Source organism: Felis catus, chromosome E1 (genome assembly GCF_018350175.1).
Source record: "Felis catus isolate Fca126 chromosome E1, F.catus_Fca126_mat1.0, whole genome shotgun sequence".
In the NCBI taxonomy this organism is placed as follows: domain Eukaryota; kingdom Metazoa; phylum Chordata; class Mammalia; order Carnivora; family Felidae; genus Felis; species Felis catus.
In genome coordinates this window covers 24,946,826-25,523,541 of record NC_058381.1, presented here as the reverse complement: position 1 = coordinate 25,523,541, position 576,716 = coordinate 24,946,826, and the positions used below count along the sequence as shown (strand labels likewise).

Below are 576,716 nucleotides of genomic sequence, written 5' to 3'. Positions count from 1 at the left end.
CTTGTTGGCTGTTTCCTTTTTGTCTTCAGTAGAGGCACTGGAGGGACCCCAGAGGAGAAAGAGGTCTTCCTTCTGGTTTCAGTATGTTTTCTGCTTTCTTCTGTGGCACATGGCAGCCCAGTGCACAGGACACAGTGGTCCTCACCCCTAGTGAATTTCAACATTCCTCTCCCTACCCTCTTTGGGTGGCTTCCCATGGAGAGCTCCCAAACAACTTTTGCCTCACTTAATCCATTCTTAAAACTGCAACCCAAATCATCCTTTTAAAACTCAAATTTAACATGGTGGTATGGGGCGCCTGGGTGGCTCAGTCAGTTAAGTGTTCCACTTTGTCTTAGGTTATGATCTCACAGTTCATGGGTTCAAACCCCGCATCAGGCTCTGTGCTGACAACTCAGACCCTGGAGCCTGCTTCAGATTCTATGTCTCCCTCCATCTCTCTCTCTGCCCCTCCTCCACTAGTGCTCTCTCTCTTTCAAAAATAAATAAATGTTAAAAGAAAAAGTTAAAAAAGAAAAAGATGGATGGTGGTGATGGTTGCACAACATTGTAAATGTACTTAACACTACCATTGAATGGCACACTTAAAATGGTTAAGACGGGGGGCACCTGGGTGGCTCAGTCAGTTAAGTGGTTGACTCTTGATTTGGTCTCAGGTCATCATCTCACAGGTTCATAGGATCAAGCCCCCCATTGGGCTCTGCACTGACAGCGCAGAGTCTGCTTGGGATTCTCTTCCTCAAGATAAATAAACATATGTTAAAAACAATAATGATAAAATAAAATGGTTAAGATGGCAAAACTGTATATGTATTTGCCATAATTGAAAACACACACACAAATCGAGTTGTTTCCCACTTCTACTCTGCAACAGTTTATTCCTATTCTTAAGACACAACTCTTAACCACAGTCTAAAAACATGAAATATTTTCTCATTTTATCTGTGCCTCTTATTCCTGTATCAATCTCTGTTCCGGCTACACTGTCCTTTGTCAGAGCTCCTTATATTCACCAGCCTTCCTCCCATCACAGAGTTGTTCGTAAATGCAGTTCCTATGCCTAGAACACACATTCTTCCACTTTTAACATCAAGTAATTGTTCAGACTTAAATATCTCTTGCTTCTCCAGCTAGTAAAATACCATTTTATTTTATTTAAATGTTTTATTTATTTTTGAGAGAGTGCACGTGTGCAAGTGGAGGAGAGAGTGAAGGGGGGGAAGGGGACAGAGGACCTCAAGTGGGCTCTGCGCTGACAGCAGTGAGCCTCATGATGAACCGTGAGATCACAACCTGAGCCAAAGTCAGATGCTCAACCAACTGAGCCACCTAGGCGCCCCTAAAATACCCTTATTTTAAGTTCTTATTAACATGCATACAAATATTTAGAGATGTAATTTTTCAGTCCTTTTTGTGATCTGATGAATGCCTCTCCCCTTCTCTAAACTGTAAGATTCCATGAGGACAAAGGCCAACCACATGCTTGACACATACTGTAATCAGTATCTGTTCAATGAATAAATGATTTGCAAGATTCACATGCAATTCCATGAGGCAGCCACAAGAAGGCACCTTTGTCACATCTGTACTCAAGTAACTATAATCCTAATGAGTGCCTAAAAACGATACCAATTTCTGCTAAGCAAACTTCCCTCTTTCCTAAAACGCTAGAAGAAAAATGGCCACATACCATAAGAATGGTGCTAAATACGATAATTTAATTTACTATGAGCCAATAAGCATTATCATGCAACACGTTAAACTATGAATTTTTTTAATTAAAAAAATTTTAGCAGGAGTGGGGAGAGACGGAAAGAGTACACGCATGCACATATGTGCAGGGGAGGGACGGAGGGAGAGAGAGAATCTTAAGCGGGGTCCACGCTCAGCTCGGAACAAGACACAGGACTCAATCTCATAACCATTAGATCATGATCTGAGCTGAAACTAACAGTGGGACACTTAGCCAACTGAGCCACTCAGGTGTACCCCATCAACAGTATTTAAAATACTCCTGTCTATGCCACTGACTCCCAAATTGCTATCTCCAGCCTGGACCTCATCTACTGCCAATTTTCATAACCAGAAGTCAACTGGACATCAGTGGTTTTATGTCTGATAAGCACCTCAAACTAACTTGTTAAAAACAGAACTCCTGACCTCCTTTTACAACTGATGTTTCAGTATTTGCTATGTGATTAATAGCTGTTCAGTTAAAAAAAAAATCATTAATAAGGATATCTGCATTCATTGTTCCTTCTGCCTAATAAATTCTCTTGCCCCAGAAGACACCCATAGGTCTCAATGCCTCATCTCAATTCAAATGTCATTTTTTTCAGATCTCCTCTGAGTATTCCATTTAAAATTACACCCCTACTTTATTTTTCATGATAGCACCTTTCACTACATAACACAATACATAGTCTACTTATTATTTCTTTATTGTCTGTTTTCTCCTACTAGAAGGTAAGTTTCATGAGTCCAGGAATTTTTTATTGTTTTGTTCACTGTGGAATCCCTAGAACCTAGAAGAGTACCTGGCACATAATAGACATTTAATAGATATTTGGTAAATAAATCAACAAAGATTCATTTATGAGTCATGAAGAAGTGGGAACTCTGTGTGGTTTTAAAATATGTGCACAAATTCATTATACTTCATAAGAAGCACAGCTTAATTCTGCTCAGAAGAAAAATTGACTAGATTTTCTAGTCTAGTCTAAGAGGAAGTGATGATGTGTCGTTTTTGACACTAGACCATAAAAACACATTATGGTTGTTGCACCTTGCTCTCTTGCATCACTTGATCAGGGGAAGCCAGCTGCATCAAAGAGCCCTACAGAGAAGCGCACAGGACAAGGAACTGAGGCCTACTTCCAACAGCCAAGTATGTAAGGCATCCTAGAAGTGAATACCCCAACCCCATTCTGGCTTTCAGATGATACCCATAGGTGATATCTTGATTACAACTACATGCGAGACCCTGAGCCAGAATCACTCCCAGGTTCTGAGCCACAGGAACCATATGAAATAATAAATGTTTTAAACTAAGTTTGAGAATATTCTGTCAGATAGCAAGAGATAACTAATTCAGTTACTCACTCTGGGGAGATATTGAGTAAGATCTAACAACATTAAAAATGTACTTATCTATGAACTGAGTTTTCCAACTGGTATGCCTTGAATGGATTGAGTATGACCATGTGTTAGCAGGATGGGACCTGAGTGGCTAGAGCCTTTCGGCCAGTTACCTCCAGCCTGAAGTAGCCTCCTTCACTTACTGAAGAAATATTATCATACTGTATGTGTATGTCATAGTATTTAAAAAATTTTTTCAAATGTTTACTTATTGAGAGAGACAGATATTGAGAGAGACAGAGCATGAGCAGGGGAGGAAGAGAGAGGGAGGCACAGAATCCAAAGCAGCATAGGGCTCAAACTCACAAACTGGGAGATTATGACCTGAGCTGAAGTCGAACGCTTAACTGACTGAGTCACTCAGGTGCCCCTGATGTGGTGTTTTAAAAGTAGGGGGCGCCTGAGTGAGTCAGTTAAGTGTCTGACTTTGGCTCAGGTCATGAACTCACAGTTTCATGAGTTCGAGCCCTGCATCAGGCTCTGTGCTGACAGCTCAGAGCCTGAACCCTGTTTTAGATTCTGTGTCTCCCTCTCTCTCTGTTGTTCCCCCACTCGCGCGCGCTCTCTCTCTCTCTCTCTCTCTCTCTCTCTCTGTCTCAAAAATAAATACAGATTAAAAGTTGGTAAGTAATGTACTATGACCCAGCAATTCCACTTCTAATTTATATGCCTTAAAGAAATCTCATAGGTATATATATTCATAGCAGCATTTTTCATAGTAGCAAATGCACAGATATAACCTAACTGTCCAATCAGGGTGTGGAAGAAGAAAACACAGTTTCATAGTGAGACTGAACGTCTAACAGTCAACAATTAAATTAAAACTACATTTATAAAGATGAATAAATCTCAAAAACAACACACAGTGAAAATAGCAAGTTAAAAAAGGTGTTTTGACTATGATAGAAAGCTAATCCAAAGATCAACATTTAATTATTTATTTGTTTGTTTAACTTATTTATTTTAAATAAAGGCAGACTGCCACATGCAGACCTTATTTGGATGTGTCTGGAGTCTTGGAAGCTTGACACTACCCTACGTTCTCCTATCAGTGGACCTCGAGAGCTTGTTTGGAGACTCTAGCTGGGGAGCACAGCTACTAATATACCCTTAACCGAAGAAGGGTCCTCCTCTATCAGGGAAGGTCATCCTCATCAACCAAGTATGCAGCTTCAGGAGGGATGCACATGGAGCAGTGAGGGAGGAAGGGGACACCCACCTAGCCAGCCAGATCAGTCAAATCAACCCTGGCAATCAATGGGTTGACAGATGTCACAGCCAGATCGCCCTCACATCCCAAAGATCAACAATTTGAAAAATATTACCATGGACTCTCAAAACTATAAGAGATCCTCAAAGTCTTATATTCTCTAACTTCCTATCCACTGTAGAAATCTATGCTAACCACAATGGGTAGCCATTTAGCCATGTGAACACTTCATGGAACACTTCATGGTTCGTGGGTTTGAGCCCCACATTGGGCTCTCTACTGTCAGCACAGAGCCTGCTTTGGATTCTCTGTTCCCCTCTATTTGCCCCTCCTTTGCTTGTGCTCTCTCTTAAAGAAAAAAAAAATCTCTCCAAATACACCAATCAAAACTTTTTGTATTGACTATACATTCTGTAAGAAGCTCATTGAATGCTATTATTCAGTCTCCATCTCCCCACCCTCACTATCCCAATAAAGAACAAAGATGCAATATAGAAATTTGACCTGGTAGCAGTTAATAAGAAAAACATCTAAAGACTGGAGCTATTTGAATAAAACAAATGTGATATGATTACTAAAAGCTAATGACAAGATTCCAGGACTCTTATTAGTAGAAGTACAACACTCAGGTAGCAGGAACTAGATATTTCCATTATACTTCAAATTGGTCACACCACATCTTGTAGAGTGTCCTCAATTCTGGAACATTTACTGAAGGAAACATCTAGAGGAATATGATAAGAATAATGAAGAGACTGAAATTAGCCTAGAGGAAAGACTAGAGAAACACGCTAGGCAATTTTGAATAATAGGTAAAATGATGGTCATTAGGCAAAAGGCAAAATAAATATACTGCTTTGTTTTTGTTTCAGTACACATAACTAGAGCCAACATCTGAAAGATTCATGGAGGCAGATTTTAACTGACAATTATGCAAGTGTTTATACTATGAAATATTAGGATTTACTGAAGATATTCAAGCATGGGCTGAATTATTTCTTTTCTGAATTGCTCTAGAGATATCTCTGAACAGAAGAATATGTGAAACAGAAAAACCAGTTAGTTTTCTTGGTCTTTCTGCTCCTTCTTTTCCACTACACAATCACTAATGGGTTTCAAGGCTTAAAATGCTTGGCACATATACTTCATATATACATAATAACTTGGCATCTACTCTTTAAAAAATGTTTATTTATTTTTGTGAAGAGAATGTGAGCAGGGGAGGGGCAGAGAGGGAGGGAGAGAATCCCAAGCAGGCTCCGAGCTGCCAGCCCAAAGCCAGATGCAGGGCTTGATCTCATGACTGTGAAATCACGACCTGACCTGAAATAAAGAGTTGACACTCAACCGACTGAACCACCCAGGCACCCCAGAATCTAAACTGAAGGTTCACTTTACTTTTTGAACCTGAAGTGAGACCCTGCCCTCAGTCCAGTGAATTGCCCCATAAAAAACCCTCTATCCTTTAGTAATATTAATTCTCTACCAATTATCACCTTCCTCCCTCTTTTTCCTTGCTAAGAATTGAAGGATCTCTTACATCACATGCTTATACTATGACATGAATAACCTGGGTAACTAAGATAGCATTCTAGTTCTGCAAAAATCTACAAAATATGTAAAGTGCCTATATACTGCTACAAGCCCCTAAATAGTACCCTTGTCTCTAATTTTATTACCCTATAATTTTAGCCATTATAGCAGCCAAAACGACCCTTTAAAAACAAACTCGATAGTACCATCAACAATAGCCAAATTATGGAAAGAGCCCAAACGTCCATCAGCTGATGAATGGGTTAAGAAGATGTGGTGTGTGTGTGTGTGTGTGTGTGTGTGTGTGTGTGTGTGTGTGTATATATATATATATATATATATATATAATGGAATATTACTCAGTGACCAAATGAAATCTTGCCATTTGCAACAACGTGGATGGAACTAGAATGTATTATCCTAAGCAAAATACGTCAGTCAGAGAGATAAATATCCTAAGATTTCACTCATATATGTGGAATTTAAGAAATAAAACAGATGAACATATGGGAAGAGAAGGAAAAATAAGATAAAAACAGAGAGGGAGGCAAACCGTAAGAGACTCTTAAATACACACAAACTGAGGACTGCTGGAGGGGGTATCTGGTGAGGGGATGAACTAAATGGATGATGGGCATTAAGGAGGACACTTGTTGGGATGAGCACTGCATGTTATTTTTAAGTGATGAATCACTAAACTGTACTCCTGAAACCACTATTACACTATACGTTAACTACTTGGATTTAAATAAACTTAAATGAATAAAATAATAAAAAAATAAAATAAAAAACTGAATCAGTCCCTGTCCTACTTCGATAAGCGATAACAACAGCTAACATTTATAGAGTGCTTATGATGTGCCAGACACTATTTTAAGCACTTTAAATATATTGTCATCCAATCCTCACAAAAGAATGAGGCAGGTACCATCATTAACCCCATTTACAGCTGAAAAAACTGTACCCCATTAAGTAATTTACATATAATAAGTGATTTGCCCAAGTTTGTATAGTAAGTAAACAGCATTGGATTGGAGCCTTGGAATCTTGGCTCCAAAGTTTCTCTCTTAACTACTGTGTTATACTTCTACTCCTCAATTCCTTCCCAAAAGTATTTATTTATTTGTTTATTTTTATGTTTATTTATTTTTGAGCGAGAGAGAGTGCGAGCTGGGGAGGGGCAGAGAGAGATGCAGACACAGAATCCAAAGCAGGCTCCAGGCTCTGAGCTGTCAGCACAGAGCCCAATGTGGGGCTCGAACTTACAAACTGCTTAGATCATGACCTGAGCTGAAGTGAGATGCTTAACCAACTGAGCCACTCAGTCGCCCCAAAAGTTTATTTATTTATTTTGAGAGACAGCATGAGTGAGACAGGAGCAAAGAGAAAGAATCCCAGGCAGACTCCACGCTGTCGGTGCAGAGCCCAATGCCTCAGGGCTCAATCCCATGAACCACAAGATCATGACTTGAGCTGAAACCAAGAGTCAGTCAGATGCTTAACCAACTGAGACACCCAGGTACCCTTTTCTCAAAAGTATTTAAAATGAAGTTCCTTATCATGGTCTAGCCATAAAGCCTTGTGGGGTTTAGTTCCTGCCTACCACCCATAATGTCTTCACCAAACTTACCTTACTTAGCCTGCACAGCCCTTCTTAATTGGGTAAGTATCCTCATCTCCACTTTCATTTTACATCTCTACCTCCTCTCTCTCACACTGGTTTCATTCATGTTCCTTAAAGACATCAAGCCCTTTCTTTCCTGCATTAGGATTCTGTGCTTGCAAATGACAATTTCCAACTCAGGTTAAGTTAGGCCCAAAAGGCAATTCAGAAGAAAACCCAAGTAGTTCACACAACAGACAAGAAGCTGGAGAACCAAGCATGGATACAGGTCAGTTTCAAGCCTTAGGCAGGAAAACCCTACCATATCAATGGGCACTGCCGAGAGAAGTCAATATTCCTAAGATGAATTCATTCCAACCAGTTTCTTTGTTTTTAATTTTTGTCCTTACTAGAGTCACAATTCAAAATCCTAGAATAGAGAATCTGACTGATTTAACTGAGCTGACCTATGTTTTACAAAAGGACCCTGAATAGGAACGTCTAAATTAAGACTACACGTATTAGGGGAGACATAATTCCCAAAATTTCAGTATGTTAATTTAGGAGGAAAAGAGAATACATGCTGGACAACTCACCCATCCACTGCCCCAAATCAAATACCTACTGCCTAATGGCTTTGTGGGAATGTTTTGACTATTATTTTCCTCGCCCCCTTCTCCTCCTTCAGGTCTTAACTCAAGTAATAAATACTTTTTTAAAGAATGTTCCTTGATCATCTTCTTTAATGTAGCCTTCCACTGTTACCCACTAATCCTCCTACCAATTACAGGTATATCAGCTTGTTTAATTCCTTTATGACACTTTTTAGAACAATTTTCCCATTTGTTCATTTATTGTCTATTTCCTCCACTAGATTATAGGTTCCATGAATGCTAAGCCTATCTGCATTTGATCACCAAAGATGAATTAAGAGATAGTAATATGAAAGGTAGAATGATCTTTTGAAAATGCAAATCAGATGGTGTTACTCTTTACCTTAGTATCATTCAATGTTTCCCAGTACACTCAGACTAGAATGCAAATATCTGCCATGATATGGCCCATGTCTGCCTCATTAACTCCAGTCTCTTGATAATTCCTAGAACATGTCAAGTTCTTTCCCAATTCAGGATCCAGGCCTGAAATATTCTTTAACAGACTCTTCACAAGAATAGCTCCTTCTCAGCCATCAAATCTCAGCTAAAATAACACCTCCTAAAAGGAGCATTTCTATTACACTATATAAAAGTTTTTCCATTCTAAATTATTTTTTATTACAGAACCCCATTTCTTTTCCTCACAGTATTTCCTAATCCATACTTATTTCATTTACAAGCTTATTTCTTTATTGCCTATCTCCTCAACTACATAGTCTTGTTCCGTGAAAACAAACAGAATATATCTACCAGTAAAATCTCTCCAAAGCCTAATTCAGTGCCTGGTACTAAGTCAGTACTCAAGTTTCTGTTAGAGGAAAGAAGGAAAAAAATCAGTGTTTCCTAAAAGAAATTTGCTGTACAAGAAAATTTAACTGGCACATCCCAGGTAAGATATTTCTGTAGCTATAATCCTCTAGCCTTTCTTCCAAAACCAGGTAGACTAGAAAAGAAGTATTTTTATTTTGTAATGAACAATTATTTTGCTAGCTAAAAAGAAAAAGAACCTTAAAGTCTCTTAAGAGAAATATGAAAGGCTGAAGGAAGCACATTTAAAAACAGTTTTAAGGGTAACACCAAGCCCAGACATACATATACTTCCCTAAGTATAGGTAGGAATCAGCAAAACATTAAACGTGACTCCTAATTAAGAAGCAATTGGCACTGAAATCCGTATTTTAACCTTCCCCTGGATTGAGTGTTAAAGCATTTACTATTAAAACAGCATATTTCTACCCCCATTATCTGTTAAATGAAGGTTTAGTTCTTAGTTTCCTCTTTTATGTTACCACCGTACACTGTAGAAAATGTAATAGGATTTCACTAAGTAAGTCCTACTTACCAAGCGCTCTTGCTACTGCCAGAAAAGGAATCTGGTCAATAACTGTACTCCTTCTAACAGGTCCATTGTGAGTGAGCCGAGGTCGTTTCCAAACTACACGATTCACCCCAGACTTGTTCATCACACTGAAAAAAGAGTTCATAAAAATACTCTAAATGAATAAAATATAACAAAGTAGGTCAATGTGTCAAATAACTAATACAATCAATTATCATGAAATAATGACTTATCTATTTCAGACACAAAGATGCATAAGCCAAGATTCCTGTTTAAAGAGCAAAGACAAAATAGGGTAGATTAACATGGGGAATTTGGAGATTACTAAGGTAGGTTAGACAGAACAGAGTGGAAGTAATGAGAAGAAAAATGAGTAGATAACTTGTCAGAGAAAAAAGCAAGGTAATGTGATAACTAACAAAACTGAGGAGAGGAAGAGGCTATAAATAAACAATGATAAAAAAATTAAAAGGGGAAGGTTATGTAGTTTTTGAGACTTGTACTGAAAACGGTACAAATTCAGTTTTAATATTCTTAATTTGAGGCATAGGATATACCTAAATAGAAACAACTATGTATTACAGAAATATTTCTGTAATTAGAAGTATGAGAGTAGACTTTGCAAGCAGATCAGCTGTAGAGATATAGATGTGGGAGTTACAGAACAAGGAAACTCTTAAAAAGGAATGTGGCATAGGAGCAACAGAAATCTGTAATTAGTATATGGAGAAGTTAGTACATATTAGGGTACCTAAAACATGAAAATATAGTCAATCTTTGAGCAAAAAAAGTAATAACACAATAGAGATGGTCTCTCTGCAGTTACCTGGCATGACTGAAATGGTAAACTGACTCTTAATTTAATAACCTGCCTGGATTAAGAAAAAATGTACACAAGAAAAATGTTCCTCTGGAAGGCTAGAAAAGTTGGGGAGAAAAACACAAAGAGAATTTTCAAGAAACTATATTAGCCTAATTGATATTAAGTCTACCTGACAGATACATGCAGAAGACAGAGGGTAATTCCCAAGACTCTGAGACAGATGACACTAAGATAATATAATTAAGTCTTCTCACTTAGAACTCCCATGCATCCAGAAACCCTTTGATTATAATCTGAAATTTCATTTCATCAACAGCAGGCCAACTGACAATAACATGAGGTTTTCTTGTCAGTTATTTTTCTCATGATTAATGAGTACTAAGACATCTTGATGAATACATGAGTCCCTTATCAGTTGATTATGTTGACCTTGAGTAGCATGACTCTATCCTCCTAAACTTGATGAACACCAAAATAAAACTGGCTTTAAGATTTAGAAAGCTGTGGGGTGCCCGGGTGGCTCAGTCGGTTAAGCATCCAGCTTCGGCTCAGGTCTTGACCTCACGGTTTGTGGGTTCGAGCCCTGCATCGGGCTCTGTGCTAACAGCTCAGAGCCTGGAGCCTGCTTCTGATTCTGTGTCTCCCTCTCTCTCTGCCCCTCCCCTGCTCATGTTCTGTCTCTGTCTCTCAAAAAAAAAAAAAGATTTAGAAAGCTGAAGACAGGACAACTAATGGCAACCACCCTCAAAGGAATGTCACTATAAAATGCCATATACCTCAGCAGCTGCCAGCTAGTTAAGCCCCAACTATGGCTTTTCTATCTCTACTCTAACTTCAAAAGAATGAAGATACTAGAGAAAAAAGAGATAACAAATGGAATAAAAGTCCTAAGAGAAGAAAAATAAAGGCATAAGCCATATAAATGAGAAAAGGCCACTCTTCCTCTGAGCCAAGAAAAACATGCATATGGCAGAACAGCCTCAACCTTTCTGAAGTAGAAAACAAACTTATCTGATAAGGGCATGCCAGGGGACTTGAGCAGCTGTCTCACGAAACTTTCTGTAACGATGGAAATGTTCACTCTGCTGCTCTCCATGGCTACTGAGCACTGTAACTGTGGCTAGTGTTAAATGAGGAACTGAATTTTTAATTTTATTTGATTTTAATTCTATTTAAATTTAAACAGCTATATGTGGCTAGTGGAAACTATATTGGATAGCACAAAGGAGGAATGAAGCAAGTACAGAATGGTCACAAAACGTTGTCAATGATAACACAGAAGAGAAAATTAAGAGAGTTGTTTATTTACTATCCCTTTGAGAACCCATTTAGTTTAATTCACAGTCCTCAAAGCAACATTATTCTAGGTGATAGTCTCAAGAGTGAGACTATCAAAGGTGGCCATTTTGTTATTCTATGCTTTCTTCAATGCTGATCCTCAAAAAACAAACAGGAGAGTAAAGATTAAATCTACCATTCACAAGAAGAAACACCATCATTCTGTCTTCATACCACCTAAGTCCTATTCTTTCCTAAACCTGCTCCCTAAAATGTAAGTTTTAATACATACTTAGGTAATTACAGTAGCTACCCAAATTGTTTCCATTATAAATCTAAGTAGGAGCTCTCTTGACACTTAATGGTCAAAGATATTATGGTCTCTGTGTTTCTCAGGAACAAAAAACAAAACAAAAAACAAAAGCAGACTGCTTTTATTGTACTCCCTGCTGTTGTCCTGTATGATTAAAAGGCATACACAAAAGGAACAGCCTGATATGCAGAGAGCTGACTGAGCAGCAACAGAAGGCTGGAAAAACATAGCACTGGCCAGTTGCCTAGGGTGAGACAGAGGGAAAGGAGGAAATAACTTCTAATAAAACAGCTCAATTTGTGCAAAAAGACACCTGCTCCCAAATGGCAAAGAGCATCTGTCCAACTATCCAGATGGTATTTTAAGTGATAAGACAAAAAACAAACTCTAAAAAAAGTTATTAAAAAAAAAAATCAAAGAAAATCTAATTTAACAATTCATATAAAAAATAAAGAATCATCAAGAAAATATTTTTAAAAGATTAATGAAAAGGGATCAGGCCTACCAATATTAAAAATTGCAACAAAGCCTCAATTAATAAAAAAGCATGCTATTGGTACACATATAATATTAAAAAAGCTCAGAAAAAGACCCAAGGATATAGAGGAATTCAGTTTATAATTGCAAAGCCCACTTTGCATGACTACCAGTAGTGGTCTCAGATACAGACTGACTTTCAAACTCATAGGATCACATAAATGACAGCATGAAACCAGGCTCATTTAACTTTGTAGGATACAGAACAGGAAGCACAGTATGCCAGCATGGCAGCTTCAGTCATGTTGTCTCCAGAAATGATCCTTAACAGAAATCCAAGAGCCATTTTCTAGCCCCCATAAATGAGCTTCATATGCCACAGGAATCAGTGTCTTTTAATAGCCCGTCCCTGCACAAGTCAAACTGCATGATACAGGGCTGCTAATAAGGTCTGTGCTTTCCAACAGAAATTTATAGTACACTCAAAATCTTCTCTAAACAGATACAGTTCCAATTCAAGGATCAGTATACCATAAGCAATGTTACCTTATAACAGAGCTAACACTCTGTTATTTATCTTAACCAGAGAAACAGTGCTAGAAGAGAGTAAACTCAAGGTCATCTTCCCATTAAAGAGGAATTTTATGCCTGGTAAAGACTTCTAATCAGTAAGAAAAAGATATATAATTGTTCCAGTAGCTACCAATGGCCATAAAGAAAAAAAATTACTTGTACCCTACTACACATCTCAGATTTTAAAATTCCAGGGAGACTGAAGGTCTCTCCATACAAGTACTAGAAAAGTGATTCCCAGATCTTTTCAGGGGGTCTGCCAGGTCAAAATTATTTTCGTAAGACCATGTGTATACAGTGGAATTTTTGAAAGGCTACATGTCTTGATATGATATATGATAAAACGTGTCAATATTTGGATATGTGTAACTCAATAAACCAGTATTTTACAAATGACCAATGCCTATGTTACAAAATCACACATGGGCACTAAATACTATACCATTCCAACTATATGATCTTCTAGAAAAAGCAAAACCATGGAGACAACAAAGAAACCAGTGGTTGCCAGTAACAAAGGAGGTAGGGAGGATAAATTGGCAAAGCGCACAGAATCTTTAGACAGTGAAACTATTCTTATGATACTGTAATGGTAGATACATGTTACTGTATGTCTGTCAAAACTCTAGAACATCCCTAAGGTAAACTACAGACTTGGGGTAATAATGATACGTCAATGTAGGGTTATCAATTGTAACAAATACACCACTCTGGTGTAGGAGTGAAGTTTGTGTGTACAGGAGGAGGCAGGGAGTATACAGGCATTCTCAGTACCTTCCACTCCATTTTGCCATGAACCTAAAACTGTTCTAAAACATAAAGTCTATTAATAAAAAAAAAAAAAAATCCTATGTGGATTTAAAAAAAAAGCCATTTAAGCAATAGCTCTCAATTGATATACCTATGGATCTTAATGTGAGTGTATAAAAAGGTCATTAATATATACTATTATTAACCCTTAAGAAACTACCTCTTTTTGACTTCTGGAATAACATCAAAGATGAGTATCTCCAATACATGGAAAAGTTTTTAAAATATTCCTCCTTGGGGCACCTGGGTGGGCTCAGTCAATTATAGTCACAATCTTGCAGTCTGTGGGTTTGAGCCTCGCATTGGGCTCTGTACTGACAGCTCAGAGCCTGGAGCCTGCTTCCATTTCACTCTCTCTCTCTCTCTCTGCCCCTCCCCCGCTCACATGCTGCTCTCTCTCAAAAATAAACATTAAAAAAATAAATACATAAATGAATGAATGAAACAAAATACTCCTCCTTTTTCCAATTATGTATCTATGAAAGACCACATTTTACTTCTGATACTGCAACTAAAACATCTTACAACAGATTGAAGGCAGAAGCAGATATGAGAATCTAGCTATCACTATTAAGCCAGACATTAAAGAGACTTTCAAAAGTGTAAAACAATGCCAATCCTCTCACTAAATACACGTGTTGAGAAATAGCTATTTTTCATAAAAATGTTCTTTATATTAACACAATGAGTTTAGTATTATTTTTTAATGAATTAAGAAATATTTGAAAATGTCTCCATTTTTAGTTTCTAATACGGTAAAATCATTATATATAATCCATATAAACAAAAAGCTCTTTGAGGTCCACAATTTTTAAGAGTATAAAGGGTTCCTGAGGCGCCTGGGTGGCTCAGTAAGTTAAATGTCAACTCTTGATTTTGGCTCACGTAATGATCTCATGGTTTCTGGGAAGCATGTTGTGCTCTGTGCTGACAGTGCAGAGCCTGTTTGGGATTCTTTCTCTCTGCCCCTCTTCCAATCACATGCACTCTCTCTCGATCCCTCTCAAAATAAATAAGTAACCATTTTAAATTAATTAATTAATGATTTAAAAATTTAAAAATACTCCTCTTTGGCCCAGCAATTCCATCTAGGAAATAATCCTACAAATATATTTGTATGCACAAAAAGATGCGTGCACAAGATTTTTCATTTTACAGTAGTGTTTGTAACATCAACAACAACAAAAAAATAGAAACAAATACTCTTCAACAGGAGACTAGTTAAATAAATGATGGTACATCCATACATGGTACAGCTTCATATTGGATTGTGCATGAATAGCCATCAAAGAATACACAGTAATACTGGTTTCTTGAGAGGAAGAGGAACTGTGTGGCCTGTGGGACAGTAGTAGTTGAGAGACCTTCTAAAGTACATCATTTTATGCTATCTAAATTTTAACCAAATGAATGCTCCCATTAAAAATTATACATATTTAGATATATGTAAATCATCATACAGAAAATTATTAACATTTGGTGTATTCCTATACTACTCCTATTTCTCTGCACAGTTGAGATCACACTACAAATATAACTTACATCCTGCTTATTTTGTGACTAGTAAGCATTATCCTATATTACTAAAAATTCTTCATACATATGAGAGTTCATTATACTACTCTCTCTACCTTTACCTATGTTTGAAAATTTTCTTAACACCATGATTTTTAAAAACTTACTATAAACATTATTTTTAATAGCTATATCATATTCAATGTTATAAATATGTTTGATAATTTACTTAACAATGCTTCAATTGTTGGGCCTTCAAGTTATTTCCAGGCTTCAACAGCCATTAAACATCACTGCAATCAATAACTCTCTTTAGATATTCTGGTCCACATTTCAGATTTCTTTAGAATACATTCCCAAAATTACAGAATCTATAAACATTTTTAAGTTAGTGATGTGTATTATATTCTATACAGCTCATACCAATTTATAATCCTACCAACAGGATTCCCATTTCACACTATAAAATATTGAGAAGTATCTGGTTGTTGTTTTTTTTTTTTTAACTTTGGTAACCCAATAGCAAGAAATAGTTTCACTTCAGCAATTTTTTCAAATATTTACTCGCTTTTGCATTTTCGTTGCTGTTGTTCAAAAGTCCTCTCCTTCATTCACCCATCTGGGTGTGGCAGTGTTTTAGTGTTTTTCTTACTGATTTTTGAACCCCTTATAGTTTAAGGATATTAATTCTTTTCCCAGTTTATTAATAACTCTGGAAAAAAACTATTTTGATCTAATAGAAGGAAGAAAAAGGAGGCAAGAAATAATATCATGGTAAGACTTTAGTTAGAACAATTATTTAGAAAATACTGGATTCTATTTAACTTGCCTCATACCCTGAATTTTTAAAAATTAGTATTGGAATAATTTTTAAATGTTCTCATGTTATTCATTCCTCTGGTTTTTAGAATAATCTTGCATTTTAGTGTGCATCATAAAATATGCTAAAGCCACTTTCAGTTCATAGTTTACAAACTACACATTGAAACAATAACTTGAAACAGGCAAAATAAAATAATCAGAAGAAAGGTTTGCAGCAGCACATCTGACTTAAAAATCAAAGAGCTAGGGGCGCCTGGGTGGCTCAGTCGGTTAAGCGTCCGGCTTCGGCTCAGGTCATGATCTCACAGTCCGTGAGTTCAAGCCCCGCGTCAGGCTCTGTGCTGATAGCACAGAGCCTGGAGCCTGCTTCAGATTCTGTGTCTCCCTCTCTCTCTGCCCCTCCCCTGCTCATGCTCTGCCTCTCCCTGTCTCAAAAATAAATAAAAACATTAAAAAAAATTTTTTTTAATAAAAAAATAAAACAGAGCTGAAGGTTAACTGTAACAAAATTCTATTCTCAAAGCCAGATTCAAACTGTTCTACTCCAGAATCCTAAGGGCTGTTCTGTTCTGAAAGTCATGCTGATCAGTATTTATGTAAAAGGTGATCAGTAAATCCTTGTATGTGTTACTTGACTCCCATTAAAATAGTATTTCCCTCTGGAGCCATTATTAGAAAAAAAAAAAAAGTCAATTCAAAACAATGAGGTAAGTATGAACACAGATGGGTACTTTATTAGGCAAACTAAAAACATGTAATACTGAGAAAGTAACTTCAAAAGTGAGTAAAGGTCAATCTGGTTAGTAAAGCAGAAAAGGACTAAATAGAACCAAGAGAGGAAAGACAAAACAGCACAAGGATTACCTCCCACCAAGTCCTTCGATTCGTTCTCTTTCCTTGGGAAGTTCTGGCTTATGGTCCTGTGTCACCTCCACAGCTCTGACAAAATCATCCTTCGGGTCATCCTGAATTCCAAGAACCACCCCTGAGTCACCCACGTGAGCTACATACATCTTCATGCCCCGTATGATGACCACACTGGCAGTTGTCCCTGATGTGCTGGGAAGACCTGTCATAGTCTTTGGCCATTCTGCTGTAATAAGAAATAAAATATTTTACTCTTCCAGATATAAACATTAGTATTGTATCAGAATAAAAATGGCAACATGTGCTGAATCAGACTTGATTTAGAAAAAAAAAAAGACTTGAATTAGCATAGAATAAAATTTAAGAATATTTTTAAAGCTATTCAAAAAGAACTTGTGTTAATTCCTTCATCAATATATTAATGAATTTTATAAATAAGATAATTATATTACAACCATCAAACCAACATTAGGAAAAAAATATTACAGGATAGGGGCAGCTGGGTGGCTCAGTTGATTGAGTGTCTGACTCTGGCTCGTCACGATCTCCCTATTCGTGAGTTCAAGCACCATACTGGGCTTGCTGCTGTCAGCCTGTCAACACAGGGCCCACTTTGGATCCTCTGTCTCCCCTCTCCCAACCCCACCCCGCTTGCACTCTCTCAAAAATAAATAAATATTTTTTAAAAAATATATTATAGGAATAAGTAACTAGTTCCAAATGTCTTAGTCCTAACTACATTTAGCAGCAAGGATGTCCTCAGAGTTTTGATACCTCTATAGCCAGTAGCTTAGCATCTATTTATTAATTTCTCTTTGAAAAGATTTCCATAAAAAAGCTACTTGAGTTGTTTTTGAAGTAGCTGTTTTGAATATTCGTAATCTAACAAATAACATTTTTATTGAGCACTTATTGTATACCAGGTTCTGTGCTAAGAGCTTTACATGAATAATCTAAAATAACCACTTGCAAAAACAAAAACAAAAAAAACAAAAAAATAACACTTGCATGGGGCGCCTGGGTGGCTCAGTATGCTAAGCATCCAACTTTGGCTCAGGTCATGATCTCATGGTTTGTGGGTTCGAGCCCCATGCTGACAGCTCAGAGCCTGGAGCCTGCCTCAGATTCTGTGTCTCCTTCTCTCTACCCCTCCCCTGCTCACACTGTCTCTCTCAAAAATAAACATTAAAAAAAATTTTTTTAATTAAAATAATACTTGCAGCAAACCTCCAAGACAGGTAAAATTATTCCCATTATTTTTATTTTGCAAATAGGGAAATTAATAGTTTGAAATAGTTCAGAAAGTTGCTCAAGACAACTCAAATATCAAGTGGCAGAGACCCAATATATTTAACTCCAAAATCTTAAATGTCTAGTTCATTGTTATTGAAAAACTCTAAATATTCTGGGGGCACCTGGGTGGCTCAGTCAATTAAGGGTCTGACTCTTGATTTCAGCTCAGGTCATGCATGATCTCAGGGTTCGTGAGCTTGAGGCTCAAAGCCTGCCTGGGATTCGCTCTCTGCCCCTCCCCCACTTGTGAGCGCGCTCTCACTCTCTAAAATAAACTTTTAAAAAACTTGAAATATTCTGTAATATTAAATAAACTACAATTTATGGTTCAAGATAACCAACTGAATCCAAACACTGACACATTCTCCTCACCAAAATCCCACTGAAAGGACAGAATATAAGTATTAGAAAAAGTCCATAGCAGTCATGAACACAGAGAAGGGGCATAAGCAAATCTGAGGAATCCCCAGAATTTTAAAGAAATGGAATTACATTAAAGGAAAAATCAGAATGCAAAACTTGTAATCCAATATAAGCAAAAACCACAGTCAGTAAAGAAAGCAATACATCAGTTTTCCCTGTTAAAAGAGTCCCAGAAAAGCTCAAACTCACAGACAGTGACAGCAGCTGTGTCAGGAATAGATAGCAGAAGTTTGGCAGATATAGTTAAAACTTCAGGAGCTAGGTCAGTGCCTAAACTTCTGCACAGTAAAAGGTGAAACATTTTAGTTCTTAAGCTGCCAGTAATTATAATACCTTTCTTTTAAGGGAAGTGATGCATCTGTTGATAGAGACAACAGGGGCTCAAAGGGGATGAGGGATAAGAAATAGGGCCTAAAAAACTGGATGGGGTGCTACACACCTTTCATAGCCACAAGGTTTCTCTAGTGTATTTAGGTTAACTAGAGTTCTTTTCTTTTTTTTTTTTTTTAAAAACATTTATTTACTTTTGAGAGACAGAGACAGAGCATGAGCAGGGGAGGAATGGAGAGAGAGGGAGACACCGAATCCAGGCTCCAGGCTCTGAGCTGTCAGCACAGAGCCCGATGCGGGGCTTGAACTCATGGACCGTGAGATCATGACCTGAGCTGAAATCAAGTCGGATGCTTACCCACTGAGCCACTCAGGCGCCCCTACCTAGAGTTCTTTTCTTTACAATATTACATACGCTAAAAAGATATTTCTTGAATCCTACAGTGCATCTCCTCATCTCATCCAGCAGATGGAATCCACCCCACAGAATGTCCTGTCACTCATAGCAGAGGGCTGCTTGCAACATATGAAATAATGGCCCTCACAACTGCTCAGGGAAACCAAAACAGCTACCAAAACTGATGAAGCTAGAAATTCACACAATGTAAAACCACTGCAACAGTACTAGACGCTCAATAAATGTTAGTTTTTGTTATGACCATTATTTAAGAAAAGCAAAGCCTGAGAGGCATCAAGAGGAGTATACAAACAAAAAAGGCCCCCCCCCAAAAAAAATCTGTGGAAAAATCCTAAGAATCTATAGATTATTGGCACTGACAAGGTTCAGTACGGTTATATATTGTTATATAAAATATCAATGCTATTTCTGTAAACCAGCAACAAAAAATTACAGTGTTACAAATGTTGGGGTGCCCGATGGCTCAGCTGGTTGAGCATCTATCTGACTCTTGATTTGGGCTCAGGTCATGATCCCAGGGTTGTGGGATTGAGCCCTATATCCAGCTTTGTGCCAAACATGGAGACTGCTTAGGATTCTGTCTCTCCATCTGCCCCTTTCCGCTGCTCAGGGGCACACGTTTTCTCTCTCTCTCTCTCTTACTGTCTTTTAAAAAAATTACAAAATGTAACTTTTAAAATACCACTCACAATTAACAGCAAAAGGTATATATCTGGGAACATGGCTAACAAATCTCTAACAAGACTTTTATGGAAAAGTTGTAAACCAGAGTATGGTTTACAAGAGAATGGTAAGCACAGAAACGGACCCATGCATATTTAAACATTTGATACACGAACAGTAAAGATAGCATCCAGTACATTAAATTGCAACAAGATTTAAAACAAAACAAAAAGCAAAAAACAGGTGTCTGGGTGGCCGACCACACAGAGCTTGCTTGAGATTCTCTCTCTCCTTCTCTCTCTGTCCCTCCCCTGCTCTCTCTCTCTTTAAATAACCCCAAAACTACCAAACATTTTGGGTCCCTGATGCCAAGCACAAAAAGTCAATTCCAGGTACATCAAATGACTTAATATGAAAGTAAAGCTTAAGCTGCTTAGAAAATACTTAGGAAGGTACATTCATGACCTCAAGATAGGGAAGGATTTCCTAAAGACAAAAGATGGGCTAGCCATATAAAGAAAATGCGAAATTGTACTACCATCAAAATTAAGAATTCTTGTCAGGAGATCCCATGAGTAGAGCGAAAAGATATCTCAAAAAATGGAGTTTGTAATATATATACATTCCACAGGAATAGTATCCAGAATATATAAAATGCTGCTACAAAACAAATCAATAAGACAGACTATGCAATAAAAAATGGACAAAAGGCTTGAACAGGCCTTTTGCATAAAAGGAAATCCAAACAGACAAAAACCATGCAAAGGTATTCAGCTTCTTTAATCAACAAGGAAATATAAAAAAAAAACCACAATGAGATTCCACTACACAATTATCAGATCACATAAATTAAAGTCTGACAAAAGTAACTGTGATTAGGAATGTGGAGCAACATGTTCTATCAACTACTGGTGGGAGTATAAACTGATATAACCACTTGGGAAAACATCTAGGCATTATCAAAAATAAATATACGTATACACTTTGACTACTCACTATCCCTAGACATATACCATAAATCAATGTGTGTGTGTGCATATATATATATATCCCTAGACATATACCATAAATCAATATATATATATATATATATGCACACACACACATATACATACACACAATACATATGAACGTTCAGAGATGCATCATTCATATGGGCTGAAAAGGAGGAACAACCCAAATGTCCTTCAATGTGACAAAAGACTACAATAGACTACACTACACGTAACATGTAAGAATCTCACAAGAAGCATGAGATAAAAGCAAACCGCATGATTTTCTTCAAAAGAAAACTATCATATTTTAAAATAGGTAGTAAAACTCTTGAGAAAAATAAGTAAATCAGGGCAGCTGGCTCAGTCAGTGGAGCATTCGACTCTTGATCTTGGGGTTGTGGGTCTGAGCCCAACGTTGGGTGAAGAGATTACTTAAAAATAAAATCTTTAAGGAGTATCTGGGTGGCTCAGTTGGTTAAGCATCTAACTCTTGATTTTGGCTCAGGTCATGATTTTGTGGTCATGGAATCAGGCCCCACGTCAGACTCAGTGTAGGGCACAGAGCCTGCTTGGGATTCTCTCTCTCTCTCTCTCTCTCTCTCTCTCTCTCTCTCTCTCTCTCCCCCCCCCCCCTCTGTTCTTTCTCCACTCGTGCTTGCTCTCTCAAAAAAACTTTCTCTTAAAAAGGAAAAAAGAAAGAAAAATAAGTAAATTGCTATAGAACTATCACCACAAAAGTCAGGACAGTGGTTACCCCTTGAGAAGATAAGAATATGAGATCAGAAAAGACATATGTGGCTTCTGTTGTACAGGCAATGTTCTCTTACTTAACTTTTAAAGCTCATTTTGTAACTACTCATTGAAGTGTACATTTACGTTTCGTGACATTTTTATATGTATGCTATATTTCACATTTTGTTTAAAGTTAAAAAACAAAAACAAAAACAAAAAAGCAGGAAGGAAGCATCAATTTTGCATGCATAGATCACAGCAGACAGCTCCCTAGCCCATCTACTTTCCCAGTTTGGTCACAGGTATTACTCCTAGAAGCTCAACCTACAGTATGTTGAATGTTTCTTTCAATTATTTTGTGGGTTAACTACAGCTCCCGCTTAAAATTTTCTTTTTCTTTTTTAACTTTCATTTATTTATTTTTGAGAGAGATGGAGAGAGATGAAAGAGAGAGAGAGAGAGAGAACAAGTGAGGGAGAGGCAGAGAGAGAGAGGGAGACAGAATCCAAAGCAGGCTCCAGGCTCTGAGCTGTCAGCACAGAGCCCAATACAGGTCTGGAACTCACGAACTGTGAGATCATGACCTGAGCCAAAGTCGGACACTCAACCAACTGATCCACCCAGTCGCCCCCATAAAACCTTTTCTTTTCAAATAAGCTAAAATAGATTTTTTTTTAAGTTCTTAGCTGTGAAAAACAATTATCACAGTAAGTATGAATGAGAGAACTCCCAGAAAGGTTCTTAAGCACATTCAGAAAGCAAAATTTACCTAAAATTTACCAGCTGTTTGCAAAAAGCACCTAAACAAGATGGAAAAGAAGAAAAAGAACTTTAAAGAAAAAGAATATTCAAAATTATAATATTAACATTATTTAAATCACATTTTTTGGTCAAAAACACTAATATGTACAAAGTGATATTCTGCAATGATCTAAAAATACTGAACATGCTCTCATCATTTGAAAGTCACCTTTTATCATATGCTACATTTTGCCTCAGATCTATTTCTAGACTCATCCTACTAATCTATTTATGGTTCTTTTCAATAATTAGGAATTTAAGTATTCCCCAATTCTTCTTCTATTTTTAACAATCTTAAGATTTCCATGGGGCGCCTGGGTGGCTCAGTTGGTTGAGTGTCTGACTTCGGCTCAGGTCATGATCCCACAGTCCATGAATTCGAGCCCTGCGTCGGGCTCTGCGGTGACAGCTCAGGGCCTGGAGCCTGCTTCGGATTCTGTGTCTCCCTCTCTCCCTCTGTCCCTACCCTGCTCATGCTCTGTCTCTCTCTGTCTCAAAAACAAATAAAAACATTAAAAAAAAAGAATTCCAAAAAACTTTAGAAGTTGGAAATTTAAAATAACAAACCCTGTTGAGGTCTGATTAAAACTGCAATAAATTTATATACTAAGGAATCAACATCTTTATAATTAGTGTTCCTTGTTTTCTACTTTACATTTTATTTTAATCTTTTAGTTTTTAAAAAATGACTTAACAGGGCACCTGGGTGGCTCAGTCGGTTAAGCGTCCAACTTCAGCTCAGGTCACAATTTCACAGTTTGTGAGTTCAAGCCCTGTGTTGGGCTCTGTGCTGACAGCTCAGAGCCTGGAGCCTGCTTGGGATTCTGTGTCTCCCTCTCTCTCTGCCCCTCCCCCGGCTCACACTCTGTCTCTGTCTCTCTCTCTCTCTCTGTCAAAAATAAACATTAAAAAGAATTTTTTTTGAATGACTTAAAAAAGGGGCGCCTGGGTGGCTCGGTCGATTAAGCGTCTGATTCTTGGTTTTGGCTCTGGTCATGATCTCATGGTTCATGAGTTTGAGCCCCACGACAGGCCCTGCACTAGAAGCACAGAGCCTGCTTGGAATCCTCTCTCTTCTCTCTCTCTCTCTAAATAAACTTTTTTTAAAAATGTATTCAAAAAATGATTTAAAAACAAATGACTTAAAACTAGGAGCATATTAAAAAGACAGTATCATAGGGCGCCTGGGTGGCTCAGTCAGTTAAGCATCCAACTTTGGCTCAGGTTGTCATCCCACAGTCTGTGAGTTGGAGCCCTGTGTCGGGTTCTATGCTAACAGCTCAGAGCCTGGAGCCTGCGATTCTGTGTCTCCCTGTCTCTCTGCTCCTCCCCCATCCATGCTGTCTGTCTCTCTCTCTCTCAAAAATAAACATTTTTAAAAATTCAAGAAAAAAAAGGAAGCAATTAGGTAAACACTAAAATCTATTTTTTAATATTTTTTTTATGTTTATTTATTGAGAGAGAGAGAGACAGAGCATGAGCATGGGAGGGGCACAGAGACAGAATCTAAAGCAGGGGGCTCAAACGTGGGGCTCAAACTCACGAACTGCGAGATCACAACCTGAGCTGAAGTTGGACACTCAACCAACTGAGCCACTCAGGCGTTCCAACACTAAAATCTTTTAAACACATTTTATTGACCCTTCTCTTGAGGCAAGAATATTAGTCAAAGAAGCCGCGACTAAAATGGGTTCCTTGATCTGTGTAGGGATTAGAGAACCATGAGGTTACAGAGATCAGATAGGAGTAGTTAGATAGGAGTAGTTAATGCAAAGCAAAGTTGGTAGGGTTACCTTACCTAACTGACAACAGGGCAGAGGGAAAAAATGCATCTCCAGAATGGTCACTCACAAGGCCTTATTTGATTCAAAGAATCAAAAACAAAACAAGAAACAAAACAAAAACCAAAAACTTTTCCTAGTTTAATTAAAGAAATCATTAACCTTCTTCAAAATGGTATATGGCCATTTACATGTACTTGTACACCAAGGAAAGAGAAATACCCACATTATTGAGTAACTAATGAATGACAGCTCTAAGATAATAATTCTGGAGCTACAGAACACAACCACAGTCCACTGGTCATGGGCTAAGGCTCATGGAGAGCAAGTACTAAATAGCACTTTGAATCCAGTCCACCTCAGGCTCAGTGGAACCCCAAACCTATGCCACAGCTAGTTTAGTCCCCAAATAATTGCAGCAACTAATAGCTTCTCCTCATAGCTCTTAATTGACGAGTCAGGAAGCCTATTATACTTGAAGAGACCAAGTGTTAAGATTTTAGAGCACCCTAACAATGATACTCTCCTCCAAAATAGTAAATGAAAAGCATTATCTCATCTCTCAAAGAATCACAAAGATTGGTTGGCACCATTAAAACATGAAAGCAGGGGTAGGGATCCAACATATTTAATTCTATAGTTTGACCACTGCAAAAGTTCTGACAGTTCTTGGAAAACGAGAGTGGATTACATTCAGTGGTGATCCTAAATGCAACTGCTGTTTCTGATTTATCCTCTTTAGTAAAACAAATAAATACAGCCTTGGCTATCTGGTATGCATTCAGCAGCAAGGCCCTGATGAAACTGCTACTTAAATTCCTGGAGATACCCAGGCTTCCGATCTTTCTGAGACCTGTTTCTTTGGATTTACTTTTTTTCTTTTTTGCATAAAATGAAGTAATTATGCATGAATAATTCAGAGAATTTCTTGTTCTTGAACGGATAGAGACTAAATAGCCAAGAGTATATCCCATCACTCCCAAGTACTATCACAGTATCTAATTCCTATAAACAAGGGCATTCTCCTACAGGCCCACAATCAACCATCAAAATCAGGAAATTAACACTGATACCATACTACCAACTAATCTACAGATCTCATTCAAATTTTCATCAATTATCCTAACAATATGCTTTATAATAAAAGGATAAAATTCAGGACCTCTTTATTATATTTACTCATCCTATCTCTTTAGCCTTTCAATCTGGAAAAATTCTTCTGTTTCCTTGATGCTTTTTAAGACTACTAGATCAATCATTTCAAGAATGTCTCTCCATTTGGGTTTGTTTCATGTTTCCTCATGTTTGTATTCAGATTATGCATTTTTGGCAGGAATAACACAAAAGTGTTAAATATCACCTTCTCATTGCTGGCAGTATGCAATCTCAATTTATGCATTAAAATAACACTACCTTTGGTCACTTAAGTTCGTGTCTACCAGGTTTCTCCACTCTAATCTTTTTCCTCTTGTAATCAATAAGTATTTTGTGGGAAGATAATCTGAGACCATGTAAAAAATCCTTGTAGTGGGTTGAATGAAATGTAGGTCCACCCTGAACCTGTGAATGTGACCTTATTTGGGAAAAAGATCTTTACAGGTGTAATTAGGTTAAAGATCTTAAGAGATCATCCTGGATTAGACTGGGCCCTAAATTTTGGATTTAGTACCCTTAAAGGGAACAAGTGCCCTTAAAAGAGAAGGGGAGAAGACACAAAGGGATATAAAGATGGTGGATGGGGCTCCTGGCTGGCTCAGTCAGTGGAACACACGACTCTTGATCTCAGGGCTGTGAGTTCCAGCCCCACTTTGTGTGTATACAGTGCTTTAAAACAGGGGTGCCTGGATGGCTCAGTTAAGCATCCGAATGGATTTCTGATTTCAGCTCAGGTCATGATCTCACGGTCCACAAGTTCAAGCCCCATATCAGACTTACACTGACAGCATGGACTCTGCTTCGGATGTTCTCTCTCCCTCAATCTGCCCCTCCCCACTGTGTGTCCGCCCTCTCTCCCTCTCCCCTCTCTTTCTCTCTCTCAAATAAATAAACCTTTAAAAAAAAAAAAAAGGATGCTTAAAAATAAAATCTTAAAAAAAAAAAAGACGGTGGCAACTAGGTGATAAATCTACAAGCCAAGAAATGCCAAGGATTGCTGGAAGCCACCAGAAGCTAGGAGAGAGCATGGAACAGATTCTCCCTCAGAGCTTCCAAAACAGAGGCTAACACCTTGATTTCAGATGTCAGACCTCCAGAACCATAAAAGAATAAATTTCTGTTATGTTAAGCTACTCAATTCATGCTAATTTATTATAACACCTTTAAGAAACTAATACAATTCTGTTCCTCAAATTTTCACCCACTAGTTTTAGCATTCACTTATGTCTCCTGATTGAATCATTATTATGATGGGTTACTAAACATGATTCTCTATCATTCCTGCTACATTTATTAGTGGCCTTTCTACTGTAAAGCCTTACACATTTGTAATAGCCAAAACTGAAGACAACCCAAATGTCCATCAGTAAGTGAATGGATAAACAAATTGTGGTGTATCTACACAATGGAATGCTACTCAGTAAAAAGGAATGAACTACTGATATATGCCAAAACATGTGGTAACAGAAATTATCTAATACTGATCGAAAGAAATGATTGACAAAAATAGAAAAAATCTAGTACTGGATAAACATGGCAAACTCTTTCGAACATGTGATGTGTGAGAAGGTGAAGGTCCTTGAAAGTAAAAACAGAAATACCAAACCAAAATAAAGATACAGGTTTAAAATTCTGATTTAAGAGAACTCTTCTTCAAATTTAATTCTATCACACTTTCCCTTATCTTTCCTTCTATCCCTCCCATTCTCTTTTAGTGTTGGTCTCATTTCTAAATTTAAGGTAAATGAAAACTATCTGCCAAACCTATTCTTCAGCAGTGCCTGGGTGGCTCAGTCAGTTGTGCATCAGATTCTTGATTTAGGCTCAGGTCATGATCTCACAGTTTATGAGTTCAAGCCCGGCCTCAGGCTCTGTTCTGACAGCTCAGATCTGGAGACTGCTTTGGATTCTGTGCCTCTGTCTCTCTCTCTCCCTCAAAAATTTCCCCCCCCCCTCAAAAATAAACATTAAAAAAATTTTTTTAAAGCACAAACTTTAAAACATTATTTCTTAGAAGGCGAGCATAACACAAGAATAACGCATACATGTGAATACACATAAATCAGGTACGTATTATAACTTGGGAACAAAGAGTAAAGAAAATAAGAAAATAATATGAAAAAAAATGACTTTAATTCCATTTCTAGGGTTTCTACCCAAAAGAAATGAAAACAGAATCAAACAACCTATGTTCACAGCAGCATAATCCATGCTAGCCAAAAGGTGGATACAACCCAAATGTCTATCAACAGATGAATGGATACACAAAATGTCATATATACATAGGATAGAATATTATTCACCATTAAAAAGGAAAAAATCCTGATACATGGCTATAATCTGGATGAACCTTAAAGACATTATGCTAAGTGAGATAAGACACAAAAAGACAAATATTACATGATTCCACTTATACGGGGTACCTAGAATAGGTAAATTCATAGTGACACTAAGTAAAACAGACGTTACCAGGGGCTAGGGATGAGGATAATAGGGAATTACTGTTTAATGATTACAGTTTCTGTATGGGAGGATGAACAAATTCTGAAAATGGACAATAGTGATGGTTGCACAATACTGTGAGTATACTGAACTGTATACATTAAATTGGCTAAAATGGTAAATCTTGTATGTATTTTACCACAATTTTTTAAATGGGAAAAATTTTTGTAATTAAAAAATAGAAGTAAAAAATCCAATTTAATCATTTCACCCACAGAAATTCAACTAAACCAGCAGCTACTTTAAGCAAGAAATCAGCTCTAAGAGATTAATTATGAAGTATGTAAGGCATCCCCAACCAAAAGACCTCAAAATTTACCTGAAAGACAGATAAAAACGTAATGGTCATCTCACAATTGTCTGTGTGATCTTTACCGGGATTTCACAAAGCCAAACTCTTTTCATAATAATTCTAAGAGCTTATTTGCCCTTTTCACTGTGTTGACATTTGAACTGATGGTTCAAAAGCAGTGGTTTGTAAAACTGCTGGTGCCTTAGCAGGAATCAAGGCAGTGACACCAAACTGAATTAGTAGTCTCTGTATTCTCCACAGCCACCCACTTACAGTTAAAAAACAAAAACCAAGTGGGGGGGTGGGGGTGGGGGGAGGGAACCAAACCAGTTTTACTTAATGTCCTTGATGTCGCAATAAAAAATTAATTTTATTAAGCCTCCACCCATGAACACATGTCTTTTTATATTCTGTAGAGAAAGAGAAGTACATACAACAGGCTTCTGTTGCATATTATGCCTGTCTAGAGGAAAAGTACCTTTGACTCTGTGAGTTATGAAATGATCTAGCCCATTTTTCACGGACCATCATTTTTACTTGCAAGACTGATAAACTATATTAACAACACTTGGGCATTTGACATACATTTTCTTCAAAATGAACAAAGTGAAGGGCGCCTGGGTGACCCAGTTGGTTAAACATCGGACTACTGATTTCTGCTCAGGTCACGATCTCACGGTTCGTGAGTTCAAGCCCCATATCAGGCTCTGCACTGACAGCATGGAGCCTGCTTGGGATTCTCTCTCTGCCCCTTCCCCATGCATGTGCCCAAGCACACTCTTTCTCAAATAAAATAAACTTTAAAAAATAATAAACAAGGGGCACCTGGGTGGCTCAGTCGGTTGAGCATCCAACTTCAGCTCAGGTCATGATCTCACAGTTGGTGAGTTGGAGCCCTGCATTGGGCTCTGTGTTGATAGCTCAGAGCCTAGAGCCTTCTTCAGATTCTGCGTCTCCCTCTCTTTCTCTCTGCCCTTCCCCGCTTGTGCTCTCTGTCTCACTTAAAAATAAATTTAAAAACATTAAAAAATAAATAAAAAGTAAACAATATGTACAAAGTGAGCTCTTGACTTCAAGAAAAACAACTGGCAGTATTTGTTGCCAGTGATAAACTTTTTTTTTTTTTTTTTGAGAAAGCAAGAGAGCACAAGTGGGGGAGGGGGAGAGAGAGAGAGAAAGAGAGAATTCCAAGCAGGCTCTGCTCTGTCAGCGCAGAGCCCAATTTGGGGCTCAAACTCATGAACCGTGAGATCATGATCTGAGACAAAATCAAGAGTTGCACGCTTAACTAACTGAGCCACCCAGGTGCCCTGCCAGTGATGAATTTCTAATTGCTGCTTAAAAACTCACATTTTGGAAAATGTGTATTCACTACAGTGAACTTGATAGCTTCCCAATCTTAAGACTTTTCTGATGAGATCAGGAATATTAACAAATGTGACATTTTCTTTTTTTTTTTAATTTTTTTTTTCAACGTTTATTTATTTTGGGGACAGAGAGAGACAGAGCATGAACGGGGGAGGGGCAGAGAGAGAAGGAGACACAGAATCGGAAACAGGCTCCAGGCTCTGAGCCATCAGCCCAGAGCCTGATGTGGGGCTCGGACTCACGGACCGCGAGATCATGACCTGGCTGAAGTCAGACGCTTAACCGACTGCGCCACCCAGGCGCCCCAATGTGACATTTTCATATTGCATAATAAAATGTCAATATTTCAAAAATAGGCATAATTCAGTGATTATTTCCCAAATGACTAATGTACCATGTCATAAATTACACATGGGTAATGATTCATGATTCATTCCAAGTGCAAGGCAGACCAATCAATCAGGTTTCAGATTCCATTTTTTTTTTTAATTTTTTTTTTTCAACGTTTATTTATTTTTGGGACAGAGAGAGACAGAGCATGAACGGGGGAGGGGCAGAGAGAGAGGGAGACACAGAATCGGAAACAGGCTCCAGGCTCCAAGCCATCAGCCCAGAGCCCGACGCGGGGCTAGAACTCACGGACCGCGAGATCGTGACCTGGCTGAAGTCGGACGCTTAACCGACTGCGCCACCCAGGCGCCCCTCAGATTCCATTTTTACCAACCTTAAGAAACTATCACTTTGGTGCAGGATACCCACAATTATCTGAAAACACCACTAAACTATTCCTCCCTTTTCCTATTATATATGTGAGGTTGCCTTTTCCTTACATACTTCAACCAGAAAACCCAACACAATAGACTGAATGCAGAAACAGATATGAGAATATTTATTTCAGTATTTCTTATTTCAGAAAAAAGCATTTTCACTTAAATTATATATTGGAGTGCCTGGATGGCTCAGTCAGTTAAGCCTCCCAGGTCATGATCTCATGGTTCATGAGTTCAAGCCCCACATCGGGCTCTGTGCCTCCAGCCTGCTTCAGATTCTGTCCCTCCTTCTCTCTTTGTCCCTCCCCCGCTCACACTCTATCTCTCAAAAATGAATAAACGTTAAAAAAAATTTTAATTATATATTAATAATGACTATTTATTGAATAATGAATATGATGAATTATGAATATGTTCATTTAAATGTATTAACATACATTTGATTTACTTTTAATAGGTTAATAAGTATTTTTAAATGTTCTCAGTTTTAATTTCTCACAGTGCAAATATAATGGATGTAGTCCACATAAACAAAAGCTCTTCAGGGTCCTCAATCATTTAAGAGTAAAAAGGGTTCTGAGAGCAGAAAGTTTGAGAACCACTACTATAACCTAAGGAGCACTACAAAAGTAGAAACAAAGGATGCTTAATTCCAAAAGAAACAGAAACCTTCACAGAAGAAAACATATTGACTTAGAAACTTACAGGAGTTTATTTTTCAGTTTTCTTTTTTGGGGGAGAATTCAAGAAAATGGAGTATTTCAATGTGCTCTGGGACTGTGAAAAGACTAATGTAATAGAAATGTGGGTAACAAATAAAATTGAATAAAGAGTCTAAAGTTGGACTGGGAAGGGCTTACCCTATAAATTATAAACGCAGTTCATTTATATAGAAAATGAGGGGCTATCCATGAATTTGGGACTGAAGAACAATTTTTTTCTAACAACCTTTATCTCCTGGGTGTGCCTGGGTGGCTCAGTCGGTTAAACATCTGACTTTTGATTTCCACTCAGTTCATGATCTCACAGTTCATGAGTTTGAGCTAATAGCACATAGCCTGTTTGAGATTCTCTCTCTCCCTCTCTCTGTCCCTCCTCTGCTTGTTTCTCTCTCTCTCTCAAAATAAATAAACTTAAAAAAAAATCTGCAACTCCTGTGTCAAGACTTTCATATACTCAGCATATTCCTTTTTTTTTAGGTTTATTTATTTTGAGAGACAGAGAGGGAATTAGTGGGGGAGGGGCAGAAAGAGACAGGAACCTAGGATCCAAAGCAAGCTCTGTGTTGACAGCAGAGAGCTGGATGCAGGGTCTGGAACTCAAAAACAGCAAGATCATGACCTGAGCCGAAGTTGGACACTTAACCTACTGAGCAACCCAGGCAACTTAACCTACTGAGCAACCCAGGCACCCCAATATTTTTTTTTTCAAGTTTTGAGTACAAGGCTTAGCTGTGGAACAAAGCAAACTTTAACATCCGTTTGGTGTATAAGGCTCTAAACTATGCCTCATAAGAGTGAAAGTCTGATTTAAAAAGTATGGTATGTCAAAAAACATACACATTCACATTTGACAGCATGGTCCCTGCCTTATTAAAAAAATGCTCAAGTAACAAGGTTTATACTTTATACTTTTAGTTCAAATATATGGCACACTCATGCTGCTCCAAGTGTACTGCAAAATAAATAGGCCTCTAAATACTTCTTTGTGTCTAATCTTCCTCTATCTTGATGTCCACTCCTAGTTGCCCTGTAGGCAATGAAATGACATATTTCTGGAATATACTGCAGCGCTTTCCAGCTCTGCTCTGCCTACACGAAAACAAAACAAATAATAGGGGCCTCTGGGATTGGATGGGAAACGCCTCTGACAGGAGGACTGGCTGTTCTATGAGTCAATCAAACAATTTTTGGCAGAAAGCCAGGCAAACAGAAAACAGACTTTGAAAGAAGCTAGTCTACAACTCTGACAATACCTTATAAAAACTGTTCTCTACTTGACCAATTTTTACACTCTTCTATCCCCCTGTCCCGCTGCCGAAAATAATGCAATATTATGCTACACAAACGAGAACTTTTTAAATGACAGAGATTATCCTCTCTCTAAAAAAAGGCTCATGCCATTCATTCGGAGTAATGGATAAGCACCTATAACTCTGTATAACACATGTTGGGTACAGAAACAATGGCTGCTTTAGAAAACATTTAAAGCTTAGAGGAAACTACTACTCTGCTGAATTTTTAAAAATAAAGCTATTTCCTTTTAGCATATCAGTAATTTCTCCTGTTACTTTGACTGGCAGTTACAACTTTTAAGTAGTAAAAGTGAGAAATGGTGAGAATTATCTGATGGCTTAGCTAAGGCAACTATTAAAAAAAAAAAAAGTATACTTTTAAAAAGCCCTAGTCGAATTTAACACACACGCCTAAGGCGGAGCCAGTTTGAGACATAGCAATGCATTCCCCGCTTTTTTTTTTCCCATAAGCAGTATAAGCATAAAGATCTTTAATACATTTTATGATAAGCAACCGAATTCCTCCCAAGACTTAACTCGTTGGATAATTACATTTAACCTTATTAAATTAGTCTGCAGTATACTTCAACTACCAACCACCCGGGGTCAATTTGGTGAACTGACACCACCGGTAGGAGGCAACCGACAGGGACAAGTCCTTCCAGAGCAAAATTATGACAGATTCTAGGGAAGCACTCTCATTTTTGCCGTCTCCCGCTTCTTTTGCGCGTGGCCCAGGTAACAACGTATCTTCAGTTCATCTTTTGGCCAAAATCTGGCGCCAGGTTTCAAACACATTTCCGCAGGCTGCCACCAAAGTGACGCTGGGAGAGGACCGCTTCCCTGGGTCCTTGGAAGGTGGAAATTAAGCGCGGGCCGACTGCGGGGAGACAGCGATCCGATCTTTCCCAAAGCCACTTCGCCCGACCCGCCACCCTCGAAAGCGCTACTGAACCTAGGAGAGACTTCACTTACAACCAAGGTGCACTTTGTAGCGATCTGGGTGCCGGGGGCCCACTCGGGGCTGGCGCTCTTATAAGAGCCCTCAACTGCACGAAGAAGAGACAAACAAGCCAGCGAACTTACCCAGTTTCTTCCACATGGCGAGGTGACAAGCTAGGAAGCCTTTGCGGATGGCAGCGCAAACCTTCGCCGGCTCGGACGAGGTGAATCCCTTCTGCTTCTTGATGAAACCCCACAAATGCTCCCGGGCAAACTGTGCCGCCTCCCGTCCGCCGTGCCCGTCGCACACGGCGAAAAATGCCACTGAGGAACGGCGGCGGCAGCAGCGACCGGGAGTTGGTGAGGCCGCGGAGTCCGGGGGAGGGTCGCGAGCTTCTCGGGCTGCCGCCGCCGGGCCTCTCCCCGAGACTTCGCTGCCAGCAAGAGTCGACGGTGACCGCTGCGGAGGCGACGGCTGAGAGAGCGACCGCCGCGTCGAGGGCTTTTCTTCAGCCGTCGGCTCGGGCTCCACCACGATTTGAGTAACGTCCTCCATGTACTTCCTCCCGCCCTGGTCGGAGAAGACGCTCACTCCTAGCGAGTACAGCCCCGCCATGGCCGGCTGGCCGGGATCCCGCCGGTCCCACGCAGCCCGCCGAATCTGGCGGCGGGAGACACACTCCGCGCCCGCCGGCCAACTATTGTTTACCTTCGACGACGCCGAGAGGGGGGAGGGGGCGGTCCCGGAGGGGGGGGCACGCGATGTCGGGACTTGTCCGCGAGAGCTGGGCCGGGGCTCTAGGGCTAGAGGAGCCGAGCAGCTGCGCCTGCGCAATGCGCTTCCCCGCCTGCCCGCGCCCACCACACAAATCAGACGTTCTCCTTGGCTGTCGTCATTCGGCTCTCTGGGCCTGACCAATCCGGAGTCGGGTTGGGGCAAACCCGCCCCCAACCCTCGCTCCTACCGGCAACGGCCGAGCTTCATCCTCCGTGCGCGGGCACTGGGCCCGCGCGCTGCCCTGCCGGGCTTTCCGCTTTGCCGTGGGTGTTGTCGCCTCCGGGTTTTCGTCGGATGCTGAGCACTTGTACAGCTTGGGCTGTCACCTTTATTGCTCAGTCGCCGGGATCGTAATGCAGCCTACTGCGCTTGGCGTTCCGCCGCTCGCCTGAGTGGGAAGCCGCGTAGGCTCGGGCCTCCCACGAGTGGACAATCTGGGGAGGGGAAACCTTTCATTCCTTGAAGTGAAATGGCGGGAAACCCCACTTAGGAAGGTGGTTGTGAAAAGGCTGGAAAAGTGTGGCACTCTTGAACTGGATTTGGGTGGGATGTATCCGACTGGCAGGGAATCCAGTTTGTGTTGTTAAGGAAACGGGAAATTTCCACCATCCGCTGCAGTTTTGTTTCACATAACTAGTATGTCGGAGACTTAAAAGGGTTATATTTTAACTAATTTTAAACATCTTTTCAGCTTTTGTTAAACCTAGTACTTTTCCCAACGAGCCCTGGGTACAGTATTGTACTCCTTTGGTGGTACCACTTAAAGTTATCACTTGGAAATAGCTTACGGAAATTGCCAAGCACTCAGTGCTCTAACAATTGGGTTAGCTTTCCACCCCCTTTGCCCAATAGGTTGTATTCTAAGCACTGAAACCTTTGCACGGATTTCCACAAATGAAACCTCAGAGTAGGCAGGTTATATGTTCTTAGCTGCAAACTTTCTTGAAGTGAATCAGTTTAAAGTTCCCTTTTTCCAGTTTTAGCCACTTCATCAATTCTCCCGTGTGCCCTTTGCTGTAGGGCTTTCCAGAGTCTCAAATGGAATTCTACTAGTACAGAAATAGGAGTAGGGAAAATGTTCATTCAAACAATTGGCACCAAAAAAAAAAAAAAAGTTGGCTCAAGAAGTACAAATAGGAGAAAAAAACCTCCTTGTACTACTACTAATAATAATAACCAAATCAGGGGGCGCCTGGGTGGCTCAGTTGGTTGTGTCTGACTTCAGCTCAGGTCATGATATCTTGGTTTATAAGTTCCAGCCCTGCATGGGGCTAACTGCTGTCAACACAGAGCCTGCTTTGGATCCTCTGCAACCCCACTTGCGTACTGTCTCAAAATAAGTAAACTTAAACAAACAAAAAAGCTCAAAATGTAGAAAATCTGAATTACATAAAATTACAATTAAAAGTGTAATCAGAGATGACCCTATACACCAAAATACACTAGACCAGATAGTTTCAGAGTGTGAAAATACTTGGAAAAAATACCAGCTTGTTTTGAAAGATAATCAAGGGGGCGCCTGGGTGGCGCAGTCGGTTAAGCGTCCGACTTCAGCCGGGTCACGATCTCGCGGTCCATGAGTTCGAGCCCCGCGTCAGGCTCTGGGCTGATGGCTCGGAGCCTGGAGCCTGTTTCCGATTCTGTGTCTCCCTCTCTCTCTGCCCCTCCCCCGTTCATGCTCTGTCTCTCTCTGTCCCAAAAATAAATAAAAACGTTAAAAAAAATTAAAAAAATAAAAAAGAAAGATAATCAAATCCTGTAACCAAATCAATCAGGAGGACTGGGTAGCTCAGTGGTTGAGTGTTCACTTTTGATTTCCACTCAGGTCATGATCCCAGGATCATGGGATCAAGCCCCATGTGGGGCTCCTTCCTGAGCATGGAGCCTGCTTATGAATCAATCTCTCTCTCTCTCTCTCTCTCTCTCTCTCTCTCTCTCCCCCCTCTCTTGCCCTCCTTTCCCTCCCTCTGCCCCTTTCCCCCACTCTAGCTCTCTCTCTAAAAATAAAAAACAAACAAGAAACCTAATAATCATAACACCAGAAGAAAATCTATAGAGTATTTTATAACTGTAAATACAAAAATCCTAAATGAAAAATTAGCAGTTCTAACCCAGTAGCCTGCATACCTTGAGACCTGCAAGAGAAAACAGTTTGTGTAGCTTTATATTATTCATCTTAAACAGTTTACCCACCTTCCCTCCCTCCCTAGAGATTACAAAAAAGATAATTCCCTTGAGCTTTATAATCCTTTTCACTCATTCACAACCGGTAGCCTCCAGGTCATACACCATTACACTGATTAGCATCTCCATGCTACCCACTACTTCCATTAATCTGATTCAGCGTCCACTTTTCACCAACCATTCTAACCATTTCAATCCACACTTTAGATTTCAACATCTGCTAACAGTCATTTCCCCTTTATTCTTCACCTCTTCTCTAAATGTTCCCATCAACTTCCTGTTCCAACTGAAAACTGGTTTATCACCTGGCAAAATTACCTCTCTTGCAACTTTCCAAGTAGAGGAGATTGTTTTAATTCTCACAGTTTTTTTTAATCTTCAAACCTGCTCTTCATGTTCCTCCAAATCATTTCTCTTTTTCCTTCAAAAACCCAAGCTTTTTTAAAGTACTGCCAACTGCTACTACACCAAGATGTCATCACCCTAGTAACTCCCTCTTCATTTGTTCCTGGCTCATTGTCTTCCTTTCTTCCACTATTTTTGTCACTTCTCAGCCACTTTTTCAAAATGTAATCCACATTTTCCATCCAACACCCTGTCTTCTCGGTTCCAAATTCTCCTCTTCATGAAGTGGTCTTGATACTGTTAAAAGCAAACCCTCCATTTGTGTTCCAGATCCTTTCTTCTCTCTCCTTCCCCAGAGCTTTGCTCCACCAATTATCTTTTCTTGCTCCTACCTCATAAGTTTTTCCTCTTCTACTGGGTCATTTCCATCTGTGCACAGACATGTTCTGGTTTCTATTTTAACTAAAAACAACAACAGGGGCACCTGGGTGGCTTAGTTGGTTAAGCCTCTGGCTTTGGCTCAGGTCATGATCTCATGGTTCATGAGTTTAAGCCCTGCATCCAACTCTCTACTGTCGGCTTGGACCCCACTTCAGGTCCTCTGCCTCTCTCTCTGCCCCTCCCCTGCTTTCACCTGCTCTCTCTCCCAAAAATAAACACTTAAAAAAGCAACAACAAAAAACTACCTACCTTGACCCCTTACACTACCCCATGTCTCTGCTCCCCTCACAGGAAGATTCTTTGAAAGATTTGTCTCTAATATTCTACATTTAATTCCTACTTCATAATTTCTCCTTAACCTATTCCAAACAAGCAACAATACCCATTGTTCTTAGACATTTTGTGACATAACCAGACCTCTTTATTTCCAAAGCTAAGAATGATTTTTCTGTTACTGACTCTGCTCCAAATGAAGAAGCAAATGAAACCACTGTTTCCTTCTTGAAACTTAGTAGCAAGTCAAACCAATGCTTCTTTCTTAAAACTTCTCTTGGTTGAAAAGAAACCACACTATGCTGGTTTTCTTCCTACCTGATTGACAAACCACCCTTTCTCATTTTCATTTGCTGATTGCTCCCCAGCCAGACCTTAAGTTGCTGGGGAGAGTCCAGGGCTTGGTCCTGGGCTCTCTTCTCTTCCTATACACTCCCCCTAGGTAACAGCATCCAGGACCATAGCTCTCCTTGCTCAGTCTTACCCACATCAGTAAGCATCACCATCCACCATGCTATTCAAGCCAAAAAAACAAAAACAAAAACAAAACAAAAAAACCAAACCTAGGAGTTTTTTTATTCTTTCTTTCATTCTCTTACCCCCACTCCATCTCCCTACCAATTTCCAATCCTTCTAATTCATCAGCAAATCCTTTTGACTAAATCTCCAAGATCAATACTGAATCCACCACTTCTCACTCCCTCCACCACTGCCATCCCAGTTTAAGTCACTATTACCTCTCACCTGGGTCACTACATCAGTCTCCTCGCAAAGTCTCATTTCTTTCACTCTTGACCCTGGCATTCCTTTTTCCACTGGCTACTATCGTGATCTTTCAAAACCGTAAATCAGGTCAAGTCATTCTGCGACTCACTACGCTCCATGACTTCCTCTCACATTTAAAATAATATGTATGGGGGTGGGAAGATAGACAAAATAAGTGAAGGATTAAGAGGTACAATATTCCAGTTGTAAAATGAATAAGACAGGGGGAGGTAATGTACAGCATAGGAAATATAATCAATAATATTGTAACAACTTTGTATGGTGACAGACGGTAGCTAGATTTTGTGGTGACCATTTCATAACGCATATAAATTTCTAACCAACTATATTGTACACCTGAAACTAATACGATATTGTATGTCAATTATTCTTTAATAAAAAATAATAAAGTAAAATAACATTATTTCATAATAGTTTTCCCCTTCCCCACTACACTCCAGCCTCACTGGCCTTCTTTCTGTTCCTTGAACCAGCCAATCTATTTAACAGTCCTAGGTCTTTCTGCATTTAGCTGTTCCCTCCCCATAGAATGTCTGCGGGGGAGACTAGGTGGCTCAGTCAGTCAAGCAACTAAGTCTTGATTTCGGCTCAGGTCATGATCTCAGTTTCATGAGTTCTAGCACCACATCAGGAAGACAGTGCAGAGTCTGCTTGGGATTCTCCCCCTCTCTCTGCCCCTACCCCCACTCACGCTGTCTCTCTCTCAAAATAAATAAATAAACTTGTAAATAAAGAATTATAAATAAAGAATGCTTGCCTCACCTCTAGTAGCTTAACAAGGCTGGATTCTTCATGCTATTCAGACCTCAGTCTAAATATTAAGGGACTTTCCTGGCTATCCAGTCTAAAGTAGCCACCCAGTATTTCTACCACATAACGTACGGTGTCTCTCTGCCCAGTCGGATGGCGGCCCCCAAATGTGAGGCGATGATTGGGTGGAAGATGGTGGCATGGATGGTGAAAGGGCTCACCCAAAGCACAACAAAAAAGAAGTTTGTTGAATACACTGCAAGGGATGGGTAGGCACGACTGCAAAGGAGAGACTGTCCGCAAGGAGGCAGTGGGTGGAGGTTGTATTTAAAGCAAGAAGGTGAGGAGACATGGGGACATATGAAATTTTCCCCTTTTTGGTAACTGCCTGGATATAAATAGCCCATTGGTGAGCTAGGGCTTATAGATATTTTGATGTGGGCTGCCTGATGGGCCTGTGTATTCAGCCAAGTGGTTGCTGGGGGCCCTTTTGCCTTGATCAAGTTGCCATTGCTCAAGCCTGTTTTCTTTTCTCTTTTTTTTTTCTTAACGTAATTTATTGTCAAGCTAACATACAGTGTATACCATGTGCTCTTGGTTTTGGGGTTAGATTTCCGTGATTCATTGCTTACATACAACACCCAGCACTTATCCCAACAAGTGCCCTCCTCAACGCCCATCACCCATTTTCCCCTTTCCCCCACCCCCTCCACCAACCCTCAGTTTGTTCTCTGTATTTAAGAGTCTCTTACAGTTTGCTTCCTTCCCTCTCTGTTTGTAACTATTTTTTCCCCTTCCCACCTGCCATGGTATTCTGTTAAGTTTCTCAAGTTCTATATATGACTGAAAACATAGGATATCTGTCTTTCTCTGACTGACTTATTTCACTAAGCATAATACCCTCCTGTTCCATCCACGTTGCTGCAAATGGCAGGATTTAATTCTTTTTCATTGCCAAGTAGTATTCCATTGTGTATATAAACCACATCTTCTTTATCCATTCATCAGTTAATGGACATTTGGGCTCTTTCCATAATTTTGCTCTTGTTGAAAGCAGTCAGGCCTGTTTTTTAAAAGCAGCCTCTAGCACTTGCTTGGGCAGCACATATACTAAAATTGGAACAATACAGAGAAGATTAGCATGGTCCCTGCGCAAGGATAACACCCAAATTCGTGAAGCATTCCATATTTAAAGAAAAAGTGACTTCTATGATAACTCTACTTAAATTCTCTGCAGAGGACTTCTTACTATCTGATCTTTTTAAAATATATTTATTTTGGGGCGCCTGGGTGGCTCAGTCAGTTGAGCTTCTGACTTCAACTCAGGTCATGATCTCGCGGTCTGTGAGTTTGAGCCCCGCATCGGGCTCTGTGCTGACAGCTCAGAGCCTGGAGCCTGTTTCAGATTCTGTGTCTTCCTTGCTCTCTGCCCCTCCCCCACTCATGCTCTGTCTCTCTCTCTCTCTCTCTCTCTCTGTCAAAAACAAACTTTTAAAAAATTAAATCAATAAATATATTTATTTTATTTTATTTTATTTTATGTTTATTCATTTTCGAGAGAGGGAGAGAGAGGGGGGAGGGAAGGGCAGAGAGTGAGGGAGACATAGAATCTGAAGCAGGCTCCAGACTCTGAGCTGTCAGCACAGAGACCTAATCAGGGCTTGAACTCACAAACCACGAGATCATGACTTGAGCCAAAGTCAGTCGCTTAACCATCAGAGTCAACAAGCACCCCTGTATTCTTTTTATTTTTTATTTATTTAATTTTTAACTATTCATTTATTTATTTATTTATTTTTGAGAGAGAGAGAGAGAGAGAGAGAGAGAGACAGATTGTGAGCAGAGTGCAAGCAGGGGAGGAACAGAGAGAGAGGGAGACACAGAATCTGAAGCGGGCTCTTGGAGCTTTCAGCATAGAGCCCCACGTGGGGCTCAAACTCACAAATAGAGAGTTCATGACCTGAGCCAAAGTCAGATGCTTAACTGACTGAGCCACCCAGGTGCTCCTATATTTGTTTTATCTGAGAGAGAGAGAGAGAGAGAGAGAGAGAGAGAGAGAGAGAGAGAGAAAATCTTAAGCAGGCTCCAAGGTCAGTACAAAGCCCAAGGCGGGACTCGATCCAATGATCTTGGGCTCATGACCTGAGCTGAAATCAAGATGCTCTACTGACTGAGCCAGTCAGGCACCCCTCTGATCTTTTTTACTTATTCGTTTATTGGCTATCTTATTCAATTAGAATATAGGCTCCATGGAAACAGGGAACTTGTCTTGTTCATCTCTATATTCCCTGAACCTAACACAAAAAGTTGTTCTGTGAATGCGTTCATTCATTCCAGAAGAAATGTGTAAAATTGTTATGAAGAAAACCATGAAATTTTTTTGTTATAAAGGAAAAAATAAATCTCTGAATAAATGGGAAAATAAATCACATTCCTGGATGAGAAACTTGTTTATTCCAAATGAATCTATAAATTTATCATCATTTTAATCAAAATCCCAATTGGATTTTTTTTTTTTTTAAGTAAGCTCTACACTCAATGTGGGGCTTGGAACTCAGGACCCTGGGGTCAAGAGTCACACGTGCTCTATCAACTGGCCCAACTGGGTTTTTTTTTTTTTTTTAATTTGACAAGTTGATTCTCAAATTTATCCAGAAGAGAAAAGGGATGTTATTGAAAAAGAAGAATATTAAGACAATTAGGTGCCCTGCAGATATCAAATATTTTATAAAATCAACAGTGGCAGATAAATGTCCATTTGGTCATTTGGAACCAGGAGTCCAGAAAGGAATCAATATACAATGCAAAGGAGTATATGATGGATGTGACATTTCAAACAATTGAGGGAAAGACTGATTATTCACTGATGTGAGGACATCTGGCTATCCCTTTGGTAGGATAACTCACTCTCTTGAGGGGTGAAAATGATGAAGTCCTCAACTTGGACCACCCTGAAAGTGAAATGGCAAGTGGATTAAAGAACTACATTAAGAAAAAAGTGTAAGAGTGCAAGAAGTAACAATGAGATTTTTTTTTTACCTATTGGATTGGCAAAAACCTTTTAAATTTAGTAATATGTAAGGCTGGGAAAGGTGTGGAGACAAGCACTCTCATTAACTATTAGTGGGAATGTAATTTAATATCAGTTCATATCAAACGAAATTTAAACTACACATATCTTTTGGCCTGGAAGTTCCATTGCTAGGAATTTACCATATGGGCATCTTTGCAAAAGGTACATATGTAAGGACTTTCACAGCATTGCTTATAATAGTAAGGGAATTTTTTTTTAAGTACTAGAAGAAAATATGGGATAGAATACACTAAAAAAACTCTTGATATTTCCTTTCTTATATTTCCAGTGATGTTATGCTTAAAATGTCCTTTTATCTTTTGAGATCAGTTCAATAGAACTTATACAACTTTTTTTAAAAAAAGATTTGTTATTTTTAAGTAATCTCTACACTCAACGCAGGGCTCAAATTCACAACCCCAAGATCAAGAGTCATGTGCTCAACAGACTGAGACAGCCAGGTGCCCCTAAAGTTTCATATTTTCTTCTAGCATTTTTTTTCTTCTAGAATATTTAATGGTTAAAATGGGTCTTGACACTAAAATTTCTCTGGAATTATTTTGGCGTGAAGTGAGTTTGAACTTCTTTCCAATAACTGTTCCCCAAAGCTTTTTGTGAAATGATCCATTTTTTTTTATCTATTGGTTAGTGATACTCCCATTATTAGATAGCAGGTTTTTACACACCCTGGGATCTATTTCAGGGTTAACTATTCCTATACACTGATTTATTGATTTGGGAGTCCTGTCTTGCTTGTTTTGAGTTCAAAGTCTTCAAATGTAGACTATAAGAATTAATCTTAGAACCAAAATAAGAATCTAATTAATTTCCTATTGTTTCTTCTCATAGCTAGAAAAAAATCAGTAATATCTACTCCTAAGTATTAGTCTATTGTTCATCTATCAGAGCCACCTTGTGTGTTTAGAACTGTGAGGTAATGTGCCTCAAGAGGTTAAATTCTATGACTCTACCTTTACTCTGCCCCTGTTGTTTTTGTAACTCAATATTTGACAAAATAATCAGTCTAATCTGGCTACTGCTGTCACACTTGTTGTGTGCAAATGTAAACTGGTAGGAGACACAAAATTAGAATCACTGCTGCCAGAGTCCCAAAGGTGTCAAACCTGTATCTGTTCTTAATTAGCCATGGAAATTCAATCTGTCATGTTTTCTGCAGATAACTATTTTCAGAGTCATTAATGTGGAAAGAATGCTCATACTATTTCTTTTTAGATACCTCTACTTATACACTTAGCCTTTTCTTCTAAAGAGACCTACTCTTGAATTTATTGCTTCTCCTTGATGTAAGTTCCATTCTTTTCATTTTCTGATAAGTTACACAAAAGTTATTTAAATAATTTAGAAAAATCTTTTTTTTCCTTGAAGTAACTACTGTGTGCTTTATTTTTACTCACTAGTACTATTTACTATATTTATGTTGGAGAAAATTTTAAGCCCCAAAGAATGTGTCCTCCAGAATTAGAGACAAAATCAGAGACCACCTTTAAGAGAGAAACCAATAAAATTTACACATTACATTTGGTTTCTGAAGTAGGGTAGGAACAGATTACTTAGGATACTTACTGCATCCCCTGTGCTGAGCTGTAAGGCATGATATTACTCCCCCACCCCATTTTCTTCCTCCATCCAGTCTGTGGGACTTGAGTGAACTTAGTAGGGACGTCAGAAGTAACTGTTAAAGGTGAACTTTTAGATCACCTATTTAAAGAGAGGAAGTTTGTACATTTAAGTGAATGTTGGCCAAGTAGCAAGAACACTTAATAACTTACAGTTGGCTTTTGATTTAAACTTTTTATTATTTTTTTCCCTAGGATATTCTCACATCAGAAAAATCCAGATTCCCCATCCTTCCCCCCACCCTAAGCATGTGCTTCAACAGAAAAATCCATTTCACTTTCTTGCTATTTAACTTGGCATGAGTTACATTGTATCTACCTCCTTAGTTGTTTGTAGGAAGATAGGGCATGGAAAAGGTCTAGGATGGTGCCTGCATACAATAAGCACTCAGTAAATGTTATCTCTTGTCATTTGTTATTAATGATTTATTGTTATTAAGCATCTTGATTAATTTTTCTCAGTACAGTGGTTTTATTTTTCACCTTACTCTCCTGTAATCTGGCCTCCATCTTCTTTACCTTCCTGAACCACTTCTTACCTCCTAATTACCAACTTCAATTCCAGTTCTCTTGTTTACAGACCTCTCTGCTTAATTTATAGTTTTCAACACACATATACAAGCATATCTTACACATTTATTTTAATTTGCATGAACATATATTAATTTGCCAATCTTTAGATGTACAGCCAAGACCTTTACTTTGTATATGAGTCCACTGTTTGGAGTTCAGCATCCTTTTTTTTTCAAAAACCACATCAATAGTGTATCATCTAAGTCTTTCAGTTTTCCTACTTACTGTAAAGTGGAACAAGACCTTAAAAACATATGCAAAGTGCTCTCAATGCAGAATCCTTCTGGGTTTTATAATTTACCCAAAACACCATCAATCTTTTATAGTTGTCACATGTATACCTAATTCACAGCAGGGTTTCGTTGTTGTTGTTGTTGTTGTTGTTGTTGTTGTTGTTGTTGTTATTGATTTGCCTTTATTAAATCTTCTTAAAGCATTGAATTTAATTTTCACGGAGAGAAATTGTTTTTCCTACATTCATACTTCATCATGTTGCACAACATTTAATTAAATATATAATTAAACAAGAACAACTGGAATAAACAAGTTTGTGAACCAGCATTGGCTCACCATGTGGGAGCAGTAGTGCATGGATGTTGCAGACTATGAGTCTGGAGTTCTCTCTTGTCCAGCAAGAGAGTGGACGCAGAATTGAATATGAGAGAGGCTGATGTCTGGGAGAAGACAAGAGCCCTGAACAGGGATTTCGTCTCTGTATTTATTTATTTTAATTTTTTTAACATTTATTTATTTTTGAGAGTCCGAGCGTGAGTGGGGGAGAGGCAGAGAGAGGGGAGACACAGAATCCAAAGCAGGCTCCAGGCTCTGAGCTGTCAGCACAGAGCCTGATGCGGGGCTTGAACCCATGAACTGTGAGATCATGACCTGAGCCAAAGTCAGACACTCAACCGACTGAACCACCCAGGTGCCCCTTGTATCCGAATTTATTGAGCTCTCAAGATCTTACACACATAGTGAACATGAAGAAAACAATCAGATAGTATCATTAACTTGTGTGTGTAAGAAGCAAAGGGTCTGGGGTGGAGGGGGGCAAGTGGAGTTTGAAGTTGTGATCAAAGTATATTGGTGCCAGACAGAAAGTAGTTTCCTGCAGGTAATATAACAAGTTACTCATTATCCTATTACAATATCTTGCTAACTAACCTTGCGTGCTTTCGCCCTATGGTGGTGGCTTTCTGCCCTAAGCTTTTTAAAAAAATTTTTTTAATGTTTTTATTTATTTTTGAGACATAGAGAGATGGAGCATGAGCAGGTGAGGGGCAGAGAGAGGGGAGACACAGAATCTGAAGCAGGCTCCAGGCTCTGAGCTGTCAGCACAGAGCCTGACGCAGGGCTCGAACTCACAGAGTGTGAGATCATGACCTGAGCTGAAGTCGGACACTCAACCGACTGAGCCACCCAGGCGCCCCTGCCCTAAGTTTTTTTAACCCATTTATGTAACTATAAGGAATTCTTGAACACATCTCCCCAAACTTGGATGTAATAGGGAATTGAAATCTAGCCCCAAAGAAACATCAAAGTATCTGTGATATTTCGTTTATTTTACTTAAATAGGTAAAAAAGATGTTATGAAAATATTAACAATCTTCACTCCTTGGTAGTGAGGACACAGGTGTTCATTTTAGTGTTCTCTACATTTTCTGCAAAAAAAAAAAAAAAAAAAAAAGTTCTCAAAGAGAAAAAGCAAATGATTCCATAGCCTGTATGAAGAAGAGAACTAAAGGAGAAACTAAAGATCTTAGATACTGGTGTGTTCAAGAGAATGTTATCCTGTGCCTAGTCTTCTCTGCGAGCTAAGCTTGGGGGAAGTCCATCAAAGTCTTCCACATGGTTTGATCCTCCAGTGTTTTGCCTCATTTTCTTGGGAAGGCAGCAACCTCTAAGCCTTACCTCTCTGCTCTGTCCACCATGGTAAGGCATCAGGAAAGTAGAAATGACTACTTTTAGGATTTGGGAAGATGTATCCAAGGTCCCTTTCACCACTCAAGTTAAGTAAAGCCTCACATATGTGAGACCCTGAATGGAATCAGCTCATCTGATATATTTAAAATACTATTCAATTTGCATAAAAAACACAGGAAACAACAAATGTTGGCAAGGATATGGAGAAAGGAGAACCCTCTTGCACTCTTGTTAGAAACACAAACTGGTATAGCCAACAGTATGGAGATTCTTCAAAAAGTTACAAACAGAACTACCCTACAATCTAGCAGTTGCACTACTAGGTATTTACCCAAAAATACAAAAATACTAATTCAAAGTGATACATGCAACCTGATGTTTACAGCATTATCTACAACAACCAAATTATGAAAACAGACCAAGTGTCCATCAGCTGATGAATGGATAAGGAAGATGTGGTACGTATATATACAATGGAATATTACTCAGCCATAAAAAGAATGAAATCTTGCCATTTGCAACCACACGGATGGAGCTAGAGAGTATTATGCTAAATGAAATCAGAGAAAGACAGATACTATATGACTTCGCTCATATGTGGAATATAAGAAACAAAACAAACGAGCAAAGGGGAAAAAGAGAGAGAGAGAGGCAAACCAAGAAACAGACTCTTAACTATAGAAAACAAACTGGTGCTTACCAGAGGGGGGTGGGTGGAGGATGAGTTAAATAGGTGATGGGGATTAAGGGGTGCAATTGTTGTGATGACCACTGGGTGTTGTAGAAGTGTTGAATCACTATATTGTACACCTGAAACTAATATTACACTGTATGTTTACTAACTAGAATTTAAATTAAAACTTAAAAAAAGAACATTCAAATAATTAAGATTAATTTTTCAGGGTGCCTGGCTAGCTCTGTCGATTGAGCGTACGATTCAGTTTCAGCTCACATCATGATCTTATGGTTCATTAGATCAAGCCCCACATTAGACTGTGCTGACAGCATGGAGCCTTCATGGGATTCTCTCTCTCCCTCTCTCTCTACCCCTCCCCAACTTGCACATGCTCTCTCTCTCTCTCTCTCAAAATAAATAAATAAACATTTTTTAAAAGATTAATTTTTCATTAACTTGGGAAAGTAGGGATATTAAATATGAACATAATTATAGAAAATAAGTTTACATTCCTCCCAGACCTGAGTTTGTGTACTCACTACATCTGGATGTCTCTGATTTTCTCCAAGACATTTTGCAAAATATTAGGTAAGGTTGTGTGATGGTACTCTATAGATTCTTGTTTCCTTTTCTTTCTTTCTTTCTTTCCTTTTTTTTTTTTTTTTTTTGCCATCTTAAGCATCCTCTGCTTGATTTTTGCATTTCCTTTAATAGATAAGTATCTTCTGATGCAATTGGAGAGGAATTTTTAAAACACTTTTTGGGAATCACCACCTGAAAACAGAAAGCCAGCAAACTGTCTAACACTTTCATAAACTCTTTATAGTGGCTTTGCTTTGAGGGGATAGTACACTCATACAGAGAGAAAGGGAGAGGGAGAGAGGCACCAGTTAGGCACCATCTCTTACTCAGATATCCTTTCCTTGTACCTTGTCTTGCTGGGGAGTCTTGAAGGTAGTTGTCCTGGGTGGTCTATACTTTGCCCAGGTTCTAAGTAGGGATTCTAAAGATTTAAATGATCCTGAGGGTATAGAGAAGTAACAGGACCGAAAACCATAATTACGATGAAACAAGGTGTTCTGCCTAGAGGACTGTAGTGATTTACTAGACATAAATTCTGTAGTGGGAATACTGGTGGATCTGTCATACTATCAGTAAGATATATAGAGACACGGGCATTCCCTAAGAATCCATTTGAAATTATAGACACAGTCATCCATCTGTGTGACTGGTAAGCAGTGAACTTAGAGATTATTTAAGAATCTCTAAGATTCTGTCAAGCATAGGATTGTGAGAAACATACTAGAGATACATGATACAGATACAACACAAAGCCTACTGTGGAAGAAGTTTATAGCAGAGTCAACAGAGTGCACACAGTCCCCTAGGGTCTCATTATCCCATAGAGAGGTAAGCTTGGGTCAAGCTTGGTAGGACATTCTACAAATAGTGCTCCAGGAAAACACACACACACACACACACACACACACACACACACACACACACACACCCTGCCCCAAGCCGCTCTTTGTATTTACAGGGAAATGGGAGGGAGTAGAGAACACTAATCAACCAGAGTTTTTTATTTGGAGGAATGGCCATGAATACAAAAGGGATATTCTGTGGGACAATTGTCTAAAGGAGTTCAAACACTAGTGCTGGTATCTACTAGTAGTATTATAGCCCTTTGTGCTGAGCCAGATCATTTCAGCTGACCCAGCTCTTTGTCAGGCTACTCAAGGGTAGAGGCGATTGCCTTTGCAATCCAGCACGTAAAGGGTTTGTCTCCCCTCACTTCAAAATCTGGGATTTAAAGTAAAGGCAATGCTTAGAAGGGAATGGGCCATTCATGCAGGCAGATACCACTGAAAATTGAATGAATAGTATAGTGGGGACTGGGTCAGGAAATAAAATGTGCCATTATGAGAATGATATCAGATCTATAAAAAGTATAATCTCTGAGATAAAATCCAGAGTATTCTAGAAATTTTTGGGTGCCATTATCTTCATTCTTTGGGAAGTAGGGTTTCCCAGGTCAGTCCTTGAGCTAAGCACAGATATTCTAAGTATGGTCCGAGGCATGTGTGTCATATGGAACTGGCCCAGAACACTTCTACTTATATCCTATTGGCCAGATTTTACTCACCTGACCACACTAACTTATAGAAGGCTGGGAAATGAATTCCTCTTTCTAAATGGACCATGTGCCCAGATTAAAAATTCTATGGCAGTCTAGGCCAAACCCCAATTCTTCTTCTTAAAAAAGAATTTGTTGTGAGTGGCTCAGTTGGTTAAGTGTCGATTCTTGATTTCGGCTCACATCATGATCTCCTGGTCATAAGATTGAGCCCCATGTTGGCCTCCAGCCCCACATCAGGCTCCAGCCCCACACTGGGCTCTGTGTTGACATTGAGGAGCCTGTTTAGCATTCTTTCTGTCCCTCTCTCTCTGCCCCTCTCCAGCTCGCACATGCATTCTCTCTCTCTCTAATATAAATAAAATGTGCTGAGTGTGGAGCTCACTTAAGATTCTCTCTCTCTCTCAAAAATTTTTTTTTGTTTAAAAAAAAAAGAATTTGTTATACAAATGTAGGGGTCTCTCATGGAACCAAAATTCAGGAAGCCTACCAGGACGAATTAGGACCTTGAATAGGGACTTGTCAGAAACCAAACCAAGGCAATTGTTCTCTTCATCTTTCTAGGGGCATAAAGGGCCTCAACTATGCCTTTCTCAGAAGACCAGCCCTTTAATTGCTCATCAGCACACTTTCACTCATCAAATATTGACTGAGCACTTACCATGGACCAGGACTGTTCCATGCACTGGGGACAGAGAAAGAAATAAAACAGACAGAAATATGTATTCCCAAAATGTCATCCATGCCCCTCCAGTCTATGTGTCCTTGTAACTGCAAGAATCTAATTTTTGGACTTCCTGTTTCTATTTCTCAATTCCAATTCTTCCGTAGGATTAAGTGGAGTTCTTAAAACTCCAAAGAAAATTGGTTTCAAGTTAGAATAGTTCAGTCTCCTGAAATAATATCAGCAGAGGGAACCACTGAGCCTCAAGTACATCGAAAGAGGGTTCGGGAGCCCAGCCAGACCTCTTTTCTGACTTACGTGTTCCAGGTGTCCCTTCAGCTGTGCAGAGAGAGTTATTTCTGAGGTTTCAGTTGAGCCCTGGGAGCTGGGAGTCATCAGGCCAGTGGTGAGATGGCTGGCCTCCATGCAAAACATGGAGAAAGAAAGAAAAATTAGTATCCACTGGGAAACTAAAGTAGAAAACCAAACATAAAGTGCAAATAAAACGTCAGTCTAAAGGGAACAAGCTGAGACAAAAAACAAGTATAAGGAAATGAGACAACAGGAAGCAACAAGATGAGTAAGTTTGGAAGGTATATTATTCAAGATTAAATCCAGAGGAAGAACAGACATTAGAACTGGTTGATCCAGTGATCCAGTGATGTCATGAGACACATCTCATTCTTTACTCAGAGTTATAGGATGGCTGCCTGTAGCAATCAACATTACATGCTTCCCACATGTAGTGGGAGAAAAAGAATGGCTTTCCATAGCTCTTTCTCAAGTACAGAACTTTCCTAGAAATCTTCAGGAAACCTCTCTTAGTGCTTATTAGAACTAGGTCACATTAGATTGCTTTTAGCCACTTTCACCGTAGGCACTTTTACCATAGGCACTTTTTCTCCTGAGAAGACATTTAGCAATATCTGGAGACATTTTTGATTGTCACAACTGGAAGAAAGGGCCACTACTGGCATCTAGTGTCAGGGATACAACTAAACATTCTCCAATGCACAGGACAGCCCCCACAAGCGTCTGACTCTTGATTTCAGCTCAGACCATGATCTCACAGTTCGTTAGTTTGAGCCCCATTTCAGACTCTACACTGACAGCTTGGAGCCTGCTTGGGATTCTCTCTTTCTCTCCTCTCTCTCTCTGCCCCTCCCCTGCTCTCTCTCTCTCAAAAATAAAAAAATAAACATTAAAAAAAAGAATATTGAGACTGGGAAATCCTGTTTTAGACCAAGTAGACCTACTCCTCTGAAGCACCAAGACTAGGTGAGGGAGGGGTACATACCAGAGAAAGTCTGATAACGAGTGGTCAGAGAGGTAGAAGATGGAAAAAATGGCCTGTTCAAAAGCCAAAGGAAAATTTTAAGGAAGATATGGGCAGTATTATCAAAGACTGTAGAGAGGTCAAGTATGTTTATGACTAAAAATCATCCATTGGATTCATCCATAAAGGTGTTACTTGTTACCTTTGCCCAAGAAGTTCCAGGAGGGTGGTAGGAGCCAAAGTTAGGCTGATATGGAATGAGTGAGAGATGGTAATCAAGAGACTTTAATTATGGTATAGGCAAATCATTCAAAAAGCTTGCGTGTGAATGAAAGGAAAGAGAGAAGTAGATGAAGGGGTCAGGAAATCATTTGTTTTTAAATTATGAAGAGACAGGATCATTTTTTAAAAGTTTTTATTTATTGGGGCACTTGGGTGGCTCAGCTGGTTAAGTGTCTAACTTTGGCTCAGATCATGATCTCATGGTTCATGAGTTCAAGCCCCACATCAGGCTCTCTGCTGTCAGCACAGAGCCCACTTCAGACCCTCTGTCCCCTCTCTCTCTGCCCTTCCCCCGCTCACTCTCTCCCTCTCCCAAAATAAATGAGCAAAAAAAAGTTGTTATTTATTTATTTTGGGAGAGAGAGAGAGAGAGAGAACACTGATGGCATAGAGCCTGCTTAGGATTCTCTGTATTCTTCTCTCTCTGCCCCTCCTGCGCTATCTCTCTCCCCCTCTCTCTCTCAAAAATAAATAAACTTTAAAAAAATAAAAGTAAAACTAATTAAAAAAATAATAAAGTAAAATGCTGATCAGAAAGATCCAAAGGAGTAAAATGTAATAGATCAATAAAAATGAGCCTGGTCTCTGAGAATGTCATCTACAGCAGTGCTTCTCAAACTTTATATATGCATGTGAGTCACCTGGAGATCTTGTAATCACCCCTGGGATTCTATTGAATGCATATTCTGATTCAGTGAATCTAGATTGGGGCTTACAATTCCACATCTCTTTTTTTTTCTAAGTTTATTTTACTTATATTTGAGAGAGAGAGAATGTGTGAGCAAGCTAGGGACAGAGAGGGACTGTGAGATCATGACCTGAACCAAAATCAAGAGTTGGACGCTTAACCAGCTGAGCCACCCAGACACTCCTTGAGTTTACATTTCCAACCAGCTCCCAGGTGATATTATCAGTGCTGCTGGTCCATGGACCCGACTTTGAATAGTAAGAATTTAGACCAGCAGTTCTCAGCCTTAAGTATGCACCAGAATCACCTTGGGTGCTTGTTAAAACAGGTTGTTGGGCCTCACTCCCAGAGTTTCTGATTCAGTACATCTGGGATTGGGCATGAGAATTTACATTTCTAACAAGCTCCAAGGTGCTGCTGATGCTGCTTGCCCAGGGATCATACTCTGAGAATCACTGATTTACTGTATGTGTAGAGAAAATCACCTTCAAAGAGAGATCACTTCACCACTGAGAAAATAAGGAAAAGGCAAACACTGACAGGGCTGCAGATAAGTTTGTAGATTTTGGGGGGAGGTAGGATGCTAAAGAATTTCCTGCCTATTGGCCTGTATCTTCTCTGTGAAGTAGGAGTGAAATCATCAGCTGAAAGCAAGAGAGAGAGGAGGACGGAATAAGGAACATAAGTATTAGGTGAAGCTTAATGCCCTCCAATTAACTCTCCTCATAACACCATACAAAAAGTCTATTTATTTTGTTACTTATTAAAGGAATGTTTGCAATTAATTCATCCAGACAAGTTGACCAGGAAGTTATGTGGGGCAGTGGAAGAATTAGCAAGATTTTCCTTTAGCTGGTTAACTGGAAACTCCTGCTTCGGAAATTTCCATGCTTGAATATTGTTGACCATGTACTTTGATGTAGAAATTTAGGAATTCAATTGGTTTCAAAAGGCAGAGTGACATAGAATTTACTAAGGGGTAGACTCTAGAATGAGAGGCTCTGATTTCTAATCCTGCCTCACCACATATTAGCGGTGTTGGGCAAGTGTGTTAACTTCTCTTGGCTTCAGTGTCTCACCTGTAAAACGGGGACATGAATGGGAATGGTACCTATCTCACAGAGTTTGGGGAGAATTAAATAAGATTATGCAGTAAGTACTTCTGCCCAGTGTGTGTCATAGGAAATGCTTCAAGTCAGTTTCTCTCTTTGAATCTGTTTCATGAAGATCTTGTGGGAGGATCGAATTAAATCAAATCTAGAGCTACACCCAACTTCATCTACAACTCTAGGTGACCATTCAGGAGAAGTTGTAGAAAATATATATATTGTTGTTACTGTAATAATAGCTAACATTTATTGAGCCATTTTTTGTGTGTGCTAAGTATTGTTTTAAGCCCTTTACACATATGAATTCAGGTGATCCTCACAATAGCTCTATGAGATGGGTTCTATTATTATCCCTATTTTGTAGGTGACACTTGAAGAAAATAAGTTGCTCAAAGTCACACAGAAAATAAGTGGTGGGGTTTGATCCCAAACAGTCTAAATCCAGGGCTATGTTCTCAACCATGTCATAATATAGTCTTTTGAGGGCTCTGTAATGTGAATTCAGTTCAGATTAAGTGTCAAATAAGTGGGTCAAGTGTGGTAGCTTTTTTCTTTTTTAATACTATAGAGCTTAAAAATTTTTTGTTTTAATGTTAATTTATTCTTGGGAGACAGAGCATGAGTAGGGGAGGGGCAGAGAGAGAGAGGGAGACACAGAATCTGAAGCGGGCTCCAGGCTCTGAACTGTTAGCACAGAGCCTGACGCAGGGCTCAGACCCACGATCTGTGCAAGATCATAATCTGGGCTGAAATCCGACACCCAAATGACTAAGCCACCCAGGCAACCCTGAAATGGCTAACTTCCATTTGGTATTAATGAATTTTGGGATTCCAGAATCTAGGATATGGTTTCAGGAACAACCTCTTTCAGTTTTGTTCAGATCCCAAGTGGTGATCCCTAGGGTGTAGTACCAATTAAACAGAGATTAGCTTTAAGCATATTACTTCACACAAACTCTCAATAGTCTCCTATTTAGGTTGCCAACTATTTATTCTTATTCAACTGGACTATTATACTTAAAAAAGTATAGTTTATGGGGAATTAAAATTATAATACTGGTCACTATTTGTCTATTTCATGCTGGGTTCCTTGTATGCTTAATACAATAGCTTTGCAAAGGTAAATACTAATACTATTTTTTTAATATTTATTTACTTTTAAGAGAGAGAGAGAGAGACAGAGTATGAGCAGGGGAGGGACAGAGAGAGAGGGAGACACAGAATCTGAAGCAGGCTCCAGGCTCTGAGCTGTCAGCACAGAGCCTGACATTGGGTTCAAACTCATGAACCTTGAGATTATGACCCACGCCAAAGTCGGATGCCTAACCGACTGAGCCACCCAGGTGCCCCTAATAGATAAGAAAAGAAGTTAAAAATTTGCTGGGAGTCAAGGAAGTTTTCCTATTTCCTACATTTTAGAATGAAATTAATTACTTCCAGAAACATGGTGTAGGGTTGTCTGGGTGGCTCAGTCGGTTAAGCCTCTGACTCTTGATTTCAGCTCAGTTCATGTTCTCACAGTTTTGAGTTTGAGCCCCACATCAGGCCCTGTGCTGGCAGCACAGAACCTGCTTGGGATTCTCTCTCTCCCTCTCTCTCTGCCCCCTCCCGCTCAGCACCCTCTCTACTACAGCATAGTAAAGAGAGGAGGAAACAAATCAATAAACAAACATACACTACAACACAATAAAATCGCAGGAGAAGTGACAACATCATTGAGATTAGATCTGTGGGAAAAGATTCAGAAGATGAAGTGAGGTAAGGAAATGTCACAATTGTAGATTGATTAGATGGAGATGATGGTAGGGAGTGAGAGGGGCAGGGAAATTCTGTTTAAAAGACATTTCTTCCACCTCATCTGGTAATGAAATGATTTCCCTATGTTCTTTTCAGAAGCTTGAGTCTCATAGACTTTTCAGTGAGTGACTCTTTTGGACATGTTTCATGGGATAGAGTACAATGAATTCTTCCCTCTACCTCCTCTTCAACAAACACACTTTCCTACCCAAAATTAAGTTCATCTGGTCAATACCCTTGCCTTTGGGCAGGATGGTCTCTGCTATTCCAGTTCCCTAGGATAGGCCATTCCCATCACACTATGGGATAGGCAACTCCCACCCCAGTCCTAGGACTGTTGAAATGGGACAAATAACTAATACACATTGAACACTCACTATATACAATAGCTTGGAAGTTATTCAATGATAGAGCCAAACTAGACTGGCTCCAATATGATTGCCTCAGCTCCCCAGCTTGGATATCATGATACAAATCCACTGAGACCTTATCTAGATATAGCCATCTTAGGAGATCTCCTGAAGCCAGACACCAGGATTTCATCTAGAGGCCAGTTGAACTCACCTATCATTCTCGGATTTTGCCCAAAATATAGGCAACTCATCATTTAACCTCTATATCTCCCATTCTTTTTTTCTTTTCTTTTCCATACTTCCAAACCAAAACCACTTTATTGTCTCTTTCCTGACTCATCATCCCACTGCTCCCTTGCCTAAATTACTTTTCCACTATGCCTTCTGGGCATTTATTTCCATTATAAACAAACTTTCCCACACTCTTCTCTCCTATATTCTTCCCTTCCTCCTTTCCTTCTTGTCTTATCCTGAAAATCCTATTCTGGTTGCTATCCTGTTGAAGTTAGGGGGCTTGTGGTCTCCCATAATCCACACAGTATAGGGGCTGAGGGAATTTTGAATTTTTCTCATTTCCATTATTGCCAAACCAGTATTCCTCTCAGATGGGTAAAAATCCCTCTACCACTTTCTCTCTTATCTTCCAGTTTATGGTTACTGTTCTACACTTATAAGAATAGCATGTAGCACTAGGCTTCTATCTACCTCTAAATCCCATATTGTGCCAGCACTCTGATAACTTTCTTTTGGAAGAACCATTAAACCCCTAAACCTCACACTTCCATGACTTTCTCAACTCAAGTGACATACATCCTTCACTCCAGGTCAACCAGACTCACACATGACCATGCTAGAAACTGCTCCACATTAGAAATCTTTGACTCTAATGTACCTACCATTCTCTGTCTTCCACCTTTTACCTGCTCTAACTTTCATTACTATTGTTCTTAGGTCATACAGAGAGACCTATAGTTTATTTTCATTTTCCATATTTATTGAGGTTTAACTGTTAAATACTTATAGCTTCTTGATCTTTCTTCTTTTCCCCACCCACCAGCCCCATTGTTGCCTCACTTCTTTCACTCTTTAGTCTAACCTCCATGGCTTGTCACCTCAGCTATTCTTTCAGAACTGTCACCTCCCTCACATCCCTTCCTTCTTCAATCAGCCTACACATTAAAACAGAATCTCTAAAATAAATTCTGTGCCCTTTTCTCTGCCCCATACTGAGAATGATGAGAAATGCCATGAAGGTAGATGCTGCTAACAAATTTCTGGATCTGCAGGCGCAGAGTAATGCTCAAGAATCTTATACTTTGTCCTTGGTCAGTCCCCTCCTATTCTTCTCTCCCACCATCCCAAGCTTCCCCCACTCACCTCCAGCCCCCTGAAGTCCAGAGCTACCCACTCTGCAGCTCACTCTTGACTAGTTTTGAAATCACTTTCATGTTATACCTTTGTTCAGATCTTCTTTTGGTCAATTTTAGTCATTTTTATTTTCCCCAAATCTTTCACTTAATCTAAATTTCTGACATAACACATATTTCTTTTAATTTACATATGCAGAAGGAAAGTGACAAAATCATAGAGAAGCAGATGAGATAAGAGAAGGGATAAAAAGTATGATATTGTCCCTCCTTTTGAAGCACCCATCCTCAGTTATCTGAATTGATAGTCTTTTTCTACTTAAGCTAGTATGGATTGGATTTCTGTCACGACCAGAAGTATCTTAACTAATGTTTATATATCTTGTGTATGCTCTGTTTATCTTTTTCTCCTATGTTTCATAAGAATCACAGACTCAGTGTCTTCCCTCATTATTCATATTTGAGAGAGGATAAGTCTAGATCAGCAAGCTAGAGCCCATGGGCCATAACTGGCCAGCCACCTGTTTTGTTTTTACAGCCCACAACCTGAGAAATGTTTTTATATTTTTAAATGATTACATTTTAGATGGTTATATAAGTATCTGTATAATAGTCTTGATTGTGTCTTTTGGCCCACAAAGCCTAAAATATTTACCTCTCTGGCCCTTTAAGAAAAACCTTGCCAACCCCTGATTTAGATAGACATGATAATTGACTAAAAATACCGTGTCTTTATTTTTCTTGGGTCCCTCACTATTTACCTGGCTGCTGTGGGAGTCCTTCATTATGTGGGTTTAAATCACCAGTTCAGTGTTTCAGCATCCTGCACAGGGTTGAGAGGAAGTCAGAGTCATGGGTCTTCTTATTCAAAACTTTGTCTTGGTAGAACTTTTCCCATTGTTTGTTCAAATTGCTGCCGTAGGTAACAGTTTTTGGTATCAATTTTCTGTTTGGCCTGGTTTCTGCTTTTGGGACAGGTGTATGACTTCCTTCCTGGCTGTTTTGTAAGTTGTGCTGAGGGTAGCTGCCTCACAGGGTCAGTTGTCCCTGAAAATAAAGAAACTTCTTCCAGTGTTGAGATGAACTACCTGCTCTAATGAGAGGTACAGTCAGGGAAAGATGTCTACACAGTTTTTTTGTTTTGTTTTGTTTTCATGGCCTCCTTTTCTAAATTCTGCAACGGCCTTCAGGTGCTATTTATCTGCAGCATCAAAAGAGTTTCCAAGTAATAATGGCCTCAATCCCTCCAAAAAACAGTTTTTTCTAGGAGATTTTATTTTTTAGATTAGTAGGTACTAGTGTGGCTCTGCCAGGATTTCCTCTGCTTAGTTTTCATGATACTACACTACTCTCTTGAGAATGATATGTATGGGTTTTTGCCTTACATTGAGTCCTAGGTGGCCATTATCTACCAAAAATTCTTCTATGATTGTGGAATATATCCACATCTCCCTTCCATCATTTCATCATTGGTGTTATTTTCTTTGATTATTTCAATCAGCTCCATAGAGATAGGGGAGTAGGTGTATATGTCTTTCACCCACTCTCAATTGTTGGAGGGTAACAACAAGCTCATTAAAGACAGAAAACTTCTGTCAGACTAGCACCTAGGACCTGAAAAAGGCATAGTTCATGTCCTAGCTGTAAAGTCATGAATGACATGGAAATGATATGAACTGATTCTTAGGGGAGGGACTGAGAAGTCTGCAAAAAAGGCATTATTGATTGGCTCCACTAATGCCAAGTGAAAGGTCCAGAGCTAAGCAGGAAAGATTAGCACTTCATTCCAAATAGCCCATGATACTTTTCCCTTCCCCAAAGGTAGCAATGATGGGTCAAGAACACATCCTGGGCGATAGGATGAAAACAGAACGAGAAGAATCTACTGGGATTTTTTTCAGCTAGGGCAGTTGTACAGAGAACTTGACAGCACTCAAGTGATCACCTTCTGTCAGGGTCTGCTGTCAGTAAGCAATCTTCTGTTGCACAGCAGGCTAGTGGGATGCTCTTGATGAAATATGTTCCAGTGATCTCTGGAAGTTCCATTTAAGAGAACCATACACCTTAAAGATAACTGGGATATTTCACATCAAAATAATTTTAAATCATGCTGTGACAAAGACTCGCATTCTGACCTTGAGTCTGATGGAAGCAGCACAAACTTTAAATAAAAGCTCTGTTGCAGAGATGTAGGATATGTGAGAAGAACCATGTTTCGGAATGAGCTTGCCGGGAAATCAACTTCCAGAATAGCAGAATGAGGACCTCAGTGAAACTTACTTTTCCACAAAAACAATGAAGATACTGGCAAAACAACTAAAGTGAACCATTTTAGAATTTTGGAAATTAACCAGAACCACAGAACAAACTGGAAGTCATCTATTGAAGAGAAACTACTGAACTTCGGTTAGAAAGTGGGATCTAGGGTATTTTAACTTGTGGATGGGATGCTATTTCCATCCACCCTCCATTCCCAGCTCACTTTGTGGTAAAAAAAAGTCAGCAGTCTCATGGCCAATGGAGAGGACTGACCTCTTGTGGAGCTCAGTTAAAAGCAACATCCTCAGAGCACAGACAGTGTCTTTGTCCAAACTTTGCAGCTCCCTGGAAAATCTTTCTTTAGGTTGTTCTGGCTGTTTGATTTAACTCAGAATTCTTTCAGCTCAGTAGAAAGAAAAAAAAAGAAAAGCCCTACTCCCAGGGCATCTTCAAAAATAATAGCCATCTACTGGCAACATTGCTGCTGCGTAAGTCTTTGCTTTTTTGGTTGCAGTTAGCAAGAGACAGGATAGGAATTTTAGAGTACATCCTGCAGAACTGGATAACCATAGGGAACTCTGAAAATCTACATCATATTCCAGGAGATCTGAAAGACTGTGTAGGGGCACCTGGCTGGCTCGGTCGGTACAGCGTGCGACTCTTAATCTCAGCGTTGTGAGTTTGAGCCCCACATTGGGTGTAGAGATTACTTAAAAATAAAATATTTAAAAACGAAAGAAAGAAAGAAAGAAAAAAGGAAAGAAAGAAAGAAAGAAAGAAAGAAAGAAAGAAAGAAAGAAAGAAAGAAAGAATAAATCTGAAACAGGAAGAAATAGAAAATTAGAAGAGACCCATAACCAGTAAGGAAATCGAATTAGTAATAAAAAATCTGCCAAAAAACAGGAGTCCAGGGCCAGATGGCTTTACAGGGGAATCCTACCAAACATTTAAGGAAGAGTTAACACCTATTCTCTTGAAACTGTTCCAAAAAATAGAAATGGAAGGAAAACTTCCAAACTCTTTCTATGAAGCCAGCATTACCCTGATTCCAAAACCAGACAGAGACCCCCACTAAAAAGGAGAATTATAGACCAATTTCCCTGATGAACATAGATGCAAAAATCCTCAACAAGATATTAGACAACCGGATCCAACAATACATTAAAAAAATTGTTCACCACGACCAAGTGGGATTTATACCTGGGATGCAGGACTGGTTCAGTATCCGTAAAACAATTAACGTGATTCATCACATCAATAAAAGAAAGGACAAGAACCATATGATTCTCTCAATAGATGCAGAGAAAGCATTTGACAAAACACAGCATCCTTTCTTGATAAAAATACTCAAGAAAGTAGGGATAGAAGGAGCATACCTCGAGATCATAAAAGCCATATACGAGCAACCCAATGCTTATATCATCCTCAATGGGGAAAAACTGAGAGCTTTCCCCCTAAGATCAGGAATGAGACAGGGATGTCCACTCTCACCACTGTTATTCAACATAGTATTGGAAGTCTTAGCCTCTGCAATCAGACAACACAAAGAAATAAAAGGCATCCAAATCAGCCAGGAGGAGGTCAAACTTTCACTCATCATAGGTGACAGGATACTCTATATGGAAAACCCAAAAGATTCCACCAAAAAAACTGCTAGAACTGATTCATGAATTCAGCAAAGTTGCAGGATACAAAATCAATGCACAGAAATCGGTTGCATTCCTATACACCAACAATGAAGCGACAGAAAGAGAAATCAAGGAATCGATCCCATTTCCAGTTGTATCAAAAACCATAAAATACCTAGGAATAAATCTAACCAAAGAGGTGAAAATCTATACACTGAAAACTATAGAAAGCTTATGAAAGAAATTGGAGAAGACACAAGGAAATGGAAAAAAATTTCATGCTCCTCAATAGGAAGAACAAATATTGTTAAAATGTCAATACTACCCAAAGCAATCTACATATTCAATGCAATCCCTATCAAAGTAACACCAGCATTATTCACAGAGCTAGAACAAATAATCCTAAAATTTGTATGGAACCAGGAAAGACCCCGAATAGCCAAAGCGATCTTGAAAAAGAAAACCAAAGCAGGAGGCATCACAATCCCAGACTTCAAGCTATATTACAAAGCTGTAACCATCAAGACAGTATGGTACTGGCACAAGAGCAGACACTCAGATCAGTGGAACAGAATAGAGAACCCAGAAATGGACCCACAAATGTATGGCCAACTAATCTTTAACAAAGCAGGAAAGAATATCCAATGGAATAAAGACAGTCTCTTCAGCAAGTGGTGCTGGGAAAACTAGATAGCGACATGCAGAAGAATGAACCTGGACCACTTTCTTACACCATACACAAAAAGAAACTGAAAATGGATGAAAGACCTCAATGTAAGACAGGAAGCCATCAAAATCCTCAAGGAGAAAGCAGGCAAAAACCTCCTTGATCTTGGCCGCAGCAACTTCTTACTCAACACATCTCCAGAGGCAAGGGAAACAAAAGCAAAAATGAACTCTTGGGACCTCATCAAAATAAAAAGCTTCTGCACAGCAAAGCAAACAATCAGCAAAGCTAAAAGGCAACTGATGGAATGGGAGAAGATATTTGCAAATGACATATCAGATAAAGGGTTAGTATCCAAAATCTATAAAGAACTTATCAAACTCAACACCCAAAAAACAAATAATCCAGTGAAGAAATGGGCAAAAGACATGAATAGACACTTCTCCAAAGAAGACATCCAGATGGCCAACCAACACATGAAAAAATGCTCCACATCACTCATCATCAGGGAAATATAAATCAAAACCACAATGAGATACCACCTCACACCTGTCAGAATGGCTAACATTAACAACTCAGGCAACGACAGATGTTGGCGAGGATGCGGAGAAAGAGAATCTCTTTTGCATTGTTGGTGGGAATGCAAGCTGGTACAGCCACTCTGGAAAACAGTCTGGAGGTTCCTCAAAAAACTAAAAATAGAACTACCCTGCAACCTAGCAATTACACTACTAGGCATTTATCCACGGGATACAGGTGTGCTGTTTCGAAGGGACACATGCACCCCCATGTTTATAGCAGCACTATCAACAATAGCCAAAGTATGGAAAGAGCCCAAATGTCCACTGATGGATGAAGGGATAAAGAAAATGTGGTGTGTGTGTGTTACCCTATTTATTTATTTTTTGATTGGTCTCTCTCTTTTTGTTCTTTGTTCATTTCTTTCTCTTTTTTTTTTTTGTAATTTAACTTTATTTTTTATTTTTTAAAATTTACAGGGGCGCCTGGGTGGCGCAGTCGGTTAAGCGTCCGACTTCAGCCAGGTCACGATCTCGCGGTCCGGGAGTTCGAGCCCCGCGTCAGGCTCTGGGCTGATGGCTCAGAGCCTGGAGCCTGTTTCCGATTCTGTGTCTCCCTCTCTCTCTCTGCCCCTCCCCCGTTCATGCTCTGTCTCTCTCTGTCCCAAACATAAATAAACGTTGAAAAAAAATTAAAAATAAATAAATAAATAAATAAATAAATAAATAAATAAATAAAATAAAATCTTCAAAAATAAATGAAATAAATAAAAAGTAATGAATGAATGAATGAATAAATTAAATAAATAAATAAGACTGTGCAAATGCACAAGGCTGTGCACATGCCCAGGGAGACACATGGGAATGGAGAAGATTCTAGTTACTAATTTCAGGCTGACTTTAAGGCTCTTTGCAAGCAAAAGTGAAAGCTGAGTCTGTCTTAGAGACTGCTTGAGGTTTGAAGTCTGTTCCTAATGGATTTTAATTTTTCTTCATATGTTTAGGGAATGAGTAACAGTATCTAGAACCCCATTCCCAAAGAGTACAAGAAGAGAATTACTCCTCTGGACAAATTAGAGGGAGAAATGGAGAAAGCAAAATAACAGTGCGATCATATAAGGGTACAAAAGTGACCTAGCATTGAGGCTGCACCACAACTCCTGAACCCGAGAATCACATATACAGGGTAAAAGTGAAGAGCTCAATGCCCTTTGCCTTCCTATAACCTATCATGAATGTCTACCTGATGACCAGCTGGGAATATCAAAAAAAGCAGGGAGATAAGGGGTTAAGGAAGGGTAGGAATGAACTAGGGATTCTTGGCTATAGGGTCTGACCCATGCACTCCCTTCTCTCCTTAGAAGTTTCATATTTGTCATATATCATCCCTGGAATGAAGGTAATAGCCATTGTTGTATGTTCCTGCACGTGTCTGGGGCTCACAGATCATATCAGAATAAGAATTAGGGAAGAATAGGAAGGGGGAGTTTTATGTCAGTGTAGCCTCAGTACAGTCTTGAGCTAGTCTCCTTTCTAGAGTGAAGGTGTATGCTCCTTTTGGATTGTCCAGGACCCCCACTGATCCTCTTCTCCATTCCATGAAAACCCTTCCTCTTCTGCCTTGTCCAGGTCTGAATTCTTTTCTCTCCTCCCTTATCTGTCTCTGTTCACTGCAGTATTATCCTATACTCAAAGCCATCAGTTTGTTCCCACATATCCCCAGCCACATGGTTCCCTGGAGGGACCAAGTGCCAAGATATCTGGGTTCCTGCACAGAGAACTCAAATACCAATGATGACTATTCAGTTCATCTGAAAGCAGAACCTGCGAGAAGGAATTGGGTAAAGGTAGTTTGTTTGGAAGATAATCACAGGAGGGACTGAGGAGAATGAAATAGAGAAGGAAAAGATCACATAAAGGTCATTAACTAGATTGTTTTTGTGGGCAACAGGGGCTCCAGTTAGCCAGGACCTCCTGAGAAACTACAGGATGCCTCTCAGAATGGTCCGTCTGAAGGATGGGAGCCTGGATCATCATCCCCTCTCATTCCCCTTCAGATGAGTTTGCCCTGGACTGCACTTGTCTATGGGTCTAGCAGACTCCTGTGGCACTGGGGACTGTCCTAGGGCAGAATATGGAAGATGCACACTATATGGCCATGGGCACTGTCAGCGCTAAACACACCTGACTCACACAGAACTATCCACTACAGCTGTGACTGAAAGCAGAGATGAGTTGAGGGGATATAAGGAGCAAGCCCAGAGGGTCTGCCATAGACCCCTCCCCTTATTTCTAAAACTTTCTCATCAGAAACTATTATTGATGACAACTTATAATGGGTGTTTATTTCTGTCACTTCCTCTAACTGACAACATTCAAATATGAAATTCCTGGCTGGGAGAGAGGGAGAAATGTACTATTCCACTAACCCTAGGAGATAGATCAACAGGAGGGAAGAAACACAAAAGGGCTTCTACATGACTCAAGAAAAGTGTAGTCACTGATAATTTGATGTTTCAAGTGCTTCTATAAGTTTCAGATAGTTTTTCTGTTTAAACCCAGATTGGATTTCAGTTTTTCTCTGACATTTCTCAAGATAAGATTTCAAGGATCTTGTCTAAAATGGTTCAATGTCTGAGGTCAAGGAATGCTTCTTACCTTTGTTTAAAAAAACTTCCAGAGCTTTTGGTTGCTACTCTTATGCGTGGAAACAGTCATGATTTATACTTTTTGCAAGTAATAAGGCATCTATTTAATTCTTAGATGATATATAGGATTTTTGGGTTAGTGGTTTTCCTGGTGAGCACAGGCATTCTATGCTGTTGGAGAGTGGATATACTAGTAACTAACTTCCTGGGGTGCCTGGGTGAATCAGTCAGTTTAGAGTCTGATCTTGCACATGCTCAGGCCATGATCTTGCACAGTTTGTGGGTTTGAGCCCCATGTTGGGCTCTGTACTGACAGCTCAGAGTCTGGAGCCTGCTTCAAATTCCGTGTTTCCCTCTGTCTCTTCCCCTCCCCTGCTCTCTCTCTCTCTCTCTCTCTCTCAAAAATAAACATTAAAAAAATTTTTTAATGACTAACTTCCCATAATTGCATAGCGCTTGACCTTTACTGCATATACCTTCCCAAAATATCTTGCTACCACAATACCTAAAAACTTGGACAGCATGATAACATAAATTGGAAAAACAAATATTTTCCTCTTAATAATTGTATTATGATTAATTTAGAGGGAAGCAGAAAAGACAAGAAAAATGGTGGTGGTCATCAAAGGCCATTTTGGCTAGATTACACGGAGAGTGAACCCAAGTAGAGGGGTTTGTTCACTCCCTATGCCTATTCTATTATCTTCAATGACTGTTGTTAACTGTTACAAAGGAAAACGATACTAGTTCTGTCCACCAGAGGGCATTTTCAAAATAGAATGGATAACATTATGTTACAAAATTTGCTCTTGCCTAATTGGAGAATGATCCAAAGTTCTAAAATTGACATCCAGTTTCAGAGAGGGTGTGTCTCTTCTGAAGAAACCAGGTCCCTGAGGACACTTGTTAGCAGAAAAGAAAGATACTACATATCATCAGGATGTAAGAGAGATTTCTGTTGCTAGTCTACAGTGAGTAATACTAAGGTATCATCTGGGTTCTAGATCTTAGTACATGATGGACTTAATGATCCTGATTGTTCATAGGATCACGGGCAGGTTCTATTTAGTTAGGAGTACCTGAACTCTCCCATCTTCTCTTGGATATTAGGTATAATTCTTTGATCCCAAACAAAGAATTTTCTTATTGCCTCACCAAAATCCTAATCCATCCAGTTGACAGCAAAGTACTAAGATTGAACTTTTTACTTATCTCTAGAAAATCAACAAGAAAACAGACAACCTCAATCAAATTTATACAGACCTGATGGGTGGTTTCTTTGTGGGATCCTCAATTACTGAAGTACTTATTGCTTTTATCTGCTTGGCATCTCTGCCATCACTTTCTTCTGCTAGCAGACTCACGTTCTAGGCAGAGAGAAGGCATATGACCAAACTAGGTTAATCATAACACCTCACCTGCAGGGATTAGGGCACCAGCAGTCATGAACATGTGCAGATTCTATCTCCCAGGAATTGCAATTTTGAATGGAGACACATAGAAACAGTCTAGAATGGAGATGCCCTATGTCAGCATAACAAGAAGTTTTCTGAGGTACCTGGACTGCTCTAGGGTCTATTCTTTCCAATCTAGGCAGAGTGATTAAGAAAGAAAGAAAGAAAGAAAGAAAGAAAGAAAGAAAGAAAGAAAGAAAGAAAAGGTATCCAAATTATAAAGGAAGAGGTAGAACTGTCTCTACTTGCAGATGGTATGATCTTATATGTAGAACACCCTAAAGAGTCCATCTGCCAAAAAAACCTGTTAGAGCTAATGCATGACATTAGTAATATTACAAGATACAAAATAAAAACACAAAAATCACTTCTGTATCTATACACTAGCTACAAACAATATAAAAAGGAAATTAAGAAAACAATTCCAAATAACTCATAGGAATGTTATGTGCAGCATAGCGACTATAATTAATAATACTGGTATTTACAAGTTGCTAAGAGAGTAGATTCTAGAAGTCCTGTCACAAGAAAAAAATTTTTTTGAAGTGTGTATGATGACAGATGGTATATTAGACTTACTGTGGGGATCATTTCACAATGTATACAATTATCAAAATGTTATCTTGTACACCTGAAACCAATACAATGTTATAGGTCAATTATGCCTCACTTTAAAAAAAAGATTTCTGGGGCACCTGGGTGGCTCAGTAGGTTAAGTGTCCAACTCGATTTCAGATCAGGTCATGATCTCATGGTTCATGAGATGGAGCCTGGCATCAGGCTCTACGTTGACAGCGTGGAGCCTGCTTGAGATTCTCCCTTCTCTCTTTCTGCCCCTCCTCCATGCTCTCTCTCTCTCTCTCTCCTTCAAAATAAATAAATTAACATTAAAAACTAATGTAAAAAGGTTGCTTGTATATATACACTCCTAATAAAGAGTAAGCTCCTTGAAAACAAACAGGCAAAAAAAGAAATTCTATTTGTAATAGGATCAAAAAGAATAAAATACTTGGGAATAAATTCAACTAGGAAAGTGTAAGACTTGTATACTTAAAACTATCAAATATTGCTGGATAAAATTAGAGACCTAAACAAATAGAAAGACATTTCATGTAATGGATCAGAAGACTTAATACTGATAAGATGTCAATACTACTTGAAGTGATCTAAAGATTCGATGTAATCCCTAGCAAAATCCCATATTCTTTTGCAGATGGAAAATGACAAGATTCTTTTATTTATTCCAAGATTTCTGATATGATCACATTTAAGAAATACTTCATTTAAAAATTAAGTTTATTTATTCATTTATTTTGAGAGAGAGGGAGAGCAGGGGAAGGACAGAGAGAGAGAAGGAGAGAGAGAGAATCCCAAGCAGGCTCTGCACTGTCAGCACAGAGCCAATTGCGGGATTTGAACTTACAAACCATTACGAATCAAGAGATCATGACCTGAGCGAAACCAAGAGTCGGATGCTTAACTGACTGAGCCACCCAGGCACCCCAAGAAATACTTTCTAAATCCCATAAGGAATCAGTAAAAAATAAATGTTACTAGAAGATTAATTTATGGAAAATAGTATGGCGATTCCTCAAAAAATTAAATACAGAATTACCCTATTATCCAGCCAGCCCAATTTGGGGTATATGACCACAAGAAATGAACACAGGGATTCAACTAGATATTTGTACACCCATGTTCACAGCAGCATTATTCACAAGCACCAAAAGCAACCCAAGTGTCCACTCACAGATAGACAGAAAAACAAGTATAAAAAGGGATGAAATTCTGATACATGCTACAACATGGATGAAACTTGAAAACATTACGCTAAGTGAAATAGGCCAAACACAAAAGGAAAAATATTGTATGAGTCCACTTATATGAGGTACCTAGCATAGTCAAGTTCATAGAAACAGAAAATAGAATAGAGGTTACCAGGGTCTGGGAGGTTGGGAGATGGGGAAGCTATTGCTTAATGAGTACAGAGTTTCTGTTTGGGGTGATGAAAAAAGTTTTGGAAAGAAATAGTAGTGACATTGCACAACACTGTGATTAGAATTAGTGCCACTGAATTGTACACTTTGAAATGGTCAAAACAGCAACACACACACAAACAAAACAAAACAAAACAAAACAAGACTATTTTTTCCAAGGCCCATGAGCTGCTTCAACATCGAATTTCTTCTCTTTCCCTTAGCATGTAGCAGTCACTTTCTGTTTAAATCCAAAGGAATTTAACTGATCCACCACCACCACTTTCCCATTCTTTGCTGATTAGGAATTCTGAGTAGTTGTTAGATAAGCCTTTATGCTTCTGTGTTTCAGACATCCATGATGCCCATGCAACAAAGTGAACGGAAAAATCCATGAGAACCATGTGTGGCTTCTTGAAAAAAAGTGGGAGAAAAATGAGTGACATTTTTGACCTTTAGGTTTATGAAATTTCAGTTAAAGAGAATCTGCATTTGGAATCCTCAGCTTATGAGTTAGGCTGAGAGAGATGGAGGAAGGGCCTCTGGCAGAAAGAAGAATGACTACCAGAAAAAACTTTTAGTAAGTTTATTTATTTATTTCGAGAGAGAGAGAGAGAAAGAGTGAGAGAGAGAGTGCAAGTGGGAGAGGGGTGGGACGGGGTGGAGAATCCTAAGCAGGCTCCACACCATCAATGCAGAGCCGGATTTGGGGCTCGGAGTCATAAACAGTGAGATCATGACCTGAGCCAAGATCAAGAATCAGACATTTAACCGACTAAGCCACCCAGGTGTCCCTGTGACTATAGGAAATTTTAAACAAAGAAGCAAACAGCAGTTTGTATACAGAATTGGCAGAGGATAGACTAGGGGTTATTAGGACATGAGGGAGGAGAAAGCCCTATCAGAAAAAAAGACTGTGCTCTTACAAGTGAAGGGCACATGAAAAATCTTTACTCAGATATAATGGTCTTGGAAAACAGGCAGTCCATCAATTGTTACTATTTCAGGGAGGATTGGGGACCCCAAAAGATATAACGAAGAATCAAGCAGTACCCTCAGAAGCCGCTGAATCTCTTCCTGGAAAAAAGTTTAGGAAATTGTGGAAAGTTACCCTCTGAGGGGCTCCTGGCTGGCTCAGTTGGTAGAGCAAGTGACTCGATCTCAGGGTTGTAAAGTTTAGCCCCATGCTGGGTATAGAGATTTTAAAAATAAAATCTTTAAAAATTAAAAAAAGGAAGAAAGAAAGCTGCCCTCTGAAAGCAGTAAATAAAGAGCAGGGCTGGTAAGTGAGGCACTAGAGTGTACAATGAAGGAGGTGTTCCCTCTCAGGCTCCCAGAAGTGCAGGCTGTGTATAAAGCAGACCTATTCTCTACAATTCAAGTGTATTTTCTGACCTTGAGTCTCCATCCTGCCTGAGGCAGAAAACAATCTTGCCAATTTAAGGCAAACAATCAAATTCAGTTATGCCTTAATTCTTGTAGTGTGTTGAGGGGCACCTGGGTGGCTCAGTCAGTTAAGCATCCAACTTTGGCTCAGGTCATGATCTCACAATTTGTGGGTTCAATACCCATGTTGGACTCCAAGCTGGCAGTGCAGAGCCTGCTTGAGATTTTCTTTCTCTCCTCTCTGCCTCTTGCCCACTCACACTTTCTTTTTCTCTCAAAGTAAGTACATAAACTTAAAAAAATTTTTTTAAATAAAATATAGTGTGTTTAGTTTTGTTTCTACTTGGTCCTTCTTCCCTTTGGACTTTAACCTCCCTGAGTGGGGGGGCGCCTGGGTGGCGCAGTCGGTTAAGCGTCCGACTTCAGCCAGGTCACGATCTCGCGGTCCGTGAGTTCGAGCCCCGCATCGGGCTCTGGGCTGACGGCTCGGAGCCTGGAGCCTGTTTCCGATTCTGTGTCTCCCTCTCTCTCTGCCCCTCCCCCGTTCATGCTCTGTCTCTCTCTGTCCCAAAAATAAATAAAAATGTTGAAAAAAAAAATTTAACCTCCCTGAGTGGGGATAGGAGGGTGGTCATGGAAGTAAGAAGTCACTTTCTCAGTCTCTACCTATCTGGTCTTCTCTGCTGGCTGTTTTTATTTACTTTCTTAGTATTTTTTGCTTTACAATACAGAAATGGCTTTTGAACTTACAATCAGAACTTACTGACTTTTGTTTCAGATATTACACAGTGATGTCCCCACCCTTTTACCCCTGTTTTCCAAAACAATGGGGGATTCAGAGCTAATTCTATGTTGTGGAAAAATCTCTTCTGGAAGAAGCAAAAAAAAAAAAAAAAAAAATTGTGTGTGTGCGTGTGTGCGTGTGTGTGTGTAAGCCCATCTTACACATAAAGACATATGATAAAGGAGCATGCTTAGGATGTATATGAAGCTGGGCTTAGAATGTATATGAAGCCAAGGGAACCCACAGACACTGAGACACATGAAATGGGAGCCAGAAAGCTCCACAAATGACAACACCACAAAAGGTCCTACATCAGACTGGGTTCAATCCTCAGCTGACAATGGAAAGCTCATTCCCTAGAGCCCCACCAAGGACATGCTGGGTTAAGAGGAAGTTTTCAGACCTTAGGCTCATTGACTTCATATCTCACTCTAGAAGCTCACCACAAGACAGGAGTTAGAAGGGTATAGTATTATGAAAATAATTGTAAGTGCCTGTATTTGTTTCCTAGGGCTACCATAGCAAATTACCACAAATTAGGTATCTTTAAATGTTTATTTGTTTATTTGTTTATTTCCTTTGAGAAAGAGTGAGCAAGAGAGCAGGGGATGGGGCAGAGAGAGTGGGAGAAAGAGAGAATTCCAAGCAGGCTCCGCACTGCCAGAACAAAGCCCCATGTGGGGCTCGAACTCACAAACTGTGAGATCATGACCTGAGCCAAAACAAACTTAGCTGGACGCTCAACCAACTTAGCCACCCAGTCTCCCCAAATATTTATCTATTTTTTTTCAACGTTTATTTATTTTTGGGACAGAGAGAGACAGAGCATGAACGGGTGAGGGGCAGAGAGAGGGAGACACAGAATCGGAAACAGGCTCCAGGCTCTGAGCCATCAGCCCAGAGCCCGACGTGGGGCTCGAACTCCCGGACTGCGAGATCATGACCTGGCTGAAGTTGGATGCTTAACCGACTGCGCCACCCAGGCACCCCTTATCTATTTATTTTTGAAAGAGAAAGAGAGCAAGCACGTGAGAGTGGGGGAGGAGCAGAGAATGCCAAGCAGACTATGCTGTAAGCACAGAAGCCTGAACCCATGAACACTGAGATCATGACCTGAGTCAAAATCAAGAGTCAATGACGCTTAACCAACTGAACCACCCAGATGCCCCCTAGGTGTCTTTAAACAACAGCCCCTTTTGTGAAGAAATTGACCATCACTTCATCTTTTCATCACTGGATCAAGGCTCAAATCCCTGGATGGGAGCATTTGTTTGATTTTGTGTTCTGGCTGCTAAGAAGGAGAAAGATGGAGGGAGGATTGGCCTCTCTGGTTTATGTAGTGGGAAGAGAACTGCTACTTCTTACCAGGAAATAGTTGGATGGTGGACAGGAAAAAACAAAGCCCATTAATCTGGGTCTTAGGAATAACTATTACAAGTTTCCTTTCTCTTTTTCTTTTAAAGAGAAAGAGGTAATTCAGATGCTATTGTTTGAGAAGGGGAAGTTTCTATGTGAGGTAAATTTTTCTTCTCAGGTCGTGGGAAGCTTAGCGTCACAACTTCTTACTGTGGACCTCCTCCCACTTGAAGTTCCATTACATAGATGGTATGTTCTGAATATCTGGAAGGAACTGATAAGACTCACGGCAAATCTAAAACAAGGAAGCCCTTTCTTATTTTCTCTACTTTCTAGCCCCAGCAATGCAAACTCTCCTAGATTGACACCTAGTCTGTGGATTTAGACTGCTATTAGATTATGGAAAACACTGTTGCTCAGGAAGTGAAGTTTTGTGGACTAGAGGATTATGCTGAAACATTTTCATGTGTCCTTCTAAAACTCAGGAAAAGTATAGAATTGGATTGCCACATTCTGGAAAGAGAAGAACCACAGTGGGTCTAGTGAAAGATGGATAGAGCTGTAGTAGTCAAAGAAAGAACCCTGATGATAAGCAGGTACCTGAATGAGACCTTTCCAGCTAAAATCCAGAATTGGGAAGGGGAAAATTGGGGGATTTTAATTTTTCTCTGGCAGTAAGAAACAGATTCATTTTGGGGAACATCAATTTCTCTTAAAACATAAGGAAAAGGGATCATTCTGTTAAAATCCAAATGTTATGATTTTAAAAAGAGCTAGCATAGTATTATTTGGGTGGTGTCATCTAATAAACTAGACGTGAGAAAAGGGGCACCTGGGTGGCTCAGTCAGTTGAGCCCCGACTTTGGCTCCAGTCATGATCTCAAGGTTCATGGGTTCAAGTCCTGCATTGGGCTCTGTGCTGACAGCTCAGAGCCTGGAGCCTGCTTCAGATTTTGTATCTCCCTCTCTCTCTGTCTCTCCTCTCTCTCTTTCCCTCTCCTTTTCTCTCTCTCTCTCCCTCTCTCTCCTTCAAATAAATAAAAAAAAATAGAAAATATAACTGAGCAGAAAATAACATGACTTCTCAGGTAGTATATAATGTAGCTGTTGGATAAAAAGTGAATGTTCTGCCTTGACCCATTTCGAAGGCTTCAGAGGCCAGTATCAAAGAGGCATTCATAAAGGCTTTGAGGAGCTAAACTAACTAGACTGCTTGTCCTACTTGCTCCAGACCAGTGTCTGAGAGCCCAGTCCAGGATGTGTGGGTAGGACTTGTCTGATATTACTTGATCTCCTTCCCTAGAACATGCAAAGTTTACACTGTTCCAGGAAAAACTGATACAAAATGGTCAGCACATGACAAATTCTGAAAAACTTGCCTAGTGGACTTCAAGTCTGACAAGACACTAGAAAACATCAAAAATACAAAACAGAACACACAGAAATATAAATTCCTCCAAAGCCAAAAATAACCATAAACAAAGACAAACTACAAAGGACAAACCAGGAGAAATATTTTGCACCACTTGATACGGGGTTCCTATTCTTAATACATATTATTAGAAGTATATATAGAATTATTATATATACATTATTATATTATAGTATATATAGAAGTATATATAGAATTATATATATTAGAATATATATATATATATTCTTAATATATATTATTAGAAGTAAATCATTCCCTAGAGGGAGAAAAAAGGAGAAAAAAATAAACAGGCATCTCATGAAAAATAATAATCAAATGGCTAATAATATGAAAAGGTTTTCAATATCGCCAAAAATTTAAAAATACAAATGAATACAGCAGTAAGAAAATGTTTTCATTTCACCTACCGGAGAGGCAGTGTAAAAGACCAATACTACCAAGTGAATTTTCAAGTTATGGAAATGAGCAATCATGTCCTGTGAGTGAAAATGCAAATTGGTACAGCTTTTTTTGCAGGGTGATATGGCAATGCTCGTCAACCTTTACAACATGTACTTCTTTTAAAGTATCAATTCCTTTACTAGGAATGTATCTTACAGACATATTCATATACATGGAAAAAGATACATGTAGAAGGTTGTCCACTGCAGTATTACAATAGGAACTTTAAAAAAACTTAAAAAAAAAACCCACCCAAGTTCAATGTAAATATCAAATAAAAAGGAAATTGTTAAATAAATTAGTAAACATCCATCTAATGGAAGACTCTGGAGCCATTAAAAATAATGAGATCAATATCTTTTTATCACATCAATGTTCAGCTCAATAAATTATTACAAAGCAATTACACCCACTAACAGTCCAGGTGCCCCTTCATGCACTTTCCTAGTCACAAGCATCTTCTCCAGAGATAACCATTTCCTTCATTCTATCACTACAGATTAGTTTTGCCTGGTTTGAACTTTATATAAGTGTAACCATACAGAATATTTTCTTTCATGTGGCTTCTTTGAGCATCATTATTTGTAAGATATAGTCACATTGAATCTTGCTATAATTTGTTAATTTCTGTTTTTACATGGTATTTTTATTGAATACACTAAAATTTATTTGTGCAGTCTGTAACTGGTTGTCTCTAGTTTTGATTTATTATGAATATTTTTTTATTGTTTCTTTTACATTTTTTTCTTTAGTTTATATATATCTACATTTCTGTTAGATATATACCTAGGAGTAAAGCTGTATACACTTAAGTCCTTTAAAAAAATGACAGCATTATTTATTTTTTTTAAAAACTAATATATAATATTTTTCTTCTTTATCTTTTCTATACTCTGTACATTTTATAATTTTAAAAAAAGCATGATCTCAAATATAAGGACAGAGATCTTGTCCAAAGAAATGGAAAAGATAATCAGGGTAATTAATAAGAGTAATAGCAGTTCAGTGCATAGACATCAAAGTTAACTTTGAGCTGCCTGACAGCCCAGACAGGATATACTCTGAGTAATTCAGGGTAAATAGGTGTTCTCAATATTGATAAGAATGCCAAGAACACGATTCATCATGTGTTGCCTAATGAGGCAATGGCCGTTTTTTTAGCATAATTGAAAACTGGATTTCAAAAAATAGGGGAGTGGGGTAGAAGGCAGGGTAAGAATAATGAAAGAGGTAGGAAATGTAGGTTTGGATTCCATTGTGAAGGCTTTAAAAGCCAAATTAGGAGAATGTAGACTTTATGATTTGGACAATGATGAATCATGAGAGGTCTTTAATCAGGGAAGTAAAACAATATATTTATACTTTAGAAATGTACCCTGCTATCAGTAACTATGTAACAGTAAGCCAACACCCCACATTTATAACTACTTGCCCCAAGAAATATAGCTTAATATAACCACTGGCACCAAAAATCAAGTGTCTACTCCATCCAACCAATGGAACAACAGAACAACAGTGAAGCAGAAATGAGCCTTTCCAGTCTCTAGTCAATTATTTTTCAAACTAAGTCTGACACCAGGAGGGAGAGGTGTTGAGCCCTGGAAGACAGAGCTTAGCTCGGTGGGGAACAAAGGCCAGAGCCATCTCCCTCTCCCATCCTCCATCCAAAATCCCAAAGGGAACCAGTTCTCCTCACTGAACTTGCTTGCACCGGGCAAACACACAATGCTGTGCTTCTGTGGATCCATCCCTCTGACGGGTCTGCCTCCCTCCCGGTGCTGCAGGGCCCCTCCCTTGCCACCGATGGCAAACCGAGCTAAGCCTACTCCTCCCGCCCCTGTGCACCTTGTAGACACCCCCCCCCCCCCCACCGCTTATATGCCAGATCCCATCACAGCAGCACCACAAGCCTGGCAGTGTGCAAGTAGCCCAGACAAGGGCCACACCACTCCACAGTGAGTCTTGCCCCTGGGAGAGAGGAAGATAAGGTACACACCAGTCTGACTGCGGCCCCAGCTGTGGGCTGGGAACAAACATCAGGTCTGACTGCAGCCCAGCCCACCAACACAAGTTATCCAGACAACACAGGGGAAGTGCCCTGCAGTTCCGCACCACCTTAGGGACTATCCAAAATGATGAAACGGAAGAATTCTCCTCAAAAGAAACTCCAGGAAGTAGTGGCAGCTAATGAATTGATCAAGAACGATTTAAGCAATATAATGGAACAAGAATTTAGAATAGTAGTCATAAAATTAATCACTGGGCTTGAAAAAAGTATAGAGGACAGCAGAGAATCTATTGCTACAGAGATCAAGGGACTAAGAAATAGTCATGAGGAGCTAAAAAATGCTATAAATGAGGTGCAAAATAAAATGGAGGTGACCACAGTTAGGATTGAAGAGGCAGAGGAGAGAACAGGTGAATTAGAAGATAAAATTATGGAAAAAGAAGCTGAGAAAAAGAGAGATTAAAAAATCCGGGAGTATGAGGGAAGAATTAGAGAACTAAGTGATGCAATGAAATGGAACAATATTCGTATAATAGGAATTCCAGAAGAGGAAGAGAGAGAGAAAGGGCCTGAAGGCATACTTGAACAAATCATAGCTGAGAACTTCCCTGATCTGGGGAAGGAAAAAGGCATTGAAATCCAAGAGGCACAGAGAACTCCCTTCAGGTGTAACTTGAATCGATCGTCTGCATGACATATCATAGTGAAACTGGCAAAATACAAGGATAAAGAGAAAATTCTGAAAGCAGCGAGGGATAAACATGCTCTAACATATAAAGGGAGACCCCTAAGGCTAGTGGCAGACCTATCTACTGAAACTTGGCAGGCCAGAAAGGAATGGCAGGAAATCTTCAATGTGATGAACAGAAAAAATATGCAGCCAAGAATCCTATATCCAGCAAGTCTGTCATTCAGAATAGAAGGAGAGATAAAGGTCTTCCCAAACAAATAAAAACTGAAGGAATTCATCACCACTAAACCAGCCCTACAAGAGATCCTAAGTGGGATTCTGAGAGTGAAATGTTGCAAGGACCACAAAGTACCAGAGACATCACTACAAGCATGAAATCTACAGACATCACAATGACTCTAAACACATATCCTTCCATAATAACACTGAATGTAAATGGACTAAATGCTCCAACCAAAAGACACAGGGTATCATAATGGATAAAACAATAAGACCCATCATTTGCTGTCTACAAGAGATTCATTTTAGACCTGAGGACACCTTCAGATTGAAAGTGAGGGGATGGAGAACTATCTATCATGCTACTGAAGTCAAAAGAAAGCTGGAGTAGCCATACTTATATCAGACAAACTAGACTTTAAATTAAAGGTTGTAACAAGAGATGAAGAAGGGCATTATATAATAATTACAGGGACTATCCATCAGGAAGAGCTAACAATTATAAATGTCTATGCACTGAATATGGGAGCCCCCAAATATATAAAACAATTAATCACAAACATAAGCACCCTCATTGATGAGAATGTGGTAATTGCGGGGGACTTTAATACTCCACTTACAACAATAGATAGATCATCTAGACACAGGATCAATAAAGAAACAAGAGCCCTGAATGATACATTGGATCAGATGGACTTCACAGATATATTTAGAACTCTGCATCTCAAAGCAACAGAATATACTTTCTTCTTGAGTGCACATGGAACATTCTCCAAGATGGATCACATACTGGGTCACAAAATAGCCCTTCATAAGTATAAAAGAATTGAGATCATACCATGCACACTTTCAGACCACAATGCTATGAAACTTGAAATCAACCACAGGAAAAAGTCTGGAAAACCTCCAAAAGCATGGAGGTTAAAGAACACCCTACTAAAGAATGAATGGGTCAACCAGACAATTAGAGAAGAAATTTTAAAATATATGGAAACAAAGGAAGATGAAAATACAACAATCCAAACACTTTGGGATGCAGCAAAGGCAGTCCTGAGAGGAAAATACATTGCAATCCAGGCCTATCTCAAGAAACAAGAAAAATCCCAAATACAAAACCTAACGGCACACCTAAAGGAAATAGAAGCAGAACAGCAAAGACACCCCAAACCCAGCAGAAGAAGAGAAATAATAAAGATCAGAGCAGAAATAAACAATATAGCAGCTAAAAAAACTGTAGAGCAGATCAATGAAACCAAGAGTTGGTTTTTTGAAAAAATAAACACAATTAATAAACCTCTATCCAGGCTTTTCAAAAAGAAAAGGGAGATGACCCAAACAGATAAAATCATGAATGAAAATGGAATTATTACAACCAATCCCTCAGAAATACAAGCAATTATCAGGGAATACTATGAAAAACTATATGCCCCAAACTGGACAACCTGGAAGAAATGGACAAATTCCTAAGCACCCACACACTTCCAAAACTCAAACAGGAAGACATAGAAAACTTGAACAGACCCATAACCAGCAAAGAAATTGAATCAGTTATCAAAAATCTCCCAACAAATAAGAGTCCAGGACCAGATGGCTTCCCTGGGGAATTCTACCAGACATTTAAAGCAGAGATAATACCTATCCTTCTCAAGCTGTTCCAAAAAATATAAAGGGAAGGAAAACTTCCAGACTCATTCTATGAAGCCACATTACTTTGATTCCTAAACCAGACAGAGACCCAGCAAAAAAAGAGAACTACAGGCCAATATCCCTGATGAATATGGATGCAAAAATTCTCAATAAGATACTAGCAAATCGAATTCAACAGCATATAAAAAAGAATTCTATACCATGATCAAGTGGGATTTGTTCCTGGGCTGCAGGGCTGGTTCAACATTTGCAAATCAATTAATGTGATGCATCACATTAATAAAGAAAAGATAAGAACCATATGATCCTGTCAATCGATGCAGAAAAAGCATTTGACAAAATTCAGCATGCTTTCTTAATAAAAACCCTCGAGAAAGTCGAGATAGAAGGAACATACTTAAACATCATAAAAGCCATTTATGAAAAGCCCACAGCTAATATCATCCTCAATGGGGAAAAACTGAGAGCTTTCCCCCTGAGATCAGGAACACGACAGGGATGCCCACTCTCACCGCTGTTGTTTCACATAGTGTTGGAAGTGCTAGCATCAGCAATCAGACAACAAAAGGACATCAAAGGCATCAAAATTGGCAAAGATGAAGTCAAGCTTTCACTTTTTGCAGAGGACATGATGTTATACATGAAAAACCCGATAGACTCTACCAAAAGTCTGCTAGAACTGATACATGAATTCAGCAAAGTCGCAGGATACAAAATCAATGTACAGAAATCTGTTGCATTCTTATACACTAACAATGAAGCAACAGAAAGACAAATAAAGAAACTGATCCCATTCACAATTGCACCGAGAAGCATAAAATACCTAGGAATAAACCTAACCAAAGATGTAAAAGATCTGTATGCTGAAAACTATAGAAAGCTTATGAAGGAAATTGAAGAAGATACAACGAAATGGCAAAACATGCCGTGCTCATGGATTGGAAGAATAAATATTGTTAAAATGTCAATACTACCCAAAGCTATCTACACATTCAATGCAATCCCAGTCAAAATTGCACCAGCATTCTTCTTGAAGCTAGAACAAGCAATCCTAAAATTTGTATGGAACCACAAAAGACCCCAAATAGCCAAAGTAATTTTGAAGAAGAAGACCAAAGCGGGAGGCATCACAATCCCAGACTTTAGCCTCTACTACAAAGCTGTCATCATCAAGACAGCATGGTATTGGCACAAAAACAGACACATAGACCAATGGAATAGAATAGAAACCCCAGAATTAGACCCACAAAAGTATGGCCAACTAATCTTTGACAAAGCAGGAAAGAATATCCAATGGAAAAAAGACAGTCTCTTTAACAAATGGTGCTGGGAGAACTGAACAGCAACATGCAGAAGGATGAAACTAGACCACTTTCTCACACCATTCACAAAAATAAACTCAAAATGGATAAAGGACCTGAATGTGAGACAGGAAATCATCAAAACCCTAGAGGAGAAAGCAGGAAAAGACCTCTCTGACCTCAGCCACAGCAATTTCTTACTTGACACATCTCCAAAGGCAAGGGAATTAAAAGCAAAAATGAACTATTAAGACCTCATACAGATAAAAAGCTTCTGCACTGCAAAGGAAACAATCAACAAAACTAAAAGGCAACCAACAGAATGGGAAAAGATATTTGCAAATGACATATCAGACAAAGGGCTGGTTTCCAAAATCTATAAAAAGCTCACCAAACTCCACACCCGAAAAACAAATAATCCAGTCAAGAAATGGGCAGAAATCATGAATAGACCCTTCTCTAAAGAAGACATCCAGATGGCCAACAGGCACATGAAAAGATGCTCAACGTCGCTCCTCACCAGGGAAATACAAATCAAAACCACACTCAGATACCACCTCATGCCAGTCAGAGTGGCTAAAATGAACAAATCAGGAGACTATAGATGCTGGCGAGGATGTGGAGAAATGGGAACCCTCTTGCACTGTTGGTGGGAATGCAAATTGATGCAGCCACTCTGGAAAACAGTGTGGAGGTTCCTCAGAAAATTAAAAATAGTCCTACCCTATGACCCAGCAATAGCACTGCTAGGAATTTACCCAAGGGATACAGGAGTGCTGATGTATAGGGGCACTTGTACCCCAATGTTTATAGCAGCACTCTCAACAATAGCCAAATTATGGAAAGAGCCTAAATGTCCATCAACTGATGAACGGATAAAGAAATTGTGGTTTATATACAAAATGGAATACTACATGGCAATGAGAAAGAATGAAATATGGCCTTTTGTAGCAACGTGGATGGAACTGGAGAGTGGTATGCTAAGTGAAATAAGTCATACAGAGACAGATACCATAAGTTTTCACTCTTATGTGGATCCTGAGAAACTTAACAGAAGACCATGGGGGAGGGGAAGGAAAATAAGCAAACAAACAAACAAACTGAGAACAAACTGAGGGTTGATGGGGGTGGGAGGGAAGTGAGGGTGGGTGATGGGTATTGAGGAGGGCACCTGTTGGGATGAGCACTGGGTGTTGTATGGAAACCAATTTGACAATAAATTTCATATTAAAAAAGGGGGGGGCACCTTTGGCTCAGTCGGTTAAGTATCCAACTTTAGATCAGGTCAGGATCTCACTGTTCTTGAGTTCGAGCCCCACATCGGCTCTGTGCTGACAGCTCAGAGCCTGGAGCCTTCTTTGGATTCTGTGTCTTCCTCTCTCTCTGCCTCTCCCCCACTCATACTCTGCCTCTCTCTCTCTTTCAAAAATAAATAAAACATTACAAAGAAAGAAAAAACCAAGTCTGAGAAACAGACCCTAGTTCTCTTCCTCAACAAAAAGGATCCTTTGGGACTACCTCTCCACATGCGCTTTTTCATTCTGAAGCAAGAGAATACTCCTTCATCTGGGAGCTATTCAACAGGGAAGATTAATTCCACTTCGGAGGTATTTCAAAAGGGCTTCACTTTTGGGGAGAGGCAAGATTTGAGATTTAGATACTGCTATTGGAAACCAAATTCATCAGGCCCAATAGAAAGTGGGGAGGATAAAAGTTGGGGCTTTAATTTATAAGACTAAGGGAATTTCATTTTTTGACTTTGATTTCTCTGCAAGACTGGCTGAGTGTGTGGGTCACAAGATCTGAATTCAGGCCAGCAATTGGAGTCTGTATTTTGGCCTCAGACCTAAGCTAAATTACAGCTTAGCATTGAAGTAGTATGATCTTGTCAATATTAATGGAATTGCACTTCAATTACCATTTGACCAATTTTTGGGGGGTGATATTCTTCATTAATCAGAATTGGGGTAGATATGGGGAAAGGAGCATCTAAAATCTCCAATAATACAGTTCATAAAGCTATATAGTGGTATGACATTTTTTGAAAAAAATCTGGCAATATTTATCAAATGCTTAAATGTATATACTCTTTCACTTAGCAATTTCATTTCTAGGAATTTATTTTAAAGATAGTGTATAGGTATGTAAAGATATAAGGGATGTTTATTAGTAATATTAAAAACTTGGGGCACCTGGATGGCTCAGTCAGTCAGGCGTCTGACTTTGACTCAGGTCATGATCTCACGGTTTGTGAGTTCGAGCCCTGCATCGGGCTCTGTGCTGACAGTTCAGAACCTAGAGCCTAGAGCTTCAGATTCTATGTCTCATTCTCTCTCTGTCCCTCCCCCACTTGTGCTCTGTCTTTCTCTGTCTCTCAAAAATAAGTGTAAAAAAATTTTTTTAATAATATTAAAAACTTGAGGGGGACATAGGTGGCTCAGTCAGTTGAGCGTCTGACTCGATATATCGGCTCAAGTCATTCCAGTGTCATGGGATCAAGCCCAAAGTCTGGCTCTGTGCTGAGCATGGAACCTGCTTTAGAGTCTCTCTTTCTTTCCCTCTGCCCCTCTACCTCCTTGAGCGGTCTCTCGCTCTCAAATTAAACAACAACAAAATAAAAATAAGCCTTAAAATAATTTAAATGTCCAGGGACAAGACAGGTTAAATATGGTTCCTCCATCTTATACAATCAATATTCTTCTGATAGCATTAAGAAGAAACAGACTCTGGGGCACCTGGGTGGCTCAACTGGTTAAGTGTCCGACTCTTGGTTTCAGCTCAGGTCATGATCTCAACAGTTTGTGGGTTTGAACCCCACATCGGGCTCCAAGCTGACAGCGCAGAGCTTCCTTGGGATTCTCTCTCTCTCTCCTTCTCTTTCTCCCTCTCTCTGCCCCTTTCCCCCTCTCTCAAAAAATAAGATAAATAAATAAATAAGTTTAAGAAAAAAAGGAAAAAGAAACAGACTCTGGGTGGTTTTGGGGGGGAAATTAGAATATACTAAAAATATCTTGTATTTCATGAAAAGGAAGGAAAAGTTTAAAAATTAATACTCAGGAGTTGCTGGAATCAGGGCAGTTTCAGAGAATGAGGCATCCTATTTACTTCATATAATTCTGTACTGCGTGTGTGTGTGTGTGTGTGTGTGTGTGTGTGTGTGTGAAACAAAGACACATTATGTTTATAATTTTTAAACTTTAGGAAAGAATTGTCATGTTTTGTTTTGTTTTATTTTGTTTTGTTTTCCAAAAGCTAGTATGAGTGACATATTTTTAAAGCAGCAGTTCAGATTCGTTTGGCCCAGTTTTTCCTATATGTATAAACCTTGAGTTAACTCTTTGAAATTTATCCTGGACATAGTATATTGTCTATTACTATTACTATTACTATTACTATTACTATTACTATTATCTATTACTATTACTATTACTATTATCTATTATCTATTACTGTATAGGATATTACCACAAAATTTGGTGGCTTAAAATAACAAACATTTCTTATTTACAGTTTCTGTGGGTCAAGAATCACAGAAGGGTCGGGGCACCTGGGTGGCTCAGTCGGTTGGGCAGCCGACTTTGGCTCAGGTCAAGATCTCGCGGTCCGTGAGTTCAAGCCCCGCGTCAGGCTCTGTGCTGACTGCTCAGAGCCTGGAGCCTGTTTCAGATTCTGTGTCTCCCTCTCTCTGACCCTCCCCCGTTCATGCTCTGTCTCTCTCTGTCTCAAAAATAAATAAACGTTAAAAAAAAAAAAAAAGAATCACAGAAGGGGCTTAGTTGGGTGTTTTTGACCTAGGGTGTGTCATCAGAGTGCAATTCAAGTATCATTTGGGGCTGCAGTCATTGCAGACTTATTGGGCTCCCAAGATGGTTCACTCACATGGCTGTTTAACAGGAAGCCTCAGTTTTCTTCTTTCTGTTGGCTGGGGGCCTCAGATCCTTACTACATGGACCCTGTATAGGGCTGCTTGAGTATCTTCACAGCATAGCAACTGTTCCTCACCCCACTCCCAGTAAGTGGTCCAAAGAGTGCTAGGCAAAAGCCATAATATCTTATTATACCCTATCCTCAGAATGGACATACTATCACCCCTGCAGTATACTACTGGTCACACAGACCATCCCTGTACACTGTGAGAGGAGACTCTACAAGGAAGTTGTTTATGGAAAATACCCTGTTTTCCTACTCTACTTCTGGTCATGAATTATGTGTTTTGTTGTGTTTTTTTCCCCACATACTGACCAATACTCCAACAAATCCATTGGGTGTCCTACAATTCAATTCAGTTCTGACACCATCTCTCTGGAGTTAGCAACAGATCCCATAAGTTAGGGGCTCAGTCCTACAAGACCATCTTCAAGACTTCAGATGTCAATCACAAGTCCCAAGTTGTCACTCATACTTCTGATGACTGAAACTATAAATTGGAGTTCTCATGACCCCATCCTCAGGTTTGATAATTTGCTAGAATAGGTCACAGAACAGGGAAATACCTATGCTTACCATTTTACTATGTAATAAAGGATACAGATGACAGTCATTCAAACATAGAAAGAAGTTTGAAAGGATCCCCATGCAGGAACTTCTGTCCCTCTGGAGTTTGGGTGTGCCATGCTCCCAGTATGTGGATGTGTTCACCAACTTGGAAGCTCCCTGAACCCTATAGTTCAGGAATTTTAATGGAAGCTTCATAATGTAGCTATGATTGATTATTAACTCCTCTTCTTGGGTAGGGTGTGGGGCTGAAAACCTTCTAATCATGACTCGTCTTTATGGTGACCAGCCCCCGTCCTGAAACCATCCAGGAGCAGACTAAATCAACTCATTAGAACAAAAAATGCTTCTACCACCCAGGAAATTCCAAGAGATTTAGGAGCTCTGTCAAGAATCAGTGTCAAAGATTAAATATTCAAACAAAAGATGCTTCTAGCACCCTTATCATTTAGAAAATTACAAAGGTTTTAAGAGCTCTGGCCAGGGGTTGGGGATAAAGACCAAAACATATGCTTCTTATTACATCACAATATCAGAGGAGTAAATACCAGGAAGCAGGGATCAGTGGAAGCCATCTTGGAGGCTGCCTACCAATATACCATTCTGATTGCTTCTGGGGAGGGGAAACTGATGGTTTGGGCCAGGGCAAGAAAGGAAGCTTTTCACTGTATATGCTTTTGTACTTAAAAATATTTTGAACCATGTTAAATATATTAAAATTTGTTAATGTTTATTTATTTATTTTTTAAAAAAATTTTTAACGTTTATTTATTTTTGAGACAGAGAGAGACAGAGCATGAATGGGGGAGGGTCAGAGAGAGGGAGACACAGAATCCAAAACAGGCTCCAGGCTCTGAGCTGTCAGCACAGAGCCCGACGCGGGGCTCGAACTCACAGACCGCGAGATCATGACCTGAGCCGAAGTCGGCTGCCCAACCGACTGAGCCACCCAGGTGCCCCTGTTTATTTATTTTTGAGAGAGAGACAGAGCATGAGTGGGAGAGAGGCAGAGAGAGAGAGAGGGAGACATAGAATTCAAAGTAGGCTCTAGGCTTTGAGCTGTCAGCATAGAGCCCAACGTAGGCTGAACTGTGAGATTGTGACCTGAGCTGAAGTCAGACACTTAACTAATTGAGCCATCCAGGCACCCCCCACCATATTGAATATATCAAGAACAACATTTCTCCTACCAGTTCCCTATGATTTAAAAGTAAAGTAAAAAAGATTCTCCTACCAGTTCCCCATGATTTATTTATGTGTTTGTTTATTTAAATCAGAACATATATTGTGTGACTAAATGCTGAAATCCTTAAGATGAACTGGATGCTGCAACAGCTGCCCCCTTGGGTTTAGGTGTTTTTTATGGGTTCAGGAATCCATGCCTGAATCTGCAGTATACAATTTTTAGGTGCCTCATTCGACCGGTCCCAGTGGTATTTGGTCTTTCAGCTTTGGCACTCCAGTTATACTTTCTCTTCTGCTTGGCAGGATAGCCACATTTACCACAGGTCAGCTTTTTTTTTTTTTTTTTAACATTTATTTATTTTTGAGAGAGAGTGTGAGTAGGGGAGGGGCAGAGAGAGGGGGACAAAAAATCTGAAGCCAGCTCTGTGCTGACAGCTGAGAGCTCAATGTGGGGCTTGAACCCATAAACCACAAGATCATGTTCTGAGCTGAAGTCAGACACTTAACCAAGTGAGTCACCTAGACGCCCACCACAGGTCAACTTCTGAAGGTGGTAGGCCTTGAAGCCCAGCGGTGGCACAACATGATGTACGTGACCCATAAGTGGGTCTTACTGTGATGTTTTCCAAATGATGACGCCCCCTTCGTCACCTTGTTTCTACAGCTGAGACCAAAGAGCCTCCATGATTTAGACTGGTGTTCTCAAATTTAACATGTGATAGAATCAGCAAAAGACTTGTTTTTGTTTTTTTGTTTTTTGTTTTAAGTTTATTTATTTTTTTTTGAGAGAGAGAGAGTGAGAGAGTGAGTGTGTGCATGTGTGCATGCAAGCAAGGGAGGGACAGAGAGAGAGGGAGAGAAAATCCCAAGCAGCCTCCACAGTATCAGTGCAGAGCCCAATATGGGGCTTGAAACCAAGAACCATGAGACCATGACCTGAGCTGAAATCAAGAGTCAGATGTTTAATGGACTGAACCACCCAGGCATGCCACCAAAAGACTTATTAAAACACAGATTGCTGGGTTCCAATGTCAGAATTTCTGATTCAATAGGTCAAGGGTAGGGATTGAAATTTTGTATTTCTAACAACTTTTAGAGTGATGCTGATACTGTTGCAGGATGGTCAAGAAAGAATTCTTGAGATGTTTTATGGTGCAACTTAGTAAGTTTATTTAAATATCAGGAGGGCAGGACTAGTGGGCAGAAAGAGCTACACTTTTGCTCTATGAAGCTGGTGGTTATATGCTTTGTGCTCAAGGGGGAGGGATTTGAGCAGGGAGTATTACATCATATATGTTTCTTTGAATTTCTATTCATAAAACTACTTTCACAAGATTTCTCTGGTGCTTATCATTCAGTTCGATATTAGCTATTGGTGAGATATATAGGCAGTCATGAGACCCTTTAAGAATGTAGCAATCAGCATGTATTTGATCCTTATCGAAACTATGCAGGCTATAGGTCAGCCTCCTGGGCTGAAGGTGAACGTTTTTCTGCTTCTAGTCCTTATCAATACTACTGGTCCAGGGAGCACATTTTGAGAAGCTCTGATTTAAACCCACTCTGTCCAATACAATAGCCACTAGCCACATGTGACTACTAAGCACTTCAAATGAGTCTAGTCCAAATCGAGGTGTGCTGTAAGTACACGCTGGATTTGAAAGACTTAGTACAAAAGAATGTAAAATATCTCCTTAGTAATTTTCTTCATTGATTCTATGTTGAAATGTTAATATTTTAGATATATTGGTTTAAAGAAAATATATTAAAAATTCCACGTTTCTTTTTACATGTTGGTTACCAGAAATTTTCAATTAACATATGTGGCTCATGTTACATTTCTGTTGGACAGTGCTGATTCAGACAGTTCTTTGTTCTCTCCTCCTCAATGCTCACCATTTCTGGTCCTGTAACACCAAGATTTTGCTAAGAGATTAAGTCTGGTAAACTTATTGTCTAAATTTTTAATAAATGATGACTTAGTAAATTTGCTCAGTTAAAGCCTGTTTCAACCTGTTGTCCACATGTAAAAGAGTAACTGATAGGAGGAAATTTTTTGACATCTTAACAGCCAGGTGGAGAAGATACCTTTGGTTAGTCAGACCTTCTCAACTCTTCTTGGCTCCCACTGAAGTCCAGCCACTTATGTGGTTTCAGCACAGGGAAGGACAGGACCCTCAGGCAAAAGAAGAATTCATTCCCTTTTTTCAGGCTTGACAGAAGTTTTTTCTCATAACATAAGCATGTTAAAAAAGAAAAACCAAATTAATGTTAAACTACAGAACAACTATTTTAAAGGATTTCAAGTTACCACTACATGAATGTCACATTATTTTTGTGAATGTCACATTCTTTCTTTATGTGGGTCAAAGGAATTTTTAAAAATATTTTTTATTTTAGGGGCACCTGGATGGCTCAGTCAGTTAAGTGACCTACTTTGGCTTAGGTCATGATCTCACAGTTCTTGAGTTCGAGCCCCACATCAGGCTCTCTGCTATTAGCAAAGAGCCTGCTTTGGATCCTCTGTTACCCTCCCCCCCCCCCCCGCCACTTCCCACTCACATTCATTTTCTCTCTCTCTTGGGGCCCCTGGGTGGCTCAGTTGGTTGAGCGACTGACTTCGGCTCAGGTCATGATCTTACAGTTTGTGAGTTTGAGCCCCACGTTGGGCTTTGTGCTGACAGTTCAGAGACAGCAGCCTGCTTCAGATTCTGTGCCTCCAGCTCTCTCTGCCCCTTTCCTGCTCACAGTTTGTCTCTCTCTGTCTCTGAATAACAAATAAACATTAAAAACATTTTAAAAAACATCTTCTCTCTCTCTCACTCTCAAAAATAAACACAAAAAACTTAAATTTATAAAACTTAAAGTTTAACTTTATTTATTTATTTATTTATTTATTTATTTATTTATTTATTTATTTATAGTAATCTCTACACCTTAGGTAGGGCTCAAACTCAAAACCCCAAGGTCAAGTATTGTGTCTTCTGACTGAGTGAGCCAGTGGCCCCTCAAAGGACTTTATTGAATCCATACACAAATAAACATTTTCTTTTTTTTTTTTAAATTTTTTTTTTAACGTTTATTTATTTTTGAGACAGAGAGAGACAGGGGAGGGGCAGAGAGAGAGGGAGACACAGAATCTGAAACAGGCTCCAGGCTCTGAGCTGTCAGCACAGAGCCGGACAGGGGGCTTGAACTCACGGACCGTGAGATCATGACCTGGGCTGAAGTCGGACCCATAACCGACCAAGCCACCCAGGCGCCCCACAAGTAAACATTTTCAAAACATTAAATTTAATCACTTGCTAGTTACTTTATCAAGTAGAAAAATTAGCTTTTTATTTCCATATATGAATAATAATTAACCAGCTAATTCAATCATCGTGAGTCTTTCCTTTTTTTTTTATTTTAGAGAAAGAGAGAGAGAGAGCATGTGAGCAGGAGAGAGGGGCAGAGGGAGAGATAATCCCAAGAGGGCTCCACACTCAGTGCGGAGCCCAACACAGGGCTCGATTCTACTATCCTGGGATCATGACCTGAGCCGATATCTAGAGTCAGACATTCAACTGACTGAGCCACCCAGGTGCCCCATAAGTCATTTTTTTTTTTTTAATATGGTACTCCAAACAGAATTACATAAAATATTTTATAATTAGTTTTTTCAAAGCTACACATTCATGTAATTTCAAGAGTCAAATAATTCTACAAGTTCTAATATATAAAATAGCGGTTCTTTCCATTTTCTCTTCTCAGATTGTTTTAGATTGGAAACAGTTTTTCCTTCAAGGTTATTCACAGAGTGTATACACTAAGTAACAGTTTCTCAATAACGATGTTTCCATTGAAAAGCTTAGTATGTTTGTTACTTATTTATCCTTTTTATGAAATATGTTCCCAAGAGGCAACCAATTTTCACCTTCTTAGGTAATTCTTTTGGAATTTACCTCCGGGTCTCTAAAATAACATGCATTGCTACTTCTTCTTCTTCTTCTTTTTTTTTTTTAAGCTTATTTATTTATTTTCAAGAGAGAAAGAGACAGTGTGGGGGGGGGGTAGGGGGAGAGAGAGAGAGGGAGCGAGAGAATCCCAAGTAGCCTCCACGCTGTCAGCACAGATCCTGATGTGGGGAACCAATGAGATTACGACCTGAGCTGAAACCAAGAGTCAGACGCTTAACCGACTGAGACACCTAGGTGCCCCTGCATTGCTGCTTCTTATTTTTCAAATTCAGGCATTATTTATTGTCTTCCTTTCACAGAAGATGAGGATTTAACTCTTTTGATGTTCTGTACCATGTCACATGTACTCTTCCCATTTCCTTATGCTTCTCATATATTGAAATAGAATTTCAAAAGAGCAACATACAGCATTTGCTTTATTATAACTATGTAAATGATGTTTTCACGCACTCATCATGATGAGCACTGAGTAATGTGTAGAATTGTTGAGTCACTATATTGTACTCCTGAAACTAATAGAACACTGCATGGTAAGTACACTAGAATTAAAATTTAAAACTTAATAAATAAAAAAATAAAACTAACTAAATAAATGCTATTCTTATTGAAGTTAGTATTATACTATGAGCACTTCTCCTTTCTTTCACATTTTATCTATTGTGATTATCTTGGTTTTTCATTTATTTTTTTTTTTAATGTTTATTTATTTTTGAAGGAGAGAGAGACAGAGTGTGAGTGGGGGAGGGGCAGAGAGAGAGGGAGACACAGAATCCAAAGCAGGCTCCAGGCTCTGAGCTGTCAGCACAGAGCCCGATGTGGGGCTCAAACTCATGAACCGCGAGATCATGACCTGAGCCGAAGTCGGACACTCAACTGACTGAGCCACCCAGGCGCCCCTTGGTTTTTCATTTATTAATGTAACCTCAAACTTCCTCTAGTTATAGAAATCTGCTTTTGATACATGCAAAAACATTGGTAATCTAGCAATAATATTTTATCAATTTAATCTACTTTTAGACATCTCTTCCAGAGCTTTCTGTATGGCTTCAGTCTATATTGGTTTCTCTGTAGACCTGTACCACTATTTTGCTGGTCTCTGCCTTTACCATCTTCCTAAGGGTTTTACTACTTTAGTTCTGTTTGATTGGACCTTCGATTTTGTGTCATATTTTCCCCCCTTCCTGGTTTACTCCTTGACTTTGGTGGAGTCCATTTCTTAGTTGTTTTTGAGAAAGGGTAAATGGTGAATACATTTTTTTTTGACATGTTCTATGCCTGAAAATATTTTTACTTTACTTCCACAACTGATAATTTGTCTGAGTACGGAATTTTAGGTTAGAAATAATTTTCTCTCAAAGAGGTTTCCTGAGAGTGTACACTAATAAATATTTTCATAGTAATGTTCCTGCTGATAGGTTTACTGTCATTTTTACTGTGTTTTAAAATCCTGCTGGAAGGATTTATTCTTTATCCTTGGTGCTCTGAAATTTCACAGTGATAAGCCTTGGTGGAAGCCTGTGTTCATCCATGTTTACTAGGCACTTGGTAGACCTTTTCTGTCTAGAAACTCATGTCCTGTGGTTCAGTAAAAAAAAAATAATAATAATAAAGTAAAATAAATCCTAAATTATTTCTGGATTATTTTTCTCCCCTCTATTTTTCTCTCTTCTCCCTTTTAAAAGCAAAAAACAAACAAAACTCCTACTCTTTGAAAATGTTATTCCTCTCAGTCTGATCCTACATTGTTTTCTCTTTTATAATTTTTTTTTTATTTTTTAGTTTTTCCTCAATTTTCAGGGAGATCTCTTCAAGTCAGAATCCCAAACTACAGCCAAGATTTTAATTTCTGTGATCATATTTTCAATTTCCAAGACTTTGTATTGTTCTTTAAAATTTAGAATTTAGGGGCGCCCAGGTGACTCAGTCAGTTTTGTCTCGACTCTTGATTTTGGCACAGGTCATGATCTCAGGATTTGTGAGATCAAGCCCTGCCTCAGGCTCTGTGCTGAGTGTGGAACCTGCTTGAGATTCTCTCTCTTTCTCCCTCTCTCTCTGCCCCTCCCCAACTCACTCTCTCTCTCTCAAAATAAATAAACATTAAAAAAATAAGGTCTCTTTAAAAAAATTTAAAGTCCATTTTAATTGCAACTTATTCTTGTTTTATAGATGAAATATCTCTGAAGCTATGAGAAATAGTTTTTTTATTTGTTTTCTTCTTTCATATGATATAGATTTCCTCCAAGTTGCTTTTTCTGTTTTTTTTTTCCTAGTTATTGTGTTTCATGTTAGATTTTTCATTTAATGTCTGATGATGTGTGGCTAAGTGCTCATATTTAATATTGCACTTCCTCTAGCCTCTTTATGTGGGTAGGAATTGTTCACTGTGGCCTTTACTATATGGCAACCTGACTTAGCTGTTTTATCAAGGAACCATTGATGTCACTTTCTTTAGCTGTTTTGGGCTGATCAGACTCTCTAGAGAAGCCTCTTCTCTTGAATGACAGATGTGGACCTGGATGTTAGCATTCTGGGAGCTGAGTCAGGAAGAAGGACAGGGGTAGGGAAGTATCTCAACAACTATATATATATATATATATATATATATATATATATATGCTTTTAGTTTATTTTTGAGAGTGAAAGAGTATGAGTGTAGGAAGGGAAGAGAGAGAGAAGGACAGAGGATCCAAAGTGGGCTCTGCACTGAGAGCAGTGAGCTTGATGCGGGGCTTGAACTCATGAACCGTGAAATCATGACCTGAACCGAAATCAAGAGTGGGACACTTAACTGACTGGGCTATCCAGGCACCTCAAGATTTGTTATAAGAATTTTTATTTAGTATACTTGTTTCTAGTGTGAAACACTTACCTTCAAATGAACCTGGTATCACCTAGTCCAGTGACCCTGTATTTTACCCTTTCTAAAGAACAAGCTTCCATTCTTCTGCCAGGATGGAAGAAGCAAAAGTTGTTTTGTCAGCAGATGTGTGGGTGGGCACCCGGGAGCCTAACGTTTCCTAATCAGATTTTCAATCTTTCTGTCTTTAGCCTCTCATTTTCCCCCAATTCAGAAGTGTCTGGTGCCACCAACTTCTGAGTCTTTTATGAGTTTCTCTGATATAAATCAGATTGATTCCCTGTTTTCTCCATTGTTGCCTTAAGATCTGCTAAGTCAGTTAATACCCATCCATCTCCATTCCAGTTGCCAAAATATGATTGCTATTATCATTTTTGTTTTCTTTATCCTTACTTGTTTATTTTTTAAATACCTTCATTGTTTCTATAATGGAGTTTTGCAAGAGGGAACTTTGGCAAAAAAAACAAAACAAAACAAAACAAAAAAGAAACAAAAAAACCCACAGTTGTTCAAAGTACCATTTTAGGGGCGCCTGGGTGGCTCAGTCGGTTAAGCGGCCGACTTCGGCTCAGGTCATGATCTTGCGGTCCGTGAGTTCGAGCCCCACGTTGGGCTCTGTGCTGACAGCTCAGAGCCTGGAGCCTGTTTCGGATTCTTGTCTCCCTCTCTCTGACCCTCCCCTGTTCATGCTCTGTCTCTCTCTGTCTCAAAAATAAATAAACGTTAAAAAAAATTTAAAAAAAGTACCATTTTAAGAAGTCAGAAATGTGTTAAATATTGTTTAGTAAAAAAATTAATTAAAAAAAAGCCAGATGTTGAATTGGCCAAGGTAGTGAACAAATCACACACTTCGACTTCCTATCTTTCCAACTTCCTGATGAAATGATTCAAGAATTGTAAAAAAAAATTTTTTTCTGGAAACTAAAGAGGAACCCATTTCCCACTTTAATCTTGATGTAATTTCTATGTATCTAAGTCTATTCAAAGGTTTGGAGCAGAGAAGCAACTATATAGACAATTTTCTAAAGTTTGGGACTATCTCATTTGGAGATAAAACAAAAGAAAACAAACAACAAACAAACAAACAAACAACCTTGTGCATTGAGAATTCCCCAAAGATTACCTCTTTTGGGGAAAAAAATATAAGCTGGTATTGTCTTTATTTTAGGTTCCTAAAAGGTAAGCCACATTTAGATATACTGCATACATTCAATTCAACAAATATTTATTGAGTACCTGCTATGTGCTGGGTACTGCTCTAGTCACTGGAAATATAACAATGAACAAAACAGACAAAAATCCCTGCCCTTGTGGAACTTCATTCCAGCAGGAGAAGATGCAATAAACAATACACATAATAATTATGAGAATATGTAGTATGTGAGAAGACTATAAGTGTTATGGGAAAAATAAAGCAGAGAAAGGAGAGGATCTGGAGTAGATGGGTTGGAGGGCTAGTTACAACATTATTTAGGGTGACCAATGAAGGTCTCATTTGAAAGGTATCATTTGAGTAAAGACTTAAAGAAGGCAAGCAAATCAATAGTGAAGTTATTTGTGGGAAGAGTGTTCCAGGCAGAGAAAACAGAGGGGCAAGATAACAACTGTGGTTGGAATAGAATGAAGAAGAAAGCATTAGGAGATCAGATCAGGGAGGTGAAGTAGGGTGGGAGGAACTTCAAGTTTTGTGGAGTCTTGTTGGCTATTACAAAGGTTTTGTTTTTACTTTGAGTGAAAGGGGAACCATTGCAGGGTTTTGAGTAGAGGAATAACAAGAGCGAATACAGTGAGATCATTTTAGGAACTATCTCAGCATCCAGGGGAGAGATGATGATGGCTTAGACCAGGCTGGTGGCAATAGATACGGTGTGAAGTAATCAGATTCTACATGCAATTTGAAGGAGGAACTAACCAGATTTCCTGGTGGGTAGGATATGCACTGTGAGAAAGAAGGGAATCAAAGGTGATTCCAAATGAATCCTGAGGACTTTCTTATTCCAAAGATAAGTAGAAACTCATAAGATTCCATGCATTCTCATATGTAGATGAAAAATAACAATGGAATTCTGCTAACTGTTTTAAGGGGAAAAGATCATGATCCTAGGCTGTTATACCTAGCTGTCTCTGAAGTGGCAAATTACTGTGGCAGTCAGAGAGATCAGCTGGCTGAGATCAAACTAATTTTAGGCAACCACAATGGAAAAAGAGAAAATGAGTAAAAAAAAAAAAAAATGTTCATCACAACAGTCAAATGACATCCATGAAACACCTTAAGACCACCACCTCCTTTGCTTTCTTGCCTGGGAGGGCCTTCTTTTGCAGATCTGTTCTGTGCCCATGTATCACCCCTAGGATAAAGCCTGCCAGCAGAATGCTGCAGCCTTGGTGTGGGAGGCCTAGCTCAGGGGAAATTGAACAGCTCAGTGACTGACACAAGTTCTGAGGGAGTGCAAACCATCTATCAACAGTTTTTTGTCCTTAATAAAAAAAATTAATCACAATAAAAAGCTCAAAAAAAGCATGATATATAAGAAATAGTGATAAGCAAAGAAACTGGAAAGCTTAGAGTTAAGTATAAATAGTTGTTGGTAAAGTGATTTTGAAGTTTAAGGTGATTCCTAGAAGAAATTCTTAAAATAGGAGAGACAAAATAAGAAAAATTAATAGCAATCTTGAACTGACTCACAATAAAAGTGAAAGTAGGGTAAAAGGAAGGGGAGAATAAAGTCTTGGTAAAAGTATCCTCTAACATATGCAATAGGAAAAAGTCTCTTCAACCAATGGTGTTGGGAAAACTGGACAGCTACATGCAAAAGAATTAAACTGGACCACTTTCTTACACCATACACAAAAATGAACTCAAAATGGGTGAAAGACCTAAATGTGAGACCTGAAACCATAAAAACCCTAGAAGAGGACATAGGCAGAAATGACTCTGATATTTGCCATAGCAACATTTTTCTAGATATGCCTCCTGAGGCAAGGGAAACAAAAGCAAAAATAAACTATTGGGACTTCATCAAAATAAATGCTTCTGCAAAGCAAAAGAAACAATGAACAGTGCTAAAAGACAACCTACTGAATGGGAGAAGATATTTGCAAATGACATATCTGCTAAAGGGTTAATATCCAAATATGTAAGGAATTTCTACAACTCAAAAAACCCCAAATAATCCAAATGGGCAGAAGACATGAAAAGACATTTCTCCAAAGAAGACACCTTGATGTCATTTGACTGTTGTGATGAGCATTTTTTTTAACTCATTTTCATCCAAAGAAGCCAACAGACACATGAAAAGATATTCAACATCACTGATCAATGGGGAAATGCAAATCAAGACCACAATGAGAGATCATCTCACACCTGTTGGAATTGCTAAAATAAAAAACACAAGAAACAGCAAGTGTTGGTGAGGATGTGGAGAAAAAGGAAAACTCGTGCACAGTTTGCGGGAATGTAAAATGGTGCAGTCACTGTGAAAAACAATATAGTGGATCCTCAAAAAATTAAAAATAGAATTGCTGTATGATCCAGTATTCTTCTAGTGGGTATTTACCCAAAGAATATGAAAACACCAATATGAAAAGATATGTGCATTCCTATGTTTATCGTAGCATTATTTACATTATATATATACATAATATATGTGTATATACACATATATACATATTATATACATATATATTGCCATTTGCAACAACATGGATGGATCTAGAGGGTATAATACTAAGTGAAATAAGTGAGTCAGAGAAAGACAAATACCATATGATTTTATTCATGTGTGAAATTTAAGAAACAAAACAAACAAAGGGGGCACCTGGGTGGCTCAGTTAGTTGAGTGTCCGACTCTTGATTTTGGTTCAGGTCATGATCTTACGGTTTGTGGGATCAGGCCATGCCTTGGGCCTGTGCTGACAGTGCAGCACAGATCCCTGCTTAGAATTCTCTCTTTCCCTCTCTCTCTAGCCCTCACCCACTCATGCGTGCACACATGCACTCTCTCTCTCTCTCAAAATAAATAAACATTTTTTAATTAAAAAAAAAGGAACAAAACAAAAAAGAGACAAACAACAAACCCAGCATCTTAAATATAGCGATCAAACTGGTGGTTACTAGAGGGCAGGTGAAAGGGGGAATGGGGGAAATAGGTGAAGGAGATTAAAAGCACACTTATGATGAGCCCTGAATAATGTATAGAATTGTTGAATCACTACATTATACACCTGAAACTAATATAACAGTGTATGTAAATTATACTGGAATTTTTAAAAAAATTAAAAATTACAAATAAATATTTTTTTAAGAGATGAGATTAGGACATAGAATGCACAGAGGGAATGCCACGTGAAGACACAGGAAGAAGGTAGCTATCTGCAAGCCAAGATGCAAAGCCTCGGAAAAAATCAACTCTGTCAACATCTTTTTTTGTTTTTTGGAGTTTAAGGAATGCAAGTTTATTTTAATATCCAGAAATAAATAATAATTATTAAAACACACTAAAATAAACAATTCATGTTGGTAGATCAGTAGATAGTGAAAATGTATTTGACTAAATTCAATAGCTCTGGGGATTTTTGCCATACAACTTCTCTATATAAGTAAGATATTAAAAATAGATACTAATAAAATATGATACAGACTTTTTTCCCCAAAAAACTAACCCCATAAAAATATAGGCCTTTGAAATTAAATTATGATGGTCATAGAGCACATTTTATATTGGACTTGAGGTGTTTTAGTGAAATGAAAAAAATTTTATGTTTCTCAAGTTTTTGAAATTCTGAAAAGGTAAAATTTGCAAAGAGTTATAAAATTAAATCAATAGTTAAAAAAAGATTTGAATTTAATTAGGAACTAGACAGGTATGTCTATTGTCAACATTATTATTCATTGCCTTAGAAGTTCTTGAGCATCCAATGTCTTGCATAAACACTAGAAAAACAAGAATAAAATGCTCTATTTTTGCTGATGGATTATATTTCCATAAAATGCAAGCAACCAAGAAAAAATTAAAGACGTTTAGAATCCATCAAAAAATTGGGTAATGTGGGGGCACCTGGGTGGCTCAGTCAGTTAAGCATCCGACTTCAGCTCAGGTCATGATATCATGGTTTGTGGGTTCAAGTCCCGCGTTGGGTTCTGTGCTGATAGCTTGGAGCCTAGAGTCTGCTTCGGATTCTGTGTCCCCATCTCTTTCTGCCCCTCCTCTGCTTGTGCTCTGTTTCTCTCTCTCTCAAAAGTAAACATTAAAAATTTAAAAAAAAATAAAATGTTAAAAAATTGGGTAATGTGAATGGAAGGAATAAACATAAACATAAATCAACCCATTTTTTTCTACTGCAGCAATACTTAGAAAAATATAGGTCAATCTGTAGTGGAAATTATTAGTTATAGCAAAAATACCCTGAAAGTACTTAGTAATAAATTTAGGTAAAAGTGATATAAGATTTACATGAGAAACTCTGTCAACATCCTCATCTCAGACTTCTAGCCTCCAAAATTGTGAGAAAAATAAGTTTCTGTTGTTAAACCAATACATAAAATAAAATAAAATAAAATAAAATAAAATAAAATAAAATAAAATAAAATAAAATAAAATAATTGTTTATAGGGGAGCAAAAATTAGATAATGTATCTTGATGGTTATAAAAAATGTTGTTTCCCATCATAATTCTTAACAATTTATGGGTAACCACATGTAAAAGAGAAAAAGGACGGAAACAAAAATTGCAAACTCAAATGTCCACAGGGGTCAGAGAGGTAACATAGAAGTAGGCAGTCTTACCTTTTTTTTTCCCTTGAAACATAGCTGTATTGTTTAGCTCAGGCCACCATAACAAATACCATAGACTGGTTGGCTTAAACAACAGAAATTTATTTTCCCACAGTTCCAGAGGCTAGAAGTCTGAAAACAAGGTGCTAGTATAATCTAGTTCCGGTGAGAGCTCTCTTCCTGGCTTACAGATGGCTGCCTTCTTGTTGTGTCCTCACATAGAACAGAGAGAGAACAAGCCCTCTGGTATCTTTTCTTATAAAAGAACTAATCCCGTCATGAGAGTCCCACTCTCATGACTGCCTCTGAACCTAATTATTGCCCAAAGGCCCCATCTCCAAATACTATCACTTGAGGGTTAGGACTTCAACATATATATGGGGGGCAGGGGACACAATTCAGTCCATGGCAATGGCCCTCTTCAGTCTTTAATAAAAATGATCATACCATGAGAACAGAGGCATGTTCTACCATAAGAAAACAAAAGTGCAAACAAAGATTATAAATACAAAGTGAGATTTACTTTCCACCTTGAAAAGAAGAACACAAAATGGTGAGAAATACGGTAGACCAGAGGGCACATACCTCCTATAGGGGACCAGCCACCATTTAGTTCCAGATGATTGTTGCCATGCTAGGAGCACCTTATTATAGATCTTCTGGTTTTTCAAGTGTGGCTAGACAGATACCTGAATTTCTATGTGAAATATCCAGAATTTTAAATATTAGATCAAAAAAATTTAAATACTCTATGAGGCCAAGACAAAAACAAAAAGAAAACCCAACCATATCTGTGGGCTGAATATAAACTATCAATTTGCAACCACTGATATAGGACTTCAAAATTACTAAAGATCAGGAAAGTAAAATACATAGAATGCACGAGCCAAAATAGCAATAATAAGAATAGATATGATTTAAGTACAATAAAAGTAAATGCAGTAAATTTTCCCATTTGTAGGCACTCGTGTTGAGAAAAGAAAAATCCCCAAAGACACACCTGAAATAATATGACTAAAACAGTTTGAAAATAAAGGGAGATGTTTTATATTAAAACATGTGCCAACAAAAGAAGGCTTTTGTGGGTAAAATGATAAGGAAATGTATTGGTTCATATAACTGGAAGGGTAAAGTTAAGGAGGGGTTTATGGTTATTTCTACTTTATTTGATCTGTGTGATTTGTACCCTGCAATATTATATTCATCCTAAACTAGGCTTCCTTTATGATAACAGGATGGTTGCCAGTTACAATCTGAATATAGGTTTTAATGTTTATGGGTAAGTGGAAGAGAGTTGCTCACTTAACTATTTGAAAAAAAAAGAAAAGGAAGCCTGTCCCTTTGGTAGATTTGGGACAGTTTAGTAATATGGCTGTTCCTAAACTAATAGAGTTTACCTGGGAATGCCATGTTCTCATTGGCTTAAGTCTTCTATTAGTTATCTATTGCCACATAACAAATTACCCTAAAACTTCATCACTTAAAGCCACAACAAACATTTATTGCCTCTCAAGGTTTCTTTGGGTCAGGAGGAACTTAGCTGAACAGCATTGGCTTGGGATTTCTCATGAAGATTCAGTCAAGATGTCAGGTGGAGTTGCAGTCTTCTGAAATCGCAGCTGAGTGTGGAGGGGCCCCCTTTCAAGATGGTTCACTCACATTGCTGATGCCTCAGCTCCTCTTTTCAGGTCCATTTCACAAGGCTATAGGAGTCATAACATGGTGACTGGCTTACCCCAGAATGAATAATTCAAGGGGAACACTGAGTGGAAGCTATGTCCTTGGAAGTCACATAGTATGCTTTCCACCATATTCTATTTGTCACAGCAGAGAAAGAGAATTTCTTTTTCCCAACAGTTTCAATCAATATTCTAGAATTGTTTCTCATTAGTCTAGCCTGGGTCCTTATCACTGACCAAACCTGAGTCTTGTGCTTGGAGCTGAGGGGTGGGATCAGTCCCATCTGAAACATATGGACTGAAAATGAGGGAAAGAGAGAGTTCCTCAAAGGGAAATCAGGATATTGTTACCAGAAAAGGAAGAAATAGATACAGGACAAGCAAAAATAAAAGATGTCCACGATGGTGGCCATGTATTAATTGAAATTGTTACAGGAAGTGTGCATTACTTCTTTGAAAAAAATTTAAAGACATAAAAAGTTTAAAGATATTAACAGTGATTAACATCTACATGGTGGGATTACAGCAAAATTTCTCCTACTTTTCTATTTATTCCAAATTTCTTTTCATGGGTATGTATAACTTTTATAATTAGAAAATAACAATAACTATTATTTTATAAAAGGTAAAATTCACTGGTCTAAAAATGGAAATAGGGTACAGTACTTAAACAACACAGATTTTTAAAAAATTGATTTAGCCAAAGGGACAGGAAAAAGAAAGGAAACAAGAATATACAATGATAGAAAATGTAAACCATGATTACTAGAGCAAAATTATATATACCACTTATTAATATGAATCTATATATCTTTTTAAAAGATAAAGTCCAACTATATGCTATATTGACCATAAAAATGACATGAAATTGTTGAGAATAAAGTAAAAATCACATCTTTACATTATTGTCTTTCTCTCTGGAAACAAAGCACGTCCTCCCTTTATTAAAAGAATCTTTAAAATGGAAAATATTTTGGGGTGCCTGGGTGGCTCAGTTGGTTAAGCATCCAACTTTGGCTCAGGATCATGATCTTGCAGTTTGTGAGTTCGAGCCCCGCATCTGGCTTTATGCTGACAGCTCAGAGCCTGGAGCCTGCTTCAGATTCTGTGTCTCCCTCTCTCTCTGCTTCTCCCCTGCTCTCCCTCTCTTTCTCTCAAAAATAAAAAAAGACATTAAAATAAATTAAAAAACTAAAATATTAAATCTTTACTTAAAAATTTTTTAATGTTTAAAAAATTTTAATGTTTTTTGTTTGTTTTGTTTATTTTTGAAAGAGGGAAAGAGAGACAGAGCACAAGATGGGGAGGGCAGAGAGAGAGGGAGACACAGAATGCAAAGTAGTTTCCAGGCTCCAAGCTGTCTTGCACAGAGTCTTATGGGGCTCGAACCAACAAACCACAAAATCATGACCTGAGCCAAAGTCAGACACTTAACCGACTGAGCCACCAGGTGCCCCTAAAATGCAAATGCATCATGGGAATTACCCCCAAAACCAAGAGCACACTGTACACACTGCATGTTAGCCAATCTGACAATAAATTATATTTATAAATAAATAAATAAATAAATAAATAAATAAATAAATAAATAAATAAAATGTAAAAATAATCTTTTCTACTTGATATAGTCTTGGTGAATAGTCAATTATATTGCCTCGTACTCCCCTGGCCAAAGGTGGACATGTAACCCAAGCTAACCAATCAAACTCTCTATTCCTGGAATTTGAATCTTGAGTCATGTGATCTGAGAACCAAAAAGGGTTGAAGCTGTTTTATCTGGCTAATGATCAGCATCTTCAAGATGTCTATGTCCTATTTAGATCTTTGCCATAATCCATGCCCATCACTGCTGTACTTTTCTCCTTCTGGATCTCAGAGGTTCTTAAGAGACAAATTCTTTCTCCTCCCTCATGGGCACTTTCTGTACGTTGGATTTTCTGCCCCTGTGACAGGCAGCCAGTGACCAGCTCTGGGAGGCTGTGTAAGGCTCTTGGGCACAGAAATTGTTCTGAGCAACTTTTGGGATGCTGAAAGCCCTTCATAAATGCTGGTTACCCCCAAATAATTAAAGAAAGTCATTCTACTATTCTCCTATCATGCTGGAGAGCCCTGTGATGTTCTTAGGCTCATCTGCCTGGGCCTGTCATCAGGCAGCCCTTCTCACTGTACATTCTTACTGCCTTTCTGGATTCTGCTCATGAAAGTAAACCTTCTGCACTCAGACCACCCTAAATCTTCTTTTCATAGCTACTCTAGGATCCATACAGAGATGTGGAAGTGAAGGGTAGTTGTGGTCAGGGTACAGCATGTAGGGCACTTCCTCCATTATCAGGTTCCTATTCTTTTTCTCTGGAATCTCTGGAATACACAGTCTTCCTTTCTTTTTATATACTCTCTTATCTTCAACTATCATAAACAATCATCATTTTACTTTGCGTTTTCCCTCTTCATTCTTTCTCTTTTCCTGGGACACTGGCTGGTGTAAGGGAGGGGGAAGCTCTACTGATCAAATCTACTGAGTTGTCCATGCATATAAGTTCTTTCTGTTTCCCTGCAGGGCCTAGACTTTTAAAATGCAAAGGCAAATAAAAGGCTCCTTGTTTTCCCTCTTCCATGTCCTCTCACTAAAAACAAATGGCATAGAACCATTCTGTCTGCTGTCTCAATGTGGAGGGAGGGGGAGGACTGTTGCTGTACATATTTTAAAACTGATAACCACATAAGCCGTGTGAACATCCTTATATATACGTCTATTTGAACATGTGAGGAAACATCTATAAATTAAGTTGGAATTTGAATATTTTTAACGTGAATTTTGGTGGAACACAAAAATATTCTAATACATTTCACAGTCATTAGGATGGCTACTATCCAAAAAATGAAAAAATGGAATTTTTTTTTAGTGTTAGTGAATATGTGCAGAAATGGAAACCCCTGTGAATCGCTGGTGGGAATATAAAATGGGGGTGGAAAACAGTTTGGCAGTTCCTCAAAAAACTAAAGGTAAAATGACCAAAATGTCCAGCAATTATACTCCTAGGTATATGTCTAACAATATTGAAAACAGGGACTCAAACAGATGTTTGTATACTTCTGTTCATAGCAGTGTCATTCACAATTGCCAAAAGTTGGAAAAAGTGGCCATGAACAAATGACTGGATAAACAAATGTATTATATACATACATTGGAATATTATTCAGCCTTAAAAAAGAATGAAAGTAGAAAAAACAAAAACAAAAACAGAAAACAAATAATAGGGGTGCCTAGCTGACTCGGTTGAACATGTGACTCTTGATCCTGGGATTGTGAGTTTGAACCCCAGGCTGGATGAGATTACTTAAAAACAAAATCCTTAAAAAAAAAAATGAATGAAATTCTGATACATGTTACAACATGGATGAACCTTGAAAACACGCTAAATGAAATAAACCAGGCGCAAAAGGACAAATGCATGATTCCACTTATATGAGGTACTTAGAATAGGCAAACTCATAGAGACAGAAAGCAGATTAGAGGTTACCGGGGATGGGAAGAGGGGGTAAATGGGGAATTGTTGTTTCATGGATACAGAGTTTTTGTTGGAGATGATGAAAAAGTTATGGAAACGGATAGTGGTGATGACTGCACAACACTGTGAATGCACTTAATGCATTGTACATTTAAAAACAGCTAAAATAGTAAATTTAATGTTATGTATATTTTACCACAATTTTTAAAAAAGGAACAAAACACTTTAAAGAGTATGTTTTTGAAAATTTGAGTGTAAAATAAATATTTTACAAAGCAGCAAATTGTGTGGCTCGCCCCCCCCCCCGCCCCACAAAGAGAGGTAGGAAGGCCATTTATCAATCTAATTACCAAATGTTCACTTTATGTCTGCTAGTGCACCAAGACATAAGGCTTTGTATCTGAAACACACACTATTTATGGTCCAGTCCTCAAGATGTTAATGAGCGCTTTGGGGAGATAAGGCATCCATGCATGATATAATTGACGTAAGACATCATTATAAGATGTTACAGGGTAGATTATAATGTGATCTCTTAGTTTTTTCTCTTCTCTGGAATACACAGTCTTTCTTTCTTTTTATATACTCTCTTGTCTTCAACTATCATAAACAATCATCAAGATTTTTTTTTTCCCACACTTGAAACCTTTCCCAAGTCTGCCTTTGTATCTTATAGATATATCATACTTTAAAAATCCAAAACTGGACCTAAGCTCTTCAGTATGTTGTTAAGCTCAGTAAATGTGTTCACCATACATTTTGTCATCTAAGTTAAAAATCTGTATCATTTGTATATTTTAACTAAAATGTTCAGTGGGGCATTAGAGGTGAATGGGATCACTCAGGTAGGATAATGGCATTTCTCTAGGATGGCTCAAGAGTTATTACTATATCACTTACCTCATTCCTATTTCTACCTCATTGAAAGAGCTAAAACTTTTCACTGTCACTATTGAAGAACTACAATTTTCACTCTTTTCCATGTGTTTTTTACATTCTGATAATTAGGAAATTTCCCCAAAATTCGTGGTGTAGTGTCATGGCAAAATGAACTTACTTATAATTGTTCAAATGAATCTATTCAAATGTTCTTTTCCTATGAATTTCATTGCAACTAAAAATACTTTGAGAACTAACCTACATTGGAACTGTTATAGCATTACTATATCCCAAACCAACTCAGTATCTCTTTAGTACTCCCACAATGTCCTGTGCAAACTATCACAGTATTTCTCACACTGTATTATTATTATTATGTGTCTATCTTTCCAAGAATGATCTGTAAGCCTTTATTCCATACGATGGACCAGCATCAGCAGCATAAGTTTTCTAGGGATATGGGTAATAGTACAGAGGAATGAGAATTGGGCCGAATCTCCTATCTGCATTATTTTCCCAAATGACAAGAACTTGTTCACAAACCCTTGCTCTGTTCTTCGGTGGCTGCAAGTTACATGACCTAGTTATTTTGCCTCTATGATGTGTGATGTCATAGGTGTGCCTTGACAATCTTATTTCTGAGGTCCATGTGATTTTTGGTCTGTGGCTAATGGGTGTTGAATATGTGGATTTAGACTTGGAGGGTTCTGAAAAAGATTCTTCAAATTTAGGACAAAAATTGTCTCTATGCTGATACTCTATGGTTGGACAATTCATCAGAAAGTTAAGATTGTCTAGCATGGGTTGTGAATTGTATCATTTCATGAGTGCATTTATATCCTTAGTAATATGTAGCCCAGCAAGGGAATAGGTTCAATATGCAGTCTAAGGTGATGCGTTCCTGAACTTTAGGGGACTGGAATGGGGTGTTCCAGTGATCTACTATAGCATAATAAACCACCCAACCTTAGTGGTATATTAACAATCACTTTATTATGCTCCTGTGGGTGAGGAACTCAGAGCAGAACAGAGATGCTTGTCTCAGCTCCATGGTGCTTAAGCCCTCATCTGGGAACACTGGCTTAGGGTGACTCAAATGTCTTGGGAGTTGGAATCATCTGGAAGCTTCTTCACTGAAATAACTGGTATCTGAGCTGGGATGACTCAAAAGTTGTACTCACCTGGAATTGTTGACTGGAGCACTTACGCATAGCATCTCCACGTGGCTTGGGTTTTTTGAGATCATGGTTGCCTCATGGTAGTTCCTCTTTTTAATATGGTGGTTCAGGAATCCAAAAATTAGTATTCCAGAGAACAAAGTGGACTCTGTATGGCTTTTTCTGACCTAGCATCACTTCTGCTGAACTTTCCTTGTTGAAGCAGACACAATCTAACCACATTCAAAAGAAAGGTACTTAGACCCCACAACTCGATTAAGGGAGTAATTGCAATTTAAAAATGGTCACGATGTAGATTGCCTCTTAGGATTCTTTTTGGACCAGGTTCATGCCTCATATAGCTTTGTATGCTAGAAAGACTTCTGCCAAATTTGAGGCTACCAAGGCTTAAAGAGGATTTGGTGCACTGTAGAGGTAACTTCATGATAAAAGGGACATCTGTCCATCAAATGTATAGGTTGTCATGACAATTTAGTAGGCCTCTTCTGTATTCTACCCTCCTATAGCTAAGTGCATGATTCTGGACCTTCTGGCTCTTCCATCATAGGTGATTTCTGTCTTCTTTCTGACACATAAATCTGATCCTTTTACTTCCCTGTTTACAATCCTTTAAGGATTTCCTATTATCTCTAAGATAAAGTCCCAGTCCATTAGCATTACATATAAACCTGTTTATGACCTGGCCCTGACCACTGAAAACTCAGATGCTATGCTATTGTACAATATATGGCAAGACATTATTTATATAATTATTGAGTTCAAATCCAAGTTCTGCTGGGACTCATTAATTTCCTAGGCACAAGGGAGAACCGTTCTTCCCTCAGTCGATGGTAGTGTACAAGAAAAATAGCCTAGTTTCCACTGGTTTCTTTGTTAAGCCAGTTCTTGAGGGCCCAAACCTGCAGATGGGTCTAGTTCTGGAGTCAATGCTCCCCTTTGATGCTTAGTCCTTTGTACAGATGCCAGCTATTGGTCCCGATTCCTCCAACCCTCATGTTGAATTGTTTCTTGGGGGTCCTGTCCTTTCAGGCAATCTGTCACCCTTGGTCAGGGCCTCCCAGTCCATCAAACACATTTTAATAACTTTCAATCTTAAAACAATGAAGAAGGGATCAAGAGGCCTGTTTGTCCATTGAGACCCCTCTGTCTATATACATTTTTGATGTCTAACTCTGCCCAGCAGCATCTAAGGTCCATATAGCAATCAATAAATGTGTCTGACACAGCTCAATCTTTTTATAGGACTTGAGCCCAGGTCTTGATTCAGTCAAAATTTCCTCGAACATCTGCATTCAATTTCAGGGCATTCATGGATTTCTTGAGGTAAGATTGCTGGATAAAATACAGATGCCTATTCGAATGTGAATTTCAGGTGAACAATGAATAATTTTTTAGTATAAGTATGTCCCATGCAACATTTGCATGGATAATATACGGATAATTATACATTTTTGTGGAAAAAGGTCCAAACAGCCTCAAAAGATCTAAGAACTCCTGATGCAGAATTTGTTGGAAGAAACTTACGTGCTACAGTGACTTGAAATGGGTGCGTAAAACTACTGTACACAACATACTTATATTAAAAGCCATTCATTGTTTATCTGAAATTAAAATGTAACTGGGCATTTATATATTTTTTCTACTTGCTCAGTCTGCAACCCTACCTTAAGGCCAACCAGAGATTTCCTAGATTCATGGATTATAGAACTGGTATAGACTGAGAAAAGAACTGTGTTTCTTTTTTGCCAAATTATTTAGACATTTAACATAAAAATACCAAGGTGAACTCCAAGAACCACTTCCAATTCCTTTAGCTCTAAATGTCAGGACATATTATCATTATTGTCTCCAAGTTTTGCATTGTTATAAAGTGACTATGAAACAGTGTCATCAATTACGGCCAGTAACTTCCTTGTTAAATTCCTAGAGCAGAAAGATATTGCATAAGTTGTTGAGATGGCCGACTTGGAAAATTAAGTTACATAAATAGCAGATGTTCAGGCTGAGTAAGGAAGGGAGCTGAAACAAGTTTTCTCAATTATTCAACAATCCCCTGAGGCTGGGACTAGAATTATGGGAGAAAATTGAAATCTTGATTTCTATCTCACCATTGACCCCTGACACAGCCAGCAATTAGCCCTTTTTCTCTCACCACTATTTGTAATTCCATAATCAGGCCAACCTTCCTACCAAATTCTTCTACAGCAGGAGTTTTCTTCTTCTTATTTTTTGTTTGTAAGTTTTCTTTGGAAAAAGAAAATATTGTAAAAAGTTCAAAAATGCAAGTTGTTAGTTATACAATGACCTATGCCGACTCTTAGTTCCTGGACCGAAGGTTCGTAAGTTGGCTTAAGGACCCGAATCTAAAGAAGGGTGTTGAGACCCATATGAATTCCCTGAATGCCTAATTTTCAGTGTGCAGATACTGTGCACTTTTGTGAAGGATCCAAACTTTTACCTGAGCCGCGATACAGTCCATGCCTAGGAACTCCCGTGGCACGACTGACGCGCCTGGGTAATCGGGAACGCTAGAGCGTTACTCGTCTTAGTGTAAAAAGTCCACCCCCACCCACCCAATTGCGGCCCCTTCGGAAAATACGTTCTCTGCGAAAAGAACCACCACTCTTTTCTTCCCAAGTTTTCCGCCTGCCGCATTCCTTCCCTCCGGCGCGTCAGCGTGCGCTGACGTCATGACGCCGCACACGCAGCCCCGCCCCTGCAGAGCTCGGTGCTGGGACGGAACCCGGGTTTCTCTCAAACCCGGAATGTGAGGCCTGGGCTTGGCTCTCCCTCTACCCGTGCGCCGCTGTTTTCCCGGGCCTGGGTGCGCCGCTGCTGCCCTACAGCTCGCCCCGAAGGAGCCAGGGTGGCCGTGCGCTTCTGCCGTGTGCCCGCGTGGCTGCCGCCGCCCGTCCGAATCCTCCGGGGCCGCAGAGGAGTTCGCTACGGAGGGAGGCGGGGGCCTTCGGGAGGAGGAGGCGGAGGAGGCGGAGGAGGAGGGAAGGAAGATGGCGGCCGTGGAACTAGAGTGGATCCCAGAGACTCTGTATAACACCGCCATCTCCGCTGTCGTGGACAACTACATCCGTTCCCGCCGAGACATCCGCTCCTTGCCCGAGAACATCCAATTCGATGTTTACTACAAGGTACGCACCGTAGGCCTGCTCTCCGCTCCCCTGCTGCAACCCGTAGGGCCGCACCCCCTTCCACGTCTGCGAGCCCCCGCAGTTAACCCCTCACCCCTCGTAGCAGGATCGCCTCCCCAGACATCTGGCGCGGTCTCGTGGTTGCCAGGATAGGAATACCCTGTCTCCATATCCTCTGTCTCTCAAGTTCTTGGGCCTTGATTGGTATCTCTTCCTGATGAATCTTTCCGCGTATTTTGGTGTTCCCTCCAACACTGTGCCCCCCACCCCCATAGGCCTTTTGCTTGGACTTCCTCTGTTGCTCCCCTGTCCCACTCAGTTCTTTACTTCTCACCTGTGTCTTCAGAATATTTTCTCCCTTTTTACCCATATTAAGTGTCAGCATCAGCTGAACTTTTTGCTCTGCTCTTATCCCTCCTTCCTACTTACTTTCTCCTCTTGCCAAGCATTTTTTTTTTCTGCTTCGTGTTCGTTTCGCCTTTCGTGTTCTTCGTTCCTAATTGAGAGGGAGATGAGGAATTAGTAGAAGTAGTTGTCTGCTTTATTGGCATTTTTTTTTTAAACTTTGGTTTTTGTTTATACTTGGGGTTGAATTGGAGATTTTGTTAATATGTGAGTGGTGGTAAACTATTTGAAAGGAAAGCGGGAAAATCTTTCCTGAAAGAAAAAATACTTAAATTCTAAAGTTACGTTCATGTATTTGAAAGTTGCAATCTTGCCGCATTCCTAAATAGCTCCCCCTCAGAAATCTGAACAAAAAGTCTCCCAAGTCACTCTCCAAGGAGTTTCAGGGGTAAATGTCTTAGACTTGGACAGTTTTTGCAGTGTTTAGAGAGGGAGGAGATACTTTACGGACTCGGAGCCTCCCTTTTCCTCTCCCCCTACATTTGAAAGTGAACAGTGGATTTATTATTCAGTCCTCACTGCCTTGAATCTGCGTAGATAACCCCTACTTGCCAGTAGCCACCCGTGCAAAATGTGACCAGAAGTGGAATATGACTTATTTTTTAGATCTTAAATACTTCCTCTTGATTACTAAGTTGGCAGAACAGTGTAAATTGATATTTAACAGATGTGTATATTCTTATGTATGTATGGGGTTTTATGGCAGTTGTTTTATTGGGAAGATTGCCCACCTTCTCCACCCCACAATGTTTTTTCAGAAAGCAACTGACTTGCTACATTCTACTCAAGCCAGCTGCTTTACACCAATTCTAATAATTAAAATGTTTTTTTCCCCCCCATAAATATTTGGAGAGGATTTGTTTTGGTTATTCATTTTATTATTTGGGCCCCTAAAGTAAAGAAAGCCTCCATTCATTCAAATCCCTTTGATACATTGATTTGCTTTTGTGTATATCTAAGGAAACTTTGTATATTTGAGATCCATTCCTCCCAAGGAAGGGTGAGTTTAGATTTGTCTTTCTCAACCTGGGAAACTACAGCTTTGTGTGTATGCTTACTCTGTCCATTTTATTAAATTTTATGTAATCTTTTACACTCCGTAGAGGAGAACATTGGAAATTCAAGCTAAGTACGTTTAGTAGTTGAATTCCCTCAAAATACTTGAACATCTTTTAGTAACTTGTGCTTCTACTTGAAGCCTTTCATTTGAAGATTATTATTAGTATAAACAGATGGTGCTTTTGCCACATTTTCTGTTTCAAATAGTTCACAAAGTTTTAATATTGTTTCTTTTTGGTACACTTTTACTTCTAAATAGTTGTATGTATCTTGGAGTATGGCATTGCGCTAAAGTGAAGGAAGGTATTTAATGTGTTCCTGGAACTGTGCTAAGTGCTTTTACACGTCTTGTTTAATCCTCACAGTTAAACTGTAGAGTAAGGTATAACCCTGTATTAAGGGTGAGAAAGTTAAGTAATTTAATCAAGGTCTAATATTTAGTATTTAGTTCCTACCTATCCTGTCTTCTTGCTCAAGAAGATTTTGCATTTTGAGGTAATCGATTATTTCATGAAAGACGTTTATAGAACTAATTCCCTGGACTTGAATCTTTGATAGAAATATAAGGAACTTTTCTTGCTTTAAAACACCATTTTGGTACATAAATATAAAATGCTTTGTAAGCATTTTAATGCATATAAATATAAGATACCCCTTGCCCAGTTTTTGAGCATTTTAAGAGATTGCTTATAGTTTCCAATTTTATCCAATTTAGAGCCAAGGAGAAATTCATAATCAGATTCCTTCAGCAGTCCCAACTTCCATCAATAGGCATAGTTATAGACAAAATCATAGTATTTGTGGAACCAAAAAAATACCCAGTTCCTCTTGATTGTTGTAGTCCAGTGTCACTGTTAATTTTTGTGAGTAGCTTCAGGCAAAGGCATAAAACTTTAGGAGATGTGGTAATGGAATGAATGGAAGGTGAAGTAGGCATGCTGACTTTTCCCTAAGGAAAGGAAGGGAGAAATATGTTGATATGTAGAAAGGGTAAAGTGTGAAGGGATTTTTTTTTTTTTTTTTTAATGTTTACTTACTTTTGAGAGAGAGAGACATAGTATGAGCAGGGGAGGGGCAGAGAGAGAGGGAGACACAGACTCTGAAGCAGGCTCCAGGCTCTGGGCTCTCAGCACAGAGCCCGATGCAGGGCTCAAACTCATGGACCGCGAGATCATGACCTGAGCCAAAGTTGGAAGCCCAACCGACTGAGCCACCCAAGCACCTCAGGATTTTTTTTTAAAGCATGGACGACATTAGAATATATTGGCTGAATTTATTGGCTGAAAATGGAATGAGAGTTTAATTGTATAAGTTAGGTGGGAAATGGATTATGGAGTGGAGACCTGGAACAAGAGAATTAATTAATGAGTCTTGCCTCTTCCTTCACCATGTGTAAATTAAGGTATGGGTCTTAAATTGTAGTTGGAGAAAGAGTACTTTTTTCTCTAAGATCAAATGGAACAAGTTAGGGACTTCAGGTGTCAGCATAGCTAAGTTTGCAAAGAATGGTTATCCTGAATAAGGAGGTAAGATCATCTGCTGAGAGTAAGGGATAGGAGTGGTGTGGTTTCTATATAGGGAAGCTAAACTGAAGTTGGAAGTGGCTGTTGATGTATATGGGAAGGGAAGTTTATTAACAATTTGTTTTAAAAAGTGACAGGTGGAGGAGCGCCTGGGTGGCTCAGTCGGTTAAGCTTCTGATTTCATCTCAGGTCATGATCTTGTAGTTGGTGAGTTTGAGCCCCACATGGGGCTCTGTGCTGACAGCTCTGAGCCTGAAGCCGCTTCAGATTCTGTATCTCCCTCTCTCTCTGCCCCTCTGCCTGCTCATGCCCTGTCTCCCTCTGTCTCAAAAATAAATAAACATTAGAAAATATATTTTTTTAAAGTGACAGGTGGAAAAAAAAATAAAAATTTTAAAAAGTCACAGGTGGTATAGATGGTTCAATAAAAATCCATATGTTGTAAAATAATGTCTTTGAATCTGTATAGCTTTTAACCAGGAGTGCTCAACCATTTAGGTATAGAAATGGAAAGATAAATAGAAGGAATTGTAAAGCTGTGTACCAAGTGAAAGCAAATATAGAGTGAAGGGCTGGGTTTTTAAAGAATGAAGTTTAGGATCTTTTTAACTGCTGACTGGTCTGTTTTGTGTCCTATTCCAATTACAAAATTGGCCATAGAGTTAAGTTTTGGCTAGGTGAGGTGTTTCAGTAATGTGTTCTGTTTATTTATTAATTTTTTTTAATTTAAAAAAAGTTTATTTTATTTTATTTTTGAGAGACAGAGACAGACAGCATGAGTGGGGGAGGAGCAGAGAGAGAGGGAGACACAGAATCCGAAGCAGGCTCCAGGCTCCGAGCTGTCAGCACAGAGCCCAATGCGGGGGCTCGAACTCACAAACTGTGAGATCATGACCTGAGCCACCCAGGTGCCCATAATTTTTTTTGTTGTTTTTTAATTTGAGAGAGAGCATGCAAGTGGGGCTGAAGGGGGAGGGGGAGAGACAGAGAGACAGAGAATCGTAAGCAGACTCCACAGAGCATGAAGTCCTGACACAGGGTTCAATCCCATGACCCTGGGATCATGACCTGAGCTGAAATTAAGAGTCTGATGCTCAACTGGTTGAGACACCCAGACGCCCCAGTGTGTTCTATTTATTATTTTTAGGTTTTTTTTTTTTTTAAGTTTATTTTTGAGAGAGAGAAAGAGAGCGTATAAGCAGGGGAGAGGCTGAGGAGGTGGGGACAGAGGATCCGAAGAAGGCTGGGCTGACAGCAGAGAGCCTGATGGAAGGCTTGAACTCACCAATGGCAAGATCACAACCTGAGCCAAAGTCAGATTCATAACTGAGCCACCCAGGTGGCCCAATTTATTATTTTTAGTTTTAACTTCAATGATTTTGGCTTTGTCTCATGCAGAAAACCATACAAATTAATGCCTTTACTTGGTATTAGAGTCAATGTTTTCTTTTTCTATGTATATTTCTGTTGTATAGCTATATAAAGCTCAACTAATATCCTTGGTACTCTTTTAAAATTGGCTGGTAACAAATTGAAAAAAAAATCTTGTAACATATTTGACAGCCAAAGAATTAATAATCTTTTCATATAATGAGCTCTTCAGATTAATAAATTGAGAGCTAAAAACTTTATGGGGGAAGGGCATAAAGAACATAAATAGCCCAACATACCATGTATCTCTGGATGGTAAGGTAATATGTTATAATGTCAGCTCATCTCAATTTAAGCTGTGAATTCATCTGATATATGAATCAGATGCTCAAAACTTTACCAGTGCAGGAAAGTGACTAAATATGAAGTTCATCTGGAGAAATTGCTTACATGAGAATAAAGGAGTCAAAGAAATTTCCAAGATGCACAATATTTAGGAGACATATGCATTATAATGTAGTCCAGTGCATTAGAAAGCTACATATTTTATTTATTTGAGAGAGAGAGTGTGTGTGTGTGCGCGCGTGCGTGTGCACACAAAAGCAGGGGAAGGGAGAGGGAGAGAATCTCAAGTAAGCTGCCACGCCTAGCACAGAGCCTGACGTGGGGCTCCATCCCTTGATCCTGAGATCATGACCTGAGCCGAAATCAAGAGTCAGATGCTTAACCAACTGAATCACTCAGGCGCCTTAGAAAGCTACATATTTTAAAATTGTGTAGCATTGGCACAAGAACAGCAGAGAGATAAATTGATTCATAGAACATAGTAGGCAGTCTAAATAGAAGTGAAAGCACATTTAAGAATTTGTTAAATGATACGGGGCGCCTGGGTGGCTCAGTTGGTTAAGTGGCCGACTTCAGCTCAGGTCATGATCTCATAGTTTGTGGGTTCAAGCCCTGCGTCGGGCTCTGTGCTGACAGCTCAGAGCCTGGAGCCTACTTCAGATGCTGTATGTCCCTCTCTCTCTGCCCCTTCCCACCTGCTGCTTGCACGCGTGTGCACACACACACACACACTCTCTCAAAATTAAAGTAAACATTAAAACAAAATTTTAAAAAGAATTTGTTAAATGATTAAGTAAAGAGACAATGCTATATTTTAATTTTTTAAAGTTTATTTTGGGAGAGAGAGAACGAGCAGAGAGGGACAGAGAGAGAAGAAGAGAGAGAATCCCAAGCAGGCTACATACTGTCAAAACAGAACCTGACTCAGAGCTTGAACTCACAAACCATGAGATCATGACCTGAGCCGAAGTCAAGAGTTGGACATTTAACTGATTGAACCACCCAGGCAGGCACCCCAGAGACAATGCTATATTTTAATGCTTTATTTACTTTTGAGAGAGAGAGCATGCCTGCGAGCGAGCAAGGAAGGGGCAGAGAGAGAGGGAGACACAGAATCTGGAGCAGACTCCAGGCTCTGAGCTGCACTTAACTAACTGAAACACCCAGGTGCCCTAACAGTGCTGTATTTTAATTGGGGAAAATATTTTTGAGACAGAGAGAGACAGGGCATGAACGGGGGAGGGTCAGAAAGAGAGGGAGACACAGAATCGGAAGCAGGCTCCAGGCTCTGAGCTGTCAGCACAGAGCCCAATGCGGGGCTCGAACTCACGGATCGTGAGATCATGACCTGAGCCGAAGTCGGACGCTCAACCGACTGAGCCACCCAGGTGCCTTAATTGGGGAAAATAAAATACCTTGGGCAGCTGGCTGTTTGGGGGAATATATTCGCACTATATATTAAAATGACTTCCAGGTGTATTAAAGATTTAAGTATGGCAAATGAAATCATATAAGTATCAGAATAAATTATTGGGCCATTATTCTGTTGTGGGAAATGACTGAAATTTCTTCTTTGAAGAAATTATTAAGGTGCTTTACAAATGTAAAGAATGTCAAACATTATAGGGGCACTGGCTGGCTCAGTCAGTTAAACATTCGATTCTTGATTTCAGCTCAGGTCATGATCTCAAGGTTTGTGGGATTGAGCCCCAAGTGATTCTCTCCCTCTCTTTCTGCCCCTCATCTCACTCGCATGTGCGCTGTCTCTCTCTCTCTCTGAAAATAAACATAAAAAAAATAAAAATAAATTTAAAAAGTCAAACATTATAAAAATACGTAACGTAAAAGACGAAGTCCTACGTTACTCATTTTGCCAACACTGTGATGCCATCTTGGCATGGAGAAGGCTTTTCTAAGTGTGAAACCAGAACCTAGAAGGAAAAAAATCAATACTTCTAAGTACATTAAAAAAGTAGGGGAAAAAAATGTAAGCATTTTTTTAAAGACTATGGAAATGACAGCATTTGACACATGGGTTATATTTTTTCTTCTTTTTTTTTTTTTAATGTTTATTTATTTATTTTTGAGAGAGCAAGAGATAGCTTAAGCAGTATGGTAGGGGCAGAGAGAGAGAGGGAGACAGGGAATCCCAAGCACTGTCATAACAGAGCCTGATGCAGGGCTCAAACCCACAAACTGTGAGATCATGACCTGAGCCGAAATCAAGAGTTTGGATGCTTAACTGACTGAGCCACGTAGGTGCCGTGCCCCCTCCTGTTTTTTCTTTTTAATGTTTATAAGGGGTGTATTTTCTTTTTTTTTTTTTTAATTTTTTTTCAACGTTTTTTATTTATTTTTGGGACAGAGAGAGACAGAGCATGAACAGGGGAGGGGCAGAGAGAGAGGGAGACACAGAGTCGGAAACAGGCTCCAGGCTCTGAGCCATCAGCCCAGAGCCTGATGCGGGACTCGAACTCACGGACCGCGAGATCGTGACCTGGCTCAAGTCGGACGCTTAACCGACTGCGCCACCCAGGCACCCCAAGGGGTGTATTTTCTAATTGAGAAAGATGTAATACTAATCAGTATGTGAAGAATAACCAGCTCATTTCCAGAACACCTGAACAGCCAGCTCATACAAGAGGAAGATATGAATGGCCAGTAAACATCAAAAGATGCTCAACTGAAATGCAGAGTCAAGCCAAAGCAATCACGAGGAACAAGAAAAAAAATCTGGAGGACTCCCACTACCAAGTATCAAGCTGTAGCAATTAAGATTAATGTGGCATTGGCACATGGATAGACAAATAGATTGATGGAATAAAACAGTCCAGAAACAGACTGATAAGTATACTGTCACATGATTTATGATAAAAGTAACACAGTGGTACAGTGGGGAAAGGAAAGTCAAATAAATGGTGCTGGTCAATTAGATATCCATATAGGAGGAAAAGTATCATGATTTTACCTTACCACCATATGCAGTGATCATTTTTGGATGGTTTGCTGACCTAAATTTGGAAAACAATTCTCACTATGTCAACAAAGATATATTTACAAAATGGCCCAAACATCAGGATAATTTCATAAATTGGATTATGTTAAGATTAAGACCATGTATTCATTAAAAGATACCATTAAGATCATGAAGAACCAAGCACAGAGTGGGAGAAGTGGGAAAAGATGCTTGAAGGACATATGCCTGATCAAAGACTCATCCTGCATCTAATATTAATACACCCCCTTTTTTTTAATGGGAAAAGAACTTGAATAGGCACCTAAAAAGACCAATATTCAATGCTATATTTTAATATTAGAATTAGAACTTGAATAGGCACCTAAAAAGACAAATATCCTGCCTCTAATATTAATATACCCCCCTTTTTTTTTAATGGGAAAAGAACTTGAATAGGCACCTAAAAAGACCAATATTCAAAGGACCAAGCAAGTGTTTGGAAAGCAATCATGATTGCATGAAAGGGGCTCAGCCTCATTTTGGGAAATTGCTGTGGTAGTGTACATTCTTCAGAATGACTAAATGAAGCAAAACAAAACAATGTTAGGACATGGAGCAGTCAGAACTCTCAAACATTGTTACTGGGAGTGTAAATTGATGAACTATCTTGGAAGACTAGCCTGTCTGCTAAAACTGAGCATATACATACTCTGGAACACAGCAATTCCACTTCAAGAAATGTACACTTAAGAACATTCACAGTGAACAAAGAAAAAAGAGAGTCTTAAATATAGAAAACAAACTGATGGTTACCAGAGGGGAGATGGGTGTGTGGGGGGGTAGTTAAAATAGGTAAAGGGAATCAAGAGTACACTCATTGTGATGAGCACTAAGTAACATATAGAATTGTTGAATCACCATATTGTACCTTGAAACTAATATAACACTGTATGTTAACTAAACTGGAATTTAAATTTTTAAAATTCACACACACCATCAGTAGAATTAGTAAGTAGTGGAATAGTCATGTAGTGGAATATTATGCTATGAAAATGAACGAATTGCAGCTGTTTGACACAATACGAATGAATCTTACAAGTGATACTGTAAGAAACCAGTGACAGGAATATACACCAGAGGCTCCCAGACTTTCTCCCTTCATGGTACTTGGTTCATGGCACTTGTGGGCCAAAAGAAATACCTAAACTGTTCCGTTTATTAAGTAGTAGATATGAACAACTTAGTAGTACTTACGTCCCAACAAGTTAAGAGCCATTAAAATAATGCACAAAAATTGAAAAAAAATTAGTACTTTTATTTCATTTTTAAATAACCACAATTAGTTAGTAATGGGATGTATACTTTCAGCACTGTACAACTTCTCAAATCTTGGAATCGGATTGGACACCCACCACCCTCATTTTCTGTTCCATGTTGATTTTTACACATTACTTATTATTATAGCAACCACTGAAAATGGCAGCTTATTAACAAAGATTAGACATCACTGAAAAGAATATAGCAATCTAGTAGTTGGCATGGTGTAATACAGATGTTGAATATCGTTTCTCTCAAATTTAAAATAACTTGCAGTCCCCAGGCACCCTTGGTGCAGTTTGGAAACTGTGGGTATATTGTGTATTTTTCCATTTATTTAATGTTCAAAAACGATCAAAATTAATCAAAAGTGTTGGAAGTCAGGAGAGGATCTTTTTTTTTTTCTTTTTTAGTCTTTGGAGGGTATTGATTACACAGGGTCACAAAGGGAGGTGCCTGGAATTCTGATAATACTCTGTGATCTAGATGTTGGTTTACATGTGTGTTCACTTTGTGAAAATTTATTGTTACATTTAAATATGAGTTGTACACTCTATGTTATGCTTCAGTAAAAAGGTTTTTAAAAAATAACATCCGTCTTTATCAGATTGTGAAACTTAAAGATTGAAATCATTCATATCCTTTAACCACAATACCATTTACAGATTTTAATCCTACAGGACTGCTTGTGAATGTGGGAAAGTTCCATTTAGGGATGTTCACTACAATGTTGTTTATGATGGCAAAAATTGGAAACAAACTAAATGCTAATCAAACAGGAACAGAATATAATACTGCAGTTATAAAGAATGAGGAGGCTGTATATACTGAGGTAGAGATGCCAGAGCACATCAAGTGGGGAGAATAAGAAGCTATTTATAAAGTAGTATGAATAACATAATCCTGTTTGTGTGTGTTTTTTAAAAAAATGCTTATTTATTTATTTTGAGAGAGCGAGCAAGTGTGGGGGAGGGGCAGAGAGAGAGGGAGAGAGAATCCCAAGCAGACTGTGCACTGTCAGCGAAGAACCTGACATGGGACTCGATCCCACCAACCATGAGCTCATGACCTGAGCTGAAACCAAGAGTCAAGACACTTAACTGAGCCACCCAGGGGTGTGTGCGTGCACACTTGCGTGTGTTTTAAAGTAGAAGAATATACGTGTATGTTTCTATGTGCGTTGAAATAAAGAATCTAGAGAAACACAAAGTTTTAATGGTATTTATTCAAGGGATAGGATTGCAGTTGCTTTTTACTTTGCACATCCTTTCTGTTTTATTTTAATACTTGGATTTTTATGACCATGTTATTTATTTTGATACATAAAATAAGTAAAATTGAATTTTTTTAAGTTTTATTTATTTTGAGAGGGAGAGAGTGTGTGTATGTGCACGAGCAGGAGTGGGGCAGAGAGAGAAGGAGAAACAGAGAATCCCAAGCAGCCTTCACACTGTCATTGTGGAGGCTGACATGAGGCTCGAACTCACAAACTGTGAGGTCATGACCTGAGCCTAAATGAAGAGTTGGATGCTTAACCAGCTGAGCCACCCAGTCTCAGTTGAGTTAAAAATTGAATTTTTAAGATAGGGTATCTGAATGTGAAATCGTCCTAATAGCCTAAAAACTCAAATATTTGTCAGTGTGAATGAGAACTAAGTCCATGTAGTTTAATACAAAAAAATAATTCAACTAATTAATTACATAGTTGATTCAGTAGCTAGCCAAATCAAGAAACATGAGTGAAAGCTCTCATTTTCAAAATTAAGAATAAGAAAGAAAATAATAAAACCACACAGATACACTGGAAAGAGGAAAGTAGCTTTTTAAATTGTAGAATGGCTTCTTTAGTTGTAGCAGAATGTGTATAATTCTATGCTAATCTGCCTGAAAACTTTACTGAAATTATGTTTCTAGGAAAATATAAATGACCAAAGAAGTTAATAGACTAAAAACCATTTTAAAAAGTTGAACAATTAAAAAAAAAAGTTGAACAATTATATTTCTCCCTTTGTACATCTGCCGTCTCCCTCAGCAAGCAAACAACTACCACTGACTTCAGGAACTTTCTTGAGTGTATTCAGAGAAGAATTGATGCTTCTCTGGTTAACAGGAACTTAACCTGTTTCAGACCAACCTAATTCTTTCCAATTAAAAAAAAAGGAAAAGAGGTCAACATAGGGTGCTTGGGTGGCTGAGTCAGTGAGTGTCCAAGTCTTGATTTCAGCTCTGGTCATGATCTCACAATCATGGGATCCAGCCCGAGTTGGGCCCTGTGCTGGACCTGGAGCCTGCTTGAGATTCTCTCTCTTCCTCTGCCTCTTCCCCTACCTCAAAAACAAAACAGGTCAACGTAACACTGATACCTAAACCTGAAGTAGCAACAAAAAGAAGATCTCTTGAGAACCTCACTTGTGATTCATGAGGCAGAATTTCTAAATAATAACAAATACAAATCAGTGTGTCTATTAATATAATTCATCATATTAATAAGACAGGGAACTATCATCATAATATAAAAACCTAAACGTCTCTCCCTTTAAACTTTTAATAGGAAATACAGATTGACATTATAAACATACTTAAAAGATAATATATATATATATATATAAACAGGAATACTTAGTGGTGAAACACTTAAAGCATTCCGATTAAAACCAGGACTATAATAAGATACCTTCTATTATCCGTATCGTTGCCATTGTTGTTTCTTTTGGCCACTGAAGCCAGACTGATTTTTTTTTCTTTTTCTTCTTCTTCTTCTTCTTCTTTCTTTTTTTGTTTTGTTTTTTTTTTTTAAGATTTTAAGTAATCTCTATACCCAATATGGGGCTCAAATTTACAACCCCAAGATCAAGAGTTGCATGCTCTACCAACTGAGCCATCCAGGCACTCCAGACTGATTTTTTTCTTTTTTCTTCCTTCCTTCCTTCCTTCCTTCCTTCCTTCCTTCCTTCCTTCCTTCCTTCCTTCCTTTCTTTCTTTCTTTCTTTCTTTTTAATGTTTGTTTATTTTTGAGAGAGAGAGAGACAGAGGGTGACCAGGGGAGGGGCAGAGAGAGAGAGGGAGACACAGAATCAAAAGCAGGCTCCAGGCTCCAGGCTCTAGGCTCTGAGCTGTCAGTACAGAGCCCGACATGGGGCTCAAACAGCCTTTGAACTATGAGATCATGACCTGAGCCAAAGTTGGCCACTTTACCAACTGAGCCACCCAAGTGCCCTGGACTGATTTTTTTCTTAAGTGAAATATAGTTGAGTATCATTCAGTTTTTTTGTTTTTATTTTTTTAAGTTTATTTTTGTTTATTCTGAGAGAGTGTGCACTCGAACAGGAGAGGGGCAGGATGGAGGGAGAGAGAGAGAATCCCAGGCAGGCTCCACACTGTCAGTACAGAGCCTGATGTGGGGCTTGGACCCACTGACTGTGAGATCATGACCTGAGCCAAAAGCAAAAGTTAGATGCTTAACCAACTGAGACACCCAGGCACCCCTAGATTTTTTTATTTTTATTTTTATTTTTTTAAGTGTTTAGACTTTTCATACTTCTTTCTGGAACTGTATACTGCATATTCAGGATTTCTGAGGTGCTGATTAGTGCAATTAGAATAAAGAAATTTAAGGGGTGCCTAGTAGCTCAGTTGAGTGTCTGACCCTTGATTTCAGCTCAGGTCATGATCCCGTGGTGGTGGGATTGAGCCCCACATTTGGCTCCCTGCTGACAGCATGGAACCTGCTTGGGATTCTCTCTCTCCCTCTCTCTGCCCCTCCCCTGCATGCTCTCTGTGTCTCTCTTAAATACAAATTTTAAAAAATGTGAAATGGAAAAAGGTTTTAATTTACATAATGGAGTATTAAAGTTTATGAAACATACTCAAGGCTCTTGCAAATCAGTAAGAAAAAGGACTGAAAAGAAATGTGCTATTATGTTGATAGTGATTTTCACTAGATGGTAAAATTGAATGTTTTTCCTTTTTATACATTATTTTCCATATTCTCTAATTTTTCTAAAAACATGTAATTCTTCTAAGTCAGAGGAAGCAAATTGTTTAAAGTTGGTTACCTACAATACAGAATGAGTTTCCATATAGAGACAGAATGTATTTCTTAGAACTATACTGCTGTCTTTCTACTGCCTCCTGGATAGACCTAATTTTCACCACAGATTGGTAATGAAGCTTTGAGAAGCTGAGAAACTTCTTACCAAATAATAGAGATCACAGACACATATTGACTTACATATGGCTGGTTATCGTTGTTAGGTATTACTACTAACCCAGATTTTTTGATCATTTATATCATGGTAGCCTCTTCCACATTTAACATACTCATGTAAATTACACAAGTTACCCCCTCAAGTGAGGGATAGAGTTAGAGAATCTGTATACTAGACCTGATTTCATCCTCATAATGATTGGGGAAAAAACTCTTAGTTTCTTGTTAAATGGGTGTGGATGTAATAGCATCTTCATATGTGGACAGCATATTTAAACTTTAGTAAAGGGTTGCCCTCTTATTTGAGTGTTAACTGTTTCTTGTGCTTTTTTTTTTTCAACGTTTTTTATTTATTTTTGGGACAGAGAGAGACAGAGCATGAACGGGGGAGGGGCAGAGAGAGAGGGAGACACAGAATCAGAAACAGGCTCCAGGCTCCGAGCCATCAGCCCAGAGCCCGACGCAGGGCTCGAACTCACGGACCGCGAGATCGTGACCTGGCTGAAGTCCGACGCTTAACCGACTGCGCCACCCAGGCGCCTCTCTTGTGCTTTTTAATAATATGAGTGTATTAACCTCTTGGACTTACTTGCCAATAAGCAAAGCATTTACCCTGCAAGATAAGAATAATCATGTTGGTCAGTTGAATTAAATTTAAAAAAGTATGACATGGAACCAATGAGGGTAGAGCAGCTAAGAAATTAAAATGTTAATAAGAAGCAAGACATTTAAGTGTTGTCTTCAAAAGAAAGCATTTACCTTTTAATTATGTGTGTATTATGTTAAAATACTTCTGTGACACTTTAATCCAAGAATTTATAATCTGAGACCCCAATGTAATCAGTTACAGGATTTACATATCATATACAATATAAGAGCAAAGGAAATATTATATTACAATGTGAATTTTTTCAGAGCTACATTTCAGATGAATTTTGAGATTAGAGAATTTTTCGAGTAAATATATCTTATGAGTGAAGATAGTACGTGTGTATTAAATAGAACAATTTGTTACTTCCATTTATTTTAGAGGTGAAGGATACATTTGTTTAGAGATAAAGGAGACATTTTTTAAAAACCTTTTATTAAAAAATTTAAACACAAAAGTAGATAGAAGACCTCTGTGTGTCTGTTGTCCAGCTTTAACAGTTACCAGTTTTTGGCCAGTCTTGGTAAATCTGTTCTACCACATCCCCCTTTCCTATAGTATTTGGAAGCAAATCTAGGCATCATATAATTTCATCTGCTAATGTTTTAGTAGCCACCTTACTCTTACAACCCCTAAAAAATTTAATAGTTTCTTACTGTTACTGAATATACAGTTATTCGATTTTCAGTTTTAAATGTGAAATTTGTATGTAATTTTACAGTTTGCTTATTTGGGTCAGGATCTAGATAAGTTCTACAGGTTGGCTGTTGGTTGATCTCTCTTAAGTCTTTTTTGATCTATAGGTGGCCTTTCCATCTGTTTTCTTATCTTTGCAGTTTATTTGTTGAAGAAAGAGAATCCTTTGTCTTACAGACAGTACATAGTTTTCCTGTGGCCTGGATTTCAGTGATCATGATATAAAACATTTTCATCATCCCTTCTAGATGTTTTAGTCTTTGTCTCTGTGGGGGCTTCTTGGGTTTCACTGATTTCAGATTTCAGCTTTTAATACCAAGTTTTGGGTTTGGGGTCTGTAAATCATTTAGGTAGTATGAATTGGGACTGCATAGTCCTATGTGTCTTAGGTTTGAAGTTTCAGTTTTTCACTGCAGACTTTGAAGGCTGTGGATATTCTTGACTTTTTCATTCCTGGTTTAGGCAGGTAGTTCAGCTCCAAGTCCCTTTGCTTACAAGGATCTGCTGTCTGGACTCCTTCCTATCTGGTGTTTTGTACTCTACCCACAACCACTCAGAGGTATAAACTATTCTGTTTTTCTTCCTTCCCAGCTGTTTTTGAGTTTTGACAGCTGTGAAGTTTTTGCTCTTGGTTTCAAACTCAGTTATTTATCCAAAAGTTCTTTTCTGATAACTTTATTCAGCAGTTCCTTTTGTTTGGAAAAGAGCTGGAAGGTTTTCATATGTGTCGCTGTCATCTGCCTGTTGCCAGAAGCTTTACTCCGGTTTGTCTTCAAAACTCAGCTGAAATTCTTCTTAGAGTAGTTACTTCATTTGTGATACTAAAACACTCTGTTTACCTCCATTGTATAATCTGTGAGCATTATCTTTCTGCTCTGACAGATTCTACGTTTTTTGAGATCAGAGAACAACTCTTACTTTGTATTCCTGTGATGATCATAGTCACTAATATATCCCTGATACCTAGCACAGTGTCTTACACAAATGTTCCTGATATTTATTAATGAGAAAATAAGTAGAATATTTCTAGCTATAGTTTTCTTGCCTTTGATGTGAAAAATGACAAAGATAAAACAGGTTCAGTAAGCCATGAGTTTCATGTACTGAATATGCCAGGGTACTTGGTAAAAGATCAGATGTTAATAGGAAACATCTATTTTTGTCTATCAACTTAAGCATCTATTATTTAGAATTTGTTCTTGACTTTCGCATTTAGGTACTGGCAGTTTATGTTCTTCATCGCTAGGGTACACTAGTGTATGAAGTTTGCATTGAAATTTGTTCTCAGAGTTTATTGTATGAGCACTATTGTATAGAGTACTATGAAGAAAGGACATAAGATTATGCCTAATCAGTGTTTCTCTTTAAGGTGCTCACATTGTGGTTGGGAGACAATAAGTAACTATGTATGAAGCTGGGGTTTTCCCCTAAGTGTTGAATTCTTTAGCTAAATTTGGGCAGTTTCAATAAATAATGATAGAATAACAATACTAAATATTTGATTCTCTAACTGTAAACTTCAGAATAGAGACTGTGTCTTGATTTTTTTTTGTTTGTTTCTTCTGAGGTTGAGTTCCATCCAAAGTAGATCGTTACCAATTTGGATTATGGATTCAGAAAGCATTGAATGTATATCTAGCTAATGCTATGCAATGTGCTAGGTATTGGGGGTATAGTGATAACAGTGGTTACCTCACAGAGTGTAGAGTGTAATGGAGTGACGTGTTGAACAAGTTTAGTGAATGTGTGCATGTATGTCTTGATGCTGATATGGAGGAAAATACGGTGTGTCATGAGAAAGTATAACAGGGAACAGAATTTAGATTGGGGAGTAAAGGGCAGGTCTCTATGAGAAGGTGACAAATTAGTGGAGACCATTAGGAAGAATTATAGATTAACCCGGCAAAGAATCACGGTACTAGTGCTTCATGTGGAGGCAGTAGCATATGTGTGCAAAACTCACGAGGTGAGATAGAGCTAAAAGAAAGCTAATGTGGCAGGAATATAGGAGACAGGGAGAAAGAATGGTAAAAAATGAGGTTTGAAAAATAGGCAGGAGTCAGATAACTTTTAGAGACTTGTAGCCCATATTAAAAATTTTGAATTATGTTCACACTGAGGCTGCCATTGAAAAGTTTTAAACAAGGAATGCCATGAAATAATTTACATTTTTAAAAGATCATTCTGGCTGCTGTGCGGAATTGATTAGAAGAGGACAAGAGTGGTAATGGAGAAGCCAGTTCTACCTAACCTTTTCAGTAATCCAAGTGAATGATTTGAAATATAAATCCTGTCTCACAGGTGTGCAGTTTATTGAATATTGTCCAGCTTTTGAAAAAACATACACATATGTAATGGTAGATAAACAATTTAAAAACAAAAGAGCGCTTATATTGCTCAAGCTTTTCTAAAATTTGTTCATTTTTACGTGTCATGGTAATTTTTATTTGATAACAACTGCTTTTCATTTCTGAAGATTTTTGCTCTTTACTGACTCTTTAAGAGGGGATAACAGTTTCAAACATGAGTGAGGTACATGAGTTTCATAGATTGTGTCTGTATGTTCTTAGACCATAGTTTGAATTCACTTTTTTTAATATTTTTTTCTAAACCTTTCCAAGTTTCTGTTGTTGGGAATTAGCCAAGATTATTTTGTATGCTAATCTGATGTCAAAACTAAGCTGTTCAGTCTTAGCCTGTGGTGATTTTGAGTTGGCTGGGAAAGCAACCAATTAAAAATCCCTCTGGTTAAGGAAGACTTTCATCCCCATCTTTATCTCTCAAAGAGTTTTCTGGGTTTGGGGATGGCTTGCATTGCCCTTGCAGTAGTTTTTCCTTCAGTATGTTATAAGATTTTTACTTTAGTCTGTTCTAAAACATCACCAGGAATTCCATCCCTTTGTATCTTCAAGGTGTTAATTCTTATATATGTGTGTTACTAATATTTTACTCAGTTTCGTTGTATTTACATTTTTTATTTATAATATTTTATATTCTTGGGCATTTTAGGGTTTTATGTAATCACTTATCTCTATGATTTTTGCCTGTGATATGTTTCAAAAGGCAGTGTTTACCAAGTAGCTTTTAATATTGCTGTCATTTAAGTCTGGAATTTATTTTTACTATATTTTATTAGGAGACATCTAACTTTGCTTTCCCATTTTTTTCTTTTTTTAAATGTTTATTTATTTTTGAGTGACAGCATGCACACGAGCCAGGGGAGGGGCAGACGGGGGACAAAGGGATCTCACTAATCGTGAGATCATGACCTGAGTCAAAGTCTGATTGATGCTTAACCTACTGAGCCACCCAGGTGCCCCCCCCCCTTTTTTTTTAAGTTTTGAGAACGAGAAAGAGAGTACATGCATGCACCCACAGGAAGGGTGGAGAGAGAGAATCTTGAGCAGGCTCCACATGGGGCCTATACCTGGAACTTGAGATCATGACCTGATCTAGAGTCAGATGCCCAACCGACTGAGCCATCCAGGCGCTCCTCCTTTCCCCATTTTTATGCACTCTTTGTTAGCTCCTTCTTCAGTGATCAAAAATTTTTTTTCTTCATCATGTTAATTTTTTACACATGCTGTGGTCTACTTTTGAAGTTTGCATTTTGTTCCATTGATTGGTTTGTCTTCATACCTTTCCAGTATTGTTTTAGTTGTATTATATTGTCTGGTTTTATATCTCTTGGGAGGTAATTTACCTACTTCTAAAAATAAACTATTTTCCCTTTAAAGAACCAAAAGTTGATAGAGTCTTTTAATAGCCTTGTTATTCATTGGGTACAGAATATAATATGAAACACTTAACAATGAACTGAAGTAAGTAAGATTTAAAAAAAATTTTTCTAAAAAATTTTTTTTAACATTTTTTAATTTTTTTTTTTAATTTTTGAGACAGAGACAGAGCATGAACGGGGGAGGGGCAGAGAGAGAGGGAGACACAGAATCTGAAGCAGGCTCCAGGCTCTGAGCTGTCAGCACAGAGCCCATTGTGGGGCTCGAACTCATGAACTGTAAAATCGTTACTTTAACCAACTGAGCCCCCAGGCACCCCCTAAATAAGTCAGATTTTTAAAAATCTAATCAGAGTTCTTACCAAGGAATCTGGAGCCTCAGTTTCCTCCAAGCTCTACTCTATAAGCTGTATGAATCTATGAAAGAATAAATCTTTAAGTCTTCTATAAAAACGTTAAAAATTACCCTTTTTATTTATTTATTTATTTATTTTTAATTTACATCCAAGTTAGCATACAGTGCAACAATGATTTCAGTAGTAGATTCCTTAATGCCCCTTACCCATTTAGCCCATCCGACTCCCCCCAACCAAGCTAAAAATTACTCTTTTTATATATACTCTTCCTTCCTGATAGATTATCTTTAAGTGGCAGTGTAGTGTACATTATTAAGAACATGGATGTAAAGACAGACTGCCAGGGGCCGGATTTGTGCTTTACCCCTTTTTAGTTGTATGATTTTGAGCAGGTTATTTAATTTTATATGCCTCAATTTCCTTATCTGTGAAAGTATAGAGTGAGTTACTTATGTAAAGCACTTAGAACAATGCCTGGCACATATTAGATCTTTTTAAGAATTAAATGCTATTTTTATTCTGGATCAGTATCCATAAATCCCATTCACAGAATGTCTAAGTTTGCATTTTTGGATAAACCTGGTAAGGATAATTGGAAACAATTAAGTCATTACCCTCTTCCCAGAATTTAAATGTGAACCCATTTTTAGCTAGAAAAATTGAACAGAGTAAAAGGGGGAGGGGCTTGTGTTAATAAGGGCATGTTTACATTGTAACTAAGGAAGCAACTTTTCAGAATTTTAATTTCAAATCCCATTTAGTAAGATGTACCAGTTTTCAGTCATTAAAGGCATACGATGAGTTGTAATGTATACAAAGCTTAATTGTCTTTGGTGAGTACAGGCAAAAAGGTTGTATAACTTGTTTTCATTTCTCCTATCTTAAAGAAATTCTAAGCCTTAAGTTTGCTAATGATAAGTTATTTTGGTAAGAAGTGAGGTTTTTTTTGTATTATACCATTTTGGGAGTGTGTGTATATATTTATTTTGATAAGTAGATTTACTTTTCTGCCCTAGATAAAAACTTATCACATTGTTAAGCTTCCAAATACAGATTAGGTCATACATTCTCAACTTTATTTTCTGAGTTATTCTCTGTTGGTTAATAGTCAAAGTAAATATGACAGTGATTAATAGTAGTGAATTTTACTGTTTACATTCCCAGAAGCTCTTACTATAGCAGAAAACATAATTATCTCTAAAATTAGCAAATCTTTCCTTACGAAAGTTTACTGTTAATGAGTATCCAACCGTTTTATGTGAAGATAACATTTTGTTTCCCCTTCCTGGGCATGTGGTAGCCCCTTATCTCTTCTCTTCGGTAATTGTTACGGATTTTTCACAGCAGTCCTTATTGATTTGCATTAATATACTTATGTAATTTGACCTGGCTTCCATTGTGACTAGTGATTTATGCCCAAGAACTAGTTGATTGAGTTTGTAGTATATTTTCCCAGCACAAAGTTAACTGGCCCATTTTGGCACATGAACTCTAGATCTTGTCTTTTTGAAACCCCTGTTCTGTAAACTGAGCTAAGAGTTAAGTGTAATATAAAGTGAATAAGATAAAATTCCAGCCTTCTAAGGCACTGTATTTATATAGCATATAAAAATTCAAAGCATTTGGTGAAGCTGGAGTGGGAGAAGGAGGGACAGTAGTATTTGTCTCTTTTTAACCATGTGCATATATTATTTGTGATAAACATTGAACACATTTGTTAAAATGTTACTTTTAAAAGAAGTTCTAAAAAGTCAGGCAAAATGAGTAAGGGATTGTGACATGATTAGAAATCCTGCCATCTTGGATTATTTTAATTTATTTATTTTTCATCCTGGATTACTTTATTTATTTAAGATTTTATTTTTAAGCAGTCTCTTTACCCAATGTGGGGCCTGAACTCACAACCCTGAGATCAAAAGTTGCACACTCTCCTGACTGAGCCAGCCAGGCACCCCCCACCCCCCATCCTGGATTACTTTAGACATGATCTGTTAATTTTAAAAGTTTCTTGAACATAACTTTTTATGTTTATTTAATAAGGGTATAGCACTTTGTAGAATTTAACATATATCAGATACTAATTTTTAAATTAAATTAATTTTAAATGTTAATTTTAACTTTATATACAACTATTAAAATGTCTTGTATGAATTGTAAAAATTTGTTAATTTACTATTGCTGTGTAATCATACTGACTTTGGGTAGTACCCATTAAATTCATTAAATATTAAGTCCATCAAATTATATCTAGAAGTATAATTAAAGTAAAATTAAAATTAAATTAAAAATTTTTAATTACCTTTTTTATTTTTCATTTCAGCTTTACCAACAGGGACGCTTATGTCAACTGGGCAGTGAATTTTGTGAATTGGAAGTTTTTGCTAAAGTATTGAGAGCTTTGGATAAAAGGTAAATACACTTTTTAAAAATTTTAGTGAACTATACATAACCTAAATTTTATCATTGTAACTTTTTAAGTGTACAATTCAGTGACATTAAGTACCTACCTACCCATTGTTGTGAAACCATCATTACCACCTTGCTTTTTGTGTTCAAGAAAAGGAGACTGAATTCATCTTCCCCATTTTGGCTGTTACATGTGGTGGAGCCACATACAAGTATAGACGACACAGCCTTTGATTATATACTTGCTGTTCTCTTTAGCATTCTTCCTGAAATTTGCTTTAAATGCTATTTCTTTTTCCTAACCCACACTTCTAGGAAAATAAGAATATAGTTTTACAAAATACTGCTAATTTCTAATATGAATATTGCCAAGTTGTTTTATTTGTTCAACAAATTAACTAAGTATATACTTGTTCAATGCCTAGTACGAATCAGGTACTGTTCAAGATGCTGTGAATAAGTTCTACAACATCTCTTCCTCATGGATTTTGTATTTGAGAGAGGAAAATAATAGGTAAATAATATAATTTCGATGTTAGAGGTAACTTTGAAATGTGGCCTGTGTACTGTAGAGAAACTTTTTGGTTAGTTGAATAATTAAAATTAATCTGTAAAATAAATAAATGAGAACTTCATTTTGGTAAAAGAAGGCTATAGCAAAACTTTTAAAAAAGCGTTCTTTAAGAAAAGGTTACCTTTCTGGAATTTAAATTTCTCTATACAATTCTAAACGTAACCATTGTAAAGATTTAGTGGAATACCTCTCTTTCATCTCTCAGGTTATCTTTCACCAAGTCAAAATCCCTTGGTAAGTGTTTAATGTATTTGTGAAACTAAAAGCATGTAGTTTGACTTTTTTCCCCTTTATCCAAAGCAGTGATTCTGGTATTTACAATTTTGTCATTTAAAAGTTTTTTATTAAGATATAATTCACATACCACCACATTCACCATTTTAAATTATATAATTAATTCAGTGTCTTTAGTATATTCACAAGGTTTTGCAACCATCACCACCATCTAATTCTAGAACATTTTCATCACCCCATAAAGAAACCCTGTACCCATTAACAATCACTTCCTATTTCCTCTTACCCCCAGCCTACCATTAATCAATTTTCTGTCTCTAGATTTACCTGTTCTAGAAAAGAGAATCATATGGTATATGGTCTTTTGTGACTGGCTTCTTTTACTTACAATGTTTGGAAGGTTTATTCATGGTGTTGCTTGTATTGGTACTTCTTTCCTTTTATGGCTGAGTTATTTTCCATTGTATGAATATACTGTGTTTTATTTATCTAGTCATCTGTTGGTGAACATTTTGGCTGTTTGGCTATTATGATAATACTGCTGTGAACGTTTATGGACAAGATTTTGTGTAGGCGTATGTTTTCAATTGTGTATATAACTAAGGGTGTATACATATGATAACTGTTTAATTTTTTTAGTAAACTCTAAACTGTTTTCCATAGTGGCTGTATCATTTTATGTTCCTACCATCAGTGTATGAGAGTTCCAATTTTTACATGTTTTTGTCATCACTTTTTTAGAATAATGATTACATCCTAGCAGGTGTGAAGTGGTATCTCATTGTGATTTGGGTTTGCGTGTCCCTAATGACTAATGATGTTGAGCATCTTTTCTTGTACTTATTGGTCATTTGTATACTTTCTTTGGAGAAATCTCTATTCAAATCCATTTCCCATTTTTAAATTGGGTTATTATTGAATTATAAGATCATTTGGTTTTTAAAAGTTCGTTTTAGGGGTGCCTGGGTGGCTCAGTTGGTTGATCATCTGACTCTTGATTTCGGCTCAGGGACTCTTGATTTTTGGCACAGGTCAGGATCCCAGGGTTGTGGGATTGAGCTCCACGTCAAGCTCCACACTGTGTGGAGCCTGCTTAGGATTCTGTCTCTCTCCCTCTGCCCCTCTCCCCTGCTCGTGTTCTCTCTCTCTCTCTCTCTCTCTCTCTCTCTCTCTCTCTCTCTCTTTCTCAAATAATTTTTAAAAAAGAAAAGTTAGTTTTATTCTTTTTTATTGACATTTGTTTACATATACAGGAACACACAGTGATCTACTGAATAAAAATATTAGGCTAAATTATGGATTATTATGGCCTCATAATTCATAAGGCAGAAAGTTTTTTGTATCTTATTCCATCTTGGAAAATAATGGTAGTGTTATTTTTTAAAAAGAAAGCTAGTGGACGCCAGGGTGCTCAGTCAGTTAAGTGTCCAACTCTTGATTTGGTCTTAGGTCATGATCACACAGTTCGTGAGTTCAAGCCCTTCATTCCCAGCGTGGATCCTGCTTGGGATTCTCTCTCTCCCTCTTTCTCTGCCCCTTGCCTGCTTGCTTGCACACACCTGTGCACACCCATGCACATGTGTTCTCTTTCTTTCTCCCTCAAAATAAATAAATAAACTTAAAAAAAAATAAAAATCAAGCTAGCACTTTCTAAAACTGTAAAATATGTTATCTTTATAAAATAATCTTTTCTTCTTTTTCAGACATTTGCTTCATCATTGTTTCCAGGCTTTGATGGATCATGGTGTGAAAGTTGCTTCAGTCTTGGCCTACTCATTCAGTAGGCGGTGCTCTTACATAGCAGAATCTGATGCTGCAGTAAAAGAAAAAGCCATTCAGGTTGGCTTTGTTTTAGGTAAGTAATAGTAAAATAGAGGAGTGTTTTATTGTAGGACATGACTCATTAAACCTACTAATGATAAAGGATTACACCAGAACATTCCCAAAGTCTACATAAGGAAGTTGAGAAAAACATCAGAAAAATTAGGTGTGATTTATTGAATGTTAACTTTGTACCAAACACTAAAGTAGGCATTTAAATGTTATATTTTCCAAATCCTCATAACATTCCAGTGGTGTGATGGTATTAATGGCACTTTACAAATGAAAGATTCAGAAAAGTTAAGAACTTGCTCAAGTCACATAGCTGGTAGTGTACTAAAAGTTTAGAATCCTGCATCTATAAATTCCTTACCACATGTTTTGCTAACATGTCCTGCTGCCTCCAGCCTCTTTCACCAGCTTACCATATGCTGTGGCATGAGACTTAATCCTTTTAAGGCCTCAGTTTTTCAGTCTCTAAAATGAGGGTAATCCTGTATTTCCTGATGGGATGTTACAAGAATACTGAAAACATATGGGGAAGGAGTCTGAGAAGGTTTTGTTTGTTACATACAGAGAAAAATACTGTTTAAATTTTGTGTAACATTAAAAAAAAATGTTTATGTCGGGGTGCCTGGTGGCTCAGTTAAGCAGCCAACTTTGGCTTAAGTCATGATCTCGCGTTCGTGAGTTCGAGCCCTGCATTGGTTCTGGCAATTTGGAGCCTGGAGCCTGCTTTGGATTCTGTGTCTCCTTCTCTGTCTCTCCCCCACTCGTGCTCTGTTTCTCTCTCTCAAAAATAAATAATAAGCAATAAACATTAAAAAGACATTTTTTTAAATGTTTGTTTTAAAGACACAGAGAGCGTGAATGGGGGAGGGACAGAAAGAGATGGAGATCGAGAATCCCAAGCAGGCTCTGTTCTGTCTGCACTGAGCCTGACATGAGGCTCGAACCCATGAACCATGAGATCATAACCTGAGCTGAAATCAAGAGTCAGACGGTTAAACGACTGAGCCACCCAAGCACCCCTGCATAACATTTTATATATTTTTTACAAATCTACATAGATAAGTATGTTTCAGGCAACTACTTATTAAAGTTGTTACTTACCCTTCTTTTTACTTTCTTTAAAAAATTTTTTTTGAAATAATTATAGATTCACAGACAATATCAAAACCAAGAATTGACATGACTTTAACAGTATTTAAAAAAATTTTTTTTAATGTCTATTTTTTTTTTTTCCAATGTTTATTTTATTTTTGGGACAGAGAGAGACAGAGCATGAACGGGGGAGGGGCAGAGAGAGAGGGAGACACAGAATCTGAAACAGGCTCCAGGCTCCGAGCCATCAGCCCAGAGCCTGATGCGGGGCTCGAACTCACGGACCGTGAGGTCGTGACCTGGCTGAAGTCGGACGCTTAACTGACTGCGCCACCCAGGCGCCCCATTTAATGTCTATTTTTGAGAGAGAGAGAGAGAAAGAGAGAGAGATATGTGGGGGGCAGGGGGGCAGAGAGAGGGAGACACAGAATCTGAAGCAAGCTCCAGGCTCTGAGCTGTGAGCACAGAGCCTGATGGGCTCGGACTCATGAACCGTAAGATCATGACCTGAGCCAAAAACGGACGCTTAACCAACTGAACCACCCAGGTGCCCCCAAGTTCAGTACTGTTAAGTAGACTACAGACCTTATTGCATTTTCAACAATTTTTACATGTACTCACGTGTGTGTATGTTTCTATGCAGTTGATTCCATGTAAAGATTCATATAACTGTCATTACCATCAAGATACAGGACTGTTCCATCAACACAGACTACCTTTCATTTTTAACTCCTTACATTAATGTGTGCACATGCCTGTTTTAGCTCTCTTACACATGCACATACACTTTCTTTGCTAACAAATTTTCATGATCATTTCCTTCAATCTTAGAATAATTCTTTGTAGTGGTCATAGACAGTTTGCTGGAAGAACTTCAGAACATTTTTCCTGAAAAGAAATTTATCCTCTGATAGTCCCATGGAATAAAACTGCAACCAAGAATTGTCCCCCAAAAATGTCTCTAGCAAAAGAGTATCTGTGATCTTGATGAATGTTAAGGTTGACATCCCTTTGGTCCTAGATGATTATGTAAAAATCTGTAGAACAACTTCAGTATCAACCAAAGTGAAAGGCAGAAAGTTTTTAGTGTTCATTGACGTCCTCTGTCAGCTCCACAAACATTTATACCAATGTCTGGTTGTTATAATGAGCCAGACTGAAGAAATATCTTGCAGGTAGAATCAAGTTCTAACAAACTCACAGTTAAGTTATTGGTCTTGATCCTAAAATTACCGCAATTTGGAGACAATGGAGACAATTTTCTTAATAATAGCTTTATTGAGATGTTCTTTGAGATTGGGTATAGAGAGACTGAAAATGTTAGGATTATTGAAATATATGGCTAATTAACTGGAAAATGTCAATTCTTAGAGTATAGAGTATTTTTAGAGGGTTAAAACTCTTGACTCCTTATTCAAGGTCTCAACTTTGATCTAATCCCCCTAGTTTGAAAGTTTTTGTTTTGTTTTTTTGTTTCACAGTAGCTTTGTTTTGGGCTAAACACAGGACTTTAATATTACGGGTGTTTTCATTTTAGATAATACTAATTTTAAGCGTGTCATTTTAGCTTTCAAGTGATTTATTAAATTATTTTAAAAATTACTTATTAAATTATTTAAAATTATTTAAAGTTACTGGTTTTCTTGTCCTTTAGGTGGCTTTCTTTCAGATGCAGGATGGTACAGTGATGCTGAGAAAGTTTTTCTGTCCTGCCTTCAGTTGTGTACTCTACATGATGAGATGCTTCATTGGTTTCGTGCAGTAGAATGTTGTGTGAGGTAAGTTGGAACAAATCCTACTGTAATGGTCCTTAGTGGCTTTTATAGTTTTAGCTTGTATAAGTATACTCCTAACAATTGGACAAACCTCAGAGGTTATATTTGTTTGTCATAGTTTCATTAGTCTGGCCTCTTATCTCTGATCACCAAAATATAGTTAACTTGCTATGGGCATCTTAGTTTAGATTTGAATATTATGAACCAGACTGTATATTTTATGTATGTGTGTGTGTATGTATGTATGTATGTATTTTTGGGAGAGAGAGAGAGCATGAGAGTGGGGAGGGGCAGAGAGAGAGAGAGGGAGACAAAGGATCTGAAGCAGGCTCTGTGCTGACAGCAGAGAGCTCAATGTGGGGCTCAAACTCATGAACCCTGAGATCATGAGCTGAACTGAAGTTGAATGCTTAACCAGCTGAGCCACCTAGGTGTCCCTATTTTATATATATATATTTTTGCTATGTCGTAGAGCTTGTGTGTTCATTCACTTAACAATTATTTATTGAATGCCTCAGTGTACCCAAAACTGTGCTAGGCACTGGATGCTGGGAAAATAAAAACATGTTTTTCTTGGGTGTTTATTTTTTTTACCCCTGTTTACATTTCTAGAATTGTGTAATAAGATTAGTATTTTATTTATAAATAACTATTTTCTTTAAAAATACATTTTTTAACATGTACTTAAAGGAAAGGCAGGCAAGGCTAGAAATAACTCTTCTTTTTTACTGTCTTCGTTTTTTCTATGTAACATTTAGTTATGGGTATTTTTATGTAAGTTTTCTCTCTGTCCCAAAATTTGATTTGACATTTTTTTTAATGTTTATTTATTTCTGAGAGAGAGAATGAGAGCCTGCGCATGTGCGAGCAGGGGAGGAGCACAGAGAGAGGGAGACAGGATCTGAAGTGGGCTGTGCTGATGCAGAGAACCCCATATGGGGCTCAAACTCATGAACCATGAGATCATGTGACCCAGAATCCAGAGTTGGAACTCAACTGAGCCACCTAGGCGCCCCATCTTGCTCAGTCTTAACATGAATATATTCATAAGCTCATGACTTCTAAACTTGTATATTTTCCTTCCAAACAGTGAATAGTTTAACCAGTTAAATAGTAATTGCTTTTGACAATAGCTGTTGATCAGGTAGATACAAATGTATTTTCTTATAAAAATAACATACTATGGGAGGGGCGTCTAGGTGGCTCAGTCAGTTGTGTCTGACTTCAGCTCAAGTCGTGATCTCGCAGTTCATGAATTTGAGCCCTGCATCAGGCTTGCAACTGTCAAGTGCAGAGCCCGCTTTGGATCTTCTGTCCCTCTCTCTCTGCCCCTCCCCTGCTTGCGCGCCCTCTTTCAAAAACAAAACATTAAAAAAGAATAACATGCTATGAGAAAGAAGGTATATGAGAAATCTGTACCTTCTCAGTTTTATTGTGAACCTAAAACTGCTCTTAAAAATAAAATATTTTTAAAAGATAATAAAATACTATACTTACATTGTAGAACCACATTTGGAGAACCTTGAGAACCTGCCTTTTCATTAGACTGAGTATATTAAGGCAAAATTGGATCCTCAGTTGGATCTAAAAGTTTCTTGGATCCTTCATCCTGTTCTATGTCAGCCCAGATGGACATACAGACCCTGAAGAGTCTCCATATGTTTAATTTGCCCTTTTGTTTCAGTAGACAACCAGCAGGAAGTGGAGAAAATATCAAGCTGTGCATTTCTGGCTTAAAATATTTAGTTTGATACCCCATCATATGCCAATTATTAAATAATTTCTAGAAATTTATTTTTAGTGAGAATATAGTGAATATTGTTGGAAATGCAATTTCTAGTATTGTATAAATGAAAGGTGAATACTGTTCTTTTCCTTCTGTAAGTTTACAGCCTGTGCTTGAGTTTAACCTTTTCCTCATTGAACCCTTTGGATCACTACCAACTCTGTATCTCTAATACGTATCCTTTTTTCTCAAGGTCATTTTTGGATTTTTTTGGACTGTTGTAATACCTTCTGTCCTGGTTGTCTTCCTTTCACTCTTGGCTTTATTATAATCCATCTTCCACACTGTAGCCAGAGGAGTCTTTCTAGAGTTGCACTGTCCAGTATATAGTCATTAACCATGTACAACTTTATAAAATTAATTAAAGTTAAAAACTGGGTCCTCAGTCACATTAGGCACATTTCAGATACTCAGTAGACACTTGTGGCTGGTGGCTGCCAGATTGAGCAGAGCAGATATAGAATATTTCAGGAAATTCTATTAGCGTTGTTCTAGAGCATAAACCAGATCTCACTGTTACAGCCAAAACTCCTTACCCTGACCTGGCAAGGCCCTATTAAATCTTTGTTATCTCTGCTTTCTCATCTCTCTCTCTTCTTAAAAAAATTTTTTTTAATGTTTTATTTATTTTTGAGAGAGAATGTGCGGGAGAGAGAGCATGAGCAGGGAAGGGGCAGAGAAAGATGGAGATATAGAATCCGAAGCAGGCTCCAGGCTCTGAGCTGTCAGCCCAGAGCCCGATGTGGGGTTCAAACCCATAGAATGTGAGATCATGACCTGAGCTGAAGTTGGACGCTCAACTGACTGAGCCACTCAAGTGCCCCCTCTCTCTTTTTTTAAGTTTGTTTATTTTGAGAGAGAGAGAGAGAGAGGGAGGGAAGGGCAAAGAGAAGGGGAAAGGGAGAATCCCAAGCAGCCTCCATGCTGTCAGCACAGAGTCCAACTAAGGGCTTGATCTCCCAAACTAAGATCATGACCTGAGCTGAGATCAATAGTTGGATGCTTAACCAACTGAGCCATCCAGACACCCCTGGTTTCTCATCTCTTTTTACATAATCCTTTATTCATAATACTTCAGACATGTTGGTCTTCTGTCTGTTCTTTGATTATGCCACATTTTTTTCCCTTAGGGCTTTTGCAAGTTGTTATTCCTTCTGTTTGAAACATGCTTCCTCACAGACCTTCACATGATTGCTTCTTCATCATTTAGGTATCAACTCAAATGTTAGCTTCTCAAGAGAATTCTTCCATATCTACCCTGAGAACCTTCTTTAGGAAGTTCCTGATCATGGGGCACCTGGCTGGCTTAGTCGGTAGAGCATGACTCTTGATCTTGGGGTTGTGAGTTGGAGCCCCACATTGGATGTAGAGATTTCTTATTTTGTTTTTAATGTTATTTTATTTATTTTGAGAGAGAGAGAGAGTGAGCAGGGGAAGGGCAGAGATGAAAGGAGAGAGAATTCCAAGCAGGCTCCTTGCTGTCATTTCAGAGCCCAATACAGGGCTTGAACTCACGAACTGCGAGATCATGACCTGAGCTGAAATCAGATGCCCAACCAGCTGAGCCACCCAGGCACCCAGATGTAGAGATTTCTTAAAAAAAAAAAAAAAAAATTTTAATTTGAGAGAGAGCAAGAGTGAGTGGGGGAGAGAAGTGGTGGGGTGGAGAAAGATTGAAAGAGAGTCTCAAGCAGGCTCCACGCTGAGTGTAGGCTCAATCCCGTGACCCTGGAATCATGATCTGAGATGAAATCAAGAGTTGGGTACGTAACTGACTGAGCCACCCAAGTGCCCCAAAAATAAAATCTTTAAAAAAAAAGGAAGTTCCTGATAATGTTACCCTATTTTTATAAGATTCGTAGCATTTATATTTTTTTAAGTGTATTTGTTATTTTTGAGACAGGCAGAGAGAGGGAGAGAGAGAATCCCAAGCAGATAGCCTCATGCGGGGCTCGAACTCACAGAACCATGAGGTCATGACCTGAGCTGAAATCAAGAATTGGATGCTTAACTGACTGAGCCACCCAGGCACCCCGCATTTATTTTTAAATGAATGTCTTACTTTTTTCTTTTTTTTTTTCTTTTTTTTTCTTTTTTTTTTTTTTTCAACGTTTTTTTATTTATTTTTTGGGACAGAGAGAGACAGAGCATGAACGGGGGAGGGGCAGAGAGAGAGGGAGACACAGAATCTGAAACAGGCTCCAGGCTCCGAGCCATCAGCCCAGAGCCCGACGCGGGGCTCGAACTCACGGACCGCGAGATCGTGACCTGGCTGAAGTCGGACGCTTAACCGACTGCGCCACCCAGGCGCCCCATGAATGTCTTACTTTTTGGTGTGTTTGTCTGCCTGTCCTATACTCCTTGCCCCTAGAGTGAATCTCCTTAGGGTCTTATTTACCACTGCATCCCTTTCACTTAGAAAAATGACTGGCACATAATAGGTGTTCAGTCAATAATGGACTGTAAGAGTCTCTCAAAACTTTATCATATCAACCAGCATATTTCTTTTTCCAGTAATCTTTTACTAGTTTTCAGTTCTGTTTTCCTGTGCGTAGTTTCCATTGTGACAGGGATCATTGCTAACTACTTGACCTTTAGAATAGCAATTTGGCAGTCAAATGACATTGTCTCTTTTTTCTGTATCAGTACAGTTACTTTAGCATTAAAAATTTTCTATATACCAGGATGCTGGGTGGCTTGGTCAGTTAACCGTCTGACATCAACTTGGGTCATGATCTTATGGTTCGTGGGTTTGAACCCTGCGTTGGGCTGTCTGCTGTCAGCACAGAGCCTGGAGCCTGCTTCAGATCCTCTGTTTCCCCTCCTTGTCTCTCCCCCACTCATGCTCTCTCTCTCAAAAATAAAACATTGAAAAAATTTTTTTACTTGAAATGTATACCAAAACATACATTTTTTTCTTTTATATTTCTGCTTAAAAATATAAATCCATTCAATTCTCCATTCTAGGAAAGCCTGAAAATGACTGCTTATTTCTGCTTTAAGTTTGAATTTGATGTTATAAAAAATTCAGAATCTTTGGTTAACCTTAGTATATTATTTTGCTGGAGGGTTTTAGTCTTGTCTAAAAGCAGATAACTGTATGGAGAATGTTGGAAGGATACACACTGGCATTGTATACTGTTTGCCACCTTATTGAGTTGTCTTGGTTCATTTGAAGTTATTCCATCTGTTTTCCCTGACTGTACAAAGAAATGATAGCGGTTAGAAGACTGTTACATGTTTCTCATTCTGAGTCATTGATCTGTTAATATTTTTCGTATAGTTAGAAAAAATAAATTTTAAATATCTGTTTTTTTATATTCTTGAAGAATCCTTCCCAGATTCTCCATATCTGGTTTCTTTCAAATGATTTTTATACCCTGTTCCCTCTCAGGGCTGAGCATTTTCAGAAGATTGTATTGGCATAATACATGCACATAAAGTTCTAGCCAGCATTATAATAGATACATAAATATATGTCAGGTCCTCACTGTTCTGTCTTGCATAGTCTATACAGATGTATGTAGTCTGTTGGTACCACAATCTGACCTAATGCATTTTGCTACTCTTACATATCATTAGATAGTGTACATGGTTTTACAGTTACTTTGTATAAAGAACTGTGTTTTTCCACGGTAGAAGATAAAGGTTATAAAAGAAATAGGTGACAATAACACTGTTTTCAGTCAACCTACCTTACTGGAAAGATAACCAAAAAATGAGCATTTATGAAGCAACATGAGATAAAGTTAGTAATCAAGTATTGCACAAATAAACTAGAACAAGAGAATGGAAAGTAATGGTAGGTAATAGTATTTCATGTTGATCTTGTTTTTTCATTGTTTTCCAATTTTTTTATAATGAGACTGCATTACTTTTGGATTTGAAACAAAGAGTTAAGGGTTAGATGTAGCACATTCTGAGTGCACAAAGTATGCAAAATATTTAAAGAACAAAAAGAATCAGAGTTGGATGAGATTAATCATGGGTAGTTTTCTGGGAAGAGACAACTCTTTGTGTGCTTTAGTCTGTCATGGTTTGGGCCAGATGGTTATTTTCCAGTGCTGCCCCGTACTTCTTACATCTAGTTTCCTTAACTCATTTGGGTGGTACTAAGTAGCGATCTGTGAGAGGACCATGCTAGAAATGTCAAAAATAGAGGAATGTTATTTCTGGTTTTGCAGGTTGCTTCATGTGCGAAATGGAAACTGCAAATATCACTTGGGTGAAGAGACGTTTAAGTTAGCTCAGACATATATGGATAAACTCTCAAAACATGGCCAGCAAGCAAACAAAGCTGCACTGTATGGAGAACTGTGTGCACTACTATTTGCAAAAAGTCACTATGATGAGGTGAGTGTTTTGAAGTGCATTTCATTGTGATCAGCAGGTAGCTATAAACAGGATAAAATCAAAACAAACAGATAAACAAAGAGAAACTAATAGTTACAGGCTGAGGGGATGGGAGAAATAGGTGAAGGATATTAAGAGGTACAAAATATCCAGTTACAAAATAAGTCATGGGCTTGAAAAGTACAGCATAGGGACTGTAGTCAGTAATATTGTAATAATGTATGGTGACAGATGGAACTACACTTATTGTGGTGAACATAGCATATTGTATAAAATTGTCAGATCACTGTGTTGTATCCTGAAGCCACTCTAACATTGCATGTCAACTGTACTTCGATTTAAAAAAAAGGACGGGGGTGCCTGGCTGGCTCAGTCGGTAAAGCATGTGACTCTTGATCTCAAGTTTGTAAGTTTGAGCCCCACACTGGGTATAGAGATTACTTAAAAAAAATAATGAAGTTTGTTTAAAAAATGAAAATAAATAATAAAATAAAATAAAAATTTTGAAAGGATAAATCATACAATCTTATATTTGTCTTAATCATATTTTTACATACTGGATTTATTTAAAGCAATACACATTTGTAATGGAATGTTTATTATTTGTTTTGATTTTATTTTTTGTAATGGAATATTTAAAATGAGACAAAAAAACATTCTGTGAGATGTATTTTAAACATACACATATATGATTTATGGCCTATTTTTGTTTTTAATTTGACCAAATATATTGCTATCTAAATTATTTTGATGGGCATGCTCTGTCAAATGAACCTTTAGTAGATGGTTTCTTATTGGATGTGTAGCTCTGGGTAAATTATCATAACTTGAAGGCATTCATTTTAATGGGAAGCTAGGTTTTATTTATTATACTTTATTGCATTGTTTTTCTCCTTCCTCTGCCTTATGAGAAAGATAACTTTGCTCCTGTCTTTATACCATTAAATTAATGCTTTAGTGCTAATGAATATGTAGTTGAGAAGTGATTTATGTCTTTTTAACTCCTTTACTTGGTTGCTTTACTTATGGAAGGATATCATCATTATTTTATGCTGCCACATAACTGTCATTTAACTTTCATATTTTATAATTATTCCTATCTTGATTTTTGCCCCATTAATATATTCCATATTCTCCATAAAGGAAAATTACAATTAGAGGTAAAGCTAGAAAATTCTAGAAGGATTATACAATGACGTGCAACCCTGCTGCTAGGATCATCCTGCTATTCATATCCATGTAAGAAGACATCAAACCCACCTGTAAAAATCTAAAACCTTTACCAACATGCCTTCAATTTCTTAGGGGTGTTACGTATGTTTTTCTGGTTACGTTTGATGATGAATCCTGTATCTGCTGAATTAGTTCTGTTGATGGATTGTTTTGCTGCCCCTTGTGTGCAATGATTGTTCCATAGCTTCTCAACCCAAATATAGAACTTAGACTCTTTCTTTTATTTTCACACACCAAGAACAAAGAACCCATTCACAGAAGGCCTTTGTGTGGATAGCTGACTTTATGAGATCTCCAATGACAGTAAAGGAGGAAGTGAGAGAGAGATCTCCAACAACAGTTTGAGTAGTAGAGATGCTTACCTTAAGGGGCACCTGGGTGGCTCATTTGGTTAATCATCCAACTCATGATCTTGGCTCAGGTCTTTTTTTTTTTTTTTTTTTTTTAAGTTTATTTATTTTGAGAGAGTGATGTGCACGCATGCTCCCACAAGTTGGGGAGGGGCAGAGAGAGAGAGAGAGAGAGACAGACATACAGACTCTCAAGCATGTCCAGGCCTAGCACAGAGCCCAATGCACAGGGAGGGCTCCATCTCACCAACCCTGAGATCATGACCTCAGCCAAAATCCGGAGTCTGATGCTTAACCAACTGAGCCACCCAGGCACCCCTCAGCTCAGGTCTTGATATCAGGGTCACGAATGCAAGCCTGGCATTGATTGGGTTGCGTGCTGGGCGTGAAGCTTACTTAAAAAGAAGAGGGGCGCCTGGGTCGCTCAATTGGTTTAGCGTCCGACATTGTCTCAGGTCATGATTTCACGGTTCATGAGTAGTTCAAGCCCCATGTCGGGCTCTGTGCTGATAGCTCAGAGCCTGGGGCTTGCTTCAGATTCTGTGTTTCCTTCTCTCTCTGCCTCTCTCCCTCTGCCTCTCTTTCTCGCTCCCTCTCTCCAAAAATGAATAAGCGTTTTTAAAAAATTAAATTAAAAAAGAGAGAAAGAAATGCCTACTTCTAAAGTTCTTCAGGTGCCCCCCCCCCATCTTTTTATATCTCTGCATAGGAACTCATCTTAGCCACTCTGATTCCTCTTTTCATTCCTGTTGTTCATACTGTCCTCTGGAACTCTGCACTCTTCTTTCTGTCACGTAGATTGATTCATATCTTGCCATTCTTTGCTTCATACCCAGTTCTACCAATGTATTGGTGGTTCAGACTCACCAGTGTATTCAGTGGAACAAAACTGCCTTTTATTTATCAGTTTCCACTTTCTTTACTAGGCAGTTACTGTTTAATTGACAGTTATTTTGTGTCTACATTTAGATTAAGAGTTTATACTGTTTTTTATTCGTGGTCTTTGCAACACTCAGCACATTCATGAGGAATGTTTAAGGCCGTAAATGTATCTTGAAGGATTTTGATAGTTTGTTTTTTTTTTTTTTAAGTGAACTCTATGCCCAGTGTGGGGCTTGAACTCACCACCCCAAAATCAAGAGTCACATGCTCTAACAACTGAGCCAGCTAGGCACCCTAGATAGCTTATTCTTTTAAAAATAGATAAGTTTGTCATTGATAGCTACAGAAAAGTATGCAAATATCGAGGATATAGCTTAATGAATTATCATCATATTTTGATATTAGCATGGCCTGAGCTATGCCGAGGTAATATAAGCCCCAAAATAGCAATGACAAGGAAAAATAAGGTTTTCTTGCTCATGCTACATTCTGTCTTGGGGTGCCTGTGGCTCTGCTTAACATTGTTTACACTTTGATCAAAACCATGTGGTGAGCATCCTCTATTTAGAACATTACCAGCCTTAGAGCAGAGGCAAAAACATCATGAGGAAGTATTACTTGCTCTAAGAGCTTTTTCCCAGAAATCACACATTTCACTTCTCATATTTTAATTAGTTTTTAAATTGGCCAAAGGAAATCACATGACCATGTCATCTTTAATGTGGAAGGGAAGTATATCCTTCCCCAAAGAGGAGCTGTAAATATTTAAAATTTTTTTTTTATTTATTTACTTTAAGAGACAGAGCGGACGAGGGACAGGGAGAGAGGGAGAGAGAGAATCCCAGGCGGACTCTGTGCTGTCAGCACGGAGCCTGATGCAGTGCTCGAACTCATGAACCATGAGATGATGACCTGAGCCAAAACCAAGAGTCAGACACTTAACTGACTGAGCCACCCAGGCACCCCAGGAGCAGTAAATATTTTAAAGCAGTATTACAGTCCACTACAGTTTGAAGGATTTTAACTTACTACTCTGAAACAACATCTGGTTATTATAAACCAGGTTTTCTTGGCCTAAATCATATACATTTCATTTTTATATAAAAATTGCTTCTGAATCTTTTAGGTGGAATGGAGAAGGAAGCTTGCAAAGGAACTATTTTCTTCCACTAAGCACTGGGAGAAGAAGGACATATTGTTTTATTTCCCAATAGATACCTAGGTATTAACACATTGCCTGGCACTAAACCTCTCTGCACCTCATTTTCCCATAGTAGTTTGCATCTCATAGGGCTGTTGTGTCAGTTAAATGTGTTAATACACATAAAGTGCTTAGAATAGTAGTTCTCACAAAGTAAGCACTCAACTAAACAGGTAGTTGAGATACAAAATAATAAGCATTGCCTTAGGAGAAGAAAGTATAGGAAGCCTAATCTAGGGCTTGAAAGACAAGTTAGGTGGGTTTAACTTAACTAACTTGGTTAACTTAACTTGGGTTTAAGAGTTCAGGAGAGAAGAATGTATACAAGGCAGAGGGAGCAGTATCTGCAAAGGCTTGTGGGCAAGAGAGAACATGCTCTTGATTTCTTCATTGTCAGTTTTTCAAAGAAAAATGTAACAAACTTACACTTTCAAGAAAACTTAGTCTCAGAAGATTTTAAGTATAAATACTTTGTGTGTGTTCTTATTCAGGTACTTGAAAGCTTAGGAGAGAGATACACAATCATTTCATTACATACTGTCAGTTTGATTAATCAGTTTTTACTCTTTGTAAATATTTTTTAGGCTTACAAATGGTGCATTGAGGCAATGAAAGAAATCACAGTGGGCTTACCAGTCAAAGTTGTGGTGGATGTTTTAAGACAAGCTTCTAAGGTGAGTATAATGTTAAAATTATTCATGAATTACAAGATTTAGCAAACTTTAAATCTGTTTTAGTTAACTTGTTATTTAACAAGTTAGGTATTATGTACTTCATGGACCAACAAGGTCTATTTGCTAAGTTTCTATGCTCACTTTTAGAAAACTGGTTTCTAAAACTATCCTATGTATAGAATTGAGCTAATTTTCCTATATCCAGAAAACCCATGAAAAAATTCATTTTGATAATACAACTCACTGAAGTACAGATTGAAACATTATTTTGGTGCTATCCTAACTTGAGTTTGCTTTTCTTTTTCTTTTATGTTTATTCATTTGAGAGAGAGAGAACGTGCGCGTGCGTGCGTGTGCATGAGAGGGGGAGGGGTGGGGTGTGTGTGTGGAAAGAATCTGAAACTGGCTCTGCGCTGTCAGTACTGAGCCGGACATGGGGCTAGAACCCAGAAACCATGAGATGTGACCTAAGCTGAAGTCAGATGCTTAACTGACTGAGCCACCTAGGCGCCCCAAGGTTGCTTTTGTTTTTGTTTTGTTTTTTTTGTTTTTTTTTTTTTTTTAATTTTTTTTTCAACGTTTATTTATTTTTGGGACAGAGAGAGACAGAGCATGAACGGGGGAGGGGCAGAGAGAGAGGGAGACACAGAATCAGAAACAGGCTCCAGGCTCTGAGCCATCAGCCCAGAGCCTGACGCGGGGCTCGAACTCACGGACCGCGAGATCGTGACCTGGCTGAAGTCGGACGCTTAACCGACTGCGCCACCCAGGCGCCCCTGCTTTTGTTTTTCTTAGCCTTTCCAGCAGCCTCAATTCCTTATGCCACAATTGTAGGGACTTCGGTCATTTTTCTCCTCAAGGCTAACCTAGTATTAAATCTTAGAGTGGTAGTATTACAGCCTCACAGTGTCATACTTTTCAAGTATATTCTTTCTACCCAGAGGTTTTTCAGTTTTGAGTATTCCATTTTGGTTGATTTTAATTATGGAAATTTCAGTTAGAATAAAGATCCTAAATTCGTAATTTAGAAGGGTCTAAGATTCTGCGAAACTTCTTAAGTCATTTTAGACAAGTAAGTGGCATAACTTTATTCAGATTATCAGAGCTAGAAGAGGGATATTACTATATTTTTAATTAATTTAAAACATTGAATATACACTTAATGTTAAGACAGTTTAATATATATGCAAGATTTAGGAGTGCCTAGGTGGCTCATTTGGTTAAGTATCCAACTCTTAGTTTTGGCTTAGGTCATGATCTCATGGCTCATGAGTTTGAGCCCGCACTGGGCTCTGCGCTGGCATCACGGAACCTACTTGGGATTCTCTGCTCCTCCCCTGCTCATCCTTTCTCTCTCTCTCTCTCTCCCTCTCTCTCTCTCTCTCTCAAAATAGTATATATAGGTGCAAGATTCCAAGATTTGTATTTCTTTTTTTTTATTTTTTAAAAAAAAATTTTTTTATTTCAACTTTTTATTTATTTTTGGGACAGAGAGAGACAGAACATGAACAGGGGAGGGGCAGAGAGAGAGGGAGACACAGAATCAGAAACAGGCTCCAGGCTCTGAGCCATCAGCCCAGAGCCCAACGCGGGGCTCGAACTCCCGGACCGCGAGATCATGACCTGGCTGAAGTCGGACGCTTAACCGACTGTGCCACCCAGGCGCCCCCAAGATTTGTATTTCTATATGCAGATAATATTTAGAGTTTGAAAACTATTGGCTATTTTCATGAATCAGAATATTTTAAGAATAAGAAAACTTGAAATTCTATGCATTTTAAAATTAACAGAGGAAAACTACAAGATACTTAAGCCACTCTAGAACTGAGATATATATATTTTTTTTAATTTTTTTTTTCAACGTTTTTTATTTATTTTTGGGACAGAGAGAGACAGAGCATGAACGGGGGAGGGGCAGAGAGAGAGGGAGACGCAGAATCGGAAACAGGCTCCAGGCTACGAGCCATCAGCCCAGAGCCTGACGCGGGGCTCGAACTCATGGACCGCGAGATCGTGACCTGGCTAAAGTCGGACACTTAACCGACTGCGCCACCCAGGCACCCCTAGAACTGAGATATAAATAAGCAGCTTAGAAAATACTATATTGAACCCTCCCCCCCACTTACTTATTATGTAATCTGGAAGGATGGGAGTATACCAGCTTTGTAAGATAACTTTGTTATAACAGGTTTGTATTGGGCATGACTGTCAAAATTTTTAATTTTTTAATTTCCCAGAATATGTACAGATCTGCTTATAATAGAATTTTCAAGTGCTTGGAAGGGAAGAAATTAATAAATAGAACCCTTTTATTTATGTTTGAAGATGCTTTTTTTCTTTTGACCTTTATAGTCTGAATATATAATACGTACTTATTTTAGCACACTAATTAACTGAGAGTTATTTAATAATCTTTTGCTTTATCCTTAGGCTTGTGTTGTAAAACGTGAATTTAAGAAGGCAGAACAGCTAATTAAACATGCAGTGTATTTGGCACGGTAGGTGATTATTAATAAAAATACCATTTCAAATTGTCTCTCCCTGCTTTATATCCTAATAGTTTTATATCTTTTTATAGGGATCATTTTGGATCCAAACACCCAAAATACTCTGATACACTGCTAGATTATGGGTTCTACTTACTCAATGTAGATAATATCTGTCAGTCTGTTGCAATTTATCAGGTATGTTAATGGTTGCACTTTTTTCTTTAAACTGGAATTGCCTTGCTGACCTATATTTGTTTGTGGTGTATAACCCGCTTTCTAAGAACAACTCTTTCTGAGCCCCTCCTCAAATATGGCACATTATTTTACTAAATAATATCTAGAAGGATTAAAAGTAAATGTTTTAAGAGTTAAAGAGAACTATCCAGGAAAAGAATTTTTAGCTTGTGGGCTCATATTTAAGAGTACTTTTCCATTTATCATTTTGCCCCCGAAATGACTTGTCTTCATTGTTGATTTGGTATGAGTCATTAGACCTGTCTTTGTAATAGCAACGAGAGTTGATAACAATTCCTTTAGGTCTTATATTAGTCATTCTCAGGTAAATGTGTTATGCCATCACTCTGGACAAGGCATTCTTGATTTTATAGTTCACTTTTGAAGAAGGACATAGACAAAAATACTGATATGATTCCTAGATATATGAATGATTTTTAGTATGAAACCATTGCCTTTTAAGTTAGATTCAGTCTTCAGAAAATCAGGCCTTATAAGTGATTTTTATGTTCTCTTGTGATTTAAATACAGCAGGACTTTTGCCTCAAAACTGATGAGATTGTACATAGAATATATATTTAAATTACTAGGGTGCTTAATATTACTGGGTAGCATTTTCTAAGGATTTATAGTAGTGTTTTCATTACTCTTTCAGGCAGCCCTTGACATTCGGCAGTCCGTGTTTGGTGGCAAAAATATCCATGTAGCAACAGCTCATGAAGACTTGGCTTATTCTTCTTATGTTCACCAGTATAGCTCTGGGAAATTTGACAATGCACTGTAAGTTCCACGTTCCTTTTCAGTGAGAGATTAAATGTTGTTGCTGTTATTTTGTTTTTCTTAATCCTTTATGGATTAAATTTGTCTTCCTGGAGTCTTAACAAGATGCCTAAAATGTTTTTGAAGTCATCCAAAATAGTACCAATTTATAAGCCATTCATTTAGATTTTATGTGGTTTAATGTTGGGACTTGTATATCTTCATGCAGAATATGGCTTATCTTTTGAATGCTTTAATAATTTTTCTTTGGGTATAATACAATAGCCTCTGTCTAAATGATAGACTTAGAAACATTTTGCTCAAAACATGCAGAAATACTGAATAAAATATAACAATCATCTTTTTAAATGTGTAACTGAGCTTCAAGGAGAGAGAGGAAATCCCCAAGGGCCAGTCATGGACTAAAATCCAATAGGGTAGACATGAACTATGGCATAACTGCCCTGGGGTGACGAGAAAGCTTAGAAGTTTCTGTACCCTTGGTTTGACAGCAATCCTGGATTCAAGAGGCGTTTAGCCCACATGAAGGTGTGAGTTAGAAGTGAAACACTCAGATGAAGCCAAGATCAAGGTTGCACCCTCAGGGAAAGAAAGGGCAGACTGGGAGGGAAAAAAAAATTCCCATTGACAAGAAAGAGGGCAAGGAAACTTGTTCATCTCAGGTTGGGCTCTCAGTTGAACAAAAAAGGAGCCTCATAGCAGAATTTATAACTGTCATACATTCAGGAACCCCCAAACTGAGGAAAACATTTAAAAAGTACTTTAGGACTGCTAGTTCTCCTGAGATGCCTTTTGAAAGAAAATGCAAAACTCTCGAAAATGATTAATTCTCAACTGAAACCATACAGATTTTCCATAGATCTAGCTCTACCTAAGATGAACTCACCATAAAAATATTTCAAAATAGGGGCACCTGGGTGGCTCAGTCAGTTAAGCATCTGACTCTTGATTTTGGCTCAGGTCATGATCTCACAGTTTGTGAGTTTGAGCTCTGCATCAGGCTTCGTGCTGACAGCATGGAGCCTGCTTGGGATTCTCTGTCACTCTCTCTCAAAATAAATAGACTTTAAAAATATGTACTTCAAAATCCACTAGGGAAGTATTTCTTCTATTAGTGGGAATCAGCAGATAAAATGAACAGGATTAGAACCCAAACAGTATCAGCTAATAAAACTTTTTGGTTGATACTATAAAGTAAGTATTCTTAAATGATTAAATATATAAAATGGGTTAGCAAACTATGGCCTATGGGGAAAATAGTTTTATTGGAATATAACAATACTCATTCACTCATGTATTGTCTGTGGCTTTCATGTTACATCAGGAGAGTTTGGGAAGTTGGAACAGAGTATATGGCCCCACACAACATAAAATATTTATTATCTGTTTCTTTACAGAATAAATTTGCTGACCTTGATGTAAAAGAAGGAATCAGTAATATTTTGGAGGGTAGATAAAGGTGAAAAAAAGGGCAGATTTTAAAATAAAACAACTGATAGATGCTACAACCTGGATGAACCTTGAAAACATTCTTCTAATTGAAAAACCAGTCACAAAGGACCACATATTGTATGATTCCATTTGTATGAGATGTCCAGAATAGGCAAATCTGTAAGAGACAGAAAGTAAATTGGTGGTTGCCTAGGGCTGATAGAGTTGGAAGAAAGTCAAGAGAGACTTTTTTTGTTTTTGTTTTTGTAATGTTTATTTTGAGAGAGAATGCACATGTGCCACATGTGAGTGGGGGAGGGACAGAGAGAGAGAGAGAGAGAGAGAGGGAGGGAGAGAATCCCAAGTAGCCTCCACGCTATCAGTGCACAGTCCTATGCAGGGCTCGATCTCACAAACCATTAGATCATGACCTGAGCTGAAATCAGGAGTCAGATGCTTGACCAACTGAACCACCCAGGCGCCCCCTGCCCCACCCACCCACCCCCCGCCACGCATCCCATGCCAGAGTTTCTTATTAGAGTCATGAAAATATTCTGAAGTTGCTTGTGGTGATGGATGCACAACTCTGAATATACTAAAAACCACTGAATTTGTACATTTTAATGGGTGAATTGTGTGGTATGAATCATATTTCAGTAAGAGCTATTTGAAAAAATAAAATGTAATAGCTAGTATTAGAACATAGTCATTGACATTAAAACTTAGTAGACAAGTTAAACAGCACATTGGACACAACAAAAGTGACCATTAGTGAATTGGAAGACAGATATGAGAAAATTAATAATTACCTGGCAGATGGGGATAGAAGACTTGGAGTTATTTGAGAGGAACTGGTAGATAAAATAGGCAGATAGCTTACCTTCTGTTTGGTGAGAGGGGCCATAAACAAACAACCAAACACATCAGATGAGAATACTTGCTATGTGAAGAAGAATAAAATAAACTAAGAGTAAAGAACTATAGTAAATTTTTTAGGGACTTTTGTATAGGCTTGTCTGGAAAGGCTTTTCATTGAAGAGTAAGCCATGGATGGATATTCAGGGGCAGAGTATTCTGTAGAGACGGTAAAGCAAGTGCAAGAATCTTAGGTGAGAGTATGCTTTTGCATGTTCAGAAAACTGCGATGCCTTTGTGTTTGGAGGGCAAGGAGAGGGCTGTTTCTGAGAATGTAGATGAGGTTGGAGAAGCAGCCCCAGTGAAAGATCATGTTGAGACTTGTAGGCTGCAATAACAGTTTCACAGTTTATTCTGTGAGAGATGGAAATCTGTTGGATGCCAAAAGTTCAGTCCACAACAGATTGGAAATTTAAAAAACAAAAACCAGCACCCTTTACCACAGATAGTTTTAGAAATTTCATCGGTATTACATTATAAATTGTGATTTTTTAAAAAATGCTTTAATTATTTGTAACTAAAAAATGCCAGAATATATCTGTCTGTATTGCAGATTTCATGCAGAAAGAGCTATTGGTATCATTACCCACATTCTACCTGAAGATCATCTTCTTTTGGCTTCTTCAAAGAGGGTGAAAGGTACCCTTTACAATTAGTCTCCAATATATGTTTGTATATATATATATAGATTTTTAGATTTCTTTTGCTGTCAGTTGTAATATATGTCTAGTCTCATATTTTTTTTAATGATATATGGTATATGTTAAGACTATTTGTTTCCTTGGGTAGTAGCATAGGATTAGACTATATCTACATATTACTAAGATAGCCAGGTCACTGATTTAATGTATCTGCCTGCAGCTCTACTTAAGAATCTCCAGTAGTTCATAGTAAAAAGGTTAACTTCTCCCATATAATATTTTTAATAAGCCAGAATATCTTTTGTCTTTTTTTCTTTCTTCCTCCCTCCCTTCCTCCTTTTCCTCTCTGTCATGCCTTCATTCATTCATTTCTTTTGAGAGGAGGATGAAAGAATAGCACATGATTATTGCACAGTAACATGGATAGCAGACTATAGATGAGTTTTTACATACCTTCAACTTTATAGTGCAGGATTTTGAAACGCAGCTTTATATCAGGTTACCCTTAATGTTGCAGGACTCTTACTAAATACCACTTTCTTCTCTTCTTTTTTTAAAAATTTGTTTTAATGTTGATTTATTTTAGAGAGAGAGAGACACAGTGTGAGCGGGGAAGGGGCATAGAGAGAGAGGGAGACAGAATCCAAAGCAGGCCCCAGGCTCTGAGCTGTCAGCACAGAGCCTGATGAGGGCTCGAACTCACAAGCCATGAGATCATGACCTGAGCAGAAGTTGGGCGGTTAACCGACTGAGTCCCCCCAGGTGCCCTGACTTTCTTCTGTTCTTATTTTCACTTTTCTTCTAATCACCACCAAAGCCCTTTCATTGAAAGCATTTATTTTGCCAGCATGATTGGGCCACTAGTGTAATGCCATGCATATTGGAGAAGTTTTTACCTTAATTCTGGAACTGGTCTCTTTTTTCTCTCTAGGTTTGCATTTTTAAGAAGCACAAGTAATACATATTTAACATAAAAATTAAAAGTTAGAGAAAAAAGAAAAATAATAAGTTAAAGGTTATATTTGGTTAAGGTTAAATTTCTGAATCTTCTGAATCTTTCCAGATTCAGCATTTTGGTGAATATTTTTTATACTGTTTTTCCCCAAATTATGAAATGAATGAACTTTTTTAGTTGTATTTTGCTTTTTTCACTTTATACATTGTGAACATGTTTTCATTGCAGTACATGCGGATATATATCCTTTTCTAATGTTTTTAACCTCACCTCTATTATTTGTCCTTTATATTGTTTTTAACCTTTTGTTCTTTAAAAATGCTATAATGGGGGTGCCTGGGTGGCTCAGTCAATTAAGCATCTGATTTTGGCTTGGTCATAATCTCACAGTTCATGAGTTCGAGCCCCACTTTAGGCTCTGTGCTGACAACTCAGAGCCTGGAGCCTGCTTCAGATTCTGTGTCTCCCTCTCTCTTTGCCCCTTCCCTGCTCATACACTGTTTCTCTCTCTCTCTCTCTTTCAAAAATAAACATTAAAAAAATTTTTTTAATGCTATAATGAACTAAACTTCTTTTACTTTTGTGCATATGGACAATTTTCCTAGAAATAAAATCACCTCGTAAAAGAATATGTATTTTTAAGACTTTAAGTGGAATTTGAAAGTCTTGTATGTGACTTTGAAATTGCACTGTCTTCTTGCCTGATTTAGTTGGTCAAATGAGTAGGAGGAAACCAGTTCTTTCTGTTGTATTTGGTTAAAGGTTATATTTTATAAAGTTTGGCTTCAAAATGTTCAACAGTACTTAGGTACTCCTTGACACAGTTTCATAACTTTAAAAATTTTGCCTTTTCCTCCTTGTCTTGGATTGCTTTACATAAGAAATTCACATTGGCAAAATATAACACTCTAATAAAGCAGAAATTAATTCTGCAAAATATTTGATGTGTACCATTGTTTTTAAATTCGAAGTTCATTATACTATCCAAAGTAGAATGACCCTCCCCAAAGTATATTTTTTCATTAAAGTGGAATATTTTCATCTTTACCAGTTCTAAACCATAACCACAAACATTTGTTGAATTTAATTTTAAATTATATGCTCTGATTAGCTTTGATGGTTTTATTTACACTAATTTTATTGCTTTCTTAATCAGCTCTTATTTTAGAGGAGATTGCAATTGACTGTCATAATAAAGAAACTGAACAGAGGCTGCTTCAAGAAGCTCATGATTTGCACCTGTCTTCACTCCAACTAGCTAAAAAAGCTTTTGGAGAATTTAATGTACAGACTGCAAAACACTATGGAAACCTTGGAAGACTTTACCAGTCAATGAGAAAATTTAAGGTAAAAGCCTGTTTTACTACATTTTTCTCTTCCTAAATAATTTTAGGTAATAAAGTCCAGTCTTAAATAACAAGTCTAAAATAATACATCATCAGTAATCTTAACTATTTAAGTGTACATTTATTGGGGTGCCTGGGTGGCTCAGTCAATTAAGCATCCTACTTTGGCTCAGGTCATGATCTCATGGCTCGTGAGTTCGAGCCCTGTGTCAGGCTCTGTGCTGACAGCTTGGAGCCTGGAGCCTGCTTCAGGGTGTGTCCCTCTCTCTCTGCCCCTCCCTCACTCACCCTCTGTCTCTGTCAAAAATGAATAAACTTTAAACAATTTTTAAAAATAACAGAGTGTACATTTATTTTACTCCTACCTTATTCCATGAAAAAATTGAGAAGATAGCTAGTGTAAAACAACAGAGTCAAAATATAAACAAAATTCAAAATCCAGACCCTGGAAAAATAAGAATACATCAAAAACCATAAAGGCTATTATGGTTATTATAGTTAGACTATAATTATATAGTCTATAGTTATAGACTATATAGCTAATAGCGGGGCATCAGGCTGGTATACAGGGAATGTCAGATACTAAGGTGTTATTAATTGTAATGATAAAAATTTACTGAATTCTCTTAGAATTTTGGGGTATAAATTCTTAATCAAGTGTATGCCTGTGTGAATGAACGTACTATAGTATGGGGTTTCTTAACAAGGTTCAATTAAATTTGGGATCATGTTAACAAATAATTTTCATTTTAAAAGGTTTTAATGTTAATTTCTTCTAATAATTTTTTATTACCAGGACAAGTTTTCTCATCATTTTTGGCATAGGACACTATTACTGTCATCAACTAAATGTGTAACTTCCCAAAGTAGTAATGCTGCGCATAGGCGACTTTTGGATTAACATAGTATGGTTTCTGATCTGATTATGTTATGCCATCCATGTTTTTGGCATTTAGAAGAATCTTGCTTGTTGGGTAAGAATTGTTAACATAAGAAAGAATATAATCTAATGCTAATACAGCTTCATTTTTTTTCAGGAAGCTGAAGAAATGCACATCAAAGCAATTCAGATTAAAGAGCAACTTCTTGGTCAAGAAGATTATGAAGTAGCCCTTTCCGTGGGACATCTAGCTTCTTTATACAATTATGACATGAATCAGTATGAAAATGCTGAGAAACTTTATTTGCGCTCTATAGCGATTGGTATGTTATTTTAAAATTTTGTTAGTCAACTGATTAGAAATCAACATATCAACATGTCCCATATGTTGTGTAGGGAAGTGTAATTACTAAGACTTCAATGAGTTTAGAGCTGCTAAGGATATCCAGAAACCACTCAAAACTCATCTGAAACATTTGCTAAAGATGATTTATTGATGTTGAAGCCAGTAGCAAGAAGTATGACAGTTTAGGCAGAGTGTCAAGGATAGGCAAAAGCAGTAATTCTAAACTATTTGTGTAGTTACTGCTCCCTCCGCCTCCCTTTTCCTGACTTTTAACATCATAGATCAGGTTTACCTGTTTTTGATAAAATAGAATCATACAATGTATATTTTTATATGTCTGGTTTCTTTTGGTGAACGTGAATTGTGAAATACATCTGTGTTGTTCCATATCACTGTTGTTTATTAATTTCTAGCGCTATATTTTATTGGATTAGTATATCATTATTTATCCATTCTGCTGTTAATGGATATTCAGAACATTTGGTTTCCATTTTCAGGCCTTTTACAAAATAAGATACTGTGGCCATCATCTAAGGTGCCTGTTAAAATTCTTCCCTGTTTTGGGGCACTTGGCTGGTTCAGTCAGTAGAGCATGAGTTTGAGCCCCATACTGGGGGTAGTGATTACTTAAAAAAAATTCTTCCCTATTTTTATATTGAATTGCCTATCATTCCTTATTGGTTTATAGAAGATCTTTATATATTATGGATGCAGCAAGCCCTTTGTTGGTTATATGTGTTGCAGGTAGATAACTTTCACTCTGTTGCTTGTTTCTAAATGGTGCCTTTCAAAGAACAGAAGTTCTTAATTCTAATGTAATCGAATATATTTATCTTGTCTGTGGGTACGCAATCTCATTAGTTTCTCATTTATCCTAGGAAATAAAACCAAGCCATCCTATTTAAAGAATTGAACTTGTGTTGTCTTTAAGAACCTCTTGTTGCTTCATTATTTGAGCTTTCTTTCTTTCTTTCTTTCTTTCTTTGTGTGTGTGTGTGTGTGTTACTTTCAGGGAAGAAACTGTTTGGTGAAGGCTACAGTGGACTAGAATATGACTACCGAGGTCTCATTAAACTTTACAACTCCATTGGGAATTATGAGAAAGTGTTTGAATATCACAACGTTCTGTCTAACTGGAACCGGTTGCGAGATCGTCAGTATTCGGTGACCGATGCTCTTGAAGACGTCAACACCAGCCCCCAGTCCACTGAAGAAGTGGTACAGTCCTTCTTGATTTCTCAGAATGTGGAGGGACCGAGCTGCTGAGGGAGTACCTCAGTTAACTAATTTACCTTTTCCCAGATTCCAGGGAATTCATACTGTGAAATCAAAACCATGTTGTTTTTTGGGGCTGGAATTTGCATTGAAACACTGGTCCAGTCCATTGACCCTATTTGGGTGATCCCTATCTTGCAGAGTGTCCGTAGGAATAAGCATATATTCAGTTATATTCAGCATGTACCGCATGTATAAGTAGTCTGGCCCATATTTTCAACCTAGTAGAACAAACAACAGGAAATCTTTTTGTTGTTTTTTTTTTCATTTAAAAAAATAATTCATTTTGCAGAAAGCCTGAAAAGAACCCCTAAATAAAACTATTTAAGAGTTTAAAAGAGTTGCATTCTTATTACGTAAGGATGATTTTAACAACTTTTTAACATATAATTCTTCCTTGTGGAGGTATTCAATACTGTATTGTAAAGAAATTTTATGGGGAAAATCTTTATGTGCAGTATGGAAAAGTTAACACAGTGCTGATAGAAGAGGGACATCCTGACTTAGGTTTGGCCACCTTACCCACGGAAGTGGATACAACCACTCCAGAGCTCTCTTACGGGAAGGACTGTCAGATTCATCTGAACTGGACCAGTGTTGATCTGTAAATCATAGAAAAGCTAACAGACCAGCACTTTTATTAACCCTTTGGTTGTGTTGGGGTTTTTTGGTACAACAATGCAAGATGCTCTGATAGCATTTGCTGACAGGACCAGGAGGACCTAAAATGGACCAGCCTAATCTAGAAAGGGGTTATTTGGACCAGAGGCTTTAGGTTATTATTTTAGCCCCTGCATATACTTTTATCAGTAGAATGTTTCATTTAGATATATGATGAAAAGTAATAATGCAAAACTTATATTCATGTAATTAGACACCAAACTTGAGAAATTTGGCAATTTCAGTGGCATATCTTTAGTCAGTGTGCACAGATGGCAGTGCCATAAGCAAGTCTATGAATATCTGCCGCAACCAACCCCCTCATTTTAAATGTTACCCTAATAATCAGTGCAATTAACAAGTATATTGGCTAAGAGTCATGAAATAATAGCTCATGTTTGGGAGGGACTTTTAGGTTACTATGTGGTTTGTGGGGATTCATGGAAAAATGAATGCCCAAAAGAAGCAATTCTTCTGAGATCCTTTGTTTTTATGGTAATAATAGTACAACTGGGTCGTTTTATTTGAACTTCAAGAGTCAAATACAAAGATCCCCTAATTATATATCTATTTCACTAACTTGTCTTCCTTTTATTGGGTTTTGATTTTTTAAATTTTAACCCAGTTGGGTTATTTAATGTTGAGGTAATTAATATTCAAATTTGGGAAGTTGTAACATGTAGCAATTCAAGAAACAAAAGGTCTTTTGCTGTTACCTCAGTTCTTATTATAGTGGCCTATTGGGTGCCTCTATAGTTAAGAATCAGGGTTTTCCCCCCTATTTTCAGGGGTTCATGACTTGGCTGTTAGAGATGTTGCTCTTGGCTAATGCTTGGAGTAGTCTGTGGGTGAGTGAATGTGTGTTGAATTTTGGTTTTCTTTTAACATGCACGTTGGGGTTGGAGGGGGGAAGAAATCTAAACTGTCTGCCACATTGAGTACAGAAAAATTAATTAGAGATTTCAGATCAATTTGATTTTAAACACTTTTGAACTTCGCAAATCTAATCTTGTTTAAAACTATTATTTGCAGTCTTGTTAGTTATGAGCCAGTGTTTTTAAGACCCCAGGAGGGGATTGACTGGGGGAGGTACGTAAAGAGATGAAATAAGCCTGGACCCTAGGATTATAACTATGATTTCAAAACCTGAGTTTATTCCTCAAATTGAATTAGTTTCTTTTTAATTTTAAAAGGAGTACATTGGCACACCTGCATCTCCCCTCCCAGCTCATTGCAGTCTAATGCCAAGAGGCACCTCTTTGTTAATTACCAAATAGTCTGTGACCAAGGACTAACATTTTTTAAGTTACTTAGCTCTATCCTCGTGGGCCTATATATTTAATACCTCCAAAGATATTTTCAGGATAGGCTTTGTATACTTTTGTTGGTTATTTAGAGTCCTGTGGTATGTTTGTGGTATAGGAATGTCATGGTAAATTGTTTTTCAATAAATATTTTGAAACTCACGTTTCCATACGAAGTTTTTTTTTTTTTTTTTTTTTTGTAATCTGTATTTTTTGGTTTTGTGCACATACAGCATTTCCTATGATAAAATCAAGCAAATGACTTAAGGCCTCATCCTCTCTTAATTCAGTTTGAGCTATAAAGCAACATGATATTTAGAAGCCTAAGATCACAGGGTGATAATGTTAAGTGGCAGCCAGTTTTTCTAAAAACCATTGGTAGTTTCCCTTTATTACCACTGCTTTAATGTAGTGTTCTGTAAATCTGTTTGATTTAATGCAAACACTGTAGGTTGAGAAAAGAGATTGCCAGTTTCTGTTAATGATCTAACAATATGTTATTAATTCTGGTTCTAATGAATAATACCCTTATGATTTTAAGTGTGGGATTTATCCTTTTCCTAGGGATGTTTAGGGTAAATTAGAGAGGTGAATGTCACCATGATTTATGGGGTTAAAAAGAATCTCAAAGAAAGAAAAGAATAAAATTTACCTCACAATAACCAATAGCTTGCACAAGCTTTTCACATAGGGTGGGGTTAGGTGTAAGGAAGCCTAAACCAACCTAAAGATATTTCTGAAAGTTCAGCAAAATAATAAAGGGCCTTTGGTCTCATTCTTCCTGACTTTCATTTCTTTCCTCTTACCCAGTCTTTTTCCTAAAGTTTGGTGCTATTCAAGTTGGGTGCATCAGGGGGCTCTACAAATACTCATGTGCTACAGATTGTCAGTCACTCCAGCATCCAGTGTAATAGAACTGATTGGGTTTTTTAGAACACCATACTTAAGGGTTCCCAAAGCTGACTTTGCCCAAAGCTTTAGGACCTCTATTGTCATCAAAGCTTTGTCTCTGCTTGGTTAAAAACAAACTCACCATTGCTCTGTAGTAACCCTTGTGCAGTATGCGCTCATTAGTGAAAATAAAGGATTTGACAAAGGCCTTTGTTCCCAGCCTGTTTGGGAAGAGTTCATGATGTTGTGAAAATTAAGTACATAGGCTGCAATCTTATACATAAATGGGAGTGCCATTTGGTAGCTCCTTACGTGCAAACAGAATGCTGAACAGTAAACACACCTGAAACACAATTGAAGCTTGTGGCCGTACTTTACGAATTGAAACAACGGTTTGCTTAGTAGCAGGTATTCTTAACTGCCACTTGGTCTTTATTTTTCTCCCCAGAATTTGTAGCCTTGCTGCTTGCAAACTCTTCCTTTCCTGGATGGCAAAGTTACTACTGGAAAAATACTTATTTATATAAGTATAGACTTTTTTAAGAGTTTTATTTTTGCTTTAAAAATTAATGTATATATTTCACCTCTTGGCTTTGGAGGACCTCAGTTCTTGCTAGGAAAAAGAAAATTTTTTAATCTGACACTTGGATTACTATCCAGCTTGAACACTAGTAGTTGTATTGTCCACAAATCTCAGGAATGTGTTAGGCAGAAAACTGGTTTTACCCTGTTGGTGATCTGAAGGAATGTGCTTTAGGATTTATTAAATAATACTATTCTTTAATTGCAATCCTAGGTATCTATAGCATGAGTGGCCTTAGTGAGTTTGTTGAAGTGCACATTTTTTTCAAAAGTAAAATTTAAGATTAAAAATATATGCTATATATAGATATCTAGAAAACCTGGTTTGTGGTGCACAAATTAAGTGTTGGATCACTAAATAACTGTTGCAGGTACCATTTGTGTAACATTACTCATTTCTGTATATTCCTTTTATGGAAAGATATGTTGCCATGGTAACTAAAACTTTTCAATTTAGTTCTACTTTTATGATGTGAATGAATGCTACATTTTATTAAATATTACCAAGTCAGTACTATTTTTATACTTTATTAAGCAACAGGGGATTTTAGGTTAGTAGACTCAAAAGCTCTTAATGAAACAAATTACTAACAATTCTTTACATGAAAATCCCCACGAATAGTGCCACAGTAATTTCTATAGAAATATCTAGGGTCATTGATAGATTTTTTTAAGACGATTCTTCATTGTGTCAGAATGACCTTTCATATCATCCTTAACACAAACTTGTAGTGCCCACCATTATGTGTAACCATTGAACCATACTAAGTATGTTTGTAACCAGCATTGTGATATATTCTGTACTTGTATTGCTAAAAATGAATTACTGACCTAATAAATATAGTGTTCCTGCATTCATAGTGTATCTGTTTCCAATGTAGTTGTGATCGCTTTTGGTCAGGACTTGGGATTATTATTGCAGCCTGTCTTTATTAGAGAACAGTGTGAGAGAAGCTGTTGGAACCACAACATAAGTGCTCTTGTTCAAGAAAAATAAGATGTGTGGCAGAGGAGACACGTGGTAACCGCATCTGGAGATGGTGCTCACTAAGGTACTTGGAAAAGACAAGGTAGTACTTAATGCAGGAGGTGTTTAGTCTTTACAAAAGTAACTACACCATTTTCCCTAGTCTTCTATCTCTGAAGCTGAAGGCGGGTGAGGAGACCTGGTGAAACTCTGCTGGCAATAGTGGAGAGAACCCTGGATTTGGGTTTCAGTTCCAGCTCTGCCTCTGAGCAGTAAGAATCTGAGATACGTCATTATGAGCCTCTTTGTGTTTCATTTCTTCATATGAATGGGGGGGGGGGGTGTCAAAATAGGTCTTTTAAAACATCTGCCATGAAACAACATGAATCTTAAGCACTCAGAACAGCAAGTACAGGAAATGACACCAAATTTTAAATTACTATTAAGAAAATTAACATTTAAAAAATTCCACCTTCACTTGCAATAGCACTGGTTTTATTTCGACTGCCACCTTCAGTGATACTTGTAAAATTTTTCCTTTTACGTTCCATGACTTTGAACATGCTGTTCTCTCTTTTGTATGGAATCTCATTTTCTGCCTAAACTTTAATTCATCTGTCAACCTCAAAGGACAAGGAAGCCTTCCCTGAAACTTCCCTGAGTTGCCTCTTCTTGATACTTAAGCAGCATTTTATTTAAAGCTTTGCTAAAGCCATTACCATATGATTGTGTAACTCAAGAATTAAAACTTCCCAGCGTATAAATATTGCTGATTTGTGCGTTTAACAAATTTAACATAGAGTTTACTCCTTGACAGATACTCTTCTTTTTTTAGAGAGAGAGATTTTTGTGTGTGTGTTTTGTTTTTTGGAGAGAGAGGGCTCAAGTGAGCAAGGGGCAGAGAGAGAGAGAGAGAGAGAGAGAATATTGTAAGCAGGAGTTTAAGCTCGACATGGAGCTCAGTCCCACAACACTGGGATCCTGAGCTGAAATCAAGGGTCACTCAAGTGACTGAGCCACGCAGGTGCCCCTGACATATTATTTTAAGTGTGTTAGCAAACCACACTCACTTACTTTATAGACATTTATTTTTGTAGTTTGAAAATTCAAGGCAAATTCATCAGTATATATATCCAAAATATATAAAGAACTTCTACAATCCAGTACCAAAAAACAATCCAATTGAAAAATGGACAGAAGACATGAACGGATATTTCTTCAAAAAAGACATACAGATGGCCAATAGACACCTGAAAAGATGCTCAACATTATCATCGGAGAAATGCAAATCAAAACTACAATGAGCTATCACATCACACCTGTCAATGTGTGCCTGGGTGGCTCAGTCAGTTGAGCAACTGACTCGATTTCAGCTCAGGTCATGATCCTGGGGTTGTGGGATTGAGTTCTGCATGGGGCTCTGTGCTGAGCATGGAGCTGCATAAGATTCTCTCTCCCTCTGCCCCTTTCCCCTGCTCACGCTCTCTATAACAAAACAAAACAAAACAAAACCCAGAAACAAGCATTGGCAAGGATGCAGAGTAAAAGGAACCCTCTTGGGGCACCTGGGTGGCTGTCTTGGTTAGGAATCCAACTCTTGGTTTCGGCTCAGGTCATGATCTCACCATTCAAGTTCAAGCCCAGCATCAGGTTCTCTGGAGAGCCTTACAACGTGGAGATTCTCTTGCTCCCTCTCTTTCTGACTCACCCACCCACACATGCATTGTCTCTCAAAAATAGATGAATAAACTTTAAAAAAGGAACCCTCTTAACATTGTCCATGGAAACACAAATTGGTGCAACTATTGTGGAAAACAGTATGGAGGTTCCTCAAAAAATTAAAAATAGAACTACCCTATAATCCAGGAATTGTACTACTGGGTATTTACCCAAAGAATACAAAAACAATCAAAGGGATATGTGCTCCCTGATATTTATTGCAGCATTATTTATAATAGCCAAACTATTGGAGCAGCCCAAGTGTTCATCAGTAGATGAATGGATAAAGAAGATGTGATATATAGATATATAGATATCATGAGATTGCATCACATATATATATACATACATACATATATATATGAATATTATTTTGCCATAAAAAGGAATTAAATCTTGCCGTTTGCAACAACATGCATGGAGCTGGAGAGGATAATGCTAAGCAAAATAAGTCAGAGAATGACAAATATCCTAGGATTTCACTCATGTGGAATTTAAGACAAACGAGCAAAGGGAAAAAAAAAAAAAAAAGACAACACAGTCTCTTACTATAGAGAACAAACTGGTGGTTACCAGAGGGGAGGCAGGTGGGGGACTGGGGGGAACAGCAGATCAGAATTAGAGTACACTTATGATAAAAACAAACCAAATAACATGCCAGTTAAACATTAATAGGAATGTGGTTAGATAATCATAGATTCAGTTAATGAACAATATGCAGAAGATCAAACGATTGCAATGATTAAAATACCAAACTGTATGTTTATGTAGAAATAACCAAGAAACATGAATATAGGAAAAGCCCATGGTGAATAACTAGTGATTATGTAAACAAAAAAAACCATACATATTTATGTAAAAATATATGTGAAAACATTTTTCTCAAAGTATATTCATTATAAAAATATATTGACAATGATCACCTTTGGAAAGAAGGAGTAGGGGTAGAATTCTAATAAGGGAGAAAAACTTTTCATTTTGTAACTATCTTTACATTTTAAATATTTTTACTAAGAAAAATTCTTGTAACTGTATAACCAAGAGATAAGTACATTTAAAATATTGGCACATTTCTCTCTTTTTTTTTCCTGTATATGTGTATTTCACATTTCATTCATGTTTCATATGCATTTTGGTATCCAGCTTTATTTCTTTCTATCAAACTGTTTCCCTACACTATTATATATGGAAAATGTTATTTTTAATGACAACATAGTATACCACCATGTGGATGGACCATAATCTATTTAATGCATCTTCTATTGTTGGAAGTGTTATCTATTGCTTTACAGCAAATTACCCCCAATTTAATGGCTTAAACAAAAAATATTTATGAATTAACAATTCCTATGGAACTGGAATTCAGGAATGGCTTAGCTGGGTGGTTCTGACTTAGGGTGTCTCATGAAATTGCATCAAGATGGCACCGGGACATCTGGGTGGCTCAGTTGGTTAAGCATCCGACTTTGCCTCAGGTCATGATCTCACAGTTCATGAGTTCGAGCCCCCTGTTGGGCTCTGTGCTGACAGCTCAGAGCCTGGAGCCTGCTTTGGATTCTGTCTCCCTCTCTCTCTGTCCCTCCCTCGTTCACGCTCTCTCAAAAATAAAAAGGTTTTCAAAAAAAGATGGTATGAGGGTTGCAGTCATCCTAAGACTGGTCTACAACTGAAGGATCTATTTCCAAGATCTCTCCCTCTCATGGCTATTGGCATGTCTTAGTTCATTGTCACATGAGCTCTCCATAGGGCTGTTTGAGTGTCTTCATGACATGGCAACTGACATCCCCCAGGACAAGTGATTCCAACAGAGAGAGCAAGACAAAAGCCACAATATCTTTCGTGATCTACCTGGAAGTCACACTGACCATTTTCACCATATTCTGTTCATTAGAAGTTGGTCACTAATGACAGCTCACACACAGGGAAGGGGAATTATTCCCATGCCTTGGAAGGAGCAGTATCAGAATTTGTGGATATTCTTTAAAACCACTGTACTAGAGTTTTTCCCTATTGTAATTACCTCTCTTAATGATTATGCTTGACACTAAAGCTTTGTGCACATCTCAGATTCATGTCTTATAAATTCCTCATAATGGAGTTGCTGAGTCCAATTTTGACACACGGTGCCAGGTTGTATTAATTTCCATTCAGGTTGTATTATATCAGAATTCTTATTTTTCCACACCCACAGCAACTCTGGGCTTTATAATTTTTTTCATTGCCAGTGTGATACAAAGAATCTCATTCTTTTCATTTGCATTTCTTGGATTAGTGCAATAAGATGATGTGTTTTAGGTTTGTGAACCACTGACTTTTCAGAGACTTAACTCAGAAGTCTCCTGCTGGCAAACAATGCCCCTGTATCAGTCTTTTTTTTTTTTTTAATGTTTTTTTAATGTTTATTTACTTTTTGAGAGAGAGAGAGAGCACGAATTGAGGAGGGGTAGAGAGAGAGAGGGAGACACAGAAGTCAAAGCAGGCTCCAGGCTCTGAGCTGTCATCACAGAGCCTAACGTGGGGCTTGAACTCACGAACCACGAGATCATGACCTGAGCTGAAGTCGGACGCTTAACCAACAGCCACCCAGGCGCCCCATCCCCCTGTATCAGTCTTATGTGCATCAAAAACATTTCCTTATTCCAGAACATTTTCCATGACTCTGATACTCCTGTTCCAGTTCTCTGGAAACTTGTCAGCTATCTGGAGTTCAAGACTTGAATTGGATTCTAGTCTGCCCCTTCATTCCACCTCCTTATAGAAAAACAATCCTAAGGGAAGGATCTGTTTTGGGGCAAGTTTCTAGGCTTACATCGAGGCTGAAGACTATCCTCTGTTTTAAATCAGGAGGATTATAGCTCTTTTAGAAATAGGAGAGAGGCAATGGATTAGCTAATCTTTTGAAACTTTTTATTAAAAAAAAATTTCAAATATATGCAAAAGTAGAGAACCTGGGATAAGGAATTGCCTTGTACCTCTCATCCAATTTGTAAATCCATGGCCAATCTTGTTACAACTATTCCTTCATCTGCTATGGACCCTGCCTTTGCTGCTGGATGGATTTATTTGTTTATCTATTTAAGTTTACCTATTTACTTTGAGAGAAAGAGAGAGAGGGGCAGAGACAGAGGGAGGGAGAGAGAGAGAGAGAGAGAGAGAGAGAGAGAGAGAGAGAGAGAGTCCCAAGTAGTCCCTACACCATCAGCACAGAGCCCAATGCAGGACTTGAACTCATGAACCATGAGATCATGATGTGAGCCGAAATCAAGAGTCAGATAGTTAACAGACTGAGCCACCCAGGTTCCCCTACCACTGGATTATTTTAAACCAAATCCCAGACGTCTACAAATAATACATTGTTTATCTCTAAAACATAAGTACTTTAAAAATACATAACTCCAGGGTCGCCTGGGTAGCTGAGTCCATTAAACATCTGACTTTGGCTCATCAGGTCATGATCTCGAGGTTCTTGAGTTCAAGCCCTGCATTGGGCTCTCTGCTGTCATCACAAAGCCTGCTTCAGATCCTCTGTCCCTGTCCCTCTCTGCCCCTCCCCCACCTCCCTCTCTTTCTCCTCTGCTTGCTTTCTCTTTCTCAAAAATAAACACTAAAAAAAATTTTTTTTTTAAATACATAACTCCAGCAGAGAGCTTCTCCTCTACAGTTCTGCCCACCGCTCCCTTGTTTTATTCAATAAACTTCTATCTTCTTTTTAAAAAGTACATAACTCCAAAAAGTTATTACCATACTCAAAAATATTTAGTTATGGGGGCGCCTGGGTGGCTCAGTCAGTTAAGTGTCCGACTTCAGCTCAGGTCATGATCTCGCGGTCCGTGAGTTCGAGCCCCGCGTCGGGCTCTGTGCTGACAGCTCAGAGCCTGGAGCCTGTTTCAGATTCTGTGTCTCCCTCTCTCTCTCACCCTCCCCCGTTCATGCTTTGTCTCTCTCTGTCTCAAAAATAAACGTTAAAAAAAATATTTAGTTATACCTTTACGTCTTCAAGTAGTCAGTTCATGTTTGATTTCCCTGTTTTATAGATGTTTCTGTGTCATGTCTATGTTTGTTCTAATCAGTATGTAAACATGGTCCTCATTGGCCATATCTTTTCAGTCTCTCCTAATCTTTAGATTCCCTCTCCCCCCACCCCGCAACTTTTATTTATTAAAGTAAATGGTTCATCCATTCAGTAGATTTTCCCCATAGTCTAGAAATGTGGATTCTGTCCCCACTCATAGTGTCATTTAATATGTTCCTCAGTCCCTTGTATTTCCCATGAACTGGAAATTTGATCAAATTCAGGTTACATTTTTCTTTTTGCAAAAATACTGCTTAACTGGAGTTCCATAATGTCTGGTTATTTTTCTTTATGATATTCAGATTGATCCATGAATTCAGATATTCTTTACTGTTTAACTTGACCAGTAGGTTTTTAATATCAATGATGATTTTTCATTTCTAAAAGTTGTATTTGGTTCTTTTTAGAATCTGTCTATACTCTTTTCCTATCATATGATGTTTTGCTTAATTTTTAAAAAATAATCTCTACACCCAATGTGGGGCTTGAACTCACAACCCCCAAGATCAAGAGTCACGCTCTACCAACTGAGCCAGTCAAGTACCCCTTATCATACACTGTTTTGTTATTGTAGTATATTTTTCTCCCTTTTCATTAAAACCCTACATGGACACACAGATCAATGGACCAGAACAGAATGTTCAGAAATAGACACAAATAAATCAGGAATTTAAAGTATCATAAGAGTGACATTTCAAACAATTCAGGAAAGATGGATTTTTTCCCCTATATGGTATATCCTATAAATACACTCCCACATGTGCAAGGACACTTTTAGCCATCTGGAAAAAAAAAAAAGTTGGATTCCTATTATACAACTTATACCAAAATAAATTTCAGATAGACTAAAGATTTAAATGTAAAAATTGAAACACTAGTGCTAGAAGGAAAGATACAATTTTAAATATTCTCTGAGTGGGGAAAATCTTTCAAAGTCCTAAAGAAGCCATTAAAGGAAGGACTGTGAATTTAACTACATAAAAATAAAAAATGTCTGTACAGGGTGCCTGGGTGGCTCAGTCAGTGAAGCATCCAACTTTTGATCTTGGCACAGGTCAAGATCTCACGATTCATGAGATGGAGATGTGACATGGAGCCCTGCATTGATTAGGCTCTATGCTGACAGCTTGCTTGGGATTCTGTCTCTCCCTCTCTCTTCCCCTCCCCCACTCACAGTTCTCTCCTTTTCTCTCTTTCAAAATAAATAAACTTTAAAAAATGCTTTAAAAAAAGAAAAAATGCATGCGCAAAAGAAAAATCGTAAAACACAGGAGCACTGGGTGTGCAGTCAGAAGACACAGAAAGTCAGTATTTCAGTTCAGCTGTGCCAGCCTCTAAGCTGTGCTTAGCTGTTTTCTTCTCTATAATGGGACAGAGTCTCTCCCACAAGCTTGTCATGAAGATCCAATGCGAATGCATACAAAGCCTTTTGCCATCTGTGCTGAGTTACATGCATTTGTGGTAGTGTTATAGGAAGAGGAGGCTGCCAGCTGACTCCTGTAGCCTGGAATAGGAGTGGGTCAGGCAGTGATCAATCAGTATATCTGTGGTCGGGAGCCTCTTCCATTTAAGACTTTAGGGAAAGTATCCACTATTCTCTAGGGAAGGGACTCTCCTTGAAGGCTGCCTGGTCTGGCTATCAGCGAGGCAGTTTCCCCACAGTAGACTACCCCTATGGGCACTATAGGCCCCTGCACCTCCAAATAACCTTCCCCAACCACCTGCTTCTGGTGTCTCCAAGTCCAGCTTAGAGAGTCATACTTTATGCAGAGATATGTTAACTAAGAAAATACAAATTATCCTAGAAGCAATACGTTAAGCATTTTGAGTTATTTGAGTGATACAAGCATTTTGGCCAAGAGCAAGGAGAGCACGTGTCATTGGTGTATGGGAGGTGGCCGGCATGACACATGTATGTATGGCCAGTAGGCATCAAGTCTGAATTCTAGTCCCAGTTCTGGTGTTTGACTTACTGTCCAAACTTGGAGAAGTCAACCTTTCTTCTTGGGCCTCTTTTTCCCCCCTCTGAACCAGGAAGTGTTTGGACTAAATGCTCTAGTTTGATTTGTTAGTTCATTCATTAATTCATTCTACAAATGTTTATTAAGTATGTACTCTGTGCTGGGTCCTGTTGTAATTGCTTGGGATATAGCAATGAACAAAACAGACAAAAAACTCTGCCCTTGTGGAACTTACATGTTAGTGGGAGGATACCATCAATAAATAAGAAAGATAATCATTAAATTATATAATATTTGAGAGGTATACGTGTCTTAGGAAAATAAAAATAGACTAAGAGATATTCAGAATATGTGTAGTTGTTGGAATTTAAAAGGCTCCACTGAGAAGGTAACATTTGAACAGAGATTTGAAGGCAATGAAGGAGTTAGCCAACTGGGTATCTTAGGAAAGAACATTCCAGATGGAGGAAACGGCCAGTGAAAAGGCCCTGAGGCAGGAGTATCTTGACAAGTATGAGAAAAGAATGAGTTCAGAGGGGTAACATAATGGACAGTGGGAATATATCATAGTAGGCCTTATAGGCCCTTGCAAAATCTTTGGATTTTAATCTGCGTGAGATGAAGAGCTGTTGGAGGGTTTTATTCCTTTGTTTTCATATTTTTGTAGAGCAGTTGTAAGTCCACAGCATATCTGAGCAGAAGATTCAGAGATTTCTCATATACCACTGTTCCCACACACGCATCGTCTCCCCCATTATCCACACCCCCACCAGAGTGATACATCTGTTATAGTGACACATCCTCACCCAGAGTGCCTAGTTTACACTAGGGTTCACTCTTGATATTGCCCATTTTATGGGTTTGGGCACATGTATAATGACATGTATCCACCATTCTAGTATCACACTCAGTATTTTCACTGGCCTAAAAATCCTCTGCGCTGTTTGGAGGGTTTGGAGTGAAGCAATGTTATGTGATGTTCGTTTTTGGAATTATGAGATCTCACTAAATTTGAGGAAAGAGTTAAGAGGGCTCAAAAACCAAGACTGTTGCCTATTTTGCCTTCAGGGATCCTGCTGGTCCCCAGGCTGATATAAAGTTCCCCCCACTTCCTCCTGGTGTCTGCCTCTGCACATACCTTGCTATAGAATCCCATTATTCCTCTAGGGGGTGGTGCTGCCTCACACACAGGACACCTCCCTGTTTTCATCCGTTCCCAGAACCACTGGCCCTTTTCCTGGGACGTTGTCAGTGAAATCACTCAGGAGTAGAGAAAACTGGAGCACCCCCCCCCCATCATCAGGGACACCCTCCAGCTTGCTCGCCTTCTCTGGCAAATCCTCCCTGCTTTGTTAGGACTGTCAGGGACCAATGGAGTGAGGCTGGCCTGCAGACCTGTGCCTCAGTACTCCTCATCTTGCCATTTCTGGGAGGCAATGAGTGTGAAGAACAAAGAGAGAGCTGGGGCCTTCTTTCATGCATTATGCTTCCCTGTCACTTAAGCTTTTTAAATGTTTATCGTTTATCATTTTATCATTTAAACATTCTGATGATATTCACTCATGAAGACAAATCAAGGGAAGGGAGAAGAAAGGGTCACACACATATGTTCTGGTCCTACCCCCTCCAAGGCAGCACTAGGCATTGTCTGCTGCTGCCTCAGGCAGAGTTCCGACTCTGCCGCGTTTTCAGAAAATGATTGCACCTGCTTCTCTTCCTGGAGTTGAACACCATCTACAAAAAATCTACCATCTTCACTTCCTCCTCCTCCCTCCCTATCTCTCACATCTGTCACCTAAAATTGTCAATTTTATTCTATCTAATGTTACAAATGTACTCATCCCCCTTTTATGCACACCTTCATTGACTTTGTATATCCCCAAGGTAGCAAATATGAAAAGCCAGAAGAGTCAAATGGGTGATACAACTGGGTGAAGAAGATCAGTGTGTGACGCAAGAGAGAGGGGGTGGAGACTGTGGTGAACTAGAAAGAATATCAGTGAAACCTGAGCAATTGTTTCTGAGCTCCAGCCTCGCGCGGTCATGTGGGAAGGCACATCCAAGTGGGGCAAGTTTTTAAAAACCAGAAATCTGTTGTTGTTGTTGTTGTTGTTGTTGTTGTTGTTGTTGTTGTTTTGAGAGAGAGGGAGAAAGCACAAACGTGGGAGGGGCAGAGAGAGAGGGAGATACAGAATCTGAAGCAGGCTCCCGGATGTGAGCTGTCTGCCCAGAGCCTGACGTGGGGCTCGAACCCATGAACCGTGAGATCATAATCTGAGCCAAAGTCGGACATTCAACTGACTGAGCCACCCAGGCGACCCTGTTGCTGTTTGCTGTTTGTTTATTTTTTAATTTTTTAATGTTTTTGTTTATTTTTGAGAGAGAATAAGAGAGAGCATGAGCAGGGAGCAGGCAGAGAGAGAGAGAGAGACACAGTATCCAAAGCAGGCTACAGGCTGAGCCATCAGCACAGAGCCTGATGCAGGGCTCGAACTCATGAACTGTGAAATCATGACCTGAACTGAAGTCGGATGCTTAACTGACTGAGCCACCAAGGTGCCCCTGTTTGTTGTTTTTAAGGTGAAATGTACCAAGTTAATATTGGCAACTAATTTTTTTTTTTTTAATTTTAAACAGTAAGTAGACCACCACAACCGGCAAACAACTAACACATCAGTGGTCTGAATTCAGCATGCAGCTGCTGACTTTTGACCACCGGTTTGAACCATCATCCCAGCTAAGGCTACTGATATGATTTCTTCTTTGGTCTCTGGCCCTCACCCTCTCTCACTTTCATGCACTGTGCTCACTGCCTCCGGAGCATCTCACCAATCGCCAGGTCACATCAGCTCATTCCACTGCTTGACACCTCCCTTACCTCTCTCCCCCCAGGTTATCCAGGAGACCAAGTCCAGACAACTGAGGCAGACTGCCAGACTTCTCCCTTTCTGCTGCAAGGCCCCCTCCACTCTCCACTGTGCTCTCCCCTGGCACACACCACTCCTTTGTCACCTGCCAAGGTTTCTCTGTGCACCTCTATTCAGCCTGTTGTAATGTCTATTCATGTGTGTCTCCTGCACTAGAGTATGATGGTGATCACTTCTTATTCATCTGTGTTATTCATCTGTGTTATTCATACCTGCCAATCAGAAGGTAGCTGGCAAACATTTTTTAAATAAATTAAAAAGACGAATGAATGATGATTGTTAGCCAGGTAAGGTAGAACTGTCTTAAGGTTGTTTATTTGCCGCCCCATTTATACGTAACTAAGACCTGAGCATCCTTCTGATAAAGACAGTTTTCTTCTTTCCCTTCATTGGTCCCAGCCCCCAGGGTGCAGAGGTGTTGAAGACAAGTGCTCTGGGACCCAGGGCAAACTGGCCCTCTGTTCTAGCCTGATGTTCTTATGGGCAGGTCTCTGGAGTCTCTGGGGCTTCCTTAATTCTCTTATTCTTGAGTTTTGTTTTGTGAGGAAGTTTCCTTAGAGAATCTGAAAAGGGAAGGTCAAACACAGTCCTGATAACATCACAAAGAGTAAGAGAATCTCAGGCTGTAACATTCGGGGGATATGGTAAGGACAGAAAGGAAGAACAACACAATCTTATCTTAACTTGCAACCTATGTCCCTCTTTTCTCAAAGAACCCTGTGGCAGAGGAAGATGGTATCACCCTAATTTACAGATGAAGGATCTCACCCAAGCACAGAGTAAGGAAATAGCCCACCCAAAGCCCAAGGCAAGTTAGGGGCACAGTCAGGACTATACCATGTGTCTTGACTCTGATTCTTCCCCGCACCCCTCTCAGGTTTCATGCCCCAGGTCCCAGGACTTTGCTGCTAGACTGTTTGCAAACACCACTGCCATCTTTTTTCGTAAAAACGGACTTATGAACATAGAGTCAAAGAAACACCACATGGGATACATTTAATATCACGAATAGACTCAGTGATTGACCTTACTTAGCCCATTCCTGGTGGGCCCGCCAAATAGTGTGTGTTTTGTCATATTACCACAATGTGAAGAACACAACCTCAGCTCTAATGTATCCCAAACAAATGTTTAATGTGAATTCACCAAGACTTTTTATCTAAAGAGGAACAAGCTTTAAAAATGCCAAAAGGAAGCAACAAGAATCAAAAGTGGAACATTCGGCAGATCAGTGGCCTGATCTCCTCAACAAGTCAGGGTGTAAAAAAGAGGACATTGTTAGGTTAAAAGAGATGGAAGGGGCATAACCAGGGCAATGCATGCTTGAGAAACCAGCGCAAAAAATATCTTTGACTACTTGGAAAATTTGAATATGAAGTATTTAATCCAACAATGAGATGAAATGAAAACGTTGACATGGAAGGTTGATCTAATTAACTGAAAAAAGCAAGTTCCAAGCAAAATCCTATACACAGCGAGGTCTCATTTGGCTAAAATACAGGTATTTATATGCGTAAAAAACATCTGGAAAGTGCTAGCAGTAGTGATAACAATGTGGTGTTTATATTTGCTTATTTTTGTTTATCGGTATTACCCAATTTTCTATGCTATGCTTATGTTTATAGGTAGGAATAAAATGTTATTTTAAGAATTACATTAAAAAAAAAAAAGAATTACATGAAAGCCAAAGTTCTTAACCTACCATGCAAGGCTTTTTCCTATTACCCCCCACCCCACCCCCCCAGACCCTTCCATCCTCCCCTCCTCCCCATCCTGCACTTCTCCAACCTGCTCTTCCATTCACCTCCAGGCTCCAGACTGTCCACTCATTGCCCCTCACCTCTGCACACACCTTTCCTCTCTCCTCCTACTCTTCCTTCCCCCCTCCTCTCCTTTTCCCTTTCTTTTTTTTTTTTTTATTTTTTTTTTAACGTTTTTATTTATTTTTGAGACAGAGACAGAGCATGAACGAGGTAGGGGCAGAGAGAGAGGGAGACACAGAATCGGAAGCAGGCTCCATGCTCTGAGCCATCAGCCCAGAGCCCAACGCGGGGCTCGAACTCACGGACCGTGAGATCGTGACCTGAGCCGAAGTCGGACGCTTAACCGACTGAGCCACCCAGGCGCCCCTCCTTTTCCCTTTCTTTAAAGCCTGTCCCAGAGTTACTTCCTCCAGTCAGCCTGTCCCACCCTTTGCCCTATGGCTTCAGATTGCTCATTTGTGCAAGGGGGACAATAATACCCTCCTCATGAGGATGTTGCAGGCGTTAAGTGAAATAAAGAGATACAGAGCACCTGGTACAGGGAAAGGCTGACCCATAAGCCCAGACCTCACTTTCCTGATCTGATTCGTGAGCTGCTTGGCCTACATCATCTTAATGATGTCTTGGCCTTCATCCCATTGTATGTTTTGCTTTCTCAATTTAAACTGCAGGCACCAGGGCCAAGGACCCTCACAGAGCCCAGACAGGGCTCTGGGTCTCTGGAATTGCCTAACTCGTGACCACCGCCCCCTCCCTATTCTCACCCCTGCTCTCCCACTCGGTGCAGCTATGACTGGTGGAAGAGGCCCCGAGAGCTGCTGGCCTGCATCAGCCCCAGGCAGCCTGACCCTCAGAGGAGCACCTGGTTCCAATTTAGGACCACACTTTGAGGTCCTAGGCCACCCTGTTTGCCTTTACTTTCTCCCCCAATAGCTAAGCAAGAGCAGCTAACTGGGGTCCCCGGAGCCAGATCCGGAAGAGGGAGGGGTAAGTGGCTCCCACATCTCTTTGCACCTCAGTGCACAGGAAGGGGCCTTCATAGGTTCCAACCTTGGCTGGGACCCCTCGCTGGAAAGTCTGTCCCTAACCCCACAGCCTCCGTCCAGTGCGCCAAGCGGTGCAATCACTGCAGAGACCAAAGCTGCTGGGAAGGCCATCCCCAGTCCATCTGACTCGACTTTCTCCCCGCCTTGGGAATGAACCACTCCCTTAGCCCGTAGCCACCTGAAACAGGGAGTAGGCACCCTGCCCCTGTTTGAAGCCCCCACTCTTGGCTGCTAGAAACTGTCTCTGCTTCTAGTCTTGTGGGAAAGCGCCTTCATTTAAACTGTTAACTGAAAAATGCAGGAACCAAAACTATATATCACAAGACCTCCGGAGGGAAATCATACAGAACACTGAAGGCAACACACCCAAATGTTACCTGTCATGGTCTCTGGGTAATGGGTGATTTTCCCCTCTTGGGTTTTATACTTATCTGTACATTTCAAACTTTCTATGATAAACATGCCTGCAGGGAGGGGGACAAAACAGAGAAAAGAAAAAAGTGCAGAAGAGGAAGGAGAATGGACAGAAAGAGAAATGGAGGGCTAAAAAGAAGATGGGAAGGGAAACGTGTCAGGCTGCTGGGAGCGGGTGGGGAGGGGGGTAGGGGGCATGTGGCACCGCGGGCAAGACCCCTCCTCCAGACATGGTTCCCACATGGAAGGGGCATTACCTTTCATGACCTGGATCTGGGATCTTGGCTTCCCCAGCAGGGAGGCCTCTCGGCCAGGGGCCTGCATCTTGGACAGCCTCTCCTTCATGCCGCTGATGTTGCCGTGCAGCCCCCAGGCACTGCAGAGCTTGGGCAGACTGTCTTCCTGGTTGGCCAGCAAGGAGCTCTCCAGGGTGTCCAGGGGACAGAACGCCACCTGCAATGGGCCCATAATGTTTAGAGAGTATGGAGAAGACAGGCCCCACACTCCAGAGCCCCAGCCCTGCCCTTGTTAGGAAATTACTGTGGTCTGGCTGCACCTCACACGTGCCTAGTCAGCAGGAACAAAGGGTCACAGATGTGGGAGAGAAACAGAGACACTGAGGCCAGGCTGCCAACTGTCTTTTATTGGGTGGTTCTTTACTTTGATATACGTCCTCCAACTCTTAGCGTTATAGTATCTTTTTCTGTTCAAGTTTGTATTCAGATTCTAGTTAGCTGGGGCTCCTGCGTGGGTCAGTTTAAGCATCCGACTTCGGCTCAGGTCATGATCTCACGGTTTGTGAGTTTGAGCCCTGCATTGGGCTCTCTGCTGTCAGCACAGAGCCCGCTTCATATCCTCTCTCCCACTCTCTCTCTGCTCCTCTCCCCCAAAATAAATAAACATTAAAAAAAATTAATAAACAAATAAATTCTGTTTAGTTAACATATAGTGTAGTATTAGTTTCAGGAGTAGAATTTAGTGATTTGTCACTTACATATAAGACCCAGTGCCCATCACAATAAATACCCTCCTTAATACCCATCACCCATCTAGCCTGTCCCCCACCCACCTCCCCTCCAACAAACAACCCTCAGTTTGTTCTCTGTAGTTAAGAGTCTTAGGTTTGCCTCTCTTTTTTTTTTCCTTTCCCACATGTTCATCTGTTTTTATTTATTTATTTTTTTGTTTATTTTTGAGAGATTGAGAGACAGAGCTTGAGTGGGTGAAGGGGCAGAGAGAGGGAGACACAGAATCCGAAGCAGGCTCCAGGCTCTGAGCTGTCAGCACAGAGCCCGACACCGGGCTTTGAATTCACGAATAGGGAGATCATTACCTGAGCCGAAGCCAGACATTTAACCAACTGAGCCACCCAGTCTTCCCTCATCTGTTTTGTTTCTTAAATTCCACGAGTGAGGGGCGCCTGGGTGGCTCAGTCAGTTGGGCGTCCAACTTCTGCTCAGGTCATGATCTCCCAGTTCCTGAGTTCGAGCCCCTAGTCGGGCTCTGTGCTGACCACTCAGGGTCTGGAGTCTGCTTCATATTCCGTGTCTCCCTTTCTCTCTGCTCCTCCCCCACTATGTTTTGTCTCTCTTCCCTTCAAAAATAAACATTATTATTTTTTAAGTTATTTATTTATTTTGAGAGAGAATGAGAGAGGGAGCATGAGCAGGGGAGGGACAGAGAGGGAGGGAGAGGGGGAGAAAGAATCCCAAGCAGGCCTTGCACTGTCAGCATAGAGCCCAATGCAGGGCTTGGTCTAACAAACCATGAGATCATGACCAGAGCCAAAATGAAGAGTCAGATACTTAACCAACTGAGCCACCCAGATGCCCCCCAAAATAAACAAACATTAAAAAAAAATTCCACGAGTGAAATCATATGGTAGTCTTTCTCGGACTTATTCCACGTAGCATAATACACTCTATCTCCATCCATATCATCACAAATGTAAGATTTCGTTCTTTTCTATGACTAATATTCCATTGTGTATATGTACCACATCTCCTTTATCCATTCATTAGTCACTGGACATTTGGGCTCTTTCCACAGTTGGCTCTTGTTGATAATGCTGCTATAAACTTCGGGGTGCATGCCCCCTTCGAATCTGTATTTTTGTATTCTTTGGTAAAACACCTAGTAGTGTAATTGCTGGAACGTATGGCAGTTCTATTTTTAACTTTTTGAGGAACCTCCATACTGTTTTCCAGAGTGGCTGCACCAATTTGCATTCCCACCAACAATGTAAGAGATCCCCTTTCTCCACATCCTCGCCAACACCTGTTGTTTCCTGTGTTGTTAATTTTAGCCATTCTGACAGGTGTGAGCTGATAACCTCATTGTAGTTTTGATTTGTATTTCCCTGATGATAAGTGGTGTTGAGCATTTTTTCATGTGTGTATTAGTCTAGAATTATAGTGTCTTACGCATTTCTTTGTAATGAAACAATGGTACTTATTTTAAAGTCCTTGACAAAATTAAAATTGAGAACCTGAAAATATCTTTTGAGATTTTCCTGGCCAGTGAAATCCAGGTATCACTAAAATGGCAACTCCTTGTATTCAGAGGAGGAATCACTGAAACGACTCACCCATTCATGTTCAGAGGAAGAAATAGAGACCCAAGGGGGGAAAGGATTTCGTTAAAGCTGCCCAGCAAGAGTGAGGTGCCACAGTTAGAGGAGGGCTTTCCTCTGAACCAGATGTTTGAACCTGGCTCTTCCCTCTACTTGCTATGTGGTCTGGGTCAAGCTCTCTGCATTTGGTATCTTCACTTACACACTGTGAACACTATTTCTAGTTACCATGTAGGGTTACTTTTTTTTTTTTCCTAAATTGTTTACTTTTGAGAGAGAGAAACAGAGTGTGAGCAGGGGAGGGGCAGAGAGAGTAGGAGACACAGAATCTGAAGCAGGCTCCAGGCTCTGAGCTGTCAGCACAGAGCGAGATTCAGGGCTCAAACCCATGAGACATGAGATAATGACCTGAGCTGAGGTCGGACGCTTAACTGACTGAGCCACCCAGGTGCCCCAGGGTTACTTTTGAAGTTCACGGGAGGGAACATAAAGTGCTGGAACATAGAAACTGTTACCCATGATTATTATTTTGAATTAGTGATTCTCAAAGTGTGCTCTGTGAGCCCCTGGGGGCCCCTGAAATATTTTGACCTCACTGACCCCCTGAAAAGTGGGGTCTACCCAAAGTGCAAGAGAGAAACCAATGGAGTCTAATGTAAGCCAGTGTGAAAAAGTCATTGATACAAATCTGAAAAGGCTACATACTGTGTGATTCCAACTATATGACATTCTGGAAAAAGTAAAAACATTGAGACAGTAAAAAGATCAATGATTGCCAGGAGTTTGGAGGGAAAGAATGAAAGGATGAAAACGTGGAGGACAGGGCATTTTAAGGCAGCAAAACTATTCTGTATGCTTTGTAATGGTGGATACATGTCATTATGCAGTTGTCAAAACCTATTGAATGTACAACACAAAGAATGGGCCCTAATGTAAGCTATGGACATTATTTAGTTAATAATGTGTCAATACTGGATCACCAATGGTAACAAATGTACCTCTCTAATGCAAGATGCTAATGATAAGGAAAACAAGAGGGGGTAGTATATGGGAAACATCTGAACTTTCTACCCAATTTTTTTGTAAACCTAAAAGTGCTAAAAAAAGAAAAAGAAGTATTTTATAACGTTCATTCATATGGTTTCAGATTCCACATTGCTACTAAGTAGCTGCCACTTGTTGAGTTTTGGTGTGGTAGCAAAGAAAAATATACAGGGGCATCTGGATGGCTCAGCAGGTTAAGCGTCCAACTCTTGCTATCAGCTCAGGTGGCGATCTCACTATCATGAGAGTCGAGCCCCGCATTGGGCTATTCACCCAACATGGAGTCTGCTCTCTCTCTCTCTCTCTCTCTCTGCCCCTCTCCCTTGCTCTCTCTCTCAAAGTAAATAAATTTTAAAAAATATCCATAACTATCTGAAAATGCTAATAAAATATTCCTCTCTTCTCTAACTATACAGTTGTGCAAGTCTGGGTTTTCATCATGTACTTAAGCCAAATCACATATAAGAGATTGTAGAAGCAGATATGAGAACACAGCTGAGCTGTCTTCTATTAAGCCAGACACTAAAGAGATTTGCAAAAATGTAAAACAATGCTATTCTTCTCACTAATTTTTTTGGTTTTGGAAAATACAGATATTTCTTATAAAAATTATTTATGTTAAAATGTAGTGGGCTCCTTGCTTTTATTTTTAATTGGATTAGTAAGTACTTATTTTGAATTTTTTCTTTAGTTTTAATTTTGGATGAGGCAAATATCGATTGATATAACCTACATAAATGCTTTTGGGGCTTCTCAATGGTTTTTTAAGAGAGTGAACATGACCTGAAACCAAAATGTTTGAGAGTCACTGTTTTTGACCAAAGCCAGGCCAGGCTGTTGCTAGTCCTTGGAGCCTTCCCCAAGCTGGCTGTGCCTTTCTGCCTGGCCTCAACCGTCCCCACCTATAGCTCCTCAGGAAGGTCCCTGCCCTTGTTAACATCAGGGTGTTGGTGTGGAGAGTATCAAGAACTTGAAGTTGAGCCTCTGCCCTCTTTAGCCCCACTTCGCCCCCTATAGGGATAAAAGTAGGGGCAGTGGGGTCTTCCCCAGCCAGTGAGTGTGGAAATGACTGGAAGGATGCTGGTGGTATCAGAGGGACCCTCAGCCCCAGGCCTCCCCCCACAATCCAAGAATATACCAGCCAACCCTCAGCCAGGCCTGGGGAGGAGCTTTCCTGAGCGCCTCACCAGGAACTTGGCTGTCTGGTTGCTCTTGGTGTACTTGTAGAGCCTGCGAAGCTGTTTTGCCTCCAGTTCTGAGAAGAGAGAGACAAATCGCCAGAGCATCCTGCAGGGGAGAAACCAAGGCTGAGGGAGGCAGAGCACAGCCCCTCTCCCTTCAGCATTTGTCTTGTGTCCAGGACCCACCCAGGGAGAAATGGACCACATGCTGCCTCCTTGGATTTCGCTGGGGACGTGGAGAGGTGGAAATTTGCTAGACCTTGAATACCCCAACCTGGTGATGGGCACCCACACCACACAGCAGTTGTTCAATCAGAGGTCATTCTCCAGAGTCAGGAGAGTCCTTTGTCCACTGTGTACGTAGCTGCCATGAATCAATGCTGCCCTGAGTAACTAGAGATCCCATTCTCTCCACCCCCTCTTCACCATGCTCACTCTAGGATCCTGACTTTTTCACATAAAGATGAAGGAATGAAGGACTCAGGGATCTTGACTGAGGTGGGACCTTGAATCGGGGGTGGGAAAGGTATGTGGCCCAGGAGTGGGAATAGTGGGAAGGGCAAGGAGGCTGCCCTACTTCCTCCAGTGCTTGATTTCCCAGGTTCGGCAGTAGTGTTGCAGAAAGGTGTTGATGTGGTCCCCTAGAGCCACCAGGCTCTGCTTCATGTACTTTAGCTTCTTCTTCTGGGGAAGGTCCCTGGGCAGGTGCAACTTTCGCAGGAACTTCTTCAGTGGTCTTAGATATTCTTTACACTGAGGAGGCAACAGGTCAAGTGAGGGGTCATAGGAGAAAAGAGGCAGATGGGCAGCCCCAAGTAACCAGAAGCCTTTATGAGCCAGGAAGTGTTAAGCGGGTTAAGTAAGGAGGCTCCAGTCAAGCTCCTGCCCCACTTCCTTCCCAAGAGCATGACAAGTGGGACACTAAGCTATGGTTCTGAGGCCTGCCAATTCTGATCCAGGTCTCCTGACCTGTAGGGAACAAGAGACAGGGTTCTGGGCTGGCCCCTTACAATTTTGAAGGTGTCCTGGTCCAGACCCTTGGCATGGCGTACAAGTGAGTCTCCAGAACGGGTGGTGTGGGAGCTCTTCTCTAAGTAGGGTGCATCTGTCACCTGGGAAGAGGCAGGAGGCAATGGTCAGCTGGGGAGCTTAGGCAGGTGCTCTTGAGGGGCAGTGCTAGGCAACCAGTGGTCCAAATTCCAGCCAAAGCCCTTCTCCATTTTCCCTGAGGACCCTTTCTTGGCCCAGTCCTGAAGCAGTAAGCCCTAGGAAAGAAACCCATCCCTGAACATCCCTGCTTAGGAAACCTAGAATGCCCTACCCATTTCTTTTAAAATGATTATAGCACAGAATAGTAGTTAATTGTACAAATCACTTGATAAACATGAACTCATTTTATTCTCCCACAAATTCTGTGAGGTTAGATATCATTATCCCTGGTTACAGATAAGAACACTTTGAGGCGCCAAGAGATGTAAGAAACTCCTTGGGGGAATGAACAAGGAGTCATTTATTCATTCATTCAAACAAACATTTACTGAGTGCCTAAGCCCCAGGACCACCTCTAACCTTTAGCATCATGCCATGATAACAGGCACTCAGAAAACCATGTGACAGTGATGATGATGAGGAGGAGATTTCTGACAGCAAAAGTGGGCCCCCCAAAAGCTGAAAATTAATGAAGACAAAGTGACTACGAAATAATACTTAAAGTCAAAGCACAGGATTAAACTGACATGGTGGGATTTGCACCTGACCTTTCAAAAGCCTCTCAGAAAAGGGAGCATTAATTCTTGCTTGTGCTCAGGGGGAACAAGGAAGATCCCGGCCCAGACCACTCTGAAGGGAGAGACCAGGGAAACGGAGGAAAGTAGATGGAGAGAGTATGTATCTTAGGCTCCTCCAGGCCCCAGAGAGAGGTGACTCTGGCCGATCAACTCTATAAACACACCCCTCACACCACACAACCACACACACAGACCATGACACAAGTGTACACACACACGTACACATACACACACACACACACATGCCCTTGTGTCTCCATAACCAACAATCATCTTGCCAGGAATACACGTCTTTGATAAACTTGTGTTTGAACGAATTATCCTTTTGTTCTTTTGGTCTCTTGCTAACTCGTGTACATCAACATTTTTCCTTCTTCTTTCCTTCCCTTAATTTCATGTTCTCTGCTTTCCAAGACTAGCCTCTCAAGGACCTTCTTTCTTCCTTCCCTCACATCCCTCACCCCACTTCACCTTCTTTAGGGGCTTGTCTCCTTCACCCCCTTGCCCATTTGAGGCCTCCATCTCAACAGGTGCACTGGGGGGGCTCCAGAGTGGCACTCCTTATATCCCCTCAGGCTTCTGACCTACTGCTTCTGTGACCTGAGTGTCTCAGCGGGTGGGCAGGTTGGCTCCAGAACTCAGAGTGAAACCATGGCAACTGCCAACACAGAGCCTAGCTCCCCTCCCCCTGCCAGGCCCTCATTCTTAGGGGTGGCCCATCCATCTTGTTCAACTGGGAACTGGAACAGGGAAGTGAGCAAGATGTGCCGGGTAGACCCAGGACTTTCTTAGAGCTCACAGCTGGCCAGGAGGGGCTGGCACCTCTTCTCCCAGGAGAACTGTCAGATGCTAGTGTTTGTGAACACTGGTAAGACTTGTGAAGTAATTTTCTTGCATGTGTACCATTCACGACTCCTCAGTCACACCGTGGGCTTCCTGAGATGAAGACCATGGTTTATAACATTTCTTTCTGGATTTGGGGCAAAGGACTAGAGGGTACACCAAGAGAATTGAATACAGTAAATCTCTACTGAGATCTTCTCTTCTACTCCTCTGTAGCCTCCAGGAAGTTAATAAGTCAATTGTGTTGGGTGTTGGTTGAAGAGTGGTGGTGTTTTGAGGGAGTGTGCAAAAAATACAAGCCACCAGGTATTATCTCAATTAATCCTCACAACAGTCTTCTCTGAGGTGGTACCATCAGTGATCCCATTTCATAGAAGAGGAGCCCAGACGCATAGAGGTCCCGTGACTTGCACAGGTCGGCGGCCACTAAGTGGGGAGAGGGGCTTTCTGTTGGATCCCAAACGCTCTAGCCTTTCCCACCGACACCGCCCTCCAAGGAGAATAAGCGCTGCCGGCGGGGTCCCTGCGTCTCCCGGGCCCGTTCAGCCAGTGAGTTCTCAGAGGCGCGAAATCCGACCTCTCCCCTCATGCGGCCCCAGAGCCCGCTCGCGACCTCCACCGGCGCGCACCGCGGGGTACGGCGCTGATGGGACCGTTGCAGCCTCCGTTTACACAACCCGCATCTTCTTCCCTGCGACGCTGAAGTCCGTCTCCAGGCCGTTGCCCTCATGTCCTCTGCGCCCGGGGCCCGTCTCCTCCAAGTCCATACTTTCCACTTCCTCTCCTGCCTTCGGCCGCGCGGGGTCGGGTCGGATCGCCGTGGCCAAACGAGCCGGGCTAGTATTCCCCACCCTCCAGACCCCGCAAGGGTCGTCCCAGGCCTCCCTCTCGCCATCTGGCGGCGGTACCTGCACCTGATAGGGACAATGTGGCTCCTGATAGTCCTAGGGGAATGTGGCTCTCCTCCAAACTGGAAGGTGTGGTCTCTAAGCACTAATCCAGGACTATTTTGTGGCTATTAAGGAAAATTAGGGGCGCCTGAGTGGCTCAGGTTAAGCTTCGGACTTCGGCTCAGGTCATGATCTCACAGGTCCTGAGTTGGAGACCCCGCCGGTCTCTGTGCTGGCAGCTCAGAGTCTGGAGCCTGCTTCGGATTCTATGGCTCCCTCTCTGTCTCTCTGCCCCTCCGCTGCGCGCTCTCTCGCTCTCTCTCTCTCTCTCAAATATAAAACATGAAAATGGACTTTAAAAAAAGAAGGAAAATTATATTTGCAAGAGTACGGGGAAAGGGGCTCTCTTCTGGGAATAATGCAAAATGTTAAATGTACATTCCCTTCGGCCCACAAATTCTACTTCCAGGAATTGGTCCCGAGAGAGTATGTATGAGGACGGTTGCAGTGGTGACAATTTGGAAACAACTGAAGTATCATCAGTAGGAAAGGGTAAATAAATTATGGGACACCAATACTTAAAAATACTACTCTATTAAATAGTAAACAAAATTAATTTTTAAAATGCCTTACCACCAAAATACTACTAATTATTAAAACATTTTATATTTATATAGTAATAATTAAAATTAAAAATGTTTTAATTTCAACTTTACATCTATATCTAACAAATGGGAAACAAGACCTAAAGCAGCATGTCTGGTATGATTCCATTTTTGAAAGTATGTAATTATACATGCATAGAAAATGTATCCTGAAGGATACACTTCAAAATGATTTTTCATTTTTTGGGCATATTGTCTGCATTTAAGCAATAATGAATATGCTTTACATTTACAGTAAAAAAAAGAGAGAGAGCTGAATCTGTTTTTTAAAAGGAATAAATAACATCATTAACAATGTGATATAATACTAAGTTTAAACACAGAACACAAAAGAGTATTACATTATAACTCCTACTTAGATAAGTTGACATGAATATGGACCGACACTGGAAGAAAACCATAAAAAGAAACAAGGAATTGAATATAGATATAGCTGTTATATATCTATCCTTCCCCCTGCCCCAAATAATATTTACAATCGAGAAGGGGGAAGTAAGTCAGAATCTCAAAGCTTATCTGTCTCTGCCTGCTCCCTCAACCCCCTCCACTTCTCTTCCCTCCAGAGCCTCCAAGTCCTAGACTTTGGATGCCTGCCCTAGTCCCATAAGCATTTTATTATCAACCTTAGGGAGTAGCCTGAAGAGACCATTGAGTCTGACAGCAGCCAGGAATAATGGCTCAACACTCAACATTAACTAAAACAAAATAAAAATCCATTGCCTTGGGGAGACAGTCTTCAAAATCCACCCAGTTAGCTGAAAATGACTAAAATGGCTGGTTAGCAAATCAACTCATTGACCTGAGTTATTCCTCCAATAGTTAGTTAATTTTGAAAACTCTATGTGCCATATACTTCAGGCAGGTGGGTCTGGAGTGGAGAAGGTGGGGGTGAGGATGTTAATTTGTTCACCCTCTACTCCATGCAGGCTGGCATGTTTCTTAATGGTATGGGCCAGTTGCATAAACATCATGTCTCACTCATACCCTCTAGTGACCAGATAGAGCTCATGAAATTTTTGTTGTATACCCTGAACTCAGTGAACAGGGAAAACGACTCTTGGCATCCACTGTCTATGCATCCTCTCATAGACTTGAAGATCTTTCTTCAAAAGAAGCCTCTTGATCTTGTTCTGAATTGTCCAGTTATCCAATTAGAATTGTATCAAGTCTCCAAAGAAAGGAAGACCACTCAAACTCCCATCATAGCTGAAGTGCTGGGTCTGGAAGAAATGGGACAGTTCCCAGCTGAGGGCCAAGGCGTCCCTAATCCAAGGCCCTGAAGGACTCTTATCACTACCTGAGGCAGAGTCTCTTAACATGGGGTTCACTGATAGACTTGAGGGAGTCAACAAACCCTTTGAAATTCTAACTAGCGAGTTATATGTGAGGACCTGTAGCTTTCATCAGGTAATCAGAGAGGTCTGTAGCCCTAAAGAAGTTAAGAACCAATGATCTAAGAGGTCTAACCTAAGGATGCAGACCTTCTCAGCAGTGGTTTTTCAGATGGGTCTTTAAATCTGAGCTCTTGGAAGCCCTCAATTGTAAGAAATGCCAGAACACAGCTAATCTGGAAAGAAACAGGATAAAGGAAGAAGGCAAGGGGGTTATAGGCCTAACTATAACCATATTCCAGACCTAAACCAAGAAACCAGTGACAAACGAGAAAGCCAGTAAAATCCTTGACTGTGTCCAGTAAAGCTGAAGTACTGCATCCCCTACCAACAGCCTATGCCCGTCCCTCACCAATGGGAATGAAGCTCCTCCTGCACCAATCCCAGGGTGAGAGCCTGTCACGGTAGGGCCTATAGGCATGACACCTTTCCCTCTCACCCTGGCAGGACATAGGCACATCTCTGCATGCTGGTCAGAAGCATCTCTTCATCTCTTCTCTGCTCAAAATAGTTCTCAAAAATATTTGGTACTTTTTCCTTTACTCCTATCTGATGTTTACTGTAGTTTTCCATTTATGGAGCCCTGGTTTAATTTCACTTTTTTTTTTTTTTTTGGTAGCAATGTTTTAATTTGGGCTTTATGTGCTCTAAAAATATCTTGTCAGGATATCAAAATAACACCACAGAATGGCAAACTCATAACTTCAAAGCATGTTTCTAAACAATTTAATGATATGCAAGCTTTCTGAGATGGTGTTAAATTGCTGAGCCTAATGATTTCCACTTGCCTCTCTCTGGAAGGTGTTCTTTCCTAAGATGGGAAGCAGGGAGACAGGCTGGAGAGAACTGTATAGTCAACAAATATTGGGGTTGGGAAGGATTTTGGAGAGAAAAAATGCCACCCCCAAATTTGCTACAAGTCATGCAAGTTCTCCCTGTAGGACTTACTCTCACCTCCTCTCCTTTAGAACACCACAGTTTTACCCCCTGCCCTCAGTCTAGATCTGGTGGTACTGGGGGGTTAATATCAGGTTTTCCAGACTGAGAAAAATTCCAATGAGAAAAGTCACCTCAGACTTTCAGAATCTCCCAGGAAGGCCTAGGAACCAATATTTTAATAGGTCCCGGGGAATTCTTATCATCAGGCAAATTTGGAAGAGGCTATGTGGTGAGGTGAATCCCAAATTGGCCCTTGTTTAGATGCAATTGGATAAATTATGTTTTCAGTGTTGTGCCAGAGCTGGCTCTAACAGGCTTATGAGAGCAGATTACTAAATTTTCAGGAATTTTGCCAACTGTTTGTTGAACAGACATTATTAAGTAATATTGAAAGCAGGGACTCGAATACATACTTGTACACCAGTGTTCATAGCACCATTATTCACAACAGCCAAAAGGTGGGTACAACCCAAATGTTCATCAACACATGAATGGATAAACAAAACGTGGTATATACATACAATAGAATTTTATTCAGCCAAAAAAAGGAATGAGATTTTTATCTGTGCTGCTGGATGGATGACTCTAGCAAGCATTATGCTAAATGAAATAAGCCAGATACAAAAGAACAAAGATTGTATGATTAAATATCTAGCACAGGAAAATTCATAGAGACAGAAGTAGAACAGAAGTTACCAGCATGGGAGGAAGGAAGAATAATTACAGAGTTTCTGTTTGGGATGATAAAAAAAGTCTGGAAATAGTGGTGGTAGTTATACAACACTGTGAGTATACTTAATGCCACTAAATTGTACACTTAATGAAGGTTAAAGTGGTAAATTTTATGTATAAGACAATAAAAAAGTTACTTCTGTAAATTTTATGCTATAAGTGGTAAATTTTATGTATAAGACAATAAAAAAGTTACTTCTGTAAAAATAAAATTAAATATAAACTTAAAATGAAAGAAATGACATGGAAAACAAAATACTTAACACCCTTCCTATTTATTTTTCAACATTTAATAGTTATCTTTGCCCTTGAGGTTATTTGTGTCTGTTGTATCTGTGTAGTAGAAATACTATATAATCGTATGCTGAGGAGCATTCCTTCCCAACTGCACATCCAGTGATGTTACATTGGTCACTGGATGTTGGCCATAGTGGAAATATTTACACACGAGAAATTAAAACCACTGCAAATCAGGGTCCTCTCCTCCCCACCAAACTGTTAAGCATTTGCCCGCACACCACTCTTTCCAAACCGTAACTTCCTCAATGGCAAAGAGGAAATAACAAAACTTATCACATAGAGTTTCTCTGAGGATTAAAGATACTTCAATGTGGGAATTGATGGAGGTTAACTAAACTTATTGTGAGGATCATTTCAATATATACATATATCAAATCATTATGTTGTACACCTTAAGCTAATACAATGTTATATGTCAATTAAGAATTAAAAATTGTTTTAAGATTTTTCAGGTGAAAGTGCCCATCCATGTGACTGCCACATAGGAAGTGTTTGTTTAGCATTCCCTTTCACTGGAGACCATGAGCTCCTCAAGAACAAAATCCTGCTCAAATTAGCTTTCTATCCTCCAGATCTCTATTACGGGAGCTCAATAAATGTTTGTTGAGTTGAATAAATGAATGAATGGATGGCTGTTCCCATTACAAATGGAGAAAATGTTATTATCTTATCAGCGAGAACCAGAATTACTTTTAGGAGAGGAAGTAACTTCACTAGCTGGGGGCAGAAGGTGAGATCTGAGGGTAAGGCAAAAAGAGATAGCCAAGCTGCTTTGAAAGAGAAAATGAGAAGTATTTGGCCTTTGGTTTTGTTTTTGATCTAGAAAAGGGTGTCAGAAGGGAGAGGAGGAGAGAAGGGACACTACAGAGATAGAAACTACCAAAATAGATGATGAGAGGCTGGGTCACCATGGGACAAGGTGAAGGCTGGGTAGGATGGGCCCTACACTTCCAATAAGGCATGCCTGGGGAAGGATGACCCAAAGGATGAATATGGGTTGTATTCGTTTGCTGTAAGGCATGGGATGCAACATTTCATTAGAACCTCTGTCTACTCTACTTGACAGCTTTGGAGTTGTGTTTATTTTAGAATGAGATGCAACAAAAAGAAACTGGGCTATCCTATTTTGGGCCCAGGCTGCCAGTGAGAGATAAGGGGCAGCAACAAGATATGGTACAGAGGAAAAAATGTGGCAGAGGCAAGAAATGTGATCAGAAGGGACCACCATGATGACATAAATCCTGGGAGTTTGGAGAAAACTTGAGAAACACTCTTCCATGGTTTATAGATTGGAGAGCTGAATCAACTCTCTCTAGATTTTAAAGAGCTGGGAGATCTTAGTTGCCGATGGATTATATTCAATTAATGTTGACATTTTTATAGCTATGTAATGTTCCATTGCTTCACCAGTGGGCATTAATACACTTTGGCTTATTCCTATTGCTCAGAGACTATATTCCTATAATTCCTATAGACTTTGAGAGGATTCTTTGTCTTTTTGGACTCCTGTTGGAATTAGGAATGTTCTGGGTAAATCCATAAAGCGTAAAGCCATTATAATGTCAAACGACCCTACTCCCTTACAAAATATTTTTTGATGTCCAGCACAATCTGAGCTATCTGAAGAACAGAGTAGGAAAATAGAATGGTAGTAACTTTACAGTGAAGAAGCCTGGTAGACACTAAATTAACCTAGTGAAGAAGGTTAACATTATCAGTGGTGTCATGTGGATTTCATGTACTACTAGATGTGATGTATGATGAGAAGAGGACTTTATTTCTGCAGTATTCTTTCAAAAACAAAACAAAACAAAAACAAACAAAAACATAACCCCAATCTAATCATGAGAAAAAAATCAGACAAACCCAGATTGGGAGACATTATACAGGATATCTGGCCAGAACTCAAGTTTGACAAGGTCATGAAAAATGAGACACTAAGAAACTGTCACAGACTAGAGAAGACTGGGGAGACATGACAGCGAAATGTAATGTGGTATTCTGAGTTGGATCCTGGAACAAAAAGTGAACTTTAATGGAAAAACTGGTGAAATCCAAAGCAAGCCTGGAATTTAGATAATAATATACCATGTCAATTTTTTTTAATGTTTATTATTTTTTTTTCCAACGTTTATTTTTATTTTTGGGACAGAGAGAGACAGAGCATGAACAGGGGAGGGGCAGAGAGAGAGGGAGACACAGACTCGGAAACAGGCTCCAGGCTCCAAGCCATCAGCCCAGAGCCTGACGCTGGGCTCGAACCCACGGACCGCGAGATCGTGACCTGGCTGAAGTCGGACGCTTAACCGACTGCGCCACCCAGGCGCCCCAAATGTTTATTATTTTTGAGAGACAGAGGGAGACAGAGGATCTGAAGTGAGCTCTATGATGACAGCAGACAGCCCGATGCAGGTCTCAAGCCCACAAACAGTGAGATCATGACCGCACCCAAAGTCAGATGCTTAACTGACTGAGCCACCAAGGTGCCCCCCCCCACCCCTGCCCCAATGTCAATTTCTTAGCTTTCACAAATGTAGCATGGTAATATGTTAACAATGGTGGAAGTTGATTAAGGGGTATACAGGAATTCTCGATACAATCTTTGCAACTTTTCTGTAAATCTGTGTTTCCAAATAAAAAACTTTTTAAAAAAATCTGAATTACATGGCCTTTGGTCTGACCCAGGGAACCCAAGTATCCTTACATTTTGAGATTTTCTGTTTAAGGGAATAAAATTATATGGTTTATTTGTGCCACCTGACAGAGTACATTTCAAGGAACCTTCATTTATTCCCATTGGCAGAGAAACAAAAACACCTTTTTTCTAGGTTCTGCTGGCCCACAAAAAAAAAAAAGATATATTTACATTCCAGGAACCTGGTTCCAGGAAAAACGTTAAGCTGTTTCAGTAGGATCAAACCTGGCTTCCTTTCCAGGCCTGCACTCTGGGATAATTATCCATGGATGCTTCATTTGTGCAACAGTAATATATTGAGTTCGAGTGCAACTCTGTGCAAAACTCTGTCCTGAGTACTTGCATAAGAAAGGAAAACAGAACAGTGGTGACTGAACTTATTGTCAACCTGGGAAGCTTTTTCTGGGCAGCCAACAAGCCTATGATGGCCATGAATAAATTTGTTCAATGACCAGCTTGTGCCTTCTAAACTGGGACTTCTACTAGTGATTATTCTGTTTGTTTGGGGATAGTTACACTGGCTAAAAAGACCAGCTTTCTATTTAAGTGTCCTTTTCAAACTGGAAACATGAGAAGATTGTTTCTCACAGCCACTATTTTTAGAGTATGTGCTCTGGGAGCACAATGATGGTGCTTCAGGGGAGCTAATCCCAGTCTCTCTTTTAAAAAATTTTTTTTAAATGTTTATTTATTTTTGAGAGAGAGAGACAAAGAGACAGAATGCAAGCAGGAAGGGACAGAGTGAGAGGGAGACACAGAATCAGAAGAAGGCTTCAGGCTCTGAGCTGCCAGCACAGAGCCCAATGCGGGGCTCAAACCCACGAGCTGTGAGATCATGACCTAAGCCAAAGTCAGTTGCTCATACAACTGAGCCACCCAGGCACCCCTCCCAGTCTCTTTTGTTACAAGGGGGCTGATGCGCATCCTTCTACAGTTTCTCCAGATAAACCAAGCCACACTTAAAGATGCCTTTCGTGTAGTAGGTAACACAAAGACCATTGAACAGCTGTGTTTCAGCATAGCCAAAAACCCTCTCAAAAAGGGGTCTTTCCCAGACTAGCTCTTTAAGGAAATGAGATGTGGAGGAACATAGGCTAAAGTGGGAAGTGATAGTGCCTTCTCATAGACACCTGGACAAAGGGAGAACTAAAGGGTCTTCTCTCAATCTCCAAAAGTTAATACCAAGATCAAGTTAGGACTCACCCCTGGAATAAAAAATATCAAAAGATTAATGCTCAGGAGCTATGCCATGTGCATCACATAAAAAAAATTTGGGGGGCCACCTAGGTGACTCAGTCAGTTAAGTGTCCGACTCTTGGTTTCAGCTCAGGTCATGATCTCACAGTTTTATGAGTTTGAGCCCCATGTCAGGCTCTGTGCTTGGGATTCTCTCCCTCCCTTGCTCTCTGCCCCTCCCCCACTCATGCTGTGTTTATCTCTCTCAAAATAAGTAAACTCAACAATTTTTTTTTCTATTTGGAAATAATTTCAAGCTACAAGAAAAGTTGTAAAAAAAAAAAAGAACAATGAAGAATACTCATATAGCCTTCACTCAGTCATTTGTTAACATTTTAATCAATTTGCTTTATTATTAGCATCCTTCTTTCCCATTCTGTTTCTGTCTCTATGTATATATGTATACACACACTATGCATATATGTACATACAATATATATATTCCAGAAATGCTTGTATTGTGTGCATAAAAAACTGTGTTTTTTTCCTTAAAAGTAAGTTTCACACATCACGGTCCCTTTAGCCTAAATAACCCCAGTGTACATTTACTAAGAACAGGTATTCAAGTCAAGCGATACTATATTTGAGAGTGCCTGGCTGGCTCAGTCAGTAAAGCACAAGACTCCTGATCTCAGGGCTGTGTTTGAGCCCTGTGTTGGGTGTAGAGATTACTTAAAAATAAAACCTTAAAAAAAAAGAAAAGACAGATACTGTATTTGAGGAAACACACCTGAGGAGCCTCATTTGCACCTGTACCTGATTTAGATCAGGAGATCCTACACTCCAGGCTTGAACCTGATATCATAACGGGGATTTTGGAAAAAGGGGTGAATGTATATTACATACAGGAGAAATGCAAGTTGTTGTGAGCAGACGGCAGGCTGTGATGCAGCAATATTGCTGGAGACTATTTCCCGTCCCCCTTGAACCTTGGCAGAACTTTGTGACCGCTTCAATGACTAGAATGCAGCAAAAGTGACACTGTGTTACTTCCAAGGCTAGGTCATAAAAGGTGATGCAGCTTATGCTGATTACTCCCTCCCCCGACTCCACACAGATACACACACACTGCTCACCTTTGGAAGCTAGCCACAGTGTTGTGAGGAAAGAGGAAGCATATTACACGTGTAGTTGTTCCAGCCTACAGCTCCAGCTAAGGTCTCGGCCAACAACAGGCATCAACTGTCAGACATGTGAGTGAGCAGGCCTTCAGAGGATTCTACTCCTTAGCTTTCAAGCTGTTGCCACTGGCTAAATGGACCAGAGTTTAGCTATCTCTGCTGAACCTTGCCCAATTTGAGGATTCATAAGCAAAATAAATATTGTCATTGTTCTATGCCACTAAGTTTTGGGGGTAATTTCTTGTGCAGCAATAATAATCAGAATCACGTGCAACAGCACAGGTACATTGACATGTACAAACAAATTACCATGCACTGCAATGTAATTCCACTTAGTGCTCCAGTACTTCAGAAGAATGAAAAAAATTGAGATCAATGAGGGATGGAATATTGAGGATGGAGAAAATCCTTATGTTAGTGTTTGCATAATGCAAGATTGGGTGCAGTTAATAAATGCACACAGTGACCTATAAACTAGAATTTAAGTCTGTCCACCTTTGTTTTTGTTCCAATTCCACAGAAACTAGACGACTTTGGTTAAATTAGCACTATTTTTTCGAACGGTTGTCCATGAATCTAGTACATGATCTGAGCTACTAATGAAGAGAGTTTGTCTGAAGGGGGGAAATTTGAACCCTTTTCCTATGAATTTTCTGGGGACTATCTTTGTATATATTGGCTACTTCCTCAGAGGTTTGCATGAGTTAATTAGGATGTCAGTATTATTTACTAATGCATGCAAAAAAATATATGGGCGTAAAGAACTTTCTTGAGTGATATCCAGGCTGAAGTTCATGCATGGATAGAAATCTACCTTCAACCATTAATTATCATACTTTAGCCTAATTCCATTCATTCTTTTAGAACAAATTTTAAGGGTGCCTATTGTCCCCAGAACCTCCTTTCAAGTATTGACAGGTCAAAGAAATCATAGCAAAACAAAAATCTGACAAAGAACAACTAAGCTTCTGTGTGCCTGGGTGGCTCAGTTGGTTAAGTGTCTGACTTTGGCTCAGGTCATGATCTCACTGTTCATGAGTTCAAGTCCCGTGTCGGGCTCTGTGCTGACAGCTCAGAGCCTGGGGTCTGCTTCAGATTCTGTGTTTCTCTCTCTCTCTCTCTCTCTCTCTCTCTCTCTCTCTCTGCCCCTCCCTCCCTCACACTCTGTCTCTCTCTCTCTCAAAAATAAACATTAAAAAACAAAAACAAACAAAAAACCACAACTAAGTTCTTAAAATCTACCTGAAAGCATTCTTCAAATGTTTATAATTCTTACTAAGTATTAGAAGTGAGAGTAACTACCTTGCTAGTTAATAACGTGTTTTGAATTTTCATTTATGTTAATAGCTAGCTGTTTTGTTCATATAAAGGGCATTTCTGATGAGGCAGAGCTTCTTACGTTTTGAGTTCCACTTTATACCTCTGTGCCTTTATTCACACTTTTCTTCTTTCCTGGCACACTCTCTCCCCTTCTTTGCTTTCCTACCTCACTGGTGTTACCTTCTCAGTCTTCTTGCTAGTTCCCCATCTCTGAACTCTTTAAAAAAAATTTTTTTAATGTTTATTTATTTTTGAGAGAGCAGAGACAGAATGAGAGTGGGTTGGGCAGAGAGAGAGGGAGGCACAGAATCCGAAGCAGGCTCCAGGCTCCGAGCCGTCAGCACAGAGCCTGACATGGGGCTCAAACTCACGATCTGTGAGATCATGACCTGAGCTGAAGTCGGACACTCAACCGACTGAGCCATTTAGGTGCCCCTCCCCATCTCTGAACTTTTAATGTTGGAAGTCCCAGTTACTGTGGGAGTAGATCGTGTCCTTGGCAATCTCATCCAGTCTCATGTCTCTAAGTACCATGAATCTCTAACGACTTCTCAATTTGTATCTCCAGCCTGAACTTTTTCTCACTTCATTTAACTTCATATTCAACATCTCTGCTTGGCTGTCTAACAGGCATTTCAAATGTAACAGATCTAAAGCTGAGCTCCTGAACTTGCCCCACAAACCTGCTCCTCCTATTGTCTTCCACATCTCAATGAATAGCAATTCTAGCCTCCTAGTTACTTAGACCGCCAACTTTAAAGTGGTTATTTTCTGACATATCCCAATTCAGTCTACCAATAAATCCTGTTGGCTCTTCCTTCAAATATTATCTTGGACCCAACCTCCCTTAACCCTTCCTGCTTGGATAACTGCATTAGCCTTCCAACTGTTCTCCCTGTCTTTGCCCTACCTTCCTTTCTCTCTTTCTTTCTCTCTCTCTCTCTCTCTCTCTCTCTCTCTCTCTCTCCCTTCCTTAGTAAACTGTGCGCCCAATGCCTAACATGGGGCTCAAACTCACAACTTGGAAATCAAGAGTCACATGCTCTGCCAACTGAGCCAGCCAGGAGCCCTCATCTTTACCCTTTCGTCTCTTCTCTCATTCTGGTTCATTTTCAACACATCAAAGAGATCCTTTTAAAGTGTTTGACAGATCTCTTTATGCAAAATTCTGCAGTGGCATCCCATTTTCTACGTAGTAAGAGCCAACCTCTTCAGGGAGGATATGCCTCCATCCACTTCCCCTACTGTTGCAGCCCCAGTTGCTGATCCTTATACCTGCCAGGAATAAGGTGCCTAGGATATCCACAAGTTTTACTCCACCATCTCCTTCAGATTTGGGCTTAAATGTCATCTTTTTGCTCGTCTCTGACCATTTTATTTTTTTAAATCACCTGTTTTCTTTGAAAAAAATTTTTTATTTATTTTTATTTTAGAGACAGAGCATGTGAGCTGGGGAAAGGGGTGGGGTGGGGGGAGAGAGAGAGAGAAAATCTTAAGCAGGTTCCACTCTCAGTGTGGTGCCTACGAGGGGCTTGATCCCATGACCTTGGGATCATGACCTAAGCCAAAAGGCTCAGCTGAATGAGATACCCAAGCACCCCTGACCATTCTTTTTATTTTATTTTCATTTTAGAGAGAGAGCGTGCAACCAGGGAAGAGGGGCAGAGGAAGAGAGAGAGAGTCTTAAGCAGGCTTGACACTCAGCAAGGAGCCCGACAGGACTGGACGCAGGGCTCAAGGTGGGCTTGATGTGGGGCTTGATGGTGAGATCATGACCTGGGCTGAAAACCCACTGAGCCACCCAGGAGTCTCCTGACTATTCTATTTTAAATTGCAACCCTCATCTCAGCACTTCCTGTTTCTCTGCAATTTTTCTCCACAGAACTTGTTACCAACTAACTTACCATTATTTTACTTACTTTGTTTATTGTCTATTCTTTTCCACTAAAATGTACATTTCATAAGACCAGGAATCTTTCTTTGTTCAAATCTGTATATTCAGTACCTAGGATGATGCTTGTCTAGTAAGGCACTTTGAGCTTGTTGAAGGAGTAAATGAACGGCTGATTTCTTACTTGGTTTTTTAAGACTCCCATCCCCCAAGGCTTTCCTCCCTCTGCCACTCCTTTATTTTGGACTCTCTCTCTTCTCAGTTCCCATAACACACTATATTTATCTTGATCATAGTACTTCTTAGAGGCTTTAAAAAAAAATCGTCTTGGTATTCCTTAAGGTTTAGCACAGTCCCTTGCACACAGAAAATGTTTAATAAATGTTAAAATCAACTATTTGCAATATCCATACCAAATGTTGGGGCAGTGAGATGTTAGATATGCATGAGTGAGAAATTTAACTTCCTCTGTTTTTATATAAATTTCCTTCCTTTTTCAAAGAAATCCAGATTTGATTCCACTCTTACCCCCAGAATGCCAGTAAGTGAATATAATTGCCAAAAAACATTCAGCCAAATGCTATTTTATAGCTTTCATATCTTTTTGGAAGAAACTGTTGGGATTTTTAAAAATGCGAATTGTTGGATCAGGACCACCAAACAAAGAATTTTACCTAAACCTAAAATCACAACTCACATACTGCATATTTAGCTTCATGTACTAAAACCTTTGAAGACTAATCATGATTTACCCCATCCCCATTCCTACAGTGAATCTCTCTCAAGGGTTTTTTAATTATACCACAATTACTAGCTATTAAATACTTACATGTAGGCAGGTGCATCTCTGTATCAGAATTTTTGGTTATCAGATTTTTTTAGGAGAGTTTTAGGTTTGAGGCAAAATTGAGCATTAAGTACAGAAATTTTCCATATAGCCTCTGTCCCCACACATACATGGCCTCCCCCATCAAAATAATAGTTATTGATCAAAAGTAAGCCTGGAGTCGAGAAAGGGAGGACAATTAGACAAACAGCAAATTGGTAGTTCAGCAAAAGGTGGAAAAGAGAATAGAAGTATTGTGTTAATAACCAGGTGAGAAGAAAACTCAGGCTGAACTAAAAATAAAAAGATTTGAGCTGGCAAAAGAATGTACATTTCAAGAGATAAAGAATTTAAGAACTGGAAAAAGCCTGATTGAGTTTAAATCTTTCATCTACTAGACAAAGAAATCAAAGTCTAAGGTATACAGCTGGAGTTGGTTTTTCTCAAATATCTAACAAAGCATATTAGTATGATAAGCTGGACTTTAGATGACTAGACAAAGTCTATTTAGAACCTGGAAAGTGAGGTAAGGTATATCTTATCTGTTCACAGCTGGAGTCCGTATTATTCTATGTTTTAACTGCTGATTAGAATTCAATTAATGTACTTATTCTTAAACTTGTAGTTTGTATTTTGCTGGAAAAAACTGGCCTAAGAGTAAAATGCAGTTGCCACATTAGAAGGAATAAGATCAGAGGAAGACTAAAAAGAAACTGCTTGAATTTTCAGGAACTGTACACAATACCCACTCCCCAACCTTTGTAAACTGTTGAAAGAGATGTAAATACACCTTCATTGCAGCTGGGGTGGAGGAGGGCAATTTGCAATATTATAAAGAGTAAACATTTACTCACAGGTTCAGTGGGTAGTGCAAATTGTTTGCCAAGCATGGATTGTGGTAAGACAGAAAAAGAGACCTTCTAAACTAGGTCTAAGTTAAAGGCCTTCACTTTGAATGTTTTACTTCTTTGCCATTCTTAGTTTTAGCTTATGTGTCTTGTGAAGCAGAAGCTCTTAGGGAATGTGCCCTGTTGAAATTTTGCCAATTTTAGGTGTCTTCTAAAGAATGATAAATAGAAAGGAGAAACATCTTTAAATGCAGACTAGAGAATGACATTTTTTTAGTCATTCCTAAAATATTTTGTTCAGGTTTAAAATGAAAATGAATTTCATGTTTAGAAAAACAGGGATTCAGGGGTGTCTGGGGCTCAGTGTCCGACTTTGGCTCTGGTCATGATCTCCTGGTTCATGGGTTCAAGCCCTGTGTCAGGCTCTGTACTGAGAGTTCAGAGCCTGGAGCTTGTTTCAGAATTTGTGTCTCCTTCTCTCTCTCTGTCCCTCCTCTGCTTGTGCTCTCTCTCCCTCTCTCAAAAATAAATAAACAAACTTAAAAAAAAAAAAAGCAGGGATTCAGTTCTGTGCTGGTAGGATTTGTGATAGGTAGAGGGTAATGACAAAAATCAGCTTAAATTGATATTAATGTTAGCAAGGTGAAAGGAAATTGGCTTTCTCTGATACTCTTGATTAGAATGTAAATTGATCCAAATCTTTAGGCTGGCAATTCAGCAACATCTAACATACTCTTAGACTCTGAAGTTCAATTTCTGGAAATCCCATCTACAGATGCAGTCATATATGTTAAGATGATATTTGTATTAGGATGTTTATTGCAATAGTGTTTGTAATATTGAAACGAAACAATCTAATGTTTGTCAACAGGTAATTGGTTAATTATACATTAAATACACAAAATTGGCATATTATATATGTTAAAAAGAATAAGGTAGTTCTATAAGGTGATATGAAAACCAATTTGAGCTATACTATTGAGTGAAAAATTTCAGATCAGTATGTGGACTATGAAGAAGGTGTGCAGTGGGTGTAGTTACAGAAAATTGGAATGAGGGAATGAATGAGACTGGGTGAATTAGAAAGTGTAATCTTTGGGGTACCTGGGTGGCTCGGTCGGTTAAGCATCTGACTTCAACTCAGGTCATGTTCTCACTGCTTGTGAGTTCGAGCCCTGTGTCGGGCTCTGTGCTGACAGTTCAGAGCCTGGAGCCTGTTTCGAATTCTGTGTCTCCCTCTCTCTCTGATCCTGCTGCGTTCATGCTCTGTCTCTCTCTGTCTCAAAAATAAATAAATGTTAAAAAAAATTTTTTTTAAAAGTGTGATCTTTTAATTCACATACACTTTTTTTAGTGGTGGAAAAACATTTTTTAACATAGAATATATATTATTTTCATTAAAAATAGCTTAAAGTGCTTAAAGTTATATATATATTTAAATGTTTACATACTTATTTTGAGAAGGGGGAGCCTGAGTGGGGAGAAGCAGAGAGAGAGGGAGGGAGAGACTCCCAAGTACTCAAGCAGGCTCTGTGCATCAGTGCAGAGCCATGCAGGGTGTGATCTCATGCGAGATAGTGACCTGAGCCGATATCAAGAGTCAGATGCTTAATGACTGAACCATTCAGGCACCCCTAAAGTTGTATTTTTAGGGGCACCCAGGTGTCTCAGTCAGTTGGGTGTCCGACTTCAGCTCAGGTCATGATCTTATGGCTCATGCACTGGAGCCCCGCATCGGGCTCTGTGCTGACAGCTCAGAGCCTGGAGCCTGCTTTGGATTCTGCATCTCCCTCTCTGCCCCTCCCTGGCTCGCACTCTCTCTGTCTAAAAAAAAAATTTTTTAAGTTATATTTTTATTTATTCTAAAACACAATATTTTAAAAATACAACACAAGTGACCACATCCTTATATTGTGTCATTATAAGGTGACAAGTATATAATACTGGGGAAAAAAATCAATTCTCTTTTTTTTATTTAATTTTTTATTTTTTAAACCTTACATCCAAATTAGTTAGCATATGGTGCAACAATGATTTCAGGAGTAGATTCCTTAGTGCCCCTTACCCATTTAGCCCATCCTCTCCCACAACCCCTCCAGTAACCCTCAGTTTGTTCTCCATATTTATGAGTCTTTTCTGTTTTGTCCCGCCCCCCTGTTTTTATATTATTTTTGTTTCCCTTCCCTTATGTTCATCTGTTTTGTCTCTTAAAGTCCTCATATGAGTGAAGTCATATGATTTTTGTCTTTCTCTAATTCACTTAGCATAATACCCTCCAGTTCCATCCATGTAGTTGTAAATGGCAAGATTTCATTCTTTTTGATTGCTTCTTCTTTTCCATTCATCCATCGATGGACATTTGGGCTCTTTCCATACTTTGGCTATTGTCGATAGTGCTGCTATAAACGGGGGTGCATGTGTCCCTTCGAAACAGCACACCTGTATCCCTTGAATCAATGTCTAGTAGTGCAATTGCTGGGTTGTAGGGTAGTTCTATTTTTGGTTTTTTGAGGAACCTCCATACTGTTTTCCAGAGTGGCTGCACCAGCTTGCATTCCCAAAAAAAAAATCAATTCTCTTATTGTATAGTCATGCTTCATACATTGTTGGCCTCATTTGGTGAAAATAAAGTTATACATGAATTGGGTGCTGTTGCACCCTTCTTTATTGTATTGACCTCCCTGTCTATGACCTAAGCTTCTTTGGCAAGTACTAAAATGACTGTCCTATTCCTGTGTGATTTCTCTGAGAGTATAAACTGAGGACCTCTGTCATTTGGGTTGCTCAACTGGAAGCAGAAATTACATGCCAATCTCCCATGCTTTAAATCTTCATATGGACAGCTCTTTTACAGGTATGTAATTATAGTGAAAACAATGGTTCCCCAAGTGCAACCTAATGCTTAGAGTCAGGTCTCTGGCCAACTCTTCAGTGGATTAAAGTGAAATATAATGAAAGTGAAGAAACTAAATGATTAATAGAATTCCTTTCAGCATGACAAGTAGACTTTAGATTTTCTCATAATCAAACTTAAGTACTGTGTCAGTTTTAACTTAGAGAGGGGTGTTTAACATTTGACTGCCTGATACTGTGTAATGCAAACCAAAAGGCAAGTTTTAATCCCAGCTTAACATTTAAAATTCCCATCAGACATAACTGCCTGCTTCACTGCTTTCAATAATATGCTTAATTTAACTCACACAAAGGAGAAATACTATTTCTTAGTTTGCTATCTCAACCCAAAATTTTGAGAAGTGTGTAATCCATGGTAAATTCTGTGACGGGGTGAAAATTTTTATGGCCCTATAGGAAGCCAGGCCTGAAACCAAGCAGGAGAATTTTAAAGTTCTTGTGTGTTAGTACTGCTCTAAATCTTTCATTATAAAGTTCATATTCTATTCTTTGCTGAGTATAATAATTTACTATTTAATGTGATAGATTAAGTCCAACTCTAGTCTCACCTTTCAAGTGTGGCAAGTACTACAAGGACCTAAAACAATTTGCTTCCAATTCCACTGTAAATCAAATGGGTAGACAATCACCCAGATCTGTCTTTTGTGCACCAAGGTTGGCTTTAGGTAGTGATTATTTGGGACAGTAATAATACTTAGGTATGTTGCAGTTGAATTCTTGAGGGTCTTTTCCCCTGTATACAGCTGAGCCCTTAAGATTCACTTCCCATTAATTACGATAATCTAAGTATAGGCTGAAGATGACAGAGTTGTTTTGTCTGGATACTTCTGTCTACACCAAATTAATGATATGGAAATTAAAGGCTTTGAAATACATTCCCAACCCCTTTATTCATGGCCTTTAACTAATCTGAGGTCTTAAAATTAACTGCCTCACAGTGAACTGGAAAGGGCAACACAGTGACTAATAAAGCCACGCTGCTCATCTGGTCTGCCAGGAAAGGTGAGTACAGAAACAAGAGTATTACCTTCTTTCTTTAGCAGGGCATATTATAATCTGTTGGCTTAAGGAATTAAAATCCTTTCGCTGGGTCTGAATTACCTAACTGGCACCTCCTGTGTAATCTAATCCAAATGGTTATTTTTAAAAAGTTCTTTCCTTATCCAAAAGCTTTATACTGTGACTTTGAGGGTGAAGACTAACAAAGACAAATTGAATAGACTTAAAAAAGTGCATTCCACTGTACATACAGTTAATTCTTTTTTTTTTTTTTAAATGTTTATTTATTTTTGAGAGAGAGAGAGAGAGAGCAAGCTAGGGAGCAGCAGAGAGGGAGGGAGACAGAAGATCCAAGGCAGACTGCTTGCTGACAGCAAAGAGCCCAATGCTGGGTTCTAACCCAGGAACCCAACTGTAAGATCATGAGCTGAACTGAAGTCGGGCTCTTAACTGAGCCACCCAGGTGCCCCTATACAGTTAACTCTTGAACAGTGAAAGAGTCAGGGGCACAAATCCTCCTGCAGTCAAAAACTCTTATATAACTCCTCCAAAACTTTACTAATAGCCTACTGTTGACTAACCAGAAGCCTTGCCAATACTTGCCAATAACGTAAAAAGTTCATTAACACATATATTGCATGCTATATATAACTTACAATAAAATAGACGAAAGAAAATGCTAAGAACTAAGGAACATACATTCACAGTACTGTACTGTATTTGTAGAAAAAGAAATCTACATACAAGAGGATCCATGCAGTTCAAATCTGTGTTGGTCAAGGGCCAACTATACCACATCTATTCACCTATCCATTGTTGGACACTTGGGTTGTTTCTACATTTTGGTTATTGTCAATAATGTTCTATAAATATGGGTGTATAAATATGTGTCCCTGAGTTCAATTCTTTGGGTATATACTTAAAAAGTGGAATTCTGGGAACTGTAAATCTGAGAAATTCTGACATGTTACAACAGCGACCAACCTTGAGGACATTATGCTAAGTTAAATAAGCCAGGCACAAAAGGGAGAAATACCATATGATTCCACTCATGAGGTACTTAAAAATAGTTGTATTTTACCACAATTAAAATTTTTTTTGGAAAGCAAGAAACTCCGTTGTAAATCTCGTAAACCTCACATCTCCCCTGGGCGGGCGGGGTGGGCAATGCTTGGACATAAGTAAGCCAAAGCCTTTTGCACAGCAGTTTCCAGTAGAGGCAGGCTCAGAGGTGGGCTTGCGAATGTGAAAGGATATCTAGAGTCAACAGGGGTGGGGAGGTACAGGTAACGTGAAAAGAAATATACTCTAAACGTTGTCACAAGGTTCATTTTCCTCAGGGATCTCCCCACCAGGATTAAGAATGCTTTCATCACAGGAAATCCTTGAGAGTCTCTTTTCTTCTCACAACCCCCTCCCAGCCAAAACGTTACGTTCCGTAACATTACGAGTTTTCTCCCCTGCCTGCCTCTTTCTCTCACTGCACCCCTGAGACCCCGAGTCCCTAAGATTCCAGCCAAGACAGGGCCTGGCCAGGGCCAGACAAACCGCCAGTTGCTCCAGCCCCGCCCGTCAGGCGCCAGAACCCGTGGGCGGGAGACACGGCCCCGAGCGCCCCGGAAGTCACCTCCCCCAACCCCCGCAGACGGGCGGAGGCTCTCCGGCATTGCGGCTTCGGATTGGAGGGAAACTGGGAGATGATGCGTTACGCGCGGGATCCGGCCCCTCCTCTGCGCTCCTGCGCGCGGAGCGCTTGGGGCGGGGCGAAGTGTGTGGCCCCTGGCGGCCATTACCCGGAACAATCCCCGGCCTCGGGTCAGGTGACCCTCGGCGGGGCCGGCGGGAGGGGGGTGGGGGGAGGGAAAAGGGCGTGAGGAGGAAAGGGAAGGGAGGAGAGAAAAGGGCGGAGTAGGAGGGAGGGGAAGGGGGCGGGGTGGGAGCGGGTCACGTGATTAGGCATGGAGGCGGTGGCGGCGGCCGGGAGGAGCTGCCGGGGCAGAAGCCGCACTTGTTAGTGTGGGGAGAGGAGGGGGCTGGGGGACGCCGACACCGTCACCCAGGGACGCCTAGTCGCAGGCGGGAGGGGGGGTGGGGGCGAGATTAGGCTCCGACCCCCGGCCGAGGGGATGAGGGGAGCATGGGCGCCAAGGAGTCACGGATCGGATTCCTCAGCTACGAGGAGGCTCTGAGGAGAGGTGAGGGGGGGAGGGGTCTGGACGAGGTGCGGGGGAGGCCAGCGACAGGCTGCCCCGAGGGTGGGTGACCGGGGAAGGGGAGGGGAGGTTGAGCGCTTGAGGGTGCCTGAGGAGGATGGGAAAGGAGGCCCTCTTTGGGGGAGCGACGGGGAGTATTAGGAGGGAGAAGGGTCGGGTGGGAGCAGTGTTTGGGAATTGGGACCGTATGGAAAGGGGGAGAAGCCTTCCCAGAGAGGGGGGTATCTGGCTCTGGCACGGAAATGCCCGTGCTCTTTGGTGGCGTTGTTATCTTGGATGTGTCCAGGGAAGTCTTCTCTCCCTCCTTTCTTGGGTGGCATCAGCCATTCCAGCTCCCCTCATCCTTTACTGCCATTTTCTCATATCACTCCTTCATAAAACCCGACAACATCCTAAGCTCATACCCAACAACCTTGGTTGGAAGGGAGAGGGGAGGCGGCTGCAAAGCCCTCTTCTCTTTTTGCTGTTGGAAGCCCCTTCCAGTTGTGGAGTCTCCGCCTTTTCCGAGGGCCTTTGCTAGTCTCTAGGGGGCTATCGTCATCCACTCCTGCCACCCCCTCACCTTTTGAGCGGCTGACTTTGATAAGAACGACCTGAAATTAAGTTGTATTTGAGGTGAGATGAGACTGGACAGCTGGTTTTGCACAAGACCTTGTCTTAGGTTACATCTTCTTAGACGTTGGCCAGAGCCTTTTATTGCACTTGATCCTCAGTTCTCACCCCCTCCCTTCCTATAAAATGGCATTCGGAAATTCAGCATTCTGATATTGTGTTATAGCTCCCTTTAGAGACCGGCCTTGCTGCCAGTCCTAGCCTGCTGCTTATTGGCTCAGATGCACAGTGTGTTGCTAATAGCCCCAACCCCCTACCACTTTCTCTGATACCGCTGTCGGTGATTACTAAAGCACACGGTAACTGGAAGTGTCTATTGCAGTTTATGGCCGGAATGTGACTTAATTTTTCATGAGTGGGATTTGAGTGTGTGTGTGTGTGTGTATGTATGTATGCGTGTATTTCTTTTCGACATTTAATGGGGTTTTTTTTTTGATAAGAAGTGAAACATTAAGCAGGTTGGATGCTTGGCATTATTGTTAACAGGTTTCTAAGTCAAGAAACCAGCCATGCTCCAGGTGATGGTTTCAGTAGCTAAGGCTATAAAATAAAAATTGGCTTAAAAGACAGACATTCAAAATGAGGATTTAGTAGTAAACTCTTGTTTGTATGTAAGAAACAAAGGTAAATTCAGTGGGATATCACCTGAAAATAAAGAATTTAGGTGTATGTGTTCATTGTGGACTGACCAGAATAACGAAAATATGCTTTTTATATCTTTTTTTTCTACAGAACAATGAATGATTGTTCTTATGGACAATTTTACTTGAACTTTTTTCTCAATATGAGAAATATTCCAAATTCTTGATGTGTTTCCAGCCCTAGTAGGCTGGTCATTTCCGGGATGCTGTTGAGCCTGACAGGTCTGGCCTCAATTAGGCAATGGCTTTACATGGCATGAAAGAGGACATCAATCAAATTGATTCACAGCTTCATGGTTTAGAAGTATTTCGTTTCTTAAGTTTGAGGGTGATGTAGCTGGCATTAAAGGAATTCTAAAATTTAACTTTTATTCAACTGTACCCCACTTACTCTCATATCAAACTAAGATTTTAGTACTTTTGTAAATATAAAGGAAATTAATAGTTGGTGTGTTTTAAACTGATTTGATTGAAGGTCTTCGTTCAATTTATTATGAAGTGTTTGCCTGTTGAATTTAAAATGTATATTTGAAGAGGTAACAAAATATTTGTTAAGACCTTTAACTCTTCTTTGAATAAATTTGTTTTATCAGTTTTGCTCCAGAAGAAAATTAAAGCAAAAGAGAGAACCAAACTGATAAGTAGTATTTCTAAATGTAAACCAGGAGCTTTTTTTTTTTTTTTTTAAAGTGGGCAATTCTTTTGAATATACTATTTACCGTAGTAAATGTTAGACTTTAAAATAGAAGTTCATTTACTGAGGTTATATAGAAAGAATTTATAAAACTTTTGGTAGAGCTAAAAAATGGTTTGGGAACTTTTGGGGGGGCACATGAACTAAATAGGTACCAAAACCTCTATCTGTTGGTCTTATTTACTTTTTAGGGTGAATAGGGGTGGGTGTTAGGGAGAGGATTGGACAAACACAATGTAGGTTATATGAATCACTGTACAAGTAAAAAAGCAAGTTTGATAAACTACTGAAATGCCTACCCCTCTTGGCTTTCTTAAAATTACTGACCAGTAAATAATGCCTAACCATATTTAGGTAGTATTAAAAAAAATAGTCAACTGTATATTGCTGGAAGCAAACATGGAATTGCAGGCAATTTATCTTGTAAAACAGAGCCTTGGAAATGGAGTGTTATGTTAATGACAGATAACACTACCTAAGCGAAGGGCAGTTTAGTGACTTCTCATTTACATTTCAGAAGCTCTAGAAATTAGGAAGATTGATTTTGCATGCTATTTTAGCTAGACTGTGTGCCAGTTATATAAACATTAATAGTTTTCTGAAAGCATACCTTTAAAGTTTTTTAAGGGAGATTTGTGGTAGCTTTTATTTTTGTTATCTGTCTTGAATATCTTGAATAGAATGCAAATAGGCTTTTCCTTGAAAGGCTTGACCCTGGTTTAGATTGCTGGTATTTTCTGAAGTACATCTACTGTACTTCACGAGTACTGAGAATTTTAGCAGCTATGTTCATCTCTTTATTTCACTTCCTATTGCATCTAAGTTTGTGGCTTGTGTATTCCTGAAAATATATTCTAAATGCTTGGAGCATAGTATTAAAAAATATTGAATGAAAGAGGAGTTGAAGTTTAGAGTATTTCAGAACTCCGAGAAAATTAAAAATCTTTAATTCTTTCTTCCTGCTCCTCTCTCCTTTTCATCATTCTGGAAACTGAGAATAATAAGGCTTTTTTTTCCCCCCTAGAATTGGCTGAATTAAAATTGTCCTTAACTTTTAAATGATGTTAATAAAATATAGTGGGTGAATTTCTTCTAATCCCTTTCCTTAAGAAGAACTGGGGTGGGTGGCTCAGTCAGTTGAGTGTCCGACTTTGGCTCAGGTCATGATCTCATGGTTTGTGAGTTCAATCCCTGTGTTCGTCTCTGTGCGGACAGCTCAGAGCCTGGAGCCTACTTCTGATTCTGTCTCTCTCTCTCTCTCTCTCTCTCTCTCTCTCTCTCTCTCTGCCCTCCCCTGCTTGCTCTCTCTCTCAAAAATAAATAAACATTAAAAAAATTTTTTAAAAAGAATTTTGGCACTTTACATTGGACTAAATAGTTGGGTGATGAAATACAGCAATTTTTACTGTGACTTAGGCACCAAAGAAGCAAAGATGACTAAAACCCTCTCTCTAGGAGCATATAGCCTGGTCAGTCCACTGAAGTGTATGTAACTCAAGGTGTATGCAGGACTATCCATATGAGGTAGGGATAAAATATTGAAACATCTTTTTAAAGTTGTATTTTGTGAATTTTTTTTTTAATTTTTATTTATTTTTGAGAGAGAGAGACAGAGCATGAGCAGGGCAGGGGCAGAGAGAGAGGGAGACACAGAATCTGAAGCAGGTTCCAGGCTATGAGCTGTCAGCACAGAGCCCGATGCGGGGCTGGAACTCACGAACCGTGAGATCATGACCGGAGCTGAACTTGGACACTTAATTGACTGAGCCACCCAGGTGCCCTTATTTTGTGTATGTTTGATAATGGACAATATTTGCAAAAAGTAGTATATATGTATATCATTTGTAAATAACATATAGTATGTTAAATTCTACAGTGCTATAGAACGAAGTGCTATAGGAATGTAGAGTGTGTGTTGGTGTATTGGCCTGAAAGTGCCCTAACACTATTCATTTCATTGTATGTGCTCAATAATTGTGTATTAAAGAGTTTTATTTCCTCGTCACTTAAAGGTTATTGTCTTTGCTAGTGAAATAATTAAGCATGTAATAGTTGAAGATTCCAGTACTTTTCATTTTGCTTAGTATCTACCAGCCCTAATATGCTCTAAAACATTGACTCACCAATCAAGATTTTATTCATCAAGTTTCGTAGTGTTAATGCTAAAATTTCGTTGATATTATACTGCCTATGATGTGATGTTAGGTGGTTTAGCATAATATATCATTGTATAAGTGAAAATTTAATTTCACAGTTGGCATCTTCTAGGATGCACTGTTTTCTCTTATTAAGGCACTTAATTTGCCTTCATCTGAATTTATTAGATCTATCAGTGAACTCTTGCATTACAGTGGAATTGCAAGTTTTGGTTAAGCCATTTGCAAGTATACCTAACCAGCTGTTATTATACATAAAGGAGAAAAATTCAGGCAGTTTTAAGTTAGTCTCTTTATATGTAGTCACCTAAATAATTACCTAGGTGCTGTTCTTCATAGTCTCCAGTTTGACACTCCGTATGGAGTGTCCATGACAAAGAGGAGATAAATACACTAATGAACCCTGGATTTGGGGAGGATGAGCAGAATGAGGTGACATCACTTGATGGATAATGGCCTTCCATTTACCAAACTGAACAGCTGTTGTTGTTTTTTTTCTTTTCTTTTTTTTTTTTTTTTTTTTTTTGTTAATTGTTTGTCTTGTGCCTGGTTAGTGAGACTTCACAGTGACAGCATTCAGGGTTGCCTTCCAGAAAGATGTGTAAGTAACCTAGGGTTAGTAATGTGGTGACCAACCAATCATGAGTTGTTTTTTCAGGAGAAAGGGAAGATTTTTGGTACTTGATAATATGTAGGTCACAGGAAAAGTTTGAGAAATGATTATTATTCTTGCTAGGACTATAGGAAATCCATCTTTGGATTTGGAGTACTAAAGATTAAGTCTGAGAGCTGGATTAGAAGGTTTGATGTTAAATAGCTGCAGAGGTGAAGGTATTTTATTTATGAATTAAAAGTTGGTGGTTTTGAGGTGCCTGGGTGGCTCAGTTGGTTAAGCATCTGACTCTTGATCTCAGCCTAGGTCTTGATCTCAGAGTTGTAAGTTCAAGTCCTGCATTGGGCTCCATACTGGGTGTGAATCCTACTTAAAAAAAAAAAAAATGTTGGTGATTTGAATCTGGAAAACATGGATAGACCTAGAGGGTATTATGCTAAATGAAACAAGTCAGACAGAGAAAAGCAAATACCATATGGTTTCACTTATATGTGGAATCTAAAAAACAAATGAACAAACCAACAGCAACAAAGAGAAACAGACTCATAAGTATAGAGAAACAAGTTAGTGGTTGCCAGAGGGGAGGCGGGTGAGGGAATGGGTAAACTAGGTGAAGGAGATTAAGAGATACAAACTCCAGTTATAATTAAGTCACAGGGATGGAAAGTTCAGCAGAGAGAATATAGTCAATAATATTGTAATAACTTTGGCGACAGATGCTAACTACACTAATCATGGTGAGCATTTTGTAATGTATATAATTGTCAGATCACCTAAAACTGATATAATGTTGTATGTCAATTATACTCCAATTAGAAAAAATGGGCGATGGTTTGATAATGGTACTCAGAAGACTAAGATGGGATTGAGAGTTCTTTTCCAGAAAGTATGGCTTCTCTGCTCAGGACTTGTTTATGCTTCTGCTTTTACCTTTTAGGCTTCTTGATGTATGTATTTAAATTGAGCCACTGCAGGGGCACCTGGCTGGTTTAGTCTAAGGAGCATGGGACTCTTGATCTCCGGATTGTGAGTTTGAGTCCCACATTAGGTTTAGATTACTTAAATGAATAACTTTAAACAAAAAATCTGCTTTTTAAAAAAATGAATATTTAAATTGAGCCACTCCACCTCTTTCTTTATGCTAATAAATTTTCTTGTTCCTTATCTAGTAATAAGGATCTTTTGAAAATAAAAGGTGGATCATTAATTACTAACTGACACAAAAGCCTGATGAAACTAGTATTTTAGTATTTACGTTAAAGTCAGAGACCTATCTATTAGAAGACCTATGTATTCAAAGATGAAGGCCTTCTTTAACACCCTTCCTTATTAAGGATTTAATGTTCATTGACATAAGTCTCTTTTTAGTTCAGGGAAATCTCAAGTTAATAACTATTTTGTAGACAAGGTTCAGAAAAATTGATATATCAAGACCTTGCTGTAATATGGTTCTTGGAATCCTTGATGTTGCACAGCATTAAAGGAAACTATGCTAAAATGAAGTTTCACAAAGAAATTCTCCAGCTCCTCTTTCATTTCCATAAAGAAGTTAGGTTGTCTCAGCATTGTAGCCCTCAGAGGAAAAGGCTTTTAAGGTTTGCTGTGATTCTTGCCTTTTTTAATGACTTGTGAAAGACTCTAAAGAGATTGCATTATGAAAAGGACCCTTCTATCAATGTAGTCCTCCCCTAGTCTTTCTTCCAGGATAATAATTAGTACCGCTATTGCAAGATATTTGGTAAAGTGAAGAATCTTGCAGACTTCCTCAGTTTTTCCTTTCTTTCACCATCTGGCCTATCTTCTTATCCCCAGTTTGAGTTGGCCATCTACTTCATTTAGTTTGGTATCCAGTCTAGTCTGTTAACTTCTATTCATCTTCACTGCTGCTACTCTAGTCCTAGCTGCCATCATCTCTTTCTAAGATACCATGCAGTGGTTTTCTAGTTTCATGGCAGCAGCCAGTGTAATCCTACGATTCAAATGAGATTCTGTTGATTCCTTTCCTCTCAGGCTGGAAAGGCTGCTTACAAATTTTCACAGGTCTGGCTCATTCTTCATACCTGAAGTCCAAGCTCTGATGGCCTCAGTAAGGCCTTCTCTTATCTTATATGAAGTGGTTTTCCATCAGTGTTGTACTATTCTGTAACGTTCATTTGTAGCCTTTATCATAATATATAATTAACATGTTTATTGTCAGACATGATGATGTATCTCTGGTACCAGGATAGGTGCAGTGCCAGGTGTATTTTAAGTGTTCAGTAAATATTGGATGGCGGTGAATATATAAATGATGGGTAGAAGATTTGGAGAACTTGAATAATGTTTGTAAGGTTGGAGGGTGAATGATCAGGTACTGATAAGGACTCAGTATACCAAACAATGTATTCATCTCAAGATTTCCTTAAATCAGCTTTGAAAAATGTGCTAAAGATTTTGAATGACAGATAAAAATGTAACAGCCTTAAATATAATATATAATTTTATCTGTTTAGTTCAGATATTTAAGTTGATACCTCATAATGTAAATTACTAAGTGGATATTAAGAGACTAGTATGTCATTAAGTATTACGTTTATGAACACTAGAGAATGTCTTTTTGTAAAAATGTAATATTTAATAATTTTGCTCATGAAATGATTTATTTTTAGACAGTGATCTTCATGTACTTTTCATCCATGATGACAAGCATCATCCTACTGCCAAATCTAAGAGTTGGAAACTTACTTGTTTAAAATGTACAGTGTTAATTTGGAAGCTGAGAATAAGATACACATCAATATATGGAGTGTTCTCATTGGTTTGAAATAGTCCAGGTGATTTAAAAGTAAATTTTAGGGGCGCCTGGCTGGCTCAGTTGGTAGAGCATGCAACTCTTGATCTCAGGCTTATGAGTTTGAGCCCCACATTGGGCATAGAATTCACTAAAAACAAAATAAATAAATAAATAAATAAATAAATAAATAAATAAATAAAATTTATGTATAGCTATTTATTTATTTATTTATTTATTTTTAAAGCAAATATATACTAGGTTTAATAACAGCAAAGGGGCTCCCTTTCTCTGTCGGACCCATGCCAAGCACGGCGCTTTACAGATTTTAACCTGTTTAATTCCTCACAACACTGTAGGTAGGGACTCTCATTTTTTTTTTTTTCAACGTTTATTTATTTTTGGGACAGAGAGAGATAGAGCATGAACGGGGGAGGGGCAGAGAGAGAGGGAGACACAGAATCGGAAACAGGCTCCAGGCTCTGAGCCATCAGCCCAGAGCCCGATGCAGGGCTCGAACTCACGGACTGTGAGATCGTGACCTGGCTGAAGTCGGGCGCTTAACCGACTGCGCCACCCAGGCGCCCCTGTATAGCTTTTTAAAATATATGTTTATTTATTTATGAGAGAGAGAGACACAGTATGAGCAGGGGAAGGGGCAGAGAGAAGGAGAGACACAGAATCCGAAGGAGGCTCCAGGCTCCGAGCTGTCAGCACAGAGCCTGATGCGGGGCTCGAACCCATAAACCGTGAGATCATGACCTGAGCAGAAGTCGGATGCTTAACCGTCTGAGTCACCCAGGCGCCCCCTGCCCCCTTTTTTTGGCTCCAAGTTTCTTTTTCTCTTAAGTTCCATAACTAATGCTCCTCCTCCCTCCTTCTTTTCTAGTCTTTTAGTTTTAATTTTTATCACAGTGATATATGTACAGAATTTAGAATCAAATGGTTCTACAGGGTTACTTATGAAAGCAGTAGTACTGTTACCCTGTCTCCCTTGGCAGTTTTCCTCTGCTTATTATCCAGTACTTTTAATATTTTAAATCTATTAATTGGTCTTTACTTTTTATCTCTAAGTAATATATTTATATTGATACTTTTTTTTTCATTTAAGGAATGTTTATTTGGCATCCCAGTATTAAAGATTAGGATTTAGCTCTTTATTTCACTGCTACCTGCCCTCCAGATACACACATGTACACCCCCTGTAGTCCCATTTCCTCATCTTGGTATATGTATATTTTAATTATGGTTAGATCATTGTTCAGTATTTACATGATTAGGTTTTTATAAATGCTTTTCACAGCTAAGCCATTTAATATAGTAGGATTACTTTTCCTGTATACTTTCCTTCTCAATATTTCCTTTAATAATTACCTTCTCTTTTATTTGCTTGGGATTCTATTCACTATAATTCAACCCCCAAAATCCCACCAATAGTTAAATCTAATCCATATATTAATGTTCACTCGGCTCATTATATTGGACAATTTTCTTGGAGCTTTTTGGCCTGTTCAGGTCTGTACCTATTGCCTTTGTGCTTGAAGCATAGCTGCCATGCTGGGATCTTCTTTATCATTTATCCTGAGATTTCCTTCAGTGTTCTGTGTTGGATCTCCTGTTGTATGCCTTGTTTCTTCTTTCTTGACTTACTCGTTATTTTGATGGAGCTTGTTCTCTGGTAGCTTCCTGAAGAAGGGTGCAATGGGTAGTGGAGCTTTAAGATCTTCATTCTTGACCTGGTGCTTTCTTGCTTTAAAATAATTCTTATGTCTCTATTCTTTTTTTTCCACTCTTCAGTTTCTAAGAGGCTGTCTCTGTTTTAACCAAGTATTTATACTGATACTGAAGTTCGTTTTTAGTAATCCTTAATCTCTGGTCATGTAGGTCTTAATTTAAGCCTTAGGGCAGATTCATTGCATGGTCAGTTAGAAACTGGGGTAAGAGGAAGACATTGCCCTAGATTGCAGTTTTCATGATCACATACCACTAGATTGTAAACCTCCATGAGGGTGGGGACATGTCTGTTTTGTTCACTGCTATTTCTAGCAATTGCATGTTATTTGTCCTGTGTTAGCTACTCAGTATGTGTTTGTTGAATGACTGAATTGTATATCAAAGCAATCTTTTCTCAAAACCAGATTAAACTTTTAGAGAAAACTTTGTTCAGGATAAATGTGTGTGTGCTCATGGGTGTATGCCCTGAGGTTTAAAACTTGTATTTTTATATCTGTGTACATATATTTAAATGCATCTTTTGCCTTTAAAAAATGTTACTTGTATTAATGTTTTATTATGTCATTTTTGGCTCTGCTTTAAAGTTGGTTTTGGAATCTATTGATGAGCAGCTGTGGTAGGAAGCTGTGGTGGGTTTAGAGCAGTTGTTTGATTAATAAATTTGGTTTAGAGATTCTTTAGTTTATGCAAGCATCCATAAGTGACATATTTCACTGTGTGGAGTTTTATAGATCAGAAGTTAATTCTTTGTCAGAGATGCTGAGGTAAGAATACCTCTTTACAGCTAATTATGGAAGGACAAGAAATTACTTATTCTTTATAGGCTTAGAGGCATAGTAAGGAGTAATTATCTAATGGTGGAAGCATTTTATATTGTCACATTACTGGTACATATAGATATAAATTGAAGTTGACGGAAGATTGCCAAACAAATTATATTTAAATAATGATAGGGGCGCCTGGGTGGCGCAGTCGGTTGAGCGTCCGACTTCAGCCAGGTTACGATCTCGCGGTCTGTGAGTTCGAGCCCCGCGTCAGGCTCTGGGCTGATGGCTCAGAGCCTGGAGCCTGTTTCGGATTCTGTGTCTCCCTCTCTCTCTGCCCCTCCCCCGTTCATGTTCTGTCTCTCTCTGTCCCAAAAATAAATATTTAAATAATGAAAGAAATAGGGTATCAACTGAACGAGCACTTGGCAGTAAATAACGTCATAGAAAAATGTTCTATTTTGAGTGGAGTTTTTTTTTTTTTGGAGCGTGTTTTTTAATATTATTTCAGTAGAGTCCCAAACTAAATGCAACTTATTTTTCCACAGATCGGCTTATATATTGCACGTATGTGGTTTACCAGCTATGATCCCAAGCCAGAAACCTGTTTATCAGTTGAGACTTTTTTTTTAATTTTCTCTGTTCAAATTTAATCCATCACAGTGTCCCTTTGATGATATCTTCTTACTATCTTATGTGTCATCTGCATCTTTTTTTTAAAAAACTTTTTAATGTTTATTTATTATTGAGAGAGGGAGGCAGAGCATGAGCATGGGAGGGGCATAGAGAGGGGGAGACACAAAATCTGAAGCAGGTTCCAGGCTCTGAGCTGTCAGCACAGAGCCCAACGCAGGGCTGGAACTCACAAACCACGAGATCATGACCTGAGCCAAAGTCGGATGCTTAACTGACTGAGCCACCCAGGTGCCCCCTTACTTCTGCATCTTTAAAGTTACTGCCTTAGAAAAGGCCTTCTGTCCTCTGGACTATTATTAGTCTCCTATCTCCTCAATCCATTCTTTATATTTCCACCAGAATAATCTTTCTGAAATACACAACTGGTCATTTTACTCAGATGCTCATCAGTGGGAAGTGCCCAACACCTATGGTTTGAAGACAGTCTTTAGTGTGGCAAGCCCTTGTAGTTTCTGTGATTTGGCTTCTGTGTGAATACTCTCTGCCTTTGAAATGCTGCTTCCTAGATCTTGGAATGCCTTCCTTTATTACTTACATACACTAAAGTGCACAAATTTTACTATATAGCTTAGTGAAATTCTAGCTATGTACCTAAGCAACTACCATGCAAAACCAGGATAGAGAGCAACATTTCTAACATTGCAGTAGGCTCTCTCTTGCCCTCTCCCAGTTGATACTGCCCCGCAGAGGTAACCACTATTCTAATTTCTATCCCTATACATTAGCTTTACCTATATTTGAGTCTTGTATAAATAAATCATACAATATTCACTTTGTGTGTGTGTGCATGGTGAACTAAATTTTTTAAATGAGATGCAAACCCATTTTTTAATTTTCATGTATAAATACACCCAGAGCACTGTGTTCTTTTTAGGTTTATTTTTTTGAGAGAGAGAGAGAGAGTGCATGAAAGAGGCAGAGAGAGGGGGAGAGAGAGAATCCTAAGCAGGCTCTGCACCATCAGCACAGAGCCTGACGCAGGGCTCAAACCCACGAACCACAAGCTCGTGACCCAAGCAGAAGTTGGACACCCAATCAGCTGAGCCACCCAGGTGCCCTATTTTTTTAATTAATTAAAAATTAAAAAAAAATGTTTTTTTAGTTTTTTTTTTTTTTTTTAATTTTTTTTTTCCAACGTTTATTTATTTTTGGGACAGAGAGAGACAGAGCACGAACGGGCGAGGGGCAGAGAGAGAGGGAGACACAGAATCGGAAACAGGCTCCAGGCTCCGAGCCATCAGCCCAGAGCCTGACGCGGGGCTCGAACTCCCGGACCGTGAGATCGTGACCTGGCTGAAGTCGGACGCTTAACCGACTGCGCCACCCAGGCGCCCCTGTTTTTTTAGTTTTGAGAGAGAGTGTGTGAGCAGGGGAGGGGGAGAGAGAGAGAGAGAGAGAGAGAGAGAGAGAGAGAACTCAAAGCAGGCTCCAGGCTCTGAGCTGTCAGCACTGATGTGGGGCTCAAACCCACAAACCAAGAGATCATGACCTGAGTCATGGATGTTTAACTTACTGAGCCACCCAGGTGCCCATAATTAATTAATTTTTACTTTAGAGAGCACATGAGCAGGGGTGAGGGGCAGGGGGACAGAGAGAGAGGTGGGGAATTTTAAGCAGGCTCCATGCTCAGCGCAGAGCCAAACGTGGGGCTTGCTCCCATGACCCTGGGAGCATGACCTCAGCCAAAATCAAGTCTGATGTGTAACCAGTTGAATCACCTAGGTGCCCCATGAACTTATTTTTGAGACCAAATTTTACCATTTGCAACTACATGGATGGAACTGGAGGGTGTTATGCTAAGTGAAATTAGTCAGAGAAAGACAAAAATCATATGACTTCAAGAGACAAAACAGATGAACATAAGGGAAGGGAAACAAAAATAATATAAAAACAGGGAAGGGGACAAAACAGAAGAGACTCATAAATACGGAGAACAGACTGAGGATTACTGGAGGGGTTGTGGGGGGGGGATGGACCAAATGGGTAAGGGGCACTAAGGAATCTACTCCTGAAATCATCGTTGCACTGTATGCTAACTGATTTGGATATAAATTAAAAAAAATAAAAATTAAACCACCAAATTTTAAACCTTTTCTTTATGAAGTACATTTCCGAAAAGATTACCAGTATCTTGAAATTAGGGCTAGTGTATATTTTTTTTATTTCCAGAAGCTGGCATAGTGTCTGACGTGAAGTACTTCCTTATTGATGAATTGACACACATCTTTCTCCCTGAACTGTCAGCTTTACCAGATCCTTATCCATTAAAACTAAGCCCAGGCATCAAGTCCTCTCAGTAGTCTTCCCTCATATTGCTCCTACTTTTCCTCCTCCTCTCTGCTGTAACACACTTTTATTGTAGTGGTTATCCCTCTTCATTACAGCTGCTAGTTTAATTGGCTGTCTACTTTGAGTTCTGAAATCCTTGAGAATAACTCTAGAGCTTAGAAGGTAATAAGGCAGGGCTTATTAAAATGTTGATTGAATGAATGGGTCCCCTCTGAATAAAGGAGAAAGCTGACAGAATAAAACTAATAGTCAAAATTTGGTAAATTGTATTTTTATGAGATAAATTATAGTTTCATGACGTACAAATATTCAAATATTCCAGAAAAATAAACATTTAAAATTTGGGTTAAAAGGAATATCTGCTTGCCCTAAACTAAAATTACCTGAATTTATGAAGCACTCAGTAGAAAATATGAAGGAAAGGGAAACATAATCTTATATGAAAAGACTTGTAGATTTGTAAGTTGTGTTATAATTAGCAGCTAAAAACAGCATTAAAATTAATGCTCACATTTTGCAGGTGAACCTTGATTTGATTGGTTCTGAGACACTCAAATTTTTCATAAATAGAAAATACTTATTGGTGTGAATAGAAAAATATGCTAAAGTTAGGTCAAAATTCCATGCAATTTTTGGAACTTTAAAAAAAAATTTTTTTTAATGTTTATTTATTTTTGAGAGAGAGACAAAGTGTGAACGGGGGAGAGGCAGAGAGAGAGGAGACATGGAATCTGAAGTAGGCTCCAGGCTCTGAGCTGTCAGCACAGAGCCCGACGCGAGGCTTGAGCCCACGAACCGTGATACTGTGACCTGAGCCGAAGTCGGATGCTCAACCAACTAAGCCACCCAAGCGCCCCTGGAACTTTTTAAATATAATTTATATAACTTAATATGTACTTCTACTTAAAATTTTTAATTTTTTCTCCACAATAAGCATTATGTGGGCCAATTGATTTGCTCTCCATTTTGTATTTCTGTGATTTCTCTTATGTGGACTGAGTTTTTCTCTACCTTCATCTATTCTAATAATTTTATATTGTACACAGTGTTGGACAGGCAAGATGAGGCTAGATTATGAAGGGTTCATTTTCATTTGATTCTCCTCATCTTTCTGGACTTCTGGACTTTGCCTAGATCTTAACCTTTCTCTGGAATATTGCTGGACTATCCAGCACTTACTCCTTTGAAGTCCTATGACTCTTAATTTGTGTCCTTGGTATTTGAATATTTTTACATACCTGTAGCATTGTGTTATATGTATTAACTTAATCTCCCCACTTTAAGTTTCTTGAGGAGGAATTTTGTTTGTTTTAAAAACCACTTTGCATTGTTTTCAGCACAAATAGCTGTTCAGCATATGCTTGATGAGGGAGAGAACCAGATGGTTACTTGGTGTCTTTATATGATTGTGATGTGTTGCTTCTTAAAATGAAGTTATCTTATTTAGTTTTTTTTTTTTAAGATCTTTTAACTTTCATTTTCATGTTTTCTTCTGAATGTTTAAATAACATGTGGCTCTTATCTCAAACTCCCAATTTGCAGTTTATAGGAATGTGACTGAAAGTTAAAATTATAGGTCCAAGAGAACTGCAGTGCATGGCAGGCAGTTTTATATATGTTAGAAGAAGTTATTAGAAGGTAGACAATTGTAGGTTGCAATGGAATTTAGAAGACTTTTGCTCATCTTATGTGTTTGCCTCAGTTTGAAGATTTGAGAATGCTCCCAAGGTGTTTACTTCTTATCGGTGTCTCTTGTGATTCTGATATTAACAAATACATAAATATGCTTTTTCTCATATATATGAGAAAGCAAAAATTGCACTAAATTACAATTTTTAAAACATGTTTATTTATTTGTTTTGAGACAGTGCAAGTGGGAATGGGGCAGAAAGTAGGCTCTGCACTGTTAGTGCACAGCCTGACGCAGGGCTTGATTCCACAAACCATTAGATCATGACCTGAGCTGAAATCAAGATCAGACACTCAACTGACTGAGGCACTCAGGCGCCCCACGATTTCTGATTGTAATAGGAATATAGCCTTATGATCAGTATTGTATTTTCAACCATATGTTTTAGGATTGTTGTAAGGGAATTATGAGATATTTCATATGAATTTTTGTCTGACAAAAATTGTGAAGACAAGTTCAGTTATGTACATAGTTTTGATTTTCTGGCTTTAGCAATTTATTACTCTGGTAAATTATACATAAGATGAAATTTACTGCTTGGACAACTTTTTTATTTTATTATTTTTAAAGTTTATTTATTTATTTTGAGAGAGCACAAGTGGGAGAGGAACAGAGAGAGAGGGAGAGAGAATCCCGAGCAGACTCCGTACTATCAGCGCAGAGCCTGATGTGGGGCTCAAACCTGTGAACCCTATCCTCTGAACCATTTAAAGTTGTATAATTCAGTGGCATTAAGTACATTCATAGTATAGTATAATCGTCACCAATATTTGTTTCTAGAATTTGTTCATCACCCCAAACAGAAACTTTATAATGCCTAAATAACTCCCCATTTTCTTCCCCCACCCCCTACCCTGGTAACCTCTCTTCTACTTTTTGTCTCTGAATTTGCCCATTTTAGGTACCTCATATGAGTGGAATCATGCAACATTTACCCTTTTGTGTCATTTTTCACTTAGCGTAACGTTTTTAAGATTCATCCGTGTTGTAGCATGTAGCAGAATTTCATTCCTTCTTATGGCTGAATAATGTGTGTACTCCATTTTGTTTATCCATTCACCTATTAATAGACATGTGGACATTGGTGGACAAAGATCTGAGTTCCTGCTTTCAGTTCTTTTTATTAAAAAAATTTTTTTTTAATGTGTATTCATTATTTTTGAGACAGAGAAAGGACTAGACAGAGGGCAAGCTGGGGAGAGGCAGAGAGAGAGGAAGACACAGGATCCAAAGCAGGTTCCAGGCTCTGAGTTGTCAGCACAGAGCCCGATGTGGGGCTTGAACTCACGAACTGTGAGATCATGACCTGACATGAAGTCGGACACTTAACTGACTGAGCCACCCAGGCGCCTTGCTTTCATTTCTTTTGAATGTCTACCTAGGAGTAAAATTGCTGGGTCATATGGTAACTTGATGTTTAAGTTTGAGGGACTACCAAACTATTGTCCAGAGTGGCTGCGCTATTTCACACTCCTGTCATGTATGAGAGTTATGCTTTTTCCACATCCTTGCCTGTACTTGTTATCTTTCTTATTTTACCCATCCTATTGGTTGTGAAATAGTGTTGCATGTAGTTGTTTTTTTTTTTTCTTTTTTTTAAGTAGGCTCCACACCCAATATGGGGCTTGAACTCCTGACCCTGAGATTACGAGTTAGATGCTCTTCTGACTGAGCCAGCCAGGGGCCCCTCATTGTAGTTTTGTGTTTCCTTAATGGCTAGTGATGTTGAGCATGTCTTCCTGTGCTTGGTTATATAAAAGTTATGTTTACACTATACTATGCTCTGTTAAGTGTGAATTAGCATTATGTCTAAAAAAGCAATTTACGTACCACAATTAAAAACTATTTAGGGGCACCTGGGTGGCTTAGTCGGTGAAGTGTCCAACTCTTGATTTAGGCTCAGGTCATGGTCTCACGGTTTTGTGAGTTTGAGCCCTGCATCAGGCTCTGTGCTGACAGTGCAGAGCCTGCTTGGGGTTCTCTCTCTCCCTCTCTGTCTCTCTCCCCCTCCCTTGCTCATGCTGTTTCTATCTCTCTCAAAAATAAAAAAATAAACTTAAAAAAAAAATGCTAACCGTCATCCGAACTTTCAGCGAGTCATAATCTTTTTGCTGGTAGAGGGTCTTGCCTTGGTGTTGATTGCTGACTGCTCAGGGTGGTGGTTGCTAAAGGTTGGGGTAGCTGTGGCAATTTCTTAAAATAAGACTACAGTGAAGTCTGCTGTATTGATTGATTCTTCCTTTCATAAACAGTTTTTCTGTAGCATGAGATTCTATTTGATAGCATTTTGCTTGCAGTAGAACTTATTTCAAAATTGAAAGTCAGTGTTCTCAAACCCCACTGTTGCTTTGTCAACTTAGTTTATATTCTATATCCTTCGTTGTAATTTCAACATCTTTTTTTTATAGTTTATAGGTTTTTTTTTTTTTTTTACTTTTTTTTAGTAATCTCTACACCCAACGTGGGGCTCGAACTCATGACCCTGAAATCAAAAGTTACGTGCTCTTTTGACTGAGCCAGCCAGGCATCCCTCAACCATCTTTACAGCATCTGTACCAGGAGTAGATTCTATCTCAAGAAACCACTTTCTTTACTCATTCATTAAAATTAGGGGCTCCTGGTTGGCTCAGTTGGTTAAGTGTCCGACTTTGGCTCAGGTCATGATCTTGCTGTTTGTGAGTTTGAGCCCTGCATTGGGCTCTGCACTGATGGCTCAGAGCCTGGAGCCTGCTTCAGATCCTATGTCTTCCTCTCTTTCTCTGCCCCTCCCCTGCTTGTGTTTGCTCTCTCTTTCTCAAAAATAAATAAACTTAAAAAAAATAAATGAAAATTAATTCCTCACCCGTTAAACTTTTATCATGAGATTGCAGCAATTCAGTCATATCTTTAGGCGCCACTTCTAGTTCTCTTGGTATAGGCACCACATCTGCAGGTTCTCCACTGAAGTCTTGAAACCCCAAAGTCATCCATGAGGGTTGGAATCAATTTTTTCCAAACTCCTGTTAATGTTCATATTTTGACCCCTTCCCATGAAATGTACTTAATGGCATCTAGAATGATGAATCATTTCCAGAAGGTTTTTAATTTATTTTGCCCAGATCCATCAGAGGAGTCACTGTCTATGGCAGCTGTAGCCTTAGGAAATGTATTTTTTTTCCTTTTTATTTTCTTTTTAATTTATTTTTTAAAAGTTTACTTATTTTGAGAGAACGCGTGCGTGTGCGTGTATGAGTAGGGGCGGGGCAGAGAAAGGGAGAGAGAGAATCCCAAGTAGGCTCCATGCTTAGTGGGAGTCCAATGCAGGGCTAGATCTCACGACCTGACCTGAGAGTCAGGACATCAAGAGTCAGGTGTCCCTGAAATGTATTTCTTAAAGAAAAAGATTTGAAAGTTGAAATTACTTCTTGGTCTGTGGGCTGCAGAATAGATGTTGTATTAGCAGGCATGAAAACAACATTAAGTTCGTCCATCTCCTTCAGCTTTCTTAGGTAACCACCAGGTTCATTATCAATGAGCAGTTGTATTTTGAAAGGATTTTTTTTTTTTTTTCTGAGCAATAGGTCTCAACAGTGGCCTTAAAATATTCAGTAAATCATATAAACGGATGTGCTGTCATCCAGGCTTTGTTCCATTTGTAGACCACAGGCAGTAGACTTAGAGTGGATTCTTAAGGACCCTGGGACTTGCAGAATGGTAAGTGAGCATTGTCTTCAACTTAAAGTCCCCACCTGCATTAGCCTCTAGCAAGAGAGGCAGCTGTCTTATGAAGCTTTGAAGCCAGGCATTGATTTCTCTTTAGCTAGGAAAGTCCTAGATGACCTCTTTTTCCAGTGTAATGTTTCATTTACGGTGAAAGTCTTAATGTAGCCACTTTCATTAATTATCTCGGCCAATATCTTCTGGATAACTTGCTTCAGTTTCTACATCAGCATTTGCTGCTTCATCTTGCACTTTTATGTTGTAGAGATGGCTTCTTTCCTTAAACCTCACGAACCAACTTCTGCTAGCTTCGGTCTTTTTCAGCTTTCTTACCTCTGTCAGCCTTCATAGAATTAAAGAGAGTTAGAGCCTTATGCTGGACTAGAGTTTGGTTTCAGGGAATGTTGTGGCTGGTTTGATCAATCTAGACCACTAAAACTTTTTATCAGCAGCAAGACTTTCGCTTTCTTGTCATTTGTGTGTTCACTGGAATAGTGCTTTAATTTTCTTCAAGAATTTTTCTTGGGTGCCTAGGTGGCTCAGTAGATTAAGCGTCTGAATTTGGCTCAGGTCATGATCTCACTGTTTGTGAGTTCAAGCCCCGCATTGGGTTCTGTGCGTTGGCAACAGCACAGAACCCACTTCGGATCCTCTGTTTCCCCCACCCCCCACCCTCTGCCCTTCCCCTACTTGTGTGCGCTATCTCAAAAATAAATATTAAAGAAAAAATCCCTTTCTTTTGCATTCACAATTTAGCTAACTGGTGCAAGAGGCCTGGCTTTTGGCTTTGGCCTGTCTTAGGTTTCAGCATGCTTTTGAAGCTTAATCACTGAGCTTAGTTATTTTTAGCTTTTATTTAAAATTTTTTTTGGGGGCGCCTGGGTGGTGCAGTCGGTTAAGCGTCCGACTTCAGCCAGGTCACGATCTCGCGGTCCGGGAGTTCGAGCCCCGCGTCAGGCTCTGGGCTGATGGCTCGGAGCCTGGAGCCTGTTTCCGATTCTGTGTCTCCCTCTCTCTCTGCCCCTTCCCCGTTCATGCTCTGTCTCTCTCTGTCCCAAAAATAAATAAACGTTGAAAAAAAAATTAAAAAAAAAACAAACAAGAAAAAAAATAAAAAATTTTTTTAATGTTTATTATTTATTTTTGAGAGAGACACACACACAGAGTGTAAATGGGAGAGGGGCAGAGAGAGGGAGACACCGAATTGGAAGCAGGCTCCAGGCTCTGAGCTGTCAGCACAGAGACTGATGTGGGGCTTGAACTCATGGAGTGCCAGATCATGACCTAGGCCAAATTAAGACGCTTAACCAACTGAGCTACCCAGGCGCCCCCATTTTTAGCTTTTGATTTAAAATGAGAGATGTGGGGCTCTTCCTTTCACCTGAACACTTGAGACCGTTGTAGGATTATTAATTGATCTAATTTCAATTTTGAGTCTCAGTAAGTAGGGAGGCCTGAGGAGAGGAAGAGTGACCAGGGAGGGATGCCCAGTTGGTGGAGCAGTCAGAACATACACAGCATTTATCAGTTAAGTTTTCTGTCTTATAAGGGCATGGTTCGTGATGCCCCAAAACAATTACAATAGTAACATCAAAGATCACTGATCATTGAGCACCATAACAAATGTAGTAATAATGAAAGAGTTGAAATAATGAGAGAATTACCAAATGTGACATAGAGACACGAAATAAGCAAATGCTATTGAAAAAAATGATGCTGTTAGAGTTGCCACAAACCTTCAATTTGTAAAAAACAATATCTGCAAAGTGCAGAAAAGTGAGGTACTGTAAAATGAGGTGTGCTTGTATGTGATTTGCAAATATTTTCTCCCTTTCTGTGGGATGTTTTTCATGCTCTTGATAGTATCTTTTGTTACTCAGAAGTTTTTAATTTTGATGATGTCAGGCAGTTTGGAATTTAAAGTTTTAGATTGTGCAGAGATAAAGCCACAAAACCCTGAAAGATTGACCTCATAGTTGCAGAAAACCAGGGTAGAGAGAACCCTACTTCCTATAACGCAAAGACTCTGCCCCTCCATAAAGAGAATCCTTTAAAAATAATTTTCCAAATAATCCACACATTTCATGGATAAATTAAAAATGAACAATACTCGTAAAAGCAGTGCTGTCAGGAGAGCCAACTTTATTATCGAATCTTAGCCAGGGTGGAAAGTCAGGCTATTCTTTGAGGAACATGAAAAAAGTCAGCCTCTATTCTGCAAACACATACACAAATGGTAGCAGGTAGTCTCTTCCCGAAGGATGAGAAGTGCCTTGTGTCTTCATGAATTCTAAAATTTAATCTTTGTTAACCGAAGTGCTGTGGTTGCCTAAGGCTTATATGTTCTATATGCTGCTGGAATAGAGACTATATGATTGCTACTTAGTGATGCAGGTGACATTTATATGTTTTAAGATCTTTTATTTTAGGTAGGCACTTTTAATTTTTTAATTTAAAAAAAATTTTTTTTTCCAACGTTTATTTATTTTTGGGACAGAGAGAGACAGAGCATGAACGGGGGAGGGGCAGAGAGAGAGGGAGACACAGAATCAGAAACAGGCTCCAGGCTCTGAGCCATCAGCCCAGAGCCTGACGCGGGGCTCGAACTCCCGGACCGCGAGATCGTGACCTGGCTGAAGTCGGACGCTTAACCAACTGCGCCACCCAGGCGCCCCTATTTTTTTAATTTTTTAAATATGAAATTTATTGTCAAATTGGTTTCCATACAACACCCAATGCTCATCCCAACAGGTGCCCTCCTCAATGCCCATCACCCACTTTCCCTCCCCCCCCGCCCCCCACCAACCTTCAGTTTATTTATTTATTTATTTAATGTTTTTATTTATTTTTGTGACAGAGAGAGACAGAGCATGAGCAGGGGAGGGGCGGAGAGAGAGGGAGACACAGAATCGGAAGCAGGCTCCAGGCTCTGAGCTGTCAGCACAGAGCCCGACGCGGGGCTCGAACTCACGAACTGTGAGATCGTGACCTGAGCCGAAGTTGGACGCTTAACCGACTGAGCCACCCAGGCGCCCCCAACCCTCAGTTTATTCTCAGTTTTTAAGAATCTCTTATGGTTTGCCTCCCTCCCTAACTTTTTTTTCCCCCTTCCCCTCCCCCATGGGTTTCTGTTAAGTTTCTCAGGATCCACATGAGTGAAAACATATGGTATCTGTCTTTCTCTGTATGACTTATTTCACTTAGCATAACACTCTCCAGTTCCATCCACGTTGCTACAAAAGGCCATATTTCATTCTTTCTCATTGCCAAGTAGTATTCCATTGTATATATAAACCACAACTTATTTATCCATTCATCAGTTGATGGACATTTAGGCTCTTTCCATAATTTAGCTATTGTTGAAAGTGCAAGAGGGTACAAGAGGCACTTTTTAAAAGAGAGCTCTGCCTGTGTATTTTTAACTTAACGTCTGGGGATAGGTTCTTAAAAGTTATTATATCTGGGGCACCTGGGTGGCTCAGTCGGTTAAGTGTCCGACTTCGGCTCAGGTCACGATCTCATGGTTCGTGAGTTTGAGCCCCGCATTGGGCTCTGTGCTGACAGCTCAGAGCCTGGAGCCTGCTTCACATTCTGTGTCTCCCTCTCTGTCTGCCCCTTCCCTACTCATGCTCTGTCTCTCTCTGTCTCAAAAATAAATAAACATTAAAAAAATTTAAAAAAAAGTTATTATATCTTAATGGGCATATATAGATTAATAGGTGAGTTCAAGAGGGTGATAAATATTGGCTGTAAGAGGTTTCTTTTTAACTATGTAATCCCTTAGATGTAGTCCTTTGCATATCAAAATTTTATTATAGCATTGTTCTCTGTGCATTTTTAATAGAGATTGTTAGCCATTCATCTAATAATTCTTCCAGAAGTTCTTATCTTTTGGTAGTGGCATTTTGTAGCTTCATATATTAGCAGAAACTTTTATTTTGGACTGGAATCTGATATGCTGTGTCAGTCTGAAATTTTTTTTCCAAATTTGAATATTGGATAACTGACTTTAATTGATTATTAATACTTAAATGTTGTGTTAAACATTAATGCCATTACTGACATATTGTAACTTAGTGCAGTTAGAGTATTCCAGGGAAGAAATTAAATTTTCTTCATCTTTTAGAAGTTGTTACTTTTCATAAAATAAAAAAATCAGAATAATTGGCAAAAAATTAATTGATAGTGAAAGTGCAGTGTATATTCTGATTTATTGTTTTCTGTTCACATATGTTGGAAGATATGAATTATTGTCTTACTATATTATTTTAGAGATTAAAGATTGTCAGAAAAAAAATGGCACATCAAATTCATGTTTACTTTTTTTATTTGCTATTGATATTTTTGTCCTGCTGTCATTTTATGCTTAGAATTTACATTTCAGCTCTGATTGTCATTTTCAGCTTACTTCTGCATTGTTTTGTCACATTGCCTCTACCAAAGTTGATGGTATAAAGGTAATCATAACTCTGGCTTTATCCATGAGATGTACTCAGCTCTACTACTTGGATTCATGCATACATATATACATACATTTATTTATTTATTTCTACTATATTTAAAATAGGAAAAGGAGAAACAGTGTTAACAGAAGAGGTAATTTAGTGTATGTGTTGTTTGTATACTTCATGAGTTTGTATATATGTTTATGGTCCTAGAATGCAAATTCTTTCATCTTATGTAATTTACAGTGCGTTATAGATATTTCTTTGAATGCCCAATGATAATATTTATGTACTCCAGTGTAATTTAAAATGTTAGAAGTAGGGACTCTTGATCTTGGGGTCGTGAGTTCAAGCCCCATGTTGGGTGTAGAGCTTACTTTAAAAAAATAATAAATGGGGGCACCTGGGTGGCTCATTTGGTTAAGTGTCTGATTCTTGATTTCAGCTCAGGTCAAGATCTCACGGTTCGTGAGATAGAATCCTGTGTTGAGCTCTGTGCTGATACTCTCTCTCTCTCCCTCTCTGCCCCTCGCCTGCTCACACACGCGTGCTTTTCCTCTCTTTCTCTCTCAAAATAAATATATAAGCTTAAAAAAATAAAATAAATAAAACATAAAATATCAGAATTAGTGTTTTATTTCCTTGTGGAAAAACCTGTCAAGAGTAGTTTCACGCTTGCCTTGTTGCATAACTTAAAATGTGGAGTGGGCATCTTTTCTATGCTTTGGTGCGTTGTCATTCCTTTCTAAGTTTGGGTTAGCTTCCAACATTTTCTCTTTTGTGTTTTCAATGTTGTGAAAGTATGTGTGAGCTCTCTAAAAGTTTTTTTTTTTTTTTTTTTTTGACCAGTGTTGCTTCTTTTGGAACATCTCAGTGTTTTGTCATGGCTATTTTTCCCATTTACCTTTCACTAAGTTCCTCTGAATGCATATCTAGTGTCCCTTGAAAGGTAGCAATGTCAACATTTCCATGGTCAGCTATTTCTTCTAAATGTCCATTTGTGTTTAATTGGAATTTATCATTATCACTTCATTTCCTTGCTACATTTTTATCTTTGTTGGCCAGTTCCCTCTTTTGATTATCCATTTTCATAAAATATCACTTGGATTTATCACACAACAATTACACCTTCTCTCTAACAGCTACATAGGGACCAATTATAGACAGGCTTTGAAAGAAGTGACATGATTGGTCACTGATTATAATGTGCATCTTTTATTTACATTGGGATTCATGGACTGAAGAACCAGCCGTGAAGTTTGTATTTTTTGAAATTATTTACAGTTAATATGATGTGGTGACTGAAATTTGAACTGTGTTTTTGAAGGGCTTGTGTTATTTAACCAAACCTGTAGAAACTGAAATTCATGAATATGGTAACCATGCAAAGCAAGGACTGCCTTCATGTTAAGAAGAATTAATCTTACTGTCTCTAATTATTCATAAAATACTCGTTTTGGTGAGGATTTGATTTCAAGAAAGTAGGAATGTGTTTGTGGTTTATAGAGAAAAGGATGTGAAGCTCAAGGTGACCTATATAATAATCTCAGCTTTTTTCTTACACTTATAAAATTGTGTGAGCTTATTGCTTTTAATATAGACAGTGTGTGATGTACTTGTTTCTGTAGGGAGATTTGTAGGATTAGAGGTTTTATTTGTTACTTACCTTAACAAAGATACTCTCTTTTCACTGACAAGATTTAGTGATAAGACTATTTTATTTTATTTTTTATTTTTTGGTTTAGAGAGAGAGTGTGTGTGAGAGCACAAGCCAGGGAAAGGGGTTGAGGGAGAGAGAGAGAATCTTAAGCAGGCTCCGTGCTCAGTACAAAGTCCTATGTGGGGCTTGATCCCAAGACTCTGGGGTCATGACCTGAGCCTAAATTAAGAGTCAGATGTTCAACCTACTGAGCCACCCAGGTGACCTCCCTATGATTTTCTTAATGACATTTTCTTCTCTAGTTTACTTTATTGTAAGAATACAGTATATAATACATATGCAAGATATGTGTTAATTGACTTTATGTTATTGGTAAGGCTACCAGTCAACAGTAGGCTATTAGTAGTTTAGTTTTTGGAGAGTCAAAAAATTATCCATGGATTTTCCACTGGAGGTGGGGTTAGTACCCCACCACCCAAGTTGTTTAAGGGTCAACTATATTGCAAAACATTAATAGATTATGTCTGTGTTGTGAAGTTGAAGGTGATTTTTATTGTCTCTTTGTGTATCTTTGTTATCTAAAAAATTTTTTAATTGGTATTTTTAAAACTATTTTTCTTATCACCCCCCCCCCCCCACCAAAAGCATCACTTTTTAGTCCTGTTCATGAAAGACTGTGTTTCTTTCCCATTTAGATGTAATAACAAGTTCCATTTCTTTTGGTATTCCAACGGGATGAAAGTCTTACTGTAAAATTTTTGTGACTTTTTTTTAAGTTAATTCTTTCAAGTTAATATGTAAATGGTTTTTGTGTATTGTATAATCAGTTTCATGAAAATAGATTTGTGTTTTGTGAAGCTTTTAATAGCTCTTTCTTTTTTTTTTTAAGATTTTGTTTTTTAGGTAATTTCTCTACCCAACATGGGGCTCGAACTTATAAAAGTCCCATGCTCCACCCACTGAGCCAGCCAGATGTCCTTTAATAGCTCTTTTAATTTATTCACTTCATTTTATAACAGCTTTAAAAAAATCTTTTGGGCAGCAGAAAAATTGAGGCTATTTGTTGGCATCACCATTAAAAGTATTTGTGTTGGGGCACCTGGGGTGCTCAGTTGATTAAGCATCTGACTTCGGCTCAAGTCACGATCTTGTGGTTCATGAGTTCGAGCCCTGCATCAGGTTCAGTGCTGACAGTTCAGAGCCTGGAGCCTGCTCTGGATTCTGTGTCTCCCTGTCTCTGCCCCTCCCCTGCTCTCTCAAAAATAAATAAATATTTAAAAAATTATGGTCTGTGCTTTGATATGACAAAAGCACTTAGATTTCTTATGGTTATTGGAGTAAATACATAATTGAGTGATTGATTGGTTATTTATTAAATGCCTACATAATGTTCTAGGCTTTGTGCTGAGTGCTAGGGCTACCAAGACAAGTAAGAAGTGATACTAGCCTCAAGGAGCTTATTGGAGAGAGAGAGAGAGAGAGAGAGAGAGAGAGAGAGAGAAGTCTGGAAATGAAAGAAGTGATGTTTTAACTCAGGTCATAAAAGACGATCAGTTCAGGTGGCATTGCAAGTAGGGTGGTATATGTAGAGAAGATAGTATTGTAAGCAAACAGGTTGTCAGTTGACAACAAACAGTGCCTTTGTAAACTTTGTTTAAAAATTATAATACCTTATAACATTATTGAGAAATTGGGAAAGGAGGAAAATTCCATTAATAATCCTGTCACCTAACACTGCTAATTATTTGCTTTTATTCTTTTTTCTCATAAATGTTTTATATTTTTTATATTATTTTAATCATAACATACATGCAATTTTATATCTTGTTTTTTCTGAGATGTCTATTTTTATCAATGTTATACATTCACATAGTTTAAAGTGTTAAATAGTTTGTATAAGATTTGTTGAATAAAAAATTTGTTGAATAAGAAGCAGTTGCCTAATCTTGGTATTTTCTCTTTCCGAGAAGGTACCATTTTATATTCCCTTAGTTGTTTTTCGGTGTTTGCTACTGATTTTTCAGTTTTAGGCATTTTCTGTTGACTTCCCACTTCAGAGCATGAGAATTTAGCTTTCTTCCCCTTCCTTCTCCCTTAGCCACTTCCTCTTCCCCTCTCCCTGTTACTTCATCCTGCCACTATAGTTGTATGGTAGTTTTGGTTAGATAAATATTTTAATGTTTACCTTATGACCATGTAGACATATGATACACAGCTCAAGTTATGTAGTAAGCTATGGTTCTTTTTCTAGTGCAATTTTGTTTTCCCTAGAGCTGATAATTGTAGTATTATTTGTGTTTGTTTAGTATTTATCAGTAATTTAACCATAAATACACTCTTGTCACTTGCCCAAGTCTCTTCTCAAGATTATCACATATTGTGAGTTTCTTCTGATGTTTTCATGTGGACTGTGAACTGGTTTCAAACTGGATTGGTTACTCTTTGAACCTGGTCCATAGTGACTCTTGAACCTGGTCCATAGTGACTCTTGATCTCGGGGTTGTGAGTTTGAGCCCCATGTTGGGTGTAGAGATTACTAAAAAGGTAAATTAAAAAAAAATAAAAATACCTTGTATCTGTCCTCGCATTTGACTGGAAGTTTGTCTGAGTTAGAATTCTAAGTTAGAAATCATTTTTTTAAGAATTTTGAAAAAGTAATGCTTCGTTTTTAGCCTGGCTTTCCATGTTGATTTGAGCTATCCAGTGCCTTTCTAATTCTTGGGCCATTGTATTTGTTTCTGTTTCTGGAAGCTTATTGGATACTTATCTGCAGTGTTCTGAAATTTCACAGTGATGTCATTTAGTATGACTGTTTTCACCTATTTGCTAGTAAAGATGGGCTTTAACCTGAAGGCTGATGTCCTGAATTCAGTTCTGAGAAATTTGATTATCTTATAGATGATTTCTTCTCTTAGAATTTCTTCCTTCTGAAATTCTTGTGTTTGGATGTTGGAGCTCCTAGACTGATCCTCTGATTAGCTTACCTTTTTCTCTTTGTCTTTTTACTATTTTTTTGGAGATTTCTTTAACCTTACCTTCTAATCTTTTAATTGATCTTTGTCTTTTTGCTCTCATTTTTAAGAGCTGTTAATTTTTTTCCTTATTGAAAATTTTCATGAGATAAATTTACATGTAATAAAATTTTACATATACAGTGCTTAAATCTCAAGTGTATACTTCAATGAATTTAAAAATACGTACACCCAACTTTACCAAAACTGTTACCTCTGGAGTAAGGCTGTAGGCTGATGCTCATGAGGAAATGTGCTAATAAAGCCCATGGCTATGCACAAAAACCCCAAAATGAAAAAATTCCACCCATGGTAACCTATACTCCTATCAAGATACAGATCTAAAGTGGGGTGCCTGGGTGGTTCAGTGGTTAAGCGTCCGACTTTGGCTCAGGTCATGATCTCACGGTTGGTGAGTTGAAGCCTGGCATTAGGCTCTGTGCTGACAGCTCAGACTCTGTGTCTCCCCCTCTCTCTGCTCCTCCCACACTTATGCTCTCTCCCTCTCAAAAGTAAGGATTAAACAACAACAAAAAAAGATACAGATCTTAAGTATTCAGTTCAATTTTGACAAATGCTTTGTACTTATCACCAAATTCAAGATATAGAATATTTCCATCACTCTAGAAAAATCCTTCATGCCAGTCAGTCATCCCCACCCACCAGAGGCAACTACCTATCTGATTTTTATCACCATATATTAGTTTCCTTTGTTTTTGTACTTAGTACAAATGGAATCATATATATCTTTTTGTGTTTGCCGTTTTTTGCTCAACATAATATCTAAAAGATGTGATATTCATCCATGTTGCTGAGTAGTATTCTAGATGAATATAACATGATTATTCTTCAGTTGGATGTCTCCTCATTTTGGCTATTATGAATAAAATCGCTTAAACATTTTTGTATAAGTCTTTCTGGACATATATTTTTTATATACCTAGGAGTGGAGTGGAATGGTTGGTCATAGAGTAGTATATGTTTAGCTTTCTTAGAAACCACCAAGTAGTTTTTCAACGTGGTTGTATAATAATTTTTTTCACTTGTGCTAGTTCAGTTGCTCTGCCTCCTTACCAGTGCTTGGTATTGTGAGTTCTTTTAATTCTAGATATTCAGATTGGTGGGAAGTAGTATCTCAGTGTGGTTTTTAATTTATATTTCCTTGATGACTGTTGATGTTGAACACCTTTACTTGTGCACGTTGACCATGTGTAGATCCTTTAAGAGCCCTTTTTTGTTTGTTTAATAGTATGTTGTCTTTTTTCACTTTTGTTGTAATCTTATCTCTTTGAGGATATTGATACATTTTCAAAAAGTTTCTGTTCCTCCTTCTATAGACTGTTTCTTCAAAAATTTTTTTCCTGTTTTTTGCTTCTTTATTATTACAGGCTTTATACAGATGCCTAATAATCTTGTTTATCTGCTCATAAAGCTGATTGTAAGTTCTGTGTTAGTGGGACTTGTTGCTGAGCATTTTCAATGTGGAACCTCCTCCCAACTTCCAAGTTAGTATCTTTAGGTCTTTTCTCAGAAAATTCTCCTCAGCTCTTCTGTCTGGCAGGTAAAGGTCTGGATGCCAGATTTTGGAAGCTCAGAGGAAGAGAGGAGATGTCTTTCCATTCCCATCCATGGGAATTAATAGCCATTAATACCTCTGTTTTTATTTTATTTTTATTTTATCTTTTTAAAATATTTATTTTGAGAGTGTGCACGTGTGTGTGTGTGTGTGTGTGTGTGTGTGTGTGTGTGTGCATGCACGAGGGGCAGAGAGAGAGAGGGAGAGAGAGAATCCCAAGCAGGCTCCGCACTGGGCTCAATCTTGGAAACCGTAACATCGTGACCCGAGCCAAAATGAAGTCAGACTCTTAACTGACTGAGCCACCCAGGTGTCCCAGTACTTCTGTTCTTAGAGTAGTTTAGTTAACCTCATTTTATGTTTGATGTCCAGAGATTTTCTGGTGTTTCACATCTTCCAGACAATACACTTCTAGTATATTGTCATAGGTGGGGAGACTTGGCAGCCAGGCTGTCTGGAATGGGTTTGGGGATCTTTGGAATGTCACTACTTAAATAGATTTGAGCCAATAGCACAACTTCCCTCTTTACCCCTACCCTCTTACATCTTTTGGAAGTACCCTGATCCCACTAATTCTGAATCTTTATGGGATTCCTCTGTATAAAAAGCCCATCTGTTCCTATTGGCAGCTTAGGATTCAGCTTTCTTACATCTGCTAAGTACTTTAATATGTGACTGTCTTCATTTCAACTTCTATAATTTTCTTAGTTTATGACTGTTTTGTCTTTGGGTTTATGCCTTTAAAAAAGAAAAAAACTCCTTTGGGACATGTGGGTGGCTCACTCGGTTAAGCATGTGACTCTCGATCTCACCTCAGCTCTTGATCTCAAGGTTGTGAGTTCAAGCTCCACATTGGGCTCTATGCTGGGTGTGAAGACTATTAAAAAAAAAAAAAGTGTCTAAAAGAACTCCTTTATTGGCTTTAAAAAGGGAGTGAAGTTAAATGTGTTTCAATCCGATGTTCTTTTATCAGAACTCTGTATATTTTTTTTGTTACATAGCACATCTTTTTTCAAAATATTTTCATAATTATATTTTTTCTTGGTTGCATGATATTCCATTGCTTAGATTGTCCATAATATACTGTTGCCTTATTACTTTATATTTAAATTTCTTCCAATTTTTCACTTATTACATTATACTGAAATGAACATCATTTAAGTTTCCCCATTTTTAGGATTATTTCCTTATATTTCCAGAAATAATCATCTTTTGACTCAGATTATTTTCTGAGTGTTGATTTTACTAAACATTTATCAGAATTTGGTATTATAATTTGCAAAAAACCCTCTTATTTGCTAATAGTCTAAAATGGCACCTTGCTTTAATTTTTTTTTTTCTGGATTAGTTGTCAAGGTAGAACCTTTCTCCACATTGTTGGTAGGTGCATGTCCTCATCATTTATCTTTTTGTCCTTTGTTCTTATTAACATTTCTAGTTCCTAAAATTGTTTTTTTAAATCAATTTGTAGAACTCTTTCTAATAAATGTCTTGAGTGTTAACCATTGGACAGATTTGCTGCAGATATTTCCTCAATGTGTTTGCCTTTTTTTGCTATTTTCTTTTTTATTTATGTATTTTTGTTTTAAAGTGAAGTATAGTTGACATACAACATTGTATTAGTTTCAGGTGTACAATGTAGTGATTCAGCATTTATATACATTATGAAATGCTCACCACTGTAAGTGTAGTTAACATTTGTCACCATACAAATTTACTACAATATTATTGACTATATTCCCAATGCTGTACTTTACATCCCTGTGACTTATTTTATAACTGGAAGTTTGTACCTTTTAATCCCCTTTACCTATTTAGTCTCTTTCCTTGCCCATCTTTCCTCTGGCAGCCACCAGTTTGTTTTCTGTATTTATAAGTCTGTTTCTGTTTTGTTTTGCTTGTTTTGTTTTTTAAATTCCACATATAAATATTTGTCTTCCTTTGACTTATTTCACTTAGCATGATACCATATCGGTTCATCCATGTTGTTGCAACATTCTTTTTTACGGTTGAGTAATATTCAGAGCTCAAAATTTGTATGTAGTTAGATCTGCCAACTATATATTTTGTATCATTCTGGTTTCACATTTTTACCTTAACATATGCTTGAAAAATAATTGATTCTAATGTATGACTTCATATTTTTAGTATTCAGCTTAGTTTCATTCATCTGAAATTTATTTTGGAGTGTATTAAAAGGATCTAAATTAGAGGGTTTTTTGTTTTTTGTTTAGTTGCTAAGTAGCTAATCAAGTATCAGTCAGGGAATCATTTTCATTAAAAAAATCCTTTAAAAATAATTTGAATATAGTAATTTCTATTTTTGTCTCTTAAATTCTGTTGCAATTATTCCTTCATTTATTCTCATATCAGAAACCTGTGTATTTTCTCAGAGAAACTTTCATTGCATCATATGAAGTCTAGACTTCCTTATTTTGAATTATTTTGTTTAGTTGTTTGGGAAGTGTTGGTACACCTTTGCTTTTATGTAATACAACTTCAGAATGTTGCCATCTTGAGATTGCTTATAAAACCATGTATGGTTATCAGGAAATTGCTGACAACTATGAAGTGCTTACTCCGCAGAATAACGAAAATAAACTCCTAGGTTTATTTTATGTTTATTTTGTGCTTACTTTTTGTGGCCAGATTCAATTCTTAGTTTTAACAGTTTATTGTGTTTTTGTTTTTTTAAAAAAAAATTTTTTTTTTCAACGTTTATTTATTTTTGGGACAGAGAGAGACAGAGCATGAACGGGGGAGGGGCAGAGAGAGAGGGAGACACAGAATCGGAAACAGGCTCCAGGCTCTGAGCCATCAGCCCAGAGCCCGACGCGGGGCTCGAACTCACGGACCGCGAGATCGTGACCTGGCTGAAGTCAGACGCTTAACCGACTGCGCCACCCAGGCGCCCCTGTGTTTTTGTTTTTTAACTAGGATCTCAGTTTAAAATATATTTTCTCTTCAGTGTTTGTTTGTTATTTTTATAATGACCCCACAACTAGTAACCTTGTTTTTGAATCAAGGCCTTCAGGTGAGAAGATTTTCCTGAAGTTGAGATAGTTCTTTAGATTTTTATATCAGGATTTCTTATTAACTATCAGCAATAGAACTTCCCTTCCCCTTGATTTCTATAAATAAAAAACAACAAACCAACCAAACACCAAAAAATTACATATTGGAATGGAAGCAATTTAATGTTTATATAACTCTGTCAAGCTTAAATTTACGTTAAAATAAGTAAGCAAGTGGTACACTATCCACTATTGCAATATAGCATGAAGTACTTACTATTTCTAAATACAGTTTGCTCTTGAACAACATGAGTTTGAACTGCATGAGTCCACTTATATACGATGTTTTCAATACATAATATAATACTGCAGATATATTTTCTCTTCCTAATGATTTTCTTAATGTTCTCTAACTTACTTTATTATAAGAATACAATGTATAATACATACAATATACAAAATAAGTGTTAGTCGACTGTTTATGTTATTGTTAAAGCTTAGGCTATTGGTAGTTAAGTTTTGGGGGAGCCAAGTTTCTCTCCCTCTCCGTCTCCTGTCTCTCTCTCTCTCCCTCTTGAGATGCAGATTTTCGATTGTGCAGGCAAAGAGGAATGGGGGATTGGTGCTTCTAACATATGTAGTTCAAGGATCAAACTGTACTGTATTTCTCTTGCAGTAAGGAGGAACTGTGTTTTATGAAACAGAGTATATTTGGTTAGGTGGAATTTTTATTTACTGTCAACCCTTGCATTTTCTTTTTTAAAATTTGTTTATTGCCTGTTGGCTTATGTGGTTCTTTGAGGTAGGTATATGGTTTCTTTTAAAAAGCGGGCTTAAGATTCTTATCCACTTTCATAATAGCAATGTGTTTCTAGCTCTGGGAGACAAGCAGTACCCAGCTTTCAACAATAGACTTAAATTAGAATATTTTCAGAATTATAGAAATCAAGAATCAATAGCAAACTCTTACCAAATCTAATTTATATTTATTGTTTCTAAAAGTTTAATAAAATATTCATTTTAGTTTTAAGTGTCAGGATACTAGAACTATTACTATTAAACATATGAATTAATTTTTTTTAATTTTTTAATTTTTATTTTTTAAAACAAAATTTTTTTAAATTTAATTTTTTATTTTTGAAAATTTACATCCAAATCAGTTAGCATATAGTGAAACAATGATTTCAGGAGTAGATGCCTTAGTGCCCCTTACCCATTAAGCCCATCCTCCCTCCCACAACCCCTCCAGTAACCCTCAGTTTGTTCTCCATATTTATGAGTCTCTTCTGTTTTGTCCCCCTCCCCGTTTTTATATTATTTTTGTTTCCCTTCCCTTACGTTCATCTGTTTTGTCTCTTAAAGTACTCATATGAGTGAAGTCATAGGATTTTTGTCTTTAATTTCACTTAGCATAATACCCTCCAGTTCCATCCACGTAGTTGCAAGTGGCAAGATTTCATTCATTTTGATTGCCGAGTAATACTCCATTGTATATATATACACCACATCTTCTTTATCCATTCATCCATCGTTGGACATTTGGGTTCTTTCCATACTTTGGCAATTGTTGATAGTGCTGCTATAAACATGGGGGTGCATGTGTCCTTCGAAACAGCACACCTGTATCCCTTGAATCAATGTCTAGTAGTGCAATTGCTGGGTCGTAGGGTAGTTCTATTTTTAGTTTTTTGAGGAACCTCCATACTGTTTTCCAGAGTGGCTGCACCAGCTTGCATTCCCAGTATGAATTCATTTCTTAGGTCATTTTGAAACCTACCCTTTGCAGGAGTTTGGGTTCAAGGCCAAACTCTCTTTGATAGCTTCATTCTAGTTTTTCTTATACATGTTTATTCTGTGACATTATTTTTGGTATTTTAATAAAATTACATAAAAAATTTTATTTGTAAAAAATGCTTTTTCTAAATGGATTCTTTTAGTAAATTACTTTATTTCCTGATGACGCAGTAACCACTACCATGAAGTCATGGTGTATGTAGAGTAATGAAAAAAGTAATAAAATTTTTGTACATAACTAGGACAGAAATTCCTTGGGAAATATTTAGTGAATGAATACAGGGAAGGTCATTCTTTAGTTACAGATTAATTGACTTAAAAGTTAAATTCAACTTTAAAATGCAATCTCTTCTAAAGAAGAAAACTCATTTATGAAACTAGATTAACTGAATAATTAGAGTTTGGTTGATAAGGAAAATTGGAAAACAATGAACATTTTCATCATTTAAACAAATTAACTTTCATTTGTTGAAATAACTTTCTTTTCATTTTTCTTCAAATCATAAACTGGTAATGCTGTTGTCTGTTCTTCTACCTGAGTGTTTAGTGGAATAGTAATGACTTTTTCCTCCATGCTTGTGGGTTAGTGTTAGTGTTTTCCATCTGTGATAATAATTTTATAGTTAGGTACCTGTCTAAAATTTGTGAATGAGAGTTTAGGATAGAAAGAATATGTATTATTGCTATTTGAAAATCTAAGATCAGGAAGAATATCTAAAATATTCATGAAAATTAAGTATCTATGGTACATGAGGCCTTTCTACAAAAATTTGAAGCTGTTAGATTTTATTATTATTAAAAATGTTTTTAATGTTTATTTATTTTTAAGAGAGTGAGAGAGACAGCACAAGCAAGGGAGGGGTAGAGAGAGAGAGGGAGACACGGAATCTGAAGCAGGCTCCAGGCTCTGAGCTGTCAGCACAGAACCCAATGCAGGGCTCGAACCCATGAACCGCGAGATCATGACCTGAGCCAAAGTCAGACGCTTAACTGACTAAGTCACCCAGGCACCCCTATTATCATTTTAATTTAAAATTTTCAGATTAAAACATTGTCATTACCAGATTGGTATGCATTTTCTAGTTGTAAAGTATTGGTAAACACTCTTGAGAAGAGCTCATTTTGACAGTTGTAAATATGTGAATTTCTTTTTTTTTTTTTTAACGCTTTTTATTTATTTTTGAGAGAGAGTGAGAGTGAGAGAGGCAGAGCACGAGGGGTGTGGAGGGGCAGAGAGAGAGGGAGGCACAGAATCCAAAGCAGGCTCCAGGTTCTGAGCTGTCAGCACAGAGCCTGACACGGGGCTCGAAATTGTGAACCACGAGATCATGACCTGAGCTGAGGTCAGACGCTTAACAGACTGAGCCACTCAGGTGCCCCAATATGTAAATTTCTTTAAAGAATTCAGTATTGTCCACACCTGACTCTTACCTATTTATGTGATTTTTTTCAGACTTGCTTTTGATATGAGAAAGAATAGCATATGAAGTTCTGTCAGATCGTATATGTTGTTACCATTAATAGTACTGAAAATGACATTTTTGTCATTTGTAACGTATGGCTGCCAAGATATCAGTTTGTTTTCAACAGTAATTCTTCCCAAGTGACAGCAGCATTGAGAATAGAATACTCTATGTTTTCTTATTCCCCAGTTTGCCAAGAAGAATGTTAAAAACTGTATGGAAGAGGACGAGAATAATTTCAAATTTCATTAATATGTTTTCTTCTGACCATTTTTTTTTGTTACAAATTACATTAATTTGTTCTCTTCTAAGGTAGTTTTTTTGTAATGCCTTTCAGCAAGGATCTTAGTGATACATAAGGATGGGTGAATTCTCATAGAACTGTAAGAAAAATTTCATGATTTCTTAATTAAAAGGCACAAGGAAACAGCTTCCAACTTGAATATTATGTGTTCAGCTAGTACTGATGGTAGATTATAAAAGGTCTGACTTTTAATTCTGTAGTCATTTGTTGGTGATGTAAATGTGTGTTACTATTTGTGGCTTTCTCATTTGTGAAAACTAATAGGAGGATTGGACATACCCTGTGAACATATTAGTGAATAATAAAGTTTCTGCAAAGGGGAGGAAGTTATAAATGATTTTAAATTCATGGATATTTAAAGTGATTGGCTTAGCAGGTTTGGGGGGATGCTGGTGAAAGGAAAACATCACTGGTTCCTTTAGGGAACCTGAAAACATATGTACTTATGTGTGGGCCTACGTTTATGTGGGCTATGGCCTTCCCTCCTTCCTTCCTGTCTTCCTACTTTTTTTGCCTCCCTGCCTCCTTTCCCTCCTTGCCTTTTATCCCTTCCTTTCCCCCCCCCCCCCCCAGAACAAAAGCATCAACACAGATATATATGTTATCCTTATCTCATAAAACTATTTTAAAAATCTTATGAGATAGTCTCTGTGAAAGTGCTTTTTAAAGAGTAAAATGCTATGGATGGGTGAAATAGGTGAGGGGGATTAAAGTGCACTTATCACAATGAGCACTGAGTAATGTATAAAATTGTTGAATCACTATGTTGTATACTTGGAACTAATATAGCACTATATGTTAACTATACTAGAACTAAAATTTTAAAAAGTAGTAAAATGCTAGGTTAGATTTAACAGCTGTTATTAATCTTAATATGTTTAAGGTTAAAGCACTGATGACAACCTGTCATTACATTTTGGTTAAATTTCCAAAGGGATTTGGGCTACTAGATGTTTTGACTAAGCTTTTTTTCCCCTCTGGCAGAAAAGAGGGTACTTGTAAACTTACATTTTAATATAGTTGAACTGATGAGTGCCATGTTGCTGGTAGTCAGAAGCTTATGAACCATAAGAATGATAAATTGTGTATTTGATTTGAGAAACTGCTGGAAGCAAGTGAATGAACTAGAAAACTTGTCATCAGCATATGTTAAAAAGTCGTTATGTTATGGAAAATAAAAGAAGGTAATCAATACTTAAAGGCATTTTTTTCATGACATTTTTAAGACTCTCCTGCAGCATTTAAGTATACAATAGATTTCTGTGACCATAAACTAAGTGGTGTCTTTTTTGATTTATGTTCTTCTCTTATGGGCAGTTTTCAAAGACACATTCTTGAATTATTTGAAGTTGTTAACTATAAAGTAGCATGTTTGGTATGCTTCATAATATGAACTGTCATTCTTAGTAGAAAAAAAGTTGTACAACTTGCATGTTTCTTCATTTATACTCTGTTTATAAGTTACTACTGGTTCATTCATTGACAAAGTAGCTTTACTGTGTAGCACAGACTCCATTCTGTATTATTTTTTTCTTCACATATGCTTGTTAATAAAAACCAATAGGATGGTGGAAGCACAATTTTCTCTTAGACTACTTCAATTGTTTTATGCAGTGCAGCAAAGCTTAGGGATACTGGGGAACAGAAGTAGTGGCAGATGGTCCAAACCGACACTCTGCAAAGATAGGGTGGTTCATTTTGATTACAGGCCTTGGCAGTCTGTGAAGTGAAGATATGGAGCCACAATATATTCTACAACCTGTACTAACCATGTGTGTTGTGGTAAAGCCAAGAACAACTTTGTATGGATGTAGAAGAAATGACTGGATCCACTTTTAGTTTCTACAAACCCACACAGAGCAGTACTATCAACATTTTATCTTTGAGCACTAAGGCCAAGCAGTATATGAATTGCCACACTGTTTTCTGCTTTGAATTATAGATGTTATGCTCAGGGATATAAACTAGAATATAATATAGACAGCTAGATTTATATCTTCTCAGTAACAAGAGAAATAGGGATTCATTTTCTCCTTTATATATATGTTTATATGTTTAATTTTTTTATTTAAAAAAAATTTTTAATGTTTATTTATTTTTGAGACAGAGAGACAGAGCATGAACTGGGGAGGGTCAGAGAGAGAGGGAGACACAGAATCTGAAGCAGGCTGTGCTGTCAGCACAGAGCCCCATGCGGGGCTCGAACTCACCGACTGTGAGATCATGACCTGAGCCGAAGTTGGAAGCTCAACCAACTGAGCCACCCAGGCACCTCTGTATATTTTATTTCTTTAAGTAATGTCTACAACCAGCATGGGGCTTGAGCTCATGACCCCGAGATCAAGAGTTACATGCTCCTCTGACTGAGCCAGCCAGGCACCCCTCTCTATTTTAAACAGCTACCCTAAGATGGGCTATATGGGATTCTTTTAGGAATTTTTGTTTGTTTGAATTTGGAGACTGTATAAACAATAGCGGATAAAAGAAGGATAATTATGGGAATGTAAATTGGTAGAGTCACTTGGAAGGAAATTTGGCAATATTTATTAAACCAAAAAATGTGAATGACCTACTGCTTACTAGAGAAGCATATGGATATGTGTATATATTTCTCCAAGGAAGCATGCCCATGATTTTTCATAGCAAGTGTTGTATGAAGGGAAAAATGAGACACATCCTAACTGTGCAATAATAAGTGAGTAGCTAGTAGGGGCACCTAGGTGGCTCAGTCGGTTAAGCATCTGACTTCGGCTCAGGTCATGATCTCATGGTTTGTGAGTTAGAGCCCCATGTCAGGCTTTGTGTTGACAGCTCAGAGCCTGGAGCCTGCTTCGGATTCTGTGTCCCCTTCTCTCTCTGACCCTCTCTCGCTCGTGTGCTCTCTCTCTCTCTCTCTCTCTCTCTCTCAAAAATAAACACTAAAAAAAAAAAATAAGTGAATAGCCAGATAGTCTAGTATTATGTAATGGAATGCTATTCAGTACACAAAGGAATGAGCTACATTTATAACAGAGTAAGTTGCATTGTGGTATGTTTAATATGATACCACTGTAAGTTTCTATGGGTACTTATAAAAGCATTGAAAAAGATCTAAAAGGAGACAGACCAAACATTGATTATCTCTTGGGAAAGTGTGAGGGACAGATAGGGATCAGGACTAGAGGGAAGAAGTGACTCGGATTTGGCGATGTCTTTAGCCTTATCTATATGTACTGTTTGAATTTAAAAGAAGAATTTATTTACTTACTGCTTGTGTAATAAAAAACTAATTTAAAAAATTATCCCCCAGTACTACCCAATACAGCAACCACTTTATTATTTGCACATTGTCATTCATTTGTGTATATATTTGTAAACTTTTCATAATCTTTGGCTGTTAATATATTACAAACACGTTTTCATATTTCTGTGAGGTCTTTATTACCATCTGTAACAATAGTCTTAAATATTTCTTTAAATGAAATTCCCAAGAATTAACCACATGAACATTTCTGGCTCTTCTTAAGTATTGCCATATTATTTTACAAAAGGATTTTACCAGTGTATAATGCTACCAGCCTTGGTGAAGTACACTAACTTCACCATACCTTACCATTCAAATTTCTTTTTAAAAGCATAACAGAGATGGGGTGCCTGGGTGGCTCAGTTGGTTAAGCATCTGACTTCGGCTTGGGTCATGATCTTATGTTTTGTGGGTTCCACGTCAGGCTCTGGGCAACAGCTCAGAGCCTGGAGCCTGCTTCGGATTCTGTGTCCCCTCTATCTCTGCTCCTCCCCCACTCGCGTTCTGTCTCTCTCTGTCTCAAAAATAAACGTTCAAAAAACCCCAAAAAAACCCAACATAGAGATTAAGAGTATGGACCCTGGAGCCCGACTTTGTGCATGCAAATCATGCCTCTGCCACTCATTAACTATGTGAACTCAGAAAAGTGACTTTGGTGCTTCAACTTCCTCATCTGTAAAATGGGAATAGTAACAATATCTACTCCATAGGATTTTTACAAGGATTAAGTGAAATAATATTTGTAAAACAACTAGAATACTGTTTGGCAAAGAGGAAGTGTTTGATAAAATTAAAAAAAAAAAGATAATTTGGAGGATCTTTGGAACAAGACTGTGTTGTGTACAGGTTGTATCTTATCTGCCTTGTTTGATACTGTGTGATTATTTTTCTAAAATTTGTCACTTTTTGTCATTTGAAGCGAAAACATACTACATAATTATATAAATATGTAATTTTTGAGTATGGGGTATATGTTTTTAAAATTCTTTTTTAATGTTTGTTTATTTTTGAGACAGAGAGAGACAGAGCATGAATGGGGGAGGGGGGGTCAGAGAGAGGGAGACACAGAATCTGAAACAGGCTCCAGGCTCTGAGTTATCAGCACAGAGCCCGACGTGGGGCTCGAACTCACGCACTGCGAGATCATGACCTGAACTGTAGTCTGACGCTTAACCTGGGGTATATGTTTTTAATGATAAAAAAGATGCATTTATCACGTGTAAGAGATTTTAAGAAAGCCATTGTTTGATTTCCTGCCTTTGGGCAGGTAAATGTTTAAATTACACCTATTCCAGCACTTTTAGAATTAACATTATAAATTCTGTGTTTCTCATCTGAGTTTCGTTTAGTAGGTTACTAAATGAATGTGATTCCAAATTGGATTTTAAGCTGAGGAAGGCTGTGAAGAGATAATACTTGTACTGTGGTTACATTTGCATTATGGTCACGTTTAGTGATGGCAAACATCAGATGTAGGTTAGGTTAATGAAAAAACATTTTTTTTTAAAAAAAAATTTTTTTTTTCAACGTTTATTTATTTTTGGGACAGAGAGAGACAGAGCATGAACGGGGGAGGGGCAGAGAGAGAGGGAGACACAGAATCGGAAACAGGCTCCAGGCTCTGAGCCATCAGCCCAGAGCCTGACGCGGGGCTCGAACTCACAGACCGCGAGATCGTGACCTGGCTGAAGTCGGACGCTTAACCGACTGCGCCACCCAGGCGCCCCATGAAAAAACATTTTATTGAGCCCTTACTGTGAGTTAGTATTGTTCTAGAAGTGGGAGTCTGTGAATGAGAGACTAGATAGAACATTTGTTTAATCATTTAAAAAAATCTAAACTTTATCCAAAAATTTATTATACATCAATAATATTTAAGGTTCTTTGATAAGATAAATAAGACCATTTCTTTGTTCTCAAAGAGCAGAGGGGAGATACACAAATTAGAAAATATAGTATTGTGTTAAAACAGAAAGTTTGATACTGAATAAGTGATTATAAGCAAGGTCATTCTGTAGAAGAGACACCTCTAACTGTAGGTAGCAGGGCACAGAAGCATTTAGAAAAGACTTCTGAAAAATAAGGAAGACACATTAAACCAAGTCTTGAAGGATGTTGGCCCAGTTAGATTAATTGGGGATAATAGTCAGAGGACATTGTAAGGATGATGGCAAATGAGCATAATATGGTTAGGAAATGCTAAGTAGTTTGGTTTAGCTGGAGCCTTTGTATATATCTCTGCTTCTGGTTCTAAGGTTTATATTTATAATTTTCATCAGCTTATTGCTGTCAGAACCTTTTTTTTTTTTTTAGTAAAAGGTGAAAGGTTTATTCAGTCTGAAGAGAAACCAGAGTTGTCGGAACATTTTAGATTATTTTGTTAAGTGACATTGTTCCTGGTCTTATAACCATGCTATAAGCTATATTTTGTCAGTTTCTGAGATGCCCCAGAAGGTAGAATCAAAGCCTTAGGAAGTATTCTCCTCATCAATATCCTGTTCTCATCTACTTTCAGTGGCCTTTGATGTTTGTGATGTACGGAGTAACATTGCCTTTATTAAACCTTGCCTTACTTTACTGATGTTCTCCTTTGAATTTTGCATTATCTACATTTTTCTAGTACCATTTTTCAGTTGTGAGGTTTTGACCTGTAACTGATTTTTTTCTGATTGCTTCCTATACATTTTTACATATTTCAAGTAGCCATTGTCTTTTATATACTTTCCTTGTTATATTAGATATACAGATCTAGTCCAGAACTTGTTCTTTTCTACTAAATTAATGTATCTATACTTAGCTTTGCAATCTACTCATGGTAGCCACAATTTAAAATTTTAATGTTTATTTTATTTTTAAGAGAAAGAGAGTGTGAACAGGGGAGGGGCAGAGAGAGAGGGAGACACAGAATCTGAAGCAGGCTCCAGGCGCCCCATCATGCTAACCATAATTTAATCACTAGTTTGCTTTTTGTGCTTTTCCTGGGTCATATTTATAGAAATTTCTCTTTATATTGTGGGATTTCTTGTGTATTATTTCTCCTTTTGTGTTCAGTTGTTTATATTTTACCATTCTTTTTCTAATAGATATTTTGGAAACTTTGGAGAGATGGTTATTTTTGGCTTTACCTTCAAAAGGCTGTGTTTCTATGTTTGAGTTTAGAGTCAAAACAAAATACTGTGAATACTTAAAGGGATTTGTGAAAATGTAATTTTGGTAGACTTGTTCACTATCGAAGATTAGATTTGTACTATTGATTTAATGAGGTTAGAGAAATATATTGGATTAAACTATTAGAACATGTGTTTTTTGTTCTCATTTTTTTAAATCTAAGAGTGAGCCTAGTTTAAGTACTCTATAGATTAAGTTCTAAAAGTTTATTCAGAATTGTTAACCTTAAAGATAAAACTGCCAGTTATTTTACCAGCAAAAGATAGCTTTATTCAGGAATAGCAGAAAATTGCAATCCAGGACAAACAAGCTATGGCTTGTCTGCAGAACAAAGGATAGGTTATACCCTTTTCTATAGAGGAAAGGAGGAATGTTGGGAGGGCTGTTATAAATAAGTCCATTAGTGGAAACTGGGCGTTCTTAGTGGCTTTTCATTGGCTGAGTTGTGTCTCATTGGCTGGGCTGTTGTTGGGCAGGAAAAAAACTTCCTTCTTTCTGCCAGGATAGTAGAGTAGTATCCACCTGTCAAGTTCCTCTCTTCCTGTTGGGTCTGCAATGGACAAGAGTACTGGGCATGAGAGCACCCCCTGCTGGCCTCTAGACTCCATTATAAATGATGTTTCCTTTTACTAATTTTCACAGAATTTTACATTTATTTCTCCATAGAAACAGTGTTATGAACGCTAATTAGGTTTCTAGGGTTGTAGCTTTCAGAAATTTTAAGTCATTGTTTTAGCTGAAATACTGTACGTTTGCAGTAAAACAATACTGTGGAATACTAGATGAAGCACAATAACAATAAAATTAGTCATATAGAGGGATGAGTTATTTTTAGGGAATTTTTGTTGATTTGTGAAAAGCTGGGGATATATATATTTTTAAGCTTATTTCTTAAAAAAATTTTTTTTAATGTTTATTCATTTTTGAGAGAGAGAGAGAGTGAACAGGGGAGGAGCAGAGAGAGAGGGAGACAGAATCAGAAGCAGGCTCCAGGCTCTGAGCTGTCAGCACAGAGCCCAACGCAGGGCTCGAACTCACAAGCCGTGAGATCATGACTTTGAGCTGAAGTCAAACACTGAAACCGACTGAGCCACCTGGCACCCCTAAGCTTATTTATTTTTGAGAGAGAGAGGGAGGGCCAAAGAGAGAGGGAGAGTGAGAATCCCAAGCAGGCTCCATGCTGTCAACTTTGAGTCCGAGGCAGGGTTCAAACTCATAAACCATGAGATCATGACCTGAGTTGGACGCTTAACTGACTGAGCCACCAGGTGCCCTGAGCTGGTGATATTTGTATCTGTAGGACTGTTCTTATGCATCTGGGATAGGTTTATTGGTTTTTCATGTAGGCAGATTTTATACTTTTCAAAACCAGCCTTCTTTTGCCCGGTGAGCTTAATCCACGTTGTTTAAATGTATCAGGTTTTTCTTTTTTTTATTGCAGAATAGTATACTATAATGTTAATGTATCATTTTTTTTTTTGTTGTTTCTTTTATTCATGAATGTTTGGGTCATTTCCAGGTTTTGACTTTCATTAATGAAGTTACTGTGAACACTTTGTATAAATCTTTTGAACATTTTGTATAAATCTTTTGGGATCATATGTTATCATTACTCTAAGTAAATAGTGTAAAATTACTAGTTCATAGGACAGGTATATATTTAACTTAATAAGAAATTGGTAAACCTTTTTCCAGAGCAGATATACCATTTTACATTCCCACTAGCAATGAATAAGAATTCCAGTTGTCTATATCCTTGCCAACATTTGATGTTCTTTTAATGTTTATTGATTTGGGTATCCTCTTTTATGAAGTACTCTTTTAAGTCTTTTTTTTTTTTTTTCTGTCTCTCAGTTGGGCTCTCTTTTTTTGTTTTATGTTTATTTATTTTGAGAGAGAGAAAGAGAGCGCGTGTGTGCAAGTTGGGGAGGGACAGAGACAATGGAAGAGAAAGAATCCCAAGCAGGCTTGAGCTGACAGTGCAGATTCTGCCACGGGGCTTGATCTCATGAACCGTGAGTTAACCAGCTGAACCACCCAGGCAGCCCTCTCTGCCTTTCTAATACATGCTTTCAAAGAAGATGAAGAGCCTGATACTTAGAGATCTTCCTGTGAGACATGGAGGTATAGATATTCAGAAGCAATGTAGTTAATACTCTCGAATCTGGTATGATTGTTTCTTGGATTGGTCAGGGGTCTTAGCAGCATAATTTTTTTTTTTTTAAAGCTTATTTATTTATATTTGAGTGTGAGCAGGGGATGAACAGAGAGATAATCCCAAAGAGGCTCTGCGCTGCCAGTGCAGAGTCCCATGTGGGGCTCAATCCCACAAACCATGAGATCATGACCTGAGCTGAAATCAAGAGTTGGACGCTTTACCAACTGAGCCATCTAGGCGTCCCTTAGCAGTGGAATTTTAATGATCTCAATTTTGTGTATTTTGATGGACAGAATTCAGAATAAGTATAAAGTTCATTGAATTTAAACTATAGTAAGAGTTTATATTTTGGGCCTGTAGGTACGACCATAACCAAATCTACCATTATTGACCACAGAAACAATTTGTATAAACATTGTAATAAATCCTATGAGCCATTACTTTTTTTGAGGGTAATATTGCTTAGGGATCAAAATCAGTAGTTATAGTGTTAGCATTGTCTTTTATTTGTGAAATTAGTCCTTTGGTCTCACGTATAAAAATTGGAAACTTCTTCCCTGCATTATGGAGGTATTGTGGAAAATGGTGGCTCTCAGAAGTTCTTTAATCTTTTTAGAAGAATAAATATATAATTACTAAAATTATTTTTTTACATTGTCTTATTTAGAGGTAATTTCCTTGTACACTTTTTGTTAACCCTTAAAATTCATACTAACCAATTTAGAATTAAAATGAAGGTCTGCTTTGGGACACCTAGGTGGCTCAGTCACAGTTAAGCATCTCAGGTCATGATCTCACGTTTGTGACTTTGAGCCCCTTGGTGGGCTTTATGCTGACAGCTCGGAGCCTGGAGCCTGCTTCAGATTCTGTGTCTTCCTCTCTCTCTGTCCTTCCCCTGCTCACGCTCTGTCTCTCTCTCTCAAAAATAAACAAACATTGGGGAAAAAAAAAAAGAAAAATGAAGGTCTACTTTGAAGGAGGTGATCAATATATATTGTTAGAGATTTTAGTTTATAGAACAAATAATAGGCAAGTTTCAGAATTTTCAATTTTTTGCCATTTGACTAAAGGTTATGAATATGTGCGAGAGTTTAACCCTTTAACTTTGCTTTACCCTTTTTCATAAGAAAAAACTTACGATACCAGTTAGCCTGAGATACATTCTCAAATTCTGGTGAAGTTGTGTCCTCGACAAAGTCACCAGTGGCAAAAAACTTAATGTTAGTAGGCTGTCTATTGTCTGAGATATTCCATCTGGGATACACTTTATTATTTACCTGAAGTGGCTTTGCAGTAACTTTTGCTGTAGGTAGCCTGCCAGAGAGTCTTTTGGTAGGTAAGTTCACCAGGCATATTTATAAATTAATGTTGGTTGTGATTTCTTTGCTACTTTCTGCTTTTTGTCTCGTCTGTGTTTGGAAATTCTTATTTAGCTTTGGCAGTGAAAAGCATATTTCCCGGTGTTTGTTTACCTCTGTGGTTATCCTCTGATTCAGAAGTTGTTAAATTTTTATCCATTCCTTTGGAACCAAACTGGCAAAACAGCAACTCCTATATTTTAGTGTAAATCTGAATGCAAGACACTACTTTGTCTCTGTGAGAGAGAAACAATAGATTTTACCTAGTCTCTGCTTTTGAGAGACTTAAAATCTACTTGGAGAGATAAGACTTTACCTTTGGAAGAAAGGTTAATAAAGCAGTACATAATAGGAGTATAGAACACCAGTACCATACCATGGCTTATTGTGGAATATTTTATAGCCATATAATGAGTAATACAAAGTACTGAACTTTGGGGGGAAAAAGCATACCAAGTGTGGATTACCGTTCCTGTATTTCACATATACATATGATTTCTTGACCGGAAGTGAAAAGAGTGTAGTTACAGGTAAGGTTCAGGGATTGCCCATAAAATGAAAACATCCATCCTGGCACCACAGAAAAAGGTTGATAACTACTGTTATAGACAACAAAAAAATTGTAAGAGAGATGAACATTCTACTGTTCTTTCTTTTATACTGGGTGTTTTTGGTGCCATCATTAAAGTACATATTTTATTTTCTGTTCAAGGACAGTGAGCTTTAATTTCTTCTTATGACCCTGCAAAAGCCATTTAAAAGCGTCTCCATCTAAATCAGAAAGGTGGAATTGACCTATTTATTACTGGCACTATAGAAATTGTGTTAGTCTGCTTGGGCTGCCATCCTATAGACGAGAAGGCTTAAAAAAACAGAAATTAGGGGCACCTGGGTAGCTCAGTCCTACTCTTGATTTTGGCTCAGGTCATGATCTCATGGTTTGTGAGTTTGAGCTTCGCGCTGATAGTGCAGAACCTGCTTGGGATTCCCTCTCTCTGCCCTTCCCCTCCTCATGTTCTCTCTCTTTCTCAAAGTAAATATATAAACTTTAAAAATTAACTATTAAAAAAATTAATTATCTTACAGTTCTGGAAGCTGAAAGGTCCAAGATCAAGGTTCTGGCAGGGTTTGGCCTCTGGTGAAGGAAGGCTTTGTTTCTGGCTTGCATATGGCTTCCTTATGTGAGTTTCCACGTGGCCTTTCCTCCCTGTGCCTGAACTCTCAAGCTGTCTGGTGTTTCTTGTTATAAGGACGCTAATCTTACCTTATCTGATCAGGACCCCACCTTTATGGCCTCATTTAACCTTACTTTCTAGCTCCGAATACAGCCTAGATAGGGTATAGGGCTTCAACATGAATTTTGGGGGACATATAAATTCAGTCAATAACATTCTACCCCTGGTCCTCCAAATTAATATTCTCCTTGCATCTAAAATCCATTCATTCTATTCTGATAGCCCCCATAATCTTAGCTCATTCCAGCATCATTTCTAAAGTCTGAAGCCTAGAGTCACATCTAAATATTCTCTAAATCCAGACATGGTTGAAACTGGAGATAGGACTCATCCTGAGGGAAAATTTCTCCAGCTGTTGAACCTATAAATCTAGACAAAGTTAGATGCTTCCAAAATATAGTAGTGGGACAGAACAAGGTACACATTCTCGTTCCAAAAGGAAGAAATTGGAAAGAAAGAGGCAAACTTTCCAAGTTCAAAACTTAGCAAGGCAAATTCCATCAGTTGTTATTTTTTGGGAAAAATCCTCTTTGGTTTAGAGCATTGGTCTCCAGGTCCATTGGGAAGTCAGTGCCTCTCTCATGGTTCTGTGGAACAGCTCTGCTCCTGGGTACTGGGCCATGGCCTTGCTCTTGAGGCACTGGGTGGTGGCTTCTTGGTTCCCCACTCCCAAACCTAGGAGGCTTCACCTTTTGAAATGAGGAGGAACCAGACCTGCCCTCTGGACCTGTGGTGGGGGTGGTAGCCCTAGTAGCTCTGTATCACCTTTGGGGTCAGTCTGCTCTTTTCTTGAAGGATAATTCATATTCAAAGCTGGATAACTCTATTGTCTCATCCTGTAGAATCCCAGAAGTCTTACAGCTGTCTTTCATTCTATCCCATTTTTTTTCTGTTCCCTTTAGTCCCAACTGGCAGGATTTCTGCTTCTATGATCCCATCTTTATTCCTGGCTACTGCTGAGGTGGTTTGATTAAATTTGTGGCTCACATCCACACTATTCTTACCAAATAGTTGTTCAGCCACACCCTTAGTGTTCTCTTTAGAATAATAAGCTTTATCATTTTTTGTAGTATGGAGAGGCTGAGCATTTTCCAAATCTTCAAGTCTTTTTTTGCTTACCAGTTCCTTAATCTCTTTCCTCTCACATTTTACTAAAAGCTGTAAGGAGAAAACAAGTCTTCAGCAGTTTGCTTAGAAATATTCTATGCTAAATATCCAATTTTGTCACTCAAAAGTTTTGTGTTCTATGAAAACACTAGAACATGAACATAGTTTAGCCAAATTCTTTGCCATTTTTTAACAAGGATAATCTCCCCTCCAGTTTCCAGTAACACGTTCCTCATTTCTGTCTGGTATCTCACCAGAATGGCCTTTAATGTTCATATTCCTAACCTGTATTCTATTCATGATATATTCTTTTTTAAATGTTTATTTTGAGAGAGAGAGAGAGAGATCTCAAGCAGGGGAGGGGCCGAGACAGAGGGAGAGAGAGAATCCCAAGCAGGCTCCATGCTCAGCATGGAGCTGGATCCCTCAACTGGGGGATCTGGGATTGTAACCCAGGCTAGAATCAAGAGTCAGAAGCTTAACTGACTGAGCCACCGAGGCTCAGGCACCCTTGTTCATGATATATTCTTTAAGATGGTAAAGACTTTATCTGTAGCTTTCTTTCTGAACCTCACCAGGATTGCCTTTGAGTATATGTTTATGTGAGTGTGTGTATGTAGCCCAAACTCACAACCCTGCAGGGCTTGACCCCGAGAATCATGAGATCATGACCTGAACCGAAGTCAGACGCTTAACTGATTGAGCCACCCAGGTGCCCCTTCAGGAGTCTTCTTAGAGGTCCTCCCTAGCAATTTTGTCTACATTTCATTGGCCATTTCTAGTTGCAAGGGAAGCTGGAAAGTATAGTAGTTTTTAGTTGGGAACATTATCACCTTCAATAAAGTAGGATTCTGTTTTTTGCCAGTTGTCCTTCCAATCTCAATCCCTGTAGCTCTGCTTCTTGCACCGTATACTCCATTTATATCAAACTATTTGCAGTTCCCTGATTATCTGTGCTGCTTCATTCTGTTATATGTGTTTTTCTTGCATGGAATACCTTTTAGCCTTTTTGTTTTGTTTTGTTTTGGTCAGGTGATCCCCTTAAAGAATCAACACCTCTTTTTTTTTTTTTAAGTTTATTTATTTATTTTGAGAGAAAGAGTGAGCGAGAGCAGAGAAGGGGCAGAGAGAGAGGGGGAGAGAGAGAATCCTAAGCAGGCTCTGCACTGTCAGCACAGAACCTGATGCGGGGCTGGAACCCACGACCCTTGAGGTCATGACTCGGGCTGAAATCAAGAGTCAGATGCTCAACCGACTGAGGCACCCCAAGAATCAATACCTCTTGGAACCCTTTCTTAGTCACCAACTCAGAATTAATCACTCCCTATTTTGGGACTCCATTTTAATATCTCTGCTTTAACATTTCCTATCTAGTATTGCAGTTATTTGGAGTGTGCCAATCTTCCCTACTAAAATTTGAAGTATTAGAATGTGTGAACTGGGTCTTATTCATCTTGATAGTACCTGACACATAGTAGCATTTAATAAATGACTGTTGAGAAAAATCAGGTAAAAGTACAATTTTTTTTTTTTACTTTTTTTTTTTTTTAACATTTATTTTTGAGACAGAGAGAGACAGAGCATGAACACGGGAGGGGCAGAGAGAGAGGGAGACACAGAATCCGAAACAGGCTCCAGGCTCTGAGCGGTCAGCACAGAGCCCGACGCGGGGCCCGAACTCACGGACCATGAGATCATGACCTGAGCCGAAGTCGGCCGTTCAACCAACTGAGCCACCCAGGCGCCCCTAAAAGTACAATTTTAAAAAAGGAGGAATGTTGTTATGCTTTTAGGCCACATGCAGTTCAGAATTGCCTCTAGGAACTACTGATAATGAATAAATAGGATATACAGACTACAACATTAATTTTTTTAAATTTTAGTTTATTTGAGAGAGAGAGAGAGCGAGAGCACGGAGGGGAGGGCCAGAGAGAGAAAGAGAGAGAGAATCCCAAGCAAGCTCTGCACTGTCAATGCAGAGCCCAATGCAGTGCTTGAACCGTGAGATCATGACCTGAGCTGAAATCAAGAGCCCAATTGACTGAGCCACCCAGGCATCCCTACATTAAAATGATAAAATTAGAGAAATTTCTGAAATTCCTAGTTGATTGATTTGAAGGTACTTATTGCTTAAAACAAAGTTAAACAGAATTAGTCTCGATAGCTCTGCTTTGTAAATGAATTTTTATAAATGGATTATTTTCAGGTTATGCTTACCCCTACCTTTTTAAAAAATCTATCCTTAGCTACAACTTTCACTAGCTCTGTTTCATCTTTGGTTTTCTTTCCCAGGAACAGTGTGTCCATTGCCTTGCTAAGTCATAACTCATTATAGAAGTGAAGTTGACTAAGGGAAAAGAGAAAAGTTTCACTTAAACTCTGAGGGAAAAAGGCTCTAGAATCTATCTAGATATGGGAGTCGCTTGAAACTAGACTACTTTTTCTCATCCTTTTGCCTTGGACTACATGTCTTTTCTTCTGCCTCCCTCTCCCCTCTTCCCTTTCCCTCTTCCCACCCCCCTCCTCCCTCCCCCGCCTCTTTACTCCTTAGTCTTTTTTTTTTTTATGGTTGATTACTTCCATTTATTTAGATTTTCTTTAATTTCTGTCAGTATTTTGTAATTTTTAACACTAAAAAGTTTTTTTTTTAATTTTATTTTTTATTTTTAAAAATTTACATCCAAATTAGGATATAGAGCAACCATGATTTCAGTAGATTCCTTAGTGCCCCTTACCCATTTAGCCCATTCCCCGCCCCCACAACCCCTTCAGTAACCCTCAGTTCTCCATATTTATGAGTCTCTTCTGTTTTGTCCTCCTCCCTGTTTTTATATTATTTTTATTTCCCTTCCCTTATGTTCATCTGTTTTATCTCTTAAAGTCCTCATATGAGTAAAGTCATATGATTTTTGTCTTTCTCTAATTTCACTTAGCATAATACCCTCCAGTTCCATCCACGTAGTTGCAAATGGCAAGATTTCATTCTTTTTGATTGCTGAGTAATACTCCATTGTGTGTGTGTGTGTGTGTGTGTGTGTGTGTGTATACGTATATACACACACATTTTTTTTATCCATTAATCCATTGATGGACATTTGGGCTCTTTCCATACTTTGGCTGTTGTTGATAGTGCTGCTATAAACACAGGGGTGCATGTGTCCCTTCGAAACAGCACACCTGTATCCCGTGGATCAATGCCTAGTAGTGCAATTGCTGGGTTGTAGGGTAGTTCTATTTTTAGCTTTTTGAGGAACCTCCATACTGTTTCCCAGAGTGGCTGCACCAGCTTGCATTCCCATCCTCCTTAGTCTTTTAATAGATCTTGGATACTGAAGTTCTTTGTGAAGAAATAAATTGCAGTCCCCTTTCCTTCCTTTTTTTCTTTAAGACTAGGTTACTTCTGATTTCTGAAATGGTACCTTTAGGTGTAGTACAGATGGGATTTTGATCTCTCCCAGTTGGGTAGCATATCACATGTTTTTCTTCTGTCTTCTCCTCCCTTTTGATTTTGTACCTTTTCTAAGATGTTAGCTTGGAAGCTTAAGCCTTTCGCTCTGTTTTTGGCTAGATGTAATCTACTATAATGGTTGAGTATTTCTGAAGGAGAATGGTATGGTTGGCTTCTTTAGTAGCACTTCTTTTTTGTTAAGTACTATTTTCTTTAGTACCTATGTATGTAACTTGTCTTGCAAAGATTTGTAAATGTTTAAAAGGGGAGTGAATTCTTCAAGTGCCTATGGAAAAAAGAAAACTTAATACAAATATTTAGTGTTCATTATATGGCAGATTATATACATATATTTTTAAATTTTTTGTTCATTTAAACAATTTTTATGTTTATTTTTGAGAGTGAGAGAGAACATGAACAGGGGAGGGGCAGAGAGAGAGGGAGACAGAATCCAAAGCAGGCTCCAGGCTCTGAGCTGTCAGCACCGAACCCAATGTGGGGCTCAAACTTATGAACCATGAGATCATGACCTAAGCTGAAATTGGACGCTTAACTGACTAAGCCACTCAAGAGCCCCTGTTTAAAAAAAATTTTTTTAATGTTTATTTATTTTTGAGAGAGAGGTGGGGGAGGGGCAGAGAGAGAGAGAGAGAGAGAGAGAGAGAGAGACAGAGAGACAGAGAGACAGAGAGAGAGACAGAGGATCCAAAGCGTGCTCTGTGCTGACAGCAGACTGCCTGGTGTAGGGCTCGAACCCCTTAGCCATGAGATCATGGCCTGAGGTGAAGTCGAGCACTTAACCAGCTGAGCCACCCACGTGCCCCCAGATTATATTTTTAAAAAATGACTATGACAGTATCTCCCATCCCACTTGCTGCTTACAGTAGGACTTTGACACTTTCCCCATGAAAACCGGAATCTCTGGTTGCTCCTCTTAGATCTGGATAGGCTTGTGACTATAGCAGAAGTGACAGTCTTGTCATTTCAACTTTTTATTACATATACCAGTGAAATGTATTTGATTTCCTTTGCATGTTTTTCTTATATATTTTTTAAAATTTATTTATTTTTTGGGGGGAGAGGGAGAGAGAGAATCCCAAACAGGCTCCGTACTGCCAGCGCAGAGCCCAGTGTGGGACTTGATATCACAAACTGTGAGATCATGACCTGATCCAAAATCTAGAGTCAGACACTTAACTGACTGAGCCACCCAGGCACCCCTGTCTAATATTTTCTACCTAATCTTTCTCTTCAGCTTTGTTAACTTTCTTAATGTTTTTCTTCCCTTTCTCAATCTTGTCTTCTTTCTCTCTCTTGCATTGTTTCTTTGTCCAGGGAGCAGATAGATGGTAGGCATTTTGGTAAATATTTTTCCATAATCCTGGAAATCTCAAATTGAGGTCCAGTGACCCTTCTTCCTTCTCCTCTGTTATCAGAAAATGAAATAAAATGAGACGGGGTGGGTTTGTATGAGGGTTGATGATATATGGCTCTCTAGGCTTTCTTTTTCAAAATGTAAACTTTTTTCAGTGTGGAAAAAGTTGTGTCTATATGAGCACTGAACACTTAATAGAACTCTTAAATTTACTCTTTAAATTGCTTTCAGATTTGAATTCCCATTTAACAAAGTTTACACCTTGTTATACTTCTTTCACACTCTCACCAGAATAAAACTCAAGTATTTGTTGGCAGATTTTAAGCTTTTAAAACCAAGTACAAAGACAAAAAACAAAACAAAACAAAACACCGAGGACAATACCTTGTCTTTGTATCCCCCATAGAACCCAGCACACTGTTGCCAATTATATATAAATTAGGTGAAATACACAGATCTGTTTACTTTTTATATTTCATGTGTTATGGGCCACCCAGAATATACTTGGATTACTATGTAACTAAAAACTGCTAGACAATGAAATGCTTTTTCTGCTTGTTTGTATTTTAAAAACAAATTTAAAAATACCCTCTAGAGATGTCTTGGATTTCGTGAACTCTGAAGTACTTCTTGTGTTTTATCTATGGGTTAGATATAATAAGCCCCATTCTGTAATCTGTTGCAAAGTAGTCATATTTTTAAAATGAGTACATATTGAATTCTTGGTGACTTTAGTTCAAGCAGCTTTTGTATGATTGATTAGGAGCTTTGGTAGATAAATAAAATAGAGCAAGAGAATGTATGCATGCTTTGAGTAAATATCATATTTAGCCCAGCCTGTAGCCAGTGAATACAGATTGACTTACCAGATTGAACTTTTCATCTATTAATGTGAACTGACTCCTGACTTGCTTCTTTTATGTAATGTTGGTAGCAAAATTGTTTTGACAAAGGATGATTTTGTTTATAATTTTATGGAATGTTAATGACCTTTTATATTTTAGGGCGTTGATGAATACTCCTAGTAATATGACTTACTTGGCTTTGAGTAAGACAGCACTCATGCTTTAATCTAACACAGTGGTTTTGATACGTTCATTACAATGAATGACAATAGCCCTTCCCTTATGCTTGTCTGTCAAGAGCTGAAGAAGTTGTCGCCTTCTTGATATTTCCCTTCTTCCTCTTCTGCGCTCTTTCTTCTTCCCCTTTGTTCCAGTGTTAGGCGGTAGCTGGGTCAGCTGGGATGGTAATATTGGTCTATGGTAAGGAGGAAAGAGGATAAGGGCAGAAAAATTTATTGTTGTTTGGCTTTGTACCTTCTTTTTCCAGTCTTCATTTTCATACCTTTTCCAGAGTTAGGAATAGAAAATGAACAAGGTACACCCTCATTACTGCTAGAAATCCCTTCCTCCCAGACTATAATTTGTTGAGTATCCGTTACTTTCTTGTCTTTGTCAACTCCATATGTCTATATTCATTTTACAGAAGAGTAGGTACAGATATTAAGGAACTTGCCCATGTTCTCATAGCTAGTAAGTGACCTTGTTCAATTGAAACACACATATGTTTTCTTTCTGCCCTTAACCATTTGGCCAGAGGTTATCAAATGTGGCAGTGGGCTAGACATATCGAAACTGCATCTTGTTTAAAATTTTTAAAAAGTTAGTTGCCAACGCTTTTAAAGGAGAGAGCTTTCACACAAACACACACACACACACACACACACACACACACACACACACACATCATATTCTTGGTTTCCTCATTGCTACGTTGCAGCAAATGCCTGGAACTTAGAAGCAGCTGCACCCTGTAGGTATGTGTTCTCTAGGGTTCCACATACCCCACCTGGCCCACTTCATCATTTGTATTGCCCTCCTCATTCATCCCTGTAGGCATTTCAGTTTTTGAGCTTTGCATCATCACTCTTTACTAATGCTTGAACTTTTATTCAAGAACAAAGGAGCCACTGAATATTTTTATTAATACAACTTTTCTTTCCAATGTCAGTGTCAGATCTGAGAATAGTCAGGTGTAGGGGAGATAGCTGATGTTTCTGGCCTTTTCAGTTGGAATTATGCATGTATTTTCATTTATTTAGATAATATCTATTAATAGTGTTGGTAAAGGATCAGAGGGAATGTGGTTTAGAAATAGTGGAGAGTACCGAAGAAACATGGGTTTCTTGTTAGCACCCATTACCCTGAAGATGTAGTTCTTCAGCAGGACACAGACTGCTTGGAGTGAATTCAGTGTTCTCCCCTTAGCTCACCAGAGTACTTTGTTGCCTTTGCCCTGCTCAGAAAACCAAATGATGGGAGAGGGTGGGAAAATCTGGGATGGGAGAGTGTCCAGGAAGCCCAGATTGGCAACTTGCACCATTGTCTACATCTGAGGACTTTTCATTTTCCCATCCAGATGGGGAGGTTGATGACCTTAAAGCACAAGGGGAATTCCAGAAGTTACTTATCTATTGTCCTTCTCATCATAGTTAACTCAAGTCCAGTTACATTAGTCCCAGTCAATTGATAAAACCTGTAAATCTTATCACAGAGTACTGCAGTTTTCTCTTAAAAACATTGTAAGTGGTGGTTAGGCTGTTTATGTTGATAAGTTGCTATATTAGGTTTATTACAGGTCGGATAGGTTTTTAGAATGTCATGCTATATGTGATGAAATGTAGGAAGAATTCACAATAGAGACCTTTATAGAAAGTGTATATGGAAGTAATCACTAGATGCTGCTGTTTTGCTGTAAGTTGTGTGTACTAGTGTAGTTTTAGAGCACTTGTTCTCTCTTTTTAGGTGTTCTTCCTATGTGCCCAGCTATGTCTTTTATATTTACTATATTGTCATTATTTATTCATGAGTCTGTCTCTTAGCCATGGATTCCTTGAAGGTTTGTGTTCCGCATTGCATAGCACAGTGTTTGGGCATATGATAAGAGTTCAGTAGCTTTAAAAAAAATTTTTTTTTTAATGTTTATTTATTTTTGAGAGAGAGAGTGTGAGTGGGGGACAGGCAGAGAACAAGGGAGACAAAGAATCCGAAGCAAGCCCTGAGCTGTCAGCACAGAACCTAATGCGGGGCTCGAACTCACGAACTGTGAGATCATGACCTGAGCCAAAGTCGGACCCTTAACCGACTAAGCCACCCAGGCGCCCCCAGTAGCTTTTAATATTATAATTTTTATGATTTGCATTTCAGAATGCTTTTACTGGAAGGATTGTTTCAGTGGTTAATACCATAATCTTTGTTTTATCTCTGTTCCAGTATCTGCCCTTTCTGTGTAATTGCTTTTACTTCTTTTGTGCTACAATCAGAAAGTGATTATCCAGTACTTTCTTTTTATTACCAGATCTTGATATTTGATTGTGAGTTGCTAATTCTTACCAATTGAGTATTTTAAAAACTGAGATGTCTTGAAATCACCAAGGCTTTTTGTTAGATGAGATTTGTGTTAAATTTCCTTGAAAATCTGTTTTGATATGAGAAAATTTCTCCCTTATTCTTTGCCTTTGGTGTTCTCTTGTCTTCTCTTACACTTCCTGTTTGAGGAGGGATTACAGTTCTGTCCCTATAGCTTTCAAAAAGATTTTGGTTGGTTTCTTAACTTTCATGCGGAATGTTACAGATATACATTTGACCCTTGACCAGCTTGGTGGTTAGGGGCACAGACCCCGTGTGCAGTCGAAAATTCACATATAACTTTGATCCCTACTCCCCACCCCCAAATTTTTTTTAAAGTGGTATCTTTAGCCAGTGTGAGGCTTGAGCTCGTGACCCTGCGATGAGGCGTTGCATGCTCCACTGACTGAGCCAGCCAGGTGTCCCTGATTCCCCCAAATCTTAACTACTGTTGACTGGAAGCTTTACTGATTACACAAACAGTGAACACGTATTTTGTATGTTATATATATAATGTACTGAATTCTTATAATAAAGTAAGCTAGCAAAAATGAAATATTATTAAGAAAATCACAGGGAGGGGCACCTGGGTGGTTCAGTCGGTTAAGCACTTTGGCTCGGGTCAGGATCTCACTGCTTATGAGTTGGGGCCCCATGTTGGGCTCTGTGCTGACAGCCTGGAGCCTGCTTCAGATTCTGTGTCTCCCTCTCTTTCTCTGCCCCTTCCCTGCTCTCTCTCTCTGTCTCAAAAATAAAGATGAAAAAAAAAAGGGCTTAACCATTAAAAAAAAAGAAGAAAATCACAAGGAAGAGGAAGTACATTTATAGCACTATATTGTATTTATTGGTATTAAGTTTGTGTCATATGTTTACAAGATGAATTGTCTGTATCTACAACAATATTCTCTTTTTTGATATAAAACATTGTAGATGTTATATGTATTCCTAACATTTAGGCATCAAAAATGATAATATGAAAAAGACATTCATATTTACAGGTTTAATGATTCATTCATTTGTAGTGAAGAAGCATCAAGTATGATTGCTTTGTGGTAGCCTGGTGTTACTGGTATGATTGCTTCACAGTAGCCTACCCTAATGAATTCCTTTTTTTTTCTCTTCAGTTTTTAAAAAAATATTTATTTATTTTTGAGAGAGAGAGCCATGAGCAGGAGAGGAGCAGAGAGAGAGGGAGACAGAGGATCCAAAATAGGCTCTGTGATGTGGACTTGAACTTGCAAACTGTGAGATCATGACCTGAGCTGAAGTCAGATGCTTAACTGACTGAGCCACTCAGGTACTCCTAAAGAATTCATTCTAATGAATGAATCATTATGAAATTTTTGTGGCATACAATATTGTAGTCCTATTCATAATACAGTATTGGAAGCATTGTCACATTAAAAAAAAAACAACCCTGTGATAGATAGTCTGATAATGAAGTTTCTCCAATTATGAGAGAGACATACTGTATGTAATATAGTTTTTTGAAAGCAAAGTTATAAAACAGTAAGAAAACTTTATTGATACATTATTGATTTTATATTAAATGTCATCATAAAGATAGGCTATCCACTTCCACATGAGTTTTTTGCACACGATGTTCTACATGGTGAATAGTTCGATGATTATGATGACACAGAAACATCTACAGTTCTTGCTGTACAGTTACTGATTTTCACATGAAGACACATATACAAGAGATAAGTTTAATTTTTTTTAAGTTTGTTTATTTTGAGAGAGAGAGAGAGAGCGAGCACAAGCAGGGAGGGGCGGAGAGCGAGAGAGGGAGAGAGAGAGAATTCCAAGCAGGCTCTGCACTGTCAATGCAGAGCCTGACACAGGGCTTGAACTCACAAACACACTTAACTGACAGAGCCACCCGGGTGCCCCAAGATAAGTGTATTAACTATGACATATAATTGTTTAGTGTTCATTAAGTGGAAGTGGATCGTCATAAAGATCTTCATCCTCATTTTCTTCATGTTGAATAGGCTGAGGAGGAGGAAGAGGAGGGCTTGTCTTGCTGTCTTGGGTGGCAGAGGCAGAAGAGGTGAAAGAAGTGAAAGAGGCAGGAGATGCAGGCACACTCAATGTAACTTTATGGAAATACATTATAATTTCCATCTGACTTTTTTGCCTTTTCATTTTTCTAAAAATGTCATACAGGAGACGTCAGCATGGTATGGTATCATAGAAGGGTCCTGGTCAAAAAAGAAGTCAGAGCAGTCTTGACTAATTGAAATCCTTCTGCTGAATTGTCTAATGTCAATTTGTTTTCTGGCACTGCTTCTTTTACCTCTTCTTTCTCATCATCTGGCATTGGTTTGGAAACACTTACCTCCATCAATGTGTCTCCATCAACGTGTCTCCATCAAATTCTGCCTTGTGGTGTGGTGTCTCTTAGCTCTTGAAATTCTTTAAGATCCCTATCTTGAAACTCTTTATCTCCCACCTTTTTTGCCATATGTACAGACTCTTTCATGTTTTCCTTGATTGGCTCTGTTGTAAATCTTGTGAAGTCATGCATAACATTTAGACACAGTTTTCTCCAGCAGGAATTTATTGTTTCAGGCTTTGATAGCTTTCACTACTTTTTGTGTAACAATGATGACATCTTCAGTGGTGTAATCTTTCCAGACCCTCATGATGTCCTCTCTTTTTTTAAAATTTTTTTTTTCAACGTTTATTTATTTTTGGGACAGAGAGAGACAGAGCATGAACAGGGGAGGGGCAGAGAGAGAGAGGGAGACATAGAATCGGAAACAGGCTCCAGGCTCTGAGCCATCAGCCCAGAGCCTGACGCGGGGCTTGAACTCCCGGACCGCGAGATCATGACCTGGCTGAAGTCGGACGCTTAACCGACTGCGCCACCCAGGCGCCCCCTTTTTTTTTTTTTTTAATTTTTTTTTTCAACGTTTATTTATTTTTGGGACAGAGAGAGGTGATGTCCTCTCTTATCGGGGATCTCTTCCATAGCATTGACAGTCCTTTTCACAGAGTACTGTGTGTAATGAGCCTTAAAGGTCTTCAATGACCTGACCCCTTGGATCTAGAGGCTGAATTAGAGATACTGTGTTTGGGGGCAAGTAGACTGTTTGACACCTTTGATGGTAAAGTTATGGGGTTCAATATCAGAAGAATTTTTTTTATTTGAAAAATGTGATTAGTCACTCATTCCTCTAAGCAAACCTGAGACTACCAAGTTCTAGTCTCAGATCACTGCTTCAAAAATTGAAATTTGTCATTGTTTTTCCATTCCTCAATTCCAGTGTCCGCCCCCAGAATTTGTACCCCTTTTCCTGTGTAAGGGATTCCACACTTGAAGAGTCTTTTCTTTTTCTTTTTTTTTTTAAAGACTCTTAATAGGGGTAGAGACCACCTTCGTCCATAAGAGGGGAAACCCCAGTTTCCCAGACATTTTTGAAGTTGGACATGGCGTGAGGCTCCACCACTCTGGTGACCACATGCCAGATTCTGACTCAAGGCATGCTGACACAGAGGCTGAAAAACTGTGCAGAATGCATTTGGCACAGGTGGTATGAGTGGCACTAGTATTGTCCTGTTGCCAGGAGCAGCAGCAATAGCAGCCCTGACCACAGGGTCCATTGTCCAAAGTTTAATAAAGATGAGAATCAAAAGAATTTTATTTTATTAAAAATTGTTTTTAATGTTTAATTTTGAGGTCGGGGGCGGGACACAGAATCCGAAACAGGCTCCAGGCTCTAAGCTGTCATCGTGGAGCCAGATGTGGGGCTCGAATTCACGAACCATAAGATCGTGACCTGAGCTGAAGTTGAACGCTTAACTGGTTGAGCCACCCAGGTGTCCCCAAGAATTTTAAAAAGTAGATTTTACTGGCAAGGTACTTCCTGACTTCAGGGACAAAGCAATGGTAGAACCAGTTTAGAAAAAGGATTCTTGTTGTCCAGAGACTTCTTGCTCTACAACCAAATGATGGCAGCTGATGTTTATCTTTTTCCTTTCAAGGCTCAGGTGTTAGCAACTTTATAGTTGCTGATCATGAACCTTACTGCATTTGCACAAAACAGTACAATTAGCCTATCTCTTCCCACCTTAAATCCTAGTGCTTGTTTCTCTTCCTTACTAATAAATGTTCTTTGTGACATTTTCTTCACAGGATAGGGCACTTTTGTCTGCATTAAAAACTTGTTCAGGCAGATATCCTTCTCAGTGATTTTCTAAATGGCATTTGAGAATTCATCTGCTGCCTCTTGCTCAGCAGAAGCTGCTTCTCCTGTTATCTTTACATTTTTTAAGCCAAACGTCTTTCTAAAATTCTCAAACCGTCCTTTGCCGGCATTAAATTCTTCAGCTTGCTTTAGAACCTTCACCTTCCTTTTGCTGTAAGTTGTCATATAAGGACTTCAGTTTTTCTTGAATTGAAGAATCTTGAGTCTACAGGTATGCCTTTCTTGTTAGCAACCTGCACCCACATAAAAGCTGCATTTTCAATACAAGATCAAAAAGTATTTCACAAAAAGTTCAAGGTTTTCACTCCTGCTGGCACAGATGTGGTGATGGCTTCATGAATTTTCCTTTTCTTTTTTTACAACAGTACTTATACTGGATTCATTTATCTTGAAATCAGGGGAACCGCAGCTACAGACCTCAATCTGTGGTACATATCAAGCAATTCAGCTTTTTCAGACTTTTCTCTGAAAAGTCTGGGTGCACTTACAGCATCACTAGTGGCACTTTGTGTGGGTCTTGGTGTCATTCAAGGCTTATGGTTTTGCACTAAATGTGATGAAAACTACATGAGAACCATGAGAGATCACTTTTTACTGTGATACACAGTTTACTGGAGAGATGAACTGTTCGTGTGGAAATGGTTAGCATCACATAGAGTTTGAAGCAGACAGTCTTAACACTTGAGCTCACTGCAATAGCAACAGGAGGTGGTTACTAAATTATTACAGTAGTACAGTATTACTACAGTTAGTTTTATGCAGTTATGATTTAATACTGCATCTTTACATTTGTTTACATTTGTCAGTTGGAATGGCACCATGTACAGACTGTGTGTGTAAGTTTTGATAAATTTTAACTTTTTTTAATAGATTTTGTATATTTTATGATAGTAAATGATAAAATAGACTAGTATCTACATATATTTCATGCATTCATGACATACCTTTTCAATTTTTTCAATATCTCTGGGCTCTTCAGCTCATCTGTGAGTTTTTTCAAATTACAAACCTCTAAAAAATTTTTCAATATATTTATTGAAAAAAGTCCATGTGTAAGTGGACCCATGCAGTTCAAACCTGTATTGTTCAAGGTTCAACTGTACTTTGAAATGCTTCTCCTCTTTTTTTCTAGGTTGTTAAGAAAAACCTAAAGTAAAATTAGTCCTTGAGATTTATTTTTTGAAGGTGAAATGCTTCTTAAAGCTATTCCCACTGTGGTTAGAGTCTTTGGTTTACTGTCCTGTCCTCCTTGTTTTTCTTTTTTTTTTCTTGAGCCCTTCTTCATTTTTGATCTGGTCTTATCCTCTAGGCCTCCTGTATAGCTGTCATCCTGGGGTGTCATATCATAATCAGCCCAGGGATTCCCTTTACTTCTGTCATGCTGGAGTCCGTGTTTCCTAGGTCCCTTTTCTTTCTTTTGTTTATCCTCTCATTTTGATGTAGAACATTCTCTTATAGTTGGCTGGGAAAAGGCTCAAGAGATTATTGTTACTTTCTCATTGTTACATTTTTTGGTACCCATCCAACTACTAACCAGGCCCGACCCTGTTTAGCTTCTGAGATCAGACAAGATCAGGTGTGTTCAGGGTGGTATGGCCATAGACTTTTGGTACTTATTTGGATATAATTTTCTTTTTATCCTTCTCTAAGATTATTTGGAGGTTTTTAGTAATTGTTTTCTTCTTTCTCCATTATTTCTATTCATTCCTCTCACCCCTGTTTGTTTTGGTACCTTCCCTTGTTGGAATCTTCCTCAATATTTGGTGCTTTTTGGCTATTCATTTTTTAAAGGTCTATTCTATTGAAATATAATCTAGATATAATAAAATGCACAAATTTTAAGTATTCAGCTTAATAAGTTTTGACAAATGTTTCTCTTGTGTAATTGCCACCCCAGTCAAATATATAAAACCCTTCCATCACCTCAGAAGAGTTGCCTCCTACCTCTTTGCAGTCTGTTCCCTACAGTCCCACCCACACACCCTTTACTTCATCATTGGTTAGCTACTAGTTGTCTTTGTCATCATAGCTAGTTTTGCCTCTGTAAGATATTGATATAATGTAGTCATACAGTGTATGTTCTTTTGTGTCTGATTTCTTTTGCTCAGTATCATTTTTGAGATTCATTTATGTTGTTGCATTAATCAGTAATTTCTTTATGTTTATTGCAGATTACCATTCCTTGTATGGATATACGACATTTATTTTTTCACCAGTTTATGGACAAAGGAGTTGTTTCTAGTATTTTGGCAAGTTTATTTATTTTTGTTTAACTTTTTCATTTTTTTGAATGTTTATTTTGAGAGAGAGAGGAGAGAGAGCAAGCACAAGCGGGACAGGCATGGAGAGAGAGAGAATCCCAAGTAGGCTCCATGCTGTCAGCACAGAGCCCAATGAGAGGCTCAGTCTCACAAACTGTGAGCCGAAAACCTGAGTCAGAAAACAAGTGTCAGACGCTTAACCTACTGAGCCACCCAGGCACACTATTTCTTTATTTTTGAGAGACACACACACACAGAGAGAGAGAGAGAGAGAGAGAGAGAGAGAGAGAGAGAGAGAGAGAGAGAGAATGAGAATGGGAATGGGTTGAGGAGGGGCAAAGAGAGGAAGAGAGAATCCCAAGTTGTCAAACCCATGAGGTTTCTCTCGCTACTATGAACGTTTATTGAATGTTAATCTATGTGCCAGGGACTCTTCAGTCTTTATTTTTTGGGTCCTTTCTGTCTTACACAAGACTGTAGACCAGTCCCTTTCTCTTGTCCTTTGGAGACTATACTTTCTTGTTTTCCTTGTTTTAACTATTCCTATTCAGTATTCTTAGAGTATTTTCTCTTTGTCTGCAGATACTGTAAGCATTGATTTATGTGGTTTTGTCTCTGACTTATTGTGCTGCTTATTTGTGGTTTAAAAAATTTTTTTTTATTTTTTATTTTTTAAAATTTACATCCAAATTAGTTAGCACATAGTGAAACAATGATTTCATGAGTAGATTCCTTAATGCCCCTTACCCATTTAGCCCATCTTCCCTCCCACAAACCCTCCAGTAACCCTCAGTTTGTTCTCCATATTTATGAGTCTCTTCTGTTTTGCCCCCCTCCCCGTTTTTATATTATTTTTATTTCCCTTCCCTTATGTTCATCTGTTTTGTCTCTTAAAGTCCTGAGTGAAGTCATAGGATTTTTGTCTTTCTCTGACTGACTAATTTCACTTAGCATAATACCCTCTAGTTCCATCCATGTAGTTGCAAATGGCAAAATTTCATTCATTTTGATTGCTGAGTAATACTCCATTGTATATATATACCACATCCTCTTTATTCATTCATCCATCAATGGACATTTGGGCTCTTTCCATGCTTTGGCTATTGTTGATAGTGCTGCTATAAACATGGGGGTGCATGTGTCCCTTTGAAACAGCACACCTGTATCCTGTGGATCAATGCCTAGTAGTGCAATTGCTGGGTCTTAGGGTAGTTCTATTTTTAGCCTTTTGAGGAACCTCCATACTGTTTTCTAGAGTGGCTGCACCAGCTTGTATTCCCACCAACAATGCAAAAGAGATCCTCTTTCTCTGCATCCTCACCAACATCTGTTGTTGCCTGAGTTGTTACTGTTAGCCATTCTGACAGGTGTGAGGTGGTATGTCACTGTGGTTTTCATTTGCATTTCCCTGATGATGAGTGATGTGGAGCATTTTTTCATGTGTCGGTTGGCCATCTGGATGTCTTCCTTGGAGAATTGTCCATTCATGTCTTTTGCCCATTTCTTCACTGGATTATTTGTTTTTTTGGGTGTCAAGTTTGATAAGTTCTTTATAGATTTTGGATACTAACCCTTTATCTGTTATGTCATTTGCAAATATCGTCTCCCATTCCATCGGTTGCCTTTTAGTTTTGCTGATTGTTTCCTTTGCTGTGCAGAAGCTTTTTATTTTGATGAGGTCCCAGTAGTTCATTTTTGCTTTTGTTTCCCTTGCCTCTGGAGACGTGTTGAGTAAGAAGTTGCTGTGGCCAAGATCAAGGAGGTTTTTGCCTGCTTTCTCCTCGAGGATTTTGATGGCTTCCTGTCTTACATTTAGGACTTTCATCCATTTTCAGTTTCTTTTTGTGTATGGTGTAATAAAGTGGTCCAGGTTCATTCTTCTGCATGTTGCTGTCCAGTTTTCCCAGCACCACTTGCTGAAGAGACTGTCCTTATTCCATTGGATATTCTTTCCTGCTTTGTCAAAGATTAGTTGGCCATATGTTTGTGGGTCCATTTCTGGGTTCTCTATTCTGTTCCATTGATCTGAGTGCCTGTTCTTGTGCTAGTACCATACTGTCTTGATGGTTACAGCTTTGTAGTATAGCTTGAAGTCTGGGATTGTGATGCCTCCTGCTTTGGTTTTCTTTTTCAAGATTGCTTTGGCTATTTGGGGTCTTTTCTGGTTCCATACAAATTTTAGGATTATTTGTTCTAGCTCTGTGAAGAATGCTGGTGTTACTTTGATAGGGATTGCATTGAATATGTAGATTGCTTTGGGTAGTATCGACATTTTAACAATATTCTTCCAATCTGTGAGCATGAAATATTTTTCCATTGTTTTGTGTCTTCTTCAGTTTCTTTCATAAGCTTTCTATAGTTTTCAGTGTATATTTTTCACCTCTTTGGTTAGATTTATTCCTAGGTATTTTATGGTTTTTTTGTGCAACTGTAAGTGGGATCGATTCCTTGATTTCTCTTTCTGTCGCTTCATTGTTGGTGTATAGGAATGCAACTGATTTCTGTGCATTGATTTTGTGTCCTGCAACTTTGCTGAATTCATGAATCAGTTCTAGCAGTTTTTTGGTGGAATCTTTGGGTTTTCCATATAGAGTATCATGTCATCTGAGAAGAGTGAAAGTTTGACCTCCTGGCTAATTTGGATGCCTTTTATTTCTTTGTGTTGTCTGATTGCAGAGGCTAAGCCTTCCAATACTGTGTTGAATAACAGTGGCGAGAGTGGACATCCCTGTCTTGTTCCTGACCTAAGGGAAAAGCTCTCAGTTTTGCCCCATTGAGGATGATATTAGTGTTGGGTCACTTGTATATGGCTTTTATGATCTCGAGGTATGCTCCTTCTATCCCTACTTTCTTGAGGGTTTTTATCAAGAAAGGATGCTGTATTTTGCCTAATGCTTTCTCTGCATCTATTGGGAGGATCATATGGTTCTTGTCCTTTCTTTTATTGATGTGATGAACCACGTTAATTGTTTTGCAGATATTGAACCAACCCTGCATCCCAGGTATAAATCCCACTTGATCGTGGTGAATACTTTTTTTAATGTATTGTTGGATCCGGTTGTCTAATATCTTGTTGAGGATTTTTGCATCCATGTTCATCAGAGAAAGTGGTGTATAGTTCTCCTTTTTAGTGTGGTGTCTGTCTGGTTTTTGAATCAAGGTAATGCTGGCTTCATAGAAAGACTTTGGAAGTTTTCCTTCCATTTCTATTTTTTGGAAAAGTTTCAAGAGATTAGGTGTTAACTCTTCCTTAAATGTTTGGTAGAATTCCTCTGGAAAGCCATCTGGCCCTGAACTCTTGGTTTTTTTGCAGATTTTTGATTACTAATTTGATTTCCTTACCAGTTATGGATCTGTTCAAATTTTGTATTTCTTCCTGTTTCAGTTTTGGTAGTGTATATGTTTCTAGAAATTTGTCCATTTCTTCCAGATTACCCATTTTATTGGCATATAATTGCTCATAATATTCTCTTATTATTGTTTTTATTTCTGTTGTGTTGGTTGTGATCTCTCCTCTTTCATTCTTGATTTTATTTATTTGGGTCCTTTCTCTTTTTGATCAAACTGCCTAGTAGTTTATCAATTTTGTTAATTCTTTCAAAGCATGAGCTTTTGGTTTCTTTGATCTGTTCTACTGTTTTTTGGTTTCAATAGCATTAATTTCTGCTCTGATCTTTATTATTTCCAGCTTTATTATTTCTGCTGGTTTTGGGTTTTATTTGCTGTTCTTTTTCCAGCTCCTTAAGGCGTAAGGTTAGGTTGTGTATCTGAGATCTTTCTTCCTTCTTTAGGAAGGCCTGGATTGCTATATGCTTTCCTCTTATGACCGCCTTTGCTGCGTCCCAGAGGTTTTGGGTTGTGGTGTTATCATTTTCACTGACTTCCATATACTTTCGAATTTCCTCTTTAACTGCTTGGTTAGCCCATTCATTCTTTAGTAGGATGTTCTTTAGTCTCCAAGTATTTGTTACATTTCCAAATTTTTCTTGTGGTTAATTTCGAGTTTCATAGCATTGTGGTCTGAAAATATGCACGGTATGATCTCGATCTTTTTGTACTTACTTAGGGCTGATTTGTGTCCCAGTATATGGTCTATTCTGGAGAACGTTCCATGTGGACTGGAGAAGAATGTATATTCTGCTGCTTTAGGATGAAATGTTCTGAATATATCTGTTAAGTCCATCTGGTCCAGTATGTCATTCAAAGCCATTGTTTCCTTATTGATTTTTTGATTAGATGATCTGTCCATTGCTGGAAATGGGGTGTTGAAGTCTACTATTATGGTGTTACTACTATCAATGAGTTTCTTTATGTTTGTGATTAATTTATTTTATATATTTGGGTGCTTTCACATTTGGCACATAAATTTTTACAATTGTTAGGTCTTCTTGTTGGACAGATCCCTTGATTACGGTATAATGTCCTTCTGCATCTTGATACAGTCTTTATTTTAAAGTCTAGATTGTCTGATATAAGTATGGCTACTCCGGCTTTCTCTTGTTGACCATTAGCATGATAGATGGTTTTCCATCCCCTTATTTTCAATCTGAAGGTGTCTTTAGGTCTAAAGTGGGTCTCTTGTAAACAGCATATAAATGGATCTTGTTTTCTTATCCATTCTGTTACCCTATGTCTTTTGATTAGAGCATTGAGTCCATTGATGTTTAGAGTGAGTACTGAAAGATATGAATTTATTGCCATTATGATGCTTGTAGAGTTGGAGTTTCTGGTGATGTTCTCTGGTCCTTTCTAATCTTTGTTGCTTTTGGTATTTATCTATCTATCTATCTATCTATCTGTCTGTCTGTCTATCTATCTATATATCTTCTCTACCCTCAGAGAGTCCCCCTTAAAATTTCTTGCAGGGCTGATTTAGTGGTCACAGACTCCTTTAATTTTTGTGTGTCTGGGAAACTTTTTATTTCTCCTTCTATTTTGAATGACAGGCTTGCTAGATAAAGAATTCTTGGCCGCATATTTTTCTGATTTAGCACACTGAATATATCCTGCCACTCCTTTCTGGCCTGCCAAGTTTCTGTGGATAGGTCTGCTGCAAACCTGATCTGTCTTCCCTTGTATGTTAGGGACTTTTTTTCCCTTGCTGCTTTCATGTTCTCTCCTTGCCTGAGTATTTTGTGAATTTGACTATGATATGCCTTGATTTTCAGTTTTTGTTGAATCGAATGGGGGTCCTCTGTGCTTCCTTGATTTTGATATCTGTGTCTTTCCCCAGGCTAGGAAAGTTTTCTGCTATGATTTGCTCACATAAACCTTCTACTCCTATTTGTCTCTCTTCCTCTTCTGGGACCCCTATGATTTTGATGTTGTTCCTTTTTAGTGAGTCACTGATTTCTCTAATTTTTAAATTGTGCTCTTTTGCCTTAATCGCCCTCTTTTTTTCTGTTTCATTATTCTCTATAATTTTGTCCTCTATATCACTGATTCTCTGTTCTGCCTCATCCATCCTTGCCACTGCTGCATCCATCCATGATTGCAGCTCAGTTATAGCATTTTTAATTTCATTCTGGTTATGTTTTACTTCTTTTTCCTGCAGAAAGGGATTCTAATCTATTTTTGACTCCAGCTAGTATTCTTATTATTGTGATTCTAAATTCTGGTTCAGACATCTTGCTTTTATCTGTGTTGGTTAAATGCCTGGCTGTCGTTTCTTTGTGCTCTTTCTTTTGGGGTGAATTCCTTTGTTTTGTCATTTTGAAGGGAGAAAAGGAATTAATGAGGTAGAAAAATTGAAATAAAGGAAATTAAAATTAAAAATTAAAAATACACACAGACACAAAAATCAAATAGATGATGCTAGATCTTAGGTGTGTTTTGGTCTGGGTGTTGAAAGTGGTTTGACAGATTAGAGAAAAAAAGGTGGGGGTGGGGGGAGAAAAAAAAAGAAATCGTTGGAGAATTTGAAAAAATGAATACACTGAAGTAGACTAAAATGAGATGATGATGGTAAAATATAATTTGAAAAAATATACACAAAAGTAAAGAATATAGTAGAAAAAAATTAAAGAACAATATTTTTAGTATTTTTCTTTAAATTTTTTCTTCAATTTTAATTTTTTTCTTTAATTTCTTTAATTTTCTTTATGATTTTAATTGCTACCTATATGCTGATGACTCTCCTCAAACCTCTCCTGAGTTTTACACTCATAATCGTAAAAACTCAATGAATTTCCCCAAGGTTCTTCACATGCTGTATATCCTTACCAGAATTTATCATGTTTTCTTCCTCACTTACTTTTTTTCTTACATTCCCTTTCTGCATGGAAATGCCATCTTACAAGTTTCCCTGACTAGAATACTGAGTAGTATTCTAGATAGCTTCTCACTCAGGCTTCAAGTTCTACTGACTTCCTTGTACACATTTCCCAGATTAGCTTCTCCTTTTCTTGTATTAGCAGTCTACTTTTTGCTTCTTTACACTACTAGCAGAATAAACTGTCTGAATTGTATCTATGTCCTGTTTCTTATCTGCCAGGAGTTTGTATCTGAATTGAATGTGACCATATCCCTTCCTTATTATGACAGAGCAAAATTTTTATGCCTTGGTCAAATGACCGCCTATGTAGGTCTATCATTTACTGCCCCTGCCTTGTTTATTTTGTTCTAGTAACATAGAATTCTCCATACATTCCATACATCATTGTACTTTGAAACAAACTATTATCTCTGCCTGACATGCCTTTGTTCCTTTGGCTTTGGTTAGCCTTTAAATTTTTATGTAATCATTCTCTCTGTCCAGTCTTCTTTTCTTCCAGCTTGGGCTAAATCTACCATTTCTCTGCCTCCATTATGATCCTTGAACTGACTGTGTAATATTAAAGGGTATTTTTCTTGTCCTTGTAGACAGATATTGTTCTATTCAGTGAAAAAAGTCTGCAATGCCTAAAATAAAGTAATGACTCTAATTTTTTTGATAATGGGGGCCTAAAAATGTTAGGTTGTTAGGGTGCCTGGGGTGGCTCAGTTGGTTAAGCATCCAAATCTTGATTTCTGCCCAGGTCATAATCTCACAGTTCATGAGATTTAGCCCCACATCGAGCTCTGTGCCGACAGGGTGGAGCCTGCTTGGGATTCTGTCTCTCTGTCTCTCTCTGTCCCTCCCCTGCTCTCTCTCTCTGAAAAATAAACATTTTTTTTAAAAAAGGAAAGAAAATAAAATGTTAGTTTGTTAAAATAATTATTTATAGAAGATTACTTTCTTCATAAATGATGACAAAATTTAAGCTAAACTTGGGATCTGTCCTTCACATGGATAGATAAGTGCTGAAGAAGTACAGATAATATAATTTTTATCCCAAAGGAAATGAATGCATTGTTGCTGAAAACATATTATTTGCAGAATCTAATGCCATTTAGATTATCAGCTAATTTGAAATACTTGTTACCTCTTCCTTGCCCCTGCCTAAAATTTGTATGTTTACTATTCTGTTGTTGGAAAGTAGTGGGTCAACAATTTTCCCATTTATTTTCTTCGTTAGATTGGAAAGTATTGGAATTATGACAAAATATCTTTGGCTTTGTCATACTTATCTGGAAAGAGAAATGATATTTTTATTAGGAATAATATTTTGTAATATTTTATTAGGAATAATATTTTATTAGGAGTAATATTTATATTTTTTAGGGCCAGTTTTTATTTGGAATTTGGTTGGAAAAATGTAAAGATTTCTTTAATTTGATTTTAAAAAAATTGTATAGTTGACATACAATATTATATTAGTTTCAGGTATATAACATAGTGATTCATTGTTTATATACATAATGAAGGGTGCCTGGGTGGCTCAGTTGGTTAAGTGTCCAACTTCAGCTCAGATCATGATCTCACGGTTTGTGGGTTCCAGCCCATGTCGGGCCCTATGCTGACAGCTCAGAGCCTGGAGCCTGCTTCGCATTCCATATCTCCCTCACTGCCCCTACTCTACTTGTGCTCTGTCTGTCTCTCTCAAAAATAAATAAACATTAAAAAAATTGAAAAAACTATATATATATACATAATGAAATGGTTGTCACCTGTCACCATACTAAGTTAATACACTATTATTGACTATATTCCCAATGCTGTACTTTACATCCCTGTAATTTATTTATTTTATAACTGGGAGTTTGTACCTCTTTATCTCCTTCACCTATGTTGTCCATCACCTCATCCCTTCTTTCTTCTCAGGCTATCACCAGTCTTTTCTCTGTATTTATGAGTCTGTTTCTGTTTTTTTAGATTCCACATATAAGTGAAATCATACAGGATTTGTCTTTCCCTGTCAGACTTATTTCACTTAGGATAATACTGTCTGAGTCCATTCATGTTGTTGCCAGTGGCAGGATTTCATTTTTTTTATGGATGAGTAATATTCCACATTATATATCTAGATATATCTATACCGTATCTTCTTTATCCATTTATCAGTTCGTGGACACTTAGGGTTGCTTCCATAATTTGGCTATTGTAAATAATGCTGCAGCGAACATAGGGGCACATCTGTCTTTTCAAATTAGTGTTTTTGTTTTCTTTGGATAAATGCTCAGAAGGGGGGGGTGGGGGCAAATACTCAGAAGCGGACTGCTGAATTGTATGTTATTTCTATTTTTAATTTTTTGAGGAACCTCTATACTGTTTTCCATTGTGGCTGCATCAGTTTACCTTCCCACCAACAATGCACAAGGATTCCCTTTTTTCCACATCCTTGCCAACACTTATTTTGAAAAAATGAAGATTTTGAAAGACTTCTTTTTTCTTCTGGTTTCTTACCCTCTTCAATTTCTGGATTACAGTTACCGACGTAGAGCTGAAACGACTGAAAGATGCCTTCAAGAGGACCTGTGGACTCTCATTCTATATGGGCCAACACTGCTTCATCAGGGAGGTGCTTGGGGATGGAGTGCCTCCAAAAGTTGCTGAGGTAATCTTTATATTCTAGGTTTTCCTTTGAGATAGTTACCCACCAGCCTGAGTTCCTGAGGAGCCTTCTGGCCTTAACATGTATAATCTTCCTCACAGTTATTTTTCTTGCCAAGTAGGTAAACAGGTATTTTTATTTTATTTTTACTTTATTTTATTTTATTTTATTTTATTTTATATTTTATTTTTTTTATATTTCATTTCATTATTTCATTTTTTATTATTTAAATTCAAGTTAGTTAACATACAGTGTAGTCTTGGTTTTGGGAGTGGAACCCAATGATTCATCTCTTACATATGACACCCAGTATTCATTCCTAAAAGTCCCATCCTTAATGACCATCACTCCTTTAACCCATCCCCCCACACACCTCCCCTCCAGCAACACTCAGTTCTCTGTATTTAAGAGTCTCTCAAAAGTTTACCTCCCTTTATCTTAAAGCAAGTCTTATTTTAGACGTCAGTATAATTGTGTTTTTAGAGGCCATAGGGGCGTAACACAGATCTGCAGTTGTACTTTTATATTTTTGAGTTTTAATAGCCACTGATTATAATCATGGGACCATTTGTATGACTGGCTTCTTATTCTTATAAACTTTGTTACTCTGACATAAATTTTATGTTGGGAATATGTTTTATAAATTTTGTGTTAAAGAAAACCTTTCCATTTTAGTAAAACCTAATTAAATTAATTGTATAAAATTAAGTGTGGGGGCACCTAGGTGGCTCAGTTGGTTGAGCGTCCAAATTCGGCTCAGGTCATTATCTCACAGTCTGTGGGTTCGAGCCCCGCGTTGGGCTCTGTGCTCAGAGCCTGGAGCCTGCTTCAGATTCTGTGTCTCTCTCTCCTTCTGCCCCTCTCCCACTTGTGCTTTGTCTCTGTCTCTCTCAAAAGTAAGTAAACATTAGGAAAAAAAAATTAAAATTAAGTGTTATAAATGAAATGCTAGCTCACTGGAACCTGTAAAGGCTTATTTAATTTCTACCAAAAATTTTCCGTAGAGGTAAAATGTGCTAAGTTGATATAAATATACTCTTTCTAAAAATAGTTAATTATTTTATAGCTATAGACACAGATATGCACTATGTTATTCTGAATATGAAATGACAATAAAACACTGAAACTGTTAATAAAACACTGAAAATTATAGTTATTTTAGGCTTGGTATATTATAAAGAACCATAATTCACCATTCTTAATTAATGACAGTTTCTGTTTCTAACCTGTGTTGTGTGCTTTTGAACCTGAGGTTTACATAATATAGGGTTTGCATTTTTAATTTTTATCTTTTTTTGGATCAGGATATATGTTGCATTAATTCTCTTAAATGTATTCTTGTGTAAAATTATGTATTCTGCCATTGTTTCAGAATTATGATAGAGTTAAGTTTTTTCTTAATACTACTTATTGAGCTTTCTGTTTCAGCATGAGTATTAACCATTTTAACAATATTTAAATCTTTTGACTTATGAAATTAGGAAGTTTTTACATTTGGTTTTTAATTTTGTTCATGCTTTGTAGTTTTCATTGCAGAAATCAGATGTCTGTCAACTGAACAAAATGTTGTAAATATTATTTGTTAATAAAAAGGAATGAAGTTTTCTGATATGTGCATGGATGAACCCGTAAAACATGCTAAGTCAGGGAAGCCAAACACAAAGACACAATTTTTTAAATTCCATTTGTATGAAATGGTGGGAATAGCCAACTCTATGGAAACAGAAAACAGATCAGTTAAAATTTTAGCTGATTTTTTTTCTTACTCTCTTTTAATAGCACCTGCATCTTCCTCCCATGTTCTGCTATTGGACAGGCAATTCATGCATCCTATGTTTTGGAGGAATCTGTCCTTCCTGGGATGTCAGGCTACTTGGTTGCCTCTGACAGGCTCAAGAAATGTTGTATGATAGTTTATCTGGCTTTTTCTGTTTTTTAAGTTAGGAGTAACTCTCTTTCAGACTTTGTACATATAAGGTGGAAGTGGAACTCCTTGCAACATCATTTTTATGTAAATATTCCATAAATTTCATTCCACCCAAAACTATTTCAGGGATCTCTGTCCTTTGGACTCTGTTGAGAGTCATCACTGGCTAGAATAATTAAGGTAGTTATTTTACAAGAATGATCTTAATTTTAAATTGTAAACAATTTGTAAACAATGATAGTGTCAGGTTTCAGTTTCATTGTAGTTAATGGCTTTTGGTGTAAACTCTAGCACTGTATTAAACACATATAAATTCTATAAATGCTTTTAGTGATGATGTTAGCTTTTTTTGCCTTAATTTACTGACATAGGCTTATTTTAAGTGAGGACAGGTACTATTAGCATGTGTATATTGATTAGTATTATAGTATATTGTGTATGTTGTAAAGTATGATAAGGAACTAAGTACTTTATCTTTAATTAGTCTCTGGTATTTTCTCAGAAAATGAAGTCTTTATAATAGTTTCTCACATTGTAATCTCAAAAGGATGAGTGAACCCCAAAAAGCTCAGAAAGAACTTAAAAAAGCTGAGCTCTGGAATAGTTTTAACATTTATATAAATGAGCTTATGTTTTATTTTAGCCATCTCTCTGAGATAGGTGTGTTAGTAGATAGATTTCATCAGCTTTTGTGTGTTTGGGAAAGGGAGAGAATTTTATTAGTATAATTCATATTTGCAGAGTAATTTATTGAAGGAGAAATGGCACATTTTAAATAAAATGGATGTGAATTTCCCATTCAAAATTCAAGTTTTGAAGCTTGGATTTAGTCTTAGTAGGTAGACTCAGAATGGTGGATCTGTATTCTACAGCTGCAGAGAAATAAGTTAAATGATAGGATTTATAAATGAAGTGATGTCCTTTGTGAGATCTTTCTTACAATCCTATGGAGAAGTTTGGCCTTAAATTTGGGTGAAGAGGGTACTCTTGGTGAGATTCTGAAGTTAATATTTTGAGGCACAACAGCATTATTTTAATGTCAGTATCTCTATAAGAAAAGCCCCAGGAACCATTTAAGCTGCTAATTGTGGGTGGGGAGAGAAGTTCATTTCCTAGTTAATCAGTGTTTTTCTTTAAAGGAAATGTAATAACATATTTTTTAAGAGCAAGGGGAGGTTTTTTTTTTTCTCTTTCTTTTTAATTTTTTTTTGCGAGAGAGTGAGCTTGTGTGTGCGACAAGGGAGAGGCAGAGGGAGAGGGAGAGACTGTTAAGCAGGCTCCACACCTACGGTAGAGTCGGGAGCATGCAATACAGCTTGATCTCATGACCCTGAGATCATGACCTAAGCTGAAATCAAGAGTCAATCAAGAGTCAAAGCTTAACTGATTAAGCCACCTAGGCATCCCAAGGGGAGATATTTTTAGAATCTTAGTGCAAAAGGACGTTAAACTTAAAAAGACAGTAACTTTAGTCCTTAATATGTTAATTAAGGAGCCACGGTAAGTTTCTAAATTATTTTCTAGAAGAGAGAAGCTGTATATTTTTAGAGCAAAAGAGATTTATTTAGAACTGAATTCCCATTTTGTTTTTACCTTCTCTGAAGACTTGCTATGATAAATTTCAAGACATTTTGGATTAAGAGTAAGAACTCATGACAGTTTACAGTTTTTAGAATTTAAGCTTTGATTTCATTAGTCTCTTGTTTCTAGGATAGATTAGTGTAATTAAATATGTTGATGCAATTCTGACCTTGCTAATAGTAGTAGCCACATATTATTTGAATAGAATATTAAATGAATAAAATTTGAGGGGATTGAGAAAACAAAGTAAAAATGAAGTACATGGTAAGTAAATGAAAGATGTATAATACTTGAATTTGGCCTTTTTGGAAGCAAAGTCACTAGTTCTTAATAAACCAGTGCGTATATTTTCTTTAGGGAATCACCCATCCCCCAACTCCTATTCTCCCAAAGAAATTCTAATAACAAAATATTTCCATGTAGTATTAATTTGTAATCATTTCCTATTGTTTTCACATTCACTTAAAAGTAGTTCTCACCATTTTAATGAATTTAAAGTGTTTCCAGTTAAAAGAAATCATTAATGAGTAGCTCGTTAATGAGTACCTACTCATTAATGATTTCTTTTAACTGGAAACTCTTAAATTTCTATTTTAGGATTGATTTCAACTCTGGATGACTGGATAGTATAGTAATACCATTCCACCTTTCTCCTTATAGCTCCCTTCGACAGTTTTAGCCTACATTGTTTTACTCTGATTCCTTATAGGTATTAAAGCCTGCCTCTATCTACTATGTAGCACATTTTATGAAATAATGGCTTGTTTGCTAAGTATTCACTTAAATCTTGTCTCTCAACTAAGTTATGATTCTTGATGGGCAGACTTTATGGCTTTTAAAAAATATGTCTCAGAGTGCTGTGCATAGTGTAAACTTAATGAGTATTTGATTTGTTAATGATTTTTAAAAAATATTTATGTTATTCTGCAAAATCTTACTACAACAATGACTAGGAAACCAATATTTGTGAAGTCAGCTTGGGTAACTTTTGCAGTCTTTGAACATTTAACCTTTTCCAGATTAGAGGAAAATACACATTTTAAGTGAAAGCAATCTTAGAGCCTGGTGTATTTTCAGACACAGTGGTCAACATGTGAAAACAGTTGATCAGTAGGATATTTTTCCATTAGAGGTGGTAAGTTTATACTGAAGTATTCATATTGGGACTAGGGACATGTATTTACTAGATAGTCTAGGTTTAGGGGGACTGACCACAGAATTATGATTAGTGTTTTCTTGTTTTGATATTAGTTGATCTGTATTTTTATTATATCCCTTTATGTTGGATTTTCTTAAATGATGAAAACAACTTCCTTGACAACTCAAAGTTATTGTCAGCATTTGATGCTACTCACCACTGACTGTTGTAATATACTGACATAACTAATGTATTTATATCCACCAGAGAAGAATAGCTAATGTTTTCATTTGTTATGGTAAATTCTGATCTTGGCATTATAGCTGACAGGAGAACACTAAGCAGGATTCTGGTTTTAAAATCTTTCTCTGTAGCTAGAATCTGTAAACGTTTACTAGAGTTTAACTGCATCACTTTTTGTTCACAGTGTAATTATGCTGGTTCTTAAATTTCATTGTTTTTCAAGATTTCGATATTTCTGGACAGAAAAGATTCCAAGGATTCTGTTAGATGAAAATATTGACAGAATATTTCACTCTCTTGTAAACATACATATGGACTTTAAAAAAATGTGCATTATTGTCTTTTTGGTTCTTAACTGCCAAATTTTATCTAGAGTGATTTTTTAAAAAATGTTTATTTATTTTTGAGAGAGACAGAGAGACAGAGAGACAGAGACAGATAGGCAGACAGCTGGGGAGGGGCAGAGAGAGAGGGAGACAGAATCCCAAGCAGGCTTCTTGTTGTCAGCATGGGGCTCGAACTCATCAACCACGAGGTCATGACCTGAGCCAAAATCAAGAGTCAGACACTTAACCTACTGAACCACCCAGACACCCCTATCCTAGAGTGGTTTTTAAACAGCTTCATAAACTTTTGAAAAACAGAGGTTAAAGTAGAGGAGCTGATATGTCATTGAGCATAATGGAACTAGTGAACTTCTTATTTAAAATATTACATCAAGTACATTACACAAATTATGAATTTCTAAGTGGTATTACATCTGTCATTGAAATTATTTATACTGATACTGAAAAATACTCTTAGAGACATTAACTTATGCATAATCATTTACTTGAATTGGTTTATTAACTGAGCTACTGACATGACTGGTGTAGGAGATGACAAAAATAATTAATATCCTGTTTAAGTCGGTCTTGATCAACACATCTCTCCAATAGCATGTTCCTTAATTGGCATTATAGGGTAAAGTAAGATAGATTTAATTTATAACCATGTTCAAAACTGCTACAGTTTAGCTGGTGAGATTTAGCTAAGTTTGACTATAGAAACATAAAATTCATATAAAAATTCTAAATGATAGGGAAAGTAACTAATATTGCTAAACTTGGGTGAATGTAGAGGGCAGACATCTGAATTCTTACCTTTTCCCCTTTCTCCCCATGCCCATAGGTGGAATAAACATAACTTTCTTTTATTGAGTACCTACCTAATAAATTTCTGTTTGTCGCAGAAATGGAACTATTTTGTTTGCCTTGCGTATGGTAGTTACTATCTTTTGAGTCTGTCATCTTTGACTAGTACGAGTTATTACATTCAGTATTTAGATTAAAATGTAGGGAAAAGAGTTACAAATACAGTTGGACTTTTATATTTATTTTTGTCATTAAGTGATAAATGTGAGAATCCTTTCTTAATGTGCTTTTAAATGTAATACCTTGATACTTTTTCTGAGTAGCTGCTTGAGAATATGAAGAGGAAAAAATTTGTGTTTTGAGTCATTTATACTTAGAGCTTTAGGATACATGTTTTCCTATCCTCTTCTTAAAGTTATAAGAATATCCTGCAGCACCTTTCTAAGAATCTGAGATATTACCCAAATAATATGCTATTATGAAAAATGACAGACTTTAAAAAATTGTTAGCTTTGTAATGGTTAACATTGCAGATTATATACATTATAATTTAAAATAAAAATTTATAAGCAATGCACATGTATAAGCAATATAACTACATATATTGTAGCTTCAAATATTATGTAAAATATAATAAAAGTTAGGATTTTTGGATTAATTTTGTAGTTAAGGGACATTTCAGCCAATTTTAGGATTTTCAAGGATATATTCTCAGAAATAAATGGTATAAGAAACAGTGTATCCTCCTATGTGTATGCAAACTAGTATAGGAGAGCAAATTATTGAAAAATGTTTTTATATTTAGCTAGAAAGGAAGTCTTTACTACAATCCATCCTTTTTTTTATAGTATTTTTCTTTAGTAGGAATCTTTCATTTATACACATTATCTAAACTAGATATTTATTGTAAAATGCCTGTGATTTTTTGTGAAAACATAAAAGTTCTTTGAACTTTGGACAGCCTGTAATAATAAACGGGTTACAGTACATACAGTAAAAATTGCTTTATTTTCTTCCCATATTAACTTTTCTCAATAATACACATTTAAAAATTATTCTATGGGAGGGGCACCTGGGTGGCTCAGTCAGTTGAGCATCTGACTCTTGATTTCGGCTCAGGTCATGATCCCAAGCTCATGGGATTAAGCCCCATGTTGGGCTCCAAGCTGAGCATGGAGCCTGCTATGGATTCTCCCTCTCACTCTCTCTGTCTCTGTCTCTCTGTCTCTGTCTCTCCCCCGCTACTCCCCCATCCCTGGGTTGTGTGTGATCTCTCTCTCTCTTAAAAAAGAGGGGGGGTGTGCTTGGAACATTCGACTTTGGCTCAGGTCATGATTTCATGGTTCGTGTCAAGCTCTGTGCTGACAGCTCAGAGCCTGGAGCCTGCTTCAGATTCTCTCATCTCTCACTCTCTTTGTTCCTCTCCTACTCGTACTTTGTCTCTGTCTCAAAAAATAAACATTAAAAAATTAAAAAAAAAAATTAATCCACGGGATTAAGTTATTTATTTAGTAATCTCTATACCCAGTGTGCGGCTTGAATTTATCAACGCTGAGATCAAGAGTCTCATACTCCAACTGAGCCAGACAGGTGCCTTTTTTTTTGTTTGTTTTACATTTTTTTCATTTCCATGGGAGTAAGTTTTAAAGAAACGTAGTCCTGTATTTTTAGCTGCTAGAGTTAGATCATTGAAGTTTTTAATTCTTATTTTTTTTCCAGAGGTGATTAATAAAATATATTTCTTCACTGTGCAGTTTTTCTGTGACATTCTTCCTTTTAAAATAAGTGGGGGTGCCTGGGTGGTTTCGTCAGTTAAGCATCTGACTCTTGATCTCAGCTCAGGTCATGAGCTCTTGGCTCAGGTCCTGAGATTGAGCCCCTTGTTGGGTTCTGCTGTGACAGCATGGAGCCTGCTTGGGATTCTTTCTCTTCCTCTCTCTCTGCCCCTCCTTTCCTCCCCTCACCCCAAATAAATAAGTAGACTTAAAAAAACACAGAAGCATATTAAAAATATCTGTTCTAGACATCATAAATATAGTAAGATGTTTTCACAATGAGGATTTTCTTTTTACAAATTTGTCAAATTATATTTGATGACTCGGCAATAAAATGGAAGATCTATTGATACATGCAAAAACATGAATGAATCTCAAAATCATTGTGTTAAGTGAAAGAACCCAAATAAAAATAGAACACATGCTTATTATTTCATTCATATAAAATTCTAGAAATTGCAAAGTTATCCTGAAAGGAAGCTTACTGGGTGTTGTTGGTACAGGGGGAAGAAGAGGGAGAGATAGATTATATGCAGACATTAGGACACTTTTGAAGTGATAAAAATGTTATGTTCTCAGTGTGGTGATGATTTCAGTGGTATGACATGGCATCACAAAACTGGTTAGTTTGTATACTTTAAATATGTGCAGTTTGAAAACTGGGACTAGGGCTGCCTTGGTGGCTCAGTCAGTTAAGTGTCCGACTTTGGCTCAGGTCATGATCTTGCGGTCCGTGAGTTCGAGCCCTTCGGTGTTGACAGCTCAGAGCCTGGAGCTTGCTTTGGATTCTGTGTCTCCCTCTCTCTCTGCCCCTCCCCTGCTCATGCTCTAGCTCTCTCAAAAATAAATAAACATTAAAAAAAAATAAAAAATAAAATGGAACTAATAAAAAATATATGCAGTTTATTATACTTCAGTTATCCCTCAAAAACTTTGTAAAATATTTAATTGGATGTACATTTTGTGTTTTTCAGGAAGAACACTTATACTACTTGGAAAAGTGAGCCTGAAATATAAAAATTGACTATTGATAAAATGTATCATTTCCTTTTCAGTCTTTGTTAAATATTTGGGCTTTAGTTCTAACTTTATTAATTTACTTCAGGGTCTTTTCCTAGTCATTTAAGTTCTGAGGCAAAAGAACCTCCAAACTATTGATCAGAATTGTTGTCAGAATTAGGAATATGACCAGCTTGATTGTAATTAGAGAAGTTAGAAGTGCCATTAAATTTATGATGTTTTAGTGGCCTTTGAAATCAGCCTGGAATGGAGGGGAAAGGATGTAGGCTAGGTTAGGCTGGGAAAGTTGGGGCAGTGAAAAGGAAGGAATTCTCAATGATAAATTTGGAATTCTGCCTTTTCTCTCCTGATCTGAAGGTATGGATTAAATTGCACTTTGAGAAACTTGAAGTTAAAGCAAGGAAATTCCAGAATGAGATCATTAAAAATAGAAGATCCAGGATAATCAGTTTCCAAGAAAAGTATGCATAATAAAGTAGGACAAGGAGCCAGTTGTGAGGGCAAGGATCCAGTTTTAGGAATATGGATTAAGGTGTGAAAACAGCAAAGAAAAAAAGCTAGCTAGGGATTCTCCACGGGCAGAATTCAGAACACTGACTGATTCCAAGGAGAGCAGTTTTGACTTGAAACCTAGTGGTTGAACCTGAACCTGTAATAGGCTTCTTCAAAGCACCTGTGGGTATAAGGAGACTTCAGCTTTTTCATTGATGTGGGAATAGATCAACTATGAAAAGAGACAAATATTTGCTTTAAGGATGTTAGTGAATGGAAGGGGAGTTTCAACCCAGAACTTCAAAGAAATTCTTTAATTATTTTAAACCACTGCCAAGCTAATTGAGAAGGTATACCAATAATTTACTTCACCAATGTCTGGTGACACTGTGGTTTTATGCTGTATGACTTGTAATTGTGTCAAGTCACACACAATTAAGTCTTAAGACTTAATTAGACAATTAAGAAGACTTAAGACAAGGTATCTTTAGAGACGAGAAAAGAGGTAGAGACCAAATCTCAGGACTTGCTATTGGGTGTGGTGGCAACAGGAAGTTACCTAAGACAAACAGAGCTGGTAATCTGGTTTGTCCAGTTAATTCTAGGATTAGTTTATTGGTCAGACAGGCAGTCTGTCAGATATAAATAGGTAATGTACAGGCCGCCTGGGTGGCTCAGTCGGTTGAGTGTCCAGCTTTGGCTCAGGTCATGATCTCACAGCTGGTGGGTTCGAGCCTCGTGTTGGGCTGTGTGCTGACAGCTCAGAGCCTGGAGCTGCTTTGGATTCTGTCGTCCCTGCTCCCTGCCCCTCCCCCATTTGCACTCTTATCTCAAAAATAAATAATAAAACATTAAAAAAATTTTTAAAAACAGGTACTATACAGAGGTATCCTGGATACTTTGTTTAGGCAAGGCTCCTTTTCTTTTGGCTTGAGGAAGGGAGGGAAGTAATATGGAGTACTCTATTCTCTGAATTTAAGAAGAGTATTAGAACTTATTTTTGTACTCTCATGTTACACAAACATTTTATGATATGGACTTGTGCTTAACATCTAATAGTCAATGGTTCTGCAGGATAGATACCTGACACAGGCCTATGAAGCTCTACGATAATTCTTATGTGAAAAAAAAATATGGATTGTAGGGCAGATATAATAAAACAATATTTAAGAATATGGAGCAAATAGCATTATTTCATTTTTTCTAAAAATAGTATTTAACATTTTCCCTTTAACAAATTTAACAATTTGTTCTTTAACAATAAAGTAATTTGAGAGGGTAGTAATCTATCTAAATAAAATTTGGTAAGTCTTTTTGGGGAAATGGGACTTAAATTATAGATTATTATGTCCTATGCGCATGAATTTTCCTTTAGTGATCCTGTGGTGGAACCTCAAAGGGATAGGCATCAGGGTGGCTCAGCTGGTTAAACATCTGACTTCAGCTCAGGTCATGATCTCACGGTTCATGAGTTCCTGCCCCGCAATGGGCTCTGTGCTGACAGTTTAGATATAGCCTGGAACCTTTTTCAGATTCTGTTGTCTCCCTCTCTCTCTGTCTCTCCTCTGCTAGTACTCTGTCTCTCTCTCTCTCTTAAAAATAAATAAAACCTTGGGAATGCAAGCTGGTGCAGCCACTCTGAAAAACAGTATGGAGGTTCCTCAAAAAACTAAAAATAGAACTACCCTATGATCCAACAATTGCACTACTAGGCATTTATCCACGGGATACAGATGTGCTGTTTCGAAGGGACACATGCACCCCCATGTTTATAGCAGCACTATCAACAATAGCCAAAGTATGGAAAGAGCCCAAATGTCCATTGATGGATGAATGGATAAAGAAAATGTGGTATATATATATATATATATATACATACATACATACGTATGTATGTATGTATGTGTATACATACATGTATATATACACATACATACATACAATGGAGTATTACTCAGCAATCAAAAAGAATGAAATCTTGCCTTTTGCAACTACGTGGATGGACCTGGAGGGTATTATGCTAAGTGAAATTAGTCAGAGAAAGACAAAAATCATATGACTTCACTCATATGAGGACTTTAAGAGACAAAACAGATGAACGTAAGGGAAGGGAAACAAAAATAATATAAAAACAGGGAGGGGGACAAAACAGAAGACACTCATAAATATGGAGAACAAACTGAGGATTACTGGAGGGGTTGTGGGGGGGGGAGGTGGGCTAAATGGGTAAGGGGCATTAAGGAATCTACTCCTGAAATCATTGTTGCACTAAATGCTAGCTAATTTGGATGTAAATCTAAAAAAATAAAAAATTAAGTTAAAAATAAATAAATAAAGATTTTTTAAAAGATTAAAAAAAATTAATGTGCAAAAACAACCAACTGATAAAAACAAAAACAAACAAAAATAAAACCTTAAAAAGAAAAAGCATTTTACAGCATTTCTCATACTGAGGTCGAAGAATTCCATGTGACCAAAAACATTAAGTCTCAGTAGAATGAGAAAATAAACCTTGTTTCCAATAAGGGCCCCCAAATCAAATTATAAGAGCAGATGATCTGAAATGCAAGTTTTGATTTATGATTGATCACTAATATCATGGAAAAAATTGAGGTTCTATTACTGAGGAGGAAAGAAAAAAAGGATATTGTGTAGACAGCTAACAGTTTCTGCCACAAGCTATATCATATAAGCTGTATTATCATCCAGGGTGAGTAGAAACAGGAATTTATTTAAATAGATTGGACAGTCCTGTGGAGGCTAGTCATTCCTATATAGATGAAAATTTTATTTAATAAAATTGCCTTTTGAAAAATATATGCAATGAAGGTTTTAGTTATATTATTTAAATTGAATTATAGTGCTCTTATTTTCAGTTGCTCTGTATTTCATGTTTTATAATCCTGTGACCTATTATTTATGAATTGATTTAAAAGAAATAGGTAATGTATGCTTGTGGCTCACTATTTAAAACTTACAGAAGTATTAGTGAAAAGTAAACCTCCATTTTATTCCCATTACCTAGAGTCATCTCCAGTAGCAGCCAGTTAACCTGCTTTGCAAATCAAGTTTTTCAATTATTTTTTTTATCATAGTGATATATGCACATGGTCAAAGCAGAATCAGAAAGAGCTAGTTAAAAACCAAGAGTCCCCCCACCTACCTCAATCTTGAGGCAACCATTTTCTAGAAATAGCTTCTGGTTTATATACCTGTCTCCTAACTAGTAGTCTTTACTGCTGTTTCTTAGTTGATTTTAGATTTTTACTCTTTGCTTTCCAATTGCAGGAAATATTTAGCTTTCTTATACACTCCCCTCCACATCTTCTCAGTGCAGTATATCACAGTTTTTGGATAAATCAGTATTTGTTTTTTACAGTATTATGATTTTATATATATATATATATATATATATATATTTAAAATTTTTTTGAACGTTTATTCATTTTTGAGAGACAGAGGCAGAGCATGAGTGGGGGAGGGGCAGAGAGAGAGGGAGACACAGAATCTGAAGCAGGATCCAGGCTCTGAGCTGTCAGCACAGAGGGGGCTTGAACTCACGAACCATGAGATCATGACATGAGCTGAAGTTCGACGCTTAACCAACTGAGCCACCCAGGCGCCCCTACAGTATTATGATATATAAATATTTTTTGCAACATGGTATGTTATGATTTAGTTTTCTTTATTTTTTTATTTTTTATTTTCCTGTAGTTAACAATTAAGCTTATTTTTTCATTTGCTTAGTTTTCATATCTGTGGCTAAATCATCCCATAACGTTCCACCAGTTTTTTAGTATAATTTTTTGTGAGACAAATGTTAATTTTTTATACTGGTCTTCCAAATGTATTTTAGCTTAAGTATTTTAGTTGTGATACATACATATATACTTTGTATATATTTATCTTTCTATTTATCTATCTATATCAGGCTGTCTTTCTATCCTCTAATATTCCATGGACTTTTATGCTTTTTGGCCTTCTGTGTCCCAACTGTGCATAAAATAACTGATGCAAAATTTAATTAGTGAGTTTTATTTGCCATTGAAGTAATGTGGGACATCAAGATAAAATATAGGTGGTGAATTGAAGATGAATTTTAATCACATCATTTGCATGTTGTTAAATTACCATTCATAATAACAGTGGGAAAATACTAGATATAAAATCCCATCTGTAGGGCACCTGGGAGGCTCATTCGGTTAAGCATCTGACTCTTGATTTCGGCTCAGGCCATCATCTCACAGTTGTGGGATCCAGCTCTGCACTGTCAGCATGGAGCCTGCTTGGGATTCTTTCTCTCCCTCCCTCACTCTCTCCTCTTCCCCTGCTCTTGTACAGTGCTTTCTCAAAATAAATAAAATTAAAAAATAAATTTAAAATTCCACCTGTATGAAGCACTTGACCTCAGAGGAAAGGAAAAATCAGGCTTAAGAATTAGGTATTTTTTTGGGGCGCCTGGGTGGCTCAGTCAGTTAAGCGGCCGATTTCGACTCAGGTCATGATCTCGTCTGTGAGTTTGAGCCCCGCGCCGGGCTCTGTGCTGACAGCTCGGAGCCTGGAGCCTGTTTCAGATTCTGTGTCTCCCTCTCTCTGACCCTCCCCCGTTCATGCTCTGTGTCTCTCTGTCTTAAAACTAAATAAACGTTAAAAAAAAAAAAAAAAGAATTAGGTTTTTTTCTTGTCTAATGTGAAAGAAGCTGAGATACTCTTCAAAATCAAGTTAGTAGCATCTCTAAAAATGTGTTTTCATTTTTGACGGATTCTGGGTAGAGTTTAGCTTTTTTAAGTAGTTTATCATTTTTTAAATTCATGTTTATTTATTTTGAAAGAGAGAGTGTGTGCATGAGTGGAGGAAGGGCAGAGAGAGAGAGAAAGAGAATCCCAAGCAGGCTCTACACTGTCAGCACAGAGCCTGATGTGGGGCTCCATCTCACGAGCTATGAGATCATAACCTGAGCTGAAATCAAGAGTCAGATGCTTAACTGACCAAGCCATCCAGGTGCCCCTTAAATAGTGTATACTTTTTTTTTTTAAATGTTTATTTATTTTTGAGGCAGAGTGAGACAGAGCATGAACGGGGGAGGGGCAGAGAGAGAGGGAGACACAGAATCTGAAGCAGGCTTCAGGCTCTGAGGTGTCAGCACAGAGCCCAATGCAGGGCTCAAACTCACGGACCACGAGATCATGACCTGAGCCAAAGTCAGACACTTAACCGACGGAGCCACCCAGGTGTATACTTTTTAAAACCAGTTTATAGTTGGCATTACTCATAGAAATTAGTAGTAGACAAAATAGTTTGCTTAAGTTATTTTATATATTGGTGGCAACTTTAATAGTATTCTCTGAAGAATAATTTTCTCCTTAATTTCCAAATGACAAATTTTCTCATTAATTTCCAAATTTCCAGTGGTGTTTTGAAATTTATATAGAAAACCATATTGGCATACAGTACATACATAAGATTTATTCTGAACTATTTTTCCTATCTTCATTCTTTCTTATTTTTACATTTGACTTTCAAAAATTTTAGATGAGGAGTAAAAAGGCTTATAGGAGCAGTCTTCAGAAAAATGTGTTAAACCAACTTTGCTATGTATAACAGATCTTTGCTTTAAATGAAACATGAGTATTATTTCCTAATAGCTTTTTCTCTAACAGTTTCCTAATTATTGAGATATAATATATGTTATTTGATTCACCCATTGAAAGGATACAATTAATGGCTTTTTAGTTTGTTCACAGAGTTGTGCAACCATCACTCCACAACCAATTTCCTCTCCCTCAAAAGAAACCCTATACCTTTGTCATCCCTATTTTCTCCATACCCTCCTCTACCAGCCCTAGGCTAATATAGTAATTAATGTACTTCCATCTTCATAGATTTATCTTTCAGGGTATTTCATAAAAATGGAATCATATAGGGGCTCCAGAGTGTCTTAGTCAGTTAAGCGTCTGACTCTTGATTTCGGCACAGGTTATGATCTCATGGTTCATGAGATCGAGCCCTGCATCAGGCTCCACACTGGGCTTGGGCCTGCTTGGGAATTCTATCTCTCTCTCTCTCTCTCTCTCTCTCTCTCTCTCTCTCTCTCTCTCTCTGACCTTCCTGCCCTCCCTCTCCTTCTCTCTCCCTCCCCTTCTCCCCTGCTCACATGCTGTCTTTCTCAAAATTAATAAACCTTTAAAAAAAATGGAATAATATAATATATGGTCTTTTGTGGCTTAGATGGCTTCTTTGACTTAGATCTTAAAAACATTATGTTCTGTTGCAGTGTGTGTCAGTCCTTCATTCCTTCTTATTGACGAATAACATTCCCTTGTATGGATATATCACATTTTGTTTCTTTATTCATCTAATGATGGATATTAGCAGTATTTATAATTTTTGCTATTATAAATTGTGATGCAGTGAACATTCATGTGCATTTGTGTGGATGTATGTTTTCATTTCTCTTGGGTATATACCTTGGATGGAATTTCTGGATCATACAGTAACTTTGTGTTTGACCTTTTGAGGAACTGCCAGAATATTTTCCAAAGTGGCTGTACTATTTTACATTATCGCCAATGGTGTGTGAGGGTCGCAACTTCTCTACATCCTAGCCAACCTTGTTAGTATCTGTGTTTTGGTTATAGACGTCCTAGTGGGTGTGAAGTGGTATCTACAGTATTCTGTTATTTTGTATTAATAAATTTTTGTGAAGATTCACTAATGTAGAGATGAAATGCCATTGGATTTAAGTCACAGCATACATTTTCTTGGTTTGTATATTGTAATACTTATTAAATTCATCTTTCTAAGAACATTGTTTTAACACATAAATATGATTTAGATCTGCAGAGGGACCTACCCTTCTCACATGAAAGAAACAGCATCTTGAGTGTCAAGATATATTAAATACATCTTGTGAAGCAGTAGACCTGTTTTGTAACTGGTAGTCAATTTTAATTTGTTTTCTCCATCTAATAAGTAGTTATGATTTGATACTATTTATTTCTGTTCATTAACTTTTTTCAGTAGTTACTGAGTGGAAACTCGGTGGGCACTTTATCAAAAAGGGATGGTTAAAGTTGTGACAAAGTTGAAATATATCTTTCTCATTTAGAACCACTGGGTTATGAAAGAAGCCATCTGATTAAAATAATACTGAGGTGTTAGTGAGTAATAGAATTGGCTTTCACAAGTTGTCTTTTTTTTTTTTTTTTTTTTTGACGTTTTTATTTTATTTTTGAGAGACAGAGTGCAGGCGGAGGAGAGACAGAGACAGAGATACGCACAGAATCCGAAGCCGGCTCCAGGCTCTGAGCTGTCAGCACAGAGACTGACGTGGGGCTTGAACTCACGAACCGTGAGGTCATGACCTGAGCTGAAGTCCAATGCTTAACTGACTGAGCCATCCAGGCGCCCCAAAGAGTTGTCATTCTTAAATTAAAAAAAAAAAAAATTTTTTTTTTTAATTTTTTTTTTCAACGTTTATTTATTTTTGGGACAGAGAGAGACAGAGCATGAACGGGGGAGGGGCAGAGAGAGAGGGAGACGCAGAATCGGAAACAGGCTCCAGGCTCTGAGCCATCAGCCCAGAGCCTGACGCGGGGCTCGAACTCACGGACCGCGAGATCGTGACCTGGCTGAAGTCGGATGCTTAACCGACTGCGCCACCCAGGCGCCCCCCAAAAAAATTTTTTTAATGTTTATTTTTGAGAGAGAGTGAGACAGAGTGTGAGCAGGGGAGGGGCAGAGAGAGAGAGGGAGACACAGAATCTGAAGCAGGCTCCAGGCTCTGAGCTGTCAGCACAGAGACTGACGCGGGGCTCGAACTCACGGACCGCGAGATCGTGACCTGGCTGAAGTCGGATGCTTAACCGACTGCGCCACCCAGGCGCCCCCCCCAAAAATTTTTTTAATGTTTATTTTTGAGAGAGAGTGAGACAGAGTGTGAGCAGGGGAGGGGCAGAGAGAGAGAGGGAGACACAGAATCTGAAGCAGGCTCCAGGCTCTGAGCTGTCAGCACAGAGACTGACGCAGGGCTTGAACTCACAAACTGAGATCATGACCTGAGCTGACGTTGGATGCTCAACCAACTGAGCCACTCAGGCGCCCCAGAGTTGTCATTCTTTTTTTTTTTTTTTTTTTTTTTAAATTTTTTTTTCAACGTTTTTTATTTATTTTTGGGACAGAGAGAGACAGAGCATGAACGGGGGAGGGGCAGAGAGAGAGGGAGACACAGAATCGGAAACAGGCTCCAGGCTCTGAGCCATCAGCCCAGAGCCTGACGCGGGGCTCGAACTCACGGACCGCGAGATCGTGACCTGGCTGAAGTCGGACGCTTAACCAACTGCGCCACCCAGGCACCCCCAGAGTTGTCATTCTTAAAAGAGGAGCTTGTTTTCCCAAATTTCCAATTAGTAGATTTAGCGAGGTGGTATTTTTTGTTGTTGTTACTGTATTTTTCAGTTCTTAAATTTCCATTTGGTTTTTCTTTATATCTTCTGTTTCTGTACTAAGACTTTCTGTCTTTCTGTTCAACAGTGAGTTTACCCTCATTTCTTTGGTCATTTTAATAATGGCTCCCCCAGCGTCTTTGATAAATCTAGTATCTGTCTCATGTAATTGTTGATTGTCTTTTCCTAATTGAATTGAGACTTTCCTGGTCTTTACATGCTATGTAATTCTGGGTTTTATTCCAGACATTTTTAATACAATGCTATGAGATTCTGATCCTCTTTATTTAAAAAAAATTTTTTTTGTAACATTTATTTCTTTTTGAGAGACGGAGATAGAGTGCAAGCTGGGGTGGGTGGGGGACAGAGGGGCGGTGGCAGAGAAAGAGAGGGAAACACAGAATCCAAAGCAGGCTCCATGCTCTGAGCTGTCAGCACGGGGCCTGATGTGGGACTCAAACTCACGAACTGCAAGATATTACCTGAGCTGAAGTTGGCTGCTTAACCAACTGAGCCACCAGGTGCCCCTGATTCTCTTAAAAATCTATGGAGAGGTTGATATATTTGTTGTCTTAGGTTGTTGATCATTGATGTTGATCATTTAGGCTGCAGGTTCCAATCTATCTTTTTTTTCCATTTTGGTTGATGGTTCAATGTTGAGTTATCAAAGGCCATGCAGTGTTATTTGGATATGTTTCATGTGTGCACCACCCAGTGGCCAGTCTGGAACCTAGACAGTGATCTGTCCTAAATTTTAGTTCTCAGACTTTGTGGTGATGTTTAGATTCTGATCCATGCATGTGCAGTTAGGAGATGAACCAAGGAGTTCAAAACCAACTCTCCTGAGCTCCTTCCTCCTTTCAGTATCCATAGTGCTTTCTCTTTCCCTGGTGCTGCTGTTTTCAGTTTACCTATCGGAAGGCTGGTGCCACACTTTCCACTACTGTGATTGTGTCCAGAGCCAATCTGTAGGACAACAGAGAGGGAAAAAAATGGGAGTTTATCCATCCCTCTTGGGACTATAGGTGTTCTGATTGGACAGTGTCTTAGGCTGAATAATGGCCCCCCAGACTCTCCAGGTCCTAATCCTTAGAACCTGCATGTGGCCATGTGTCTATGGAATTGTGGTAATAAATGCCCATGTTCTAAAATGCCAGGTTAGTTACTTACTACTTTCTGAAAATATTTTTATTTAATTAGGAGCATCTTCCTTGACTACTGGAAATAGGTTTATATACTTATGTATTCTTGGTTGTTTAATTCTCAGTTTGAGATTTTCAACAGATGACTGAAAATTTATTGTGTGGGTGACATTGTTCTGATGATGATATTTAAAATATTTATAACCTGTCCTCCCTTGTTTTAGAATGAGTATTCCAGTTGCTCTTGTTAATAAAATAAAATCCAGCTGTTGATACAGTATTTGGCACATTCTTATACAAGTTATTGAGTTAGGTTTTGTTTTTCCCATTTCTCATAGAGTTATATAGTATTTATGTAATGGTTGAGTGGTACAGAGTTTAGGTCAGTATAAGCTACCAAAGGGTGTAGGTAAGGACATGAATTGGCGTGAGTTTGTTGTTTTTTTTCAAAGCTTTGTATTGAAAAGTTTTTGGACTGAAAAATAGCCCCTATTTATTTTCTATTGTCTGTTTTTTTTCCTCATAGGGTTAGGATTATTTTTTTCAGTAATCCTTGGGAGCCACATTAAGCCCTCACCAGTGTATTTATTTTGAAAGATAATAGGATATTTACTACACTTAAACTCCAAAGAGATACTACCTGAACTGTTTAATTGTCATTAGTCTACTTATTAGGTCATTTGAGAGCATCATGCTGTAATGGCAAAGTTGTTTGTTTTATCCTCATGGATAATTTCAGCCTGAGAACTCAAAACTGGCAATAACATAGTTATATATAATAACAATTTGCAAATATTATACAAGGTACAAATAAAAGCAACTTGTTTATTTGAAACCAAACCTTTCCCTCAGAGAAACTATGTAACTATGAAGAACTTTGGTTGTTCTTTATTAATACTATATGCTTGTTACTTTATTAGCTACTTTGTGAACATGTCATTCAGTGCTTTGAACAACCACATGTAGCTGGTTTATCCTGTTATTGGGGATGTTAACTTTGAACACTTGGTTAAGATTGTGTTTGCCTAGTGAATTTCCAAAGTTTTATTTGACATCTTGTTTAAGTTATATGACTTTTCTCATGATGCAAGTAATGATATTATTACCATTTTATGAATGAGGAAAAAATACTGAGGCTTAAGGAGGTTAGTTTACTATCTAAATATTAAAAGCTAATGCATAGATCCAGGATTCAAGTCCAAGTATCCAAATCCATATTAACTACTTTTCTATGTTGCCTCCAACTGATGATGAAAATAAATAACATTTATGGACTTATTTACCATGTACTTGGCACTATGCTAAACATGTAAATCATATTTAATTCTTACACCACATTCTATATACCATGTGGGGTATAGGTGCTATTATTATTAATCTTGTTTTCTAAACTTAAGTTGAAATTATATAACTTATCCAAGACCACACAATCCCTGAGTAGAAGAGCTAGGATTTGAACTCATTTCTGTTTGGTTCCTGAGTTAACAACTGTGTTTCACTGAGAATTGCAGACTTTTACATTGATTTGTCATGTTGACTCTTACTTTTATATAAAATGTGTAGCACTGTCTTACTTGGAAAAGTATCTTGCCTAGTGACAATGACTTCATTTTTTGCCCGAGTTATGTATGTCTCTGATGGTACTCTATAATTTGTGAGGGCAAGTAGGAAATGCTTTTTTCCCCCCTCTTTCTTATGGTTCAAAATTAAAAAAAAAAAAAAAAGGAAAGAACGAACAGTGAAAAATCTCCTTTTCACCCAGTCCCCTGGCCACCTACTTTGCCTTCCTAGAGAGAAGGATCTTACCATTTTTTTGATGTATTCTATCAGAGTTAAGATGTCTATCAGAGTTAAGTGATGAAGCACTAAATTCTATTCCTGAAATCATTAGTACAATATGTGTTAACTAACTTGGATATAAATTTTAAAAATTTGTTAAAAATATATATTCCACATGTAAGTGATACCATGAAGTTTTTATCTTTGTCTGTCTGGCTTATTTCTCATTGTGGTTTTGATTTGCCTTTCCCTGATGATTAGTGATGTTGAACATCTTTTCACGTGCCTATTGGCCATTTGTATGTGTTCTCTATTATATAATGTGCATGTAGGTCCTCTTCCCATTTTTTAAGTGGATTGTTTGTTCTTTTGATATTGAGTTATGTGAGGTTTTGTTTTTTTTACATTTTTTTTAATGTTTATTTTTGAGAGGGAGAGACACAGAGCATGAGTGGGGGAGGGGCAGCGAGAGAGAGGGAGGCACAGAATCTGAAGTGGTTTCCAGACTCTAAGCTGTCAGCACAAGCCTGATGTGGGGCTTAAACTCAGGAACTGCGAGATCATGACCTGAGCCAAAGTCAGACTCTTAACCGCCTGACCCACCTAGGTGTCCTGTGTGAATTCTTTACATATTTTGGGTATTAACTTCTTGTGGTTATATCATTTTCAAATATCCTCTCCCATTCAGTAGGTTGCCTTTTCATTTTGCTCATGGTTTCCTTTGCTGTGCAAGAGTTTTGTTTAGTTTGATGCCCTATTTGTTTATTTTTGCTTTTGATCCCCTTGCCTGAGGAAACAGATCCAAAAGAAAATATTGCTACGACTGATGTCAGAGAGCTTATTGCCTATGTTTTCTTCTAGGAGCTCTATGGTTTCTGGTCTTACATTAAGGTTTCTATCCATTTGGAGTTTGCTTTTGTATATGCTATAATGAAAGTGGTCCTGGTTTTATTCTTTTTCATGTAGTTGTCCAGTTTTTCTAACAGCCATTTACTGAAGAGACTGTTCCTTTTATCTCCTTTGTTGAAGATTAATTGACCTTCTAAACATGGGTTTATTTCTGGGCTCACTATTCTATTCATTGATCTGTGTGTCTGTTTTTGTGCCCGTACCATACTGTTTTGACTTTATTATAGCTTTGTAGTATAGTTTGAAATCTGGGATTTGTGATACCTCCAGCTTTGTTCTTCTTTCTCTAGATTGCTTTGGTTTTTGGGGATCTTTTATGGTTCATACAAATTTTGGGATTATTTGTTCCAGTTTTGTGAACAATGCCATTGGAATTTTGGTAGGGATTACATTGTCTCTGTAGGTTGTTTTGGGTAGTATGAATATTTTAGCGATATTAATTTTCCCAATTCATGGGTGCAATATATCTTTCCATTTCTTTGGGTCTTCAGTTTCTTTCATCATTGTCTTATGGTTTCAGAGTATAAGTTTCCACCTTCTTGGTTAATTCAATTCCTGATATTTTATACTTTTTGATGTGTTTGTCTATAGGTGATAGTTGTTCTAACAGATGTGAGATACAGTCTCATTGTGGTTTTGGTTTTCATTTTCTGATGATTAGTGATGTTGAGCACCTTTTCATATACCTATTGATCATTTGTATGTCTTTGGAAAAATGTTTATTTGGTTCCTGTGCCATTTGAAAAATAAGGTTTGTGTGTGTGTGTGTGTGCACGCACTATTGCACTGTATGGTATCATACAACATATATATGTTATCATATTTTGCAAATATTTGCAAATATCTTCTCCTATTCCATATGTTGCCTTTTCATTCTGTTGTTGGTTTCTTTTGCTGTGCAGGCATTTTTTGGTTTGATATAGTCCCACTTACTTATTTTTGTTGTTGTTGCCTAGAATGAATTTGTGTTTGGGTTAGTGGGGTGTTTCTCAAATTTGGTTGATAATAAGATATCGCAAAGGCTATTTATTTGTTAAATGTGTATCTGTGGTTACTGGGGGAACAAGTAAGAAAACAATGTCTTAGCACAAAGTTACTATCATCATTCTTCAAAATAGTATTTAGAGTCCCTGTCTTTTTAACAGGGTGGCATTGGCATGTGACAGCACCTCACTAGCATTCCCTGGTACTGTTAACTTCCCTGCAGGTTTATTATTGCCAGTAGTCAGTGAATATAGTGCAGAAAGAATGCTCTGTGATCAGTTGCCTCATTATTTCTTGACTTGACCTAGAGTCCTAAAATAATAGGAAGGAATGGGCAAAAGGCAGTCACAAACATGTTACTATCTTGATTATCCATCCTTAGGGGAATGGTAGTCCAGGTTCTGTGAATGTGATTTTGGCTAGATGTACCATTTCTGGGATGTAGGGACCTGATAATATCTCCTGCCCCTCCTCCAGCTGCTCACTCTGTTTTTTAGCTTATTTTTGTCCGTCTAATAATCCCAGCAGGAAGGACCAGGAAAGGAAGGAGAGATGGGCGGGGACATATTCATGTTGTCTTTTTATTCACCTTTCTTATCACAGAGTGGAAGCATTTCTCTCTGGAAACAATATTTGTAAATGATGACTGCATTCCTATACTAGCTCCCAAGCTTATTTAGTTAATGATAATACAGATGAAATACATACATTCACAGTAATATGCCTTTAAAGTCCTTATCATGGTTGTTGTTAATTACTCAGTATTATAGCCACATTATAATTTAGGTAGAATTCTGGGGGTTACCTAGGGAAATCTGATCATTAATTACTAAGGGAAAATGCGTTCTGTATTCTAAATAGTCATTTTTACAAACTGTAGGTGTATAGTGCATTTGTAAGTTGGGAATGATTTCCTTGTTTCTTAATAACTAGAACTACTTGTGAGTGATTTAAGGGCTACCTTTGGGTTAGGTTTTGTTTGATTTTGCTAGTCAGTCTTTAAATTTTGTGAGTAATTCCATGACACTACAGACTTGCAGTGGTCAGGACTGAAGTAAGTCACTTTCTTTGCTAGATCTTACTAAGCTAGAGAGGGCAGAGATGCATTTGTGGTAAAATATATAGAACAAATTTTGCCATTTTAACCATTTTAACTGCATTTTAGTGGCATTAATTGCATTCACAGTATTAGGGACACATCACTATCTTTGTCTAAAATGTTTTTATCATCACCCCAAACAGAAATTCTGTACCCATTAAGCAATAATGCACCCCTCTCCCCCACCACAGTCCACTTTCTACCTGTATTGAATTTGCTTATTCTAAAGATTTCATGTAAGTGGAAGCATATGATACTTATTTTTTTTGTGTGGCTTGTATCACTTTTTACATAATGTTTTCAAAATTCATCTATATTGTAGCATGTTTTAGAACTTCATTTCTTTTTATGGCTCAATAATATCTCATTGTAAGTAATGACTTTTAAAAGTGGTAGGTTTGTCAAGGGCACCTGAGTGGCTCAGTCAGTTAAGTGTCTGACTTTTGGTTTCAGCTCAGATCATGATTTACGGTTTGGTGAGTTTGAGCCCACATCAGGCTCTGCGCTGGCAGTGCAGAGGCTGCTTAGGATTCTCTCTCTCCCTCTCTCTGCCCCTCTCTGCCCACTTGTGCTGTCTCTGTCTCCCAAAGTAAAAAACTTAAAAGAAAAAAAAAAGTAGTAGGTTTTTCATTCACAGCATCCTTCTGTTTAGCATTTCTCTTACAGTATTCAAGTTTTTTTTTAAATCTTGCTAATTGTTTAATGTTGTAAACTGATGTGACAACTCAACTTGAAGATGTAGGATGTCATAAATTCAATGAAAAAAAATTTTTTTGGTTTCACCCCATTTAAATTTGGAAGCATTGAAACAGTTAGGTATATTCCCCTGACCTAGTCCCAGCCTCATTTTCTGGCTTTAGAGATGGGGGTGGAACTAGAAGCCACTGGGGGATTTTGGTACAGTATCATGATGCCGAAGTTTGTACTACTAGAACCACTCATTGGAAATCTGCTATGTCATAGGGATGGAATTCAGCTGTTTGAATTGGGAAACTGGAACCTTCCTTTCTAGGCGTGTGAACGTGTCCTTTTCCCCTGCCGCTTCTTAATCATAGTTAATATGCATACTGGTTAATCCCATGCTGTTCTCTATTTAGATGGAATTAGATTAATGAACAGTAGGAGAATATTTAATTCTTTAATCACTACCATGCAGCATAAAATTGTATTAACTTAAGCAAAAAGGTCATAGCTTTATTAGCTAAAATTTTCAAGCTTAATCTTGTTTTTCTATCCTTATATGTTCTGAGTTTTTAAGAAGCTAATTTAACTACATGTAATCTTGTTGCCTTTAGCCTAGTGCCCTAGCCTAAGATGAATTTGATACTATATGTTACCTATTTTATTAGCCATTCCTCCCACTTTTTCATTTACAGAATTAATACACATGCCTTCTATGTCAAATCCAAATCACTGATAAAAAGATGTTTAATAGTTATGATCAAAATAGAGTCCAGTTAGAACTTCTTTAGAGCCTTTTCCCAAGGAAAATATAGAATTGTTTAATCAGTACTCTTTGTGTTTATAATCACTCAGCCATATTTGCATGGCCCTAACTATAATATTCAGCCCACAGTCTACCGAAATATCTAAAATATAATATTACGAGATCTTGTCAAATACTTGTCTAAATAAAGTAAGCATACATTTACTTTAATTCTTATTGGTTAATTTGATTACTGTACCATTTAAAATTTCTAGAACATGATCTTTGTCATAATATGGAATCTAATTTTTTTTTTTTTTGTAACTTCTAGGTTAACTGGGTTAGGAATATGAGGGAGTTGGTCTATTTCTCATATATGACCTCTTAGAAAGGTGCATTTTTAAATTCAGTTTTATAAAGCCCTTTTTCAAAGTAATAGAAAAATGTAAGAATTGATATTTTTAGTGATTAAAAGACAGTTTTATTCATTTGATTTTCATTTCCCTAATGACTAAGATGTTGAGGATTTAAAAAAAAAATTTTTTTTTTGCATTTATTATTTTTGAGAGACCGAGAGAGACAGAGCACAAGTGGGGGAGGGACAGAGATAGAAGGAGACACAGAATCCGAAGAAGGCTCCAGGCTCTGAGCTGTCAGCACAGAGCCCCATGTGGGGCTCGAACTCATGACCTGAGCCGAAATCTGACGATTAACCGACTGAACCACCCAGGTGCCCCGCTGAGGATCTTTTCATGTGCTTATTGGTCATTTGTATATCTTAATTGGAGAAATAAATGTCTGTTTAAGTCATTGCCCATTTTGTTATAAAGTCTCCTTTTTTGGTTTTTGTTTTTCATTTGCTCTTTGTTAACTGGGTTGTTTGGCCTTTTGTTGTTGAATATAGAATCCTAGGCAGTGTGCGGAAGTTTTTATTCTTCTTTTCAGCACTTCAGATGGATTCCTTTTATTGTCTTCTGGCTTGCATTGTTTCTGATTAGAAGTCAGTGATCATTTTTATTTTTGTTTTGCTATGTAATGTGTCCTTTTTCCCCTCAGTGCTTTCAAGGTTTTCATTGTTTTTTCAAAAATTTATGCCATAGTTTGGTTTTCTTTTTTTAATGTTAATTTTTTTTTTATTTTTAATTTTTTTTTCAACGTTTATTTATTTTTGGGACAGAGAGAGACAGAGCATGAACGGGGGAGGGGCAGAGAGAGAGGGAGACACAGAATCGGAAACAGGCTCCAGGCTCTGAGCCATCAACCCAGAGCCCGACGCGGGGCTCGAACTCACGGACCGCGAGATCGTGACCTGGCTGAAGTCGGACGCTTAACCGACTGCGCCACCCAGGCGCCCCTATGTTAATTTATTTTTGAGAGAGAGATGACAGACAGACAGACTTGTGAGTGGGGGGAGGGGCAGCGACAGAGGAAGACACAGTATCCAAAGCTACAGTATCAGAGCTCCAGGCTCTGAGCTGTCAGCACAGAGCCCCATACGGGGCTTGAACTCATAAACCACAAGATCATGACCTGAGCTGAAGCCAGATGCTCAACCGACTGAGCCACCCAGGCACCCCTTGGTTTTCTATGTTTATCTTGTATGAGGTTCTTTGAGCATCTTGGATCTGTAATCCAGCTTGAGATATTCTGCCACTATCTTTGAAATATGTCTTCCCTTTTCTTGGCCTCCAATTACATGTATACAAAATAGTGATTTTTCATATTATTGGGACTCTGATCTTCTTTTATTTACTTTCCATCTCCTCCTTACCCCCCATTTGTAGCCTTTTTTTCTCACTGTACTTCAGTTGGGATAGTTACTGTTGTCCTGTCTTCAAGTTCACTGATTTTTTTATTTGCCAAGGTTAAATATGCTGTTAAAGCTCTATAGTAAACTTTTTCAGGTATTGTTATTTTTTTCACTCTAACAATTACATTTTTCTTTTCTTTTTTCTTTTAAAATTTTTTTTTTTTTTTACTCTTTGTTTTTGAGACAGAGAGAGAGAGATACAGAGTGTGAGTGGGGGGGGGAAAGAGAGAGGGGGAGACACAGAATCCGAAGCAGGCTCCAGGCTCTGAGCTGTCAGCACAGAGCCCGATGTGGGGCTGGAACCCATGAACCATGAGATCATGACCTGAGCCGAAGTTGGAGGCCCAACCGACTGAGCCACCCAGGCGCCCCTACATTTTTCTTTTAAAATATAATTTCAGTTTTCATATTCATGTCTTCATTTAAATCTTTAAGCTTATTTAATAGTTATTTTCAGCTTTTATGCCAGTTTTTATTCTCTCTCTTTTGCCTGTTTTTTTTTCTGGTGATTGGTTACATTTTCCTTTTCTTCTTATGTCTAGTAATTGCTTACATCTGCTGGATATTATAAACTTTCTGTCTTGAGTACTTGAATTTTGTTGTGTTCAGTTAAAGAATGCTGCCAGTCTTTTATTCTAGCATATGGTGAAATTAATTGCAGATTAGTCTAATCATTCTGGGGCTTATTTTAAAGTAGTCTTTGCTCTAAATCTTGTTTAACAGCTCTAATAGTAAGGATTGATTCTTCTGGGGTCTCTTCTTTTTTTTTTTTTTAATGTTTATTTATTTTTGAGAGAGAGAGAGACAGAGCATGAACGGGGGAGGGGCAGAGAGAGAGAGGGAGACACAGAATTGGAAGCAGGCTCCAGGCTCCGAGCCATCAGCCCAGAGCCCGACGCGGGGCTTGAACTCAAGGACTGTGAGATCGTGACCTGAGCTGAAGTCCGACGCTTAACCAACTGAGCCACCCAGTCGCCCCTTCTGGGGTCCCTTCTAAAAGCACTGGATATTAATTGAGGTTTGTCTTCTGACTGGTCAACTCTATATGAGCTTTGGCTTCCCAATCCCTGATAGTCATTTTCTTAGTATTTATTCTTTTTTTATGGAATTTACATTATGCTCTTGTATCTTATTCAGAACTTCAAGGGCCCTTTATTATTTTTTGGAGCTAAGTCTGACTCTCTCTTAATGATATTTTGGTATAGAAATTACAGAAAAGGAAAATTTGATTAGTATAATGAAATGCATTTGAAAAAAACACATTTTGTTGTAATAGACTCTCCGCAAAGACAGTAGTGTAGACAGAAATACTTTTTATATCTGTAAGAGGAAACATTTTTTCAGTACGTATATATAGAGAATCAGACTTTGCATTTGAATAACAATATTTGAAATTTTGTGGGTGTTAAGTATATTTTATGCAAATGAGCACATCATGTTTTTGTAGATTATGTACTGTGGGTCTTATTGTGTACTTGAATTATTCATTGAACTTCAGCAACATACAGTGTGACTCATTTTGTGTATTCATGTTAGTATGTATTTGTCATTAAATTACCTAAAGATAAATCTTAGGCATATAGGTTGGTGGAATTATGGTCTTTGGGAAAATATATATTTTTTAACTTTTAGCATTTGTACCCTTTTCTTTTTTAACTCTGTGAGTCAATAGAGATGAGGTTATGCTTTTGTAACAGATGTTTCCCCTACAGTAGTACCTTGAGATAACACAAGGTTATTTTTCACTCAGAAAAATTCTGTTGATGGAGTTAGTGATTCTCCATGACAACTCCTTTGTCAGAAAGAGCTATAAATCACCAAGGTAGAGGTGGTCATGCTAGGGAGGGGTCTCTTCCCTGCTATTAGGTACTTAGCCCAGAAGTGGTGTATGTCATTCTGTCATTAACCCTTTGGCCACAAATAGTCATATAGCTCTTTTCAATTGGAAGGAGCATGAGGAAATGTCTCCTTGTCTTTTGCCCCAAAAGAAAGGAGAAGTAGATTTATGAGAGCATCAGAAGTCTCTTCCACAAATATCTATCTAGGCTTAGTATTTTCATGCTTTATGCTTAAATATACCCTTTTTGAAGATATCCTTGGAATTACTTTCTTTTTCTCATTATCCTACCTCCCTGTTACCTTATTTCAGAATGCCCTCTAGGAAGGAACACTGAAACATTGTTCATATTGAAACATTTAATCTATATAAAAATGTAGTGATTAATTTAGTTGAGAAGAGAAGGAAAAGAGTATATGTATATGGGAATATAAGTATAAATTCATGATGTGTTTTCCAGCACTGTCCACTGAAAAGTCTGAGAAACAATCACTAATATCCAAGCAATAAGCACCCCTAGCACCTCTAATCAGCTATTTGCAACCCCCCCCCCCCCCCCCCCCCGGCTCTTGTATACAAAATATATCTCAGTGGAGTGCCAGGGTGGCTAAGCATCTGACTCTTATTCCAACTCAGGTCATGATCTCATAGTTTGTGGGTTTTGAGCCCTGCATCGGGCTCTGACAGCGTAGAGGTTGCCCTGGATCCCCTCACTCCCTTACTCTCTGCCCCTCCCCTGCTTATGCTCTCTCTCAAAATAAAAAAGTGTGTGTGTGTGTGTGTGTGTGTGTGTGTGTGTGTGTGTGTGTGTGTGTGTATCAGGAAGGCCAAATAGTAGATTAGGGGAGTTTTCTCACTATAAAAGTATTCTAGGGGCACCTTGGTGACTCAGTCATTTGTGTCTGACTTCGGCTCAGGTCATGAGGGTTCTTGCATGATCCCTCATGCATTCAAGCCCTGCCTCAGGCTCTGTGCTGACAGCTCAGAGTCTGGAGCCTGCTCTGGATTCTGCCTCCCCCTCTCTCTCTGCCTCTTCCCCACTCATGCTCTGTCTCTCTCACTCTCAAAAAACAAAAATAAAAAATAAAATAAAATAAAGTATTCTAGCCAATTAATAAAAAATGGTAGAATTATATTTAGCAGCATTTTTTAACCTTTAATCAATTTGTGAATGTAGGCAGTGACCATCAATGGCTACTAATATCATAAAGATATACTAAGATAAGCAGTCATTATGTGCCTCCTGATGGAGATACAGTGCACCAACTGGGAGATGGTTTTTGCCAAAAAATATCATTTAAATTTGATCAGTTCTCTGGAACTGACTACCATTGCCCTTGGAAATACAGAGGACAGAATCATCAAAATGCAGACTTTGGGAAACTACTCAAGACCAATGTCTTGGTTTCTTCAGCAAATAAATTGTGAGGAAGGAGAGAGAGAGAAAGAAAATGTGCATATTAAGACACTTAAGAATCTAGCAACCAATTATAATATGTTTTAGATCCTGATTTGAACAAACAAGTTGCAAAAAAAATTGTGAGACAATTGGTGAAACTTGAATACTGACTAAATATTTGGTGATACTAAGGAATTTTTGTTAGTTTTTGTCTCCGTCTGTTTGGGATGTAATACAGTGCCATATTCTGAATGGCTTATAAACAACAGAAATTGGTTTCTTACAGTTCTAGAGTCTGGGAAGTTTAAGATTAAGATTCCCACACCTATAATGTCTGGTGAGGGCTTGCTTCCTGCTTCGTTAGATAACCGTCTTTGCTATGTCTTCAGGGAGCTCTCCCAGATCTCTTTTGTAAGGGCAACTAATTTCATTCATGAGGACTCTACCCTCACAACCTAATCACCCCCCCCCCCCAAAGCATCCCACCTCACATTGTGTTTCAACATAAGAATTTGGGGGAAACCGTGTTTTGTGTTGTTTTGTTTTTTGTTTTGTTTTGTTTTCAGTGTAGTAATGCTAGTATGGTTGTATTTTTAAAGTATCTTGTATAGATACATAATAAAATATTTACATATCAAATTAAGAATAAACTGTATAGCAGCTTTTTTTTTAATGCACAGAATAAGTTTGTTGTTGTCTGGGCATTTCCAGAAAAATCAATTCTTCACTAACAAATTTAGGTCTGCTGTGTTGTGAGAAAATTAGTTTTGAAAGAAATAACATCTTCAAAAGATCACATAGAAAAATTTTGATAAGGGAGTAAAACTAATTGATGAATCAAATCTTCATTAAAAGTTTAAATAGAAAAATATTGATCCTCATGAAAATTATGTAAAATGAAGCAAAAATTAAAAATATTTATTTGGTTCTATTGACTATTAATCACACAGTTTAAAAGCTGTAGTAGAATTTACTCAGAAAAAAGTCATGAGGTCATTGATCATGAATTAATTCTTACTTATTAACAAAGTGGAGTCAAGCTCTGCTTTCTGTCTTCTGCCCTGAGAATAGCATTTACACACAGGAGCAGCTTTTCAGCCTGTGTCCTGGAATGAGAAGACATGTGACATATTTCCTTCACCTATATGCAGTAGGATGGAACTAAGGCTCAGGAAGTTAAGTGATTTGCCTAAGATCATAGAGCCAATAAATTAATAAAGCCTGGCTTCAAACTCAAGTCTCTGTCACTTGAAATGCCGTGATATGAAATAGTTTGCATCACTTACTACTTTCCCTTACTACTTTCCCAAGGAATAGTGGAATACCTTTGTAACTTGTAGCCAAAATACAGTGGAAGAGAAGGATCAGGGCATATACTAGTGGTTGAAACACAGCACAACCTTTCTTTAACTGTGGAGACCTATGTACCTCTGCCTTTTTAAAAAAATCTTTTAACTACATGCTAAGAGCTCTTGATATATTATAGAATAAGTCTTTCTCTTTTAAAATGCAGATTAATTTCCCTCTCTTCTGAACTCATCATATTATTTACTGGGATGATATCATTATCTGAAAGGGGGTTAGTGAGATCATTACCACAACCATCAATTTTATACTACTTTTATGCCACATTAGTATAACAGTATGACAGGTCTCAGTCTGGATATTCATGGCTACCAAATATTTAAGAAATGTTTTTTATTCTTCTTTATTTTTTAATAGCTACTGAAAATCGCCAAAGAGATTTTTAAAAAAAGATCTTGTAACCAGTTACGATAATAACAAGCACGTGATTTTTTTTAAAAGTAGCATCAAAATATCCTTGCTATCCTTTGCACACCCCCTCTCACCAATCCTAAAAACAAAGCTGAGGTAATGACCATGGCACTTAGTATTTCATAAATGTTAAAGCATTGTCAGTTGTAATGTAACTATTGCTTTAGAAATAATTTTTTGGGGATGAAGAAAGATATTACACATTAGATGTGTTGGATGCGTCATGATTTCTGGAACATTAAAAATGCTGGAAAATACATATATGTCTTAGAATTCAGAAAATATGGTGATTTTCCTGGGCCTCTTTTCCTCATCTGTCAGATGAACTTTTGAACTTCGTGGTTTGGGAAAGTTATTGCTGTTCTTATATTTTGGGAGTGAGGTACCAGTATTTTCCAGCACTTAAATGTTGGCTATTGTTTTTATTATTATAAAAATAATTTATTAATGGAGTTAGTGTTGGGTTAAACACTGTAGTGCTATGATTAAGTAGCTTCTTACTGACTGGCAATATAAAGATTGAGATACGTGATATAGCATTTTACCTGTAGTATACAACAGTGTGTATTAACTTCCTTTCTCCCATCTTTGCTACTGTCATGTGTATTAATTTAACATACGCTATAAACACATTAAATTTTTACTGTTATGCTTTTAGGCAGCCATTTATCTTTTAGAGAAGTTAAAAATAAGAGAACAACTATATTTTCTGTGTACCTTCATTTATGCTGTTCCTTATTCTTTTTCCTTTGTGTACATACATGTGTCTGGTTTGGTATTCGATTTCCTTCCACCTAAAGTACTCTTTCCCCCTTTTATGTGGTGCAGGTTTGCTGGTAATGACTTATTTGTTTTCATTTCTTGGAAAAGTCTATTTGACCTTTCTTTTTGAAAGATATTTTCTTGGGTATAGGATTCCGGTTTTTCTTCTTGGTGTTGTAAACTTGTCACTTGACTGTCTCTGGCTTACTTAGTTTTCAGTGAGAAATGTTTCAATACAGTATGTCTTTTTTCCTCTGGGTGCCTTAAACATTTTCTTTTTATCTTTGGTTCTGAGTAGTTTGAATATGATTTGAATATGATTTGTCTATTTGAATATGGTTTGGGGGTGGGGTTAGAGGTATAATTTATCCTACCTATTGTCTGAACAACTTCTGTGTCTTTGTTTTGGGAAATTCTCAGCATTTATGTCTTCAGATGTTTCTTCTGCTCCATTCTCTTTTACTTCTAGGATTACACCTGCATGTGTGTTAAATCATTTGATTATCCTACAGCTCTTAAATTTTTTGTTCTTTTCTACCCACACATTTTTTCCCCTTCTGTTTCATTTTGTACAATCTATTACTTGATTCTGTTGAGTTTACTATTGAACCATTCTAAAGCTTTATTGAACTCACTATTCATGTTTTTCCTTGCTTCCTCGTGTAACTTATAATTTGTGGTTGAAAGGTGGATGTTTTATGTTGGACAGTAGAGACTGAGGAAGATAGTATTTATGCCTGGCTAGGCCTTTAGCATGAGCAGTTGAGTCAGTCTCATCTGTGGTTGCGCTGTATTTTGTATTGCTATACTTAGCCATAGCGCACTATAGGCTTCAAATTCAAGTCTAGGGTTACCTTTTTTTAGGGTGGAGTCTCATTTGCCAGAGGATTCTTCAAATGTTTGCTCTACCTTCAACTTTTTATCTTATTTTCTTGTTATGATATTTCAGAAAGGGTCTCTTTGTATGCTCTTCCCTCCCCAGTAGACTGATATTATTTATTCTTCAGTGTTTACTAACACAGTGGTGGAAGTGGGTAAGGGTGCTAGTTGGGGGGGAGGCATTCTGTTTTATGTTTTTGTTTCAGTTTAAAGCTGTGACAGTGTATCTCCACTTCTTAGTGATTCTGCCTCTCCCCAATGGTAGGGGATATCTAAAGGTCTATGATGTTTTCTACCCCTGTCTCAGGGATAGAGGTTTTTTCTGTTACCTTCCTCCAGTTTATGCAGTTTATTTTTAGTTATACCAAGTGAAAATAGTCATTCCACAAAGTATATTTGTTAAGGTTTTTTAAAAAAGAGACAGAAGGTAAGTAGGAGAGGGACACGAAGAGCGGGAAACACAGAATCGGAAGCAGGCTCCAGGCCCTGAGCTGTCAGCACAAAGCCAGATGCAAGGCTCGAACTCATGAGTGGTGAGATCATGACCTGAGCTGAAGTCAGACGTGTAACCAACTGAGCCACCCAGGTGCCCCTGTTAAGGTTTTTTTTAAAGTGTTTTTTATGTTCTGATCTGGAACCATTTCCCTAGACTAGTTTTTGCTAGGCTTTTCTGTTAGTGGCACCAGAGATACATAATTTTTGGCATCAGTTGTCAAGAGTGTTATTGAATATATTTTTAAATATCACTTAATAAATATATATTTTCATATTACTATGTAAGTTTTATTTCTTGAATTCTTTTTTATTGAAGTATAGTTGATATACTGTGTTACATTAGTTTTAGGTGTACAACATAGTGATTCAACTTCTCTATACATTATGCTATGCTCTATACAAGTGTAACTACCGTCAGTCACTATACAATACCAATGACCAGTATATTCCATATACTGCATCTTTTATCTCTGCGACTTATTCATTCTATAACTAGAAGCCTGTATCTCCCACTCCCCTTCACCCATTTTGCTGATCCTCACACCCTCTCCCCTCTGGCAGCCTTCATTTCTTTATATCTGTGGGTCTGTTTTTTGCTTTTTGTTTGTTTAGATTCCACATATAAGTGAAATCATACAAGATTTGTCTTTCTCTGTCTGATTTATTTCACTTAGCATAATACCTTCCAGGTCTATCCATGTTGTCGCAAATGGCAAGATCTCATACCTTTTTTATGGCTGAGTAAAAGTCCTGTGTGTGTGTGTGTGTGTGTGTGTGTGTGTGTGTGTGTACACAAACCACATCTTTATCCATGCATCCATCAGTGGACATTTGGGTTACTTCCATATCTTGGCCATTATAAATAATGCTGCAGTAAGCATAAGGGTGCATGTATTTTTTCAAATTAATGCTTTCATTTTCTTTGGGTAAATAGCCAAAAGCTGTAGCTGTCCAGTTTTCCCAGCACCATTTATTGAAGAGGCTGACATTTTCTCATTGTGCATTCTTGCCTCTTTTGTCATAAATTAATTGACCACATAAATGTCAATTATTATTTTGGGGCTGTCCTGTTCCATTGATCCATATGCCTATTTTTATGCCAATACTATACTGTTTTGATTATTACAGTTTTGTAGTATATCTTGAAATCTGGGACTATCAGCTTTGTTCTTCTTTCACAAGGTCGCTTTGGCTATTTGGGGGTCTTTTTTGGTTCCAGACAAATTTAATATTGTTTGTTCTAGTTCAGTGAAAAATACTTTCTTTTTTTAAATTTCTTAATGTTTATTTTTGAGAGAGAAAGAGCGTGCGCGCGCAAGTGGAGTGGCAGAGAGAGAGAGGGAGAGACAGAATCTGAAGCAGGCAGAGCCAGACACAGGACTCAAACCCACAAACCATGAGATCATGACCTGAGCCAAAGTTGGACGCTTAAATGACTGAGCCGTGCAGGCGCCCCATAAATACTTGGTATTTTAATAGGGATTGCATTGAATCTACAGATTGCTTTGGGTTTGAACTATTCTTAATCATACATTTTTCGACAAAAATTCTGCATGGTAAAAACTGGGTCACTTTGTTTTAAACAACAGCACTTTTGACACCAAATGTATGGGGTTTTTCTCTCTATCAGTCAATTTTTCAACTCTCTGGACACCAACTGGATGTCCTATAATTTCGATTCAATTCTGAGATAAGTACCTGGAATTAGTGCAGACCTCCAATTCTGCCCCCTCCTTCATATGCCAGTCTCAAGTCCTGTATTTCTGACCAGTTGGCTATAAATCTAGGGTTCCCATGACTTCCTCTTTGGGTTTGACAATTTGCTAGATGGCTCACAGAATTCCGGAAGGCACTCTATTTACTATTACCAGTTTATTTTATTTTATTTATTTAAATAAATTTATTTTTTAATTTACAATCCTAGTTAGTTAGCATATAATGCAGCCATGATTTCATGAGTAAATTCCTTAATGCCCCTTACCCATTTAGCCCATTCCCTCTCCCAAAACCCCGCCAGCAACCTGTTTCTTCTCTACATTTAAGAGTCTCTTATGTTTTGTCCCCCTCCCTGTTTTTATATTATTTTTGCTTCCCTTCCCTTCTGTTCATCTGTTTTGCATCTTAAATTCCTCATGAGTGAAGTCATGATATCTTTCTCTAATTTTACTTAGCATAATACCCTCTAGTTCCATCCACGTAATTGCAAATGGCAAGATTTCATTCTTTTGATTGGTGAGTAATACTGCATCGTGTATATATACCACATCTTTTTTAAAAAATTAATTAATTAATTAACTTTTTAATTTACATCCAGGTTAGCATATAGTGCAGCCATGATTTCAGGTAGATTCCTTAATGCCCCTTACCTATTTAGCCCATCCCCCCTTCCACAACCCTTCCAGCAATCCTGTTTGTTCAAGAGTTTCTTATGTTTTGTCCCCCTCCCTGTTTTTATATTATTTTTGCTTCCCTTCCCTATCTTCATCTGTTTTGTATCTTAATTCCTCATATGCGTGAAGTCATATATTTGTGTTTCTCTGACTGATTAATTTCGCTTAGTGTAATACCCTCTAGTTCCATCTGCGTATTTGCAACTGGTAAAATTTCATTCTTTTTGATTGCCGAGTAATATTCCTTTACACACACACACACACACACACACACACACACACACACCCCACATCTTCTTTATCCATTCCTCCATTGATGGACATTTGGGTTCTTTTCATACTTTGGCTGTTGTTGATAGTGCTGCCATAAACATTGGGGTGCATGTTCTCCTTTGAAACCGCACACCTGTATCCCTTGGATAAATACCTAGTGCAATTGTTGGGTCGTAGGGTAGTTCGATTTTTAATTTTTTGAGGAACCTCCATACTGTTTTCCAGAGTGGCTATACCAGTTTGCATTCCCACCAGCAGTGCAAAGAGATCCTCTTTCTCTGTATCCTCTAACAATGTCTGGTGTTGCCTGAGTTGTTAATGGTAGCCATTGTAGCAGGTGTGAGGTGGTATCTCATTGTGATTTTGATTTGTATTTCCCTGATGATGAGTGATGTTGAGCATTTTTGCATGTGTCTGTGAACCATGTGGAGGTCTTCTTTGGAAAAGGGTCTATTCCTGTCTTTTGCCCATTTCTTCACTGGATTATTTGTTTTTTGGGTGTTGAGTTTGATAAGTTCTTTATAGATTTTGGATACTAACCCTTTATCTGATATGTCGTTGCAAATATCTTCTCCCTTTCTGTCAATTGTCTTTTAGTTTGCTGATTGTTTCCTTCTCTGTGCAGAACCTTTTTATTTTGATGAGGTCCCAATAGTGCATTTTTGCTTTTGTTTCCCTTGCCTCTGGAGACATATTGAGTAAGAAGTTGCTGTGGCCAAGATCAGAGAGGTTTTTGCCTGCTTTCACCTCGAGGATTTTGATGGCTTCCTATCTTACATTTAGGACTTTCATCCATTTTGAGTTTCTTTTTGTGTATGGTATAAGAAAGTGGTCCAGGTTCATTCTTCTGCATGTCGCTGTCCAGTTTTCCCAGCACCACTTGCTGAAGAATATCCATTGGATATTCTTTCCTGCTTTGTCAAAGATTGGCTGTCCATATGTTTGTGGGTCCATTTTTGGGTTCTCTATTCTGTTCCATTGATATGAGTGTCTGTTTTTGTGCCAGTACCATGCTGTCTTGTTGATTACACCTTTGTAATATGTCTTGAAGTCCAGGAGTGTGATTGCCTCCAGCTTTGGTTTTCTTTTTCAAGATTGCTTGATTCGGGGTCTTTTCTGGTTCCATACAAATTTTAGGATTATTTGTTCTAGCTCTGGGAAGAATGCTGGTGTTATGTTGATAGGATTTGCTTTGAATATGCAGATTGCTTTGGGTAGTATTGACATTTTACCAATATTTGTTCTTCCCATCCAGGAGCATGGAATGTTTTTCCATTTTTTGTGTCATCTTCAATTTCTTTCATAAGCTTTCTGTAGTTTTCAGTGTATAGATTTTTCACCTCTTTGATTAGATTTATTCCTAGGTAGTTTATAGTTTTTGGTGCAATTATAAATGGGACCGATTCCTTGATTTCTCTTTCTGTTGCTTCATTATTGGTGTATTGGAATGCAACTGATTTCTGTGCATTGATTTTATATCCTGCGACTTTGCTGAATTCGTGGATCAGTTCTGGCTGTTTTTGGTGTAATCTTTTGGGTTTTCCATATAGAGTATCATGTTGTCTGCAAAGAGTGAAAGTTTGACTTCCTCCTTGCCTATTTGGATGCTTTTTATTCCTTTGTGTTGTCTGATTGCTGAGGCTAAGACTTCCAACACTGTGTTGAATAACAGTGGTGAGAGTGGACATCCCTGTTGTGTTCCTGATGTCAGGGGGAAGCTCTCAGCTTTTCCCCATTGAAGATGAGATTAGTAGTGTGTCTTTCATATATGGCTTTAATGATCTTGAGGTATGATCCTTCTACTCCTATTTTCTTCAGGGTTTTTATCAAGAAAGGATGCTGTATTTTGTCTAATGCTTTCTCTGCATCTTTTGAGAGGATCATGTGGTTCTTGTTCTTTCTTTTATTGATGTGATGTATCACATTGATTGTTTTGCGGATATTGAACCAGCCCTGCATCCCATGTATAAATCTCATTTGTTATGGTGAATAATACTTTTAATGTACTGTTGGGTCCGGTTGGCTAGTATCTTGTTGAGAATTTTTGCATCCATGTTCATCAGGGAAATTGGTCTGTAGTTCTCCTTTTTAGTGGGGTCTTTATCTGGTTTTGGAATCAAGGTAATCCTGGCTTCATAGAATGAGTTTGGAAGTTTTCCTTCCATTTCTATTTTTTGGAACAGCTTCAACAGAATAGGTGTTAAGTCTTCCTTAAATGTTTGGTAGAATTCCCCTGGAAAGCCATCTAGCCCTGGACTTTTTTTGGGGGGGGGGAGATTTTTAAATTAAATTTAATTTTTTTAAGACTTTTTTTTAATGTTTATTTAGTTTTGAGAGAGAGAGGGAGAGAGAGAGCACGAGTGAGAGAGTGGCGGAGGAGACACAGAATTTGAAGCAGGCTCCAGGCTCTGAGCTGTCAGCACAGAGACTGATGTGAGGCTTGAACTCACGTACTGTGAGATCATGACCTGAGCCGAAGTTGGACGCCCAACAGACTGAGTCACCCAGGCGCCCAGGAGATTTTTATTACTAATTCAGTTTCTTTACTGGCTATGGGTGGGTCTGTTCAAATTTTTTATTTCTTCCTGTTTCAGTTTTGGTAGTTCATATGTTCGTAAGAATTTGTCTATTTCTTCCAGATTACCCATTTTATTGGCATATAATTGCTCATATTCTCCTATTATTGTTTGTATTTCTGCTGTGTTGGTTGTGATCTTTCCTCTTTCATTCTTGATTTTATTTATTTGGGTCCTTTCCTTTTTCTTTTTGATCAGACTCACTTGAGGGTTATCAATTTTGTTAATTCTTCCAAAGAACCAGCTTCTGGTTTCATTGATCTATTCTACTGTTTTGTTTTTGTTTTTGTTTTTTGTTTTTTGTTTTTTGTGTTTTTTTTGGTTTCAATAGCATTGATTTCTGACCTAATCTTTATTATTTCCTGCCTTCTGCTGGTTTTGGGTTTTATTTGCTGTTCTTTTTCCAGCTCTTTAAGGTATGAGGTTAGGTTGTGTATCTGAGACCTTTCTTCCTTCTTTAGGAAGTCCTGGATTGCTATATGCTTTCCTCTTATGACCGCCTTTGCTGTGTCCCAGAGGTTTTGGGCTGTGGTGTTATCTTTTTCCTTGGCTTCCATGTACTTTTTAATTCCCTCTTTAACTTCTTGGTTAGCCCATTCATTCCTTAGTAGGATGTTCTTTAATCTCCAAGTATTTGTTATCTTTCCAAATTTTTTTCTTGTGGTTGATTTTGAGTTTTGTAGTGTCGTGGTTTGAAAATATGCATGATGTGATCTGCATCTTTTTGTACGTGTTGAGGGCAGTATGTAATCTGTTCTGGAGAGTATTCCACGTGCAGTGGAGAAGAACATATATTCTGCTGCTTTAGGATGAAATGTTCTGAATATATCTGTTAAGTCCATCTGGTCCAGTGTGTCATTCAAAGCCATTGTTTCCTTGTTGAGTTTCTGATTAGATGATCCGTCCATTGTTGGAAGTGGAGTGTTGAAGTCCCCTACTCTTATCAATGAGTTTCTTTATGTTGGTGATTAGTTGATTTATATATTTGGATGCATCCACATTTGGAGCACAAATGTTTACAATTATTAGATCTTGGTGGATAGACCCCTTAATCATGATATAATGCCCTTCATCCCTTGTTACAGTTTTCATTTTAAAATCTAGATTTTCTGATATAAGTATGGCTTCTCTGGCTTTCTTTTGGCAGCCATTAGCATGATAGATGGTTTTCCATTCCCTTATTTTTTTTTTTTTTATTAAAAAAAATTTTTTTTTCAACGTTTATTTATTTTTGGGACAGACAGAGACAGAGCATGAATGGGGCAGGGGCAGAGAGAGAGGGAGACACAGAATCAGAAACAGGCTCCAGGCTCTGAGCCATCAGCCCAGAGCCTGACGCAGGGCTCGAACTCACGGACCGCGAGATCGTGACCTGGCTGAAGTCGGACGCTTAACCGACTGCGCCACCCAGGCGCCCCATCCATTCCCTTATTTTCAATCTGAAGGTGTCTTTAGGTCTAAAATGGGTCTCTTGTAAACAGCATATAGATGGATTTTGGTTTCTTATCCATTGTTACCCTGTGTCTTTTGATTAGAGCGTTTAGTCCATTGATGTTTAGAGTGAGTACTGAAAGATACAAATTTATTGCTGGTATGTCACCTGTAGAGTTGGAGTTTCTGGTGTTGTTCTCTGGTCCTTTCTGGTCTTTGTTGCTTTTGGTCTTTTTTTTTTTTTTTTTTTTTTTTTTTTTTGTCTTTTCTTCCCTCAGAGAGTCCCCCTTAAAGTTTCTTGCAGGGCTGGTTGAGTGGTCATGAACTCCTTTAATTTTTGTTTGTCTGGGAAACTCTTTAAGTCTCCTTCTATTTTGTATGACAGCCTTGCTGTATAAAGAATTCTTGGCTGCATATTTTTCCGATTCAGCACATTGAATATATCCTGCCACTCCTTTCTGGCCTGCCAAGTTTCTGTGGATAGGTCTGCTGCAGACCTGATCTATCTTCCCTTGTAGGTTAAGGACTTCTTTCTCTTGCTGCTTTCAGGATTCTTTCCTTGCCTGAGTATTTTGTGAATTTGACTATAATATGCTTTGTTGATGGCTGTTTTTGTTGAATCTAATGGGCATTCTCTGCTTTCTGGGTTTTGATGTCTGTGTTTCCCAGGTTAGGAAAGTTTTCCACTATGATTTGCTCACATAAACCTTCTACCCCTTTTTCTCCCTCCTCATCTTCTAGGACCCCTGTGATTCTGATGTTATTCCTTTTTAATGAGTCACCGAGTTCTCTATTTCTCATATCATGCTCTTTTGCCTTAGTGTGCCTCTTTTTTTCTGCTTCATTATTCTCCATAAGTTTGTCCTCTCCATCGTGGATACATTGCTCTGTTTCTTCCATCTTTGCTGCTGTGGCACCCATTGGAGATTGCAGCTCAATAGTAGCATTTTTTATTTCATTTTGACTAGCTTTTACTTCTTTTATCTCTGCAGTAAGGGTTTCTAGTCTGTTTTTAACCCCAGCCTGTTTTCTTATTATTGTGATTTTCAATTCTGGTTCAGACATCTTGCTTGTATCTGTGTTGATTAAGTCCCTGGTTGTCATTTCTTCCTGTTCTTTCTTTTGGGATGAATTTCTTTGTTTTGTCATTTTGAAGAAAGAAAAGGAATTAATAAAGTACAAAAAAAATTAAACAATTAAGAACAACAAAATCAAATGAAGAATGCTGGGTCGTAGGTGTGTTTTGGTCTCATTGTTGAAAGAAACTTGATAGATTAGAGAAAAGGGAGAAAGAGAAGAAAAGGAAAGAAAGAAAAGAAAAAGGAAAACATTTGAGAAAATGAATGCAATAAAATAGAATAAAATGAAATAGAAGTAAGATAGAATATAAAAAATTTACAAAAAAGTAATATAGTAGAAAAAAATTAAAAATTTTTTTAATAAAAATGGAAAATAAAAATAAATTTTTTCTCTTTCTGTATTCAAGAATAAGAAAAGAAAAAAAATTAAATAGTTGGACTAACAAACAGAGTCAAATATGATTGAAATTACATCTGGTTTCCCCTAGAAGTCAAACTATGAAGCACTTTATAGTCTGCAAACTAAGCAGGCAGAGAGACTTGTGTTCTTCAAGAGTGCGGTTGGCCCATTTGGGCAGGGCTTAGTGTAATGGCTCCATTCTCCACTAGATGGTGCTGCTTAGCTTAGTGGGGTAGATTGTTGTGGGTGTAGGTGTGTAGGGGCATGCATGGGAGGGGTGAAAATGGAGTCACCCAGCTACCCAGTCTCTAGTATCAGAACTCTGTGCTCTTCCCTACTAGCAGTCAAGCACCCCTTCTTTGTCTCTGGCTTCTGTCCATTCTCCGTTTCTACACTGTGTGTGACCAAGGCATCTGGCTGCCCGGCGGCACCTCCCTCCTGAGTTTTATCTCAGATGGGGCCGTGTTTCCCAGCCCCTCATTTCTGTACTTATTCTCTGGGGGAGGGTCTCTCTCAGCAATGGCTGGGTGCTGGCCACCCCCAGGAACGTTCGGGAGACCGTGCCACTGCTGATGCCCAGAGACTGCAGCCAGCCACCAGCCCTTCCCAGAAAAAAGTTTGTGCAGTCATGTAGCAGCAGCATTTCAGGGATTACGGCAAATCACGGCACACATCTGGCACCAGGCTTCACCCTCAACATCCTGGCTCTGACACCAGTGAATGTGGCCATTCTCAGGGATCTGCTGGGACCTTTGCCTGTGGGGAGGCCACACTGCCTCTACCAAATGTCCTCCCAGTAGGGGAACCACCTCTCCCTGTGTGGCCCTCGGACCCCTCAGACCTCACACTCTGCCTCCAGGGATTTCCCCTTCCTACCAGAGCTCTGCCAGGTATTGAGCTGTGGAGTTTCAGACTCTGCGCTCCACCTGTTTATAGAGTCTTAATGGAATTTAAACCCTCTCCTTTCTCCCTTTTTTGTTTAGTCCCTGTGGCTGTTTCCACTGTTCCTTTTTCTCTCCAGCTGCTTTCAGGGGTGGGTGCTTTTCCTGTATTCCCCCACCCCCTGCCTCACATGCCTCTTCTCCCCAGGCAAAAACAGCTCCCTGTCCTCAGCGGCTTCTTTCTCTCCCAGTTCGCCTCTCCACTCTGGATACCTGCCCAGTTGTGTGGTTCAGGTCGTGCAGATTGTTGTGTTAGTCCTCAAATCAGTTTTCTAGGTGTGCAAGGTGGTTTAGTGATGATCTGGCTGCATTTCAGGTCCTAGAGACAAAAAAAACCTTCCATGCTGTTCTGCCATCTTGGCCCCTCCTCTTATTATTACCTATTTATTTAAAAAAAATTTTTTTTTAACGTTTATTTATTTTTTGAGAGAGAGAGAGACAGAGTGTGAGCAGGGGAGGGGCAGAGAGAGATGGAGACAGAATCTGAAGCAGGCTCCAGGCTCTGCGCCGTCAGCACAGAGCCTGATGCAGGGCTTGAACTCACAGACCGCAAGATCATGACCTGAGCTGAAGTTGGACGCTTAACCAACTGAGCCACCCAGGCACCCCTACCAGTTTATTTTTTTAAAGACTGCAACTTAGTAACAGCCAAATGGAAAGAGACACAAAGGGCAAGGGGTGAAGGTGGGCAGGGAGGGGGATGGTATGCAGAACTTCCTGCCATCTCTGGGTGTTCCCCTCTGCTAGCACCTTGATGTCTTCACCAACCCCTGGTTTAGGGGTTTTTAATGGAAGTTCCATTATGCAGGCATGGCTGATTAAATCACTGGCCATTTATTGGCTATTGGTGATTAAATAAATCTCCAGCACCCTTCCCTTCCTGGAGATTGGGAAGTGCTGCTGAATATTCTAACCCTCTAATCACATCTTTTCCTCTGACTACCAGCTCACATTCTGAAGCTTTGTAAAGGCCTACCAAGAGTCATTTCATTAGCATAAACTCAGATATGAATGAAAGGGACTTATTGGGTAAATAACCAAAGATGCTTCTTTTACCTATATCATTCAGCAAAGAGTTTTAGAAGCTCTTGTGTCAGAAACTTGGAGGAAGACCAAATATTTATTTCTTATTATATCACAATATCACCTAGGCGCTCAATAAAGAATTACTAACTGAATGAATTTATGTCATTGTTTTTGCTGTCCCTTTCTTATGCATAGCTTTTCTTCTTTAGTTTTGATTACTAGGATACTCCTTTCTAAGAGGGTATAAAACATCTTGAGGGGTTTCTGTATTTTTTACTTTTATAAAATTGAATATATTTGGCATATAACATTGTGTACATTTAAAGTATACAAGGTGTTAATTTGGTGTATTTATATATTGTAATATGATTGTCATTCCATTTTTAAACATTCAGAGGGTGTCAGTCTTTCAATTTTTTTTAATGTTTATTCATTTTTGAGACACAGAGACAGAGCATGAGTGGGGAAGGGACAGAGATAGAGGGAGACACAGAATCTGAAGCAGGCTCCAGACTCTCAGCTGTCAGCACAAAGCCCAACACAGGGCTTGAACCCACGAACCTAGAAATCTTGAGATCATGACCTGAGCCGAAGTCGGATGCTTAACCAACTGAACCACTCAGAGGCCCCAGATGTCGATCTTTCAAATCAAAATGTATGCAAGTTTTACAGAGGTTGAAGGAAATTCTGTAATTACACAAAATTCTTACCAAATTATTGGGGCTATTGAACCTTTATCTTCTTTGACCTTGATAAGGATTCCAAAGAAAAAGAATAGTTAGTGTGTGAGCCAGTGATATATATATATAGTAGAATAGATAAAGTGTATTTTTGGCTGAGTGCACTAACAAGATGTATAACATCATTTTACTAAAGTTTACCAGAGTCTTGTTTGGAGATAGAGACAAGATTTGGTAAAGGTGGTATGAGCCTCAAATTCCTCAACAACTGAAACCTCTAATGTTGGCTTTATCATTTTCTCCTAGGTGATATACTGTTCTTTTGGTGGAACATCCAAAGGACTGCACTTCAATAACTTAATAGTTGGACTTGTCCTTCTTACAAGAGGCAGAGATGAAGAGAAGGCAAAATGTACGTACTTTAATATCTCAAAATGATAATACTACATTTGTGTGCGGAATAATTTACCTGAAAATTCTGATGACAGTGAAAGCATTTGAGTTGATATTTCTCCAAAGAAGATACATAAGTAGCTAATAAGCACTTGAAAAAATGGTCAATGTAAACTTATTAGGGAAATATATATTAAAGTTACAGTGAGATACTTCTTCATACCTACCAGGATGACTAAAATAAGAAAGATAGGTAATAATTAGAGTTGGTGAACAGTGGAAAAGTTGAAACCCTCATATATTGCTGCTGGGAGTGTAAAATGGTACCATCACTTTGGAAGATTGTTAGGTAGTTCCTCAAACTGCTAAACATGGAGTTATCATATGCCCCAGCAATTCCACTCCAGTATGTTCACCCCAAAATTGAAAGCATGTATTCATTAAAAAAAAAAAAATGTACAAGAGTATTCATGGCAGCACCGTGCACAGTAGTTGCAAGATGGATACAACCCTATTATCCATCAACTGTTGCATTCAACATAAACAAAATGTGATACCTCCATATGGTAAAATACTTCTCAACAGTAAAAGAATAAAGTACTAATGCTGCAACATGGATGAACCTGAAAATATTATGTTAAAGTGATAAATGCCAGTCAAAGTGTAGGCCACATGGTATATAATTCCATTTATATGAATTGTCCAGATTAGGCAGATGCATAGACACAGTAGATTGGTGACTTCCAGAGGCTGGCAGGGAATAGGAAAATGGAGAGCAGCTACTAATGAATGTAGGGTTTCTTTTTGGGGTGAAAGTTTTATTGAAAATTTCCCAGGAGAAGTAAAGAAAACATTTACTTTGAAAATTCCTAGGTTTTAACCCTTGGCCACCAGATGCTGGGTTTTCTCTCTTCCTTCTTCCTTTTCTTTATTTTTTAATTTATTTTTATCGTTTAAATTTACATCCATGTTAGTTAGCATATAGTGCAACAATGATTTCAGGAGTAGATTCCTTAATGCCACTTACCCATTTAGCCCATCCTCCTCCCACATCCCTCCAATAACCCTCTGTTTGTTCTCCAGATTTACCTTCTTCCTTTTCTTTTTTTTTCTTCTTTTTTTCTTTTTTTTAACATTTATTTATTTTTGAGAGACAGAGACAGAGCATGAGCGGGGGAGGAGCAGAGAGAGAGAGAGAGAGGGAGACACAGAATCGGAAGCAGGCTCCAGGCTCCGAGATGTCAGCACAGAGCCCAACGCAGGGCTCGAACCCACAAATTGCAAGATCCTGACCTAGGCCGAAGTCGGACGCCCAGCAGATTGAGACACCCAGGCGCCCCAACCTTCTTCCCTTTCTAACCTGCCTTCTGACTGCTTCTCCTAAATCCCTCAGAATCTTCTCTCTTAATCCTAAATTTAGGCTGTTCTTTTTAATCTATTTCTTTTTTTATAGTTTTATTGAAGTGTAATTGACTTGCAATAAAATGCACACATATAAAGTGTGGACTTTGATAGGTTTGGGGACGTATATATACCCACATTATCATAGTTAAGATATTGAACATATCCATGAACCAACTTGGAATTTAACTGTGATCCTGGTTTTTCAAATTAGCATTCCTCTGCCAACAAACAGATACTGTGGCTCCATGCAGCCAGTAATTAAAAATAACATTTGGGGGCATCATAAACACAAACATATAAAGTCCGTCCTTCCGGGGCGCCTGGGTGGTGCAGTCGGTTAAGCGTCCGACTTCAACCAGGTCACGATCTCGCGGTCCGTGAGTTCGAGCCCCGCGTCAGGCTCTGGGCTGATGGCTCAGAGCCTGGAACCTGTTTCCAATTCTGTGTCTCCCTCTCTCTCTGCCCCTCCCCCGTTCATGCTCTGTCTCTCTCTGTCCCAAAAATAAAAATAAATAAACGAAAAAAATAAATAAATAAATAAAGTCCGTCCTTCCTTCCTTCCTTCCTTCCTTCCTTCCTCCCTCCCTCCCTCCCTCCCTTCCTCCCTCCCTTCCTTCCTTTTTTTTATTTTAGAGAGAGAGTGCTAGTGGGGAAGAGGGGTGGGCGGGGAGCAGGGAGAAAAGGAGAGAGAATATCTTAAGCTGGCTCAGCGCAGAGCCTTACACTAGACTTTAACCCCACAACCCTGGGATCATGACCTGAGCCAAAATCAAGAGTCAGCCGTTCAACTGAGCCACCTAGGCACCCCTAAATTTTTTTTTTATTTTTATTATACAACTGTATTAGGTTCCTAGGGCTACCATAACAAAGTACTGCAAACTTTTGTTAAGTGGCTTTTAAAACAACAAAAACGTATTTCGTAGTTGTGGAAGCTAGAAGTCCAAATTGAAGATCTTAGCAGGGCCCTGCTCCCTCTGAAACCTATATGGAAGAATCCTTCCTTTTTTCTAACTTCTGGTGCTGGTAGTCCTTGCTGTCCTTGGCTTGTGTGTGCATCACTCTTAATTTCTGCCTATCTCCTCACATGGTTTTCTTCTGTGTTTTGTCTTCTCTTCTTATAATCAGTCATATTGGATTAGGACTCACCCTAATGACCTTACTTTAACTTGATTATATCTGCAAAGACCCTGTTCCAAATAAGGTCACATTTGTGGATGCCGGGGTTAGGACTTTACCATCTTTTGGTGGGACACAGTTCAACCCCGTAACAGGTAGTCAGAGCACTCCAGCAAATACTCCCCCTTGAAGAAATCCTCCATGGGTTGTGGGAAGGCAAGCAGTGAAACCCCCTGGGCCTTCAAAGGGATGGAATGTCTCCTCTATCTTTCTATCTTCTATCTTTCCAAATAAGGTCCCATTCATAAGTTCCTGGAGGTTAGCGTTTCAACATATCTTTTTGGGAGATGCAGTTCAATCCATAACAACAGTATTTCAAACATACATACAATATGTACATCCACCTGCTTTATTATTTCTTAACATTGTGTCATATTTGTGCTGGATCTTATTTTTTAGGAAATAAAGTATTACATCCAAAGTGAGGCTGTCTCTCTGTATTTCTCCATGGTCTCATTCCCACTCTTCCCTTTACAACTGTAACCACTCTCATGAATATAGTGATCTTTTGTTCCTCATGCAGGTGTTTCTACCTTTATGATATTTTATATACCTTTAAACGTATCTTCAGTTGTTTTGCAGATTTTAAACTTCTTAAACTTTTTTTTAAAGTTTATTTATTTCTTCTGAGAGAGGGAGAGAGAACACAAGTGGGGAAGGGGCAGAGAGAGAGAATCTCAAGCAGGCTCACAAACCGTGAGATCATGACCTGAGCACAAGTCAGATGCTTAACCAACTGACCCACCCAGGTCCCCCTAAACTTTTTAAGTAAATGGTATGTGATACAGATTATTTTATAATTTGCTTTACAATCCCAAAAATATTTCCCTGAATATTTTTTTAAGTTTATTTATTTATGTTGAGAGAGAGTGCGTGAGCGTCAGAGAGAGAGGGAGAGAGAGAGAATCCCAAGCAGGGATTGAGCACCGACATGGAGTTTAATTTTAGGAACCATGAGATATGACCTGAGCTGAAATCAAGAGTCAGATGCTTAACTCACTGAGCTACCCAGATATCCCTTCCCTGAATGTTTTTGATATTTATCCATCTTGAAGCACTTAGTTCCTATATTCTAACTGCTATGTAGTATTCCATTGTGTGTGTGTATGTCAGTTTACCTATTTTCTTATTGATAGATATTTATCTTTTTTCCTCTGAGTTTTGCTATTACACATAATATTCCAGTGAACATTGTTGTTCTTGTGCACACGTATGAAAGTTTCTTGATGGTGGAAGTTGAGCTGCTTAGAAGTTGAATTTCTAGAGATGCTTGGGTGGCTCAGTTGATTGAATGACTCTTGATTTCGGCTCACGTCATGATTCCAGGGTCATTGGATCGAGGCCTGTATCGGGCTCCTTGCTGAGTGTGGAGCCTGCTTGGGATTCTCTCTCTTGCTCCTTTTGTCCCTCTCCCCCACTCGCACACACCCTCTTTTCAAATTAAGAAAAATTTTAAATTAAAAAAAGAAGTTGAATTTCTAGCATACATCACTTTTGCCAGATTTTGGCAAGTTACTCTTTAAAGTGGTTGCAGTAATTCATACTCTCATTAACAGTGTACAGTAGTTCCTGTTTCTCCCAATTTATTGCTATCACTTTGTATTGTCACACCTAAACATTTTTGCAAATTTGATGTGTTTGAAAAGATATCATATTGCTGTTTTAATTTGCGTTGTTGGTTTTCTTTTTTTTTTTTTTTTTAGGAATAAATTAAATGATATATTGATAAAGTGCTTGGCACTAGTAATCACTTAGTAATATTTACCTCTCTCTTCCCTCTCTACTTCTGCCAGGGTATATTTAATCTATGGTAAGTTTAATTTATTCTTTCTTTCTTCTAGACATTTTTAGTCTTTTTGCAAGTGAATCTGGGAGCTATGTTGTACGGGAAGAAATGGAAAGAATGCTCCATGTGGTGGATGGTAAAGTCCCAGATACACTCAGGAAGTGTTTCTCAGAGGTATATTTAAAGATTTACATTTCATCCCTACCTGTTACAAAGTATTAACTCTTAGTTATATAATGAGCTTAGCTATGATGAAAAATGTTTATGTGCAGCATATTCTTGACATTTTTGTTTTTAATGGTTGATGTTTCAATTATTTGTGTGCTATTCTCAAAGGTCCATGACACTTAATACTGTTATATTTGTGAATCTTAAAATTTCCAGTTCTACTTTAAAGACAACTGTCTATACTTAAGGGATAATAAAACACACTCACATTCTTACACCAATACATACACACTCACTGGTGATCATACATGCCACTGCTTTTCATCTTATAGTGTATCATTGGCCTTAAATCATTCTGTGACTCTCACTCATCAAGGTCTATTTTATCACTTACTTGACTTAGCTGATTTGCATAGTGAAATATTTGGGTGTGAAAAACCTGCCGTTTTCTTCTTTTTTCATAAATAATATATTTTCATTATAGAAAAACAGTAGAAAATGTCTATCTTTAACAGAGAAAATTCTTTTTTTTTTCTTCCTTTTCACAGGTCTGCTAATATGGGAAATGCCCTAAAGATGGTAGAATAAAAAAACCCTTTTAGAATTTTCTGATGTTTTCCTGCAGCACACTCAATGCTGCATGATTCCTCATGGGTGGCTGTTTGAGCCACTTGCGTTTTACAGATATGTCAGTCCCTCACTGCTGTGGGTTTTATTCATTTTAGTTTAGTCACCTTCCTAACTGTAAAGGCCTTGATTGTCAGTACTCCAGCTATATGCATGTATCTGGTTTTCATAGCTCTTTGGACTCTGTAGCTTTAGTTTTTCACTACTCTGGCTTTGAGTTTCTTCTGTGTTGATAGCACCTGGAGATTTCTGTATCTTGCCTTCAACTTGGCTGTACAGTTTTTAGTAGTGGTTATGGTATTATATTTTACTCCATATTTCTGTGTGTTTGGTGCAAAAGGATTGGCTTCCTGCACTGCAAGTTGCTGTGATAGTATTTCAGTACTTCAAGACAAGCTAGGCTATGGTTTTTCTCTCCAATAACAAACATTTCCTGTCCAAAAAAAGTAACCTAATCTTTGCAGGCCTGATTAATTGAATTTTTCACACAGATGTAAAATGCATTAATACTCTGTACATCTTGGAGAATGTATAGTTTTCTTATTAAGTTTTATGTACATATTCCCATTTTGATGGGAGTTCAATGTGGCTAGCTACCCAGTTCTCCAAAATTTAGGCACAATAGCAGGTACATATATGAGATGATAATTAGTGCTATAGGGAAAGATTAAGTAGAATAAGGGGGATAGGTGGTGATGGGGAGGAGGTGGCAGAGTGTTGGTATTTTGTATAGGGTAGTTGGGAAAGGCTTGTCACATAAAGTGACATTTGAACCAAGAATTTAAAGGAAGAAAGATCAAACTATGCAGAAATCTGGAGGAAAACATTTTTTAAGAAGAGAATACAGCAAAGGCCTGGAGTTGGAGTGTGCTTGATATGTCCAAGGAACAACAGAGGAGCCAAATGAGCTGGATTAGATTAAGAGACTCATAGAAGTTACAGAGGTTGGGGAAGGGTGTGAGATGAAGTGGGGAGATTATATATGGCTCTAGGACAGTATGAGTTCTTTGATTTTCACCCTGAGTGAGGTGGAACCAATTAGAGGGTTTGGGGCAGAGAAATACATGATTTGTTTTTTCTTTTTTTAAACATGATCATTTTGGCTCTTACGTACAGGGTAGGCTAAACAGAGTCCATACAAGATATCTGTGACTAATCTAGGTAAGAGGTGATGATTATGTAGATCATAATATAGCAGTGAGGTGGTGAGAAGTTTTCAGATTCTGCATTTATTTTGAAGGGAGAGTTGACAGGATCTTATATGGATTATGGGCTGTGGCAGAGAAGAGGATGACTAAAGTGTTTGACTTGATTTAGTAAGTGAATGGAGTTTCCATTAATTGAGATGGCTAAAACTACTTGGGGGAGGTTTGGGGTTTTGATATCAAGAGAGATTTAGGACATAATTAAATTTGAGAATCATTTTAGACATTAAACTGATGCCAACTATGTTTTTTGATATATAAATTAGCATTCAGAGGATAGGATTTGTTGGCTTAGAGTTGAGGATGAGATCATCTTAGAGTAAATTTAGATAGAAAACAGATTGGAAGACTGAGTCCTTTACTCCAGGGTTGAAAGGTTAATGAAATGAAGAAGACTCAAAACAGGAGCCTAAGGAATAGCCTGTGAGGAGAACCAAAAGAGAATGGTGTCCTGGAAGCCAAGTGATGAAAATATTTTAATAAAAAAGAGTGTTTATATCAAATAAACTGAAAGGTCAAATGAGTTGATTTTTGATCACTGAGAAGTGATCATTAGAATTGGCAATGTAGAGGAAGGTCCTTGGTGGAGGTCCTGTGGAGTTAAAAAAATTCACTGGAGTTAGGATACCAAAAGAAGTTTGCTCATAAGAGAAAGTAGTCAAGGGGGAAAGTGGAATGCTTAAAATTGCACTTAATGGGAAGGGAACAGTTATTATAATAAGATCATAAGACTTGTTAGTTAAGTCTGCAGTTAAGTGTTGTATGAAGGACAAGATCTTTGGAAAAGGAAAGATCAAAGAAATGAGAGGCCCTGGTTTTGGAATACTCATGTAGATGGCTATTTAAAAAAATTTTTTTTTCAACGTTTATTTATTTTTGGGACAGAGAGAGACAGAGCACGAACGGGGGAGGGGCAGAGAGAGAGGGGGACACAGAATCGGAAACAGGCTCCAGGCTCTGAGCCATCAGTCCAGAGCCTGACACGGGGCTCAAATTCCCGGACCGCGAGATCGTGACCTGGCCGAAGTCGGACGCTTAACCGACTGCGCCACCCAGGCGCCCCTCATGTAGATGGCTATTTAAACCACTAGATACTTATAGTTGGTTAAAAACAAAACAAAACAAACAAAAAAATCACAGTAAATGGGCTAATTTTTATCTGATTCAACTATTTAATATATTACGTGCTGTAATTTCTGAGTAATGTGTCTGATTGTATCCAAACCCTTGCTTTTCAAGTTACCATGTTTCAGTATGAGTCTACTTATATTAGAAAAGACTTATTTGGACCTCCCATAACAATGTTTTGTGTTGTTTTTTGCAATCCTAAAAAGCCACCAAAACTATAAAGAGAAGCACTTTAACTAAATGATGTGGACCTAGCACCTAGATTTAAGTGACATGGAATAGGTTTCAGCCTTTTCTTTTTTTTTTCCTTTTTAATGTTTTTTAACGTTTATTTTTGAGAGAAAGAGAGAAAAAGAGTGTGAGCAGAGGAGGGGCAGAGAGAGAGGGAGACATAGAATCCGAAGCAGGCTCCAGGCTCTGAGCTGTCAGCACAGAGCCTGACATGGGCCTTGTGAAATTGTGACCTGAACCAAAGTCGGAAGTTTAACTGACTGAGCCACCCAGGCGCCCCTCAACTTTTTCTATCTTATGCTTTTTTTAGCCTTAAAAGATGAAGTTATAAAGGAATCCACATAGGAATTGTATTGTTCTTTTCTTATATTTTCTTTGGTTGTCAGTTTTTAAGATGGAAATTCATATTGTTCTTAAAAGATGTGTCAATTTTAGGAGTCTGTTTATTTTTATTTGCCTTTTATGTTACTGGATTTTTTTTTTTTCTAAACTGCTATTGTGACAATTTATAAAAGGAAACTTTGCCTTTGCTTTCTGTTTTAGAAGACACCCATGACTCGAAAACATAAAAAGTCAGGTTTAACAGATGGCATTTTGGTGCTACCAGTTATGCAGTGATCCGAATGGACAGGTGGATCTCAGTGGTTATTGTATATTTCACTAAGTCAGCCAGGAAGTGTGGTGCATAGCTGAGGCTCAGAAACTTTGGACTACCCGGGTTTAATCATATTTTTGCCACTCTATCTTAGATCTTAGATTATTTAGCTTTTTGAAACCTCAGTTTTCCCATGTGTAAAATGGGGATGGTAGAGTAGAGTGTTGCTTTGAAGATTAAATTAATATGAAATGTTTAGGGGTGCTTGGCTGACTCAGTCATTGGAGCTTATAACTCCTGATCTTGAGATTGTGAGTTTGAGCCCCACATTGGGTAGAGAGATTACTTGAAAACAAAATCTTAAAAAAGAATGTTCAGAACAGTGCTTAGGGAATTGTAAATACTCAATATTAATGATATGTGAAGGTGGTAGAAGTGCCTATTATAATTAGCAACTTTTTGCTTTCTTGTACATGAGGGTACATTTTATAACATCTTAGTCTCACTGAAACCATTGATGCTACATGTTTTGCTTCATCTACAATCCCATTGATTATAAGATGTACCTTTATGTATTATAAAGAGAGAAAAGACCTGCCAGTTTTAGTTGAAGGATACTCTTGGTTTGAAAATTCATCCCAGTGTCAGAGATGTTAATATATAAAAATGTACATGAGCTTATGGGATTTATACTACTAATCCTCTTTCTAAACTAAACATGGGGAACAGAGAGAATAAGGGTATGATCCCTAATCTCTCAACATGTTGGCAATGTCCTCCCATACCCCTGCAGCAAGTCTGAATGCCATATTCTTCCATTGAGAAAAACAAGACTGTCAATGTTGTCTAGATGTTTTGATTGCACTGTTAAATGTTCTGAAACTAGTAAGCTAAGCATATTGCTGTATTTTAATAGGATGCTACCAAACGGTGTATAAATGATTTCTATCATATCTCTTTTAGGTTAGGAATTATTTGTATCCCTTAATATTTCTATCAGGAATAGACCTGATAGGCTCCTGAATGTCATTCTTCATTGTATTTCCATGTGGGTTGCTTCTGTCTTTTTCTCAGAAACATCCGGCCCTCATTCACCCTCGGTCCTCCTGTCTTCCAGATTAAGAAATTGACTTGCACAGCTATGTCATGTTCTTTCTCATCCGGGATACTTTTTTTTTTTTTTTTTAAATCCAGAGATGTAGAAGACAAAATACTTGACAAAAAAAGCGAAGAAATAGCAATCTACTTGTTTTTTTTGTATTCTAATTGACTTGTGAATACATGTTTTCAGTGATGCCTTCTAGAAGAGGGCTCCTGGATAGTTGTTTTTAATTTGCCAATGAAATTTAAAAGAGCATTTTAATACCATACATATTTAATTAAAATATGCTCATTCTTAAAGTTTAAGGTGCTGAAGAAGAGGGATAAGGCAAGTAAAAGATTGGCCTTATTAAATATAGAAAAAAAATACACTTTTAGAGGGTGGGGAAAATGGGGCGGTTCAATGGGTATAAAGTTTCTGTCATGCTAAATGAATTACAGAGATCTGTTGTATAACATAATGCCCATAGTTAATAATGCATTATTGTGCACCTTAAAATTTGTTTAGAGGGTAGAGTTCATGTTAAATGTTCTTACCACAAACCAGCCAACCAAACAAACAAGTAAAAACAAAGATGCAAGGAAACTTTGGGAAATGATGGCTATGTTTACCATCTTGATGTGGTGATAGTATCATAGGTTTTGCATATGTCCAGTCTCATCAAATTGTACATATTAAGTATCTTTGTATACCAGTAATACCTCAATAAAACTGTTTTTTTACAAAGAGGAAAAAATACACTTTACTGATTTCAGGATATACCTTAGAAAATAATATGTGAGTTATTAGTAACAATGCACTGCTTTAATGAATTGATGAAGTAATTTACAACTAAATTGCATAGATTTTATGCAAGTGGAAGTTCTGAAAATACAATTATTTTTTAAAACAGTTTGATTTCCAAATATACACCCTGTAGTGTTAGATAATCCTTTCTTTGTAGATATTAGCAAGATAAATGTTAACAAATTTCAAATTTCAAATTGTACAGTTTTAAGTAAGATACCTTAAAATTTGACTAAGCCTATGTGTTTTTTTTTTTCCTTTTAATTTTAGGGTGAAAAAGTAAACTATGAAAAATTTAGAAATTGGCTTCTTCTAAACAAAGATGCTTTTACCTTCTCTCGTTGGCTACTATCTGGAGGTGTTTATGTGACCCTCACTGATGATAGTGATACTCCCACTTTCTACCAAACTCTAGCTGGAGTCACACATTGTAAGTAACGGCATTTCATTGTTTTCTGTCCACTTTTAATACAGTTGACTAGTAATATGAGAATATGCCTATTAAGGAGAAATTTACTGGTCAGTGTTTTTTTTCTTCCAGAGTGTAATAAAATGAAATGCTAGAGCTTTATGGGGCACCTTCATGGCTCAGTCGGTTAAGCAGCGGACTCTTGATTTCAGCTTGGGTCATGATCTCTTGGTTTGTGGGATTGAGCCCCACATCAGGCTCTGCGCTGACAGTGCAGAGCCTGCTTGGGATTCTCTCTCTCTCTCCCTCTTTCTCTGTCTTGCACACGTGCACAAAATAAACATTTTTAAAAAATGCTGGAGCATTGAGTACATAGCTGAAAAAGAAAACTTTTTTTTCTGTACTCACTGAATGCTTTTATACTTCAAATACGTAGGTTTTTTTCCCCACACAAAGTTATTCCTCAATGCTCTGTAGATACCAATTGCGTTTTCTGCAATTTGGTTCACTTCTGACATGCTATCTCCCCCAGGGGGGTTAACACAGACCCCACAGGTTTAGGACTCAGTCTCACAAGACCATTTTTTTGCTACCCACAGAAGAGGCCAATCATAAATCCTGGTTGTTGCCAGTGCTTCTGATCAAACCGCTCTAAATTAGATGTTACCTATGCTTGGGGTTTGATAATTTGGTAAAAGAGCTTATAAAAACTCAAGGAAACATTAAAAAAAAATTTTTTTTAACATTTATTTTCAAGAGACAGAGACAGAGTGAGAGTGGGGGAGGGACAGAGACAGAGGGAGACACAGAATCAGAAGCAGGCTCCAGGCTCTGAGCTATCAGCACAAAGTCCGAAGAAGGGCTCAAACCCACCAACCGTGAGATCATGACCTGAACTAAAGTCGGACACTTAACTGACTGAGCCACCCGGGCGCCCCTCAGGGAAACATTTTATATTTATTGACTTAATATATAATAAAGGTTGTGTAAAAAAGAAAAAAACAACATACAGATGAGCAACCAGAGGCAAGGTCTGGAAGGGTCCCAAGCCCAGGAGCTGGGATGTGTCAGTCCTTCTGGCACATGGATATGTTCATCAATCCAGAAGCTCGCTAAAGCCCATACTTTGGGATTTTTATAGAGGCCTCGTCATGTAGGCATAATCAGTTACTCAGTTTTTAGCTCCTTTCCTGTCTCCAGCAAATAGGGAGTAGGGCTGAAAGTTCCAAGTTTCTGATTATGGCTTGGTCTTCCTGGTGACCAGCCTCTATCCAGAAGCCCACTAAGAGTCACCTCAGGCATTAGAACAAAGTACTGGTATCACCCAGGAAATTACAAGGGATTTAGGGCTACTGTGTCAGAAACCCTTATCACTCGGGAAGTTAACAAGAGTTTGGTCACAACTAAATATTAGGAGGAACCAGGGGCAGAGACCAATTACATACTATTTTACAATAGCCCTCTACTAATTGCCCTTAACCTAGTGGTATTAGTTTCCTAAAGTTCCTGTAACGAATTAGCACAATTTGTAAACTGAAATAACAGAAATTTATTTTCTCACAGTTCTGGAAGCTGAAATCAAGTTCATATTCCTTCTGAAGGCCCTGGGGAAAAATCCTCCCTTGCCTCATCCAGCTTCTGGTGACCCCAGGATTTGCTTATAGCAGCATAACTTTGGTGTCTGCCTCCATCTTCCTGTGGCCTTCTCTGTATCTCTCTGTGTCCTTTCCTTTTCTTATGAGGACACCAGTTATTGGACTTATGGCCCAGACTAAATTCAGGATGCTGAATTCATTATATCTACAGACACTATTTCTAAATAAGGTCACATCCTGAGGTTCCAGGTGACCATGGATTTTTGAGGGACATCATTGAAGTTACCACTGCATAGACCTTAAATGTTAACCTTTATTCTTTTCTGTGCGTACAGAAAAGTACCTACACTGGGCTTTTCCTTATGCTACTTCTTAACACTGGAGTGCCTTTCCCTTTACTTCTCCCTATAAATCCTAGTCATCTTTGAAGACTTAAATCACATGCCCCTTTGTTTCCAGGAAACTTTTTCTTGCCTTTCTGTGAGAAATCATCTCTCATTCCTCTGATCTTTCGTAACACCTTTTTTGTACCCTTCTTGGATGAACTTATCACTTCCACCTCTTACTGAAATTATTTATAGCATTCCATTTATTTGTACATGTCATCTCTCTTAAATCATAGAATCTATATATTCTTTGCTTTTTCTCCTTCTGTGCCAAGCCCTTAAAAAATAAGTATTTATTAACTGAATAGAGGGCCTGGATGTTAAGTGCTACTTGTATCTGTTGCTTTGTATAACTTATGACTGGCTACTAATTACACAGCAGCTATTTTTCTGCCCATTTTCATTCCATTATTACCAGAAGTTCTGATAAATTCTGGCATGAATAGGCAATGGACTTCATTCTACTACTTTTCAGTGCTCTTGTTTTTATTTTTGATAGGAAAGCCTTTAAAAAAATTGTTTTGCATAAAAAATTAGGGAATCTTTTTATACTCATTGTAAATTTTAACTTAGATTTATATTTAAATTGTCAGTCTTACGGATATTTTGCTGAACTCGTACTTTCATTTGTGATTATGTGGTGAATTATTTTTCTGCTAGTATATGCTAAGAGTGTGACTGCTTTCTTTTAATGACTCATGGTTTTGTTTTTGTTTTTGTTTTTTAATTTTTTTTCAACGTTTATTTATTTTTGAGAGACAGAGGGAGACAAAGCATGAGCAGGGGAAGGCAGAGAGAGAGGGAGACACAGAATCTGAAGAAGGCTACAGGCTCTGAGCTGTCAGCACAGAGCCCGATGCAGGGCTTGAACCCACAAACCATGAGATCATGACCTGGACTGAAGTCAGACATTTAACTGACTGAGCCACCCTGGCGCCCCTAATGACTCATGTTACAGAAAAAATTACTCTGATGCTTGTTAAAATGGTAAGAAAGACAACCCAAGACTTCTGTAGTGGTGTATTGCAGTAGGAGACAAAGATTGGTCTTCTAAATATAACAAGGACAAGTAGGGAGTTCTGGCCAAGGAGCAGGATGAGGTGGTCACTGGAGGGAAAGTTACTAAGAGGAGGCATCAAAGGTAGGGGGATAAGGCCAAGGACTTATTCATCAGAGATGGGGTATGAGGAACTTGATCAGATATCAAGGGTAGGGGGACGACTTAGCAGCATTCTTAGCTAAGACTGGATTTGAGCAAGCCAGAGACTGGATGGGGGCTTAGTTGGAGGCCTAGTCAGAAAGAAGGCTCAAAGAGACTTAAGTATGGTCAAGGAGAAAGTCTTTGTCAGTTGCCTAAAGTGCAATTAAGTCTGACATACTTTGCAAATGCAGATACTGCTTATGGATTATTTTGGAAAGCACTGTATTATTTTTTAAAATTATTATTATTATTTTTTAAATTTACATCCAAATTAGTTAGCATATACTGCAACAATGATTTCAGGAGTAGATTCCTTAGTGCTCCTTACTAACCATTTAGCCCATCCCCCCTCCCACAATCCCTCTAGTAACGCTCAGTTTATTCTCCATATTTATGAATCTCTTATGATTTGTCCCCCTCCCTGTTTTTACATTATTTTTGTTTCCCTTCCCTGTGTTCATCTGTTTTGTCTCTTAAAGTCCTCATATGAGTGAAGTCATATATTTGTCTTTCTCTGGCTGATTAATTTCACTTAGCATAATACCCTCCAGTTCCATCCACGTAGTTGCAAATGGCAAGATTTCATTCTTTTTGATTGCTGAGTAATACTCTATTGTATATATATACCACATCTTCTTTATCCATTCATCCATCGATGGACATTTGGGCTCTTTCCATACTTTGGCTATTGTTGATAATGCTGCTATAAACATGGGGGTGCATGTGTCCCTTTGAAACAGCACACCTGTATCCCATGGATAAATGCCTAGTAGTGCAATTGTTGGATCATAGGGTAGTTCTATTTTTAGTTTTTTGAGGAACCTCCATACTGTTTTCCAGAGTGGCTATATCAGCTTGCACTCCCAGAAAGCACTGTATTATTAAAGATTACAGACTGACTTACTTAAATTCAATCAGTAAAAATAATTATCAAAATGTTAAAAATGTTATCCCATTATATGGTTCCATTTTTATTTAAAGATGATCTTCTCTATTTTTAGCTTTTTATCACTTGGGAAGATTTTTGAAGTTTTAATAGTATTTGAAAGTTACAGTGCCTTTGCCTTATTAAAAAAATTTTACCTTGAATTTACAGCAAATATTAATGTAGATGTGTTGTTTCACCTGTAATAATGACCTTCTAATTTCTAAACCAAATGGTTTCTTCTTAGGGTCATTCTATCTACCCCTGTCTCTCTGCAGCATTGTTAGCACTATTGACCATTCAGTTTTCATGAAATTCTGTTCTTTGGCTTTGGAACTATTGTAGTTTCCTAGTTGTTAATTATTTGAGTTTTCTTTACTGTTCTCCTTTTTTTTCTCTACCTTTTAAATGTAGAAAGGGTTTCTCATGGGTTGGACTTTAGCTCTGTTTTATTCTTAAATGATGTGTGTGCTTTGGTGCATTACAGCCATTTCCATTGCTTCACCTATACTTCATATCTTTGTGGGTGATACCTTGATGGAGTTTTCTGGTCTTGAGGTATCTCAAACTGTATAGTCATTTTTTTTTTAAGTTTATTTATTTATATTGAAAGAGAGAGCATGTGCACCTGTATGAACATGGCTGTGCATACAATTGGGGAAGAGGTAGAGAGGAGAGAGAGAAAGAATCCCAGACAGGCTTCGCACTGTCACTGTGGAGCCTGATGCAGTGCTCGAACCAGTGAACTGTGAGATCATGACCTGAGCTGAAGCCAAGAGCCAGCCATTTAAACCTACTGAGCCACCTAGGCACCCCAAACTGTATATTCATTTTAATAAATACCTCCTGGGTATTACTGAAAAACAAAATTCCACTGAATAAATTTCAAGATCAAATTGGCTTTATTCAAATCATGAACTGAGCAGTATCCCATCTAGTAAATAGAAAGGAGGTCTGAGGAGCTCCACAAAATGGAAGATTTATAGATAGGAGGGAGCAGGAGTGAGAGTGAAGTGGGGGGGTGGGGAGGAGTTTCTAACAAACAGTAGATTGTTTTCAGGTAAGGTCATCTTCCTTTGGGGGAATGCCTGGGGTCTTTCAGGCAGATTACCTTATTCTGGTGCTTATCAGGAATTCCAGATTGAGAGGTTAAAGGTCACATTTCTGGGAAAGGCTGAAACTACAGTTAGATGAGATATTAAGTCTTGGTATGTTGACATGGGACTCCACACAAGTGACTCCATTTGGGGCCTATTGTTCCTTTTTTCCACTATATATCTATATCATCTATATCTATATCTATATATCTATATATATTCTTTTTTTCTTTTTTCTATATTTATTTTTTTTAATTTAAATTTTTAAAAAAATTTACATCCAAGTTAGCATCTATGCAAACAATGATTTCAGGAGTAGATTCCTTAATGCCCCTTACGCATTTAGCCCATCCTCCCTCCCACAAACCCTCCAGTTAACCCTCTGTTTGTTCTCCATATTTGTCTCTAATGTTTTTGTCCCCCTCCTGTTTTTATATTATTTTTGCTTCCCTTCCCTTATGTTCATCTATTTTATATCTTAAAGTCCTCATATGAGTGAAGTCATATGATATTTGCCTTTCTCTGACTAATTTCGCTTAGTGTAATACCCTCTAGTTCTATCCACGTAGTTGCAAATGGCAAGATTTCATTCTTTTTGACTGTCGAGTATTCACTATATATATTCTAACATCTTAATCTCATATATAAAATCAAATGCATGTTTCCTTGTTTTCAACCCATCTTAAAGGTTCAAAAAGCAAACATGTTCTTCCTCCTGTCTTTTCTATCATGGTTAATAGTATTTGTAATTCCAGTCATCCAGTTTGAGATTAACTTTGACTTTTCCTTGTCAAACTTCACATTAGACCCCATCAATCTTAATTCAGCCTTATTTCTTAAGAGTTTCTTTTTTGCTGCCATCATTGCAATGTTTGTCCTTATTTATCTGAGTATATGTTAATGATAGGAGAGAATGAAGGGCAAATTGTTGTTGTTGCTTAGTTTACATTAAAAAAATACTTTTTCTTTTCAGAAACCTTTAAGGAATCTTCATTTTCTATAGAACAAAGTTTAAACTCCTTAGCATGGCTCTAACGTCGCTTGGTTTCCTGTTCTTAATTTTCCATATTCATTTCTCTTTATATGTGTTCTCTGCTTCAACTACAGAGCACTGGTCAATATTCCATGACTATACCCCATGGGCTTTTATAGTTACTCTGCATATCACTTCTAATATTCCTTTATTTAGATTGCATTTCATCTTTCAGCTCTTAAGAATTGAAATACTTCTTCATCCTCAAAGCCAAATCCATATGCTCTTTTGTCATGCCTTCTCCATTTTTCTTCAGTTTGAATTAAGTTTACTGTTTGCATTCCTGCACATCTTACATTTCTATTAAAGCATTTAAGATGCTTTTTACCTTCTCTTAGGGTCATTTGGAAGTGGCTTTGATTCCCCTCAGAAGTTACAAGTCCCATAGGGACAAGGCTCTTATCCAGTTCATATTTGAGTTCTTCTTAGTACAGTGGTCTAAATGCAAGTTTTTGGACTGTAAAGTATTGAAAAATTTTTAGCTACTAAAAGTCTACATTCTAAGTACTCATTTAAACGTTTGATTTCCCCAGGAGTGAGCAGGAATTATATGTTGTTTTAGGAGTATAGAGCACTAAACTAATTATTTTATCTACTCCTATAGTACACCCATGGATTTCCCTGGTGGCCATGGAAATAAGTCAGTAGTGTATGGTAAAAGTCTGAAGAAATGCTATGTTTTAAATTTTCTCAGTTATTTATAACATTTTAAATTGCTAGCACCTTAGTTGAATTTTGTTGTATCCTTGTTTCTTGTAAGAGTAATATCCCAAAATAAAAAATTAATAAAATATAAGCCTACTATGGGGGCGCCTGGGTGGCTCAGTCAGTTGGGTGTCCAACTCTTGATTTTGGCTCAGGTCATGATCTTGAGGTTCATGGGAATAAACCGCACATTGGGCTCTGTGCTCACAGCGTAGAAACTGCTTTAGATTCTCTCTCCCTGCCTCTCTGCTGCTCCCCTGCTTGTGCTCTCTCTTTCTCTCTCTTTCAAAATAAATAAATATTAATAAAAACATATAAAGCTACCATGGTATATTGGTAGTTACCAGCCTTCATTGAGCATTAGAATTATTTGGAGAGGGTGTTAAACATGTTGGTTATTGGTTCTATAATGATTTTATTCAGTGGGCAATAGACATCTAAGGTAATTCTGAACTATATTTTGAGGAATACAGATAGGATGTTTCGGAGTTCTTCAGACTTTGAGTCAGACACTGGGCCTGCTGCTTATTACTCATGTAACAGTGGGAAATTTGTTTAATCTCTCAACTTCTTTTTCCTCCTCTGGAAAACAGAGGTAATGATACAGTTTACCTCACAGGAGTGTTGTAAGATATGTAGGGAGGAAGTCTTTCTTCCTCTACCCATCTTGAGTTCATTGATAGAGCTCTTTATTTATTTATTTATTTATTTGTTTGTTTGTTTATTTATTTATTTTAATGTTTATTTATTTCCGAGACAGAGAGAGACAGAGCATGAGTAGGGGAGGAGCATAGAGAGAGGGAGACAGAATCCGAAGCAGACTCCAGGCTCTGAGCTGTCAGCACAGAGCCCAACGCGGGGCTTGAACTACAAACCGTGAGATTATGACCTGAGCCCAAGTCGGTCGCTCAGGTGCCCCGATAGAGCCCTTTAAATTAGACTCACAGGAGGCAGATACCAAGCGAGAAACAAGTTTATTAACATTGCTTATGCATGGTGGTTAGACCTGGAGTTTATATAGCATCTTAATAAAGAACAATAGTTTTGTAGAGAGGGGACAAGACAAAAGGACTGAGTTTCTAGAGGTGGCAAATTATGGGAAGGCAAATGTGTGGAGAAACTAATGGTAGGGCTGGCTAGTAAGGTTTGTTATATAGATTCATTTATCAGGTACAATCTCCAGGTTGATAAGGGTCTAGAGTAGTCTCTGGTGATTACTTCTGTCTTTCTGGTAGAGGAGCAGGGAAGACACCTTTACAAATTAGGCAAAAGGTAGGGGGAGTTTGCAGAGAGCTTTTCTTTTATCTGCTTCTTCTCAATTGCCTTCAACTCAATATAATTTTTATGCCAAGTAGGATATTTGGGGTGGCATATTGGTCTACCCTTTAGGATTACATGAGATAATACCGTTTTTAAAGGACTCAGCTTGGTGCCTGTTGTAGAATGGGTGCTTTACAATGAATATGTAACCTCTTTTATCATTGGACACTTGGCTTGCAAATATCAGTGAGCTTTACCCCATTATCTCTAGAGAGTTATTGTTTTGGAAGCAAGCAGTTTCATAACAGAGGGTTGTAGATCTGTACACAAATCAACTTGTCCACGTCTGTGGGAGGAAAGTCTTTTTCTTTCTAGTTCTGTTTTATTTTACAGTTTATAGAAATAAAGAATCATCATAAACCAGTGAAAGAGACAACTCAGTTGCAATGGGCTTCAGCAAATAGCTACTTTCTTCATGGGGCTTATATGAAAGCATTATCATAAAGTCAGAATTACTGCTAAATTTCATTTAGAAATTCTGACATGGTAGGTTTGCATTCTGATGGCTATGATTTATCATATTACCTATACATTCTCAGTTTCTGGCTAAGCAATTCACTACTAAATTCTTTGCAGGCTCTTCCATTCAAAGGATATTTGGTACATTAAACTTTTCAAATAATGTGTCCTGAATGTGGAAACTTAGGATAAAAAAATAGTGTTATTAACTGATTTATAAGCAGACAGAAAATATTTATTTTAAAGCATCAGTGACTACATTTAAATTTGTGTAATGAGCCAAGATATCTAGGAAACAAAAAGGAATTAAAATTTTTCACTTGTAAGTAACATTTATATTAGAATGCAGATGCCTTTTATTTTTCACATACAATTATAAAGTAAAATTTAAAGTCACAGTAAGTTGAACACACTGCCATATTTAATCAGATGTTCTCTTTTATTTAAATCATAAGTGAAACTGGGGAATCTATTTGTATTCAATACAGAGTTAGAGTAAGATTTTAGATTTTGTCATGGCAGGTACATTTTTCAGAACTGCAAATTCCAGATTATTGTTACCTTATTATTATTTTTTTTAATTTTATTTATTTGAGAGTGAATTTGTGTGCATGTGTGAGTAGGGAGGGGCAGAGAGAGATGGAGAGAGAGAATCCCAAGCTGGAGATTAACTCCAGGAAAGCTGCTCACGGCACAGAGCCTAACACAGGGTTCATCCCAAGAACCAAGAGATCCATGACCTGAGTTGAAATTAAGAGTTGGACACTTAACCCACTGAGACACCCAGGTGCCTCCGTATCTTTTTTAAGCTTAGGAAATTGAATTATGGGGCACCTGGTTGGCTCAGTGGGTTAAGTGTCTGACTAGCTCAGGTCATGATCTCGCATTTTGTGGGTTCAAGCTCTGCATCGGTTTCTGGGCTGACAGCTCAGAGCCTGGAGCCTGCTTCGGATTCTGTGTCTCCCTCTTTCTCTCTGCCCCTCCCCTGCTTATGCTCTGTCTCTGTCTGTCTCTGTCTCTGTCTCTCTCTCTCTCTCTCTCAAATAAATAAACATTAAAAAAAATTTTTTTAAAGAAAAAAAGAAATTGAATTAGAACATTAGCCCAGAGTTCAAGTTTTTAATATTTGAGTAGATCTTAATCAAATTTTTGTCAGAGCTGTTGTGTTTTTCTCTCATAATTTGCTATTTAAATACCTAAGATTAGACCTGAAGAGGATCAAGAGAGTGGAGTAGAAAGATTCTGAGCTTACCTCCTCTCATAGATACACTAAAACTACAACTACATATAGAACTACTCTTTCTCAGAACAACCTGAAGACTAGCAGAACAGCTATTCCACAACTAAAGGTATAAAGAAAAAGCCACATGGAGATAGGTAGGAGGGGAGCAGAGATGTGTAGTTAGGACTAATACCCCCAGTGTGGTGACCCTTAAACAGAAGGGATGTCACAAACACAGAAGTCCTCCCTGAAGAGCAAGGGGTTTCAAGCATAACATTGGACATTCCCAGCCTGGGGACCTGCACTGGGAAGATGAGCTCCCACAAAGCCTGGATTTGAAACAGCAGAGCCTAACTCCAGGAAAGCTCTTGAGCTATAGGAAACCCATTGAGCTCTAGGAAACCTGAGACTCTGCTCTTAAAAGTAGACTGTGCACAAATCCATCCACTCCAAGAGCACAAAGGGAGGGGTTTGAAATCCCCAGGGTCATATGTAAAGGAGATTTATTCATTAGTTTTAGTGCATGTGCTGAAGGGGCAGGGATTTAAAGGAACTTTCTCCTGGAACAGAAACACAGGCGGTTGCCATTTTTCTTACTCTTACTTAGCTGGCCTAGTGCTGGTAGGTGCCATTTCTGATACTTTACATCTGCCTTGCTAGCACCACTCACCCTGCCTCAATATCCTTCCGTGCCTAACTCTCCTCTCCCAAACAGGTGACTCTTCAAAGCGGCTTCTGCTCCACCATATCTGTCTGGAAAGTGACCTCAGCTGGGTCTAGTACTCCTCCAAATGGCTTCCACTCCTCAGCACCCATTGGGTGGCCTCCACCAGGACCAGGGACCCCAAAGCAGCTCCCACCATGCTGCATCCAGTGGGTGGCTTTGGCCTGGACCAGCAGCCTCCCAAACTGGCTCCAGCCTCAGCAGGGCAGCCAAACCTTACCAATGTGCCTGTAGTAACTGCATCGGGGCATCTAAGCCGGTCATGCTAGGGACAGCTCCACTTATCAATGTACTTCCAGCAGTCACAGCCCCGCGTAATAGAAATGCACACACAGCCCACCCAGGGGATACCCTTGGAGCTCCTGGTTTTGGTGGCTAGGGGGACTGTGCTTCTGGGCCCCACAGGACATGTTCTACATAAAGTCACTCCTTCAAGACTGGGAGATGTGTGGGGCACCTGGGTGGTTCAGTCGGTTAAGCATCTGACTCGATTTCGGCTCAGGTCCTGATCTCACAGTTTATGAGTTTGAGCCCCGCGTTGGGCTTCTCGTTGACAGTGTGGAGCCTGCTTGGGATTCTCTCTCTGCCCCTCCCCCACTCGCATTCTTTCTCTCTCTTTCTCAAAATAAATAAATAAACTAAAAAAAAAAAAAGAAGACTGGGAGATGTGGTTGATCTACCTAATACATGGAAACAAACAGGCAGAATGAGGAGACACAGGAATATGTTCCAAATGAAAAAACAAGATAAAACCTCAGAAAAAGAACTAAATGAAACAGAGATAAGCTGGCAATCTACCTGATAAAAAACTTGGAGGTTATGGTCCTCAAGATGCTCACCTAGGGGCATCTGGGTGGCTCAGTTGTCTGACTTTGGCTCAGGTCATGATCTCAAGGATCGTGAGTTGAAGCCCTGCGTCGGGCTCTGTGTTGACAACTCAGAGCCTGGACCCTGCTTCAGATTCTGTGTTTTCCTCTCTCTCTGCCCCTTCCTTGCTCTCTCTCTCTTTCTCTCTCAAAAATGAATAAACACACAAAAAAACTAAAGATGCTCATCGAAAGATGCTCAGGAGAAGAATGAATAAACAGTGAAAACATCAACAGAGATAGAAAATATTTTAAAAAAGAACCAATCAGAAGTAAATAATACAGTAACTGAAATGAAAAATAGACTAGAGGGAATCAACAGATTAATGATGCAGAAGAATGGATCAGCAATCTAGAAGACAGAGTGGTAGAAAGCACTCAAGCTGAACAGCAAAAAGAAAAAAGAATTATTAAAAATGAGGATAGTTTAAGGGACCTCTGGAATGTCAGGCATGTTAACATGTGCATTATGGGGGTCTCTAAAGAAGAATACGGAGAAAGTGGGGTAGATAACATATGTGAAGAAATAATAGCTGAAAATTTCCCTAATCTGGGGAAGGAAACAGACACCCAGGTTCAGGGATCACAGAGTTTTCCAAACAAGATGAACCCAAAGAGATCCACATGAAGAAACATAGTAATTAAAATGTTAGAAATTAAAGATAAAAGAGAAACTTCAAAGGGGGAAGAGCAAATACAAGAGAACCCCCATCAGACCATGAGCTGATCTTTCAGCAGAAACTTTGCAGGCCAAAAGGGAGTGGCATGTTATATTCAAAGTGCTGTAAGGAAAAAACCCTACAACTAAGAATACTCTACCTGCAAGGTTATCGCTCAGAATTGAAGGAGAGATAAAGAGTTTCCCAGACAAACAAAAGTTAAAGGAGTTTAGCACCATTAAACTGGCCTTGTAAGAAATAGTAAAGGGACTTCTCTCAGTGAAAAAGAAAAGGCCATGGCTAGAAGTAAGAAAATTATGAAAGAGAAAAATCTGTTTGTAAAAGCAAACATACAGTAAAGGTAGGGGATCAACCACTTGTAATGCTAGTATGAAAGTTAAAAGACAAAGTAGTAAAGTCTACTATTTCTGTAATAATTAAGGGATACACAGAATAAAAAGTAAAATATAGTGTTAGAAACATATGAAGTAGATGGTAAAAATGTAGTGTTTTTAGAATGTGTTTGAGCTTAAGTGACCACAGACTTAAAATAGACTGCTGTATATATAGGGTATTATATATGAACCTCACGGTAACCACAAACCAAAAACTAATAGATACCCATAAAAAATAAAGAGAAAGGAATCTAAACATAATACTAAAGAAGGTCTTAACAGTTTTTAGAGTACGGATCTTCTATCTACTTGACTAAATTTATTCCTAGGTATTTCATTCTTTTTGATGCAATTGTAAACAGGACTGTTTTCTTAATTTCTCTTTATGAGAGTTCTAATTAGTGTAGATTGAGCACTTACTAAAGCAGGCACTATGTGCACTCTGTATATCCTCTCATTTAATCCTTGTGCCCTCTCTGAGGTTCATTTTATTCATATTCTAAAACTAAGGAAACTAAGAGTATGGGAAGTTAAAGAAACTTTCTCAAGATCAGATGGCTACTAGGTGCCAAAATTGAGATGAAGGCAGTTTATGGACACACAGTCATTTTATTCTTCAATCTTTTATGAGTAACTTGTTAATTGAGATAGAAGGAGTTGTGGTTGTGGTGCACCATTTTCTTCAGACTCACTTCAGACAATCTTGCAGATTCACTTTTCCAATTTCCTTTTTTTCCCCCCTTGGGATACTTAGAAATGAAATGGGCAGTAGAAGAACTATGATTTTAAGAACTATGTTTTAAAAATGAATTGAGGGGTGCCTGGGTGTCTCAGTCGGTTGAGCATCTGACTCAATGATTTCAGCGCAGGTCATGATCTCATAGCTGGTGGTAGGATTGAGCTCTAAGCTGGATGTGAAGACTTCTTGGGATTCTCTCTCTATCTCTGTCCTTCTGCCCCTCCCCTGCTTGTGTGTGCACACACTCTCTCTCTCTCAAAAATTAACAAATAAGATAAAAATGAATTGAGAGTTATTTTCTTTAATATTGATATTTTCATATAATTTAGCCATATTTTTGGAAGAAAATATTTGTGCCTATTCTTTCGTGTAAATGTGTCTCTAAATAAACTAAGAAAGAACTTTTGGAATTTTCCTTAAAATGTATCATAAGAATGAATAAGCCTGATGAATAACTCAGATTTTTCGTAGTGGATTTTGAGGTAATGAATGTAGTATTTTGGGCTAATTTTGAATGCATTTTGATTATTCTTTTGATATCTAATTTAAATTTATATTGTTTCTATTTTAGCATTTATTATCTCAATTAAAAATATGTGTGTTATTATATTCCCTTGCTGGCACCTTCTTTCAATAAGAGAAAAAGTATGTCAATGATTCTTTGACCATAAACCCCTAGTAAATCTCCATGTCCCTTTTTCATTATCCTCTTATCGGTTGTACAAGATGTAAGGATTACAGCCATTTTAAGTAGATCTCAGAAGGTCGTTGCATTTGTGAACAGGTTGCTTCCTCAGTAGTGTTCAAGAAATGTGTTACTGTTTGAAAACGCTTGGATGTTTTGCCAGTTTTTTGTTTGTTTTTAATGAGAACCCATTTCTGGCATTAAAGAGCTATTTCTGGAACCTCTGGTAAGATGGGACTTGATTAGGATGGCCCAAGTGTAGGCCAGGAATTATTTAGAATGTTGGGAGTATGGTGTGCTGCTGTTGTGAACCAGAAAAAAATTATACTTTTAGATGGGTGATAGATTCATTCGTATTTAGCTAGTAAAGTATAAGTTCTGATACTGATCTATGAGTTGCAAGTAGAGTAATTATTATTGCAGTCATTACCTGTAACTTCTTTAAATGAAAATAAAGTTAGTTGCCTTCCCTCTTCCCAGCACTTCAGTTGCCATTTCATGTAATAATATATATAATTTATTTTAGCCTGCTTTTGGCAAATATTTGATGATGAATTGCATGCAGTCTATAACCAAAATATGAACAGATCACATAAGCATAAGAGGGAACTGTAAAGCATGGTTTTAATTGGTGACCATGACAATCTGATCTTTTTTTTTTCTTTTAAATATCTTCAACACATCTTTCCACATTTTTTTTCTAAGTTTTTTTTTTTTTTTTTTTAGCCTTTATTCATTTTTGAGAGACATAGAGTGAGCAGGAGTGGGGCAGACACAGAGGGAGACACAGGATCCAAAGCAGGCTCCAGGCTCTGAGCTCTCAGCACAGAGCCTGATGCGGGGCTCCAACCCATGAACCATGAGATCATAACCTGAGCTGAAGTCTGATGCTTAACTGAGCCACCCAGGCGCCCCTCCGCATTTCTCCTTTAGCAAAGAAATTGTGCTTTTTAAGGAGATTTATAAACAGTTATCAAAGGTAAAAAATTTTGAGAGTCAAGTCAGTGTGATTTGTGTGTGTTTCTAATTTAGTGTATTGTATAAACACTAATTAATCAGAAGTACTTGTTGAACATATGCTCAGTACCTAGAAGTATTCAAATGAGAACATAGTTTCTGTCAAGGCTACTGTCTTCCTTGTTTTGTTTCAGGGTCAGATTTTTTTATATGTATATCTACTACTTAGAAGAAAGTTTAGAATTTGAGAAAGCAGTTTCTCTGCAGGAACTAAAAGGTTTCTTTTTCTTTCATACATTGTAAATGAAGTGACCAGGTATCTTATTTTGGAAAAGGAAACAGTAGTGCTATCTCAGTTTATATATCAGACTCCTGTGATTACTCTCCTTACTAACTTTTTTTAATGTTTATTTATTTTTGAGAGAGAGAGTACAAGCGGGGGTGGGGGGTGGACAGAGAGAGAGGGAGACAGAATCTGAAGCAGGCTTCAGGCCCTGAGCTGTCAGCACAGAGCCCAACTCTGGACTCGAAACTATGAACCATGAGATCATGACCTGAGCCAAAGTCGAACGCTCAACTGACTGAGCCACTTGGGAACCCCTAAATATTCCTTTTTAGTAAATTCAGTTATATAGGTATTTGATAGATACCTCTGTTTAAAAAAAAAATGAAAACCATGTACTTATGTGGAAGTTTTGCATATTTTTAAAATTTAGTTTCAAAATTATTGGACCTTTGCAAAGGTGGATTCATCAGGAGGTTACAGTGTCAATGAATGTAGTATATTTGATATTTGGTTAAAAAAGAAAATCTATGACAGCATGTACTCTTGTATGAAAATTTTATCTTTTTTGTATCATAATCTTCCTTGATGATTTTTCTGTAAAATTTTAAGAATGAACTTAGCCCATTATTTAAAACTATGAACAATGATTTTGTGTAATTTGACAAAAACAAATAATCTTGTCCCTCAGTGTATAGTTACTTTTAATAATTAATAAGTAATTAGGTCTTTTTAAATGCCAAAGTGTAGGGTAACTTCATTGTCACTCTTAGAATTCCTGTTCATAGATTTTATGGATCATTAAGAGGACTATTCTGGAGATAGCAAAGTTAAGAACTTCCCAAGAGAGTATTCTTCTTTGTAAACTGGGAACAAGTTAGAACCAGTGTACTTGACCCCAGGTACATATTGTCAAGGCCTTTTGTGTTTTTGCCTATGGCAGGTGTGGTCATTTCCATGAGTTTTCTTCTGCTTCAGAGTAAATTACAATACTGGCTTTCTGAATATCTCATTTCTTCCATCTGTTGATGTATAATTACACAAAATTATACATCATGTATTATACTATGTTCCTAGTGCAGTGTTATTTTTATATTTTACTTTCAAAAGAATTTTACTCTTAGATCTTTTAAGTAATCTCTTTTTTTTTTTTTTTTTTTTAGGTTTTAGGCATAGAGAGCATCAGGGCAGTATAATGAGTAGGGGGTGCTCCTGGTTGACTCAGTCATTTATGTGTTCGCCTTTGGCTCAGGCCATGATCTCAAGGTTCGTGAGTTTGAGCCCCACATTGGGCTCCACATTTTCAGTGTGGATTCTACTTGGGATTCCCTCTCTCCCTTTCTTCCCCTTCCCCACTTGGCTTTGCTCCCTCTCTCTGTATCAAAATGGATAAATAAACTTCAAAAAAAAAAAAAAAAGAATGGAGGTAGGAAAGGAAAATAGATATTAGCTTTAAGTCCAGGGAGCCCCTTGGAAGTCAAGCAAAAGGAATATAATTTCTTTTAGGGGTGCCTGGGTGGCTCAGTCGGCTGAGCGTCCGACTTTGGCTCAGGTCATGATCTCACAGTTTGTGAGTTAGAGCCCCGCGTCGGGCTCTGTGCTGACAGCTCAGAGCCTGGAGCCTGCTTCGGATTCTGTGTCTCCCTCTCTCTCTGCCCCTCCCCTACTGACACTCTGTCTCTCCCTCTCTCTCAAAATAAACAAACAAACAAACAAACATTAAAAAATAAGTAAAATAAAATTTCTTGAAGTGGGGCGCCTGGGTGGCTCAGTTGGTTAAGCGTCCTGACTTCAGCTCAGGCCAAAATCTTGCAGTTGGTAGGTTTGAGCCCCGCATCTAGCTCTGTGCTGAACCTCAGGGCCTGGAGCCTCCTTTGGATTCTGTGTCTCCCTCTCTCTCTTTTTCCCCCTTCCCCACTCATGCTCTGTGTCTCTCTCCCTCTCTTTAAAAATAAATGTTAAAAAAAAAGTTTTATAAGGGGACACCTGGGTGGCTCAGTAGGTTGAGTATCCTACTCCGGCTCAGGTCATAAACTAATGACTCATGAATTCAAGCCCCACTTTCAGGCTCGGTGCTGACAGCTCAGAGCCTGGAGCCTGCTTTGGATTCTGTGTCTTCCTTTTCTCTCTGCCCCTCCCCTGCTTGTACTTGCTCTCTCTTGCTCTCTCTCTCTTAAAATTAAATAAACATTAAAAAAAAAAACCATAGTTCTCACAATGACATAATCTGACCGTTTTTTCTTTGATTTTATCTCCTACTACTCTCTTATTATTCTCCCCTTCATTAACTCCATTTCAGCCACTCTGATCGTCTTTGTTTTCCTTGAGCTTGCTAAGCAAGCTTTCATCTTGAGGCCTTGTTCTCTAGAAAGTTTTTTCTCTGTGATTTGTCCCCTTGCCTCCTTCAGATCTCTACTCTTATACCACCCTCACAGTGTGATCTTACACCCTGTTTAACTCCATGGTATGCCTCTATCAAGGCCCTGTTGGGCCATGGTATGCTTCTTCATTTATTCAGATCTGTAATATTAGTTACAAAGTGTTCTTCATAAAAGTTTCGTTTATATCTTAAAGTTTACTTTTAGATATTTGTTTCTTGTGGGGAATTGCTATTTTTGTGTTTTTTGTCTTTTATATTTTCTTACATGCTATTAATGTTATATAAGAAAAGCATGGATATTTGTATATGTATTTTGTATCCTTATAGATTTTTAAACCCAATTATAATTTGTAAAAAACTGAGTTTTTTGATATGCATTCTGCTTTACACAAAGAATAACCTTGCTTCTTCTTTTCTAATATTGTACTTTCATATTTATATCTTATTGCACTGGTGAGAATTTTCAGATTCATGTTAAATGCTAATTGAAGGGTTCTGCTTTAGGTTGGGAAGTATAGAAGGGTATAAAAGACTTTCACTTTCACTGTAATAACATGAAATCACTACATAGGCGAAACAATCATACTCTTCTTTAAAGCCATTGCATGCAGGGGCACCTGAGTGGTTCAGTCAGTTAAATGTCCAACTTTGACTCAGGTTACCATTTATAGGTTGGGACCCTGCATCAGGCTCTGTGCTGACAGCTTGGAGCTTGGAGCCTGCTTCTGTGTCTCCCTCTCATGCCTTCCACTGCTATGTGCATACTTGTCTCTCTCTCTCTCTCTCTCTCTCTCTCTCTTTCTCTCTCTCTCTCTCTCAAAAATAAACTAAAAAAACTAAAAAAAATAATAAAGCCATTGCATACAAAGAAATCTTAGGGAAAAAAAAAAAAAAGAGGGTGCCCAGTTGGCTCAGTCGATTAAACATCTGACTCTTGATTTTACCTCCGGTCACAATCTCAAGGTATGTGAGTTTGAGCCCCACATCGGGCTCTGTGCTGGTGGCACAGAGCCTGCTTAGGATTCTGTCCCCTCTCTGCCCCTCACCTGCTTGCTCTCTATAAGTAAATAAAATAAATATTAATAAATAAATGAAAATAAACTTTAAAAAAAAAGAAAAGAAAGTGAAACTCCAGAGAGACAAAGCCCTTCCTAGGTGATCAAGGGTATATAGGGTGTTTTCAAATCTCAGGCCAGATGCTGAGGTTGGGAGTAAGGCTGGCAGGGGAGTGAGCCTGCCTGAGGACAGGTTGTGCTGGAATGAAGAAAAAGTAGCCAAACTTTTGAGAAACCTGTTTCAGATTTGAATCTGAAGGAACCCTACGTACAAAGATAATTTTTGCCACCCAGTTCTCTCAGGTGGAAATCTTGCTGATTGGGGGCAGGCTGAGAAGTGAAAAGAGATCTCTTGATTTTACAGTTTTATGGCCTAACAATTTTAAAATCTCAGACTCTTGAAGGGTCACAGTCTCAAGGCTCTTTGGTCCCTAGGTGCTGTCATTTTGTGTAGTCTCAGTTTTGAAGTCTTGCAGTCATGCACTTTCAAGGTCTAACACAGAGATTGGCAAAACCTTTTCTTAAAAAAGGCAGATAGTAAATATTTCAGACTTGTGGGCCATATGTCTGTTTATCACAATTACTCAACTTTGCCATTGTAATACGTTAGCAGCCATAAATTATATATGTTAGTAAATGGTGTGGCTGTGCTTTAATAAAACACTATTTATATGAACATGCATGCAGCCTCCAGGCTGGAGTTTATGGACCCCTAGTTTCAAAAGCCAGCAGTTTCTGGGTTCTCTTGAATAGAAATCTGAACTCAGTTTTCAAAGCATTTGAACTGAAGAAAAACTTAGTCTAACCAAAGCTGCCATCAAGCTCCTATCCAAAATCTGGTATGGTCAGTGATATCCGCCCCATGGAAGTTTAAAGACTGGGCATTTCCTGTTTTCAACATTCCTTTGTATAGATAGATAGATAGATAGATAGATAGATAGATAGATAGATAACTGATTACTATCTGGTATTCAGTCTGAAGAACATCCTTTAATATTCCTTTTGATGCAGTTCTGCTGTTGATGAATTCTTCGAGCTTTGGTCTGTCCAAAAAGTTCTTCATCCCCCCTCCCCTTTTTTGAAGGATATTTGCATACGATATAGAATATGAAAATAACAGGTTTTTTTTTTCTTTCAACATTTTCCCCCCATTGTTTTGTTTTCTGGCTTTCTTTTCCCTTTTCTTTTCTTTTCTTTTCTTTTCTTTTCTTTTCTTTTCTTTTCTTTTCTTTTCTTTTCTTTTCTTTTCTCTTCTTTTCTCTTCTTTTCTTTTCTTTCAACTTTTATTTATTTTGAGTGGGGGAGAGTCAGAAAGAAAAGGAGAGAGGGGCGCCTGGGTGGCGCAGTCGGTTAAGCGTCCGACTTCAGCCAGGTCACGATCTCGCGGTCCGTGAGTTCGAGCCCCGCGTCAGGCTCTGGGCTGATGGCTCAGAGCCTGGAGCCTGTTTCCGATTCTGTGTCTCCCTCTCTCTCTGCCCCTCCCCCGTTCATGCTCTGTCTCTCTCTGTCCCAAAAAATAAATAAACGTTGAAAAAAAAATTATTAAAAAAAAAAGAAAAGGAGAGAAAATCCCAAGCAGGTGCTGTCAGCACAGAGCTTGACATGGGGCTCAACCCCATGAACTGTTGAGATTATGACCTGAGCTGAAACTAAGAGTCAGACACTTAACTGACTGAGCCATGCAAGCACCCCTGGCTCCCTTGTTTCTGAAGGGAAATCATTGCTTATCATAGTTCCCTTGTTTGTAGTAGGTTTTGCTTCTGTTTTTTGCTGCTTTAAATTTTTTCTATTAGCAATTTGATTGTGACTTGCCTTGGTTTGGTTTTCTTTGAATTTTTCTTGCACAGAATTTATTGAACTTTGGTATGTGTGGAATTATAGGTTTCATCAAATTTGGGGGAATTTTCAACTGTTATTAGTTCAGATATTTTCTGCCTTCCCTTTCTGGGACCCCATGCATGTTTGATACTACAGTTCAGTAAGGTTCTAATATTTCACTTTTTTTCTCTCCTTATGCTTCCATTTGGATAGTTTTTGTTGCTTGGTCTTCAAATTCACTGATCTTTCCTTTGTAGTTTTTAAATTGCTATGAAATTCTCTAGTGAATTTTTTTATTTCAAATATTTGTATTCATCAAAATAACAGTTGGTGGGCACCTGGGTGACTCAGTCGGTTGAACTTTGGACTCTTGGTTTCACCTCAGATCATGATCTCACAGTTTCATGAGATCAAGCCCCACATCGGGCTCTGTGCTGTCAGCACGGAGCCTGCTTGTGATTCTCTCTCCCTCTTTGCCCCCACCTCACTTGTGCACATGCACACACATGCAGACTCCTGTGCTCTCTCTCAAAATAAATAAACATATTTTTAAAAAACTATCAGTTGGGGGATGCCTGGGTAGCCTGGTTGGACATCTGACTTCAGCTCTGTCATGATCTCTCGGTACGTGGGTTCGAGCCCTGCCTCGGGCTTTGTGCTGACAGCTCAGAGCCTAGAGCCTGCTTCAGATTCTGTGTCTTCCTATCTCTGCCCCTCCCCTGCTCGCGCTCTGTCTCTCTCTCAAAACTAAATTTAAAAAAACATTTAAAAAATTGTAAAAAATAAGTAGAAAGTATCAGTTGGTGCTTTTTTAGTCCCCCCCCCCTTTTCCCCTCAACGTAGTCATGGTTTTCCTTAAATTCTTGAGCTGTTTCCAATAGATATTTTAAAGCCTTGTCTGCTAATTCCAAATTCTCTGTTATTTCTATAGGTTTTTTGTATTGACTAATTTTTTCCTGATTTTGGATCACTTTTTCCTGCTTGTGTCATATTTTTTTGGATGCTAGACATTATGAATGTTATGGCTAAGTGGATTCTTCCTTTAAAAGGAATTTGTTTTCTTTTGATAGGCCGGTAAATTACTTGTGGATCAGCTTGGCATTTTCAAGGATTTTTTTAAAAGCTTTATTAGGGTGGCGTGCCTGGACTCAGTCCAGGCTGAGTCCATTAATGGACTCAGTCCATTAAGCATTTGACTTTGGCTCAGGTCACGATTTCATGGTTCTCGGGTTCAAGCCCAGTGTTGGGCTCTGTGCTGATAGCTCAGAGCCTGGAGCCTGCTTCAGATTGTGTGTCTCCTCTCTCTGCCCCTCCCCTGCTTGTGCTTTGTCTCTCTGTCTCTCAAAAATAAATAAACATAAAAAAAATTTTTTTTAAAGCTTTATTAAGTCTGAAGTAGCATTTACTCTAGAGTTTTTTCCCTTCTAATTAAGTGTGACCTTCTTAATCTACTCCCTGTGTTCAGGAAAGTGTCTCTACTCTGGCTAGCCAAAACTTAGGTATCTCCTAGCCCAGCCTCAAATGAATTTCACTATATACATACATAGCTTACTATTCTGCCAAAACTCAACAAGAGTCCTATGCAGATTTCTGGAGCTCTTTCTTTGTATAACTCTTTCCTCTCCAGTATTCTGCTTTGCAAATTTCGGCTATCTTAACCTCCCAGAACTACAACTTCTCTGTTTAACTCAGTGAAATCTCTCACTGCTTAGGTTCCTCCAATCTTGCCAAGGTCTGGAAGGTGATTGCAGGCAAAAAGCCAGGGCACTGGAAGGACTCACTTTGTTTGCTTTCTAAATCTTACTTCTTTGCATGGGGTGGGGGGGGGGGGGGGGGCGGGGGGGCAGGGAACAGCACATGGAAAATGTAACTGTGGTTGGAGCATATCTGTAATTTTTTAGTCTACCTTCTGATGTACGAGGGGTGAAGGACATTCATGTTTTCATGATGCACCTATTATTTATCACATTGTAAATCCTATCCTACCTCATCTGTCATTTATTGACTTTTGTCATTTATAGCATCTTTTTCATATTTTTTTATTTATTTAATAAGTATTGAATGTGTAAGTAGTTACCATATCGACAGGATGAATCAGACATGGATCCTGCTGTTAGGATGTTTACAGTGTAACCAGGAACGAATATGTATATAAAATCTTTAAATCCAAGATAGAAGTTGAAAATTATGAAAAGGGAGTATAGATAAAAGTGGTATAGGAAGCCAAAAAGAAATGTCTCAGTTGTTTATTATTTTACATGTTGGGTTTAAGCAGCCTACTTAATGGAAATTGTGAACATTTTTTCCTGATTTTTAAAGCCACTTTTATATTAATTCAGATTTAATTCTCATGCCATTTTAGATATAACGTATTTGTCTTCCAGAGTTTTGTTTTAGGTAATTATTATTTTTAACAATTGAATCAGAAAATTAGTAAAATATATCCTTGGAAGTTATGTGATCAGGATGAACTAACTGCCCAGAAGAGAAGTCTGAGGTTTTATAATGCTATTTGATTTGACTCTCAGTGGAAGAATCAGACATCATTGATCTGGAGAAACGCTATTGGTTGCTAAAGGCTCAATCCCGGACTGGACGATTTGATTTAGAGACATTTGGCCCATTGGTTTCACCACCCATTCGTCCATCTCTAAGTGAAGGTAGGTCTGTTTTCTACAAATGGCAAACACACTTGAGTCCATCTCTTATTTCTAACCATTACATCCATCTTAACTCTAAAATGCCATAATGTTATAAGTTTGCAAATTTCTTGCAAATAGCATTGTTTAATGGAAAAAAAAACGAAAAGGGGAATGAAGATTGTAGTCTTGAGCTTCCTATTCTACCTGTGTAACCTTTCATAAATCAGGTTAGCTCTCTCTGCACATGAATATCCTCAAATATAAAATGAGTTTGACTGAGTTAGTCACTGTATTCCAATGAAGTGTCTTAGCCTATGGTGCATGGAATAGGGTGGTGGCCACTGTGTGGGTAAAGCTCCAGGTTTCCACCCATACGTCCACCTCTTTCTCACCTCAAGTGCCTCTACTATTTTTCTTCTACATAAGAAGGTTCCACTGCTATATCCTTCCCCCTACCAAAAAAGATTTAAAAATTACTAGCCTGGAATATCTCTGAGGTTCTTGCTGCTCTAAACTTTTCATTGCTATAACTTTTTTTTTTTTTAATTAGGAATACAAAGAATAATTGTGGATAATATCATAAAAATCATATTTGGGATCTGAATATTTGGGTTGTGTTCTTCTTAATTTTTCTTACTTTTGGCACATCACTTAACCCCATCTGAGCTTTAGTTTTCTACTCTTTAAACTAAGGGCACAGAATTCTTGAAATATAGTCTGTATTCTTCAGATTCCTGGGGTACTTTAGAAGTACTTATTGGGGGAGCCAGGACAGATGGGGATCTGGGCTTTTCCACCTTACTTCAACAGTACAATTGTGTTTTCACCTTTTTAGAATTGCAGGTTGAGAAATCATTTTATTTGAAAACAAAATTATTCCATTTCTATGTTTTACACAAAGTTTGAAAACCAGAGTTGCCTGGTTGGCTCAGTGAGTTAAGCATCGACTCTTATTCTCAGCTCAGGTCTTGATCTCAGAGTCCTGAGTTAAAAAGTTTGAAAACCACAAGATTACAAATTTTCTTTTGTTTTTGATTTTAAGTATTTATTTATAAAACATAAACTACAAAGAAGACTGCAGTACAGAATTTCTTTTGTTTGTAACATGTTTTTCTTTGCTTAATGAAAGAGGTTTTGGGAGCTCATATATTATTTTTAAGTATATAGTTCAGCTTTTCTCCTTTTTTCCTTTTTCTTCTCCAATCTAAGTGAGGATAATAGTAATTTCTGATTATTTTTTCAGTTCTTAATTTTTTTCAATTTATTTTAATTTTTTACATGCCATCATCATTTTTAGCTGTTACAAGTGATAGAAGATAGAGACAAACAGGCAGATATAACCAAACACAGGATGATAGGAATGTGTTTTCTGCTATGGTCTGTAGTTTTAATTTTAATTATGCCAGGAGAAAAATACTTCCTGAGGCAGTAGGAGCTACTGATAAACAATTTTTTTTTTTTAATTTGACCAGTTTGTGGGAGTCATGCCTCTTTTCATTAACATGATATTATTAATATTAGGAGACTTGTTGGCTGTGATTTATGGTATCTTTTCCTATTTCACAGGTTTGTTTAATGCTTTTGATGAAAATCGTGACAATCACATAGATTTTAAGGAGATATCTTGTGGGTTATCAGCCTGTTGTAGGGGACCCCTGGCTGAAAGACAAAAATGTAAGTGTGTTAAACTTTGTCACAAAATTTGCAAACTACACAGAAAGAATTAGCATTCATCTATATAAAATCATCTGTGTATTAAGGCTTGAATTTTTATCACATTGTCAGGTTGGTAAATATTAGTCTCATGTTGAGGTTTTCCTGAGGTCAGTTTAAGGATTCACTCATCTTTTTTACTGTGGAGTAGTTTGGGATATTTTTGATTAATAATGGGATTGATTTTCCTGATGAATTTGCAGTTCATGATCAATGAACTATATCACTTACAATATATTTGACAGTGTTAAGCATTTGGAAAATATATTCTGGTAGTCTATAGAGAATTTTGTGTCTTGCATAATTTAAAGTACAACTCATTTTCTGTCACTTGTATACATTAATATTTTATTAGCAAGATGAAATTTATGATCAAAACATAATTTTATTAAATACTAAAATGGTCTCTTTAACCTAGCTAAAATGTTATTGTAGCATAATTTACAAGCATAAGTATATTACATTGTTAAATCTTAACCAGATATGAGAAAATGGAGCAGTTTACATTTAATTGGAACCTAATTCTAATGTATTTACTAGGGTCATCATCACTGTCTTTCTAAAATACAGCTTCACAAACATGAAATAGATACTTAATTTTAAAAATTCAGAATTCTTCCCTGATGATATGCCATTACTACAGTCTGACTTTATGGTAGATCATTTGTTCCCATTAAAGTTCAATATTAAATAAGGAGGCCGAAATTTTGCATCTCAAATGAGGTGAATTATCACCTTAAATTTGTTTTTAACTTTTTTTTTTTTTTTTTTTTTTTTGCTGATGGGCTAACAAGGTAACTATAGTGATTTGTTTGATATTCCGTGTAAATGGAATACTTTCAGCACTATAAAAATCAACTTATCAGTTTTAAATATTACCAAGTAATATAAAGGCTTGAATTGCCTCCTCAAAACCTGTGAGATATTGTAATATTTATTGTATAGTAACTCCCCCCCCCCTTTTTTTAATCAGTTTGCAAGGAATTTAACTCTAAATTTGGGTAAAGCATAGGACTGTAACCCAGGTACTGATTCAGAGAGAGATTTACAAAGAATGCAGGAAGCCCTACAAGTTTAGAGGACTTTAATGACATATTATAGTCTGCTCCAGATGAGAACTTAATCCAAATATACTTGCTTGGGAAACTAATTTTGCTAGGTCAGCATCTAGTAAAAGGCATTGTACTTCAGAATAGAAAAGTAATTTTCCTCCATAAGAGTTTCTTTTCTTTAGTTTGCTTCAAGGTATTTGATGTTGACCGTGATGGAGTTCTCTCCAGGGTTGAACTGAGAGACATGGTGGTTGCACTTTTAGAGGTGTGGAAGGACAACCGCACTGATGATATACCAGTAAGTTCTGATTGTATACATATTGTTGTATGTAAACTTCCAATAGGAAAGTGGAATGGAGAATTTAAAAAGAGAGAGAAAAGGATTTGTTATTATTTTGAGTTGCTATAGTAATGCTACATACTCAAAATATTCATACCTGAAGGTACAAAATAGGAAAGAGAATGTGTCTTAGAAAATTTAATAAACTGAACTTATTGTGTAAAGAATGAAACTACAGGAAAATTGTCTTAATTTTTTTTTTAATTTTTTTTTTCAACGTTTATTTATTTTTGGGACAGAGAGAGATAGAGCATGAACGGGGGAGGGGCAGAGAGAGAGGGAGACACAGAATCGGAAATAGGCTCCAGGCTCTGAGCCATCAGCCCAGAGCCTGACGCGGGGCTCGAACTCACGGACCGCGAGATCGTGACCTGGCTGAAGTCGGACGCTTAACCGACTGCGCCACCCAGGCGCCCCTCTTAATTTTTTTTAAAGGAAACCTAAGAACTTATTAAGGTAATTTAAAAAAATACTTGGGGCACCTAGGTGGCTTAGTTGGTTGAGCGTCTGACTCTTGATTTCTGTTCAGGTCATGATTCCAGGTTCATGGGATCCAACTGAGCATGGAGCCTGCTTCACATTCTCTCTCCCTCCCCCCCCCCCCACATGCACACACTCTCTCAAATAAAAAAAAAAAAATGTATATTTGACTGATGGTTACTAGAGGGGAGGAGTGTGGGGGAATGGGTTAAATAGATGATGGGGATTAAGGAGGGCACTTGTGGTCATGAGCCCTGGGTGTTGTATGGAAATGTTGAATCACTGTATTGTATACCTGAAATGAATATAACACTGTAAAATAATAATAATATTAAAAAATTTTTAAATAGGGGCGCCTGGGTGGCTCGGTCAGTTAGGCGTCCGACTTCCGCTCAGGTCATGATCTCGCAGTCCGTGGGTTTGAGCCCTGCGTCGGGCTCTGTGCTGACCGCTCAGAGCCTGGAGCCTGTTTCAGATTCTGTGTCTCCCTCTCTCTCTGACCCTCCCCCGTTTATGCTCTGTCTCTCTCTGTATCAAAAATTAATAAACGTTTAAAAAAAATTAAAAAATTTTTTAAATAAAAAAATTAACAATACTTGACTAAAATACAGTATTCTGTAGCCATTGAATAATAAAACGTAACTACTCTTTTCTAATTACTCCTTTGGATTTTTTTTTTTTTAAGGAATTACATACGGATCTATCTGACATTGTAGAAGGCATATTGAATGCACATGACACCACAAAGGTGAGTCTAGCTAGGGCTAGGATAAATTATATTCTTTTCTGAAAATACCATGTACAATGAATTAGGATATATAGCTTATATACATATTTGAATCCCTTGTGCATCACTTCCACCAAGGGTTTATTTGGACCTACAGTTACAGTACCACGAAGTTGTCTCTAAAGATAGCGCATTCCGTCTTTAAACAGCTCCGTTAAGTGTTTATATATATAAACTTATATTTTACAACTAGATGTTTTATAAAAATTAAATAGACATAGCCCTTGACATCTATGGTTTATAATATTTATTTCTTCCATTTTAATAAGTTATAGTAGGGCTAATCTTATTGAGCAAAAAAAAAGTCACACAAAAAAGAATACTTACTGTGTGATTCCATTTATGTGAAGCTCAGAAACAGAGGCAAAACTGATAAATGGTGATAGGTATTAGAATAGTGATTTGGGGAATGCATGGATTAATTGGGAAGGACCATAGGATAGCTGGGATGATAGAAATTATTTTTTATCTCAATTTGGGTGATACATATATTCCTAAATTATTTTTTTCTAATAGTATTAATAATGATGTCTCTTGAATTATTTAATAGCAGCCAGGATAATCACGTAATACCAAGAGTAAGCATATACTTAACAAAGAATAAATTCTTCTTATTTTTTTATTTTTTAGTTTGACAATATTTATTAGTAAGGATATTATAATAGGTGTATTCCTATAGCTTACGTTACTGTAATGTCTTTGTGTCACCGTGTGAAATTGAAAATAATGCACATATGTGAGGCATATTTGAGTTATTTTGAGCCTTTCCCTTCAAATTTTAACATGTACCAAGTACCAGATTGGTAGGATGTAGACTACAGTAGTATTACAGAGGTTTAGATAAAATAAGTGACATTAGTTTTTTTTTTTTTCCTTTCTTCAATCATGATTCTAGAGGGAATCATCATAGGCTTATTAACTAATGCTCAGTAACAGAGGTGAGTTTTATAGGGCTTGAGCTTTGGCAGTACAGATAGTCTCCCTTGTTTACCTCTCTCTACCAAAAACTAAGGTATCCACTTCTATTTGATATGCGTAGAAACCTGCAACAATTTCTGCTAGAAAATGCCTCATGTAGAGGTACAATTTTTAATACTTTTTTTTCTGAATAATAAATAGTAGGAATTATTGCTGTCTATTTATGTAAGATGGAGTTTCTACTTCTGGCTCTATTGTAAACTTTAACAAGAAGATAATTTAATTTAGCTGTTCCATCTCCATGTAGTAACAATAATGAAATAGTAACAGTTCAGAATAAAACTTGGACCTTTCAGCCAAACCTATTCGCTGGAGACAGATTATGTCAATATTATGCTTTTTTTTTTTTATTAAAAAAAAAGCGTAATACTGGATTTGGATTTAGTATTAACATACTAAATTTGGATTTAATATTAACATACTAAGAAGAAGTTGTATTGTGAAAGCTAATAATCATAACTGTAGTAATTGAAAATCTTTTCTTACATGTGGCTAGCATATAATGAAAAGAGAACATATCAATATCATTAAATAATAAAAGCAAAAAACATTCATCTAAGATTGATAAGTAATTATGTGAACACAAGCAGCAAGAAACATTTGGTTATATTGCCTTTATATGTATATGGAATTTTTTGTACACATTGACACTACAAAAATGCTGCCTTTACTCAACTTATAAATTGTTAAATTAGTTTTGAGAAAATCTTATATAGATACTCATTTTTGATATATCAGAAATTTATTATCAAATTCCTTTAAATGTCTAAGAAGTCTGATAGTATTGGTAGATATTTCTAAGAAGGTTTTAGAAAATTGTTAGAATGAAAGGACATAATCCAGAGTCTGCCTTTTTGCTTTCAAAAATTAGTAAATAGGTGGTGACTTCAGCTCACGTCATGATCTCATAGTTTGTGAGTTCAAGCCCTGCTTCAGAGCCTGGAGCCTGCTTCGGATTCTGTATCTCCCTCTCTCTCTGCCTGTCCCCTGCTCATGCTCTGTCTCTCAGAAATAGATATTAAAAAAAATTTTTTTTAATTAGTAAATACTCCACTTTATTCAGAGCCTTTTGTGGTTTTCCCTAGATAACCCTTGAAGCAGAAGATAATGTGAATTATTTCCCAGGTTATTGGAGGATAAAGCTTGTTGATGATAAATTATCCTCATTACCATTAACTGCTTTGAGAGAGTTTTGTTGCTTTTAAACTTATCCTAGCTGGTCTAGTTTTCAGATGAACATGCAGCATCTACTTTAAGTTATTTGTTTGCTTTAAAATAAAAATGACCAATATACGTTTAATAAATCAGATTTTACTCAAATTCAGTAAAAATGAGGACATTCTTTACATGAGATCTTTTTAAACATTGTTTCTCTTTCAGATGGGTCATCTTACTCTAGAAGACTACCAGATTTGGAGCGTGAAAAATGTTCTTGCCAATGAGTTTTTGAATCTCCTTTTCCAGGTAGGTTTGAAGTAAATGACAGGTACAGAGAGTAATAGTACCAGTAGTTCTACATCTGTTTCATTGTGTAGTAATAACTGCAACTCAGCTACAAAACCGCATATTATAAAAAGAACTATAGGGGTGCCTGGAGGTCTCACTTGGTGAATATCCGACTCTTGATATCTGCTCAGGTCCTGATCTCATGGTTCATGAGTTTGAGCCCTGAGGCTGCACTGTTAGTACAGAGCCTGCTTGGTATTCTCCCTATCTCTCCCTTTCTGCTCCTCCCCTACTTGTGCACTCTCACACGCATGCTCTCTCTCTCTGAAAATAAATAAATAAACATTTAAAAAAAATTATTTAGGGGCGCCTGGGTGGCTCAGTGGGTTAGCGTCCGACTTCGGCTCAGGTCACGATCTCATGGTCCATGAGTTCGAGCCCTGCGTCGGGCTCTGTGCTGACAGCTCAGAGCCTGGAGCCCATTTCAGATTCTGTGTCTCCCTCTCTCTCTGCCCCTCCCCTGTTCATGCTCTGTCTCTCTCTGTCTCAAAAATAAACATTAAAAAAAAATTAAAAAAAAATTATTAAAAAAAAACTACATTATCCTGTATACACCTGAAAGATGGTAAGACAGAGGGTGAGAGCCCACCGAAGCATCTCAAAATCATGGGAGATAGAAAAGTAGAATATAGCTGATTATGTATATTTATCTTATAACTCATGATAGACCAGCATGTTAGATGCATAGATAATAATTTAGATTGCAAAAGCCATCATAATTTCTTATTTTTCGTCACTGTTGTCTTTTTTAAATGTCTTCCTAATAAGTGAGGCAGTGTGAACAGAAAGATGAATCATAAGTAGGCAGCTGTAGAATTTTCAATGTACACAGTCTCTCCAGTTAGGAGATTATCTTGGCTGCAAGGCTGTTTCTAAATTTTTTAAAAAATTCTTTAGAAGAAACAAGAAAGATTGAAGAAGGAGGAGAGAAAAGGTGCCAGGAATGAACATTAAGTCATAAGGCTTGCCAGATTCCAACTATTTTCCTAGTTGTAGTTCTTCTCTTGCTCCAATTAAAAACAAAAATTTATGGTTTCCATTTTTTATAATTTTTCACAAATATTTACGTTGACTTAATAGTGATATTTTAGATTCCTCTTTTTTTTTTTTAAGTTTATTTATTTTGAGAGAGGATGTGAGCGAGCAGGGGAGGGGCAGAGAGAGAGGGAGAGAATCCCAGGCAGGCTTGACACTGTCAGTATAGAGCCTGATACAGGGCTCGATTTCATGAACTGCAAGATCATGACCAGCCAAAATCGAGACAGATGCTTAAGATGCTTAACCAACTGAGCCACCCAGGTGCCCCTATTTTAGATTCCTCATTTTATTTTTCTTTCCTTATACCCCTGTGAAGGTCAGAAGTTTGTTATGTTTATATCTATCATGTTCTTCTGTTTTATGTAAAGAATAAACATGCCTATGCTAGAATAAATGGAAACTGGTCTCTTCCTGATAGCTAATGACTAATTACACACACACACACACACACACACACACACACACACGTGCATATACATACACATACATATACATATATATACACATATACATACACACACATGTGTATATATATATACGTGTGTATATATACACACGCGTGTGTGTGTGTGTGTATACATACACACACACAATCTGATAAGCCTATAATATCCATTTATATCAATCAGTTGTTCCACATCAGTTACAATTTTCAGCAGGGATTTTAACTTGATGGCTTTATAAAATATAAATATACAAAAATAATATTAGTCATTACTCCAAACATAAATGACTTGGTAATATGAAAATTGGTAATATGAAAATTGATCAACTATTTTTATCTCATTTAAAATAATATCCTTATAACTTTATCTCATAACTTTTAGATCACTTAGGCTTATGCCTATATCATCTTGTAGCTATTGCATAGCATAACGTTTTGATTCTTTTGTATTGTCTTTCCTATTTCCTCATTCTTTTTATTTCTCATTCTTATCAAGAACTTGCAGTGGCACTATTTTTCTGACTCTAATTTATAAATAACCAAATGCTTGAGATTTGCCTTTGTGTATGTGTGTTTCTAACATATTATGAAGAGCTAAAAGGTTTTTCACATGAATACTTATCACCTACATTTTAACATTATATTTTACTGTATTTATTTCATATTCAATATGCTTTTAAAACTATATGTTCACTTAGTATATGAGTAAGAAGACTGTTATGCTAAGTTATGCTAAGTTATATTATGCTATGCTAAGCTTTAATTGTTATCTGTGTCTTAAAATTGGTAGAGTTAGTTGGTAAGTCTAGTGATAAAAGCTTGAATTATACTCTTACTTTATTTGCCAAGATCCCTCTTGGCTGAGTGTTTTAGGTATTTAAGTGTAACATATATAAGTGTTAACAAAATTGGAAAACCATCCCTGTGGTAATATCTTTATTTTCAGTCCTTCTTCATAAACTCAGTGGCCAATATTTTGAAGTATTCTAAACATAATCGGGCTGTTCTGTCTTGTGCATTGTCAAAAAGTATCAAATTTTAAAGAGTGTGGTAGGCAGAATAATGCCCACCACAACCACCACGTTATCCATGCCCTAATCCCTAGAACCTGTGCGTATGTTATCTTACATGGTAAAAGGGACTTTGTAGATGTATTGGACTAAGGACTCTGAGATAGGGAGATTAGCCTAGCAGATGGGTCTAATTCAAATGAGTCCTTAAAAGTAGAGGACCTTTTCCAGCTGTGGTCAGAGGGAGGGAGGGAGGGAAAGGAAGAAAGAGAGAGAGAGAGATGACGTTGGAGGAAAAGTTAGAGATGCAAACTTGTTGGCTTTGAGATAGAGGAAGGGGCCATGAACAAAGTAATGTGGGTGAACTCTAGAACTGGAAAAGGCAAAGAAGTGTGTTCTTTTCATCTCCAGAAAGGAATGCAGCTCTGCTGACACCTTGATTTTTGAATTAGTGAGACCCATGTCTAGCTTTTGACCTACAGAACCATAAGATAATAAAGTTACTTTGTGTTAACATGCTGAATTTGTGATAATTTGTTATAGAAGCAATAAAAAAAACCAATGCAGAGGGAGATAATCCATATTTATGGATTGGAAGGCTCAGCATCTTGAAGATGTCAGTGTCAGTTCCCTTTAAACTGGTTTGTAGACATTCAGTGCAATCCCAATTAAAAGCACTGCCATTCTTCTCAGAGCTAGAACAAACAATCCTAAAATTTGTATGGAACCACAGAAGACCCCAAATAGCCAAAGTAATATTGAAAAAGAAAACCAAAGGGGCAGAAGGGATCACAGTCCCAGACTTTAGCCTCTACTGCAAAGCTATAATCAAGACAGTATGGTATGGCACAAAAATAGATACATAGACCAATGGAATAGAATAGAGACCCCAGAATTGGACCCACAAATTTATGGCCAACTAATCTTTGACATAGCAGGAAAGAACATCCAATGGAAAAAAGATAGTCTCTTTAGCAAATGGTGCTGGGAGAACTGGACAGCAACATGCAGAAGAATGAAACTAGACCACTTTTTTATGCCATACACAAAAATAAACCCAAAATGGATGAAAGACCTAAATGTGAGACAGGAAACCATCAAAATCTTCGAGGAGAAAGCAGGGAACAACCTCTTTGACCTCAGCCACAGCAGTTTCTTGCTCAACACATCTCCAAAGGCAAGGGAATTAAAAGCAAAAATGAGCTATTGGGACCTCATGAAGATAAAAAGCTTCTGCACTGCAAAGTAAACAGTCAACAAAACTAAAAGGCAACCGATGGAATGGAAAAAGATATATGCAAATGACTTATCAGATAAAGGGTTAGTATCCAAAATCTATGAAGAACTCATCAAACTTCACACCCGAGAAACAAATAATCCGGTGAAGAAATGGGCAGAAGACATGAATAGACACTTTTCCAAAGAAGACATCCAGATGGCCAACAGACACATATGAAAAGATGCTCAATGTCACTTAATCATCAGGGAAATACAAATCAAAACCACAATAAGATACCACTTTACACCAGTCAGAGTGGCTAAAATTAACAACTCAGGAAACAACAGATGCTGGCGAGGATGTGGAGAAATGGGAACCATCTTACACTGTTGGTGGGAATGCAGACTGGTGCAGCCGTCTGGAAAACAGTGTGGAGGGTCCTCAAAAAATTAAAAATAGAATTACCCCATGACCCAGCAATAGCACTACTAGGAATTTATCCAAAGGATACAGGAGTGCTGATTCACAGGGGTACATATACCCCAGTGTTTATAGCAGCACTCTCAACAATAGCCAAATTATGGAAAGACCCTAAATGTCCATCAACTGATGAATGGATAAAGAAGATGTGGTTTATATTTACAATGGAATACTACTTGGCATTGAGAAAGAATGAAATCATGCCATTTGTAGCAACATGGATGGAACTGGAAGGTATTATGCTAAGTGAAATAAGTCAGAGAAAGACAGATACCATATGTTTTGACTCATATGTGGATCTTGAGAAACTTAACAGAAGATTATGGGGGAAGGGAAAGGGAAAAAATTAGTTATAAACAGAGAGGGAGGGAGGCAAATCATAAGAGACTCTTAAATACAGAGAACAAACTGAGGATTGATGGGCTTGGGGGAGAGGGGAAAATGGGTGATGGTCATTAAGAAGGGCACTTGTTGGGGCGCCTCGGTGGCGCAGTTGGTTAAGCGTCCGACTTCAGCCAGGTCACAATCTCGTGGTCGGTGAGTTCGAGCCCCGCGTCGGGCTCTGGGCTGATGACTCAGAGCCTGGAGCCTGTTTCTGATTCTGTGTCTCCCTCTCTCTCTGCCCCTCCCCCGTTCATGCTCTGTCTCTCTCTGTCCCAAAAATAAATAAACGTTGAAAAAAAAAATTAAAAAAAAAAAAACAAGGGCACTTGTTGGGATGAGCACTGGTTGTTCTATGTAAGCGATGAACCACAGGAATCTATCCCCAAAACCAAGAGCACACTTTTACACACTGTATGTTAGCCATTTGACAATAAATTATGTTTAAAAATAAATAAATAAATAAATTGGTTTGTAGATGTGGCGCATTCACAATCAAAATGCCAAAAAGCTTATTGTTGTCATTGTTTTTGTGGAACTGGACAAGCTGATTCTAAGTACATACAGAAGTGGAAAAGGCCAAATGTAACCAAGATAATGTAAAGAACGATGTTAGAGGACTTACATTACCAGATATTAGGACTTAGTATAAAACAGTAGCATTACGACGATGTGATACCTGCATGAAGGTAGACAAATAGACCGGTAGAACACTATTGAGAGTTTTTAAACAGACCTACATGTATGTGATCACCTGACTTATAACAAAGAAGACTTTGCATTGCATATGGGAAGGGGTGATCTTTTCAATAAATGGTGTACTGGGTCAATTGGCATCTCTGTGGGGAAAAATGCATTATTATTCTTCCTTCTTAGCCATATATCAAGATTAATCCAAGTGGGATTATAAATCTAATAAGTTTGAAAAGTAAAGATAAAGCATCTAGAAAATAATTTGCAAGAATATTTTAATGCCTTTGAGGTGGCAAAGACTTCTCAGGACACAGAAAGCATTAACCACAAAGCAAAAGTTTCTAAGTTGGACTTCAGTAAAATTAAGAATTTTTTTAGGGGCACCTGGGTGGCTAAGTCAATTAAGTGTCTCCATTCGGCTCAGGTCATGAACTCAAAGTTAGTTTGAGCCCGCATTGGGCTCTCTGCTGTCCGCACAGAGCCTCCTTCAGATCCCGTGTTGTTGTTCCCCCCCCACCCCACCCCCTGCGCTGCACCTACCCCACTCATGCTCACTCTGTCTCTGTCTCTCAAAACTAAATAAACAAATTATGTAAAGAGCCTAAATGTCCATCAACTGATGAATGGAAAAAGAAATTGTGGTTTATATACACAATGGAGTACTATGTGGCAATGAGAAAGAATGAAATATGGCCCTTTGTAGCAATGTGGATGGAACTGGAGAGTGTTATGCTAAGTGAAATAAGCCATACAGAGACAGATACCATATGTGTTCACTCTTATGTGGATCCTGAGAAACTTAACAGGAACCCATGGGGGAGGGGAAGAAAAAAAAAAAGAGGTTAGAGTGGGAGAAAGCCAAAGCATAAGAGACTCTTAAAAACTGAGAACAAACTGAGGGCTGATGGGGGAGGGGAGGGAGGGGAGGGTGGGTGATGGGTATTGAGGAGGGCACCTGTTGGGATGAGCACTGGGTATTGCATGGAAACCAATTTGACAATAAATTTCATATATTAAAAAAAATAAAAATAAAATATCTACAAAAAAAAAACCCAAAACAAAACAAAAAACTAAATAAACAACAAGTCATTTTTTTTTTTTTTTAGTGAGGAGCTACCATTTAAAAAGTGAAAAGATAAGTTATGCAGTGGGAGAAGATGTTTGTGAAACCTGCATCTGACAAGACTTGTATCTAGGGCATACAAAGAATAAAAATCAATGAGAAAAAGGCAAAACTTCAATATAAAAATGTGAAGAAAAAATCCTGAAGAGATGCTTCACAAAACAGAATGTCCCAGTAGTTAATAATGAAAAGGAGCTCCTTAGTCATCATGGACATACATATTAAAACCACATGTGAAATTCAGTAGACATACCCCAGAATGGTTAGTTTTTAAGTGATATAAAGTATTGGTGAGGATAACAAGCACCTGGAACTCTCATATATTGCCAATAGGATGTAATTTGTACAATTTGTAATAATTGTAAATCATTACAAACACATTGGAAATTGTTTGGCAGTATTTATAAAAGTTGAACATATATTTACCTGGTGACCCGTAAAGTCTACTCATATGTAAAACCTACAGAAACTGGTGTTATCTGGGCACCAAAAGACCTACAAGTAAGTTCTTAAAATCACTATTTGTTGTAGCCCAAAAAACCCCAGAAAATGACCCAGATACTTATTAATAAATAAATACATAGGAAGTAAATTGTGGCATGTGCATACAGTGGTATACTTTAAAGCACTGGAAAATAAGTCTAATATTGCTACACCCAACAACATGGATGAATCTTACATAAACTTGAGCTGAAAACACTAAACCAAAAAGTTCAAAAGCATGCAAAACCTATTCTATGGTGATAGTATTCAGGATAGTGGATACATCAGAGAGGTGCAGTGATGTCTGGGAAGGAACCCAAAGTGGGCTTTGGGTGAGATAGCAGTTGTTTTTTTACTGGGTTTCATAGATATTACTTTGTGAAAAGTCGTTGAACTGTACACTTAAGATTTGTTCACTTGTAAGCATGTGTATTTCCATTTTCTATAAGTTTGCTTAGAAAAATAGGTTTCAAAAGCTCAAATATCTGTCAATATGAGAATGGATGAAACAGTGGTGTGTTCAAACAATGGAATACTACTTAGTAATGACAATGAACTACTTACTCCTAAATAGATAAATCTCAAAAACCCAATTTGTGGATTTTGTTGTTACGTAAATGTCACCTCAAAAGGTAAAACTGTAAACAGATCTTGAACTCTCTGGTTAATGTTAGCCATGCTGATGTATTTATAAAGAGCTGTACTACTGTCTGTAATTTACTTTGAAATGCATCCAAAAATTAAGGATGGATGAATTAATGGATAGATGCAAGTATAATAAAACGTTAATGTTAGAATCTAGATAATGGGTATGACATGTTCAGTGTTAAATTCTTTAAACTTTTCTGTGTTTTTGAAATATTTCATGAGAAAATATTGAAAAATTACATCTGTTGATGATATTTAGAGAAGCCACATAGAGGAAATGAGCCCTAAAAAGCATATTTTTAAAAAGCTTATTTAGCATTAGTGGCAATAATTTTTCTCTTTGAACTGATTAAACTGAAATGCTACCCATATTTTTTGTCTCCTATATCCTCTGCATCTCCCCTCGCCTTTCTCCTTGAGTGCCATGATTTGCTCTTCAGATTTCAGGAAAGAAAATAATATTCCCTGTGTGAGATATCTTAAAATACATAGTATTAATGAAATGTTCTGGTAAATAGTTCTTTTCTTCTGTCTCTGTCTCTATCTCCGTTTTCCTCCCTCCCTTCCTTTCTTTCCTGTCTCACACAGAGATTTAGAAGTTGGCCTCTGTTGAAATAGTTTGTTTAGAAAACGAACAAACAGCTCAAGTTTAAAGTTCAAACATTGATAATTCATCAGTTGAAAGCTATTGCTAATTCAGATTCCCATCCACAAAATGGAACTCATGCAGAGCATGTGAAATTTTATACAGTCCAGTCATTGGCACCAGTGAAGTTTGATTTACCACTTTTTTCTCTAGGTATGTCACATAGTTCTGGGGTTAAGACCAGCTACTCCTGAAGAAGAAGGACAAATTATTAGGTAAGTTTATAGTTTCAATCAGTGTACTTTTCATTATATAGTTGAAATTTCTGACACTTGAAATATATTGTTATTAAGTAACATGTCCCATTTTAATATAATCATTATAGTGACACCTTGTTTCTCCAAATTAGTTTCATATTGAAATATTTTTGTTAAAATAATTTCCTAACCAAGGGATTGGATTAATTTAGAAATCACATTCTCTTTAGCTTTAAAATTGCACCAAGTACTGAATTTAATTTTTTGAAGAAAGACATCTTAGGGACACCTGGGTGGCTCAGACGTTAAGCGTCCTTTTGGTTTCAGCTCAGGTCATGATCTCACGGTTCATGAGATTGAGCCCCATGTCGGGCTCTGTGCTGATAGTCCTGAGCCTGCCTGGGATTCTCTCCCTCTCTCTTTCTCTGCCCCTCCTCTGCTCACATGTGCATGCTGTCTCTCCCAAAATAAAAAAAAAAAAAACTTTAAAAAAAAAGATATTTTATAAGATGAAAGGTTGCAATTTTTCCTTACTACAAAATAGTTCATGTTTATTGTAAAAAGGTTTTTATAAAGTAAAGCTAAATAAAAAGAAGCAAAAAAAAGCCCATCATCTCTGTATTTATAGGTAATTGCTGTTGACATTTTTTCAATTGTATTGAGGTGTAATATCTAAAATTTTAAAATATTTAAAGTGTACAATTTGATTTGATATGGGTGCAGATTGTGAAAGGATTCCAACCATCAAGTTAACATATCCATCACTATTCCCTCACATATTTCCTTTTTTTAAATTTATTGTTTTAATTTACATCCAAGTTAGCATATAGTACAACAGTTATTTCAGGAGTAGATTCCTTAATGCCCCTTAACCATTTAACCCCCCACCCCCACAATCCCTCCAGTAACCTTCTGTTTGTTCTCCATTTTTAAGAGTCTCTTATGTTTGTCCCCCTCCCTGTTTTTATATTATTTTTACTTCCCTTCCCTTATGTTCACCTGTTTTGTATCTTAAAGTCCTCATATGAGTGAAGTCATATGATCTTTGCCTTTCTCTAATTTTGCCAATTCCATCCACATAATTGCAAATGGCAAGATTTCATTCTTTTTGATTACCAAGTAATACTCCATTGTATATATATACCACACCTTTATCCATTCATCCATCGATGGACATTTGGGCTCTTTCCATACTTGGGCTATTGTTGATAGTGCTGCTATAAACATTGGGGTGTATGTGCCCCTTCGAAACAGCATATCTGTATCCCTTGGATAAATACCTAGTAGTGTAATTTCTGGGTCGTAGGGTAGTGCTATTTTTAATTTTTGGAGGGATCTCCATACTGTTTTCCAGAGTGGCTACACCAGTTTGCATTCCCGCCAGCAGTGCAAAAGAGATCCTCTTTCTCCGCATCCTCACCAACATCTGTTGTTGCCTGAGTTGTTAATGTTAGCCATTCTGACAGGTGTCAGGTGGTATCTCATTGTGGTTTTGATTTGTATTTCCCTGATGATGAGTGATATTGAGCATTTTTTCATTTGTTGGTATGCCATGTGGATGTCTTCTTTAGGGAAGTGCCTATGTATGTCTTTTGCCCATTTCTTTACTGGATTATTTGTTTTTTGGGTGTTGAGTTTGATAAGTTCTTTATAGATTTTGGATCTTTTTTTTTTTTTAATTGTAAGAATATTTAAGGTCTACTGTCTTAGCAGATTTCAGTTATACACTACAGTGTTATCAACTGTAGTCACCATATTATACATCACATCTTCAAACTTTATTTATCTTATAAAAGTTTGTACCCTTTTATCAGCCTGTCTGTATTCTCCCAACCTCCAGCAACTGCTCTTCTACTCTCTGTTTCTGAATTCAACTCTTTTTTTTTTTAAGATTCTGCATATAAGTGATATACCATGCAATATTTGTCTGTCTTTGCCTGCCTTATTTCACTTAGTGTAATGCCTTCCAGACTTATGCATTTTGTTGTAAATGACAGAATTTCCTCTTAAGACTGGATAATATTCCATCATACACATATATATATGTATGTGTATATATATACACCACATTTTTTTTTCTATCATACATATACATATATATATATATATATATATATATATATATATATATATACATACACACACACACACACATACCACATTTTGTTTATCCATTCATTCATTATTGTACACATAGGTTGTTAGCACACCTTGGCTTTTGTGAATAATGCTGCAATGAATATGGAAGTAAAACTATCATCTTCAAGATCATGATTTTGTTTCCTTTGGTTTTATACCCAGAAGTAGGATTGCTGGATCATATGGTAGTTCTTTTTTTGATTTCATGTGAAACCTAGTTTTTATAGTGACTATTCCAGTTTATATTCCCATCAACAGTGTATAAGGATTCTTTTTTCCTCCGCATCTGTGAATGGATATTCTCTCTGGTCTTTTTGATAATAGCCATCCTAACAGGCATGCATTAGTACCTCATTGTGGTTTTGAGTTGTATTTCCCTGATAATTAGTGGTGTTGAGTACCTTTTCATGTAGCTTTTGGCCATTTGTATGTCTTTTTTAGAAAAACATCTATTCAGGTTTTTTCCCATTTTAAATTGGATTATTATTATCTTTTTACTATTAAGTGGTAATGAATTTCATATATATATATATGTGTGTGTGTATATATATATATATATATTTTTTTTTTTTGGATATAAGCCCTTATTGGATCTGTGGTTTGCAAATATTTCCTTCCACTGCATAGATTGCCTTTTCATTTTGTTAATGGTTGCACTATTGGCACTTTTATGTTCATATACCCACATATGTATGCCTCTGATGGGATTTGTAAATGTTTTTTTAAAAATGAGAGTATTTCATGATGCCTGCGTGGCTCGGTCAGTTAAGTGTCTGACTTCAGGTCATGATCTCAGGTCATTTGTGAGTTCAAGCCCCATGTCAGGCTCTGTGCTGATAGCTCAGAGCCTGGAGCCTCCTTTGGATTCTGTGTCTTCCTCTCTCTGCCTCTAGCCCACTCACACTCTGTCTCTCTGTCTCTCAAAAGTAAATAAACATTTAAAAGAAAGAAAGGGGGACACCTGGGTGGCTCAGTCGGTTAAGCGTCCAACTTTGGCCCAGGTCATGATCTCTCAGTTCATGGGTTCGAGCCCTGCATTGGGCTCTGTGCTGATGGCTCAGAGCCTGGAGCCTGCTTTGGCTTCTGTGTCTCCCTCTCTCTCTGCTCACACTCTCTCTCTTCTTCAAAAATAAACATTAAAAAAAATTTTTTTAAATAAAAGGAAAGAAGGAAGGATATTTCAAAACACTCTTTTATTTTTGGCCTCCATTTTCACTGCAGATTACATCACATGACACTTTTACATATCAATAAAAGCCTTTTATAATTTAAATGACTGGCTAGTAGGCCCCATTCATCCCCTATTTTTTAATCTCTATTTTTCTTTAATATAATTTAGTAATAAATTCTGTATGCCTTTGGTTAGGTATTTATTTAGGCAATATTACTTGAGGGGAAATATCTAGGTTAATAGGCCTGCACATTTTTATGGCTATAAATCAATTTTTAATATATCAAGTATCTTTTATTGCTTTAGTGTTACTACTTTTGTGTAGGAAGTTTCAGAAACAAGACTGAATCACTATTAAACTTGGCTTTTAGAATAAATTCAATATATAGTTTGTCACTTACTCTTGAAACTAGTGTGTATGCAAATTTTTCAGTAGTTCTTCTGGTGTATGACTGCTTGATAAAAGAGTATACTGAATAGAGTTGTTTGGAATACCTGAGGACCGGAAGGATTATGTAGTTAACATTTAAAGAGAAATGCCAATTGAGATTCAGATTAATTTAAGTAGCAAATATATTTTCCATCTTTGTAAAATAGATTCTTTTAGGGGCACTTGGGTGGCTCAGTCACTTAAGTGTCTGACTCTTGATTTCAGCTCAGGTGATGACCTCAGAGTTCATGGGTTTGAGTCCTGCATCGGGCTCTGTGCTGAGAGCATGGAGCCTGCTTCAGATTTTCTCTCTCCTCACCTCTCTCTGCCCATCCCCTGCTCACTCTCTTAAAATAAATGAACTTAACAAAAACTGGATTCTTTTAAAAAGTGGTTATTTTTTTTTTAATTTTTTTTTAACGTTTATTTTTGAGACAGAGACAGAGCATGAATGGGGGAGGGGCAGAGAGAGGGAGACACAGAATCTGAAACAGGCTCCAGGCTCTGAGCCATCAGCCCAGAGCCCAATGCGGGGCTTGAACTCACGGACCGCGAGATCGTGACCTGAGCTGAAGTCGGACGCTTAACCTACTGAGCCACCCAGGCGCCCCCAAAAAATGGTTATTTTTTTAAAGAATTTTTAGCTGTATCCATTTTGAAAATGTTTTCATAAAAACTCTAGTCTCATGTAGTCATTTTAATTTTCATGCTCAGAAAACTCATTCTTATTTACTCATCTTGTATTCAGATGTTGACAGTGTTGTCTTGATTTTTTTCTGATTTTTAACTGTCATAAAATTTTAAAGTACATTTAAGTGTACAAATGAGATATGGTAAAGAAATACTGAAAGGCTTTTTATGTAGCTGCAGTAGCTTTTTCTTACAGTATTGTAATCTAATTTCATCACATGCTAATATCTTCTGAAGTCAGTATGACTTAGTATACATATTAAGAATGCTGTCTTGGGGCGCCTGGGTGGCGCAGTCGGTTGAGCGTCCGACTTCAGCCAGGTCACGATCTCGTGGTTTGGGAGTTCGAGCCCCGCGTCGGGCTCTGGGCTGATGGCTCAGAGCCTGGAGCCTGTTTCCGATTCTGTGTCTCCCTCTCTCTCTGCCCCTCCCCCGTTCATGCTCTGTCTCTCTCTGTCCCAAAAATAAATAAAAAACGTTGAAAAAAAAATTTAAAAAAAAAGAATGCTGTCTAGATAAGCACCAGGTGATGTATGGAATTGTTGAATCAGTATATTGTACACCTGAAACTAAAATAACATTGTATGTTAGCTAACTGGAATTAAAATAAAAACTTAAAAAAATGCTGTATAACCTGTATATACATTTCTTGGCTTAATTATTTTGCAAATGCTTATAGCATCCCTATTTTAAAATATAATACTGGTAAAATCTCATGTTTTTATAGAACTTTGTTCTTTACACAGTAGTTTCATTTGCATTATTTCACCTATTCCTTAGAATAACTGCTTTAACTTGTTGGGATGAGCACTGGGTGTTGTACAGAAACCATTTTGACAATAAATTATATTTAAAAAAAGAATAACTGCTTTAAATTAGTATCACCATCCCATTTTATAGAAGAGGAAACTGAGAACACAAAAGTTGAGTAACGTATTACCAAAAATTGCATGGAAGTGGCAGGATCAAGTCAATGACTTTTTTCATTGAAAACACAAATAATCTGCCTCTGTATTCCTTATTTTTACTAAATCTGAATTTTAAATTCTAGATTCCAAAGTGGTTCATTTCATTTTTGACTTTTGACTTTTGTGTTATTTTGCCTGCATTTTTACTCCTAGAAATTCATTTGAATTTGTCGGATGATTTTTAAAGTATGAATCGGGTTGGTGTATATGCAATGAGATGAAAGAAATATTTCTCTCTAACTTAAAGAATCAGTAATTTATATCAAAATTAGTATTTCTGCAATGGCTGAGTGAAGATGTCAGCAAATCCTCCCTGAAAAGCAACTGGACAAAATAGAACATTGTACAAAATTGTCAGCCAGCTATTTTAGGACTTTGGAAATGGACCAAAGCTATTTGACAATTGGGAAGCATTTATTCAAGAAAAACCACTAAACCTTGGTAAGGGTAATGGGAATCTGTGGTAATTTTTCTTGGGGCTGTTCCCATTCCTTCCTACCCAACATGATAGTTTTACCAAGGCAGAGATGAAAAGGCTGACTTAATTTGGAATAGGACAGGCATGAATGCCTGCCCAAGAAAATTGTGCATATACACAATATTTATATTTGTGTGTGTGTATATATATAAATAAGTAATTTATATATATATATAGTCATATATATTTATATGTATATATATGTATATATATATATATATATATATATATATAGTCATATATATTTATATGACAATCATGTTGGCAAACAATCAGGGAACATCATTAGCTTGGGGTTGAGATACTGATTAAGGAAAACACCAGACTGACAGGCCAGTCAAAATTTTAACCAAGAGATCCAGGGAACAAGATGACCGTAATGAGTATTGATATATTTCACCATATCACAAATGATCTGGAAGCCTGCTCATATACAAGGCTAGGCCCAAGCTCAGCAGAAACCAAGGAGGACCGTAGCTATCTATTCATTCCTGATTGAATGTGAGACCTTGCACATGCAAAAAGTAAAAACCAAGGAAGTTCGTTATCTGCCTGAACTTCGTATCATTTTTCAAACTGCAAACTCTTCCATCAAGAAAAAGTGTAAGTATTACTGGCTCAAGATGTTTCAGCATAGCCCCTCACCAGTTATTGTCTGATCAGTAAATTATGCTGTTCCCAAGGAAGCCAAACTTAAATGTAAAAAATAATAAAACTGAGCTGCCTCACACTGCAGGGGAAACAGACTCTAGAATTAGTCCAGGAAGTCACAAGGCAAAACACACAGGTGGTATCAGAATCCAGAGTTGGTGAAACATATTATCAAATATGTCCAGTTCTCAATAACAGAAGATCATGAAACATACAAAAAATAGAAAACGTGACCCATATACCGTGGTGGTGGTGGTGACAACACTAGATAATAGAAACTGTCACTGAAGTAGCCTCAGATGTTTGACTTAGGACACAAAGATTTCACAGCAGTTGTTATAAATGTTTTCAGTGCTAAAGGAAGCTTTGTTTAAAGATTTAAAGGAAAATATAATGACAATAACTAGTCAAATATAAAATATCAATAAGGAGATAAAAATTTTAAAAGTGAACTCAATGGAAATCCTGGAGTTGAAAATTACAATAAATGAAATGAAAATTCGCTACAGGGACTCAGCAACTGATTAGAGTTGCAGAGAAATAATCAGCAAAATAGAATATAGATCAATAGAGATTTTCCAGTATGAAGAGCAGAGAGAATAAATAAAAATGAACAGAACCTGAGGTGTGTGAAACACCAGAGACAGGTATACCAATACACACATAATGGAAGTCCCAAAAGGAGGAAAGGAGCAGAAAAAAATATTTGACAAAATAATGGCTGGATCTTCTAAAAGTATTGAAAGTCACTAATCCAAGAAGCCCAACAAACTGCAAGCAGGTTAAAAACAGATCCACATCTAAACATATCACAGTCAAACTGTTCAAAGTTACAATGAGAAGATCTTAAAAGCAGGAAGAGAAAAATGACTCCTTCTGTAGAAGGCAATAAGATTAATGGCTGACCTTTTTTTTTTCTTTTAGAAATGATAGGGGTCGGTAGGCAGTGTGATGACATTCAGAGTGTTGAAGGGGGAAAACTGTTAACCCAGAATTCTTTATCCAGCAGAATTATCCTTCAGAAATTAAGGTAATTTGAAAACAGTCCATACAAACACTATTGCTAGTTAACATGTCTTAAATACTGAAGGAATAAAATACTTAAAATATTGAAGGAACTTCTTCATGCTAAAACAAAGTGACCCCAGACAATAATTTGAATTACATAAAGAAATATAGAGCACCAGTAAACATAATGATATACCAATACATTTCTGTTTCACCTTTTTACTGACTTAAAATACAAAATCATAAGAATAATTTGAAAGCTATGTTGTTCTTACATGATAAAAAGACGTCATATGCATGACAATAATACAACCAAGAGAATGGGAACTAGAGCTATATTTGAACAGCATCTATATTTTACTGAAATAAATTAGTATTAATCTGAAGTAGCATGTGTTAAGCTTTATTTTGTAACTCTAAAGCAGCCATAAGAATATAATCCCAAATATAGTTTCCTTAAAAAGATAATTAAAATGATATGCTATCTAATACAGAACAATCTAATACAAAAGAAGGAAGTAAAGGAGGAATAGAAAATCAAAAATACTTGAGATAAATAGAAAACAAGTAACAAAATGGTAGGCACAAATCCATATCAATAATTACTTTAAGTATAAATGGATTAAACAATTATCAAAAGCTAGACTGATTTTTTTTAATCCAAATACTTGAGATTCAAAGACACAAATAGATTCAAAGTAAAATGCTGAAATAAATATAACCATGCATATTTAGGAAAAAATGGCTTTTAGACAAAGGATTGTTACTACACAGACATTTATGGTAAGTTGCAGTTCTTCAGGAAAATATAAAAGTTGTAAATGTATATGCACCCAGCAGCAGAACACTCCACCCAACAACAGCAGGGTACATATTCAAGTACATGTGATATTGTCTAGGACAGACTATATGTTAAACCATGGATTATTACACTGTGGCCCATTGGCTGACTTTGGTCCACTACCTGATTTTATACAGCCTACAAGCTAGAAATGTTTTTTTACACTCTTTTTATATATCAAGAACCATAAAGCCTGGTTTGAGAGAAGTTAAAATCTAAAGATAGGTCAATTGAAGCTATTGAGACTGAGTAGTAGAAAGACAAAAGAACTAAGGGAAATGAACAGAGTTTAGTGGACCTGTTGAAATAGCAACAACCGTACCATCATACACATAGGAATCCCAGAAGGAGAAGAGAAAAAGTGGCAGAATACTTGAAGAAATAATGGGTCCAAACTCCCCACACTTGATAAATGATATGAACCTAAACATTAGAAAAGCTCATCGAGCTCCAAGAAGGATAACACTGTAAGTGATTTACACCAAGACTCATTTTAATCAGATGATCAGAAGCCAGAGACAGAGAAAATTTTTAAAGTAGCAAGAGAAAAGCTATCCACCACATGCAGTAGATCTTCAATAAGATTAACAGCAGGTTTCTCATCAGAAATCTTGGAATCCAGGAGTGAGCAGAATGGTACTTTTATTCTGTATCTAGGAAAAATATTTTTTTCAAAAGTGATTTGGATTTTAAGTTGAATTCTTACGTGTGACAATAAAAACCATGAGCAACCAAAGAAAAAATAGATAAATTTGACCATCAAAATTTATTTATTTTTATTTTTTTAATTTAAGTTTATTTTGAGAGAGAAGGATTGTGCACACATGAGTAGGGGGGAGGGGCAGAGAGAGAGGACAGAGAGAGAATCCCAAACAGGCTCTACACTGTCAGTGCAGAGCCCATTGAGGGGCTCAAACTCAGGAACTGTGGGATCATGACCTGAGCTGAAATCAAGAGTGGGACGCTTAACCAACCGAGCCACTCAAGTGCCCCTGACCATCAAAATTTTAAACTGTTTATCGAGGCATCTGGGTGTCTCAGTCAGTTAAGCATCTGACTTCAACTCAGGTCATGATCTCATGGTTCGTGAGTTCATGACCCATGTCAGGCTCTGTGCTGACAGCTCAGAGCCTGGAGACTGCTTCAGATTCTGTATCTCCCTTTCTCTCTCTCTCTCTCTCTCTCTCTCTCAAAAATAAATAAGTATTAAAAAAAATTTTTTTAACTTATGTTTATCAAAGGACATTGTCAAGAAAGTGACAAAACAACCTGCAAAATGGAGATAATATTTGTAAATCACAGATCTGCCAGGGGTCAACTAACCAACAAAATGGAGATAACATTTGTAAATCACAGATCTGCCAGGGGTCAACTAACCAGGGGTCAACTAACTCCTACAGCTCACTAACAAAAAGAAAACTCAATTAAAAACTGGGTAAAGAACTTGAATACACATTTCTCCAGAGATGACCTACAAATGGTCATCAAGCACATAAAAAGATACTCAAAATCATTAGTCATTAAGGAAATGCAACTCAAAAACCACAATGATTCTGCTTTGCACTTACTAGGATGTTTATAATTAAAAAAATGGAAAATAATTTTGTAAGGATGTGGAGAAATTGGGACACTGGTATATCACTGGTGGAAATATAAAATGGTATAGCTGCTGTGTGGAAAAGTTGGTAGTTCCTCAACATGGAATCCCATGTAACCTGGCAATTCCACTTCTAGGTATATACCCCAAACAGTTGAAAACAGGGACTCAAATACTTGTAAACAAATGTTCAGAGCAACACTATATACAATAAGTAGTAAGTGGAAACAGCCCAAGTAGCCATCAGTGGATGAATAGGTAAACACAATGTGGTATATGCATACTGTGGAATATTATTCAGCCGTAAAAAGGAACGATATATTCCTACGTGCAGCAACATGGATGAACCTCACAAATGAAAAAAGCCAGATATAAGAGGTCACATATTGTATGATTCTATTTATATGAAATATCCAGAATAGGTAAATGAATAGATAAAGAGAACAGAATGGTGATTGTCAAGGGCTGGGGGAAGGGAATAATAGGAAATAACTGCCTAATGTATCACTACTCATTTGGGATGTATGAAAATGTTTTGGAGAAATATACATAACATAAAAGTGACCATTTAAAGCATAACAGTCCACTGGCATTAGTACATTCAAAATAGGCAACCAACACCTTATGTTATGAATTTCTCCTCTGTAAAAGTTTTTTTTAAATCACCATGTGTTACCACTTCATACCCACTTGAACGTTTGATAGAAAAGACAGGCAATAACAAGTGTTACCAAGAATGTGGAAAAACTAGAACCATTGTACCTTACTGATGGGAATGTTAAATGGTGCAGCCACTTTGGAAAATAGATTGCCAGTTTCAGATTATCAGATGTTAGGTAGATAAACAAAATGTGTATACAGACCTTTGGAATGATTTTAAGTAATATTTGGAATGGAATTAAAAGGCACAAACTAATGATATCTGCTGCAACATAGATGAACCTCAAAAACATTATGGTAAGGAAAAGAGGCCAGGTATAAAAGACCATGTGTTGTATTATTCTATGTATATGAAATGTTCAGAAAAGGGCAAATTGTAAGAGATAGAAAATAGACTGGTAGTTTCCTGGGCTGAGGGTGGTGATGTAACTTGACTAAATGTGGGTACAGGATAGCTTTTAGGGGTAATTGAAATATTCTAGAATTGGATTCTGGTGATGGTTGCACATGTTTATAAATTTACCAAAATCATTGAGCTGTACGCTGAATTCAGGTAAATTTTGTGTTATGTAAGTTAGTCCTCAGTAAAGCTGTTTTTAAAACATCAGTGTGAAGCCTGATAGTGGTATTTAGGACTCCTAAATTTGGCTTACCAGTGTTTCACTAATTTAAACTATGGCAGTCCCCCAAGTATATGTGTCATGTTTTTCCTTTGTAAAAATTTCTAATGATAATTTGTGGATGTGTGGTCATCTGTTTCATACTATTTGATATACTGAATGTCTTTTGTATGTACAGAGGATGGTTAGAACGAGAGAGCAGGTATGGTCTGCAACCAGGACACAATTGGTTTATCATCTCTATGCAGTGGTGGCAGCAGTGGAAAGAATATGTCAAATACGTGAGTATGACCCCCGTATGTAATATTTCATAGGATTTTCAACTCTATCAGACTTTGGTGGCTCGTGGAGTGATCCGGAGTGATCTAGGAGAAGCGAGCATTTTACATATCTCATTTAATGCTCACAATATCCCTGGGAGAAAAGTGGTATTATATTCATTTTACCTGTGATGTACCTAAGGCTGAAATTAAAGGTGACCTAAATATCTTGCTTACTGGGATCAAACCTAAGGTCTGACTTTTAAGCCAGTGGTATCTCAACCACATCACTTACCTTATCCTTCATTTGTTCACCTTTTTCATCAAAATGTTGAAGACCCTTGGGTAAGAAGTGTTGATTTTTCTGTTCAAGAAAGTTAATTTCAGGACTAACATTAGATTCAGTTTCTAAATGATAATCTGCCATTGTTCCAAATAAAGAGTTAAAAGAGGAATTCTCAATGAAAATTCTAGAGTCTTTATGTATGTGTGTGTGTATTTTGATTGTTTATTTTGAGAGAGATCACACGCGAGTGAGGGAGAGGCAGAGAGAGAGGGAGAGAGAATCCCAAGCAGGCTCCATACTGTCAGTGGACTCAATCTCATGAACTATGAGATCATGACCTGAGCCAAAGTCAAGAGTTAGATGCTTAACTGACAGAGCCACCCAGGCACCCCTAGAGTCTTATGTAAAACAAAGAATGGATTTTTCTTCAGTATGAAAAGACTCAGAGTAATGCTAGGAATCATATTTCTCCCATTTTTGGAGAGCCAGTTGATATATAGATTCATCGTTAGTTACCAAATGGTCACCAACCAAATGATCACTAACCTGATAGTTTGATTCATATTTTTTCCTGTATGTCCTTTTGTGTCATTGCTTATTTATCAGAATATTAGTAGATGTTCACATTATTTACTTCATTATTCTAACTGGTTCTTTTTCCGTTTTGCAGAGTTTAATATTGTGTTTTCACATATAAAATATGTTAATTGGAAAAAATAGACTGATGTTGTTGAAGGAGAAGTAGGCAAATGACTTCAAACTTTGTAGGTAGATAATGATGGTGATTGTAGGTAGAAAATGAAAACATTGAGGTAAAGCATCAAGTCTTTTTTGAAATGCTTTTTGTTCTTTATATTCTTAAATTGGCCTTAGAATTAATGGTTATTAAAGTCTTACTGGCTACAGACTCAAAGAAAATCCTCATTTTGTGTTTTGAAGAGTTATTTTTATTTCCTGTAGGAACATGGTAGAGGTCTTGTTCTTAGCAGCACATCTCTCATAAGTAGACAGAAGTGCAGTGTTGAGAACACAAACCTGATTTGCTCTTGCTTCCCATAACCCTTCTGTGCATGAAAAGAATTAGTGGAGGGTAGTAAGGGAGAGATATAGAGGTGGAAATCTACACTTAAGTATCATATTCTCTCTGCTGTGGCATTCTGTATTGTTGTCTAGTATGTCTGTCAAATGCAGACTTAAAGTTTACTTTAAAATGAAACTGGTTAACTGTTGTGAGAAAGGTATCAATTTATGTGTAGGGAAAAGTAGCAGAGACTTAAGGCAACTTACTTAATAAGAGGGAAAAATGTAAATTGAGTAAGAGCAGTCTTTTCTGAAGATATGTATTAGAAAAGTGATCTTTAGTAAATAAAAGGTAACTTTGTTTTATATGCAAATAACTATTTTAAAAAATGACATTCTGGGCCTCATCTGTGAAATGAGATTAAGAACAGTAACCTGCATCATAGCATGTTAAGAAGATTAAAGGAGCTGATACATGTGAAGCATTTAAAACAAAAAATTTTTTTTAATGTTTGTTTATTTTTGAGAGAGAGAGCGTGAGCAGGGAGGGACAGATAGAGACACAGAATCCGAAGCAGGCTCCAGGCTCTGAGCAGTCAGCACAGAGCCTGATATGTGGCTCAAACCCACAAACTGTGAGATCATGACCTGAGCGGAAGTCGGACGCTCAACTGACTGAGCCACCCAGATGCCCCTATGAAACATTTTAGGACACTGTCTGGTACATAGTAAGTACTGAAGTATTACCTAATAGTCTGAGAAAACAGTATAGGATAATAGCAGTGAGCTTGTACCCCTTGTGGTAGAGTCCTGGACCTGCTACTTGCTGTATGACTTTAAACAAGTTACTTATCCTTTCCCTACCTCAGTTTCTTCATATGAACAACAAGATTATTTCAATAGGGTTATTATAAAGAATTAAATAAATTAACATTTGTGAAGCACTTGGCCCCATGCCTGGCAAGTAGAAACCCTATGTAAAGTTAGGGAAGTAATGGTAGTAATATTAACAGTGGTTTTAGCAGCAGTAGCAATAGTAATTAATGATTTCTATTTACCTTTGCAGTATACAGCAATTTTGGCAAATACTTTGTTTAAGAAAAATTAATTGGTGTTTTTATTGTTTTGGATAATTTGATCTTACTGTGGGCTTAATCTGCCCACCTAATAAGACCATCAATTAGCTTTAGTTAATGTCTCCATAAAATGGCATACTCTGTAGTGGTTTACCTCAAATTTGCTATGATTGACTTGAGGTTGAATATTTGATCTGCTCATGCAATCTGTTCATTAATGAGCCAAAGGTATTTCTGCCATGTGAAATCTCCCTTTGTAAAAATGTAAATGAGGAGAAATGGTGAAATCTTTTCTGTTTGTCATCATTATAGTATATATGTTTGTCTTTCTTCCTGTTTGAGAACTGAGGGAGCAGTATTACTACTCATGTACTAGTCCTCATGAGTACTAGTACTCATGTACTAGTCTTACTGTTTATTATGATTTATTATTATTACATAATGCTTCTAATCTAAGAAACATTTGAAGCACTTCTCTTTTTTGAATTTATAGACAAAGCCTCTGAGGTCTCTTTAGGTTTTGTAATTGCACAGAGTTGTATTAGGCAATTACTTTATTAATTGATCTAGATTTCTGGAGCTTGGGTCTCTTGATTCCTACCTTAGTGCTTTTTCCATTACTCTATACTGCCTTCCATTTTTTGAAAACCAGCATTGCAGACTGATGTAATATAAAATTGGCATAACTAGTAGTTGTTTAAGTTAATTAATACTTGGAATATACATATGTATAAAAAGAAGTAGCATCATCACTGATAGAGAAGAAAATGAATCCTGACCCTTATTTTGGAACATCATTAATCATTTGATACAACTCAGAAGGAATCATGAAATGCTCAAAATAGAATTATCGTATGTTAAAGTGCCACATAGCCCTTTTAGGAATCATCGACTCAAGAGAATGAGGAAAATTTTCACCCTGGGTGAAACTTTATCTACTGTAGAGACCTATCTTCTTAAAAACACAGAACAGTTGCTAATAGTTCCAGAGCCAGAAGTCACTAAAAACAAAACAAAAGATCCTTTGATATTTAGGGGAAAAAAATTTCCAGAGCAACTGGAAATAACACTCTCAGAAAGAGCCAGTGACTACAGTATATGACCATTATTGGTTTTCTTAACATGCAGAAGGAAAGATTAGTTGACTGAAAATGTTGATAATTTCACCGAAAGCAAGAGTGGAAGCAATGACCTGAAAAATAGAGGAGGAAGGGGAAAGAAGAAAGAACCTGAGTAATGGTGACAGTTTCAAGGCAGTGCCGGACACCGAGAGCAGTAGATTCCTAGAATAGCAAAGAAAGTCAGACAGTGAGAAGACAGACCACTCTAGTTGGAACAGTGGGAAATAAGTGAAGAAAAGCTCTTACTCTCTAAGTCTAAAAAGGTTATCATTCACTGCACCATGTTAAAAGCATATGGTACAGTGTGCAGTCACTGGCAGCAAAGATTTCAGTCTCTGATAAGCTATTAAAATCATTCTATTGCTAAATTATTGTAAAACTTAAAGTAATTATAGTGCATAAACAAACTTAAAATAAATGGAATAGAGAAATGAATATAAATTTTAAAAAGAGTTTCCTGTCAACCATGTGATAGTTATGCACCCACCATTTAAGGTCAAGAACAGTTACAGCAAAAATAAAGTGATTTTTCTGGACGATAACGGAGTGATCTAGGAGAAGACTTTAATTTTTCAAAAGTTATTCTTTCAAAATGGCTATGCTATCAGTCTTACTCCTTCTTTATAGGAAAGAAGTAAATGACCCAAAAGCTCACTAAAATCTGAATCTGTTTAGAGTTTTAATTTTATTTATTTTTTTAAGAAGAGCTTAACTTTATTATTTTTTTAATGTTTACTTTTGACAGAGAGTGAGCGAGCATGAGTGAGGTAAGGGCAGAGAGAGAGAGGGAGACAGAAGATCCAAAGCGAGCTCTACACTAAGAGCAGAGAGCCCAGTCAGTGTGGGGCTCGAACTCACGAACCATGAGATCATGACCTGAGCTGAAGTCAGATGCTTAAGTGACCGAGCCATCCAGGCCCCCTTCCCAGCTGTTTTTAGAGGCAGTTTGTATCTTGGTTAGCAACTCACTCCTTACACCCACACCCCAGATTGAGTTTGGCTTTGGGCTCTTGATCTTTAAACAAGGGAGACTGACCTCTGTGGGTTGTTAAGTTTTAGGATTCTTTATCTTCCTCTCTACCCCATTCCATGTAATCTTGTTCCTGAGATCAGAGAATTGGTAGAAGACTGTGGGAATCACAACTATAAACCCTGTAGAAATGGGATTGTCTAGTTAATAAGGAATCAGAACCTAAATTGACTGCCAAGAAGAGAACCTGTGTTCAGACCTGGTGGGTGGGACTGACAGTAGGCCATGTGGTAGGCATATTGCCTTATCCTGAGAGCATCCTTCCCCCATGACCTCTATTCCTTCTCAGATTTTATTTATTTTTATGTGGAAGACATTGAATACAAAGCAAATAGCCTATATGTAATTTGCCACTTTTTCAGGGGTGTGCACATTGTTCCAGAAAAGTGGTTCTCTGACTTGACTGTGCATTGGAATCACCTGGGTTAAAAGAAAAACACCTGGTGCCCTGATCCTCACCCTCAGAAATTCTGATTTAATTGATTTGGGTGCCACCTTGGCCTTGGGATTTTAAAAGCTTCCCAAGTGATGCTAATGTGCCACTAAGTTGGAGAACCGCTAAGAGAGAAATTCCAGAATATCTCTCCCCGAAGGAAGAAGACTGTATTGGCAGATAAGAAAAAAAAAAATCAACTATTGGAAGTGAAAAGCAAGTTCCAGAGCAAGTAATACATTCAATAAGCAATCAGTTACTACTATACTCTCAGTATTTGCAGCACATTATGAAAACAGAAGTTTTAGACAATAGTCCTCACTAGGACAATGGCTATCAATTTTGACTGCATAATAGGATCACATAAAGACCTTTAAAAAAAAAGAAAAGAAATGCCTCTGTTCCGCTCCAAACCTAATAAATCAGAAACCATTGGAGTAATATAAGTCATTTTTGTTCACTGAAAATTTCTTTTGAAATCTAAATTTAATGCATTTTTGCTGATATGAACTCAATATCAGAAAAACTTTGAGAAAATAAGTATTATCTCTAAGAAATTGCTGTAAAATCCACACACTGAAAGCCAAACATATGATAAATGATGTAAACTACTCAAACCTAATTTACATGTCTACTTCTTTGGCCATGAGTCATTTTGTTTCTTTTGTTCTGTTCTCCATACAATTTTGACTTTGATGGATAGTGTAATTTAAAATACTATGGGGTGCCTGACTGGCTCAGTCGATAGAGCATGCAGTTCTTCAGTCTCTGGGTTATGAGTTCAAGCCCCACATTGGGCATAGAACTTACTTAAAAAATATATATATATATATGTATATATATATATATATGTGTGTGTATATATATATGTATGTGTGTGTGTATATATATATGTATGTATGTATGTATATATATATGCCAATAACCCAAAATCCTATTTAATGTAGATTCCCAATTTATAGTCATTTCTGTACTGTGGTCATCATATTTTGCCATATAATGCCCATGCTATTATTTGCTTAATACGTTTATGTAAGTAACTTTATCATTTTAATTATATTTTATCATTTTTATGTAAATATTTTAAAAGTAAACTTTATATCACTATCTTTTTTTTTTTTAATATTTTTAATGTTTATCTTTGAGACAGAGAGAGACAGAGCACGAGCAGGGTAGGGACAGAGGGAGAGAAGGAGACACAGAATCTGAAGCAGGCTCCAGGCTCTGAGCTGTCAGTACAGGGCCTGATGCAGGGCTCGAACTCACAGACCGCGAGATCATGACCTAAGCTGAAGTTGGACGCTTAACCGACTGAGCCACCCAGGCACCCCTATATCACTATCTTAAATAGAAAATCAGTGTCACACTCCAGAAATAGGTCAAATAAAAATAAATTCAGTGAAAATAAGATATAATATCAAATTCTAGCTAAATAGTGTTGCCCTTTAAAGACTAGTGTTAAAGCCTGTTCTCTGTTAAAAAGAGAAGTTATTAAATGTTATATCAGCAGATCAAGTATTAGATTAGCACATTAATCTGTTTTTTTTTTTAGATGTTTGTTTATTTTGAAAGAGAGAACACGAGCAGGGCGGGAGTGCAGAGGGAGACCGAGAATCCCACTGACAGTGCAGAGCCTGACACCAGGCTCAATATCACAAACTGAGATCATGACCTGAGACAAAATCAAGAGTTGGGCGCTTAACCGACTGAGCCGCCAAGGCACACTTAAACTGGGACCCTTTCCTTGAAGTAATCAGAGGAAGTGAGAGAGAATTGAAGAGGGAATAAAATTTTCACGGTGAGCTAGGCTTATTTAATACCCAAATTAATCTGGTATTTTTCCCATACTTTAGGAACGTTAATAATTGACAGAAGATGCTAACATTAGGATCTGTAGTAAAGAATGTGAATCTCTGGGGCACCTGGGTGGTTCAGTTGATTAAGCTTCCAACTCTGTTTTGGCTCAGATCATGATCTCATAGTTCGTGGGTTTGAGCCCTGCATTGGGCTCCACACTGACAGTGAAGAGCCTGCTTGGGATTCTCTCTTCCTCCCTCCCTCCCTCTGTCCCTCTCTGCCCCTCCCCTGCTTGCTCGCTCTCTCTCTCTCTCTCTCTCTCTCACTCTCTCTCTCAAAATAAATAAAACTTAAAATATGAATTTGTATACTTCTGAATTGTTTGAAGTTTTAAACAATTGCTGTTTTTAAAAATTTAATCCATAAAGTGAATTGGGCTGTAGAAACCTGGGTTTTATTCTCATTCTTCTTGCCACTCTATTAAAGGCACTGAAATTTCTTCAGAACTGGCTTCTGAAGGATCTACAAATTGATGGTATTCACCTGGTTTATAGATCAAAGAGGAGAAAGCATATAATAAAATGTTGATACAGTGTCTCCCTGTTTGGGCTAAAATTAGAGATGCTATAATTGCATTAAAAGAAACTAAAGCACCCACTGTGCTATTGCTATGCTGTTACTTGGAGTTTGTCTTTTAAATTTGATGTGTTTTTTTTCTTGGGTTGCAATTATTTACTTTATAAGCAGTGCCTTCAGTGATCAATTTTAATCTACTAAAATGCATGTCAGTGTTTACTGAATGCCACTTGAGTTCTTCTACCCATGCTCTTGTGTATCTCCTCAGATGCCTACGGGATCTTGTTTTACTGGTTAATTCCTTCAGTCTTTCTCTTTCCCCTCTCAGTTACAAATATCCTAATCTTCTAAAAACATTCACAATGCACATTCTCATAGCACCTTTCCTCCTGCTTCTCTGCAAGTCTTATGTTTCTGTTTTTCCATTACTAAACTTAGTAGAAAATAATTCTATGCAAGCAGTCTCTGCTTCTGGTACTGCAAAATCTCTTGATTTCTCTCTCATCATTCAGATTCAGTGTCCTTCTCAGATTCTTCCATTGCCTATTCTGTAAATATTGTTCTCTCATTGTTCTACATACAACATTTTCTTATGCTTTAGGAAGTCTCTTGAGCTCCAGAATTTTATATTTAGCCTCTTTTTCTGTCCTGGACACAAGACTCAAGTGTCTAGGTAACTCAAACAAGAATATCCCCAAATAAGCTCTTTCCCCAAATGATCCCATTAACTCACATACTTTACCTTATGAAAGTGTCAACTCCCATCTAGTTATCTTCACCAGCACCTCAGGTTCTACTTTGGAATTATCTTTGCCTCTTTTTCATGTAGTTGTCAATTTTTTTCACCTCCTACATATCCTAAGTCCATGTTCTCTCTATCTCCTTATTTCTGAATCTAGCTTTATGGTATAGTAGCTTATCATCTCTTGCCTTGAATTATTGTAGGAGTCTTCTAACTTGTGTCTCAATTTTCAGTTTCTGTCTCTAGTCCTTTCTGGTTTTTTTTTTTTTAATTTTTTTTTCAACGTTTATTTATTTTTGGGACAGAGAGAGACAGAGCATGAACGGGGAAGGGGCAGAGAGAGAGGGAGACACAGAATCGGAAACAGGCTCCAGGCTCTGAGCCATCAACCCAGAGCCCAACGCGGGGCTCGAACTCACTGACCGTGAGATCGTGACCTGGCTGAAGTTGGACGCTCAACCGACTGCGCCACCCAGGCGCCCCAACCTTTCTGTAGTTTTAAAGCAAAAAATGGATTATAGTGTTCCCCTGTTTGAAACCCTCTCACAGGAAAATCCTGTGAATATAATGTTAAGTGAAAGAAAAAGAAACCATATGCTGTTTTTTATTTTTTTTATTTTATTTTATTTTTTATTTTTTTTTCAACTTTTTATTTATTTTTGGGACAGAGAGAGACAGAGCATGAACGGGGGAGGGGCAGAGAGAGAGGGAGACACAGAATCAGAAACAGGCTCCAGGCTCTGAGCCTTCAGCCCAGAGCCTGACGCGGGGCTCGAACCCACGGACCGCGAGATTGTGACCTGGCTGAAGTCGGACGCTTAACCGACTGCGCCACCCAGGCGCCCCCATATGCTGTTTTTTAAATGTAATACATATTGGGGTGCCTGGGTGACTCAGTCAGTTAAGCTTCTGACTTTGGCTCAGGTCATCAGGTCATGATCTCGCAGTTCATGAGTTCCAGCCCTGCCTTGGGCTCTCTGCTGTCAGCATGGAACTTGCTTCAGATCCTTTGTTCCCCTCTCTCTCTGCCCTTCCCCTGCTTGCACTCTCACTTTCTCTCTCTCTCTCTCTCTCAAAAATAAATAAAATAAAAAACATTTTAATAATAAAAATAAAAAAAATAAAATTTAATAACAACCAGAATGATAGTTCACATTTACTAAATGCCAGGCACTTTACATGTGTTGCTCATGTAATCTTTGCAATAACTCTAAGATAAATACGACTATTATCCTGATTTTTACTCCTGAAGAAACTGGAGCTTAGAAATTTACTTACTGTGAAAGGCCGAATAGCTGGTATGTCAGAGCACTCCCCTTAATTCTAACTATGTACTCCATGCTATTTATTTTTTACATATACATACGTTTTCAGTCACAAAAAAATAAAGGAAACACATCAAAGTGTCAACTAATGCTAAATGCTGGAATCTGAATACTTGTAATATTTTTGTTCATATTTTTCTAGATTTCCTACAGTAACACTATAATCTGTAATAATAAAAAGAGCAAATATTTAATTTTTTAATATCAAAAAAAATCTTCCATGGTTTTCAATTTTCAACAGAATAAACTCTAAATAATTTTATGTTGGGGGCACCTGACTGGCTGGCTCAGTTGGTAGAGCATGTGACTCTTGATCTCAGGGTTATGCATGCGTTTAAGCCCCACATTGGGCATAAGATTACTTCAAAAATACATGTATACATACATCACTCACTCATTCATTCACTCACTTTGTGTTACAGAGTGCTTTGCAATACGTTCCCAGTCCACCTTACCAATACTATTTGTACACACCTCTTCCCCTTTGAAGAAATTAAAATTTAGTTATACGGTAAAATGTTCTTGGGGGGGCCTGGGTGGCTCAGTCGGTTGAGCGTCCGGCTTTGGCTCAGGTCATGATCTCGCTGCTTGTGAGTTCGAGCCTTGCGTTAGGCTCTGTGCTGACAGCTCAGAGCCTGGAGCCTGCCTCGGATTCTGTGTCTCCCTCTCTCTCTGCCCCTCTCCTGCTCATGCTCTCTCTCCCAAAAATAAAGTAAAACATTAAAAAATATTTTAAAAAATTGTATCTTCTCCATTAAAAAAATGTTCTTAATTGGTGGTAGCTAACTGTAGGAGAATTAGAAGCAATAGATAATTTGGGGATTCATCTTATGCCTTAATCTCTGACTTCATGATTTTTAGGATGCCAGCCCTGTTGTAATTGAGCCATCATCTATTCTGAATGGAGGAAAACACTCATTTGGAACAGCAGTACACTCTATAGAGCAAAGTGAAGATAGAATCGGAGGTGGCAGCCTCGGTTATATGAACACCACAGAGGAGAGATTTTCAGACAACATTTCTACTGCGTCTGAAGCCTCAGAAACCGCTGGCAGTGGTAAGTATGACTTGTTTCCCATAAAGTTTATTCAGGGTTACTTCTTAAAGAAGTATACTTTGTCAGAGAGTGTGCTTGGTAGGATATAATCAGGCTTCCATTCACAGAAATAAGTTTTGAGGTGGAGGGGGTGTTTTATTTTTTAATTTTTAAATTTCATTTAAATCCACATTAGTTAACATATAATGTAATAATGATTTCAGAAGTATAATTTAATGATTCATCACTTACATATAACACCCAGTGTTCATCCCAACAAGTGCTTCCTTTTTGTTGTTGTTGTTAAAGTTTATTTATTTTTGAGAAAGACAGAGACAGTGTGAATGGGGGGAGGGCAGAGAAAGAGGGAGAGAGAAAATCCCAAGCAAGCTCTGTTCTGTCAGCACAGAGCCCTATGTGGGGCTCGAACTCACAAAACCATAAGATTATGACCTGAGCCGAAACCACGAGTTGGACACTCAACCAACTGAGCCACCCATGCACCCCTAACTAGTGCCCCCCTTAATGTGTATCACCCAGTAAGCCCATTCCCCCCACCCAACACCCATCCAGCAACCCATCCAATAAGTTTGCTCTCTGTATTTAAGGGTCTCTTACAGTTTGCCTGTCTCTTTTTATCTTATTTTTCCTTCCCTTTCTTTATGTTCATCTGTTTTGTTTCTTAAATTCCACATATGAGTGAAATCGTGATATTTATCTTTCTCTGACTGACTTATTTCACTTAGCATACTACACTCTAGTTCCATCCCCGTTGTTGCAATTTTTACAAATGGCAAGATTTCATTCTTTTTGATTGCCAATATTCCATTGTGTATATATACACATCTTCTTTATCCATTTGTCATTCAAAGGACATTTGGGCTCTTTCCACAATTTGGCTATTGTTGATAGTGTTGCTATAAACATTGGGGTACATGTGCCCCTTTGAATTAGCATTTTTGTATCCTTTGGATATATCCCTAGTAGTGTAATTGCTAGGTTGTAGGGTAGTTCTATTTTAATTTTTTGAAGAGCCTCCATACTGCTTTCCAGAGTGGCTGCACCAGTTTGCATTCCCACCACCAGTACAAAAGTGTTCCCTTTCCTCTGCATTCTCACCAACATCCATTGTTTCCTGATTTCTTAATTTTAGCCAATATGATAGGTGTGAGGTGTTGTGAGGTATCTCACTGTGTTTTAATTTGTATCTCCCTGATGATGAATGATGTTGAGCATCTTTTCATGTACCTGTTAGCCATGTAGATGTCTTCTTTGGAAAAGTGTCTGTTCATGTCTTTTGCTCATTTCTTCACTGGATTTGTTTTTTGGGTGTTGAGTTTTATAAATTCTTTATAGATTTTGGATACTAACCCTTTATCCAATATGTCATTTGCAAATATCTTCTCCCATTACAAAGGTTGCCTTTTAGTTTTGCTGATTGTTTCCTTTGCTGTGCAGAAGTTTTTTTATCTTGATGAGGTCCCAATAGTTCGTTTTTGCTTTTGTTTGCTTTGCCTCCAGAAATATACCTATTAAGAAGTTGTTGCAAGCTGATGTCAGAGAGGTTGTTGCCTGTTTCTCCCCTGGAATTTTGATGGTCTCCTGTCTTAACGTATAGGTTTTTCATCAATTTTGGGTCTATTTTTGTGTATGGTGTAAGAAAGTGATCCACATTCATTCATCATCATGTCGCTGTCCAGTTTTCCCAGCACCATTTGCTAAAGAGACTGTCTTTTTCCCATTGGATATTCTTTCCTGCTTTGTCAAAGATTAGTTGACCATATATTTGTAGGTCCATTTCTGGGTTCTCTCTTCTGTTCCATTGATCTATGTGTCTGTTTTTGTGCCAGTATCATACTGTCTTGATGATTACAGCTTTGTAATACATCTTAAAGTTCAGAATTGTGATTGTTTTTCCTTTTCCAGGATTGTTTTGGCTATTTGAGGTCTTTTCTGGTTCTGTACAAATTTTAGAATTGTTTGTTCTAGCTCTGTGAAGAATTCTGTGTTATTTTGATAGGGAATTCATTTAATATTTAGGTTGCTTTGGATAGCAACAATTTTAACAATATTTGTTCTTCCAATCCAGGAGCATGGAATGTTTTCCCATTTTTTTGTGTGTCTTCAGTTTTTCATAAGCTTTCTATAGTTTTCAGCATATAGATCTTTTTTACCTCTTTGGTTAGGTTTATTCCTAGGTGTTTTATGGTTTTCGGGGCAATTGTAAATGGGATTGATTCCTTGATTTCTCCTTCTGCTGCTTCATTATTGGTGTATAGAAATGCCACATATTTCTGGCTGGGGGCACCTGGGTGGCTCAGCCGGTTGAGCATCCGACTTTGGCTCAGGTCATGATCTCACAGTTCGTGAGTTCGAGCACCACGTTGGGCTCTGTGCTGACAGCTTGGAGCCTGGAGCCTGCTTCGGATTCTGTGTCTCCCTCTCTCTCTGCCCCTTCCCCGCTCATGCTCTGTCTCTCTCTGTCTCTCAAAAATGAAAAAGCTAAAAAAAAATGCCACATATTTCTGTATGTTGATTTTATATTCTGTGACTTTGCTGAATACATGTATCAGTTCTGGCAGTTCTTTGGTAGAGTCTTCTGGGTTTTCCACGTAGAGTATCATGTTGTCTGCGAAGAGTAAAAGTTTGACTTCTTCCTTGCCAATTCTTTTTGATGTCTGATTGCTGAGGCTAGGACTTCCAACACTATGTTGAACAATTGTGGTGAGAGTGGACGTCCCTGTCATGTTCCTGACCTTAGGAGGAAAGGTCTCAGTTTTTCCCCATTGAAGAAGATATTAGCAGTGGGTCTTTCATATATGGCTTTTATGATCTTGAGGTATGTTCCTTTTATCCCTATTTTCTTGACAGTTTTTTTTATCAAGAAAAGATGCTGTATTTTGTCAAACAATTTTCTTGCATCTATTGAGAGGATTGTGTGGTTCTTATCTTTTTTGTATTACTTGTGAATATTGAACCAGCCCTGCAGCCCAGGAATAAATCTCACTTGATCGTGGTGAATAATTCTTTTAATGTATTGTTGGATTTGGTTTGCTAGTATCTTGTTGAGAATTTTTGTATCCATGGGGAAATCTCCTTTTGTGGGATCTTTGTCTGGTTTTGGAATCAAGGTAATGCTGGCCCATTCACAGAAATAAGTTTTGAATGAAATGGTCAATTATGTTTCTTGAATTCATTAGTAGCTTTACAAAGAGAAGCTCTTCTATATTCTACTTCATTAATCTCTCAATTTGAAAATATATTCACTGATTAAGCCACTTCTCTCCATATTAAATTATTTTGTCAGGTGCCTGGGTGACTCAGTTGATTAAACGTAGGAGTTCCGCTCAGGTCACGATCTCACAGTTTGTGAGGTCAAGCCCCGCATTGTGATACTCTTCAGATACTCTGCCCCCTCTCTCTGCCCTGTCCCCGCTCACTCTTTCTTTGTCTCTCTCACTCTTTCTCTCACTCTTTCTTTCTCTCTCTCTCTCTCAAAATAACTTAAAACATATTTTGTTAATAAGTTTAGATTTAAGAAGACCATTTTTGAGAAAAGTCTAAATTTCCATCTCCAAGACTCTCTCTGCTTTCATTGGATTTAATGCATCCTCATACCAGATTCTACAGACATTTCAGGCCAGACCTGGGGGATTATTTTGTAAAACTATTGACAAAAGTCATAATGCTTCCCATAATCCCCCTCACTCCTTGGTACCTATCTAAAATTCAGTGTTTCTATACATTTGGAGGAAATGGCTTGATGTTTTTGTGGCCCAACTGAATTGAGTTGATCCCTGTTACTCTGCTGATAACAGTAGCAGGACTCTTAGACTTACTTTCTTGTTATTTCATCTTTGAGATCTTTTTTCCTTTCCATGGAGGGAGCATTCAAATTGGACAGAGCTAGCATCTTCTCTACAAAGTTCTTTGTAGAATCTACTCCTTGTTCCCCATCTGACATTATAGTGATCACTTAGCAGTCCTAGAAGTGCTCTCTCTCATGAGCCTTAACACCAAGATTATTTCTTAACCCTCTTAAGGTCCTTTTTGATACGTGCTCACTCTGACCTGTGCTATCCACAGGCTAAGCAGTGCCACAGATAAGAGATTTAAAGTGATTGATGGCTAGAATGTTTACCCTAGATTAGCCTATAGTTTAGAGTTGAAATACCTTAAAATACCATTGAGGTTCACAACTCTAGGTCATCATTAATCATTTTTCTGTGTGCATCTTTCTTTTGTAACCTGTATGTCTTCCTTTGAAATAAGTTTATTAGGAAACCATTCCTTCCCCTCTTCTATTCTTGTTTTAGCTCCTTCCCTTTGGTTTAGAGACTTCTCCTCCTCCTCCCCCTACCCCCTATCCCTACCCCTTACCCCTTCTTCTTCCCCTCTTTTCCTCCCCCCCCCTTTTTTTAATACTTCTTCTTCTTATCACCATTATCTACTAAGAACATTTGGAATGTGTTTATAGGTGGAAGAGAAGAATTAAAGGTGACTGTGTGAAAGCCCAGCTATTTGGCCATACTTCTTTTCCTGTCAAAGGATGTGTAATTCTTGTGACTTACTAGATATTTTAGGAGGTTGGCCAAATGTCCATTTGGTAACAGTTTTTAAAGCTTTTCTTCCACCTAGTGTTACGCTAGGTGTTTTCCAGAAAGAATACATGTATATTTCCTATCTTCTACAGAGTTATCAGAATATTATACTGTACTGACTGACATGCCAACACAAAAATAGCATAATACATGGACACTGAGTTCATATCTTCAAGCCTATGTATAATAACTAAAAATAAAGAGATTTCATCCTCTTTTCCCTTACAGGCTTTCTGTATTCTGCCACACCAGGGGCAGATACGTGCTTTGCTCGACAGCATAACACTTCTGACAACAACAACCAATGTTTGCTAGGAGCCAATGGGAACATTTTGTTGCATCTCAGTCCTCAGAAACCAGGGGCTATTGATAACCAGCCATTAGTAACTCAAGAACCAGTAAAGGTAAGTGATTTGACATCTACTTAAAATAATTCTCTTTCAAGTGGCAAATAAATTCCTTTCTAGAGGTTTTAACACATAGCACAACATTCATACATTCATGATTCACTTAATTAACCTGGTGTAGATGGATATCTCTGCATAGTACACATCTGTGAGAATATTTTATGATTTAGAGAATATTTTATGATATAGAAGCAGTAGTAATCTTTAAAAGTATTCTTGGGGCACCTGGGTGGCTCAATCGGTTAAGAGTCTGACTTCGGCTCAGGTCATGGTCTTGCAGTTTGTGAGTTTGAGCCCTGCATCAGGCTCTGTGCTGACAGCTCAGAGCCTGGAGCCTGCTTTGGATTCTGTCTCCTTCTCTCTCTGCCCCTCCCCACTTGTGCTCTGTCTCTCTGTCTCTCAAAAATAAATAAATGTAAAAAAAAAAAAAATTCTTAGGACAGCTACTGTGAAAATGTAGTTTTATGTGTATGTGGAATTTTTTTTCCTAAAATAATATTTTATACTGTGTTTGAAAGAAATCTGTGAAAGCCAGTCTTATTTCCAGATGCTCTAATGATTTTTCAAATAATTTGCCTTGAGTTATCTTCCTTAAATAATTTATTTTGAAAGTTAAAAATAAAAATCTCTTATAGAAAATTCATTTTTTTTCCAGTAACATAAAACTGAGTCGTGACATATGTGTTTGTTCTCCTGTGTCTAGGTTATGTTAAAACACAAGACTCTGTAAATACTAAAAATACTAAAAATCAACATTTGTGTTCCATTCTTTCTAAGGCTACATCGTTAACGCTAGAAGGAGGACGATTAAAACGAACCCCACAGCTGATCCACGGAAGAGATTATGAAATGGTTCCAGAACCTGTGTGGAGAGCACTTTATCACTGGTATGGAGCAAACCTGGCCCTTCCTAGACCTGTAAGTATAACTAGTAGTGCTTTATCTAAGGAACAGTCCTAGTTTGGGCCTTCTGTTACTTTTCTATATGAAATTCACTATCCACAAATTAGTTCTTACCTGTGACAGCAGAATACTCAGTACCTGTAAATTAGTTGAACAAAATCTATGTTCCTTTTACATGTATTCATTTGTTCAGACATTTACTGAGCACTGTATTAGGTACCAACTCTTCAGTGATATGTTTATGGGAGTGTGTGGATACATGGAGTGGAGAGAATAGTCACTGAATTAAGTAAAGTCAAGGATATTATGAGGCTAGGCTATTAAATAAGTCATCCACATAAACACAGACTTTAGGATAATGCAGGACTTAGGCTGAGCAGAAGTCTGAAAGCCGGTGCCAAAAAGTTCAGTGAATATAGAGGAAGTGGTGTAGTAGTTACTTCTGAAACTGTAATTTGCATTAACCACACAGGCATCCAGTTAGGGATTGATTCTTCCCATAGCTGTTGGTGGATTTTTGTGTTTTGTCTTTTTGAAGGAAGGACACAAAAATGATCACAACAAATGATAACAGGAATTCAAGGCTTGTGAATGCTGATTGTTGCCATTACTAGGATGAGTCATTCAGAGCATAAATAAAATGTTCTAAAATAATTTAAAAGACTTGAAGTATATAATATCAAAATATTAATGAGTTTACTATACAACATCTGTTGTGCTTATACAGTAAACAACAGGACTCATTACCCTGAATACTTTGCATTGTCAATGCAGTAAAATACTTTGTAAAAAGGTTCTTTTTGTAGATCAAGAAACACTCTTCCTTCATACAATGTCTGAGATAGAACTTTCTTTTTTTAAGCGTTTATTTATTTATTTTGAGAGAGAGCGTGTGTGAGCAGGGGGCGGGCAGAAAGACAGGAAGAGAGAGAGGGTCCCAAGCTGACAGCATGGAGTCCAGTGCAGGGCTCAATACCACAAACCATGTGGTCATGACCTGAGCCGAAATCAGCAGTTGGACACTTAACCGACTGAGCCACCAAGGCAGCCCCAAGATAGAACTTGCCCCAAGATAGAACTTTCTTATACTAAGAAAGTTTGCGTGGATGAGATACAGTTACTTAGATCACTTCTAAAAAGAGTAAAATCTGCTATAAAGCTCTAGTGTATAATTTTGATGTAGATTTTGAGTTATTAATAATTATGTTTATTAAAAATTGTGTTTAAGTTGGAATCAGGAATTTAGAATTGTGTTTCTTGGCTCCAAAAGTTTCCTACTATATTTGTCATCAGGACCCCTAGACAGATACATATAAATATGAATATACATAGATATATATACTATATGTACTTTATCTATATTCTTTATATATACTTTATTTATTGGGAGGTGGGGTAGTCCTTCATTTAGTCACATAATTTCTGGGACTTTCCTGCTGTATCTTAAAAAAATTTTTTTTTTAATGTTTTTATTCATTTTTGAGAGACAGATACAGAGCACTAACAGGGGAGGCACAGAGAGAGAGGGAGACAGAATCTGAAGCAGGCTCCAGGCTCTGAGCTATCAGCACAGAGCCCAACACGGTTGAAACCACGAACCTTGAGATCATGACCTGAGCCAAAGTTGGACACTTAACTGACTGAGCCACCCAGGCACCCCTTAATTTCTGGGACTTTCCTGCTGTATCTTAATATTCTATATCTACAGGGAAAACATTGTTGATAATTATGTTTGACACATATATACTTTGATGTTTTAGAGGCTGCCTAGATTTGGATTACCAGCATTCCAATCTCTAAATCCCAGTGTCCTAATATCTTCATTAGAGTTTTGATAATTAAATAATATGTATGATTAGGACAGCATCTGATTTATAGTAAGTGGTCAGTAAATATTGACTATTGCTAATATTATCCTCATCATCATTATAATTATTAAATTAGTTTTTCAGAGCCCCACGCAAGGTCATGTTTTTACATTGAGGTCAGACAAATATTAAAGTAATTTTACTAGATCAAAGCTGCATTTACTGGCTTAATAGTATTTTTTTAATCTCTAAATTTGCCTGCTTACAGGAAAAAGTGCTGTAAAAAAATTTAAATATGGTGTTTTCAGGTAGAGAATACTAAATGTATTGCCATGGCAAGGTTAAAAATTAATGTTTTTCACCTTCATACTTATATAAGTCATACTATTTATTTAAATAATATCTTTGGGGCACCTGGATGACTCAGTCAGTTGAGCGTCTGACTCTTGATTTCAGCTCAGGTCATGATTTCACAGTTGTGAGATCGAGCCCGACATTGGGCTCGGCACTGAGTGTGGAGCCTGCTTAAGATTCTCTGTCTCTCTTTCTCTGTCTCTCTCTCTCCTCCCCCCCCCCCCACCCACTCTGCCCTTCTCCCCTGCTGTGCTCACTCTTTCTCTCTCTAAATAAAATGCAAATTATTAAAGTATATAGATACATATACACACCAAGGGGGCACCTGGGTGGCTCAGTCAGTTGAACGTCCGACTTCAGCTCAGATCATGATCTCATGGTTTGGGAGTTCCAGCCTCACGTTGACTCTCTGCTGACAGTGTGTACCCCGCTTCAGATCCTCTCTCTCCCCCTCTCTCTGCACCTTCTCTGTTCGTGCTCACTCTCTCTCAAAAATAAATAAAAATATTTTTAAAAAATATTTAATTTGTACATGTTGTACATGCTCAGTGATAAGTGACACACACAAAAAAACAAAGAAATAAAAATAATGCCAAATCCTACTACTTAAAAGATAACCACTATTAACATTTTGGTGTGTATCTTTCTAAGCAGTGTGCATTCCTCTGTGCCTACTCATACATATACATATGTAAGTAGATATGTGTGGGTAATTTTATGAAATTGAATCATCTTATACCTGATGTTTTGTGACCTATTTTCAATCTAACATAGATGCTGTGGATATCATTCTAGGTCAGTAAATCTAGATCTGTACCATTATTTTCAGTAATTGCATAGTGTTCCTTTATATACTTTGCATACATATACACTTGCATATGTACATAAATCATAATTTAGTAACCAATCACCTACTGATAGGCATTTAGTTTGCCTCTAGCACCTAATTGTTAAAAAAAATTTCTGGGGGCGCCTGGGTGGCGCAGTCGGTTAAGCGTCCGACTTCAGCCAGGTCACAATCTCGCGGTCCGTGAGTTCGAGCCCCGTGTCAGGCTCTGGGCTGATGGCTCAGAGCCTGGAGCCTGTTTCCGATTCTGTGTCTCCCTCTCTCTCTGCCCCTCCCCTGTTCATGCTCTGTCTCTCTCTGTCCCAAAAATAAATAAACGTTGAAAACAAAATTAAAAAAAAAAAAATTTTCTGGAAAAAAAAATTTCTGGCGAGCGTTTTCTTTCCCAACATGGTGTGGTGATCTCTTTACGGTAAATTCCTGCAAATGGAATTGCATCTGTTGTTTGCAGTTGTCACTGAGGTTAAGAAGTTCAAAGACAAGAATAATTAAAATGTAAATAAATGTGTTTTGTATGTTTGTACATGAGAATTTGTTAATTTGTAATTTGCTCACGAAAGCACTTTTATCTTGGCAAGCAAGATGGGCATTATAAAAACTACTTCATTATCAGTTCAGATTCTGCCAAAGGTATGTTTTTATATAGCTTTACAACTACAGATACTGTTATTATTTTTTTTATTTAAGTAATCTCTCCCTACCCTGAGACCAAGGGGTAACATGTTCCTGTGAGCCAGGCAGGTGCCCCAGATACTGAATTATTAATTTTTCCTCAAATCATGTAAAACTGAAACCATAAGAATGATGGTTGGTTTTGTAGCTGTCAGTGCCTGTTTAGAAGTGGACAGACTTCTTCTAGCAGTCTTAGAGGAGAATACCAGGGAGTTACTGCTTATCATTTAAATAGGATTTGATAAACCTCCCAAGTGGAGCTTTTTCGAGTGCCATACTATAGCCTGTCAGAATTTTAAAAAAAGTACTAAAAGTGTGGTTTGTATCATTGTTTTTATCTGGTTCTTTACTGCCCCCTCTTGGTGTTGAAAAATGCTCTATTGCTGAAAACACTGGTTACTAGGGCAGAGGGAAATAAAATAAAGCCTGATCACTGGAGACTGCTAAACATTATGTAAGATTTTATGTTTTAAAGAGTATTAATTCTGCTATCCTTTTGGAATACTAATTTGATAATGTTCAACTCTTAAAATTCATAGAGCAATATTTTTATAATGAAATGTTTTCCTGTATCTTTGGGCTGGCAAACACATTATTGCAGGGGATTACTGAGAAATTCTGTTTCTTTTTTTTTTTTTTTAAGGTTTATTTATTTTGAGAGAGAGAGTACAAGCGAGGGAAGGGCAGAGAGAACGAGAGAGAGAATCCCAAGCAGGTTTCGTGCTGTCAGCACGGAGCCTGATACTGGGCTTGATCTCAAAAACCGTGAGATCCTGACCTGAGCCAAAATCAGGAGTCAGATGTTTAACCAACTGAGCCACCCAGGTGCCCCAGAAAAATCCTGTTTCAACAACATAAGTCTTAATTTTGTACATCCAATGTAGTTGTTTTAATCGTAGACAAAAATACACTGAACAAACCAGTTACACAGTAGAACATAGATAGCAAATTTTTTTTAAAGGTTTTTTTTTTTCTTTTTTTTTTTGAGAGAGCAGGGAAGGGACAGAGGAGGGAGAGAATCCCAAGCAGGCACAGAGCCTGATATGGGTGGGGCCTATTCTCATAAATGGTGAGATCATGACTTGAGCCAAAATCAAGCCAGTCGCCCAACCAACTGGGCCACCCAGGTGCCCCTAGATAGCAAATTTTTATATGAAAACATTTTTATCCTAAGTAATATAATAAATAAAAATTGAAGCAAATTTATTATATTCTTTATTGAAGAAATAAGGTGTTTTCAAATGATGTCCAATGATAAGGTTTTATGAGAGAAGCACATTCATAGGTTTCTGAGAATGTTGTAAAATAAATGTTCATACATTTCGGAGAATATCTTATGAGAGAAGTACGTTCATACACTTCTAAGAAAATTGCTACGCTTTGGCAAAAGGACTTGTAGTTAATGATACGACCTTCCATACTTTTTGACTTATACCTCTAGTCCTAGGAATTTGTCCGTGGAGCTCCTGGGTGGCTCTGTCGGTTAAGCGTCCAATTCTTGATTTCAGCTCAGGTAATGATCTTGCGGTTTGTGGGTTCGAGCCCCACACCAAGCTCTGCGCTGACACTAGGGAGCCTACTTGGGATTCTCTCTCTCCCACACTCTCTCTGCCCTTCCCTTGTTCGCTCTAAATACATACATACATACATCTCAGAAATTAGATAAAAATGACAAATTTTGTTTCTTCTTTTATAGTGATCACATTATATCTTTTATGACAACAGGTAATCAAGAATAGCAAGACAGAAATCCCAGAGCTAGAGTTATTTCCTCGATATCTTCTCTTCCTAAGACAGCAGCCTGCCACTCGGACGCAGCAGTCTAACATCTGGGTGAATATGGGTATGATGAGCCTGAGAATGTTTCCTCAGCATTTACCAAGAGGTAACTTAAGAATGCAGCAAGAATACCATGCATTTGTTGAAACAAACAAACAAACAAAACCCAAGTTGCTCGAAGTCTGGTGCCACTGTACTAATACACATTCCCATCTTCTTTCATTCAGAATCAGTAAATCATCAATGGGGCTTAGATCTATGGTCATGCGCAAGACTAGATGGGGTAGTGGCAAAATCTCAGCAGCAAACTGAGAAGAGTTGTTTCTTTTTCTGGCTAGTCAACATACAAAGAAAATAAATAGAAATATATTTCATATACTTATTTTCTTTGAAAACCATCCATTGTAAATTATTTCCTTGACCTAAGGGAAAATCTGTCAGTCTGTGACTGACTAACTAATCTTTTCACCTCCACTCAAATATCTGAAAGTAATTTCTTTTGCAGTATCATATTTTTGTTTGTTGGTTGGTGTTTTGGGGGACTTTTTTTGAGAAAACATGATACATTTCTCATGCTTGGCCCACAGAGCCTTTATAAGAAGACAGATAATATATATTCAATGAAGGATATATTTTTGAAAACTAAAATGATACATTGGCTTTGAAAAACATCAAGCCTATCAAAATGACATAAAAGTTCCCATTTTGATGTATTACATACAAAAAGTTCCCCCTTGATTTCTCTGTTATGTTAAATTTTATTGACAGGCAGAACTTGCCTTGTGCTTTTACTCTGCAAATATTTGACATTGTTCTTCAGCAGAAGTAATGAGTTCATCCATTTACACAAAATCTCAGACTTTGTGTTAATAATGCCACGTTATTATAATTAATATAACTTAGTATGTAAGAACCCAAACCAACTCTATAATCACTATCATCCCTCCCTTGAAATTAAATAGAATTAGTTTTATGCCTTTCTTAAAGGTTATATTCAAATTATATATGGAGATTCTTATACATATTGTTTGGTAAGAATTATAGCAAAGCATTGGCTTCTACCTAACCAAATTTTGTCTTTGGGGAAAATGTCAAAATCAAGGAACAGTGAAATAGAATCACTGTGAAACATTCTTGATTTAATTTTCTATTGAATAAAAGTATTTGCCTTGCTTCCATGGCACCCTAGCATATATTTTTTTCAATTCTCTTTGAAAGATAACATGAGAGGAAAAATGTGTTGTTGTGCTTTTAGTAAGTATTCTTTGTAACTCTTGTGCTGATCCTAGATTTTTGCTGCTTCTGTACATTCTACTAGATTTGTTGGTGCTATTCAAAAACACAAAAGTATGTGTAATAAGTGGCTGCCTGCTTAATGAGCTATGCTATAAAAACTGTCTAGAATTCAAATAAATTTCTTATGTGGTTTAAGACCATAGAAATTGACTTGGACACTACACTTGCAAATGCTTTTGAATCCTAGAACTGGGTAGTTATTGCTCTAAATTTATTCTTAATTTGACATTTTTATTCCTTACTAATTAGTTCTGAAATCAATCATTAATCATTTTGAAGTTTGTAAAAAAGATGCTTTCTTGCTGTAATCTTATAACTAATCCTCTGATGTATAATTGGAGACATTTGCTCTATTACTTCCTGTTAGGAATTATTCTTTGCTCACTGATGATTATAAAAGATTTGCTATGCTGTGTGTTTAAAATTGATCATGGTTGGGTTTTGTTCTGCTGTAACATAGTTTTCATCTTTCTTCTTACTCAATGTATTAAGGGTTATTTACTAGGCTCTTTTACTCCTTTTGAAGTGACAGATGTACAAACCATGTTTAAAGCCTTCAATGTAGCCTTTTTGACAGAGAAAGCTACAGAGGCCTTTGTTTCTTATATGATTTTTCAACCTATTGTAGGTGAGTGAATTCTTTTTGGAAGTTCTTTAAAAAGTGGATGATACCAATACTTTTCTCTGCTTAGTTTAGTAGATGAAGACTTACATGCATTTAATAAGGGGAAAAAAGCTAAGTCTCCATTGAATGGGTAGAAAATTGCCTGGCATGTATACTTGTACCCTAGGTGGATTATATTGATATGCTAAGGGGTTTTTTGTTTTGTTTTGGGTTGTTCAGTAAACTATAACATGCTATATAGCTAGAGAGGACCATTTTAAGCTACAACTCTTGCCTGGGTTTTTGGCTGCAAAATTAACCAGGGTTTAGTAGATTGTTTTAGCAAACGATTTTTGACTTCCATAATCCCTTGTCATTTCATCCATCTTCTCTTTTGAAGTATGTGGTTAAACTTGATATATTCTTTCTTTACTTTTCACTCTTTTCCCTTGCTGCCATTGTTTTTGTTTCTTGAGCCCTCTAGGAATTAAAGATCATGTCTGCTATCTTCTTACTGGGCAGGCAGGCCATACGGTTTTCCTCCTACCTTTTCAGCAGGGCGATTTTTTTTTTTTTTTTTTTTTATTCACAGGAAGGTTCTTGATTTCACTTTTAACTCCACTTGGTAGAGTGTATGCCTACTTAGAATTCTAAACAAAAGTTTCTTATGTAATTGTACTAATGTGCCAGGTTATCGGGGCACTTAATGCCTGAGAATGATAGGGTTAGTAATTCACAGATAGTTTATTTTAAGAAAGTGGGTCAGGGGGTGCCTGGGTGGCTCAGTCAGTTAAGCATTTAACTCTTAATCTTGACTCAGGTCATGATCTCACAGTTTGTGGGATTGAGCCCCACGTCAGGCTCTGTCCGCCCTGACAATGTGGAGCCTGCTTGGGATTCTCTCTCTCCCTCTGTCCTTCCCTCAGTCATGCTCTCTTGCTCTCTTTCTCAAAATAAATAAACTTTAAAAAAAGGGAGAAAGTGGGTCAGGTTGCTAAATAACAAAAATTCAACCAAGGAAATTTTAAAGATCTAATTGGCTTTATTAATCAATTTATGAATTTGGCAGCATCCCGTCTAGCAAGTAGTAGGGAGCTCCCAAGGACTTACAAAAAAGGAAAGGTTTTTAAAGGTAGAGAGGGAGTGGAAAAAGGGAAACTATTAGCAAAGATTCCACTGTTTTAGGCAAGGTCTCCCTCTTAAGGGGAATGGTAGGAGTCTATCAGTAAATTTCCTAGTACTGACAAAGAAATTCCTATGTTGACTGGTTAAAGGTTACATTTCTGGGGGTTTGAAACTACAGTTAGGTTAGGTTTTAAGTCCTGGTTTATTGACTTAAGGCTTTAACCTAAGTGATGCCATTTTGGGCCAGTGGTTTTCTTTTCAATGAATCCAGTTAACTGTGGAATTCAAATCCAGTCCCATATTATCTTCCCCATTCTTACACTGAATTTTGGTTTTGCTATTGCATGTAACCCTGCCGAGGACAGCCAAGATACCAGGGTCAATTGTTGATACATGCCACCTTTCTTGGGATCCAAATACTGGCTGTTAATTTGGGCCTCTGATTTTGTTGCTCCTCCTTTCAAAGTTAAGATAAGACTGACTTTAAACTTACTTTAACACAGTTGGTCCCCTGTCTTCATTTTACAGCTTTATTTTAAAGCTTCTTCTTCTTTTTTTAATGTTAATTTATTTTTGACAGAGACAGTGTGAATGGGGGAGGGGCAGACAGAGGGAGACACAGAATCTGAAGCAGGCTCCAGACTCCGAGCTGTCAGCACAGAGGCTGACGTGGGGCTCGAACCCACAAACCACGAGATCATGACCTGAGCCGAAGTCGGATGCTTAACTAAGACACCCAGGCACCCCTAAAGCTTCTTAATTTTTAAAATTATTAAAGCTATAATTCTCATTTCTCATCATTATTTTCTGAAATAGTCATTGCTGATCAGGGAGCTCTTTTTTATATCTGCCATTTTCCTTATCATGATTACTATGACCATAGGAAATGTACCTTCTCCGAATGCGCCCTTAAAGCGGGTCTTAGCCTATACAGGCTGTTTTAGTCGAATGCAGACCATCAAGGAAATTCATGAATATCTATCTCAGAGGCTACGCATCAAAGAGGAAGATATGCGTCTGTGGCTGTACAACAGTGAGGTAAGTCATCTCCTGTTGTAAGGTAATTCATATACACATGTTGAAAAGAATGAAATGGTACAAAAGTATATAGTGAAAATTCTTTGTTCCCAACCTCTGACCTCTATCTCCCACTTTCCTCAGAGGCAGTGCTATTAAATGCTTATATGTTCTTCCTAATATATGCAGTGTGTTTTCAGATTATACTTTGAAATTGGATCATAAATAGTTTTAACCAGTTCTGTATTCCATTGTTCCCTCTTTGTAACATCCTCCTATGATCACCATTGAGAGACAGTATGGTATAATAGTGAATAGCACGATTCCTGGAACCACACTGCCAGGGGTTAATCTTGTCTCTGCCACTTTAGCTGTATAACCCAGAGCAAGTTACTTAACTGTCTCAATTTTCTCATGAGTAAACAGGCAAAATAATAGATCTCGCTTAGAATTAAATGACTTAACTTTGTGAGCACTTTAAATAGGGCGAGCACAAACAAAAACGTGTAATTGTCCTGTATGATTTTATATTTTGGTTCTTTTTTTTAAATATTTATTTTTGAGAGAGACAAAGAGGACACGAGCGGGGAGGGGCAGAGAGAGAGAGGGAGACACAGAATCCAAAGCAAGCTTCAGGCTCTGAGCTGTCAGCACAGAGCCCAACACAGGCTCGAACTCACAAGCTGTGAGATCATGACCTGAGCCAGAGAGACAGAGAGAGACAGAGAGGACATGAGAGGGGAGGGGCAGAGAGAGAGAGAGGAAGACACAGAATCCAAAGCAGGCTCCAGACTCTGAGCTGTCAGCACAGAGCCCAACACAGGCTCGAGCTCATAAGCCATGAGATCATGACCTGAGCCAAAATCAGATGCTTAACCAACTGAGCCACCCAGACACCCCTAGTTTTGGTTCACAAACATGTTTACTGAATTTCATACCAGGTACTAGAGAAAAGTTCTGTAAGTGCTTCAGAAAATCTAAATCTCAGTGAATTTTGGTTTGATGTATGGTGAGTCTTCTGATCTCCCCAAAATTCTGTTATAACTTTGTTTTAGAGACATAAAGTATTTGTTTATGAAGTTGACATTGTTTTTCTCTCATGTTGCCAACTAAATTATTAATATTTCTGAACAACTATAATATCCACATATCTGTCACATAAGTTATAGAACTTCAAGGATGTGTTTGTCATTCATTTTTATTTTATTTCCATTTTGTTTTAAATTTAGTAATCAATTTAACAAAAACATTTCCTCCTCCTTACCAGAATTACCTTACTCTTCTGGATGATGAGGATCATAGATTGGAATATTTGAAAATCCAGGATGAGCAGCATCTGGTAATTGAAGGTACAAGATGGAAGCATGCATCTATATTAGATTTTAGGGAAAGAATTTAAGGTTTAGTTACTCAGTAATTCATTTTATAATTTTTCTAACTGTTATAGTAAAGAAAAACTATTAAGGTCTTATGTAATCCTACATACTATCAAGATTGCTTTAAAAGAAAAATATGTCTACATTCATTGGCTGGCAATGGATGGAAATGGTGGGTAGAAACAAGTGAATTCGGTTATAAATTTACAAAATTTCTTAGAAATTTCAAGCTGCCTTTTTTGAGTTTGAGTAAGAAAACTAACTTTCTGGCACAGTTAGTGGCACAGGCTTTCATTAGTCATCAATACTGGTCACTCACCAACAGAGCTTACTTGTATATTCACATATACATTTACATAGTGGCATGCATGTGTCATTGAAAATTTAAAATGTATCTTTTCCCATCAAGATTTTTGGAAACATTGCTAGCTGCCTTTGTATTAAAATAGAGTTTTACTCTAACAGTTGTCACAATTTAAGAAGGAATTGTGATAATTGTAATGCACTGAGTTTAAGAGCTTTAATTACATTTATCGATACTTGAGTATAATTTTAATTCAGGCAGGTAATTGAGGGAATAGCTTACTAATGAATTCTAATTAAGTGACTGTAAAGTCCCCAATATAGAGTTGGAATAGTTTTAGAATCAATTACAAAATTAACCCCTTTTTTTTCAGTTTCTGGTTTATTTAGAAATAAACTCTTTTCAAAAAAAAAAAAAAACAGAAGCAATTAAATGGATATAGATAAGAAATTAACACATTTTCTGTCTTTCCAGTTCGCAACAAAGATATGAGTTGGCCTGAGGAAATGTCCTTTATAGCAAACAGTAGTAAAATAGATAGACACAAGGGTAAGTCTCTGATGTATTATTTTTAAAGAGATGATCTTAAAAGTCGTCGTCGTCGTCTTCTTCTTCTTCTTCTTCTTCTTCTTCTTCTTCTTCCTCTTCTTCTTCCTCTGCTTATGCTCCTCCTCCTCCTCCTTCTTTTTTTTTTTTTTTTTTTTTTTAATTATCTATTGAAGTGTTAACAACTTTTGGCCCTCTAGTTCAAAAGTGAACTAGTTCCCCTTTTACTTTACTTTTTCCTGAAGCTTCACATTTTTTCTAACCTCACAATTAAATAATTTATATCTTTTTAAAGACCCGATACTAGGAGAGAATTGTTTGAATTCTAAAAAACTATCATAGCAGGGGTGCCTGGGTGGCTTAGTCAGTTAAGCATCCGACTTGAGCTCAGATCATGATCTCACAGTCCGTGAGTTTGAGCCCCGCATCAGGCTCTGTGCTGACAGCTCAGAGCCTGGGGCCTGCTTCGGCTTCTGTGTCTCCCTCTCTCTCTGCCCCTGCCCTGCTCATGTTCTGTCTCTCTCTGTCTCAAAAATAAATAAAAACTTTTAAAAAAATTAAAAAAAAAAACTATCATAGCAGTTAAAGAGAATCATTGCTACTTTTAGATCACAAATGAACTTGGATTATCATGATTGCCAGTGACATCCCATGAAAAACCTTCTCTACTTTTAGCATTCCAAGACTGGATAAAGAAGTATTAGCTCCATTTAGCCAACTGAAAGAATTTTAAAAATCTTTGCATCAAATACAAGTAACTGTTTGGTCTGTGACATCTTACTATAGCTAAGCTTCTTTCTCATATTGTTTGTTCCAGTTCCCACAGAAAAAGGAGCCACAGGTCTGAGTAACCTGGGAAACACATGCTTCATGAACTCAAGCATCCAGTGTGTTAGTAACACACAGCCACTGACACAGTATTTTATCTCAGGGAGACATCTTTATGAACTCAACAGGTAATAATATTTCCTGATTCATTGCTCTCTCTTTATAATTTTGATATGAACCCAAAAGTCTTATTTGCCCTAGTTAGTATGAAATGAGGGGAAAGACATACTTGTTTAAAAAAGATATTTTGATGTGAGAAAATAGATGCTAGGCATTTCTGTGATTGTGATTTATGAGAATCTTTGGCAAAAATTCTCCTCTTTAAACTTCTAGGACAAATCCCATTGGTATGAAGGGGCATATGGCTAAGTGCTATGGGGATTTAGTACAGGAACTTTGGAGTGGAACTCAGAAGAATGTCGCCCCATTAAAGCTTCGGGTAAGCAGATTAAAATAATATGAAAGTATTTAAGTCCTAAGCAGTTGTTTAAGTAATTCTTTTTCTCCACATGCTTTTTATGTTTAGCTTTTTTAGTTTAACTAATGTTTTTTAGATCCTTTACTAGACATAGATGTCAAATACTTTTACTTGTTCAGATGTATGCAAAATACTGGGAAACAAAGTCACAGTCTAAATTTGGAATGTCATTCAGTTTACTAATTTATCAGGTATCTTACTTGTATGTATAGTAAATCTTCCATTGTTAGTCCTTTACTATTAACAGTATTCTAACTGCAAGATATACCTCTGAGTCTAGTTAATGATACTCCATATATTTTTGACATTACTAAAGTAATTAATTCTATCTGTAGAATTTAAAAAAGCTTATTTAAATTTAAATTTAAAGAAAGAATGTAATTACTGAAATTCATGGATACAAATTTTGCATTAATATCATATGTAGTAAAGTTAGGGTTATTTTTTATCTTTATTTAAAAACAATACAAAAACTTTTTAGTTTAAAATTAATAATCATAATAGCTAAAAATTTGACTACTTAACCACTTCCAGGCACTATTCTTTTTTTTTTTCAATATATGAAGTTTATTGTCAAATTGGTTTCCATACAACACCCAGTGCTCATCCCAAAAAGTACCCTCCTCAATACCCATCACCCACCCTCCCCTCCCTCCCACCCCCCATCAACCCTCCGTTTGTTCTCAGTTTTTAAGAGTCTCTTATGCTTTGGCTCTCTTCTACTCTAACCTCTCTCTTTTTTTTTTTCCCTTCCCCTCCCCCATGGGTTTCTTTAAGTTTCTCAGGATCCACATAAGAGTGAAACCATATGGTATCTGTCTTTCTCTGTATGGCTTATTTCACTTAGCATCACACTCTCCAGTTCTATCCATGTTGCTACAAAGGGCCATATTTCATTCTTTCTCATTGCCACATAGTACTCCATTGTGTATATAAACCACAATTTCTTTATCCATTCATCAGTTGATGGACATTTAGGCTCTTTCCATAATTTGGCTGTTGTTGAGAGTGCTGCTATAAACATTGGGGTACAAGTGCCCCATGCATCAGTACTCCTGTATCCCTTGGGTAAATTCCTAGCAGTGCTATTGCTGGGTCATAGGGTAGGTCTATTTTTAATTTTTTGAGGAACCTCCACACTGTTTTCCAGAGTGGCTGCACCAATTTGCATTCCCACCAACAGTGCAAGAGGGTTCCTATTTCTCCACATCCTCGCCAGCATCTATAGTCTCCTGATTTGTTCATTTTGGCCACTCTGACTGGCGTGAGGTGATATCTGAGTGTGGTTTTGATTTGTATTTCCCTGATGAGGAGCGATGTTGAGCATCTTTTCATGTTCCAGGCACTATTCTAATGATATTTTGTTTGTATTAACTCCTTTAATCTTCTAAATAGTCCTGTAATATAAAGCAATATTATTATCTTCATTTTATGGCTCAGGAAACTAAGGCTCAGAGCAGTTAACTAGTTTGCCCAAGATTACAAGATAGTAAGTCCTCAGAGTTAAACATGAGGCTATTCTGCCTCTAGTAATAAAAGGTTATAAGACTAGATAGGTTAACTGTAAAAGAAAACTGTAACAGGAATTTTTCAATGAAAGCAAATGCTATTTTAATGTTTCTGTCTTGGGGTGTCAGGGTGGCTCAGTCAGTTAAGTGTCAAACTCTTGATTTCGGCTCAGGTCATGATCTCACAGTTTCGGAAGTTCAAGCCCCTTATCGGGTTCTGTGCTGACAGTGTGGAGCCTATTAGGGATTATTTCTCTCTCTCCCTTTCTCTCTCTCCCCCTCTCCTGCTCACACTGTCTCTGTCTTTCTCAAAATAAAAACCTTAAAAATATATAAACATATATATATATATATATATATATATTTCAGTCTTTACCTGTCTTAAATAATGTCTGTGTACCTAAAGAACTTTTTGCTTATATGATACTGAACTGGGACACAGAATTAGCCAAAATACTTTTTTGTTTTTCTTTCCTTTTTTTTTTTTTTTTTTTGTCATTTGAAATTAAGACACGAGAGATTTCATGATTATTCCAAATATATTTGCTGAAATGGAGGCAGACTGAATACTTTATCTTCTTATAATGCCTCTGATTGAATTATGGGGCATGTTCATTCCAAATTTTATGGGGTAGCAAATAATGAGTTTGATTCTGTTATATTTATAGTGGACCATAGCAAAATATGCTCCCAGGTTTAATGGGTTCCAGCAACAAGACTCCCAAGAACTTCTGGCTTTTCTCTTGGATGGTCTCCATGAAGATCTTAACCGAGTCCATGAGAAGCCCTATGTGGAACTGAAGGACAGTGATGGCCGACCAGACTGGGAAGTAGCTGCAGAGGTTTGTCGGTTTTGAGTTTCTAATGTAAGCAATAGATAAAATGTTCTGGCCACAGATGTGTGTTGTACAAGTTGAATGCTAACTAAACTATTCTGTGATCAAAATTTTACTATGGAAGTAAAAGAATTTATATTTCTCTGCTTGATTCTTGTTCAGTAATGCCAAAACAAGGCATCTTTAATGAAAAATTTTACATGTTGCCTTTTTACATTGTAAACTTACGGGAAAGGATGCAGGACTTATTCAGTAGAACTTCAGGAGTCCCCATAATTGCTAAAATGATGTGTACAATGATGAATATGTATGTTTTATCTGCTCTTTAATGGACAAAGAACTTTAATTCTCATCATTGTTACCATGGTAAGAACAAAAAAATGGGATTTTCCATCTGAATTTAATATCATTTAGGTTGAACAGAAAGAATCACATTCTAATCAAGAACTGGTTTTCTCTCCTATCTCAGTAGGCCAGTACATTTTAAATTACATATTTGAATTGTAAATTTGCAGGCAGAAAGTTTCTATATCTTAAATGAAGATTAAGGATTATGTTCTTTTTTTTATTGGAGTATAGTTGACATAATGTTACATTAGTTTCAGAGGGTTATATTCTTGGCATTTAAACCTAAAATATTTAACCAATTTATTTGAATTTATGTAGAAATAATTATTTTTTGAATTTTGAAAAAAGAAAGCTCTCTGATCTTTTTCCTTGCTAGGCATGGGACAACCATCTGAGAAGGAATAGGTCGATTGTTGTGGATTTGTTCCATGGGCAGCTGAGGTCCCAAGTCAGATGCAAAACGTGTGGGCATATAAGTGTCCGATTTGACCCTTTCAATTTTTTGTCTTTGCCACTACCAATGGACAGTTATATGCACTTAGAAATAACAGGTAGGTCACAAAGTTCTGAAAATCTACTTAACTTCAATGTCTTCTACATTGATCAGGTAGCCTGAATTTGAATTTCTAAGTATAGTCATTTTTTTATAATGCATTCTCATAGGGGCACCTAGGTGGCTTAGTCAGTTAAGTGTCTGACTTTGGCTCAGGATGATCTCATGGCTCATGGGTTCGAGCCCCATGTCAAGGTCTGTACTGACATCTCAGAGCCTGGAGCCTGCTTTGGATTCTGTATCTCCCTCTCTCTGCCCCGCCCCCCCCAAATAAACAAACATTATAATGTATTATCATAAAAATTGGTCAGCATGTTATAATCCAACAGTGTAATTTCAGGCAGGAACTCCAGACCCTGGAACATGGGACCACACCTTGTGCCCATTGATACCTCTGTTAGTTTCAAACATGCCAGAAACTCTTTAAAATCTTACAAAACCACTCACACTTCTATATCAGATGAACATCCAAAAATAATGATTTCACTCAGTATCATCCCTGATGATACAACCATTTCTTGTAGTTTACATGTAAAATAAAAATTCTAGACTGAAACGTTTGCTGTTTCCAAGACACACACACACACAGACACGCACGCACACACACACACACACAGTAGAGCTTTCAGTGAAATGTGCATTATATGCATTATACCTAAAAGATGTTTTCTCTTTACTAGTTATTAAGCTGGATGGTACTACCCCTGTACGATATGGACTACGACTGAATATGGATGAAAAGTACACAGGTTTAAAAAAACAGCTGAGCGATCTCTGTGGACTTAAATCAGAACAGATCCTTCTTGCAGAAGTACATGGGTCCAACATAAAGGTAATATTGATTATTCTTTCTAGGATACCCTTGATTCCATCCTTTAAAGATCACAGTTTTCTCAATTAATTATTAAATGACTGAAGGGGATATCAAAACACAACAAAGAATGAACAAAATTTAACAGTTTCCCATCCCTGAAACTTTAAAAAGGGTATCTACCAGCATAAAGAAGTAATAATGATAGTGGCATTAAAAAAAATTTTTTTTTTAACATTTTTATTCGTTTTTGAGAGACAGAGACAAGAGAGTAAGCAGGGAAGGGGCAGAAAGAGAGGTAGACACAGAATCCAAAGCAGGCTCCAGAGAGCTGTCAGCACAGAGCCTGATGCAGGGCTCAAACCCATGACCATGAAATCATGACCTGAGCTGAAGATGGACACTTAACTTAACCAACTGAGCCACCCAGGTACCCTGATAGTGGCATTTTAAAAGAAGGGAAATATAAGCCTAGCGCTATCTGTATGGAGTAATCTAGCTACATCACTACAGTATAGATTTCCCCCAGTGACTACTGCTGCTACACTTTACAGGTTTTTGTATTACCACTCTTACTAGAATTCTTCCTTGGTTAAAGTATTTTACATATTTATAAATGTATGCTTTTACTATTTATTTATGAATATATATACCTGGCCTTTCAACACACTAAGATGTTAGAGAGCAAAGACAAATTGACATAAATCACTTCTTCGTGCATACCAGCTGGAGAAGCAAGCAATTTAATAAATACATTGCCTGGAACTAATATTATGCTATATATGTATTAACTAGCTAGGATTTAAGTAAAAGCTTGAAACAAAAATAAATAAAAATTAAAATTAATAAAATAATAATATATTGCCTACCCTCAATTGAACTCCTACCATTGATATTATTCATATTCATCTTTGGGCTTTCTGAACAAACTCCCAACTGATGTTTTTTCATGTGTAATACAAAGGTAAGATCTCTCTGAGGTTTGGGATTTAGATGCTTGAAATGAAGGACAAAACTTAAGCCATCAGTTATTCAAAACAACTTCTGTCCTATGGAATGGGATAACATGTTTTGTCAGTGAGGTTAGTTTTCAGTCAGTTTATCAAGCTTTCATCTTTTAGCTGTTTGAGAAAAGTTATTCAGTCATTTTGTTTGTTTTATTCGTGAAACCATCTAAGACGTTTGTTTCAAATGATTTTCCATTTTATATGAAACATTTCCTCCTTCTCATCCTCTTTTTCTGTAGAATTTCCCTCAAGACAACCAAAAAGTGAGACTCTCAGTGAGTGGATTTTTGTGTGCATTTGAAATTCCCATTCCTGGATCTCCAATTTCAGCTTCTAGTCCAACACAGACAGGTAAGATAGAACTAGTTATTCTCGTTATTTTGGCTTTAAATATTGGCCTAACGGTTTATATTTATTTGGGCTAAGGATATTCAGGCAAAAGAATTTTGGAGACTGATGGAAACCTTGGTGATCATTTGGCTCAGATTCCTCATTTTTTAGATGAGGAACCTAAAATTCAGGCAATGTAAGTGACAAGCAGATGCTTATTTAACTAAGTCTACCACTGGAATTCAGATCTCTTAATTCTTTTATCTGATACTAACATGGCAACAAATGGTGTGAGAGATATATAATATACTATCAGAGAATAAAACAATAAACACGACAAAAAGAATCTATTTAAGTGGGGGTAGGAAATAACAAAAAAAGAATCTGTTTAATATGCATGTGGTTTGATATGGTTATCAGTTAAATCTTTTTGACCATTAACATTGTTGGTCTATTCTTCATACTGCTTATAATTAGGTTTATTTCCTGACTATAAAGGGCCTCATAGAGAATGAGGCTCCTCTTGTTGGCACTTAGTAGAGTATTGATAGTGGGTTGATGGATGATTTAATACTGCTTTTTTGTTTAAATAATCACTGTTCAATAGAACTGTCTGCAATGATGGAAATTTTCTGTAATCTTTTCCATCCAATAGAATATTCACAAGTCATATGGACTGTTGAGACTAAGAGAAATACATTTTTAATATAATTTAAATTTAAAAGGCATCTTTCATCATTTTTAACAAATATATCACTTTGGTTGGGGGGATGTTGCTAATGGGGAAGGCTTTGCATTTTTGGGGACAAATGCGAAATCTGTACTTTCCTCTTTATCTCAAACTAATCTAAAAAATATTTTTTAAAAACTAAAATGAAAAAAAAAAGGAACATCTAGCTAGAGACTGTTGTTTTCAACTGAACATTTTTAGGGGAATAGAGAAATGAATTCGTAGAGAGGGAAAAGAAAACAAGTGGCAGAACTATTTGTATGTTCAAACTATTTGTAAGAACAAAAAAATGGGATTTTCCATCTGAATTTAATATCATTTAGGTTGAACAGGTATGATGCTGATAAAGATTCTTACAAAAATTTTACCTCTACTTTTCAGAAAACTAAAAGAAAACCAACTTTTTTTTTTTTTACTTATACTTCCAAGCAGTTACTTCCAGCAGTTATTCTTGCTTTGTCATTTCATCTTAAGTGTGAGTTATAGAAGTAAAATCTGAAATTAAAATCTTCCAGTCAGTCCAGAATTATTATTTGAACTATGATTTCTCCCTGTCCTTTGCTAAAAGAGACTCTACTACAGTGGTCTTGGTCCCCACATTATTTGAGAAAAGAGCAAAGATGAAAACACCACAAGCTTATGATGCTGTACTTATCTATGAATTTGTAGATTTCTCCTCTTCCCCATCTACAAATGGAATGTTGACCCTAACAACCAATGGAGACTTGCCCCGACCAATGTTTATACCCAATGGAATGCCAAACACTGTTGTGCCATGTGGAACTGAGAAGAACTTCACAAATGGAATGGTGAATGGTCATATGCCATCTCTTCCTGACAATTCCTTTACAGGCTACATCATTGCAGTCCACCGAAAAATGGTTAGTTTAAATTAGGCAACTTATTGCTCATCTTAACCAATGTCATTTGTGAAACATAGCCACTTTCTGTCTTTGAAGCCTCTTCATTGTGTTCACTTTCAGGGTGTTATTGTAAGTGATCAGAGCCAGGATTTAGTATCACACATGCTGGCCATTGTATGAAATACCATTCCTCAGTGGCAATCTGGGTGGCTCAGTCGTTTAAGTGTCTGACTCAGCTCAGGTCATGATCTCACAATTTGTGGGTTCAAGCCTGTGTCAGCTCTGTGCTGATGGCTCAGAGCCTGGAGCCTGCTTTAGATTCTGTGTCTCCCTCTCTCTCTGCTCCTCCCCCACTTGTTCTCTCTCTCTCTCTCTCTCTCTCTCTCTCTCTCTCTCTCTCTCTCTCTCACACACACACACACACACACACACACACACAAAATGAATAAACATTTTTTAAAAATTTGAAGTGTCATTCCTCACTCATATTAAGCAGCAACAGGATGGCTGCTACATCCAAATACGACTCCCTTTTTAAAAGTTTGTGTCTCCCATATTTTCATGTAGGCATGTACATCTTCTCTGCCATGTAAGCATGGATGTATTTGGAGGTTGGTTGGTTGGTTTTTTTGGAGAGAAACAGGAACGTTCTTGGGTAAAAACAAGTTGTTTCCTAGGACTGCTGTAACAAATTAGCACAAATTTCATGGCTTAAAACAACAGAAATTTATTCTTTCATAGTTCTATAGGTATCTCAAGACATCTGAAATCACCAGGGCTGTGCTCCCTCCAAAGGCTTTAGGGGAGAATCCTTCCTTGCCTCTTCCAACTTCCATAGGCATTTCTTATCTCATAACTCCAATCTCTGCCTCTATCTTTACATGATCTTCTGCTTCTCCCTCTGCTGTTCACTAGTGAGATTTACTGATAGCACTTGTCATTAGATTTAAGTACCTAGAAATAAACTGCAACAGATACACAAGGTATCTATATGGAAAGCAATAAAAATATTGATAAAAATTAAAGAAGACTCAAATATTTGAGGGAAATAGACCATGTTCATGGATTAGAAGACCAGATATTTCAAAGATCTGAGTTCTTCACAAACTCATCTACAGATTCAGTGCACAATCCCAATATAAATGCTTACTATGTGTATGTATGCTCGTGTATGTAAACTTGATAAGCTGATGCTAAAATGTGGAAGCAGAGGGGCACCTGGCTAGCTCATTCAGTAGAGTATGGGACTCTTGATCTTGAGGACGTAAGTTCAAGCCCTATGTTGGGCACAGAGCTTACTTAAAAAGTAAAAAAATTATTCTCTCTCTCTGCCCCTCCTGTGCTCTATCAAAATAAAGAAACTTAAACAAACAGGGGGCGGGGGCACTGGGTGGCTTAGTTGGTTAAGCATCTGACTCTTGGTTTCGGCTCAGGTCATGATCTCATGGTTCGTGAGTTCGAGCCCTGCATCGGGCTCTGTGCTGACAGCACGGAGCCTGCCTGGGATTGTCTCTTTCCTTCTCTCTCTGCCCCTCCTCTGCTCTCTCTGTCTCTCAAACTAAATTAGAAAAAATTTTTTTAATAAAAAAGTAAAAAAAAATTAAAATTAAAAAAAATGTGGAAATACAAAGCACTGGAATAACCAAGATACTCTTGAAGAAGAGTAAAGCATGACGAATTGAGCTACAAGATATTACAATTATTTTATAACACTTAAGTACTTAAGACATTGTGATATTGGTATGAGAAAAGACAAGTAGTTAACAGTGGTTTAGAATAGAGAACCCAGAGACAGATTCACAAATGTATGCACATTTGAGTTATAACAAAGATAGCATTGCAGAGCAGTGAGAGAAAGACAATTTTCTTGGTAAATGGTGCTGAGATAATTGAATAGCCATATGAAACTTGACACCTACCTCTTACCACATAATGTTCAATTCCAGGTGGACTACAGAACTAAATATGAAAGCAAAACAATAAAACAGCTCCTAGAAGATAATAGGTGAATACATTCATGACCTTGATGTAGGAAAAGACTACTTAAATGGGACACAAAAAGCACTAACCATAAAGGAAAAGATTAATAAATTGGACATCATTAAAATTAAGAACTTTAGTTCCATCAAAAGATGCCATTGCATAGAAAGGCAAGCCTTGGAGTCAAAGATGTCTGCCACTCCTATAACCACAAAAAGACTCAATTTAGAAAATATAAAGAACTCATATAAATCATTAAAAAACAATTCAGGGCGCTGGGTGGCTCAGTCAGTTGGGTATCTGACTCTTGATTTTGGCTCAGGTCATGATCCCAGGGTTGTGGGATTGAGCCCCACAGTTGAGCCTCAGCTCTGTGCTGAGTGTGAGCCTGCTAAAGATTCTCTCTCCTTCTGCCCCTCTTCCCTGCTTATTCTGTCTCTCCCTTTCTCAAATAAAAAAATTTTTTGAACAAAAAATGGTTAATTTTAAATAAGCACTTCACAGAAAGGATATACAAATAGCCAGTAACCATATGAAAAAGTGATCAGCCAGACTACTAACCAGGGAAATACAAATTAAAGCTCCATTAGCATATCACCGCACACCCACCAGAGCAGCTTAAACTGATTAACAGTGATGATGAGGATATTTGAGCAACAGGAACTCTCATACACTGCTGATAAGAGTATAAGTTGGGGCGCCTGGGTGGCGCAGTCGGTTAAGCGTCCGACTTCGACCAGGTCACGATCTCGCAGTCCGTGAGTTCGAGCCCCGCGTCGGGCTCTGGGCTGATGGCTTGGAGCCTGGGGCATGTTTCCGATTCTGTGTCTCCCTCTCTCTCTGCCCCTTCCCCGTTCATACTCTGTCTCTGTCTGTCCCAAAAATAAATAAACGTTGAAAAAAAATTTTTTTTAAAAAAGAGTATAAGTTAATATAGCTCTTTTGGAAAGTAGTTTTTTAGTTAAAGGTAAGCAATTCTCCTTTTTAAGCATCTACCAAACAGACATGTGTATCAGGAGATATGTACAAGAATATTCATTCAGCAGCATTAGCATTAGCAGCATTATCTGTAATCACCCAAAGCTGAAAACAAAAAATAAAAACATTAAATGTCCATTAGTAGTAGAAAAAGGATAAGGAAGTTGAGACATTCATATGATAGAATATTCTACAGCAATGAAAATGAATGAATTTAGAGTTGTACCCAACATAAATGAATTTCATAAACCTAATGTGGAAAAGAAGCCAGACACAAAAGAAATATAAAATATATGATTCTTTTTATAAATAAAAACTTTAAAAACAGGGAAAATGAAATTTACTGTTTTTATGCATAGCCTATGAAACTATAAAGAAAAAGCAAGGAAGTGATTACCATAAAATTAGAAAAACTGAACTTTTGAAGGAAGGAAGAAATTGTGATTGGGAGGAAGCAGAGGGAGGCTTTTGGAGTGCTAGCTGTATTCTGTCTTTGACTAGTGATTATACAGCTATTTGCTTTGTGATAATTCTTTAAAATGTACTTGTCTACCCTTTTGAATTAATAACTCATGACTTAAAGTGAGCACCTGACAACGTAGATGACATTCTATGGGCCACGTTCTAGACAGGATTGTATGGGATTATATGAGTGGATAGAGAATTAAGGCATCCATTTGTACTTGGTATTGGCTTTAAGTACAGCTCCAACTACTCCCATCAGCATTTCCCTATGTCTCTCTCTCTCTTTTTTTTAACCAAGTATTATCAGATCATAAATTAAGAATTCTCATGTACTTTTTAAAAAGTCTTGGAAAACCACTCTCTTGAATTTTCATGAATATGTTTTATAGAGCACTTGGTAAGTGCTAAAGCATTATATACAGTTTTTTGTAATTATTAGACCATAAAGCCACATTGTCAACTCTTAATTTTCACCTTTTAACCAGTTATCGATTTCCAGTTTCTTTCATGATCTAGACAGGTGCTTTAGGAATACCTGAAATTGATTTTACCATCTGTCTGTCTCAAGTCAAGTCCCTTTTCCTATTATTTCTGTGAAAGGCAACACCATTCTTCCATGCTAAAAGCTAAAGGCTGAGAGTATCCTTAGATTTTTTTCTCCCCTTTTCTTCTAAAACCCTATATTCAGTATATCACTATGCCCTTTAATTTCTTCTTCTTTTTTTTTAAAAACAATGTATTTTTTGAGAGAAAGAGAGAGCACGAGTGGTGGAGTGGCAGAGAGAGAGGAGAAGAGAGGATCCTAAGTGGGCTCTGTGCTGACAGCAGAGCCTGATGTGGGGGCTTGAACTCACAAACCATGAGATCATGACCTGAGCTGAAGTCATACAGTCAACAAGCTGAGCCATCCAGGCAACCCTTAATTTCTTTTCTTTTTTTTTTTTTAAGTTTATTTATTCTTTCATTTTTGAGAGAAAGAGCACAAGTTGGGGAGGGGCAGAGTGGAAGGGAGACACAGAATCCGAAGCAGGCTCCAGGCTCTGAGCTGTCAGTACAGAGCCCAACGTGGGGCTTGAACTCAACAAACTGTGAGATCATGACCTGAGCCAAAATCGGATGCTTAACCAACTGAGCCACCCAGGGGCCCCATCCCCTTAATATCTTATTTTAAAATACTACTTGAATTTACCATTTCTTCATTTTTATTGCCACCTTCTTTCAGACCTTTCTGATCTCATGATTGAATTACTTTGAAAGTAGTTTATTTTTTTTCTCCTCCTTTCTACAAGGTAAAAGATGAATAAGAATGAGACAAGGCAACCTAGGCAAGAATATTCAGAAAATAGAGAAATGGGAAAACGGTATTGATGTGACAAATAAAGGAAAAGTCAATTTAAAGGAAAAAAGAAAGAAAGAAGTGGTTTACATGGATCAGAGAAATCAAAAGAGTGAAAATTGAAGTTTCGCAATATAACCGAGTAAAGAAATGGAGCAAAACTCCTTTGAACAGTTGGGCCAAATGAGTTTTTCCAGCTGGGAGGAAAAGTTGTTAGGAGAGAGCAAAAGGAGGATTCCTGGTATAGGAAAGCTGGGAGTGTTATTCCCATGAGGAACTGAGTAGTATCTCCCAGTGGTACTGGGAGAAGTTACCCTCAAGAGGATGAAAATTTTTTGTGGGTTTAGAAAAGAGCTACACTGAGGAATGAAGAGGTCATTGCTTTGATGATCTCATTTATTTAGTAAAATAAGTCATCTGCTGAGAGAGTGGAAGAACAGTAGAAGTTTAAGGAGAGAAGAATTAACCTATATTTTTAGATTTTTGTTTTATTGGTTGTTTGTTTTTTTTAGAGAGAGAGTGTGCACACAGGGGTGGGGGGCAGAAGGAGAGGGAGAGAGAGAATCCAGCACAGAGCCTGATGCAGGGCTTGATCTCATGACCACAAGATCACGACCTGAGCTGAAATCAAGAGTAAGATGCTCAACTGATTGAGCTACCCATGTGCCCCTGTTTTTAGGTTTTTGAAAAATAGTTATTCTGAATTCTGTCCACGTATCAACTGTGAGTCTTATAAGAACATCAGCACATGAAATACAGTCTTAGAATCATGTATTTAGCTAAGCTTAAATGAATAATGCAAGGGGTGCCTGGCTAGCTCAGTTGGTAGAGCATGCAACTCTTGATCTCATGGTTGTAAGTTTGAGCCCCATGTTGGGTGTAGAGATTACTTAAAAATAAGATCTTTAAAAAAAAAAAGGGTTTAATTTAAAAAATGAATAATGGCAAGATAAAATGCTTGAGAATCTGAAATAGAAGACTTTAAGAAACTAGCTAACCGTTGGTGAGTTTGTAAGTTGTTGATTTAGCTTCTCTAACTACTACACAAAGACCACACTTAAAGAATTAAATGTCCAAGTGCTCAGCAGTTTTTTGAGTAATCCTGAATTGCAGTCAACCTTTTATTATACTAAACTTTTGTTTTATTAAGCAGCCATTTCCAAGGTACTTCTGTGCAGTATCTCTATATTAAGGAATCTCCTTAACATACTAAAAGCAAATATTTTTAAAGTTTACTTTACTTTTATTCTATCATGTAATTAAAAAACAAAAAAGACTAAAGTCAGCTCAGCTACTTTTAGGAAGGTGCATAAGTTGTTATAACATTAAATGGCTGGGTTTCATATCTTCCCAACAGTTTAGGAATTGCTGCTCTAACAACAGCTGTCAACACCTTATTAGAAAATTGTGTTTTGAGGCAGTTTGGTTTACTGGCATCCTTTCTAGAGAAAGGATTTTAAGTGCTTTTAAAAACCTTGAGTTAGGAAACTATTACTAGTTTTTACATGTGGTTCTGTGTGTGTGAGAAATATTTATCAGAGAAAACTAGTTTGAAAATACTAAATGCTGAAAAGTTTGATAGCAGTTCTAAAACTGGCAATACTTCAATCTTCAACCTTCCACTCTAAATAACCATATTCTCTATGTTAATTAAATGTGGTTTTATAAATAAAGAGAAGTGTGGTAGGGACTACTTTGAAAATGATACTGTTGCCTGTTATTGGCTGCCTTAGAATGAAAGGGAGGAATCAAAGGCCTGTCTTCTCAGCCCTTTCTTCTCTTGTTTGTACATACAGATGAGGACAGAACTGTATTTCCTTTCATCTCAGAAGAATCGCCCCAGCCTCTTTGGAATGCCACTGATTGTTCCATGTACTGTGCATACCCGGAAGAAGGACCTGTATGATGCGGTCTGGATTCAGGTGTCTCGATTAGCCAGCCCACTCCCACCTCAGGAAGCCAGTAACCATGCTCAGGATTGGTGAGTTGAGAGGGGGATAAGCCTGGACAGGTGGTTTCCAAACTCAAGAAGAAGAATTTATATGAATTCTATGTAATATATAGGACACATTCCATGTTAAGTTAATCACTCTTTGAAGAGACATCCAGAAAGCGTATAATTCAACCATGTGGTTTGATCTATTGAGTAGGAGAGACTGTACAACTTCCTTTCATGACCTAGACATTCTAGTGTCTAATAATCCTTTCATTCTGTACTCTCTTACCTGAAGTCCCTCCTGCTAATGCTTTAAATGCTTCAGGTATTATCCTTGACTTCTGTTATTGCAAAACTAGGGAGTATAAATTCACCAGGGAGTTTGTATCCTCTCAACTTGCTGGAATGCAGAATGGAAACAGTCACGTACATTTCTATACATGAACTCTGAAAAATCCCCATACCATAACAAATGATTCAGTTGGATTGTTTCCATGCCTTGTTAGTTTAACATGGAGGGCCACCTGCATGGCTCAGTCTGTTAAGTGTCTGACTCTTGATTTTGGCTCAAGTCATAATCCCAGGATTGTGGATCAAGCCCCACGTCAGGCTCTTTGCTGAGTGTGGAGCTTGCTTAAGGTTCTCTCTCTCTCCTTCTGCCCCTCTCCCCTGTGCGCTATCTCTCTCTCTCTCTCCCTCAAATTAAAAAAAAAAAAGTAATTTAAGAAAAAAGAATAAATCTTAAAGGAAAACTGCAAATAATAAGCAATTTAGTTGAGGAATGTCATGTTAAGTAAAAATGACAACAGGGCAAGATTAAATTTGAAGTGAAAGTGTGATTAAATTGAAGAACTTCCAGATGAGGACTTTTCCCTGGCTTGCTAATGAATTGGATATGGAGTATGAGGGAAAGAGGAACCCAAGTTTGGTTATCAGCCTGAGCAATTGTTTGTGAATGGTGGTAACATTTAATGTGAGGAAAACTGAGGAAGGAGTAGGTTTGAGCAAGAGATGACAGGAATCAAGTTAAATTCAACATGTATGTTATATTTTTAAGTGGGATATAGACTTCAGTGTCCTTTGTTGGAGATATAAAAATATAGGTGTCATCACAAATAGTTGGTATTTAAATCCCTGAGACCAGATGATAATGTTTAGAGAGTAAGAGATAGAGAAGACACCCCCCCCAATGTAATTCCTGATGCATTCCAACATTTAGAGGTTGAAAAATGACAAAAAAGGAGATTGAGAAGAAGCAGCCAGTGACGAAAGAAGAAAATTAGGAGTGAGTGGTGTCCCAGAAGTGAAGAAGTGTTTAAAGGAAGAATGATCAGTTTCAAATGCTACAGAGAGCTTTAGTAAGAAGAGGCCTGGGAACTGACCACTGGACTTGATAAAATGGCAGTCTTTGGTGACCTTTGCAAAAGCTATTTTAGTATAGATGGAATGGTATAGATGAAGGCATGGAGGTTAGAATAGATTAAAGAGAAAATAGTCCTACAGGCAATAAAAAAAATAATAAGAGTCTTTTAGAGATAACACAATGAAATATTTATGAATGAAAATGATAAAATGCCTCTGATTTCCTTCAAAATAACCTAGTGGGTCACAATAGCCAAGAGGTGGAAACAACCCAAATGTCCATCAGCAGACAAATGGATAAACTGTGGTATGTACATACAGTGGAGTATTTGTCAGCCATAAAAAGGAATGAAGTTCTGATACACACTACAACATGGTTGAACCTTGAAAACATTATACTAAGTGAAATAAGCCAGATACAAAAGGATAAATACTGTATGATTTCACTTTTATGAGACGTTTTGAGTAGGTAAATTCATAGACAGATATTAGATTAGAGGTTACTAGGGTTTGGGAGGAAAGGAGTATTATTATTGCTTAATGGTACAGAGTTTCTGTTTGGGAAGATGAAAAAATTCTGGAGATGGATGGTGGTGATGGTTGCACAGACAGCATTGTGAATGCCTTTAATGTCACTGAATTGTATACTTAAAAATGGTTAAATGGTACAGGTGCCTGGGTGGCTCATTTGCTTAAGCATCTGACTCTTGATCTCAGCCCAGGTCTTGATCTCATGGTTGTGAGTTCAATCCCCATGTTTGGCTCCACACTGTTCTTGAAGCCTACTTTTAAAAAAAAGTTGAATGGTAAATTTTATGTATATTTTCCCATTTTTTTTAATGGAATGAAAGAATCTATAGAGCTAGGTTAAGGGTATAGGTGAATTAAAAGTGGCTGAGGGTTGATGATGATTATAGTTGGGTGACCAATACATGGGGGTTCATTGTACAGTTCTCTATTTTTGTGAGTGTTAATGTCAATAAATTTGAATGTTTAGATTAGATGGACAAATTCCTGGAATCGAGGATCTATATAAAAGATGATTATTTTGAGCGACAGTGGATAAGGAGGAAAGTGAGGATTTGAGAGCAGTAATTAGAAATTTCCCTTTGGTCAAAGAATTGTTAGAGTAGTGATACTTGAATAAGCGATTTAAAAAGTTAGGAGGTAGCTATTGCAAAGTAGGATATTTGGAACTGAACGTTTTGGAGGTGGCAAAGTCCTTATCATGGTTTCATTACCTTTAGCAACCATGTAACAGCTACTACCAGTTGCCAAATGTGGTGTCTTGCATTGCTTCTTATTGGGGCAAGGATGAAGAAAAATACTTGTTTAAGTGGGAGAATCAAGGCTGTCTTGCAGTTAAAAGACATTACTCTAAAAATGTTAGGTAGCTTATAGCTTTGAGTAGTTAAGGCAGGGAAAAGGGTGCCTCACAGTGTACCATATCAGGATTCTGATTAAAGAACGCTTCTGGGGTGCCTGACTGGCTCGGTTGGAAAAACATGTGACTCTTGATCTCAGGGTGGTGAGTTTGAGCCCCACATTGGGTGTAGACATTAAACAAAACTTAAAAAAAAAAGGAAATATGTCAATATAAATATATATTTTATATATATATATAATATATATTTTTACATATATATTATATAATATATATTATATATAGTCCGCTCTTCTAAAAACCATTATGATCTTTCGGCTTTCTGTGCTGTGGCAATGTTCTTGTCATGGAAAGGTCTAATTATTTTAGTTTAATGTGAATTAAATCTTGTGATAGAATTAGGGCTGAAGGATAATTGGTAGTTGATTTCATGATTAGCTTATTAGCTTATAAGGTTATTAGCTTATCTTAAAATTTTGTGTGGACCACATGGCCTCTCTTAGAGACATCTGGCAGTCTAGTCTGTCTACCTTCTGTAACAGGGATACAACATGGGAGCCCTGAGTGGGGTTGGTACAGGGCTGCTGCTAATGGGTTAAAATAACTAGCATTGAACTGTCAACCATGAGCATACTGCTCTGACAGATGCCCCTTCCTAGGGTTACTTAAAGAAAAAATGAAAAGGAGTTGAGACCTCAAATAGAAATGTTTTTTATGGGAATGCAAGTTGGTGCAGCCACTCTGGAAAACAGTATGGAGGTTTCTCAAAAAACTAAAAATAGAACTACCCTACAACCCAGCAGTTGCGCTTCTAGGCATTTATCCAGGGGATACAGGCGTGCTGTTTCGAAGGGACCCATGCCCCCCACCATGTTTATAGCAGCACTATCAATAATAGCCAAAGTATGGAAAGAGCCCAAATGTCTATTGATGGATGAATGGATAAAGAAGATGTGGTTTATATGTATACACAACTATTACTCGGCAATCAAAAAGAATGAAATCTTGCCATTTGCAACTACATGAATGGAACTGGTCAATCAGAGAAAGACAAAAATCATATGACTTCACTCATATGAGGACTTTAAGAGACAAAACAGATGAACATAAAGGAAGGGAAACAAAAATATTATAAAAACAGGGAGGGGGACAAAACAGAAGAGACTCATAAATATGGAGAACAAACTGAGGATTGTGGGGGGGGATGTGCTAAATGGGTAAAGGGGCACTAAGGAATCTACTTCTGAAATTGTTGCACTATATGCTAACTAATTTGGATGTAAATTTAAAAAAATAAAAAACAAATTTTTAAAAAATGTTTTTTATACTCTTTGGTTTATGTTCTGTTTCAGTGATGACAGTATGGGCTATCAGTATCCCTTTACTCTACGAGTTGTGCAGAAAGATGGGAACTCCTGTGCTTGGTGCCCATGGTATAGGTAAAGTAATCTTATGCAAAGGAAAAATTTTAGTAGCATTGCAGCTTCAGATATTATACCTTTTGCATAAGGTTTCCAGTTTTTAGAAGTAATACTTAATAATAAGAAGCTTGAAATAAACATCGCAATTGTTGATTCATCTTTTTCTTATGTGGTCCGTAGCTAATTTTTGCTCTTGAGCCTTAGCTGGTTTTGTAAACTCTGTGATCCTCATTAAATTCATAGTTTATGATTAACATTTATTATTTTATACCTTCTGCTCCTTATATATAAATCAGTTTAGCATTCTGAGCCCAGTAGAACATAGTCTACTTACTAGGCTTCGTGGAAGTCTGTTTTTGACTTTTAGAAGAATTATGGAGACTGATTGGTCAGTATTGTTGCAGCTTGCGAAATATCTGAGTGCTAAAGTCAACAATCTTCAGAGAACTATAATAGACTTAGCAAATGGAATCTAAATAGGCATTGAAATCATGGCTTTGTCATGGTCCTTCCCTTCCCATAAATTTTTACAAACATTTATTTAGTGTGCCACTTTACAAACAAGGAAATAGGCATTGTTATATCAGATGTCCTTCCTCAAGAGTATTAAATGACTAAATTTAGAATTTTCTTAGAGGTATATTATCTCAAATATCCAATCCCCGCATCATTTATCTTCCATAAAGTCTACACATTCATGTGGATTAACAAATGGGTTATCAAGTGCTTTGAAAAACCAAAGACTTGAGAAGTAATGAGCATGCTTCCCTGAAATAAAAATAATTACTAATACATATTCATACATTTATCAGTCTTAAGTTAGAGGCCCATGACAGATTCTGAACCCAAGAAAGTGGAGAAGTAGAAAGAGAAAATATTTCTGATAAAGAAAATGTTGATTCTTTCATAATTATTCATTCCTTAGTAGATCATTTTCGTCCCTTTAGATTTTGCAGAGGCTGTAAAATTGATTGTGGAGAAGACAGAGCTTTCATTGGAAATGCCTATATTGCTGTAGATTGGGACCCCACAGCTCTTCACCTCCGCTATCAAACATCACAGGAAAGGGTAAGTACTCAAGGCCACCATAAGATGGTAGTTTTCATAAGTAAAAATTTTCCCAGTTTAACTGTATTGTGACATTTCTGTTTTAGGTGATCTAAATACAATCAGAAAAACATTCATTGGTATTCTCTAAGCCACTTAATATATTGACATGATTACATGGATGTTTCAGTTTTCCCACTTACAGAGTTACTTGTATTGGGACATTACATTTCAAAAAACACCACTAATAAGTAAATTTCGAAATTCCGGGTATGACTAAGACATTATATTGTTTGGCCTCCAAGCAACAAATACCTCTTTGCCTATTTATTAATTATTATTACAGCTGCAGCATTTAGTAACACTGTAACTTAGCTCGAAGGCATCCCAGGGCTACAGCTGCTTACTGGGCGTAGTGACCAGAAAAATTAAAGGAAAGATTGAATGTTTCAAGACTGGGCACCTAAGAATGTATCTCAATGGCTATTCCTTCACACTTAGCATTCCTCTACTGGGAAAACAGTTTTTACATTTTGAAAATGTTACTTCAAAAAGACTTAATAACTCCATACTAACTATAAAAATATTTATATTTTTATAAATATTAAATATTTATATTTATATTGATATTATAAAATATTAAATTTTATAATATTTCTATTTTATATTAATTATATATTATATATAATATAAATAAATATAAACATATTTATAAATATATATAAATATATATTATATATTATATATATTATATTTGTATTATATATAATAAATATATATTATATATAATATACATATATTTATATTAATATTATAAAAATATTAAATTTTTATAATATAATTGTTGAAGGATAGATTGGCTAGATAGTTGGTGGATAGAGATATGATGAATCTGATGGAGAAATAAAAGCAACAGCATCAACAGATTTTTTTTTTTTTTTTAGTTACATGAAGAATTGTAGTTGCTTTTGCATTTATGTGGCTCTTGATGGAAATTTCCAGTGTATGATCTGAAAAGCTCTGGAGGACATCCTGCTTATAGAAAGAAGGGCCTACGTGACCTGTTAAATCTCACCCCATTTCCACTTTCAGTGATGCTCTTAGGATACCATGGAAACCAACTTGCTATTGAGATATCCTGCTTTGGTGGGGACTGCGGCCACATGACTAATTTCTTCCTACTAAATTTCTCTTCCTACCTGTGGTTTCTGCACGTGCTTAGAGAGTCACGTAGACAAAGTGATTACCTTGGTTCAAAATTGACATTATTACCCATATATTTTATGTTGTTTATTCCTGTAATTTCCCTTCCAGGAATTTATTCTAGGGAAATACTTTAATGCTGACAAATAATCATCATAGCATTTTTTAGAACACTAAAAAAATTAGACACAACTTGTATTTGTCCCACATTAGAAGATTGGTTAAATAAAGCATAGTATATAAATTTGATAAAATATTATGCAGTCATTGAAAATGATGATTACCAGGAGTTTTTACCATGATTACCATGATACTTAACGATGTGATGGCTTTGTCGGTTTTTTATTTATTTTTTAATTTACATCCAAGTTAGTTAGCATATATAGCACAACAATGATTTCAGGAGTAGACTTACCCATTTAGCCCATATCCCTTACCCTTACCCATTTAGCCCATATCCCACCCCACCCCCACCCCCCGACAACCCTGCCAGTAACCCTCTGTTTGTTCTCTGGATTTATGAGTCTCTTCTGTTTTGTCCCCCTCCCTGTTCTTATATTATTTTTGCTTCCCTTCCCTTATCTTCATCTGTTTTGCATCTTAAATTCCTTATGAGTGAAGTCATGATATTTGTCTTTCTCTAATTTCGCTTGGCATAATACCCTCTAGTTCCATCCACATATTTGCAAATGTGTATAAATATATACCACATCTTCCATGTGAAGATGGAAGAATATATACCATTCATCCATCAATGGACATTTGGTCTCTTTCCATACTTTGGCTATGGTCAGTAGTGCTGTTTGTTATAAACATTGGGGTGCATATGCCCCTTTGAAACAGCATACCTGTATCCCTTGGATAAATACCTACTATTGCAATTGCTGGGTGGTAGGTAGGTCTATTTTTAATTTTTTGAGGAACCTCCACAAACTGTTTTCCAGAATGGCTGCACCAGGTTGCATTCCCACCAGCAGTGCAAAAGAGATCCTCTTTCTCCACATCCTCTTCAACATCTGTTGTTGCCTGAGTTGTTAATGTTAGCCACTGTGACAAGTGTGAGGTGATATCTCATTGTGATTTTGACTTGTATTTCCCTGATGATGAGTGATGTTGAGCATTTTTTATTTATTTTTTTTAATGTTTATTTTTGACAGAGAGAGAGAGACAGACAGAGCAGGGCAGGGGGTGGGGGTTGCAGAGAGAGAGAGAGGGAGACACAGAATCCGAAGCAGACTTCAGGCTCTGAGCCGTGAGCACAGAGCCTGACATGGGGCTTGAACTCACAGACTGTGAGATCATGGCCTGAGCCAAAGTCGGACGCTCAACCGACTGAGCCACCCAGGTGCCCTTCCTTTTTTTTTTTAATATTTTTTTAAAAATTTTTGTGGGTTCTTTTTTTTTGTTTTGTTTTGTTTGTTTGTTTGTTTGTTTTGATGTTGAGCATTTTTGCATGTGTCTGTGAGCCATGTGGATGTCTTCTTTGGAAAAGGGTCTATTCATGTCTTTTGCCCATTTCTTCACTGGATTATTTGTTTTTTGGGTGTTGAGTTTGATAAGTTCTTTATAGGCTTTGGATACTAATCCTTTATCTGATGTGTCATTTGCAAATATCCTCTCCCATTCTGTCAGTTGCCTTTTAGTTTTGCTGAATGTTTCCTTCGCCGTGCAGAGTTTTTTGTTTTTTGTTTTTTGTTTTGATGAGTCCCAATAGTTCATTTTTGCTTTTGTTTCCCTTGCCTCTGGAGACCTGTTGAGTAAGAAGTTGCTGCGGCTGAGGTCTACGAGGTTTTTGCCTGCTCTCTCCTCGAGGATTTTGATGGCTTCCTGTCTTATGTTTATGTCTTTCATCCATTTTGAGTTTATTTTTTTGTATGGTGTAAGAAAGTGGTCCAGGTTCATTTTTCTGTATGTCGCTGTGCAGTTTTCCAGCACCACTTACTGAAGAGACTGTCTTTATTCCATTGGATATTCTTTCCTGCTTTGTCAAAGATTAGTTGCCCATACGTTTGTGGGTCTATTTCTGGGTTCTCTATTCTGTTCCATTGATCTGAGTGTCTGTTTTTGTGCCAGTACTATACTGGCTAGATGATTACAGCTTTGTAATACAACTTGAAGTCTGGTATTGTGATGCCTCCAGCTTTGGTTTTCTTTTTCTTTTCCTTTTTTTCTTTTTCTTTTTCTTTTTTTCCTGATTATCTCAAATTTTTTATTTTTTTATTTAATTTTCTTATTTTTTTTTTTTTTTTTTTTTTTCAACGTTTACTTATTTTTGGGACAGAGAGAGACAGAGCATGAACGGGGGAGGGGGAGAGAGAGGGAGACACAGAATCGGAAACAGGCTCCAGGCTCTGAGCCATCAGCCCAGAGCCCGACGCGGGGCTCGAACTCACGGACCGCGAGATCGTGACCTGGCTGAAGTCGGATGCTTAACCGACTGTGCCACCCAGGCGCCCCTTATTTTTTTTTTTATTATATGAAATTTATTGTCAAATTGGTTTCCATACAACACCCAGTGCTCATCTCAAAAGATGCCCTCTTCAGTACCCATCACCTACCCTCCCCTCCCTCCCACCCCCCATCAACCCTCAGTTTGTTCTCAGTTTTTAAGAGTCTCTTATGCTTTAGCTCTCTCTCCCACTCTAACCTCTTTTTTTTTTCTTTTTTTTTCCTTCCCCCCCCCCCCCATGGGTTTCTGTTGTTTCTCAGGATCCACATAAGAGTGAACACATATGGTATCTGTCTTTCTCTGTATGGCTTATTTCACTTAGCATCACACTCTCCAGTTCTATCCATGTTGCTACAAAGGGCCATATTTCATTCTTTCTCATTGCCACGTAGTGCTCCATTGTGTATATAAACCACAATTTCTTTATCCATTCATCAGTTGATGGACATTTAGGCTTTTTCCACAATTTGGCTATTGTTGAGAGTGCTGCTATAAACACTGGGGTACAAGTGCCCCTATGCATCAGTACTCCTGTATCCCTTGGGTAAATTCCTAGCAGTGCTACTGCTGGGTCATAGGGTAGGTCTATTTTTAATTTTTTGAGGAGCCACCACACTGTTTTCCAGAGTGGCTGCACCAATTTGCATTCCCACCAACAGTGCAAGAGGGTTCCCATTTCTCCACATCCTCGCGAGCATCTATGGTCTCCTGATTTGTTCATTTTGGCCACTCTGACTGGCGTGAGGTGATATCTGAGTGTGGTTTTGATTTGTATTTCCCTGATGAGGAGAGATGTTGAGCATCTTTTCATGTGCCTGTTGGCCATCTGGATGTCTTAAAAATATGGAATGCTTCGCGAATTTGCATGTCATCCTTGCACAGGGGCCATGCTAATCTTCTCTGTATCGTTCCAATTTTAGTATATGTGCTGCCGAAGCGAGCACTGGTTTTCTTTTTCAAGATTGCTCTATTTGTGATCTTTTCTGGCTCCATAAAAATTTTAGGATTGTTTGTTCTAGCTCTGTGAGGAATGCTGGTGTTTTTTTGATAGGGATTGCACTAAATATGTAGGTTGCTTTGGGTAGTATCGACATTTTAATAATATTTGTTCTTCCAATCCAGGAGCATGGAATATTTTTCCTTTTTGTGTGTGTGTCTTCTTTAATTTCTTTCATAAGCTTTCTGTAGTTTTCAGTGTATCGATTTTTGACAAAATATAGCATTCATTCTTGATAAAAACCCACAAGAAAGTAGGGATAGAAGTATCATACCTCAAGATCATAAAAAGCCATATATGAAAGATTCACTGCTAATATCATCCTCAATGGGGAAAGACTGAGAGCTTTCCCCCAAAGGTCAGGAACACGACAGGGATGTCCACTCTTGCCACTGTTATTCAACATAGCACTGGAAGTCTTAGCCTCAGCAGTCAGACAACACAAAGGAATAAAAGACATCCAGATCGGCCATGAGAAAGTCAAACTTTCACTCTTTGCAGATGACATGATACTCTATTTGGAAAACCCCAAAGATTCCACCAAAAACAGCCAGAACTGATCCATGAATTCAGCAAAGTCTCAGGATGTAAAATCAATGCACAGAAATCGGTTGCATTCCTATGTTCCTATACACCAATAATGAAGCAACAGAAAGAGAAATCAAGGAATCGATCCCATTTACAATTGCACCAAAAACCATAAAATACCTAGGAATAAACCTAGCCAAAGAGGTATCATGGTTTTTGTTTTTTGGGTTTTTTTTTTTTTTTATTTTTGAGAGACAGAGACAGAGCGTGAGCAGGGGAGGGGCAGAGAGAGAGGGAGACACAGAATCAGAAGCAGGCTGCAGGCTCCAAGCTTTCAGCACGGAACCCAACGCGGGTCTTGAACCCACAAACCGCGAGATCATGACCTGAGCTGAAGTCAGATGCTTAACTGACTAAGCCACCCAGGCACCCCTCATGGTTTTTTGTTTTTTGTTTTTTTAAGCAAAGTATAAAACTGCATATACTAAAATATCTTTTCAATATTAAAAAATATATACTATTTAGGAAAAGGACAAGAAAAGCTGCCAATATTTTGGCAATATTTGTCTTTGTATTAAGAATAAAAGTTTCCCTGCCTTTTTATATTTTTCCATGCTTTCCAAAATTTCTATGTAAATGCTTTATTTGGTAAACAGAAAAAAAGACCATTGCTCTTAGTCTTTTTATTTTTCACCTGTTTAGACTTCACATTCCTCAATAGATAATTGAACTAGATAGCTTCTTATACCTCCCTCTTTTTCTAATATTCTTTATCATGTGAGAAAGCTATGACTTTATTCCTTATGTTTTGTTTAATTTTTAATTTTAATTTTTTAATGTTTTTATTTATTTTTGAGACAGACACAGAGCATGAGCAGAGGAAGGGTAGAGAGAGAGAGGGAGACCCAGAATCCGAAGCAGGCTCCAGGCTCTGAGCTGTCGGCACAGAGCCTGACGCAGGGCTCGAACTCACGAGCTGTGAGATCATGACCTGAGCCGAAGTCAGACACTCAACCAACTGAGCCACCCAGGCACCCCAATTCCTTATGTTTTGTGTTAAGGAGAAGCTTTCAAGCAGAAGAAGGAGGAGGGTGCCAATGAGTGATTTAAACTATTTGAATAGTGGTAGAGGATCTGGGAATGGATCCCAAGAGGTAAAAAGGGAATCTTTGTCATTTAGGGAAATTTTATTGGTAAATAAAAATTATTGTCAGATGCATTTTTTTTGGTCAACCTTCCTCCCTTTCTCCATCTAGCCTGTGTGTTCCATAAGAAATATAGTCAATAAAGATCAACAGTATCTTTACCAGCTTACTGTAATTTGTGGTAGGCCATAAAGCATCCCTGATGGAAATAATAGGGATAATGTTTAACTGGCTATGAGAAAAGAATATTACTTTTTTTCTACTCTGATTCCAGCAACCATGATGCAACATATTTCCACTGACATTGAAGCATGTCAGTTTTTCCCTCAGATGACCAGCTCTAAAGATGATGAAAGTTAGTATCAGGAAAGAAGGCAGTGACCTAAAGTCAAGGTACATTTATCATTCTGAAATAGAGGACTTTCCTCTAAGTTCCTCTTTTTATATGAGGTCTTTAGAAGTGGACAGTGATGCAATGCTAAAACTGTTAATTGCATGATCAGCCCTAGCATTTGACAGCCTGTGACTTAGCTATCCTCTCATGTCAGGAAAAAGCCACACATGAAAACCTGTTGTAAACTGAATGTGCTGAGCCATGCCAGTTTGTCAGCCAGGCAGCTCAATGTTCTATCATGAGTTCAAAAAGGGAACAGAGTAAGAAGTTTGGTGATGGACCTGTGTGTGCCCTTTGCCCAGAAAGAGAGACACTTATTGTTGGACTTAGTGAATGTCGAGGCCCCGTGCTGGGGTGAAAAGATCTGTGTGTGAAGTCTTATGGTAGCATTCAAAGTCCTGGTGCTAGGCCTCACCCACTATGGTTCTCCATTGCTGTTAAGTGGCAACCAAGAACAGGAGAGGGAGAATTTTTCCTTTTCTGTTGCATTCTAAGTACGTCCTCCTCTCCTTCCTGACCCCACACTACTTCCAACACACATGCACACTACCTCCTCTGCTCTCTCTCCTTTATTAGACTTATGTCCTTTTTACTCCAAAGTCTAGCATGCTGGTCAATAGAACTAGAGAGATTTGGGCAGGTATTAGGGGCCTTCTCAACATAGGTTTTTTTTGAGCCTGCTCTTGCTTTTATTGCCATCTCTTTGTTGCCACTTCAGATGAAAAGGCCCCATGAGGCAGGAAACAGATGATACACATGGTATTCTGGTAACTCTGTTACATGACTTTACTATGCAAATGAGTTTTATCCCATGAGGTTTCATGCTCTGGTATGTTGCCTTCTCCTGGTGAACTTTTCTGATACCCTTTCTTATTTAATCTATAACTGGCATCTGTGTTCCAATGATATTATTTCTCCTAGCCTCTACAAAGCCTGCAGCATACTGATAATGTTCTGTCTTTGTGGTTGAAAATAAATGGATAAATGGCCTAATCTCATCACCCCTGACTTGAGGGTGAGCTCACATATAAGCTGTTTTAGGATGTCAGAATTGTAAAAAAGAGGTGCAATAGCCACTAGTCACATGTGGCTATTGAACACTTACATGTGCCTGATTCAAATTAAGAAGTATTATAGTTCCAAAGACTTAGTAAAAAGGAATCTAAAATATGTCATCAATAATTCTTTTATTGATCACATGTTGAAATGATACTGTTTTGGATTTATATAAATATACATATGTGTGTGTGTGTGTATATATATATATATGTCAAATACAAATATATATTTTTATATATATAAATAAAACATACCATTATAATTAAAAAGTTGTAAAATAGGCAGTTCCTTGTTTTTGTCATTTTGAAGAATTCAGAAAATTTTCAAGAAAAGCTATTATGGTCATATAAATAGAAATTTGATCCAGGATGTTACTGATGTAATTCTGGAAGTAAATGTGGAAGTATGGTATTTGCTCAAAGACTCTAGTTTGGGTTATGTTTTCTTTTTCCTCATGTAGAGTAAAACGAGAGTGAGTCACCTAACATGATACATAGCCATGGGATCATTTTAAACTCCTTTCCTCCCTTACACCCCTTTTCCAATTCCTCTTATTCCTTCCACTTCCAGGTTGTAGATGAGCATGAGAGTGTAGAACAGAGTCGGCGAGCACAAGCTGAGCCCATCAACCTGGACAGCTGCCTCCGTGCTTTCACCAGTGAGGAGGAACTAGGGGAAAATGAGATGTACTATTGTTCCAAGTGTAAGACCCACTGCTTGGCAACCAAGAAGCTGGATCTCTGGAGGCTTCCCCCTATCCTGGTATGTTTCAGCCCTGCCTCTGAGAGAGCAGGAGCCTAGCATAAAAGAAAGAAGCCATGAACTAATAGGAATTTTGTTACTTTTGAGAATAAAACCTTCCCTGTGGCAGTGCTTAAAACACTTGTGCTGTGCAAGGATTTTGTGTTGCACACAGGGATTAATTGTTCTACACGTGTTATTACCAGTTCTGTTCTGAAGGAGCATACAGGCTAGGAGAGAGAAGTCATTAATTGGAGAGAGAGACCATTAATTGTAGTTCAGTGCAGTATGTGAGAAGTGCCACAAGTTCTGCGTCTTGGTGAATTTGAACTTCAGGAGAAGGTGAAAGCACTTGTGGCTCTAGAGAGAGAATCTTTATGCTCGCCCTAAAGGGGCTGTAGAAGTACAGCTGAGCCTCAGTCTCCAGTCCCACTGTGCTTGGTCACATGGCCACAGCACAAGCACACAGGTGCACTTGGGCTTATGTGTGCTTTTACACGTGATTTACTACTTTTGCCTTTTTCCTTCATGGAATAGAAGATGCTTCTTGTTGCTCATCAGGAGAGTTTGAAGTGACAGATCTTCCTGTTCACTTAAGAAAATTTTTTCTGTACAGGTAGAAGTATCATAGCAAATGTAACTGTAAGGCATTGATATGTTTAAAAGAATATTTTTTAATGTTTAGTTTTGAGAGCACGTGAGCGAGTGCAAGTGGGGAGGGCAGAGAGAGAGGGAGACACAGAATCCGAAGCAGGCTCCAGGTTCTGAGCTGTCAGCACAGAGCCTGATGTGGGGGTCGAACTCATGGACTACAAGATCATGACCTGAGCCGAAGTCAGTCGCTTAACCGACTGAGCCACTCAGGTGCCCCAGGCATTGATATACTTTAACTAGACCTTGTGTGTACTTTTTTATTCATGTTTTTTTTTTTTTTATTACTATGTGAGACTGTAAATGTAGGTTTTTCTTTACTTAGACCAGAAAGACTTCCCAGGAATGGATGCCTAGGAAATTAATAACATTGATTAGCTAGCTCCAGGGATGAGAACTCTGGGAAGAGACGAAAAGGTCAGGGCAGGCTTGGGATAGGTAGGTGGGAAGGGGGCAAGTTTATTTTTAATTGAGGTATAATTAGCATGAAATTAAATGCATAGATTTTAAATGTCAGCTTGGTGAGTTTTAATAATTATATATACTTGTATAATAGTCACATAGAACATAAGCAGTAAAGGCATTTATATAAAAACTATGTTTTTGATATCTTTAAAGAATAATGAAAAATAAATATTATGTTGAGAGCTTGGTGGACTGCTGTAGATCCATATACCAGTATGTCCCTTAGGAAGAGTTTCTCTTTATATAAATAGTAAATTGTTAGTATTTAGGATAGAGATAGCCACCCAAAGATCTGTGCCCACACTAGACTGTATTATAACACTGTATAAAGATTAGAGGAATTTGTTGCTCTTGGAAAAGAAAAGAGAAGGCAAAAAGGAGAAGGGAGATTCTTATTATGCTCTTTAGGACATTGAAACTCCCTGGTGGGAACCAAAGGATATGGTAAGAAATGAGAAGCCTCCTATCGGAGATTGGGTAAGTTTCATCTGTGAAAATTCCTCCATTTTTCTTCAAAATATTCAGTATAGTCTTCTGTCTTCATGAGTATATTTGTGGATGGATATTCTGTGATGTTAAAGAAAGGTAAAGGTCAGTCTGGGTGACAGGCCCAGGAAACAGAGGAAAACATGCAAAATACAGACACCCAGGATGTTGCAGAAATTTGAGAGAGAATTTTGGATATGCATAGACTATGAAATTAGGGAGATTATCATGTTAGCTATATATCTAAAGGCCAGTGGCCACACTGATAACTCCATTAAATAATAAGATGCATTCTTTTTGAAAAAAATGTATATATTCTTGAACATGTATTAGACTTGAGGTTTTTTAAATGTAATTTTGTATCTTCAGAGCCCTTTAATGTAATTGTTTTCTACCTTTCCTTATCCAGATTATTCACCTTAAGCGATTTCAATTTGTAAATGGTCGATGGATAAAATCACAGAAAATTGTTAAATTTCCTCGTGAAAGTTTTGACCCTAGTGCTTTTTTGGTACCAAGAGACCCGGCTCTTTGTCAGTGTAAGCCACTCACACCCCAGGGGGATGACCTCTCTGAGCCCAGGGTTCTGCCAGGAGAGGTGAAGAAAGTGGATGCTCAGAATTCAACTGGGGAAGAGGATGTGTTCCTGAGCAAGAGCCCATCTTCACTCAGTGCAAACATCATCAGTAGCCCTAAAGGTGAGGAAGCCTGAAGGGCCTCATGGAGCCCAGATGTCACCCTGAGAGGGGCTTTCCTGGGACCCCTGTAGGTTGCACGTTTCCCTGTCTTCCACTCTGGAGCACCAGTTTGGTGTGAGGTAGAAGGAACCTATCTTGAATCAGACCTGTCTAGATTTGAGTCACCTGTGTGACTTTTAGCAAGAGATACAGTCTCTCATTTGTAAAAGTTCATAGTGTCTGAGGATTTGCTGCATCAAGAGTGAAGCACTTTACGTAATGCCTGACATATATGGTGATCATGAATAATAGTTGTCATCCTTGTTCCCTTATGGCGGAGGTTCTCAAAGTATAGTCTGGGAACCTCTAGAGGGTCTCTGAGAGACCCTTTCAGGGGACCTGAAGGATTAGAGTTCTTTCATAAAAATACTAAGACAGTATTTACCTTTTCACTTTCATTCTCTAACAGATATGTAGTGGAGTCAGAGCCAACATGATATGTGATGATACTGTCAGTGAAATATGTGCTTGTGTATTGTATTTTTTAAATTCCTCAGTTTTAATTTCTAATATGATTAATATTGATATATAACTTATATAAACAAAAGTTCTAAGGTCTTCAGCAATTTTTGAGTATATAGAGTATATATGGAAGTGAGTGAGGCTGTGACCAAAAACTTTGAGACCCACTACCTTACAGGATCTACAGAGGTAGAAATAGTAGAGAGTTCCCAATACTGTGCCTACCAATAGTAAGTACTTAATCATATTCTGTAATCTAATTTAACAAAGGAGAGTATGTATTTGTATTATGCCTTAGTCCAGTTGTTTGTTTTGAACTGAATCTGACCTAAATTATCTTTCTGCTATTTTATTTTTATTTTTATTTTATTTTATTTTATTTTATTTTATTTTATTTTATTTTATTTTATTTTATTTTATTTTATTTTATTTTATTTTATTCTATTTATTTCAAATCCAGTATAATTATTACACAGTGTTATATTTGTCTCAGGTGTACAACTTTCTGTTGTTTTTATTTTATTTTTTTTATTTTTCATCTTTCTGTTGTTTTTTTAAATTTATTAAACAAAATTTTTTGTCAACGTTTATTTTTGAGAGACAGAGAGAAAGGGGAAGGGCAGAGAGAGAGGGAGACACAGAATCCAAAGCAGGTTCTAGACTCTGAGCAGTCAGCACAGACCCTGACGCAAGACTCAAACTCACAAACTATGAGATCATGACCTGAGCCGAAGTCAGACGCTTAACCAGCTGAGCCACCCAGGCACCCCGTTGTGTTTGTTTGTTTGTTTTTAATGTTTTCGTTTATTTTTGAGAGTAAGAGAGAGAATGAGGGAGGTGAAGAGAGGGGGGGTACAGAGGATTTGAAGTAGGCTCTGTGCTGACAACAGAGAGCTCAGTGCAGGGTTTGAACCCATGAACAGCGAGATCATGATCTGAGCCAAAGTTGGATGCTCAACCAGTTGCTTGAGCCACCCAGGCGCCCCTCATCTTTCTGCTGTTTTTAAGTCCGTACATGGTACTTCACGTTTTTAGGACATTGCTGCCTGTAGGAGCTTGGCCTGAGGAAGACAAGAATGTAACTTTTCACTGCATGATAGGAATAAAAAGTAGCTGGTCAGAACACCCCTGTATTTACCTTTATGTGTACACTTGTGAAGTTTACTTCAAAGTTAGCATTTGGTGGCTGGTTAAACTTGTGGCATTTGGATTTAAGAATCTTTTCCTTTTCTCCCTTTCATAGGTTCTCCGTCTTCGTCAAGAAAGAGTGGAACTAGCTGTCCCTCCAGCAAAAATAGCAGCCCTAACAGTAGCCCTAGGACTTTAGGGAGGAGCAAAGGGAGGCTCCGGCTACCCCAGATTGGCAGCAAAAATAAACTGTCAAGTAGTAAGGAGAACTTGGATGCCAGCAAAGAGAATGGAGGTGGGCAAGTTTGTGAGCTGGCTGATTCCTTGAGCCGGGGGCACATGATGGGGGGTAGCCAAACTGAACTGGTCACCCCCCAGGACCACGAAGTAGCTCTGGCCAATGGATTTCTTTATGAGCATGAGGCATGTGGCAATGGCTACAGCAATGGTCAGCTTGAAAACCACAGTGAAGAAGACAGCACTGATGACCAAAGAGAAGATGTTTGTGTTAAGCCTATTTATAATCTATATGCAATTTCGGTAAGTGGTTTGTTGTATGGTTTTCAGAATGATCTGCACTTTTCAATGATTTGTTCACTCATCTCATTCATTCATTAATTCATTCATTCATCAGTTATTTTTTTCAGGACCTGCTTATTTGCTGGGCATTGAGCTTGGTGATAGACGAAGTTAGCAGTAGGTATCTTGGCCTTTTGGATAGAATTCATGATGCTCCCAGTGTATGCAGGGCATAGTAATGTAATCATTATAATTGGAGTCATGGGTTCAAGTCATGAAAAATTATGTACTCCTAAGAACTTTTCTTTCTAAAATATAATTACAAGTGTAAAATGGTAAGATTTGGAGCTTTTAAATTTTGATTTTTCTTTTTGTTTTGTTTTTAGAAAAAGGTAAATGGTTCCAAAACATCTTTCTTAATCACCTAAGTGATTGGTATTTTCCCCATTGTGTCCTAGGACTGTGCCCTGACCAGACTACTGTTAACTACTAACATACCTCTACTTTCTTCTCTCTTACAGTGCCATTCAGGAATTCTGGGTGGGGGCCATTACGTCACTTATGCCAAAAACCCAAACAGCAAGTGGTACTGTTATAATGACAGCAGCTGTAAGGTAAATATCCCCCGTCTTTGAATAAAAGAAACAAATGTCAACAGATCTGAGGGACATTTGCTGAAATAATAGACTTTGTACTCAATAGGAAATATTTCTGTTAGTATATAGGTGTCTTCAGTATTAAAGGAACAAAAACGATGTGCAGGGGCACCTGGGTGGCTCAGTGAGTTAAGCATCCAACTTTAGCTCAGGTCATGATCTCATCGTTTGTGAGTTCAAGCCCTACATCGGGCTCTCTGCTATCAGTGTGGAGCCTGCTTTGGATCTTCTGTCCCCCTCTGTCTCGCAAAAATAAACATTAAAAAGTATTTTTTTAAATGATGTACAGAGCACAGAATGAAAACATGAATGGTGAAGAAAAAGAAGGTATTTGTTAATGAGAAAAAGTTCTTATCTTTTGAGCTGTTAGAATTTGATGGTTTTTTCTTTGCTTTTAGTCATTCTTTTGACTGTCTGTGGTCAGAATATTTTCCCCAAAACAAACATTGAAAATAATGGGGCTTAGTTTAGGACAGGTATCAGACAGCCAAAATGTTAAGCTGATTGGAATCAGTCTGGTTTAGTAATTAAAGAGGGTTGGTTCTCCCTTCCCTAGCAAGGATTTAAGGCCACCATAGTAATGACTTTTTTATTAAAGGCTTTTCTTGCCTCTTCAGGAACTTCACCCTGATGAAATTGACACCGACTCTGCCTACATTCTTTTCTATGAGCAGCAGGGGATAGACTATGCACAATTTCTGCCAAAGATCGATGGCAAAAAGATGGCAGACACAAGCAGCATGGATGAAGACTTTGAGTCCGATTACAAAAAGTATTGTGTGTTACAGTAAAGCTACCACTCTGGCTGCTAGACAGGCTGGTGGTGAGGGAGATGACTCCCTGTAGCTGACATTTGGCAGAAGTTTCTCTGTGAAAGGCAAGCTAAATGTAGTTATTTTATCCTGTGACCCTGAAGCACAAAATAAAAATCCTAATTAAAATAGCAGTTAGCATAACAGTAGTAATACTTTGGTTTGGAAGTGTCTCACACAAGCTCTCTGGTAGAGAACTTTCAGGCGGAACCCACCATTAGCCTGTAAACAAAAGGGTTTGGCACCAGCCACCTGGGACCAAATAAGAACTAAATTGTGCTTGTCCAGATATAAACAAATGTAGTGAGTGTAGAGTTTACCAATAATCATAACAAAATGCTAAGAATTTCCTTGGAGTCAAAGTAAAACAAAAAATTGTAGTGTTGTCTGGGGACGACATGATATGCTACCTCCTTTTTCCTAAAGTTTTATTCCATTTTATTGACAAGATGTGAGAAAGCAAGTTCAGAAGGCGTGCAAAGGATTCTTACAGCATGGACACACATTTTTCTATTTATTTTTTAAACCATTTTCCCACTATTTCTATGCCTTTCTTGCTTTTTGTTTCTGTTGTCGTGTTTGTGTTTGAGACACAACCAGCCATTCATGGCAGAGGCATGTATATAAGTGGTCAGTCTGAAAGGGAGAATCTCTTAAGAGCTGTGTGCCTTCTACTCAGGGCCTTGGTTGGAGACCCTGTAGGGAAAAAAAAAAAATGTATCCTGGGAAATCCAGCTAAAAGAGCCCTCCAGATAGAGGCATCTTACCTTGAGGTTACTTCAAGTGTCCTCAAAAATGTATCCCCCACCACTGCTGAGTGCAGTAGGATAGTTGCCAACATTTGCACCATCGTCACATGCCCATGTTGCACAAAGAGCTTCTCAGAGGGAAAGCGGCATCTAAGCTGGATGGTGTTTTACAACTAGTGGTTGTTTGTTCTTTGTTTCTTTGTTTTGCACTTTAGAAAAAGAGAGAATACATGCAAATGAATTTTTTAAAACTTGTTCATATTTGATGGCTGTAAGGGCTATAAATTAACTTGAATATGGGGTATTTTGCCCCCATATTAAATTTAAAAACAAAACACATCCCAAACACTGATAGTGTGTATTTTTAATTTAATTGGTGGGTTTAGGAAGTAAACTTTTGGTTTTTTTGCATGTCTGGTTTTTTTTAATTCTGGAGTTTGTCTTTTTTTTCTTTCTTTTTTTAATAATTTCACAGTAATGGTCATCAGAAGTTACGTTTCTTGCTTACTTCATTTTTTCCTCTGATAATTCAAAACTGGAACAAAAGTATAAATGTTATTTATTTCAGGCAGCATTTTTTCCCCCTGTGTTGTTTTTAAATATATGTGAGGTGAACATTTCACTTTTATTTCAGTCTTTTTTTATTAATCTGGAACCTGGAAGTGATTCTCATTGTCAGATTTCATTAACCTTCCCTCCTCATAGATAGTAGGTACCAATGTAATTAAGCATTTGTGTTCTGATATCTGAGGCCGGTTATTATTCAGTTCTTCTCAGAGCATTTGGAAAGGTTGCCTTAAATGGCTACGTAAGTTTAAATGCTATTCAGAAAAAGACTAATTACAAGTAGGAAGGAGTGGCCTAAATGATAAAATATTATAAAGTCAGACAAAATGCAGGCTTTGTAAGTTTCATGATTTCAGTTATATAAAAATCTGTCCATTTCTACCTGGACAAGTCCCATGAAAAAGTGGAAGATTTTAAATAATTTACTTACAGATGTTTTATTTAAGCAGGTAGCACAATCTACTAATGTTGTTTGATCTGTGTTTGTTATATTGGTTGTAATTAATTTTTTAATTCATGACTAGCAGAAAATTTATTAAATTAACTATTAACTACATTCACCTTGTAAATTACTGTATAAAACTTGTTGACAATGCACTGACTTTAGAAAGATGTTAATGTACATAAATAGAGTGTAAATAAAATAGTGTTGATGTACTGAAATATGAACTGTATAAAAAAGTATTGGTAATTGTATATGGAGTGTACCTGTTTATCTGTAACTATTATCCAAACAAATTAAATACTGTGGATGCATCTATGTGCTGGTTTTCCTCTATACAAGTAAAGAAAAAAGTCAAATTCTTCAGCCTTTTCTCTCTGTGACCCTATTTAATTCTCCTACTCGAATAATACATACCTGACTTATAGAGTGGATGCTCCATTTCTGAGAGAATGGAAACTATTGAAGGTAGAACAAGATACCTGCAGTGGCCAGCTGAATTGATTTAAATTTTGCTCACATCCCTGTTAGGAAACTGTTTGGAAGGCATTGGGCAGTGTGGACAGGCGGGGGCTGCAGAGTTGGTGGTGAATGGAGAATTGATGTAGGAGGCCTTAATGATAGTTTTCTTGCAGATTAGGAGATGAGGTGAAGAGGAAGACTTCTCATTGAATATTCCTTGAAATGATCCTGGGTTTCTAGGGGATGCTGAGAAACCAAGAATGTCCTTGGTTGTCTCTCTGGGAGCCCTCCAAGGAAGCAATTGGCAGTATTGAGAAGAGTTGAAGATTTAGAGCTGTGGGTTCTTCACCCTCAGTCCCTGTTTATCTTTAAAAATAGACTGCCTACCTCTCAGCCTTATCTTAAGTAAATGAAGTATATAAAAGCCTGGCAGTTTCTTGGTAAGTGCTCATTGAATGTGAAATCCTACCCCCATGAGATTCAATCATGTTTTGTAAAAAGATTTGTTTTGTTTTTACTCTTGCTATACTAATGCTAAAAGAATTTAATAGCTCTTTGCTCACATTCTCAATAACAGGAATACACATTAAAAATGTATAGATGAAACATGTTGAATCAGCCGCAGTGGTAGCTTGTTTAAGGAGACAAACAGAAAAAGGATCCAGAAAGTCATCAACACTAAAACACAGTTCCTAAAGCGCCAGTCTGTGTCTCTATTTCTAGTTTCTGAGTGGCCCTTTAAATTGAGAGAGGTCTTTGGGGTGCCTGGGTGGCTCAGTCAGTTAAGCGTCCAACTTCAGCTCAGGTCATGATCTCATGGTTCATGAGTTCGAGCCTCTGTGCTGACAGCTCGGAGCCTGGAGCCTGCTTCGGATTCTGTGTCTCCCTCTCTCTCTGCCCCTCCCCTGTTCATGCTCTGTCTCTCTATGTCTCAAAAATAAATAAAACATTAAAATTAAATAAATAAATAAATAAATAAATAAATAAATAAATAAATAAATAAATAAATTGAGAGAGGTCTTCAGCCTTCCAGTCTCTCTGACTGAAGGTAGCATTTCTACATAAAAATCTCTCTGCCACATGGTGGCATTGCTCGCTGTGGGCTCCTTTCTCAAATGTAGACATTACTGAATTGAAGCAAACTGATGAATTGCCACATTTCCCCAACTATTTTAAAGGTTGTGTATAAGATTTTACTAGGCCAGAGCCAGAATATTAGCTTAGGGAAAAGAGATTCCAGTTCCCTTAATGATGTATCTGCAGGTTCCTTAGTATTGACATCACAAAATCCAGAATACACCCCTATGATCAGAGACTCATACAAGACAGAGCAAATAAAAATAGGATGTCTTTAGGTTCCTGAACAATGGGGAAGCAAAATAGTAAATAAGAGTCCAAGAATTGCAAACTCAGAGGCCTGTAGGGACCAGGTTTGGGAACAGAGTGTGAGAGAAGCGGGTTCAGCCATGGATGAGAATGGGGACTGGTAGGGACTAAGGTGGGTTCTAGGATGCACATCCATCTAAAGGCTCCCTTTGATTGTTGCCATGCAGGAATGTGGGCTCCAATGTTACCATATCTTTTTTTCCCCCAAAGAGAAACCAGAAATCCAGATATTAATGCAAAATACCCAATTTAGAAATGTTGGCAATTTTTAAAAAATTTTAGACATTGTACTGTTCAAATAAAGCCTATCTGCAAGCCAGATACAAGCCATAGGTACATGCCCTCTGTAAGTCAGACGGTTATGGATTTAAATCAGAAGTCAGATTGTAGGGGTGCCTGGGTAACCCAGATGAAAGTCCCACTCTTGATTTTGGTGCAGGTCATGATCTCATGGCTTGTAGGATCAAATCCCACATCAGGCTCCACATTATCAGCAAGAAGCCTGCTTGGGATTCTCTCTCTTCCTCTTTCTCTGCCCCTCCCCCATGTGTGCTCTCTCTCTCTCTCAAAATAAATAAACAAAAAAATTAGAAGTCAGACTGTAGCTCTACTATTATAACAGCTGTGCACTAAAAAGTTCCTTAGGTGCTCAAATTTTTCATGCCCGATGAGAACACCACTTCACTTCAAAAGGTTATTATAAGGAGTAGATAATCTATGTTAATAAGCACAGAATCTGACACATATTAGATACTCAGTATTCTTTCCTCATTTAGGGAAACAGAACACAGGTAAATACTGTAAAAGTAATGTTATGATCAAGTTCATTAGCAGTCCAGAGGCATGAAGCTAACAACATGTAAGCACGTTCTAGGTACAGAGCTCTGTGCTAAATTTTCTAGGGCAGCAGTTCCCAATCTGGCAATTCATCAGTATCATCAAAATCAACTAGAAGCTTGTTTAAAGTGATGATCCCGTCATTGTCTTATTAAACCTGTGTTCCATATCACTCTACAGTAAGATTTATGAGATCTTCTCCCATGCAGTCCAAGAATCTGCATTTTAAAGAGTTCCTCAAGAGAGAATGTTTTACAACCAGCCAGTTTGCACTGGTCATTTATGGAAACCACTGTTCCAGGGAATGAATCAGTATTCAGTCTAATTAGGGAATGATGATCTGTACATGCGCACATGCACACATGCAAGGAGGAGTAATAGTAATTAACCAAAGCTCCCTGGATATAATTGTCTTTGATGAAGTGCTGACTTGAGGACACTAGACAGTAGGCTATTGACAAAGTACTTTGGAAAAACCAAATGGGAAAGGGAAGTGAGGTGTGCCATGAAGCAAGAGCAAGATTTTATCAGAAGTGTGCAAAACAGTCTGGCAGTCTAGACAGACAAAGAAGCAGAGATATGTAGACCTGTAGCCTGAGCTAAAGGTGCTTGGGGAGCATGGTAGAAGATAACAGGAACCATGTTGTGAAAGCCTTTGAAGATCAGACCAGTTATAATAAAAGTTTCATGATGCCACGTTTTTGGTATGATTGCAAAACATTTTCATATGGTTTACATAAGTACACACTACATTTAGACCATTTTATTGATTTTTTTAATGTTTATTTTGAAAGAAGGGAGGGGCAGTGGGGGGTGTGGGGGGAGAGAGGAGAATCCAAAGCGGGCTCTGTGCCAGCACAGGGCTCTATCTCCCATCCAAGAGATCACGATCTGAGCCAATATCAAGAGTCCAACGCTTAACTGGCTGAGCCACCCAGGCCCTCCTAGACCATTTTATGGCAGTTTTTGTTTGCCATAATTTAACTCTCTTTTTCACACACACAATCCCCTTTTGCAGACATTTCTGTTCATAATGAACTTTGAACCTTACCGCAAGCCCAAGAGGAACACAGAAGGGTGCTGGGCTTATGGTACTCCAACCAGTTAAGTGGAAGAAAAAATGGAATCAGTCAAGAGGTGAGAGAAAAACTAGAAGAGCTTTGGAAAGGAAGAAGGCAAGCTGAGAGAGGAGCTGAGTGTGGCCTCAAGAATAGGAGGAGAGGAGGCCCAAAAAAGGAGAGTGAGCTGGTGAGGGCATCTAAGGCTTTTGGGGGCCACAGAAGCAGGCTTCTTTAATTCTCTTCAGCAGGATCCTCTGCTACTGATGGCTAAACCCCAGTGCTCAGTGGGTTTATAGGTCAAGTAGAAGGAAGGGGACTTCAGGTTGGTGATCAGCAGAGAGCCTCCCAGAATGCATCAGGAGATACCTATGGTGACCAAACCCTGCTATAGCCTCAAGTTCAGGGCAGTCATCTTAGCTGCCACCACAGAAAGCAATGAACTAGAAATCTAGTCTGAGTGTTTGCTCCTTGAAGGATTGTATGGGGGTGCCTGGGTGGCTTAGTTAAGCATCCGACTCTTGATTTCAGCTCAGGTTATAATCCCAGGATGTGAGTTTAAGCCTGGCATTGGGCTCCACACTGGGCATGGAGCCTGCTTAAAAAAAAAAAAAAAAAGAATTGTATGCCTTTGAACAGGTCACCTGTTCCTTTGCACCTCAGTTCCTATTCACCTTTGTGAATAATGAAAGGGTTGTGTTAAGTCAGTGGTCTTCAACTTTTAATTTGGAACATTGGGACTGGACCCTTACAACTGCATTTTATCTGAAGGACTGGTGGCTAGAGCAGGTGAGGTTGGAGTTGCTCAGGTTAAAGTGAGGGGGGAGGTAGGGTGCTGTTTGAGCAACTTGTGAGGGCTCTAATGTGTGGGGTCAGATGCCCATTAAAGCACCTTTGGTCTCTCAACATACAGAAAATTGTCATGCAGTGCTGGAGGAGCTCCCAGAGAATTGTCCCAAGCAACAAGATTTCCATTTGGTCTGGAAATCACTGTGGCCTCAGGGTGGATCTCTCCAAAACCATTTTGTTGCTCTCAGGACATCTGGGCAGGAAAAGACAGCCAGGAATTAGAGTGAAGGCTTGCCTCCCTCCCTGCAGAAACCACAGGTAGCACCTGGTGCCCGTGGCTGGGTATCCACAAGGAGCCAGCCCCAGGGCCTGTGACTTTCCATTGTGCCAGCTGAAGAAACACTGTTGCCACTCCTTGTTGCTTGCAGCTGTAAATAAACATCCTCTCACTTCTGAGAGTTGGGGAAGGGAGAGTTTATCTTTCATACATCAAATGTTTATTGAGTATCTACTACATGGCATAAAGGATAGTCTGGCACTTGGAACCAGAACAGTTGGAAGGGGTGCTTAGACATTGAGTGGACATCTCCTACTTACCAAATCCCATGCTATGCATGCCTCATTCATTATTAAATGCTCACCACAGCTCTGTGAGGGATGCTTTATCATCCCTTTCTATGGATGAGGAAACCGAGACTCAATAAATTAAGTCTCTTGTCCAAAGTATCCCACACATGGAACATTTCCGAGCTGCTTTCAAACTCAGGTTACTCTGGCTGCTTCTATTCCATACCTCACTTGTGCTTAGGCTGGAGTCTGTCATCCACCACTTAAGCTCTGGCAAGATGGTCAAGCACTCTGAACCCGCGTGGCTGCCTTTTTTTCTCTCCAACTGGATTACTTACTTATTACAAAAATATACAGCTCAGGAACAGCTTAGATACATAGGACAAGGTGGGAAAAGGTGTGGTGCTTTCATGCCCTCTCCAGACACCCCACTCCCCTCACATCTCCAAGGCTCACCAACCCAGTTCTCCAAACTCCGCCAGTGGGCTTCTTTGATGAAGGATTAGGGTTGCCATGACCCTGACTACTCTATAGTGTTGTGGTAAGCACTGAATGAAAAAGAGAATGTGATGGGGTGCCTGGCTGGCTCAATCAGAAAGAAGAGCACATGACTCAATCTCAGGGTTGTGGGTTCGAGCCCCATGTTAGGTGTAGAGATTACTTAAATAAGTGAATAAACTTAAAAAAAAAAGGTAATGTGAAACCATTTTACAACAGATAACACTTATGCAAATATGAAGTATTATTGTTACATAAGGAGAGGAAGTGGATGTCCTGAGAACAGCCTCCTCCTCCTGTTCCTGGAAGATAAAAACTCTTGGGAGCAAACAGCCATGAAGTGACTCTTAACTGACTCTTAACATCCTAGGTTTATTATCTCCACTTCTGGTGGCCCAGGGGCCTTGGGAGCTGGACAGAAGGAGGAAGGAGGGCGTAGGAGGGGAGGTGGGACTGGGGAGGGAGAAAGAAAGGACTCTGGGTCAACTCAAGGCCTGTAGCTCCAAACTGAACTTTGAACTGTCTGAAAATATCTTATCAGGCATTTAACAGGGATGCGATGGTACCAGAGGCAGGATAGGGAAGATGAGAATTGAATGAGCTATTCTTGGGAAGCCAGCCACCAGCTGTAGCAGCCATGAGATTCCTGTGCTCCCTACTGGCCCCCTGCCAAACCGGGCTACCTGATGATGCTTAGCCACTGAGGACAATGCCTCCTCCCTTAAACTGGGGCCTTTTCCTTCCTGGCCTTTCCCGGGAAGGGAGGGAGAACAATTGAGCCTAACCATTCTACCCAGGTGTTTGTCCCTGTAAGCCTGGGCCTAAACCAAATACCACATGTCTATCCAACCACCATGGCAGGCTCATCACACAGCAGGCCAACTCCTCAGCTGCCTTCCATTCGACTGGGGCTATGCTGAGCCCCAAAGAGGCAGCCCATTGTCTTTTCCCCCAGGGTTTATGAGCCCAACTTTAATTTTCTATCCTCTTCCATGATGATGGAAATGCTAGACCCCAATCCAAAATGGATACAGGTATCCCCCCACTTTCTGAAAGCTCACGTTATCGCACTTCACTTTTACAGACAACCTACATTAGTACCTGTTTTCACCAACTGAAAGAAATCCAAAGAGGATTTTCACTTTTATGAAAAAAGCCACTACCATACTAATATATATAGATCTTTCATGAAAGCTAAGTGGCACAACATGAACTTTCAGAAAGTGGGGGATACTCTTCACTTTACAACACTTCAGTTTATGGGAGGTTTCATAGAAATGCTCTACTTTTGGATAGTGAGGGAAACCTATGTCAAAAAAGAAAGAGCAAGGAAAAGAGAAGTGGAGAGAGAGAGAACAGGAAGGAAGAGAAAGCAAAGAAGGAAGGGAGAGAGAGAGAAGCATGCCTAGTGTGGACTCTAAGGAAATAATCACTATAAATTTGGAGTAAAGTCTAAACTCCATTACTTACTTGAAAAGAACATTGAGGGGCACCTGGGTGGCTCAGTCAGTTAAGCATTTTAGTTCAGGTCATGATCACACAGTTTTGTAGGTTTGAGCCCTTGCATCAGGCTCTGTGCTGACTGTGTGGAGCCTGCTTGGGATTCTCTCTCTCCCTCTCTCTCTCTGCCCTTCCCTTGCTCACACTGTCTCTGTCTCTTTCAAAAATAACTTAAAAAAATTTTTTTAAAGAAAGAAAAAGAAATTTGAGGTCAGGAACCGCTACGCTGCCTAGGTAATACCTTTCTGGAGGTAGCAGCTTGGGCACTGTGCCTGGCAAAGGCTTGGATGAAACATTTCATCTGTTACCCTGTTTGCATTGATAGTCCGTTGTGGAAAACCTTTTCCTCATCTAGAGCACAGGTCCCCTCCCTGAACTGGAACTATCACCAGATTCCACACTGCAGCGCCTCATGAATCCGCTTATATGCCGGCTGTGCTGGCCTGGCCACAGCAGCCTCAGGCTCAGTGAATGGTTACTCCCTGTGATTACACGGGTTTCCCTGGACCTTACTCTTATCCCCATAAAGTCCCACTCCCCATGTACATGTTGAAGGCAGCCTCTAGAGGGTATCTCAAGTATATCATCTATATCTATATCTATATCTATATCTTATCTATATATCTATATCTATATCATCTATCTATATCATCTATATCTATATAGGTATACACACACAAATTTGTTAGTATTTATTTTTGAGACAGGAAGAGAGAGAGAAACAGAGTATGAGCAGGGGAGGGGCAAAGAGAAGGAGACACAGAATCTGAAGCAGGCTCCAAGCTCTGAGCTGTCAGCACAGAGCCTGACGTGGGGCTCGAACCTAAGAACCGTGAGATCATGACCTGAGCCGACGTCAGACGCCTAACTGAGCCTCCCAGGTGCCCAAGTATGTCTTAAACTAATCCTTTCAGCTTGTCATGTGGTGTCCCTTGAGCAGGAACATCCAATCTCTGGTCCCCTCATGCAAAACTACCACTTCCTCCCCCAAATGTCCCCTCACAGAGTGAACACCAGGGGCAGAGTTGCTCACTAGGCCCTTAATCAGAGCTGCCAAATCAGCTGCCTGATCCCAAATCAGAGCTGCCTGGCCCCCACAAGCAGTGTTAGTGTTTAGATGAGATTGCTCTTTCCATTTTGTTTACATGAGATTGCTCTTTCCATTTTCATATGCCACGTCCATAACTTTTATGACCTGTTGAATAACAAGAATTCAACCAAGTAAGCTTTAAAGATCTAACTAGCTTTATTAATTGATTCATGAATCAGGCAACATCTCATCTAGCAAGTAGAAGGGAGCTCCGTGGAGCTGCAGGACAGAAAAGGGTTTTAAAGGCAGACAGAGCACAGAAAAAAGGAAATTATTAGCAAAAAAACAACAACAACAACAACAAAAAAAAGCATTGTTTTAGGCGAGGTCACCCTCCTAAGGGCAATGGAAGGGGTCTATCAGTAAATTTCCTAGTGCTGACCAGGAAATTTCAGGTTGACTGGCTAAAGGTTACATTCCTAGGGGGACCTGAAACTGCAGTTAGGTTAGATATTAAGTCTTGGTTTGCTGACATTGGGCTCTTAACATAAGTGACTCCATTTTGGGTCTGAGGTCTTTCTAACAGACTCCAGTGTGAATCCCAGAGGTTGACTCATAAATGCCACACTGAACTCCAAGTCTTCCTCCCCTATGACCCTTTACTTGGACCCATCATATCACAGCCAACCCCTTTCCCTTAAGAGGTGTCTCCCAGGTGACCACTCAGGCAGTAGACCCAGGCAAATCTGTCCTACATACTCCAAGCAGCTCCTGATAAAGCTGTTAACCCTGTGGCTGTGCATGAACCCACAACTTAGAGTAAAGGCCCAATTCACTCACTTATGGAGACTGTGGCCAGTCCAGGCTCACAGATTAGAGGGGCAGTGTCACCTCGGGCCAAGGGTTGGGAAGCATATACCATGAGGAGGACACATGATGTGGGGGAACAGTGAAAGCCCAGGCTCAAGTATCTCCTACGCCCAGGCCCTACATGTGGAAACAGCTGTTCAAACTGTAACAAAACCAGGTTGATTGTGTCAGTCACAGAAGGAAAGTCAGCATAAATAGAGCTTGGAAAACCTGGCTTATCTCTCAGGATTGCCCCGTGGGCAAGGTAAATATTTAGTTCCAGCCCTGGAATGGTGCCTGCTAATTCTGTGTTTTGCTATCATTTTTTTAAATTCATTCATCCTGCAAACATCTGCTGTCTGCCCCGCTTTGTGTGGCCAGCCAAGGCGTGGCACTTCCATACTCTGATGGCTAAGAGGCTTCGACCCTTCAAATCTTCTTCCTTCAGGGGATCTTGGTGGGGAAGAAGGTGGAGAGCAGACATTGAGGAGGACTTCACAAAGGAGTCCCTTTTGAGCTGGGTTTTGGTTGGCGTGTTAACCTCACGAGAAAAACACAAGTAGGGAGGGGCAGGGGATAGCGTTCAGATCTAGGGAACAACATGTCTCGGGCTGGCTAGTGACTTCTAAATGCAAGCTTCCCTGGAAGCACTTCCAGGCCAGCAGCTCTCAGTTCAAGGGAAGCAGCGCAGACCGTAGAGTTTGTAGATCTGGCAGCCACCCATTGGCTGGCAGGGGCAAGTCCCTTTACCTCTCTAAACCTCAGTTTCCTTCACAAAAATGGCAGAGCATGGTGATGATCCAAGGGTGGGCATGAGTACCAAATTGTATGGGTCCAAGTCCCAGCACCACTGTACAACTTGCCACTCATGGGTCCCTTGCATTTCGTTCCCTCCTCTGACAATGGAGAAAATAGAGAAAATAGAAATGCACATCTCAGAAACTTGTTTTAAGGGTTGAGACATAAAGCATGTCAAATAGTTTTACCTGAATAAATATTAGCTGCTATTAGTATACTGTTATTTGCGTAGAGTCAGGACTAGCAATGCCTGTGCCTGGGTTCTTCCAATCCAGTATTGATTGAAAGTCTACTATGTGCTCTATGCCATTGGGGCACTGATGAGCCCAAACTGCCCCACAGGTTGGCTTCCCCAGGAAGCTGACAGAGTTCAGTGTACAAGATGTTTATTAAGCAGTGCCTCTAGGACCTTCCAACACCTGTGGAAGAGAGCAAAGGAAGCAGGGTAGGATAAGGGAGGTATGGAGCTGCCACACAGGCCCGGTGGTAACCTTGGCTGACCCCACCAAGAGCTCTGGAGCTGGAATGGTCCCTTGGAGTCACCTCGAATTGGGCTAACTCTTTATCCCCCCATGCTGATCGGTTTTTGGCTGGAGGCTGCTGCAGAAAGGAGTGTGACCTGGAGTGAAGGGGCTTCCTTTCCCTAGAGAGGCCGACAACCGAAGGCATCCACACTCTGACAGTGCTCACTGCTGGGACAAGCCTAGGGCTGCCTAGGGCTCTGAGCTGGGCAGCACATCATCCACCACAAACAGATGGAAATGCCTGCTGTCCTGAAGAGGCTGTGCCAGTGGGAGCTCTTGCTCTAAAGATTACTGTCAGGATTCAATGGGATAGTGTATGTAAAGTACCTTACAAAGGGCCTGGCATGCAGATAATGATAGCTGAAGGTAGGAAAACAGATCAGGGTGATTACAAGGCGAAAGGAATGGGAGGAAGGGTGTCTGATGGACAGAGGGAACTCAGCTGTTGACTGGTGTCTGGGTCCTCTTCCTGTACTCCAGGCTGTGACGCCAATAAGCACTCCGACGCCCACAGTGTTCTGCACCTCTTGAGTCTCTCCTCAGTTTGTAAATAAAACCCTGGCACCCAGCCCCTTCTGACCCCACCTAGACACGGAGGCCAGACGCTGCCTGAGGGCTCCCTTCCTCAAGAGGTGGCTGGTGTGATGGTGGCGGGGCTGCAGGAAGGGACCCTGGCCCTCCAGCTCAGGGAGGCGGGAGTCAAGCAGAGGCCAAAGGAGAAGGAATGAGGCCTTGGCACTGGCCTCTCCCAAGACTTTGGAAAACTGTGGGGAGGAAGTCCATTGCTGCAAAGTGTACCCAGCTGCCCTTCCAACAGGGAGCCCAGTACCAGGCAGGGAAGGGGAAAACCCCTCAACCAGTGTGCTATCAGTTCCTGGAGGGTGTGGCCAGTGGGAGGGAGAGGAGATGGCCAAGGAGGAAGTGGTGGCTGCCTTGGTCTCTGACCCCTCCTTTTGTCTGCCCTTCCTCTTGGCCTCAGTTTCCCTGACATAGATGGAATGAGGGTAGGGTCACTACATCTGGTAAATACAAAATCAAGATGCTTATGCAGCTAAACAACATGTTTTAGTATAAGTATGCCCCATGCAATTTTGGAGATACACTAAAAAAAAAAAAGTGTTTATCTAAAATTCAAATTTATCAGGCAATACTGGGTGGGTACAGACCATAAGCTGGGGGAAGCCTGCAGCAAATCCAGACAGTATAATAGGTGTACTGGCAGATGGCCAGGGACAGAACCAGCAGTGGAGAAAAGGACCCATCAGAGGGCAAATGTGGTAATCCTGCTGCTCCTGAGGAAGGACCAGAGGAAAATGAAATGGATCCCACAGCAGAAAAGCGGCAGGGGCCCTGGATAGTCTCAGCCGAACTCTAACCTGGACCACCACCCAATAAGACAGGAACATGAGAGCTGCAGAGCAGGCTGGGCCTCAGTTGGCCTCCCCCTCTTGTCTCTCTCTGTTGTTCTGAGTGACCTTGGTGAACTCTGGGCAAAGGTCAGGCTAGGGGGCCTGCCTCAGTGGACTGCTCTGTGTATGGGTGGGGTGGAGTGCTAGGGGGGGACATCAGAGTGTCTGAGTGGAGAAGTGGACCCCTGGAGGGGTCTTACAGTTTCTCCCTTCCATAGGAGTAGGACTGCCAGCCCATCTCACACCTACTCCTTACCACAGGGGCAAATCTATGCATCACTCCTCAGAATCCTGACCTCCACATATTCTTCCCTACCCCCATCTCTGGAAGTGGTCAGTTTCTCTCTGTCTGTAGGTCCTACCCATCCTTCAGTGTTCTAATAAAAACAATCATAATGATAACTACAAATTATTGAATACAAACTCTTGGCCAGGCATCTTGTTTCATCTTTACACTGACCTTATGAAATAAATCATCATCATGCCCATTATACAGATGAGGAAATGGAGGCTCAGAAAGATGAATTAATGGGTTGCCTGGGTGGCTCAGTTGGTTAAGCATCTGACTCTTGATTTCAACTCAGTTCATGATCTCGCTGTTCATGAGTTTGAGCCCTGTATCAAGCTCTGCGCTGGCAGTGAGGATCCTGCTTGGAATTCTCTCTCTCTCCCTCTCTCTTTGCCCCTGCCCCACTCACCTTCTCTCACTCCCTCTCAAAATAAATAAATAAACCTAAAAGAGAAGAAAGAAGAAAGAAAGAAGAAGGAAAGAAAGAAAGAAGAAAGAAAGAAAGAAAGAAAGAAAGAAGAAAGAAAGAAAGAAAGAAAGAAAGAAAGAAAGAAAGAAAGAAAAAGAAGAAAGAAAGGTAGGTGAATGAAGTTACCAAAGGCTTCTCACTTGCCTTTCACAGCTGTGGAAGAGGACTACAATCTAAGTCTGTGTGGCTCTGGGGCCCATGCTCCCATGTGTCTATGCCGGTATTTTGTAGACCTGGTACTGCTGTGCCCTATGTGTCTGCCCTTGGGTGAGAAGTCCTGGGGAAAGAGCACAGACTGGTTTTTTTTTTTTTTACCTGAATCCTCAGTCCCTGGCACAGAGGAAATAATAGTGTTTGTTGAAAGATCAAAATGTACCTTTGTCCCTTCCCTGTCCCCTGGCCCTCTCCCTCTCCTCCCAGGCCTTGCAGCAGCCAACACTTGGAATGTGAAGAGCCTTCCACGTGTCCATTCTCAGCTGGTGCTAAGGCTCAGAGGAAGGAACTGGCTTGTGACTTGTCTGTCCTGTAGCTGTCCTCCAAAGGAAGCCCCTCCCCAGGGCTGCCTGGGCCCAGGGGCATGTCCTTAGTCCCTAGAGGAGATAATGCCTTTGTCCCTACTCAGATAAACAAACAGAGCCCGCTAGATGTGTAATTCGAGGTGCAGGAGCAGCGCCCCACCCACAGAGATGGGCCTGGCTTTCCTCCCAAGGTCACCAGCAGGAGCCTGAAGATAGCTAGGCCCAGTTAGATGGAAGGGTCAAGCTTAGCCCATTTTGTAGATGGATAAACAGGCCCAGAAACATGGGAGCCCTGTTCCCAGGCCTGCAAGGCCACCAGCTTCCCTGCCTCTTCCCACACATAAGCACAGAGCCTCAGGGTGGTCCCACCACATGGGGATACTATTCACAATGTGGTCTCCATATAGGCACCCCTAGAGTTTTGTGACATGGTGGCCTTTTTGCATACAGGTATGCATGTGCATGCTCACTTCACCACCGCCCATGATGCTGGGCCCCTATAGACCCTTCTACTTTCCCCACCCTCCCACTGCCTTCCCCCCCATATACTCCAGGCACTGTCAGATCAGAGCACAGGAAGCAGGACCAGCAAGTGTGCAAACTGAGAGCCAAGATGGGGAAGTTTATTTTCCAAGAATCATCTAAACACATGGGGAGTATTTTTAGCCCCTGGCTCCCACCCAGATGCCAAACCTAAACGGGGCCAGAGACGGAGGCCAGAGAGAAGAGCCATCAGGGATACAGAGCAGCCAGGGGAGACAGGGTGGGACAGGGTGCTACAGACCCCACCCTAACCCGGATCCAAAGATCTGTCTCTCTGGGAACTGCCACAGGCCAAAAGTAGCAGTGGGAGCCAAGGAGGTGCAGAGTAGCGACCCCAAGTTCTGACAGGTCTCCTAACCCCTCTCTGTGCCTCAGCATCCTTATCTGTGCAACAAAGAAATAACGCCACCCTTTACGAGGATTATAGAGAGGTCCATGTCTGGCCCTCAGCAGGCATTGGATGAATGTGAATCATGGTCTGTGCTCGGAGCCAGTAACCTCAAAGAAGTCAGGTGCCGACCAAAACTGTCAGGCACTGAGCCTCCCTCAGGCCTGGCCAGCTGCAGTGAAGAGTGTGTGTGTGTGTGTGTGTGTGTGTGTGTGTGTGTGTACACACTGTATGCCCGATGCAATGACCGAGGAGCATCAGAAGTAAATGAAAGCAGGGCTGTGGGGAAGGCAGGCAGGACTCTTTCTGAATAAGGTTGTCCCTGGTGACCCCTATCATCTCTGGCCACGTTGTGTCAGAAGCCAGTCTGGGTTGGGCACAAGGAACTTAGAATGTCCTCTCTAGAAAGGGATCTGCCCAGGATGGTGGTGGGGCAGCATGGAGGGATTGAATTTACTCAGAAGAGGAGGCTCTCAAGAACACACACCCCACAAGAGGGATTGCCTGTCAATCTCAACCTCCAGGATATGGGGGCTAATTCCAGGAATGGCTCCTGCAGTAACTGTCTGGGAATGACCTTGCTATGAATCATGTGCTGACGGCACCTACTCAGCTTTAAGCACGTAGGGGAAGTCAGGGGAGAGGCTTGAGCCCTGGGACCTGAACAAGCTGTGCCGATTCTGTCCTCCACTGGCCAGGTTTATTATTGTGGGGTCAGGGGGACAGGAGAGGGTCACGTGCCTTCCGCAGGGGTTCCTTTAAGTCCCTTGGAGAGAGTTGGGACTTCCGGGTTCTGCTGCCCTGTTTTTTACTGAATGCTGCCTTGCAGGCAGGGACAGGGGTGGGACTTTATTGGGGAGGGGGGGAGTTTGGATTTCTGAGAGCCCTGAGCCTTGGGTGGGAGGGAGCGGGTACAAAAAATCTCAGATCCCCCACAGGCTGCACCAGGAACCAAAAAGAACAGGTTTGGTGCCCACACACCCCCTGCTGACACACGCCACCTGCTGTTGCCATGGTGACCATAACACCACCCCCACTGCTGTGTGGTCACTGGTGAAGGGAGAGGGGTGCTTATTCTTGGTCACGAAAGGAAAGGGGAGGGGAGGCTTCTCCCTCTCCGCAGGCTCTGCTGGGAGTGGTCAGTCAGGGGCTCTGAGGGTGTCAGGGCAGCAGAGGGCTTAGAGGTCACCTCTGCCAACCAGCTCCCCTTCAGAGAGCGACAGTATGCCTGCCAGGGCTTCTAGCATCGCATAATGGAATCCCTTGAGTGCCTGACTAGCTCGCATGTCTTCCTGCGGGGAAGTTCACCATGTACAGACGGTAGAGCCTGTTAGAGAGGTTGTCCCTACAGACATGGCCCTGGCCTCCTCTTTACCTAGCAAGGCCCCGTCTCCTCCCCTTCCCCCACCCTCATGCTCCTCCAAAATCCAGCCCTGCCCTAGAGGATGAGATCCCAGAGCCTGGGGCCCCTTAACTCTGGGTTGCTGACTTGGGACCTGTCCATGGGGCCCTTATTTCCTTCTCCTCCAGTTTTCTGGGCCCTTCCGCCCATACCTGCCTCTTCCTGGTCTCACTTGCAAAGTGTTCAAAGACCTGTGATCCATCAGCTCCTGGATCCCTGCAGCAGCCTCCCCTCACTCATCACCCCTTAGCTGTTTCCCAATGAAGCACATCAGGCTCTAGCTAGCTGTCTCTAGGGGCTCCCAGCTCTTTCACATTCAAAACCAGCATCCTTATAATGTCTTAGTGCAAGCCCCTCCTGCCCCCCACACAACTGACCTCTCCCTTTTCCCCCTTCCTCCTCCCCCCTTCCTCCCCCTCCCCCCTCTCCCTCCAGCTCTCTTAACACAATTTCTCCCTCCCTCACTCCACTCTTGCTGGCTGGTATCCATCCTGTTCCTCTGACAGGCACCCTCCCCTCCACACATGAACACCTGCTGGCTTCCTGATGGAAAGTCTGCCCCTGTCTGCGGAGACCTTCCCCAACAACCTTCCCTTCCTGGTGTATCTTTCTCCATAGCTCTTGATGCCTTCTGATACATGTACAGTGTGTATATTTTATTTATAGTGACTCTAACTAGACTGTGGACTCCAGGAGGGCAGGCAGGCATTTATTGTCTGTCTTCCCTGCCACATCCCCAGTGCCTAAAACATAGATGCTCAAGAAATACTTGGACAAATAAATGAACCCCCTCTCACCTACCTTGCCTAGGCTGTACCACACACAACCTGCACTCCCCACCCCTAGTACAGAGAAGAAAGTGCTAGGCTGGATCCTGAGCCACTTCTGCCAGAGCCCCCTCTGTGGCCTCCACGTATTATCCTCTCCTTTCTGAGCCTCAGCTTCCCCCATTATACAATGAAGAGGCTGGATTGGAACTTCTCTGGTTTTCTTTTCTTTCTTTTCTTTTCTTTTTAAAAGTTTATTTATTTATTTTAAGAGAGAGCAGGAGATGGAGGAGGGGGAGAGGCAGAAAGAGGGACAGAGAGAATCCCAAGCAGCCTCCACGCTGTCAGCATAGAGCCTGACACAGGGTTTGATCTCACAAACTGTGAGATCATGACCTGAGCCGAAATCAAGAGTCAAAAGTGTAACCAACTGAGCCACCCAGGTTCCAGAACTTTTCTGGCTTTCGCTGTGTTGGAACTCAGAGCTATCTTTGCATCTCTCCAAATGGGATGCAGACAGAGAGTTCAAAAAAGGTGGGAGGGGGGCAAAAGGTAGGAGGAGATGCCCCATGGTCCTTGCGTAGAAGAAATATCCAGGCCTTAAGGCTCCTACCCTGGAATGGCAGTGGGTTGAAGGGAACAGAACAGAGACAGTCATGGAAACTAAAAATAGACCTGAGAAAGGCTTCTCCAAAAATATATGTTTAATCATCATCAAAATCCAAGCTAGGAAGCCTGAGGAATGGACGCCCCAGGCCTCTATGGGATGAGAGCAGAGGTCAAGTGTCCAGAAGTGAGCTATCATGCGAGGAAGCCAGCCAACAGACAGGTGAGCATGGGGACCAGCAGGGTTGGCAAGGGTAAGGGCAGCAGCTGTCTTGGGGCCTGAGACTTGAACACCAGGCGCTGTCCCTGGCGCTGCAGTGGCCTGACATTATCTGTCATTTTCAGTTTCTGCTCCGAGTCGTAGTAGAGCTTCGTGGAGAACGCAGCGATCTGTGGAAGGGGGAGGGCTCAGCAGGAAGCAGGGAGCAAGCATAGCTACATTTCCTGCTGTGTGACCCCAGGCCAGTAACCTTGCTTCTCTGAGCCCTCACTAATAAGGTGGCTCAGAATCTCTAACTCTCAGGGTTTTGTGCAGATGAAAAGAAAAAGGGGATATAGACTACTTGGCACTGGTGGGAGCTTAGTTCCTATTAGCTTCACTTAGCTGGGAAGCTAAGGACATACAGCTCACAGTTTTGCAGCCCCACAGTCACTGATCACTGCTGTATTATCACTGCTACTATAGAACAGTGGTTCTCAGATTTCAGTGTGCAGTAGTATCACAGCTGGGGGCGAGGAAGGGGGGATGCTTGCTGGGCCCCACTTTGCCAGGCCCCGCCCACACAGTTTCTGATTCGGTAGGACTGGGGTGAGGCCCAAGAATTCGAATGTCAAGCAAGTTCCCAGATGATGTTGATGCCACTGGTCCAGGGACCACTCTTTGAGAAACACTGTTCTGCAATGCAAGTATCACTAGAGCAGGGATTTGGGGCCTTTGGTTCACTGCTCTATCCCTAGAGCCTAGTGTGTTATAAGGATTCGAGCACCATTTGTTGAATGAATGGACTTGTTCCTACTGTGGCTATCCTGACCTTCTCTCAGCTGCTCCTGGCCAGCCTTGGACCCTCCCCCATGTTGACCCCTCTCCTCAGGACATTGGTTCCCTGCCCTCAGCTGGACAACTCCCACCTACTTACAGCGGGCAGCATGGGAGCCTTTTCTGACCTCCTCTGCCATAGCCTCCCCTCCAGCCCTCAAACTAGGGATGGGATAGGCCAGACCTGTCTTGTCCGCCCCAAGGAATGTCTATGGATTCCCTGGTGACCCATCCCCACCCCAGTCCAGGGTGCCTCTGTGGGGATCCAGAGGAATGGTGTGGGGAACTGGGCAGTGGGGGGCCACACCCTTGGCAGCTCCCTGGAGTGACCCATCCCCACCCCAGTCCAGGGTGCCTCTGTGGGGATCCAGAGGAATGGTGTGGGGAACTGGGCAGTGGGGGGCCACACCCTTGGCTGGGTCCTAGGTACCTGGTCCTTGTGGAGCTGAATGCGCTCCTGGAACACAGTCCAGACAACCTTCTCCTCGCAGCCTGGAGTGGTAAGTGAGCCCAGGTAGCGGAAGTAGTGCCTCAGTGTCTCCTTCTTGGGGAGCAGGTCTAACAGGCTGATGCCGTCATTCATTGTGGTGTTCATCTCTGGGGCAGAGGCAGAAACAGAGGATACTGTCAGTTGGTGGGAGAAGCAGGGGATCCCTGAGAGCCCAGGCCACTGGATCACCCTAGCTCTTCCTTTGTAGGAAGAAGTCTCCTCTCTTCCCTTCACCCCCAGCCACTCACTGGGTCTGGGGACATAAGACAGCGCCTCCACCAAAGGCTGGAAGCCATCATTTTTCTCAGATCCGGCCTGGAACAGAACAGAAGGGGGCTTGACAGGGACATGTGGAGAGCCAGGGGTGACCACCAGCCCATTCTTCTGGACTGTGGTGGGGAGAGCAGGCAGCTTCTGGGACTGAGGCCCTGAGAGGCTCTGGGCTCCCCACCTGGGGGCAGAGAAGTCACTGAGAAACAGAGGGGAGGTCTGGATCCCCCCAGTCCCCTCCTGCCTTGCAGATCTCTGGATCCAAGAAGGAGTCTCTCAGACCCTGGCAGATGAGGGCCCCACCTCCACCAAGAAGGCCAGCACTGCAATCTCATCTTTGGGATCCTGGGCCTCTTTCTCGCTCCTCGATGTCCCCTTCTCTTTCTCATGTACTATGTGCATCTGGTGGGGAGTGAGAGGAATGGGGAGAGGGCCTGTGAGGTGGCTGGAACACCTTTCTTGCCACAGGCAGGTCCACCCAGAGCCCAACAAAAGTGTCAACCCAGGAAAGGGCACTCACCTCCATGGCATAGCGAACCCCATTGAGGGTGTGTTCTGAGCCCTTATCCAACTCCTCTGACCAGTGCAGATGCATCTGCTTGGCCCGGTAGCGGGCAGCCAATCCTCCTCCAGTGACCGAGGCCTCATCCTCCAGCAATACCATCACTGGAGGGCACAAGAGGGGACAGAGTCCTTGCACCCACCTCCTCTAGCCCGTCCCAATTCCACCTAGGCAGAACCTTCTCTCCTACCTCCGACCCTTCATAGGCTACATGCCTGGGCCTGTGGAAATAGGATGGAATGGGACAGGTGACACGGCCCAGATTTTTTTCTGGCCTCTTATTGGCCTCTTTGCCTGCCTCTCCCTCTGCACATCCCAAACATGCAATTCAGCCCTCTCCCTGGTGCCCTGGTGTCCTCAAGACAATGTCTACAGTCCTCAGCCCTGGGTCACCTGCCCCTGGGCTCAGTTTGGCCAACCCTGGATGGACTTTGATCCCTCCTACCTTTGCTCTCTGTCCACCAGGCACACGGAGCCACACATAGTTCCCTGAGCACCCCAAGCTGCTCCATACCTCTGTGCCTCTGCACATGTTGCTCCTTCTTCCTGGAATGCTGCCCTTCTCCCATAGCAGACCGGTCTGATTAAAGTACTGAAAATACTATGAAGTGTTCCCTCCTTTCTAAGGCCCTTCCTGTTTCCCCCTACCCTCCCACAGTTAGGCTTTGCAGTCCTTCCTCAGCAAAGGTGGACCTGCACCTAGTCATCCCTGGAGGAGCCCACCCATCCAAGTCTTCTGGAACTCAAGGGTCCCCGGACCAGGTGCCCATGCCTGCCCAGGTCCCCTATCCCATCTGCTTGAGACCCACCTGAATGCCCATTGTTTTGGACTTTCCACTTTTGTTTCTTGTCATAGCCAGAGAAGGAGAAGAGTCCCAGGTTTGGGTCTACCTGTGCCTTGGTAGTGACAATGTTGATGGGGGACTGGCGGTTCTTCTTGCAGTCTCCGCCCCACTGGCTAGGCCCTGAGCAGGGAGGGAGGGTGGGCTGAAAGTCAGGGGCACATAGCACCTCCTCAAGTTCAAGGAGGGGAATGGGAAGGTGCTTGGAAGCTGTGGAGAGGAGTGCCCTGGAAGGGGGCTTAGGAAAGCCTAACTAATGTTAAGCATTATCTGAGGACTAAGAGGCAGGGAAGCAGACCTGGAGGAGGCTGATTCCCTGTAGCCAGTTGATAGAGGCTTGGGAATGGGGCAGCACCAGTCACTGAAACACAGTACAGACCAGAGGAAAGCAGACTTTGGGGACATGGATCAAATTTGGGGGAAAAAATGCGAAGGACAACTTCCCAGGTCCACCCAAAGAGGTGTCACTGGAATAGACCGAACTCTTCCTTTTGTTATATGAGCAAAATGTGGGGCACCTGGCTGGCTTAGTCGGTGGAACATGTGACTCTAGATCTCAGGGTTATGAGTTCAAGCCCTACAATGGACATGGAGCCTACTTAAAAAAAAAAAAAAACAGAGCAAAATGTATCTCTACATCTGATACTACTGCTGATTTATTTGATAGAAGATATCCTCTTGGTGATAGTGACAGGAGATGCCAGGGACGATTCAGGTCACTCTACATTCCCTGTCTCCTCAGGACCAGGACTGTGTGTGTATGTGTGTATGTGTGTGTGTGTGTGTGTGTGTGTGTATGAAGAACTGATATCTGACTAAGGAGCCATCATTACCCTTATCCTTCCCACCCTCTCTGGGTCCTCATTTTGACTTGGGCAGTCCCCACCACACAGAAAGGCCTGTCAGTAAAACGTGCTATACTTACCCAAGCAAGCATAGTTGGAGGCCTTGGCTTGAATGTCGTAGCACCAGTGTGAATCTGGAATAGGCAGAGGAAGGATATGAAGTCTGTGTCAATGTATTTGTGCACACATATGTCTCTAGGAATGCACTTGAGCTGTGTATGCACAAGCAACACTGTCTCTGTGTGTGTTTGTGTGTGCGCACGCACATGTGCACGTACATGGTGGGTCAGAGGCTAGGAATATCCATGGAGTCAGAGACCCCCTTGGGTTGAGATGGAGCATTCCTGGAGTCTCAGACAGAGGGCCCAAAGGAAGGAGGCTAAAGAAAATATAGGGATGGGGCGGAGGCAGTAGAATCAGCCAGGCCCCAGGTGTCCTGACCCACAGCACATCATGCCCAGGGCACTACTCCTCAGGCAAAAAAGTCACCCTTGAGGGACCTTAGGGGGGCCTTCTGAGGCTACCACCTCTACCCCGGGCTTGGTCTCCACACTCTCTTCCAATTGCTTTCAGCCCCCTCCTCCCTTGCATCTCCCACCCTAAACCTGGAAGGGCGGTTCTGGCAAGAGCACAAGAGAAGAATTAGCCCAGTCTCCCTTCCTGGGACAATGGAGCCAGGTTCAGCCTGGCCGCCTTCCCAGAGTTGATCCGGATGATGGAGGAGATTAGACTAGCCCCTCCCTGGAACACACACCCTCTTGTGTTATTAAGACCCATTCTGGGCTAAACTCTCACAACCCATCGGGAAAGGCAGTCAGGCTTTTTCTCCTGTCCCATTACCTCACAACCCTGGTTCATGGGGCCAGATTCAGGTTCTAATCCCAGCTCTGGTTCAGGGCAGTAGAACCAGCATCTCTGAAAAGAGGCAGCGCTACAAACCTACTACACTAAATGCAAGATGTTACCATCAGGGGAAACTGCAAGGGCAGAGGGGACACCCTTTGTGCTTTCTGCTCAGTTTTTCTGTAAACCTAAAACTGCTCTATAAGTATAGTCTATTGATTACAAAAAAAAAAAAAAAAAAAAAAAAAGGCTGAAGCAGCAGGATGGACAAAACATTTGATCCAGAGCTGGAATCCTGGCTGGGCCACATGGGCACTGCAGGTTTAGCGGCAAGTCACCTAATCTCTCTCTGAGCCTCAGTTTTATCATCTGTCAAGTGGAGCTAATACCATCCACCTCACTGGGCTGTGGGAGGATTAAATGAGAGATAGTAGAGTATTCCAGGCAACCTAGAACATAGTAAACTCCCTAATGGATCCTTCCCTTCCCTGGCCTCCCTCCCTCTGGCCTCAGATCAGTGCACAGATGGCCAAAGGCTGGGCAGAGAGGAGACAAATGAAGTGAGCTGGAAAGAACTCAGGGATGAGAAAATTCCTAAGAAAAGCACAGCTTCCCACTCAGCTGAGCTAAGGTCTCTGAGCACATCTCCCCCTTCCTGCCAGGCTGCCTCCCTCCACCCCACCTCCTCTGGAGTCCCTGGAATGGGGATGTGGTGAGGAGGGAGCCAGTAGGAGGTCAAGTTCTTGGTAGGGGAAGGAAGGAGGGGCTCCAGGCCAGGAGAGTGAGCATCCACAGAAAACAGGGCACTTTCTCACTCCAGGCCCTTCAGAGTCACCTAGGGTTTTTGAGTTTCCCAACTCCGGGTCAAAGCTGGCTCAGCCTCATTCAGAGTCTGACAGTCCCTGCAGTGTCTTCCCCACAACAATCTGTCCCCTGCCCTGGACTGGGCTCTGCTGTTCCCAGAAATTGCTGCATCTGAGGAACCCCCATGTGGGTCAACTCTGCAAGGGGCTGTGGCCACTTCCCACCCAGGCCAATCTCTGCAGGTGGATAGAGCTCTGAAGTTGGAGCCTGTTCACCTGGCCTCAGTCCTGGCTCTGCCTCTTGCTCAATCTCTGCAGGAGAATTACGTGAACTTTTCTGAGCCCTCCATTCTCCCTCAGAACGAACTGCTACCAAACACCCAGGACTTTGGCCAGTGTCCGAGCAGTGAATGACATGGAAGGTCATTCACACCCATGGAAGGCTCCTTGTTATAATTATCCTATGTCTTGGGGCACCTGGGTGGCTCAGTTGCTTAAGCATCCAACTTCGGCTCAGGTCATGATTTCTTTGCTCATGAGTTTGAGCCCTGCATCGGGATCTGTGCTGACAGCTCAGAGGCTGGAATCTGTATAGGATTCTGTGTCTCCCTCTCTCTCTACCCTTCCCCCACTTGCACTCTCTCTCTCTCTCTCTCTCTCTCTCTCTCTCTCAAAAACAAATAAACATTAAAAAATTAAAAAAAATTCTCCTATGTCTTCCCCTCTCAAAGGTCCTGAAGGCAGAAGGGGCTTCCAAGGTTGATTGGGAGGCCCAAGGGGAAGCCATTCCAGGGGAAGCCTTGCTTACGTCAGAGTCCTGAAGGGCAGAACCCCCTCTCAGCCTCCCCAGGGCCCATCTGATTCACACTGAGCCTTTCTTAGGAATTTGCTGTTCCCCTGACTCTGGCTACAGCTCCTGGTTTTGGAATGGTGACCTCTGATCCACTGTCTTAATCATGGAGACTTTTGCCCTGCTTGGCTGAATGCTCTTGTAACTACTCTCTTCTGGAGTCAAGAACCAGGAAAACATAATGTTGATGAGGCCAGGGGTCAGGTCTACGTCTGTGGGCTGAAGGGAGGGACTTTCAAGCAAGAGGCGGCAGGGTCGCAAACCAGCTCAGGTTCCTATATTCATTCATGAGAGGGCTGCCCTTGCAAATAATTATGAGCCTGCTGCCTCAGTCCATCTCCATAGGGCAAGAGAGGCTCCCCACAGACAGATCTTGGTTCCAGCTCCAAGTTCTACCTAGGTGGCCTGCTCTGACCAGGGATGCAGTAATAGACATAACCACATCACCAATCACTTGCCCACCACCCTTCTGTTCTTTAGAGGTGACCGAAGTTCTCTGATGGACCTTGCTCAAGCTACCCTCCCACTCTGTGGGGAAGGAGGAATCCTGGAAACCAGCTCAGCAAAAAACCCAAGTATGTCCTGGCAAAGTCTCAGCAACTCCTGGCCAGGGTTCTGGGGCTCAGAAGAAGTCTATGTTCCTCTCCCCTCCTTCACCTTCCACAGCAGCAGATAGTCGGGAGTGTGATGTGCAGCCTCATCACTCTTCAGCCTCAAATGTCCAAGGGGATGAAATGGGTGGAGGAAGACAGGTCCCAAGATAGTTCCCAGTGAAAAAGCCTCAGCACTTAAGGAGAGCGCAGCTTGCATGAAGGGGCAGCTGAGAAAGATTCCTGGCAGGCTGGTCCCAGGCAGTGGTAGAGCCATCACCGTCATCACATCTGGGGGAGTCTGCCACGCGCCACGCAGGCACTGCACCAAGTACTTACACCCATTATCTTATTTGAATCCTTAAAACACCTAAGGTCAGAATCACTATCCCTATATTGTAAACGAGAAATTTGAGATTAAGTGATTTACCCACCACCACACAGGTACAAAACAACCGAATTAATTGCAAAGTGTTTCTTTTTTCTTTTTCTACTAAGCCCACTGAAGTGGGTTTCAAACTCTCAACTTTACCTAGAAATTTTTTCACACCCTGTCTTTTCTCTTTTCTCCTCTCCTAGAAAGAAGCCAACAGTTTCTGCAAGATTCCCCTCATTCCCCCCTCCCCCGGAACACCACACACACACACACACACACACACACACGCAACCGGCCAGCTAAATCTTTCTTGCAAAGGGCACACACTCTCCTCTGCTCCTGAGGACACCCTCACCACACAATTCCATAACTCCAAAGAGAGGAGCATCTAGCTTTGGAGAGTAAGTCTAGCCGGGTGAACCCCTAGGGGGACCATCGGAGGGGTAGCTAAGCTGGAGACTGGCAGATGGGGGCTTCCTGAAAAGGAGACCGTCCCCGTGGGGTCGCAGAAAAGATGCCTCCCGGATCTCTGCGCCCTGTGCGGCCGGAGGTGCTTTCGGCTCTTTATCAAATATTAACACACCACTCCCGCCACCTCCCACCTAGACGAATAATTAAGAGCTCGGACACACATTAATCTTTACATGAAAATCACCCTGGCCGGAAAGACCGGCTCGGCCAGGGCCTCGGGTCTCCTAGTGTCCCTGGCCTGCAGGCTCCCAGTACAGTGCTGGGGGCTGGGGAAGTGAAGGGGACAGGCAGCCTCAGGCGACAAGGAATCCGGGGGGGGGGGGGGGAGGCGGGATACCAGGGACCCACCGCACACAATCTGCACCCGTGCTCTGGGAGGGGGACAGCCACTCAGCACCGAGCCCCGGCGGGACGGACGGCGACCGTCTGAGGAGCAAAGGCGCACTCAACTCCAGAAAGGGAAAGAACCGCTGCGTGCGTCGAGGCGGGTGGGAGAAGCATCCTCATCACTGTCACGCTCGCGGGGCCGAGGTCCCGCAGGGCCCCGCGCGCCCCCCGCAGCCCTCCACACTCGTGCACACATCAGCTCCACAGCCGCACGTGGCCGTTCGTGTGCGCCCACTGGCTCGCGCCCGTCCCATCCGCTCGCCCCCGTCGCCGCGGTGGTGCCCAAGCAGCCCGAGCCCGACGCGCGCCAGGTGTCTCGCGCGCACTACGGCTGGAGGCGCAGAGGGGCCGGGCGGGAGCCCACGCGTTCACCTGCGCAGGCCAAGGGCCGGGCAGCAGCGAGGGCCAGGAGCGCAGGCAGCAGCCGCATCCTTCACAGGAGCAAACACGCCGCAGAGCCGGTGGGCGCGCGCCGAGGAGGCCTCCGGGGGTGCCGCGATCATGCGGGACCGGGTTTTATAGCGGAGCCGCTACGGGAGGGAGCCCCGACAGCCGGACGCGGAGAGTAGCTCCTCCCCCTGGCGGAGCCTCTCCTCCCCGCGTCCTGTCCCAGCGCTGAAATCCTCCGCTCCCCTCCTGGCCTTCCCACCCCCTGCCGAGCCACCTTGTGCCTTGTGCCCGGAACAATCCTTTTCCCTTCCTCCGCCAGCTCCTCTCCTCTTTGCCCAGAGGTCGTGCCCTCCCCGCCATAGCCCCCTGCCCCCATCCCACACGGGGTCTCCAGTTTGGGAACAGGGTGGCGACTTCGCGAGGTACTTGCTCGACACAACGGTGGGTGCCGATATTCCTGCCTTTGATCGTTTTGGCCTGGACCCCTGCGCAGCCCTCTCGCCTCGGAAGCAGTCCGCCGGGCCTTGGAATGGGCTTGAGTTGGGGGTGGGCGTGTGTACATAGCCTCCGAAGGATGCTGGAGTTGAGGAATGTGTACGGGTGTTCGTTGAAACAGATGTCCTCAGAAAGAAGGCTTGCTTTTCTCACTCAGTGGTCGCTGATACTCTGGGTATCATCTCTTTTCTGTTTCCTCCTAGGCTGCTCCAAACTTATTTTCTAAGCAGACCAAAGACTCTTCTTCCAACAGCGAAGACTCCCCTAAATTGCTGTGTGTTTTTGTGATGGCCAGAGCAGGGGTGCGGTGAGGTGGCAGAACTAAGAAGTAGAGTCCAAGGGCTCAGTGAGAGAGAAACTTATGGGGTCAGAGGGACAGGGCTGGTTCCTCTTGAGGCCCCCCCCAACCCCTAAGATGAGATGGGAAGAGAAAAGACAGGGGTCTGAATGGACCCTTAGTTCACTTGTCTGTCAGGATCTTCAGAGGGGGCCAGGGAAAGGAAAGTTTTCTTGAAGGAACTGGGCTGAGGGCCGCCATAGAGAGGAAGCTGCCTCTTGTCTCAGGAGGGGTACTCCCTCTCCTGGCTTTGGGCCCCCTGCTGCAATGCCTCTGGATTCCTTCATGGCTCTAGGTACTGTGAGTCCCACATCTGGTGAAGGCTTCCGTGGGAGTTTGAAAGGCTCAGACTTGGGTAAGGAAGAGGGACAGGGAATCAAGCAGTGGGCCTGGGCCCCCTTCATCAACAGGAAGCCCCTGTTTTCTGGTCTAGTCGCTTCCCCATCCGCTGCCAACCTCTCAGCCCCCACCAGCCTTTGAACCTAAGCTAGGGACCTCTGAAGAGGGATTGTCTCCCCTAGAACTATCCAGGCAAAGGGGCTTCCTCCTTAGAGTCCTGGCTCTAATCAGCACTCCCCCCGTCCTGGCCCAGGATCACACAGCCTCAAGGAGCAACTTTGATCCTACAGACAGGAGAGGGGGCGTCCACACCAGGCTTAGGGCTCTATTGTCCACACTGCTTTAGAATTTAATCAGCAACCAGGACCATGGGAGTCAGGGGAGGGATTCCACACCCTAGGGCCTTTTCTGTGGAGTGGATTTACGTCCACGAGGCTATAAAAATATATCTTTCAGGACTGAGGAATGGAGTGAGAAGGAACCCTATTTCTGGGAATGAAATCTACTTCAGGGATTCCCTGTGACCCCAGGCCAGCCCCTTGACTGCAGGAGAGACTTTGGAAACCTTTGGTGGGGTTAAGGGGCTACTGATCCCCTTCAAAGTCCATTCCATTGGGGCCTCCCAGGGGAGAAGAATGTGGGTGGGAGAGCTACATCCAGGTAATCCTACTCCACACTTTTGAGTGCGCCCCCTAGGATGCTGAGGCTAACAAGATAGGGGGGAGAACCAGGCCCTGGTATGGTGTACTGTTTGAGGCATGGGGCATGAATGGGGGGAGGTTAAGTCTGGGCACATCCTCACGAATATTCCTTAATCACGGACACCACAAAGGCTGTACATTTGCAATGTGGGAGGTCAGAGGGTGGCTCCTTCTCTATATGTCATCTCTCCAAGGTTACACAGGTCAGGAGGTCCCCCACTTTTAGTCTTAACATTCCCAGCCTTATCTCCCAGCCTAGACCCCTGTCCTGGCCTGCTATAAACTAGTCACCTGTCACTGTCTAGGCCCAGGGCCCTGTTCCCCTGGAGAGGACAAAGCCCTCATTCAAGCAGGGATCATTAGAGCTGGGATGGGCCCTGACGCGTCTCAGTGACTTACAGGACCCATAAAGCTGCCAGCCCAGGCCCACCAGCCCCAGCCCTGGCACAGGCTCTTTCCTCTTATTCCACCCAGGGTCCCCAAGTGTCCTGCATTCAGGTCTCTGTTCTTCCTCTAACTGAGGGATGGCCTTGGGCAACTTTCCTACTCCTCTGTGATTGCAACTTCCTCATCTATAAAGTGGGGATGATAATCTCTACCCTGCTGACCTCTGCCAATAAACAGTTATTGGGAACCAGTTATGAGCCAGCACCTGCCCAGCCCAGACCTTCACAACCTGCCTCATGGTTCCTGGGTGTAGCCATTGACCTGTGGCAGGTGCAGACATGAATCACGGTTGTCATCTTCTGGGGATGTTCACTCACATGGCCCTGGAGCAGGACAGAGGCAGTGGGAAAACTAAAGGGCTTTGAGGGCAGACAACCCTGGGATCACTTCTGGCTTGACACACTTGCTCTGTGAGGTCATCTGAGTCTCAGTTTCCTTCATTTGTAAAATGAAAATCATATCCTATCTTCTTCATAGGTTGTTGTGAGAATTCTGTGACCTAAGTCTGAGATAGGCTGGCCCAGGCTAGCACATTAACACATGTCACCATGACCTCTAAATGAAGGTCCCTTTACCTGAATTAAACATGACCCTAGGCAGGTGTGGATGTGGCATCAAGTGGGACATTGGGCTAGGCCCAGGAAAGGTTCTTCCTGGACTCCCAGGACCTAGGGAGGGGTGAGGGAGGCTGAGGAGCAAGGAGCCTGCAGCCCCAACTGCATGGACTCAAGAATGTGAGATTCAGATTCAGCCCTTGATGGGACTCTGATTGGCATGGGGTGGAAGCACAGGGAACAAGAATACTGCATTCCTGGTGTTAATAGGTCAGAGGAAGGCTTAATATATACCCCTAAAGAGAAAACTACCACATCTATGTTCAGGCGGTAAGGTGGGCAGACAGAGTATAAGGCAGAAGCTTAGAACAGGCTTTGGGCAATATTGCTCTGGGTTCACATCCCAACCCCAGCCCTCAGGCTCAATGTCCTAATCAGGAAAATGGGGAAAGGAGACCTGGGTGGCTCAGTAGGTTAAGGAAAATGGAGATGAAGACAGCACTCCCTCACCTGGTATTGTTAGGATCGAAGTATGTGATGCTGGGTAGATAGCCTGGTAGAGGTCTAGGCGCTTAGTAAAGTTCAATAAGCCTCAGCTGTAATTACTAACCATTAGGGGCAAAAATAGAATATGCCCTTGATATTATAGGAGCCCAGGGGAGTGGTATTTAACCCAGCCAGTAAGTGGGGAATTGGAGAAGCCCTCCTGGAGGAGATGAGACCCAAGCTGAGTTTTAGAAGACAAGTAGGTGTTAACCCAAAATGAGAAGGGAAATCCAGTCGGAGAGAACAGGATGAGAAGAGGCATAGAGTGGGATGGATAATCACGAAGTGAGAGGTGAGGGTGCCAAGAGATGGGATTGGAGGGGCATTTGGCATCAGATGTTGGAGTTAGAAGGTTGCACTGATACTTCCTTTGATGAGGGGTATATATCAAGACCCTGATTTTCTGGGTCAGGAAACCTCTTCAGAAAGGGTTGCTTGGCCTTAGAAAGGGACAGGGACCTTTAATAACTTCTTTGAGTTACAAAAGAGGAAGCTGAGACTCAGAGAGGGTAGTGACTCACCCAAGTTGCCCAGCAAAGAGAAAACAGAGCTGAGGTTTGAACCCTGGTCTCCTGTTACCCTCCCCATACTCTTTCCATGCCATTTCATCCCTTCCCCCACAACACACACACCTCCCTCCCATTGAGACCCCTAGCCTCCATCTCCTCTTGCTTTCTGCACCCTCAGGGGCTCTATGATTAGCAGATGATTCAAAGAAATGTTTGCAGAGACTCCAGGTTTGTGTCCCTGGATGTTGAGATGAAACCCACATGCAGGACAAGGTTTAATCAATATCCTGCTCTCCAGCACTCCCCAACAGGGATCTCTGCCATATTCTAGCAGAGACAAGAAATCTCCTTTCCTGCTAGCACCTGTGAAACCTGTAGTTACTCTTCCCTTGTCTTCATGCCTACCCTGTTTCTCTGGTCTGTAGGGAGACTCCTGGGGAAGCAGGAAGAAGGGGAAAGAGTTGGAGGCTCTCATGGAGCAGGATAGGGACCTCCTTAGTAGAGGGGCTGGTGGAAATTTCTGCCCTGGACATTTTGGAATAATAATAGCAGTACAAAGCATGGAATGATCCAGCAATGGAAATGACATATGTTCTGTTCCCGCCCTGCAGAGAGGTCAGGAAAACTCCCCATGGCTGTCCCCTCTCCTATCACTGTCTCAGCTACAGGAGTCCAGGTTCACACAAGCAGAAGGCTGAGATCAGAGCTGCTTTGGATTTTCCAAGTGTATTCATTTACATTCTGGTTTTGGAGCAGAAAAAACTCTAAAGAGGGTGATGAAGGTTGAACCAGGTAGGGAGAAAAAGGCAACCTTGGAGAAAAGGGGAATGCTCGCTCCTCAATTCATGCTGAGGCAACATGAAGAGAACAGACTCTGTGTGTGTGTGTGTGTGTGTGTGTGTACTTCTTTTTCTCTGATTATCCAGATAATACCTACTCATTGTAGAATATTTGGAAAAATGCATGGGAAAAAATCACCAATAACCTCATCTCCCAGAGGCAGCTATTTTACAATTTGACATATTTTTAAGAAAGAAAGCTTTAAACAGAATAATCACTGCCACCTTAATCTATGTTGAATTTTTCCATCTTCTTTCAGTCTTGATCATTATGCAAAACACTATTGACATAATGAACAGCTTTGTGTCCTACTTTTTAAACTTCACATTTCAGTGTAAACATGAGTCCTATTACCTCACAGCCTTTGCAATTGTCATTTTGTAGTTCCACAATAGCCTGTGTCCTCAGCTGACTTCCCATTGTAAATAACACTGCAGGGAACATCTCACTGGAGAAGCAGAGCCTTAGGCTTGGGAGGGAACCAGGCATCCCAGTTCCTTCCCCTAGCTCCTCATTGAGCAGAACTACCATCAGTTCAGGAGAATAGTTTAGAGGTGCGGTAAAGGACAAGGCGAAAGATTTGTGAGGTTCCCCCCCCCCCGCCCCCAAGGGACCCTCAGAGGCCAATTGGAGGATCTGAGTCTGGAGTTCTAACTCTCTGACCTCTGGTGTGCCTGTAAGGGAACATGTGTGTCGGGTTGTGAGGTGATGGTGGGGGTGTTCTTTTATAGATCTGCAGGGTAGAGAGGCTGTGAGGGAAAAGTGCGTGCTTGTGGATGCCTCCTCCCCGCTGTGGTTTGCACAGAGATGGCGCCCTCTGCTGTCCCTGCGCTTCCAGCCTATCAGGACCTTTTACAGTTTGGAAGTTCTTGACGCTAACTGTATCAGTCTGTCCTGCCCTGGTGCTTCTTTTTCAGTTGTGGGAAGGGCATCATTTAATGACACTAAAATAGATTCAGAGAGTTGGAAAATAACTCTTTAGGTCCACCCCTGATTCCCAGAACTTTACCTCCCAAGAGACTTCCTGAATGCTACTACTTTGTGCAACCTCATTTATCATCTGAACTACTCTCAGATATCAGAAGTGAAACTGACAAAAATAATTGAGAATGTGTCAGCAAGTACCCCACCTTAGACACTTCATTCAGGTGTGGCCCTGGCTCTGCATACCCTGGGGTGGGATGGAGGTGTCAGAACGGCAGATAGAAGCTGAGATTTAGCAAGGCTGCATAGATACCTGACCTCCTGCCTCTGGTAAGAGCTATGTGTGGGTACATATGGGATGGTTAGATTAATCTTCCCTGCCTCCCTTTTCTGGCAACGAAGGAAGGTGGGAAGCAAGTGGCTGCCATAGTAGGTAACCCCTAGCTAACTCTGAAATGTAGTTAAAGTTTAATGAGACCTATGTGGGGTGGAAAAGGGCAGGGCTGGATTCCTGAGTGTGGGACTTGTGTAGTCACAGAGTGGCTGGACTTCTGCTGTCACCCTCTTGACATTCTTGACAATTTTTGAATGGGGTGCTCTGCATTTTCATTTTGTAGCAGATATGGGGATGAGGGTGGGGTGAGGAGTGGGGTGCAGGCTTTTGGTTGGATCTCCACCCTCCTAGGGCTGGCCAGGAGGCAGAAAATGGTAACTCTGAGAACCCATGGACCAGCAGCTCCTTGTGGAGCCCTCAGCTGGGTCACGTTCTGCTTTCTTGAAGCTTGCATCTCCTGCGTGCTTCCAGTTCAAATTAGGGATGGTTTGAACTGTTGAAGCAGAGGATGATCCATGCGGGTTATTGGACCAATGTGAACATGTCCTAGAGTTTGGGTTGGATTTTGAGTGGAGGTTACAGTGGGGGATGCAGCTCCTGACAAGCGCTGAAGTAGTCGTGAAGTTCAGTACCACGAGATGGACAGCACCCTTGAGGTGCTGGCTGGAGCTCTATAAGGTCAATGACAGCCCTACTCCCCCACTGTGAATTCTATTTGGGAAGCAAGGCGAAAGGGTGGGCCAGTGGGGCCAAGCTCCTGGGCCAGGCCACAAGCCCCAGGGCTGGATGGGGCTTGGAGCCTGTGCTCAGGGGATTTGGCCAGAGTTAGAGGTCAGAGGTAAGGGGGAAGAAGGGAGGGAGGGAGCTTGAAATGATCTAACAGGGAGAGGCTGGTGTTCCAGGACCATGGAGCCAGGAGCTGAAGGCAGAGACCTGGTTATGGCCCTGGAGCCTCTTTCCTGTTCACTTGGAATTCCAGTATAGACTCTAGCACCAGTGCTTGTGACAAACCCTCCTTCCTGCACCCACAGGCCCAAGTATGCAGCCTCTACCTCCTGCCCCACGTTAAAAGAAAAGATAAGGGCACCTCTGAGCAGAAATGGAGGTATGGGAGGGCTGTTTCAGGGGAGGGAGGTAGAGCAATCCAACTACACTGACTTGGTGACAGGGAAGTTATGGAGTGTTTCTAGGAAACATGAAAATAACCCTTTGTGTGGTTCAGATTACACATCTCTGAGCAAGGTGGCATCCCAGCCAGGGCCTTCTAGCAGCCACAATGTCCCCAGAGCCTCCAGGTTGGTCATGGGGCCCCTCTGTCAGAATGCAATGGTAGGTGGGAAATGAGTGGACAAAGGCAGAGGGGAGACACTTTAGGGAAGCAATTTATGGTTGTGGGAAGACAAACACAGGTGGTGTGCCCTGGACAGGACCCCTATCCTTTCCCTGGGAACAGGATGAGGCCCAGTGCTTCTGTTAAACACAACTCCATCAGGGCTCCTGGGTGGCTCAGTTGGTTAAATGTCCGAGTTCAGCTCAGGTCATGATCTCACAGTTTATGAGTTCGAGCCCCATATTGGGCTCCGTGCTGACATTGTGGACTTGGCTTGGGATTTCTCTCTCTTTCTGCCCCTCCCCAGCTTGTGTGCTCTCTCTCTCTCTCTCTCTCTCTCTCTCTCTCAAAAAATTAAATAAAAATAAATTACCCCCCCCAAAACTCCATCTATACATAAAGCCTCATCTCCTGAGCTCATATTAACCCAAACTGTCCTGCTTATCTCTGCCCATGGCCACTCCACTGGCAGTCCCCCAGCACCAGTCTGGCTCCTAGCTGTTTCAGTCTCCTGGTATTTCTGATTCCATCTACCCAGAACACCTTTCCTGATCAAGCTTGTACATCCTTTCAGGCCTGAAATATCCCAACACCTCCAATTGGGTGATGTCTCCCTAGCCTGGGGCCTTTTGGCCCAGGCTCCCTACTCAGACAGCAGATGTCACTGGGTGTGGTCCTCTTGTCTCTTCCCTCATCAATCTCTCCCAACCCTGAGGGCCTGAGCTCAGTCAGGTCAGGAATGAGGTTGGCTTCTCCCAGAGCAGTGCTACTCTAGGAGCTACACAAATATTTGTCAGTGAATGATCCTTGTCTTGCTTTACTCAGCGTGGTCAGCGTGGGTGGTCTGACTGAAGAAAGGTGGGTTCCTGTATGCCAGTGGCTCAGAACTGCCCTGAGAGCATCTCTGTGAAATAACTGTCTCAGGACCCAGCTGCTGGTGCCAATCCAGGTTTATCCAGTTGCAAGATGTATTGACATTGTTATGAAAATAATGTGATGGGGAGAACCTCAGGATTGAGGGGCAGTCTGAATTTATTTTACAGATAGGTCTGTAGATGGGGCTATAGATTGTCCCAAGTTACATAGTGAGGTAGAGCAGGGCAATGTCTGTTGAGAAGACCATTGGTTAACCCTCACACTAGACACAATCAGAGGGAGGTTCTTCACTCCTCCCCTGTCCTTGGAATGTGCATTCAGCTGCTTGCCTTCCTCACACTAGAAGCTACCCAAGGACAGAACCTTGAGAGAGTGTGTTGCTGAGACCATCTTGGTTGTATATGTAACTGAACCCAGTTAAGGCCTTTATATAAATTCTTAAGATTTTGTCAGGTGGGTGCAGAGATATATTCATCTTGCAGCTGGCCAAAATAAGCCTCATATGTGAGGTCCCTTGCTTCCTCCCCCCGACCCTGGATATGGGGACTGATTTCAGATTACACCTGGGAAACTCCTGAAATTTAAAATGAACAATGTCAGAGTTTTTCTAAGACATCAATGGATTCAGGAAATCACTTTATATCCCCAGAAAATCTGATCCTTTAGTGACCAGGAGACAGCCAGAAAACACAGTTCCCAAATTTAGCCCTAGTCTCTTATGGTTATGCTTTACTTCCAAGGACTTGAGGAATAACAGGGTCACACTATTGGTTATGCTGGCCAGGGGATAGGAGGGGCTGAGCTAGACTGGTTCTGCTCCCCCTACAATGCATGAAAGGGCCCTGGAGAGTACCAGGCATGGATAGAGACCATCAGCATGATCTGTGGGGAAGCACGAATGCTGCTGGCAGCTCCTCAAAAGGTTAATCATGGAGTTACCACATGACCCAGAAATTCCACTCTTAAGTATTTACCCAAGAGAAGTAAAAACATATTCAGGTGAAAACTTGCACATGGCTGTACATAACAAAATTATTCATAATAGCCACAAGGTGGAAATAATCCAGTGTCCATCAACTGATGAGTGGATAAATAAAATGTGGTATTCTATTCATTCAATAGAATATTATTTAGTCATAAAAAGAAAATTCTAATATATGCTACAACATAACTTGAAAATGTTTAGCTAAAGAGAGTTCATGAAAGACCACATATTATGTAATTCAACTTAGAGGAAATGTCCAAAATTGCAAATCCATAGAGACAGAAATATTAGTGACTGCCTGTGGCTGGCAGTATCAGGGGGGAATGTGAGTGACTGTTAAGGGGTATGGGTTTTTTGGGGGCATGGTCTGTGTAGGAGGGCTCACCCACCCCCGTCAGACACAGAGCCTGTGAATGGTTTAAGAGAGAAGGACTTTCTGTTACTTGGAAGAGGTGTCTCATCCTGGGGGAGGCTGGGTTGAAGCCCACAGTATTTTATTGGCTAAGCCCTTGTCTAGTGCAGAGACTGTACCACATACCTGGTACCCCTTCCAGAACAGGTGAGAACAGCCCTTCACTGTGTCAGACCTAGCTTGAGAGACCTCCTCTGCTCACCTCATTCAGAGCTGATGGTCCTACTCCTTATCAGCCCAGGTCATGGCCAGGCTAGTCTTTGTGCAGAAAGGCCAGGCCCTACGTTAATGCCCTCTTCCTGGTGTATGGTCTGTGTTTGTCCTGGCTGTTGAATTTGATGCAGAGAATGTAAGGGAGTGTGGTGCTGTGCAGGACCTGCAAGAGATGGTCTAAGGAAGCCTTCAGAGGGGAGAGAAAGCAGCTGAGGAGAAGATGAGGACAAACCAGGGGCTGTTGACTAAATCAGACACCTACAGGGACCCTCTGAGCCCTGAGATTGGGGTCCCCAGACTAGGATCCTCGTGTATCTGGGGATTCCCCATTTGATGACTACAGGGGGTTTCACTGAGAAGCCCTAGGCACACTCCTCTCTCAACCTCCCAACACTCCCCAGCTTCTCCTTCACATGGTCTTCTTGACCTATGACTTCCATTTGACTCAGCCTTCTGTCTCTGATTTGTGTTCTTCCCCATCCCTCCTCCATAACAGAACAATCTTTCCAGGAGAGAACAGTGTCAAGATGCCCTTCTCATTCCTTCAAGTACCAGCTATTATTATTAAATCCTTCCTGTGTGCCAGCAGCTGTATCAGAGCTACAACATGAGCCACCTCTGCCCTCTCAATGCTCAGAGTCTAATGGGCCACAGTGGGGGTACCTGGGACTGATGCCAGAGCTTGCACAGGGTGCTAACCAAACCTACGTGTCCTGAGAGGTCCTTCAGTGGCAGCTGATGTTAAAGCTGAGGTTATAATAAGGAGAATGAATAAACTATGAAGTGATGTGGAAGATGGGGCTGAGGATAGAATTGAGGGGGCAGTGGTTGAAAAGCGTTCCAAAAGAAAAAAAAAAACAAAGAAAAAAAGAAATGCATTCCAGAAGGTGAAAAGCATAGCATGTGCCTAGAAAGGCTTAGGGAAAAGGAGAGTGTGGGTAATTGGAGGAAGCCACAAGCCAATTCTGGCTCAAGGTGGAGTCTTGGGGAGGTACCTGGGAGGTAGGAACCAGTTAGATCACAGAGGTTCTTGTAATTAGTACCTCCCAGTGACTTCATCAGCAGTGGGTGAGGGGCCCGCACTGTGTGTAATCCACAACCCCTTGAGATCAGTTAGACCCAAGAGACACATATTTCATGTGTCTGTCTTTGGATGGGCCTTGGTGGCTTGGTGCCTGGGCTGCCCCATCCCTCATTGAGCCTTATGCCTGTTTTGGACTCACAGATTGGGCAGAGGAGTATGTGACCACCTTGGATGTGTGTACAGAGATGAGGTTATTGCTCTGTATACCTCCCGGCATCGTGTTCCCCAGCCTTGTCCTCAGGCACCCCAGTAGTAGGATTCTTCTGGTTCATGATGGTCATATGTAGATGCTTAGGCACCAAATCATTCAATTTGGTGGAAGAGCTCTTCCATGGCTTTCAGGAAAACCTATCCTGGTGACCCCTGAATTTACTTCATTCTGCCAAACATGCTGGATGTGTTTGGATTCACCTTCATCCCAATGATGGCTTGGTACAGCTGTGGCTCAACTACTGCAATGAGAAGCTGAATAGCACTGTAGGCTCATCTCCTGAGGTCCCAACAGGTGTGTGAGGCACCTGTACTTCCTTCATGACCCCCACACTTCTCCCGAGGTCTGACTGGCAGTCTCCTTTCCTCATTGGGTATTGTATATGGGCTTGCAATGGCTGTCAGACCAGCCACAGGGTGGCATGTTTGTTCTCAGGGCACAAAAACCCTTCTCCTGTCCCCCAAGGAGGATTATGTTGTTGAGAACCTGGAGTAAGTTGTTATTTACCATGATAACCAGAGCTGTTTGCATCTGACAGAGGGGACAGAATCTGCTCCTTGATAAATGAGATGGATAGTGAGTTACATAGAGGAGGGTGTTTCAGTGAGCTGAACACCATAAGTTGGTCTAGGTTTCTCTGGGCCTTTGGTGACGGTCATAGGCCGTCTCTTGCCCCTCTGTCTTCTCATCTGTCTAATGGGTTTGCTAATACCCACTTTGCCTCTTGGAGTCCCTATGTTGTCCAATGTGACACTTGTCACCTTGTTCTGTGACAAATGGACAGAGGAAACTTAGGTTCTGGTGTGTGAGGAGACTCACCAAAGGTCCCCATAAATGTCAGAGGCAGGACTTGAACCCAAGACTCTTATGCCCCAGTCTACACTACCACTTTATAAACCCTCAAACTCTTGTTTCTCACCTATAGTGGACATGCTGCTGCCTGGTTTATCAGAGACGGGGTGAGGAGAAGCATACAGGGCAGGGACCTATAGCTAATGGTTTCATCAAGGGTATCACATTCCATATTTCTCCCTCTGGACTCCCACCCAGTCTCACCAATGTTGGCCCTTTTCCAGGCAAGGCCTGCCTGGGTGTGTGACCCAGGCCCTCACCCTATCCCCACACTTGGCATCATCCATCAGCTGGCAGGGCTGGGCTTCATCCTCAGAGTCAGCAAACCAGATGTTTCCAAGGTGCAGCAGTCCAGTCAGGAGCTGAATGGGCAGGAGAGGACATGACATGTATGAACACCTTCTCAAGAGCTGGAGCCTAGCCTGGATTGGGGGTGGGGGCTCTCCTGATGAATATAATCATGATAACAGAATAATAATAGAAGTTCCCAATTGATGCACATTCACTACATGACTCTGCCCACCATAATGCAAGCAACTTGTATGCATCATTTAATAGACTCCTTTCACAATCTGTGAGGTGTGTACTGTGACAATGCCCACCACACAGGTGGGGCCGGTAGAAATTAAATTAGTGCAGATCACACAGTTGCAGAAAGAAAGGCTAGGGTTTGAATCTAGGGCAGTCTAACTTTAGTTGCCTCTCAGATGCTCTCCTGGCCTTACAGGCATTCTTCTTGATGAGGCTTTGATTCTCAGTAAAGTATGGCCTGCCTGGTCACCTAAAGACAAACTTCTGCAAAAGAATCCCAATAGGCTGGCAAGCCTGGGGAGGCAGGTCAGGTAGCAAAGGTGGTCAGGTGCATTCTGGATGACTCAGACTGCTGAGTAGGGCTCCCCCTAAACTACCCTCTCAGCGTTGGAAAGCCAGGAGAAGGTAGTTCCTGTGGGGAGGTGCTACTGGAGCCTCTGGTCTCACTGGTTCCTTTGTAGATCTGTGGATGGGAGAGGGTCAGTGGCAGTCCAAGGGGATCCCAGGCCCAGGAAGGCCTAAAATTGGATAGATAATGTATGAGGAGAGGCCTGGAACTGTCTGTAGAGCAATGAAGGTGGACACTGCAGAGAAAGAAGCATATACAGCTTTGGGGTCTCCAGCCTCCTTCCTGATGAGAGTAGCTTGGATTAAGAGCACAACTCCCACCCTGGGGAACTCACAGTCTGATTGGGGGAGGCATGGCTCTTAACTGTTAGTGCAAAGCCAGTGTCTTCCTGGGCCTCCAGCACCATGCCAGGTCCAGACATGAAACTGGAGCACAGTATTTGCTGGCAAGCAACCCCCTCCTCTCCCCATGCCTCTGTTTCCCCAGAGATGGTGTCCTGAACTGGGGAAAGACTGGCTGCATGTGTTACTGCTCTAAAAGCTTCATTCAGAAGGCCATGGCTAAGGTAAAACCACTGACATCAGCCTGAGAGACACGTCTGCTGATAATGTAACTGCTTTTAGGCTGCCTGACTTCTACCCCTGGGAAGTAGGCAGGCTGATGGGGTATTTTCTCATGTGGTAGAGTTGTATCATGGATAAAGTTGATGGGGGATTGGCAAACAAAAAAGAAAAGAGAAAAAGAAATAATTTTAAAGGTGGAGGCATTTCATCCTCTTCCATTCCAGAAGTGAGCCTGAGGCCCTAGGAGAGGCACCTCTGCCCCCAGCCAGGCTCAGCTCCTGTTTTCTCTTAAGCATGCAGGTATTTCTCCAGGCTTAAAGGTAGTTGGAGGTCTTTTTTTTTTTTTAAATACTTTTTGCTATTTGTGCTGAAACCTTTATGAGGAAGCATAATACAGCCTTCCTAGAAAAGAATATTATATTACTTCAATGGCTGGTTCATCTGGTAGGTGTACATTTAACATTTTAAGAAATTCAAACTCTTTCCAGCATGGTTGTACCATTTTACATTCCCACCAACGGTGTATGAGGGTTCCAGTTCCTTGTGTGAGGATTTATAACTTGTACTTTTATATTTCCTGCATTTTGTTTTTAAGTCAAAATGAGGTATTACATAAAACTCAGGATGTTGGCATTTGTAGATGAAATTAAAAACTACCTGTAACCTCACCCCCCTTGATGCATCTGTATTTTCCTGCAGAATTTTTTCTGAACACCCCCACATCTAATGAAGGGTGGACCATGATTGAGCCATTCTTCTGCCATTAGATATTATTTCTTCTGCTATTAGATATTATTTCTTCTGCTATTAGATATTATTAGATATTGTTTCTAATTTTTTTAATGCTTATTTATTTTTGAGAGAGAGAGAATGAACAGGGGAGGGGCAGAGAGAGGGAGACTGTCAGCACAGAGCCCGATGTGGGGCTTGAACTTGTGAACTGCCGAGATCATGACCTGAGCTGAAGTCAGATGCTTAATTGACTGAGCCACCCAGGTGCCCCTCTAAGTTTTTTAGTTTTAAAAATAATGCTGCTATGAGCATGATGCTAAATAAATTATTTCAATTTGGTTATTTCATTAGTAGTAGCATTAGTTCATTCTTAGAAGTAGAATTACTGGGGTCAAATGCATGAAGGTTAAGCTTCTTGGTGCACACTGCCGCAGAACCAGTAGCACATATCTGTACACATACATAAACATATGTGTGTGTGTGTATCCCAGACAAGTTGACATATGAAATTATCCATCACTGGAGTTAATTACTGATGCATTGCTACAGCATACATAAAACTTGAAAACATGATGTCAAGTGAAAGAAGTCACAAAGGACTACATATTGTATGATTCCATTTATATAAAATGTCCAGAATAGGCAAATCAATAGACAGATTAGTGGTTGCCTAGGAAATGAGAGAATTTGGAGGTGATGACTAAGGGGTGCAGTGTTTCTTTTTGGGGTAATGGAAACGTTCTAAATTTGCCACAGTGGTGGTTGCACAATCCTGTGAATATAATTAAGGCCACTAAAGTGTATACTTTATCAAAAAAATTTTTTTTGTAATATAAATTCTATGCCCAATGTGGGGCTTGAACTCATGACCACAAGTTTGAGAGTTGCATGGTCTACTGAATGGGCCAGTCAGATGCCCTGAATTGTACATTTATTTATTTGTTTATTTATTTATAAGTTTATTTATTTTTGAAAGAAAGAGTGCGAGCTGGGGGAGGGCAAGAAAGAGGGAGACAGAGGATCTGAAGCCTGAAGTGGGCTCTGTGCTGACAGAAGTGAGCCTGATGCGGGGCTTGAACTCATGAACTGCAAGATCATGACCTGGCTGAAGTTGGACGTTCAACCGACTGAGCCACCCAGGGGGCCTCTGTACACTTTAAATGGATGAATTATATGATATATGAATTATATCTCAATAAAGCTGCTAAAAATATATCAGTCACTTATTGTAGCCAAAAGAGCGGTAAGTTTGGCATTTTATGGGTGTCGGTACAGTGACCTTGTTTTTGTGCTTAGAAAGTTTGAAGTGGCCTTATTTTGTCTCACTTTATCATGGTCTCAGAGTAACCGTGTCTGAGATTGGTTTTGTTGATTGCTTATGTCCAACAGGAGAAGAAAATGACTTGGCTGTGAGTGTTAGAACAGTTTGTAGCAACACTGAGGTCTAATTATGAATGTCAGATCAGTTCTGAATGTCAGGAGCCATGATTTTTCTTCCTCAGCAGACACTAGGAACCTTAGGGCCCTCAGGGGCCCACAAGAATATCAATAAATACACTTGGAAAGTCCACAAAAGCTCTGGTCCCAGTCTCTTGCTGGAGTGAGCTTGGGCTTCTATGCATGGGATCTTGCAAGGTGGGACCCCCAGGCTGCAAGAGAACATGTGCTATCTGTGTTGTAGGGACTATTTTTTATTTCTTATGTCTGTTGCTATTTCAAAGTATTTAAAGGCAAGATGTTCCTTCACTTTCTCTGCCAAGGAGGCCCCATCATACTCCAGTGACCACCTTTAGCCCTCCCCCCGCTTTGTTCACTCCCCCAGGATTACCTCAGTAGCCCAGGGAGGACACATAGGTTTGGGGTGAAGGGGAAAGGAGGGGAGCAACAGCTTGTCCAGGCCTGGCAAGAAGGGAGCTTTTCTTGTCTTTGCTCTCCATTGCAGAGAGCTGGATTGGGAGTCCAGGCTGTTGATTAAGCCTTATTTTGTTTTGGGTTTGATCTCAACAGACACCTAGGGACACTAGAGTCCCTGTAGACTCTTCCTGGTATCACTGCCTTTCAGAGGATGCAGATGACAGGGTCTGGGAGAGGTTGGAGATCCCAGTGAGGCAAAGGCAGGATGGGGGGCATAGAAGGAGCCCTGGGAGGGACTTCAAATTTCAGCTCTGCCACTGTCTTGTCTGGACCTCAGCTTTCTCTCCTATAATTCAAATATAATTGAGCTCCATCATCCAGTGTCAAGTGGCTCCCACCCTGTTTCTTCCCCTATAAAATCAGTAATTCCAACAAACAAGTTCACTTTTCTGGCCTCATGTACCTCTTCTCTAGTCTTACCTCAGTACTCCTGCCTCTCACCAGATGCTCTTGTACACACCAGCTCTGTGCCCTCTCATTCTGTTCCCTAAGCTTGGATTTTCCTTCCCCCCCCTTTTTTGGTTAAAGTTTACTCATCTTGTAAGACTTGGTCACTCCTCGCCCCCTCCAGGAAGCACTCCCCAATCTCCTGCCTGATGACTGGGTTAGATGCCTGATATTCTTCTGCCCAATAACCCTGACCTGAAGATTCTGTTCCAGGGTGCGTACTGGGCCTTTTCCTGACCCATCAGAACCAGGAGTGTGGGCGCTCACTCTCCCACATCTAGTATGGGTCTAGGCAGAACAGAATCCAAATCTCATATTATCTGGTTTATTTATATTCTCCCCTGGAAACCTTCCTCTCATTGCTCTCCACTTCCACTCTTGGGCCTTGGGGGGGTCCCAGAATACCCTACCATGTACCTAGGGCCTTGGGTATCACAGGGAGAGCTCATGTACTGGGGACCACAAAGACCTGATCATCCACTTCTGGGTCAGGCCAGGGATCCTTTTTGGAAATGCCATGTCACTTGTCTGTGAGGGACAGGTTTCTGACTTGAAGTTGTGAGTTAATATCTGGATTTGGACCAAAGCATAATTCAGAAGAGAGAGCCTGGTATGCCCACCCCAGGCTCCAAGCCTTTGGTGCCCTGTCTGTAAAATGGACTCTGAGCTGGTTAAAAAGCCAGTGCACATAAAGCACTTGGTGCCATGCTTAGCATGTGCTCATGAAACCCCAGAAATTTACTGGGTTACTTGTTGGAAATGATTTATTGCATAGCCCTCTTACCCTTCATTTGCCTCCCACTTGTGTCTGTTCCCACAGGGGCAGGTGCAGTGCTGACGACTGGCAGGGAGAGGACAGAGGCTCCTGGGACAGTCACAAGCCCTCTGGATGGCAGTGCCACAGCTGGTACAAGAACATCTTGTACAAGGTGGGTGGGAAGTGGCAAACTGGGCAGAGGGAACCACCTGCCAGGGTCTTGTTCATGACCTAGCACTTTTACTTTCATAATACCTTCTTTGTCCATGAACACAGGCTGCCAACGTCCATGCAGGAGAAGGTTGAGTCCCACAGTGTGCCAGCCCTGGGCCAGGCACTGGAGTTGGGGTGGGGTGGGGGAAGACGATGAATAGTGAATCTTCCAGGCTTTCTGGGGGCTCTCAGTTTCCAAGAGACACTCAAGGAAACAGGTGAGGACAGGAGGTGAGAAGTGCTGTGACGAGGGCTATGACTAGGAGGTAGTGGGAACAGAGTGAGGTGGTGTGCCAAGCATGAGTAAGAGGAGAGGGTTCTCTGAGACCTACTTGAACTAGACAATGAAGTAGGCCATGCCTTAGCTCCTGGACAAAGCTTGACTTCCAGAATGCAGAATAGGGCAGTGCCCATTGCTGGCATCTCTCAGGTTTGCTCACCAGACTGGACTTGGCTGAGGCCCACACACCTAGATCCCAGTGGCCCTCTGGTGTCATTTTAAATTATTTATTTCTAAGTAATGCGGGTGGGGGGGAGTGGTTGGAAAGAAAGAGTACTGTAAGGCTTATGGCAAAAATAGCATGGTGTCCCACATGCCCTACACAAGTTCCCTTCTTCAGAGGCAGCTGCTTTCAAATTGTTGTGCAGTTTTGGAAGTATTTATGTCTGTATCTTTAAGTCACATGCTTCTATTGTTACTTATAGGGTTTTTAATTTTAGACATCTGTTCAAACTTCCTGTTCTGGTTTGGATTTAGCCTGTACTTCTTTCTGCACTCCAATATCATTTTTTACATTTTGTAATTAAGTCAATATGCAATGTCTCCATTGTTATTATCATGTAAATATTGAGAGCCATATAATGCAATCAGATTGAACTTCCTATTTTAAGAATGTTTTGTTTTTCTGTAGTTAATAGTTAACTTATTTTTCACTTGCTTGTCTTTTGTTTTTGTTTTTGGTAATAGTTCATACATTTTACGTCCTATCTAAGAAATCTTTTCCAAACCCTTGGTCACTGCTATGCTTTATTCTAGAATTTTATAGTTTTACCTCATCACAGTAAGTCCATGATTCATTTTGAGTTAATTTTTCTATACAGTTGTAAGGATATGGTGGAAGCCCTTTTTGTTTCTGTTTGTTGTTTGTCTGCTTTGTTTTAGTTTTTGCATATGGCAATTTGTTGAAAAGATTGTTCTTTTCCTGTTGCATTGCCTTGGCACATTTGTTGAAAATCAGTTGACCATATAAGGTAGATCTATTTCTGGACTCTATTCTGTTTCTGCTACCTATTACTAATTCTTTCACAACCTGACCATCAGAGCTGGAAAACACCCACTTGATCATGCTGAATCCCATCATGTCCTTTCAGCCCCTTTTCTCTATGGACTTCCTGGAGCTCTCAGACCTCCTGCTCCTATTTGTACTGGCAGCTGCCTAGTGCTGCTACCATATAACTGCCACCCAAGAGCATCTCTGCCCCTCCATCTGAGGATCCTGAGGGTACCCCCACCTGTACTAGATCCCCTTTTACTGGATTCTACAGCTTCTTCATTCTTAGTTCATTTCCTTGTGTTTGTTGTGGAGTACATTCTCTAGCAGTTTTCTGGTAGAGGAATATGGAAGGTAAATTCTTGAGACATTAAACATTTTTTTTTGTTTGCATTTTTTTAAAGAAGTCTTCATACCCAATGTGGGCTTGAACCCATGAACCTGGTGCCAGACAGGCAATCCCAAGACCTTGAGCATTTAATGATTTCTCCTACATAACCTCACATTTGGTGGACGTTTTGAATGGATATATGATTCTATGTTGGAGATAAATTTCTCTCCAAAGTTTGAAGTTTTCTTCTGTATTATTTCAGTATGCTGTGGCAATTTCTAGTCCCTACTGTGTAATGACTTTTTTTTTTTTTGCAGAAAGTTTTAGGATCTTCTCTTTATCCAGAGGCATTATTAAAATTGCCAGTGCAGTGCCTTGTGTGGTACTTTTCATCCATTTGTGTGGCTATGTAGTATGAGTCCCTTCAGCCTCTCAACTCATGCTTTTCCATTATGGAGATTAAAAAAAGTCTAATAATTTCCTTTCCACCATTTTCTCTTTCCAGAACTTCTACAAATATGAAGTTAATCATCTAAGTGTCTTATCTTTAAAAAAAAAAAGGATATTCTATAACTCTCCTTTCTTTAACATTCAGGAGATTTTCCTCAACCTTAGCCTCCAATTTTGCATGTTCTGAGCTCGTAGAGAGGGAAGAAGAGGGGATAGGAACTACCCTGGGCAAGTGTGAGTGGGGGTGTTATTGCTCTGCATGCTGCTTCACCCCAGGTCATCCAGGTTGTGAAATTCTTCTAGTTCATGTGGATGCCCATTCAATTTGGCAGGAACCTTCTCCTGGTGATCTCTTGCCGTGGCCCTTCAGTTTCCTTCATTCTGCCAGGCCTGCTGGACATGTGTGGATTCACATTCTTTCCCAACAACAGAATGGCACAGCTGTGGTTTAACCACTGCAATGAGAAGATGAGGCAGCACTTCTGGTTCACTGCCTAAGGGCCCAGCATGTGTGGGAGGCAATCAAATCCTGAAGACATATGCACTTCCTCCAGGCCCTTCCCCAGGGTCATCCCAGAAGCATCATTTCTTCTTTGGACACTGTTTGGGTTCTTATCTTGGCTGTGGGGCCAGCCAAGGAGTGGCACATTGGTCCTCAGGCACAAGGGCCCTCCTCCTGTCCCCCTAGGATTATGTTGTTGAGAGCCTAGAGTCGCTGTTTGTAAATTTACCATGGTAGCCAAAGCTGTTAGCTTCTGACTGAGAGGGACCTCCATAAGCATCAGCTCCTTGATGGATGAAGTGGAGAGCAGATGATAGGAAGGATGGTGTGGTGAGATGACCACCAGAAGTTGGCCTTTAGGCTTTTTCTGGAGCCTTTGGTGACTGTCCCATGCCTTCTCTTGCTCCTTTGTCATCCCATTTGCCTAACGGGTTTGCTAATATCCTTTTTGTCTGCTGATTTGGGTATTTATGATGCCCAGGATGACATTAAGTATTATCTATTGCCATGGGGACCACAGTATGGAGCCCATGTGTTGGGGATTAGACCTTCTCATGTTCTGGTAGACTGTCCACTCTATACCACAGAGGTGTGTGCCTTCAGTGGACTGAGTGGCCCTGCCCATCTTTAGACACTCATCCAGGGTATACCAGCAGGCACCCTGGATAAGAAGGGCAGGTTTCAAGAGTCAAGCAACATGATTCACTATCCAGCACAATAATTGATTTTATGAAACCTCATTCTTGGATGGTTTAACAATCCTGAGGCCACTATCTGCCCTTCCCTGTGATGTGAATTAATATCTGCATGGGTACATGGTCCTCTGGGGCCCAGCAAGCTATGTTCAGCCAGAATGCTCTCTACAGCTTGGAGAATTTCAAACTGGGGCTGCTGGTGGTCATAGACACTGGACCTACATCCTTTCACACATTTCTGGAGAACAGGACATGACATTTGCTTCTGTTAAATGACCTTATGCTCAGCTCCTCTTGAGTGCTCTTTCAAAACCCATTTGCCTCAGCCAGTACCCCTTCTCTCTTCCAGCCTGAACTGAAGTTCAGCTGATGTTAAGGAGGTATGACTGGGCCCTGGACTGCCATGATGGTTGCCAATGGGATTCAGGACAAGTCAGGGCATATGTGGGGTTGGTCGTGGGCACCAGTGCAGCCATATGTCTGCTTCTCTTGGTGTCCTACCAGTCTTCTTTTCTGGACTAGTTTTTCCCTAAGGAGTGTACCCTGATTCTTCATGCTGCCCAATATTACTGCCATCATGATTATGCTGGGCAACTGTGTCATTTACTTTTCTGAGGACAAGAGTCTAGACTTTAAGTTGCACAGCCCTTCACTGGGGACACCCGATGTCCCCTGTCTGCATGGACATTGGGTGGGGGGGAGGGGCTGTTGGCATCCACAAAAGTTGGGGGTCATCCAGAGTGGAAAGAGAAACATCTTCACTGCAGGCAGTGTGTATAGGAGGAATTCCAGGGATTTTCTCACCTCATCTTCTTCAGGTGTCAGGCCTACTGGGTTTGGATGCAAGTTGGGAGGAACTGAGTTCCTGGAAAGTGAGTGGACCCTCCCCTGGGCCCAATCTCCCCACACAACTTATAGAACAAGTTACAAGAGGGCAGTGGAGATGCCCACAGTGTGTGAATGCCTACTCATTCTAGAATGGAGCACAGGAATTACTCATACTGTCCATTTTCCCATGCTGAGAGGCCCCTGGAAAACATTGACCCTCCCTTGGATCCCTCTGGGAAACTCAGACCTCCAAGGCAATTCCATTTTAAACCTTATGAGGCAGACAAGCATCCCTGCAGATTAAAAGGTCAGTGTGAACAAGGTGTGGAGTCTATTGGGTTGGGGATGGTGACTGCAGGCAGGGACTATTCTCTGTTCTCTGGCGGTAAGGCCCAGGATGCTCCAGCACCACGGGCTGGACAGTGCCTTTGGAGCAAGCGCTTGGCGCCTGGCTGGGTTGACTCCTCGGCTCTTAACTAGACCTTCTCAGGAGAGTTGCTGGGGTGGGCCCTTAGCGGGAGTGGGGGAGAGAGGGTAAAGGGATGGGGGTAGTGAGGTGAGAGGCTCGTTGTCTTTGTCCCAGCGCAGCGAGGTAGGTGTCACATGACCCAGCCAGCGCCACCAATCCACATTAGCCAGTGTCAGGACTTATGGCATTATGCAGATGTGGAGAAAGGCTCCACAGGGATGCTGGATCCCTGCCTCGGGATTCACCCTTTCTAGCAAACTCTACCACCAGCAACTGACCCAGAGAAGGCCTGGGAATCACCCCAAGTCAATTAACGAGGCAGGAGAAAGCCAGTGCTAGGTCAGACCTGAAATATCTGGAAAACCTCATTCCAACTTAAACCTGTGAGAAACCACCAAACAGCAGCCCTGAATTTAGCTTCCTGTTATAGGCATGTGGACCCTCAGTCTACATAGTCACTCCACGAACCGAACCGGCATCATGCAGCTGCACTAGAACCTCCCAACATGCTCTCAAGTTTTTGGACACAGTTTTGTATACATTTTTGGACACAGTTTTGGGGTTTGCTGTTGCTGTGAAGCCAGCCATACTGGCTGAGGCAGCAAGACTGGTTCTCAGGCCACAGCTGTCTCTTCCAGTCCCCCAAAATTGAGAATGTGACTGAAAGAGTGATCACTTGTCAACTACCAGGAGAAACAGAGTTGTTTGGATCTGATTGGGAGGAAAAAAATGCTGTCTGCAAGTGTTCCCTTAAATAGGAGCAGGAATATCAGGTAGAAGTGGATAGTACTGTGCTATCAGAAAAGGCCTATGGGCAATGGGGCTCTAGCATGTTTGTATGATAGTAAAGATCCAGAGGAGGGCTTGGTGCAGGAGAGGGCACTTAAAAATATTTTTTTTTGTAAATGTTTATTTATTCTGAGACGGAGAGAGAGAGAGAGCAGTGGGGAGGGGCAAAGAGAGAGGGAGACAAAGAATCCCAAGCAAGCTCCGCACTGTCAGGGCAGAGCCTGAGCACAGGGCTCCATCCCATGAAATATGAGATCATGACCTGAGCCGAAATCAAGAGTCTGGTGCTTAACCAACTGAGCCAGCCAGGCTCCCCAGGAAAGGGCACTTTTTAAAAGCTATGCTAATTTTTAAACTTATTATTTTGAAATACTTTGAAATTTACTGGAGAAGGTGGAGCAAAGAACTTCAGTAAACCCATCGCTCATATTCAGCTATTGGTAGTATTTTGCCAACATTCTACTATACTCTGCTTTCATTCTCTCCCTCCTCTGTTTCTCAGTCTCTTGAGTAAACACACACACACACACAATTGTTATTATCACTCTTGTTTTGAACTATTTGCAAATAAGTTGTACACGTCTTACACACAAGTAGTCTGTGAAAAAGTCAGGTCAATGGGCATTGTTGGGAGCCATAGCCCAATGACTAATCAGCCTGTGCAAGATGGGGTAGGTGGGGATTTAACTGGAGTGATGTTTAGTGGGGACACTGAGGGAGCCTGGATATCATGATTTTCATCTCCTCAGTGAGCCTGTGGGACAGGTTGTTTGCATCCATCAGAAGGCAGGTAACCCACCCCACAACTCTGTCAGAGGAGGTGCCCAACCAGGGGAGGAAGACAACTCTAGCCCCTAAATCAGTATATAGCTCTAATTCAGGGACTGGAGTTAGGGAGGGAGCTGAATTATCCCCCTACCACTTCCTGACCACCACTGACCATTTTCAGCCATGTGGTCTCCCTTCAGGGGGACCAGATTCTTGGCAGGGGGCTTGGAAAGAGAAGGTGGGTCCTTTCTACACATAGTGAGACACCCACACAGCCTTACCCCTAAGGCCCTGTGGAGACAATTCTGCTTTGCTTTTCTCCTACCTTGGGCACAGTTTTATCACTTTTACTCTCTCTTCCCGCCCCCCCCCACCTCTCTTTTCTTCTGTGCTCTTCATGGTTTGCTTTCCTGTTCTGTGTCTGTTGCCTAAGAGCCCTTCTGTGTCTCTTGCCTAAGAGCCCAGAACCTCGGTTCTTGTTGTAATGGATTTTGTTGCTTTTATCATCTGCAGTCTCCCCTTTTGCAACCTCTGTCTGCCCACAGACACTGGGAAGCTAAATACGGCCAGAGTGCTCAGGTAAATTCCAAGTCCAAGGGAGTGGGCCCCATGAATATAGGAGGGCAGGCAGTGGGGTCCACTGTGCCTTCACAGAGCTGGCAGTTCTCATCATCCTCTTCTACATAGGGACAGTGAGTGGTGGGCCCACCAGCCCTCATAAGCATTCACTAGAAAGCTTAGGACCCCAGGTTAAAAGGAATCATCCTGCTGGCCACCAAGCAGTCTTTGCCACCCTGCTCAGGGGGACCCACAGCAATGGAGGTTACAGGCAAGTCCAGGGCACAGTCACAAGTGGGATTACAAGACTGCTCAGAATGGCCAGATCCTGAGCTCCTTAGAAAATGACCAAAGGGTAGGAATGCAAACTGGTGCAGCCACTCCGGAAAACAGTATGGAGGTTCCTCAAAAACTAAAAATAGAACTACCCTATGACCCAGCAATTGCACTACTAAGTATTTATCCAAGAAATATAGGTATGCTGTTTTGAAGGGACACATGCATCCCAATGTTTATAGCAGCACTATTGACAATGGCCAAAGTATGGAAAGAGCCCAAATGTCCATCAATGGATGAATGGGTAAAGGAGATGTGGTATATATATACAATGGAGTATTACTCGGCGATCAAAAAGAATGAAATTTTGTCATTTGCAACTGCATGGATGGAACTAGAGGGTATTATGCTAAGCTGAATTAGAGAAAGACAAGTATCATATGACTTCACTCATATGAGGACTTTAAGAGACAAAACAGATGAACATAAGGGGAGGGAAGCAAAAATAATATAAAAACAAGGAGGGGGACAAAACATAAGAGACTCTTAAATATGGAGAACAGAGGGTTACTGAAGGGGTTGTGGGGGGGGATGGCTCAATGGGTAAGGGGCATTAAGGAATATACTCCTGAAATCATTGTTGCACTATATGCTAACTAACTTGGATGTAAATTTAAAAAATAAATTAAATGAAAGTAAAAATATAAAATAAAATGTAAAAAAAGAAATAAAAACTAAAGACAGAAGAAAATAAATATAAGGAATAAAACTATTGTAATTAGGACATTAAGAAAAAGAAAGAAAATGTCCAAAGGGAAGAATGGAAATGGGTAGAGGCAGGAATAGTGGGAGAGGGCTTTGGAGTGTTGAGGGGGCCAGAGCCAGTTCTTCGAGGCTGGGCAAGGGGATGAAGGAGGCAAATGCAGGCAGCTGTGCACTGAGGGGCTCTCATCTCTTGCCCCTGGATGGCCCCCAAATCCCAAGGAGTCCATACTACAACCTCTCTTCTCCTAACTAGAGGAGCAGCCACATTTGTTGACCAGATGAAACCACTCCTGCTCCAGTGCCATGTGACATGACCCAGTTCACAAGCATTTGGGAAATGTCTGAATGTCACCTGAAGAATCAGGGTGGGGGATGTAGCACTCCCAGGGCAGGGGTCTCAGGGCTCAGGGAAATGTGGGGTCTCGACCCTCAGTGGTGTCCCACTGCTTTCAACTGGAGCTTTGAGAAGTTACAGATTCAGCTGAGGGCCCTGGAACCAAAGTAAAATACAGAAAAAAAGGCAGTGAGGGAAGGAGAGACAGAGAAAGAATTACAACAGGCTCAGGCCAATCCAGTTCCCTTCTGTTCCCTGAGTGAGTGTCCTGGGCCGAGCCTGGGATGAAGATGAGACTCTGCTGGGCACTTAGACATTCTTAACCCCCCAGCCTCTTACTCATGCAGGCATTTCTCCAAGCTATGGGTTGAGGGTTGGTTTTCAAGGTAATTTCTGACTTTTTTTGTGCTGACTTTAAAATTTAACCTTTATGAAGAAGGATAATATATTCAAATCTTTACAGTAATACTGGTGTCAGTTTAGGGACAGATACAAAACACCTCTCATGACATTTTTATTTTTCTCCTTTTTCTGTTAGCAGCTACTTCTTGGTTAATTCAGAAACACAGCTGGAGCCTGCACATGGCTGCTGCTTTCCCCAACTATGCATAGCAGAGTGAGTATCCAACTGTTTGGCTCAAGGAGGTGATGGGGGAGACTCAGCACCAGACAGACCTGAGTCAGAAGGCTGGTTCTGCCACTGGAAGCTGGGGACTTCAGGCAAGTCACTGAACTTCTCTGGGCTTCACATTCCTCATCTATATGGGATTCCATCCACACCACAGCCTGTCCTCTGGGAGTTGTCTTAGGGCCCCACTACTCCCAGGACCTATACTAAGGCTGCATCTCTTCCTGGCCTCTGTCCACTTCCATTAAAGGCTGTGATTACTGAGCTTCACCCACACCATCCCTGAACTCAAAGCCTAAAGTGTGACTGGATTTATCAAGTCAAATCCTGCTTAGAAAACACAGATCCATTCAATGAAGACCTATTTAGCCAGAAACTTTTGATGGGGGTCATTTTAAATAGAATTTTTTTGAATACTAGGGTTCCTGGGTGGCTCAGTCTGTTAAGCATCTGACTCTTGATCTTGACTCAGGTCATGATCTCATGGTTCATGGGATCGAGACTGGCATCGGGCTCTGTGCTGGTGATGCAGGGCCTGCTTATGACTTTCTCTCCCCTCTCTTGGCCCCACTCCTGCTTGCTCTTTCAAAATAAATAACTAGACATTTTTTTAAAAAAAGAATTTCTTTGAATGTTTAGATAAATTAGGGGATAATTGGTATTTTTAGTACACAGGATTAACATTCCATTATTTAGATACTCAATTTTTTTTAAATTTAGGTACTTTTTAAAGTTTTTCTAATTGTTGTGTAATTTCCCCCCATGACATTTTATGATACCTCTTTTACAGACTCCCCATGAGCACTTAGGAAGAGAACGGTGTGATCACCTAAGCAAAACCAGAATGAAATGTGATTTGAAATTCTGGCTGGGGATGAAGTAGGGATTTGGCACATAGTTTGGCACTAAGGGGACCAAACCTTAGTTTTTAATAAAGAAAACTTTACCAAGTGATATACTTTTATGTGCTCTACCTTCATTATACCCAAATCTCAAAATGTTTGCAAACAACCATTTGGCAGTAAGCTAATGTCAATTTGTCTTTCCACAAGGAATTTGCCACATTGTGTGTGTCTGAAACATCTGTGGAGATAAAGGTGAAGGCTTGGATTACTAAAACATTTCAAGGAGTGGGGGTCTCTAATAAACTTCAACAGGTTCTTGTCACTGAACCTATTCCCTTTTTTCTAGATCCTTTGAGAGATACACATCCTTTTCTCCTTACTCTGCCCCTATTCATTTATTGGGCTGATATTTCTTAGAAAAGTATCATGCCAGAATTTCTCCCTGAAGGGGGAATTAATTTTAGAATTTGATGATAGTAGTTAAAAATTTTTTTAAATCTTTATTTTTGAGAGAAAGATAGAACATGAGCAGGGGAGAGGCAGAGAGAAAAGGAAACAGAGGATATGAAGTGGGCTCCCTGCTGACAGCAGAGAGTCAGATGCAGGGCTTGAACAACTCATGAACTGTGAGATCATGACCTCAGCTGAAGTAGGACACTTAACTGACTGGGCCACCCAAGCACCCCCCAACCAGAGGAATTAAATGGCTTTTCAACGTCTTTTATTTGCTCCATCTCTGATAGCATTGTAGCTGAGTCTGGGGACACTGATCATTTATTCCTATTGTATCAGCTACCATCCTCTTTATGGGCAAAAACCCCAACTGATTTTGGCAGAATCCACAATGCACCTCCAATCAAGATTCAAATAGATTCACCCAGGGGAACCTGGGTGGCTCAGTCAGTTAAGTGTCCGACTCTTGATTTTGGCTCAGGTTATGATCTTGCTGTCATGGGATTGAGCCCTGCATCTGGCTCTGTGCTGAGCATGGAGCCTGCTTGGGATTCTCTCTCTCCCTCTCTCTGCCTCTTTCTCTCTTTCTCTTTCTTAAATAAACTTGCAAATGAAAAGATTCAAATGTATTCCTCAAAGACTTTCTCCAGCATTAATCAATACCCTAAAAATAATGGAGCCTTTTAAGGCATCAAGCTCATAATAGAAGATTACAAGTCTTAAGGCCTTAGACTTAAGGCCTACGGTAGTCCCTCTGATACCCTTACTGAGAAAACCCAGTGGCTGAGGATGGAGGACCTTTGAGTAATAAATAACATTGCTATCTCTGGGCACACTGTTGTTCCAAAATCCCACATGCTACTGACATCTGTTCCCACTGAAAGCAAATGTTTCACTGTGATTGATGTATGCAGTGAATTTTTAGTATTCCAGTTGATAAGGATAGCCAATATCTTTCTGCTTACACTTGGAAAGATATATATATATATATATATATATATATATATATATATATATATGGACAGCATGCCCCAGGGTTTCACAGAGTCCTTACTTTTCACAAATCTTAAAAGCTGATTTGGATGATAGATTTCTGCAAGCTCCACTTGGTTGCAGAGAGTAGATGATTTGCTTCTCTGTTCCCCTTCTCAATCCTCTTCACAGGAAGACAGCATCCACCTGTTAAAACTCTTGGCCTTAAAGGGACATAAAGTCTCCAAAGAAAAATATGTAGTTTGCTCAAATTCAGGTTCAATACTTAGGGAATACTTGATCTGGGAACGAGAACTACATTTGGACCCAGATGAAACCCCTCACAACTTCTTAACACTGACCGACTACTTTTTGATTCCCCTTGGAGATTTACAGAAAACTCTAACCAATGCAGATTATTCATAGTTTCCTGATGGTTCTTATTTAAAGGATGAATGTTGTGCTGAGTATGCTATTGTAACTCCTTTGGAAGTAATTGAGACAATATCTTTACCTTTTGGTACTTTAGCCCAACAGGCTGAATTAAAATTTTTTTAAAAGTTTATTTACTTTTGAGAAAGACAGAGAGACAGAGCATGAGCAGGGGAGGGGGAGAGAGACACACACAGAATCTGAAGCAGACTCTAGCCTCTGAACTGGCAGCATAGATCCTGATGCAGGGCTTGAACTCACAAACTGTGAGATTATGACCTGAGCCAAATTCAGTCGCTTAACTGACTGAGCCACCCAGGCACCCTTTAACAGGCTGAATTAAATGTCCTTACTCAAGCTTGGACTGTAGCCAAGGGTAAAATTACAAATATTTATACTGATTGTTGGTATGCCTTTGGGGTAGCTCATGGCTTTGGAACATTATGGAAACAATAAGATATCCTTACTTCCAATAGGAATAGAATTTTATTTTTTATTTTTATTTTTTAAAGTTTATTTAGGGGTACCTGGATGACTCAGTTGGTTGGGTCTGACTTTGGCTCAGGTCATGATCTCATGGTTCATGAATTCAAGCCCCATGTCAGTCTCTGTGCTGACAGTGCAGAGTGTGGAGCCTGCTTTGGATTCTGTGTCTCCCTCTCTCTCTGCCCCTCCCCTGCTCACACTCTGTCTAGCTCTCTCTCTCAAAAATAAATAAACATTAAATTTAAAGTTTATTTATTTATTTTGAGAGAGACAGAGAGCGTGTGAGGGAGGGGCAGAGAGAGAGAGAGAAAGAATCCTAAGCAGGCTCTGAGCCCAACACTGAACTCAAACTCAAGAAACCATGAGATTAGGACCTGAGCCAAAATCAAGAGTTGGATGCTTAAACTGCTTAGCCACCAAGGAACCCAGGGAAGAGAATTTTAAAATGGCTCTTATGTCCAAAAATTTATTGGATGCCATATATTTTTAAATGCTTATTTATTTATTTTTTAAAGAGAGAGAGAGAGTGGGGGGAAAGGCAGTGAGAGAGGGAGACAGGGAATTTGAAACAGGCTCCATGCTGTCAGCACAGAGGCTGACAGGGGGCTCTAACCCATGAACTGTGAGATCATGACCTGAGCTTAAATCAAGAGTTGGACACTTAATCAACTGAACCACCCAGTTGCCCCTTGGATGCTGTACTTTTTCCAGTTGCTCTGGTGATTATTAAGATTCCTGGGCATTCCAGACTCAACTCCTTGGAGGCCAAAGTAACCTACCTTGCTGATATTTCCATCAAAAATGCTGCTTTCAAGGAAGCCAACAGCCAAACCTCTGTCATGGTTCAAGGGCATGTTATCCCAAATGATAATTTGAAAAAGTTGACAAGAGACACCCCAGAATTGTCCCAGAAAGGGAAAAATTTAATTAGAAATTTAATAATTGTTGCCTTAATAAAAGAGCACTCTGATTTCAACCAAATAACAATCTGGCCCTACCAGAAATTCTAAAATCCCCAGTACTTACCATTGTACATGCACTGACCCATTGATCACCTGACAAACTGATAGCATTCATAAACTAGTATTTGTGGGGGAAAGTTAATAAGGCTGAAAAAGTGGCTACCTCACTTTCTCCACCTTTCCAAAGTACAGTCCAGGAAAATCATTTCACACAAATGGATTTCATACAACTTCCTCTCTCAATATTTCATATGTTGAATAAATATGTTTTAGTCATGGTTTGTATGTGTTCTCACTGTACAAAAGATTTCTCTTGTAGACAGGCCAATGCTTTTTCTGTTGGAAAAGATTATCCCTTCCTGGGGAACCCCTCTCAAACTGTATAGTGATTAGGGAACCTATTTTACCAGTCAAGTGCTTTGACAATTCTGTGCTATTTGGTCAGTTTTACAACTTTTTCATTGTGTTTTCATTGTGTATACCATCCTCCATCCTTAGGGTTAGTTGAACACACTAAAGACCCTATTAGGACTCAATTGGCAAAACTTGTTAAAGCCCCTCCAAACACTTTGGCTGAAAGCATTGCCATTGGTTCTTATATATCTCAGATCTACCCCTTGGAACAAGATGTCCAATACACTTGGCCCTTGCCTCCTTTGATCCACTGTTGATAAAGGAGATATACTTCAATATTGTAAAGACCTGATTGCTCATATTAAAAATAACCATTCTTTGGGGCACTTGACTGACTCAGTTGGTAGAGCATGCAACTCTTGGTGTTAGGGTTGTAAGTTCAAGCCCTGTGTTGTTAAAGGCTACTTAAAAACAATAACAACAACAACTGTGTTTTGATAGAACAGTCTTTTCACCATGCATTCCCTGGAGAAGATGACCTAAAGTATTACACCTTGCAACCTGGGGATTTAGTCTACTAGAAAAGATACCTCCAGGGTACCTGGCTGGTTCAGTTGGTAGAGCATGCAACTCTTGATCTTGGGGTTGTGAGTTTGAGCCCCACATTGGGTGTAGAATTTACTTAAAAAATAAAATAAAGAGTTTCTGTTAAAAACATTTTTAAAAAAATAGGAAAGAATGAAGGAAGGAAGAAGGAAGGAAGGAAGAAAGGAAGGAAGGAAAGAAAGACACTTCCAGAAAGACTCTTCAACTTCACTGGAAAGACCCTTTTTTGGAACTGCTTGCCATCCCTTGTGCCACCAAACTCCAGGGAATAGACTCATGGATGCATATGACACATGTAAAGAAAACACAAAACCTTGACTGGACCTGCCCTCTGGTGACTATGAGAGTAAATATTTCCAGGAATTGAAGCAGATACAGTTTTGCCAACATGTCCAGACTTGGCCTGTATACCCTTTTTCCACTGTTGCTTCTTCTATCTCTTTTGCGGCAAAAAAATGTCCTTGTCCAAGTTTCCCAAAACTCTTACCAAAGGGACAAACCTCTTCTATGATTATGGCCTTTGGAAACAGTCTCATGATCCTGTGACAAATTATTTTTTACTTGCCTTTTCTGAAGGGTTACAAGGTTCTGAATTCACAAAAGTCTTCTTTCATGGGAACTATTATCTGACTCTGGATTCTTATTGAAATTCATGGTTTCTGAATTTACATCTTTTTGGACTGTATTATTGATAACACATTTGGTTCTAAACAGTTTTTTTGAGACAATAGTACTTTAAAACGTCTTTGGGGGCACCTGGGTGGCTCAGTCAGTCAAGTGTCCAACTTCGGCTATGGTCATGATCTTGTGGTTTGTAAGTTTGGGCCCTGTGTCAGGCTCTGTGCTGACAGCTCCGAGCCTGTAGCCTGCTTCGAATTCTGTGTCTCCCTCTCTCTCTGCCCCTCCCCTGCTCATACTCTGTCTCTCAAAAATAAATAAATGTTACAAAAATTAAAAAAATCTTTGGAGGGGGAGGGGCCAACATGGCAGAGAAGTAGGGGGATCCAAACTTCTCTCTTCTCTCAAAAAGAAGTGTTGAAGCCAAAGGACTTTGAATCTCAAGAGTCTGGGAGGAAAAGAGACAGTTGGACTTCCAGGGATCCACTGGGACAACCTGATGGGTCATAGATTCATGATTGCGAACTGGGAGAGATAAGATGAATGGAAGGAAGGGATCTGCTTCTCCGGAGAGACAAAGGGAAGAGAAAGAGTGGCTGGAGAAGCATAGGTCTGTATCTGGACAAGAGAAAAACCTTGGACGGGGGTGGAGAAAGATCCAATCTCTATGGGGCTTGCTCTGGATTGAGGCCTGCTGCCCAGATTGTGCACCGGGGAGGAGGGGAGGCATCCCAGGGCTTGATGGCTAGATCAGAGGTGCAGTCCACAGTAGGAGCAAGTGATCCCCTCCCTGGAGTGCTGTGGGATAGGACAAAGCCTGCCTGCACCCACCAGCCAGGGACTACATATCGGGTGGCACAGAGAGACACTTCCCAATTGCTGGGATGTGCAGAGTGAGAGTTTGAATCCCAACCAAGTGCGAGGCATGGAAATCAGGGGAGTGAGACAAACTGCCTCATTTACACCCACAGCACAGTCAGGACAGCTTGAACAGAGTGGTTTGGGACACCGGGTCTGTGGAGGAGAGACTGGAGGATTGCCATTTTTCTCCCCACAACCACCAAGGTGGGGCCTCAAGGATTGGACAGTGAGACCCATAGCAGAGGCTGGACTCACCTGCACCAAACCTTGCACCTCCATGCCGGGGAACTGTGTATCTACTGGAATGGGATAGACACTGAGGAACCAAATGGCCCCTCCTCCAGAGAAGCGCTGTTGCATTGCCTGGTTTAACACTAGGACAATTCTTATATAGATACATTACTCCTTCCTTTTCTCCTTCTTATTTCTTCCCTCCTCCAGTCTGGTTACTCTGGTTGTTTGTTTAAGCAGACGTATTTAGTCCATTCTCTTGATACATGTTCCACACCCCCTTCTTTATTCTCCATTCTCTTTCTGGATTAAGCTGTATAGTTTCTCTGTCTGGACTTTATCATCTTTTCTTTTTTCCTGCCTCCTTCTTAATTTTCCTTTCTCTCTCTCTGGATTAAGCTGAATAGTTTCTCTGAATAACTTTATTTTCTTTTTCTTTTTCTCTTTCTCCTCCTCCTTTATTTTCCTTTCTCTCTCTCTGGATTAAGCAGTATAGTTTCTCTGGCCAATTTTTATTCTTTCTTTCCCCCCACCCCTGTCATTTCTCTCTTTGTATTGGATAAGACCTCTTCCATCAGCACCGCCTCCACCCTGTTGTAGTTGGTGTATTTGGTTATTGTTTGTTTGTTTGTGTGTTTTTGTTTTCGGTTTATTTTTTGTTTGTTTGTTTTCCTTTCCAGGGATACTTCAACAAAAAAAATCAAAGCACACTGGTTTGTGGAGGGTCCAAAACATCACTACGAGTAGGGAGATAAAGTAACCAAAGCCACAACAAATAGAGAACAAATAACACTCTGCAAAAAACATCTCCTGAAGGGCCAGGACCTGGACAGTGTATGACCCCTCTTTAATATAGTAGTGCTTGCAGGTGCAGGGCACATAAAAAGCTTTTAAAACACAGAAGGGACAGAAAACTAGCCAAAATGATAAAACTGAAAAATTCTCCTCAAAAGAATTTCCAGGAAGAAATTACAACTAAAGAATTGCTCAAAACAGATATAAACAATATAACTGAACAAGAATTTAGAATAATAGTCATAAGATTAATTTCTGGGTTTGAAAAAAGCATAGAAGACGGCAGAGAATCTATTGCTACAGAGATCAAGGAACTAAAAAATAGTCATGATGAATTTAACAATGCTATAAATGAGGTGCAAAATAAAATAGAAGCAGTCGCAGCAAGGACTGAAGAGGCAGAAAGGAGAATAGGTGAATTAGAAGATAAAATGGAAAAAGAGGAAGCTGAGAAAAAGAGATAAAAAATTCTGGATCACGAGGGGAGAATTAGAGAACTAAGTGATTCAATGAAACGGAACAATATCTGTATCATAGGAGTTCCAGAAGAAGAAGAAGAGAGAGAAAGGGGCTGAAGGTGTACTTGAACAAATCATAGATGAGAACTTCCCCTATCTGGGGAAAGCAACAAACACTGAAATCAGGAGGCACAGAGAGCTCCCTTCAGACATAATTTGAATCCATCTTCTGCATGACATATCATAGTGAAACTGGCAAAATGCAAAGATAAAGAGAGAATTCTGAAAGCAGCTAGGGACAAACAGGCCTTAACCTACAAGGGTAGACACATAAGGGTAGTAGCAGACCTATCTACTGACTCTTGGCAGGCCAGAAAGGAGTGGCAGGAAAGTTTCAATGTGCTGAATAGGAAAAACATGCAGCCAAGAATCCTTTATCCAGCAAGCCTGCCATTCAGAATAAAAGGAGAGATAAAGGTTTTCCCATACAAACAAAAACTGAAGGAATTCATCAATAAACCAGCCCTATAAAAGATCCTAAGGGGGATTCTGAGTGAAATGTTGCAAGGACCACAAAGGACAAGAGACTGATATCTACAAGCATGAAACCTACATATAACACAATAACTCTAAACTCATATCTTTCAGTAATAACACTGAATGTAAATGGAATAAATGCTCCAATAAAAACATATAGGGTATCATATGGATAAAAAACAAGACCCATCTATTTGCTGTCTACAAGAGACCCATTTTAGACCTGAGGACACCTTCTGATTGAAAGTGAGGGGATGGAGAACCATCTACCATGATACTGGAAGTCAAAAGAAAGCTGGAGTAGCCATACTTATATCAGAGAAACTAGATTTTAAACTAAAGGCTGTAACAAAAGATGAAGAATGGCATTATATAATAATTACAGGGTCTATCCATCAGGAAGAGCTAACAATTATAAATGTTTATGCACCGAATTCTAAGCACCCAAATATATAAAACAATTAATCACAAACATAAGCAATCTTATTGGTAAGAATGTGGTAATTGCTGAAATAGACACTTACAGCAATGGATAGATCATCTAGACTGAAAATCAAGAAAGAAGCAATGGCCCTGAATGATACACTGGACCAGATGCACTTGACAGATATATTTAGAACTTTCCATTCTAAAGCAGCAAAATATACATTCTTCTCAAGTGCACATGGAACATTCTCCAAGATAGATTACATAGTGGGTCACAAAATAGCCCTTAATAAATATAAAAGAATTTTTTATCATACCATGCATACTTTCAGATCACAATGCTATGAAACTTGAAATCAACCACAAGAAAAAGTTTGGAAAACCTCCAAATTCATGGAGGTTAAAGAACATCCTACTAAAGAACAAATAGGTCAGCCAGGCAATTCAAGAAGAAATTAAAGAAATTAAAAAATATATGGAAAAAAATGAAAATGAAAACACAACAGTCCAAACCCTTTGGGATGCAGCAAAGGCAGTCCTAAGAGGAAAATACATTGCAGTCCAGGCCTATCTCAAGAAACAAGAAAAATCCCAATCTAACAGCACATGTAAAGGAACTAGAAGCAGAACAATAAAGAACCCACAAACCCAGCAGAAGAAGAGAAATAATAAAGGTCAGAGCAGAAATAAACAGCATAGAATAAAAAAACCAGTAGAACAGATCAATGAAACTAAGAGTTGGTTTTTTGAAAAAATAAACAAAATTGATAAACCTCTAGCCAAAAGGAAAAGAGAGAGTACCCAAGTTGATAAAATCATGAATGACAATGGATTTATTACAAAAACCCCTCAAAAATACAAGAAATTATCAGAGAATACTATGAAAAATTGTATGCCAACAAACTGGGCAACCTGGAAGAAATGGACAAATTCCTAAACACCCACACACTACCAAAACTCAAATGGGAAGAAATAGAAAATTTGAACAGACCCATAACTAGTAAAGAAATTTAATCAGTTATCAAAAATCTCCCCAGTCTCTTTAACAAATGGTGCGGGGAGAACTGGACAGCAATATGCAGAAGGATGAAACTAGACCACTTTCTCACACCATTCACAAAAATAAACTCAAAATGGATAAAGGACCTGAATGTGAGACAGGAAAACCTCTCTGACCTCAGCCGTAGCAATTTCTTACTTGACATATCCCCAAAGGCAAGGGAATTAAAAGCAAAAATGAACTATTGGGACCTCATGAAGATAAAAAGCTTCTGCACGGCAAAGGAAACAATCAACAAAACTAAAAGGCAACCAACGGAATGGGAAAAGATATTTGCAAATGACATATTGGACAAAGGGCTAGTATCCAAAATCTATAAAGAGCTCACCAAACTCCACACCCAAAAAACAAATAATCCAGTGAAGAAATGGGCAGAAGACATGAATAGACACTTCTCTAAAGAAGACATCCGGATGGCCAACAGGCACATGAAAAGATGCTCAACGTCGCTCCTCAACAGGGAAATACAAATCAAAACCACACTCACATACCACCTCACACCAGAGTGGCCAAAAGGAACAAATCAGGAGACTATAGATGCTGGAGAAGATGTGGAGAAACAGGAACCCTCTTGCACTGTTGGTGGGAATGCAAACTGGTGCAGCCACTCTAGAAAACAGTGTGGAGGTTCCTCAAAAAATTAAAAATAGACCTACCCTATGACCCAGCAATAGCACTGCTAGGAATTTACCCAAGGGATACAGGAGTACTGATGCATAGGGGCACTTGTACCCAAGTGTTTATAGCAGCACTCTCAACAATAGCCAAATTGTGGAAAAAGCCTAAATGTCCATCAACTGATGAATGGATAAAGAAATTGTGGTTTATATACACAATGGAGTACTACAGGGCAATGAGAAAGAATGAAATATGGCCCTTTGTAGCAATGTGGATGGAACTGGAGAGTGTTATGCTAAGTGAAATAAGCCATACAGAGAAAGACAGATACCAGATGTTTTCACTCTATATGGGCCCTGAGAAACTTAACAGAAGACCATGGAGGAGGGGAAGGAAAAAAAAAAAAAGAGAGGTTAGAGTGGGAGAGAGCCAAAGCATAAGAGACTCTTAAAAAATGAGAACAAACTGAGGGCTGATGAGGGGGTGGGAGGGAGGGGAGGGTGGGTGATGGGTATTGAAGAGGGCATATTTTGGGATGAGCACTGGGTGCTGTATGGAAACCAATGTGGCAATAAATTTCATATATTAAAAAAAAAATCTCCCAACAAATAAGAGTCCAGGACCAGATCGCTTTCCTGTGGAATTCTACCAGACATTTAAAGCTATCCTTCTCAAGCTGTTCCAAAAAATAGAAAGGGAAGGAAAACTTCCAGACTCATTCTATGAAGCCAGCATTACTTTGATTCCCAAACCAGACAGAAACCCCACAAAAAAGGAGAACTACAGGTCAATATCCCTGATGAACGTGGATGCAAAAATTCTCAACAAGATACTAGCAAATTGAATCCAGCAGCATATGAAAAGAATATTCACCATGATCAAGTGGGATTCATTCCTGGGCTGCAGGGCCAGCTCAATATTAACAAATCAATCAATGTGATACATCACATTAATAAAAGAAAAGAACTATATGATCCTGTCAATAGATGCAGAAAAAGCATTTGACAAAATTCAGCATCCTTTCTTAATAAAAACCCTCAAGAAAGTCAGGAAGAAGGAACATACTTAAACATCACAGAAGCCATATATGAAAAGCCCACAGCTAATATCATCCTCAATGGGGAAAAACTGAGAGTTTTCCCCCTGAGATCAGAAATTTGACAGGGATGTCCACTCTCAGCACTGTTGTTTAACATAGTGTTGGAAGTGTTAGCATCAGCAATCAGACAACAAAATGAAATAAAAGGCATCAAAATTGGCAAAGAAGTCAAACTTTCACTTTTTGCAGACATGATACTCTACAAAAGACTCCACCAAAAGATTCCTAGAATTGATACATGAATTCAGCAAAGTAGCAGGGTACAAAATCAATGTACAGAAAGCCGTTGCATTTTTATACACTAACAATGAAGCAACAGAAAGAGAAATAAAGAAACTAATCCCATTTACAATTGCACCTAGAACCACAAAATACCTAGGAATAAACCTAACCAAAGATGTAAAATATCTGTATGCTGGAAACTGTAGAAAGCTTATGAAGGAAACTGAAGAAGATACAAAGAAATGGAAAAGCATTCCATGCTCATGGATTGGAAGAATAGATACTGTTAAAATGTCAATACAACCCAAAACAATATACACATTCAATACAATCCCAATCAAAATTGCACTGGTATTCTTCTCAAAGCTAGAACAAACAATCCCAAAATTTGTATGAAACCACAAAAGACCCCGAATAGCCAAAGTAATAGTGAAGAAGAAAACCAAAGCAGGAGGCATCACAATCCCTGACTTCAGCCTCTACTATAAAGTTGTAATCATCAAGACAGTATGGTACTGGCACAAAAGCAGACACATAGACCAATGGAATAGAATATATAACCCAGAATTGGACCCCCGAATATATGGCCAGCTGATGTTTGACAAAGCAGGAAAGAGTATCCAATGGAAAAAGACAGTCTCTTTAGAAAATGGTGTTGGGAGAACTGGACAGCATCATGTAGAAGAATGAAACTAGACCACTTTCTTATACCATTCACAAAAATAAACTCAAAATGGATAAAGGACCTGAATGTGAGACAGGAAACCATCAAAACCCTAGAGGAGAAAGCAGGCAACAACCTTTTTGACCTCAGCTGCAGCAACTTCTTACTTGACACATCTCCAAAGGCAAGGGAATTAAAAGCAAAAATGAACTATTAGAACCTCATGAAGATAAAAAGCTTCTGCACAGCAAAGGAAACAATCAACAAAACTAAAAGGCAACTGATAGAATGGGAAAAGATATTTGCAAATGACATATCGGGCAAAGGGTTAGTATCCAAAATCTAGAAAAAACTCACCAAACTCCACACCTGAAAATCAAATAATCCAGTGAAGAAATGGGCAGAAGACATGAATAGACACTTCTCTAAAGAAGACATCCAGATGGCCAACAGACACATGAAATGATGCTCAACATCACTCATCATCAGGGAAATACAAATCAAAGCCACAGTGAGATACTACCTTACACCGGTCAGAGTGGCTAAAAGGAACAAATCAGGAAACTATAGATGCTGGCGAGGATGTGGAGAAATGGGAACCCTCTTACATTGTTGGGGGGAATAGAAAGTGGTGCAGCCACTCTAGGAAACAGCGTGGCGGTTCTCAAAAAATTAAAAATAGAACTACCGTATGACCCAGAAATAGTACTGCTAGGAATTTACCCAAGGAATACAGAGTGCTGATGCATAGGGGCACATGTACCCCTATGTTTATAGCAGCACTTTCAACAATAGCCAAATCATGGAAAGAGCCTAAATGTCCATCAACTGATAAATGGATAAAGATGTGGTTTATATGTACAATGGAATACTACTTGGCAATGAGAAAGAATGAAATCTTGCCATCTGCAGCATCGTGGATAGAACTGAGGGTATTATGCTAAGTGAAATAAGTCAGTCAGAGAAAGACAGATATCATGTTTTCACTTATATGTAAATTTTGAGAAACTTAACAGAAGATCATGGGGGAAGGGAAGGGGAAAAAATAGTTACAGAGAGGGAGGGAGGCAAACCATAAGAGACTCTTAAATACAGAGAACAAATTGAGGGTTGAAGGGAGTTAGGGAGAGGGGAAAGTGGGTGATGGGCTCTGAGGAGGGCACTTGTTAGGATGAGCACTGGGTGTTGTATGTAAGCCAATATGACAATATATTAAAAATAAAATAAAATAAATAATAAATAAAACATCTTTGAAGTTTTGCTGTTTTGCAAAAAGTTCATTAGCTACTGTTCCATGTTTATACCTGCCCTGTATCTTCCCAAATGCACTTGGTTAGTTCTTTCAGTGTGCTCCTGCACTATTCACTATTCACCTTTTGTGGCTGATTTAAGCAGAGACTTTAGGAAGTATACACGACTCCAGCTTTGCTTTCATGGGATGAACCTTCCTTCCTAAGTCTGAATAAGTGCCAATAAATATTTCAGTTGGCTCCTTTGAGACCTAGAGCCCTGATTTAGAACCATGATACAATTTGGAATTGTTAAGTTACTCTTTCTGTTTTGTATAATTGTTTTAAATTTTATATTTTGTTGCCTACAGAACTTAAAAAAAAAAAAAAACCAATAATATACCCAATAAGGTGATGCTGGCTCAATGCTTCAAGATAATTTCTGACAACCTTGGGAAGATATGGAGTTTAGATGGGAAGGACCTGAGAGTTGTCCTTTCTAACCTTGTTACTCAAATGTGGCCTTAAGTAGTTTCCAATTGCTATGCATTTTGCCTCTGATGTAGGACATGACAACCAGAAAAGATTCTTCCTGGTCCTGAGGGACAAACCACTAAGTATGGAGAAACTTTTTGTTTGTTTGTTTGTTTCAATTTCCTTGTATTTTATTTTTTAATTTTTATTTTAGACAGGGAGAGAGAGAGAGAGAGAGCTAGCATGTGCGAGTGGGGGAGGGGCACAGAGGGAGAGATTGAGAATCCCAAGCAAGCTCCATCCTCAGCACAGAGCCCAACTCAGGGCTCAATCTCATGGCCCTGGGATCATGACTTGAGCCAGAATCAACAGTTGGACACCCAACTGACTCAGCCACCCAGGCACCCCTAAATATTTTATTTTCTTTTTATTTTTTTCTTGACATTTTTTATTGTTTTACATTTACATCTAAGTTAGTTACCATATGGTGCAATAATGATTTCAGAAGTAGAATCCAGTGATTCATCCCCTACATATAATACCCAGTGCTCATACCAACAGGGTCCTCTTAATGTCCCTTGTCCATTTAGCCCATCCCCCCACCCAAAACCCCTCTAGAAACCCTCAGTTTGTTTTCTGTATTTGTCCCCATCCATTTTTATATTAGTTTTGCTTCCCTTCCTTATGCTCATCTGTTTTGTATCTTAAATTACAAAAATGAGTGAAGTCATATGATATTTGTCTTTCTCTGACTAATTTTGCTTAGCATAATACACTCTAGTTCCATCCATGTTGTTGCAAATGGCAAGATTTCATTCTTTTTGATTGCCTGGTAATACTCCATTGTATATATATACCACATCTTCTTTATTCATTCATCTGTCAATGGACATTTGGGCTCTTTCCATACTTTGGCTATTGTCTACAACACTGCCATAAACAGTGGGGTGCAGGTGCCCCTTCAAATCAGTACACCTGTATCTTTTGGATAAATACCTAGTAGTGAAATTGCTGGGTCATACAGTAGTTCTATTTTTAATTTTTTGAGGAACCTCCATACTGTTTTCCTGAGTGGCTATACCAGTTTGCATTACCGCCAGGAGTGCCAAAGAGTTCCTCTTTCTCTGCATCATTGCCAACATCTGTTGTTGCCTGAGTTGTTCATTTTAGCCATTCTGATGGGTGTGAGGTGGTATCTCATTGTGGTTTTGATTTGTATTTCCCTGCTAATGAGTGATGGTGAGCATTTTTTCACATGTTGGTGAGCAATGTGGATGTCTTCTTTGGAAGAAGGTCTATTCATGTGTTTTGCCCATTTCTTCACTGGATTATTTGTTTTTTGGGTGTTGAGTTTGATAAGTTCTTTACAAATTTTGGATACTAACCCTTTATGGATTAGTACATTAGTACATTCTTTACAAATTTAGGATACTAACCCGTGATATATCATTTGCAAATATCTTTTCCCATTCTGTTAGTTGCCTTTTAGTTTTGCTGATTGTTTCCTTCACTGTGCAAAAGCTTTTTATCTTTTTATTTTATTTTATTTTGTTTTATTTTATTTTAATTTTTTAAATGTTTATTTATTTTGAGAGAGAGAGAGAGAGAGAGAGAGAGAGAGAGAGAGAGAGAGAAGCGGCAGGGAGAGAGGTAGACACATAATCTGAAGCAGACTTCAGGCTCCGAGCTGTCATGACAGCACAGAGCCCAACACAGGCCTTGAACTCATGGACTGAGAGATCATGACCTGAGCCAAAGTTGGATGCCTAACCAACTGAGCCACTCAGGCACCCCCAGAAGCTTTTTATCTTGATGCGTTCCCAATAGTTCATTTTTGCTTTTGTTTCCCTTGACTCCAGAGACATGCTGAGTAAGAAGTTGCTATGGCTGAGGTCAAATAGACTTTTGCCTGCTTTTCTCCTCTAGGATTTTGATGGCCCCTGTCTTATGTTTAGGTCTTTCATCCATTCTGAGTCTATTTTTATGTATGGTGTAAGAAAGTGGTCCAGGTTTGTTCTTCTGCATGTCACTGTCCAGTTTTCTCAACACCATTTGTTGAAGAGGCTGTCTATTCCATTGGATATTCTTCCCTGCTTTGTCAAAGATTAGTTGGCCATAACTTTCTGGGTTCTCTATTCTGTTCCATTGATCTAAATGTCTGTTTTTGTTCCAGCACCATACTGTCTTGATGTTTAAAGCTTTGTAATATATCTTAAAGTCTGGAATTTTAATGCCTCCAGCTTTTGTTTTCTTTTTTATGATTGCATTGGTTATTTGGGGTCTTTTCTGGTTCCATACAAATTTTAGGATTGTTTGTTATAGCTCTGTGAAGAATGCTGGTGTTATTTTGATACGACCTAAATATTTTATTTTTAAGTGATATCTACTTAAGTTAATCTCTACTTAAGCCCCAGCGTGGGGCTTGAACCCACATCCCCAAGATCGAGAGTCACATGCTCCACCAAATGAGCCAGCCAGGTGCCCTGAGAAACTTAACTCTTGATCAGTGATGCTTTCAAAGAAATATCTTGATCGAAAGGGGGAAATGTGGGAATTAATAAAAGAAAACCTTGTTTATAATCGAGTGGGGAGGCTAGCAGGAAGAGCTCTCAGACCCTATCACTTGCTGTCAATTGCAGACCCAACAGGAAGAAAGGGACCTTTTATATGGATGCTACTTTAGCTTAGTTTTTGCAGTAACAGCTGAATTTTATTTCTCAACAGGAGAAAGAGTGTAAGGGTTGCACTGCACTGAAAGAGACACAGATCTCAGGTGACATGTCCTCTCCATTTTAGTGACAGGGTTGCACTTCTCTACCAAGCCAGCATCTGAGTGAGAAGCACATGTATAGGGTAATGGATATATGTAACAGGGAGATGGATGTGGAAGAATATCAAATATTAAAATCAGGGCCACTATAAGGGAAACCATAAGATCAAACAGACTGGCAGAGACCAAAGAAGGCAGAGTAATGTACTTCCAAAAGGGAGAAATAGGAAAGAAGGAGTAACAGGTCCTAAGGAAGTCCAAAATTGAATAGGGCAAACAACATTAAACTATAAAGACTGAGAATAATCCCTTTTGGCTGATGCTCTGCCTGAAACTCTCTGAGGGGGTTAGGGATTTCTCTGAGGAGATTGGGAGCATCCTGGCCACTCTGAACCAGTGAGACAGTCCCACCCTTTGAAAACTCTTCTGTCTAGGGGCTGTGTACTCTGGGCTTGTCATGGGCACAGCAGCCTGCTGATTTATGAATAGTGTTCAGGGACATTATTCCATCATCCCAGTGTTTTTTCAAGAATAGCGCCTGGCTTCTATTGAGATGACTGATCCACACTAACCTCCTGGTCAAATGGTGACTTAGTCTCATCACTAGTGTCTCATTTTTTGCAATATGTGTAGGCTGAGAATCTTTAATTTCTGCTCTTGTATGCTCAACAATTATACCTTTAAGTCATTTCTTTTCACATTTCACCATAAACTGTTAGGTGGAGCCGAGTCACACCTTCCACACATTGCTTAGAAATCTCTTCAGCTAAGGACTCCTGGGTGGCTCAGTCAGTTGAGCCTCTGACTTTGGCTCAAGTCACAATAATACAGTTTGTGGGTTCAAGTTGTGCTGACAGCTCAGAGCCTGGAGCCTGCTTCTGATTCTGTGTCTCCCTCTCTTTCTGCCCCTCCCCTGCTCATGCTCTCTCTCTCTTTCAAACAATGAATAAACATTTAAAAAATAAAAATAAAAAAGAAATCTCTTCAGCTAAACATCCAATTCCATCACCTGCAAGGTGGACACCTTTCATGAAATATCAGCTCACAAACACAAATCAGCCAAGTTCTTTGTCACTTTACAGCAGGGATCACCTTTCTTTCAGTGCCCAATAATGCTCCTCATTTCTGTGTGCCATCACCAGAATGGCCTTCACTGTCCACATGTCTACCAATGTTCAGTTCATGGCCTCTTAGGGGTTCTCTAAGGAGATGGAGGCTTTCTCCCACAGCTCTCCTGTTTTCTTTCTGAGCCCTCACCAGAATTACCTTTTAAAGGTTCATTCATGGCAATGTAGGCATCTCATTTTCTGGCATACATTTCAAAACTCTTCTGGCCTCAACCCATTGCCCACTTCCAAAGCCGCTTGCACATTTTTAGGTATTTGTTACAGCAGCGCCCCATTTCTTGGTACCAATTCCTACTTAGTACATTTGGGCTGCTATAACAAAAATACCATAGACTGGGTGGCTTAAACAACAAACATTTATTTCTCACAGTTCTGGAGAATGGGAAGTCCAAGAGCAAGGCACAAGCAGATTTGCTTCCTGTTTCACAGACCACCATCTTCTCACAAGGTGGAAGGAGGGCAAGAGAGCTCCCTGGGGTCCCTTATACAAAGGCACACTCTTGTTCATGAGCACAGCATCCTATGACCTTATCACCTCCCAAAGCTCTACCACCCAATACCATCACATTGGGGGTTGGGAATTCAACATATGAATTTGGGGGAATGCAAATTCAGACCATAGCAGCCTCCTTGCCAGCACTTGGTATTGCCAGTCTTTTAAATTTTAGTCATTCTGTACAGAGTATGGTGGTATCATATTATGATTTTAATTTCTATTTACATTATTTTCCTTTGGCCCGAATACCTTTCTTGTGCAGATCTGCTAATGAAAATTTCTCATGGTTTTTGTCTTTTTTTTGTCTTTTGTCTTTATTTTGTCTTTAGTTTTAAGAGAGGGGAAGGGAAATTTGGGCCTCACTTCCTCTTACCTACTTCTCACTGAGGAGAGCTCCTAAGCATCTCTGTCACATGGTTAAGAAGTTTGTGCAAAGCCCCAGATCCATTCCCTGTCCTGAGAGGCTTCTTGGAGAATCTGGCTGGGAAGTCCTGATTCCTTTGATCTCTGTTTGTGTTAGGGAATTTAAGGTGGGATCTTTGTGGGTCTGCAAGTGGGAGAGGGTGTGAAAAATAGAAAAGTGTGGGGTTTGGGTGGTAGGATGAGTGTGTTCATAAAATAATGGTAACTTCTTTTGTCTGTGCTCTCCCAATGGTTCTGGGACTGGGAATAATGCAATTATTCTTTATCCCTTTTGTTCTTTTGAAGTTTTCCTTGAAGTCTAATTATAGGTCAGACTGTTACTGTCTAGAATTGGGGAATGAATAGCATTTCACTGCTATAAAATAACATGCAGAGAGCTGGAAACTGATTACTCCACTCCACCTGAACCTCAGGCCTCCTTTATTTGACTCCCACCAACAACCCTACTCACTTTAACATCTGAACTACTTCAATACCAGAGGAGAAACAGAGGTGAGAAGATGAGAATAAGGCAGTAGGTCCCCTAAAGATGCCAATCTCAGACACTTCTTCTGGTGCTGGCCCTGGGATCCCCATGCCCTGGGAGGGAAAGAGGTGTTAGAGTTGCAGCAAGAACCAAGATCTGGCAAGGCATCAGGGAGCCCAACTTTATGGATCCTCCGCCTCTGACAATTGCAACACGTAGATCATGTTGGGCGATTAGATCTCTCTGCCTGCCCCATCATGGCACTGGGGAAGGTGCAGGGCAGTGGCTCAGGCCCCTAGTTAGTAACCCCATGCTCCCGAAGTACGGTTAAACTTTCATCAGCTAACGTGCGTGGCCAGTTTGCAGTTCCACCCAATAGGAATGCCAGGAAGCATGGGGCAATAGGCATCTGGAAGTTGTCCCTGGACAAAGGCTAGTTGCCTTTGGGGACCTCTGCTGATATACACCTTGTTTTTGTGGAAGAGACACTGCTGCCCATCCGGTCGCCGGCTTCGGCATCTCGCTCTCCACGCTCTTTCCTGCCACTTGGCGGTGTTCCAGGTGCGCGCCAGTGCCTGAGTTTACCCTTCCCCGTGCTGCGAGACAGCCTAGTCTCCAGCCAGGAATGGGGTGGAGTTCACTCCAATTCCGCTGGAGCGCAGCTACTCCAGGGCTAGTGTGGGCCTGGAGCGCCCTCTGGCGGTGCTGGGTGCCGGGCCTGGACCTCCACGCACAGCGCCAGACTTTGGGTTTGGTTCCCGGATTGCGCTGGACAGAGCCTGCCAGGCGGTGGAGCTCTGAAAACCATTCTGCCTTGATTATTACCTCACCTCTCTCCAGGTCGGGCACGGGGAGGCGCGACACAGCCTTAGACAGCTGCTAGGATGGGCGTGGTGGGGGTCCAGGGAAAACCAGGGTGCTGCTAAGCTTAGCTTTATCAGTGTGGACATGTAGTTGCTGGGCTTGGAGTCATACGTGTCGTTTTTCTCTGAACTAGCCATTGCCAAGAGGCTTGCATACTGGGTTTGCTTGACCTCTTGGTGTTCCCCAACCTCATCACCTGAGTCACTTCCTTTCCTGGACATTGGAACAGGAGGGGTGCGGCTGTCTGGGAGAGCTGGGGATCTCCCAGAGTAGAAGACTGTCTTTACTGGGCAGGATGTGCATGGGAGGAATTCCAGAAACTCTCTTTTTGCTGATGTCATCACCTTTGGACCCAGGTAGAGGAATCAGCGTGGCTTGGATATGGGTGAGGAGGGGTTGAGTGCTGAAAATTGTGGAGACTCTTTATGGCCTCAGCATCCAAACACAACTCACAGGAAAAATATGGAGTGGGCAGTGGTGATGTCCACACACAGCAAGTTCCTACCGGGTGCCAAACAGGGCACAGGATCCAAGTGTGACCGGGACAAATCACTAATCTCTGGCCTTCTCAGGTACTTGTGGACCTTCTGGAATGGTTCTGGGATGGTCACAACTGTGGAAGAATATAGGGAATGCTTCTGATTATTGGGTCAGTGTAGACATGTCTTGGATTTCAGGCTGGTCCTGGTCTACACAGGGGCAGCTGCATGCCAAGGCAGGTAGAGAGCCATGCCACTTCAGCACTATGGACTGGACAGCGTCCCAGGGACAGTTTAGCAAAGCCAAGAGAGGGATGGATAGTTGTTCTGCCCACCCAAGTGTGGCCCTTTGAGGCTGATGGCAGAACCCTTTTGGAGGGGCCTGAGCTTTGTTCAGGACCCTAACCTTGAGGGACTTGGGGCCTGACACCTGCATTTATAGGGTTCAGACCCAAGATCCAGAAATTACAGACTCGGGTATCACATAAATAGCCCTTTGTAGTGCTTCAAATTACAAACATTTTTATACATGGTCTTCTCTCTGCTTCTCAACAGCTCAGGAAAGTAGGCCTGAAAATCCACACTAATAGGTGAGAATCCTCAGAGAGGGTAAAAGTCACATATTCAGGGAGGGGTTGAACCAAGACTCAAACAGCTGCTTTGGTCATAACAGATTTATCCACAAAGACAATGACAGTCATGCGGGGCCCTATAGTAGTGGGATTCTGTGGACTTATGGGCCAACACAGGGAGGAGGCACTTAGGAGTGAGAATGACTTATGGCCCTAGGTGGGCACTGCACAATGTGGGGTGGGAGCCCTGGTTAGGCTGGGCAGTACTGAGGGCTTCAAGGAGACATAGGCTGTCAATAAAACACGATCGTCTATTCCCAAAGCCTGAGGTGCCACTCAAGGCCCATCACAGTTTACCTATCCAGACTTATTAGGCCAGGTCCCCATCTTTGGGCCAGACCTTACTCATCTGTTCCCTGACCAAGATATCCCATGCAGGGCTGTGACTTGGGTGAGTCAAGTGAAGAGTGTATGTTGTGAAATTTGAAGAGGCACTCTCTCAGGGCTGTGCAAGTGCAGGCTAGCACCGGCAGGACCCTAAGACAGAGTCTCTTCTCTTTCACCTCTCTCTCCTGCCTTAGGTCTAAGCTTTGAACTCCCAGAGGGAAGAGGCTGTGGCTGCTACTGCCTGGGTGTCCCCAACCCAACCTCTGAGCAGTGCAGTGCTGTCACTTGGAGCTCAATAAACATTTGGCAGTTGTCAAGTCTCATCTTTCTTCCCTGAGAGAAAAAGGGCCTATGCTGGGAAAAGCACATGTACGTCACTCGATCTAACCGATGGATCTAATTGGCCAGGGTCTGGACTTCTCATTTGCTAGACATAAGCAAATAAGATGTGGGGGGCTGGGGTGGGGGTGAGAACCCAGTGCCCTTGCAAGATTCAGAAAGTCCAAGCCAGAAGGTAAAGGACATTTAGTCCCATGTATTCTTTTTACATGTGGGGCAACAGAATTGGAGAGTAACAGTGACTTGCCCTTAGGGACAGGACAGGGATACATAACAAGTTCTCCAACGACAACTGTGACTTAATCCTGGAAGCCAAAGCTGCTACTGGATGCGCATCGAGTATATCGACTGTCTACTTATCAGGACTGGAGCAATGAGCAGGATCGATCCATTGCTTTTGACTGCCAGCAAGTGCTGCTCGCCGATTGGTCCGGGTTAAGGAAACAGAAAAAAAAAAGGGCGTGCACGTGGTACCCTCAGTCAGAGACTGGCCCTTGCGGGTGAGAGTGAGGCCGGGGAGCGACCATGGCGTCGCTGAATAGTAGCGCTGTCGTCTGCGTGATTTGCTTGGAGAAACCCAAATACCGCTGCCCCGCCTGCCGCGTGCCCTAGTGAGGGTGGGGGTCGTGGGGGAGGAGGCCGGGTGGGGCCTGCGGGGCGGCTCGGGGACCCGGTGGGGGCTGCGGGAGGGTCCGCGCGGCTTTCCGGGCTGACGTGGTCGTGGTCTCTGTTGTTGCAGCTGCTCCGTGGGATGTTTCCGGAAGCACAAAGGTAAGACCCCGGCGCCCCGCCTGAGCCCCCGGCACTCCCCTAGTGCGGGCAACCCGCGTCAATCTCTGCCTCGTCCCACCTGTGAATGCTTCCTCGGGTTTCGAACAGTGAAAACTTCTGCCCTGCCTTTTCTTTTATAGACTTTTCTCTTTTCTTTTCTTTTCTTTTCTTTTCTTTTCTTTTCTTTTCTTTTCTTTCTTTCTTTCTTTCTTTCTCTCCTTCCTTCCTTCCTTCCTTCCTTCCTTCCTTCCTTCCTTCCTTCCTATTATTTTAAATAATGGGCTACTTTGGTCTGACAGAGTCGACCCTAGTAGTTTCTTCATCTTAGAATTCTGACGCAGAAGCTGCTCTTGCTGAGGTTAACGAGAACGTTTTCTTTCCTTCAAAAATGTTTTGTTAGAAACAACGAGGTAGATCTGTTTACAATAAGGAGCGATTAGTCTACATTTTAACTCCAATTCGGGGTCTCTTCTCAGTCCTCAGGGACCCTTTGCCGCGACCGCATGCTGGGTTGACTCTTTTGTTAAAGTTCCTCATTGGTTTTTTGCCTCTCGTGTCCCCCCCTTCCAGACTCTGATTCAGAGGTCCATTTCAAGCTGCTTCCCTCCCCCTGCTGTTTTTTTTTTACCCTAATGACCGTGGAGCATTTTCAAAGGAAACTTTTTGGTTCAAGATAGGAAAGAAGGAGAACCTCTTTGCTGGAAATAGGGTTGTGGAGCCGGGTTGGGTAGGCTTTGCTCTGGCTGTGCAGCCCTGGGTGGCCCAAGAACCCCTAAGGCAATTTGAGGTAATCTGGAGCAATCTGGAGCTCTCAACTGTGTGGCCGGGCTGCCACCAAGGTCTTTCCTGAAATGCACATTTGAGTAATTAACTCCCTTGTTGAACACTCCAGCCTCTCTAGGAAAGGAAGCCAGTGATTCTTAACTTGGGTATTGCTCTCCCTAGGGAGATGCACTGTTACCCTGTTTCTGTTTTACAGTAGCTGAGGAGGGTTGGGGGGCAATTCTGGCAATTGGTATTGACTCAGATAAACAGCCTGTGGTGTGTGAGACTCACACCATTAAAGACCTTTGGGTCTTGAACACCACAGTGCCCTTGATGAGAGACACTGGTCTTGGGAAGAAAGGCCAACCTCCCTTTGTGGTATTCTTTTGCTCTTCCTCCACTTGTGTGGGCCCCAGCCTCCTGCTAGGCCTGCCCTGTCAATCAACTGGTAGTTGCTCATCACCATGTGGTTGCTCCTGATCCTGTTCTTTCAGGGGTCTGGTCCAGCCATAGACCTTTCCCTCTGCCAGGAATGCTCTTTCCACCTGAAAGTGCCTCTTCTTTGTCTCCCGGCCCTCTCAGGTGATGTAAATCAGACTTTTCTCCATCTCTCCAACTGCCATCTCTAAGACTCAGCCCCTTGATGGGGGCCTGATGACTTTATCTGTGTAATTGGCACGTGGCACATGCAAATTTAGTGTCTGAAACTGCTGAGAAAATAGTTTGGTAATTGAAGTCAGTGTGCCACTTGATCTTGGTGAAAGTCCTGTGAGGTTCTGCAGAGTAAGTTGGATGGGGACAGACCCTCAGGATACACAAGGCCTGTTTCCTCCACCCTCTGCCAAGCCCAGGGTTGCTTGTTTTCTGGATACTGCCCTGTGATTTGATCCCTCATTTCCTTTGCATCCATCATCCCTACCCACATCCCTTACCCTGAACATAGATTCCCACCTAGATGCTGGCTTGGTGGAGAGGTGCAGCCTTGTTGCTAAAGTAGAAGTGATGTGTGCCTGATTTGTGTCTCTTTCAGAGGAGTGCAACCCTGAAACTCGTCCTATTGAGAGAAAAAGATCAGCTGTTACTGCAAAAACTATAAAGCCTGCAGAAGACAAAGGTGGGTTGGTTGATTTCAAACCAGCCAACCCTGGAAAAGGTTTCAAATAAAAGAAGCTGAAAGGAAAGAGATGTGGGTTGGGGCAGGGAGTCAGGAACGATGGCTTCATTAAGGAGCAGCACCTTCCTTAGCCTGGAGCACCAGGAGTGGGGCACCTGTTATGTATTATAGAGCAGCCTGAAGGTATTGTTAAGGGCAAGAAACAAGGAGGACAGAGGCAGAGGGGATAAAGCCTGTAGCTGTGGTTTGGGGATGAGGCGGGGGACCCTGCTGGTAGGATCCTTTTCCAGTCATGGCTTCAGGTTTCCCTCCATGGGCCTGGCTGGAGCTGTCAGTTCACCTGAGCTGGGCTTGGGTGGGCGACTGCCTTTGGCCTAGGTCACCTTCCTGCTGCTGGGGCTCTATGGATTTATTGTGGGAGTGGGCTGTCTCATCCATTTATCCACACTTCAGTATCTCCTGGGTTTCATGTACCATGCCAGTCTCTGAAAGCAGCCCCTCCTGCTGCCTGAACATTCACAGCATGGGGATAGCCTATTTCTGCCTTTTGAGAAACTTCCTTGTTGGGTTCAGGCAGTGCCAGAAATTTGTGGCCATGCTAAAAGCACAGGGCATTCATGTTAGCAGGTTTTTAAAAAAATTTTTTTTAATGTTTTTTATTTATTTTTGAGACAGGGAGAGACAGAGCATGAACAGGGGAGGGGCAGAGAGAGGGAGACACAGAATCTGAAACAGGCTCCAGGCTCTGAGCTGTCAGCACAGAGCCCGACACGGGGCTCAAACTCACAGACTGAGAGATCATGACCTGAGCTGAAGTCGGCCGCTTAACCGACTGAGCCACCCAGGCGCCCCTGCGTTAGCAGGTTTTTATAGAACACCTAGTTTTTTGGGTCCTGACAGGGCTGGAGCCATAGTGAGGGGAGCTGGGGTGATAGGAATTGGAAAATCAGGCTCCTGTCCAGAAGACCACAGAGACACATATAATAAACAAGTATGTGAATACTAGGGTGTGCTTGTTAAAGTCACCAATTCTTTGCTTTTGCTTTCATTCCCTTTCCAAAAAGAGGAATGTTGGTACAGTTATAAGTTCTAGAAAAGTCATTTTTGTTTTGTCTATACCTACTTTGTCCTGCTATTGTCACTTGTGTGCACATTTTTAATCTATTGCAGTAGTTTTTAAAATCTGGCATCTAGGTTTTGTTTCTAGTCCTAATTAGTTGATTGTGTTCTGTATTCCTCAGATGATGATGACTCTATAGCTGATTTTCTCAATAGTGATGAGGAAGAGGACAGAGTTTCTTTGCAGAATTTAAAGAATTTAGGTAAGTCTTTGCTGTGTTTACTTCTTTGTCAATTACTGATAACATTTAATCCAAAGAATAACGTGATTTTTTGGTTATTAATAAATACAGTTGACCCTTGAACTGTGCTGGGGTTCGGCTTCACTCCCCAACTACCATGCAATGAAAATTTGTGTATAACTTTTGACTCCCCCAAAACTTAACTAATATTCTAGTGTTGACCAGAAGCCTTACCAATATAACATAGTCGATTAACATATTTTGTATGTTATATGTATTATATGCTGTCTTCTTACAATAAATGAGAGAAAAGGAAATGTTAAGAAAATCATAAGGAAGAGAAACACAGCACTGTATTTATGGGGGAAAAAATCCTTGTATATGTGGGCCTGTGCAGTTCAAGCCTATTGTTCAGGGTCAGCTGCACTTGAGTATGGCGTGCAGAGCCCTTATTTTGCATGATTCTGTGAACACTCAGGGCTTCATTCAACACCTCCCAGCCTGCCTACAACTCTCTTGCCCTGGAATCCTACTGTTTTTGTGGGTTGACAAAATTCTCCCTCAAGGCTTGGTTCAGGTTACCTTTCCTCAGCTAAACTTCTCTTGACTTTTTGTTGTTCTCAGAAGTAAGCCCTTTTTTGCCTTCCCATCAGGCCTTGTAATACACCACTCATATTTTATAGTAATTTCTCTCTCCCACACCAATTTGTAGGGCAGGGGCCTACATTTATTCCCATGTACCCAGGGCACAGTGTATGGTCTAGCCATTAATGCAGACTGGGCAATCCCAGGATCTGATTTTTCAGAGGGATGCAGGTGTTAACAATGCCCAGCATTTGTGTAGGACTGTGCAGTCAGTCCTTATAGCAGTTCTGTTCTGTGTGTGATTAGTAGGCCAGTGTAGTTTCTAAAGATGGAAATTTTCATTGTTTCCATCTCAATGTAGGCTGACTGCTTGGTACCCATTCCCATGGTGGTGATTAGTTACACTGAGGGTGAAGCTGAGATGAGGGTAGGTGTGAAAAGTTTTTTAAACTGCAAAGTACCATGCAGATGTGTGTGTCCGTTCATTCCTACAGATCCTGCTTTGCAAGGATCAAGTGTTTGCTTAAACAGCATTCAGAGTATGTAGTGTAACTGTCCTCACCCAGTGAGAACCTTCAGGCCTATGAAGAACAAAAACATGCTAACAGCTTAGTGCTATTATTTTTTGTATTTGTCCTGGTAAAATATTTTTTCCTAATTGAAATGGCATAAAGTTAAATTATTTACAGAGATACCAAGAACAAGAATCTGTGATAGCATTTAACTTGGAAATCCTTTGATATGCTGATCTCACCTTATTTATGTGAAGCATTGGTTCAGTTCTTGGTTTTAAAGGTTAAGGGGGATGCAGCACTCTTGATATTTGTTGCATTAGAAACATTTGGCTTTTAGCTATCTCCATCTGTTCCCACTTGAACTCACATTGGCTTTCTTGTTCATTTTTAAGGGGAGTCTGCAGCATTAAGAAGCCTACTGCTCAATCCACACCTTAGACAGTTGATGGTCAGCCTCGATCAGGGGGATAACAAGGCAAAACTCATGAGGGCCTGCATGCAAGAACCCTTGTTTGTAGAGTTTGCTGACTGCTGTTTACGGATTGTGGAACCATCCCAGGATGAGGATTCTTAAGATGGATTATTGTGCTGCTTGCTCAATCATGTGCGTGGCTCTCAGAACTTGCCTGCTCCTCCTCCCAGGAGAACAGCTAGTGTGGGGTCCTGAGCAAGGGTGGTGACTTCCAGGGCATAGGCCACCTGATGTAGGGTAGGCCGCATAAGTCTTTATGTCAAAAACTGTGGCATGGATTTCGGGCAAAATGGGGGACACTCAAGGTGGCAAGCCCTTTATGGAGAGAGAACTTGACATTCAGATAGTTGTCTTTAAATGTTTTGATTTTGGTACAGGTTAGACATTACAAATGATATCTTTTGTCAAGTTTTATACCCATTTGAATTAAAACTTCCTCAGTGTTGGTAAATAAAATCAAGATGTGATTCTCTGATAAATTGCATTGTTCATCCTTAGTTCATAATTGCTTGAAATTACGTTAAATAAATCAACATATTAAATAGTAAGGTTTTCTTTTTTTTTTAATTTTTTTTTTTTTATGTTTATTCATTTTTGAAAGAGACAGAGCACAAGCAGGGGTGGGGTGGTGAGAAAGGGGGACACAGAATCTGAAGTAGGCTCCAGGCTCTGAGCTGTCAGCACCAGGGCCCAATGTGGGGCTCAAACTCATGAACCATGAGATCATGACCTGAGCCGAAGTCAGATTCTCAACTGACTGAGCTACCCAGGCACCTGAGGGTTTTGTTCTTTTTAAAGGAACTAAATGCAGATATCCCAGTTGAAATTTTAGGGTTAATTTCAAGCTGACTTGACCTGTTTGTGGGGAATCGAAGATGCCCAAAGGTAGTAAATGTGGGAAGTTCTATGTGGCCCTGAGGTTTCTTAGTCACGGTTTGGTAACCAACCCGTGACATCTGTCAGGGCTTGAGATGTAGATGGGAGCCCCACGCCACTGGTGGCTGCAGCAGCCCTGGATTGCGGGCGGGAGCTGTTGCTTGCTCATGTGTACTTAGAGCTGCTGTGGGAGTAGTTTGGCAGCTTGGTGTCATTCAAATGTCTTTGGCAAGGCAGCTGGCAGGAAAAGGCCTTTTGGACACAGAGCACCAAAGGACTGCCCAGCCAGGTGAGACTAGAAGGTGAGAAGAACTCACACGTGGCCCAAGCTGTGTCTTTCCAGCATAACCTGATTAAAGCCAGTAACACTATAGGGTGAAGGTTCAGGGCAGATGTCAGTATAAGACAATGGACACTTTCTGCAGTGTAACTTGATGGAGCCCTAGAGAGAGAGAGATAGCTTATCTCTGGCTTCTAGGAATGCCACCTGTATGGGTGCCTAGAGCAAATGCTAGAAATGCAGGTCGTGGACAAGTACTGGTATGGTTCAGTTAACATTCTTTTCTCATTCTGAACTAGTGGCAAAGTCCAGAGTCCAAATATTTAATTTATATTAAAATATAAAATTTCACATCCATTCTTTGTGACGCACAAGGGAGCTCTCCCCTACTAGGAGTATTTATTACCTGTCATAAAACTACTTACAACTGGAAGAACAGTTATACTTCTGTTTACATTCTGGCTAGCCTGCGTGCTATCATGGGAGATTTTATCCAGATTACGCCCTAGAGAGTAATTCCTCTGGTATGGAAATTCACTGTTTCCTTCCTTTTGCCTTGTCAGTGTCGCTTAATCTTTGCTGTGACCCCATGTAGTAGGTTGAGTATTAGCCCACGTTCCATGCTGGTTCTTTTACTCTGACTGCCCATACTATAAAAACAGAACTCTTGGACGACTGACTTACCTGCTTGTTATTTGCTCCACTGGAACAGGAGATAAACCAAGTGATAATTTAAGGAAAATATGCTAAATCCAGTGCTATTTGAGGGAATAACCTGTCATCAAAACCCAAATCTTTAAAAAGTGGGACAAATTCAATGAAGATTCAGAGGAGATGCCAGAAGACTTGGGCAGTTTTTAAAAAGTGAAAGTGTTCTGGAAAATTCCTAATTGTAATGATGGTAACAGCCCAGACCTGCAGCTAGCTGGGAATCTCAGGTTTCTGATTTCCTGAGCAGGGTCAGGATGGCTCTGGTCCCAGCATTAGTCCTGTTCCCACTGTGGACTCCTGGGCTTTGCTTCCTGCCTTCTATAAGATATGAGGGACCCAGAGCCATGGTGGGCAGGACTGCCATCCTGTCACACAGCTTACCTGAGGCAGTGCTTGGATGGATGCAACACCAGCTTGTTCTTGTGCTGTCTGGACTGTGAAGCTACTTGGGCTGCCCATGGGGAGCTGGAGGCAGGCCCAGACCACCAGCTTCCTCTGAAAGCCGCATACACCCACAGCTACATTGGCCAAGTCCAGGCCTAGGGGCCAGAGATGGATTACTGCCACCAGGAGGCTGGTCTGTGCCTGGGGCAGCAGGAGGGAGCCCATGGGAAGAGGAACTTGACACGTGTTTTTCTTCTACACCATCTAGTTATTTAGAAGCAAGGAAGGCCATTCTGATCTTAAAAGAAGAATGCCACTTTGTAGTGTTCAATTTATTAGCTCTCTTAAGGGAAATCAAAACTATGTTTAATAAAACAGCTTAATGAGGTAAACTGAAGGGCACCTGGCTGGTCAACAGCTGGATACCTTCAACTAGGTTGGCGCCATGTGGCAGAACTTTATACCCAAAGCAACTGTACTTAGGTCTTACATGTGCTACCTTAAAACTAATAACCTTGATATCTAATTGATAGACCATAAAATTCACCTCTTTGAATAAAATGTATAATTCTGTGGTTTTTAGTATGTTCCCAGAATTGCTTATGCCACCCTTTCTGTGTCCGAACCACCCTGCAGTGTTGCTGGTATTTCGTACATGAGGAGCTTGAGGCCATCTGGTGTGTGGTGGCAGGGTCAACCTTCCACCCTAGGACCACCTGATACCAGACTACTCACTGCCCATCCTGACTGCTGGAGTCAGATACTGACTCTCCATTTCTGCCATGTGCACTTGATGGCTGTGGCACCTGCGTGCAGCTTCTGGATGTGTTTCTGAGTTAACCAGGAACAAATGGCTAAAGGTTTTGCCCAGAAACAAGGAAGAAATAAATGAAATGTTGGTTAGAACTGTTAGTAGCCTGGCTCTGCAGCAACACCCAATCTGCTGAAGAAGTTTGGAATAGGTACTTTTTCAGTGAATGGCTACCTCGTGCCACTACATAGAGTAAGGAGGTAAAGTGAATACCTGAAGCAAACCTGGCTCTAAAGAACACCCATCACACTTAGTGAAATATGAACTTAGTTGAAAGATGGGTTTCTCCGCAGTGTTGCTTCACAGAGTTGAATACCTGGCAGTTTGGGTTGTGATGACAGCTTATTCCCTCAAATAGCACTGGATTTAGCATTTTTCCTCAAATTATCACTTGGTTTATCTCCTATTCCAGTGGAGCAAATAACAAGCAGGTAAGTCAATGGTCCAAGAGCTCATTACACTTCTAGGCCTAGGTTTTCAAACACTTGTAACCTACTGAAACAAGATGTTAATTGAAAGATGGTCTCTACACAGTGTTGTTTCATAGAGTTTCATAGAGTATATGGCATTTTTGTTATCATTCTACGCCTAGGTTTTCAAACTTTCTAACTTAGTGAAATATGAAGTTAGTTGAAAGATGGTTTCTCCATAGTGTTGTTTCAGAGTTGACTGGCACTCTCGTTATACTTCTAGGCCTATATTTTCAAACATTTGAACTTAGTGAAACGATGTTAGTTGAAAGACAGTTTCCACACTGTTGTTTCACAGAGATGACTCTATGTCACTTAACTTATAGTTCCCCACATAGGTCTTCAGACACTTCTTAGTGAAACAAGATGTTGCTTGAAGATGGTGTTTCCACATGTTGTTTCACAGAATTGAGTATGTGGCACTTTCTTATAGTTCTTCACATGGGTTTTCAAACACTTCTGACTCAGTGAAACAAGATGTTAGTTGAAATATGGTTTTCTTCACAGTGTTGTTTCACAGGGTTCAGTATGTGTCACTTCCAGTGTACTTCTAGGCCTAGGATATCAAACACTTCTAACGTAGTGAAATAAGATGTTATCTGAAAGATGGCTTCTCCAAAGATTTGTTTTACAGATTTGACTATATGGCACTTATACTTCCCCCACCATACGTTTGCAAACACTTCTCACTTAGTGAAACAAGATGTGAGTTGAAAGATGGTTTCTCCACAGTGTTGTTTCACAGACTTGAGTATATGGCACTTATAATTCCCCACATAGGTTTTCAAACACTTCTTTTTATTTTCTTAATTTTTTAAAACTATACATCCAAGTTAGCACTAATGATTTAAATGAGGAGTAGAATCCAGTGATTCATCCATCCCCTACATACAACACCCAATGTTCATCCCAACAGGTGTCCTCCTTAATGCTCCTTTCCCATTTAGCCCATCCCCCCAGTGACAACACCTCTAGAAACCCTCAGTTTGTTGTCTGTATTTAAGAGTCTTTTATGTTTTGTCTCTGTCCATGTTTTTACATTATTTTTGCTTCCCTTCCTTGTGTTCATCTGTGTTGTATCTTAAATTCCAAAAATGAGTGAAGTCATATGATACTTGTCTTTCTCTGGCTAATTTCGCTTAGCATAATACACTCTAGTTCCATTCATGTTGTTATAAATGGCAAGATTTCATTTTTTTTTGATTGCCTAGTAATACTCCATTGTATATATATGCCACATCATCTTTATCCATTCATCTGTCGACGGACATTTGGGCTCTTTCCATACTTAGGCTATTGCTGATAGTGCTGCTATAAACATGGGGGGGGGGCATGTGTCCCTTCGAAACAGCACACCTGTATCCCTTGGATAAATACCTAGTAGTGCAATTGCTGGGTTGTAGGGTAGTTCTATTTTTAGTTTTTTGAGGAACCTCCAGACTGTTTTCCAGAGTGGCTGCACCAGGTTGCATTCCCACCAACAATGCAAAAGAGATCCTCTTTCTCTGCATCCTTGCCAACATCTGTTGTTGCCTGAGTTGTTAATGTTAGCCATTCTGACAGGTGTGAGGTGGTATCTCATTGTGGTTTTGATTTGTATTTCCCTGATGATGAGTGATCTTGAATAGTTTTTCACATGTCTGTGAGCCACAACTTCTTACTCAACACGTGTCCAGATGTCTTCTTTAGAAAAGTGTCTATTCATGTCTTCTCATTTCTTCAGTGGATTATTTGTTGAGTTTGGTAAGTTCCTTATAGATTTTGGATGCTAACCCTTTATCTGATATGTCATTCACAAATATCTTTTCCCATTCTGTCAATTGCCTTTTAGTTTTGCTGGTTGTTTCCTTTACCAAGCAGAAGCTTTTTATCTTGATGAGGTCCCAATAGTTCATTTTTGCTGTTGTTTCCTTTGCCTCTGGAGACGCGTTGAATAAGAAGTTGCTGTGGCTGATGACATGATACTCTATATAGAAAACCCAAAAGATTCCACCAGAAAACTGCTAGAATTGATTCATGACTTCAGCAAAATTGCAGGATATAAAATCAACACACAGAAATCGGTTGCATTCCTATACACCAACAATGAAGCGACAGAAAGAGAAATCAAGGAATCGATCCCACTTACAGTTGCACAAAAAAACCATAAAATACCTAGGAATAAATCTAACCAAAGAGGTGAAAAGTATACACTGAAAACGATAGAAAGCTTATGAAAGAAATTGAAGAAGACACCACACACACACACACACACACACACACACACACACACACACACACAGGAAAAAGATTCTATGCTCCTGGATAGGAGGAACAAATATTGTTAAAATGTTGATACTACCCAAAGCAGTCTACATATTCAATGCAATCCCTATCAAAGTAACACCAGCATTCTTCGCAGAGCTAGAACAAATAATCCTAAAATTTGTATGGAACCAGAAAAGACAGAATAGCCAAAGCGATCTTGAAAAAGAAAACTAAAGCAGGAGGCATCACAATCCCAGGCTTCAAGCTATACTACAAAGCTGTAATCATCAAGACAGTATGGTACTGGCAGAATAACAGACACTCAGATCAATGGAACAGAATAGAGAACCCAGAAATGGACCCAGAAACGTATGGCCAACTAATCTTTGACATAGCAGGAAAGAATATCCAATGGAATAAAGACAGTCTCGTCAGCAAGTGGTGCCGGGAAAACTGGACAGCGACATGTAGAAGAATGAACCTGGGCCACTTTCTTACACCATACACAAAAATAAACTCAAAATGGATGAAAGACCTCACTGTAAGACAGGAAGCCATCAAAATCCTCGAGGAGAAAGCAGGCAAAAACCTCTTTGATCTTGGCCGCCGCAACTTCTTAACACGTCTCTGGAGGCAAGGGAAACAACAGCAAAAATGAACTACTGGGACCTCATCAAGATAAAAAGCTTCTGCACAGTGAAGGAAGCAATCAGCAAACTAAAAGGCAACTGACAGAATGGGAGAAGATATTTGCAAATGTCATATCAGATAAAGGGTTAGTATCCAAAATTTATAAAGAACTTATCAAACTCAACACCCAAAAAACAAGTAATCCAGTAAAGAAATGGGCAAAAGGCATGAATTGACACTTCTCCAAAGAAGACATCCAGATGGCTAACCGACACATGAAAAAATGCTCCGTATCACTCATCATCAGGGAAATACAAATCCATGAAACTACATGGATGGAACTGGAGGGTATTATGCTAAGTGAAATTAGTCACAGAAAGACAAAAATCATATGACTTCACTCATATGAGGACTTTAAGAGAAAAACGGATGAACATAAGGGAAGGGAAACAATAATACAAAAATAGGAAGGGGGACAAAACAGAAGAGACTCATAAATATGGAGAACAAACTGAGGGTTACTGGAGGGGTTGTGGGAGGGGGGATGGGCTAAATCGGTAAGGGGCACTAAAGAATCTACTCCTGAAATCATTGTTGCACTATATGCTAATTTGGATGTAAATTAAAAAAAAATAAAGATAAATAAAAAGGAAAAAAAAAAAAGTTGCTGCGGCTGAGGCCAAAGAGGTTTTGCCTGCTTTCCTCTCTAGGAGTTTGGCTTCCTGTCTTACATTTAGGTTTTTCATCCATCTTGAGTTTAGTTTTGTGTATGGTGTACAAAAGTGGTTTGGGTTCATGCTGCTTTTACATGTCACTGTCCTGTTTTCCCAACACCATTTGCTGAAGAGACTGTCTTTATTCCAGTGGATATTCTTTTCTACTTTGTCAAGGATTAGTTGGCCATACCTTTGTGGGTCCATTTTTGGGTTTTCTATTCTGTTCCATTGATCTGAGTGTCTCCTTTTGTGCCAGTACCATGCTGTCTTGATGATTACAACTTTGTAATACATCTTGAAGTCTGGAATTGTGATGCCTCCGGCTTTGGTTTTCTTTTTTAGGTTTGCTTTGGTTATCTTGGGTCTTTTCTGATTCCATACAAATTTTAGGATTGTTTGTTCTAGCTCTGTGAAGAATGCTGGTTTTATTTTGATAGGGGTTGCATTGAATATGTAGATTGCTTTTGAAAGTATCGACCTTTTAACAATATTTGTTCTTCCGATCTGTGAGCATGGAATATTTTTCCATTATTTTGTGTCTTCTTCGGTTTCTTTCCTAAGGTTTCTATAGTTTTCAGTGTATAGGTTTTTCACTTCTTTGGTTGGGTTTAGTCCTAGATATTTTATGGGTTTTGGTGCACTTGTAAATGGGATTGATTCCTTGATTTCTTTTTCTGCTACTTCATTATTGGTGTATAGAAATGCAACTGATTTCTGTGCATTGATTTTACATCCTGAGACTTTGCTGAATTCCTGGATCAGTTCTAGCAGTTTTTGGTGCAATCTTATGAGTTATCACATAGAGTATTATGTCATCTGCGAAGAGTGAAGAAAGTTTGACTTGCTCCTTGCCAATTTTGATGCCTTTTATTTCTTCGTGTTTTCTGATTGCTGAGGCTAGGACTTCCAATACTGTGTTGAATAACAATGGTGAGAGTGGACATCCCTGTCTTGTCCCTGACCTTATGGGGAAAGCTCTCAGTTTCTCCCATTGAGGACGATATTAGTGGTGGGTCTCTTGTATATGGCTTTTATGATCTTGAAGTATGATCCTTCTATCTCTACTTTTGAGGGATTTTTTTTCAAAGGATGCTGTATTTTCAAATGCTTTCTCTGTATCCATTGAGTGAATCATATGGTTTTTATTCTTTCTTGTATTCATGTGATATATGACATTGATTGATTTGTGGATATCCCAGGTATAAATCCCACTTGATCATGGTGAATAATTTTTAATATATTGTTGGATCCAGTTGGCTAGTATCTTGTTGAGAATTGTTGCATCTCTGTTCATTAGGGAAATTGGTCTGTAGGTCTCTTTTTTAGTGGGGTCTTTGGTTTTGGAATCAAGGTAATGCTGGCCTCATAAAATGAGTTTGGAGGTCTTCCTTCCATTTCTGTTTTTTGCAACAGCTTCAAAAGAATAGGTGTTAACTCTTTAAATGTTTGGTAGAATTCCCTTAGAAAGCCATATTTGCCCCAGTCTCTTGCTTTTTGGGAGATATTTGATTACTAGTTCAATTTTTTACTGGTTAGGGGTCTATTCAAATTTTCTATTTCTTTCTGTTTCAGTTTTGGTAATTGATATATTTCTAGGAATTTGTCCATTTCTTCCAGATTGCCCAATTTATTGGCATATAATTGCTCATAATACTCTTATTGTTTTTATTTCTGCAGTGTTGGTTGTGATCTCTTTCACTCTTGATTTTATTTATTTGGGTCCTTTCCTTTTTCTTTTTGTTCAGTCTGGCTGGGGGTTTATCATTTTTGTTAATTCTTTAAAGAACCAGCTCCTGGTTTCATTGATCTGTTTTTGTTTTTGTTTTAAATTTCAATATCACTGACTTCTGCTCTAATCTTTGTTATTTCCCATCTTCTGCTGGTTTTAGGTTTTATTTGCTGTTCTTTTTCCAGCTCTTTAAGGTGTAAGGTTAGGTTGTATAGGAAGGTTAGGTTGTATGTTTAGGAAGGCCTGAATTACTATATACTTCCCTCTTATGACCACCTTTTCTGCATCCCAGAGGTTTGGGGCTGTCGTGTTATTATTTTCCTTGGCTTCCATGTACTTTTTAATTTCCTCTTTAGCTTCTTGGTTAACCCATTCATTCTTTTTTTTTTTAAATATAACTTATTGTCACGTTATCCAACATACATTGTATACATAGATTCCTGTGATTCATTGCTTACATACAACACCCCGTGCTCATCCCAAGTGCCCTCCTCAATACACATTACCCATTTCCCACTCTTCCTCGCACCTCTTCCCCACAACCCTCAACCCTCAGTTTGTTCTCTGTATTTAAGAGTCTCTTATGAGTTTGCCTCGCTCTTTGTTTGAAAATATTTTTTCCCGGGGCGCCTGGGTGGCGCAGTCGGTTAAGCGTCCGACTTCAGCCAGGTCACAATCTCGCGGTCCGTGAGTTCGAGCCCCGCGTCAGGCTCTGGGCTGATGGCTCAGAGCCTGGAGCCTGTTTCCGATTCTGTGTCTCCCTCTCTCTCTGCTCCTCGCCCGCTCATGCTCTGTCTCTCTCTGTCCCAAAAATAAATAAACGCTGAAAAAAAAATTAATAAAAAAAATATATTTTTTCCCATTCCCTCCCTCAATGGTCTTCTGATTAGTATCTTATGTTCCACATATGAGTGAAAACATATGGTATATGTCTTTCTCTGACTGACTTATTTCACTTAGCATAAGTAAAAGCATTTCACTCTTTCTCATTGCAAAACAATATACCATTGTATATATAAACCACATCTTCTTTATCCATTTTCAGTTGATGGACATTTGGGCTCTTTCCATGATTTGGCTATTGTTGAAAGTGCTGCTGTAAACATTGGGGTACAAGTGCCCATATGAATCAGCACTCCTGTTTCCTTTGGATAAATTTCTGGTAATGCTGTTGCTAGGTGGTAGGGTAGTTCTATTTTTAATTTTTTGAAGAACATCCACACTGTTTTCCATAGCAGATGCACCAGTTTACATTCCCACCAACGGTGCAAGAGGGTTTCCGTTTCTTCAAATCCTCACCAACATCTGTTGTTTCCTGAGTTGTTCATTTTAGCCACTCTGACCAGTGTGAGATGGTATCTCATTGTGGTTTTGATTTGTATTTCCTTGATGAGTGATGTTGAGCATCTTTTCATATGTCTGTTGGCTATGTAGATGTCTTCTTTGGAAAAGTGTCTATTCATGTCTTCTGCCCACTTCACTGGATTGTTTGATTTTTGTGTGTTGAGTTTGGTAAGTTCCTTATAGATTTTGGATACTAACCTTTTATCTGATACACCATTTACAAATATCTTCTCCCATTCTATTGGTTGCCTTTTACTTTTGTTGATTATTTCTGTTACAATGCAGTTTTTCTCTTGATGAGGTCCCAATAGTTCATTTTTTGCTTTTATTTCCTTTACTTTTGGAGATGACCATTTCTTTGTGTCTTCTTCAATTTCTTTCATGAATTTTCTATATTTTTCAGCATATAAATCTTTTACATCTTTTGTTAGGTTTATTCCTAGGTATTTTATTGTTCTTGGGGCAAGTGTAAATGGGATCAATTTCTTGATTTCTCTTTCTGTTGCTTCATTATTGGTGTATAGAAATGCAACCAGTTTCTGTACATTGATTTTGTATCCTGCAACTTTGATTAATTCAGTTATCAGTTCTAGCAGCTTTTTGGTGGGTCTTTCGGGTTTTCCATGTAGAGTATCATATCTTGTATCATCTGCGAAAAGTGAAAGTTTGACTAGTTCTTTGCTGATTTGGATGTCTTTTATTTCATTTTGTTGTCTCATTGCTGAGGCTAGGACTTCCAACACTGTGTTAAACAACAGTGGTGAGAGTGGACATCCCTGTCATGTTCCTGATGTCACGGGGAAAGCTCTTGGTTTTTCCCCATTGAGGATGATATTAACTGTGGGTTTTCATATATGGCTTTCGTGTTGTTAAGGTATGATCCTTCTATCCCGACTTTCTTGAGGGTTTTTATTAAGAAGGATGCTGTGTTTTGTCAAATGCTTTTTCTGTATCTATTGACAGGATCATATGGTTCTTGCCCTTTCTTCTGTTCGTGTGATGTATCACATTATTTGTATTGAACCAGCCCTGCAGTCGAAGAATGAATCCCACTTGATCATGGTGAATAATTCTTTTAATATACTATTGAATTTGATTTACTAGTATTTTGTTAAGAAGTTTTGTATCCATGTTCATCAGGGATATTGGCTTGTAATTCTCCTTTTAGTGGGGTCTCTGGTTTGGGAATCAAGGTATGCTGGCTTCATAGAATGAGTCTGGAAGCTTTCCTTCCATTTCTATTGTTTAGAACAGCTTGTGAAGGATAGGTGTTAACTCTGCTTTAAATGTATGGCCTGGGAAGCCATCTGGCCCAGGACTTTTGTTGGGAGATTTTTAATAACTGACTCAATTTCTTCACTAGTTATGGGTCTGTTCAAATATTCTATTTCTTCCCATTTGAGTTTTCGTAGTGTGTGGGTGTCTAGGAATTTGTCTATTTTGTCCAATTTGTTGACATATAATTTTTATAGTATTCTCTAATAATTGTTTGTATTTCTGTTGTATTGGTTGTGATCTGTCCTCTTTCTTTTTTTTTAATTTTTTAAAATGTTTATTTTTGAGACAGAGTTCAAGCAGGGGAGGGGCAGACAGAGAGGGAGACGCAGAATCTGAAGCAGGCTCCAGGCTCTGAGCTGTCAGCACAGAGCCTGCTGCGGGGCTTGAAGTCACAAACTGCAAGATCATGACTGGACCTGAAGTTGGACGCTTAACCAACTGAGCCACCCAAGGGCTACAGATCTGTCCTCTTTCATTTATGATTTTATCTTTTTGGGTTATCTCTCTTTGTTCTTTGAGAAGTCTGGCTAGGGGTTTGTCAATTTTGTTTATATTTTCAAAAAAGCAGCTCTTAAATTCATTGATTTTTTTATTGGTTTTTTATTTTTGTTTTTGGATTTTATATTGTTTATTTCTGTTCTAATCTTTATTATTTCTCTTTTATGCTGGCTTTGGGGTTTCTTTGCTCTCATGCTTTTACTTTCTTTGGGTGTGAGGTTAGGTTTTGTATTTTGGATTTTTCTTGTTTCTTGAGATGGGCCTGGATTGCAATGTATTTTCCCCGTAGGACTGCCTTGGCTGCATTCCAAAGGGTTTGACTATTTGCTTCCATATATTTTTTAATTACTTCTTTAATTGCCTGGTTGACCCATTTATTCTTTAGTAGGATGTTCTTTAATCTCCCAAGTATTTGTTGTCTTTCCAAATTTTTCTTGTGGTTGATTTGGTTTCGTAGCATTGTCTGAAAATATGCACGGTATGACCTCGATCTTTTTGTACTTGTTGAGGGCTGATTTGTGTCCCGGTATGTGGTCTATTCTGGAGAAAGTTCCACGTGCACTGGAGAAGAATATATATTCTGCTGCTTTAGGATGAAATGTTCTGAATATATCTGTTAAGTCCATCTGGTCCAGTGTGTCGTTCAAAGCCATTGTTTACTTGTTGAGTTTCTTTTCTTTCTTCTTCTTTTTTTTTTTAATATGTTGTCAAGTTAGCTAACATAACAGTGTATACAGTGTGTTTTTGGCTTTGGGATTGATTCCCATGCATCATCACTTATGTACAACACCCATTGCTCATCTCAAAAAGTGCCCTTCTCAATACCCATCACCCATTTTCCCCACTTCCCCGCCACACCCAACAACCCTCAGTTTGTTCTCTGTATTTAAGAGTCTCTTATGAGTTTGCCTCCCTCTCTGTTTGAAACTTTCCCTTACTCCATCTTCTTCTGTTAAGTTTCTCAACCTCCACATGAGTGAAAACACATGATATCTGTCTCTGACTTATTGCACTTAGCATAATACCCTCCAGTTGCCACCAACATTGTTGCAAATGGCAAGATTATATTCTTTCTCATTGCCAAGTAGTATTCCATTGTATATATAAACCACATCTTTATCCATTCATCAGTTGATGGACATTTGGGCTCTTTCCATAATTTGGTTATTCAAAGTGCTGTTATAAACATTGGGGTATAAGTGCCCCTTTGAATCAGCACTCCTGTTTCCTTTGGATAAATTCGTAGTATTATTGCTGGGTCATAGGGTAACTCTACTTTTAACTTTTTGAAGAACATCCACACTGTTTTCCAGAGCGGCTGCACCAATTTGCATTCCCACCAACAGTGCAAGCGGGTTCCCATTTTTCTCCAAATCCTCACCAACATCTCTTGTTTCCTGAGTTGTTAATTTTAACCACTCTGACTAATGTGAGGTGGTATCTCATTGTGGTTTTGATTTGCATTTCCCTGATGATGAGCGATGTTGAGCATCTTTTCATGTCTGTGAGCCATGTGGATGTCTTCTTTGGAAAAGTGTCTATTCATGTCTTTTCATCTCTTCACTGGATTATTTGTTTTTTGGGGTGTTGAGTTTGGTAAGTTACTTATAGATTTTGGATACTAACCCTTTATCTGATATGTCATTTGCAGATGTCTTTTCCCTTCTGTCAGTTGCCTTTTAGTTTTGTTGATTGTTTCCTTTGCAGTGCAGAACTTTTTTATTTTGATGAGGTCGCAGTAGTTCATTTTTGTTTTTATTTAGTTCATTTTTGCTTTTATTTCCCTTGCCTTCGGAGACGTGTCAAGTAAGAAGTTGCTGTGGCTGAGATCAAAGATGTCAAAGAAACCTGTTTTCTCCTTTAGGGTTTTGATGATTTCCTGTCTCACATTTAGGTCTTTCATCCATTTTGAATTTATTATTGTATGGTGTAAGAAAGTGGTCCAGTTTCATTCTTCTTCATGTTGCTGTCCAGTTCTCCCAGCACCATTTGCTAAAGAGAGTGTCTTTTTTTTCCCTTGGATATTCTTTCCTGCTTTGTTAGATGAGTTGGTCATACATTTGTGGGTCCAATTTTGGGTTCCCTATTCTGTTATATTCCATTGGTCTATGTGTGTTTTTGTGCCAATACCATAGTGTCTTGATGACTACAGCTTTGTACTGGAGGGTGAAGTCCAGGATTGTGATGCCTCACACTTTGGTTTTCTTTTTCAACATTATTTTGGCTATTTGGGGTCTTTTGTGGTTCCATACAAATTTTAGGATTGTTTGTTCTAGCTCTGAGTAGAATGCTGGTGCAATTTTGATTGGGATTGCATTGAATGTGTGCTTTGGGTAATATTGACATTTTAACAATATTTGTTCTTCCAGTCCATGAGCATGGAATGTTTTTCCATTTCGTTGGGTCCAGTTTGTTTCATAAGTTTCCTATAGTTTTTAGCATACAGATCTTTTACCTCTTTGGTTAGGTTTATTCCTAGGTATTTATCGTTCTTGATGCAATTGTAAATAGGATCAGTATCTTGATTTCTCTTTCTGTTGCTTAATTATTGGTGTATAGAAATGCAACTGATTTTTTACATTGATTTTATATCTGGCGACTTTGCTGAATTCATGTACCAGTTCTAGCAGCTGATTATCTGTCCATTGCTGTATGTGGGTTGTTGAGGTCCCCTACTATAATATTATTATCAATGAGTTTTTTTTTATGTTTGTGATTGATATATATATTTGGGGATGCCACATTGGGGCATAAATGTTTATAATTGTTAGCTCTTCTTGGTGGATAGACCCCTTAATTATGATATAATGCCCTTCTTCATCTCTTGTTACAGTCTTTATTTTAAAATCTAGTTTCTCCGTTATAAATATGCCTACTCCAGCTTTCTTTTGGTGACTAGTAGCATGACATATGATTCTCCATCCCCTTACTTTCAATCTGAAGGTGTTTTGGGGTCTAAAATGGGTCTTTTGTAAACAACATATAGATGGATCTTGTTTTCTTGTTCATTCTGATACCTTATGTCTTTTGATTGGAGCGTTTAGTCCATTGACATTTAGAGTGAGTACTGAAAGATAGAATTTATTGCCATTGTGTTGCCTGTAGAGTTGGAGTTTCTGGTCGTGGTCTCTGGTCCTTTCTACTCTTTGTTGCTTTTGGCCTTTTTTGTTTTGTTTCATCTTTTCTCCCCTCAGAGAATCCCCCTTAAAATTTCATGCAGGCAGTTTAGTGGTCACAAACTCCTTTAGTTTTTGTTTGTCTGGTCAACTCTTTATCTCTCCTTCTATTTTGTTTTGTTGTTGTTTTTTAATTTTTTAAAATGTTTTTTGTTATTTATTTTTGAAAGAGACAGAGACAGAATGAGAGTGGGTTAGGGGCAGAGAGAGAGGGAGACACAGAATCAGAAGCAGGCTCCAGGCTCTGAGCTGTCAGCACAGAGTCCGACGTGGGGCTCAAACTCACAAACCGTGAGATCATGACCTCAGTGAGCCAAAGTCAGACACTCAACCGACTGAGCCACCCAGGCGCCCCCTCCTTCTATTTTGAAAGATAGCCTTGCTGGATAAAGAATTCTTGGCTGCATATTTTTCTGATTCAGCAGGTTGCATATATCCTGCCACTTCTTTCTGACCTGCCAAGTTTCTATGGATAGGTCTGCTGTGAACCTGATCTGTCTTCCCTTATAGGTTAAGTACTTTTTCCCCCTTGCTGCTTTCATAATTCTTTCCTTGTCTGTGTATTTTTTGGATTTGTGACATGCCTCGTTGATGGTTGGGTTTTGTTGAATGTAATGGGAGTTTTCTGTGCTTCTTGGATTTTGATGTCTGTGTCTTTCCCCAAATTAGGAAAGTTTTCTGGTATAATTTGCAGACATATACCTTCTACCCCTCTTTTCTCTCCTTCTTCTGGGACTCCTATGATTCAGATGTGTTTCCTTTTTAATAAGTCACTGAATTCTCTAATTCTTGTATTGTGCTATCTTGCCTTAGTTTCCCTCTTTTTTCTGCTTCATTGTTCTCCATAATTTTGTCTTCTGTATTGCCAAATTGCTGCTCTGCCTCATCCATCCTTGCTGCTGTGGCATCCATTTGAGATTGCATCTCAGTTATAGCATTTTTAATTTTGGACTGACTAGATTTTTCTTCTTTTATCTTTGCAGAAAGGGATTTGGGTTTCTTTAAACCCCAGCTAGTATTCTTATTATCATGAATCTAAATTCTAGTTCAGACATCTTGCTTATACCTGTGTTGAGTAAGTCCCTGGCTGTTATTTCTTCCTGTTCTTTCTTTTGGGGTGAATTTGTGCATTTAGTCATTTTGGAGGAAGAAAAAGAATTAGAAAAATTTAAAAATTAAAATTAAAAAATTAAAAAACATGAAAATCCAAAAGAAGGTAGATCTTAGGTGTATTTTGGTCTGGTTGTTGAAATAAGCTTGATAGAATGGAGAAAAAAGGGAAAGAAAAGGAAAGAGAAAAGAAAAATTAAGAAAATGTTTACAAATTTAAAAAATGTATACAGTAAAACAATGAAATGAATAAAGTAGAATAAAAATTTATAAAAAGTAAAAGTAGTAAAAAGTACTAAAAGTAGTAAAAAAGTAGTAAAAAAATTTTTAAAAAATTTAAGAAAATGGGAAATAAAAAGAGAATGTTCTTTTTGTACCCCTAAAAAAGAAAAGAAAAGCAAACAAAAAGAAAAAGAAAATGAATAGATGGACCAGTGAACAGAATGAAATCTGAATGAAATTATATCTAGTTTCCCCTAGAAGGCAAAGTATGAAGCACTTTATAGTCCGTACCCTAAGTTGGTGGAGAGACTTGTGGCGGTCCTCTAGGGTTTGGTTGGCGCAGTTGAATGGGGCTTGGTGTAATGATTCTGTGCTCCACTAGGTGGCGCTGCTTAGCTTACTGGGGTGGATAGGTGTCGGAGGCGTGTGCATGTATATGCACCTGCGGGGGAGGAGAAAATGTCCTCACCCAGCTTCCCTGTCTCTGGCCCATGAACAACACTCTCACTGGCAATCAAGCACCCCTCCTTTGTCTCCAGCTTCCATCCACTCCCCACTTATGCACTGTCTGCATCCAAGCCATCAGCCTGCCAGGTGGTACCTCCCTCAATTTTATCTTAGCTATGTTTCCAAACTTCTCATTTCTGAGGGCCCTGTGGCTTGGACCCGCTCCAACCCTCTAGGAGAGGGTCTTGCCAAGCAATGGCTAGGTCCCGGCTTGCCCCTGGGAACAGTCGTGTGATTGCACTGCTGCAGAGACTCCGAGATTGTGGCTGGGTACTGGGTTTCCCCAGGAAGAGTTTGTGAGATCTCATAGTGGCAGCAGTAAGGGATTATGGCAAATCACAACACACAAATGGTTTCACAACACACTGGCATCTTTGTTCCAATATCAGCAAACGTGGCTGTTCTCTGTGGTCTGCTGGGACCTTTGCCAGTGGGGAGGACTTACGGCTTCTACCAAATGACCTCATAGCTGGGGAACTGTGCTCACTGTGTGGCCTACAGACCCCTCAGACCTCACTGCCTGCTCCTGGGGATTCGCCCATACCATATGAGCACCACCAGGTATTGAGCTACAGAATTTCCAACTCTTCTCTCCCCTGTTTTTAGAGTCCTGATGGTATTGAAGCCCTCTCCTTTCTCCTTTCTTGTTCAGTCCCTTGTGAGTGTTCCTGCTCTTTTTCCTTGTCTCCAGCTATTTTAGGGGACAGTGCTTTTCCTGAACTCTCCACCCCCTTTCTCTCCAGAAAAACAGTTCTGTATCCTCTGTGGCATCTCTCTCCCTCATTCACCTCTGTACCACATACCTGCTGAGTTCTGAGGCTCAAGTTATGCAGATTGTGTTTTAATCCTCAGATCAATTTTCTAAGTGTGCAAAACGGTTTGTTGCTGTTCTAGCTGCATTTCAGGGATGAGAGAAGCTGAGAACTTTCATGCTGCTCCTCCATCTAGGCCTTACTCCCAAAGACTTCTAACTTAGTCAAATAAGATGTTAATTGAAAGAATGTTTCTTCACAGCGTTGTTTCATACAGCTGAGTGTATGACACTTTCCTTATAGTTCCCCACATAGATTTTCAAACACTTCTAACTCAGAGAAATAAGATGTTAGTTGAAAGAATCTTTCTCCACAGTGTTGTTTCACAGAGGTGAGTATATGGCACTTTTGTTAAACTTCCAGGACTAGTGAAACAAGGTGTTAGTTGAAAGATGGTTTCTCCACAGTGTTGTTTTGTAGAGTTGAGTATATGGCATTTTTCATTATACATCAAGGCCTACCTTTTCAAACACTTCTAACTTTTGAAACAAGATTTTAGTTGAAAGATGGTTTTTCGGGGCGCCTGGGTGGCGTGGTTGGTTAAGCGTCCGACTTCAGCCAGGTCACGATCTCGCGGTCTGTGGGTTCAAGCCCCGCGTCAGGCTCTGGGCTGATGGCTCAGAGCCTGGAGTCTGTTTCCGATTCTGTGTCTCCCTCTCTCTCTGCCCCTCCCCCGTTCATGCTCTGTCTCTCTCTGTCCCAAAAATAAATAAACGTTGAAAAAAAAAATAAAAAAAAAAAAAGAAAGATGGTTTTTCCACAGTGTTGGTTCAGAGTTGAGTATGTGGCACTTACGTTATATACTTACTCTGCCCTAGGTTTCAAACACTTGTTACCTGGTGAAACCAGATGTTAGTTGAATGACGGTTTCTACACAGTGTTGTTTCAGAGTTTAGTATATAGCACTTTTGTTATCCTTCTAGGCCTGTGTTCTCAAGCACTCCTAACTGAGTGAATAATTAACAACTTGTTTCACTAAGTTAGAAGTGTTTGAAAACCTATGTTGGGAAGTATAATGAAAGTTCCATATACTTACCTCTGTAAAACCTCACTGTGGAGAAACCATCTTTCAATTAACGTTTTCTTTCACAAAGTAAGAAGTGTTTGAAACCTTAGGCCTAGAAGTATAATGAAAGTGCTATATATTCAGCTCTGTGAAACATCACTGTGGAGAAAACACTTTCAACCAACACCTTGTTTCACAAAGTTAGAAAAGTTTGAAATGGTAGACCTAGAAGTAATACAAAGATGCTATATACTCAACTCTTTGAAACAACACTGTACAGAAAACAACTCTTAACTAACATCTTGTCTCACTAAATTAGAAATTTATGAAAACTTAGGCCTAGAAGTCTAATGAAAGTGCCATATACTGACCTCTGGAAATGACACCATCTTTCAACTCACATCTTGTTTCAAAGTTAGAACTTTTAAAATCTCTGCGGGGAAGTATAAGGAAAGGGCCATATACTGACCTCTGTGAAAGAAACTGGAGGAACCATAATGCAACTAACATTTCCACTAAGTTAGAAGTGTTTGAAAAATTAAGTCTAAAAGTATAATGAAGGTGCCATATACTCAACTTAGTGAAACAACATGATGAAGAAACCATCTTTCAGTTTACATTTTGTTTTAGTAAGATAGAAGTGTTTGAAAACATAGGCGGGGTACCATAAGGAAAGTGCCATGTCCTGACCTGTGTTAAACAACACTGTGGAGAAACAATCTTTCAATTAACATCTTGTTAAAAGTGTTTAGGAATCTATGAGGAACTATAAAGAATGTGCTGTATACTTAACTCTTTGAAACAACACTGTATAGAAACCATCTTTCAAGTAACGCCTTGTTTCCCTAAGTTAGAAGTGTTTGAAAACCTAGGCCTATAAGTATAATGAAAATGCCATAGACTCATCTCTGTGAGACAACACTGGAGGAACCACCTTTCAACTAACATCTTGTTTAACTAAGTTAACATTGTTTGAAAACCTATGCTGGGAATTGTAATAAAAGTGCCATATGCTCAACTCTGTGAGCCAACTCTGTGGAGAAAACATTTTTAAATAATATCTTGGTTCACCATGTTAGAAGTGTTTGCAAAACCATGCTGGGAGATAGAGGGAAAGTTCCATAGATTCAACTCTATGAAACAGCACTGTGGAGAAACCACCTTTCAACTATCGTCTTGCTTCACTAAGTTAGAAGTGTTAAAAACATAGGCCTAGAAATATAACAAAAATGCTGAACTCTGTGAAAGAACACTGTGTAGATACCCTTTTGCAACTAACATCTTATACTAAGTTTGATGTGTTTGAAAACCTCTGCAGGGAACTGTAAGGAAAGTACTATGTATTCAACTCTGAAACAATACTGTGGATAAACCATTTTTTTTACATGCTTACCTATTTTATTAATGTGATCATAAAATATTTGATAGTAAACAAAGTAACATGATCATAAAAAAATTAGCTCTTTCCTGAGATACTGTTGTTTCTTTAAAGTGAACACAAAAAATAGGCACTTACTATAGTAAAACACAGAATCTAGGCAGATTACACACACAAAAAAGATTATTCACTCATATTGAAAAGGCAATAAGCAACAAATCATGGAAAAAAATCCACTAAGATTTTAATGCATTCCATGACTTTTTAGACTGGAATATTATAAATAAGTAAATAAAATTCATTTTCAAAAGCAAATAAAAAACAAAATTTATATTTTTTGCTTTGTTCTTTATGATGGTCATTCATACTTAAAACTTTATTTTTTTAATATGAAATTTATTGTCAAATTGGTTTCCATACAACACCCAGTGCTCATCCCAACAGGTGCCCTCCTCAATGCCCATCACCCACTTTCCCCTCCCTCACACTCCCATCAACCCTCAGTTTATTCTCAGTCCTTAAGAGTCTCTTATGGTTTGGCTCCCTCCCTCTCTAACTTTTATTTTTCCTTCCCCTCCCCCATGGTCTTCTGTTAAGTTTCTCAGGATCCACATAAGAGTGAACACATGTGATATCTTTCTCTGACTTATTTCATTTAGTATAATACCCTCCAGTTTCATCCACATTGCTACAAAAGGCCATATTTCATTCTTTCTCATTGCTAAGTAGTATTCCATTCTATATACAGACCACAATTTCTTTATCCATTCATCAGTTGATGGACATTTAGGCTCTTTCCATAATTTGGCTATTGTTGAAAGTGCTGCTATAAATATTGGGGTACAAGTGCCCCTATGCATCAGCACTCCTGTATCCCTTGGGTAAATTCCTAGCAGTGCTATTGCTGGGTCATAGGGTAGGTCTATGTTTAATTTTTTGAGGAACCTCCACACTGTTTTCCAGAGAGACTGTACCAGTTTGCATTCCCACCAACAGTGCAAGAGTATTCCTATTGGAGAAACCATTTTTTAACTAACATCTTGTTTCACTAATTTAGAAGTGTTTGTAAACCTATGTGGGGAACTATAAGGAAAGTGCCATATACTCAACTCTCTGAAACCACACTGAGAAGAAACAATTCTTCAACTGTCATCTTGTTTCAGTAAGTTAGAAGTAGTTGAGAACTTAGGCCTAGAAGTATAATGAAAGTGCCATATACTCACCTATGTGAAACAACACTAGAGAAACAACCATTCAACTAAAATCTTGTTTCACTATTTTAGAAGTGTTTAAAAACCTATGTGATGAATTATAATGGAAGTGTTTGAAACCATGTTGAAACAAGTGTTTCAAACACCATATACACAACATACACAACTTTGAAACAAACTGGTAAAACCATCTTACAGCTGCCATCTTCAACCAATAAGGTAGAAATGTTTGAAAACCTAAGCCTAGAAGTATAATGAAATTTCCATACACTAAACTCTGAAAAAGACCTGTGGAGAAACCAACTCTCAACTCACATCTTATTTTACTAGTTAGAAGCGTTTGAAAGTATTTGTGGGTAACCATAAAGAAAGTTTCATATATGGAACTCTGAAAGAACACTGTGGAGAAACCATCTTTCAACTAACACCTTGTTTTACTAAGTTAGAAGGGTTTCAAAACCTAGGCCTAGAAATTAATGAAAGTGTTATATACTCAACCCTGTGAAACAACACTGTATAAAAACCATCTGTCAACTATTATCTCATTATACTACCTTTGAAGTATTTGAAAACCTATGCAGAAAGTATAAGGAAAGTGCCATATACTAACCCTGTGAAACAACACTGTGGAGGAACCATATGTCAATTAACATCTTGTTTCACCATGTAGAAGTGTTTGAAAACCTATTCTGGGGACTATAAGGAAAGTGCTACACACCAACTCTGTGCTCAACACTGTTGGTGAAAACATCTTTCAATTGATGTCTTATTTCACTAAGTTAGAGGTGGTTGAAAACCTAGGCTTAGAACTATAGCAAAACTGTTATATACTGAACTCTGAGAAACAAAACTGTGGAGAAACCTTAATAACGTCTTGTTTACCTAAGTTTGAAGTGTTTGAAAATCTGTTGTGGGGAAATATACAAAGTGCTATATTCTAAATTCTGTGAAACAACATTGTGGAGAGACAGTCTTTCAAATAACATCTTGTTTCACTGTGATATGTTTTGGAAACCCTAGGCCAAGAAGTATAATGAAAATGCCATACACTCAACTCTGTGATACAACGGTGTGGAGAAACCATCTTTCAACTAACATCTTGTATCACTAAGTTAGAAGTGTTTGAAAACCTACACGAGGAACTGTACAGAACGTGCCATATGCAGAACTCTGTGAAACAACACTGTAGAGAAACCATGTTTCAACTAACATCTTGTATCACTAAGTTAGAAGTGTTTGAAAACCTATGTGGGGAACTGTAAGGAACCTAAGCATCACACGTTCACCTCTGTGAAACAACACTGTAGAGAAACCATGTTTCAACTAACATCTTGTTTCACTAAGTTAGAAGTGTTTGAAAACCTATGTGAGGAAACTATGGAAAATGCCCAATACTCAACTCTGTGAAACAGTGCTGTAGAGAAACCATATTTCAGCTAACAACTTGTTGATACAAGTTAGAAGTGTTTGAAAATCTAGGCCTAGAAGTATAATGAAAATGCTGTACACTCATTTCTGTGAAGTAACACTTTGGAGCAACCATCTTACAACTAACATCTTGTTTCACTAAGTTAGAAGTGTCTGAAAACCTATGCAGGGAATTATAAGGAAAGTGCTATATGCTCAATTATGTTGAAACAACACTGAGTAGAAACTATCCTTAAAGTTTTGTTTCACTAAGTTAGAAATGTTTGAAAACCAAGGCCTACAAGTATAATGAAAGTGCCATATACTCAACTGTGTGAAACAACACTTTGGAGAAACAATCTTTCAAGTAACATCTTGTTTCACTAAGTTAGAAGTGTTTGAAAACCTGTGCATGGAACTATAAGGCACTGCCATACACTGAACCCTTTGAAAGAACACTGGAGAAATCATCTTTAAACTAACATACCAAATTAATGTTAATCTTGTTTCACATACAGCATACAATAACCAACATATAGCCAACACTCACCAAAAACACACCACACATATCCCACTTGTACACCACACATAAACCTCACCCAATGCCTATGTAATGCATAAACACTAAACATATAGCGCACATGAAACAAACCACAACATACCTAAAATACCATACACATTCACACCTCATGTAGAACACCCATGTGCTCTTTCTCATACTGCTTATAAATCACATAGACATATACCACATTTGCACTACACCAATTTACTTGTAACATACATAACACACACACATCACATACACGAAATATAAATCACAGACCAAACACCACACATATACTACACTACAAACACAGTACACATATTCCACACAGATGCTTCACCTATACCACACACAGAAATACACTACTCATACACCAGGAATTTAGTGCTTATGAACCACATAAATACACACGTCTCACCCATACACCACACACCTAACCAACACAACCCCCCACACTCCACATATACAATTCTAAACTACACACATATACGCAGCACAGACACCACAAACACAGAATCCACATATACACCACACATGTAACATGTGTCACGTGTCACACCCACAACACATACACAATTATATGGCATGCCAGCAAACACACCACACCTTCACCACTCAAGAACTATGCAGAAACCACACAAATATCACACAAATATTAGACATATCACATATATGCCACATGTACACCCCACATATACTACATATACACCTACAACACACATGCCACCAAACTGATACTTCACATGCTCACAGGATACACACTACACACACACCACATACACCACACACATCACACACACACCAAAATTACATTAACCAACAACCATACATATAACAATTGCACACACACAACAAACATCACACACAACACATTTGCTACACACAAACACCACTCAAACACTATTCACACACCACACATATCATACACACACATTACACACAGACATCAAACATACCCACCACACATATATCAAACAAAAACGTAACACAGACATTATGCACATACATATTGCACATACTACACCTATAGCACACACACGTCACACACAAAACACATATAAAACAGACTAACACCATAATACACTATAGATATATGTCATACACACACCAAATATACCCCTGAGATGCATGATATATAATCACAATTTTATTGCACATACCACACACACACCCTACATGCATCGCACATAGAAAGCTTAATTCACAAACACAGCATAAGCACACAACAGACAACATATATACCATACAGATAACAGTGTCAACAACATCACACATATTCTTGAAACACATACATCACATGCGCCACACATATATCACATACACCACACATACCTCACATACCATTCACGTATACCACACCAACAAACACACCACATATTCACTGCATATGCTCTCCACACACCTCACATTTATTACAGACACACCACACATTCAGTAAGCATATAATACATGTACACATATAGCACATAATGCCACAATCCTCATACCACACACACCAGAAATGAAGAACACATACTGCATATATACTGCACCTCACACACACCAAACATGTAATTCTAACACCAAACACAAACCACATATATGCAGAACACATACATAAGCCACACACAGACCACATATACTATATACACTCACAGATATCCCAGAAACACCACTCACACACTATACAAATATCACATACACATCACACATATAACAACCACCAACCACACTTATTCCAAACACATGTATAGCACACACACACCACACTAATACATCACCCACACCATAGCTATACCACCACACTACACATTTGCCACACACATGCTACACAAAACACACACACATAAACTTCATTACACCACCATACAGCATAGATACATCACACACACTCCACACATATACCTTCCAATACATGCCAAATAAATACCACAAATATACATCATATTTTCACTGCACACATACCACATACATGTCACATTCACCATACATTAAGCACAAATTTACAAATGCACACTGCACACACAACAGACACAAAACCTACCCATCATACACACCCTAACTTAAACCACACAAATACCATTCACATACACACATATACCACACTCACATACTCCATACATTCACAGCTCATACACTATGCACACACCATAGGAACAACACGTATACATTGCACACACACACACACACACACACACACCACACAAAACACCCATACCACACCTACAACATGCACATACCACACATGACATACAAACCAGGCATACACAACCACACGTACATTGCACAGGTACCACACACAAAAACTCCACATGTACACCACCCACACTCCACACATATGCCAACAGACAACATGCAATACCCCTCACACATTACACATATGCCCCCAACACCATACATATATGACACACCACATATGCCACAAACACACCACACATATACCACACAAACAAGGTGTATATTAAGCAAACATATATGACATACCCAAAACAGACAACACATACCATAGCACACACTCGCCACACACTGTCAGTACCACACACATACATATACCAATCGTAATCATGCATATACTACACATGTACACAGTACCCACAACACATACTACCCACGTGACACACACATACCACACATATACATACTACACACATGATGCATATACCACAAAATAACCACACATGTCCCACACACATGTAAAGACTCCACATACAACCTCTACAGCAAAAACACACCACACACAACATATTCTTCCACACCCACATAAACCACAAAAACGCCACTCACATAACACATATACCACATGCACAGAAACAAAACACTTAAACGAAACATCAAACATACAACATGCAAAACACACCACACATAATACATGACACACTTGCATCACACACCAGACAACACACATATGACACAGACATGCCACACATACACCATAGATATGCCTCCCACACACCTCATATATACCACACCCATGCCAAATATACACCACCCACAACATATCCACCACAGTTCCATGCTACACACACCACACATCGCACATGTACCATATATAGAAAACATTTCACTAAAACACCTTGTGTACACAATTCCACAGCACATACATTACACAGACACTGTAATGTCACCGCACCTTAAACATGTACCACAAACACACATACCACACATATGCCACTTACTGTCACACATATAACACACACACATACTCACACTGCACAGACCACACACCACATATACTCCACATATATACCACACTCACAATTTGTATATACCACACAGTTAACATATACTGCACAATAACCAACATATAGTAAACACTAAGATCTACACATACACTGCACTCACACCACAGATGTACCACATACACATACACATGCACAATACACACAAAGCAAGCCCTACACATACACTGCAGACACTGAACATATTCAACACACACACTCAAATACACCACACAAATACCACTCACAGGAGCACATACATCACACACACACCTTCACCACAAATACACAACACATATACCTCACACATGCTCAGCAAATGCACACCACACACAACACACATTCCATACCCACATAACAGATTCCACTTATTTTCCATCCATACAACACACACAGAAAATCCATGCACCATACACAACACACCACTCACACCCCACACATACACCATACTTACACATCAGTACACACACACCATATATACCCACACAACCGTCAAATAGACACCACATACACAACATGTACATCACAATTTCACCACACACACTACACATACCACACATGCACCACACATGTAGCATTCATATTTCACAGATCCCATACACAAGACACCTAACATATACACCACAACACATATTCACCACAATGTCACAGCACATACATTAAACACATACCACACACACACCACACATACACCATTCATTATGATGCATATAACAATGTATAATATACACACAGCATGCATATGCCACACACACTACACATACAGCATTACCACACATATGCTTGTACAAGCATGCTACACACAGAACACATATGCCACACACAACATATATACCACACACACAAACAGTATACACATCACACAATAACCACCCATATGGCACACACAAACTACGAATACACCACATTCACACCACAGATACACCATGCACACAAATATCACACATACAATACACACACACCAAAAAACCATACAGACATAATATACATATTCCACATATATGCCACACACATACCACACACACTACTTACACAGAAACACACTTTATGCACAGGCCAAACACACACTACACATATGCAACACATACATTACACATACACCACAAATATACCACACACATAGCACATGCACCCCAACACACCATCTACACACATTATACATACACACACACCACACATGGAAACATGCACACATACGTCACAACCACCATACATTCACCACACATGTGACACATAAACCAAAGATACCACAGTTCACATACACCACACAACATACATACCATGTACAAAACACACCATATACAAAATACACTTACGTTACACAAACACTACACATATTGCACAGACACCTGACATACACCATATATATGACATGCATATATTACACAAACCACTCCCTCAACACACAAAAGCACATAACTACACGCCACACACACACCACACACACGACATGTGTACCACCACATTCACATCAGACACTTCAAACAAGCATTGTACATACCACACACAAAACGCATACAACAAAAACCAACCAGATACCACACACCACATGCACCGCACACACACCACATATAAATCAAAAGCACCCAACTTAAAACTCACACACAATATACATACACCACACACACTAAACATGCACCACAAACACACCACACAAAGCAAACACACACCACACAAACAGCGCAGGTGTAATGTAGATTTACACCATACATACACAATGGGTAAACCATACACAGCACACATATTCCCTATACATGTGACAAATATGCACAACTCACATATTCACTATAATTTCACTGCATGCACAAATGCACACAACACACTGCACATAAATCATACCTAATCCACACACACACAAGACATATATCTCACACACAAACACCAGATACACACCACACAACTACCACATATATGCCATACACACCAATGCCCACACATCAAAAAATCTACAGATACAATACAAATTCCACAGATAAACCAAAAACACACCACACATAGAAACTCGACCCACACATCACAAACACTATACATGCACAACACATACAACACATGTTAACCACACATACGACACACCACAAATACACTACACATCAAACACCACATATAAGCCACAAGTGCATACATATACCAAAACCACACCATAAACCACACATATATCACACGTGACACAAACTAAACACACTACAAACAGCAAACATAGACCACACACAACACATACACCACATACAGGATTCATATAACCCATATGTCATATTTGTACCATACACAAACTGCACCAACAACACACATATAACATATACAGATATATGCCACACATGCACCATAGTTACACCACAAACACACCACATTTATACCAAACCACATGCTAAATATACACCACACAACATATACAATATAATTTCACCACTCACATACAAAACACACACACATTGCACACATACACCATACCTCGTCCACACATATACAACACATATACCTGATAGATGCACACCACACACACACACCAGACATATGCCACACACAAACTGTGCACACCAAAAACAACAGATACAGCACACACATTACATACATACACCACACATCAAAAACACACCACAAATAACACATTACATAAATACAATACATACACCATACTTGATGCACATACACAATACTCATACACACATCATGCACACCACATATACCACCTACACACACCACACATAAGAAACATAATATGCCCACATATACTATAAGCACAATCAGATACATGACACATACACCACACACACCATGCAGATGCCACACACACAAACTCCACATATACTTCATACACACTTCATATATACCACAGCTCATACCACACATACATCCACACATCACAGTCATAACATGCATATACTACACACACAAAGACAACCCAAATTCACTGCACACATACCACACACACATCAAATACACACCATGCACACCACAAGACACTTCACAACCCACACGTACACCACTTCCACTCCATCCCATCACCCATAGGAAGCATACCACCACAAATATATATTACCTACATCACACATAAAATGCCAAAACACCACACAAAGACCACACATTGCACATAAACTACACATACACTACATATACACAACACCCATACCACTCATGTACTGCATATGAAAGACATACACAGCATGTCATGTCACTTACCCTAAACACACAAAATATGTGCACAACATACAAAACATATAAATTACACACACAATACATACACCACCCCCCCACACCACAAATATACCACATGCACACCACGCACACCACACTCCATATATACCACATACACACCACACATGCACTGCCCAGACCATACATATGCCACATGGAAACACACATACACCACACCCACACCAGAAATATACCTCACATACATCACACCTATACTGCACATATGCGCCACATACGTGTCACACACCTCACATATCAAACATACATCACATATACACCACACATACATTACACACTCTCACTCATACACAGCACATGCACGGCATACACATTGGCATACCATACATATACCAGCAACACACCAATGTATACCACGCACACCCTCCACAATATACCACACATACACCACAAACAGACCAACACTATTCCACACACACACTCCACAGATATACCACCCTCTAAACACATATACAACACATGCACACACCACACATATACCACACACACACACCATACATACCACAGACACCCCAAACAGCACATATACAGCCCACATATACCACACATAAGCACTCATTCCAAACACAAACACACCACATACTTACACTCACACCAAACATACACCACGCCCCTCAAACATATCCTCTGAACACACACCCATGCCACACTGAAAGCACACACATGATACATACACCACACACAACTGCATGTACCACACTTCCACGAGAAAAATATACCACACACATTTACCACATGCAAATCAATACACAACACATGAAGCACTCACACACCACCCATATAACACAGGCATCACCCATATAGCATTCACAGACCACAGCTATAACACACACAACAAATACATGACACATGCACTACACAACCCCCACACAAAATAACAATACACTAGGGGCACTGGTGTGGCTCAGTCAGTTAAGCATCTGGCTCTGGCTCAGGTCATGATCTCATGGTTTGTTAGTTCGAGCCCCGCATTGGGCTCTGTGTTGACAGCTCAGAGCCTGGAGCCTGTTTTGGATTCTGTGTCTCCCTCTCTCTCTGCTCCTCCCCGCTTGTGCTCTCTCTCTCTCTCTCAAAAATAAACATTTAAAAAAATAACAATACATGCGACACAACCCACACTGGACAAATACACCACACACACCACTTACACACACATGAGAAACACAACACATACAATATACACACCACAGAGACTGTATGTACTCACCACACACATGCAACACAAACCAGAAACAACACCACAAAACACAAATCAAATCCATACCATGGGGACACCCACAATTATCATGCAAATGCCACACTCAGTGTACACACACACACTACACACAACACACATGTGCAAATGTATACCACACATATACACACAACAGATATACTACACATTTTACACACAGACCACATGTTTACTACACACACAAACTACACATACACCACACACAGACAACATATATACCTCACAAACACAAAGACTTCCACAAAACACAGGCCCACACAGACACCACAGACACACTACACATATTCCACACACATGTACACCATACGAATACCACTTACATACCACACACATATAACACTCACACAGTTGATACATGTCCCAGCACAGCATAGCTACACTATTCATACGCAGTGCATGCATCACACACATGCACTCCACACACACATAGAACTATAATAATGTATACACTACATACACACACAACTGAACCTACACACCAGGTAACACTGAACACGTAGGACACACATACTCCACACACACTGCACACAAACCACACATAGACAACACACTTACATGCAACACATGCAGCACACACACTGCACATATACCACACACACAATACACAAACAACATACATGTACCATGCACACACAAGCCAAACATACACCACACATACATTGTACATATAAGACACATTTCAGAAACACACACCACACACACAAAAGACATGAAACACACCACACATACCAAATGCACCACAATTTCAGTACATGCATATTACACATACATCACACACACATACCTCACATGCACCAATCCTTACCATAAGATACCACACACACGACATGCACACACCACACATAAACCACACAGATGACATGCAAACCATACTTACCACATGCAGCACACATATTCTACACAAACTTCCACACGTATTTGCCACACACAAAACAAAACCACACAAACACTATACATACACCACATGGACACCACACACACACCACGCATATATTACCCACATGCATGACACACAACACACAAAATGTACATACACTACAGACTCACCATACACACCACCCTCACAACATATGCAACACGTAGAAGACACACCAAAAGTATCACGCATATACTGCACCCATGTGTATACCACACATAAAACATAGATCAGCTATTAACCAAAAATATACTACATCCAAACATGCACACACCTCATATATATCACAAAGATTGCACATGTCAAACACCCCACACACAACACACATATACCACACACTGAACACACATATACCTAATACATGCCACATATTTGCCAAACACTACACATACATGAGAGACAAACCACACATGTATCTCACAAATACCACACATACCACACATACACATCACACACACATAACACATGACCCACGACACATGCACACACCACACAACCCATACAGCACATGGAAATAATGTACTCTCCACACACACCACCCCCACACAATGCATACCGCACATACACAAGCACTAACCACACATATAACACATACGTCATGCACACTTCACACCCACACACCACACAAACACCACACCCATCACAAAAATACCAAGCAACACACACACCAGATATACACCACACACACATACACCACACACAACCACACATACATCTCTCACACTCACACAACACATATAGCACACATACCAAAGACACAGACCACACATACAACACACACACACACACACACACACACCATGCCACAAATATACCAACACAAACAACACTTACACAAATACCACATGTAAATCCAAAGGAAAACAACACACACACCACACATATACCAAATACATACCACACACACCACACACACTTACACAAAGAATATTCAACCCACAAACTCCACACATACACCATACTCACAACACACATTCACCCCAACACGACATACCATATACATACATACCAAAGGTATATCACACAAACACACACCATAGATATACCAAAACACACCAAACATATACCACACACAGACATCAAACACCATATATACACCACATACACAGCACAGATATAACACACACATGTAATACATGCAACACACAGCATACAAATTACACACAAACACCACACATTTACCACACATACCACGTTACACAAACACAACACACAAACACAAAACATTTATCAAAAATATACCACACGACCACACATACAACATACTCAAGACACTTCAAACTCATATACACACACCCTGCACTACCACACACACATTAGCCATACGAATACTACATACACACCTACATCACACATACATGATGCACACCATGCATACATTACACACACCACATATGCATATACACCACATAGGCAATACACCACACACTCATTATGCATATACCACAAATATATCCAACACAGATCATATGTGCCCAATATACCCACAGTTATATCCCCTCAAACAGTATTACCACACTCAACATATATATAACACACAATTACCAAACAAACCACCACACATATACCATATACACACACACTCCACATATACACCACACACACCAAACATACACCACATATACAGATGATACATGCCACCTCCTTCACATATAAACTACATGTATGCCACACACACTGCACATATAGACAGTAGCATAACACATATACCACACAACTACACCACACCTGCACTGAACACACAGCACACATATAGTACAAACACCTCATATGATACATGATTACCACACAAACACATCACACATATGTCACATACACACCAGACAGATATCTTCCACAATTTACTACACACTATACACATACAACACAAACACAAATACACCCCACACATATACCACACAAATGCACTCTATACGTACACTACATACACACCAAACATATACCACACAAAACACACTTATAGTACACAGATACCACATATACAACAGACACACCATGATAATCCTTACATGACACACAGACATCACACACACCACACACATCACACTTACATTACACAAACTCCACCCCTATGCCACACCACAAAAGCACACATACACCACATATACAACACACATGCCATACAAAGACCACACACGAGCATATATTTTATGTAGAGCATACACACATGACACATATACCACAATCATAAGATGCATACCACACTTACAGCACACACAAAGACACATATACCACCTAAAAACCACTGACACACCATACACACACCACACAAATGCCATACACAGACATAAACCACATATACACCATGCATACCATACATACAGAACAGACAAATACACTCAACCACAACCACCCCAAATGTATACCACACCACACATGTACCCCCTGACACACATTGTAGACACCATACACACCTTGTGGTTAACCACCCAAGACTACACTGTTCAAGTGCCTTTCATGTAGCCTTTCACATCTAATAGAAATTTTGTTGAAGCATTCTTTATTAGTGTGTGTTGGGAGAGCTAGTATGGAAGCAGTGTAGTCTTGTCCCTTGAACATAGCTAATAACTAGGAAATCATTCTAAATATTCCAGAAACCAATGTGAAGACTGAAAGAACAAAGTACACAAGTACACAAGACGGGGAAAAAAGAAGCTACATCAAAGAAGGTAGAAAGTACAGAAAGGTAGTTTGGGGGAGGAACAGATCAAGGGTGCTGCAGAGGAGAGGGAGCCCTCACTGGGGAAAAGGGTGAGAGGAAAAGGAGCACACAGGGGAACACACAAGGTGAGCATTTCCCCAAATACACATGAAAAGATGCTCAACATCACTCATCATCAGGGAAATACAAATCAACTACAATGAGACATCAACTCACACCTGTCAGAAGGGCTACAACACAAGAAACAACAGGTGTTGGCAAGGATGGGAAGAAAGGAAAACGCTCTTACACTGTTGGTGGGAATGCAAACTGGTGCAGCCACTCTGAAAAACAGTATGAAGTTTCCTCAAATGTTAAAAACATGGACTTCTCAGAGTCATGTGTTTGAGCCATTGTTGGGCTCTGCACTAGCAGTGTGGAGCTTGCTTGGGATTCTCTCTCCCTCCCTCTCTCTGACCCCCCCATCTCAAATAAATTAATTTACACCAATTGCCATTTAAAAAGTAGAACTTCCCTATGATCCAGCAATTGCACTACCTGGTATTTACCCAAAGGATTCAAAAATACCAATTCAAATGGATATATGCACCCTGATGTTTTTTTGCAGCATTATGAACAATAGCCACTTATGGAAAGGGATCAAATGTCCATTTAATGATGAATGGATATAGATGTGATATATACATACACACACACACTCACAGTGGAATATTACTCAGCCATGAAAGAGAATGAAATCTTGTCCTTTGCAATGATGTGGATGGAGCTAAAGTATTATGCTAAGCAGTATAAGTCAGTCAGGGAAGACTTATACCGTATGATTTCACTCATGTGTGGAATGTAAGAATCAAAACAAATAAATGATCATGGGAGAAAATAGAGATCAGCAAACCAAGAAATATACTCTTAACTCTACAGAACAAACGTGGTTATCAGAGGAGACATCGGTGGGGATTGGGTTATACAGGGGATGGGGATTATAGAGTGCGCTTTGTGATGTGCACTGAGTGTGGTATGGAAGGGTGGATGGAATTACTGAATTCTACACCCGAAACTAATATTACACTATATGTTAACTAACTGGAATTTAAAACTTTAAAAAATATTCTATATAAGCCATAGGGAAAGGCCCCGTGCTTAAGATCAAAGCATCACTGTGCTTCAAGTGACAATCCTGTCCCTCATAGACATACATAGTAACACTTTCCCCACAACCTCTCTGTATAAACACTTGGGTTTTACTGTTGAAAAGTACCCTATACCCCAAGAGGGTTTTCAAAAGCCTTTGGGAAGTGTAGTTAGAAGTATTCTTAAACCCTTGTATAGAAGCACTAAGAAATGGCTTACCATTAGGTGCCTAAAAGCACAGTGTAATTAAGCATTCTTAATGTAGCTTTAAGTGTATATCTAGGAGTAACTTTTGTTTAAACCCTCTATATTCATATGAGGGAATGTCCATGTTCTTAATTCCCAGAAAAAAGCTTTTCTTAACACATTTGCGAATTAGCTTCTCATAAACATCCAGTAAGAAGTGTGCTTACATCCATTTGTATGAACATGGGAATACCCATGTGCTGAACTGCTTGAAATATCTGTGTTGTAAATGAGAATTTCAAATTCCTTTTAAATACCTGTAATCACAAGTGTTCTTAAACTTGTTTGTATAAACGCTATGGAAGGGACTAACTATACAGTGCTTGATATGTCTTTCATTTGGCTTTTAACGTGGATCTAACTGGGTATTTGTTTAAAATCTCTTTATTATCAAAAGGGAATGGCCATGCACTTAATTGCCACAAACACCATTGTGGCTAAGGCATCTTTGAGTTAGCTCCTTAGATTTATCCAATAAGAAGTGTGCTTATATCCTTCTGTATAATCACTAGGGAATGTACAGGTGCTTAACTGCCTGAAACAGCCATGTGCTCTGTAAATTATCCAAATATTTTTAAAAATACATGAAGTAACCAGTGTTCTCAAATTTCTTTGTATAAACACTTATCCTTAACAGCTTAAAACTACCCTATTTCAAGACTGGTTAATGACTTTCAAATAAACTCATTGAAACACTCTATTTGAGGAATAGGAAAAGGCCAAGTGTTTAACTGATTAAAAGTACAGCCCTTTCCAGGATAGGGAACGAAGTCCTTGTTCCGCACTCCTGAGCTAGTGCGAGCAGAACCCAATAGCTACAGCTGAACTGTTGCTGCCTCCCTCAACTGATGCAAAATGTGGGAGGGACACAGAACATCAGGAATTTCTGGCTCCTGAAGAAAGAATGCAAGCTTATTGCTGATGGGGCTCCCTGGTATAGTCCTTCAGAGGACTACCCTTGCCTAAGCCCACAGGTATTTCTTATTCTGGAACAAAAATGTTGATAGGAATCTGTGCTGAATACTCCATTGTCAACAATCTCTAAATCTCAGGTCTGATGAGGAATGCTGGCAGTCTGTGTCTCCATTTCCATCACTTAGCCTTTAAAAAAATTTTTTTAACATTTATTTATTATTGAGAGGCAGAGACATAACATGAGCAGGAGAGGGGCAGAGAGAGGAGGAGACACAGAATCTGAAGCAGGTTCCAGGCTCTGAGCTATCAGCACAGAGCCCGACGTGGGGCTCGAACTCACGAACTGTGAGATCATGACCTGAGCCGAAGCCGGACGCTTAACTGACTGAGCCACCCAGGCACCCCAAGCTTTTTTTTTTTTTTAAGTAGTTCTGCCTGGAATCTATTCAAATTCAGTGTCTTAGAGTAATATCTTCATCTTTCAGTTTGTCAGTCAGGTCATGTCCTTGTGATGGTGATATAGTTACTGCATTTGGCCCTTTTCAGTTTGGTTTCTGTATTATGTGGTAATATATAAATGTAGGGACTGTGAAAGTGCCCAGAGAGTACACTTGTAGGTAGGCTAAGCCAGAGGTTGGGGGAGGATCCCACCTCCTATGTGGGAAGAGGAAGGGAAGACAGATACCTCCTTACTATATTTGACCCGTGTCCCATTAAATGTAGAACTTTGACTCACTTTGTAGTCATTTCTATCCCATTGCTGATTTTCTAACTTGGTCTCAGTTCACACTCCAAGACCATGGGGCTGTTTCATACACAACCAAGGTTCAAGGATTGGAAGCGAGTTTTCAGGAAGTTCCTGAGTCAATAGAGGCTTCTCAGAGTCTGATGTCCCAGAGGACAGCTAGCCCTCCTGTCCCTGAGCCCTTGGTGCTTAGCAGGCTACAGTAATCCTGGGAGTGGGTAGCCTCATGGCTCATGCTCCTTTTCTCTCTTTCTGAAAAAGAGACAGTTTATGCATGTGAAGTATGCTCCATGACCTGATCTGTACACAAAAAGCCCTTTGAATAAATAGTGTAGCAAGGCGTCATTCCCACCTCTTGATCATCACATGGAAGCACATTCTTCATATCTCACAGCGCTGCTGTCCTTATCTACTGATATCATGGACAGAAGCACACTGAAATCCAGAGTTTCCCTTTATTTCTTAGGATAGAATGTGGGTCACTTGCTCACAGGGCTCTAAGGGGCATCCTTTGGAGTACTCCTGTAGCCTAATTCCACAAATGGTTCTTCTGATTCCTGAGCAGACCAGCTTGCTAATATATCGTGGTAGTCAATTTATTCTAGACATGCAACTCTCATCCTTCATGAAGAACCCAGGCCCTCTGTGTATCAATTTTGACCACATTGCTTTATTATCCATCAAAGTTCCTGTTGGGTTCCATACAAATTCTGTCCTTCAGAGTAATATCTCCTGTTTGCAAATGTCCACTCTGGACCAACCCCTGTGACTGTAGGACAGGTTGACCTAAAGGTGCCCTGACATTTTGTTTCATGACTATATGGACATCCAGAGCCTTAAGGCATTGGAAGGGATCTAGCTGAGAACTGTTTGTATGGAGGCTGGGCCAGAGGTATTAAGGGGGAGCTGGCCTTCTTGATAGGCTTAGGGGGAAATAAGTTAAATATCTCATTTTTACATTGATCACATTCCCATTGGATGGAAATATGAATGAAGTTTGGTTCTCTCTGTAACCATTCCTTTTCCCTTACCGTATTTCTGACTATGTGGTTATTCCCTCATAGGAGCCATGGAGCTGGCAGTCACTTAACAAGCAGCAAGGGATGGGCATTGGGTTCCCACTATGTCCTGCACTCAGGTATAGCCATCAGCATCTGATATCATGAAGGAGAATAGCCCTCCTAGCCCAGACCTTGGTGCTTGGCTATTTGTAGCAAGGGGTGGCAAAGGGAGGCATTTGCCTCATTGCCCTGCCTGATTGAGGTGCCTTCCTTCTGAAAAGCAGACACTTCACAGAGGAGCAGTAGGCTTCAGAAGCTGGTCAGCACAGAAAGAGCCCTTTACAGGAAGATGGCATCAATGCCCATTTCCACACTTTTCAGGAACAGCGGGGGGCACCTCACAGCTATAGCACAGTCACTGCTCACTCCAGTCCTAGGTACTTCCTTCTTCACGTAATTCCCCTTCCAATTTCTGAAGATCTCTGGCTCTCCTTATACACCTTTATACATCTTTACTCTTTTGTAGAAACAAGGTTCTTACCAGAATCCATTCAGAGTTAGTGTCTCAGAGTCATATTCTCTGTGTTCCACCTGGGAGTCTAGTCCAGTCCTTGTGACTGTGGGAGATATTTTGCTACAGGGGTCCCTCTTAGTTAATTGGGTTTCAGAAGTCTGTAGCCATCTAGAGGCCCAGGGAATTTTTAGGTGCCCAGCAGATGTTTGTATGTAGGCTGGGACAGAGATTTGGGGAAGGGAGCTGGCTTCCTTCTGGGCAATGGGGGAAATGAATTAAGGTATCTTTTTTTTTCATTTTGATCCCAATTCCAATTGGAAATGTTGAGCTTTGTCCCTCCTTGCATCAATTCCTTTAATCTTGCTGTATTTTTCACTCTGTTTTTTTCTCCCTTAGGATTATGAAGCCATCACTCAGCTGGCACCCCAGGGTATGCTGCAAACTCCCACTCTGGTTCTGTGCTCAGGGAGACCTATCAGTGTCTGCTATACCAAAGGAATGATGGCCTTTAGTCCCTGAGTGCTTGGTGCTTGGCCTGTTGTGGTATGGAAGGTGAAGAGTGCCAGCTCCCCTCACTCACCTGGATGATTGAGTGACCTTCATTGTGAGATGCAGTTTGTACATGGGCAGTATGGACCAGGAGGCCATCAGCACAGGCTGAGCTTTTTCCAGGAATAGGAAACAAATTTCTTGTTCCAGACTCCCTGAGTAAGAGCCAGCAGAACCCAATAGTTACAGTTCAACAATTGCTGCCTCCATCAACTGGTGGAAATAGTGGGAGGGACAGACAAAGCCAGACATCTCTGGCTCCTAATAAAAGAATGCAGGTTCTTGCTGACAGGGATCCTAGGTGTAGTCTTTCAGAGGGCTTCCTTTGCCTAAGCCCACAAGCATTTTTTATTCCAGGTGCAACCATGTTGATAGGAGACTGCGCTGGGTACTTCATTCTCAACACTATCCAAATCCCATGTGTGATGAAGAACTCTGGCAATGTGTGTCTCCATTTCCATTACTTATCCCTTTTGTAAAAAAAAATATATGGTTCTGCTTGGAATCTATTCAAAGTCAGTGTCTTAGAGTAATATCTTCATCTTTCAGCTGGGAGTCTGGTTGTGCCCTTGCAGTGGTGATATGGGTATTGCAGTGGGCCCTTCTCAATTTGGTTTCGGAATTATGTGGTCATCCTCAAACCTAGAGTCTGTGGTGAAGGTGCCCATGGAGAATGCTTGTGGATAGCCTAAGTCAGAGGTTAGGGGAGACCCCACATTCTGTGTGGAACAAGAGGAGGGCAAGATAGATATGTCCTTCCTCAATTTGACTTTGACCATTTGATGCAGGACTTCTACTCACCCTGTACTCAGTCATTCACATCCCTTTGCTGCTTTTCTACCTTGGTCACGGTTCACACTCCAAGACCACGGGGCTGTCTGAACACAACCCATGTTAAAGTTTTGAAGGCAAGTTTTTAGGCAGTTCCTGAGGAAATAAAGGGATCTCAGAGTCTGATATCCCAGAGGACTGCTGGTCCTACTGTCCTTGAGCTCTTGTAGCTTAGCAGGCTACTATAGCATTTGTAAATAATTGCCCCTGCTTGTAAACAATTATTTGTAAATAATTGCCCCTGGAATCCTGTCAGAGCCAGTGACTCAGAGTCATAGCTTCTATTTTTTAAAATGTTTATTTGTTTTTGAGAGACAGGGAGAGATAGAGCATGAATGGGGGAAGGAGCAGAGAGAGAGAGAGAATCTGAAGTAGGCTCCAGGCTCTGAGCTGTCAGCACAGAGCCCAGTGTGGGGCTCAAACCCATGAACACTGAGATCATGATTGGAGGTGAAGTCAGATGCTTAACCAACTGAGCCACACAGGCTCCCCTCATATCCTCTCCTATTAAGTGGGGAATCTGGTACAATCGTGGTGAGTGGGTGGGAGGTTTGGCCACAGGACCCCTGCAATTTGGTTTCAGAATTTGTGGACATCACCAGGCCTAGGGCATCTGCAGGTGCCCAGTGGAGAATGCTTGTGTGTAGGCTAAGCCAGAGGTTTTAGGAAGGGAGGTGGCCTCCTGTCTGGGTGAGAGGAAATTAAGAGAGATATATCCTTCCCAGGTGGATCCCAGTCCCATTAGAGATGCAGAACTTTGGCACTGCTTGTACTCTTCCCCATCCCATTACTGCTTTTCTAGCTAGGTCTCAGTTCATATTCCAGAAGCATGGGGTCACTTACACAGCCATGTCTGTATGAATGGTGGTGGTTTCCGAGTCCATTCCTAAGAAAATTGAAGGTTCTCTGAGTCTGATAGTTCAGAGAGAGGTGGCCCTTCAGTTCCATAGTACATGTTCTTGCTTAGCTGGCCAGGGTATGCATGAACATGTGTAGCCTGTTGGCCTCCCTACCCTCAATAATGGAGATCCCTTCATTCTGAAGAGCAGCAGGTTTTCATGTGGGCAGGATGTTCCAGGATCTGCTCATCACAGAAAGCACCTTTAGATGGAATACTGCACCAAGTCCCACTTCCAAATACTTGCCCATCAGCCACAAGCACACTGTGATACTACTGTATCACTGCTGCCCCTATGTACTGAGGGAAAGGTCAGGACATACCCAAAGCCAGGGATTTCCCTCTGATTCTGAAGGAGAATCTGAGAAGACTTCTTGCTGTCTGGGCTCCCAGGTGGAACTTATAGTGCACCCTTGGTCAAGTCCACAGCTGTTTCTCATTCCTGAGTCAGCGATCTGGGGAAGACTGTGCTAATTATAGTCACTCTCCACATTATCTCATTCTTATCCCTGATGCAGAACTCTAGCCCTCCCTGTATCAATTTGCACCCCTTTGCTCTCTGAGCCCTCCCTGGGGTTCATTCCATGTGATTGTCTCAGAGTCATACCATTGGCCCTCAACTGGGGATTCTGGTCCATTCCTTATGACTGTGGCATGTTTGCCCAAAGGGCTCCAGGTTCTTCAGCAGGATATTTTCCCCTATATGATTGCTCATCTCTCCATGAGTCTTGCATAGCTCAGATTTATGGCCAAGTAGGCCTTTGTTTTGTTTTTGTTTTTGTTTTTCCAGGGACATATCCACAGATCCTCCCAGGTTTTCAAGCATCTTGAAAAGACAAGAATAACTGTAAAATGGGAAGTTGTTATAATATCTGAAAGATGCTCAAGGAAAGATCTATTTATTTTAAACCAATGCAACCTTAATGATATAGGGATAGACAAGGCAACCCTGTTGTAGAGCCTCCCTCTGAATTTCTTCCAGGCATATTGAACACTAGCCAGCATCTTTACTCGGCACATCTTCATTATACGTTATTTTTGGCTTTGTTCAACACATCACATTATTCCCATTTCATGTGAGGGTAAACATGTGAAGCCACCATAATCCTACAAATGTGGGCTGGGAGAAGTGAATGGGTAAGGAGGCAAACACCAGGTGCTGCTCTATATGCCAGTCCCTGCCTTCTGCCATTGTCCTTAGGGCTGTTGTGGAACTGATCCTGCAAGCCAGAACTGTCACTGTTGCTACTGTTGAGTATGCTGAAGGAAGACAGTACTACATAGGCCAATGCCATGGTTGCCACACCATGGCCACAGAGTGGCTTTGCTGGGCCACTGAGGCTGCTATGGAACTGCCTGATGCACGGGGCTTTTCATGCCTTGGCATCTGACACAGAAAACTCCTTGTAGCTATGACCTGTACCCACCACAGATGCCTGTGATCCCCCTGTCCCCTCTGTGCCCCAGCTGGAAGGCTAATCCAAGTCTGAGTAAGTGCAAGTGCTGCCATTAGTAGTGGCTGTCCTGCCTTGGCTGCTGCCCACCTCCAACATGCACAGGCTTGTGTGAAAAACTATCCCTGGGCCCTGGCTGAGTGAGTGACACCCCCATTGTCCTAAGTCTGAACAGGGACATTATTAGACATTGAGCCATGGGAAGGGAATGGTCATAGGGAGGTCCAAAGTTCAATATTTCCAATAGGAATGGGGCCATTCTGGAAAGGGCTATGTAACTTATGTCCCTTCAGCCAGGAAAGGAGGACAGCTCCCTTCCCAGCCCTCTCACCCAGCCTAAGGACAAATGTTGTCTTCTGGGTCATTCAAGTGCCCTAGACCTCTAGATACCTGCATAGTTTTTAACACCAACCTGACAGGGGCCCTGTGGCCAAACCTATCACACAGTTGCAAAGACTGGACTAGGATCCCCAGCTACTGAGAGACTACATGGAATGGACCCCAGAGAAGACCTAGTTTGAAAATAGAGCAAAGGGGTGAAAAAGATCCAGAGGGGGCCAGAGTTCTTCATTAGTTACGAAAATGGGATGATGTGGAGAATGAAGTGACTAGTGCCATCTCCCAGCAAGCCCGCTGTCTCAGGAAGAAGCAACACCTGTGGGCTTTGGTGAAGGGAGCCCCATAGAGGCTACATCTGGGAGCCCTGTCAGCAAGGGGCCTGCATTCTTCCTCCAGAAAGGGAGGAAAAGCCCTAGCTTTGGGTATGTATCTCGCCCTTCCCATTAGTAGACAGGGGTGGCAGTGATTCAGTTGTGGCTGTTTGGGGCTCCTGGCTGATGGTCAAGTGGTTAGAACCCAGTCTAGGTGCAGTATTTCATTCAAAGTCCCTTTGTGCACTGATCATGGCCTGGAGCAGAGTGCACATGCATGAACCATCTACTCTTCAGGATAAAGGCACCTCTGTTAGCCAGAGGATGGAGGCCAGCTGGTTACCCATCTCCAAAATTACCCTAGCTGGCTAATAGCCACTCCCCCAGGGACAGAGGGGTCTGCTTTCCTCTGGGATGCCAGACACTGACTGTGAACTGACTGGGATCTCCACATTGGTTTTTGGACATGGGTTGTGTAGCTGACACAGCCCCATGGATGCTGGAATGTTCTAATTTAAACACAGTATATAGCTCTGAAGGGCTCCCAGGTAGAACTTTGTTTTTGTTGTTATTTTGGTTTAGTTTGTTTGTTTGTTTGTTTGTTTGTTTATTTAATATGAAATTCATTGTCAAATTGGTTTCTATACAACACCCAGTGCTCATCCCAACAGGTGCCCTCCTCAATACTCATCACCCACCCTCCCCTCCCTCCCACCCATCAACCCTCAGTTTGTTCTCAGTTTTTAAGACTCTCTTATGTTTTGGCTCCCTCCATTTCTAACCTTTTTTTCCCCTTACTCTCCCCATGGTCTTCTGTTAAGTTTCTCAGGATCCACATAAGAGTGAAAACATATGGTATCTATCTTTCTCTGTATGACTTATTTCACTTAGCATAACACTCTCCAGTTCCATCCATGTTGCTACAAAAGGCCGTGTTTCATTCTTTCTCATTGCCACATAGTATTCCATTGTATATATAAACCACATCTTCTTTATCCATTCGTCAGTTGATGGACATTTAGGCTTTTTCCATAATTTGGCTATTGTTGAAAGTGCTGCTATAAACATTGGGGTACAAGTGCCCTTATGCGTCAGCACTCCTGTATCCCTTGGGTAAATTCCTAGCAGTGCTATTGCTGGGTCATAGGATAGATCTATTTTTAATTTTTTGAGGAACCTCCACACTTTTCCAGAGAGGCTGTACCAGTTTGCATTCCCATCAAGAAGACAAGAGTGTTCCCGTTTCTCCACATCCTCGCCAGCATCTATGGTCTCCTGATTTGTTCATTTTAGCAACTCTAACTGGCGTGAGGTGGTATGTGAGTGAGGTTTTGATTTGTATTTCCCTCATGAGGAGTGACGTTGAGCATCTTTTCATGTGTCTGTTGGCCATCCGGATGTCTTCTTTAGAGAAGTGTCTATTCATGTCTTCTGCCCATTTCTTCACTGGATTATTTGTTTTTCGGGTGTGGATTTTGGTGAGCTCTTTATAGATTTTGGATACTAGCCCTTTGTCCGATGTGTCATTTGCAAATATCTTTTCCCATTCTGTCGGTTGCCTTTTAGTTTTGTTGATTGTTTCTTTGGCAGTGCGGAAGCTTTTTATCTTCATGAGGTCCCAACAGTTCATTTTTGCTTTTGGGGATGTGTCAAGTAAGAAATTGCTATGGCTGAGGTCAGAGAGGTTTTTTCCTGCTTTCTCCTCTAGGGTTTTGATGATTTCCTGTCTCACGTTTAGGTCCTTCATCCATTTTGAGTTTTGTTTGTTTGTTTTTGGTTTTTTTTGTGTGTGTGAACGGTGTAAGAAAGTGGTGTAGTTTCATCCTTCTTCATGTTGCTGTCCAGTTCTCCCATCACCATTTGTTAAAGAGACTGTCTTTTTTTCCATTGGATATTCTTTCCTGTTCTGTCAAAGATTAGTTGGCCATACTTTTATGGGTCTAATTCTGGAGACTCTATTCTATTTCATTGGTATGTGTCTGTTTTTGTGCCAATACCATGCCATCTTGATTATAGCTTTGTAGTAGAGGCTAAAGTCTGGGATTGTGATGCCTCCCACTTTGGTATTCTTCTTCAAAATTACTTTGGCTATTTGGGGTTTTTTGTGGTTCCATACAAATTTTAGGATTGCTTGTTCTAGCTTCGAGAAGAATGCTGGTGCAATTTTGATTGGGATTGCATTGAATGTGTAGATAGCTTTGGGTAGTATTGACATTTTAACAATATTTATTCTTCCAATCCATGAGCATGGAATGTTTTTCCATTTCTTTGTATCTTCTTCAATTTCCTTCATAAGCTTTCTATAGTTTTCAGCATACAGATCATTTACATCTTTGGTTAGGTTTATTCCTAGGTATTTTATGCTTCTTGGTGTAATTGTGAATGGGATCAGTTTCTTTATTTGTCTTTCTGTTGCTTCATTGTTAGTGTATAAGAATGCAACTGATTCCTGTACATTGATTTTGTATCCTGCGACTTTGCTTAATTCATGTATCAGTTCTAGAAGACTTTTGGTGGAGTCTATCGGATTTTCCATGTATAATATCATGTCATCTGCAAAACGTGAAAGCTTGACTTCATCTTTGCCAATTTGGATGCCTTTGATTTCCTTTTGTTGTCTGCTGATGCTAGCACTTCCAACACTATGTGAAACAACAGCGATGAGAGTGGACATCCCTGTCGTGTTCCTGATCTCAGGGGGAAAGCTCTCAGTTTTTCCCCATTGAGGATGATATTAGCTGTGGGCTTTTCATAAATGGCTTTTATGATGTTTAAGTATGTTCCTTCTATCCCCACTTTCTTGAGGGTTTTTAGTAAGAAAGGATGCTGAATTTTGTCAAATGCTTTTTCTGCATCGATTGACAGGATCATATAGTTCTTTTCTTTTCTTTATTAATGTGATGTATCACATTGATTGATTTGCAAATGTTGAACCAGGCCTGCAGCCCAGGAATGAATCCCACTTGATCATGGTGAATAATTCTTTTTATATGCTCTTGAATTTGATTTGCTAGTATCAAAGTAAAATAGAATTTGAAAACATTTACATAAAAGCAAAAAATATAGTAATAAAAATTAAATAAAAATATTTTTACTAGAAATTGAAAGTAAAAATGAAGTTTTTCTCTTTCTGAATTCAAGAAAAAGAAAAGAAATGAAAAAGAAAAAAAGAAAAAGAAAGAAAACAGGAAATCGTTTGAAAATTTGAAAAGGTGAATACACTGAAGTAGACTAAAATAAAATGATGAAAGTAATGTAGAATTTGAAAAAATTTATACAAAACTAAAAAATATAGTAATAAAAAAGGAAGATATTTTTAATAAAAACTGAAAATAAAAATGAATTTTTTCTCTTTCTGTATCCAAGAAAAAGAAAAGAATTGTAAAAGAGAAAAATAAAAAAGAAAGAAAATTGAATAGATGAAACTGCTAACAGATTGAAGTAGGACTGAAATTGCTTCGTTTCCCCCTAGAAGTCAGTCTATGTAGCTTTTTATAGTCCATAAATTAAGCCAGGAGTGAGACTTGTGTTCTTGATGAGCAAAGTTGGCCCAGTTGGGCGGGGCTCAGTGTAACAGCTCTGCTCTCCACTAGGTGGTGCTGCTAGTCTACTGGGGTGGATTGTTGAGGCGCTGGTAGGTGCGTATGCACATGCACAGGAGCAGTGAAAATGGCGCCACCCACCTACCCAGTCTGTTCTCTGGATCAGCAATTGCACACCCATCCTCTGTCTTCAGCTCTTGTCCACTTTCCACTTTTTCACTCTCCATGACCAGGTCTCAGGCAGTACCTCTCTCCCAAGTTTTGTTTTTTTTTTTTTCCCTGGCCCCTTAATTCTGAAGGACTGTGGCTTTGACCTGTTCTGCCCCTCTGCAGGAGGGTCTCACCGAGCAATGGCCAAATGAGCAATGGCTGAATATTGGCTGCACCAAGGAATGCCCTCTGGACCCTGTTGTTGCTGGTGCCCCGAGACTGTGGCCAGGTGCCAGCCTGTCCCAGAAAATGTTTGAGAGACAGTGTAGCAGCAGCGTTTCAGGGACTATGGAAAATCACAGCACACATCTGGCACCAGGCTTCACCCTTAACGACTTGACCCAGCACCAGCGAATGTGGCTGCCTTCTGGGGTATGCTGGGACCAGATGGATTCAACAGTCTCTACCAAATGTCCTTCCAGCAGTGGAACCACTTTTCCCTGTGTGGCCCAAGAACCTCGTGGACGCCACTCTGTTCCTGGGGATTCACCCTTCCCACGAGATCACCACCAGGTATCAAGCTGTGGAGTTGCAGCCTTTGTGCTCTCCTTGTTTACAGTCTTAATGGAATTTAAACCCTCTCCTTTCTCCCTTTTTAGTTTAGTCCCTGCGGCTGTTTCCAATTCTCCATTTTCTCTCCAGCTGCTTTTGGGGAGGGGTGCTTTTCCCATACTCTCCCCCCCCCCCAGTCTCTGTCCTCTCTCTGCCGCAAAAGTAGTTCCCTACTTTTCACGGCTTCTCGCTCCCCAAGTTCAGCTCTCTGCATCATGTGCCTGCTGAATTTTGTGGTTCAGGTTGTGTAGATTGTTGTGTTAATACTCCAGTAAGTTTTCTAGGTGTGTAGGATGGTTTAGTGTTGGTCGGCTGGATTTCATGGACATGAGACACACAAAAACTTCCATGCTGTTCCACCATCTTGGCTCCTCCCCAAATCTCCAGAAAAATACTTCTGAAATGATGAAGATAATTATTGCATACCACAAGCCCTTTTGAACAATAGGTGTATGGGGGCCTTGAAATGTGCTTTCTTGGACAATATCCCGTCACCACTGATATATTGTTAGCAGTTTGGTTGTCAGTCCTAGAGTTAATAATGATGTTGAGTTGAAGTGAAATCATATTGCCAGTCCTGAAGTTATTAGTAGGTCTGAGAGAGCTCCCATTAGTTGTCATGGGCTTGGGTTAACTATGTGATATGTGTGGGTTTGGTGGATCATTAGGTGTTGTCATATAAGTATAGGCTTACTAACAGGGTAAAGACATAGGCTTGAATAAGGGCCATAGCAAATTCAAGAATTGTTAGTAAGACAAGAATAATAAAGGTAATGAGAGTGATAGTGGTGCTGATATTTATTAGGGCTAGAGTAGCCCATCCAACTCAGTGAATTAACAGGTGATCTGTTGTGATATTAGCTGTGAGTTGTATGGCCAAAGCTATTGGCTGGATAAGGAGACTAATGGTTTTGATGACTACAAGTATAGGGATTAGGGGAAAGGTGTTCCCTGAAGTAGATAGTGAGCTAAGGGTGCTTTCATTTTATATCGGAACCTGGTGACTACCGTGCCAGCTCACAGGAAAATGGCTATTCCTAGGTTTATTGATAGTTGGGTGGTAGGTGTGAATGAGTGTGGTGATAGGCCTAGTAAATTTGTTGAGCCAATGAATAGGATTAGGGATGTTAATATTAGAGCTCAGTTTTGTCCTTTGTAGCTATGATAGCTAGTATTTGTTTTGATGTCAGTTGAACTAATCATTGTTGTAATGAAATCAGATGGTAATTGACTAGTCGATTAGGTGAGGAAATAGAATGCCTGGGAATAGAATAATTAGGATAACAATAGGTAGTCCTATTATTATTGGGGTAATGAAAGAGGTGAATAGATTTTTTATTCATTTTTTTCTCAAGGGTTATGTTGTTTTAGTGTTACTGAAGATTCGGGTCCTAAATTTCCTGGGTGTGAATGTTTTGAAAATTTTAGTTGAAATATAATAAATAGCATTATGAATACTGATATGATAGTGATGAATCAAGCTGATGTATCTAGTTGTGGCATATCATTAAGAGATTTAAACTCCCAATCTTTAACTTAAATGGTTAATACTTATTTAGCTTCTTAATAATTTTATAGTTTAGATGCTGATCATTTTTCGAAGTATGTTAATGGAGCCAATTCAAGAACAATAGGTATAAAGCTGTGGTTTGAGTCACAGATTTCAGAGCATTGGCCATAATATAGTCCAGGTTGTGTGCCCATTAGTGTTGTTTGATTTAGTCAGCCTGGGATGGCATCAGGTTTTAGACCTAGGGATGGGAGGGCCATGAGTGCAGGACATTTTCTGATGAGATTAGTATATGAATGGTTATTTTTGTTGGCAGTACTACTTGATTGTCAACTTCTAGCAGTCGCAGTTCTCCAGGTTTTAATCCTTGAGTGGGGATTATGTAGGAATCAGAATTTAGGTCTTCGTAATCTGTATACTCATAACTTTAGTATCATTGATGCCCTACAGTTTTTACGGTTAGAGAAGGGTTGTTGATTTTGTCTGTTATGTAAAGGATTTTTAGAGAGGGTAGGGCAATAAGAATTAAAATAATAGCCAGCAGGATTTTTCAGACAGTTTCTACTTCTTGGGCATCTATTGTGCTTGTATGTGTAAGTTTGGTTGTTAGTATTAGTGAAATGATGTAGAGAACGAGGGAGCTAATTAGAAATACAATTAATAATGTGTGATCATGAGAGTGCAGAAGTTCTTCTATACTAGGGGATGTAGCATCTTGAAAACTTAGTTGAAAGGGATATGGCATGGAGACACAAAGGATTTAAACCTATAATTTAACTTTTACAAAGTTATGTAATCTTTTTACTAATGTCTCTTTATTGAGAAAGACATAGTGGTTATGACATTGGCTTGAAACCAGTTCTAGAGGGTTCAATTCCTTCCTTTCTTATTTTAAGGACATGTAGGTTGGGTCTTCAAATATATGGTATGGAGGGGGACATCCATGTAATCATTCGAGATTAGTTTAGTTAATTCTACTATTGCTACTTCTCGTTTGGATGCAAAGTCTTCTCAAACTATAAATATTATTATTACTGCTGTTAGTGAAATGAAAGAGCCTATTGAGGAGATTGTGTTTCAAGTTGTGTATGCGTCTGGATAATCAGAATAACGAGGTATTTCAGATAATCCAAGGAAATGTTGAGCGGAAAACGTTATATTAACGCCTACAAATATAATTGTGATATGAATTTTTGCTCAGGTATTATCAACAGTATATCCTGAGGATAGGGGGAATTAGTGAACAAAACCTCCTATAATAGTGAATACTGCTTCTATTGATAATACATAATGGAAATGGGCTACTACATGGTATATATCATGAAGAAAAATGTCTAATGAAGAGTTTGCAAGACTGTTAGGCCCCCTACGGTAAATAGGAAGATAAAGCCTAGGACTCATAGCAGGGGATCATTCAATGTTTCCTCCATGAAGAGTAGCAAGTCAGATAAATACTTTTACTCCAGTAAGAATGGCAATAATTATGGTGGCTGATGTAAAGTATGCTCATATGTCAATGTCTATTCCTACAGTAAATGTATGCTGGGCTGATACAATAAAACCTAGGAAACCAATAGATATTTCTGCTCATACTATTCCCATATAACCAAAAGGGTTCCTTCTTGCCTGAATAGTAAGTAACAATATATGAAATTATTCCGAAGCCTGGTAAAATTGGAATATAAACCTCTGGGTGTCTGAAGGATCACAATAAGTGCCGATATAAGATGCGACATCCTCCTCCAGCAGGATCAAAGGAAGTGGTATTTAGGTTTTGATCTGTTAGTAATATGGTAATTCCAGCCGCTAATACTGGCAATGATAGGAGTAACAGGACAGCAGTAATTAAGATGGATCAGACAAAAAGGGGTGTCTGATATTGAGATATGGCAGGGGTTTTTATATTAATGATTGTAGTAATGAAGTTAATAGCACCTAAGCCTGAAAAGACACCTACAAGATGTAAGGAAAAAATTGTTAGATCCATGGATGCTCCTTCATGGGCTAGGTTGACAGCTAGAGGGGGATATACAATTCACCAGGTTCCTGAGCTGGCCTCTGCTATCAATGATGTGAGCAGAAGTAGGAAGGATGGAGGGAGAAGTCAGAAGCTTGTGTTATTTTTGGGGGGCAGTGCCATATCAGGTGTTCCAATTATTAATGGTACTCGTCAATTCCCAAAGCCTCCAATCATGCTTGGTATTACCATAAAGAAGATTATTACGAATGCATGGGCAGTGGCAATTACATTATAGATTTGATCATCTCCCAATAGAGTGCTCGGTGCCAAGTCCAGCTTGAATTAGAAGCCTAAGGGTGGTTCCTACTTATGCCAGCTTAGGCACCAAATAGGAGATAGAGAGTGCCAATATCTTTGTGGTTAGTGGAAAATAGCGGTTTATAAACTTAGGTAAAATGGCCGAGTAAAGCATTAGACTATAAATCTAAGAACAGAGGTTTAAGTCCTCTTTTTGCCAAGCTCTTTGGTAAAGTATCATATTGAATTGAAAATTCAAAGCAGCAGCTTCAACGCTGCTGGGGCTTCTCCTGCCTTTTTTTCCTAGGTGGTGGGAGAAGTAGATTGAAGCCAGTTGATTAGGGTATTTAGCTGTTAACTAAAATTCCAAGGGATGGAAGCCCACCAATCTAGTAAGGGCTTAGCTTAATTAAAGTGTTTGATTTGAAATCAATTGATGTAATATAGATTCTTGCAGTCCTTAGAATAAGGTGTGCAGGAGTTAAATCGATATGACTTACTTAGGGCTTTGAAGGCTCTTGGTCTGTTTGGACCTAAACTCCTAATCCAGGATGGATAATATTGGTGTGAATGGGAGTAGTATGGTTGAGGTTATGATGAGAGGGGATAAAAAAGTTATTTTTTTGTACTTTCAAATTGTCATTCTATTTGTGTATTGTTCGTTGAGGGGAATATGGTTAGTGCTGTGGTGTATGTTAGTTGTATATAGAAGTATAGGTTGAGTAATGCTGTGATAGCTAGTAGTGTGGGTACAATAATTATCCCATTTTTTGTTAATTCTTGGATAATTATTCATTTGGGGATCAATCCTGAGAGTGGCGGGAGACCTCCTAAAGATAATATTAGTATCAGAATGAGTGAGGTGATCAGGGGTGTTTTATTTCCTGTTTGTCATAGGGATAGTGTTGTTGTGGTGGAGCTGTGTATGAATAGTATGAAGCTGGTGGGTGTTATAATGATGTAAATAGCTAGGTTTAGAATTGTTATTGTAGGGATGTATAGTATGATAGCTGTTGTTCAATCTATATGGGCGATTGAGGAGTATGCTAGGATTTTTTGTAGTCGTGTTTGGTTGAGTCCCCCTCATCCTCCGATTAGGACTGGCATGATAGCTCTTGTTAGTGGTAAATTGGGGTTAATGGCAGGTGAGATTTGGTAGAGAACAGATAGTGGTGTGATTTTTTTGTCATGTCAATAGAATTAGGCCTGAAGATAGGGAGATTCCTTGTGTAACTTCAGGAACTCAGAAGTAAAATGGAGCCAAGCCCAGTTTTATTGCCAAAACAGTGGTTT

At 39.3% G+C, this 576,716-nt stretch overlaps 6 protein-coding genes, 2 long non-coding RNA genes, 2 other non-coding genes and 1 pseudogene across 13 annotated transcripts in view; 4 read left to right on the top strand and 7 right to left on the bottom strand.

The window, feature by feature from the left end:
- PPM1D (protein phosphatase, Mg2+/Mn2+ dependent 1D) overlaps positions 1-34,249 on the bottom strand; it is a 47,219-nt gene extending 12,970 nt beyond the window's left edge. The window contains exons 1-3 of the mRNA XM_003996608.6: positions 33,581-34,249; positions 16,955-17,183; positions 9,483-9,607 (exon numbers count right to left, since the gene is read on the bottom strand). Of these exons, the coding sequence (XP_003996657.1) occupies positions 9,483-9,607; positions 16,955-17,183; positions 33,581-34,052 (826 nt within the window). The 5' untranslated portion in view covers positions 34,053-34,249. The remainder of the gene's footprint in view (positions 1-9,482; positions 9,608-16,954; positions 17,184-33,580) is intronic.
- Positions 34,250-40,083: 5,834 nt separating this feature from the next.
- LOC111557959 lies at positions 40,084-40,186 on the top strand. Its single transcript, XR_002738357.1, has one exon. It is a non-coding gene; the product is annotated as a U6 spliceosomal RNA (small nuclear RNA).
- Positions 40,187-45,819: 5,633 nt separating this feature from the next.
- On the bottom strand, positions 45,820-87,094 carry LOC111557857. Its single transcript, XR_006589753.1, has 6 exons — positions 86,734-87,094; positions 65,532-65,635; positions 57,310-57,595; positions 49,995-50,096; positions 47,415-47,649; positions 45,820-45,937 (listed from the first exon to the last, which is right to left on the bottom strand). It is a non-coding gene; the product is annotated as an uncharacterized LOC111557857 (long non-coding RNA).
- A 9,983-nt stretch (positions 87,095-97,077) lies between these two features.
- On the bottom strand, positions 97,078-181,472 carry CE1H17orf64 (chromosome E1 C17orf64 homolog). Of its 3 annotated transcripts, XR_006589298.1 has the most exons (8): positions 181,293-181,472; positions 180,045-180,146; positions 179,612-179,787; positions 179,041-179,140; positions 174,495-174,690; positions 108,056-108,122; positions 104,484-104,692; positions 97,078-98,938 (listed from the first exon to the last, which is right to left on the bottom strand). XR_006589298.1 is itself a non-coding variant. In XM_019817571.3 (7 exons), exons 1-7 carry the CDS (start codon positions 181,341-181,343, stop codon positions 104,602-104,604), a joined length of 783 nt encoding a protein of 260 aa, XP_019673130.2. In that variant the 5' UTR covers positions 181,344-181,472; the 3' UTR covers positions 102,757-104,601. The 3 variants fall into 3 exon arrangements, 2 of the variants coding, with proteins under 2 accessions (XP_019673130.2, XP_003996655.1); XM_019817571.3 differs by lacking the exon at positions 97,078-98,938 and having other exon boundaries at positions 102,757-104,692; XM_003996606.4 differs by lacking the exons at positions 97,078-98,938; positions 104,484-104,692; positions 108,056-108,122 and adding an exon at positions 171,303-171,577 and having other exon boundaries at positions 181,293-181,467.
- APPBP2 (amyloid beta precursor protein binding protein 2) lies at positions 107,179-160,222 on the top strand. Its single transcript, XM_023244758.2, has 13 exons — positions 107,179-107,626; positions 128,567-128,655; positions 131,164-131,315; positions 134,040-134,163; positions 140,131-140,299; positions 144,550-144,639; positions 147,070-147,137; positions 147,218-147,323; positions 148,018-148,142; positions 151,042-151,127; positions 153,241-153,431; positions 154,468-154,633; positions 155,669-160,222. The coding sequence occupies exons 1-13, from the start codon at positions 107,489-107,491 to the stop codon at positions 155,920-155,922; spliced, it is 1,758 nt and encodes a 585-aa protein (XP_023100526.1). The 5' UTR covers positions 107,179-107,488; the 3' UTR covers positions 155,923-160,222.
- Positions 181,473-202,477: 21,005 nt separating the features above from the next.
- On the top strand, positions 202,478-444,718 carry USP32 (ubiquitin specific peptidase 32). Of its 2 annotated transcripts, none has more exons than XM_003996605.6 (34): positions 202,478-202,625; positions 274,073-274,200; positions 319,351-319,456; positions 323,859-323,977; positions 329,916-330,075; positions 353,087-353,218; positions 354,767-354,874; positions 356,148-356,263; positions 357,471-357,533; positions 359,931-360,014; positions 368,376-368,437; positions 379,851-379,953; positions 390,200-390,395; positions 395,204-395,379; positions 396,160-396,300; positions 401,692-401,809; positions 405,654-405,808; positions 407,055-407,136; positions 407,942-408,016; positions 408,831-408,969; positions 409,175-409,280; positions 411,496-411,669; positions 412,388-412,562; positions 413,245-413,396; positions 414,622-414,733; positions 416,112-416,323; positions 422,861-423,045; positions 427,099-427,185; positions 428,115-428,235; positions 436,560-436,751; positions 438,742-439,030; positions 440,775-441,199; positions 441,700-441,792; positions 442,452-444,718. In XM_003996605.6, exons 1-34 carry the CDS (start codon positions 202,568-202,570, stop codon positions 442,623-442,625), a joined length of 4,818 nt encoding a protein of 1,605 aa, XP_003996654.4. In that variant the 5' UTR covers positions 202,478-202,567; the 3' UTR covers positions 442,626-444,718. The 2 variants fall into 2 exon arrangements, with proteins under 2 accessions (XP_003996654.4, XP_011287376.2); XM_011289074.4 differs by having other exon boundaries at positions 401,692-401,851.
- On the bottom strand, positions 256,450-381,088 carry LOC109494292. Its single transcript, XR_002149027.2, has 2 exons — positions 380,228-381,088; positions 256,450-256,660 (listed from the first exon to the last, which is right to left on the bottom strand). It is a non-coding gene; the product is annotated as an uncharacterized LOC109494292 (long non-coding RNA).
- LOC111557956 lies at positions 432,704-432,810 on the bottom strand. The gene has a single exon (XR_002738355.2). It is a non-coding gene; the product is annotated as a U6 spliceosomal RNA (small nuclear RNA).
- Positions 444,719-461,173: 16,455 nt separating the features above from the next.
- CA4 (carbonic anhydrase 4) lies at positions 461,174-470,008 on the bottom strand. The gene is made up of 8 exons (XM_003996604.6): positions 469,831-470,008; positions 465,219-465,272; positions 464,261-464,416; positions 463,410-463,555; positions 463,193-463,291; positions 462,868-462,934; positions 462,560-462,726; positions 461,174-461,483 (listed from the first exon to the last, which is right to left on the bottom strand). Exons 1-8 carry the CDS (start codon positions 469,886-469,888, stop codon positions 461,289-461,291), a joined length of 942 nt encoding a protein of 313 aa, XP_003996653.2. The 5' UTR covers positions 469,889-470,008; the 3' UTR covers positions 461,174-461,288.
- A 48,779-nt stretch (positions 470,009-518,787) lies between these two features.
- On the top strand, positions 518,788-524,403 carry ZNHIT3 (zinc finger HIT-type containing 3). Its single transcript, XM_003996603.5, has 5 exons — positions 518,788-518,943; positions 519,072-519,103; positions 520,899-520,982; positions 522,224-522,304; positions 523,776-524,403. The coding sequence occupies exons 1-5, from the start codon at positions 518,858-518,860 to the stop codon at positions 523,955-523,957; spliced, it is 465 nt and encodes a 154-aa protein (XP_003996652.1). The 5' UTR covers positions 518,788-518,857; the 3' UTR covers positions 523,958-524,403.
- Positions 524,404-573,853: 49,450 nt separating this feature from the next.
- The window catches only part of LOC123382062, a 4,624-nt pseudogene continuing 1,761 nt past the window's right edge, over positions 573,854-576,716 (bottom strand).

Coding starts and splice junctions, on each gene's coding strand:
- ZNHIT3 (XM_003996603.5), top strand. CDS start 518,858: ATGGCGTCGCTGAATAGTAGCGCTGTCGTCTGCGTGATTTGCTTGGAG. Junction 519,104..520,898: donor ATGTTTCCGGAAGCACAAAG/GTAAGACCCCGG, acceptor TGTCTCTTTCAG/AGGAGTGCAACCCTGAAACT. Junction 520,983..522,223: donor AAAGCCTGCAGAAGACAAAG/GTGGGTTGGTTG, acceptor TGTATTCCTCAG/ATGATGATGACTCTATAGCT.
- APPBP2 (XM_023244758.2), top strand. CDS start 107,489: ATGGCGGCCGTGGAACTAGAGTGGATCCCAGAGACTCTGTATAACACC. Junction 131,316..134,039: donor TCAGGTTGGCTTTGTTTTAG/GTAAGTAATAGT, acceptor CTTGTCCTTTAG/GTGGCTTTCTTTCAGATGCA. Junction 148,143..151,041: donor GGGAAATTTGACAATGCACT/GTAAGTTCCACG, acceptor TCTGTATTGCAG/ATTTCATGCAGAAAGAGCTA.
- USP32 (XM_011289074.4), top strand. CDS start 202,568: ATGGGCGCCAAGGAGTCACGGATCGGATTCCTCAGCTACGAGGAGGCT. Junction 411,670..412,387: donor ACTGGGAAGTAGCTGCAGAG/GTTTGTCGGTTT, acceptor TTTCCTTGCTAG/GCATGGGACAACCATCTGAG. Junction 423,046..427,098: donor AGTAACCATGCTCAGGATTG/GTGAGTTGAGAG, acceptor GTTCTGTTTCAG/TGATGACAGTATGGGCTATC.
- CA4 (XM_003996604.6), bottom strand. CDS start 469,888: ATGCGGCTGCTGCCTGCGCTCCTGGCCCTCGCTGCTGCCCGGCCCTTG. Junction 464,417..465,218: donor CTCCAACTATGCTTGCTTGG/GTAAGTATAGCA, acceptor CTCCCTGCTCAG/GGCCTAGCCAGTGGGGCGGA. Junction 463,556..464,260: donor CCAAAACAATGGGCATTCAG/GTGGGTCTCAAG, acceptor TGTGCCCTCCAG/TGATGGTATTGCTGGAGGAT.
- CE1H17orf64 (XM_019817571.3), bottom strand. CDS start 181,343: ATGGAGGCCTCAAATGGGCAAGGGGGTGAAGGAGACAAGCCCCTAAAG. Junction 180,147..181,292: donor GAGACAAGCCCCTAAAGAAG/GTGAAGTGGGGT, acceptor GCCTCTTCCCAG/GTGACAGATGCACCCTACTT. Junction 104,693..108,055: donor ATGCTTGGCAAGAGGAGAAA/GTAAGTAGGAAG, acceptor GAATGTGGTTAG/ATTGTGTCTGCTTCAACAAG.